Source organism: Cnephaeus nilssonii (assembly GCF_951640355.1).
Source record: "Cnephaeus nilssonii genome assembly, chromosome: 2".
Classification (NCBI taxonomy): Eukaryota; Metazoa; Chordata; class Mammalia; order Chiroptera; family Vespertilionidae; genus Cnephaeus; species Cnephaeus nilssonii.
The window spans coordinates 38,531,262-39,007,075 of NC_137073.1; the positions used below are offsets into that span (position 1 = coordinate 38,531,262).

Consider the following 475,814-nt stretch of genomic DNA (forward strand, 5'->3'; position numbering starts at 1 on the left):
GCTGGCTCTTAGTGTGAATGCGCTGTGAGTCAGGGATCCCAGGCAGCTGTGTCCGGCGTGCCAAATTCCCTGAAGTGGAGCTGCGTCCTGTGTGTGCTCTCTCTACTGAGCCAAACCGGCTAGGGCGCACACTCTCAATTTCCTGAAGGTGAGCTGCCTCCGTGCACTCTCCCAGAATCCCCGAAGGGGGGCGGAGTCCGTCCTGCACGCCAAATTCCCCAAAGGGAAGCCCCTTTTTGCAGGCTCTAAGATTCCCCCAAGGGGAGCTGTGACCCACAAGCCAAATTCCCCGAAGGGGAGCCCTCTGTGCGCACTGACAGATTTCCCCGAATGGGAGCTGCTTCTGTCCCGCGACAAATTCCCTACAGGGGAGCTCGTCCCTGCGCAAAGCTCTGCAGCTTGGGCGATGGGCGGGTCTATCAGTTACTATGGCGCTATCAGCGTGCGCCTGTGAGCACTCTGCAGCTTGGGGGAGGGGCGGGTCTATCAGTTACTATGGCGCTATCTGCATGCCTGCGGGGAGGGGGATAGGCTCTTTGACTCACGGAAATCTGCCGGGAAGTCTGGATTCTTGTTGTTTGTTGGTCTGAAGCTGTGATAGCAGTTCTCTGTCCCCTGTGGCTGCAGGGTCCTGGTTTGTGTCAGAAGCCAGGATCCGAGTCTCAGGCAGCTCTGTTTCTCAAGATGGCGTGGTCTCCGCGTCCGCACCAGCCGCCGAGAAGTGTCTGCTTTGTGCGCGGGGTTCCGCCGTCTAGGGCTGCCCTGTTAGGGAGCCCCTTGGAAGACCTGCAGAATCTAACTGACCCTAGCTCATACACACATACACACACCACACACGTCTACACTCTCCTCTATGGGTTCCTCACTCACACTCTCTCTTTCCCTACCTTCCTGCCGGTCGCCATCTTTTTCTTCTGTAATATTTTCAACAATAAAGACTAAAAGAGTGAACCAAAAGTAGAACCAAAAGTCTAAACACACCTTAAATGATATCAATGTCTGATTGGATTAAGTTGATATGCTGCTAGCTTACCGTATTTTCCAGCGTATAAGACAACTGGGCATATAAGATTTTCCTGGGTTAAAAAGTCGGCTTATACGCCGGAAAATATGGTAATAGTAAACAGGCTTTTCGCCCAAGTCTCTCTCATGAATAGAGTGTCAGGTACCGTATTTTCTGGTGTATAAGACGACTTTTTAACCCAGGAAAATCTTATACGCCCAGTCGTCTTATACGCTGGAAAATACGGTAGTTGCTTGCCAGAAACAAAAATGCATTCCCTGTGAAGGAAAATAAAGTTGGAGTCACAAATTACCTCAACAATTTTTATATACAACTAGAGGCCTGGTGCATGAAATTCATGTATGGGTGGGGTCCCTAGGCCTGGCCAGTGATCAGGGCCAATCAGGTTCCCCACCTCCCCCATCCTCCTTCCCTCACTGCCTGCATCCACCGCCACCCCCAATTTCCCATCCTAGCCCAGGGCCTAGCCTGGGGGGAGGGATAATGGGAGGAACCCAGAAGGTTGACCAACAGCCCCAAGGAGGAAGCTGGCCCTCAGCCCCTCTGGGAAAGGGGCTGCATCTGCCACTACCCACCCCTGATCAGGCGATCAGGGCCTGCCTGCCAGGGGGAGGGACCAGGAGGTTGGCTGGAAGGCCCCATTGGTGATCAGGGCCTGCAGGCTGGGGGCAGCACCTGCATTGAGTGTCTGCCCCCTGGTGGTCAGTGCATATCATAGCGACCGGTCGTGCTATCATAATGGTCACTTAGGCTTTTATATATATAGATGTTTGGTCACTTAGGCTTTTATATATATAGATGTTTGGCCCTTAATAAAAACTAACCAGCTATTATGGGAAAAGAAGTTTTTCCCAGAAACCAAGAAAAAAGAACTGGTAATAGAAACTAGCCCACAAGATCTCAAAAGATGGAACCATCTACACTAATAAAAGAGAAAGATGCAAACTGACCATACCTCTGCAACGCCCACCAGCCAATCAGGAATGAGTATGCAAATTAACCCAACAAAGATGGTGGGTTAATTTGTATACGCAGGTACAGAGCGAAGACTGAAGGCTCCACTCGAGTGAAGACTGAAGGCTGAAGGCTTGGCTCTGCTGCAGCCTGGGTCCCGGGTGCTAGAGGAAAACTGGTGCCAGCAGCCAGGAGAAGGAAGGCCTAGTGCATAAATCTTTGTGCAAAAGACATCTAGTCAAATATGATATTTAATCAAATTAATATTTTCAAAAATTAAGACAAAATGGAAAACTTTAGAAAAGAATGGAAACTACAAAAATAATTAAATGATATTCTATTTTTCAGTTCTAGAATTTTCAAGTCAATAGGTGAGTTTAGTAGCAGAGTAGGCACAGGTGAGGAAGGAATTAATGAAGGAGCAGATAATTGGAGGAAAACATCTAAAGTTCAGAGTCAAAGTAACAGAAATGGAGAAGAGACATATGGGATACAGTGAAAATGTCCTTTTAAAGTCAGGCTTACATTTGATATTTTTAAGTATTTTCAATGAGAAGAAATAAAATATCCATTAAACAATCATGCTGTGTGGTACAGAAAGAATTTGGCATATGGGGCTAGACTTGAGTTCTTTTATTAAAAAATGCTTAATTTTAAAATTACAGTCCCACAGTAAAGAGGATACAGAATTTTGTAATAGCATATCCTAAGTATATTATACTACCATTCTAATATCCAAAGGCAAAAAGAAAATCTTAATTGTAGCTAGAGAAAAAAGGGTTTTCACTTGTCTTAAAAGAAGCAATAAGTCTGCCAATTGGCTTATCAATGTAAACAATAGAAGCCAGAGGATTTGGGTATGTTATTTTAAAAGCACTGAAAGAAATGTCAAACTAGAATTCTATATCCATGGAAAGCATTCTTCAAAAATGAATGTGAGATAAAGACATTTAAAAAAAAAAGAGTGTTACCAGGAGATCCGTAATAAAAAAAAGACATTATAAAAGGGTCTCTTCAAGGTAAAGATGAAGAATAATCACAGAAGGAAGGTCATAAACACATAAAGAAATAGAGAACAATAGAAAAGAATAAGTCATAGGTGAATGGAAATGAATATTGATACTATAAATAAAATTATACTGGTATTTTAAATATATGTAGAATTTTAAAAGAAAAGGAAAGTACACGTGGTAGAAGGATGTCAATCCAGTTAAAGTGCCCCAAAGTCAACAAATCTAAGGAGTTCTTTTTATAAATGAGACAGGGGTACAGGGGGGTGGGGGGAAGGGGTGTTTTTGACCCTTATTTCACACCATTCACACATACAAAGTGACTCCAGGATTATTAATGTAAAATGTGAAAGTTAAACAATTAAAAAACTTAGACTTCAACATAGATTGTCCTCAAGAACTTGGGTAAAGAAAAGATTTTTTAAAAAAAGACACACATTGTGCTAACTATAAAGGAAGAGAGGGATAAGCAATGTCTTGTGTTACAATTTAAACTTTTCTTCATTGAAAGACAGCATTCATGGAATGAAGAAACAAGTGGGAGATATCTGCAACATGGACTGCCTAGGGAATATAAAGAACTTCTAAAAAGCAGTTAAGAAATAGAGAAAGATCAATGGAAAAATAGGCCGGAAGCTTCGTACCTCTCAAAGGAGGATATCCAAATGGCAAATACAAGAAAAGTTGCTCAACTTTATTATCTTTAACTAGAGGCCCAGTTCATAAAATTTGTGCACAGGTGGGATCCCTAGGCCTGGCTGGCTACAAGGGCTGATCGGGGCCAGGCCCATCAGGACCAGGCAGGAGAGGAGGTGATGGTGGCCAGACCAGGTGCAGAAGGAAAGGATGCCAGATGCCGCCGCCGCCATCATCAGCATCCCGCCACCATGCGGTTCCTCACCTCCCACCTCCTCCTTCCCTCGCCTCTGTGCCACCACCAGCGGGCAGTGGGCCATTCGGGGCCTGCTGGCTGGGGGGAGGGACAAGGCACAGGAGGTTGGCCGCCAGCCCCAGGGAGGGAGCCAGCCCTCGGTCCCCCTGGGAAAGGGGCCGCATCTGCCACCACCCACCCCCGGTTCCTCGTCCCAGCCTGGGGACCAGCCCTGATCAGCCTATTGGGGCTGCTGGCCAGGGGAGGGACCATGGGTTGGCTGTGGGAGCGCACTGACCACCAGGGGGAAGTTCCTGCGTTGAGCGTCTGCCCCCCTGGTGGTCAGTGCACATCATAGTGACTGGTCATTCCAGTCACTTAGGCTTTTATATATATAGATTACTAGAGGCCCGATGCACAAAATTCATGCAAGAGTAGGCCTTCCTTCCCCGCAGCTGCCAGCACCGGCTTCTCTCTGGCACCTGGGACCTGGGCTTCCCTCGCAGCCCTGGCTTCGTCTGGAAGGGCGTCCGGAAGGACGTCTGGTCTAATTAGCATATTATGCTTTTATTGTTATAGATATCAGAGAAAAGCACATTAAAACCACAATAAAATTAAAAAGACTTAATATCAAGTGTTTGCAAGGATGTGTAGAGCAAGTAAAAAAATATGTATATATATATATCAATGGGAGAGGGGGTAACTTGGTACAATTACTTGGAACACATTTTGGCAATACCTACTAGAGTTGAACAGTTGCATACATTATGACCCAGCATTTCCACTCCTATGTATATTTCCAACTGAAATACTATATATGTGTACCAAGATAATTGTAAAAGATGTCCACAGCTACATTATTCAATTAAAGTAAAAACAAACAAAAACAAACTACTAGAAATAGCCCAATAGTTCAGCGACAGAAGAAAGGTGAATAAATTGGGTATATGCAGTCAACTGCAAGATAAATGAACATACATTGCTATAAACAACACAAATGATTTTCACAAGTATAATGCTAAAAAAAAAAGTCAGTTGTATGGTTCTATTTATATAAAATTTAACAACAGACAAAACTCTTTATGGTGTTAGAATTTAGGCTACCATTGGGGAGAAGGTAAAGGACTATAATTTCAAGGAGGCCTATGAGGTGATTTGTGGGGTGGTCTGTTTGTTGATCAGAGCAGTGGTTATGATATCTACATGTTGTGATGATTTGTCAATTTATTTTTTTCCTTGTTAAAGATTAACTTTTCACAATTAAGAAAATATTTTTTGCAATAGTAAATACACAAATCCTACAGATTTCTACAGCATTCAGAAAAAAAAGAGGAAAATTATAGCAATGAACTAGGCAGTGTAGAGTACAGAAGTTCCCCCTTATCCACGCTTTGTTTTCCATGGTTTCAATTACCAGAGGTTAACTGTGGTCTGAAAGTATTAAATGGAAAATTCCAGAAGTAAACAATTCATAAGATTTGAATTGCGCGTCATTCTGAGTAAAGTGATGAAATCCCGTGCTGCTCTGCCCTGTCCCATCTGGGATATGAATCATTCCTTTGTTCAGCATCTCCAAACTATATACAATAACCCCCCTCCACTAGTCACTTTATAGCCATCTCAGTTATCAAATTGACTGTCACACTATCTCAGTGCTTGTGTTCAGGTAACCCTTATTTTACTTAATGGCCCCAAGAGTGGTGATGCTGGCAATTTGGCTACGCCAAAGAGAATAAATAAATGCTTCAATTAAGTGAAACAGTATGTATGTATGTATGTATGTATGTATGTATGTATGTATATATAGTGAAAAACATAGTATATGTAGGATTTGGTCCTTTCTGTGGTTTCAGGCATCCACTGGGGGTCTTGGAATGTATCTCCTGCAGATAATTCCAACCTCTATTAGTTGCAAAACATCTTAGGCAGTAAATAAAATAGTCAATATTATGTATTCTACTAGAGGCCTGGTGCTCGAAATTCGTGCACTTGGGGGTGGGGGGGTCCCTCAGCCTGGATTTCTAGAGGGTGCAGGCCAGGCCAAGAGACCCTACCAGTGCAGGATCAGGGCTGGGGAGGTTGGCCAGTCCAGGAGGGACCGCAGGAGGGTTCCAGGGCATGTCCGGCCCATCTTGCTCAGTCCTGATCGTCTGGACCCCAGCAGCAAGTTAACCTACTGGTTGGAGCGTTTGCCCCCAGGTGGTCAGTACACATCATAGCAACTGTCAACTGTCTGTCCCCTGGTGATCAGTGCACATCATAGCGAGCGGTTGAGTGGCCTTATCATATCATTAGCATATTATACTTTGATTGGTTGAATGGCCAACCAGATGACCAGACACTTAGCATATTAGGCTATTATTATATAGGATAACTTGGCCTAACCATATGCCTATGGAATCAGCTCTAAAGCTAAAGGCTACCTGGGAGTCAGGTAACAAACATCAGGAGGCTATTTTCTGCAACCATATTGGTGTCCTTGGGTATTTCAAAAACAGCTGGCAGAATTAGTTTTAGATGTTGAACTGGTACAGTACAGTACCTAAACGAGTGCCAGGTAAAACATGCCATTTCTCACAGCATCATTTTTGTGTGCAAGTGACCTTGGGTAACATGGCACTATTTCTAGCAGACCAGGGTGCATTCTATCGGGCAACTGGACTTGAAAACTAGATACATGTAAGTCTATGGCTGTAAAACCATTTGAAGTGTGTGTTTATGGCATTAATGATACTTACCTCTTCCAATTTCCCAAGCATTACTTAAATCTCTCACCTTTTTTATATAAAACTAGAGGCCCGGTGCACGAAATTCGTGCACGGAGGGGGGTTGTCCCTCAGCCCAGCCTGTACCCTCTCCAATCTGGGACTCCTGGAGGGATGTCCGACTGCCCGTTTAGGCCCGATCCAGGACTGCTGGCTCCCAACTGCTTGCCTGACTGCCTTCCTGATTGCCCCTAACCGCTTCTGCCTGCCAGCCTGATCACCCCCTAACCACTCTGCTGCCAGCCTGTTTGCCCCCAACTTCCCTCCTCTGCCGGCCTGGTTACCCCTAACTGCCCTCTCCTGCAGGGTTGATCACCTCCAACTGCCCTCCCTTGCAGGCAGGGTGCCTCCCAACTGCCCTCCCTTGCAGGCCGGTTCCCTCCCAACTGCCCTCTCCTGTTGGCCATCTTGTGGTGGCCATCTTGTGTCCACATGGGGGCAGGATCTTTGACCACATGGGGGCAGCTATATTGTGTGTTGCAGTGATGATCAATCTGCATAGTACTCTTTTATTAGATAGGATAGAGGCCTGGTACAGGGGTGGGGGCCAGCTGGTGTGCCCTGAAGGGTGTCCCTGATCAGGGTGGGGTTCCTTTGGGGTGTGGAGCGGCCTGAGCGAGGGGCCTGTGGTGGTTTGCAGGCGGGCCATGCCCCCTGGCAACGCAAGCGGAGGCCCTGGTATCTGGAATTTATTTTCCTTCTACAATAGAAACTTTGTAGCCTGGAGCGGAGCCAAGCCTGGGGCTCCCTCTGAGGCTGGTAGCCATTTGTGTTGGGGTTATAATTGAAACTTTGTTGCCTTAAGTGGGTGGGCTCGGCCAGGGTGAGCGGAAAGCTTTGCTTCCCCTGTTGCCCGGGGCAACCCTGGCCTGCTCTCTCAAGCTCCATTCTGCCGCCATTTGTTTGTATTTGTTTACTTTCTATAATTGAAACTTTGTAGCTTGAGTGGAGGCTTAGGCCTGCAACGGCTGGCAGAAAGCTTGGCTTCCTCTGTTACCTGGGAAACCTTGCTCTCTGTGGCTGTAGCCATCTTGGGTTGGGTTAATTTGCATGCTCGCTCTGATTGGATGGTGGGAGTGGCTTGAGGGTGTGTCGGAGGTATGGTCAATTTGCATATTTGTCTATTATTAGATAGGATATCTAATTAAGATGAAAAAAGAAAAAAATGATTGTTGTAAAACTTTAAATTTACTCTGTTTTCTGACACCATTCAAACTCAGAATTTTCTTTGAAGAACAGTTATCAGAAAATAATTTCTATGTTGTGTCCTATGGGACACATTAACAAAGATAGTGAGGAGGTAGTAATTTTAACAGAGGAGGTAGTAATTTTAAGCCATTTTAACAGAATTTTAGTGTAATAATTAGTCTAGTTTTAGACCTTAGCTCTACCAACAAAATTAAATATCTTAAATTAGACATACTCAATCCGTAAGAAAAAGTACAAGGGTCAAATTAATAAAATTCATTAAAATTTTTCATAGGGGTACCTACAGGATAAAATTGATTCTGAATACAAAAAGTAAATAACCATTCTGGTTTATACTACTTTAGACCAAAACTTTTAAATATACCCAGATTCTTCTGATGAATAAGCTTGTTTTCAGTAATAGCAATTAACAAAATCTATGTCAGCCACTTAGCTAAGTATAAATAAGTCACTGATCATATATAAAAATGTTAGTGACTCACTGGCTTGAGTGTGTATATAACTATTTTAGCCATTCATCTATTGATGGACACTTAGGCTTTTAGGTTGTTCCTATGTCTTGACTATTATAAATAACTAGAGGCCCAGTGCATGAAATTCGTGCACTCGGGGGAGTCCCTCAGCCTGGCCTGCACCCTCTTGCAGAATGGGAGCCCACAGATCAATGCCCTGCAGAGGGAGGCCCTGCCCACCCAGCCCAGGCTCTGTGATCCATGCTGTGCAGAGGGCGGCCCTGCCCACCCTGCTGGGGCTCTGGGATCAATCGCAGAGCAGAGGGAGGCCCTTCCCACTGGGCTGGGGCTCTGCCATTGATCCCTGCCCACAGGGAGGCCCTGCCCACCCAGCTGGGGCTCTGTGATGGGCCCTCCCAAATGTGGCAGCTTGCCTCGGCCCTCACAATGGCAGCTTTGTCTGGAAGGACATCCGGAAGACATCAGGTCTATCTGGTCTAATTAGCATATTACCTTTTTTTTTTAGTATAGATGCTGCTATGAACATGAGGGTGCAGATATCTTTTCCACATAGTATTTCCATTTATTTTGGATATATTCCCACAAGTGGAACTGCTGGATGATATGGTAGTTCTATTTATTTTTTTGAGGAAACTCCACACTGTTTCCAAGTGGCTGTACCAGTTTACAATCCCACCGAGAGTACACAAGGGTTCCCTTTTCTCCACATCCTTCCCCAGCATATGTTGTTGCCTGTATTTTTGATGCCAGTCATTCTAACAGGGATGAGGTGATATCTCATCGTGGTTTCAATTTGCATTTCCCTAATGATTCGTGGTGTTGAGCATCTTTTCATGTACCTGTTGGCCATTTGTATGTCTTTGGCAGAATGTAAATTCAGGTCTTTTGCCCACTTTTAATGGATTATCTTTTTTTTGCTATTGAGTAGTATGAGTTCTTCATATATTTTTAATATTTAACCCTCATCAGATACATGGTTTGTAAATACTTTTTTTTTTTCCAACCAACAGGTTGTCTTTTCATTTTGTTCATTTTTGTTCTTGTCGTTCATTTTTTTTGATGTAGTTCCCCTTATTTTTTTATTGTTTGTGCTTTAGGTGTTATGTCCAAAAAAGTCATTGCCAGGAGCCATGGAATGGAGTTTTTTTCTTATATTTTATTCTAGGAGTTTTATGGTTTTGGGTGTTACATTTAAGTTTTACTTGATTTCCAGTTAATTTTTTGTGAGTGGTGTAAGATAGGGGTCTAGGTTCATTCATTTACATGTGAATATCCAGATTCCTCAGCACCACTTATTGAAGAAACTGTCTTTTCTCCATATATTTTTGGCTCCCTTGTCAAATATTAATTGACTGTATATGCATGGGTCTATTTCTGGACTTTTGGTTCTGTTCCATTGGTCTTTGTGTCTGTTTTTATGCCAATACTACACTGAAATTACTGTGGCTTTATAATATAGCTTGAAATCAAAAGTGTGATGCCTCCTGCTTTGTTCTTTTTCAGGGTTGCTTTTTTCAGATAATGCATTGTTAGTGTATAGAAACACTAATTTTTGTGTTAATTTTCTATCCTGCAACTTGACTGTGTTATTTGATTAGCTCTAACAGTTCTTTTTTTGTGGATTCTTTAGAATTTTCTATATATAAAATCACGTCATCTACAAATAGAGATAATTTTACTTCTTCCTTTTTAATCCTAATGTTTTTGTTTGTTTGGGGTTTTTCATTTTTCTTGTTCACCCCTCCCCCAATTGCTCTAAGACTTCCAGTATGTTCAGTAACAGTGGTAAGAGTGGGCATCTTTGTCTTATTCCTAATCTTAGAGGAAAAGCTTTCAACCTTTCACTGTTGAGTATGAAGTTAGCTGTGGGCTTGCCATATACAACCTTTATTATGTTAATGTATATTCCTTCTATACCTAATTTGTTCAGAGTTGTTTTTTTAAAAAAAAAAAAAAAATATATATATATATATATATATATATATATATATATATATATATATATATATTTATTGATTTCAGAGAGGAAGGGAGAGGGAGAGAGAGATAGAAACATCAATGATGAGAGAGAATCATTGATCGGCTGCCTCCTGCATGCCCCCTACTGGGGATTGAGCCCGCAACCCAGGCATGTGCCCTTAACCGGAATCGAACCCGGAACCCTTCAGTCCATAGGCTGATGCTGTAGCCATTGATCCAAACCAGCTAGGGCAACTGACTGTTTTTGTGTTGTTGTTGTTGTTTTTATCATGAATAAATGTTGAATTTTCTCAAATGCTTCTATGTCTATTGAAAAAAATCAATAAATTTTTTTCTTTTATTCTATTAATGTGATTTATCACATTGATTGATTTGCTTAGGTTGAACCATCCTTGCATTTCAGAGATAAATACCATTTGATTGCAATGAATGACCTTTTCAATGTGCTGCTGAATTCTGTTAGCAAGTATTTTACTGAGAATTTTTGCATCCATATTCATCAGGGAAATTGTCATTTCTGGTAGTGACTTTGTCTGGTTTTGGTATCAAGGTAAAGCTGTTTTCCATAAAAGAAGATTGGGAGTGTTTGGTCCTCTGACTTTATTTTTAGAGGAGTTTGAGAAGCATTGGTATTAATTCTTCTTTAAATATTTGGTGTAATTCACCAGTGAAGCCATCTGGTCTTGGGCTTTTCTTCACTGGGAGATTTATGATTACTGATTCAATATTTCTACTAATATTAGTCTGTTTATATTTTCTATTTCTTCTTGATTCGGTCCTGGTAGGTTGTATTTTTCTAAGAATTTTTCTTTTTTTTTTCTAGGTTGTCCAGTTTGTTGGTCTATAGTTGTTCATAGTAGCCTCTTAGGATCCTGTGTATTTGTGTGGTATTAGTTGTAATGTCTCCTTTTTCATTTATAATTTTGTTGACTTAGGTCATTTCTCTTCATCTTTTGGTTACTCTAGCTAAAGGTTTGCTAATTTTATCTTTTCAAAAAACGAACTTCCATTTCTTTCTGGTCTAATCTTTACCATTTCCTTCATCTGTTAACTTTGGGCTCAGTAGTTTTTTTCTAGTTCCTTATGGCATGAAGTCAGGTTGAGATCTTTCTATTTTTTTAATGTAGGCAAAGTAATTCAAAAAGTCTTAGAACTACTTTTGCTGTGTCTCATAAGTTTTGGTATGTGTGTTTCCATTTTTGTTTGTCTTTGGATACTTTTTTATTTTCCCCTTTAATTTCCTCTTTGATCCATTGCTTGTTCAGGAGCATGAATGCCAGGAAATCATGACATTTCAAGTTTGTCTCTTGCTAGTTTTGTTTTGTTTTGTTTTTTAATTCAAACTACTGGGGGCAGAGAAGATAGTAGTGTGATTTCTTGGTTTTGCTAAAACATGTTTTGTAGCCTAATAATATATAGCCTATTCTAGCAAATGTCCCATGGACACTTGAGAAGAATGTGTATTTGCTGGATAGAATGTTCTGGATATATATGTTAAGGCCATTTGGCCTATAGCATTGCTCAATTCTACTGATTCCTTACTGATGCCATGTGGATGATCCACCTGTTGTTAAGAGTGGGGTACTAAAATTTCTAATTATTATTATATTGCTGTTTATTTCTCCTTTTAGTTCTATTAGTTTTTGCTTTATATAGTTAGGTGCATAAATACTTACATTTGTTATACCTTTCTGATGAATGGACTCTATTATTATATAATGTTCTTCTTTGTCTCTTATTACAGTCTCTGTTTAAAGTCTGTTTTGTCTGCTATAAGTAGTTACCCCTGCCTTTTTTGTTGTTGCCATTTGCTTGAAATGTCTTTTTTCATTCTTTCTATTTATACGTTTAAGGCTATGGTGTGTCTCTTATAGGCAGCATATCATTGGATTTTTTTTTCTTTTTATCCATGCAGCCATTTCATATCTTTTGATTGATTGGAGAATTTAATCTATTTAAAGTAATTTTGATATGTAAAGACTTACTATTGACATTTTCTTAATTCTTTTCTGTTTTATAGATCCATATTCCTTTTTTCTTATCCTACTGTCCTTTTTCTGTTTTGATGCCTTTTGGAATCATTATGCTTTGACTTCTTTATTATGTTCTTTTGTGTAATTACCACAGGTTTTTCCCTTGTGGTTACTATAAGGCTTACATAAAATATCTTAAAGTTATAACACCCTATTTTAAACTGATAACAACTTAACTTCAATAGCATTCCTAAATTTTAAACCTACACTTCTCTCATTCACGTTTTAGGTTATTCATGTTACAATATACATATTTTTAATATTTTATAACAAGTAAAATATAATTTACTTATGGTTATTTTTACATTTTAAATATTTTTTTCAAATTTTAATTATTTTTATTTTTCAATTACAGTTGACATACAATGTTATATTAGTTTCAGAAGTACAACCCAATGATGAGACATTTACATAACTTAGGAAGTAATCACCCCCCAAAATCTGGTACTCACCTGGCACCATACATAGTTATTACAATATTATTGACTGTATTTCCTATGCTGTACTTTACATCCCCATGACTATTCTGTAATTACCAATTTGTACTTCTTACTCCCTTCACCTTTTTCCACCCTCAGTTTGTTCTCTGTATCTCTATGTCTGCTTATTCGTTTTTTTGGTGATTTTTTTTTTTTTGGCTCCACATATAAGTGAAATTATATGGCATTTGTCTTTCTGTCTGTAATCTTACTCAGCACAATCCATGATGTTGCAGATGGCAAGATTTTTATTTGGTAACTAGTAGCCCATTTGCAGGAAGAATCCTGCATGCGGCCGCATGCGCTGCCGCCGCCTCAGCGCCTGCACCCACGCACTGCTGCTGCCCGCCCCGCTCCGCCCCGCCCGGGCTTTCCCTCTGGCAGCCATCTTGCTTTCCGCTTTTCCTCCCTCTTCCTTCTAAGTTGTCTTCAGTCTTCACTTCTCCCTCCCTCAGTGTATGCAAATTAACCGCCATCTTTGTTGGGTAATTTGCATACTTGCCCTGATTGGCTGATGGGTGTGGCTTTGGCTGGTGGGTGTGGCTTGGGCGTAGCGAAGGTGTGGTCAATTTGCATATTACTATTTTATTAGGTAGGATTGCTGAGTCATATTGCATTGTATATATACACCATCTCTTTATCCATTCATCTATTGATGGAGACAGGTTGTTTCCATATCTTTGCTATCCTACCTAATAAAATAGTAATATGCAAATTGACCGCACCTTCGCTATGCCCAAGCCACGCCCACCGGCCAAAGCCATGCCCACCGGCCAATCAGGGCGAGTATGCAAATTACCCAACAAAGATGGTGGTTAATTTGCATACGCTGAGGGCGGGAGGAGTGAAGACTGAAGACAACTTAGAAGGAAGAGGGAGGAAAAGCGGAAAGCAAGGTGGCTGCCAGAGGGAAAACCCGGGCGGGGCGGGGCAGAGTGGGGTGGAGCGGGGCAGAGTGGGGCGGGCAGCAGCGGCCCACGGGTGCAGGCGCGGCGGCCGCAACAGCAGCGGCAGCAGCAGTGCATGTGGCCACAGCAGCCGCTTGCAGGATTCTTCCTGCAAATGGGCAACTAGTTGTAAATAATGCTGCGATGAACATATGGATAAATGTCTTTTTTATGTAGAATTTTGGGTTTCTTTGGATAAATACCTAGACATGCAATTGCTTAGTTCTTTTTCTGGAGTTTTGTTCTGTTCTTCCACTTGAGACATATTTTTTTGACTCCTTATTTAGGCTGCTTCCCTGTGTTTGTGTATTATATAGAGCTGCTCTCAGTCTTGATAGAGTTTCCTAATGTGGTAGGTGTCCTGGAGGGCCCAGTGATGGATGGAGAGTCTCCAGTCATCCAAGCCAGGCTCTCCAGATGTGTTCACCGTGTGGGTTGTGTACACCCTCCTGTTGTAGTTGCACCTTGATTGCTGTTTGCATACCAGTGGGAGGGATTTATCCCAAGGCCAATTGGCTACAGGGACTGGTGGTGACTACTGTGGAGGAGCTACTGTGCAGGAACTGACCCCAGGGAGCAGGACTCACTTCAACAGGGCTCTGGTGCCCCATGCGTCCGCCCGTTGAGTGTGTTGCTCATGAAGGTGGTTGTGTGGTACTCCAGTGTGGTCTGAAGCTGTCCACCAAGGACTCTGGCTCCGGAGACTCCAGGGAGATACAGGGCAAGATCAGCCACTGCTCTTCTTGGGGCTACCCAGGATGAGCTACAAAGCAATCTGCAGATGGATGCTACTTGTGGAGGCCAAGCTGTGAACCGAAGCTGGTTGCTACTAGTGCTGTGCCTGGGGCCACTTAGAAAGAGGTACAAGACTCCCTGAGGCCAGGGGCTGCTTGTTTAGGGTTTGTGAACCTTTGAGAGATTTTAGGACAGGTCATTTGTATTGAAAAGCCACTGGAAATGGCTTGGGTGGGCCTGCAAGTTGGAGGGGACAAGGTCTCAGGAAATCACCAGGGCAGTGTGAACAGTTAGCCCAGTTAATGGAGACTCAGATATGGTGCCATATGCCGGTTCTATGCGGGGGGAGCGGTCAGTGAAGGAACAATGGCCTCTGCCGGTACTTGGGTCTGGGAGAAAGCTGCCCCTCCAGTGCTTACCCTGATGCCGGACAATTTCGTTCCTTCCTGTATGTCCCTGGCACCTTTCCAGCTGCTGCCCCAGCACTGAAACTCAGAGCAAGTGAATCTGAATAAGTCTGTGCAAGGGTCTTTTAAAAGGAATGCCTGAGACACCAGCAGGCCCCCGTCTCACTCAGCCACAATCCCTGCTGATTTTCACAACCAGAAGTTATGGGGACTTCTCTATCCAGCACTGGAATCCAGGCCTGGGGTGTGTGTGTTAGCGGGGGGGGGGGGGGGGGGGGGGGAGGTGGGAGGAGAAATTGGGACCTGGAACTGGGACCCCTCATTCCTCAGGGGGTCTTCTGAAGCTGAGATAATCCTCCCAATTTTAACCACCACACATGGGAGTGGAACCAGCCCCTTACATGTCCCTCCTATTAGTCTCTATGCGACTACTTTATTTCCTTAGTTATAGGACTTCTATTCAGCTAGATTTCAGGTAATTCTGAATGATGGTTTTTCTGTTATTTGGTTGTAATTTTGATGTGGTTGTGGGAAGATGCAACTACCGCATTTACCTATTCCACTACCTTGACAGGAAGCTCCCATTTTATAAACTAGAGTTGTAAGTGCATTATGCACCACCATTACCATTTACAGAATCTAATTTTGACTATATATTTAATATTACCAGTAAATTTCAGACTACTTTCTGTTTTTATAATGTTACTTAGCATCCATTTACTTTCACTCAAAGAACTTCTTTAGCATTTCTCACAAGGCAGGTCTCCCTCAGCTTTTGTTTGTTCAGGAAAGTCTATCCTGCCTTCATTTCTGAATAATGGCTTTGCTGGGTATAGATTCTTGGTTGAGTTTTTCTCTCAATATTTTGAATGTATCATCTGATCCTATCCTGGCCTGAAACATTTCTGTGTAGAAAACATCGATAGTCTCATGGAGATTCACTTGTAACTTTTCTCTTGCTGCTTTCAAAATGACCTCTTATTCTTTAACATTTCACAGTTTAATGATAGTATGTCCCACTATTTTCCTACCTGGGACATATTATCAATCTATTTTGGGATCCTTTGGGTCTCATGGATTTCCATTTCTTTCCCCAGGTGGGGCAAGTTTTCAGGACTGAATGCTTTAAATATACTTTAAAAAAAAAAAGAAAGAAAACCTTTATTGTTGAAAGTATTACAGATGTCTCATTTTTCCCCCATTGACCCCTTCTAGCCCACAACTGCCCCCCACTCCAGACCTTCACCACACTATTGTCTGTGTCCATGGATTATGCATGCATACATACAATCTCTTCCCACCCACTCAACACTCCTGCCTTCCCTCTGAGATTTGACAGTCTGTTTTATGCTTCTATGCTTTAAATATACTTTCTGTTCCTCTTTTGAAGCTCGCTATTGAATTTTTCAATTCAGTCACTGTATTTTTCAACTCTAGGAATTATGTTTGGGTGTTTTTTTTTGAGTTTCTGTTACTTAGTTGAACTTGTTTTGCTTATGCATTGTTTTCCTAATTCATTTACTTGTCTATGTTCTTGTAGTTCACTAAAGAAAATTATTCTGAAATTTTGTCTTCTAGTTCATAGATTTCCATTTCTTTAGGGTTATTGAAACTCAATTAGTTTCCTTTGATGGTGTCATGTTACCTGATTTTTCGTGATTCTTAGTTCCTTACTTTGGTATTTGTGCATTCGAGTAATTTCTTCTTCCTGACTTTAGAAGTTTGCTTTGGCAGAGATAGTTCTTCACCAGGAAGCTCCGCTGAAGGTTTCTGGGTGTGTCTACTGGTAATGCCCTTGGGGGTAGCAGAGAGGTTATCAGAGTCTATTTATGAGTGAGCCCACTCCTTGAGCTCTAAGCCGGGAGTGGGGCAGAGATGTCACTGTCTGAAAACACTTGGATAAGATTACTGGATTCTCTGCCCAAGTGAGGTGGTAGGATGTATTCCACAAGTTGCCTAGGTTACCTGATCAGGCTTACTAGACATTCGGGACTGGATTCTATACTCAGTAGTAGAAGGGGCTATAAATTAGCCTCCATGCCCTGGTGGGGCAGTAGAATGGTGCCCAAATCACACACAGCTTGTTGACTGGGGACTTGAACAGGCAAGGGTATGCATTAAATTCCCTGGCCAGACAAGGCCACTAGTTTTGCTCTGCAAATGGGGAAAGCCACTGGCTATGCTCTCTGTTCAAGTTCTACTGTAAGTAGGACTGTTGGATGGGCTTCACAGTTTCCCCTGTGCTCTGGTTAAGCTCCCTGGTTGGGTGGGCTGAAAACTGTATTCAGCAATGAGTGAGGTTACAAATTCGTTTCCCTGAACAGGCATTGAGAGAACCAACTCCAAAGCCAGAAAGATTCTGTTTATGGCCTGAACCCAAGCTGACCCATGCCTCGTTCCTGGCTTTGCTCTGCAGACTGTCAGCTCTGCGTGCTGGACTCTCTGCTCAAGTGTTGATGGGCTACTTAGCTTTCCAGGTGTCCCGCCAGGCTTTCTGGTTGGACAGGCCTGGAAGCTTCAGTGCATGGTGAGTGGGGATATTCTCAGCTCCCCTGAGGGGAGGGCCAGCTCCAAGCAGCCTCCCAGGTTTTCCCAATCAGACCAGACTTTCTGGTGAGAAGTGAATTATCTCCCCTGACTGTGTGGAGGGGGGTAACACTCCATACCCAGCACTGTGCATTATCAACTGTGCATTCTGTACTCTGTTCAAGCATTGAACAGGTACTCTGGCCTGCTTTTCTGTGCAGATGGAGCCAGGAGTTACACTCAGCAGTGAGCTGGACTATGACTCAGCTCCCCTGCCTAGATGAGAGCACATTAGGCTCCAGGGCTGGTTAGGCATATCTGCACCCTGCCAAGTTCCCTGGTCAGACTGTGCCACTAGCTTGGTTTTGCACATGAGCAAAGACACTGGTTTGGATAACTACTTAGGTGCTGCGGATAGGAACTCAGTATGCCAAGATCTGAATGCTGGTTGTTGTAAGCCCATCCCCACTTCTCTGTTACAGGTTCCCAGTGGTTAAGTTCTGCAGATTTCTCTGCAATCTTCAGGAAGTGAAACAAATGGGGGCTCTTAAGTGACCCCCAACTCTGGGAGAGCTGGATGTCCTCCCTGGGCTCTTTCCCACTGAAGGAACCCATAGGTCCAGGGGTTTACTTCTTGGCATAGTACTATTCTGGCCTGGGGGAAGGGCAATGTGGTCAACATACAGTCTGTCCTCTTAGCCTTCAAAATCAGTCTGCCTGGTCTTTGATGCAGGAAGGTGCTCCAGCCTCATCCCCATGTTCTAGGATTCTCTCAGTGGTGTCTTGTAATTGAATAGTTGTCAGCTCTTCTTGCAGGGGAACAAAATCAGGAACAACCTGTCACCATCTTGGTGACATCATTCTCTTTAAAATATCTTAGGACACACAGAATGAGTCAGGAAGCGTATTATAATAGTGGTTGTCAAAATATTTTAAAAGGTATTACTTTAAAAGTGCCTTGCTTAAAGAGTGGTTTAACAATTAGAACATTTCTGGCTTTAATCCTAAAAATTATACTCAAAGGTAAACCTAGTTTATGGTTTCCCAAATTTGGGAGAATATTCAAATATCACAGATATATTCTCTTATTAGCAGCAAAGTCAAAAACATTACGTTTAAAAACAAAAAAAATAGGGGATAAAAATAAGTTTTCCTTAAAAAATCCTATATAATAAAAGGCTAATATGCAAATAGACCATTGACCTAACAGCAGAACAACCGGTTGCTATGACACACACTGACCACCAGGGCTAGACGCTCAACCCAGGAGCTGCCTCCCTGGTAGTCAGTGCCCTCTCACAGGGGGAGTGCTGCTCAGCCAGAAGCCAGGCTCACAGCTGGTGAGCGCAGCAGCAGTGGTGGGAGCCTCTCCCACCTCTGCAGCTGCACTAAGAATGTTTGACATGAGGAGTGGGCCTAAGCCGTCAGTCGGACATCCCCCAAGGGCTCCCGGACTGTGAGAGGGCACAGGCCGGGCTGAGGGACCCCCTTTGCCCCCCGCCCTGCCGTGTGCATGGTTTTCATGCACCGGGCCTCTAGTATATTATAAAATTAAAAGTATACTAGAGCAAAGTCCTTCTGCTATTATGTGAATTAAGCTGAATTCAACAGTCATAAGATTATGCACCCAAAACTTGCTAAAGCAAATACTTAGGATGTTTTGGAAGAGAATGGTTTACAGTGCGATTTCAACCTTTTTCATCTCACACATATACTACTACATTACTAAAATTCTGTGGCACACCAAAAAGTGTCATATTTTTGCTGATCTGGCTAAAAAAAGGGTATATTTTTGATTGTTGTGTGGCTGTCACTCTTTTATTTGACAATCTACAGGAAAAGAGGTCAGTGCCCCTGAATAAATAGGTATTGCATGTTTTTAAAATTCTTGTACCAAATCACTGGTTTAGAATAATTCACACACCACTGGACTTATATCTCTATAATTCAGTTGTTGTGATAATACTGGAAAAGAAAATGTTTCAGTTATCTAACCTAGAAAAATAAGTTCCTACTCCATTGATTAACCAACAAAGTAACTTATATTAGTTCCTTTCCTTTCTTACTGCTTTAAATTCCTGACATTTTAAAAGATCTCCTTCATATGGCCTTGCCAATTTTGTCTTTCCAAAATTTTTCTTCTTCTCTAGTTAATTCTGAAAAAAGGTACTATAAAAGGGCCTTTCCTGGGCCTTCAACTGGTGTTTTTCTAGTCTATTGACAGAACTATTTTGTTTTTTTTTTTTGGCAAACAAAAACCCCAAATCAGTATTTCAGTGTCTTTTACAATACCCCTTCCTGTGCCAAATCAAAACAATAATCTCTCCTCCTGGGATTAGTAGGCTCTAAATGACAAATATAGTAACAACTAAAACTTTTTTTTTCCTTTAAAGATGACACCTGTGAAGGTCAAGGATAAATTAAATGCAGGTCTCTTCATGAACACAGGCCTATTAACTCTATCTCCAATGCATCTTCTCCCCTAAATATTCTGAGTTCTATGAACGTAGAGTTAGCAACTCTGATATATCTGAATGTTATAATTTCCACTTGAAAGATGGTGCTTGAAGTTGCTCTTCTATAGGAATTCTTGGTAGCCAGTTTAGACAAAAAAAGAAATATGGGCCCTTCTAATGTAATATTAATATGCATAAGCATTTAAAAAATCACTGTACACTTCTGGGAAATAAGTAGAGGTATTATTTATTTGTCATATTTACATACTTACAAAATTGATATTACCCAATACATCATCCTGCATAGTACCTTAAAAACCATATTCTGGGAGTAAAAATCTAAGTTTCTTAATAATTTATGCATAACTCAACATCTTCTAGAACATAGAAAGTTTGGCTTCACAGAACATGAATTCCTGTTAAGAATTTTTCTATCCAAGGAATAAAATAAATCCAACAACATATTAAAGTAATTTAGTTGACCCTGAGTATGTTACTAATTTGCATAATTTTTAATAGATGTACATAATACATGTTCATCTGTATGTATTATCTACTTACTATCTACTACCATTTTGTATATATTCATTTATCTCAATTTCTTACCTCATTAATCCTTGAGAGAAAGAGGAACAAAGAGTAGGGAAGTAATAATAAGAAATCAGAAGAGAAAACCACTAGTATTGCCTAAAGCTTTCCAACTCCATAAGTCTGTGACACAGTTCTAGGTCCAGGGTTGCTGGACAGACTTAGTAACAGGAAGATCTTGAATTGAATAATCTGAGTACCTCTGTCAACTGAGGTTGATGTTAAATTACTCTTCGTGCATTTTTACCTGTTCTTTCACACTAATTAAAACGAAGACATGTGTAAGCTTATAAAATTCAGTAAGTAGTTACTGGGAGCACTTCAGAAAAAATAAATAAATCACAAACTTGACCAAAACAATAGCAGTCAAGGACTGTGTGGAAGACAGGTTTTCTTTCCTAAGAAGCTTGAGGGAGGAAAAAAGCCAACAGCTCCCAGTCCAAATCTAAGAAATGCTAGTGTGGGTGGTAAGGAGATGAGCGGAAAGAGAAAAGAACAGAGGGAAGTTGGATGATGGGTAAAGGGAACCGTAGTCCTAAATCGCTGGTGAGCACCAAAACACCAACACTAGCAGACTGCCTTGCTATCGCTGCTGTGGTGTGAGAGAGATAATGAGTTACTTTTAGGATCTGTAAAATTTCCCAGGAATAGAAGGGAAGTTGCAAAAGTAGGAATACTTTCCTTCATCCATAATCATAATTAGTCATCAGGCCATGCCATGATAAAAATACTTTTAGAAAAGGGAGCTTTTAAAAATAAAGGACAAATACAAATGGTAGAGAAAGACTTCTCTTATTCATGAAAGATGGAGAAGACATAGATGAACTGTTCCATAAATACCAATAAAGAGGAAAAAGATATTCTGTCCCTATTATGTCACAACTGGTTTCATCTTTTTTCTCTCATTACTTTGAATGACAGCTTGAATTTCACTGAACACTTAATTCATCTCAGCCCCAGGTAAAAAACTGCAAAAATACAAAGCAAACCTTATAAGTAATGACAGTGCGGGATAAGAGCTTTAACACCCTTTATAAGATTGTGCTAATTCTTTTAACTCTAAAAAAACTGCATAGAAGAGTAAATAAATTACATTTATATGAGAAACCACTATCTTAAGTGTTATTTAAACTTGCATATATAGAGTTCAAAAGTGTAAGACTATTTAATTTTGATTTATATAAAACACAAAAATGGTAAATATATTTGGGAGAAAAACTTTCACTAAGTACCAACATAATGGACTAAATAAACCAGATTGCATATAAAAGTTTCTTTGAAAAGTTCCATTAAAAGTGAAGGCAGAATTCGACCAAGTTGTAAAAGTAGTGTTGAAGGGAAACTTAAGTCAGAAGTAACCTTAATTAAATAAGAAGCATACAATCCCATTAACAACAAAGTAATTCCCTCCCAAAATTTCTCTATTACAATCGAAAAATATGAATGGAATCAGAAATAATGGCTGTTGTCAGAATTTACTAGAAAATACTGAATAGCAGTATTAAGAAAATAACTCAAATGCTTCTGATTTAAAAAAATACTCGAATCATTTGCCATTTAGTTGTCACATAACAATCAAAAAGTAAAATGTATTACCCTAATGTTCAGAGCATAAATCTGTAAGATGCCAGAACTTACTTAAAAGAAAAATAGAGCATTATTCACACTATGTGTGTACATGATAACCAAAGAGAAAGTGATCCATTCTGTTGTTTTGGCCCATGTTAAAAATATGCAAACAAAATGTGCACCATCTCTCTACAGGTAGGTGTTTTAGGGTAAATTGTTGAGCACACCCTCAGCATCAGACCTGAGATCATGTGCACACACAAAAAAACCTTCAAACAATGACAGAGATTAATCTTAAATTAAAAGAAACAATGCTTTTAAAGAATATTCAACAAGCATGTCATTAACTGTTATGAAAAACAAAATAATCAAGTACATAGCAAGTTAAATTTCTTAACACATGAATTTGTACTCTAAATCTGGTATCAAATTGTCCTATAAAAATACTTATATATTTGAGAACTATAGTACATGTAATTAAATGATCATAAAAGGACCTGTTTCCTTTCATTTGCTGACATGACACTATGGCTTTTTAAAGGGAAAGGACAAATTGCAGCCTACAGGAAAATTACCAAAACTGCTGGATCACTGACGCTATCCAATTTCAGAAAGTAAAATGTCTTCTTTACCACCAAGCTCAAGGTGAGGTCGTCTCAGGATCTAGGTAAGTCTCTCACACGGTCCTGGGGGGCAGGCGCTGTTTATACATGCCCGCTATTGCTTTGGCTGCACTGTAGATCATCTGTCGACGTGACATGCCAGTGAAAGCCAGGTGCCAATCAGTCCGGCTGACATTTGCTAAACTCTTTTCCAGGACTTCGCCCACTGTCACCAAAAGGCCTGACCACCTCAGATTGTAGTCCTGAGGAGTTAGACTTTGAGCCTATGGAAAAATGAAATTTATATTAAAATCATTGGAAATGGCTGTGACATTTCAAAGTCTCTCAGGTTGCTCTTAATATTGATGATGATAGACCCTGAGAAACAGCTAATAATGCCAACTGTATAAAATTCCAAAGTTATGAAAGAATCAACACGATATTGCACACAGCTAATTTGTTTAAAATATAATCAAGGTCTTAAGTGTAATGACTATATCCAACAAAGCTCAGTGTCAGAGGGCCTAAGTTCTACTTCTACATTCATTGTCACTTCAGGTTCATAATAAAATTAGTACTAAAATAGAAACATTATATCTTTTTACAGTTATGACATTCCTACCAGAAAGGAAACTGCCTGCATATTAGACTTTAATCCATTCAGAAAAGGATAGCTCAATTAATTTGCAGAGTACCCCCAGAAACTATTTTCATGTGAATAAGGTAATACCTATAAAATAATATGCAGTCCAGGATAGCATCATTCATACCTGACCCAACCTTTATCTGTTCCCACTCAAATTACATATTCACCCCACACAGAAAAAAGAGAATAAACCCATTGCTGAATATCCAAGAATAAGGAAGATTTTCTGTTTTAGGGTATTAGGTATAGTCCAGATGAATATAGTTACATGTTTTGTATTACAATTACCTGAGCTACCTTTTTTTTAATTTTAGAAAACCACATATTTTTTTAATACTCTACCTAAGACCCCTAGTTTGAAACTCCACAGCAGGTTCCCAGAGAAGGAGTACAACACTTAGGAAATTGAGCAACTGGGGAGCTTGCTCAGTCTTCCCTACCACAGTGCCCACTGCACAATCAGTATTTCACTAGGTTTCAGAGAAGAGCAGTAGCAGGTTAATCACAAAGATCTCCAGAGACACTATCTCAACTGTGCTTCTCACAGGTGCCATGTACACGAAGCACCACGGATCTTGTGAAGCTGCAGATCCTAACTCGGGTCCTCTGGGTGAGGGCCCAAGAGTCTGCAATTTTAACAAGTTCCCACGTGACACTTAGGATGCTGGGTCTAGGATCACATTTTTGAGGAACAAGATATTGACCCTAGAAGCAAAACTCCAACATATGTGAGTTTTAATTGGGGGACAGAGGGGATAATTTATTTGTATAATTTTTTTCTAGACTTCAGTAATATGCATGCTGATTGTAATTATAATCCCTAAAGAGCTGACTTTCATTCCCTTAAGTAAAAAACTCCAACAGTAAGGAAGCACAGAATTAAACTCTAAGGATAGATAAAAAAGAAACAGGGAGAGCTGAATAGCAGGAATAAAAGGAAGGCACATGCTTTGGTATCTTAGTTTTGAACCTCATGACAAAAAAAAAAAATTAAACAATGACAATAGAAAAAAGGCAAAGTAAAAGACACTCTTTCACTATCACTCTTCAGAGTTAACCACATTAACAGCTTGTTGCATATCCTTCTAGGCCTTTTGTTTTCTATTAATGTATATAATGTATATAATTTCTATTAATGTATATAATGTTAAAGTATATATGTGTGCATATGTAAATATATGGATCATACTAGATGCAGTGTATTTTACTTGGCAATATGTCCTAAGTTTTGATATTAGTATATACAGTTTTGATGCTTTGTTCTTTGAGCATTATATCTATTTATTTTTCCAATATGTATTCCTAAAAATAAAATAAAAATTATCCTTTTGCAATGGACATTTAGCACAGGGGTCAGCAAACTTTTTCTGAAAAGGGCCAGATAGTAAAAAGTCTAAGCTTTGTGGGCAGGATGGTCTCTACTATAACTAGTCAATTCTACTAAAGCACAAAAGCAGCCATCAACAGCATGTAAATAAATGGGCAGGAGTGTGCTCCAATAACATTTTATAAAAACAGGCAGGCATGCCAGATATGGCTGCAGGCCACTTTTTTTGCTGACCCCTGAAGCACCCTTATAATGACCAAGTTTCTAATGTTTATCATTACAGAGCCTTTTGCCACAATAGTGAATAAAATGGACATGGGGTGAAGAGGTTTCCAAGACACCCTATATATTAGATTGAAATAATATAAATGCAAAGATTGATAGAATTATGAAAGCTCAATGTTTAAGCAGGTATATGTAAATGAGTTGTGTCCCTCTACCTGGATGCTTTATGGGAACAGATATTATGTCTGATAGAGAACACTTTCCCTACCTAGTATTATAAAACCAAACCCTGTTGATAAAATCCTAACAGAGAATACAGTTAGAAGCATATGAGTTGACGGAATTACCGTGCAAGTTTGTAGGAAAATTGGTATATTTGAATGGGCTTTACATGAAATCATTGTTTCCTTTACCTGACTACTTTGGGGATGGACACTGTATCTCACTGGGGAATGTTTCGTACCTAGTATTGTAAAACAGAGGCATGTACATCGGCCCTGCAAGCACTGTTAATTAGACATGCTATATGGGAATCAGTACAACTGCCTCAGTCCACACAGTATAGGATAGAAGCTGGAGTGATGTTAGGGGCAAAAATCTCCTGCCATAATCCTATGGGGCGTGTAGGCTGAGGCTAATGGCAAAAACCTGTGAGTGCCTCCCAGCAATGACTACTGGGACTGGATCAGAGGATTTCCATTTGCGGGGCATTTTCTACCTTGTTATTAGACATTCTTAATTGAAGCTACCCTTATGACTGAAGGACATACACTGATGATGCTGCTGAAGAAATGCCCTAATGGGATGGCAGTGACCGGAACAATGAGCTTTCATAGTTCTATTTCCATACAATGTTATGGAAGTGGTTTACACAGGATCATGCTGCCTAGGGAATGCAAGGAGGAGATGCAAGCAGGGAGTCTCTTTGCTTGTGGGACCAATTCTGGAGACACCTGAGGAGCTGCTGGAACCAACTGCTGCATGGACAGTGCCCTATGAACAGCTCTCAACTGGAAGAGCTCCTGGGTTTACAAAGGGCAGTTCCAAGGATGTTGTGAATGGACAACATCCCATTTGGAAGGCCACCACTCTGACTTAAAGTAAAAACAAATCAGCAGGGTGGGCTGTTTTCCTAATGGAAAAACTGAACAGTGGTAAAATCCCCTATGTTTCAGTTTTTACTGATTTACAGGCAGTGGCCTGGCCCTATGGTCAGGCAGGAGAGCAATGGGAACCTAGCCTGTTAAAAGGATGCCCATATGGGCTGAGGGAAACACACTTGCTAGATTCGTATTGCTGCCTGCTCTCTGGACCAGCACAGTGGCCAAACCTAATGTCCCTTCCAAAGGTAGAAAAGTGTGGGTATAAATGGAGAGAAGGGAAAGTAGTTGCTATGGGTAAGAGAATGAATAAATGGTTTTAGTTGCTATGGGTAAGAGAATGAATAAATGGTTTATGTAATGAGGGAAATCAAATATTACATTAACAACTCAAAAGGTTCAGTGCAAGAGATGATACTATCTCTTAGCTTCATTATATATGCATGCCTTGTTTTATTTCACTTCACTTCCTGCTTTGCAGATATTGTTTTTTTTACAAATTTAAGGTCTGTGGCAATCCTGCATCAAGCAAGTCTATCAGCACCATTTTTCCAACAGGCTCAGATAATGGTGAGTACTTTTAAATTAAGATATGTGCACTGTTTTTTATAGACATGCTGATATTATTGCACACTTATTAGACTACAGTATTGTGTAAACATTACTTTTATATGCACAGAAAACATTGTGGTGGTCTGAAACCAAATCGTGCTATCTCTGAGGCATGCTTGTACCAGGTGCCTGAAAGGGTGAAGCCCTATATTGCTGACATCACTTTTGTTTTGGAACCTGAACAGGTCAAATAGAAGCCTGCAAACTTGAGTGGCCCCACCCTGGGAGACATTTTCATATATGAAAAGACTAGAAGTTATTAATAACTGAATGTTATTAACAATTGAATGGGAGCTTAATGTGCCTGTCTCTTTTATGACTGTTTGACTATAAGGGATCTGTGTTTGAAGACCACAATGGTAGACTCTAATAGAAATAGTCTTCATCCCAATTTTTTACAGAGCTCCCAAAACTCTTGTAATTTCCTAAGTATTAAGAGCTATAAAGATGTATTAGGTTAATGAGATGACTTTGGAAAGCTTCATTGAGGTGATTAAGGTTGAATCATATGAAACTGCCAATATTTGATTTTATTTAAAAGACAGCAATTCCATATGGTCCAACCTAATTACTAAATCTATGATTTTGTTCAGTTTTTCTAATTTATTGGTATAACAATATGCATAATATTTGCTTACAATCTTGTAATCACCTGCATATTGGAGTTTAATGTTAACATCTACAAAAATGCTTTCTTGTACTTCTGAAAAGAAATTATGGTATAAGTAAAAGGTTCAATAACTTCAAAATTCCAAGCATCAATTCTTAGTCCCCATCTAAGCTGTAAACCTATTAAGAGAGGCACAAGTTGCTTTCAGGGATTCTATGCACACATCTGCCCAATTTATATGTGAGTACATACATGTATTTTCTTGGGAGAGAATCCAATAAAGTTTTGAGATGAAATTTGACTATGTGCAAGAGTACAAATGGGGTAGAAATTTTATAAAATGGAGGAGAGGAAAAAGTCAACAAAAAGCCATTTAAGAGTACAAAGATTCCAATGTAAATATGCCCTTACTTTTTTCTTGAACAAAATGCAATATAACTAAAATATAGAAAGAATCAAAATCATTATACATTTATGCCTCAGTATAGAAACGATGTGAATAGGTAAAGACATATGCCTTTCACTAAGGTTCTTACTTACCATCAAAGAGGAAGATCAAGACAAAGATATTAGGGAAAATAAAGAAAAGGTGAACATAAAACCAGAAGAGGTAAATCTCTTTTCACCTTAGGGTGAGGAAAATAGTGATTATATAAATATATTACCTTTTCAAAGACAGTTGGAAAACAAAAGTAAGGAAGTACTAAGACATAGAAGAAGAAAAGGCTAGAAGGCTCTTTCCAACAAAAAATCTGCCCACATTTTTATTTTGAAACAATATTGAAAGCTTCCCTGGAGCATGTGAAAATGGAGAAAACTAACCTGTTGTACGAATTCCAAAGGCACTGGTGTGGCTTGTGTAAATGTTTCTAGATGAATGCCATGGACAGGATCTTCAACTATCAAACAGCCAATATCAAACCATCTGCAACAGAATAAGTTTCAAGTTATGTGCTAAATAAAAGGTATAAGTAATATCATTTTGATAAAATATTAAAAGATTTCAAAAAGGAAATGTTTTTCTAATCAATTTTCAAGAAGACAATCCATAAAAACAATATATAAAATTCCCCTGTTGGCTTAACTCCAAGAGGAGAAAAATAATGAGGAACAATAAGAAAAAAAATAATTGAAAATTATCATGGAAAGTTCTTGTGTATTCACTGTGGTGCTAACAGTGAATACACGTTAGAACTCCAAGGTCGTCTTTCTTCTCTAAAATACTATCATGCTCCTAAACATGTCCACCCAGATGTCCCCTTCAACTCAATAAATCTAAAACTGCAATACCTAGCATACCCACCAAACCTCTTCCATTTCTTTCACTATTAGTGCTGTTGGCTAAGGAAACTTTTGGTTCTCCTCCCTCTGCTTCTTACTAATCTTTCAACTTCACCTCACTCCCTGCCCCAGGGAGAAAGAAAAACGGCAATCTCTACTGATCAAGTTCAAATAATGCACCAAATTTACTCATTTGAACTTGCAAATAGTTTGTCATGCATAATATTTTTAATATGCCACTTGAAAAAATATGGAAAATTTTGTCTGTATAGCCAACTGGAAAAGTTATTAGCAAATTAAAAAATAAGCTCAGAGGGAATAAATCCTTTCCTCATTTCTGATAAATCCTTCACAATGAAAACTTTTTCCATTTAAAAGATACTTATAAGTTGACTTAAGTGAAGTCAACTGTAACACAACCAGCATTTTAATTAACCAGAATCATAAAACCACAAGATGGCCCTTCATCACTAATCATCCAGAAAATGCAAACCCAAACTTTATGTAATATCACCTCACACCTGTTGAAATAGCTATTATCAAAAAGGCAAGAAATAACAACCTTTGGCAAGGATATAGAGAAAAGGGGGAACACTTACAAACGGTTGGTAGGAATATAAATTGGTACAGCTACTATGGGAAACAGTATAGAGGTGTCCCAAAAAATGAAAAATAATATATGATCCAGCAATCTATTTCTGAGTATTTATAAAAGATATATGTACCCCTATGTTCACTGCAACATTATTTAAAAGAGCCCAGGTATGGAAGCAACCTAAGTGTCCACTAAGGATAAATGGATAAAATGTGGTACAGACACTGGAATGTAATTCAGCCTTAAAAAAGGACGTCTTGCCATTTATGACAAGGTACATGGACCTTGAGAGCACTATGCTAAGAGAACTAAGAGAAAGACAAATATTGTGTGATTTGACATATATGGAATCTAAAAACAAATTAAAAAAAACAGAACATGACATACGACGAGCAGATTGGTGCTTGCCAGAGGCTGGGTGAAGGGGATCAAAAGGTACAAACTTCAAGTTATAATATAAGTCATGGGAATATAATCTACAATGTGGTGACTACAATTAATAATACTGTATTGTATATTTGAAAGCTATTAAGAAAGATCTTAAGCGTTCTCATTACAAGAAAAAACAACAACAAGCCTCTTACTTGTCAGGAAGCAATTCTGCAATAAAGTTTTCTACTGACACAGCAATCTGTTTCTCATGGATCACTCCAGTTCGACGCAAGGTATCTATCCGTTCCTGGGCACCCTGAATAACAGTGTAGGTTAGAAACCATTTCAAATTATTCATTACTAAATATACTAATTTATGATTATATAAGCAATATATGCATACATACACATACTCATTCACACAATATAGAAGACAAAAGGTGAAAAAGTCCAAAAGGTGAAAAAGTCCAATTGTGTTCCTCTCAGTACTAAGTTTGGAGTATACCTTCCAAATTATTCCAATTTGCATTACTGTTTTGGTTGCTACTATAAAATGGATTATTTAGACATTCTATGTTCTAAATGGTTCCGTACTAATATAAGAAAACTGTGTTTTTTAATGTTAACCTGGCAAGGAGCCCTCCTACAAAATAAAATTTTTTAATCAATTTCAGATTTTAGTTGATTCTCTCAAATTTTCTAAGTAGGCAATCATATCAACAGTAAATATGTTTATTCTTTCTTCTGATTCTCTTTAAATATAACCTTAAGGTGACAGTTTTAAGTTTTATTCAGGAATATTATCACCATTAATGAAACAAAACTGAGGGGCTACAAACACTATGCAGATAAATCAAGATCATGAATTTAATCTTTTTACAGAAAACTAAAAACTGGACTAATGAAAACAAGGTTGCTGTTTACTACTTTTATCTGAATCACTTCATAGTGATCATGAGTGATGTGTTAAAAGAGCAAGATAAAAACTTATTTCTAAATAAAATTAGCCATAGTTAAATACCTGTTTTTATTATAGACAGCAGAGCTTAATAGTAAATGAGATTAAAGGATTAATTCTTATTCAAGTGAAAACTGAGAAAGCTAAGATACTTCTAGAGACAACTGAATTTATTTGAGATAACTGAAATAAAGAACAGAAAGTGAAAACTAGATGAGAATGAGTAAAGATATTAACTTATAAAGATGAAGGATGAAAGATTAAATCAAGACTGTATTTTTGCTTACTCTTAACTCTTACATCTCTAGTATACAGCACAGTGTCTAACCTAATAGGCCTTCAGTAAGAACTTAACTACATGAAAAACTGAACAAAAGAAAGAGCTTCTGAAGGCCAATATCGCTAATGTTAAGAATCTAAATAATTTTTGGAAAAAAATGTAATGAATAAGATAAACTTAATTCTTTATACTGAATATTATAAATTTGCCTAGTTCACTCCTCCCAAGAGGTAGTTATGGCTAAATTTTAATTATAAAGTTGAAATAAATGTTAATTCAGTAAAAACTATTAATGGATTAGGGGTATGTTTAGGGACTCACCCCTAACTATTTGAAGGTGATATCTCAGCTATGCACTACAACAAAATATTCCTAGATTTTATGCTTTCAGGGAACAGAGACTGTTTATTCATTTCTTAGTATCCTACAGCACTGGACTTTATACTTCATAAGGGTCACAAAACATTTCACTGAAATTAATTAGCACCTATTAGAAAGAAATGAGCTAGGTAGACAAGTCATTCTTTGTTTGTTTGTTTACGGAATTCAGAAGAAAAAATAAAGAGGGTTTATATTCACCTCTCTTATCCTCTGATCACATTAATTAAATGTGGCATCTTTTGGGGTCACAATTATAGAAATTTTAATATCATTCCCTACCAATATCATGAGAATGGAATTTTACCTTTATTTTCTAAAAGTATAGGGGATCAAAAATTAGGTGGTATAGAGGCCACATTGAATTAATTATCTCAGTACTAAGGACACCCAAAGACCCTAGAGCTTGCCCTACACTCTAAGGACTTGTAAGAGTCATGGTTCTAAATAAATGCTTATAGGTATTAACTACATCTGTGTTTATAACATACAGGGTGGGGCAAAAGTAGATTTACATTGTTCATATGGAAAATAATACAAGAATAAAATGTTTTGCATACACACAACTATAAAGCTACTTTTACTTTGCCCCACCCTGTATTAATTATTCAACAATGGTCATAACTATGGCTGGCTTTTCAATAAAATTATTTAGTGCTATATTTTTCAGTTGTGCCTTTTTTGGTGATTTTGCTGTTTTAAAAGGGCTCTGGGTATAGTGCAGAAGTGCTGTCTAGTGTTCCTAAGCAAAGAAGGCTGTGATTAGAGGCTCCTAACCCTGAAGAAATACATACAAGTTTAAAGTATTATTAATAGTGGTAGTAATAAAAAGCTTATGGGATTCGAGGGTTATTATCTCTTTAGTAATTGACTTTAATGTTAACATTGGGTTAAGAATACCTCTTTTAGGACTACTTATTTTCTTTTTGTGCTCTCTGCATGTGTGTACTCCCTCCCCCAATTAAAAACCCACCTTGGGTTTCTGTAAAAGTCCACTATATCTTCTTAACACTACAGAGTTGTCTAATTAAAACCAAGCTGATCGTTTCATTATGTAAAAACCAATTCGCTCCATACAGACCACAGGATTATTCCCAGAATTACGAAAAGATTACTGCCAGTTTCTATACCTAGAAGGTCTTCCTTCTTTTACTTACTTTTAATCCAGCTGCATAGCCCACTGGTTGGGGGGCAATATTGGACTGAACAGCTTCCCCCATAACCACAGCTAAGCCAAAGACTTCCTGGAAGGCATCTCGGACAGCAGCAACTTTTACTTCTTTATTTGAGGTCACTACAATATCCAGTTCACCTCCAGATTCTACAAACAGCAGCAGAAAATTTCAATTCCAAATTAAAATAATGAAATTCTCAAAATTACCACAAGTTGACATTTCATTTGCATAATTACTAAGCTCACAGAACAATGCAAGATAGGCATCTTATTCCAATAAGAGCTTAGCCCAGAACTACCAAATTTTCCTTAGTTTTAAAAATGAGAACTAATGTATTATCTAAGGGAATCTATTTGCAAGCAGAAGATGGCACATACCTTCTACTGGTTCTGATCATCACATCTGCCACAAATACGGCACCACACTGTTCTGAATTCTATGAACTACTGTTCCAGAACGTATTAGTAGCTCTCCCTGATGACAGCGTGATATAGTCAAACAGCTTAGGAGATGCTGCACACCGTATTTCTTTCTTGGAAATTTGTAAGGTACATTAGCATCAAGATTCTGAGAAATCCAACAATTAAAAATCATGACTATAACCCAGTACTTCCATGCTTAAACTGTTCATGGAACACTTTTTTAGCATCTAATAATAGCTCCTAAAAGATGTTCCATAGATATCTATCTGAGAAATGATGTTAGGGCCACTATGAAAACAGATTGTCTATTATACTGCTCTACTAATTTAATTTAGTTTCATTTTCTGATTAAATTTTAGATACACATTTATTGCATTTTAAAGGCTATAAATCAAAATGGTTTTTCTACTGTTAATTACTAGAGACATATCTTTTATACACAAAATTCTAACACCATATGGATGCCACAGTTGCCAATCCTTCAGCAATCATAGGAATTAAATATCTGACTTGTGAAATATAAGTCACATATTTGGGACACTATTTACAGAAAATGACTATTACTGATATAACCTGTCAAAGACTTGCACAGAGGTTCTGCACTAAACAAGGACTACCATGAAATATGCTTTTTATCTAGAAAATAGTTTAAAATATGAGTTGAAATTTTATTATACATCCGCATCAATGAAAAATATATATATATACCACAAATAAATGGATATTTATAAATTATACATCTATTACTGACCTAATACAAATATGCAAGCATATATTAAAAAACGAAATGCCAACTTTTATAAAACCTGAAATTTAAAAGGCTAAAAGCAGTATGAAATTAATTTTTAAAAATTTTAATATTGCAATTACTTTAAAAACCTGTGTACTATTTAGAGTAATTGAATCAAATGTGCCTAATTACTTTTGAGATCTTGATCTAACATTTCGTGATACACAGAATTCAAAGGCCTGGTTCTAAGCACAGCATACTTTGCTACTTGGCATTAGGCTACCACTGGTAAAAGCAATTTCTCAAGAAAGCCATCTGTATTGTAAAATATTTTGCCCCATAAATGATGCTATGGTTTTCCTAATAAATATCTTCTCGAACAGTTGAAAATACTTTCTAAATATCTGAGTTTTTTTATTATGGATTCCCCCACCTTTTTTTTTTTTATTAGACATTACTAAGACCTTAAAGCAATAGCTCACATAGGAGGGAAGAGAAAACGTATTTTTTTCTCATTTTTTTTCTTCCATGTGAGACATTATCTCTTGATTCTAGCTGAGGACTACTCCACTAAGCTTTCATTTAGCGTGTGGCCTTTCATAATAGCAAAGGGAGAACTAATTAAAAGAATGTAGAAAGTTAAACTGTGTTAAAATATATTAGAGCATTTCTAATAGCTCTTGTGCCTTTTTGATACATTTGAAATTATTAAATCAAATGATTTCTAGAATATCTGAGTAAAAATATCGTTTCACTGTTTTATCAGGTAAGAATGATCTTGCTTTTGCTGTCAAGACACTGTCAGCTTTTCCACACTCAGTATTACTTTTTAAAGCTGATTAAGATTATATGTTACGTTATCTAATAATACAAACTTTGTATCTCTTCCTCCACACTTGGGTGTTTTTTTTTTTGTTTTGTTTTTTTACTTTTTTTGATGTCATGCAGACTACTGGCTTGAGAAATGGTCTTGGATTACAGTCCTATCATTTTCTAGCTTCATTATCTTGCAGAAGTCACTGAACTTGTTTTATAGGAAAGTACCTATCACCTCACAGGACTTGCTCTAAGAATACATAAAATAATGGCTTTCACAGTCTTAGACAGTACCCGTTAAAACAGCCAGAGCTCCAAAAATACTTTTTCTCATTCAAAATAGGAGCTTGTGGAGACTATCATGATGTGTTCATTGTCAAACTTAATTATTATGAATATGTAAAATCAATATGCATGATAGGGCCTGATTTCTAAGTCCTTTAGCAGATATAAACTCCAAAAATAATTAAGCTGATTTAATTCCTGATTTAAGGGAAGCAAAGTGGCTAGTTGTCAAAAATTGAATATGGGTTTAATCTAGTTCCACCAAGCTGTATGACCTAGGATAACTTAAATCTCTCTGAACCCTGGGTTCCTCATCTAAAACTTGAGGAAAATAATACCTACATTGCAGAGCTCTTGGGAGAATCAGTGCCTGGCAGAGCAAGCATTTAATAAATGGTACTTATCATTGATAGATCTTGTCCTTTGACATTTACTACATAGTAAACTACCAACATAGTCAAGACTCATTAAAACTATTGACTTTTTATTGCCATTAAAAATCTATATTCAAATACCTGGTACACAGCTTTGGCTTGTAAGTTACCTTAAACAGAATTACTAATAATTGGTCACTGATATTGCTAAATGATTATATTTTTTCACATACTGGATATGTACATTAAGAATTAAAGGGCATACTGCGTGTATATGTCAACTGTCTGGAGGATTCTTGGTAATGAAGATTCAAAAATGGATAAAACAGCTTTCACAACAAACCCAGTAATCTATGGTATTATTAATAGATTAACTTCCTCTACAAATACTATTACTGAGTTAAACATAAATATACTTATTTAGTATAGATAACTGAAGAAATGTCAAAACCAAATATAAACAAAGCATCACTTCAAATATCAACAGTGAATAAAGTCATTATAGAGCAAGTGACTAACCACATTTATACTTAAAATCAGTCAGTATGTATACTAGTAATTCATATGGTTTTACTCCTCCGAAGTTTATTCTGAGGAGTTTTCAAAATGCATTTACTGGTGATAAATAAAAAGATGAATTAAAAATACCAGGACTAAGATTTGACAATCAATATAAGACTATTAAGAGGATTTCTACCAATTATAAGACCTATGGATTTCCAATTAATGGCTGACATTAGCACATACTTTTAAAATATATGGCAGATGCTAGTCTATCTTAAGTACATACTGATATATGGAGCCATGCCGGGGTCCAGCGTTGTAATCATGCTTTCTACAGAATGTTTTGTTTTATCAAGCACAGATTTCACCATAGGATTCCCAGCTACACCCTGCATAAAACAAATTAACATATAAATACCCATTCTAAGCAAAGAAAACAATGATCACCCGATAATGAAATAAATTATTTTTTTAGGTTTCCAATGCATCACAGACCTGTACTTTGTAAAATATAACAAAAACAAGATTATAACAATGTTAAATTGCTATTAAATTTCAAAATGCTTACTTTCAATTTCTCCTCTTATCTATCACAGACCCACAACAGACTGCAGACCACACTGGTAGCACTGGTCTGGGACGTATGTATATTGTATGTACATATGCGTGCATGCATATATATTTACTTAATTTCTATGTATATGTTATTTCATTTACTTATCTAAAAGGCTAGGCAAAACTTGTCCATCAAGGTCCCAAATAAAGATTGTAATCAGATGTCTCCATAGACCCACACTTTGTTCCCTAATAAAAAAAGTGAAAACATTTATCTAGTCCCCCAAGCAGCTACCTGTTACCTTAATATAAAATATTCTGCTATGTTTCACCAGTTTCTTCTTTGTCCTAGTTCCTGTTTCTTGTTTTATTCATACCCAAATTCTCATTTTTAAGCTAGGCCTTTGGATTGTGTGTATTTTTTCCAATTAGAATTAACACTCAATATTACATTAGTTTCAGGTCTATAGCATAGTGAACAGATCTTTATATAACTTACAAAGTGACCCCTCAATAAGCCTTGCACCCATCTGATTCTTAAAACCACATATTAGAAATAAGGAGCCAGGTCCAAGTACCTCCTTCCTATGCTATACTTCTCCCATGGTAAAAGATTTTTTTTTTTAATATATTTTATTGATTTTTTACAGAGAGGAAGGGAGAGGGATAGAAAGCCAGAAACATCGATGAGAGAGAAACATCGACCAGCTGCCTCCTGCACACCCCCTACCGGGGATGTGCCCGCAACCAAGGTACATGCCCTTGACCGGAATCGAACCTGGGACCTTTCAGTCCGCAGGCCGACGCTCTATCCACTGAGCCAAACCGGTTTTGGCATATGGTAAAAGATTCTTGAGAGAGCAATGACTCAAGATGGCATCTGGCTAACAACCATGATTCCACCTCTTCCAACCTACCATTAAACTAAGGTGATTCAGAAAAAACGAGTTCCTTAACACTGACATTTAAGACTGTCAACCAACCTTATGCTGAACATCACAAGTTATTCACAAAACCTGGAAAGCTAAACTGGGTATTCAACTGATAACTGACATAATGACATGCTTTTCACAATGCCCTAGCCAGCTTGGTTCAGTGGACAGAGCGTCGGCCTGTGGACCGAAGGGTCCCAGGTTCGATTCTGGCCAAGGGCATATGCCTGGGTTGCAGGCTTGATCCCCAGTAGGGGGTGGCAGGAGGCAGCCAATCAATGATTCTCTCTCATCACTGATGTTTCTATCTCTCTCTCCCTCTCCCTTCCTCTCTGAAATCAATAAAGAAATATATTTTTAAAAAGTTAAAAAAAGTGATAGTCCTTATATAGAGAAAGCCTTTAAAAAGCAGTAGAAAAACGCCATCTTCATGAAACATGAAAAATGCGGTAAGTCAGTCAAGCACATAGTAACACCTAAAAATGTTTAATATACAACTAAATTGCAACCAAGCCACCAGCAAAATATTGTTGGGGGTTCAGTGGGGGGGGGGGGGGGGGATTGATGGAGTGATTCCAAATTTCACCAAGAAAAATAAATGGAAAAAATAGAAAAGGAAATTTTTAAAGAAAAATCAGCAAACTTATACAACCAAATACTGATGTATCTTTATGAATGCAGAGACCTGAAACTGACCTCGCTTACTCATCAACGAACACTCTGCCGTCCCCAGCTCAGCAGAGTAGGCTTTCAATGAATATTAACATAATAGTTACAATAACTAAAGTAGTGTAGAACTATTGCAAGGACAGGCAGAGCAGTGGAATAGAACGCAGAGCCCAGAAGCTGATACTAACCAACAATTCAGTAACTGAGATAAAGGAGACATATCAAATCTCTGAGATATTATGTGGGAACAGTCAATTAAGTGGTTGAAAAAAAATTAAAATTGACTTCTACGTCATATAATACAATAGGTATAGCTACATTAAATTGGCAAGTGTAAAAAGAAAAATAAAAGAATTAAGAAGAAACCAAAGAAAAACATTTATCATATATTAATAGTGGAAAAAGTCGTTTTTATCATGAAAAAAATTGCAAAGAAATAAGACTGATAGAAATGAGTCCTGAAAATTTAGAAACTTTTGTATCAAAAAGCATATTCTTACTACACTATCAGATCTTACAAATTCATTAAGAAAATCATCCCAATTCAAAACTGAGCAAAGAACATAGAGACTTCACAAAAGAAAACTATAAATTGCAAATAAATCTGAAAAAGTTCAAATCAGTAACAAAGAAATGCAAATTAAAACAAGGTATTTTTTTGCCTTTCAATTGAGAAAATATTGTACTTCAAGATAATCACTGCTAGCAAAGTGAAAAATGCTTTAACAGTCTATTTTGGAATAACCTTCTTGGATAGCAATATGTATCAGTAATTTGTAGTGTTCACTTGTTGCCCTAACTGGTTTGGCTCAGTTGATGAGTGTTGGCCTATGGACTGAAGGGTGCCAGTTTCTATTCTGGTCAGGGGCATGTGCCTTGGTTGCGGGCACATCCCCAGTGGGGGTGCAGGAGGCAGCTGATCGATGTTTCTAACTCTCTGTGCCTCTCCATTCCTCTCTGTAAAAAATCAATAAAATATATTTTTAAAACAATAGTGTTCACTTGCACATACATTGGGAATTAATCCTGATGAAACAGATGAACACAAAGATCTGCATATAAGAGCACTCATCATAGTTTTATTGGTAAAAATTACAATTAGAAAATGCCAGATCACATTAGCAAAATAAAATCCTACCTAATAAAATGGTAATATGTAAATTACCATCACTCCACTACGCCCACGATTGGGCCAGAGGGAGGCACAGGGGGCAGGACTCGGGGTGGCCGGGGTGGCCGATTGGGCCGGCAGGACACCAGTGGCGGCGCAAGCTCAGCGGGGGCTTCTGAAAGGCCTGGTGCACCAACGGACAGGCACCCAGCTCCCCCGCGATCGAAAGCGAAAGCATAAGCATGGGAGCTGGGTGCCTGTCCGCTCCGGCACCAGGCCTTTTGGAAGCCTCCGCCGTGCCGGAGGCTTCTGAAATGCCTGGTGCACCAGCAGACAGGCACCCAGCTCCACTGTGATCGAAAGCAAAAGCGTGTAGGGGACCCTATACGTGCATGATTCAATCATGCACTGGGCCTCTAGTATGGGAAATAAATGCAATGGCATGTAGGGCAAAGCAGCCAGAAAGAAAACATTTCTGAAGATATGCTATGGCTAGGAAGATATTCCTGATATACTGTAGGTAAAGACAAAAGAAAGACATCTCCACATGCCACTACCCCAATCTGATTTTTATTTAAAAAGAGATTAACATCCACATAGATATGCACAAACAAAAGACTGAGAGGAACTATAGAAAACTGGTAAAGAGAATAAAAATCAATTTTTTCCTTACACCATTTTGTATTTTCAAAATTCTCTCTAATGAACGCCTAGTAGTTTCATAAAAGTTAAGCATGGTTTTTAAAGTAAATACAGCTCACCTTGATAAAACCCCAGATTCCACTAGCAGATGCTTCATCCTGATCTCTAACAATTCTAGGATCTTCTTGTTCCTCTGGAAAAGTAATGGCTGACGTGGTTTCAGTTCCCGGGGCCAGAGAAGTCAAACTGGCTTGCTGAGTAATGGGGGCTGGCAAAATACCTAGTTAATGGCAAAAATGTTTAATATATGTAATTTATTCCATAAACGATTTCCTATAAAAAGAAGATATAACATATGAGATGAGCAGTTTAAAACAGCTTAATTAATGTATCTGTACACCCAGGCATTTCAAGATTGAGTTATGAATGCAAAGAATCACCTAAAACTATTTTATAAAATACAAATGAAACAAAATTCCAAAAAATAAATTTCCTTTTTTCATAGGCTTACACCAACTGCCCTGAAAACGGACAAATAAAATAACAATCAAAAAGTACTTCATGCTCTGGCCAGTGGTTAGAGTGCCAGCCCATGCACAGAAGGGTCACAGGTTGGATTCCTGGTCAAGGGCACATACCTGGGTTTCAGGTTCACTCACCACTCTCCGTTAGGGGCATATGGGAGGGCAACCAGCTGATATGTCTCTCTCACACCTTTCTCACTCTCTCCCTCTCCCTCCCTTCCACTCTCTATGAAAAGCAATGGAAAAAATATCCTCAGGTGAGGATTAACAACAACAACAAAAAGTACTTCACATTTACTCTATTTAGCACTTGGATGTGATCAGCTATAGTTCTAATCTCTTTAGTGCATAAAAATCACTGGTGTAAGCACCCAAGCCCATCACATAAAAGCATATAACAATTAGTACACATACTCTCTATACTCTAACAAAAAATTCACATATACATAAACATGGGAATAATACTTTTACTCTGCAAAAAATTTTATTTGTAAAGGTTGATATGCAAAGTTGGATAATAAAAATTACAGCAAAGTTGTTTCATTTCCTAAAATGAGAAATGGCAGGCAGAAAATAACAAGGACAAAGTTTAATATTGGTTTCTAACAACCATTCCAGAGAGGCCAATAGAAGGTATAGCTGACCTAGAAAAGGAAATGACCCAATACCACCAATTTACAGCACACAGAAGCTTTTATTTGGTTTTAAATTTTTACCAGGCTAAATAAAACTACTCCTTGGACCATTCAGTCCTGATAACTTTTTAAGTAAAGTTTTAAAAAATTCTTAAATTTCACCTTGATGTTTCTCGGTAAGTGCACAAAATATTAGGGCAAAATTTTGGAATTTTGTCTGACAGTCCATATACTAATCATGTACGTACTAATAAGTTTACAACATATAAAAATCATATACTAAGTTACATCAGCTTTATTTTAATAATTTAAGTAGCAAAAACATGAGAATAGAAAACTCTGAAAGTCAAAGAAATGAGTTTAAAACATTAATGCAGAGAAACTGGAACCCTTATACTGGTAAGAGAGTTGCTTTGGAAAACAGCCTGGTGGTTTTTCAAGTCAGCAATTCCATGCCTACGTACATATCCAAGATAAATGAAAATATGTCCACACAAAAACTTGTGCACAAATGTTCATAGAAGAGGTATTAATAATAGCCAGAAAAGTAGAAACAACCACTGATGAACTGAATAAAGAAAATATGGTATATCCATTCAATGGCATATTATACAGCCATAAAAAGGAATGAAGTATTGACATATGCTACATGGATGCACCTTGAAAATATGCCAAGTGAAAAAGCCAGTTACAAAAGGCTGCATATTGCCGAAACCGGTTTGGCTCAGTGGATAGAGAGTCGGCCTGGGGACTCAAGGGTCCCGGGTTCGATTCCGGTCAAGGGCATGTACCTTGGTTGCAGGCACATCCCCAGTAGGGGGTGTGCAAGAGGCAGCTGATTGATGTTTCTCTCTCATCGATGTTTCTAACTCTCTATCCCTCTCTCTTCCTCTCTGTAAAAAATAAATAAAATATATTTAAAAAAAAAAAAAAAACCAAAAGGCTGCATATTATAAGATTCCATTTACATAAAATGTCCAAAATAGGCCAATTCAGAGAGAGAAAGTAGATTAGTGGTTGTGAGGATTTGGGAGGAAGTAGGGAGTGACTGCAAATAGTTACGCAGTTTTTTTTGGGGGTGATTAAAAAGCTCTAAAATTGTGGTGACGGCTGCATAATTCTGCAAATACATTAATGAATTATACGGTATGCAAATTATATCTTATTATTATTATTTGAAAAACAAAGCATTAGCTATAACCACTAATTTCAAAGTATGAGAGGATTACCTGTTACTGGAGGTGCAGAAAATGACGGCATCAGGGGTGTCTGGGGAGCTCTTCCTGCATGTCCCCTTGTGATGTCATACGCTGATCCAACAGAAAATCCTGATGTAGGAGGACCGGAAGGGGGCGCAGACGGAAGAGTACTTGGAGCAGAAGTTGAAGTTGGAAAGTGGGGCAAAGGAGGATTACTAAAGGCAGCAGCAGTTGGTGGAGACACAGGAGGTGGTATAGCAGTAACAAGTGGTGGAGCAGACGGAACCGGTGAAGGAGGCACAAAAGGCAGTGATGCTGAAGGCCTCACAGGAGGAAGGGATGGCTGAGGGGTAGAGGATGCGTGTGGTGGCAGGGACTGCACAGAAGATACATTTGGAGAAGAAAAAGAACTGGTTGCAGCTAGGAAAAAGGGAAGAGAGAAAAAAAAGACAAAATTGGAAACACTTTCACTTAGTTTTCATGACTTTTTTCTTGCAAAATGTTTAAATATAACAGACCACATACCAAGATTTTAAAAATGTGTAATTTAAAATATACAACAAATATGACTTCCAACTCCCATAAGTAAAATAAGTTTTAATATATGCCTTTTTTAAATTGACACAGAAAAGAGAAGATTCTTCACTACCCTTAAAACACTATGTGCTAGACAACTCCGTGTACCTAAAGGAACGGGCGTGGAGCACATCGCAGCAGCAGTAGCAGCAGCAGCAGCAGTAGCAGCCAGTCCTGCCGCAGAATTTGGTGGAGGAGTTCCAGGTGGTGTTGTCTCTATTCCACTCTCTTCCATCATTTTTTTTCAATTATGATATACTGTAAAATTATAAAAATGTAACAAGTATTACACAGTAGTCAAAGCATATTTTCATAGCTTGTATAGTCAGAGAATAATTTTAAAGAATAATCTTTCAGATGGGTGTTTCAGGCTTCTTAGGATATATTCCTAGAAGTGGGATCACTGGGTCAAATAGCAATTCCATTTTTAATTTTTTAAGAAAACTCCATACTGTTTTCCATAGTGGTTGTACCAGTCTGCATTCCCACCAACAGTATACTAGGGTTCCCTTTTCTCCACATTCTTGCCAGCACTTGTTTGTTGATCTGTAATACTTTCAACAACAAAGATAATAAAAAAATAAAAATATACCAAAAACAAAAAAATAATCATTAAGAGACAGATGTCTTTATGTTTATAATGCCACTTATTTCCAGATGAAGGGTCTGTCAAAATTCCTAAAAAAAAACAGTCTGGGAGAATGTTAAATAGGCAATCTGTGACATACTTATTACTGGAAAATAATTTTATGTTAACTATATAATTAATCATTATGATTTTATGTTAACTATAATTACTCATCCAATATATTTCAAATAGTAAATTACTAATTTACTTTCTCTTACATGCATGCATTTTATTTTATTTATTTTAAATATATTTTTTTATTGATTTCAGAAAGGGAAAGGGAGATAGAAACATCAATGATGGGAGTGAATCATTGATCAGCTGCCTCTTGCACGCCCCACACTGGGGATAGAGCCAGCAACCCAGGCATGTGCCCTTGGCCAGCATCGAACCCGGGACCCTTTGTTCTGCAGGCCAACACTCTATCCACTAAGCCAAACCAGCTAGGGTGATGCATTTTAGATTTACATCTGGGTTCCAGTCACTATTACATTTAAAATAAAAATCAGTATTTTTGAAACACTTCTTCTCTCCCAATAAAGCATTGTATGTGGGCTACTCCTGTTAACATTGAAAAATAATAATAATAAAAAAAAGCTCAATTCTTGGTTTTCCTCACATTAATGGCTAAATGATATGTCAGGATTTTAGAAAAGTTAACTATAGCAAAAATTCCACTAGATACCAGAATCCTAACAGATGATAATGATGACAAAATATGGAAAAATTCTTTTAAAAATTACAAAATTTCAAGCCTGTCTCCAGCATAAACCCAAAACTTCTAAATACACCAAATTTGTTTTTTATGTTTTTACTCAGTTATCCTTCATTAAAGGTCGACTACTTGCCAAGCATTGTACTGGTGCCTCTGGAAAAACAATGGATGCAAAAACAGGATACTTACAGTCCAGGAGATAATCAAAGAATAATACCCATGTACAAAGAACTGAAGCCTGAGTTGTATGCTCTGGGTGTAAGAACAGTTTTGTATGACAGGAATATGATTTTGACCTGAAGGTCAGGAAAGGGTCCCCCAGGTTCTGAAGAATGCACAGAATTTAATTAAGACAAAAAGAAAGTGAATGTATAGGAAGTATAAAGACCCTAACAAGGAGTTCAAATAGAAACACCCTAGACACCTAGGGAGGTGGGGAAGAAGGTGATTCTGACACTCTTGGTGGTCAGAACTAGAAAGGTACTACTGGAATCCAGTAGATAAAGGCTGGGGTACTGCTAAAAACCCTACAACACACAGGACAGCCCCTGCAAGAAAAAAATTACTTGGCCCCAAATATCAATAATGCCAAGGTTGAAAACCTTTGATTCAGGATCGATGCTCAATCGCTGAGCCACACCAGCTGGGCAGCAATTTTTTTTTTTTTAAGGACAGAAAATCAATATAGGGCATTTAAGCTGGATGTGACATTGTCTTTTGTTTTAACATTGTGAAGGAATTTTAAATTCATAAGAAGATGCAAAAATAGAACAGAGCTCATCAGTACCCTTAACCCAGCTCCTCCCAATAATAGCATCTTATATAATTCTAGTACAATGATAAAACCTAGAAAATAAACGTTGGTACAATACTAGCAATCAAACTATAGACCTTATTTGGATTTCACCTGTTTTTATATTTGTGCACGTGTATGAGTGTGTGTATAGTTCTATGAAGTTGCATCATAATCACCAACACAATCAAGATACAGAACTATTCTGTCACCCCCGGAAAACCCTCTGGTCACATCCTGTCACAATGCTTCCACCAACCATAAGTCCTGGCAAAAAATTTTCTCTAACATTTTCTCATTTTGTGAATGTTACATCAATAGAATCACACGCAGCATATCACCTTTTTGAGCCTGGCTTTTTTTCACTCAGCATAATGCCCTTGAAATCCATCAAGTTGCTGGGTGTATCAATAGTTGGTTCTTTTTTTACTGCTGAATAGTGCTCCATTTTATAGATGTATTAGTTTTATCCATTTATCTCTTGAAAAACATTTAGACTGATTCCAGCTTTTGACATTTCATATTTGTGCTGAGAAGATTCTATTGATGACAGTATGCAAATTGGGCCACAAAACAGAGTAAATGCAGAGAGACCATTAAGAAGGATACAGAAGTAGTTCAAATAGAAACACCCTAGACACCTAGGGAGGTGGGGAAGAAGGTGATTCCGACACTCTTGGTGGTCAGAACTAGAAAGGTACTACTGGAATCCAGTAGATAAAGGCTGGGGTACTGCTAAAAACCCTACAACACACAGGACAGCCCCCGCAAGAAAAAAATTACTTGGCCCCAAATATCAATAATGCCAAGGTTGAAAACCTTTGGCCTATACCAGTGGTCCTCAAACTCATTAGTCAACAGAGCCAAATATCAACAGTACAACGATTGAAATTTCTTTTGAGAGCCAAATTTTTTAAACTTAAACTTCTTCTAACGCCACTTCTTCCAAATAGACTCGCCCAGGCCGTGGTATTTTGTGGAAGAGCCACACTCAAGGGGCCAAAGAGCCACATGTGGCTCGCGAGCCGCAGTTTGCCGACCACAGGCCTATACTAAAGTGGTGATAGTGGAGCTAGAGAAGAGCAGATTTAAGAAATGTTTAGGTGGTGGTGATAGACTGGATATGGGGCAATGACGGGGAGATACTTGACTTGCACAACTGGACAGAGATGGGTATCATTCACGTAGGGAACAATGGAAGAGGTATCTGCTTGATACCTTTTCGGGGTTAGGGTTATGTAGTGTTTATATTGGGCATGCTGAATTTTAAGTCCCTTGAAACATCAAAGGAAAAGACAATGACTTAGTTTGTAGCTTAGAAACCATGTAAGCGTAGGTTCCTTTATTTTACCTAGTCTCTAAAGTCATGTTCTGAGATGATTAAGAGAATACCAAGTGAAAAGAGAATATGATCCAACCAATCATTGAAGAAGAGCCAGGTAGAAGACAAGTGTACAGAGAAGAACAAGAGATGACTAGAAAGATAGGAAGAAAACCAGGAAGACTATAGTATCCAATAGCCAGTGTGTTCCAAGGTAGAAACAGGCAACAGTATTAAACTCTGCAGAAACAAAGAAGATGGTATCTAAAGTTCAATGGATTTGTTATACGGGAGATGATGTAGCGAGAGCTATTTCCATGGAAGGAATGGGTTAGAAGTCAGTCTGAATTGGACTGAGGAGTGGGAGGCAAATATGCACGGTCTCTTCCCAAAGCTCTCTCTTCTTCATCTTCCCATTTTCCTATTAGTCATTCATGTCCTACTACAGACACTACCGAATCCTTACAATGGCTAGTGGAAGTCAGACTTAAAGATGACCCTCATCCCCAACATTAACAAATGTGCTGGCATAAGAACTTGCACAATGACTACAACCCCGTAGTACAGAATAATTAGTCAATTTATTTCAGCCTTTAAAAAGCTTTACTCTCTGAGAATCAGCTTATTGACAATAGTGGGTAAATTTTGTATACATAAATGTAATACCTTCTGCTACTAAAGAAAAGCTATTGTGGTAAAATAACAGTGAAGTGTCAAGAGTGGTTAAAGGTTTTAGTGCTCAAGCCTGGGCACAAAAAGGAATATTTATGTATCAACATTAAAGTGGATGGCTACTTATACAGATAAAAAAAAATCATTGGAATAATGGAGCTTTGATAACCGTAAAAGCACTAAAAGCCAATTATTGTTGATGTATTACAGGTGCAAAGGCTGGTCTCTGTTACCAACGAGTGAGCGCCTGAGCAGGGTCTGAGTTTGCTGTCTTTGCATTCTCAGCTCTGATCCCCAAATAAACTTCCATAAATGTTCACTGAATTAAACAGTGGCTGACATTAGAAAGACCGGAATGCCCAAATGTGCCAGGTTCACAGAAATGTACATGGTGTCTCCGAAGACTACACTGAATGACAAAAACTCTCTTGGCTATAAATTCTGCCAATCTGGGATACAGGCTCATCCCTACAAAGTTCCCGAAGTTGGTCCCGGGAACTAACGAAGAGCAGAGGACAAAGCCCCCTGGAGCGGCGTCAGGCACGGACCCGGGACCTACGGAAACATAAACTACTTCCTTCCCGTGGCCGGTCCGGTTTGTTGACCCAGCCAAGGCGGGGGCAGCCGAAATCCTGCTAACTGGAGGCAGCGGCCTCCCCACGGGCTCTGCCACGTCTCCAGGCCCCGCCGGGCCGGGCTAAGGTCAGCGGGCGCCCGCTGGTGTCTCCCCCGGGGCCCGAGCGCAGGAAGGTGGAGCCCAGAGGCCAGGGGCGCCCGCCGCGGCACCTGGACGAGGGCAAAGCGCCGGAAGGAGCCCCCCGGGACGCACCCACAGCAGCACCGCAGCTCACCCGGCGAAGCGCACCGGCACCCGGCAGGCTCCACAACCCGCGCCGGGGAGGAAAGGCCGCGGGGCTCCGGGGAGACCCCCGCCTCCCGGGGGGCCGGCAGCCCGCCCACCTCGCAGGGACAGCGGCCCGCTGGCGCCCTCACCCGGGGCTGCCGCCGCCCGCATGCACCCGCGCTGCTCCCGGGCTGACGCTCACCTGGGGGCCCGAGAAGCTGTCTGCGTGGCAGCTGAAAAGTGGGGGACAGGGAGCTCAGGGAGTTAAGACAAGGAGGAGGTACAGAGGTGCTCGCACCGCGCGTCCCCGCCTCCAAGATGGCCACGGAGGCGCACGCCCCTGCGCCTGCCACGTCGGCACGCCGCCCGGCCCCGCCCCGGCCCCGCCCCGCCCCGCGGCAGGCCCCGCCCCGCGCCAGGCCCCGCCCCGTCCCACTCGCCGGGAGCCCCGCCCCTGGCCCGCGTCCAACCCGTCTGAGGACCTGGGTCCGAACGTCCTGCCCGCCCTGGCTCGGCGCTGCCTTCTCCAGCCGAACTGTCCTCCTTTCCTCTCCGCAGCACAGCCCTCATTACCAGGAGTGTCCCGAGCCGCGGCCGCCCACAGGGATGGAGATGAGCCAGCCAAGGTCATCTAGCTCAGTCCCCACCTCCAGGAAGGGCCTCACTCCAGAAACAGGGAACTTACCCTAGGTATTGTCAAAGGTAACAGCAGTTGCATCTGGAGAGAGTGGGGTGGGGACAGGTAGCAGCTACTGTACTGATTTTTCTTCCCAAGTACATGCATTCCTTTTTTAAAAAAAAAATGAAAACTAAAGACAAAGATTATCAACAGAAGTCCAAAATCAAGAGTCAGGAGGGCCAATCTGAAGGCTCTAGAGAGAATCCTTTCTTGCCAATCCTTTTGTAACCTCATATGTTCCACTTAAAACAGCACCTGAAACCGTCGATGCTCAATAATATAGTACATTAAATAAATTGATGACTGGAGTACAATGGAGAAAAACAAGGAGTTTGAAGTCAGAAGTCCTGGTTGGGTCTGGGACCACCCTAATGCCAGTTGTGCAGTCTTGTGACCTTGCACAGGTCACTCCGTCTCTATACACCGATTTGTAAAATGGGGATAATATTATCTTCCGTTTCTCAGGCAGGTAAGAATCAAATAAAGTAAGGCATATGAAAGCACTTTTTAAATTGCCGAGTGTTAAAAACATGGAAAATTGTTCCCAAGTTCCATCAGGAATCCATTCCTAGATTTAACATTAATTTATCTCTTGAACTTGACAGTTTTAAGCATTCTGAAATACTTCACAGAAAAGTTAATACTATTTAACTATGCCCTGTCTTCAGATCTCACTTTGCAACTGCAATGGATTGTTCCCTTGGTGGTGACGCTTACCCTATCCACTGAGAATGTGTGTAGGTGGCTATCTAGGTTACTCTCCAGAAAGTGCTGTTTGGGGTGGTGCTGAAAATAGTTACCATCTCCATCCTCTTTGGTTAACACCCTTAATAACGAAAAGGTCTATTGGTTTCTTCATTCATTCAACAAATATTTATTAGTGGCTGCAGTCTGTGAGCATTGGGTACCAGAAATGCAGCATTGAACAAGACAGACAAGGTCCTAACACTTAAGGAGACTTTGTTAGGGGCAAGAAAGGAATATTGGGGACTGACTATGGTTGTGGGAAATATTCATCATGCTCTGTTAACCATGACGGCCTTGTGTTGGTTAAAGAAAGGACATTCTGACCAGGCTGGGAGTTGTATGCCCTCGGGAGTCAACCTTGGATCAGGGAGTCAACCTTGGAGTGCAGTCCATTCTCATGGAAAGATTAACACCCTTGTTGCCCAAACAATGGAGTCCCACCGCAGCCTCCTACTTCCCCATGCCTATAGTCCAATTTCCCTGTGTAATCCTTGTCCTACCTATATAAGCAGCTGGCTTATGGGGGGACAGAGCAGATTTTTGTGGATGACCTGCTGCTCTCCCATACTGCCGGCAGTATCGGAATAAACAGTCCTTTTCTGAACCGCCGATGGCATATGGTTTGTCACTTCTCACCGACCTGATTTCTGCCATAACAGTTTCATTCTCATAAGAGAGGGAGGGGCTAAAAACAGGAAAACAAGCAAAGCAAATACTGTTTATGATGAGCACCTTGAAGATGGTGTGATATACAGCAACTGGGGTAAGCCACTTGGTATAAGATGAATGTGAATGGCTTCTCTGAGGAGGTGGGATTTGAGCAGACCTGCAAAGACGCCGGCCTGAGGTTATTTGGACAGAAAGAAAAGAACACTCAGAGCTCCGAGGGAGAGGGCTAGACACAGGTGCAGAACGGTAAGGAGACTCGGAGTGAGAAAATGGTGAGAAATGCGGTCAGAGAGAGAGCCCAGCCAGATCTGATCCAGCCTTGTGGGCCATGACAAGGTCTTTGGGTTATAGTCGGAGAGAAATGAAAAGTAGGTGGAAGGTTTTAAGCAAAGGACTGACAAGATTTGACTTCTTTTTCAAATCACACTCTCATTGCAGTATGACTTGAAGAGGTGCGAGGATTAAAGCATGATGGCCAGGAATGAGGTGATGGTGGCTTGGTGTAGCTACTGGGGCAGGAGGAGGTGGTGCATGGTCTGGGACATATTTTGAAGATTGAGTTGATGATTTACTGATGGATGGGATGTGGACTGTATTAGTTTCCTGACACTGCCTAAACGAATACCATAACTCTATGGCTAAAAAAACCGGAAATGTATTCTCTCACAGTTTTAGGGGCCAAAGTCCAAAATCAAGGTTCAGGAGGGCCGATCTGAAGGCTCTAGGGAGAATCGTTTCTTGCCAATTCCAGCTTCTGGTAGATCCTTGACTTGTGCCACCATAACTCTAACTCTTGCCTCTGTCTTCACATGACCCTCACCCCTGTGTCTCTGTGTCTTACATCTCCCTCTGCCTTTCTCTCAGAAGAATACCTGTCATTGCATTTAGGGCCAACCCTAAATCCAAATGATCTCATCTCAAGATCCTGGAGGAGCTAAACCCCATTTCCAAATAAGGTCACGTTCACAAGTTCCAGGTGGATATATCTTTTGGGGGAGAGGGCACTATTCTACCCACCAAATGGGGCACGAGAGACCGGAATCAACCAAATAAAATGATGGTTTTTTGAAGTTGTTAACCTTGGATTCCATTTGTAATATTTTATGTTTTATTCGCCACTTCTCAAAATTTCAAAAGAATTTTATGTGGCAGGTATTATTATTATTATTATTCCAATACTAGAAATCATTTTTTCTAACACTATTCCAAAGGAAACTAAGGCTCTGAAAATTCTGGGTAAACCTAGAGTAGGAACTCAGAATTCTTTAGCTGTACCCCGACTTCTTGCCTGCTTTTGGAGTGGCAAGGTAAGAAAATGTGTTAGACGGAAGGCAATAAAGGGCATCAATGGAAAAATTAAATTTTGAACAAAGAACAAAGAATGCTTTTTGTTTTAGTTGTTGCTAACAGAACTCATCACATTTTTCCTTACAGGAAGCTTCTGATACATTATAGAGTTCATTTTTGAGCTATAACGAGAGAGACAGTATGATAGTGGAATTTTGCTGCTACTGCACACAGGCCAACTATTTCCCACTTGAGTGGAGGGGTTTTTCTAGCTCATTTCAGAGCTAATAGATTTATCCTTAAATATCCCTAAATAGTCCATAAGCTTTCTAATATTCATGTTACTAGTGAAGCATGTATTTTCAGGTGGAGAGGAGCAGGGCTGAGATTTTGAGCATCTGCAGTGTAACCAGGAGTAGGGGCAAAGCTGAATCTGGTTTGAGAGATGACGGCTCTGCTAAAAGAACAGCCAGTGAGTTCTAGAACCATAAGGGACACTCCAGCAGATGTGTGTAGGTCAAGTAGAAATCAGGGCCCATCCCTACACCCAACCCATGCAATGAGGTTATTTTAAGTTCATTTAGCAATTAGGAAGGGGGCGGAGGGTTGTCCCAAATATTACATGGGACATACTTGTATTAAATAATTGCTCATTGCTTATCTGGGGCTAGCGTGGCTCAGTGGAATTCAAATTTAGGAGCCAACAAGCCGTGACTTCGTCTGAGAGGCAATGTAGTAAGGATTAGGACATAGATATTGGTACTAGACAACCTGCATTTGAATTGTGGCTCTAGCACCTGCTAACCTTGGGCATGTCATTTAAACTCACTGTGTCTTGATTTCTTTACTTATGAGAACTTACACTCCTATGTACCTCATGTTTTTAACTTGAGGATTAAATGGCTTAATATATGGGAAATGCTTGCAGCAGTGCCCAACATAGTATTCTTCATGTACGAGTTAGCTCTTATTCTTTGACTTTTGAGTTGTCTTAATATTCATCTGGCCATGACTGATATAAACCAAAAAGACTTTCATTTAGGTGAGTCCAAGTTGTAATTTCTGAATCAAGATTTTATTTGCCTGTTTGTTTTCAATTAAAGAAAATGTACTTTAATCTATCTAATAATAGAGTAATATGCAAATCATCACTCCGCTACACTCACAAGCCACGCCCACCATTCAATCTGAGTGAGTATGCAATTAAACTGAAAACATGGCGGCAGCCCCGCCCCCCAGCCTCTCCAGGTCTCTGGGAGTTGGAGAAGTCAGGCGCCAGCGCCTGAGGCTGGCTGCAGCCACAGAGACCAAGAAGCCGCCTGCCCCATGATCCCTGGCTGCAGCCAGCCTCAGAAGCCTCAGGTCTGCCTGCCCATCGTCCTGGGGAGACGGAGAAACTGGGCCCCAGCGCCTGAGGCTGGCTGCAGCCACGGAGACCAAGAAGCCACCTGCCCCATGATCCCAGGCTGCAGCCAGCCTCAGAAGCCTCAGGTCCGCCTGCCCAACGTCCTGAGGAGACGGAGAAACTGGGCCCTGAGGCTGGCTACAGCCACGGAGACCAAGAAGCCACCTGCCCCATGATCCCAGGCCTCAGCCAGCCTCAGAAGCCTTAGGTCCGCCTGCCTCACATCCACCTGCCCCACGTCCTGGGAAGACGGAGAAACCGGGCCCTGCGCCTGAGGCTGGGTGCGGCCAGGAGACGAAGAAGCTGCCCGTCCCATGATCCCAGGCTGCAGCCAGCCTCAGAAGCCTCAGGTCCGCCCGCCCCATGTCCTGGGGAGACGGAGAAACCGGGCCCCAGCGCCTGAGGCTGGCTGCAGCCACGGAGACCAAGAAGCCACCTGCCCCATGATCCCAGGCTGCAGCCAGCCTCAGAAGCCTCAGGTCTGCCTGCCCATCGTCCTGGGGAGACGGAGAAACTGGGCCCCAGCGCCTGAGGCTGGCTGCAGCCACGGAGACCAAGGAGCTGCCTGCCCCGTGATCTCAGGCCTCAGCCAACTGGAGAAGCGGTTCACCCCACGTCCTGGGGGAGACAAGAAACCAGGTGCCAGTGCTTGAGCCTGGCTGCAGCCCGGGAGATGAAGAAGCCGCCTGCCCTGTGATCCCAGGCTGCAGCCAGCAGCAGAAACCTCAGGTCCGCCTGCCCCACCTCCTGGGGGAGACTGAGAAACCCGGCCTCAGTGCCTGAGGCTGGCTGCGACCAGGGAGATGAAGAAGCCGCCTGCCCCGTGATCCCAAGCCGCAGCCAGCTGGAGAAGCCGCCCTCCCCACGTCCTGGGGGAGACAAGAAACTGGGTGCCAGTACCTGAGGGTGGATGCGATCTGGGAGATGAAGAAGCCACTTGCCCTATGATCCCAGGCTACAGCCAGCTGGAGAAGCTGCCCACCCCATGTCCACCTGCCCCACGTCCTGGGAGAGATGGAGAAACCGGGCACCAGTACCTGAGGCTGGCTGCAGCCCGGGAGATGGAGAAGCCGCCCACCCTGCGGTCCTGGGCACCAGTACCTGTGGCTGGCTGTGGCCTGGGAGACAGAGAAGCCGCCCACCCTGCGGTCCTGGGCACCAGTAACTGCGGCTGGCTGTGGCCTGGGAGACAGAGAAGCCGCTCACCCTGTGGTCCAGGTGCCAGCACCTGCAGCTGGCTACAGCCTGGTAGATGAAGAATCCGCCCACCCTGCAGTCCCGGGCACCAGCACCTGTGGCTGGCTGTGGCCTGGGAGACAAAGAAGCCGCCCATCCTGCAGTCCTGGGCGCCAGCACTTGCAGCTGCAGCACAGGCGAAGCCCCCTGTCCACCATCCCCTAAGGCTGCAGCCAGCCTGGGCGCCTATGGCTGACCAGAGGGAGGGAAGCCCGGATCCTGGGTGCCTGTGGTCAGCTGGAGGAGGGAATCCTGGGTACCAGGTGTGGGCCGAGGCAGAGGTAGTTAGGGGCAATCAAGCCAGCAGGGGAGCAGTTAGGGACAATCAGGCTGGTAGGCAGAAGCAGTTAGGGGCAATCAGGCAGGCAGGTGAGCGGTTAGGAGCCAGCAGTTCTGAATTGTGAGAGGGATGTCCAACTGCTGGTTATCCCATGAGGGGTCCCAGATTGGAGATGGTGCAGGCCAGGCTGAGGGACATACTCCCCGCTGCCCCCCCATGCACGAATTTCGTGCACCGGGCCTCTAGTTATAAATAGATGACTCTACCTCCTAATCTGTGCAGGACATTCCCAATTTAGGGCTGCTGACCCAGCATAATTATTGTTTTTTAAAAATGTATTTTTATTGATTTGGGAGAGGAAGGGAGAGATAGAAACATCAGTGATGAGAGAGAGTCATTGATTAGCTGCTTCCTGCACACCCCACACTGGGGATCGAGCCTGCAACCGGAGTGTGTGCCCTACCAGGAATCGAACAGTGATCTCCTGGTTCTATCTCAATGCTCAACCACTGAGCTGCTCCTGCCAGGCCCAGCATAATTATTAAAAGTACCCACCTTTTATTCTCAAAAGTGTTCCAGTTTAGATAATAAAATCTTAAGTTACAAAGATATTAAGAACTTCTTTTTGCACATGTGAGTTATAGTGTGAAAACGTCAACCCCTGCCTCTAGCCTGCACACACATAATATTTATTACCAGAGTCCATTTCAATTTGCTTTAAAGACTAACTTATCTTTCTAAAATATTTATTTATGAAAACATTCTATGGCTCCTCGTTGCCTACATGGTAAAATCTTAAAAAAACTCAACTTACCCTTACTTTCTAGACTCTTCTCCTCTTCCTGCATCTTCCTCCACATCCCCCAGGCACCAGCTGCAAGGCTGAAACCATGTGCCGGTGCTCCTCTCAGGCCTTTCCCTTTCTGCCAATAGGTACTCCTCCTTTTTCAAGGACCAGATCCAAGTTTTCTTCCATCTTAAAACCTTCCCCATTGCATTTTTGTTGGTTGTACATGTCTATATTCCCTATTTGTTTATATAATAACTAGGGCCCGGTGCACGAAATTTGTGCACGGTGTGGGGGAGGGGCCCTCAGCCCAGCCTGCACCCTCTCCAATTTGGGACATCCCTCTCACAATCTGGGACCACTAGCTCCTAACTGCTCACCTGCCTGCCTGCCTGATCGCCCCTAACTGCCCCCACTGCTGGCCTGTTCACCCCCAACTACCCCCCCCCCCCGCCGGCATAGTCGCCCCCACCTGCCCCCCCTGCCGGCCTGGTCGCCCCTTAGTGCCCCCCCCGCTGGCCTGGTTGCCCCCAACTGCCCCCCCCCTGCCAGCCTGGTCACCCCTCACTGCCCCCCCCCACTGGTCTGGTTGCCCCCAACTGCCCTCCCCCCCTGCAGGCCTGGTAGCCCCACGCAGCCTGCTGCTCAGTCGTTTGGTCGCCCCTCACTGCCCCCACCCTGCCGGCCTGGTCACCCCCAACTGCCCCCCTGCAGATCTGGTCGCCCCATGCAGCCTGATGCTCAGTTGTTTGGTCGCCCCTCACTAACCCTCCTGCCGGCCTGGTCGCCCCACACAGCCTGTTCAGTCATCCGTTTGGTTCTTTTGGATGCGATGGTTGCTTAGCCTTTTATATATATAGACTAGAGGCCCAGTGCACAAAATATGTGCACAGGGGGGGCCTGTACCCTCTCCAATCTGGGACCCTTAGGGGATGTCTGACTGCCGGTTTAGGCCCGATCCTGCACATCCCTCTCGCAATCCGGGACCACTGGCTCCTAACTGCTTGCCTGCCTGCCTGCCTGATCACCTCTAACCACCTCTGCCTGCCGGCCTGATGCCCCTAACTGCTCCCCTGCTGTCCTGATCACCCCCTAACTGCCTCCCTGCCAGCCTGATCACCCCTAACTGCCTCTGCCTCGGCCCCCGTGGCTTTGTCCAGAAGGACATCCAGAATATGTCTGGTCTAATTAGCATATTATCTTTTTATTAGTATAGATAATAGCATATGAAGCCAGGGCTGTGAGGGCCGAGCCCCTCGCACAAATTTCATGCATCACGCCTCTAGTTTGTTTATAAGCTCCTTGATAGTATTTTGGTTTTTAAAATATGTTTTTATTGATTTTTAGATAGAAAAGAAGGGAAAGCTTTGAGAGATAGAAACATGGATTATCTCCTGCACACCCCTACTGGGGATTGAGCCCAAAACTCAGGCATGACCAGGAATCCAACCTTGGACTTCATGGTCCATGGGATGATGCTCAATCCACTGAGCCACACCAGCCAGGCAATACTTTGTTCTTTTTGAATCCCATGACATTCAAATTTTTAAATATTTTGAATTTCTAAGAAGACTCATGTGTAGTACAGACATTGCAAAAAGTCCTCATAATCAGCCTTTTCTCTGCTACAGATGGTTTTACTAAAAATAATCTTGTAGAAGACAGTACAAATATATTTCTTTTGGAAATTTTGAAAATTTACTTTGAATAAGGAATCATGCAACTAAAATTAGTTCTGTGGCCAAGGAAATACTGTTAGTATTCAATAACATATTATAAAGGATTCTAAATTTTTTCTAGACTTTTGTGATTTTACAAAGTTAAAAGTTTGCATAACTTCAACCAATAGCTTCCCGATGCATCAGAACTCCTAAATATTTATACCTGTCGAAGTGTTCCTCAAGTTTTTGAATTCACAGAATTTCCCTATGAATTTTACATCATAGTTTAGAAAAGGAAACATAACAATTATTTTTACATGCACTTCTGTTTTTAAGTAATGTTCAAAGTTGTATTCATTCTTTTGGCAATTTAGCATTTCTCTAAGGCTCAGAAGTAAAATGTTGGGAAGACAGCCTAAGAGATGAATGGGTCCAATTCACATAATCACATATCTGCCTAATTGCATGTCACTAGCCATCTGGTGTCCTCCCACTTGTTTCATAGAACTACTTCTGAGCAGGTCATTAGGGTAAGGGGGGCAACACACCAGATTAGAAATCTAGTACTACTGCCGCTAATTAACAATGCAACCCGGAGGTTACTGTATCGGAGCTTCCGTTTCCTCCCCTCCCCTGACAAGTGAAGAAGAACTAAGTGATTTCTGTAGTGGATGTTATGGTTAGCTTCCTAACAAGACAAGAAAAGAAGCTAATAAGTAGTTATCAACATAGGTGAAAAGTCCTAGATGAAATGTTAGAAAATGGAATTGAAGAGTTGATGATGATGATGATGATATTCACTGTGATTAAGTAGGTTTTCCGCCCCCTCCCTCAAATTTCAGAAAAATTTGCTCATGATTTAATATGTTTCAAATTTGATACCATCAATCAATAGATAAGGGAAAAAGCATCTGATAAAGTCAAATCTTATTTCTGATAACTACTGGTAAATTAGAAATACAAGGAATCTTTAACCTGATAAAGGACATCTATGAAATAACATCTATAATAATAAAAGCATAATATGCTAATTAGACCGGATGTCATTCCGGACGTCCTTCCAGACGACCTTCCGAACGACCTTCCGGATGAAGCTGGGGCTGTGAGGAAAGCCCTGGTCCTGGGTGCCAGAAGGAAGCCCAGGTTCTGGCAGCTGATGGAAGGAAGGCCTACTCTTGCACAAATTTCGTGCATCGGGCCTCTAGTAACAAATATAATACTTAATTATGAGATATTAGAAGCATTTCATGTAAACTTATAACGATGTAAAAAGATAAAAGTTTTATATAGCACAAAGAAGAAAAACTATTCTTATTTGCAGTAAACTTTCTTGTATGTATCTCCCACACATAGTCCTTGCATCTCTTTCCCAGGCTTCTAGTAACCTCCTCCCAGCCCATGACTTTACACATCTATCCTAGTGGTTTCCACATTGATATGCCCAACCATACTTCTCTCCTAAACTCCACAACTACTCAATAGCTTTACTTTGGTGTCTGATTAGGGGGCTAATTAAAACTCTTAATGTTTCAAAAACACACACAAAAGAATGTGCTCTACTTGCACTGTTTCCATTAAGTAAATAGCAGCTCTGCTGTTCCAGTTGCTCAGGTGAAAAACACCTTGGATCAAAGTTGAATCTGCCCTTGAGATGATGTGATGAAGATGGCACTTTGCCTCTGTGGTCTTCCTCGGATGTAATCATGGAAATGGAGCTCTCTACAGCATATCTGACCAGTATTCCTCAAAGCTGTCCAAAGGAAGGGCTGAGAAACTGTCTCAGCCAATGGGAGCCGAAGGTGACCTTGGCGACTAGTCATGTGGTGTGGAAATAAAGACCGCCCAACTGAGAGTGAGGAAAGGCTCTTTAGTCAGGGCCTGCAAGGGAGTCAGCCACCATCACTGCACTTGGCAGCGACTCCAAGGCTGGCAGAGGCGTGGAAAGCTTTCTAGTGGAAAATGAAAAGGTTTCAGGTGTGCCTGGTTAGAGGCTGTGGGCAGGGCTGACCAGAAGGGGGGCACTCCATGTGATTGCTTGGGGGTGCATATTTGCCTTTCTCTAGTTGGACCTAAATTGGAACTGGGGGCAAGCATATGAAAACTGCCAGCTATTAAGTCCTGGCTTTTGGGGGCTGATTGCTACAGAGGTTGCTGTTTGGGTTCCAAGGCAGGTTGCTATATATTATGGGTAAGAGTTCTGAATTAAAATATGGACTTTAGTTAATAATTATATAGCAATATTGGTTTATTAACTGTAGGAAATGTACCATTGTGAATATAAGATGTTAATAATAGAGGCAACTGGGTGTGGGATATGAGGACTCTGTACTATCTTCTTGAGTTTTCTGTGAATAAAAAACATCTAAAAAATAAAGTTCATTAAAACAAACAAAAAAATAACCTTTGAGATATCCTCGGCTCCTTGCTTTCTCTGACCCTCCTCCTCTAATCCTTTAGCAAATCCTTAGTATTTGACCCCACCCCCTCTGCTCTACTGTTATCATCTTGGCCCTGACATTATCATCTCTTACTTGGAAGTCTTCACCAGCTTCCTAACGGCCCACCTGCTTGCACTCCTGCCTCTATCATACTTTCTCGCAGAGCTTTCCCGTGGCCTAAGGTGCACAGAACCCTCTCTCTGGGACCTCTCTGCCCTTATGTTCGTCCCCCTCCCCATCCCCATCCCCCTTCCACCATGCTGGCCTCCAGGCTGTTTATCAGGTGCACCCCGCCCAATCGCACTTTGGACCCTTTGTACTTGCTCCCTCTTCCTGAACACTGATTTGCTTCCTCGAGTCACTTCACTCCCAGAGAGTCCTTCCCTAAACACCCTGCTTTATGTTTCTTTTTAAAAATATTTTTAAATGTTCCTTCATAACACTTAGCACTTCTGAACAGTACCATCTATTTGTTTACTGTTCATCGCACACTGTGCATATAAATGTCCATGAGCTCAAGGACAACTGTTTCGTTCTGTTCACCACTGCATCCCCAGTATTAATCCCAAGTACTTAGTAGGCACTCAATCAACGTTTAAGTGAATGAATGAGTAAACGACTGCATTGGGGGTCAGCATGCTAATGCTGCAGAGTGCTCTTGTCATTCTTTTCAAATAGCTCATAATTTCAATTCCATCAAATCAAAAATATTTTTTTTTGCAGAGACAATTGGGTTCTTCATTTCCTTTCTATACATCAAATGTATTTCACTTAGTGAGTCCATTTGACTTGGCCTCAGAAATGTGATCTGAAATGGAAGTTAAGATTCCTTACATAGTTTGCAAGCATAGGCATTGTCTGTGGCTTAATTTTCTACATGTGACAACATCTGTAAACATTTTGAGATATTCACCCAACCAAAGTTTATTGACCAATGCACTGTGCTAGAAGCCATGGACCAGAAATAACACAAAGGAATTCCTGCCCTAAAAAACGACCGCAGTCAATAGGAAAGCTATCGCACCCAAAGCACAAAAATCCAAGAAAGGAAATGTGGAGTCTTTTGACAAGTTCACACAAAATGATAGGGGAGAACACCGGCCATGTGTCATAACCACACGGAGCTGTGTGGAAAACATTTACCTTTTTAATACCGCTATTGGGGTGGGAGTAACGGCCGCTGGCAACCAGGACATGGGTCTGTGAGCGGATCTGTTCACGCACCATTGCTTTCATGGAGCAGGCTGTCCCCTTCTGAGACTCTCTTCCCCTGCATCCATGATGCTGAACTAACCTCTTCTCCTACTCCTTTCTGACCACTTCTGTCTGACAGAATTTACTATTTTTTAGTGTTCCTGTCTTCTTATTTGAGCACTAGGGGCCCAGTGCATGAATTCATGCACCTTGAAAGGATCTGTGGGCTGGAGATTGTGGTGGGCACAGGGGCGGGTCTTGGCCCATCCTCCGCACCCCCGCCCAGCTCCTCCTGTTGCGGCCCCAGTCTCCTCTGCCAGCAGCCCCGCTCCTACCGCCGCCGCTCCCATGTGCTGATGGCGCCAGCTCCGCTCGCACCCGCTGATGGTACAGAGCGATTGGGGCCAGCGCCAGCAGTGGGTGCAAGTAGGGCCAGTGTCGTCAGCGGGTGCGAGTGGTGGCTGCCGGCCCCAATTGCCCCTCAGGAGCAGGGGGAGGTGGAGAAGCCCTGAGGGGCGATCAAGGCCGGCAGCTGCCACTTGCACCTGCTGACGGCGCCGAGCGATAGGGGCCGGCGCCCGGTGCCAGCAGCGGGTGCGAGTGGCGGTTCTGGCACTGGCAGTGGGTGCAAGCACCTAGCGGGACCGTGGCACATGGGAGCAAAGAATTTTCAGTAACCAGAGGCTTGCCCCAATGACAGTGACCGGCGTCCTGCCTGGGTCTGGCGCTCCCGCTCATCTGCTCCACCATCCCACCTGGCCAATGCCTGCCATGTTCTGCACACCCCCTGGTGGTCAGCACACATCATAGTGACTGGTTGTTCAGTTGTTCCACCGTTTGGTCTATTTGCATATTAGCCTTTTATTATATAGGATTACCTATTTCACATGGAGATCATGCACTGGAGTCATTTAACAATAACTGTCTGTTTAAATACTATTAGTCAGATTTTATTCCTGCTGTCCCCAGACACAATATGAGAGCCAACAATGGGACTCATCTCACATTCCTCCTATTCAAAAAGACAGTAACTAGCTTGTAGCCGACAAATCTTCACCTTCTGGCCTGCAAGAGTCACTGCGTATCACCCACCATTGCCCCCACTGCCTCCATCTTTCTGCATGCCCCCCTCTGCCCCGCTATATTAGATGGAAAGGGTTTAAACTCCTGGCATATTGTTTTTAAAGACTGCCACTGCACATTCCCTACTTATTGACAAGAGAAATAATCTACCCTTAGACCCTCAATTCTGTATGACTCACTCTAATCCTTCTCCAAAGCTTGAGTTCCAGTTTCTAACTACCTGGAAAGCTCACCATCCTCTCAATTTCAATCAGGTAAGAGATAAAATCATCACCTTTCCATAAAACTATTTTTCATATGTTGCCTTTTCAATTTCATTAATATCACTTTTATCCAGTAATCAGAAAAAGTATTTGACAGCTCTCCCTCCTTCGCCAACCATATTCATCAAGACCCCAAATTTGCTAAAGCTTTCTATTGTCTTGTGGACCATGGTACAGCTCTGTGTAAAAGCACCTTCGAGGCAGGAGTGGAAGCAGGTGGGCCCTTAGGAAGAATTCCAAGTGAGAGATGATAAAATCCTGCTAAGGTTGTAGCAGCCACACAGAGGCGATGTGGCCAACATGGACCATGTGTAAGTCAGCAGTTTCCTTTTTTCAGAGCCTGGATTCTATAAGCACAGCTCTCTCTTGCTTAGCAAACGTAAGTTCAGACGTTTATTTCAGATGCTATACTTTTCAAAAGTTTGATTTTATGGTTTTTTCAAAGGTGATCTGTGGACTCGTACAAAACTCAAAGGCACAGAAAAGTGTGCAGTGACAACTTCTCTCATAAGCCTGTCCCCCTCCTCAGAGACAACCATGGCTCTGTATCTCACAAGTATATATACATGTTCTTTTCTTGTGTTTTTTGCACAACTGGAAATACACCAGAATATTATAACTTAGTGCTTGGTGCATGTGTAAAATACTGCATGCATGCAACACACACACACACACACACACACACACACACACACATATACTGGAGCTCACCCATATTACTATATTTATGACACTGCATTTACACAGAGCTACATGTGCTTCCATTGAAGGCACTGGATTGCCAATAATTGCTTTAACTTTTACCAATTCCTGAACATTTAGTTCATTCCAACCTTTTGCTAATACCAGCAATGCTATATTGATTTTACTTAGATGCCATTTTACACACGAACAAGCATATCTGTAGACTAAATCCCTAAAGTGGAGTTACTTGATCAAATGGGATGTCTTTAGGATTTTAATAGATAATGCAAAATTGCTCTCAATGAGGATGTATCCGTTTATAAAACTCTCAGCAGTGAAGTATAAGGCCTGCTTCTCTAATTCTTTTCCAAATACAGTTTCTTACAAATATTTGAATCTTCGTTGATTTACAGGTTGAAAATATATCTTTGCACTTATGTTATGAAGATTGAGCGTTTTATGTAAAAGCCATAAACATCAAATGTATTTTACTTAGTGTGAGTCCATATGTATTTGTTTGGATGTGATCTCTATCTTAGATTATTGATTTTTAAACAGTTTATAGGAGGTCTTTATGTAATAAATGAGAGCCTGGCCTGGTGTGGCTCAGTAGCTGAGTGTCAACCCAGGAACCAGGAGGTCACTGGTTCGATTCCAGGTCAGGGCATATGCCTGAGTTGCAGTTCAATCCCCAGTGGGGGCACGTAAAAGGCAGATGATTCTCTCTCATCATTGATGTTTCTATCTCTCTCTCCCTCTTCTCTTCCTCTCTGAAATCAATTAAAATATATTTTTTAAAATGGCATCTATATAGGTAATACATATTACAAGTACTTTATCTTTTTTGTAAATTTGATTTTGATTTTGTGTGTATGTGTGATTTGCCATGAAGGAAATTTTGATCTTTCAAGAGGCAAATTTATTAGATCTTTACAATAATTTCTTCTATATTAAAATAAAACTCAGCTGGCATTTTTATTGAGGTCCCATTATATAAATAGATTGCATTAGAGAACTGATACATTTATCATACAACATCTTCTTATCCAAAACTCTTTTTATGTGCCCTGATGGTATTTAATTATTTAAAAATATAGACCTTAAATATTTATTCATAAGTGTTTCTTAGGTATTTTATTTTTTCTTGCCATTGTCAATAGTCTTTTCTTCTATTGCATTTTGTAATTATTATTGCTTATATATAGGAAGATTATTTATTTCACTATATTAATTTTATAACCAGTCTCCTTACTGAATTGGCTTGTTGCTAATAGCCAATGAATTGATTCGCTTTTATTTACCCATCCTTTACAATATTTACACTTATTTATTTTTATCACATAAATTTCTGAAATTGAGTAAGGTTTAATTTGTGTCCTAAAATATGACAAATATTTGTTGTTCACTTGCTATGCCATGAACTGAGATATAGAATTAAAATATTCTATAATTAATGTCTTATTTTCCCTTGTGTTTCCTGTAATTTTTGCTTTAATTATGTAGATACAAGGTTATTTGTTTTATAGGTCTCCATAATGATGAGATCATCAAAGTGGATTGTACCCTTTATCATTTACTTCACATTTGTCTGACACACCTTTGCTCATCCTTTAATTGTTATGAGTTATTTTATCTTAGATGTATATCTTGAATTTGAAAATATAATTAAATTTTGCTTTATGATTCACTTTGAGATGTTTTTTTTCTTCCACTGAGGCATTATCAACTTACTTTATATGACATGTATTTTTAGTTTTCACCTGATGTATTTCATATTGTTTTCTGTTACATTGATTTTTTTATTTTTTATAATCTTTCATTACATTGTCTATAATGTTTTATATGTGTGTGTGCATTGTCTGGTAATCTAGAGTTTATGTTTTTATTCTAATGATTAACCTTATAATTGTTACTTTATGAAATATATTTGATCCTCTATATAGCATCTATTGACTTCCTGCTGTGAGTAAGGATGAAACTAGTATATGCTCATGGCCTTTCCTAACTGCTACCATCTCATTGTAGTTGATTATGTATTTTTGGTAGTATTGACCTTTATATGTTTAAATCAGACACTTGTGCTACTTGATTTATTGGCTATATGGTTTCTAAGAGCCTTCCTCATCTTCCAGTCTGTATCTCCAAACTGAAACCCTTACATCTAAGCTGAGAGGCAAAATCAGTGTCTAGAACAAGCCAGAAACCAAGTCCCTGCAGCAGACAATCTGAGGAAAGCAAATGCAAAAATTAGCAGCTGCGGGAAATTCTGAGATCTTATAGTTTCAGAAGTCTGGGGAAAGAAGAACAAGGAGGCATTATGGGAAAGCAGTGCTTTTCAATTAAATTTGGAGAAGCAAAGTAAAATAGACTTTTATTTTGAGAATAGTCATGAAAAATGAAGTGCTCGAGAACTGGAAAAAAAGATGGCGACCGGCAGGAAGGTAGGGAGAGAGAGAGTGTGAGTGAGGAACCCATAGAGGAGAGTGTAGATGTGTGTGGTGTGTGTGTGTATATGAGATAGGGTCAGTTAGATTCTGCAGGTCTTCCAAGGGGCTCCCTAACAGGGCAGCCCTAGACGGCGGAGCCCCGCGCACAAAGCGGACACTTCTCGGCAGCTGGTGCGGACGCGGAGACCACGCCATCTTGAGAAACAGAGCTGCCTGAGACTCGGATCCTGGCTTCTGACACAAACCAGGACCCTGCAGCCACTGGGGACAGAGAACTGCTATCACAGCTTCAGACCAACAAACAACAAGAATCCAGACTTCCCTGCAGATTTCCGTGAGTCAAAGAGCCTATCCCCCTCCTCGCAGGCGCGCAGATAGTGCCATAGTAACTGATAGACCCGCCCCTCGCCCAAGCTGCCGAGCTTTGCGCAGGGATGCGCTCCCCTGTAGGGAATTTGGCGCGTGCACGTGCACGCGGGACAGAAGCAGCTCCCATTCGGGGAAATCTGTCAGTGCGCACAGAGGGCTCCCCTTCGGGGAATTTGGGGGAATTTGGCTCGCGGGTCACAGCGCCCCCTTCGGGGATTCTTAGAGCGTGCACAGAGGGGCTTCCCTTTGGGGAATTTGGCGCGCAGGACGGACTCCACCCCCCTTCCGGGACTCTGGGAGAGTGCACTGAGCCAGCTCACCTTCAGGATTTTAAGAATGTGCGCTCTAGCTGGTTTGGCTCAGTAAGAGAGAGCACACACAGGACGCAGCTCCACTTCAGGGAATTTGGCACGCTGGACACAGCTGCCTGGGATCCCTGACTCACAGCGCATTCACACTAAGAGCCAGCGACCCCAATTGTTGGTGCGTGCACACACAGGGACCCTGATTCTTAACGAGAAACCGCACAAGGCAACAGAGACTTTGACACTCGAGTCTTGGTGCAGACACAGGGAAACTCTGACTCCTGGCACATGCTAAGGATCTCATTTTCGGCACATACCAACAGTGTGGTGCAGACAGGGTCCCTGATTCTAAATGTGCACACGAGACCACATGGAACACTGGGGACACTGATCCTGGGCAAGTCTGGTTCCCACCAACCAAAGGCAGCCACACGTCCTGGTGTCAGAGCACTTCAGTGAAACTAGGGTGGAGCGAAGTCCCCACAGCACACGGCCTAGGTCCACGCAAATGGAAGCTTGAGCTTTCTGGTAATAGCCAGAATGGGGAAACGAAATAACTCACAGAGGAAAGAAAATGTGGAGTCGCCAAGAAAGGAAATTAGTGAAACTGAAGCTTGCAACATGACCGAAAAGGAGTTCAGAGTAATGGTCGTGGAATTTATACATCGGATGGATGAGAAAATCAACAACTTATGCAAGAATCAGGAAGAAATGAAAAGTGATATAGCTACAATCAAAAACACCATGGAAAGTTTCAACAGTAGACTACAAGAAGCAGAGGACCGAATTAGTGAGTTAGAAGATCAGGTACAGAAACAAGCTCAATCTGAACAGCAATTGGAGAAAATAATTAAAAAGCAGGAGGAAAGCCTAAGGGAGCTTCGGGACAACATGAAACGAAGTAACATGCGTATAATAGGGCTGCCAGAAGGACAAGAAGAGCAGCAGGGATTAGAAAATCTATTTGAAGAAATAATGACAGAAAACTTCCCGGATATGGGAAAGATAAAAGTTACGCAAGTACAGAGAGTCCCAAGCAGGATCAACCCCAAAAGACCCACACCAAGACATGTCATAATTTCAATGGCAAATATAAATGATAAAGAGAGAATCCTAAAGGCGGCAAGAGAGAGACAGAGAGTTACCTACAAAGGAACACCCATCAGATTGTCAAATGATTACTCAACAGAAACACAACAAGCTAGAAGTGAATGGAAGGAGGTATACAAAGTGTTGCAAAGCAAAGGACTGAATCCAAGAATACTATATCCAGCAAGACTATCAATCAAAATTGAAGGGGAAATCAGGAGCTTTGCAGACAAAAAAAGGCTCAGGGAGTTTATCACCACCAAACCAGCAATGCAAGAATTGCTAAAGGGAATACTGTAAAAAGAAGAAATAAACAGGTAAGAAGGAATACAGACACAAAAATAGATATGACTACAAACAAATACCTTTCAGTAATAACTTTAAATGTAAACGGACTAAATGCTCCAATCAAAAGACATCGAGTAGCTGAATGGATAAAAAAACACGACCCATATATATGCTGCCTACAAGAGACCCACCTCAGAACAAGAGACTCACACAGATTGAAAGTGAAGGGATGGAAAAATATCTTTCAGGCAAATGGAAATGAAAAAAAAGCTGGGGTAGCAATACTTATATCTGAAAAAATAGACCTCAAAGTAAATGCCATAACAAGAGATAAGGAAGGCCACTTCATAATACTAAAGGGAGAAATCCAACAAGAAGAAATAATTCTGGTAAACATACACGCTCCCAATATAGGAGCACCCAAATACATAAAAAAAACTCCTGGAGGATATCAAGGGAGAGATTAATAGCAATACAATCATAGTAGGAGACTTTAATACCCCACTATCACCACTGGACAAATCCTCTAAACAAAAAATCAGCAAAGAAACAGCAATCCTAAATGACTCACTAGACCAGATGGAATTAATTGACATCTTCAGAACATTTCACCCCAAAGCCACAGAATATACATTCTTCTCAAGTGCACATGGGTCATTTTCAAAGATAGACCATATGCTGGGTCACAGGCAAAGTCTCTTCAAATTCAAGAAGATAGAAATTATATCAAGCATCTTCTCAGATCACAGTGGCATAAAACTGGAAATCAACTACAATAAATACAATCCAAAGAAATCAAACACATGGAAACTAAACAGCATGCTATTAAACAAGGACTGGGTCACCAGAGAGATCAAGGAAGAAATAAAAAACATCATGGCAACAAATGACAATGAAAACACAACAACCCAAAATCTATGGGACACAGCGAAAGCAGTCTTGAGAGGGAAGTTCATAGCTCTACAAGCCTATTGCAAAAAACAAGAAACAATGGTAATAAATTACCTAACCCTACAACTCAAAGAGCTAGAAAAAGAGCAGCAAGAAAAGCCCAGTGTAACCAGAAGGAAGGAAATAACAAAGATCAGAGCGGAGATAAATGACATAGAGACCAAAGAAACAATACATAAGATCAACAAAACCAAGAGCTGGTTCTTTGAAAGGATAAACAAGATTGATGGACCTCTAGCCAGGCTCACCAAGAAGCAAAGAGAGAGGACCCAAATAAACAAAATCAGAAATGAAAGAGGTGAAATAACAACAGACCCCGCTGAGATACAAAGGATTGTTACAAAATACTACGAACAACTCTATTCCAACAAACTGGACAACCTGGAGGAAATGGACATATTCCTAGAAAAATATAACCTTCCAAAAGTCAATCAAGAAGAATCTAAACAGCTCAATAGGCCAGTAACTATGGACGAAATTGAAGCAGTCATCAAAAAGCTTCCGGCAAACAAAAGCCCGGGGCCTGATGGCTTCACAGGAGAGTTTTACCAAACATTCAAGGAAGAACTAAAACCTATCCTCCTCAGACTATTCCAAAAAATTCAAGAGGAAGGAACACTTCCAAGCTCCTTCTATGAAGCCAGCATCACCCTAATACCAAAACCAGATAAAGACAACACAATGAAAGAGAATTACAGACCAATATCCCTCATGAACATAGATGCCAAAATCCTCAACAAAATTCTAGCAAATCGGCTCCAGCAGTACATCAGAAAGATCATACACCATGACCAAGTAGGATTTATCCCAGGAATGCAAGGATGGTACAATATCCACAAATCAATAAACGTGATACATCACATAAACAAATTGAAAGATAAAAATCACATAGTCATATCAATTGATGCAGAAAAAGCATTTGACAAAATCCAACACCCTTTCTTGATAAAATCTCTCAACAAGGTGGGAATAGAAGGCTCATACCTCAACATAATAAAAGCTATATATGAAAAAATCCACAGCAAACATCATACTCAATGGACAAAAACTAAAAACATTTCCCCTAAGAACAGGAACAAGACAGGGATGCCCACTCTCACCACTCCTGTTTGACATAGTACTGGAAGTATTAGCCATTGCAATTAGACAAGAAGAAGAAATAAAAGGCATCCAAATTGGAAAAGAACAAGTAAAGCTGTCTTTATTTGCAGACGACATGATATTGTACATAAAAAATCCGAAAGACTCCGTCAAAAAACTAATAGACTTAATAAATGAATTCGGCAATGTAGCAGGATACAAAATTAACGCCAAGAAATCAATGGCCTTTCTATACACCAATAGTGAACTTACAGACAGAGAGACTAAAAAGGCAATCCCATTTACCATCGCACCAAAAAAATTAAGATACCTAGGAATAAACTTAACTAAGGAGGTAAAAGACCTATACACGGAAAACTACAGGACACTGAAAAAAGAGATAGAGGAAGACGTAAACAGATGGAAGAACATACCATGTTCATGGATTGGTAGAATCAACATCATTAAAATGTCCATACTACCCAAAGCAATCTATAGATTCAATGCACTCCCCATTAAAATACCAACGGCATATTTCACAGACCTTGAAAGAACTCTCCAAATATTCATCTGGAATAAAAAAAGATCCCAAATAGCCACAGCAATCCTGAGAAAGAAGAATAAAGTAGGAGGGATCTCAATACCAGATTTCAAGCTGTATTACAAAGCCACTGTTCTCAAAACAGCCTGGTACTGGCACAAGAACAGACATATAGATCAATGGAACAGAATAGAGAATCCAGATATTGACCCAAACCACTATGCTCAATTAATATTTGACAAAGGAGGCATGAACATACAATGGAATAAAGACAGTCTCTTCAATAAATGGTGTTGGGAAAATTGGGCAGATACATGCAAAAAAATGAAGCTTGATCACCAACTTACGCCATACACAAAAATAAACTCAAAATGGATACAGGACTTAAACATAAGACGGGAAACCATAAAAATACTAGAGCAATCCACAGGCAGCAAAATGTCAGACATATGCCAAAAGAAATTCTTCACTGACACTGCCCTTAGGGCAATGGAAGCTAAAGAGAAAATTAACAAATGGGACTACATAAAAATAAAAAGCTTTTTCACAGCAAAAGAAACCATCAACAAAACAACAAGAAGGCCCACTGCATGGGAGAACATATTTGCAAATGGCATCACTGATAAAGGTTTAATCTCCAACATCTACAGGCAGCTTATACAACTTAATAAAAGGAAGATAAATGATCCAATAAAAAAATGGGCAACAGACCTAAATAGAATCTTTTCAAAAGAAGACAGAAGGAAGGCCAAGAGACACATGAAAACATGCTCAACGTCACTAATTATCCGAGAGATGCAAATCAAAACAACAATGCGGTACCATCTCACACCTGTCAGAATGGCTATCATCAACAAATCAACAAACGACAAGTGTTGGCGAGGATGCGGAGAAAACGGAACCCTCGTGCACTGCTGGTGGGAATGCAGACTGGTGCAGCCACTGTGGAGAACAGTATGGAGTTTCCTCAAAAACTGAAAATGGAACTCCGATTTGACCCAGTAATCCCACTCCTGGGAATATATCCGAAGAAACTAGAAACACCAATTAGAAAGAATATATGCACCCCTATGTTCATAGCAGTACAATTCACCATAGCTAAGATTTGGAAACAGCCTAGGTGCCCGTCAGCGGATGACTGGATCAGAAAACTGTGGTACATCTACACAATGGAATACTATGCTGCCATAAAAAAGAAGGAATTCTCATCATTTGCAGCAACCTGGGAGGAATTGGAGAACATTATGTTAAGTGAAATAAGTCAGTCAATGAAAGAAAAATGCCACATGATCTCACTCATTTATGGATAATAAAGAACATTATAAACTTGAACAAAAAGATAGATACAGAGACAGTAAAGCATCAAACAGACTGTCAAATTACAAGGGGAAGGTTAGGGAGAGGTGGGGGAGATAAGAGATCAATCAAAGGACTTGTATGCATGCATATAAGCATAACCAATGCATGCAAAACTCTGGGGGGTGGGGGCATATATGAGAGTGGGGTGTGGGGGGGGCAATGGTAAGATATGTACACATATAATACCTTAATAAAAAAATTGAAGAAAAAAAAATGAAGTGCTCTGTGGAGTTTTGTAAAGTGGTCCTGTGAAGGGGGTTCAGTGCAGCAAAGTTCATGTCTGAACGTGGGGTTTTGTCTCCTACGATCCAAAAAAGAGGTTGCTTCTTGTTGCATAGCTCAATATTGTACTTGCAGATGACGAGGTAATGTGGACTTTGCTTCTTTGCAATGCCAAAGGTTGGTCTCCTTGTTAGATCATTGCTTGCATCTTCAACTCTACTTTTGATTTGCAATTCCCTAATGACATCTGATGTTAAACATCTTTTTTATATGCTTATTTTCTATCTGTATGTCTTCTTTGGTGATATGTCTGTTCAGATCTTTGGGCAAATTTTTAACCAGATTGTTTTATAATTCTTGAATTTAGGAGTTACATTTTGAAGATGTAATTTGTGTCTTTCAAAGAATTGTTCCATTCATCTGGGTTATCAAGATTGTGGGCATAGAATTGTTCCTAATATTCCTTTATCATCCTTTTAATATCTATGAGATTGTGGTGATGGTCTATTTTATTTCTGATATTAGTAATTTGTGTCTCTGTCTTTAATTCTTAGTTGGCCTTGGTAGAAGTTTTCATTTTATTGATCTTTTTAATGAACCAGCTTTTGGTTTCATTGATTTCTGTTCTGATTTTTATTAATTTCATTTAGTTAAAAATATTTTAAATTATCTTGAGATTTCTTTGGCCCATGTGTTACATAGAAGTGTGTTGAATAATCTCAAGCATTGGGGATTTTCCAGCTGATTATCTGCTATTGATTTCTACTTTCATTTCACTGTGATCTGAGAGTATACGTTTTATGATTTGTATTCCTTTAAATTTGTTAAGTTGTGTTGCATGGTCCACAATTTGGTCTATCTTGGTAAATGTTCCAGATGAACTTGAGAAGAACGTGTATTCTGCTGTGTTGAAGTATTCTGTAAATATCCATTAGATTCAGGTGATTGATGGTGCTGTTCATTTCAACTAGGTTTTTATTGAAAAATTACATTTATTTGTTAATAAAATGTATGCAAAGTAAATAAACAATCTAACAGAATTTAGAAACATAAGTGTTGTTTAATAATAAGTATTCATTAATATATACACATTGAGAAGATATTCTCCTTTTGTCATAAGTAGGTTTGTTATATTTTCATCTGGTGCTGTCTAAATACTAAGAATTAAACCATAAAACTCATAGAATAAAACACAGGCAGTAAACTCTTTGATATTACTCTTAGCAATTTTTTTTGGATATATCTTCTCAGCCAAGGGAACAAAAAACAACAACAACAACAACAAATGAAATTACATTAAACTAAAACATTTTTGCACAGCAAAGAAAACCATCAACAAAACAAAAAGACAAGCTACTAATGAGAGAAGATATCCACCAATGACACATAAGGAACTCATACAACTTAGCTCACAAAAAACAATTCTATAAAAAATGGGCAGAGGGCCCAGCTGATGTGGCTCAGTGTTGAGCATAAACCCATGAACCAGGAGATCATGGTTTGATTCCTGTTCAGGTCACATGCCCGGGTTGTTGGCTTGATCCCTAGTGGGAGCATGTAGGAGGTAGCCAATTGATGATTATCTCTCACATTGATGTTTCTATCTCTCTCTACCTATCCCTTCCTCTCTGAAACCAATAAAAACATATTTTAAAAATAAATAAATAAGGTAAAAATGGGCAGAGGATCTAAATAGACATTTCTCCAAAAGGGGTATACAGATGGCCAATCCTATATAATAAAGGCCCAGTGACTGAACGCCAGAACGACCAGTCAACCAGTAGCTATGACATGCACTGACCACCAGGGGCAGATGCTCAAACGCAGAAGCTGCCCCCTGGTGGTCAGTGCACTCTCACAGTGGGAGCGCTGCTCAGCTGACTGGGTGTGCGGTGCTCCCATGGTGGGCCGATCCCCACAGGCCATGCTCCTCCCCCGCCACTGCACGAATCCTGTGCACCGGGCCTCTGGTAGACATAAAAAGAGATACTCAATATCACTAATCATCAGGGAAATGCTAATCAAAACCACAATGAGATATTGCCTCATACCTGTCAGAATGGCTACCATTAGTAAATCAACACATGCTGGCAAGGATATGGAGAAAAGGGAACCCTTGTGCACTGTTGGTGGGTAAATTGGTGTAGTCACCATGGAAAACAGTATTGAAGTTTCTCAAAAAATTTAAAAATATTACTACCATATGGCCCAGCAATTCCACTTCTGAGTATTTATCCGAAGAAATCCAAAATTCAAATTTGAAAAGACATATGTACTCCTATGTTAATGCAGTATTATTTACAGCAGCCAAGATATGGACGTGACCATTGATAGATGAGTGAACAAAGGGAATGTGGCACATAATAGTATATGCAATGGAATATTAGCCATAAATTTTTTTTTACCATTTACAACAGCATGGATGGACCTAGAGGGTATTATGTTAAGTGAAATAAGTTAGACAGAGAAAGACAATTACCAAATGATTTCACTTACATGTAGAATCTAAAAAACAAAATATACACAACTGAAACGCATAGACACAGAGAACAAACTGATGCTTGTCAGAGGGGTGGGGGTTGGAGGATGGGTAAAAAGGCAAACGGATTAAGAAATACGAATTGCCAGTTTTATAAATAGCCATGGGGATGTGAAGCACAGTTTAGGGAGTAGTCAATATGCATGGTGACATTGGCCAGTGGGTACTAGACTTATTGGGGTGATCACTTTGTAAGCTATTTAAATGTCTAATCAATATGTTGTACACCTGAGCCCTAGCGGTTTGGCTCAGTGGATAGAGTGTTGGCCTGCAGACTGAAGGGTCCCAGGTTCAATTCTGGCAAGGGCACATATCTCAGTTGCAAGCTCAATCCCTGACCCTGGTCGGGGTGCACGCAGGAGGCAACCGATCCAGGTGTCTCTCTCATATCGATGTTCCTCTCTTTCTGTCTCTCTCCTCCCTTACATTCTTTCTTTAAAAAATGGAAAAATATTCTCCGGTGAGGATTAACAACAAAAAAATGTTGTACACCTGAAACTAACATAATATTGTATGACCACTGTAACTGGAAAACATTTTTTAATTACATAAAAGTAAATTCTAAGAATGTAATAATTTAATGTCTTAGTTTGAAAGTATCTTTGTGTCATTTTTGCAAATACCCACTAGGGGGCAAGCAAATACCCTTATCAGTAACTAAGTGAAAAGAATAGGCTATTACCACAGCAACATTTGGGACTATGTCAGCTCTTTATCACTATCAACGCTTCACTTAAAGTGAAACAGCAATCTGAATAATTTCGAGAATTTTTAAACATGTTTGTGTGAGATTTATTACCTAATTGAAGTTGTCTTATTGGTTCTGGGAATTTTCTCTTTGGGCCAAGAGAGGGAGCTCAAAGCTTAAAATTTTTTTCTCTTTCTAAGTTTTCAGAACTTGATTGTATTGCTTTAAGACCTTGAATTTTCCTTGATTTTGTTTTTTAGATATCAACTGAAATGCAGGAAATTTACCTGCATATGTCTACCTAGTTAAAGAAAGTAAATTGCTTTTAAGGTATTTTTTGTTAATAATAGTAAAATATTATATCAACAAATAGTACTTAGGGAATAACTTACTTGTTTTCCTTTTAACTATACAAAGGATAAGAAATTACTTTAGAGATCCTCAAAAACTAAAATTAAAAAATAATTGTTTTTCTAAAAAGCCACAGATAGTATACACAATCTAATACAATAAAAATATCTATAAGCAACATCCTATTGACATTTAGTAAAGGTTAACATTTTTACTCTATACAGGTAAATTTTTTTCCTAGTATAAAGATTTAAATTTCCCCTTAAATTAGATTTTAGATGCACAAGTTTTGATACATAGGGATTTTCTTTGTAATTGTGTTCTATTTATTTTCTTTCATTAAAATATTTTTGGAGAAACCAAGATGGCGGCATAGGTAAACACCTGAACTTGCTGCCTCACACAACCACTTCAAAACTACAACTAAAAGACAAAACGGACATCATCCAGAACCATGGGAAGGCTGGCTGAGTGGAAATTCTACAACTAGAAGGGAAGAGAAAAGCACACTGAGACTCAGAGGAGCTGCGGAAGTAAAGTGCAGAGGTACGAAGGTGCGTGCGTGGAAAGGGCTGGCAGCTGAGTATGTGGTTGTCTTTTTCAATCAGGAGGGAGACACAAGCTCCCGACTACTCTGAACTCCAATTCTGGGTGAGACTCTGGGGACCCAGACTCATACGGGGAGAAACTGGACTGTCTGGCATCAGGCTGGAACACGAGGGCAGATTTTACTTAGAGGTGCTTGCAGCGATTACCGCAGGACACTGAGACCCGGGGGCCGCTTAGGGCAGGGCTGAAGGTCAGCTATTGCTGTTTGCTCTGCCCTGGTGATTCCCTGAAACCCTGCCCCACCCAATTTACAACCCCACCCCAGCTGTGCACAGAGGCTTTTGCATATCAATGGCCTGGCCCTTTGTAATCTAAAATTACCTAACAAACTGCAGCTGGGTCAGAGAGCCCCAGAACTTCCAAGGCTTCATAGCAAATTGCATTGCTTCACAGCTGGGCCTCATCTGGGCACCTCCAAACCCCAAACAAAGAAGAGGAATCTGCAGATCTCTCCATAGCTGCTGCTGGGTGGCCTAAGGCAGAGCTAAATTTGCACCTCCTTGGAGACCCAAGAGCCAGTGTACCCAGTGGTCAGAGTAGGACCATCCAGATTAAAACTCCTCAGATCCATAAGGGACACACTCAGGGGGCAGACTGTGAGCACCAAAGCCCCACTGAAACAAATTCTGCCCCATAAGGGTGTCTCCAGCACAGAAGTTCTCCCATTGTAGACACAACTGATCCTTACAGCCAATTGGCCTGGAGGTCAATTCCTCCCAGTGACACCAACAACAATCAAGGCTTAACTACAACAGGACTGTGCACACAGCCCACAAAGGGGTGCACCAAGAGTGTCCACCTCAGATAATTGGGAAGGCTGATCCACTGGGCCCTATAGGACACCTAGCACACAAAGCCACTCTATCAACTCAGGGAAGCAGCCAAAATGCGGAGACAAAGAAACAGGTCACAAATGACAGAAATGGAGGAAAATAAACTACTGGATATAGAGTTCAAAACCATGGTTATAAGGTTTTTCAAGAATTTTCTAGAAAAGGCCGATAAAATTAGTGAGTCCCTCGAGGATATGAAAAAGGACCAACTAGAAATTAAGCATACACTGACTGAAATAAAAATAATATACAGAGATCCAACAGCAGACTAGAGGATTGCAAGAATCAAGTCAAAGATATGAAATACAAAGAAGCAAAAAACACCCAACCAGAAAAGCAAAAAGAAAAAAGAAATCCAAAAATATTAAGATAGTGTAAGGAGCCTCTGGGACAACTTCAAGCGTACCAACATCCGAATTATGGGGGTGCCAGAAGAAGAGAGAGAGCAAGATACTGAAAACCTATTTGAAGAAATAATGACAGAAAACTTCCCCTACCTGGTGAAAGAAATAGACTTACAAATCCAGGAAGCACAGAGAACCCCAAACAAAAGGAATCCAAAGAGGACCACACCAAGACACATCATAATTAAAATGCCAAGGGCAAAAGACAAAGAGAGAATCTTGAAAGCAGCAAGAGAAAAAGTTAGTTACCTACAAGGGAGTACCCATATGACTATCAGTTGATTTCTCAACAGAAACTATGCAGGCCAGACGGGAGTGGCAAGAAATAGTCAAAGTGATGAATAGCAAGAACCTACAACCAAGATTACTCTACCCAGCAAAGCTATCATTCATAATTGAAGGTCAGATAAAGAGCTTCACAGATAAGAAAAAGCTAAAGGAGTTCATCACTGCCAAACCAGTATTATATGAAATGCTGATGGGTATTCTTTAAGAAGAGGAGGAAGAAGAAAAAGGTAAAGATAAAAATTATGAACAACAAATATATATCTATCAACAAGTGAATCTGAAAATCAAGTGAATAAAAAATCTGATGAACAGAATAAACTGGTGAATGTAATAGAATCAGGGGCATAGAAAGAAAGTAGACTGACAATTCTTGGAGGGGAGGGGGATTGGGGGGTGTGGGAAGAGACTGGACAAAAATTGTACACCTATGGATGTGGACAGTGGGGGGCAGGTAAGGGCAGAGGGTGGGGTGGGAACCAGGTGGAGGGGAGCTATGGGGGGAAAAAGAGGAACAATTGTAATAATCTGGACAATGAAGATTTATTAAAAATTTTTAAAAAATAAAGTTAAGTAAAAAATATATTAAATATTTTTAAAAATTCTTTTTATTGATTTCAGAGAGGAAGGGAAAGGGATAAAGAGATAGAAACATCAATGATGAGAGAGAATCATTGATCAGCTGCCTACTGCACACCCCACAATGGGGTCAAGCCTGCAATCCAGGCATGTGCCCTGACCAGGAATCGAACCATGACTTCCTGGATCATAGGTCGATACTCAACCACTGAGCCACACCAGCTGGGCTGTAATAATTTTCTAATTTCATTATTAATCTTTGACCCATGACTCACTTAGGATTGTGTTTTAAATTTTCCAGTATATGAAGATTTCATTTTTTGTTGATTGATTTCTAATTTTATTGCAAGATAAGATTTAAAAGAACATGATCTATATCATGTCAATTCTTCAATATGTGTGGAGACTTGCATTGTGTCTTTTTTCTTTTATGGGTTTAAATTGTATGTGTAGGGTGGTGTATGTGTATGCGAAACAAGATGTTACATGTGATTTTTTGTTGTCTCGGTGTTTCAGCAGAAGTCGCATAGCTTGTCAATGCACACCTTTGCTAGCATTCTAAGAGAATGAGAGATGGGTTTTACAACCCTTTTATCCTCACTCACTTCAAGGTTGTATGAGATCAGCCTAGGGAATGGTTATGTGATGATGAAGAGGTCAGAAAGGAAATGGTTTTTTTAGCAAGAGAGCTGGAGAACAATGGTGTTTCTCCTCTCCATCCAGATATGGTGCTGATGCTGTTCTCATTTTAATCAAGGAGCACATTTCCAAAGAACCAATTAGAGAGCTAGACAGTGCGCTGTAGAATTCGGGGGCACAATACTTGGTACCTGACGCATGACTAAATATTCTGAAGGTAAAACCCTGGCTAAAGCGGTCTTCCAGAAGTGGGCTGCGCTTTCAGAGTCCGGTAGGGCAAATGTGGATGCATAGTTTTCTTAAGATTGTATGCATGATTGGGAGGGAGACACCCCCAAGAGCATGACTTAGAAGAGTTGGGGTGACTTCAACAGAAAGGTGGATGCTAGAAGCTAGTGGCCAAGCTGGGAATATAAAATTCCAATAATAAGGGGGTCTCTAAAAAATATTCACAGAAGTGTCTCTTTAAAGACAGAGCCAGAATTTGGTGTGGCATACAAAGCAAAACTTCATAACAACGCACCATATATATGACTCCTAATTTAACTCCTAAAATTCAGTACATATATTGGATTGGAATAGATTTTTATTACCTAAAAGCGGCTGGAAGAACTGAATTTGTCAAGATTACACTCAGGAGCAAAGTCCTTAAAAGTTGAAAGATTTGCTGGTTTCTCCTTGCATTTTACAATAGCCAGTTGGACAGTTCAACAAATCATATATAAAGATGCAAAACTAGATCTTTACCCATACCTATACCTGCATATTATACATACACTCACACACACATTAGTCTAAGATTGTCAATTACATTTTAAGTACTGTTTTGTTCTCTTGAGCTGGTCAGCTTCATCAAAAAAGAGGTTCTATGGCTTCTATCTGGGAGTATCAGCCTGGCTTTCAGCATTCCAAGAGCCCAGAGACAGAAGATGGCCGAGACGTGACCTGGTGGAACTTAACTCCCTCTTAATAGCTCAGCACCTCACCTCTGCTCTCAGTCATGTCCAGCATCCATCACACTAGAACTCTTGGTCAGTTTCATCAGAGAATAAACTTTCTATTTTTTGGTGTGATGAGAGTAAAACAGAAAGAGAAACTTAAAAAAAAAATCCCATTTATCATTGCAACAAAAACATAAGATACCTTGGAATGCCCTAACTGGTTTGGCTCAGTGGATACAGCATCGGCCTGCGGACTGAAGGGTCCCAGGTTCGATCCCGGTCAAGGGCATGTACCTTGGTTGCGGGCACATCCCCAGTAGGGGGTGTGCAGGAGGCAGCTGATGGATGTTTCCCTCTCATCGATGTTTCTAACTCTATTCCTCTCCCTTTCTCTCTGTAAAAAATCAATAAAATATATATTTTTAAAAAATTTTTAAAAAGATACCTTGGAATAAATTTAACCAAGGGTGGTAAACAACCTGTACTAGGAAAACTATAGGACATTGAAAAAAGAAATAGGGGAAGATACAAACAAGTGGAAGAATATACCATGTTCATGGATTGGTAGAATTAACATAATTAAAATGTCCATACTACTCAAGCAATCTACAGATTCAACACAATCCCTATTAAAATACCAATGGCATATTTCACAGATCTAGAGAAAATATTCCAAAAATTTATATGGATCCAAAAAAGACCCTGAATAGTCTCAGCAATCTTGAGAAAGAAGAACAAAAGTGGAGGGATACTAATACAAGATATCAGACTATACTACAAAGCCATTGTAATCAAAGCAGCCTGGTACTGGCACAAGAACAGGCATAAAGATCAATGGAACAGAACAGAGACCCCAGAAATTGATCCACAACATGACCAATTAATATTTGACAAAGGAGGCAAGAACGTACAATGGAGTCAAGACAGTCTCTTCAATAAATGGTGCTGGGAAAATTGGACAGGTACATGCAAAAAAAAAAGAAAAGAAACTAGATCAGCAACTTATACCAGACATAAGAATAAATTCAAAGTGGATAAAAGACTTAAATGTAAGTTGTGAAACCATAAAAATCCTAGAAGAAAACATAGGCAGCAAAATCTCAAACATCTCATGTAACAGAATTTTCACCGGTACATCTCCTAGGGCAAGAGAAACAAAGGAAAAAAACAAACAAATGGGATTACAGCAAACTAAAAACCTGCCCAGCAAAAGAAGCCATCATCAAAATGAAAAGGGAACCCACGGCACAGGAGAACATGTTTGCCAGATTGTTAGTTATTGGCCTCACTCATTAAAGGCTCTTGCACCTCATTCTTCTCTGCTCTAAGATAGTCTCTAGTTCACACATTTCATGTTGGCATTTTTTAAAACACATGTTGTAGTCATTCTCTTTACTGTTTTGTTGTTAATCCTCACCTGAGGATATTTTTTCCATTGGTTTTTAGAGAGAGTGGAAGAGAAGGAAGGAAGGAAAAAGAGGGGGGGAGGGGAGAGAGAGAGAGGGGGGGGGAGGGAGAGAGGGGGAGGAGGGAGGGAAATGTGGATATGAGAGACACATTAATTGGTTGCCGCCCTTGGGTGCATGGGCCTGTGCTCTAACCACTGAACCGTCAACCAGGACCTCTCTACTGTTTTATTTTTCCGCGTGGGCTTATTTTTTCTTATTCATTTACTGCTAGTTCAATTGGATTTGGGAAATAAGTGGTGATAAACATGTGTTCAATCTGACATGTTCATAAGAAATACTACCCTTTACTTTTTATGCCTACTTGACTTAAAAAAGGGTACATTTATTCAAATATACCTACCCTTTTTTGAATAATAGAAAGCCCATAGAATGATTTAACTCTATGTAGTCTCCCATCTTTTTGAATAATAGAAAGCCCATAGAATGATTTAACTCTATGTAGTCTCCCAACTTCTAGTATCTTGGGTTGTTAAAAAATAATCATTTTGTGGTTGTTTGATATTTAATTCTAATTTTAAAATATGTTTATCATGATTGATTCTAGGACCAGTTCCTTTATTTTGGGCTCAGTGCTCTTATTTCTGAACTACATTAGCAAGCGTCTATGAGTCAACTGTTTTGTTCCTCCTTTTTTTAAAAATTAAAATGTTTTCTTTTTGCCCCCACTGTTATTTTTATAATAACTGCTAACGTTTTTAATACAATTTACTTGAGAGAGAGAGAAGCATTAACTTGTTGTTCCACTTGTTTATGCATTCATTGGTTAATTCTTGTATGTGCCCTGACCAGGGGTTGAACCCCACAAGCTTGGCATACCGGGAGGATGCTCTAACCCACTGAGCTGCCCGGCCAGGGCTGCCCTCACTGTTAAATAAATACAGTGTATATCATAGTTTTACATTCTGGATCATTTTTCTCAGATCTGTACGTCAGACCTTCCTCTGCATTTGTTTGGGTGCCTTGAGAAGCAGTCATCAAGATGAGGTTAGATTGCACGAGATTTACTGAGGGCAATGACGGTGAAGAAAGAAGGGAGGAAGCTGGAGGAGGTGGGAGTCTGAAGTAGGTATGACTCCTGCAGAGGAGGGTAGGGCGGAAGGAGTGTTGGGTAGGCAGTGTCTTGAACTATCCAAGAAAGTTCCAGCACAGCCAATGGGAAGCCTTGGGAGAAAGTCGCTCATTGGAAGAGTTCTGAGTATCACAGGGCTGGGTCTGCCTTGGCACCCTCAGCCTTGGCTGGATCAGGCTTTGGAAGCATGGCCTAAGCATGAACATGGGTAGATGCAGAGCAAAGCACCGAGGCCAGTGGTTCTCATCCTTTCTAATGCTGCGACCCTTTAATACAGTTCCTCATGCTGTGGTGACCCCCAACCATAAAATTATTTTCGTTGCTAAAGGGTCGCGGCATTAGGAAGGTTGAGAACCACTGGAGTAGGCCCATCCATCCATTTTAGTCCCCACAGCAGAGCTAAGGGGCAAGTTTCATGGCCGAGAAAGATTCCTTATTCAATCCTGTGGGATCTGCTGTTTAACCCTCACAGTTCCAATGACTACATGTTTCATTTCTAGAAATGTCATTTTATTCTCTCTCAGATCTGCTTGTTCGTTTGTATTGTTTTGATTTTCCTCATGGATCCGGTCCCTTCTTTTATTCCTCCATTTAATATAAGCGTGATTGTTTTGCGTTCACATTCAGATTGCTTTATTATCTCACATTCTTGGAGGTGTTACTCCTCTGTTCACTGTGTCTGCTGATTGTCACCCACAGTGTATCATTTCCTTGTATGTTTTATAATGTTGGTTGTGAGCTCATCTTTAGTAGAAATTGTTTTATCTTTTTTTTTAAATATTTTATTAATTTTTTACAGAGAGGAAGGGAGAGGGAGAGAGAGTTAGAAACATTGATCAGCTGCCTCCTGCACATCCCTCACTGGGGACGTGCCCGCAACCAAGGTACATGCCCTTGACGGGAATCGAACCTGGGACCTTTCAGTCTGCAGGCCGACGCTCTATCCACTGAGCCAAACCAGTTAGGGCAAATTGTTTTATCTTGATAATCCTATGTGGCCTGGCTTGTGGAAGCGCCTCTCCAGAATAGCGTTGATTTTTATACAATGGTGCCCTAGGGCTACCACTAGCCTCAGTGATTTTTATGGCAACTTTGAATCTTGATGATTAAATTTCCAAATGAATTGTATACTTTTATTGGATTTTTTTTCCTGTGCATGGCTCTGGATATTCTTTAGCATCAATGGTCCAAAATATATAGTTTGTTTGTTTTTTAGCTTTTTATCACGGAGCAAGTAGCCTTTCATAGCTTTATGGTTCCAGCTCATATTTTCATGAGGAGCAAAAACTTTGACTCTTGTGGACATTAAGTCTTTAGCTTCTAGGACTGTAAGACTTCATTGTGGGCCTAATATCCCACCTGCTGATCACAACATATTAGCCTCTAGATATCAGAAGGATTTTCCCTCCCACTTCTTTTCTTTTTCCTCTCTTGCAACATCAGCCAAGTATCTACATCATTTTTTTTCTTATATCTTCTTCCAGAATCTTCAGGTATTTGTAGTAGGAAAGATTCCATGTTAGCTGAGTCCTACATGTTCTGGGAACCAGACAAGTCTTACCTACTCTGATTATTCCTTCGACCTGAAATAGTCTTCTGCATCTTTTTGTAAGTCATCCTTGAAGACCTCACTTGGGAGATGTTCTTCTGGGTCTTTCTTTCCACACCTTACACCCTCAGCCAGAACATTCACTCTCTTCTCAGAACATCATTTCATATCTGCCTCAGGGCACAGCACAGCCCGTGTTCACCATAGCTACTGGCTTACTTAGAATTTCGAGGAAAAGGACATGTATCTACAGCCAAGCACTGTATTATCTATCTACACACAGCATAGGCAAAAAACTACTGAAGTGTTACTTACTTGTTGAGTGCCTTAACGCCTTTCCACTTGAATTATGCATAAATGAATGATCACACCCAGCATCATAGGGGGATAAAATAAAAACTATGTACTTAGAAGAGCCTTATTCATTTCAATGAGTTATACAAATCTGAGATATTCTTATATCATATTCCAATATTTGTTGAATCAATGAAAAACATGTGAAAGGTCATGCTTTATGATTTCATGCAAATGCTGTGAAGAATACTTGAAGAGGAAGTGACTTGAATGTTAATTACAACGAATCTTTTATTTAAAGAGAAAGAAACTTAAAATTCTGAAAATAGCAAACCTAAATTGCATATGATGTTCGAAGAGAACTTATACATGGACTAGAGGCCCAATGCACGAAATTCATGCAGGGGGTTGGGGGTCCCCTCAGGCGGGCCTGCGCCCTCTCACAATTTGGGACCCCTTGCTCCTAACTGCCTGCCTGCTCGCTCCTGCTAACTCCTTACCGCTTGGCTCACCGCTCCTTATCGCTGCTGCTGAGGCAGGAGAGGTTCCCGCCACCACTGCTGTGCTTACCAGCCATGAGCCCGGCTTCTGACTGAGCGGCTCTCCTGCTATGGGAGCACACTGACCACCAGGGCGTCTGCCCCCTGGTGGTCAGTGTGTGTCATAGCGACCGGTCGTTCTGGTCATTCCACTGTAATGGTCATCTTTATTATATAAGACTAGTAGCCCGTTTGCACGAAGATTTGGGCAATAGACCTTCATTCACCTGGCTGCCTGCACCAGTTTTCTGCCGGCACCAGGGACCCAGGCCTTGGCTGTGGCCACCGCCTTCTGCCTTTTTCAGGGTCGGGGCTTGGCCCCGGGCGGTGGCCTTGGGCTCGGCGGCACCCAACATCCTTGCTAAGGATCGCAGGAGCCGACCCCCAGTGGTTTCCTGCGATCCGTGCAGGCTGCCCACTGGTGCCCAAGGCCAGGAAAGCCTCCGCCCCAGGCTTTCCTGGCCTTGGGCTCGCCGCACCCAGCGTCCCTGCTACTGATCACAGGAGCCGACCCCCAGTGGTTTCCTGCGATCGGTGCAGGCTCCCCGCTGGTGCCCAAGGCCCGGAAAGCCTCGGCCCCTGGGACCCCCGGGAGCGGCAGGAGGGGCGGGATGGGCACGGCCAAGCCCCCCCAGGTGGCCGATCGCACCCCGGGACCCCTGGGACCCCCGGGAGCGGCGGGAGGGGCCGGGCCACCCCCCCCAGGTGGCCGATCGACCCCCGGAACCCCCGGGAGGGGCGGGAGGGGCAGGACCATGCCCTCCCAGGTGGACGATCAACCCCGGGACCCCCGGGAGGGGCGGGAGGGGTAGAAGGGGCCCGGACACGCCCCCCCGGTGGCCGATCGCCCCCCGGGGTGCCGATGGCTCCAGGCACCCCCGGGAGCAGAGGCATGGGCCCGGCCACTGGGCACCGCCATCTTGAACTTCTCAATGGCGGATATGCCACCCGGTGTCCCGCCCCCAGCCTCCTGCCGGCCCAATCGTGGGCATAGCGGAGGTGCGGTCAATTTGCATGTTTCTCTATTATAAGGTAAGATAGTATTTCACCACATATAAAAGAAACTTTCCCTTGGCATTTAATTTAGAGTAGCACAAAATAAATTAGATTTGTGAGAACATAATCTAGCTGCCACATCTGCTGAGTTATCAGATTTCATCGGCCAAGTACATTTCCTCATCCCCTTTCACCATTTTGGTCCTGGAATCTGTGAGAGTATTTAGTGAAATCAGTCCATTCTGTGAAATCAGTGTTGCTTGAGTAGGTAAATCTTAGTGGTTAAGCACACAGGACCTGGAGACAGACTGCCTTAGTTTCAAGGCTGGCTCTTCCAGTTTCTAGTTATATGACCGTGGACAAGTAATTTAACCTCTCGTTTGGTTACCTGTAAAATGGGGAGAATAATGGTTCTTACCATTAATACTCCTTGTTCAGAGTATTAAATGAGTTAGTACACGTAGAACTTGGAACAGCATCTGGCATGTATGCTGGTAGCTACAAAGATAAAGATCTACTACTGGCCAGGCATTGGGGTCAGTACTGGGAGTATGAAACTGAACAGAGTTCTTATAAGAAGAAGATGGGAAACTGAACTTGAGCTAAATATTTGTCAGAGAGCATAGATTAATGGTTGGGTAGAACCAGAAATGAAAGAAACTTGGCAAAAATCTTGATGTCAACCATCAAATGACCTTTGATGCATTTAGGGGAAATGTGTTCAGCTCTTACACCTGCAGAAACAGTGGTGCCGATAATTGCAAACAGAAGATGATCTGAAGTTCATTTCTATTTGACTTTGAAGAGCATGATGTTATCATTAGGGGGCCAATTTGTCTCAGTGTGTCTTACTGAAGTCAATATTAAAGTGATTTTTCATTTTATGAAGACAACAGTCCATCACAGAAGGAATCAGCACATAGCTTGGCAAGGGGAAGCCAGTCTGAATCATTAATTGACTGCAGAGACTTCACAAAGTATTCAGCACAGAGGAAAATCAAGCACCATCAAACCCTCTCAACATCAGTGTAATTTTTATACAGAGAGGGGTGGAAGTCCAAGAACCTGTTCTATTATTGTATTAAACTAAATTTGTAATGTGATTGGAGTTAAAGTTTATGTTTATTTAACACAGCTTAGTTTACATTCTTTGTAATGTAAATACATGCTCTTATGTAATGTAAATACATACTCCTTGTTCAGAGTATTAAATGAGTTAGTACACGTAGAACTTGGAACAGCATCTGGCATGTATGCTGGTAGCTACAAAGATAAAGATCTACTACTGGCCAGGCATTGGGGTCAGTACTGGGAGTATGAAACTGAACAGAGTTCTTATAAGAAGAAGATGGGAAACTGAACTTGAGCTAAATATTTGTGGTTGAAATGATGATCAAATAATGTTACAATAACTTGTGTGTTTTTTTAACATCATCTAAGCTCTATCTGTTATGAAATACAGAAAGAGCTGCAGCTTCATATTGAAATGGAAGCTTTCTAATATTAGAGATAGTTAATATAAAAGATCAATGAAAACATTAGCATATAGAATAATTAATAATTCTAAGTTGTGTGTCATTTTTATAATCTTCTATTTGAGTGAAAAATCTTTTTGGAAATGTAGAATGTAATGATGACATAATTCTGATCTTCATTTAAAAGATTTGTAAATCCCTTTTTTACTTTACTTCCCTTTTTGCTTTGGCTTTTGTTGCAAACTGGCTGTTAAATAATAGTCAGACATTATATACATTTCCTTTCGTCCAAGAGCAGCAGAGGGAACCACTTTTACCAACCAGAAAGCTTAAAGAGGTCATGGGTCATGGGAGAAATCACCGAACAGACAGTTGGATATTTCTTTGACTCTATTAACTAATTGAATTATTTTCCTTAATTTGAGATAAGCTCTAAATATGGAAAATAAATTCATTTTCAAAATTTCTTAGACAGCAAGGGGAAAAACAGCAATGAGACATGCAGAGACATAAAAACCAATGTCTTTTTATGATGTTGCAGAAATGCAGTAACTTTGGAGTTGAAGCACAATTTAGAATTAAAGGAATCAAAGTTCAGTGTGAGATTTCTGAAACTCTCCAGGGAAACCTGTCAAACGGGGGCCTACAAACACCGCCCTTTCACCCAGAGTAAACCATTGTTTCACACATTTAAACATTCCATCTTCTTTTTCTTTTAGAAGCATGGAATTCTGAACTCCAGCAGACGATGAACAGAAACCCAGAGATCAATGTGTTTCTAAAGGATTATATTGCTGCCGATGCGCCCCAGACTATTTATTGTGAGAAACTTAACTCCTTCAAGCTTTTCAGTAATTCACCCCTTTTGTCCATGTCAGGGTGAAGTGGCCCCTTGTTTCCAACAATGGGTCACGTCGTCCAAGCCCCTGGGTGTGCACAAAGCAGGGAGGCACGTCACACTGTGCAAAGGGCCTTGCGCTTGACGGCCATGGCACGGTCACCATTGTGTCACAGGCGGGCAGAGCCGGTGCCACAGGGGACGCAGAGCCCCTGGGCCAGGCCATCACGCTGGATGGGAGAATTCCCTTAAAATACGAACACCGCCTGTGACCACTCATGGGACATATTTCACTTTATTTATTGATAGCGGCAAACTGTGAACAGGAGTCTCAACCCTGCCTGAGAGATGTCTACAGGTCAAAGGAGAGGATGGGAAAAATAATCAGAGGAGACTGCATTGAAGAAGAATTCCTCCCCACGGCGAGAGTGGAGTATTCTTTTTAGAAATGATTCCTTTTGGGTTTCTGCTCCCTTTGTTCATGGGTACAACAGAATTCCATATTTGGTAAATGAGGCCTGTTTTCCAAAAAAGTTGGGATGCTAACAGCGTAAGAAGAAAGGAGGTGGGGGAGGTGCCATCAGGCAGCACTTTCTCCTCCTTTTACAGGAAAATCGCTACTGCATAGGCGCTCCCTCTGGCTCCAGCTGCACAAATCCGGTTGGTCATCTCTCGCCCTGCGGTGTCATTTTTAGGTATATGTCTCCTCCATTAGCCGGCAGGCTCCCTCGGGGCGCGTGTGATGTCTCTCTCATTCATTATTTTCTACTCTTTTAAAAAATGTGTAAACCTAATATTTAGACATCAAAAATCCGTGCAGTGGTATATTGAGTGAAAAACAACTTTTCCGTTTTGCTCCAGAATGACTATCTTCTCACCAGGAGCAACCACCATTGGTGTGTGTGTGCATGTCCTCCAAGAAGTTTTACGTGCACATACCAATGTATGTAACATGACGGTGGAGGGGTTCCGAATGAGCCACTCCACGATGTGTCTCAGGGGTGCAGGTTAATTTGAGCTAAAAGCAACCAAGGCCCTTCGGCTCGAGAAAAGCTACAGTCGCCTCCCCCTTAGCCATCTAGGAACATTTAAATTAGGGTCCAGCCCACAATGAGAGTTATCACCAGACATGACCTCTTACCTACCTGCACAGCAGAGTACACTACTAACCACGGAACACGTGCTCTCCCTGAAATGCTCTCCAGGTGCCTCACCGTATCCATAGCTCAGCACATCATGCACACATTACTTTCCTGTTCTGTCCCTGACTCTCTCATGTACGTGGGCCTCCCATACATACGTGTGTAATTGAATTTGGACACTTTCTCTTGCTAATCTGTCTCATGTCTTGAGGGTAGAGGAAAGTTCTCCCTCCCCCACAATGGCATGTTACAAAACATATTCTGAACTTTATTTTCCTTTAACAGTGTTTTTTAGTTTTTCACATGAGCCTGTGATCAAACTCTTCCTTCTGAGTAGCAGCATGATATGCCTTTGAGCACATATCTGAGTATAACTGTATGTTAAATTTCTGAGATAGAATTCTTAAAAGTAGATGACTAAATTTTACTTCCTTCAACAGTGTACGCGATTCTCTTTTTCCATATCTTTGACAATGCTGTACTACTAAACACGATGACCGTTTCTCATCTGCTAAATGAAACACGGCATCTTGTCTAAATTTGTGTTTTTAGAAATTATGGATAATTAGAGCAATTAAAAGCATGTCTTAGTCAGCTCGGGCTGCTACAACAGAAGTACCATAGACTGGGTGGCTCAAACCACACAAGCAGTTCTGGAGGCTAGGAAGTTCGAAATCAAGGTGACAGCTCACTAGGTTCCTGGTGAGAGCCCTCTTCCTGGTTTGCAAATGGCCACCTTCTTGCTGTATCTTCACGCAGAGGAGAGAAAGATGATCTCTCTCTTGTGTCTCTTTTTGTAGGGGCACTAATTCTATTCATGAGGGCTCCACTCACATGATCTGGCTACCTCCCAAAGATCCCCGCCTCCAAATATCATCACATTGGGGATCAGAGGTTCACTATATGAATTTCGGGGGCATAGGCATTCAATTCCTATGTATATATGCCTTGAATGTATGTATTTTGTAGCATAATTGTGAACAGTTTCATAAATTATTACAGGGCAGAATTTAAGGTGTGTTCTGTGCTTTTAAAGTATACAGTTCAATGTATCTTTTTATTCATTATATTCCTTAAGTCCCTTCTATCCTTATCTGTTTGTCTTTTGGTCTGTCATGAACTGACTGGAAAACTTAAAGTCTCCACGACTATTGTGTTTCTCCCCTTTGCATCTTCTATTTCTTAGCATTTGGATTTATGAATTCTGATGGTATATTTGCTTTGATAGTTTACTGAAGCAATGATTGATACAAACTGCCTTTCTTATTTTATTTAATGCTTTTTACTCTGGATTAAGCATAGTCTGATATTAACATCAAAATTCCTGATTTCTTGTAATATTTCCCTGGTATATTTTACTCGTCTCATCACTTGTAACATTTGGGAGTCACTTGTTTTGGTCAATGTGCATTTTGTATATTCAATACAGTTGGATTTTATTTTTTATCTGTCCTAAAATCTTTTATTTAACAAAAATTTTATACTATTTACATTAGTATATGACATGTATTTTCAATCCTTTTCTATTTTGTTTTATGCCTTCTATTTTTAATATTTCTTTATGCCTTCTATTTTTAATATTTCTTTATATTTTAATCTTCTGCTCTATTGAATGTGTTTTGTTTACATTTGTTTATCTAAAAATTTGGAAATTTTCTTTTTCTTCCAGTGACTTATAGCTTTCATTACTTGATATAATTCACTTAAATCCTTATTCTTTGATTTATTGTCTTTATACAGCATCCATTAGCTTTCCACTATTAAAATGAATAATTAATTTACTATCCCCTCTCACTGAGATGGGGCATTCTCCCAACTGTACCATCTGGTTTTTTGCTTATTATTTATTTTTACACTTATTTCTTTAACTAACGTATTATAACTAGAGGCCTGGTGCACAAAATTCGTGCACTGTGGGGGGGAGGGGGTCCCTCAGCCTGGCCTGCACTCTCTTGCAGTCCGGGAGTCCTCAGGGGATGGGAGCAGGCCTAAGCTGGCAGGCGGACATGCTTAGTGCTGTCACGGAGGCGGGAGAGGCTCTTGCCACCACCGCTGCACTCACCAGCCATGAGTCCGGCTTCTGGCTGAGTAGCATCCTCCCTGTGGGAGCGCACTGGCCACCAGGGGGCAGCTCCTGTGTTGAGCATCTGTCCCCTGGTGGTCAGTGTGCATCATAGCAACCGGTCGTTCTGCCATTGGGCCGAAACTGGCTCTCTGACATCCCCTGAGGGGTCCCAGATTGAAAGAGGGTGCAGGCCAGGACAAGGGACCCCATTGGTGCACGATCAGGACCAGGGAGGGACTACAGGAGGGCTCCAGGGTGTGTCCAGCCCATCTCACTCAGTTCCAATAGGCTGGACCTGAGCAGCAAGCTAACCTACCAGTTGGAGCATCTGCCCCCTGGTGGTCAGTGTATGTCATAGCAACTAGTCTACCAGTCAACTGTCTGCCCCCTCGTGGCCAGTGCACATCATAGCGAGCAGTTAAGTGGTCTTAGTATATCATTAGCATATTACGATCTGATTGGTTGAATGGCTAACTGGACGACTGGACACTTGGCATATTAGGCTTTTATTATATAGGATACTAGAGGCCTGGTGCACAGATTTGTGCACTGGTGGGGCCCCTTGGCCTGGCCTGCAGGGATCGGATTGAAACCAGTAGCCTGACATCCCCCGAGGGGTCCCAGATTGCAAGAGGGCACAGGCCAGGCCGAGGGACCCCACCAGAGCATGATCAGGGCCAGGGAGAGACCACAGGAGAGCTCCAGGGCATGTCCGGCCCATCTCACCCAGTCCCGATCAGCTGGCCCTCAGCAGCAAGCTAATCTACCGGTCGGAGCATTTGCCCCTGGGGGTCAGTGCACATCACAGCGACTGGCGAATGGTCAAACAAATGGTCTGACACTTAGCATATTAGGCTTTTATTATATAGGATATCTTTCTTGAGCTATCATCTGGAGATAATACCTTTTTAACATTCCCATACTGTGAAAAATGTGTCAATCAATATACTTAAGTTCATTATATCTCACCTTTTTCCTCTCATCCCACCGATCTATTTTTGTTAGTCACTTTGCTACTTCTGTGTTGTTGTGGTTTATAATATTTATATTCTATTCAAAATCTTTAATTCCAACTTTTATTTAACATTTATTTTTTCCTAAAGTGACTTTAGGATAGCATCTCGGAATGTGGCCACCTCACCTGCCCTTCAGTGGTGTGTATGGAATCCAGGGCAGCTCCCACACACATTCAAATTAATTGTACTTTTCTAAACAAGAAGTTGTTAGACTTTTTAGGAAGCTCAAACATTTTTTTTTGAGCTCATTACCTGGGATGATCAAAATAAAAATGCATCCTCTCTTGGCTTCCCCATTTGACCACACTAATTGTCCCTGCTCTTAGCAACATTCCTCCATCAGTGGAGGATCTGGATGTGGCTGTTGTCAAAGTTCACCAAAGATCAGAGAGCGCAGGGAGCAGAAATAGCTCACCATGCCGTATTTTAACTGAAGTCTATTTATTTTTCTATTCCTAATACCTAGTTCAATGCCTGGCACAAAATTAATTCTTAGTCAACATTTCTTAGATTAAAGGCAAAGGGCTGTGTAACAATGCTGGGGCATATCTGTGGTAGGTAGGGGGTTAGGCAGATATGATCAGAGCAAGGATGACGGGCCAGGTACAGAAGGTCACCAGGGCGGAAAGCCCTGAGTGTCTAGGGAAGGACAATTGTATGGTGGGACCTTGTGACCTTTCCCAGAGTGATCCTTCCTCCACTAGCAGTTTGGACCACCTGACCTTTCCTCCCTAGAGATAACACTAGGCCTCAACTGTACCTGTGTTTCAGCTCCAGACCCAGAGAAGCATCAAAACCAGACAAGCGACAACCACAGCCAGATGCACTGAATGACCCCCTGCCTTGGTGCCAGCCCATCAGTCAGTGGAGACCACACCCTGAAAGGACACACCTGGAAAACTGTTGACTATTCTATTGAGATCTTCCTCTGGGACCTCCCCTAAAAATTCCACCCTTAAGACCCCTAGGATGGAGGACCCTCCGGGAGCTTGCCCTGCGCCTTTCCCTTCCTCCTCCCCATCCACCAGGCATGTCACCTGTGCCTTCCTCACCCCCAAGCTCCGGGGCCCTTCCTTTGCCTCATAACTTGTTCCCTTAGCCCTTTCTTCTACGAATTACTTCTTCTACCTCTGTGCTTTAAAAAAAAAATGTTTTATTGATTTCCGAGAGGAAGAGAGAGATAGAAACATCAATGATGAGAGAGACTTATCCATCGACTGCCTCCTGCACGCCCCACACTGAGGATCAAGCCCTAAACCCAGGCATGTGCCCTGACCAGGAATCAAACTATGACCTCCTGGTTCAAACATCAATGCTCACCCACTAAGCCACAATGGCCGGGCTACCTCTGTGATTTTATAAATAAACTAGAGGCCCAGTGGACAAAATTTGTGCACTGGGAGGGTGGGGGTGTTCCCTAAGCCCGGCCTGTACCCTCTCACAATCCTGGATCCCTCACTCCTTACCGCTTGGCTCGCTGTTCCTTAGCACTGCCTTGGAGGCAGGAGAGGCTCCCACCACTGCTGCTGTGCTCTCCTGCTGTGAGCCTGGCTTCTGGCTGAGCAGCTGCTCCCCCTGTGGGAGCTCTCTGACCACTAGGGGGCAGCTCCTGTATTCAGCATCTACTCCCTGGTGGTCAGTGCGCATCATAGCGACTGGCCGTTCCACCATAACGGTTGCTTAGGCTTTTATTACACAGATGTTCTCTTATAGTTTGAATCTTGGCTCTGAATTCTTTCCTAGCCAACTCAAGTATCCAGGCTGCTAAACTCAGGTCCGGTCTGACCGGATGGGTCTAACACCCGGTGCCGTTCCTGTTGCCCACAATACATCCATACTGTCATGTCTAATTTGCAAATTAGTGATTTGAGCTGTTAGAGAAAAAAAATAACACCACAAACCTAAAATGGCATCACTCGTACAAAAATCCCATGATACCAAACCTAGATTTAATGCTTGATCTAATGGCAGTTTCAACCTCTCCCAAAAACATAATCTTAATTAACCATTACGGTAATGTCACAATCCCTCTCCATCCCCCATGGAAAGAAGAGGCAATCAATATGATACAAACCCTTTCCTTTCCCTTCCCCCAAAGAAAGATGTCCTGGCCCCCAAACCAAGAATAAACCTTTTTTTTTTTTCTTTCACTAACAGCTCCCTTGCCCCACCCCGCTTCCTACAAAAACCTTCCATTTTATACAGTCCCTCAGAGCGCCCTTCTAGTTGCTAGCTGAGATGAATCACTTAATAAAGCCAATTAGATCTTTGAATTTATTCTACTGAATTTTGTTTTTAACAATACACTTGCTGTTACAGTAAATGTCAACGATCTTGTCCCTATGAGTCATAATGTTGTTTCTGAAATTGTTTATTTTCTTATCTCTAAGTGCAGAATCAAAATTCATGACAAATGAAATAACACAGACTTGGTAAAGGAGAGACCTTCTCCTTGGTTATGGAAGGAAGGAATAAAAGTAAGAAAATAAAAAATTTTAAAAATAAATAATCTTTCACATTTGGCTTTAGTCATTAACTAATAGTGTTATTCATGGTATTACATTAATAACTATTGAAAAGATTCACTTAGAAACTGTAATAACCCAGAGAAGATCTCACTTAAAATATATTTTTTGTTTGTTTTCTTGCTTGTTTTTGCAATTTTAAATCCCAAATGTTCACACTTCACACATCTGTCTTGCACAACCCACTCACCCCACCCCCTCATTTCCCTCTAGCCATTCCTTTCCTTAATGCATTCAGTCCTTTAACACATTGGTCTTGACACATTGGCCTTTTAAGTCTGAAGGGCCCCTTGGAAATCGGGCCTTATTGGCTTTTCCCAGTAATTTTTCACCATTTGTTTAACTAATAATCAGAGAAATCAAAGGGAAGGAGAGTATCTTCCTTTTAAGTCCCCTTCTCAGATGCTGACCCTTCTCCCTAATCAAAGGTCTGCACCTCAATGTGCACATAAACAAACATGCAAGCACTCTAATGTGCCTTCCCTAAACGCTTTCATTATTATTCCCATGGCTAGTTAGCCCCTCCCCATTAAGCTCTTGTGCTCCTAGGCCCCAGCAAGCGGCTTTGTAGCTGATTTTGCCTTAGGTGTCTGTCCTTCTAATAAGGGAAACTTGCCTCACTCTGAGAAAGAGGAAGGAGAGAGAGGAAGGAAAGGGGGAGAAACTGGTACCCTCCATTAAATGCATTACCTACAAGTTGACATTATCACCAGACATTTATCTAAACTCTACTCAGTCTTGTGTCGACCTCTGAAATTTTCAAATAAGAAAACTAGTCACTTGCTCACTGTGGAATGGAAATTTACTAGCCACTTGCTCGTTCCCCCCTCCTCCCCCCCAAACCACACACTTTTAAAAGGTTAAAATATACATAGATACATTGATACTAAATCTTCCAGAGAAAAATACAACAGGCATTAGATGCTTCAGACTTTTTTATGGTGTTTGACCCAGAACTTCCACTTTGAAACATTTTGATGATTAAGGCTCAAGGGATTGTGTGTTACAGTGCTGCCCTATAAAATATACTGACATTTTGGAAACAAATATCTAAAGGTAAGTAATTAAGTAAATGATATGATAAATTAAATAGAACAGACTAGTAAAAATTGTAAGTATGCAAAATGGTACATACAGTATGATTCTTAGCGTATTTAAGAACAAAATGCTCTTATGGCTATCTCTGGAAGGTGACTTTTTTATTTTTTCTGGTCTAAAACAATTCACAACCAGCAAGTACTGAATTAATAAATAAAAATAAAGTAACTAGTCATAAAAATAACAAATAAGATGAACGAGTTTGGGTTTGAAATATATTGTAAGACCAGGTAAATTCTTTTCTCTAATTTTTTTTTTACCAGTTCATCACCCCCAACAGATGTTCACCAATTTTTACTAGTATAACAATGGATTTGAGCATATATGCTCTAAGTTATCACTTCTATGAGACATCTTCCATCATAAATGTCATGGAAATACAGAATCAGTTTCATATAAGCTCTTGGAACTTCTTTTTTCAAAGTTCCCTTCTCACTTTTGATCCTATAATTGCTTTCTTGACAATTGAATTACATTCTTTGTCAAATCCATGAAATGAGTATCTCTGAATCCCTTTTAGAGAATCTCTATCTAGGACTATTGGGTTATGTCCCTCATGATGAAAACAGATTAGAAGGTTTAGAGATGAAGATTAATTTATATTCCCAATGGCATACAAGACAGTTGCTGCAACCAAGCTCCAATCTTTGTTCTAAAAAGTGTTAAAACTACCCTAGCTAGTTTGGCTCAGTGGCTAGAGCGTCAGCCTGCGGACTGAAGGGTCCCAGGTTTGATTACTGGTCAGGGCATATGCCTGGGTTGTGGGCTCAATCCCCAGTACGGGGTGTGCAGGAGGCAGACGATCAATGATTCTCTCTCATTGTTGATGTTTCTCTCTCTCTCTCTCCCTCTCCCTTCCTCTCTGGAATCAATAAAAATATATATATTTTTAAAATAAAATAAAATACAAAGTGTGAAAACCTTTCAAATTGATTGCCTTTTATTAAAAATTTGCAATTATTTCAAGGCCCGACATCTAAGGCTCTTTAGAGCCAAATGTATCTTCATGACCCATTTCAGTTCGGGCATACGTGCTTGTAGCGAAGTCAGAACTGAAGTGAGCTAATAAGGCTCAGGCAAACTGCCCTCCCCCTGAGTCTCCGTGGACCTGGGTGTCCGCACAGGTGAAAGTTGGCTAGGCTGGAGAGCACCCAGTGTTTATGGGATACCTTTGCAAACTGGGTTATTAGTCTGTGCTCGTTGGATACAAATCTATGGCAGGAGCCTAGGTTCTTCATTCCAAATCTGCAAGGATTTCTGCTCAAACCTGAGTTTGTACTGAAACAGAATTCCACTTCCTGCATAACCCCTTTAGTTTCTGACTGAAGCTTTGAGCTAGGAGAATTCAAGGCCCCACAATAGAAACTGCCAAGTTATCATGAGTGTGGACTTTCTGTGTTTCATATTGGCTGCCTCACAGAAACCTTATGATGCTAAGAAAAATAAATAAATAAAGAGTCTCTCAGTTGGTTGAGCGTCGTCCTGTGCACCAAAAGGTTGCCAGTTCGATTTGCGGTCAGGGCACGTATGGAAGGCTACTGATTGATATTGATGGCCCTCCCTCCCTCCCTCCCTCCCTCCTTCCCTCCCCCTCTCCCCCTCTCCCCCTCTTTCCCTCTCCCCTTCTTCCCCTCTCCCCCTCTACCTCTCTCCTTCCATCTGTCTATCCTACCCCTTTCCTCTCACTAAACATGTCCTCAGATGAGGATTAAAAAACAAGTAGCAAAGCCATAGGACATTATATCTGTGTGGACATGTAAGCTTTGAGCTGTGGGTTAGTCGTGAGAAAGCCTGGCTCCATCTCATGGACATGCTGAAGGACTGTGAAAAAAACCTTTAGCTTTCAAAAGTGATGAATGGCCATCCTCCATTTTCATTTAAGTCATGATAATACCTTAAAAACTTTGGATTGATCACATCTGATTTGGAATCTGGGCAAAACATTATCTGATAGCAGAAGCACAAACGATAGCAAGTATTGAAAAGTAACGAGACCAATGAACAAGATATCTGAAAATAATTGCAAAGAAATAAAAAGGTTTACAGTGATAGTCAACCCCTGTTTTTCTTGGGTTTGTCTTACCAATTTATGCAACTATTTGGATTCCTTGATCAGAGATAAATGAAATCACTTGTCGCTTCAAGTAGAAAGTGATTTATTACCTAGCGGTGTCCTGACAGGAAAGGATTCAGCCATTATTTCATACATGTTTGGATGAGAAAAGCAGAGGAAAAAAGTGTAGAATTGGGCAGTTTGAGTGAATTTTACACTCTTTCAAGAGAATAAGCACTAATCTGGCTCAGGCAGTGAAAACAGCTACTTATCCTTATTTTAATAAATACTGTGACCCTTACTTTTAGAAGAGACGCACAGTTGCATTTTAACATTTTAGAACTCTTCATGGAGTTTAGGACTAGCAGGTGCCGAGGAAAAAAGGCATTAATACCTTTTCTCTTGGCTTTTCTACATAAAAGGCAGAGGATTTAAATTAGACTAGAAGCTCCCAAAAGATAGAATAATTTCCTAATGTACATTATTCCACACCGCACCAAATATATACCATTACATGAAATGATAAAAATGAAACTTTCAAAATGCACATTTCTTCTGTTATTAAAAGAAAACAGCTGACATGTTAATCCCTGAAAAGTTCTAGTAATACACAGCAGGCCCTTCTAGGTGTAGTTGTGAACCAATGACTAAGGGTCATTTGCATATCCAAGCAGGAAGAACTCAGCATTTCTCCAGCCCCGCAATCACAATCACACGCTCAGAATGAGGGTGTATTCATTCCCTTGATATAAAATGATGCCGCAGGCTTCCTTTCCCCAGTCCCACAGGCACCAGCAAAGAGCTTAGAGGTGGCCACGCCACTTTACAACCAGTGAAAAGCTGGACAAACTGCAAAGCCAGTACGTTGTCTCAGCTCCGTCAGAGAAGGGAGGTCACAGCACCCCCCCTACCCCCAAAGGCGAGAGACTGACAGGTGGGTAAAGGGTCACCACTCACCGGAGCAGAGACGGGGCCGGAGCCAGCGGGCAGGAGGCCCCAACTGCTGGGAGCCAGGGGGTTGCGGAGGCCGGAGGCTCGGGATGAACAAGTCTTTGAGAGCAGAGAAACTCGGGGGACCCAGTCCTCAGGGGTGCCCATGCTCCTGTAAGTTTCCCCCGCAAGAACTCAGAGCAGCTTCTCCCGGAGAATAGTGGAGAAAACCCCCTCGTGCTCCTGGCGGGAGGAGGGAAAGGAGCCATTTGAAACACCAGGGTGAGCACGGGGCTCTTAACAAGCCTGACCTCAGGTGAAAGGGCTCACCCAGCCTCGCCTCCCCGGGGAGGGGAGTGCCCGCCTCCAGCCCCTCCCGCCTGTCCCACCTGACAGGAGGGCGGGGGAGGGGGGGGGGATGAGGAACACTTGTGAGCTCCCAGCCCAGGGACACTGAGGGCAAAGGAGCACAGGGGGAGGGCTCACTTCCCCTCCCCCACACCTTACCATTAAGTACAGCTCCTGCTCACCCTACTTTCTTTTACCTAATATGCTATGTTCACCTTTCAACGAGAAATGATAAGGCATATGTCTTGGGTGCTCTATGGTTAGAGCATCGTCCACTACGCCAAGGTTGTGGTTCGATCCCCGGTCAGGGCACACACAAGAATCAATCATTGAATGCATAAATAAATACAACAACAAATTGACCTCTCCCTTACACTCTCTTTCTCTCTCTCTCTCTCTCTCTCTCTCTCTCTCTCAAATCAATAAATAAAATTTTTAAAAAGTTGTAAGTCATAGTAAAAGGCAAAAACAAAGTTCGAAGAGACTGAACAAGCATTAGACCAAAATCAGATATAATACAAATGTTGAAATGATCAGACCAGGAATTTTGCGAAGCTATGATTAATATACTAAAGGATTTAGTAGCAAAGTAGATAATATGCAAGAACAGGTGGGTAATGTAAGCACACATGGACATTCTAAGGATGAATAAAAAAAGAAATGCTAGAGATAAAAAACACTGTAACAAATGAAGATTGCACTTGATGGGCTCAGACTGGACACAGCTGAGGGAAGCATCTCTGAGCGTGAGGATAGAGCACAACAGAAACTTCTCAAATTGAAAAGCAAAGAGAAAGAAGACAGAAAAGAAAACCCCCACGATTTCTAAGATCTCTGAGACTACTACAAAAGATCTGACATACACACAATGTGAATAGCAGAAGGAAAAAAGAAAGCTAGGAGGAGAAATGATATCTAACCAATAACGACTGAAAATTTTCCCCACATAAATGTCACTCTACCACAGATGAAACGGAGATAGCTGGTGAAAACAAACAGGTCAATGGAACAGAACAGAGAGCCCAGATGACCCGCGTAAATACAGTTAACTGAACTTCGACAAAAGAGCAAAGACAATATAATGGAGCTAAGATTGTATTTCCAACAAATGATGGTGCAACAACTGGACATCCACATGCAAAAAAAAAAAAAAAAGGAATCTAGACAAAAACCTTACACCTTCACAAAAATTAACTCAAAATGAACCATAGACGTCAATGTAAAATGCAAAACTATAAAACTTCTAAAAGATAACACAGGGAAAAACTAGGTAGTTTGGGATATGATGATGACTTTTAGATACATCATCAAGGTACAAGCTGTGAAAAAAAATAATAAGGTGGGGTTCATTAAAAACTTGTGCTCTGCGAAAGACACAGTCAAGAGACTGTGAGGACAAGCATGGACAGGGAGAACAGATTTCCAAAAGACATCTGATCAAGGACTGTTATCCAAAATATACAAAGAATTTGTAAGGCTGAACAAGAAAATAAACAAGTGATTAAAAAATGAACCAAAGATCTTAACAGACACCTCATCAAAAAGGATACACAGATGGCAAAGAAGCAAATGAAATAATGCTCCAGGTCAGATGTCATTACAGAAATTCAAATTAAAACAATGAGATACCACCACACACCTATTAGAATGGCCAAAATCTGGAACATTGACAGCACCAAATGCTGCTGAGGGTATGGAACAGCGGGAGCTTTCCTTCATTGTTGGTGACAATGCAACATGGCACCGCCACATCAGAGACAATCTGGCCGTTTCTTACAAAACTAAACATACTTCCCATATTGATCCAACAGCTGCACTCCATGGCATTTACCCAAATGAACTGAAAACTATGCCCACACAAAAACCTGCACATAGATGTTGGTAGCAGCTTCATTCATTCTATCCTTCTCAAATGGTATCAATTTGAATATCATTTTAAGTATGTTTCTCTCAATCCTAGAAAGAATTTGCAGTAGTCACGATAAAAGCCTCATCTATAGCTCTGAAAAAATAGATAATGAAGACAGTAAGGTATATAGAGAGAAGGTAAAATAAATAAATAAACATGGAGACTTCAATAATGGCTGTGACTAACCATACAATGAGATCAGAATTCTTTAAATACAGTAGCAAAATCTTCTTTGCATGGTAAAGCAATGCTTGGAAGAGGTGGTGTGGTCTGGATGTGGTGGGATGAGAGGACAGCGGGGGAGGAGTTGAAGGAGGGGTGAAATGGTCCTTCATAGAGGAGCAGGGAGAAATCAAATCAACATCTGTCTTTAAGTCCTACTTAGGAATGCTGTAAGACTTCTGTTCTAATCAACACGGTAATGGCTGTGTACACGCAACACGCTCCACTTCTGCATGCTTGAAGTAACAAGACGCTGAAAGCAGCTGTGAGTAAAAATGTCAGGAAGAAATCCGCTGCCACCAGAGGGTTTGGGTTCTGGCTGATCACACCAGCCAGCTCTGTCTTTAGATAAAGGGCCACGGCTTCTCAGAGCAGTTGCTGAGGTTTTCCTTGGAGAACTTGTTTGTCCTTTGCCTCTGAACTGATTTCTAAGAATATAAGAGCTCTGACTATAAAGTAGGCAGTCAGTTTTTTTAAAGGGAATAATTCAGGATGCAAACACCTAAGAAATGTCTTCCTTCAAGTCATCACCTTGGGTGGCGACGAGATTAGTCTAAGGGAGGCTGTCCTGGCCTACATCATTTAAGTCAGTCTGCCTTTAGAACAGGAAATGTGTCTTGTATTCTGTAATATACAGACTTACGTGATAATGTTTAATAGATTATGCTTAGTCTTAAAGGTTTTGTTTAATAGCACTGTGGCTGTTTACTATTCATGTAAATTAATACTGACTTGCTTTTAAAGTTTAAAGCACTTAATGAAGTATGTAATGTTCTTATATTTGTTTATTCAGTTAAAATTACTTAATGGAAACCCATTTTATATATCAGGTGCTGAGTTCATGGAAGAATCAGTTCTCCTTCTAAGGAAAATGACACTCTTTTAATAACCAAAAGGCATTTTCTTATCATTAATATGGCCACATGGTTTCTTACTCCAAGTTTAAGGGTATTCACTGGCAACCACCTTATACTTTTCTGTACAAAGGAAAATAGCAGTAGTTTGAGCCTCTGCATATTTTTTCCCTTTATTTTTTCCACTTTTTAAATACATTCTTTCTGGAGACTAACCCTTGAGCTTAAGCTGTCAGGGCTTTCTTTTAACATCTCAGACAAGTAAGAAAACACCTGCCTTCCATCCCAGTGTTTTAAAATTATCTTTGTCTAGTGATTCAACGGCAGTTTACCTTCTGGCAGAAATAAAATCTACCGGCAATACAAAAAAATATTCAGGATTAAAAAAAATTATAGCTATAATTCAAGCAGTTGCTTTTTATCAATGCCCAGCTATTTAGTGAATAGAAATATTAAAGTGAGTCTTTTTCAAACCAGTGCACTATGAAGAAAACAGTCAGTCCAGTTCTTATAACACAGTCAACAATTTTTAATGGTCTCTGTTAGTTGGGCATTCATCCTGGGAAGAGTCTCGAGTGGGTTCTATTACAAAGTTAAGGAACTCTATGTATAGTTATAAGCAATGGCATCATGAAATAGCTCTGTGCATAAGTGTATTTTTTTCTGAATGGCAACTCCTAAATAAATCGTCATGCTAAGAGTTTATATAGCATAAGGAGCCCAGGACCCTTGAGTGAAGTCATCTTCTAATTCAATGCTTCTCGGGAAAGCCACTAAGGAGGGGCACTCCTTCAAGGCCAAATTAGTCTGAGGATCTTTTCAGAAAGAAGGAATCCAGTTCCTATCATCGTTTTCTGGTAAAACGAGTCCATCAGAAATGTACGCATTTGAGAAGACACAGCTCACGGTATTTGCAGTAAATAAATGCTTATGTGAATGTATAAACTTAACGGGCCAAGTTTTTCTGGATGTAAAATTAAAAGGCAGGAGGAAATACACTGTGAGCTCCTTCTGTGAATTAATGTCAGTGGCTTGAGATCATCGTCTGCTTGGACAATCGGAAATCAGGGTTACACAAACACAGTGATGTGCTGAAAGCAACTCATACGGGCTTGTTGAGAGCCAACTGTTAAAACTTTCGGAATTCTGTGAGCCAGTTGTTACACATAGTCATTATTAAAATTCAAGTATATACGTTTACAATTCAGTAAGGTATAATTTTAAGAGCTGTGCTTAAAATTCACCAACTTGAATTATTTTACTACCTTTTACTATTAGTTATGTCCTTGATGGTATTTACAGTTATCGTGTCTATGTTGTGAAGAAACCATATAATGGTGTGCTACGGAGCATCTCTCCCTAACCATCCGGTGATGTCTTGTTGTAGCTTCAAATGGGCCCTGGTGGGAGGAAATGAGAAAGTGCTACAGACAGATCAGTGCCTGTAATTATTTTTCAGACAGCTGGCGGCTACACATTGACCCACAGGCCACCGGGATCACCACGCTGAAACTAAGGCAGAGACGAGGCCGTGGATTTTAGTAAGGGAACTAGAGTGCCACCTTACAGCAGCCCACATAGCTTAAATGGCAAACCATTATTTTCAGTTCCAGGAAACGTCCTCTGGTCCTACCATATGCCTTGAAAAGTTTTAATCGTATTTTATCTAGGATTTCTTCCATTATCTACATAATTAGCTCCACCTCCACGGTAGAGGTTTATTGTGGTTTTCCAGTTTAGCTTCTTTTCCTTCTGCCTGGGCTGTGATGTTCCCATCAAGTGGTTTGTGACTTTTCTCTGCCCGTTCGAGTTGATAACGTGCTGGTTTTCAACCCTTCTGTGGGTCTCTCTGGTCTTTCCTGCGTATTGGCGGGCGAGTGGGGTTTTCCCCTCAGTGGGCAGCCGGAGATCGCCTTTGCCGGATGTTGCTCTAAGAGGCAGAAGGCCTCTCTGTTCATGTGTCCAAGTAGGGAGATCTGATCTTAGCCCAGCCCGGGCACTACCCCTCCTGAGACGGCAGCCTCTGTCATTGCTGCACGCACGCAGCGGAGACAGTCTTCCCTTACCTTCTCCTTGTGTATCTCCCAGGGCAGCTGGCTCTGCCCAGACACTCTCTCCACAGTCCCCCATTTTGCTCCCTACATGCACCCCTTTCAAGGACTTGCTGTCCCACTGCGGGTGGAGCCTCTTCGGGCGGCCAAGGGCGGCCCTGACTGTGTCTGGACAGCTGTATGTGCCAGGATGGGGATGCAAGGCCAGGGCACCATCTTCCCAGAACCCCACACCCGAACATTTCAGAAGCATTCACAATTCTTAGGAAGATAACGTATTACTGGAAGATGAAATCATATTATTATTGTTTTTCTCAATTACTACTCCAGAAATAAAATACGTATGAAATTTTTTTATAGTACAAAAATAGATCAGGATGTGGTCACATGGACATGTAGGTTTCATAATACTCATTAAATGCTCACTTCTGACTTACCAGCCTCATAACTCATCTGGTTATAACAAACTGAATCATAATAATGGTTAATTTTTCATAATGGTTACACAGCTAACACCAGCTATCTACCACATGTAGACACGGAAGTGCTTTGTATGTAGAAAGTTATTAAATTCTCACAAAATTCCTTGAAATAGTTACTGTTATTTCCAGCATTATACAATATAGAAGTCAAGGCCCGCAGAAGTCAAGTAACTTCCCAAAGTCGCACAGTTAGTAAGATACTTTATTTCCCTAATAAAAAATATTAATGAGTGACTCAAGAGTAGCTCATGCCATATATTTCCCTGCATCCCTACTGTGCTTGGCACTCAGGCCCTCAGTAAATAAACAGTTATTGAGAGAAGAAATGTTTTATTCATATTTGATGCAATAAAGTGAGTGTTTCAGAAATGTTTTAATTATAAAAGAAAGCATTAATAGGCTACTGAGATTTAAAAAGCAAATCCACATAAGATAACCTAAAGCTGTTTCTAGAAGACCTACCAGCCACTGACCAGGGAACCCATATTTGGATTCCAGGGATCCAAATATGAATAAAATGTTGCCTCTGTCCTTTAAGAACAAGAATTCTGAAGGAAAAGCAGATACATGAGCAATTAAATATTATAAAATATACTTGTTTTTTTAATCCTATATAATAAAAGCCTAATATGCTAAGTGTCTGGTTGTCCAGTCATCTGTTCAGCCAATCAAAGCATAATATGCTAATAATATGCTAAAACCGCTCAACCTCTCGCTATGATGTGCACTGACCACCAGGGGGCAGATGCTCCAATTGGTAGGTTAGCTTGCTGCTGGGGTCTGGCTGATCAGGTCTGAGTGGGATGGGCCAGACACACCCTGGAGCCCTCCTGGAGTGGCAGTCCCTCCTCAGCTGGCCAACCTCCCTCATCCCTCCCTGGCCCCGATTGTGCACTGGTGGGGTCCCTCGGCCTGGCCTGTGCCCTCTCACAATCTGGGACCCCTTGGGGGATGTCAGAGAGCTGGTTTTGGCCAGATCCCACAGGCCAGGCTGAGGGACCCCACTGGTGCATGAATTCGTGCACCGGGCCTCTAATGTATAAAACGCTCTCAGGCCAAGATGAAAAGAATATTAATTTTTCCAGTAGGATCATAAGTTTTTTCTTCTCTTTAATTAGTAATGAGATGAAACACAGAAATAAACACTACTTTACATTTTTTCTATTAGAAAGTTTATTGCATTCATCTATAACACATTTTGATTATATAAACAATGATGGAGGCTAATACTAATGAAAGTTATCATCTTAGGAGAAGAGATATTTTAACACTGAAAGCATTTTTTGTTTGTTTGTTTGCTAAAATCAAGAAAACTTAATATAGACTCATTTTTTTCCTTTAAAAAATTATATTGCTATTTGCTCACATCATAACGAAGCCTGGATAAATACTAAACTGGGATAAGCAGATCCAGTGTTCGGATACTAATTTGAAGAGGACCTTAAAAGGGCAGTAAACATCTTTAGTTAATAAACAATTGCCCATCCACACCATGTGATTCACACTTGCATATCTATGTACATTTCCATGACATAAAGCCTTGAAGACCAAAATACCTCTTAAATACTTACTTTGAATAATAAAGACGTTACCCAGAGATAGAAAATTCGTTATTTTACAAACTGTAACCTTAGCTCCACTTCTGTGGGGAGGGCCCGACATGGGCCTTGGTCACCACATCAGTGCTGGGCGTGCCTTGGGAAGACCAGGATGTCCGCTTCCAGGTGTCCTCGCACCAAATGAAAACGAGGCCTGGAGAAGTCCTTATTGTTTAGATTCCATTGAAGACACCAAAGAAAACAATGGGGAGGGGGGTAGACTCTCAGTAACAGATTTAAGAATTCTAGGGCACTCTGTGGCATTACCCAGACTCAATCTTTCTATTGGTTACAACTGCGCATTGAATACTACGACAAGGCCAAACTGAAGCTCTTTATATACTAACAAAATGTAACAGTATTCGCTTTGAGTTTATATTTACAAATTTGGTTCTTGGAAGTCCTAGACTTTTTACTTCTGTGATTGCAGTACACAGAACATATGAAACTTCTAAAATGTATCATGATTTTAAATTGAGAAGTGCACTAATTCAAAATAAACAACTAAGATTAATACCACAAGAACATGCCTATGATAGAATCAATGGTCAGGGAAGTCTAGGAACCCTTTTTATTACCAATGTGATAATTGTGTGGCATGCAGATGTGAATGAGTTTTAGGGTCAGTATACCCTCCCTCCCCTCCCCTCTTCCTATAGTGGAATGAGAAAAGAAACAGGTATTTTTTTTTTTCTTTTACTTATCTCCAGGGAGTAATGGGAAAACTCAAACTTACCATGGAAATTTGAAGAGATGATCCTTAAAAAAAGAAAAGGGGGGGTGGGGGGAGGAATGTCACTTTTTTCTTACCAATAAGGACCCTTTATGGCTATTGACTAACAAGAGCCTCCAATAGATGCCTACCCCCTATCATCGCGCAAGAGTCAGGCAGTGGTTAACTGTTGGAATAAATCAATTCTTTCTAAGGTGTATTCCAGGCAAGCCCATATTTCCTTGAATTAACTTCGGGGTTCCCTAAAAGAAAGAGCCACCAAAGGAGTAAATGTTCTAAGTATGTTTGTTCTGTCATCCATCTGACCAAACCGCCATCGCAGGTGCAGGTGTATGACATGAAATCGCTGGATATCCCAGCTCAGTGACTGGTGGGGACAATGCCACACGCGTACTACCGGCAGGACAGGTGCACAATGTATATTTGTTAACTGACTCCCTGAGACAGGACACCACCTAGGGTGTCTTTAAAAGATTGAAGACCAATGTGTTCTCTTAGGAAGCTGCTTCCGCTTTCAGCCTCCCAGCACTTTGGCTTGCTCACGCAGGTCCAAGAAAGAGAAACTAACTTTCTGGCATTACACCGGCATTCTCATGAACAACTACCTTGGGGTGGAAATGTTACTGCATGATCAGTATGCACTGGATGAGCATCCGTTCTGGTTTGCCTGGAGCAGTCCAGATTGAAGCCCATTGCAGGATAATCATTGACAATGTTCGCATTTACTCTCAAAAGTGTCCCAGTTTGGATGATCAATTATACGATCACCCCTAGTGAAGGTGTTAGTAAGAGCAGTTTGTGGCACTCACTCAGGAACAATAGCTCCCCACTCCCTCCTCCCACCCCCTCCCCCCGAGTTTAACCAAGACTCAGAACCCACAGACCAAAGGAACTCCATTTTAGAATATTGAAAACCTTGTCTATTTCGATTATAAGTCATTCACCTATGGTTTTGTACTATTTTAGTAATGACCAATTTTTAATATATTTGATTTATATATTTCTATCTCCTCCCTCCGAAAGAAAAACAAAAGCAATGCATTTTTATCAAGCAAAAAGATAAGTGGCAACAATACAAGAAACAACAGACATATAATATTTTTTCATGAACAATTCAAACACTACAAAACGTAGAATATACAACTTAAAAATGAAAATACAAATTAAAGAAAAATGGGATACATGTCATATTAGCAATGCAAAAGACCAGCTTAAGCATAGTTTCTCTAAATCAACAATTAATAAAAGAAAAGTGCCCTTTCCTCAAATACGCACAAAAACATTTCAGTCACTTCTAGGGAAAATTAATAAAAACTTTCTGCTAATTCTATATTACAGCATGTATTACTAATGGTTTACAAAACTTAAGTGTCTTCGTACACTTAAAATTTACAACCTTTTCCAATCATTCATTATACACTCATTCAATCCAGCCTGTCAAAAATGAAATTATTCCATTTCCATATTTATGAAATAATTACTGATATGTTATGGATCTCAAGTGGTGAATGTGTATGATGGGGACAGTGAACAGAATAATGTCATGGATCTAAAGTGGGCTGTGGGTCAAACAGGGAGAAAAATCGCCTCTGCCGGATACATATTGACTCCTGTAATAACTCTAGTATTTCTAAAATAATTCTAAGTGTACATTTCTTCTTTCTAAAAAAAGTCTAAAGTTTTCATATTTAAATTTTCTACCTCTGCTAGGGTTTTATTCAGTCTATTCAGTTATGCCACTTGACAGAATGTTTTCTCCTGAGTTCATGTTACTCCTACAATTCTGAGTCCAACTGAAAAAAACAACAACACACACACACACACAAATAATCAGGACTCAATAATATGCCCCTTTTCTTCTACATATTTAGTGATTCACACTAAATTTTATGGCAAACTGCACAATCCTAGGTACAGATCTACAATGCGAATGAGAAAGAAAATCTTTAAACTTTAGTTTTTCAAACAATCATACCCATGTCCACTGCAACCCACGTCGCTGAAGGAGTGCTGCAAGTTCATGCTCATAGCCAAGATTTTACAGGAAGTCATGCTTCAGGGGTGCAGTTCTAACACTAACAAGAATGGAAAATCACATGGTATCTCCTGCCCAGCCACCCGTACCCAGGGACCTACCGTCAGTCAGCCTCAGCTTTGAGCTTTCTGGGTTACGCCCAGCAATTGCCTACCAAGTCGATTAACATTCACATAAGGTGGCAACTTGAGGATGGAGAAGAACCGAACTGCAGTTCTGGAAAGGGTTCCAGCGGCTACCGAAGGTCCTTTGGTGTCATTCACTGCTGCTGCTGCTGCTGCTGCCTCCGTCCTCTCGCGTGGGGGAGGGCGAACTGTCTCGGACTGGCAGCAGGTCATAATGGCAAGGGATGTGACTGTTCTTTGGAAGGTCGTACGGATCCTGGGTCAGATGCCCATTATTGCTGAATATTCCTTGGACAACACTCACTGTAGGTTCTGTGACAACCAGGGACACGTTAATTTATTGGCAATAAAAAAATTAATAAATTGAACATGGGATTTCTTGCAAATGGCAAATAAGAAAACATTATTTTTAAAAACAAATGATCCTTTTATAATCACAGACATGGTTACTCTGTGGTTGGTAGACCCACTGATGCCCACAAATGGTGCTCGGAACAAAAGGATGACTGTGTGATTGGGATCAAGACATCCAGGGAATAGACAGAAACCCTGGATATGAATCATTGTCTGAAAAACCTGGGAAATAATCTAGTGCAAACCCCTTATTCTACAGATGAGAAGACTGAGGTCCTTAGAACTTAACTCGATTCATGGAAACATAAGTTGAGTTCCAATCTTACAATGGTAAGTTTATGGGAAAGTGCAAAGGGGACTGATTACTGACCTTTCTATAACAATTTAGCTCACTATGCCTTCCATTTTAAAAAGCTGTCTTAATACTTTTAAAATAGTTATATATCTTCAGTGACATGTCTACAGCATGAAATGAATCACTAGCGACTAGAGTTAAATTAGTCACTTCATTTACAAGTAGTAGAGAATTTTTTAAAGTTTAAATCATAAATACTGATACAGAGATAGAGAGTAAGAAAAATTAAATTATATAGCCCTATTATCTAGCTAGTGATAGCTCTGATATGTTTTAACTTTCCCCAAATTGCACTTGCAAGAGGCAATCAAAGTATCTCTAATTTTAAATTGAATTCTTATTAATTTGTACCTGGCTCACAGTTTAGACTCTTACTGATATATTAGACAAATTTAAAAGTAAAATGTTTTAATCCCGCTAAAAGCATTATATTATATTAATATAATGAATGCAACCAGGAATTGGAACCACCTGTTTAATCTAGTGGAACCATTTGTTTTGGCTAAGTTGACATATTAGCTAATATGATACATATGCTATTCCACAAGTAGGCTAAAATATTCACTATGGTTACAAAACAAAAGATGGATGACTAGGTGGGAGATAAAGAAAACTTCCTTTAAATTTTCTAAATGGTGTTTCCCTGAATAAATTATATGACATCAATTAATATGATCACGGTAAACACAGCTTACATTTAAAATATGGCCCATTATTTTTAATAAGGTTTGTATGAAATGCTGTTGTATTCTCAGACTTTGAAAGTTTTGTTTTGCTTTTTAAATTCCCATACCAGGTTCCTTCTTAGGTTAGGAGACTCACCAACTTCATAGACATTCTTGTTAGCTGAAGTTGAGTTATTGATCTCTGCGTATGGGGAGTCTCTCCGTGCTGGTGACTTCATCTCCACATAGCCACACTCCGAGTTCTTAGGGATGAGTACAGGTGGGTCTTTAATAGTGGCATATGGGTTTTCAGAACTGCTTAGGGAGCAGTTACTTGAATTATATTCAGAATTCTTTCCCAAGTCTGTAAAGAGAAACAGCGGGAAAAAGCAAACACTATTACATGAACGTTATTTTTAAAATTTTATTTTGCAATTACAGTTTACATTCAATATTATTTTGTATTAGTTTCAGGTGTACTGAACAATGTTTTTTTTCCTTGGTTATACTTTACTTCGACAATTTTTTAAATTTTTATTATTATTACAAAGAGAGAGAGAGACAGACAGACAGACATTGCTGTGAGAAACATCAATCAGTTGCCTCCCACACGTACCCTGACCAGGGATCAAACTTAGAACCTGGGTATGTGCCCTAACAAGACTTGAACATGCCACCTGTTTGGTATGGGATGATGCTCCAACCAACGGAGCCACACTGGCCAGGGCTGGGCAGTTTTTCTTTCTAGCTAATTTTCTGAATTATATACATTGAAAATAATACTAAATGTTTTTCACTTGTTTTGGAGAGAATTTTCTATAAAATTACTAAGGTGAATACCAATACAAACATCATGGATTTGATTTCATTTTGATTATCAGATTCAAATAAAATGAATTCCATTCTATTTTACTAAGAGTCTCCAAATTCTCAAAGGCTTTAATTGGGAAACCATTTGCTGATCAACTCAGGAACACAATAAGGTTCTATTATCACGGTGAAGAAAGCATTTGTGCTATGTGGATTTCTTGTAAAACCTCAGTACTGGGCACCTGAAGTTATTACTCAAATTCTTCCTGAAGAGCAGGCCTCAGTGAACACAGAACCACGCTGATCTCTTCCTATTTTCCCTGCTCTTTCCTTTTCTCCCCCATAAGCCATACTTCTTTTGAGGGAAATATGAGTGTTTTCCCAGCAAAGTGAAACCTGCATTCCCCCAGACTGCTGCTCTAACTGATCCATCTATGGTCACTGTATTGCTGTCAGTCAAACATGTTTGTGTGTTTGTTGGAATAACCACAGCAAGCCTACATTTCTCCTACACTGACACTCTTGTTCATGTGGCAGATTATTTCAGTCTCTGAAATGTATTTTTTAAATTATGATTTTGATAAATGTATTTCTTCCTCAAATCCACACTATACCTTTTAAGGATTTTCCCATATAACTTCTGTCAAGTCCAAAAGCACCTGTGATAAAGGAAGAAAAGAAATACCTAGTGAGAACTGAAAGCAAGGGAGAGCTCATCTACTATTTCAAGGTCACGAAGGAAGATGGCTGGGCACCCACTGCCTTCCCTTTGCAGACCACCAAGGCTGCTGCCTTTCACACCTTTACTCCAGGCCTCCCGTGCCGGTTACCCTAGCCCAGTGGTCGGCAAACTCATTAGTCAACAGAGCCAAATATCAACAGTACAACAATTGAAATTTCTTTTGGGAGCCAAAAACCGACTTCTGCGCATGGGCCACGAAGTTTCAATGGCACTGTACAAGCACGCCCGCACGTGGTATTTTGTGGAAGAGCCACACTCAAGGGGCCAAAGAGCCGCATGTGGCTCATGAGCCGCAGTTTGCCGACCACTGCCCTAGCCCTTAGAATTAAAAATACATATGTGTCATTTTGATCATTCTCCTGCTCATTTACAGTGACTTGGGAAAGGCGGGTTGATGCAGGGTGGCAGCTGAGGCACAGACAAATGAGTCCACTTTATTCAAGGTTGCACAGTGGAAAGGACACAACCAGAACTAGAACTGAGATGAAGGTCTTCAATTTCATCACTTGTTAGCCACATGACTTTGGGAAAGATGTTCAACTCTCTGAGAATTTTCTTTTTTTAAAATATATTTTTATTGATTTCAGAGAGGAAGGGAGGAACGAGAGATAGAAACATCAATGATAAGAGAGAATCATTGATCAATTGCCTCCTGCATGCCCCCTACTGGGTATTGAACACACAACCTGGGAATGTGCCCTGACCTGGAATTGAACCGTGACCTCTTGGTTCTTAGATCGAAGCTCAACCACTGAGCTATGTCAGCAGGGCTCTCTGTCAATTTTCTTATCTCTAAAATGAGGAAAACAACCTGCCTTCCAAGACTTAGAGTGGTGGTGATCATTAAGTGAAACAGGCCTGGTAAAATCTGAAGCACCATGTAAATGAACGGTGTTTCAGTTACTGTAACACTTACTGTGTCTCAGCTTCGGTCTATCTGTAAGCATTCCAAAGCCTTTCTAATTATCGTTGAAAGGAAAACTATGGACTTAGGTTAAAAACAGAGAGTAAGAAATGATTTGTGATGAACATTTAAGTAAGTATGAGAATGGGCAAAAAATCCGCTACCACTGTGTATGTGTTTCTCAGAATGACATTAAACTCAAGTTCTGATGGTTGTGGAGAAAGGAGAATCCCTTAAGAGGAGAGGTCGGGTCTAATATCAGCCCTTGTGGGGCAGGATGTGGGGATGTCTTCCTCTCTCAGGCACACTTTTTTGGGTCTGGGTTGTGAAATCTAGCCAAGCTCCCAGCTGGTGGGAAAGGCACCGCCTTCCGCAGGAAGGCAGGACCAAAAGATGTGCAGTGAAGAATCAACCTACCAAAGAGAGGTCTGGCCTTTGCCCTTGTTCCTAGGAGGTAATCTCTAAGTCCTTGGAATTCCTGCCCCGTCAGAGTGTTTTTGTCTACGTGAGGGCCTATGGCTATACTGGATAGTCTAACAAAGTAATTTATGGGAGGAGGGTTGGGCCACTTGGTATCAATGTAACCTTCAGGTGGGCTGGAGACTAAAGGTCAGCCACATGGGTAGTGAACTAAGTCTATATGACCCCCATAAAAACTCTGGACACCAAGGCTGAGGTTAGTTTCCCTGCTTGGCAATACTTTATGTGTATTGCCACACAGTCGCCAGGAAAGGTTAGCGCTTCCCATGATTCCATTGGGAAAGGACAACAGGAAGTTTCATGCTTTGAACTTTCCTGGACTCTGTCCCATATCTCTTTCCTTGGGTGATTTTATTCCGTATCCTTTTGTTGTGATAAACTGTGACCATGAGTATAACAGCTTTCAGTGAGTTCTGTGAGTCTCTCCAGCAAATTTTTTATCCCGAGGGTGGTCTTGAGGACTCCCAGACTTTTTAAAGGGACCCCAGGAAGATGGGCAGGGGCTATAGCCTCTGAGAGCTTTTTATCAAGGAACGCTGTCTATCTTACTCTTTGCCTATTTCCCTTAGGTATTTCCAAAACTGTACCAAAGTCTTGTTATATGAACATCTTGGCTTTAGCTTGCAGTAAGCCTTCCCCAAGGGGTTAAAAAGAGCAGTATGGGGTACATAGTAAATTAGGGAACAAGAGTTGGGTCTATGAGACCAAATACCCCTGCCAGATTCTCTCTTCAGCACCTTGGAAAATCAGGCTGCTGTTTTTTGTTTGTTTGTTTTTGTGGGCTTTTTTGTTTGTTTGTTTTGTTTTGTGTGTTTTAAATATGTTTTTCTTGATTTCAGAGAGAAAGGGAGCGGGAGAGATAGAAACATCAATGATGAGAGAGATAATTGATCAGCTGCCTCCTGCACACCCTCCCCTAGGGATTAAGCCTGCAACCAGAGCTTGTGCCCTGACCATGAACCATGGCCTCCTGGTTCCTGGGTTGATACTCAACCAGTGAACCACATTGGCTGGGCCAGGGTGCTGTTTTAACAAGGAAGCAGGTAGGTTTTCCCATAAACTCCCATATGTCCCCATCCCTGGACAGATGCTTTCAAATGCACTCAGTTTAATCTAATTCATACAGTGAACCAGAACACGATCATTAGCCCTATTTCACAAATGAACAAATCAATCTTGAGAGGGTGCTTGACCCAGTGTCATAGAAAAGAACCAGGAATTGATCTCAGGGCTCTTTGTTCAAGTTCAAGGCTCTTTCAGACAACCTCACCACAACATTCCCATCATTGAACCACCTACACACTTCATCATCAGCAATGTGGTTCACTCTATTCTCCATAAGAGAAGGCTTTTCTGTGCAACAACTTTAAAAGTACATGGAATGCAAAATTATTCTTGGAATGGAACAAACCAAAAAGATCCAGAATTTCCAATGAAAACTTTATGTGCCTTGGGTCTCACTGAGACAGAAAGCAGAGGTTTATTTGTGACCATTGCAATGACTGTGTGTTCTGGAGTCAGAACAAATTACACTAGGAAACATGGAACAAGAGGACTTTTCCCTCAGGAGGACGTGGTGGTATTTTACTGAATATCAATTTAGGTGCTTCTTTCATGTAATTTAGACTTCTTAAAAACCTCCCTAATGTTAACTAAACTCACCAATAAGTGTGTTATAAGTGAGTATACTGTAAGAATAACTTAGAAATAATTTTACTGTGCATGTGTAGAAATACACATCTCATAGATAATATTGGTGTAGAATGCAGATAAGAGCTAAGAATTTATGCTCGTTTTGCTTTTTAAACATTTGCATTTCTGAGGAAAGAGGGGACTTTAGAGCCCACAGGGATTGGTTCCGACATCTGGCTCAGGTGACTGAGCATACAAGGTGTTCACAGAAAGATCAGAGGGGGCGCAGTCAGAGCCCAGCTGTGAGCTAGCTTTCCCCCTTCCTTCCATGGCATCTTGGACAGGAGACTGACCTCTCCGTGCTTCCCAGTTTTTCCTTCTCTACCAAACAATATTCAGGAAGGGCCCACCCAGTAGGGGTGTCAGATTTAGCAAATAAAAACACAGTTAAGTTGGATTTCAGAGAAACAACAAGCAGTTTTTAGTATAAGTATGTCCCATGCCCTATATATTTGGGATATATTTATATTAAAAATATTTGTTGCTTATTTGAAACTCAAATTTAACTGCGCTTCGTGGCAACCTTCCAGCGAATAAATACACATAAAAGGGTTTGGTAACCATAGGTGCCACGCACATTAGTTACTATATCATCAAGCTCCTCCTCGGAAACAAGGAGCACGTGCTTGGAAGTGGCACCGCCTACTCCATGGGCATCCCCGGCAGCTCTTTACGTGCAGTCCAGGGTCCTCACCGCCTTTGCAGGAGGGCCGTATGGCCAAAGCTCTTCTTATAATAATACAGCCACACTGTTTGCCTTTTTCACTCTCCTTCTCTCTCAAGTCTGTAGTGGAGTTTTCCAGGAGCTACACCAAGTGTGAGGTCACTGCTGCCTGAATGCAGCAGCAGAACGAGAATCTAGCTGTCCTTCACTAAGCCAGACGTTAAAGAGACTGAAAAAAGTGTTAAAGAATGACACTCTTCTCGCTATTTTGGGGGGAAAACATAGTAATTTTCCATAAAATGCATCTTAAGTTATGAAATGAGATAATTATGATAAATTAATAAATAACTACTGTAAGTGTTCTTGTTTAATTTATAATATGGTAAATATCAGTGGATATAACCCATATTAACAGAAATTCTTTGGGGCCATTGATACCTTTGGACAGTGTGTGAAAGTGTCCTGACTCCAAAACACTTGAGAACCACTGATTTATGATATTCCTGTTGATATCTCCATTTCCTCACCTCCCAGGGCCGTGGTCGGCAAACTGCGGCTCACGAGCCACATGCGGCTCTTTGGCCCCTTGAGTGTGGCTCTTCCACAAAATACCACGGCCTGGGCGAGTCTATTTTGAAGAAGTGGCGTTAGAAGAAGTTTAAGTTTAAAAAATTTGGCTCCCAAAAGAAATTTCAGTCTTTGTACTGTTGATATTTGGCTCTGTTGACTAATGAGTTTGCCGACCACTGTCCCAGGGGCACAAAGGGGAGCCCACAACCTGGTACCCAGCTGATTAGGTTTAACTCCCAGTTCTACCACTTAGTAGGGGTTTGAGACTTCGCACAAGTTACTTAACCTTTTAAGACTCAGCTTCTTAAGTGTAACATGGAGATGCTGCTGCTGCTAATAGTTCCTACCTGTTACAGTGCCTAGGAGAATTAAGTCAGTTACTATAGAGAGAGTTGGGATGTCAGCTACAAGCAGGCAGAGGTCCTTATCTCACTTGATCATTCCTGGCACATAGCAGAAACGCAATTAATGTTGAATGAATAAGGCACTTGGGACAGTCCTCAGTCCCCTATGGGGGTGAGGTAGAAGTCGATGAGTCTGTCTTTCACGCATGTTTCTAAGAGATAAACCTCTGACCATCTAGGTGACCAGAAGGTGAAGGTGCTCATTGGGGACGGGAGTCGGGAGAATCACCGAGCTCGTTGAGGTAGCCGCCGTGTTTCCAGTCCGCGGGCAGTGTGCCCGTGCAGTCCACCACCGGGCCTCTCTTCCCAGGATTCACATTCTTCAGGTTCACAAACAGCTGATTGTTTTTCGACTATTAAAAACATAAACAACAAAAGACGTAAAAAGAGAATATAATGTGGCACCGCACAATGCTACTGGTCTGGGGAAGCAAGTCCATGGCACGTACCACGGGCTGGTCCTTCAACGAGGCCGGGCGAAGGGGCAGAGGTGACCCTGTCTGACCTGGCGGGACACCGAGGCAGCAGGAGCATATGTCCCTTGGCCCCAACTGTCCCCCCCACTGCCTCAGCTTCTTGATTTCATGTTGTTACTCTGTACCAATTAGGCCTTATTTGGGTTTACATACATGGAACTTTACATTGACAAAAAATAAATTCCTAATCGGAGCTCTCCCAGCCAACACTGTATGATCTTGTAAGAGTCACAGTGACTCTCAGCAGTTTTCCGAGCTATAAATATGAGGATAAGATCATCTACTTTGCCTCCCTCCCTGAATGTGAATGAGAACAAATGGAATGCTGAATATGGAAGTCTCTGGGGAATGTGAAGTGCTATTTAACTATGAGGCACTATAATTAAAATCCAGCTGCATTAACTTAATTGCAACTGAATTGATTTTATTAGCTTGGTTGTCTTCTAAGAGAGAGCTGGAATTAGACAACGGAGACTGGGAATATAATTTGGGTACAACTGGAAGGGAGGCATGCTGGGGATTTCAGCGCATGTGGAAGGGACCTGGGGAGTCCTACAGGAAGCGGCTCGGGTTCTAGGCAGCCCTGGCTCTTCAACCTCCCTGCCAAGTGGGGATAAAAACTACGCTTGATTCATAGGATTGGCGTAAAGATTAAATGAGCTTCTATCTGTAAAATAACTAGAAATGCTTGGCACATTGTTTCTGTTTGATCTCTTTGACCTACAAAAATGCAATTTCATGTGGTTCGACCTAAATACATACATATCATTGTTGTTGTTATGAAAGTACAAGTGGCCAGGAAAGGGCCCTGGGAGACAGGTGATCAGAAAAGACAAACTTGGCAATTTTACCCAGGAATGAGTCTGCTATATTCTGCTATGAGACATTATTTTAAAACCTCACCCAATATTAGCAACATTTTTCCAAAGGGGAGCAATGGAAACAGTACAAACTGTAGAGACAGACAGACTTTGCCTCACATCACAGCTGCCTCACCCACTAGCTGGGGAGCCGTGTGTGGAAGTGACTCAAAGTCCCCATTCCTCAGGGTTACTTAGAGGGATAAGCACTTACAGGGCTGTTTAGAGGGATAAACGAGACAACAGATATAAAGTACCTAGAACAGCATGGCAAACAGCAGCCCTCGATACCTGCTGTTCCTTCCTCTCTCCCCTGCCTACCCTCACCGGCCGGAGCCATTGCCTCTCACCTTGGCGATGGTCATCCTGTCCCTGTTGTTGACCCGAGGGGATGCGGCACACTGTGTGAGCGTGTGGTAACTGGGGTTGGTGAAGTAATGGCTGTTAGCATTTCCACCGTTGCCGTGAGGAAGGGTTTCTGCAAGGGAAGGGGGAGACAGTGAAGAAGGCAGGCTCCCCTAACTCTGGGTGGCCAAAAGGGAAGCAGGCTATGTAATGAGAACATATATTTGGGCTGCTTCCATACTGCAAACTGGGCGGAATACCCTCCTACTCAGCGAAGCTTCTAGAAGCAGCAGGAGTCTGACTTCTTACACGCCTCCTTGAAAAGTGTGAAAATATCCGCAGATATGGCTGGGAAGGCACCGCTTTGAAGTTATTTCTGCTGTCATTTTCCTCTTTTTTAAAACACTTGAGTCCTTGACACGATATTCTGTACTACAATATTCTGTATGGCTACTTTACACATTCCCCACAATCAGTGTATTTACAATCATGTGACACCCCCAAAATCCTTCAGCAATTGCCTTCCAATTAATAAATATTTTAAGTTTCCAAATTCCTCTGTTTAAGTGGTTACTTCTTCTGATGACTGAGCGTGTCACCTAAAAATTTACTTCGATGAGGACTTGTGACAGAAAGGAAGATTTAGGAGTTTTATTAAGGAAATGCCCTGGTTCTTGCTAAAACCAAAAAACTGTTTCTTCTGTAACTTGGTTGCTGTGCAGTTAATGATTTGTGTGGGCTCGGGGACGGGCTGGAAGGAACTGCGGGAACAACCCAAGGCGGAGACAGCAGACCTGGCCCTGGTCGCCGGCCTGCTCCAGGCCTTGGTGAAGTTACAGCCACTCCCCTCTCCCATCCCTGTCCCCACAGAGGGCAAAACCTTGGGACTCGTTACCCAGGAAAGCTTTTTCCAGGTTGAAATTCCCAAAGTCTAAAGCAATCATATAGAAGACAACAGTAATGATATTACTACTGTTGACATATAGAACACGTCTCGAACAACGAACCTTTTCCAAACATAAAATTTCCTCAGGCTACCTGACAGTAACAATGGACAGCACACCCAAACACCCAGTTTCAAAGAACCAGGTAAGAAAACCGAACTTTTCAAAGAGTAAAACACCTCTAAGGACCCCAAGTCTCACCGGAAATGGCATAGTCTCCGTTCATGACCCTCATAGCGGGGGTGTAGGTCACGGCTGGCATGCTTGACTCCTTCCCCTTCTGCTTGTGTCTGTAGATAATGAACAAGGCCAGGAGGAAGAGGACGACCAGGACGAGGATGATGATGCCGGCGATGGCCCCGATCTGGTAGGAGTCAGCGGGAAGAGCCGTGCTGGTTCTGCTTAAGCTGTTCAGATTCCCAACTATTATCACACCAGCTAGAAAGGAGAAAAGGAGACTTGAATAAGGATGACAATGTGCTGCGTAAATGCTTGAGCTCTACTTACAAACATCTCCCGCTATGCTAAGACCAGGATATTTTCAGCGCATAAGATGTTAATTTGGAAACAAAGTGGGAAGGAAAAACAAATGTTCCTCATTTTCAGATGTTGTTGGCTGGTCTGTGCCCAGAAAAAGGCAGCTCTAAACTTCAAAAAAAGGCAGGAGTTCCTGAACCCCAAGATTCAACAGTAGGATTTGGGAGCTTCTTGCCTATTTCAGTTTAAACACTTTGGCAATTAACTGGGAGTGGCACTTCATCTAATTTTTTATTGTGCTTTATTTATGATACAGTATTAAGGTTATGAAGGGCTAGCTCCTAAATGTCTCAACTAACTTAATTTTATGTCTATCTTTAGCATTTTAAACAGTAATTTTCCTTCCAAGCAAGAATAACTCCATTTTAAACCTAGTTCAAGATCAGGACCTGCCTTATCCTGATTTCAATGGGCCTTTACTTCAGAAAATACTGCTCTACGCAGTTATTTTCTATGACAGAAAGGTCTGTCCCAGTAATACCTGATAACATCACCCTAAAACCTCACTCATAATTCAAAACTCAAGTCTTCCACAATCCTTCCTCTTGTTTCATCAAGTGAAGACACTAAAGGTATGGATTCAGGGTCAAGAAACTGGCATCTGAAACACTTGACCCTGATATTCTGCTTTCCCCTAAGCTCTTCCGCTGCAGCTTCATCATCTGAAAATGAGGAAACTGGCCTCCCTGAAGGTGCTTCCAGCTCTAATGTCCCCGTGACTTTATGAGGCTAAATGCCAGACCTTCTGATGAGACAGTCTGCCCCGGAACACAGAGCGCCAAGGACCAGTGCAGTGTGACTACAGCGCATCTGTAATGATGTGACTGTGGAACATAACATCCTTCGTTAGGACAGTCAGACATAAATCACAAGCATGCAACTGTTATTGTAGGAAAGAAATGAACTGAGTACCTACATAATCTAGTGCAAGATGACTTCACCTACGACACCGTATGAATTATAAAGCCTTTACACCCATGAGTGCATTATATTATTTACCTACTGAAGGGCACCGCCTGCAGTAGGAACTCTCTGGAGGCCATGCTTCAGAACCGCAAGGAGCACTTTCTCAAAGGCTCCATTCATCCCAGAATCAGATTGGCCAAGTGGGACAACATATACAAGTACCCCCAGAGCATTATGACATATACCTTAGTTAAAAACCACAGGCAAGAGTTTCTTAACAAGCTAAACGTATGCCTACCACATGACCCAATCACACTCCACTCCTACTAATTTACTCATGAGAAATGAAAGCATACTAGTATGTCCCTATAAAAAACTTGATACACTATTGTACACAGAAGCTTTATCTGTAATAGCCCCAAACAGGGAACAACCCGAAAGTCCATCAACAGGTGAATGGGCAAGGAAATGATGGTGTATTCCATGCAATAGAATACTACTCAGCAGTAAAAACAATTGAACCACTGACATACACCCCCACATGGTTTAATTTTAAGGTATTTATGCTGAGTAAACAAAATTAGACAAAAATGTACAGTATGATTCCATTTATATAAAGTTATAAAAACTGCACTAATCTATAGAGACAGAAAGTAGATGGGGCTAGGGAGTAGTGCTGGAAAGGAGGGACATGACAAAAATTTTGGAAGTGATGGACATATTCATTAACTTTATTGTGGTAACTAGAGGCCCGGTGCAAGAAATTTGTGCATGGGGGGCGGTGGTGTGTGTGTCCCTCAGCACAGCCTGCACCCTCTCCAATCTGGGACCCCTTGAGGGATGTCCGACTGCCCATTTAGGCAGGATCGGGCCTAAACGGGCAGTTGGACATCCCTCTCACAATCCAGGACAGCTGGCTCCCAACCGCTCGCCTGCCTGCCTTCCTGATTGCCCCTAACCGCTTCTGCCTGCCAGCCTGATCACCCCCTAACCAGTCCCCTTACAGCCTGATCGACACCTAACTGCTCCCCTGCTGGCCTGATTCCCCCTAACTGCCCTCCCCTGCAGGCCTGGTCCCCCCAACTGCCCTCCCCTGCAGGCCTTATCCCCCCCAACAGCCCTCCCCTAGAGACCTGCCCCCCCGCAACTGCCCTCCCCTGCTGGCTTGGTCCCCCCCAACTGCCCTCCCCTGCAAGCCTGGTCTCCCCCAACTGCCTTCCCCTGCTGTCCTGATCTCCCCCAACTGTCCTCCCCTGCAGGCCTGGGTTTCTCCCAACTGCCCTCCCCTGTTGGCCTGATCACCCACAACTGCCCTCCCCTGCCGGCCATCTTGTGGTGGCCATCTTGTGTCCATATGGGGGTGGCCATCTTGTGTTGCAGTGATGGTCAATTTGCATATTACTCTTTTATTAGATAGGATGGTTTCATGGGTGTATGCATGTCAGATTTTATCAAATTGTATACTCTGTGTTACTGTACATATATTGTATATATGTATTGCTTTTTATAGGTTAATCATACCTCAGTAAGACTGAAAAAAATTGTAGGCACAATGGAAAGTTCATGAGCTTTGGTAATCTGACATCAAAGCCCTGACATGTTCTATAGTAGCTGTATGACCTTGGACAGATTACTCAACCTCTCTGAGCTTTAGTTTTTTCATCTGTAGGACAGCAACAATAAGGCATCCACCTGACAACTACCTGAATGAACAGCTATGCCTTGCAGAGTCATGGTGAGGATTACAACAGAGAACACAGGCGAAAACACTTCATGTCGGGTGGATGGTGGTTACACAATATGAGGTGGTGGTTATTATTTACTAGTATCCTTACCTTGATCACACCGTGCCCCCTTCCATCCTGGGCTGCAGTAACAGGTCCCAGTGATGTGGTCGCAGGTGGAGTTGTTCAGGCAGTCACATATCTGGCGACAGCCGTAGCCATATGTCCCTGCAGGACACTCTAAGAAGGAAGTGAAAGTCCCGTTCAGCCTTGGGAATCTGGGCAAGGCTGTCTCTTACTGTATGACCCTGAGTGTCTGGAGGCCACCCCTCTCAGGGATCCCCGTTCAGGCAGACTTGTACCACCCAAAGTGCCTGAGAGCTGGCCAGCATTCATGGTGCGACTCACAGGCCAGGAGACACAGGGCTGGAGACTGAGCCCCTCATCACAGCTCCCGACACTTTCAGCTTCCATGTACCCACCTCCTGGATGGGTAGGCACAGAGCCTGTGGAATCCCAACGGAACTGACTAAGGACAACCTGAGGTGACTCCACCAACAAAGCTATGGGATGGAAGGGGACCAGACTGAAAAGTATAAATGAGAGATGCTCCCTTGAGAACAAGTCTATCTTACTACAGGCTCGGGGATCCTCCTAATGGCATATTCTGACCTGGATTAGCTAGCAGAAGGAGAAGAGGGAGGGGGCAAGTTTTGTTAATTTTCTAGGTAAGAACTTCACTTACCAAAGAATGGCTCAAAATTTGGATTTGCAGGTGGAAGGCTGAAAGACTGAAATAGTGGGATTTTTATGATGTAGTCTTACTAAGTTTGGGCATGAATTTCAAAGATTAGCATAGGCATGTTAAATCTAAAAATCATCATGACAAACTAGTGATTCTTTTGTAGAGCGAGCAGCAGGGGGCAATGTGCTACTATTATCAGAGTTCTCTGTCCAGCTCAGGGTTTTTGTTTACAAACTTGTCATTCAGAATAATCATGGAAGCACTTAAGAGGCTTTTATTTAATAAGAGTGGTTACAGTCTGCCATTCAAGCAAAAGTCAGGTTGGAGCTTATTCTGGTTTCTACACATATACAGGGGTGGGCAAAAGTAGGCTTACAGTTGTTCATATGGAAAATAACACAATAATTAATAAATAATAATACAAGAATAAATTGTGTTTCACGTACTCACAACTGTAAACCTACTTTGACCCACCCCTGTATGTATGTGCACATATGTTTAGACATGTGCACAAATGCGCACAATATTCGTATATACCAAGGGGTGTGCAGGTAATTCTGTGACTCGGTATCTGTTTCATGATTAAATGAACTAGCAGAGCAAAACTAAAATCGGGCCTTCTCTGTCCAGGCTGCTTCTTGGACATCACTCTCGTTATATTTGCTAGGCAGGCGGATATGCACAAATATTCTAAGGTTTAGCACATGTTACTGGGCTGTGAGGTGCTGGTGGTGGGTGGTGGAGGGCAACGCTTTACTGCCGAAGTCCTCCTATGCTGATCAGTCTTTCCAGGTCACGTGGCTCCTGCAGGCCTGTCATCTTTGCTTCATCCTTCCCAAGACTGCGCCCTCTGATGAGCAGGAAATCTCCTGCTCCTTTTCCTGCCATTACCATTGTAAAGTGAGCCCCATACAGCTCTAAGTACTAGTATTTATTTATTCCTCGTAAATATCGAAAGTCACAGAGGAAAAGAATAGTAAACTAATCCGAAATGCTCAGTCTGAGACTAAATGTTCGCATAACCCGGTGAGGAGATGCAGAGCTGGTGGGGCAGAAATGGAAAACCAAGGGTGGGTAATTCCAACAGAGCATAGTCTCCCAGGATGGGATTTTTAGAACAAAATTTTAAGGCAACATGTTGTCTTGAAGGTTGTTAAGGCAAAGAGGAGAAGTTGTTAGTAGAAACAGTAGAAAACCTTTCTAGACGAGGTTGTCAGAAGGGTGGCCATGTTTGCACAGGCTTGTTCGCTCACCCATAGTGGGCTGGCCCCGGGCAGCCAGCCCCTCCGCCTCCTGCACACCCAGCCTGGCCCACTGAATGCAGCCTCCTTCAGTGAGAGACCTCGGCTCTGCCTTTGCCGTAAAGAAAGCTTGACTGGCTCTTTTAAAGCTCTGGGCATCCACGTTCCAAAAATAAGAAGGAGTGGAAGAGGGAGCCAGGATGAAGAGATGGAAAACTTGAATTTTGTCTTCAGTCTTGGAGCCACACCCCCTCCACCCAGAGCAGTGAGGAGTTACTCAGAAGAATTTTGAGGAAGAAGACAGCAAAGATCCCAAGGTGACCAGGTCTTGGAAGGGAAATCAACCGTGCTGGTGACCAGCCATCAGCTGAAAAAACTTAAAATATCTTCAGGTATCTAGGAAAAGTGATTCTGTGGGAGGTGCGGGGGGAGGGCAGACCGCCTAGAGACGCGGTGTTCTCATACTCACTCTGCTCGCAGTGCTTCCCCATGAACCCGGTGCGGCAGGTGCACTGCCCGGAGATGTGGTCGCAGTCAGCTCCGTTTTGGCACTGGCATATCAGCGCACAGTCTTTCCCATAAAACCCCAGGGGACAGCCTGTGCGAGGAGGAAGGACAGCTGGAGTCAAGAGGCTGCTGAGGAGAAGCACAGCTCTTGCCTCCAACATTTTAAAGACGTTGAGCCACTAGAGAGCGAGTCAAGACAGTAATACGTGTGTCAGCTTGTCACAGAGCCTTCTTTGAAGTCCCAGGAAGGGGTTCTTGTGAGGAGGGTGGAATTCACATGCAGGAGGCAGAGCAGTTCCACACCTGGCAGGTGAACCATCACTGGTACCCTGGAGGCCAGACTGGTGTCTTCGAACAAGGCATCCTCAACCCCGCAGAGGTCTGGGCATTTCCTTTCATTCTTTCACGCAACTACAAGAGTCCTGGACTCCAATCCCATGGACTGAAATGAGTACTTTATGTAAAAACAACCTGAATGCTTTTACTTTGGGTACAGAATGTCTCCAACTCTGTACCGCATGTGTTACTCACTTAGATAATATGACCTCCTTCAACGAAGATATGTGGCAAAACGATGAACTTAAACATCCCTGCACCTTGCCAGTGCTTTATAACAAAGCAGTTCGCCTTCCCACCGCGGCACAATTTTCAAGACCCAGACCACCGGGACTCTTCCACAGCCCTACTGGCTTCAATGGGCCGGCAGCGGACCGGCAAGAGAGTTTGAGGGTCTGAGAATCAAGAAAGCTTCAACACCGGCTGGTTCCAAGCATCACATGTGCCTTTTATTTCCCCCTTTTTTTACAGGGAAGTTTTAATGAAGCCTCAGCTTTCAGGACACAGAGGCAGACACAGATGCTGGAATGCAGCAACAGCCCCCGTGGCCATTGTACTCATTCAGCACCTACCCTGTGCCAGACCTTCTCATGCACCCTCACTGAATCCTTACAGGAGTCCAGAAACGCAGGGGTGGATAGTCCCACCCTGCATGTGGGAACCGAGCCCTGAGTGCACACAGCCAACAAATGGCAGGATGGTGGGTGACGATGCAAAACGCAGGGAGGTCTGGCTCTAGACCCCATTGCTCTTCCCACTGCTCTGGGATACAGCCACTTAAAAGCTCCTCTGCCTGGAGCAGGCCCTGAGTTTGGAATTATAAATAACAACTTGCAAGGTGTTTTCCCTAAGGAGGTCAAAAACCTTTCTATGTACATATACAATCTCGGCAGAATATGCCTGGGACAACCTTCCTCCTTGCCAATTCTCCTTTTCAAATTATGGCTCAAGGTCTAAACCCCTTTCTAGAAAGTTCCAAAAGGCTTGTTCAGCCCATTCTTTATGTTCTCTAATTAGCATTAAACAAATGTTGCTTCATCTCTGACTCATCTCTCCTTGTCTGCTCACTTCTGCAATTTAAAATTATATATACATGCCTTCCTGTCTTTTCTCCTTCATTCAATTAAAGGCAAGAGGGTAGAGGCCAGTCTTTTGTCCCCCCATAGTGCCAAGATGGGGAGTACTTTGCACATTATAACCTATGACGCTAATGACCTTATAGAAGAAGAAATGGTCAGGACACTATGGGATACAAAATGGAAAAAAGAACTAATGATTCTTAAAGCACGATCCCAGACTGGCATCACCATCTGGAAAGTTGTTAGAAATGTGAGTTCTCTGGTGCCAGTCCAGCCCTACTGGATCAGACACGCTGGGAGCGGGGCCAGCTGACTGAGCCGTCGGGTGGTTGGGAAGCTCGCTCAAGTTCGAGAGCCATGGAACTCGATCTTCTCCAAGAGCACAGAGTACGGCAGACGCAGGCTTGTCGCCTTCACTCCCTTTTTAATCACTGTCACCTACTCTAACCACGTGCGTTTAGAATACATGAAAGGGCGTTTGAGCCATATAAATAGGGTCTGTTTAAAGGGGAGAAGGAGACTGCCCCCCACAACATCTACATATAGCAAGCACTGCTCCACCTCATGGCCCTGAGATGACACAGAGACAGAAAACCTGGAACGTGGCAGCTATTAACCACATAGAGAGTGAGATGTCTAGAGGTCGTTGGGTAGACCAAGCACTTGAATGCCAGGAGAGCTTGTGTGTGCACAGGGAAAGGCTGTGTCCTCCTGGGTGGGCTCCCCTTGGGTTCGGGAGGCTGGCCGCTTACGCTGCGTGCAGTAGAGCCCCGTCCAGCCAGGAGTGCACTTGCATTCCCCGTCGTAGGCGCTGCAGAAGGCCCCATTGTGGCAGTTGCACGTGTGGATGCAGTTCGGGCCCCAGTGGGCGGGTGGACAAGCTGAAAGCACAGCACGCATGGAGAGCTCTGTGAGATCAAGGCCAGCGCCCAGCAGAGGAGGTTCCAACACCCCTCCCTCCCCCCCACACACCTCCTTGCACATGAGAGGTTAGCAGTGTGCACCAGGACTGAGAAAGCACGCTGCTCTACGCATAAGGCCCAGATGGCAATGCTGACCGTGACAGCAACCAGCACCACTGACAGAAGAATTCATTCACAGACCGCAGAGCAGAGTGGGAATCAACTCAAGGTCACAGATTTCATTATTTAACAAGTACACTGAGCACCTCTGTGCCCAATACTGTTTGGGGGAACAAAGGGGATAGCAGAGAACGAGAAAGGCTATGCTCCAGAAGCTTCGTTTAGTAGGGGAGGCAGGCAAATCAACCCAAAAACCAGCGGTGATAAGTACGATGAAAAAAAATTAAACAGGTTAAGGCGATGGGAATGATGGAGCTGCTTCTTTAAGGAGGGGCTCTCTGAGGAGAGGCTGCTGAGCAGAGATCAGATAGAAAAATGGTGTGACTTGAGAGAGGTTAGGGACCAGGGCCATGTACTTTTTGTCTTTGATCTTGGAAGCTGGCACTTCTCAGCCTGTTCCAGAGTTGTCGTCACAAAAGGCTTGTTTTAGATGTTACGGTGCCCCGTTGTATGTAAGAATTGGTTTACTTGTAAAACCTCTTACTTAGAAAGAGCAGAAAATAATAAAACTAAATCTTCAGTTATCTTAGATTCAATCTAAAATAGATTTTTAAACTCTTTGAGTTGAAAAAACGAAACTAAATCTTAGGGGGGGGTCATTGCTCATTGAAGGGCCACCAGAACCTCAGATAAAGTATCTGTGAAATAGCAGTATAAGGTGATGGGGTAAAATGATTTGATTTACCAAAAAAACCAGCCAAGCAACCTTTTTATTCATATCAACGCTTAAAGAACATAACTGCTTCAAAGGAGGACTGCCTACAATTTCTATATGGCTATCCAGTAGGAAATATGGCCCAAAAGACAATAAATAAATCTGAAGTAATTTTTAAAAATGAAGAAAGTCTCCCATAATTGTGTGACCAATCCCTGTCCCCCCGCCCCCAAGAGCAAGGGAAAAAGAATATCTCCCACTTGAGGTCTGGAGTGAATCTTAGCATAGATTTTCTGAGTATATGACCCCCATTTTACAGATGAAAAATCACTGAAAAGTAAATAAGCAAAAAAATGCTATTTATTTAGGTCCCTTTCAAGACATTATTTAGATTTAAATATAGGACCATTGCACAGAGCTCTTAATGGCAAAACATTAGTTTTGCCATTATTCATATAGTTTGCTTGATTAGATAACCACCCATACTTCAATCCTAAAGAGTTTGGAAACAAACAAATAAAAATGGTTGATCAGTTCTTCTCAGACGAGACTTACGCTGAGAGCAGTCACTGCCGATCCATCCCGGGTAACATTGACAAGATCTGTCAATGGGGTTGCAGGTCCCATTGTTGGTACAGGTACAAATTCCTGCACAGTTTTTCCCAAATCGGCCACTGGGACACACTGTGAACAAGTTACAGGTCAGTAACTCATCATTACGTCTCATCTCACAAAACCCTAGATTCTGGGGACAGGAGGGAACTTTAAAGGTCCTCCGCCCAGCTGCCCATTTAGTAGCTGCCTCCACCTAACATCATCCTTCATCCCCAATGGGCTTGTTTTTACAAACACATTAAGCCACATGCCCCCATTAAAGCATCACAAGTTAGGAGACACCAGCACATTTCTAGAAATCTGATTTCATAACTTTTCACACAAGAAGGCAAAAAGTTGATCCTTCCTCAAATTGATTTTTTCATGGGAGGCTGTTTGCAATTAAAACTGAAGTGTAGCACTGCTCACAGAATAAAGAGGTTTTGCTGGAGTGGCAAGCCAACTCTTCCAAAGCTCAGTCATATTTGCAGAGGCTGCAAACACAGCCTCCTGGAGGCATTGAGAACTAGTAGCTGCAGACAGGCCCCCGGGGAGCCTGAGGACAGACTACATGGGGCTGCTCATCACCAGGTGTCTCTCCCAAACTGCGCCTTACCTTCATTGCAGAGGGCTCCTGTGAAGCCGGGCAAGCAGTCACACAGGCCGGTGATGTGGTGGCAGGGCCCACTGCTGTGCACACACTGCGGGCACGTCTGGCTACAGCGATGCCCATAGAAACCAGGGGAACAGACTGAAACAAGAATGGAAATTGACAGTTATCTTTCCTGAAGTAGTTTTCTTTCATATTCCGCATCGAGACCTAGTTCAAGTTGTGAGTAAAACATTTTTTTAAATGATACTGAGAATTTTCCAAGTATAAAATAACAACCACCAAAGAAACAGGGTATTCTTTCATAATGAAAAAAAAAAGCCACTACATTCTGAATTGCCTGAGGACAGGCAAATGACTTCGTCCTCTTTATTATTTTCCTATTTATGGCTCCAATTAGCTTGAGGTTTGGCATAGAGCTAAAGGCTTTAATAAATAAATGAAAGAAGGAAATAAAATTCTAAATTCTAAGAAGGCCAAAATAAATACTCTCAAGCCAAGTGTTGACCCTTCACTTAGTCATGACAGGCAATAAATAGGTCTATAGTCAGAATTAAAAGATGGTTCCTTCTCCACATGGTCCAGCTTAATGATTGTGGCTGAAAAGTGAATAAGCAAAACACTACATAATTAGGTTCCTCCCAAGACAGTATTTGGGATTTAAATATAGGACAACTGCATAGAGCTCTCAATAACAAAAAGTAATTTAAAAATTAGAATAATGTATCTTATAGTTAGTCCTATATTCCTTTCTTAAAAACATTTACAAGAAGATTTAGTAAAATCTTATGGATCATTTCCTAACTTAAAGTTTTCAACTGACCAATGTCAACAGCCCCCATTTTTAACTCGGCAATTCTATGTCCCCCATAGTACTAACTTTCAGACTACTAGCAGGATGCATGATTTGCCGCAAGGTTTGGCTGATGTTGACTTCTAGTAATTGAAATAAGGCCAATGCCAAATTGCCTAATAAAATATTTACAGGTCAATGGATTTCTGGAACACCATTTGCAAGATTTAAGGCAGGATCAAGAAACATATCCCGATGGTGATGCCAATGAGGCAATGAAATCATTACTGGGGGAAAAAATGGCTAAAGCCCCATCTGTTAGGTCAGTCCTGGAAGGCTGGAAGGAATAACAGCCGGGGACGTGCTATGAAGGCCGGCTCTGCAAAGGACAGGGTGCCCATTACACTTCCTTCTGCCTTCAACTGCCACAGACGTCACTACGCGCCCTCTGAGAGGAGGACAGAGATAATAACCCTCACACGGTGCCCCCGCAGGAGAGAGTGCCGCCTGAGGGAACACTTACTTCTCTGGCAAGTGGTGCCTCGGAACCCTGGCGCGCACTCGCAGATGCCGTCGTCCGGGGAGCACGAAGCCCCGTTTTTACAGTAGCAGGGCAGGGAGCAGTTGGGACCCCAGCGTCCCTCCGCACACACGCTGTCACAGTGGACGCCTGGAACAACACACACGGGCAGGGCTGAGTGAGGGGCAGGGCGGCGGGTGCCTCGGGGAGGCTCAGTCAGAGACAAGGACCAAGGTCTAGGTATCAAAGCTGAGTTATCCCAGCAAACATCGAGTGAAGATGGCATACGGTTTAAAATCCACTTATACATATCAATATGCCACCATATATTGCGTGATCATGTATCATCATCCTAAGGTTAAAATAATCCCAGGACTGCTTTCTACAGTCATAGAAGAGAAGGAATAAAACACCTTGGTTTGACTTTAGGAGGAGAGAACAAAGGGAAGCCCAAAGCCTCTATTAAAGGCAACATTTATCGGAACGAGTGCACCATTTAGCTCTGAGTGGTTTCCTCCCTCCTCCTCCATTCTTTATTTTTACAGAGAAATAGACAAAGTGTAAAAAGACAAGGAGCAATAAAAGGTAGTTATATTGTTTTACATAAAGAAAACCCTTTCCCCGGAGCAATCAAATAAACACAATCTTAGCCCTGGCTGGTTTGGCTCAGTGGATAGAGCATTGGCCCTCAGACTGAAGGGTTCTGGGTTTGATTATGGTCAAGGGCACCTACCTCGGTTGCAAGCTCGATCCCTGCCCCTGGTTGGACACATGTGGGGAGGCAACCAATCAATGTGAGAGAGACACATTAATGTTTCTCTTTATCTCTCTCCCTCCCTTCCACTCTCTCTAAAAATCAATGGAAAAATATTCTCAGGTGTGGATTAACACATACAAAAACACACACAATCTTAAACTATTTTGATGCTACACTATACAGCACATAAATCTGTGCCACCAAATTCCTCTTTAAAAATTTAATCTGACTTTGAGCAGCTCTAGGTGGGATATCACAATCGATGTTATTTATAGCTGTTGTCTAACTTCATAATTCTTATGAAACTATGTAGGTGTTTAACTCTCACTCTGGAAATACTGAAACTTTAGAGTCAGTCATGAATGAACAAAATGCCTAGAGGGAATATAAAGAAAAACCCAAGTTGCAAAAATAAAATATAAACCCTGGTTTTATTGGAATTAAATGGAAGTGTCCTTTGTAAATCTGTATTTGAAATAAGACAGGGGCTTCATTCTTGTATGTCTGAACTCTTCACAACTCAAATAACCGCTCTTCGCACTGACAGGCAATGTGAATGAATTGTAATTAGTAGAGAACTGGTGACGGCTGGCCTTCAACCAAGTGAAAACACAATACGGACAAGCACACACACACGCAGGGATTACAGAACACTAACACCTCCCTCCCCTCCAGGCACCAAGGATGCTGAGGAGGCAATGTTGCTATTGCAGGTTTTGGTTCTCAATTGATTAGGAGAAAAGTTACCATGGCCCAAACCTTAAAACAGATGCAGCCCAAAACCAGAACGTGAACACTGCTAATTGGTACACAGCCATTTCTGCTGAAGCACATTTTTCACTTTTGACTGATTTTTCCTTCAGAAAGTCTCCCACATGGTAAAGTAGCCATGAAAGCACACAGACCTCACTGTGTCTGGCTTGAAGCAACAATAGACTATTATTTTAGCTTGCACTGCTGGCTGAGGAAAGGAGATTAGGCCTGGTATAAGTTGATTAGGGTCTAAGAGTTCCCCATAGCATAAGATACGGGATTTTGGCCTACTATGATTTTTTTTTTTTGAGTTCACAAATATATGATTTAAAAAAAAAATCAAATCTGTTTTGAAAAGCTGAAATGAAATTGCAAACTCCACATTCCCAATGTGACTCACCGGCCATAGAGTCTTGTCTGGTGGTGTGACTCATGTCTCTGCAAGGCAGAAGCATCAAATGCACAGAGGAGGGAATCACTTGTAAGGGGGCTACAAACCTAAACTTTTCTTTGTGCATCGGAAGGAAGTGCCAATGAAAGTAATCTGCTAAGGCTTCACTCTGTTCAAGTTCAGTTCCTGAGCTCTGACCATGAATGGGACTCCCTCCCGTGCATCAGCAGCTGAAATAGGGACGCCTGCTTCGAGGAGATTCCGACACCCTGGCCATTTTCATCTGAAGCCACCCAGGCAAATCCCAGTTGGGATTTTGGAGAAGTCAAAGCTGAGTAATTACTTTGTCAATCTCAAAATCATCCTGACTTTTGACTTTTTTTTTTGGGGGGGGGGGGGGGGGTGGAGTGGGAACGTGGGGAAATAGGAGATTTAGCTATTTATAGTGATATAGTTTATCAGATGCTTGCCAATCTCTCCTTCACATTAATCAATGCAGTTAAGATGGAATGGATTATAATTTATATCCAAAAGTCTATGCTGACTTTTGCTGTTATAGATTATCATGATTTACATAGGACTTAGCACATTCTCAATCAGAGTCTGTTGAGAAAAATGACTCGTGGGCAGGTTGACAAATGTGAATAAGTGATCTTTTATTTCATATCTGATTCCTCTTCCCTAACAGGTTTGTTCAGCTGATTAGCACAACCATCAGTCATAATCAACTTTATCGAGGTAATTTTCATAAACATAACAAGGCCCTCGATACAGCAAGGAGATCAATTGCAAAGATAAGCTCATTTCACATGATTTACCCATCATTTCATTTCCAGACCATCACAGGGAATTCTAGAAATCATCAATCAAATCTCTATCTCCAACCATATACCCACTATACACAAATTTCAACAGAACCAAGCTTACTTTTAAATAACTTTTATGACCACAATGAAGTCTTTCCTTTAAAGAAACTTATAACAATTCTATTACCAACTCCCCCTAAGAATTCAATATTTTTCTTTTTCTCTATCATTAGTAAAAATGAGTCATCACTTTGCAGATATTAATGCCTAACCTGTTTGAAGACAAATACAAAGTATATCTCAATCAGGGGGCAACTACAGGGAAAAGTGTGAAGCTGTCTTCTTTTTCTAATATTTTCTCCTATTGCTATTCCTCCTCTTCAGGCCTCTTGTATCTTTCCCTCCATCTTATAGTCAGGAAAGGATAAGATACATTTATTATTGCTGAGGTGTTACATTTTTCTAGAGAATATTGGTATTTTAAGAAATATACATGGTAAGAGCCTAAGAAATAAATCTCTAAGTGTGCAGTTTCAGGCAATGAGACTTACAGAGGGGATACCAGGGTAAGTGCTACTGATATGAACTCTATGCCAGGCATAGCATGAAACTTCTTCCAGGATAGGAAACTGTAAGTTTGCTTTAACCATTTTTTTTTGCTGTGTGTGTGTGTGTGTGTGTGTGTGTATTTTATTCATGAATTATTTCCACTGATCTCATCCTAGTCTTTGCCAACTTTGGTAGAGTCCTATAAGACATTGTTTCACTTCCTTGTTTGTCAAAGACAGAAGAGAGAATTCAACTCAGTAAACATTCATGGGGTCTGACAGCTGCTGGCTTGCTGGTGTGAGGTTCTCTGAGAAAGACCGCTAAATCTAGAGAGAGAGTGGGCCCAGAACAGGCACGCCCAACCCTGCTAGGGGGTCGCGGTGGGAGAAGGGAGCTAGTGAAGGCAGAGGAGGGTTCCGAGCTAAAGGAAAGTTGGGTGCAAGGCTCAGAACTCCAAGAAATATGTGTCTTCTCCTTTCAGAATGGCACGCTGGGACAGGAGAAATGGCGCTGAGAGCGGCAGAGCCCTCAGGGCAGCCAGGCATGGTCATGTAGAAAAGCCAAGAATGCCGCACTGTGGAGTGTGAGCTTCCTCCTGGGGCTGTAACCACACAGAAACTTCATTTTTTAAATATGACCTTTTCTCCTTTCTTTCCTTTTGATTCAAACTGGCCTCACCCAGCACCCTGACTTGCACGACCACTCCCTTAATCATAAAGCCCTCAGGACAATGAGGTTCTGACCCCATCAAATAATCTTAGGAACAAAGCCTCCTGTCTGTTGACCACAGAGACAAAGTTTTAGTCAAAATAAAGATAACATCTAGGCCTCAGTTGTGTTTCAGGTCCAGACCCAGAAAAGCAGGATGGCCCACCAACCACACTGGTGTGAAGCCAGACAGAGCGACACCATGGCTGACATCAGGACCAGAGGCAATGGTCAGCGACCCCTACCCTAGCGCTGACACATCAGTAGAGACCACGACCCTAACTCCACCATGATTAACGATTGTCCCTTATACAACCATCCCCTGGAAGCCCTCGGGGAACTAGGTCTTAGAGCAATGGCTTCAGTTTGATACCATTTCCTTAAATAATAAACCTTTATTTTCTTTGCTGCAAACTCCTGTTTGCATTTGATTGGGCCCTGATGCACACAGGAGAACAAACCCCTTTAGTTTGGTAAGAGTGCTAACAGGGACCAAACGGGCAATTCAGCAGGGGATGTGCATAATTAAACATGTGTTTGTAGGAGGGCAGAAGCTGTTTTGAAGATGAGCCTGGAAGAAGGAAGACCTGTCAGGTGGCTGTTTGGGATTTTGCAGGTTAGAAAAAAAAAGAGATAAAAATGACAAGGTCTTAAACTAAATTAATGGTAGTTGGGATGCAGGGGAAGATGAATTCCAGAGAAATGTAGGAGAGGTTGCAGACGAAGGCTGCAGCCCCCTCCCCAGACTCACGCGGGGTCATTGATGAGTTCTGGCAGCTCAATGAAGGAGAGACGGTGCCTGGTTCTGTTCACTACAGTGCCTAGCACATGCAAGGTGTCAGATATTTGCTGAATGAATGAATAAGTCCTGTCCCTTTTCGGGGTGATATTCAGGACCATTTTCCAACTGGATGGAACAACCGTATCATTCTTTCCTTCCCCAAAGAAGCGATGAAAAGTGGGTTGAAGCCGGGAAGCCCGGCATAGTCACATTTTGTGCACCTCACATGGTGACCCTCCCCAGCAAAGGGGGTGGAAGTGTCTGCCTTGCTTCTTTTGGAGAAGATAAACTTCCATGAGCTCAGGTCTGTGTTTTTTATTGGCCCAGATTATAAAGCAATAGAAGAATTATGGGACACCTTGAGGAAATTCTGTGGAATGTTTCTCAAAGTACAGATAAAAGCTCTCATATGAGCTACTTCAGGAAACAACTTCCTAAACTCGGCGGTATCTTTAAATGTGCAGGAATCTCTGGCTCAATGGAAGCCTTTTTTTCCTGATAAATGTTCTAACGCTGATAAGGAGATGTGTGAGGGACTGTTTTTGCCAGGCCTCTGGACAAAGAGCTCTTTCATGGCCTTCACAAGTTGCTAGGCGATGGCTGAATGATTGCGATAAACTTCAGCTAAGCAGCTCTAAAGAAATGTCCGTGCCTTTAATGCCTGATGCCTAGGCCAGCAGCCTCAATGGGAAATCAGCATTCACCAGGCATTCGTGTCCATGAATGCGGCAAATGAATGAATCATCTGGGGTGTCGTTATTTCCCCCTCTCCGAGATAACCCCCAAACCCCTTGTCTTGCTTAATTGTTTACATTCCTTATGCCAGCATTGAAATATTTGGGGCATAAGTGAATGAAGGAAATGATTTCAATTTGATGTCTTGCTCCTGAGCAATAAACTATTAAACATATATTAGAGCCGAGAGAGATGTGCTAATAATAATTGGGCTTGGTTGTTATAGGAGAAAGGGACTACAGTATTTAGTCATAACACTTTTCTGCTTTTGTAATCCTCTGGCCAGTGAAATGACGGCACATTTTAGTGTAAAAAGTTATTGACTGGAGTGTCCTCCTCTGGCCACGCAGTGTCTGCCCCAGAGAACGGAGCAGGCCAGGAGCTGGTGCCACTTATCTTCATGTTCCCAGCACCTAAGCACTATGGGAACACTCAACGACTGTTAAATTTGTCAAGTTTATTTGGATACTGCCAATTGTAAAGATCCATTAAAAAATAATCTGCTTTGAAAAAAACATACCTGTAAGTCCTATAAATCAGAGATGTTTGCATTTGCAGCTATAAACATAAACACCAGAAAGCATGGCCTGCCTTAGGTTGGACCCAGATAAAAGCGGAGAACAGACTGCTAGGCAGGTTGGGAGATGAGGGAACTTGGGCTTTTTCTGCGGCCTTTCTTTCGGGAAGGGCGAGTCCCTCCATCCACCCTCCCTTCAGAGACCCCACATTCTGCTTTTACATGACTCTCTCCCCGCAAGACCTTGTAGATAGACAGACGGATGTTCCTGCATACACACTCTCCAATCCACCCTTCAAAACCATAGAGTCAGATAGCGTGTCATTTGCACTTGTGGCTGATTGGGTGCATGCACGTTCATTAAAACTCATTTGCACTTGAATTTGCACTTACATGTCACTGACCCTTATTATAACAATTCAGGCATCTCTCAGCTGCATGAGAGATCCGTTTAGGACAGAGGAGTACCTGAAGGAGCCATTCACTTACTCAGCTGGTCACACTTGCTGTGTTTGGGGAAGCTTGGAAAGGGCAGTGCCCTTCTGAGAGGGGCTGGGACCACTGCAAGCCTAGTTCTGCTTGATGAGCAGAGTAGAGAAGCCACCGTCTCATAAACTTGCCTGCAGGTTTCCTCTGCCCAGTGTCCCCCTTCCTGGCGGGGCTTGGATGAGCCCCCACCTCACTCCCTCCTCTCCTCCCCTTCTTTCCATTATACCACGCCCCGCTAGTCCCTTTCTCTTTCCCATGACTCCTAGGGGCTATTTGGCATCCTAATCATTTTTCTATCCGTTTAGCATGTTACTTTTTCTCTGATATGAATGCATCACTAAGCCTCCTGTAGTCTTTTGCAACTGGTTATACAGCTTCTGTCACAGAAATGCTCCCCTTCAATAAAATGAGACTGGCTTTTCAAAATGAGTAAAAGGTGTTTCATTCTTCCCCAGTGTTTTTTTGTTTGTTTGTTTTGTTTTTGTTGTTGTTTTTTTTTTGTTTTTTTACTGCAATCTTCCCCTTTTTGATAAGGTAGTCCACTGTCTAAAAATGTCAATAAATTAAGGTTTTAAATAACCACATATAATAGAAGTGCATGCATGTTTTGATTAATCTATGTGGTAGTACACTATGAATACTTTTTTATGACTGTAAAATAGGACTATCCATTATAGTAGAAATAAATAAGAGTTCTGGTTCCTTTAAGAGAAAAAGACAGTCAAACATTAGAGAAGCGGCTGAAGTGATGAGGAGTGGTGGGTGAGCCCCCTGGTAAGAAAGCAAGCTGAATTCCTTGGCATATCTGGATAGCACATGACTTCCTCAATTTAGGTGTGTCCACTTCTTTGTAATTTGGGGTACAATTCTTCTAACCCCTATCTCTGGCCCCAAACTCAGAGGCCTGGCAACCTCTCCTGCGGTCAGTGGCCGAGCCCTGTTGGTGTCGCTAGGCTGTCTTGCTGACTTGGTCAGGAGATGAGCGCAGGTCCGTGTGTCAGATTTCACCGATTCCTTCACAAAAGCCTCACAGTCATCCCATCCACTGCCACCCTGTCCGGCAGGTCTCAACACTTCACCTGTAGCTACAGGAGGAGAGGAAGGGGAGGAGAGGAAAAGAAGCACTTGCTTCCCTGGGCTTATGCTATTGATTTAACCCTGAAATGGTGCTTGAATGGAAAGCAGACCTTCCTTTGTGTTGGAAAAGGTCCTTTAAAAGGACTTACTCAAAACAAGTTTGCGATGAAAAGCCATGAGCCCATCCAGTGTTGGCAATGTAATGATGCTCCATGTAAATAATACAGGCTACGCTTTTTTCACTTTTCTTTTAGAAAAAAAAAAAAAAAAGCCGCCAATTCTTGGTCCAAGTGTAGGGTACTGTCTGGAACTTCAGGAACTCTCTTTCCTCGACATACACTTGCTTATTCCATGTGTGTTCTGTGAGTGTGGAGATGACCTCTCTAAAACACGTTCCACAGCAGCCTTCGATACTTGCAGACCCGATGCCCACACAAGAGTCCCGGATAAACAAGTCACTGGGACCATGAAGCAAAGGAACGGTGGGCGACACGTGATAGAGCCTCCTCCCTTCGGAGAAGCAGACCAGTCACAGACGGACAGAGGGTTACAAGATTACGCTGTGTGACAAAGCCACTGCATTCCCCAGGAGCCCCGAGGTCTCAGGCCAGATGGGATAATGTGTCTTACCCCATGACCCAGACTGTGGAATGCAACGAACACATTTTCTGACTGGCTTCAGGCCAAATCCTCGCTCCTGATTTGCTCATGTACGCGAGAGTATGCCTTTCACAGGCTGGTTCTAAATCATCAGAGCAGGTGGATACTCGAGCAGTGACTGGTGTGTTCAGGAACACCTCACATTTCCTCTATATTCATAAGGCAAGAGTAGACGAGGTGGAGTTTTGCCCAAAACAAACGATATGGCCTCTCTGTAAGGGAATTTTTGAATTTGCTGGGGGTTAAAAATGCTCTTTCGTTTCACTGTGGTCATTGAGAACTTAGTGCCAGTCACTCCATTTGAGAGTTTCAAGAAGCCTGGTGAAGTCACAAAATCTGCTTTAATCCCTGAAATAATGTAGTTTTAACATTTAGTAACTGAGAGCCAAACAGAAACTATGAGAAGGTAGGCTGTCAAATTGTGAAGTCTGAGTAACCTCAGCTTTTGCAAGTCAGGGAGGAACTAGAGGGCCATGGAGTCCTTGTGTCTGTGGGTGATTCCTATTAATAGAAAATAGCGTCCATTACACCAGCCATGGTGTTTCCCACGGTAGCTCTCAGACACTAGAAATCAAGTACATGACGGTTCTTTTCAGTTTACCCCTGTCAGAGGCCAAAGAAGCTCTCAACAAATCCAAAGGCCTGAAAGACACCACTGAAGAGGCTGCTGATGACACCCTGTGTTCAAGGATCTGAAGACTCAATGTTGTTAAGTTGGCAATACTCCCCACAATGATCTAGAGTTTCAATCCTCATTAAATTTCCGCCTTAATTCTCTGCAGGAATTGACATGTTGATCCTAAAATTTATATGGAAATTCAAGGAACCCAGAATAGTGAAAACAATCTTGGAAAAGAAGACCAAAGTTGGAGAACTCACACTTCCCAATTTTGAAGCTTTCTACCAAGCTAAAATAATCAAAACAGTATGGTACTGGCATAGGAGATACATATATATATATATCAATAGAATAGAAGTGAGAGTCCAGAAATAAGGCCTCCCACATTCATGGTCAATTGATCTTTGATCAGGATGTCAAGACAATTAAATGGAGAAAAGAATAGTTTTTTTTCAACAAATAGTGCTGATAGTCACATGCAAAAGAATGAAGTTAAACACTTATCTCATACCATATATAGAAAATGGATCAAAGACCTAGATGTAAAGATAAAGTGTAAAAGCTAAAACTATAAAATTCTTAGAAGATCATATAGGCATAAATCTTTGTGACCTTGGATTAGTCAATGGTTTCTTAGATTTGATGACAAAAACATAAGCAACAAAAGAAAAAAATAGACAAATGGGGCTTCATCAACATAAAAACTTTTCTGCTGCAAAAGGCACTATCAAAAAGTGAACAAAGTAAGTCACAGAATGAGAGAAAATGTTTGCAAGTTATACATCTGATAAGGGACATACATCTAGAATATATGAAGAACTATTACAACTCAATGATAAAAAGACAAATATCCCAATACAAAGCAAATAAAAATTTGCATAGATATTTCAACAAAGAAGATATACATATGGCCAATGAGCACATGGAAATATATTAAACATCATTACTCAATGGGGAAATGCAAATAAAAAACAATGAGATACTATTTCCCACCAATAAGAATGGCTATAATAAAAAGGCAGATAATAATAAGTGAGAGTGTGGATATGGAAAAATTGGAATGTAAAATGATGCAGTCACTTTGGAAAACAGTTTAGCAATTCTTTTTAATTCTTAAATAGGTTAGAATTGCCCTATGACTCAGCAATTCCACTTCTAAATATATATATATATATATATATATATATATATATATATATATATTCATAGAAGTGTTATTAAAAATAGCCAAAAAGTGAAAACAACCCAAAAATCTATCCATGATGAATGGACACATAAAATGTGATCTACCCATGCAATGGAATATTATTTGGCAGTCAAAATAAATGAAGTGTTGACATACGCTCCAATAGAGAGGAAACTTGAAAACAAATGCTAAGTGAAGGAAACCAGTCACAAAAGACCACGTATTGTATGAGTCCTAACAATATCAAAACAGGCAAGACTACAGAGACAGAAAGTAGATTAGTGGTTGCCTAGGAAAAGGGGGCAGTAGAAAGGACTGGGGGTAAATAGGGAATTAATGCTAATGAGCACTAATTTATGGAGGTGATGAAAATCTTCTAAAATGATTGTACAATTCTTTAAATACACTAAAAACCATTGAGTTGTACATTTTAATAGGTGAATTCTATGGCATATAATTATATTTCAATAAAGCTATTATATATTCAAAGTGTGTGTATACATTGTGTGTGTGTATATATATTATACATATATATGAAAATGAAATATATCTTAATAAACACTGCCTTTATAATTATTCAAAGTGTGTGTATACATTCTGTGTGTATGTATATATATATATTACCATACATATATATATATATATATATATATATATATATATATACACATACACACACACAATGTATACACACACTTTGAATAATTATAAAGGCAGTGTTTAGTAAGATATATTTCATTTTCAAAACTGGGCTATCAGTTGTTAAAGTGTGCATATATTTTTTGGGACACCCTGCGTATGTGTGTGTGTGTATGGAGAGAGAGAGAGAGAGAGAGAGAGAGAGAGAGAGAGAGAGAGAGGGCGGGGGGGCTGAAACCATGAAGTCATATAAATAAGGAGAAATTTGGTTAGAAAATTGGTACTCAACCATATTATGAATTTTTATGAGAAACATTATTGTAAGAAAAACTATGTTTTCAAACTTTCAAATTCTAGTAATGAATATTTTAACATTTGTATATTCACCAGGTTAATATTTAATATTTCTGTCTCGGTAAGGTGAGCTTAATTACATTCTTATGGTTTATTTTAATCATTCTTTCCTCAATGCTCCAAAATACCACAGAGGTCTTGCTAAACGCTTCAAAGCAATTCACACTTCTCCCCTCTGGCCTCCTGAATTCTGACAGCTGGGCCTTCCATGCAGGCTCAGGAGAACTGCCCTATCCAGTTCAACAAAAGGTCCTTTCTGGATTACAGACTCATTAGGCCTAATAGTAATGTTTCTTGGGTAAAAATGTGTCAGCTTACCAGAGACAACTCTATTTTCATTCTTTCTGTTCAGTTGACCTGTGTGTGTATGTGTGTGTGTGTGTGTGTGTCTTTGAAATAGCAAGGAGCAGCGCTGGGCATAGATTGGCACGTTTCCCACTTCCTGGGCTCTCACCTGACCATCCGGGGAGGCAGCGGCAGTGGCCCGTGGTGGAGTGGCAGCCGTCTGCGTGGCTGCAGTCACAGCGCTCTGCACAGTTCAGCCCATACGTGCCGTCCTGCATGGGAGACAGCAATGAGGACAGGGAAAACAGACAATGGGAGACAAAGGGGCCACAGTCCCAACACCTCTCAGCTACATGCACTATAAACACCTCTTTCCATGCCTTCTTGGCCCCCAAAATAGGGGCTCCAGGAGGTCAGTGTTTTAAAGTCCTTCACACCTTCGTTTATGTCTGACATATGGTTGAGATATATGAATAGTGAACTCAATAATACTAAGATGCTGATATGCATATATGCCAGTGTATGTAAATATGCCAACTAATTAAAATAATATTTTTATCTTATCATAAACCACAACTTGTAAACATATTTTCTTTTGCTTCTAATAATTTTTATAAAATAGTTCAATGTTTTCTTCAAGGCATTCTATTCTTAGGTGGAAAAGAAGGAGCCTGACCCACTTAGAGAAGCTCCAAAAATTTAAAAAGTATTATAGCTCTAGTTGAGTTAAGCTTTTCCCATAAGTTGCCAATGGGATATGTGGAGCTATAAAGAAAAATGAAAGTCTTTTGTTATTTTTCCTAATTAATATCCTCCTTTCGACGAAGTAGTCTAGACAAGATGAAGTGTTTGGATTCAGGATTCTGGGAGGATGAAGTACGGGTTGGCACACCCTCGTACTCGTCCCCGTCCCCCCCAGATCTCTCACAGGCGTGTCAGTGTTAGTGGTCCAACGGAGATGTGGATGCGATCATTTAGTTTGTGGGAGAGGAGTGGGAATCTGTGCGTTGACAAGCTCTGCTCTTCATGCCAGGTCCTGATGAACGGAGGGAGAGCACTACAAGCCTCCCACGCCATCCAGCACTCAGAAAAGCATGGGTGGCCCCGGCCTGTGTGGCTCAGTTGGTTGGGCATTGTCCTGTGCACTGGAAGGTTGCCAGTTTGATTCCCGGTCAGATCTCCAGTAGGGGGCATGCAGGAGGCAGCAGATTGATGTTTAGCTCTCTCATGCCCTCTCCCTTCCTCTCTCTCTAAGAATCAACTAAAATTATGAAGCAGAAAAGCAAAGAAAAGAGAAGAAGAGAGCAAGGGCGCATAACTGCAAAGAGAGAGGAACCCGAGAACCAGCATGAAACAGGCAGTGGGTGTCAGATGTCATAATCATTTGTGCAGATTGTTAAACTTATTAAAATAAAATAAATAAACCACTTTTTAGGCCCCACTGTTTTATGGGGTTACATAGGATTTAGCCCTGTTACCTACCATATGTGCCACCAAACCACAGGCCTTGCATCTAATATACAAAAAAAGGACAAGACTGTACCAGAGGCTCTGTTTTGTCCACAACTGACCTGGGAATGAAAGGTGATCTCCACGCCCACCTGAGAGCACTGGTGGATGAGAGGCGGCAAAGCTGACTTAACTTTGTCCTAAGGGTTGGCTGGGCATGAACTCGCCCAGGGCAGATCCTCTCTGCTTTGGGAAATGGGTTGCTTAATGCGGAGTAAGCCTGAGAAAGGCCCTTCTTGAGGGGCTGTGCTCAGGGGTCACAGTGTCATCTTGCTATCAGTTGTCCTCCCGGACACAGAGAACACACACCACGGAGAGAACGCTTACCAGCTCAGGAGAATAGAATTGTGAAGGGAAGAAAGAATGATGGAAAAGAGGGAGAGAAACAGCCAGTGCTTCGTTCAGGAAGAAAGGGAAATCAGCAAGTTACTAGAGAATGCACTTTCCATTTGCACCCTCTGTCAGTATGTGGTGACCGACACAGTGGGGGACGTCTAGTGAGGAATATCTCCAAAGCGGGTCAAGGGAAGAGTCAGGGTTGAACTAGAGAAACCTTTGGGGATTCTGGTGACTCCAGAGATATTTACACTAAAAAAATGGCCATTTCCAAACCTTCTTTTACCACCTCAATGAGCATGTCTGCGACACCATCACCACACCCTTCAGTTCCCTGCCACTCTCCTCCCCAAATGCTGGAGGTTTCCCATTACAATGGAAACACAGTATTTGGAGAGTTGACAGGCATACACTGAGTGTTGGGCAAATGCTTTTGATTGGCTGCCAGGAAGAGATGGGTGTATAAGAACAACAACAACAAAAAATAGATGGAGAGGGGGTTTGGGGGTGGGGCGGTGGCGATTAGGGGAACCTGAGTAGAGATAAAGGAAAAGAAGAAAATGATTCTTACAAAGCTACCTACTCAATTTCATGTCTACCCCTTTTCTGATCCTATATCCATTCTAAGTTCAGATACCTTAATTCTTCTAGTAGTTACTAAGGTTTGGTTTGCACTCTGGTACTTTAAATCAGGAAAACTGCAAGAAATAGGCTAACCCTCTGGCATGGGCTCCCAGGCGTTTCCAGCGGGGGAACTGGTTTGGTCGTACCTGGCAGGGAAGTTCACATTTCAATCCGCGCCATCCAGGTGCGCACGTGCACGTCCCATCCAGGGTGTTGCAGGCTCCGCCGTTGAGGCACTGGCACGTTAAGTTACAGCCAAAGCCCCACGTGCCACTGGGACAGCGGATGGAGCAGTCCACCCCGTGCCAGCCTGCCACGACAAGAAGGCCAGAGCACGTGAGGAAACAAAGGCAGCAGGGCATCGTGCCAAGCCTTTCCCAGCCACTTTCCCTTTAGAAGCATCTTAGAGATCACGGCAGTGTCCCAGCCCCGGCACAGAAATGAACAAAAGTACCTGAACAGCCACATGGATGTGTGATCCGTCACACAGATACGCTCTCCTGGGCTAATGGGGGAGGAGACATGGAGTGGGGGCCGCTTTAATGCACAGTGGTGCTGAGTTTTGTTCAGGTTAGAAAAGTGAAATACTTATATGGGAGGGAAAAGGAAGGTTTGTATTTGAAAGAACAACCTTGTCTTTAATGCAGGACCCCCTTAACCATGACCACTGAGTACCTAGGGTCCTAATTGCTGCAGAAACTCTGAATAGACACATTCTGGCCCTCACATGAAATCGGTGCTTGGCTGCATTTCTCGTCATGACTCCAGGTCAGTGAACTTAGGGGCACGGACACAAGCCTACTTGGCTTAGTCATCTCCAAAATGCAGAGACTCACAGAGTTTTGGAGCTGGCAGCAACTTCAGAGATCATCTCCTATGCATGAGCCTCTTCCCTGACTCATCCTAGATCATCTCCTATGCATGAGCCTCTTCCCTTCACTCATCAGAGATCATCTCCTATGCATGAGCCTCTTCCCTTCACTCATCAGAGATCATCTGTGAACCTCTCCCCTCCACTCATGAAAGCAGGAGAACCCCTGGCTGAAGGGCTTGTTGAGATCAGGCACTGAATGTTGGCACAGCTGGACCTAGAACCCTAGTTAAGGTTTCATTCCTGTGACTTTAGGAGATAAACGGACCAGGATCAGAAAAAAGACTCTATCACCCACTTACCTGCCTTGCAAGTACACGAGCCGTCCACAGGAGAGCAGACAGCATCGTTCTTACAGCCACAGAGAGAGGAACAGTTGACCCCATAGGTTCCCAGCGGGCACGGGGCAGAGCAGTCAGTTCCCTAGACAGGCGCAAACAGGAAAATGCATGCAACTCTACCCACTGAAATAAGGCCAGCACAAATAAGCAAAAATATATCTTGGTGATGCTAATTATACTCCTGCTCCAATTTTAACACCCTGTATATTACAAAGTTGCTATAATGTCACCACCATACAAATTTAGAGATCCAAGGGCAATGCTAGCTGGCCGATGTTTATGGTACAGTGTTGAATAACATCCCCAAAAGCCTGCTGCTGCCTTCATTAGTTTCCTTCGTAGCAAATATAAAACCTTTTGTCCTTGCTCAGACAAGTAGATATATCACAATAAACTGCAGCTGTAAAATTACTGTCAACAAATAAACATAAATATGAGCTACACATTAAATTGCAATGCTTCCTACACTTCCTTGTATAATAAATATATAATATGATTAGTGGGCGCAGCAAGGGAACAGCCCACATGATTCAATTTGTTATCTGACAGCGAGCCTTAAAGGGATGTAGGTTATCAGAGGTGACTGGAGGTGACCTCCTTTCAAAACAGAAGGGACTGCCCTAGCCGGTTTGGCTCAGTGGAGAGAGCATCGGCCTGTGGACCGAAGGGTCCAGGGTTTGATTCCTGTCAAGGGCACGTACCTTGGTTGCAGGCTCCTCCTTGGCCTGGGCCCTGGTCAGGGCTCGTGCAGGAGGCAACCAACCAATCGATGTGTTTCTCTCACACCGATGTTTCTCTCTGTCTTTCCCTCTCTCTACCACCCTCCCTAAAAATCAATGGAGAAATATCCTCGGGTGAGGATTAACAAAAACAAACAAACAAACCAAAAAACCCCCCACAAAAAAAAAAAACAACACAGAAGGGACTCTTTAAGACAAGGTGGATCCAAGGGCTCAACCAAAGGACTGTGACAGGTTAGAAAACCCTGTAAAGATCTCTCAGCTCAGAGAGTTTATGATCCTCTTGTTCTGCATGAAATGCTTTGGAATAATTATCAATTATCAACATCCTTCAGAGTTTAATGTTCTCTTTAAAATGGGAGAAATAATTAAAAAAACAACCCATTTTCCTTTAAAACAAAGATTCCTGATCTGTAGCTAAGAAATCTTAGCAATTAGGCAAAATTCTGCTCTATCGGCATACATAGGCATTTTTGTAAGTTCTAGATTCCCAAAGGGACCAAAAAACGTATGTACTACTAACCATCACATGGAAATAGATGGAATTAAGACAAAGACTGTTGACAACAATACATATCCTACTTGGAAAAGTAATTTTATACTGCCTATACAACAGTAAAATAATTATGTAAGGAATAATTACAATACAGCATACTTCATGACATATATTAATTAAGTAATTAACTATTGGTGCCACAGTTATAGTTTTACCGGCTTTCCCAATCATCATTCTAAGGCAGTTCCTTGTGTCGCTCCTTACTAGTTTTCTTGCTTTATCTTGTTAACGATGGGATTGATTTTAGCATGTTCACTGTACTTCAGAAAAGGTCCCATAAATCATGGTACCGATAGAGCCACATCACACCCTCGTCTCCCTCCGCCAGAGCCGAGCCACTTACTTTGAATCCCGGGGCACAGGTGCACTTTCCGGTCACACTGTCACAGTCAGCCCCGTTCTGGCAGCTGCAGATCTGCTGGCAAGCTTCCCCATAGAATCCAGGAGAGCATGTCTCGTTACAGTAGAGGCCTGACCAGCCTGGCTTACAGGCACACTCTCCAGACATGGGGTGACAGCTGAGAGCACGGATGAGAGGAGCAAGTCACTTTTAGGGAAACGTGACACCCAAGGCCCATGCAAATGCTGCTTTAGTCGCGATCACTTATCGTGTGGGTAATTCCATACACAATACGAGTAATTTAAACTTCCTTCTCAGGCTTGGTGTGATTTAATTAATTGGCTCAACCAATCAATGGGTGGGTCCTACAGAAATGTTGCATGAGATCAGCATCATGCTCTAGGAGGATGATTACCACTGCTGTGTCCTTTGGTCTGGAACTCATTTTAATTTTCATAAAATCAAAAGCACTGATTCAAAAAAAGGTTAACACGATAAGAAGGACTCCATCCAAGGAATGATACCTCATCAGTTAACCAGGGGTGATGTCCAAGGAACTCCAAAAGCTGCCATCTTTTCAGCCTGTTTCTTCTCTAAGCTCCCCATACCTGCGGGTGGTGCAGCTGTCTCTACCTGTAACAGCAGCCACACGATGGGCCAGGCAGCCGGCTGTCGCCCCACAGCAAATGGATACATCAGCTGTGCTAGGATGCACGCCTTTCTGAGCTTGACACAATGGGGCACTCTGTGACACTCAAAACACATGTGCCTCTCAGCAAGGAAAATCTTAACAATGGAACTAGCTCTGCTCACAATGGAAGACTGTTAAAGATGGGCATCCTCTCCAGAGAGAAAACCCTCCCCTTACATAGGGCCAACAACAAAATCCACTGTGGCATCCAGACGTTTGCTAAAGGCCCTCTCTTGGAGGACTGTTGACAGATTTTCTACTCTTGGAAAGAATGATTCTCTGGGATGGATGAAGGCGGAGGGAGGAACTCCAGCTGTCCCACTACCTGGGTAACCGAAGGGGAAGCACACAACTTCTCTGGGCCTGACGTCCTCATCTGTCAAGTGAGGGTCTCAGCCACACCCGTGTAGGTTGGACGGTTTGCTCCCATTTTCATACATTTATTTAGTTATACTTTTAGGCCCCTATTACAACTAAATTCCCACAAGCAAAGGCCTACGCATCTGTCACAGGCCTTCCTCAGGAAAACATGGCATGAAGCAATACTTAATTAAGTACAACTCTATATTTAAGAGGGTTATTAGGATATAGAAAGTTGGGATTCGGGAGACAAGGGTCCAAGTCTCAGATACACCTAGATCTACACAGATTTAGTTACCTGTTATTTATCCTGGGGCAAACACCTGGCATCTAAATGGACCTCAAACTTGACACTTCAAAAAACTGAACCTTTGTTCTTCCCTTTCTTCATTCCTTCTTTGGTGTCTACTCCCAACTGTACCCACTGAAGTAATGGCACTTCTACTCACTCAGTTGTTTAAACTAAATCTTGGAGTTTTTCTTGATAACTTCTTATCGCTCATCTCCCATACCCACTTCATCACTATCACCTAACTATCCTACCTCCAAAATATATATATTGAATCCATCTACATCTCTTCACTGTCACCATCCTACTCCAAGCCAACATCATTTATCTCCTAAACTTCTGAATAGCCATCTACCTTTCTCCCTGCGTCCACTCATGCCTCATCACCGTAAAATAGATCATTCTCCTTAAAATTCTCCAAAGGCTCCCCACTACACTTAGAGTAAAACCCATACTGTTTAATATAGCGAGTGATTATATAATTGTCAAAACCAGGACATTTTTAGAGTGAAAAAGGGAATTACTAATAATGACATTAGGACAATAGGCCTAAACCAGATGTTTCCTGGGACACCAGATATAGGCCTTCATCATCTGGCCACCGCCTACTTCCCAACCTCTTCTTTCATTTTGATTACTATGCTCAGTAGTAATGGATTTTAGTGTGTGGGGGAAAAAAGCATTGATATTTTTCAACTTGAGGGCCTCACATGGGCTATACCAGTATTCCATATGCCCAGAATGCTGTTTCCCACTCTGCCTAGCTCCCTCCATCTTCCCCGCCTAGTCCAAGCTTAAATAGTATATCTTCCTTACAGGGACATTTCCTGACCACTCTCATTTAAAACAGGTCTCTTATGCTCTGGTTTCTCTTCAGACCGCATAAATCTTTCGCCTTTTTAAAACAGGTCTCTTCTGTCATTCTCTTTCAAAGCACCTTGCTCTTTCTCCTCATCTCACTCTTGGGTTTATTTTTACAATCTTTCAATGTCTATAATCTTGGGTTTATTTTTATAATCTTTCAATGTCTTCCTTCCCCTCTAGACTTTGAGCTCCATGAAGGAAGGAGTGTTTTGTTGCCTGTCCCTGGTGCACAGCAGGCACATCTATCTATACTAGTAAAAGGGTAATATGCTAATTAGACCGGATATCTTCCGGACGTCCTTCCGGTCAAAGCCACAGTGGCAGGGGCCGAGGCAGAGGTGGTTAGGGGTGATCAGGCTGGCAGGGGGGAGCAGTTAGGGGGTGAACAGGCCAGCAGGGGGGAGCAGTTAGGGGGCAATCAGGCTGGCAAGGGAGGGCAGTTAGGGGGGCGATCAGGCCCACAAGGGAGGGAAGTTAGGGGATGATCAGGCTGGCAAGAGAGGGCAGTTAGGGGGTGATCAGGCCGGCAGGGGAGGGCAGTTAGGGGGCGATCAGGCCCACAGGGGAGGGAAGTTAGGGGATGATCAGGCCGGCAGGGGAGGACAATTAGGGGGCAATCAGGCCAGCAGGGGAGGACAGTTAGGGGGCAATCAGGCCAGCAGGGGAGGACAGTTAGGGGGCAATCAGGCCAGCAGGGAAGGACAGTTAGGGGGCAATCAGGCCAGCAGGCATAGAAGGTTAGGGGCGATCAGGCCGGCAGGCAGAGATGGTTAGGGGCAATCAGGTCAGCAGGCAGGCAGGTTAGGAGCCAGTGGTCCCGGATTGCAAGAGGGATGTCCGACTGCCGGTTTAGGCCCAATTCCCGGGATCGGGCCTAAACCAGCAGTCGGACATCCCCCGAGGGGTCCCAGATTGGAGAGGGTGAAGGTTGGGCTGAAGGGGACCCCCCACTCCCATGCATGAATACTAGATATAAAAGCCTAAGTGACCATTACGACTGAACGACCAGAATGACTGGTCGACTGGTTGCTATGACATACACTGACCACCAGAGGGAAGACTCTCAATGCAGGAGCTTCCTCCTGGTGGTCAGTGTGCTCCCACAGCAGGAGTGCTGCTCAGCTGACCAACCCATCCTGGCAGTCCACTAGCCCGGCGCAGCCACTCACTCCCTCAGTAGTCCTGCAGGTCCAATATCCGGAGAATGGGCCAGGCACCTACAGACCAGCGCTGCTGGCATGAACCCAACAGCACTGCCAGCCTCCTGGAAAGTCAGCCTTGGGCACTGTGGCCGCTTCCCATCACTAGATGCTCTGCAAGGAAGAAAGGATGTAAAAGCGGCCTCCAGGTGGCTCCGGACAGCTGGTGCGAACATCAGCAGGATGGATCGGGATCCTGGGCCAGCAAGGACGTCCCACCGCCCACTCAGAGGACCAATTGTGTCCCGGCCTTCCCCACCCACCTGGGAACCCTGCCTGTGCACAAATTCGTGCACCGAGCCTCTAGTAGTTTGAGTAAGTGAAAATGTCATTGTTGATGTGTAGTAGGGTCTGACTCAGGGTCCTTGTGTTCCCAAACGAATCTGTTTCTCTCTAATCTCTGAGTCATCAGCAATGTTAAATTGTAATCTCTATATCGGAATACAAAGGGAAGATTTTCCTTACAATTAGTTTTTAAAATGTTGAAGTCATGGCTTAGAGGGACTCAATGTGACATTAATGATGATACTGTAAGTGAATGCACAAACTAGCAGCCAGCGTGGACTGCACTGATGTGTGCTCACACCATGCTCAGCATTATTTCACCATGTGCATTATTTCATTTAATCCTTGCAATCATCCTAAGTATTAGGTATGATCCCTTTTATAAATGAGGAAACAGAGAGCTGAAAAGAGCTACTTCATTCAAGTCTCATACAGGTAGTGGCAGAATCAAACTCAAACCCACTTTAGTTATTTGTTTTTATACCAAAGAAAAAGGAACTTTGATAGCAGTCGGCTAAGAAAGCTAGATATGAAAAAAGAATTGCTATTACTTAGAATAGAGCATAGATCAAACATTAGCAGGACCAATAAAAGCCCATATTGTGCAAAAAGCAGGGACAAACTTAAATTTAGTTCAGTAAGGCACTACATCTGAGAAGAGGAAAATAGTTTGAGAAATGGATTGGTTAAAGTAGTTTACCTTATCTAACCATACTATAGAAAAGGACATCTTCTCGTGGAAAATATTACTTTATATTAAAAGGAAGAAAATAAATTTCATGTTATAGACATAAATGTTAAACAAAACAGATAATCTGGGGATAGGAAATTGAACTAAGCTAGAGGCAGACAGAGAAATTGATATTCAATGCCCCCCAGTGAGTATTAGTGCAGCGCACTGGTTCTCGGATTGATTGACACCCAAATTAGTATTCTGCAATTTGTAATTAGGTATAGGAAGCCAGAGCACTTGGCAGGCATTTGATGTGTTCTCGTGCAGGCAGCTTAATTGGTAATGAGATAGATTTACGTGTTGATGTGAGAGCAGCAGATTTGAGGCTGAAGGTTGGTATACTCCTATCTGGTCTGTCTATAGAACAGCTTGCTTTGTGTATGTGAAAATAGGATTATACACATATAGGAACACCTATCATTTTATACACATATATAACCAGATATCCATCTTCTAGTAAACTTTTCAGTTTAAGAGTTAAATTATTTTAAGTCCAATACAATATTGGCTAAAATAGAATGAGTTCTAGAATTTCCTTTTATTCATTTCCTTAGATGTTATTAATGCTCAAATATAATCAGGTGACATTTTCAAATAAGCACATCCTGATTGCCCACAGCTATTAAACATCCTTATTAACAAGAGCTAATATAAATATCTCATGTGGAATCTTACTAAATCTCAAGTTTTATTTTCACATATAATCATTTATCATTATATTTTTATCAATTGTGGTTGTTACCAAGAGATCAAAATCATTCCCAACATGGAAGTTAGTTTTCAGTTGAAAAGTCCAGGCCACAGTGACTTTCTTTAGGCTCTATAACAGTACTGTAATTTTAAATGCTAATGTCATGAATAAATATATTTAGATTCATTTGAACCCTATGGTAGATGGCAAAATAAAAATGGCTACAACTCTGTCCATCAAGAGGTAGAATGTATTGAATCTGGATTTGGTTGTGTGACCTGCTTTGTCTAAAGGAATATTAGCAAACATGCCATAACCAAATGTTGGCAAAGTGCTTGCACATTGGAGCTTGCTGCTGTCTCTTGCTGCTTGTCACCATATAGAGAAGCCCAGGCTAATCTGCCAGATGCTGGAGAAATAGGGTCAGCCACCCCTATCACCCAGCCAAATGTTAGCTATGTAAGTGAAGAATTCCAGCCCAATCAGGCTCTAGTTGATCTGCCAACTGAACATAGAGAGACCGACAAAAGAACCGCTAAATTGAGCCCAGCACAAATAGTCATGCATAAAAAAAATTAAAAAGCCACCAGCTAATAAATAATTGCTTTATATTACTGAATTTGGCATAGGATTTTATTTTTAATGCAGCAAATGCTGATACAAACCCCTACCCAAATATACTACTGCAATATATGTCAATATGTATGTCCATATAACTCCAAATTTACCAAGAAACAAGCTAAACTAATAGTTTGCATTGTATTAGTTAACTCATTAATTATAATGAAAGGTTTTAAAATATACAAAATAAATTATGTAATAGAAAGCTCTACTTGCATGATTAAATGGTAAAATGAACAAGCTTGACTTTCAAATAATAAAAATATCATATGACTTTTAGTTCAAAGGAACCATATGTTTCCAGGAATTTTACATTGAAGTTCAAGATATAAAAATCAGATGGCTGGCTCCAATTGTGAATTCAGCATGATAGAGTTATATAATCAACATTCAAATGGTTTTACTAGAAATCTGTAAAAGCTAATTTTTAAAAGTAGCTTTTATTATTAGGAAAGCACTTCACAGGCTATTTGTTTTTTAATCTTCTGATTGTTATGCTTTATTAGACAGGTTTTGGTGTTCTTTTGATCTATGTGATTGTCAAATAATTTCATGTACAGTTGGTCCTCCTTGTCCACCGGTTTTGCATTCGGGATGCAATCAAATGCAGATAAAAAATATTTAGGAAAAAAACACAACCAGAAAGTTCCAAAAAGCAAAACTTAAATTTGCTGAATCCATGTGAAAAAATGATGTGTAGGCATACCCTACCGTAGCTTATATGCAAATGTAAGTGATATGCAAATACTACCTATTAACTGTCCAATTGCACCTGCCACTGCTAACATGGTCCCCAACAATAAAACCAACATTTTATCTGCTCCTCCAATTCTTCTCCTAGTGGAACTCCTTTGTATAGGTTTAGTAATCTATTTTATTTCAGGCTGTGTCTACACACAATGAAATAGCACACTGGCATTAAAAACTCTTAACTATCACTACATGAGGCTTACCTTTGCTGGGAAAAGCTTTCTGCAGGAAAGGTAGCCAAACTCAGGACTTGTTCCTAAATTCTGCCAGCCCCTTAAATATTGGAGAGGTTAAAAACAAACAAAATCCTGTAGAGATTATTTATTTTTACTCCCCAATGGTTGTTTAGCCTTGTCATGGAAAGGGTGGCAGGATTTTCCAATAAAGAAAACCAAAAGTTTCAAGCAGCTCACAAAGTTGCTTGAGATTGTAAGAATGTACTTCTTTGATGTGCCCCACTGAAATGTATGCCAGCATGTGGGTATGTGTGCACACACTTGCGCACACACACACACACACACACACATGCATACAATGCAAAAGTCCATGTTTTAAATTCCAAACAATGGTTTAAAAAAGAGACCAACCACAGGCTTGTGTTTACTTTTAACTTTTGTGCATTTCAGATTTGATGTGGCCACGTTTAGAAACATAAACGAAATAACAGCTGTGCTGAATGCAAATAAAGTAATTCTTATAATGTCTGAGCTGCTGTATAATGCACAACATTTTGGTCAAACTCAACTTTCCCAGCAGTTTACAAATGAAACCCAGAATTCTAAGTGATATGTATCTGGTCCTTGGGGAAGGAAGAGGAAGTCGGGGGTGGAAAGATATTTTCAGGGGTAGACAAGGTACAGTAGGGTGGGTGGGATCATGGTTTCCTGTTCTGAAATTCTTCGAGAGATTTTTGAGCTAAGAGACCCCTGTGAGTTCTATGTCAGGGTAATCAATTCTGAAAACATATTTCACATGTGACAGCCACATGTGAAGCACTTTCACAAAAACGTCCACCGGTACACTTCCTCTCTACACAGATGTTCTTTCTGTCCAGCAAAAGATGTTGCCGTGAGAATCACTTTGTGAGACTTCTACATACTAAACTGGCTTACCCCATATCTCTCACCGCATCTTTGCTGCTCAGGGAATGTCACAGAATCCCTCTCTCAGGGAAACGTTCCATTAACCTCAGCAAGTTTAATTTTTGCTGGTCACCATTAGTACAGAATAGGATTTGCTATCCACCCACAACCATCTGACAGTGTTAGCACTTCTGATTTAGACCACCTCCCACCAAGCACGAAAGTCTTCCATTCACTCAGTGGTTCCTGCCCAGGACAACTCAGAGGCAGGAACGGTCTTGGGGTGGGAATCTCTCTGCCAATCTCTCCTTCCAGGGGCAATGGGCCCTCACCTGTGAGTGTTGTCCAGGTGGCAGGGGCAGCGCTTGTCACATCTGATGCCGTAGAGCCCATCAGGACACAGGCGCGCCTCACAGTGTTCACCAGAAAAGCCCGCTTCACAGAGGCAGGAGCCGCTCACGTGGTAGCATTTCCCCCCGTTGACACACTGGCAGGTCTCTGCACAGCGCACTCCGTACCTGCCCACAGGACACTGGTCCTGGCACCTGTCAGGCGGAAGGCGGACATGGAAGGTAGATTGGTTAGTACCTTGTGAAACAGTCAATTCAGACAGACTTTGTTAAGCATAAACTGAAATTACTTTTTGGACTTGGTATTTATTTAGTGATTACATTACCCCTTTACAGGTATGAAGAGCATTTAGATGAATTATTCTGACTACAAGCAGTAGTAAGAGCAATATGAACTGATCAAAGAAATAACGTAAACAAAATAATGAACTTGGGACATGAAGCATGTTTTATACATAGTGCTTGCCAAAGGGACATATAACATTCCAGTAGGTACCAGGAAAGGGAGAAAAGAAACTGTCCAAATGTTAGTCCCAGTCTACAATCAGGAAATTAAAACACACGTTTCCTGGTTCCAAAGAGAAAACTGTAGCAGATTCTAAACTAAATTTTAATTCTGTTGGCTTTCACATTGACATTAATTTTTAATCTCAGCCATGCAATTAAAGTTATGTAACTAATAAACAAAGTCCTCTTTAGACCTGGGAGGTGTGAGATACTGAAATAAGAAGTCCGCGATTCCACCCTGGGAGCAGAAGCGGGCAGGTTGTAGGAAGGAATGGAGATCCCTAATGCAAAATTTTTATTGAATAGGTTATCGTCTTCTGTTGGGGAGAAGGGCTGCCAAATGGCAAGGAAAAAATACCAGACCTCAGAAGTTCACTTTATTGTCCAGCCTGAGAGGCTCAGTGGTGGAGCATCGACCTATGAACCAGAGGTCACAGTTCGATCCCCAGGCAGGGCACGTGCCCAGAAGGGGGTGTGCAGAGAAGGCAACCGATCAATGATTCTCTCTCATCATTGATGTTTCTATCTCTCTCTCCCTTCCTCTTTGAAATCAATAAAAAATATTTTTTTAAATTCTCTTTAGTGTCTTTTTAAAAAATAACATTAGAGCTCAGTCCCAGAGGAAGGACATGCTCTGGGAAGCTGGATCAGGGGGAAGAGGAGTTGTTGGAGGGAATTGTGATAGAGAAGAGAATACTCATTCCTCCATAGAGAGCAGGACTAGTTCCCGACCAGCCAAGCCCCCTTTCGACCGGGCAAGGTGACTGGATGGAGCTTTCTGCAGCAGAAGGAGTCCTTTTAGCCAAGGGGAAGGGAGATGGAGTCTCATCTAGCCAAGTGCTCGCCACAAGTAGGGTAGCACTGTGAGTCTCAGCAGGCGCTTCCCAGGCCATGCCAGACCCAGAGTCTAAAATGTAGGTCAGCACTGCACTGTTCAGATGGATATAATGCGAGCAGCAAGTGCAAAACACATTGAAGCATACTTAAAGGCAACAGCAAAGCGGCTGAAAAGCCAACATTTCCCACACGACTGCATATGTTTAATGATAGGGTGTGGTGCTAACAATACCAGGGCTGGGCAGGAATTCTATTGACGTGTAGAGGATAAATCATGACAATCCTTTGCTACTTTTCTGGGTAACTCTGGCTCTTGCATATATTGAATGGGATAGAGACCGGGAAAAGAGCCTCTTGCAAACTGGGTGTCACAGACTCTAGACATCTTCAGGTGTGTGTGTTAATAGGCAAAGTCTTCGAAACTACTGCTCAACAAATTATTTGGTAAATTCCCGAGTAATTGCACTAACATTTAGCATAAAACCAGGCATGTGCTTTAAAGTTACACAGGCGTCTACCTATTTTTAGACCAGAGCATTTTTAAAAGGTATTCTATTTTTAACTAGTAAGAAGCTTTAATAAGTGACATCACTTAGTTTATTCCTTAAAGATGTAAACTTCAGAGAACGAAATACCGAGGTCCTATAATTTGGCCCCATCATGGCTCTGCTAAATGCTAGTAAGACAACTTTGCATCCTGTCTGTCCGGGTTTCGTTGCAAGTTAGTACCAAAGAGAAAAAGAGATGGCAAAGGGTTTCTCCCGCTTGCATGGATTTGAAAACAAACCCGAATGCTAAGCGCTGGACTGCGTGATTGTAACTTAGTAGAAAGCACAGCTCTTCAAGTGGGTGGACCGGGTAGAGATCGGAGGCCTGGAAAAGCGTCAGCTACGAAATGACAGGGAACCAGTGTGTCTATTTTATCATATCATGGCAGACTTCCTTTTCTCTGGGAAAACAATATTCATAATAGCTGGTCCTGGCCATATTTATTTTTCTAACCTATAATTCAATATACTACTAGTTTGTGTTATAAATGGCAAACAGCCATTTGAGTTTTACTTCCTAAAGAAGCCAGGATGTAAAGCTTGGCTCATATTCCCACTTCTTTTCTGTCAACATTGCGCTTGTAGGAGAATCCTGTTAACAATAGGTATGCCCATTTCCTTCTTCCAAACCAAAATGATAGGGTATCTTTCTAGAAGTAGACATTTTTCCATCTTGAAAATAAACACGATCACGGAGTAGCTTCTACCTTTCTGATCGGCTGAATGTGAAGTCTTTCTCCGGCAGTCTTATCGCCCTTTTTGGCCCCTTTATGAAAAAAGTAGCATCATTTCCCAGCTAATTTAATGCCCCTACTGATGCTTTTGTGGTACCAAGTGGAACAAGAAAAGCTATCTTAGGAATCAGGAAAACTGGAAATACATTTTCTTAGGAGAGATGACAGAGAGGTGGATAAAAATAGAGCAATAAATATTGGCCACAGTAGAAATATTTAGAGTGTGTGTGTGTGTGTGTGTGTGTGTGTGTGTGTATATATATATATATATATATATATATATATATATATATATATTTAAGATTTTGAATAATGCCCAGGAATTAGGAAAACCGGAGAAGCAATAAATAGAGATAAACTAATACAGCATGATATCAATTCCCAAACCAACGAGGGTCACAGGACTGTTTTAATACCATTTCGATAATGATGTTGCATCTCACTGTGAACTTGTGGGAAAGAAAGTGAGTTGGCATAGAAGGAGGTGGCAGCTTCCTTGTCTCCCTGTCCTTTGGAGCATGTCCCTCCCAGAGTGACTGGAGAAATTGGACCAAAAGATGATATAGTGAAAGAATCACATTCCTCACTAAGCCTGGATGGATGGATCAGGCTCCTGCCTTTCAAACTTCTTGGGAGAACATATACAAAGCGCTGCGAAAGAGCCCGCTTTCCACAGCCCTAGGGAGAGGGCAGGGTTCCTCTGCGGAAGAGCAAGCTGCATCCCCCCAAATTCTGTCTACAATTTCTGACCTCCTTTCTCACACATTCTTCTTCGCTCCGAGGGCAATATGGACACAGGCGTGGCAGGACAGTCTTAGCTGGCATCTTAACAGAGTCCAAAATTGATCCACAAATCTGTCCGTGCAGCTGACATTAGGGAGCACCCATGATGTGCACAGACCCCAGCGAGGCCATCGAAGGCCTCAGAGATCCCCAGACAACCATTAGCATTAAGGACACTCTTTTAACCCCTTCAGAAGAATTTTTGGGAGGATCTGGAAATCAACTTCTCCTTACTCTTGCTTGGGTGTGACACTTTACATTTCCCTTATGATAATATCCTCTCAACCTCTCCACACACTCCCAAGCCTATTACTTAGGCTTCCCATGAGCTGCTCTGCCTGCCCCAAGGTGCCTGTTTTGTTTTCCTGCTTGCCCTCTGGCTGGGAAAGCTGCTCCCACATCCTGCTAATGCTTGGCTGGCAACGCATGTGGTGGTACCTGCTCCTCCAGGCAGCCTCTGGCCTAACCTCAGTCATCAAGTTACTGCTGACTGTTCAGCACAAGGGAAATAGCAAGAGACCCTGTGCCCTTTCCTTACACCTCCTGCCACAAACTGCCCCATAGCCACACATTGTTTTCCTTTCATAGTGACAAATGTGCTTGTCCTCACTGTGTGTGTGTGTGTGTGTGTGTGTGTGTGTGTGTGTGAACTCTAGAAACCAGATGGGTATAGACTAATTGAAAACAGGTCACGCTATCAGTTCCTAAAAAAAAAAATAATAATAATAGTTACAAGGACAACTCAAGAAGCAAGTTCCCTCTTCATTTTCCTTCTCTTTCTCTGGCTCTTCGCCTTCCTTGCTTCACCTGAAAATGAGCTGCCATTCCCTTTCCTTATATTCCAAATAAGATGAATATAAGCCTGACTTATATGTTTGTTGTTTTTGTGTTGCCTCAGATTTGAGACTTGAATCCCTAGAGGGCAAAACACAATTACATTTAAATGTTTAGTGCACTAAAATATTGCACAAACTTATATTTAGGATTCTGCTTGGTCCTGTGCCTCTCCTTTCCTGACTCATCTTTCTATAATAAGATGTTAGTGACACACGGATCCAGAACTCATCTAGCAACCTCCTCTCTTCAGAATACAACCACAACCCAGGATGCAGGTCACAAAAAAACATATCAAGTAGCCTAGTTACATGTCATAAAAACCAGGCACTAAAGGTGTCAGCAAGCCATAGCATCAAACAATTAAAGAAAAAACTGCATTAATTTTATTGACAAAATACGGAAAAGCCCTTAATGAAATTAAACATCTACTACTAACAAAGTTCTTAATAAAAATAGGGATTAAAAAGCCCACTTGAACATGAAAGACAGTTTTCTAAGAACCAATGACAAACATGAAACTATACTGAAGCCATTGCCAATAAAATTAAGAACAAAAGAGGAATTCCCACTTTTACCTCTTTTTGTCAACACTGATTTAAAGGTTTTAATTAATGCAATAATTCAAGAAAATGAAATAGTCATTATATATTGAAAAGAAGAGACTGACTTACCTTTGTAGATGATGAAAAAATTTTAGCATTTGCTAAAAATAACAGTTAATGAAAAAGATTGATATAAGTAAATATAGGGTGGGGTAAACGCAGGTTTACAGTTGTTTGTATGGAAAATAATATAATAATTAATAAATAATAATATAAGAATAAACTCTGCATTTCATGTACTCACAACCATAAATCTACTTTTGCCCCACGCTGTATTCAAAAGTAAGCTTTCCTTTATCCAAAAATGCCCAATTAGAAACTGGATTTGGATTTTTCAAAAATTACAAAATGCTTAGAGATAAAATTTAACAAGAAAGTAGAGAGTCTAACTGGGGAAAAAACACCCTATAGTATCTTATTAAAAGTCATAAAATTAGATCAGGCTTTTAAAAAGAAAAATATTCAAGGAAGAAGGTTGAAAGAATTCTTAGGTCACAGAAACCATCAAAAAGTGATGATAGCTAGCCCTGGCTGGTGTGGCTAAGTTAGTTGTAGTGTCCTCTCATATACCAAAAGGTTGCAGGTTTGATTCCTGGTCAGGGCACATACAGAAGGCAACCAATTGATACTTCTTTTTCACATTGATGTTTCTCTCTCTATCTCTCTCCTTTCTCCCCTCTCTAAAATCAATAAGCATATGCTGGGGTGAGGATTAAAAAAAAAGATAGGTAATATTTGTACAGTCCTAACATTATTCAAATTGAAATCACTAGGATTTACACAGTTCACAGAAATCACTCAACTATAATAATAGTTAATATTCATGTTTCAGCACAGTTCTAAATGTTTCAATGTATTTGTTTAACCCTTATAATAATCCCAGAGAAAAGTGCAATTATTATTTGAACATTATAGATGAGGACACAGGTTCCATAATCTTTGTTTTCAGGCATTATACTCTTTTGCTTCTCAAGTCTATTTTCTCTAATTTTACATACATATCCAATGAGCTTGATTACCTTGCTTTCCAGGATACCATGTGAAACCAGGGAGCCCCATAAGTCATATCGCATCTTACTCTGTCACTAAAGCACAATAAAATGACTGATATTCTTAATACAATTCTGAATCATAAGGAGGTAACATTATGTCCAACATATTTTTAAAATATACCTAAGTACACATCCGATTTAAAAATAAACGTATCCAAAATTGTTTACAAGGTTAAAAGTTTGTTGTTTAAAGTGGCTGTCCTAAGCACTCATCTGTTTAGAATGACATATTCATCATAAGTTTTGAATGGCTGATATTTTTATTATTTTTATTTCTAATGCTTTCTCTGTTTCTTCAATTCATCATCGCCATCAAAGATTCAGCTCCTATGCATTGAGCAGGGAAAGAATGTGTAAAACACTCTGATACCTGATAGGTGCTCTGGAATATTATAGAACAGTCACAGACACACGGTAATGGAGGTGTTTGCTGGATCTTTTGAGCTTTCTCCTCTCACGCCATTACAAACAGAAATACAAGACTGTCCCTTACCGTTCCCCCGTGTATCCTGGACTGCAATGACATTGGCCTGTGGCGGCATCACAGGACCCTCCATTATGGCACTGACATTCTTGTGAACAGTTCTTTCCAAAGCGACCCTCGGGGCAAGGCTGACCACACACTGTGCCCTGCATTCAAAGAGACTTGGTAAATTAGATGGGCCGCCAGCCAGGGAAGGGCCAAAGGAGGACGGAGGAAAGAGAGGAAACAGAAAGGGAAGGCGGAATATGGCAACAGAGCTGCAAGAAATATAGGGGATTTTAGAACACAGACTCATCATCTTAAAAAATGCTAGAAATTTTAAACTGACTTATTTACTCAGTAAGCCTAAATCTCAAGACACATTCAAAGGTGGCAGAATAGTAATCTTAAGAAAGACCCACCCATATTAAAAAACTAAAGCTTAAGATATAGAGTCACATTAAATTATTATGCTAACCTATGGAATTTATAAATCCTTCTAAGTGTTCTTCCTTGTGTCTTACAAGTACAATAGGTCAACAATACTTATTGAGCATCCATTACATAAACAGCAACATCTGGTGCAAATGAAATATCCAAATGCTTTACCATATGTTCTGGAGAAAATACACATTATCATTGGCTTTCTTTCTTGTAACGTAGCATAATATAAGACTGAAAGTTTGTGTACCTGAATTAACAATAACATCGCCTTAGAAATATATCTAAAGGAATGAACCTAGACATTTTATTTAAGAAGAAAAACACTTCTATTTTCAGCAGGTTCAACAAACATTGCTGGGCCAAGATCAATAGGAAACCTTATTTCCTGGTAAGAGAAATCAAGAGTAACTTGGACATGTGTCCTCACCCTAGAGGCTGTCCATCTTGGCATATTTATTCCTATTCTCTGTGGAAAAGAATAAGATACGGTACCAATAAATCTAGGAAATACTCTACTATTTTCTACTTCACTTGGCCTTATAGCTTATCTATTTATTGGGGTTTTGTTGGAACAAACAACATATTGCAAATAACAGGAATTTAAAAAATATTTTTAAATGTTGGAAGCTGTTGTTTTGTTCTCCGTCTCTCTCTGAAAAAAAAAAAAAAAAGGCAGACTGTGGGCACTCTGAAATTGGAGGCTAGTGAGCACCAGATGGTTTTGTAAATGTTTATTCTGGAGAGCATAAGAAAATACATTTCCTCTAACTCCTGGCTACCCACAAAGGCAGTTGGTGTGCTAATTAAGTCTCCTCTGGTGGTTTCTATCTACCTACAAACAGAGAAAGTTCTTCCACAGACTCTTGGAACTGAAAAAACCTTTGAGAGATTATTCAAATCAACGCCTAACTGGGAATCATCATGTGCCAGGCATAGCACTTGAACTCTGAGAATCAAAGATAAGGTCACAACCCTTATTAACTGACAATGTGGTGAGGGGGACAGATGTAAAAATAACTCTAATCCCTCCATGAGCACACGTATAAACATGACTGAAGGAATAATGCACAAAGGATCAATCTGTGGGAAGCAGGGGTTCTGGTGACAATTCTACTCTCTCAGGGACTTACTCTAACTACTCAGCTTGTAACAATCCCACATAAGCTTCAGAAATGCTGTTGAAATGTTGTTTATGAGTAAGGATTAATGTGGGCAAACAGCTTTAAGTAGGACATTAATTCTGTTTGAAATATATATGTGTGTGCATGTATAATAGGAAGGTATATTCATCTTTGAAAGGCACCTAGGATGATAGCACAAATAAAATGTTTAAAAAAGAAGTATAAGATGGAAGCTCAACTACACACAGAGAAAGATGACCTGAAGCGTTCCATACAAAACCAGGTAGGGGGCCCAGAGTGTAGGGGCGGCTCCACAGGGCTGATGGAGACGGCCACCTGCCCACCTACTGGGTGGGGCTCACTATGCTGCATCATGTCCACCCCAACCAAGAAGAAAAATTCAATCTCAGATGAAGCAACTCTATCTACATTTAATGTCTAATAAAAAGTCCCAGGAGTATAAAATCTACAGCCCCTCATTCAAAGAACACATAGTTCTCTCCAGCAAAATCCTTCCCCTACCAAGGACAAAGCAATGACCAGTATTGACAAAAGGCTGAATATAAGAAGTAAAAGAACAGAAAGAGTTAAAGATAATTCAACATTTCCACCTTGGGCCACTAAGAGAGAAATATTGGTTTAAACTAAGATTTTTTTTTTCTCAAAGTAGAAGACGAGTAGGCTTAAGACAGGCTTGGGTGTATAAATTTGGTTTTATTAACATTGACTTTGATGGGCCTGCTTGAACCACCTCAGTGCTCCTTCCATGATCCCTTGTCCACCTTATCATCGGTGCCCAATAAAAAGCTCCTTACTCTCACTTTACCACTTCATGGAACTTCTCCAGGCTCTGCCTCCAGAATCAGACCTTGTCTTGCCTGCTTACCATTTCTAACTCTCACCTTGGGTCTGGTATTTGGTTTCCATTTGTCCCAGTGGTCTGAACATCTTGACCTCTCCCTTATTTCCCATGACTTTCCTGGGAAATGGACTCCAGTTCTCCTTTGCTCCATGTCTACAACAAGGGTGATACCAGACCAATTCCATCCCATGTCTGGCTCCTAAGCCTCCAGCTTGGGCATCACCTAGGCAGACGGTGGCTTCATACATAGTAATCTAGGTTGGGGTGTCTAACAGGATACTGACAGACACGTGTCTAGGCAACTTAAGATTTGGGAAAATCAGCATATGATTGTCAAAGCCAGGGGTCTGGATGAGATTTTCAGAGATTTATACCAAGAACAGAGAAGAAGGACAAGACTGAAACCTAGAGAATAATACAATAAAGTGATTTGTATGAGGAGAAGGATTAGGAAAGGAGATCTTTAGTGAGAGGTAGGAGAAAGGGTTATCAGGGAAATGGAGGAAAAAGAGATTAACAAAGGGAAGTGGATGAGAAGCAGTGTCAAAAGCTTTGGAGAAGTGAAGCTAATGAGAATGGAAGTGTGGAATGAGAATGGATTTGGCAATTAAGAAGTCACTTCACCATACAAGAGCAGCTTCCCCCCGCCCCCCCTTATGGAGATAGAAAATGATCATGAAGTAAATTGCTCTTTTATTTTTTGTTTGCTAATAAAGGAAGCAGACATCGGTTATTCACTCTTCTGCCTTCAAGCAGACTTATGCACAAACCAACTCAGAGGAATAAAAACCAGTATTATTTCCTCATTTCAGAGAAATCTAGTTAGTAAGCCTGTTTTGACATTGTGCATTGCACATCACATTAAGATTGTGTGATGCCACATAAAGAAAGAGTATCATGGTCAAAGTGTGGCAATTGCGGTAGGTTATAGCTTCCTCTTGGATTATGATACTAAAGGCTCTAAGACGTTCTGCAACACTTGGGAAATTTGGTTTCCCTGAAAGTATCTCCAGATTGATATGACCAGATAACTTTTTCATATAACACTTACTCTGTTGAAAATAACACTCTCAAAGAACAACAGTGATCAACAGAACGTAATTATGAAAATGATTATTTAAGTATGTACAGTGCTTAACAGCTCTGGCTGCCATATGTAAGAGGAGCTATTTCCCTTTTATATCCTGAGGGGAAATGCAGGACAGACGGCCTACTTTCTTTTCCATGAGGGCCCTTACTGCACTTCAAGTTCAGGATTGAATCACCCTCTGCTGTCTCTGAATGGAAGCATTCCAGCTTTGAAGTGGTTGGGTATTTCCAGTTTTGGAATCTTTAACAATGAGTGTAACTCTATTTTGTGCTAAAGTCCTCCACGTGCGTTTTCACCTGCATGTCCTGAAACAGGTGACTTTCAGAGGGAGGAAGGGAGCTTACCAGCCAGCCAGGAGGGCAGGAGCACTCCCCAGTGACGTGATGACACACTCCTCCATTCTGGCAGGGGCATCTCTGCTCACACTGTGGACCATGCTTGCCAGGGGGACAAAGATCCTCACAGCTGAGGGATTAATGGGTGACAAAGGACACCATTATTGTTTCACCCACACAAGCCTTAGTTTCACAGACACAACAGCACCCAGAGTCCTAAAGTAGACCAGCTTTCTCTGTTCAATGTTGTTCATTTCATTAACACTGAGAGCGTTGATCATATTGGCTGGAAGGGTCTTTGAGGGGTCACCTGGTCCTTCCCCTTGTTTTAGGGTATTGTCTGATGAAACCATTTCAATTTGAGGAGAATCTGTCCTCTCTGAGAGCACCAAGAACGACTCGGGTTGGCAAAGCACTTCTGGTGTCAGGAACTTTCCATGTAACTTTCATAAAGCCCACATGCTACACTGGAAATCTACTTTTGCTCGTGCATTTGTCCTAACCTTGAAGGAGATTGAAATGTTTGCACATCTCCACTCTGTGCACATATTTTTCATAATCAGTTTTCAGCACCCTCTCCTTCAGATGGACCGGTTTCCATGCCTTAACCTCCTGTGCCACATTGTATGAACCAACCTTCTTCTCTAAGCCTTTGTCTTTTTTTCTCTCTGGTGAAACTGCTCCAAGTTTTCAAAGCCCTATTCAATTGTGGCCTTAATAAGAACCCATAGAAGCAATATTAACAATTAAATCATTTGGGATGGTCATTCATTCTTCTGAAAATTAGGGCTTTCTAGGCTAATGCACTTTTTCTCTAGCTCTAGTTTATAGCCCCAATACTGTCAGCAGGAAGTATTTACCTAATCAGCCCCATTTTCCCCCAAGTTTTAGTTCGATGATTTACAAGTATAATTTCCTCAATAAGGGAACAAGATTTTTCCATCTCCTACTTTTTTTTTTTGTGGCAAATTCTGCCTCTTACTCTGTTTGCTATCACAGATGCTCCTCAATTTACAATGAGATTACATCTCAATAAACCCATCGTGAATTGAAAACATAACTTCAAAATGCAGTTAATATACCTAACCTACGGAACATTGTCGCTTGTGCAGCCTACCTTAAATGTGCTCAGAACACTTGCATTAGCTGTCAGTTGGGCAAAACCACCTAACACAATGCACATGCTCTAGAGTACCAGAGGTTTGCCCTCGTGATCGGGGAGCTGAGGCTCAGCGTCACCAGAGACTATCACACCACATCAGCAGTCCCAGCGAAGATCAAAATTCAAAATATTCACAGTGCGGTTTCTACTGACTCTGTATCGCTCTACACCATCCTAAATTTGAAAAATCGTTAAGTTGGAGCACTGTTAAGTTGGGGAGACCATCTATACAAAGCGAAGAATGTCCTTCCCACAAAAGAAAGTGGAAGTTAAGTAGTTGCTTTGTGTTCTCCGGAAGGAGTTAACTGTCCTATACAGATGTGATACATAGGCTTTTATATTCACAAAGCAACATATATGACTAAGGGCGTTAATTAACCCAGTTCTCTCCTTTTATCATGGGATATTTTTAACAACTTCTCCCTTTCCTCTTTTCTAAGGCTCTGAACCCATCCAGTTTTATCCAGCTAGTTAATTTGCCACACGGAACAGAAAAACATGGACCGTTAGCGCCAGTAGTGTCAAAGGAATGTGATTGTGGGAGAATCAAAGCGGAACTTCAAACCTGCCCCAACAACCCCCAACTGGCCATCCAGCTCAACATCCTGGCCCGCTCTATCTTTGTCCTGCCGAGAGCAAGGCACGGAAGCTGGCCCTGAGGCTCTGCTGGGCTCTGGGGCTCAAGGGTCCAACAGCAGGATCCCCTGGTGGCCATCACTGCTGATCCCGCCTCTGTGCCTGGACGCCTGCCCTCTCAGTGACTCTTCAGGCAGCAGCAGAAACAGCACAGGAATAAGATGGCAGCGGCAGCATGGATGCAGGGAGGGGGTGAGCTCTGCCACGCAGCCCAGCAGTCTGTCACTTACAAGGCTCCGGTGTACCCGGGTGGGCAGCGGCACTCCCCTGTGACGTGATCGCAGGTGGCTCCGTTCTGGCACTGGCACCTCTGGTGACAGTCGTTCCCGTAGGTGCCCTGCTCACAGCGCTCCTCGCAGCGCCAGCCCCGGAAGCCCGCGGCGCAGTGGCAGGCCCCGGTGATGGGGTTGCACAGGGCCCCGTTTTTGCACTGGCACCGGCTGCTGCAGTGCGGCCCCCAGTGATCGCCGTCGCAGGCTGAGGTCGGGGAAAGAAACACGGAGGGCATCAGAGAGTGGGAAGGGTCCTGGCAACCTCTTCAGAATCAGCTTTCCTCTCTCTCTCAGAGAAAACGGCTTCATGATCCCTCCATCGCCATTCCTTAGCTGGGCGTCCGGGCCCCAGCACCCACCCAGGGCAATGCCTCACACGCCATGCTCAGCACTAAGTGAGCCACCTCCCATCACTCCGCTGCTGAAGCTCAATTCCACGAAGTTCCAACTCCATGCCTTGCTCAGCCTGTTCCCTGCCCCCGAGTGTGGAGTTTGGTGTGAGAGTGGTTGGCTAGGGGAGGGTGTGAACGGTGGTGGGGGAAGACGAGGCTGGCCAGGCAGGTGGGAATGGTCGGCTCATACAGGGCGTTTATGCACACTAAGAAGTTGGATTGCATCTTTTGGACAAGGAAGTGGTAGTAAAGGGTTTTAAGCAATGAGGAACACTGCTGATATGTCTCCTAGTAAGGTCACTGGCTACGGTGTAAGGAAAGGGCAGGTAGGAGCTGACAGCTAGAGGAATGGCAGGAGGTCAGGTCAGTGAGGGGCCTGACCTCAGGCGGTGATCACGAAGACCAAGAGAGGACCCACAGGCAGAGTGGAGGCGTGGACTGGCCATGCTCTGGGTCTGAGCTGAGCTCTCTCCAAGCTGATCTGTTTTCAAAGTATCCATCAAAATATGTGTGACTGGGACGTAAGCAAAAAGGCAGGAAAAGGTTTGACTAAAATGTTTAAATTCACTGACTTATTTTAAAAATAAGACAACAATGAAACAGAAAATCTGAAAGCAAATAAAGAAATAAATAGGCACATGAAACCAGGTCCAAAGGCAGAAAAAAAATTTGAGAGATAGGTTTAAAAGTACAGTTGCAAAGAAAAGGAAGAGTGGCTGTAATTCAAGTCAATGAGTCCTAAAAGGGGAACGGGGTAAGGAAAAAAACCCTCAACCCCAAACAGTCTAAAAATTATAAAGGGTGATGATAAGCAAAACCTATTCTTCATATGCATTGCCTAGCCAGTCGTGGATTTATTTATTAATTAGATGCTATAAAAATCACAAGGAAAGATGCACCCTGCCTAGAGCTCTTAGGATAAATTGCTTTTATGAAAAAATAAAGTGTCATTTCATAAAAATTTTGTAACTTCAACAGACCTGAAATGAACTATTGAGGAAGAAAACCAACGAAAATTAGGCACATGGCAAACAACAAATTAGACATACAGGATTCATCTTCTAATATGAGAACCTACCTTTCATTCCATACTATCAAAAGGTTGAAATGAATAATTCTGTTTTTAATCAGTATGGCTTCGGTCTCATTAGTACTTTAATAAACATACTTTAACACAATTAAAAACAATGAGAGAGAATTCTTGAACCTAAAGCAGATCAAGAAAGCAATTACCTAAGAACTCACAATCTTCTTTCTGAAAATAAGATTAGGTGGTCTTTCCAAGATGAGATTTAAGCCTAACTGTTATTCATATGAGTTGTTTCTTTTATTGCTTATGGGTATGGATGAAGAGGTTTTTTTTCCAATTCTAACTCTTTCAATCTAGGAGGTTTTTTGTTTGTTTGTTTGTTTGTTTGTTTGTTTTTAATTACCTAGTATGTTCCTTTACATCTTCTCAGTGATCCCAGTTAGGGGAGCATCTATCCTGTTTTTAAGGTCCACTAAAATGAATTCCATAGTCCTTTATAACGTGTTCCCTGGCCCACTGATGTTAAGAACAAGGAAAAAATCTTCATTCCTGTAATTTGATCCCTTTTCCTCCTGTCCTCCTTATAGTATAGTCAGTTCACCACTGTTCTCTATATTATAAGTGATCTTATCCCTGGAATGTGAATGCATCCTTGACCTTGCTCTTGCTAGACTAAATACTATAGTCCCAATACTTTTACTTATTTTTTTAAAAGTTTATTCAATTTCACTCATTTTCTTTGCTAAATTCTCTCCTCCAAGTTCCCATATCCTCTCAACTTCCAGGAGCCTCAGATACTAAATACCTACTTTTTTCCTTATGTATAATAGAGGATTAACTGATTGACACAAAAAATAATTTTAGCTAAAAAAATTACCTTGATAAGGGCATCAAGATGATGTCAAAGGCATTAAAAAAAATCACTGTGACACTGTGATTCGAGTGGGCCGAGCCCATGTGTTTTACAGAATGTCTGACAACATCAGGTGAGTGGCAGGAAGAGGTGCAGGGGTCAGAGCTGGTCTCTCCTCTGACCCATTTCCACATCCCATTCAACTGCTTCTCTCCTGGCAGAGCAGCCAGGCAGAGAGAGACCAGTTATGTTTTCTTGGGATTCAATTCAAAAACAAAAGTGAAAAAGCCTAAATATATCTCATGATAGAAGCAAATATATAGCAGGGATTGATAACTAGCAGCATCAAAGAAAGGGTTTCAGGCTTTTAAAGGAATATTATCATGCAGACATGGTTAATTTCCTGGCTCTATCTAAGCACTGTGGTATGCTTTGAAGTGACAGCTTCTTCCCTTGGGCTGTATTTCCCTAAAAGGCCCCTGATCCATGGAGGCTGTGTTTCCCTAAAAGGCCCCTCATACACGGACCTCACAATGTATTCACTGGTCACCCATAGGGGCGATGTTGGGGGTGGGGGTGGGGGAGGAATCCACATACAGAAAGTTTCAGACAAATAGGAAGTGGAAGAGCTGGATACAGAAGCCTGGCTTGAATTAAGGCATCACTGTGACTTCCTTTCTTCATTTGTCATATTTAACCACGTCAACACATCCATTTTTCAACGGATCCCAGTGAGTTACACAGTTCATCGCACAAAGGACAGCTTTCTCCCCTGGTTCCTACAAATTCAAGGGTATGTTGACTGTCTATCTAGACCATAGGCAGAATGTGTTCCAAGCTTAACCAATTATCCTGAGTTCAAGTACTGTGCTTGGAAAGGCAGTCTTGAGAGACTCTGAACTCAAATCATCTGACTTATTTTACTTAAAACCTCACTCTGATCTCAAGGGGGAAGTGTTTTGCTCCTCAAGAAAAAGTGACTGGGTTGGTTACTGACCACTTAAGAAAATGTAGTTAACATTGAAGTAGCTTGAATAGCATAAAAGCAAAAGGTAAACAAATAAGATTTTGTTTCAGATTAAACTGAAGAAAACCCAAATGCAAGTACGAGAGTGATGACTCATTTTCAGCTCTTACTGTGCTAACAGCTAGACGCGGGCTGTCGGATGCGTTGTGCCCAGACTCCTGCAGATGTTTCAGGAGACACTTCATAAGGGTCTCAGACGTGAGCACGGACAGCTCGCTCTATTAAGCTCTCATAATAACTTGGAAATAAAAGGAATTTTATACTACAGTCCCCGCTACAACCCTTAGTGACACCTTGTAGAGCACTGGTTCCTCTCACCCTGCAGCCCTATGACATAGTCACCACAGGCTGCATCCATGGGCTGGGCGCTGAAACTCACTCAGTTTGTACTCACTCTTGAGTACCTGCCGTGTGCCAGCTGTGGTACTAGGCCTAGAGCTGAAGGAGAACGAAAGAGCGCCTGCTTCTAGAACCTTACAGCTTAGTGGCAGCGGCATCAAGTTACTAGGCAGTAAGACAACCTGGGATAAGCAGTCAGGTAAGGATATAGACAAGGGGCAACTGAAACCACGGAAATGACACTTAACCAGCGCCGGTGAGTTGGGAAGGCTTCCCAGCTAAAACAATGTCTAAGCTTGGACATCAAAGCAGAGTGTGCCTTATTTAGGTAAAGGGTGAGGATTTGTACATACAAAGAGGGGGGACTAGCAGGGGAGGGAGGCTGCAGGAGGTATTACATTCAGAGAGTGTGACACATGCAACTGCCAAAAGGCCTTTAAATAGCCAATGTCTATGAACGCCTTCTTGGGCTTCTACACTGTTGTATCATGGCCATTATCATCTCTCTTACCACATGCAACAAGAGAAGTATAAAAAATAAGTAGAGATGGAAAGATATTAGACGTGTCCTCTCCCTCCATCTGTCCTCCCCAGTCTTCCAAGCCCAGCCCAGATACCTCTGGCCTTCAGGTGCATTTCTGAGACCCAATTTGAGATGCTCTCTGAAAACAGCATTATATAAATTCTATGATATCCACTTATATCTTTTCATATCTCTCAAATAAGACTGAATTTCACAGGCGTTTAGACACACTGACACCCTTTCTTGATCTAAACAGTTGTCAACAGAAGGTTTTGTACTACCATGTCACGACAGGCCCTGGTTGACAATAATGGTTAGATGCATTCTGATTTCAGGGATATCAAATGCAAGACTGCACAACCTGAGGCATGAAGCAAGGTAATGGTAAAGATGAGGCTAATACAATGATAATGATAACTTTTCCCTTTTTGTGAGAACCAGCACTCTTTTTGTTGTTTTTTTTAAAAATATGTTTTTATTGATATTTAGAGAGGAAGGAAGAGGATAGAGAGATAGACACACCAATGAGAGAGAAACTTCACCGATTGGCTGCCTCCTGAACAGCTCCATCTGTGGCTCGAGCCTGCAACCCCAGCATGTGTCCTGAGCAGGAATTGAACATGGCCTCCTGGTTCATAGGTTGATGCTCAACCACCGAGCCACACCAGCTGGGCAGAACCAGCACTCTTAGGCTCTACTACAGGAAAACAGGTTACCACATCCATTTTATAGATTAGTCTGGAAAAGTGTATCTAAAGCCGCTCATTCATAAATTCCTCTTTTGGGATTTTTCCAAAAGAAATAAATGTATGTGTGTAAAGACAATAACAATTTACCATGATTAACTAATAATAGTTACAGTGCACCCATGGCCACTGTTCTAAAGCACAGTAACATGATGGAGTCCTGTTATCTACTTTTTTAAAAATATATTTTTATTGATTTCAAAGAGGAAGGGAAAGGGAGAGAGAAATAGAAACATCAATGATGAGAGAGAATCATTGACTGGCTGCCTCCTGCACACCCCCTACTGGGGATCGAGCCTGTAACCCAGGCATGCACCCTTGACCAGAATGGAATCCAGGACCCTTCAGTCCACAGGCTGACTCTCTCTCCACTGAGCTAAACCGCCCAGGGCCTGTTATCTACATTTTCTAGATGAAGAAACTGTGACACAGTTCACTTGCTTAAAGTTACACAGGTAGTGAGCAGTGAGGCACAAGACCTGTCTTCAGAGCCTGTATTCTACATGTTACTCCCTCCAAAGCTATAAGGATGCTTATCCCAACACCTCTTATAATAACAAAAAATTTAAAAACCAGCTAATTTTCTAGTAATAGAAGACTATTATTTTTGGTACAGTCATATAATGGAATACTATGCATCAATTAAAGTGGTTTTACAGAAGAATATTTAATGAATTTGAAAGATGTTAGCAATATCATAATTATAAAGAGTACATTAAAAACAGTATGCTCCACATGATTCTATTTTAGCAATATATTAAAATGAACCAGATTAAACTGTCATTAATTTATGAAAAAAACGGCCAAATGTTAGCAATTATAATGTTTGTACCTAATATCTGGGGAAGGAATGAGAAGAGGGATAATGAGAAAGATAGGGACAGAGACAGAGCGACAGATATAGAAGAGCTCCATTGTCAAATGGTACCACGGGGTATCTCTGGATCTTAAGAGCATATATGATTTTTCTTTTATTCCTTTGGGTGAACTACTGGTAGATGTTCTACATTTTCTACCTGTCTCCTTTTGGCAAATGAGAAGAGCAAGCAAAACATTAGGTTTCAAACGGTTTGATCTTCTGAGCATTTATCCTGCGCCAGGTCCTGTGCTCCATGCTTTACACACCTCTTTCCAGTCCTCACAGCAATTCCAACAAGGTGGGTATCAGGATCACATTTAGCCATCATGATCACATTTAAGCACATTGAACATATTTCGGATGAGAACGTATAGGTAAAATGTCCATAAATACCCAACCAATAAGAGATGGCATCAATATTCCAGTCTAAGACTTCCTGAAAACAAAAGTCCAAGCACTTTTCAGGAGACTATTCAGATCCTGAAATAGTGAAATTATAGATTTTGGTTAAACATATCCCATAATTATGTTTTTCGTCTAATATGATCCACTAAGGCAGAGCAACACAGGATAAGACCTTTCATGAGCAAGCCTATGGGTTCAGCCAGTGACTCAATATTTAGGCGCACTGGAGGTAGGAAATTACCTCAGTAGTAAGAACAGAGGGCATTTCTCAAAAAGAAAATTAAGGAGATGCTCAGATCCAAAGAGCTCTGTGAGTTGATAATGATTCCATGCAAACAGAAATGCCAATGAGCTCGCGGTGGAAAAGGTATTGATGCCATTAGCTTTCAGAGTCCACAGACCTGAAAACTAGGCCCACTTACCACTGGGAATGGCTGGCGCTCAAGATACATCCGGTGACTGAATGAAGGTAAATGTACATCACTATAGCTTTCACAAGCAGAGAAGCCTATACAACCACTATAACAATTCTAGGCACATTTTCCTCTCCCAACCCACTTCAAACCCTCAGTCTAATGTTCCGTGCAAAGGACAGGGACAGAGAGAAGAGTTTCAATCATGTGTCAGCTTTATGCAGCTATTTTATTTAAACTTCTCAATATCACTCAATGTTACCAGGTATAATTATTCCAACATTTCATGTGCAAAATGGACTCATGATAATTTGCTCAAAGTCACTCGGTGCTGAAGGGGCAGAAGCAAGGGATAAACCCCAACCTCTCAAGGCCTCCAGGGCCAGGATCTCCCCCCACCATGCAGAACATCCTGAGCAAGTGATGCTCATCAATGACAAAACCCACATCAGTGCACATTCACTGCTTCTGCCTGGTTTCAAAGGGGATCGTTCCAGGACAAAAGTCTCACGTGTGTGTGAGAAACAATACTCGTTTGCCCAGAACGACATCCCCAGTTCATCAGAATGGTTTTGATAAGGAATGCCCCAACATGTCCACAGCCACACATGGTATTAACAAAAACAAGATACCGGGGGAAATCTCAGAACAAAAGGGCGGCAGTTTAGTACATCTCTTGTCTTTGTGTAAACAAAGAATAAGGAGCACAATTAGAGATAAACAGAAATGCCAAACTGAGAAGGAACAAGGGCATGCTAATACATTGTTTCATTCAAAGGACTCCATCAAAAAAATAAAAATAAAAAAGGAAGGGAAAGGATGAAATAATTTTCTTATTGAGAAAGGAGTGATGGAGTCATGCTTACCCTCAGGTTCACCTTGTTACAAAATTCCCTGATCAGCAACTGGCTCAGTGCGGAGTGCCGTGATCTAGCATCAACAGACTGGACTCCAACCAGGCCACCGGCACCTCATAGCCATGGGACCTTGAGCAAGTCCCCGACCTTTGTTACACTTCGTTTTCTTTTGTAAAATGGAGATGGTCTAACGCACTAATTGCAAAAAAGGACTTCGTATGTGTGACACGGCACAGACCTAATAGCAGCAGAAATGTTATTCCATGGTTGGCACATTGGAACATTTCAGGAAGGACACTCAAGAAAAACATCCTCCACTGTATATGAAGCAGGAATAGCAGGCCTGTCCTTGGTTTGTATTATTTGTTTGTCTTGCATGAATCATTCATGCCCAAAAAGACAACTTGGTTCTCACAATGCGAATTTCAAAAACTAATTTTCCAGTCACTCCATGAAGTAAAAACAAGCCCTGGTATCACCCTTTTCATCTGTTTTTACAAGGCCAACTGGAAAAGGCTCGGGTGTGCAATGAAACCCTGCATTTTACACAGTATTCTTAGTTGCCAGTTCAAAACAGGATTTAGAAATTTCCCACTTGCTGAAAATTAATGTGTCCAGAGGTATAGGCCATGAGGCCCAGACATGGGAAAGGAGAAACTGACAAACATTCAGACAATTGTAGTCATCCTTCCTTAGCATGAAAAAAAAAAAAAATCCATGGTCATTAATAAAATCTGGAGCATCTGGCCATATTAGTATGTACCAATCCCAATGACTTAACTTTTCCTCAGGTAATCTATGCCCACTAAGAACACAGAGCAGTCTTGAGACAATTTGGAAATATAAGATGCTTTTTAAAAGCAATTGATTCTGAATTATAGAGAACAACAAAGGTGCCTAATTCTGTGTACTTGTGTTAGGTCTAAACAAACTAGATGAATGAGCAATTCAGTTTTTAGTCATTGTTTTTTGTTTTTGTTTTTTGGTTTGGTTTGGTTTCTGGGTGTGTGTGTGTGGGTCTTCATTTAATGCCTCCGGGATCTAAAAAATCAAATTGTAGTATTATATGAAGTTCAAGAACCTTGTGGATACTTCTCTACCAGATACGCAGGATAATGTATTGAATCTTGGAACTCAAGTTTATCATGGGGAAAGTGATGTCAGCTGATAATATATAACTACCCTCACCAGGGTTGCTTTTTGAAGTAACTAAGACTGTAAGTCCTCTTAACGTATAAATGTCAAGTATCTATTAGAATACATCAGTCAGCTGTACTAATTTGAAAATATATATTTACGTAGAATTTTGCCATGATGTTCTCCATTGACTTTAAAGCAGGAAAGTTTGTGCCTATGAGAGAAATTACTAGGGAAGGAAATTCAACCCTTCATATTCTAACATATAGGCAAAGCACAAATAAGTTGCTTTTAAGAAACTATCTCTACAGAGTGTGTCTTTTAGAAGAGACCGAAATAATATTCTGTTGTCTCAAAGGGCAGAAAAACAGTTCTTCCTGAAACACACACCCTTTCTTCCTAAGCCTTGGTCCCCCAGTGTCTTTTATCTCCTGTGATTTTGTTCCCCGAGCTTCAGGCTAACAAGGCTGCGCTGTGTCATTCCTTTTGTTAATATAGAAGAAAGGATCCTCATTCAAAACATCAATGCTTTAAAAATAAAACAACTCTGGAAAGCCTCTCCATCCATGAAGAAGAACAATAAAAATGTATTTTCCAGATCCTCTGAAAGCACCAAAGCCCCATGTCCTTCACATGTCAAAACGCCCCACTGGAGAGCTGACACGGTGCCAGCATCGCTGTGGACACCACCAGGGCTGTTTATATGAATATCATTCAGTGCTGAGGGAGGACCTTTTTCCTTCTTTTAAAAAATGTTTGCTACATAGATTTTCAAAGCAACACTGTTATGTTATAATTTCAGTGTGTGTTTCTCTCAAATTATGAACCAGCTAAGGGGGCGTGAAATATTTATTCTTTGGCGTATCTAACCACAGATGTTGATGTCTCTATGAGAACACACTGATGAACCTGTTCGCGGTGCAGGGAAACCTCCAGGACACACACTGTAGGCTGGGATTAGGTAAGGGATTTGGGGGGATTACAGGTATTCCCTAAAGTCAAAAGAATAATAATCTCAGGGGCCACCACAGGTTGTCTTGCTTTAGAAAGTCTTGCCATATTTTTGGTCTTTGCTCATTTATGCTTTCATTACAAATGTGTTAAGCATCTTCTATGGCTACGAAGTTGTTTGTGGAGCACTTACTACGTGCTCCTGCCTAAGACATGTTCTATGGCTAAGATTTCTTTATCTACTAGAAGAGACTGGCCCACAGTGAGGTTTATCACAAACAATTGTGTACTAGTAAGTGCTGCTGTGTGTAGGTCCTCAAGGAACCCAGAGGACTATGCACATTGTACCATTGGGCAGAGGGGCGCCAGCTTCCAGAGGAGGTGGGGCTTGAGGTGAGCACTGAAGGATAAGCACTCAGGACCGCCTCTGGCAAAGTACTTAGTATCTTCACTCTGGATGTGAGAGGCCAGAGGGCAGAGGTCTTAAATGTTCTGTTTAAAAGCTCATAGTAAGAAAACCAGTCCTCAAACCCTCAATGCTGATTGGATGGTCTGAAAAATTTACTATCATTTTCTTGAGAAAAAAAAATTTTAACTATAGAAGACTATAAGTAACACTATAACAAAGGCCCATGAAACCACAACCTAGAATTAACTATTGTGAACATCCCATCACATTTGCTTCAACATTTAATGCAAGAAATAAAACATTGCAGATCAAGTTCAAGTCTCCTCTGTCTCCTTCTGCCTGGTTCTCAGTTCTTTCCCTGCTCTTTTTGTTTTTTAGATTCAATTGTTGATAGATATGTATTTAGTGCCATTTTCTTGTTGATGTTTTTTATCTTTTTTTCCTCTTCCTCTTCCTCTTCTCCCCCTCCCCTTCCCCTCCCCCTCCCCCTCCCCCTCCCCCTCCCCCTCCTCCTCCTCCTCCTCCTCCTCCTCCTCCTCCTCCTCCTCCTCCTCCTCCTCCTCCTCCTCCTCCTCCTCCTCCTCCTCCTCCTCCTCCTCCTCCTCCTCCTCCTCTTCTTCTTCTTCTTCTTCTTCTTCTTCTTCTTCTTCTGGAAGACACTTTAACATTTCATATAATACTAGTTTGGTAAAATGATTTTAAAAGTGTGTATGTATATGGGGTTGGGGGGGTGAGGGTGGGGGGTTGACCAGAAAGGAAAAACTGTGTTTAGTTGGTTTTTTATTATTTGCATTGATGAAGTTTTCTAGTATTTTAAAAAATGCTTTGACAATCACAAGCAATAAGAAACCAGATATAATCATAAAAGATGTGTGTGCTATGTGCCGTTGCGTCACCTCTGACTCCTATGAATGAGTGAGGTCCCCAATGTCCTGTCCTTAACAGCCCTGCTCAGCTCCTGCAGACTCATGGCTGTAGTTTTTTTTATAGAGTCAACCCAACACATATTTGGTTTTCCTCTTTTCCTGATGCCTTCGATTTTTCCAAGCATTACTGTTTTTTCCAAAAAAACCCTACCTTCTCATGATGTGCCCTGTTGGACAGCTTCAGTTTTGTCCATTTGCCTTCAGTGATGTTTCTGGCTTAATTTGCTCTAGAAGCCACTTGTTCATCACTCTGGCAGTCCAGGGTATCCATAGAGCTCTCCTCCAACATCATATTTCAAATGAATTTAATTATATAATAAACCAGAGCACTTAATTTCAGCCAATTAACAACATAACCTCATAAAGGAGATGTATGTATCACTACTAAAATCAGGTATTAATCTACTCCATTTTACAGGTGGGATAACAAGTGAGGCTACAGAATCACCTAATACACATGGTATCATTATTTCACTCTAAGCAGAACATCCAGGAAGCACATTATTGCCATGAGAAAATGGTTGATATGTGATTTGAAATAACTTGTAGTTTGAATTTATTTGCCTTATTTCTTAGTTTACACATCATTTGGGTACAAATTAACAGCTGAGTTCCATACTGTCATACAAAATGTGCACCTTGAAAAGTAATATGTGGAAGTTTTGATGAGAAATTGTTAAGCATTCTCACTCAAATTAGGGCTGACTTTCAAAACTTCTTATAGTCCTGGAGCCACCATTTCAGGAGTTAGATTATGAGTTAGAATCTTGATGCTTATACTACGACCTTTCCTCTCTTGAGTCTGAGGAGCTCCCACATCCACATCTTCCTCAATGTTCATGGAAACTACATCTGGTGCATCTCTCCTGGCATCTAGTTTCAGGGCAGCTTCCAATTAGTGGGCAAGGAAGGGAACTTCTGCTAAGTCACCAAAGATGAGTGAGCCTACAAGATACTAGGCGAGGTGAATCCTGAAGCCACAGGAGCCTGAGCTACCTTAAGGCCACTGGAGGAAAGACTTTAGGTCATGCCTTTCTCTAGGCTGCAGCGGTCGCCAACCGGTGGTCCCTGAGGTAAGAAAAGTTGGCGACCGCTGGTTTAAGGAAACCTTTGGAGCAGTGGTCGCCAACCGGTGGTCCGTGATATCCGAAAGGTTGGCGACCACTGCTCTAGAAGACCTCTGACCATTTCTTAACTTCTCCAAATATGTTGCTTATACACAGGGTGCCCCCAAAAATGTATACACATTTTAACAGCTGATAGCTCAATTGATGTTTCTTTCTTTTCAGGTTTAACCCATTGGAATTTATAATGTATAATAAGTGTGTATTATACATTATACACTTACAGGTCACCTGGTCTCACTAGGGAGAACTGACTTTAGTGGGTCCCAAGTAGATGTTGCAGCAAGGAGACAATTGTGATAACCAATTATAAGAGCAATTCCACTTCTGGGTACTTACCTGAAGAAACCCGAAACACTAAATCAAAAGACATATACAGCCATATGCTCATTGCAGCATTATTTACAATAGCCAAGAAATGAAAGCAACCGAAGTGTCCATCAACAGATGAGTGAATAAAGAAACGGTGCATATATACAATGGAATATGAGTCAGCCATAAAAATGAAAGAAATAATGCCATCTGCAACAACATGAATGGGCTTAGAGGATATTGTGCTGAGTGAAATAAGTCAGACAGAGGAAGACAAATACCATATGGTTTCACTTCTATGTGGAATATAAAAAAACAAAATAAACAAGTAGAACAGAAACAGTCTCATAGATACAGAGAACATTTTGATAGTTTCCAGATTGGAGAGGGTAGAGGCGGGGATGGTTGATAAAGGTAAAGGGAATAAGAAGTACACATTGGTATTTACAGAATAGTTATGAGGATGTAAACTACAGCATATGTAGTGTAGTCAATAATACTGTAATAACTATATATGGTGCCAGATGGGTACTAGATTTATTGAGGTGATCACTTTGTAAGTTATATAAATACCTAATCACTGGGTTATACACCTGAAACTAATATAATAGTATACATCAACTATAATTGAAAAATAAAAAATTACTTTAAATAAATATATTTAGTTACTTAAAAAGATAAAATATCTAGAGCTTCCAAATTAAGCAAAACATAGTAGATATTTTAAGTTGTTGTCTGTAAGAACAAAGGGAAGGATATAAGTCTTAATACACCAATTTAGCCTCTAATTAAGAAGAGGATGGTGGCTTGGATTTGGGTGGCAACTCCATCAACCTGATTTCTAAACTAATTCTGGCAGAGATGGGCATGTTAATGACAATGAGAAAAGGTTAGATTTGGTCATATTTTTGAGGTTGAACCAAGATTTTCTAATAAATTGATGTCAAGGGCTATTACACGAAACAACAACATAATAACAAGAAAATCAATAGATGATGTGGAGTAGGGTTAAATAACATGCCAGCCCAGCCTTGTCTTCACACCCATTGCAAGTGAACTGATTAGCATAGGAACATAAATGTCTACAGTGCTCTTACTGTGCCAGAAGCAATGTAAACTCGAATTCATCTGGTAAGGATGGACATCCATGGTCCGATGTTGGAAATCACACCAAAAACAAAACAACACAAAAAAAACACCTGTACTAGGGCTGCCTGGGGAGCCTCCTGGCAAGTGACTATGCGCAGAGGCTTCTGCTAATGAAGGGTGTCACCTGCAGGACGAAATGAGATCGCCACAAAGAGCCACCCCATCCACTGGCCAGTCTAAAGCCCAGACTGTTGTTAAGAAGTCTGGTGGTAGCCCCGTGTGTCACACAAGAAAGTGAAAGCACCATTTATTTTGCCATTATTATGCTGCCAGGCACAGCGCTGAGCACTGAATGGGTATTGTGTCATTTAATCCTCACAAGAAAATGAAGTAGGTACTCTCATCCTTATTTGCAATATGAGGGAAGTGAGGCTCAGAAACAGCTCAGAGAGGAGAGCAGCTAGGACTGCTGCCATTCAATTCCAACCTGGGGGTTGGAGGAAGGCGAGAAGGAGGCGCTCTGCCCCTTCAGAGAGTAACCAAGCCCAGATTTCAGGCTCCCTCAGAAGGCAAAATCAGCAGTTTCTGTTTGTAGCCTCTATAAAAATATTTGGGCAATCCATGAGTGAAACTGCTTTAGGGCAGCTCTGCTCAACCATTCTGAACTCAATCCTTCCCACCATCATCAATGCCCTGCCCCCATGCTCCTGAACCCCAATTATCTACTCTTATTCTTGCTGCTCCATCAACCTGATTTCTAAAGTAATTCTGACAGAGAGATGGGCATGTTAATGACCTGCCTCCAGGACTGAGCTCCGAGTGTCTTCTCTCCCAGACAATATCGATCAGACTATTGTGCCCAGTCAATAGTCCTTTACAACAAATCTTGCTGGGGAATAAGTCAGCTTTTGTGCCTACGGTTTCTGGCCTGTAACAGCCTTCAAATGGACTCCCCAATTCGAATATCCTGCAGGCAAAGTCTTACTACTTACTCAGTGCTTTGCGGAGTGCCTTCTTTATTTATATAAAAGGCTATCAGTGTTCCTAATGTGGTACCTGAAAGTGTTTAAGCTAGTTTTGCCTCCTAGGCATGTTTCCACTACTTCCAAGTACATTTAATCAGAAATGCTATTGATGACGAAACAACTCTAGTTTTGATTTTCTAAACCAAAATTCATTTCCACTTTTGCCTCTATTTGGTCCTAACATCAAAAGCCTGGGGAACAAGCATTTGAGAACTACTTGCTGGCTGCTGGCTGGTTTAGGACTTTCCCAGGAGTTCGGAATGTGCCCTACAGCCAGAGGAGAAATAAATTTCTTTATAGACATTAGAAAATCGTAAGTGGAGTATATAGGTTGGGAGAACAAATGTGTTACTGTAACTCATGCAAAAGCTTTAAAGCATTTCCAACACTAAGAAAGGCCTTGGGGATTGCATGTATGTAGCTATTGGAGTCAATCACTCATAGGAACATAGACTTGAGCGGGGTTGCACATATAATCTGGCCCAATGTTCTTAATATTACAAATGAGGAAATTAAAAATTACAAATGAGGCCAACCAAACTGGTGTCCTTTGGAATTCCCCATCTCTAATGTTAGTGTGCCCTCAGCATCTCTCAGAAATTTTATTTTAATACTTGTCAGGTGTTTTCCACCCCTGCCTCCTGTTCTCATTCCTCTCAGTGGCCCTTGTCACTTTCACTAAAACCTCCTTTCCAACTTCAGGAGGCACCATACCCATGTGGTTGAAGTTAACGGCTCTCAGGGAGATGTGAGTCTGTCTCCATTGTTTACCAGGTGTATCAACTTAGGCAAGTCATTTAATTTTTCTGCACCACCATTCACTCATCCGTAAAATAGGAGCAAGAATTGTAACCACTCCATTGTCTGTTGTGAGCATTAAATGCCATTCCTGTGAAGCCCTTTTACTGATGCTTGGCACCTATTAAGTGCTCAATGAAAGAGAACAGTCATTGTCATTATCAACGTGACCCAACTTCTGCTCCCCTTAGTATCAGCAGCTGATCTCTCCTCCAAGTTTACCAAGAGAATGAAGAAAGGTCACCAAATATGAACCCCCTCACCCACTAGCACCTCTGACACTAGAAGCCTATGGACATCCCTGCCCAACACTGTTTCCCACTCATTCTGTTGGGAATGGGAAGTACTTCTTCCTGCTAATCAGTTCCTGGGATCCCATCCCACCCCCCAACCATCTCCTAAGGAGCCTTGTTCCCTCAATTAAATGGTCTCTCTCAACTGAATCTCCAGCCTCCCTCCCTTTTCTTTCACCTTCCGCTCAGCCTCGAAATCTTTTTCACCTTAAAATATAAACGAAAGCAAACAAACACAAAACTTTCCGTGAGCCTTCATTGCCTTTCGCTAACTCCCTCTTTGCCCCTCCTGGTTGGCTTCTCAGCTAACTTTCTGGAAGAGTAGTCTATATCATCTTCTTTTCCTTCCCCCTCACCCACAGCAATACATGAGGTCCTTCTTGCCCTAGCCCACCCAGAAAACCTTGCACTACCTTACCCAACTCCGCTTAGGCTTCCTCAATCCACCGCCATGACTGAGGCCATTTTCTTCCTCACAATGAGACATTCATGCTGCTCTCTACCTTTCTCCAAGCATGAGCTTCGTCCCACATTTGTTTCCTTATCCTCAGCATCCAATACGGTTCCTTGCACACAGTAATCACTCATGAATACACAAATGACCTTCTCAGAATCATAGAGAATCATACGGTTCATTTAATCTAATTAAATGGAACAAACATTTACTGTGCTCCAACCACATACCAGGCACAATGGAGCCTGAAGAGATTAATACCACACAGCTCCTGCCCTCCAGGAGTTGTTTGTCATCCAGTGAGGGGGGAATAGGAATAGAGGACTGAAGATGGGACAGAGAGATTGATGAGGGAACGGGTAAACAGAGAGAGAGAGAACAGGAAAGAGAGGAGCGAAGAGAGATGGAGGTAAGATAGATCAATGTCATATAGGCTAGGGTATACATTAGGATGCCAATAAAAGTAAAATATGTGTGTGCTTTTTAAAAAAATCATTTCATCAAATTTAAAAAGAAGCAATATGTCTAAGTCTAGTCAAATAAATCTTGATTTCACTCCGGGGGGAACAAACTCTGTACAGTTCTCTGACACACCTGGTTTTTTATACAGAGAATACACTGAGACTAGGAACTCTGACTATATATCACATATAGGAACCCTGCCCTCCACTGACAAAGTGAGCAGATTAAATTTCCAAGGGAGGCTTTTGTGAACCTGTACATGTGAAGGTATCTGTTAGTCCCTTAATCTCCCGAGTATATTAGGGGAAAAATACAGAGACATAGTTCTGGGTGACAGTTATCAATTTACTGCCATCTGGTCATTTTAGCCTCTTACTGTAAATAAAGTACTTACTCTTCTGGATTTAATGATTGATCCTGATTTTCAAGAGGAAATTGGGTTGCTACATGAAACCAAGGAACTCTGATATGGGGCACCTCTTAGTACTTCCATGCCCACTAGGAAAGGTTAACAGAAAACATCAATAATTTATTTAAAGGCAAGATAACTGAAAACTCAGGTCCTTCAGGAATGAAGGTTGAAATCACTCCACCATGTAAAGAGCCCCAAGCAGGTGGGCTCTGGACTGAGAAAGGGTGGGCACACAATGCTGAATGGAAGAAGGGAGGTGCATATACAATGACAGCCTTGTGACTAGTTACAGAACAGGGGCCTGCTGTAGTTTTTATTTGCTTGTTATATGAATACATTCATTTGTAGATGTTATTTTCTTTTTCCTTTTTATGTTATTTTATAAACAAGTTGTTGGACATTAACTTTAGTATCTAGATAACAATATTCAGTGGAGCTATGCCTGAATTTGAGGAGAAATTAGTTTAATCAGCAATGGATACACAACTATTGGGACTTGCATCTTGTCATTTGGGGAAAAGAGTGAGAAGGTCTTGACTTAAAAGATAAGGAGCTGTAGCTTATTAGGTGGAAATATAGAGTCATTTTTGCTGATATATAAGAATTAAAATGTGTGTAGAAGTGTGCATAGAGGAGCTGAGTAACCAAAGGCAGGGATTGCAATGGCTATCTCTTTATTGCCTCTCAGTACTGAATTTATCCTTCATTGCAGGCTCTACAAAAATGGATCTGGGCCCTTTAGATCCTCTTCCTTTTCCAGCTAGCTGAGTGTGAAGCATTTCTTTAGAGGACACAGGAGAGGCATCCCAGGAGGAAAGTTGTCCGTGGCGTTCCAGTGTGCTAGCTCAACTGACTCCTGAAGTGCACGTGGCTTCTCCAGCCCCAGGTCCTGCCCTGGAAGCACGATGGGACTGGCTACTGCAGCATCTGACTGTGTGGCAGCTTTCATAGAGCCCCGTTTCTGCAAAAGAGGCAGCTTCTGCAGCCCAGCGCTAGGTTCCTGCAGCACAGGCAGCTTGTCTAGCATCCAGCTCCTGCAACACACCGGCCAGCAGAACCCATGAGCCAACAACTGTCCCTGGGTACCCCCTGGGGCTTTGTGATAGCAGACACTTCTCTATCCAAAGCTTTCCCAAGTGTCCTGTACGGCAGATTTCCAGCAAGTTCTGCAAGAACAGCACTCCGGCAGCCTCTCTGCCATTCAGTGCGCTGTGGATGTGCCTTCTCTAAGGAGGTCTGATCACACCCTGGGTGGGGCTTCCTTTGGGGCTGCTCCTTATGTCAGCTCCCCTTGCACTGTCTTGAGTGCTATTTGCTTCTTACCAGCCGATCCCTCATTACTCCAATCCCCTGTGGTAGTTCATAATTCTTTTTAATAAACCCTCCCTGTTAAAGTTACTATGTGTCCCAGTAGCAATGAGCATTCCCAGCACACCAATTTTCATTTCGAAATACCATTTTCCAATGCTCATTCTAGGACTGAGGCAGGAAAAACACAAAATAAGCTTGGAGTATCCTGTAGTACAGAAAGTAGGGAAGTGCTCAAAACAAACCAACAGAAACAAACAAACAGAATGAAGGGGGCATGTCAACAGGACACAGGAGCCACCCAAAGGAACACCCAATTTCCAAAGCTAGAACAACTTGAGCAAAACAAATAAATAAATACATAAATAAATAAATAAATAAATAAATAAATAAATATCGTACTGTTGGTGTATAACCCAAAATATCAATAATTATACATGAGCCCATACTGATATAAATTAGTGATTGAATGAATAGGGGAAAGACAAGTCGTCCTCGAAAAGAGCTCCAAATAACATAGGTAGACACTCACCCCTCAAAGACTAAAGCTTACTAGTAATTCCTGCCCTTCACCCTTAAGGAAAGGCTAGACTTAGTGACTTGCTTTTTAAAGAATAGATTAGGGAAAGCGAAAAATAGTGACTTTATGTGGAGAAACCTGACAAACACTACACATCAGCAAGTGATGAAGGTTAACCAAGTGATGATATCACCAGTGATGTCATATGAATGTCATGAAACCCCTGATATGATGGCATGAGAAGGGCATGTCAACTCCGTGGTATTCCTTTCAAAACCCATAACCCCATCATGAGAAAAACAGCAAACACTGACTGAGGGACATTCTACAGGATACCTGGCCAGTACTTTTCAAGGCTCTCGAGGTTAGGAAAAACAATAACTGAGAAACTGTCACAGACCAGAGGAGTTGGGGAGGACAGGACAATGAAAAGCAGTGTGGTGCCCTGGATTTGGATCTGGAACAGAAAGAGACATCAACAGAAAAACAGATGAAATCCAAATGAAGTCTGGAGTTCATTTAACAATGATGTACTAATATCAGTTTCTCAGTTTGACAATCTAATGGTAAGACATTAACAAGGGGGAAAACTGGATACAGGCATAAGGGAACTCTACTATTTTTGCAAATTTCCTATAAATTTAAAATGATTCCAAAATAAAAGCTTTACTGGAAAAAAATTATTGTGGTTTCTGTCTCCTGATTGGACCCTGACTGATACAAGGAACTGCTCTGATTGTCAAAGCAATCATTTTATGGATCTAATATATATCATCAAATATATATGTAAGAATAACCAGAGAAGAGGTAACATAGAAATAAAGTCTTTGAAAATTAGACTATTTTAACTCTGTTACTAGGTAGATTACTAGCGCATGCATTTTATTGCAAGAATTATCTGGCCAAGAGTAATAAGTAAATTATACAACTCCTAATTAGTGACAGTAGAGTAACTGCCACAGACAAAATTCAGGTAACAAGACCCACTGCTCCAGCTCAGAATAGCATTCTCTTACGTGCTTAGAAAAGGTGTCAGAAATGCTTTTCTCTGAACATCTTTGAAGATGTCAAATAACTGTCCATGTTTACTTATGCCTTTGATCATTATAAATAAACCAAAACATGAGTTGTAGAGAATAAATAAAAGTCGAGTCAATAGCACCTTCCAGGATTGAAAGAACATGTGTTCTCAGAATTCGAGGGGCTTTCTTCAAAAGGGAGTCAATTCCAAAATGAAGCAGTTTATTTTCGAGAAGGCCTAACCTGCAAAATAAAACACTATCTTATATTCCAGGAGGCCTGAACCAGTTCTCAAGAATCTGAAACCCATGTAGGCTTTTGTTTTGTTTACACACTCTTAGTCTGATCTCGTAGCTTGACACAGGCTGCAGCCCTTGGGAGACAGAATATAAATACAGCTGAAATTATTCCACAGCATTCTTGCCCTGGAATTAGCAACAAACCTCACTTTCCAAATGACAAATACATCCACTCTTCTCTTGCCCACTAGTTTACAGAATAATGTTATTTTTCCTCAAACTGTGTAGGCACAACTGATTTTTAAGCTGGAAAAGTTCATGAAAGCCACATCACTGTTGAGGTCAGTCGGCCAGAAAAATGGACATGAGCCAACCCCCATATCCCAAACATTTTGCCTCAACGGCATGTGAACAAAATGCCTACTCTTCTCCCGATCTCCAACAGAAGCAAAACAAAACCTTGCAGGACAGTTATGCACTGGGACTGGAAGCCCATCAGGGGCAGAAACTCTCTCTCTCTCTCTGTCTCTCTGTCTCTCTCTCTCTCTGTCTGCCCCCTCTCCCTCCCCCCGCCTCGCTTAAGATACAATGAAAAGGCTCTTTCACGCAGAATGTTCTGTGCACAGACAGCACGAGGGGCAGCCAAGAGACCACAAAACTGAAACAAGTAGTTCTAACAAGATAAACAGTCATCTCCCCATTCCAATGCGAGCAAGTAAAAATTCTTAAACCCGGCTTACCTAGAACAGCTGCAAGTCCGTTTGGACTAGTTTCAGAAAACTGTTTTGTAGCAATGGGGACACCTTTGTGCTGCCAGGAGAGCCTGCTAATTTTTAAAACTATTATTTCCTTTCTCTAAGTAGGATGGCCCGTTCTTTACAATTTAGTTGCTCTTTGAGTCCCTCGCACATTTTTCAGGGCAAATAGTGTGGTGAAGGCCTGGGGTGGGACAGGGGGCTGGGTGGAGGGTGAATGTGGGGAAATAGGGGACATCTGTAATACTGTCAAGAATAAAAGATAAACGTAAAAAAAAAAGAAGTATGAAGGAAAAGGAAGTATACACAATTACACACACAGCAACAAATTAGCCAGAAAACTTAAGTTTTAACTGTGAAATTTAGAAAAGCAACTGCACTACAAGACATTCCATCATTTAATACTCATAATAAAGAATATGAGATTTTAAATGCTACCTGCTTGTAGTCCAAATATTGTTATTTTAGAATTGCAATCTTAACGAGACAGATGACATACTATATTGTGTTTAATACCAAACTGTTCATGAATGTTTATTTATTGCCAATATTTCTCCCCAAAGTTATCTCAAGCAAGTGCTCATTATTTGCATCTCAAAATGCAGAGAAAAAAAAATCGGTTAAGCATTGAAAATATCAATTCTACTACTTCCGAGTGAAGACCAGCAAGTAGTAAATTTTAATCACCAAGCAAATATCATAGATAAATCAACAAGTGAAAACAGAAGTTAGACTACAATGGCTATGTCACCACGACTGCCCTACTCTGGCAAGTGCATTGGTATTTACGGAAGCATCAGCATCAGATTAACTGAGCACCTTTCTTTGTACTGTTAACAACAGCTCTGTATCTAATAACTTGCACAGATTTAGAGGAAACGCTGTTAATGAGTTGGGTCGGGAATCTGCACTACACTCTGCAAAGGGTGAAACGGGAAACCCCCGGCTCAGGGGAATCTGCAGACAAGGGCCCTTCCAGCACAAACATCCCAAGACAGACAACAGCAGGTGGACACTCACCACTGGAGCAGTTGGTGCCCCCCCAGCCGGGCTCACACTGACAGGTGTTTGGAGCAATGCAGCGACCATGGACACATTTATCTGCACAGTGGGCTGTCGGAGAGAAAAATCAATCAAATGAGGAACGTTGGCACGAGAAAAACCCCCCAACAACACAGCTGTTTCCCATCCCGGTCTCAAGTATCACTTAAAAACAACATGCACGCTTGATAATTTCCTTCAATCCATGCCTCAGCCCTCTTGCAGTCTGCGGTGGAACCAAACAATTCCCCTTCCTATTTTGATAGCTCCAAATAAATTCCTTCATTTTTGCTATTTAACTCTACTTCATGCTACATTAGGAAAGAAGTTTCAAGGGAAACTGCCTAATCCAGTTTAAAAAAATGATCAGTGATGACCAAATATATCCTCTTTGTTTCGGGAGATGAGTATGTGGCTGTGAATGCAGAGGCAAAGCACAAAGTAAGATATTAGGGCTCCAGGGCGACCGAGCAGACAGACGTATCCCTGTTACCTTCACCAGAAACAATAGTTAAACGCCTCTGTGCACACGTTATTCACAACTGCAACACAGGAGAACTACATGCCCTTTTCCTATTGGAGGAGAATATTAAAAAATGTCACCCAGGTTTTTGGAAGCAGTAAATCTAAATTTCTCTTTCATTAGTGACTATCTTAGCTCTGACCCAACCCCTGTAGGTAAGGGGGATCATTACAGACATGAGTGGATGGATAGTCTGATGATTTCCAAAGCCAAGTCCAGTGGGATGACAGAAAGGGCTTTCAAAAATATTATTCTGTGCTGAACATTAATGAGCATTACCTTCAACCTTAGTGCCACTCACATTGATTAAATATTTTTTAAATACCTGGATATATAATAGTGAGAACAATTTGGAAGTGTTTGGGGTTAAGATACTGCAAAATTTTATGTAAGGATGAGATAAGGTACCACATGCTTTAGGGATATGTTTTAATTCATGTCTTATTACAAGAACAAAACAGGTGTACTATCCAAACATAAAATACCAATAAGCAAAATAAACCTCATCTCCAGTTCCACCAACTAGTAACATTTTTGGGTAGGTGGAAACTTTCAGGAATTTTTTTCCTATATATTTTTCTCCTCGAGGAAAAGAAAAACAGAATCATAATATTTTTCAATTTGCCTTTTCACTTAATACAATGGGAAAATCTTTCCATGTCATTAAATATTTTATGTGATTTATATACTGAATGTGTGTGTGTATGTGTGTGTGTGTGTATTCTCTATATTGCTACACCCAAAATGAAAATGAAAATCACTTCTAAGTTTTTTATCAAAAAGGTTTAGACATCAGGGAATGACATTATGGGAGAAGAGACAGCAAAAGCAAAATGTGGAAAGAAAAACAAATGAAAATGAGGTCTGTTTGGGTGCATTGTTTGGAGCAATAGCTTTGGAAAGTGACAGAGAAAAACCTTGAAAACCAAACCAAGGTGTTAAGACTTTATTCTTAGAATTATCTGGAAATATTCTAATGAAAAAATATAAATTTATTACAAAAAAACCCATCAGGTCGAGGACAGCACAACAGAATAAAGTGACCATAAATTTCAGGAAATGGAGGCTCACTTACATCACCAGAATACTTTTTGAGCTCTCGGGCAATTTGGTGAGGGGTGCCAGGCCAGGTGAGCTGGGGATGTTGGCCCAGAGTAGAAATTCTGACACTAGAGTTGGAAGGAGATGCTTAGGAACCTCACCATATTTGTTTCAGACAATTACATATTTAATTGTAATTAAAAGCGAAATCTGCCTGAAACGTGTACTCTGCCCCTACAATGTGCTGACATGCTGCCAGGTTAAGTCAGCATGTGCCAGCCTCGGGGCTCAGTGTCTCCTGCTACGTCCATGCATGTGTTTGATATTGTAGATGTGCTATTCATTTGTAAGATCATAGCTCTGTCCTAGTCTTTCATTCAGATTTCGTCATGTGCAAACAAGCCAGAAAACTACCATAAGTGGAGTATGCAAAGATTAATTTAATGCCACAGGAGGCTCAGGTCTAACCATACAGGACATGTCATTGTATCCAGTGTCTTGGATTTCAAATGGGCATTGTATCACACTGTTACGTGGTAGAATGCACACACAGGACATTCTCACTTACAGAGTGCTGACACCCACGGTAAACAGGTACATGTGAAAGTGCTCACTCGTCTTACATATTGGCGACATCTCTGCTTGCAACATATAGTGATCAGCTCTCAGACCCAAATTTACCAATTTCTCCTTCTTTAAAGTACTAAAACAAGTTAAAATTCTGTTTGTATGGCTGGAGAAGTTTTAAAAGTCAGATGCTATTTACCTTTAACATGAAACAAGAGTTTTCTGATATACTGTATTTAAAAGAAAACACAAAAATTGGACATAGTAGTTGATAAAAAAAATGTCACTCATATCCTCGAATTTCAAATTCTTGCATTTATTTAAAAGAGTCTTGTTCTCACCAATCACTTTAATGCTAAGGAAATGTTAAGGTAGACATTTATATTAGTAAAACACTATTTTAGAACTTACAGATGGCCAACAGGTACATGAAAAGATGGTTGACATTATGAATCAGAGAAATATAGATCAAGACCTCACAGGTATTAGAATGGCTATTGTAAAAAAGACAAAAAATAACAAGCGTTGGTGAGGATGTGAAGAAAAGGAAACCCTCAGACACTGCTGGTGGGAATGTCAATTGGTGCAACCACGATGGAAAGCAGTATGGAAGCTCCTAAACAATTAAAAATATGACTACCATATGATCCAGCAACTCCACTTCTGGGTATTTACCTGAAGAAAACGAGAACACAATAAAAAAGAAATATGCACCACTATGTTCGTGGCAGCATTACTTACAATTGCCAAGATATGGAAGCAACCTAAGTTTTCATGGATGGATCAATGAATAAAGAAAGTGTGGTATATATATACACAAGGAACAATTATTCAGCCATAAACAAGAATGAAATCTTGTCATTTGCAATAACATAGATGGATCACAAGGGCATTATGCTAAGTGAAATAAGTCAGGCATTGAAAGACAAATACCGTTGATCTCTCTTGTATGTGTAATCTTAAAAAAATCCAAGCTCATAAATACAGGGAAGAGATTGGTCATTGCAAGATACAGGGGTTGGGGGATAGGAGACATGGGCAAACTAATTTTTTTTAGTTTAAATAAATTGAATTTAAAAACCTACTACTTTATTTTGTTTTCATATTTTGGGCATCCATATAAGATTTCTTTTGACAAAAGAATCAATTTCACCATTGGAAAATTTGAAATCTAATACACTGGATTACATACCAGTAAGAGCAACCTGGTATTTCATATCTACCTGGGAGGAAGTGGCTATGAGAGGAGAATTTGGGGGTGTTCTATGGGCAGGTCTCAGTTTGTTGCTCTATATCCTTTCATTTTTTCACTTCTTATCTTCCTTTAACATTCTTTCACTACTCATCTTTCTCTTCCCACAAACTACTTCTTCAATATGCATAGTTACCATAGAGGCTGCATAATAAACCCTGGTTTTAATTTAGTTGTGTGGAGACCCCAAAGCCTGGTGTGACCCCAAATGATTTCCACTGTACCCTCCTGAATCAACTAGGAAGAAAGGTAGGATTGAGCAAGCAGGTCTAGCATCTGTTCTCCAATGTTAAGATGGGTAAAGGAATGCAGGTGTTAAACCTGTACCCAGAGGGTCATGCATCAGAATTGCATGTGCTTCAGAATGCTTTCAGATGGCTGAATAATCGTATGAATGATCTCATGCTTGATTCCTGATGGTACAAATTTTGTGTTTTATGAAATTATTATCAAGAAGTTCAATTATAGTAGAAGAAAAAACTCTAGGAGGGTAACTTTAAACTGTAGGTTATTTTTAATGAAACCCTTGAACTAACAAACTCACATTTGGTCAAAGTCTAAAGCAAAATGTGAACAAATAGCAAAAAACAAATTTGTTTGTAAGTTAGGAATTGGAAGGGGGAAGCTGCTTTCCTAAAGATTTTCTTTCTTAATTAAAACTTAAAGCCAATGGAATTATCCCTGAGTATTGAAGCCTAAAGTCAACTAATGATCTAAATCATGAGAAATATTGTTGGTAAGGATTCTAAAAGGAAAGGATTCACACAGTGCCATCTCTGCCCTAGGTCCCTATCCCACCAGCTCTGGGCTCTCCACATCTAGCATAGCCTTCACTAGCACCTTTAAGAGCAGTAGGAGCCACGGGAGCTAACAGAGAACAGGGTAAGCAGTGGAACTCTCTGCGTTCTCTGTTGTCCAACTCCCCAAGTTGCAGGAACACTAACTATGGCATAGGTAGTGACAAACACAGACTCTCCCCTCTAGGAGATCAGCCTCATCTTTCTGCTTTAAATGCCCCCTACTCTGGGTGCTGAACTTCCATGACTAAACTCCACATAAGAAACCAAGGTAGGTTAAATCCATGAATTTGTCCTGTAGAAAATCCCAAAGTGAACTAGAAAAGAGAAAGGGAACAGAGGTTCCCCTTAGCAAATGTTCAATAGCTCACATTTCAAGGACAGAAGCAAAAGACTCATCATAAAGTGTGGCTTTGGGTATTATTGGCAACAGTCATTTTATTTCTTGGTCATGTCCTTTCTTCTTATTTGGAAAAGGTTCATTTAAACCAGGAAAAGCTAGCAAAGACGATATGGCCTATATAATTTATTTCTCACATCTCTCTTTAAGAAAACCATTAAGTATCACACTCTGAGTTTTCAGGAGTCTTTTTTAGAGATCAGATGTAAGCTGAATCTCCGGACCCACAATAATCACACTGCTGCAGACACACTGAGTTGCAAAGGGTGGCCAAGGCATCCTTTCCCCCAGGAACTGGAAGGCAAGAGACACTGATGAGAAGAACAAGCCACATTTTTGAAGTGAAAGCCGTGGACAGCCTGTCTGCCTGATGAACAGGTGAGGACTGACATGATGACCCTGGAATCTTTTCTAATTATCCTCCTGTTTCAGTCTCAGTTCCTTAATCCATTTAAATCCCATTACCAGTACCATGGACCTCATTGCTTTCACGTGCAAATATTTGGCTTTAATACTGAGAACCACTAACTACACTCAATAGTTTTCTCTTCTGCCACATCCGTTTCCCTTTGGATTTACACCTAGGGTGTGGCAAAAAGGTGAAAGTAAGGGTGGGCAGAAAAAGATTCCTCTATAAACCAATTTTATCTTTAAACATAGTGCCTACTGTCATCCTAAAGGATATAATATAATCAATTACTTTAAGTTAATTTGAAAAATGTTTCCATCATCAAAGTATCTCTTGAAAATAACTGTCCAATAAAACACAAACCTTCCAGCTAACCCATCTTTCCTCAGAAGTTCCTTTTATCATGGTCTTATGAATAAGTCACAAATCTTGTTTTTGCTCATTTATTCTGCGTTGGCATTGAGGAACATTGATAGAGTTAAAGGTGCCTTTACTGAACATCATTCCCACATTTTTCGGACAAGGAAACGGAAACTTGAGAAATGGAATGATGTTTCCAATCGACATAGCTGGTGTGAGAGGCAGAAGCAGGACTAAACCCTGGTGCCTGGCTCCACAGGAACAAAACTTATGATGGGTTTTATGGGAGGAGGGAGAGACAGGGGTGAAAACGATGGTAGCGGTTGTGCTGGGCCAGAAACTAGGACAGATGTATTAGATGGCTAGGAGTCAGAAGTTAGAAGATTCAAATGACGAAGAGAGAGAAAGCAGAGAGTTAATTTCCAAGGTACTAGTAAACTTCATTCCCTCAATATTTTTGTTAGAAGCTAACTATATGCAGAGTCTTTACAAAATCTAATTGTTACTACAATGTTGAAGTACAGACAGGAATAATTTTGTGCCCATATTTCCAAATTATACACTCTACTGTGTTTAATATTTAGTGATGTAGCAGACACACTGCTACTGTGGATCCAAAGACAGCAGATTGGGAACTCCTAGTCTGCAGAGAAGGTCACATAGAGGACCCTTAAACCCCATAAACACAGAGCAGAATGCAGGGGAAACAACAGGTATGAGCAAAATACTGTGAGAGCACATGTAATAATTCCACTTATATGAAATGTTCATATAGTTAAATCTATAGACAGAGAAAGTGTATTCGTGGTTATCGAGGGCTGGGAGGGATTAGGGGTGAATGTGGGGTTGTGGCTAATGGATACAGGGATTTTTTCTTTTTTTTGAGGTGATGAAATGTTCTAAAATTGTGTGATGGTTGCACAACTTTGAATATATGAAAAAAGCCATTGAACTGTACATTTTAAATGGTTGTCTTGTATGGTATACTGTGAATTATATAAAGCTGTCATAAAAAATAATGTGGGAGCTATGGAAGGAAGCAATTAATTCCAACTTGAGTAAGATCAAGGTGGGTCTCCTGAAAGAGAGAACATCTGAAAGTGGACACCTTTGTAATAAAATTGCAGGAAAGAGTGGCCAACAGCAGCTGCCTCATACCCCATTTTCCTTCCATTCCATCCCCAAAGTTGCATAACCCACTGCTTGGGGTCAGGGGTCTTGCCTCACAGCCACCAGCAGTTCATATGCAGAGCCTGCATGAATGGTGATCAGTCATGGGGAGCGAGAGAACACTGGGAGCCCACACATTTGCACTTAGTAAATGTAATGAAAAAACATCCATATCTAAATTCCTTTCCCTCCATTCCTGATAGGGCTTTCATGACTCTTAAGGAGACGTACTAAGAGAGTAATTACTAGCAGTGTCTTTGGTAGACATTGATAATATACCAAATTAGCCCTAACCAGTTTGGCTCAGTGGATAGAGTGTCGGCCTGCGGACTGAAAGGTCCCAGGTTCGATTCGGTCAAGGGCATGTACCTTGGTTGCGGACACATCCCCAGTAGGAGGTGTGCAGGAGGCAGCTGATCGATGTTTCTCTCTCATCGATGTTTCTAACTCTCTATCCCTCTTCCTTTCTCTCTGTAAAAATTCAATAAAAAAAAGTATATATACCAAATTATATACCAATCCTTACTAATAGAATGCCACTTTCACCACAGAGAATAATGTGACCAGTAAGAAACTACATTTCCCAGCCCTCACTCTGGATTGAAGTGTCGATATGGAAAACAGTGTATGGGGACAGTAAGTACAATTCCTCTTTACTCTCTCTTTCCTGGTGCCTTGTGTGTGAGCAAAATGCTGAATCTGCAAATACCATCAGGTAGCTCTGAGGGAAGGGCCCAGAGAATCACGAAGAACTTTACTCTGAATTCCTTGCACAGATGAATAAATATCATAAAGCACCCACTTCCACACTTCTCATTACATAGAAACAATACTAGTAAACCCTATGTATTTACCGGTAAGTGTCTATTTTTCAGATATTTATTTATTGCAGCCAAACATAATTCCTAATACACTGCCTCTTTGGGGGATATTTCAGGTGAGTAATTTCCTAAATTTTAAAAAAATCATAATAAAACATTATTATTTTTAACAAATGTCCCAGAAAAAGCATTTGGCAAAATCCAACCTCTATTCCTGATTAAAATTCTCTGAAAAACCGAACCAAAAAGAAGCTCCCCCACCCTGATAAAGGGCAAATATGAAAAACCTACTACTAATATTATACTCAATAGTAAAAGAATGAATGCATTCCCCCTAAAATTAGGAACAAGACAAGGATGTCTATTCATTTCTATTCAGCATCGTACTAGAGGTTGTAGCAAGTGTAATAAGGCAAGAACAAATTTTAAAATCCATATTTGGAATTAAGAAGTAAAACTGCCTTTATTTAAAGATTATGTAAATATACAGTATGTATGTATGTAGAAAATCGGATGGAATCTACTAAAAAAAGCTACCAAAATAATGAGAGTTTAAGAAGGTTGCAGATAAAAACCAACATATAAAAGTATAGTTCTATATACTGGCAGTGAACAATTAGAAATTGAAAATTTAAATGCCATTTACAATAGCATCAAAAATATGAAATATATAGGGATAAATATGAACCAAAAGGTTAAAGTACTATACTGAAGAACTAACAACTGCTGAGAGAATTTAAAAAATGAAACAAAACTACCAATCAATTACAGAAAACTCCATCCAACAAAGGCAGAATATGTATACACATTCATGCTAGAGAGACAGACCTTGTTTATGAGTCAGATGACTCAATATTATTAAGATACCAATTCTCCCCCAAATAGATTGATAGATTGCATACATACCATAAGAACCTCACCAGCTGTTTTAGTAGAAATTGACAAGCTGGTTTTAAAATTCATATGTAAAAGCAAAGTACCTATAATAGCCAAAACAACCTTGAAAAAGAAAAATAAGTTTGAGAACTAATGCTACTTGATTTAAAGAATTATAAAGCTACAGTAATCAAGAAGGTGTGATGTTGGTGTAAATGTAGACAAATAGATCAATAAAATAAAATAGAGTTCAGAAATAAATCTATACCTATATGGACAATTATCTTTTGACAGAGGCACAAAAGCAATTCAGTGAAGAAAAACAGTCTTTTCAACAATGCTAGAGAAATTGAACATCCTTCTATATAATAAAAAGGTAATATGCAAATTGTCTGCTACGGCGTCACAGTAACGACTGTTTAATAGGCTGTGTGCACAGCAGGGGGGGCTTCCCTGGCCCTGGCGCCGGGCCAGGGAAGTGAGGCTGCGTCCCCCACCTGGCGCCAGAGTCCTCTTTTTCTCCCAGGTGCACGCGCCCGACAAACACCCCTGCGACACCACGCCCCGTCCGGGAGCACTCTGCCCCGGGGATGCCACCTGAGGTGGGGGGACCAAGGGGTGACACCCGCACGACAGAAGGCTGGTTCTTGGGGCGCGGTCGGCAGCCACCAACTGGGGGGTGCAAGCATCGGTGGTGACCCCCGGGAGGGGTCGTACATGCAATTCGAGAGGGTGTGGACCCAACATGAAGAAAGAGCCCAGGCATGACGACAGAGAGTGGACGTTGAGGTAAGGCACCGGACCTGGATGGGCCTCCGGGTAAACCACATGGGGATCCCACTGCCACAGACACACAGGGTGGACCTGCAATGCCTGGGACACCAGTCGATCCCCCCAAGCACACAACCTCAAAGCCCCCTCCCGCTGTCGGACTCGGCCCGCCACCGTGGAGACCACAGGCGACCCTCACACCACAGGGAAGCCACCGCGGCTTTCTCCAGCCATCCACCCATTCATCTGCCCTGTCTGACCCAGATGGGGGCTCGCATCCTGGGTGGAACACCCCCTGAGGACAAGCCGGGCACCGACCGTGCCTGTGCAAGCATGCCCGTCGCCTGTGAATTTGGGACCAGAGCAGACGGAGAGCCACTCAAGGCGTGGGAGCAGGCACCCCGGGGGGCAGAAAAGGCCTCTGCGTTCCCCCCCCCCCCCACCTTCGGCACTCAATGGGAGAAAAGCCTCATGCGCACACGTAACATAGTGGTCCCCGCGATGGATGCCTGCCCTGGCCCGGCGGGACCCTCCCCCAACTTGGATGGGGGAGGCGTGGGCCACGGTAGGCAAGACACAGCTGTGTCGTTGCTCGGCCCCTCAAAGCCAGTGCAAGAGGGGCCTGAGGGCCCAAACAGAGGCGGCTACAGGTCCCAGAGAGGAAAGAAGTCAGTACTAAGACAGGACAAAAAGCATAGAATTTTTAATTAGCCTATAAAAAAAGTAAAAGAGTGGGGAAGAAGAGAAGGAGGGAGGGAAGAACTTTATAAAGGAGTCAGTAGACAGCAGAGTTAAAGAAGGAAAGAGGATGTATGAGTGAACTATAGGAGCTGTAATGAAAATCAAGTGTAGTTGTGTACTGGGGACAGATTTTAAAAGTAGGAGTCAGAAAAGAAAAAAGATAAATGATAGTGAATAATTAGGCCGGTAGATAGATAGATATTAAAACAGTGGAAGTAGGTAGAGAAGAATGTATGGAAAGGTTGGATGAGAGAGAAAGAGGGAGGGAAGAAAAGTTTTAAAGGGGAGCCGGTAGAGCTTAAAAGGAGAATGGGAAGAAGGAAGAAATGGGGGAGGGAGCAAAGCAGGTCCGAGGGAGGAAGTGAAGAAAAAAATTAAGGTGGGAAGGAAGGGAAAGGGGAGGGAGGGCAGGGATAAAGATAAAGGAAAGAAGGAATGTGGGGAGGGAAGGAGGATAGGAGAAAGATGGGAAGAGGATAATGGAACAGAAGTAGGAAATAAGGAGGAAAGAAAAGTTTATAAATGATGAGTCAGTAGAAAAAAGTGTTACATAAAGGAGAGAGAAAAATTGTGTGAGAGGGAGAAGCCAATAAGGAAGTCAAATACAATTGTGTGTGAAGGGGATAATATTAACAAACAAAAAAAGTTAATAGGGGCAACCAGGCTGGCAGGGGAGAGCAGCTAGGGGTGACCAGGCCAGCAGGGGAGGGCAGTTAGAGGGGTCAGGCAGGCAAGCAGAGTGGTTAGGCCAGACAGGCAGGTGAGGAGTTAGGAGCCAGAGGTTCCAGATTGTGAGAGGGATGGCCGTTGGACATCCCCCAAGGACTCCCAGATTGGAGAGGATGCAGGTTGGGCACGAATTTCATGCACTGGGCCTCTAGTATGGAAATAAACAGGGATATATAATCTCACATTATATACAAAAATTTACTCAAAATGAATCATAGTCATAAATGTAAAATCTACAAAAATATAAAAACTCTAGAAGAAAACATAGGATAAAACCTTTGTGACATTGAGTTGGGCAAAGATTTCTTAGATATAGCACCAAAACACAATTGCAAAAGAAAAAAATTAAAATTTGTCTATCAAAATTAAAACCTTTTGCTCTTTAAAAAACACCATTAAGAGAATAAAAAGGTAAGTCACAGACTGGAAGAAATACTTTCAAAAATATTATCTGATAAAGAATTTGCATCCAGAACATATAAAGAATCTATATATATAAAAGCCTAAGTGACCATCCGACCGGCAGACCATTGGACCGTCTGACCAGTAGCTATAATGCACACTGACCACCAGGGGGCAGATGCTCAATGCAGGAGCTGCAGAGCTGCGGTGACTTGGCAGCTGCGGTTCTTGGGTGATGCACCCAGAACTAGACAGGAGGGAGCCCTATTCCGGGGTGCATCACCCAAGAACCACCCTCTGGCAATCCAGGACCCCTAAGGGGATGTTGGAGAGCCAGTTTCGGCCCAATCCCCACAGGCCAGGCCTAGGGACCCCACCAGTGCATGAATCCGTGCACCAGGCCTCTAGTACAAAATAAAAAAAACAAACAGTTCAATTACAAATAAACAAATGGCAAAAGTTTTGGATATATCACCAAAGAAGATGTACTAATGGCAATTGAGCTCATGGAAAGATGCTCAATGTCATTAGTCACTAGAACAGCTCAAATTAAAACTATATGTATATATTCAAATGACAAATTTAAAAAAAAAACTGTATCAAGTGTTGGCAAGGATGTGAAATAAGTGCAACTCTCATACATTTCTAGTGAGATTTTAAAATGGACACCACTTTGGGAAAGTTTGGCAGTTTTTAAAAAATGTTCATGGACATTTAGATGGTTTCCAGTTTGGCTTTTTCAAATAAAGTATCTCTGAAGTACCAATTGATTCAGCCATACCACTCCTAGGTATTACACAAGAGAAATAAAGAAAATATATATTCAGACAGAGACTTGTAGAGGAATTGTCAGAGCAGCTTTATTTGAAATGATAATCCAGACAAAATGGATGAATCTCAAAATGGCTATTCTGAGTGAAAGAGATCAGATATAAAAAAAACCAATAACATACTGTATAATTCCATTTATATAAAGCTCTAGAAAATACAAACTAATCTAGAGTGACAGAAAGCAAATCAGTGGTTACCTGCAGAAAGTGAGGGGCAAGTAGGAAGGAAGTACAAAAGGGTCTGAAAATGTGTTTGTATGCTATGAATAGTTAACTATCTTAACTGAGATGATAGTTTCATGGCTGTATATACTTGCCATACCTATCAAATTATACACTTAATTTGTCTAGTTATTTTATGTCTTTGTTACCTCAGTAAAGCTGTTTAAAAAAAAAAACTAGAGCCATGACCGGTGTGGCTCAGTTGGTTAGAACATTGTTCCATGCACCGAAGGATCATGGGTTTGATTCCTGGTCAGGGCACATACCTAGGTTGTGGGTTTGATTCCTGTTCAAGATGCACACAACTAGACTGTGAGAAGAACTTCCAGGGAGGAACAAAGAAAACTCTCTATATACAAAACAGGACAGATTTATTTTATTTTTACAAAAATCTGAGCTAACACTAAAATACTATATATACTTTGCAAGTTCAGTAAGAGTCTGTGGTCATTGATGGATGGGCTCTCCAAATGCTTATGAAGGTATTGGCTTTAGACCTTTCCAAAAATATTTGAGGAAATGCTAATACTGAAACTCACAATGCAATGTTCTACTAAGTTTTTCCTCTACAAAGTGAATGACTTACACAGAAAAAAAAGTTTGTGTTGAAATAGACTATTGTAATAGATCCCACACAAGGGATTGAAATACCATCTGTGGAGCACATAATCCTATTCATTTAATGGAAAATGGAAAAAGTTTTTAGCTTAATTCCACACATATACAGGCATTATCTATTTTGGCCACGACTCTCGCATTGTTGTCTCTTTAGGTTAAATCAGATTTAAGTAATAAGGAATACGATCCTAATGGACCATAGTTTCAAAAAATTAACAGGCACTGGGATAAACTCCCACTTTTCTAAGCACAAATTCCTAGCAATTTAGCCTATAGCTGATGATACAACTGCGAACTGATTCAATTTGGAAAAGATTTCAAAATCATCAGCATACACTTTGGAGAAGAAATCAGATGGAAGGGACCTTCATTTGGGATAAATCACTTCCCTTGGTCCTGTTATGTTTATGTCTGTGGGGAAAGAATGGTGACTCTACGGGAAGTGCCACACCAGGATCTGTTTTTAGAATGGCATTCCTCTTGGTCCAACCACTCTCTACAGAGCCACGGAATTCTTTCACAAATACCCCTTCCCACAGCATGTTTTCCACCACAGGGCATTTCCCCCAGTCTGTCCTATTTCATCTTGCTGACACTTGTTTCCAGATACTTTACTTCTGCTTATCCAATGCATCACAATCACACGTTAATAACAGAGGCCAGCCCCAGGGGAAGTTAAGAAGGCAGTGGCAACCATTTAGGCTACCATTTTTCCCATTTAGTGTCCTCGTCCCTCCTCCCTCCTCAGTGGTGATCCTCCAGACATTAACTTTTGGATTCTCGTCCCCTTATGTTCTTTCTATTCTCCTTTCCTGTCTACATTAGCTTGAGAATAAATGGAATTGTCATACTCAAGGGTCAATGACTAATAATAACAGCTATGCTTTTTCCCTAGTCAAAGACATTTGCATTTCAGTATCAAGGCCTTAAGCCAATGTGTAAATTAAGTGGTAGAATTTCTTCAAAAAGGGCAGAATTAAGGGTCTGAGAGAAAGCACCAGGACCTTTGCTACTAGAACACTCCTCACAAAACCAAGGAACATAAATTTAGATGCCTCCAGGAGCCAGGTGGGATCAAAGAGATGAGTAAGCAGGTCAGGGAAAACTCATAGAGCACTTGTCCATCTAAAAGGTACAGCTCCAGGGAGTCAAAAGGTATAAACTTCCAGTTATAAAATAATGTCATGAGGCCCTAGCCAGTTTGGCTCAGTGGATAGAGCGTTGGCCTGCTGACTGAAAGGGTAACGGGTGCGATTCAAGTCAAGGGCTTGTACCTCGGTTGTAGGCTCTTCCCTGGCCTGGGCCCTGGTCAGGGCGTTGCAGGAGGCAACCAATCGATGTGTTTCCCTCACATTGATGTTTCTCTCTGTCTTTCCCTCTCTCTTCCACTTTCTCTAAAAATCAATTGAAAAATATCCTCAGGTGAGGATTTTAAAAACATAAATTAAATAAATAAATAAATAAAATAATGTCATGAGGATGTAATGTAAAGCATGATGACTATTTATATATATAAAAGCCTAAGTGACCATTACGATGGCACGACTGGAACGACCAGAACAACCAGTCACTATGATGTGCACTGACCACCAGGGGGCAGACACTCAATGCAGGAGCTGCTCCCAGCCCGCAGGCCCCGATTGCTGATGGGGCCTGCCGGCCAACCTTCCAGGTTCCTCCCCCCAGCCTGCAGGCCTGATTGCCTGATTGGGGCCAGGCCCCGGGCTGGGACGGGGGGCCAGGCCCCGGGCTGGGACGGGGGGCCAGGCCCCGGGCTGGGATGGGGAACCAGGGGTGGGTGGAAGTGGACACGGGCGGCAAGGGAAGGAGGAGGCGGAGGAGGCAGGGAGGCAGGGAGGCGAGGAACCACACAGGCAGTAAGGGAAGGAGGAGGCAGGAGGCGAGGAGGCGGGAGTCAGGGAGTCAGGGAGGCAGGGAGGCGGGGAACCTGATTAGCCCTGATTGCCGGCCAAACCTAGGGACCCCGCCATGCATGAATTTCATGCACCGGGCCTCTAGTAGTTAATAATACTGTATTGCATATTTAAAAGTTTCTAAGAGAGTACATCTTAAAAGTTCTCATCACACAAAATTTTGTAACTATGTATGGTGACATGTTAACAAGACTAACTATGGTAATCCTATCTAATAAAAGAGTAATATGCAAATTGACTGTCACTCCAACATACAAGATGGCTGCCCCCATGTGGTCAAAGATGGCTGCCCCCATGTGGACACAAGATGGCTGCCAAAAGATGGCCAGCAGGGGAGGGCATTTGGGAGGGACCAGGCCTGCAAGGGAGGGCAGTTGGGGGCAATCAAGCCTGCAGGAGAGGGCAGTTAGGGGTGACCAGGCCGGCAGAGGAGGAAAGTTGGGGGCGACTGGGCCTGCAGGGAAGGGCAGTTGGGGGGGACCCAGGCCTGCAGGGGAGAGCACTTGGGGGGGGACCAGGCCTGCAAGGGAGGGCAGTTGGGGGAAATCAAGCTTGCAGGGGAGGGCAGTTAGGGGTGACAAGGCCAGCAGAGGAGGAAAGTTGGGGGTGATCGGGCCTGCAGGGAAGGGCAGTTGGGGGGGACCCAGGCCTGCAGGAGAGAGAAGTTGGGGGGGACCAGGCCTGCAAGGGAGGGCAGTTGGGGGTGATCAAGCTTGCAGGGGAGGGCAGTTAGGGGAGACCAGGCTGGCATATGAGGGAAGTTGGGGGCGACTGGGTCTGCAGGGAAGGGCAGTTGGGGGGGGTGGAGTCAGGCCTGCAGGGGAGAGCAGTTGTGGGGGACCAGACCAGCAGGGGAGAACAGTTAGGGGCAATGAGGCTTGCAGGGGAGGGCATTAGGGGTTACCAGGCCTGCAGGGGAGGGCAGTTAAGGGCAATCTGGCTGGCAGGGGAGTGGTTAGGGGGTGATCAAGCTGGCAGGCAGAAGTGGTTAGGGGCAATCAGGAAAGCAGGCAGATGAGCAGTTGGGAGCCAGCAGTCGGACATCCCTCGAGGGGTCCCAGAGTGGAGAGGGTGCAGGCAGGCTGAGGGACACACAACCCCATGCACAAATTTTGTGCACTGGGCCTCTAGTCATATTATAATATACACATATATTGAATCATTATGTTATATACCTGAAACTAACATAATGTGTCATTTATATCTCAATTAAAAATAAATAAAAGGGAGGCTCCTCTTTATTAGCTTCTGTCTATTGCCACATGAAAATGTCAAGCCATGGCTGGACTAGTGTTGCTCAGTGGTTGAGTACTGACCTATGAACCAGGAGGTCACAGTTTGATTCCTGGTCAGAGCACATGCCTGGTTGTGCTCAATCCCCAGTAGGGGGTGTGCAGAGGCAGCCGATCAATGATTCTCTCTCATCATTGATGTTTCTATCTCTCTCTCTCCCTCTTCCTTCCTCTCTGAAATCAATAAAAATATATATTTTTTAAATGCCAAGCCATGAACCCAAAGAGGCCCACTTCAAAACACACCATAATTAAAATGCCAAAGATTAAAGACAAGAAAGAATCTTAAAAAAAAACCACAGGAGAAAAGCAGTTAGTTACCTACAAGGGAGCTCCCAGTAGACTGTCAGCTTATTTCTCAACAGAAACTCTGCAGGCAGAAGGAATTGGCAAGAAATATTCAAAGTGATAAAAAGCAAGGAACTACAACCAAGATTACTCTACCCAGTAAAGCTATCATTTAGAATTGGAGGATCAATAAAGACTTCCCAGACAAGAAAGATAAAAGGGTTCATCACCCCAAACCAGTGTTGCAAGAAATGTTAAAGGGTCTTCTTTAAGAAGAAGAAGAAAAAAGATAAAACTATGAATAATAAAATGGCAATAAGTACATATCTATCAACAATAACTTTAAATGCAAATAGTTTAAATGCTCCAATCAAAAGATATATGGTGGTTGAATGGATAACAAAATAAGACCCTTACATATGTTGCCTACAAGAAACTCACTTCAGATAAAAAGGCACACACAGACTGTAAACAAAGGGATGGGAAAAGGTATTTCATGAAAATGGATACAAAGAAAAAAAAGCTACACTAGCAATGCTCATAGCAGAAAAAATAGACTTTAAAACAAAGGCTATAACAAGAGACAAAAAAAGGACCCAGCAATTCCACTTCTGGGTATTTATCTGAAGAAACCTGAAACACTAAATTGAAAAGACCTATTATACATCCATATGTTCATTGCAGCATTATTTACAATAGCCAAGATATGGAAGCAAACTAAGTGTCCATCAATAGATGAATGGATAAAGATGTGGTGCATATATAAAATGGAATATGACTCAGCTATAAAAAAAAAAAAATAAGAATGAAATCTTGCCATCCGCAACAATCTGAATAGACCTAGAGGGCACTGTGCTGAGTGAAGGAAGTCAGACAAAGAAAGACAAATGCCAGATGATTTCACTATGTATGGTATCTGAAAACAAAATAAACGAACAAGCAGAACAGAAACAGACTCAGATTCAGAGAACATTTTGATGATTGGCAGGTAGAGGGAGGTTGCAGGATGAGTGAAAAAAGTGAATTACAAATTAGCAGTTACAGAATAATCATGAAGATGTAAACTACAGCATAGGGCCGTTGTTGGCAAACTGCGGCTCGCGAGCCACGTGCGGCTCTTTGGCCCCTTGAGTGTGGCTCTTCCACAAAATACCACGGCCTGGGCGAGTCTGTTTTGAAGAAGTGGCATTAGAAGAAGTTTAAGTTTAAAAAATTTGGCTCTCAAAAGAGATTTCAATCGTTGTATTGTTGATATTTGGCTCTGTTGACTAATGAGTTTGCCGACCACTGGCATAGGGAATATAGTCAATAATACTGTAATAACTGTGCCTAGTGTCAGATGGGTACTAGATTTGTCTGAGTGACCACTTCATCAGTTACATAAATATCTAATCACTAGCTTATACATCTGAAGCTAATATAATATTGTACATCAACTGTAATTGAAAAATAAAAAAATACTTAAAAAAAAAAGAATGTCAAGCCAGTGTTACCAATCACCTGTCTTTTTTCCCCAGGGAAAATGAAAATCTAAGTTTTATGTTAAAATATTTTAATGTAAAACAGTATGTGGACCAAACAACATAAGATTATACATGAAATCATCCAGCCTACTACTCTGCCATCGCAGGGACAGACTATTGGCCTGCTTTATTAAAAACAACAGTGAAGGTCCTAAAATGTTCAGAATAAAGCTTTGAAGATCTTTGACAGGTTGCATTTTAAACATTACTGCCTTTTTTTCTTAATTTTAGTTTTTACCCCTGTATCAAGTGCAGCAGTTTTAGATTTAATATTGAGATGTTTCATAAGCATACTCATTTTGGTGACCAACTGTTTGCCATGAAATATCTCGGCTAATAAGAGTTCAACACTTGGAGGAGAAGCCCAGCCAATGCTGAACCCCATTGGTGAAGCTCATAAATGGGTACATCATCTATGCCATGGTGAAGGGAAGCAAGTGTCTGCTATATCCAGTCATAACTCAACTAAAAATTTCCCTGTGTTGATTGTGGAAACAGACCTGTCCTTAGAAGAAAGTAGAGTGGCATCAGCAACATGCCTGAGAAAGACATCCATCCTGGTATCCCCCTTCAGCACCAACCATTCAGCATCCCTCAGGGACAGAAGTGCCTTTGTGGGAGCTATGGGAACCACCACCACATGCCAAGGGAGCCAGAGAAGTCTTGCCCACCCATGTGCATCACACAGGCCTCAGTCCCGGCTGCGGACCCCTCAGTGGTCGTGAGCGGTCTCTAGTCCCTTTTGGCCATGGCCCAGGAGGCCCTAAGGAACACTGTTTTAAGACAATCACCCATGGATGAAAGAGCCTTTCTGGAAGTCCCAGTTCCCAGCAGAGAAGCTCCAGCACATCACTGGAGAAAGAAAATACAATATGGACACACTGCAGAGGGTAAGAGGAACAGTCAGGCTTTACCCACATCAGCCCTACCCCAAGGCGGCACAGCTCAATGCCTTCTGGACCTGTGATTTCTCTCACAGGGGCAAGTGAGAGCATGTGAGTGAGAGCACAGCTCCTCCAGCTGTGTTGGCTTTTGTCAAAGAGGTCCATTTCTATCTTACCACATCCAGAGTAGGGAGTTGTGAGCTGCATAACTGGGGAAAGGAAAGAGGAAAGCAGCAGATGGGATCTCCCAGGGCATTAAAGGAATGTGGATCCTACTCCCTGTGTTGCAGAGTCCATCAAGAAGCTCACCTGTGAGCTGAAACCGGTTTGGCTCAGTGGATAGAGCATCGGCCTGCAGACTGAAAGGTCCCGGGTTCGATTCCGGTCAAGGGCATGTACGTTGGTTGTGGGCACATCCCCAGTGGGGAGTGTGCAGGAGGCGGCTGATCGATGTTTCTCTCTCATCGATGTTTCTAACCTCTATCCCTCTCTCTTCCTCTCTGTGAAAAATCAATAAAATATATATATATAAAAAAAGAAGCTCACCCGTGAGCTACTGGGGATGCGTGGCTCATGGACACCTCTCCAAATGGCCCATGGGTACCCCCACTCTGTCCATCTCTCTGTCCACACTCCCAACAGTGGTGAGAGTGAGCTTTGGCAGATGTCTACTGAGCACGTGTAGAAAGCTGGCTCATATCTGTGGGCCAGGAAGAGACCACAAACTTGAGTTTTAGCTCCACCCTTGGGAAAGCAAAAGGGAGGCTGTCAGCACCTGGCCAGGTGTGTTGCAGGATGCAGAGAAGGCATACAAGTTTAAGAATTCTGCCACAAGAGGGAGCATAAAGCTTGGAGCAGGCTTTATCAATAGGTCTGAGAAAGCCTCAGAATCCCTAGCAGATCTGACAGAGGTATTTAACTTCCAATTTCAGTCAAGACTGAAGGTGGTGACGTGAACACACAATGCAAGACTTCAAGGAATATTAAATTACAAGGAAACATGACACCATTGAAGAGATACAATATGCACCAGCAACCGACCTCAAGGACATGAAAATCTATAATTTACTTGTCTAAGAATTCAAAATAGCTATTTTAAGGAACCTAAATGAGTTAAAAGAAAACACTGAAAAACACTCAACAAGATCAGGAAAACAATGCATAAACAAAATGAGAAGTTTAACAAGAAATAAGAAATAATTAAAAAAGGACCAAACAAATTCTGGATTTAAAGAATGTAATAATGAATGAAATAAAAAATGCAACAGAAAGCATCAACGTATGGATCAAGCAAGAAAAGAAACTATGAGTAGAAGATATTTTGATACTATCCAGTTAAAGGAGAGAGTGAAAAAAAATAATGAGAAAGAGTGAAAAAGAGATCAACCAATGAATTTATATGCATAACCCATGGACACAGACAATAGGGTGGTGAAGGCCTGGGGTAGGGGGCAGGGACAGGCTAGGAGAGGTCAATGGGGGAAGAAGGGGACATATACAATACTTTCAACAATAAATTTAAAAAAAAAGAGTGAAGAAAGTCTACATAATCTATGTAACATCAAAAGAAGCAATTGCAAATCCCTGAAGGAAAAGAGAGGAATAAGGAAGCAGAAAGTTTATTTAAAGAAGTAATGGGGGATAACTTCCCAAATCGTGGGGGAGATTTGGATATCTAAGTTCATAAAGCTTATAAGTCTCCAAACAAAATGAAAAGATACCCCATTTTCATGGATCAGAAGTTTTAATATTGTTAAAAGGTCCATACTACCCAAAGCCATTGATAGCTTCAATGCAATTCCTATCAAAATGCCATTGGCATTTTCAAAAAACACAGCAAACAATCCTAAAATTTGTATGAAACCACAAAAGACCCCAAACAGCCAAAGCAATCTTGAGAAAGAACAAACCTGGAAGCATCACATTTCCTGATTTCATGCTATAATATATAGCTATCATAGCTGTATGACACATAGGCCATAGGCCAATGGAACAAAATCAAGAGCCCAGAAATAAACCCTCAAATATATGCTCAACTAATATTTGATGAAAGCACCAAGAATACTCAATAGGAAAAGGATAGTCTCTTCAATAAAAGGTAATGGGAAACGAAATGATCACATGAAGAAGAATGAAATTGGACTGCTATCTTATACTACTCACAAAAATTAACTCAAGATGGATTAAAGACAAACATAAAACATAAAACTCTTAGAAGAAAACATAGGGGGAAAACTCACTGACATTAAACTTGACAGTGAATTTTTTTATATGACACCAAAATCACAAGCAGCAAAAGAAAAAGAAAAAGTGGGACATCAAACTAACAAACTTCTGCACAGCAAAAGAAACAATCAACAAAAAAATGTCAACCTGCTGAATGGAAGAAAATATTTCAAACCATTCATCTAAAATATATAAAAATCTCATATACCTCATCAGCACAAAAAAATTAAAATGGGCAGAGGACCTGAATAGATATTTAAAACAACAAAAAAATACTTATGGCCAACAGGTACATGTAAAGGTTCTCAATATCACTAATCTTCAGAGAAATACAAATTAAAACCATAAGGTATTATCATATCACAACTCTCAGAATAGCTATCAAGAGATAAGTGTTGAACATAGATGCTAAAATCATCAACAAAATTCTAGCAAATTGGATTTAGCATTACATTAGAAAGATCATACACCATGACCAAGTTGGATTTATTCTGGGGATACAAGGATGGTACAACATCCGCAAATCAATAAATGTGATACATCATATGAACAAATTGAGAGAAAAAATCACATAATCATATCAATTGATGCAGAAAAAGCATTTGATAAAATCCAACATCCTTTCTTGATAAAAACTCTCAGCAAAGTGAGAATAGAGGGATCATACCTCCACATAATAAAAGCCATATATGACAAACCCACAGCCAACATCATACGCAATGGGAAAAAACTAAACTCATTTCCACTGAGAACAGGAACAAGACAGGGATGCCCATTTTCACCACTCCTGTTCGATATAGTACTGGAAGTGCTAGCCATAGCGATCAGACAAGAAGAAGAAATAAAAGGCATCCAAATTAGAAAAGAAGAAGTAAAACTTGTCCTTATTTGCAGATGACATGATACTATACATAGAAAACCCCAAAGACTCCATCAAAAAACTACTAGACCTAATAAATGAATTCAGCAATGTAGCAGGATACAAAATTAACACCCAGAAATCTATGGCCTTTTTATACACCAATAATGAACTCACAGAAAAAGAAATGAAAAAAACAATCCCATTTACCATTGCACCAAAAAAATTAAGATACCTAGGAATAAACTTAACTAAAGAGGTAAAAGACCTGTACTCAGAAAACTACAGGACATTGAAAAAAGAGATAGAGGAATACATAAACAAATGGAAGAACATACCATGTTCATACATTGGTAGAATCAACATCATTAAAATGTCCATACTACCCAAAGAAATCTACAGGTTCAATGCAATTCCCATTGAAATACCAATGGCATGCTTCAAAGATCTAGAACAAACTCTCCAAAAATTCATCTGGAATAAAAAAACAAACAAACCCCGAATAGCCACAGCAATCGTGAGAAAGAAGAACAAAGTTGAAGGGATCACATTACCAGATATCAAGCTATATTACCAAGCCACGGTTCTCAAAACTATCTGGTACTGGCACAAGAACAGACATATAGACCAATGGAACAGAACAGAGAACCCAGAAATTAACCCAAGCCATTATGCTCAATTAATATTTGACAAAGGAGGCAAGAGCATACAGTGGAGTCAAGACAGTCTCTTCAATAAATGATGCTGGGAAATTTGGTCAGATACATGCAAAAAAATGAAACCAGACCACCAACTTACACCATACACAAAAACAAACTCAAAATGGCTAGAGGACTTAAATGTAAGATGGGAAACCATAAAAATCCTACAAGACTCCATAGGCAGCAAACTAGCAGACATATGTTGTAGCAATATCTTTACAGACACAGCTCCTAGGGCAATGTAGACTAGGGAGAAAATAAACAAGTGGGACTACATTAAAATAAAAAGCTTCTGCACAGCAAAAGAAAACATCAACAAAACAATAAGAAAGCCCACTGTATGGGAGAACATATTTGCCAATGCTATTTCAGATAAGGGTTTAATCTCCAAAATTTACAGAGAACACATGCAACTTAACAAAAGGAAGATAATTGATCCAATCAAAAAATGGGCAAAGGACCTAAATAGACACTTTTCGAAAGAGGACATACAGAAGGCCCAGAGACATATGAAAACATGCTCAAAGTCACTAATCAACCGAGAGATGCAAATCAAAACAACAATGAGATACCATCTCACACCTGTCAAAATGGCTATTATCAATGGATGGTGCAGCCACTGTGGAAGATAGTATGGCGTTTCCTCAAAAAGTTAAAAATGGAACTCCCATTTGACCCAGTAATCCCACTTCTAGGACTATATCCCAAGAAACCAGAAACACCAATCAGAAAGGATATATGTCCCCCTATGTTCATAGCAGCACAATTTGCAATAGCTAGGATTTTGAAACAACCTAAGTGCCCATCAGCAGATGAGTGGATTAAAAAACTGTGGTACATCTACACAATGGAATACTACACCGCTATAAAAAAGAAGGAACTTTTACCATTTGCAACAGCATGGATGGAACTGGAAAGCATTATTCTAAGTGAAATAAGCCAATCGGAGAAAGATAAATATCACATGATCTCACTCATATGTGGGATATAATGATCAACATAATTTGATGAACAAGAATAGATCCAGAGAAAAATGGCAGGGGAGGATGGGTTAGAGAGCAACCAAAGGACTTGTATGCATGCATATTAGCATAACCAATGGACACAGACATGGGGCAATGGGGGCTTGCCTGGGGTGGGAATGCCTGGGGAGGGGGGCAGGGAGTCAAGCAGGGAAAAAGGAGACATATGTAAAACTTTAGACAATAAAAAATAACAATAATTAAAAAGATAAAATAAAAGATAAAATATCTACTTCCCAGTAGACATAATAATAAAGTATTTAATAATATAAATAACTTAAATTGAAATGTATAAAATATGTAATAAAAATTCTAAAAAAAAAAGAGAGAGATAACAAGTGTTGGTGAGGATGTAGAGAAAAGAGAACCCTTGTGCACTGTTGGCACAAAGAAATGTAGTTGATACAACCCCTATGGAAACAGTATGGCAACGTCTCAAAAGATTAAAAATAGAAGTACCAGCAATTCTGGGTGTATATATACAAGGGAAAGAAAATTAGGATTTGCACTCCCATGTCCATTGTAGCAGTAGTAGTAATAGCCAAGATGTGGAAACAACCTAAGTGTCCTTTGCCTGATGAGTGGATGAAGAAAATGTGGTATACAGGCATACCTCGGAGATACTGCAAATTCGGTTCCAGACCACTGCAATAAAGCAAGGCATGTGAACTTTTTGGTCTCCCAGTGTACAAAAAGGTTACGTTTACACTATACTGTACTCTATTAAGGGTGCAATAGTTTTGTGTCTTACAAAAACAATGTGTACACCTTAATTAAAAATACTTTATTGCTAAAAAATGCTAACTATCATCTGAGCCTTTTTGTTGGTGGAGTGTCTTGTCTTGATGAAAACACAATACTATATATACAATGGAATATTATTCACCCATATAAAAGAAGAAAATCTTGCCATTTGTGACAATATCGATGGCCCTGGGGTCATTAGCCTATATGCAATAAGTTAGAGAAAAACGAATACTATATGATATCACATGTGGAATCTCAAAAAACTCAACTCAAAGAAACAGAGGGTAGAATGGTGGTTACCAAGGCTAGGGGTTGGGAGAAGGCAAATGGGGAATGTTTGTCAAAGGGTACAAAGTTCAAGTTATAAGATGAGTAAGTTCTGGGAAATCTAATATATAGCATGGCATACTGTATTATATACTTTAAGTTGATAGGAGAGTTGATCTTAAATGTTCTCACCACAGAAAGGAAATGGTAATTATGCCAGGTGATGGAAGTGTCACTAACCCAATAGTGGTAATGGTAATCATTTTGTAAAATATTAGTGTATCAAATCATCACATTGTACCACTGTGCACATTAAACTTATACAATGGTATATGTCAATTATATCTCAACTAGAGGCCCGATGCACGAAGATTCATGCAAGAATGGCCTTCTTTCCCCTGGCTGCCGGCACTGCCTTCGCTCCAGCCCGGAGCCACCTTTCCACCTTCCCACGCTGCCCAGAGGCCCAGAGCTGCTAGGGCTGTGCAGAATGCCGCTCAGTGCCTGCGTATGCAAATTAACCCACTATCTTTGTTGGGTTAAGTTGCATACTCACTCCTGATTGGCTGGTGGGTGTCACGAAGGTACAGTCAATTAGCATCTTTCTCTTTTATTAGTGTAGATAACACTAAAAAAAACAACAAAATTAGTGATCCAAAGAGTCTCTGATTAAGTTAAATATTTATAATTGTCAGTCTACAGTTATAAAAAAGCAAAGTAAATCCCTTAAAGCCGTGGTCGGCAAACTGCGGCTCGCGAGCCACATGCAGCTCTTTGGCCCCTTGAGTGTGGCTCTTCCACAAAATACCACAGCCTAGGTGAGTCTATTTTGAAGAAGTGGTGTTAGAAGAAGTTTAAGTTTAAAAAATTTGGCTCTCAAAAGAAATTTCAATAGTTGTACTGTTGATATTTGGCTCTGTTGACTAATGAGTTTGCCGACCACTGCCTTAAAGCATTGTTTTTCAAATAAGTCGACTCTAAAGACTATTAGTTCCATCATGTTCTTGGGGAGAAACAACGGGGGGTAGGGAGGGGTTAGGAAATTCCATGGTCAAATAAGTTTGAGACATGCCTTTACTCCAAGCATGCTCAGAGCCTTTAACAGACTACCTTAAAGGGGATCCAGCAGAAGGCATTTCCCAATCTTACTGGATAAATTTTGCAGGACAATTATTCAGTGGCTCACAACAGAGGCATGCAACTACCAGGGCCCAAGTTTCTAGAAACCTATTCTCCTCTCTGCATCAACAGATAGATTTCATTTGAGGTGGCACATTTCATTTTCTGTCCCTTAATTACATGCTAAATACAATAAATTAACTGAGTTATTTTTCGGCTTAAACAACTGCCATATCTTTAGACTTGCCATAACAGCCTCTGGCCCTCCAATGTGCCCAGCTGGCCTGGGAGGCCCACCTTCCGATCATGATGCCTCCTGTGACCTTAACTGAGAAGTCTCCTGTTCTCTGTGGTGGTTCTCTGAGAGCTCGAGCTGATATCTTTCGAGAAAGCAAACAAACCATACACACTTAGAACTTGAGATACCACTGAAGCTTAAGGAAAGAATAGTGTCCATGCAGTTTTGCTTATATCAGTACAAGGGTCTTCCTCTCCCATTAGTATCTCTGTGTGTGGCCCAGAGGGATGTACTAGGTTTATGCTGGATTATCTGTAAAAGTTCGGACAGTTGTGCTATCCCAAACTAAAAAAACCAAGTTCTGTCACCACCTGGTCATGCGAATATTTTGTGGTTGGTCGCTTAGATCAAAATGTGTTTTTGCCCTTATTTTTAAATGACTTTGCTCTAAAAGAATTTGAACCATTATGCAATAAAAATTGCTTCTCAGTACCGAGCTTTTATATTAGCTATTAGCTATCTCTATAAGGAGACTGCATAAATTATTAGGCCTGTAAAAATGCTATCTGCCCTGCAAAGACTGCAGTTGCAGAAACTCATTTTCTAGAGATAAGGCAAGAATTTTCATTGTTTCCCTCAGCCCTCTATGGGACCCTAAAGTCAGGCTTCCTTAAGCAAAAAAGAGTAGCAGATGTGATTTCCATTTGTTTAGATTGAGTCATGATTTCTGTCTGTTTAGAACGAGGCTATCTTGAATTTATAGTGTTTTTAAATTATTATTAAACTCATGGTTTCTATTTATAAAATCCTAACAAGGAGCAGACATTGGCCATTAGAGAGGCAACAAAGGTTTTCTGCATTGTTTTCCAGTGTCCTATTTTCCCTGCTAGCAGAGACCAATGACTAAAATTGGGAAGCAGAAGTTTAGGTTCCAATAGATGTGGGGGGGAAATTGGAATTCCTGCTGGCGCAGTGTGTAGACAAAGGGCCTTTCCCAGTATTTACGGGTAGGTTCCTCTGAACCACGTCAGGCTCCATAGCAACAGAACACTGGGTCCCATGGAAACATGGAAAAATCCACTGCCACTGGCAGAAAGGGCATCAAGGGTACGTACACTTAGGAACATACCATCTGATCGCTGTCAGTTCAGGGCTCTTTGCCTAGCCTAAAAGGATTGTCTCACTTTTAGCTGTACTCAAAAGGGGCTGCGTAAAAGAGTCTACACCCTAAGGTTGTTTGAAAATATTTAACAAGGTCACAACTTTATTATTAAACAAGCCTGTAAGACTCAAACATACTCAGAGCAGAGAGCTCAGGTTGCCTTCAACTTCAGAGAGGTGGTCCTCCCCTCCTAAGCTCTCACTGTGCTCCTCTAAAGTCCCCCAGAGCCCGACTTGCCAACACAGCGCTCGCCAAACGCTGAATCTTCACAGCCTCATACACGGCATCCTGTCAGCACTCTAGCTCTTCTCATCCTGAAAAACCTGCCCCCAACTTTTCAGCAGCCAAAGGCCAAAATGACATGATGCCTAGATACAGAACTAAAGGTGTCCTTCCATGACTTCCAAGTCAGAGAAACAAGTATCTTCCCAAAAGCCCAATTTGCCCACGTCTGAAATATCCTTCCTATCAGACCCTCCTATGACTGACGCTGAGGCAAAAGGTAGCTGTTGAATATCTTTTTGCATCCCCAAACAAAATTTCTGACAATATAATCCTGAGCTAGCTTAGCAAATATTCCAGATCACAAAGAGGAAGCTCATTTTCCTGGGGACCAGAGCAGGAACAGTTCATAGGACCCCCAGTTAAAGGGAGAAGCTACGTGTAGCAGGAGCCTGCGGGCCAGGTGCATGACTCGGGAACCTCAGCTGATATCTCTATGACTCAAAGGTCCAAAATGCCATAGGATGCCAGACGGAGTCTAATACAGGGATGGCAAATGTGGGCCCTCGGGCTATACCAAGACCAAGACAGAGATCATTAATGAGTCGCTCTGTTCTCTCTCAGCACAGACATGGCTTCTGAATCCTTCTAAACACAAGGTTCCAGGTAGCCACTTCCAAGAGAAGGTACCTTCTCTCCCAAAAGGGAAACTTTTTGTTAATTCTGGTCTAACAATATTCCAAAACAAAAAAGAAGAAAGGGGGGAAATGTATGGGTTACATGGCAAATAGCCTAATGTGGCCCCCTAAAGTGCTACCTGTCTCCTGGAAGAAAAACAGATTGTCTCCTGGAAGAAAAACAGTCCTGGGTAAGTGAGCTGCAGATGTCTCTAAGCCCTTAACCCAAATTTTGGGTTTAAACCCCATTACTTACTGAAGCATGATATTCAAACATGAGTAAAGTTTATCTGCTGGAATTATTTTTTATGTAAACACCAACCACAGTTCTAGCCCCTTATTTGCCTACAGCCAATTCAGTTTTTCATAAAGTTGGCCAAGCTAAAAATCAGCTGTGAATATTCATTCACTGCATGGTAATCAATTGTCACACTCATCTCTGCTAAGAACAGGAAATCATATACAGTTCCGTGTGTGGGAGTTAAGGCTTCTTATTTACGGTTCCCAAGTTCTCTTAACGAGTGCCAAAGACATGCAGAGCACATCCATGGGAACAGATCTTCTACTCAGAGCTGGCCGACAAGGCAATCGAGCGGGTGACCCAGCCCCCAAACCTCTCCTGTGTCTTCCTTGAAAGCCACACTGCCTGCAATGCCCCCATTCCAGCTTTAATTTGAAGTTAGTATTTGACCTCTTCCATCAAACAAACACAGACTAGGAGTTGTCTACCACAAAAGAAACATTCGTCAGAACGTTCCCTTCCTTTGCAGTAGCACCCAGCGGGAGAAGACGGCATCTGGGCAGAAGATGGAAGCTGGACTGGAGAAGGGACCCCTGGCCATGCTTTTTGTCCATTCATGATTCTGTTGCAAACAGCCCTGCTTAAAATGATTTACTTTCTCTCCGATCAGCCAAGGAGAAGCCAAGGACATTGGAGTGAGAATGTACGGTCGGCCCAATCTTGGGATCAACCAATCCTCTCCACAGAGGGAGAGTTGCCACTTTCCACTCTGCTGCTGCTTTTCCTGTGAGCTTTCCCTAGTCCCATGAAACCAAACCTATAGGCAATCTCCACTTGCTAATAGGGTGGGTTCCAAGATGTGTTTGGAAGTCAGTTTTGTGTACCTCCAAACACATTTTCTAGAATTCTAACTTGTAAATAATGGCTAGGTGCCCAGGGCAGCCTACAATACACATTTGCTCCATAATTTACAGCTGTGACTTTCAAATGATGTTCCACGACATACTGGTGAGCTGCAAGAATTTTTAAGATGTGCAATACCTGACTATTTAGTCAGGGGCACTGACCTCTTTTCCCTTAGAGTGTCAAACAAAAAATGACAACAGCCAACACAACAATAGCCATCTGGTGTGAATGAATCAAAATTATACCTATTTTTTTGGCCATATCGGCATAAAACATAATATATTTTTTGATGTGCCACAGAATTTTAGTAATTAAATTAGTTCCTGTGTGCCATGAGCTGAAAAAGGTTCAAAATTGCTGTGGAGATCACGAGTGTGGGTCTCAACTCCTTCCCATGGACCAGAGCATTCACATTTCAGTTCAGGCTGCCTAGAGCTCCTTTTGCTGCCACAGGACCGGAGACTATTCCTCTCTCCTCAGAGTTTCATGGTCGGGGGTCATAAAAAAAGACAGGAGGTTGCCCTGGCTCCAGACCACCACTGGAGTTAAAGACAGTTGAGCTCTTAGGAGAGGGGACCTGTAGGAACTCTGGGGTGAGGATGAATCCCCGTGATGCTGGTGAGAGTAAGGGGCTTCAAAGAGCCTGGGCTTCTGCTGACTTTTCCCTGGCATGTGTTATTCAAGTCCCAGTCTCAAACTGTCTCCTTTACCAGCCCTGAAATCAGCCAGTTTCTCTCTCCACTGCCACCTGTTGTTTCTAATCAGCATTTCTGTGGCTCTGAGAAACCAATCAGTCTCACTTCATCCCCCAGCCTGCTCCTGTCACTGAAAGGAAAACACAAATGGCGCTCGGAAATAATGTCTTAAATCTCAGTGATACAAGATACAGCATCTAAAACAGACAACGGTCACAGTATGTTCCATCGAGGCAGTAATCAAGGACCATGTTTTCTGGTATTTAAAAAACTTCAGAAAACACCAAGAAATATTATGTAGCCCTAAAAAAAGAAATCCTGTCAAAATGCTGCAACATGGATGAGGTTGTTGAGGATGTTATACTAAGTTCGTCATTAAAGGACAAATACCATATGATTACTAAAGTAGTCAAAAATCGCAATATGAAATAGCTAAAGTAGTCAAATCCTCGGCACAGAAAGTAGAAGTAAATGGCTGCAGGGAAGGCAGGGGGCGCTTTCAGTTTTGAAAGACGAAAAAGTTCTAGAGCTCTATTGCACAACAATGTGAACATACTTAATACCACTTAAAAATGATTAAGATGGGCCCTGGATGGGTAGCTCAGTCAGTTAGAGCATTGTTTCAATACCCTAAGGTTGCAGGTTTAATCCCAGTCAGGGCACATAAAAGGAGCAGCCAATGAATGCATAAATAAGTGGAACAACAAATCAATCTTTCTTGCTCTCTCTTCCTTTCTCTCTCTCTCTCTCTCAAATTAATAATTTTAAAAAGTTTTAATGATTAAGATAGTAAATTTAATATTATGTCTTTTTTTACTATAATCTAAAAATAAAAGAATAAATAACTTCACAAACAGAAGAGACCACAAAAATTTAGTGCGGTGATTGCTAAGGAGGGGTGGGGGTGGAGGGAGGTAGTGGAGGGTACAGGGGTGATAAATGGTGATGGAAAGAGACTTGACTTGGGGTGGTGAACACACAGTACAGTGTACAGATGACATGCTGTGGAATTGTGCACCTGAAACCTGTATAATTTTGTTAACCTGTGTCACCCAATAAATTCAATAAGAAAGGGGGAAAAAGTGAACCAAAAAACATGAGATGCCAAAATTATTGGCTTAGAAGTTAATCAACTTTTAGTCTTGTGAATATTTTAATTTTAACATAGAAATGTGTAAGAGAATCAAAATATATAGTGTTTAAAATTTTAGATTTTAAAATATATTTGTAATATTTAAAGGAGTATGGCCTGTTAGAATAAGATGACAGTCTTCTAATTTCACTTTTTCAATGTGTAATGCAATAACTGATTAGAAATGTTATTTTAAAGTTGAAATCTTACAAATAGAATATTACAACATTTAAAAGAACTTAAGATTTCACCTTATCAATAAGTTGAACTTACTATATTTACAAAAAGTTGAACTTATTATAAGTTGAACTTATATTTACAAAATAAATTGAACTTATTATATTTACAAAATTGAACTTATTATATTTAAGTTGAACTTATTATATTTAATAAGTTGAACTTATTATATTTACAAAATAAGTTGAACTTATTATATTTACAAAAAGTACTTAAGTTGAACTTATTATATTTACAAAAAGTACTTAAGCTACAGGACAATTTGCCAGCCTGAAAGCTGGATTCGTTAAAATAAAAATTAAATTTATTAAATATACAAATTCCATTTTAAAAACTTGATGGTGTTTATACTTGTAAAACATTAGTCAAATGCCCCTTAATGTGTTTTTAGAATTTGTTAGACTAATAAATGAAAAAACTGTAAGCTAAATTTAGCTTAAGAAACAATGCGGTTTTGGATTTATAACTTCGGTAAGTCAATAATTTGGATTTATAACTTCAGTAAGTCAATAATTAATTATTGTTACATTAATTATTAACACTAATAAACAGAAAGAGAAATTAAGAAAGATTTCATTTACAACTGCATCAAAAAGAATAAAATACCTAAAAATAAATGAACCAAGGAGGTGAAACATCTGTACCCTTAAAATTATTAAGACACTAATGAAAGAAATAGAAGACACAAATAAATGGAAAAATATTCCATGATCTGAATTTAAAGAACTAATATTGTTTAAATATCCATACTACCCAAAGCTATCTTCAGATTCAATGCAATCCATTAAAATTCCAATGGCATTTTTTCACAGAAATAGAACACACAATCCTAAAATTTGTGTGACCCATAAATGAACCCCCATAGCCAAAGCAATCTGGAGAAAGAATAAAGATGACGGCATCACACTTCCTGATTTCAAACTATATTACAAAGCTATAGCAATCAAAGCAGAATGATGCTAGCATAAAAGCAGACACATAGATCAATGGAACAGAATACAGAGCCCAGAAATAAATCCATGCATATATGGTCTCCAATAAACAGTGTTGGGAAAACTGGACAGTCACATTCAAAAGAATAAAACTTGATCTCTTCTTACACCATATAAAAAAATAAAGTCAAAATAGATTAACAACCTGAATGTAAGACCTGAAATCATAAGTCTTCTAGAGGAAAACAGGTGGTAAGCTCCTTGACATCTGTCTTGGTACCAACATAATGTCACCCCAACGCCTCTGAGGATGACCAGCCAGGCCAGCCAGGCCTCTCCACTATCCACTCTGTGTGCACTCAGTTCTGTCCTTTGAAAATGTCCTGTCAGCCTGGACCAGAGATATCAGCTCATGCTTATTCTCTAAGATGTTTCATTATTCAGCATCATTTTTAACCAAAGGCATGCAAATTAAGAAGAAAATTAGCAAAAAAGAAAAATGGCACAGGGTATAAACAAAAAGCATTCTCATATACTGCTGGTGGGAGTATAAATTGGAAAAATACCAAATACCTCTGACTTCTAAGAATTTATCCTTACTTATTAATTAAGAATATGAACAAAGATTTAACTACAATAATGTCTTCTAGAGCAAGTCAGTTCATAATAGGTAAAACTTAGAAATCACAAATATCCAATAGTTGAAATTGGTTAAATAAATATTTACAATGCAATAACACTGACATTTGCATTATGTTACAGAAGTCCATTTATTGACCAGGAAAGACATTCACAATGTGTTTTTATTTTCTTCTTTTTATTTAGTTAACATTTTCTAACTTTTTTCAATGAACATTTATTATCCTATATAGTGCTGGCTTTGAATAAAATCCAGGGATTGGAAGGAAGAGAACACATACACTGATCCAAGCCGTGTGTGTGTGTGTGTGTGTGTGTGTGTGTGTGTGTGTGTGTTACATGCCATTGAGTTGTCTCCAACTCCTGGCAACTCTATGAATGAGTGATGTCCATGTGCTGTTCTGAACAGCCCTGCTCAGCTCCGTAGATTCATGCTTATGGCATCTTTCATGAAGTCAGTACATATCATATTTGTTTTCCTTTTTTCCTGCTGCCTTCTCTTTCAAAGGAGCCTCAGAGAGGTATTAGTAGCTTATCTGAGGTCACCCAGCTGAGTGGTACTATCACCTGGCACTGCAGATTCTTAAGCCCAGATGTGTTTGATCATTCCTAGTGCCTTCAGATTAGAGCAGAACCTTATCTCTCTCTCTGCTACTCAACACCAGTGTCTCGGCTCAGAAAGCAAAGGTGCCCTCCAGCTGTGTGTTGAGCCAAAATATTTGAATAAAATCATTTTTAAAATCTCTCTTCTACATGGCGTATGCACAATGGTAAGAGACCTCGGTTGCAAACTGCATGTCGTGTGATAGTCTAGGATTTTCTAAAGTGTATCATCAAATAACAAACTTCTCTCAAGACATCTCAGAATGAATTGGTGAGATGGGGAGGGGAAAGAAGAGAGAAAATTACAATAAAAAAGATCTACTTTGTGACCCAGGCTTATAGTCACTTCTTATTGTAAAAGTTCCTCTACTTTTAATAAGCCTCATCATTCTATTCACCAGCAAAGAACACGTTGGCCTCTCAGAAGTTGACTCGGGACTCTGGTCAGCTGCTGTGGGAAAGTTTTGTCTCTGTTCTCTTCTGTGACCTAAATCTAATAACTCCTTGACCCATTTCCAAAGAGACATGTACTGAAAACGGTGATTAACATTACTATATCTGGCCTTGAAGCATCAATCTATAGCATCTGTTTTCTCCTGGAGGGACATTCATTTGGGGATTTTTGATAGGACAGAGGGACAGAGTAAATGCTTCCCTCCTTACACAGACCAAGAAAGCAGCAGCTGAAAGTGAAAGGGAATGACCCACAATGCCCTATCTCCCCAGGCCTCCGTCTCTGCTGCCATGAACAGAGGCAAGCCGGCACTGGGAAAATAAGCGAACCTCATAGAAATGAAAGTCTTACTTACGGACACACATTTCCCTGCTTTCATAAAATCCAGGACAACACTGCGATTTGCGCCTATACATAGTCTTCTCCCCATGTCGATAGGCTGTCCGATAACTGATTCTATATAGAGGAAAAAAGCACAGTTACCTCTTTTGACCTGCAATTAGATTAGAAATAAATAATGTATATTTCAATACAGGGCTATTAAATAGAATAAAGGTACTAAAAGCCAAGTATTTAATGACTGTTATCAAATTCCTTCCCAGTTAGCCAAACTCGCAAATATATCCTAGCTTTCATTACCTGTGCCGTGTACACTTAAACCAGTTCAGAATGTCAGTGCAGCTGGTGTAGTAAATTTGGTCAAAGGGATGTGGGTACGACTCTTGCACAGTTACTGAGTAGCTGAAAAGAAGAGGAAAGATAAAGAATCAATATTTCTCTTTCTTACATTAATTATATGCTATGTAAAAAAAAACAAACACACACACACAAAAACGCAATCACAGGCTAAATTAGCCCCATTTGCAATTCCATACTGACTTAGATTCTCCATGTTTTTACAGGTTTTTATTTGAACCAGAACCAAAATTAAAAATATATTTAAAAGACAAGAGTTCATGCTATAAATTTCAAAAGAAATTCTCTTTTAGTATTCACCATAAATTCTGATATCCCTAAATTTAAAAACATGTCACCATATTTTTTCTGTATTTCATTCCATCCCCTCAACCTAGGGGCCAGGGATAACCAAAACCTTTCACAATAAAAGTTTTCAATCTAAGTCTGCGTGCAGATAGTAGGAGTAATCAGCAAAGAGACAGTTTGGGCATTCATAACAGTACATTTTGCTACTGACTCTGGAATATCAGGAAGAGCCTATTTCCTGGGTTGAAATTGGAATAATTTGCTTCTGTGTGCCTGCCCCACTCCTCAGACAGTGGGAGAATGTGTACAGCCTCTAAATAAAAACTACTAAAGAAGTCTCTAAAACCAGTAAACGTATGGCTGAGACAATTAGTCTAAAACAATCATACCAGACCTGTTGCTATTTAGGCAACCTGTTTTCCAATACATTTTCACTAACAACTTCCAATTAAAGGAAAAGCATAAACTCCTATGGGCCTAAGAATGTGGGTAGAAAACATCCATGAAATACTAGTATAAAGGACTTCCAGTGTTCGATACCATGCTTCATTTTAAAGGAGCTTTTAGTTCCTGCCTGCAGGAAAATCTAAAGAATCCTCCTTTCCATACAGTTTATTTTCTTTTCTTTAACATTCTCTTAAAGATTCCCACTACAATCTTTAGTTCACACTAACAAACGAAATGAGCTGAAATCACGAACTCAATCGCCCAAGCTCACTGAAAGAAGCTATCAACTAGAGAAGGTACAGAAAAAAAGAGGTCAAAATTTCAGCACGAAAAATTCAGATGAGATATAGAGCAGAACCTCCTAATTTGAAAAGCTGTGTGGTGCAGGCCCCACCAACAGCGGCCTTTCTTTCCCCAGCTGGTCTGTCAGTCACTATGCATTTGGCTTCCATTGGATACCCATGGAATAATCATACTATTCACACTTTGGTGTTCATTCTTTGGGACACTGAAACTTGATTTCCAGGCAAATTTAGGGTTCCTCCGCAAATCTGGGGCAGCTGCCATAGGTCTATGAAAAGCTCATTGGATGAGAAGCCAGTATTATAGTTCTAATCTGACACTGGGAAACTGGATGGCCTTCAGCAGATAACCCCACTTCCCTGGGTTTTGATGGTCACCTCTTAAAAACCACGAGGTCAGGCCTGGTCTGAAGATCCCTTCCCACATGGCATTCTGAACTTCTAACCCATTTTAGATGACTATTTCCTTTTACTCTAGTCGATGACGCCCGCTGTTACCTGCAAGAACAGGTTCAGAGGAGATTAGAGTGTGCAGTTACCTACATCTGCAATATAACTCCTTTTGGGTAAAGCAAGAGGCCTCCATTAAAATATAAATGTTCTTAGAATTAAATTTCACATTAAGCTATTAATATTTTCTTCAGACCCCTAGCAGTGTCCTGAGGTTCAGATGGATGCAGACTCTGAGACTTCCTTGCCAACTTTTTGTCCTTCCTACCCAGCTGCTTGTAAATAGCTAAATTTTGAGGCCTGCACATCGTTTCTCCATTCCACTGCGAGGGAAGAGCAAAGCGAGTGGACGCCCCCTGTATGGGCTGTTGTACGGGTGCGGCGCTACATTGCTGGGAAAAACAGACCAGCTTTCCATGGGTGCTGCAGGAATAAAAAAGAAACCACTCTAAATTAATGCCAGTTGGGGAAAAAAATCATTCTATGAGGCTCCACTGTATTAATTTAGCTTAACTAAATTAGTTTGCTGGAATTTTCCTAAATTTTCCAAGGGCATGTTATGTTGTTAAGGTCTGAATGCCTTCGAGCAAACGTGATCACCAACAAACAATCCCGGCCAAATATATCCCATTTGATGTGGCTTGGAGAACTGATGCCACAAGCAAACAGGAAAAATATTTCTACTAATTTCTAGTGGCCTAGAAGAGTGCTTACACAAGAGGAAATGTGCAAGTACAGGAATTTCCTCTTCTTGCCACTTGCTGCTCTCCAATAGTATACATCTGCAGGATGCTTCTCTGGTTTGAGGATATAAAAAAGCTCTTCTCTATAAAAGGGAAATCAAGCCATTTAGGATTCCAATTCAATAAACACTTATTGAACCAATTCTATGAAATTCCTGGTCTCAAAGAGTTCTCAGGAAAGTCCAGCCTGTAAATACTAAAAATAATGGGATACAGCTCTAATGGAGACATGTAGGCAGTTTGGGGGAAATAGGACTATAAAATTCACTTGAGCATTTCCCTCCGATCTGATTCTTTGCATTAAAGTTATTCAGAGGCTTACACTAAATTTGTAACTGATTGAATATGAATTACAATTTGGCCAGAAGCTGAGGCTCCCACTTAAGTTTATAGAAGATTTTAAACTTTGTCGACCCAAATTTATTGTCCCTTTTGTTGTTGTTTTTTATATACATTTTTTTGTTTTCTACACAATCTTTCTTTTTTAATAGTATTATAGTCACACAACAAAGTTTGGAAAATAAATTTTAAGAAAGAGAGAGAGAGAGATGAGAGAATTCCATAACTCCTCCATCACCATCAATAGCATTTTACTGTACTTCTTTCGTCTCTAGGGGTTTTTAGTTTTAGTTTAGTGTATTTTCTTTTTATATTCTTATAGTCATGCTAATGCACCTGAGTTTGAAGCCAATTTTTTAAACTTAAGAGTATATATATGTCATAAGGATTTTCCATGTCAGTAAATAGTCTTCAAATTCTGATTGCCAAATACTCCCTAAGTGCCTACACCTAATGTACTCAATACCCACCTACTGCAATTCAACTAAGCTGTCACTTTTACAGGGGCCACTTTCTGGAAGCCGTGTGCTGGTACAGTGAAGGGAAATGTCCTTGATCATTGGTCCACCTCTCCAGTCTTTATCACTGCTTCTCTGGCCAACGCCTAGGCTGCTGTTGGAACTTAAACAGCACCTCTGCTAACAGTCCACACTTTCACATTCATGAGCAGCTGCTCCAAAAGTCGCAGAGTAGGATGGTCTAGCCCAGCTATTTTCCAGCGGTGTGCTGCAAGAATGTTTAAAACATGCAATACCTGACTACTTAGTCAGGGGCACTGATCTCTTTTCCCTTAGACTGTCAAGTAAAAAAAATGACAACAGCCAGTACAACAATAGCCATCTGGTGTAAATGAATCAAAATTATACTTTTTTTTTTTGTATCAGCATAAGATATATCTTTTGGTGGCTGCAGAATTTTAGTAATTAGTTTATGTGCTAGGAGATGAAAAAGGTTGAAGATTGTTGATCTAGTCCAATCTCGTTTTCATCACAAATGAGCAACACTGAGCGCCCAGTGCTAGTGGGTAGTCTAGACTCAGCACTAACATCACGACCCCCAGACACTCCCTGCTCCTCTGTCTCCTTTCAAATGTCACTAGGACATCTAAAGCTTCTAAAGCAGAGAGTGAGGGGCAAATTGTGGTATGAAAGGAATCTGATCTCAATCCTGCACTATTTTAAGCATCCAGATGCAAAACCCTTTATCTCCTGCTTGTTTGTTTAACCTTCTCAACACACTGAAAACATATCATCACTGTGATTTTAACCTATTAAGTATTATCCGGGGAGAAACCCCAGCAAGATTTAGTTTAAGGTCAAAGAACTCGGGGGAAATAAGCCATCACCACTTGGACACATTCCAAAGTGGTTAATTACATTTTATCTGCTTAAATTATCTTGTTACTGAAATCAGATATGATAATAATCATCATTTCTTATCTCTGCTTGCTTTGGATTGCTGCTTCAATTACTACCAGTTCTGTGTTCCACCCCCAACAGGTTGGTTGGGCAAAGAACAGCTTCTCTTCATTTATGCCTTCCTTAGAAGCAACCCCCATAGAGGGAAGAACTTAGACTCACAGAACAGAGAGGATGGGGAGAAGGAACGGGTGATTCATGGAATTACGTTCCAAAAGGATGCTGTGCAGAATTCCTTTGATAACATATATCCCTTGTATATTTTAAATTATTTAATTTTTCTTAATTTCATTTTAAGTACAACTTCTGAGAATCAGCATTGCTGCATTAAAATGAGGCATACTTTTATTTGAATACAAATCATTTCTAGGTCTGCGGTGGGGCTAGAGACCCCACATTTCCCACAAGCTCCAAGGTGAGGCTCATGCTGCAACTCCGCAGACCACACTCGGAGAAGCAAGCCTCCAGGTGACTCCACGGCTCCGAACCATCGGGTACAGGTGGGTGTTAGTATAGGAAAGCCTGCAATGAGCCCTCTTCAGCCCTATTAGTAAGACTTTTGTCCCTAAGCTAATCATCCTCTCCCCTTTTCCATTTAAGCCCATTTTAGTTTTTGAAAATATACAAGAACCTGTCACCTGCACCTTTATTTGATCATTTTAATTCATCCTCCATTCTCCATGCTTCTCAAAATAATTCCACTTTCTTTTCCTTTCTTCAAAGAATCATTACTAGCTTTGTAACAGGAAATCTATCCATAAGAAGATTGTAGCTGTCAATCCTTCTTTCTAGCAGTTCATTTAATATAGAAAAAAATAGAGTCAGGAAAAAATCGCCATCATTTCCCTATTTTTTCATGCTCAACCTCCCGATCCATTAGTGACTATGTTAGAGGTTATCCTAATTACTTGTGCAACAGTGGAATTACATTACATTTAAAAAGGAATGTGCCCCTTGTCTTTCTGTCTCTCTCTCTCCCCCCTCCCAATTGATGTCCATTATTAGTCATCTCCTATCAGAAGGTGAAAGCTCCTTTGACAATTATTAATTGAAGGCAGTGTTTTAGACACTTGGGACCATCAGTGGTGAATAAAACAATGCAAGTAAGTGTTGGCAAATTTGGTCAGATACTGAGCAAGGAATCAGGACAAAATGTGTACATGTGAGTGGGTGCTGGGCTATTTGAAGTCTTGGATTCTTTTCTCTTCATAGCCTTTCCCTTGGAGCACTTGTCGGTTCACATTTCATCATGCTCCCACATCCACATTCCCACACACTTCCAGGCCCATATTTCAAATTGATCTTATGAGCACAACAGAGCAAACCACATGAGTCCCTTCCCTCTCAAATCGGCTCTCTTCCTTTTTATCTTTCCACGTGTGCAATGACACCGCCACTCTTACACAGCAGGTTCTAAGTCTCAGCCTTTTCTGCTTCCTTCACATCCTATCGTCAATGTTTTACCAAGACCTGATGATTTTTATTTCATGGCATCTTACAAATTTGTTCTTCCTCCCATTCCAACGCTATTATCCTCCAAGAAGTTCAACCACAAGTGGACTCTCCCTTTTCTAAATATGAGATGTATTTTTATTACTTTAATAAGTATTATATACTTTGCTAGTGAAATGTTTTATGAACGGTGCTGTAATGATTATATAGATAATACACAGGTCCCTCTTCTTACATTCTGTATGATATAGTTAATATCATAAACAAAAGAACTTTATTACATATACATATTTCCTCTACAGCTTCAAGTTTCATAGTGATATGTAGCTCTATTGATAGATCAGGGAAATGTAATTTTGTTATCCTGATTGCAATACTGCCCATGGAGATGGGAACGAGCCCTCACTGAAAAATAATGCTGTGAGGGGAGCCAGTGTGCCCTAGGAAAGCAGAGCTGCTGTGCTGGGCAGGCTCTGAGCTTTGTGCATCCTACCAGTGGGTGATCAGAGTGTGTGCTCTGTGGGGAGTAATCACGGTGCTGATGGTGACAGCAAAAGAGACCAAAAAGCTTATGTCAATGCACTTACAGATAATAAAAACACATATTGCTCTCTAGTACTTGGCACCTCCTATTTATCTGAAAAATTTGCATTTGCAATGTTATTTCTGGATAAAGATACTTTCTTAGCCATGCAAGTAGCACATCAGAGCTCAGTAGACTGCATATGATTGTACTGCACTATCACATGGTTTGTGCTAATTCTGTGTTCCAAAAGGGACCATAAGATCCCCGAGAACAGCCGATTGTTTTGTACTTCCTCTGTGTTTCCTACTGCAGATTGCCCAGGTCTGGACATGACATCATCTGCTCTCATATAATCTATTCAGTCTTGTCCTCCTCCAGTACTGTAATGACTCAAGCCTTTTAAAAATATATGTTTTTATTTTTAAATATATTTTTATTTATTTCAAAGAGGAAGGGAGAGGGAGAGATAGAAACATCAATGATGAGAGAGAATCATTGATCAGCTGTCTCATGCACGCCCCCCACTGGGGATCGAGCCTGCAACCCGGGCATGTGCCCTGACTGGGAATCAAACCGTGATCTCCTGGTTCATAGCTCAATGCTCAACGACTGAGCCATGCCAGAAGGGATGTACTGACTCTAGTCTTGCTGGGCACAGCCCCTAGAGGTCTGCATGGCACTGGCGTCAGGCCACCTTCCATTCCTAGAACCCCTCCCAATCACTGCCACCCGCTCATGTCAGCTCTTCAGAAACATCTTAGGTGACACCACCTCCAGGTAGCTTTACCAGTGTCCCCAGAAATCATGTCTCCCTTTTAAGCCACCGACAGCACATTTTTTTTTTTGGCCATACATTTCAAGTACATTATTATACGCTGTCTTCCACTGCTCACTCATTGGTTCCCATACAGAAGTCCAACTCCCCCAACTTATTGTAAATAAAGTCAGAGCAGGCACAGGACCTTAGGAAATTCATTTTAATTGAACGATTAATGTAATGTTTTCCCTGACTCTTACAACCTTATAATCACACCTGTTTAAGAATCAATATATCAAGTTTTTTTTCCACATAATATATATTCTATAAGACCAAGATGAATAATACTGTCTGATTTATTAGCTATAACTAATGATTTTTACATTAAAGTAACTTTACAACCTCTTGTCAAGTTCTAACTTTATATATCTGACTGAGGATGACAATATATAAAGAAATGTATCAGAAATTATTTCTAAGATTACTTTCAGAACTATTACCTTTCCCAGTGGCTACACACATTAGGGTCTTCAAGATTCAGAGGTGATGCTGTCTTTATCCAGTGGCATAATAATAAACAGAGAAATCCCAGGTATGTGTTCAAAGAAATAACCATTTTTTCTGATGAACACCCTACAAGGAAAAAAAATCCAAATTAGAGATGCATTAAAATGACCCAAACAGAATTCCTTTCAGAACAGCAGCCATTTGGGACCAGTTGTCACCAGGGCTGAAGCATGCATAACAGCCATGTATTCAAATAGACGGGCCACCAGATTTCATGGTCCAGGAGAGAGAGGTGTTTCTTATGTGGTGCAGGGTGGCCGCTGTTTTGTAAATTACTACAATGTAATCATCATTAATTGCCACCACAACAAAAGCCCTTCTCATCCATGCCAGCTAACATTAAAGGAATCTACCCGAACAACTCAAAGCAACACGGGCTTCCAGATTCTCTCATCAGGCATATTTCCCTTCTGGAAGAAGAAGGCTCACAGCGGAATTTGGCCTCATTTGTCCCAAAGCATAAATGATGAAACAGAAGCCTCATTGACTCAAGAGAGAAGCACCTTAGGCTCAAACTGAGATCATTCAATGTGCACTGAATACTCTATCCTAGGCACTGTGCAAAACTGGACATAAAGCACAGATCTAGTTCCTGTCCCTGCCCTTTAAGAAATTTATATTTTAATAATTATGACATATATTTCTTATATTTAGTGCTTCAGTTTCCCTACCTGCTGCATAGAAACAAAACCAGTTATTTTACAGCTATTTCTATAAACCAGCTATTTCTACATAGGTGTGCAGAAAAAAGCATAAAACTATTTGGAGGTCAGTGTTAGAGAAAATGAACCTGGTATTACTGAGAGGAAGAGACCATAATAGAAAAACAAATAACAACATGGTGTTTTTGTAAAACAGGGCAGCAAAAGGGATAGGAGAGGGAGGAGAACATTCCAAGCAGAGGAAACGGAAGGTGAGGGAGGGCCAGGCACTTCGGAGGCTCAACTTAATTCAGTGGGAGAAAGAGACAGAGGGCATATCATGAGTTATATAGGCCATTGCAAAGTTTGTGAACTTCATCCAAGGATAAGGGAGACCTTGGAAAGGGTGCAGTGACACCAGATAGATCATTCTGGCTGCAGGGGAGAGTGACCTGAAGGAGGAGACTTTTAGAGGGAGATCAGGTAAGACATGACTTGGGGTGAACGAAGGGAGCAACATTGGAGTTGCAGGGAACTGGGACATTTTTAGGAAGTAGAACCCACAGGACTTGGTGACTGAACATGAGAGTAAGAGAGAGAGAAGGGACTTCTGGTATAGCCTCTTGGCTGGAGGGGGGCCCTCACTGAGATGGGAAGCACAGAAGCCCTCCTCCTCTGGAGGATGAAGCTTTAGTTCAGTTTTAAATATGTCGTTTGAGGTTCCTATGAGATATTCAAATGAAGTCACCAACAGGCATTTAATAAATGCCTACTATGTGTGAGGTCAGCTCCAGGGTGTAACACTGTAATCGTATGTGCATGGACATCATACCCATCTCTTCACCTCCAGGGACTTAGCATTTAGTAAGAAGGAAAAGTTTGTCATACTATGTAAAATTATCCTATCCTATCTAATAAAGAGGGAATATGCAAATTGACTATCACGCTGTCAGAAAGATGGCGGTGCCCAATCCACTCAGCCCTACCAGAGTCCCCTAGTCCTTTCAGCCCAGCCTGGGGTGGAGGGGGGCGGCAGGCACATGGTGAGGCCAGACCCACCCTCAGCTCCCCAGCCCCCCAGGGCTGGCCTGAGGCACAGGCAAGCATCGGATGGCAGCTGCCCAGCCAACACCCAAGGTGCAGGCAAGCCTCAAATGGTGGCTGCCCAGCCGCCCAGGGCCGCCCGAGGCTCAGGTATCCAGGGCCGGCTGAGGCTTGTGCTGCCAGCAGTGGCGGCAGCAGAGGTATGATGGGGGCATCGCCTTCCCCTGATCACTGGGTCACCTCCTGCCCCTAAGGGCTCCCGGACTGTGAGAGGGGGCAGGTCAGGCTGAGGGACCCCCCGCTCCAGTGCATGAATTTTCATGCACCGGGCCTCTAGTATTATAAAAGCCTAATATGCAAATCAACCGAACAGTGGAACAACTGGTGGAATGACTGGTCGCTATGACATGCACTAACCACCAGGAGGCAGATGCTCAACGCAGGAACTGCCCCCAGCCTGCAGGCCCCAGGCTAGCCAAGGCAGGTGCCACTGGGGGTGGGAGGGGGGAGCCTTGATTGCCCCACCAGTCACCCCACAGATTGGCCCTGATCGCTGTCCAGGCCTAGAGACCCTACCCATGCATGATTTTCGTGCACCGGGCCTCTAGTTTTATATAATCATTATACAGATAGACTTGCAATAGAAATCGCTGATCCATTTACCAATTTAAAATAAGCAATAACTAATTAAAACTAAGTAAATAATTAATTAAAAGTAACCTGTCTATTGGTAAACTAGCTAAACTAGCAACAACAGGCCAGATTATATGACCCATGCAGTTATTTTCTGGGTGAGGGCTAGCATTTTGAGATGTTATACTAACTTTCCACACCATGAAGTTACCAGTTTTTAGCACTTGGGACCCAAGTGTATTGAATAATAACCTTGTGGTTTATAAAACTAAGTTATCTTAAAACAAACACATAAACAACAATAGCAACAAAAACCTAATGTTAAGAAACAGTTTACCCTTCAAATTCAAGGGAATAGATCAAATGAAGAAGTATTAAATTATTCAAAAGCAGGACTGTTTATAAGGACAAGTACATCAGGTACATTACGACAAGTTATCTATATCTAACCACCCCCCCCCCACAAAAGATTAAAACCAAAGAAAATGTTAGATTGGAAAAAAGAAAAACTATATCATTAATTTGTAGAATAATTAAAAGATGGTGCAAGCCATTGGGAGAGGTTATGAACTTTTTAAAGGGGATTTCAATCCTCATGAAATAATTCCAACATTTAAAGCATTTAAAGCAAAATATGGCTTATAAATTGATTCAAATTACTGATATATCTCACAGGCTAACCATCAGGAGTTGTAAAATCTGAAGCCTAACATTATATAACAAAAGCTATTCCACTGAATAGGGATGAATAAAAAGTAACGATGACAATAAACAACAAGAGCTAACATTTCCTGACTGATTACTGTGAGCCAGATGCACTGCTGAACCTTTTATGTGATTTTCCCATTTAATCCTCACAGTTACTTAACCTAAGAAGTAGGTATTTTTATTGCCTCATTTCCCCAGTTGAAAACACATAAATTTACTGCTAGTGTTTTCCTCATCCATCAAAATAAGTAAACCTTTAATACATTTGATGTGAACAAATAAGCATGGCAAATATCTCTCTGTCTCATGGCTGTATCTATGTCAGGCTAAGTATTTCGTTTCAATGAAGTGTGAAATGTGTATATTCATTTTCATTCTTTCCTCAAAGGCGAAACAAGGGCTGGTCAGCAGTAATCTGCCAACTACTCAAAAATAATTACCCCTAGTTGAAAAGTTTATATCCTGCATCACCATCTCAGATTCAAGCCATCCATTTCCCAATTAGAAATGTTTAGTCTGTAAAGTTAGAAATTGCTGCAAGCAATGAATCAAACTGCCCCAAAATAAAAAAGAACAACGTGGTGTGCTTTCCTTTGATGTAAAGATTTCAGCATGAATCTTTTGGTAGTCCTTCTTGTGTTGCACTTGATGCATGGCTTTCTGAAGGTTTTTACTTCTCTAAGGGGGTGGGTGGCAGGAGGAAAAAAAAAAAGGCAGAATTTAGCCACCTCGTTGCTTTTGAAATTCAGCATACAAAAAAATCAAACTGCATTCCAAAGCCGCGGGCTGCGTTCAGGAAAAGGAAAATATCAGTACATTTAAAAAATGTATTCATGCTCCATTTGGTTCCTTATTCCCAAAGTATTTTCCAAATTAAAATTAGAAGATTAACTGAATTCTAGAACAATTTACATTAAAGTATAAAGTGTCAAATGCAAAAGGAATTGCTAGACTAAGAGGCTGGAATCATGCAAATTCACAAAAACCTGTTGCGAAAATAATCCAAATGTCTGTATAGGGACGCATGGAGGCACCCCAGGATGAGACGGGTGGGGCTCATTCTGAGGCGCCTGTAGACCCATGGGGGTCGAAAGTAGTCTAGAGGTTAGAAATCCAAAAAGGTGTCCGCAGGATAATGCTTCCTCTGAAACTGAATGAGCTTCGCATGCCAGGTACCTGGAGCAGAAGGCTGCAGCTTGTCTTGTCTTCTCAGGACTCCTGCTCAAGCCAGGCCCAGACTGGGGCGTCGGTACCATTAAATCCTTCCCCTCGGCTTTCCTGGCTCAGCATTCGAGGCCTTGGAATTGGAGGACCGCGAACCCGAGCCTGCTGACCTCTTCCGGTTCCAGCTGATGTCGCGACCCCACGGGAGTGTGTACTGTGGCCACGGAGAGATCACCCACTTCAAGGGCAAAAATTCCGGTGGCCACCGGCCACGCACTTTTCTAGGCTCCTGCGAAGAAGTCGTTGTACGCAAACAGGGTGGCGCCCACTGCCGCGCTCCGGCTCCCCGTGGCTTGTGCTGTGTAAACGCAGCCACGTGGGCCGCCACGCACTAGAGCGCTGCGCGTACAGCCCTGGACGGCCCCGCCTCCCTATCAACCTACGCGCAGCAACTGTGTGCACTTCGAGCTGAGCTGCAATTGCTCAGTCTGGGGCCTTGCCTGGACCCTTGAAATAGATCCAAGTCCCATTAGCTTGGTGTCAGTGGACGTGGGTTGACCATGGACTAGGTTGACCTCAGGACCTCCAGGGTGCGCATGGAGGCTTCAGAAATGGTCACTAAACTATGTTCCAACGGTGGGAAAAAAAAAATATATATATATACACACACACACACACACACACACACACACACACACACACAAATAGTTTGGGAGAAGAAGACAATTCATAAATATGCCAATGAGCTGTAAAGAACTATAGAAACGCAACATTTCACTATGTTCAGAAACATGGCTGACCCTTTTTGTTCTGTCTAGTTTAATAAAGGCAATGAAAGACAATCAAAATAAGATGCAGGGTGGCCCCAAAATGTATACACACTTTGAATGATTATAAAGTGAGTGTTTATTAACATAAGTTCATTTTCAAAATTTAAAAGAATCTACAGAACTGAATAATTTTTTTGTCAATGCCTGTTTTCAAACTGATGATCACTCTGGCCCAGGCACTGCTGATAAAGCAAAGCAATGGAATTGCAAACATCAAGAATCATTTTGTTCGGTATTTGTGCACCCTAAACTTGTCGACTGTTACCGGTTTTGTACCCTAAACTTTATCTGTTATGTATCCCCATAAAAAAAAAAAAGTCTAGTGGCACTTTAGGATAAATTTTCTTTGTTCAAAGCTTAGTCTGGCTTCACCCATTATTTCAAATCAGTTAAACCTACAAAAGGAATGAAAATTGAGTTATCAGTTGTTAAAGTGTGTATAGATTTTGGGAGGAATGTCTTATATATTCTTTCCCTAGTTTATTTGTTCTATAGGTTTCCATGTGGGTACCTTTTTCCTTTATGTCAACCCCGAAGGAAGAAAGTTAATACATTTTTCTTCCTCATTCCTCTTTTAAGCTGTCATCTTATCTTACACTATAATCTTCCACTTTGCAGCACAACTGAAAACAAAATACCATCTTTAAAAAATAGCATTATTTTGCCGAAACCGGTTTGGCTCAGTGGATAGAGCGTCGGCCTGCTGACTCAAGGGTCCCAGGTTCGATTCCAGTCAAGGGCATGTACCTTGGTTGCAGGCACATCCCCAGTAGGGGGTGTGCAAGAGGCAGCTGATCGATGTTTCTCTCTCATCGATGTTTCTAACTCTCTATCCCTCTCTCTTCCTCTCTGTAAAAAATCAATAAAATATATTTTAAAAATATATAGCATTATTTCAATTTTTAAAAAACGTGACACAGTGTCAATTTGCTTTATTAAAATGGACATTTTGAAAATATTCAAAACTCTAAATTGGGTGGAAAGCTACTTCAGCCATCCAGCCAGTCTTCAGTCTTCAAATAACTTTTCTCAAGGTTCCATTTGACAAAATTTAAAATGTAAAAAAATAAAGAGTCATTTGCATGAACCCCCTACCGCCTAACTTGATTGCATTCCATATCATTCACTTAATTATTATGGAAAAATCAAAACAGAAAATCAGTATAACTGATTAGCGTTGCTAAAGTGCTCCTATTAGAAAGAGGAAACACAGCAGGCAGAAGTTAACTCTTGCTGCCTACTAGGAAGGCAGGCTTTGCTTACCTACCACAAAAACACACGGTAAATAATCAGATTGAATAAAGTCCTTACAAGGCATGAGTCTGGCCTCTGATGATAGGGAGTAGTTTCTCTATCGGTGTGCTAGGGAGAAATAAATAATGGGGCGTTGCCTAGCTGATTTATTTTTGTAACAATAGAGGGATAAATGATTCCAGACAATTCTTTCTGACTCTAAAATCGATTTCCTTCCTAGAATCATTAAGGGCACAGAGAAATAACTTGGGTGCCCTTATCCAGTTTTTTTCTCAAGCTCATTTCTCGAAAATCCTCTCACAGTTCTCTAAATGAAAATGAATTTCTTGATTAAGAATAGCTACATTTTCACAATCCATCCTGCAACCCCCCACCCTGTACATGTTATCTATAAAGGATGTACTAGCTTTAACCTGAAAGGCTGCCCGTGTGGGGGATAATATGCTGTGTTCTTCCTGTGTCTTTCTTTGAGCCTGTGAATAGAGTATTACATAACAATATTAATAGAGTAAAAGAGTAATGCTTGCTTGTTGCCCTGAGAAAATCCCCAATGAGGACTTCCCTGTAAATACTACTTGCTGATAAGAAGAAATCCTAAGGCACTGTCGTGATTCCTATTTTCAGCATCCAAAGCTAGTTATTCTAATAGCGTATTATTGTTCCCAAGCATAACTATTCATTTGAAGCAATACAACTGTGATACACACTTTTTGTCTCGGGGGAGAGGGAAGGGCTCATGTCATTATGCTGACATTAAATACCACAACAAAGATATTCCTCTAAGAAAAATTAAAACATGTTATAAGGGCAGTCCCCCAGCATACCTTGGAAGCTGCTACGAATATAAGTTAAATGAGTGTAGCTACTGACATGAATAAAAAAATTCTCAAACGCTATTTTATAAATTGACAATGATTTCATAAACAACCAAAAAACCCTCTAAATATTAGCATGAAGTGAGTGTTTAGTAACAGTTCTGGCACTTCACATCAAACAAAAATTGAGCAAAGCCCTGGGGATGCCAGGCACTGAGCTACCCCAAGGGAGCTCATACCCCACGTGGAGAATGGGCACAAATGGACCATTTCAATACAGCATGATGCAGCCATGATTAAGGCCAGAGAATGCTGTGGGAACACAGAGGTACAGCTTCATCAACTTAACCAGCCAACCGTATCTGGGGGAGATCCTGGCTCCCACTTGTCATCAACTTTGGGAAATATTCTACAACGGCCCTATGAATCCATCATCCACAATATATGGAACAAAATCCACAAACATATCTCACTAATGATCTATCTTGCAAGCAACTGTGAGGACTATTCTGACTTAAGGCAGGGTTGCTGCCCTTGATAGTTCCAAATTTACTAGGAAGGAAAATTATAAATAAAATATGATTATTTATCAAATGAGTCAATGTGGAAATAAACTGCTAGAGGTTGAAGAGGAGGAAAGACATCAATGTGAGTAGCAAAGGATCAAGAAAGAGGCCAACCTTGAACAGAGCTCCCAAAAGAAAAAGAACTAGAAGTCACGGCGTGCCTACTTCAGCCTTCTCACCTTACATATGCAATCTCATCCACTAAAATCACGTGTTTCACCTGAAATCAGACAATGAAAACAGAGCAGAGAATTCAGGGAGTCTGGCTGATGACTTCAGTGTCTGCCATCTGCCCTCAGCATCACCTCCAGACAATGGGAAGGATCTGGGTAAATGAAAACCATGGGCCATGATGCAAAGAGAAAGGTGTGAGCCCAGTCTCGAGGGTGGAGAGCAGGAACTCTAAGGAATCCTGAGAAGTGGTGCTGGAAAGGGAGGCAGACTTGGTGAGCAAGGGTTTTGAGCACCAGACTAAGGAGGTCAGATGATTATTTTGTCTGCAGTGAAATGCACTTAATTCTTTGAGCAGGGTGCATTTCTTTGTGAAAGAGGTGTTTTGGAGATTAAGAGGTGTTTTGGAGAGAAGGTGTGCAGAATCCAACCGAGAGGACAGAGACTGGGGGCAAAGAAAAGTGGGTGGAGGTTAGTGCCTTCAGGTGTGGGGTGAAACTGCCTATCCCAGGGTAGTAGCCTAAGGAATGAGAAGTATATGAGTATACGCCAATAAAAGAAAGAATTGGCAAGACTGAGGGAAATAATAGAAAATATGGCTGATATTAGAGACAGCTTTTTGGGGTTTAAACCATTCTGAATCCCAGTTCTGTTTTCTCGGTTTAGTCTATCTCCTACTGGGCAAACAATACACCTCTCTTTTTAATAGAAAAAGAAACTCCAAACACTACTTCTCACTCCAGAATTTGGTGGATAAAATCATATTTGTTTTCCTAAACTTCTCAAAATTTAATATTCCTCAATAACATACCCATTCATTCTTCTCAACCTGAAGAGTCCTAATTTGGGGGGGGGGGGGGGGGGGGCCTGTCCACAAAAAACAAAACAAAAAACAACCCTTTTATAAAATTTACTCTTTCTTTTCTTTTTTCAACAACTATGCATTGGCAGCCCTAATTATACCCTATTGTGATAGCCAGATGCCAGTTTTTAATGATTCCTGCCTTTTGTGAGCCTGTTTCACAATGAATAGAGTAGATGAGTGCAACCAATTGGATATGGCAAAAATGACAGAGTATACTTCCGAATCTAGGTCACCAAAGGCAGTGCACTTTCCATCTTGTTTCTCGGGTCACCATTCTGCGGGAAGCCAGCTTCCTGGCGTGTCATCAGATCTAAAGCAGCCCAATGAAGAGATCCGCATAGAGAGGAACTGAGGACTCTTGCCAACAGCCAGGTGAGTTGATCTTCCAGCCTCTGTCAAGCCTTAAGGTGACCATGGCCTCTGCTGACACAGTGACTACAACCTCATAAGAACCTGAGCCAGGACCACCAGCTAAGCTTTTCCCGAATTCCTGACCCACAGAAACTGTGAGGTGATGTTTGGTGTTTGAAGCCACTAAGCTATGAGGTAATTTGTTACACAGCAATAGAGAACCGATATGCCTGTATTTCAATATGTTGATATCCAAAATGTTTTGTTTGACTTGCAAAATAGCTCTCAATAATGCCCACTGTTTTGTTGCATTGTCAGTGGCAGTAGCATACAGAAGGAACCACCTGCAGTGAATCTGAGAACTCCTGGCAAGACCCCACACCTTCTAATTCCAATTTAAGTTATTTTGTCCCTCAAGGCTTGGCCCTGGCAATGCTTGTGTTTTGAGGTTCACCTGCTGTTTTTCCACACAAAGCACTGCCCCAGATTATCCTTAAGCCTTCAGCATTGTACTGCCCAGAAGAATTTACCTGCCTCCCAGTAACCGGGAGAGTTCATCATGTGCTCTGTGCTGGCTCACGTATAAAACAGTGAATAAGTGCATTCTAGACTCCTCTCCAGGTTATCTTTTCACCTACAAATAAATGTTCGTTTCATTTTCCTGCAGTTGAACTAGTTTTCTATGATTATTTCTGATTAGATGGTATATGAAATTGAATTACTAATTTTTAATTTTTTATTTTGAAATAATTTCAAATTTCTTTGAGAGCTACAAAAATAGAATAAAGAATGCCCTTCACCCAGACTCCATTTTGCCACATTTACTTTGTCACTCTCTATGTACATACACATACATATGCTATATATATATACTAGAGGCCCAGTGCACAAAAATTTGTGCACTCAGGGGTGAGGGGGTTCCTCAGCCCAGCCTGCGCCCTCTCGCAGTCTGGGAGCCCTCAGGGGATGTCCAAGTGATGGCTTAGGCCCGCTTTCTGCAGAGGATGGCAAGCAGTCGGCCCCTCCCTGAATCACCCCACCGCTGTCGCTGGTGGCCTCCCTCTGCTGGAAGAAACCCCGGCAAGCCAATCTGGGGATGGCGAGTGACTGGTCCTGCCCCTCCAATCACCCCTCCGCCACCGCTGTTCGCCGCCCCCCCCATTGCCATCCCCTCCCTCTGCCCACTGGCATGCACTTTGGCTGGCCTGGTGCCACCTGCTCACCGGTCTCGCCCTCCCCGCCCCCCCCCCCCCCGCGACTGGTTGTTCTGCCATTCGGTTGATTTGCATATTATGCTTTTATTATATAGGATATATATATATATATATATATATATATATATATATATATACATATTATTAACCACTTGAGAGTAATTTATACAAATCATGCCCCTATACCTCTAAATACTTCAATATACATTCTCTAAGAATAAGGATATTTACCTATATAATTCTAATACAATTATCTAAATGAGGAAATTTAACATTGATGCAATACTACTATCTAATTTACAGGCCTAAGTCAATTTTCATCAACTGTCCTAGTAATGTAATTATTTTCACACTATTTTACATAGAAAATTTTCAATGCCTTTGCTATAGAACATGCATTTATTCTTTCAATCACCAAACATTGGTGAAGACCATCTTTGCCCTCAAAGAGTTGACAATCTAATGTGAAAGTAGTGTCACGTGGATGATAATGACAAGGTAATTTAACAAGTGATTAGGGTCTAAAGAAGTTTACAAAATAAGTATTCAGAAAGTATTTTCAATTGATGCGTGGGCACAAGAGATGGCATTATTGAAGATTTTGCTGAGTAGATGAAATAGGGGAGGTTGCATCCAGAAGAAGCAGTAAGAGCAAAGGTAAGAGAGAGCAACAGCCCAGAGAGAAAGGCAAATGGGCAAGATTGTCTGAAACACAGAATAGAGAAAGGAGTGGGAGAGAAATGTTGGAGGCAGGTCAGGAATGGTGTTGAATAACATGGTTTAAGGTAAAATGTCCAAACACTTCATGGGACGTCAGGTAGTCCAAGAGTGAACAGGTTTGAGAAAAATAAACAAGAAAATAGAACTTGATCAGCCCAGGAAGAAAGTGGGACTTACTGACTTCTTTTTTCTTTCAACCAACAATACCGATTACAGAAGGTGAACATTTTGGGTTTAACCAATCCCCTGACACCAGCAGAAAAAAAAAATCTAATTGCTACAGAATAAATGACAAAAGAAGACAATTTCCTGTAGAAAGAAAAAGTCAAACTGTAATAAAAGGAAAGAGGAAAAAATTAATTCTCTGACACGCAGCAGGATGCTTGAGTGTCATCAGAATCTTGGGTCTTTCCTCGCACATGGGGTGGAACAGTAATGGGAAGCCTGAGTATTCGCATGGCCCTCTCTAGGGAAGGTGCTTATCCATGGTGTGTGCTGCTTTAGTAGGAAAGATGACAGCACTCACTCTGCCCCACCACTGGCATGACCGGGGGCACCTGCATGTCCCCTGCTCTCCTAACTCTGAGTCATTATGTAACCCTCAATTTCTGAGATACTCACTATTAGGACACAGATGAGCAATCCAAATCAAGCCATCCTTTTTCTCAAAGGCCATTTCTTAGAGACAAAAACACAGGGGAACAAAGACCCTATGAGGAAAATAACTTCCAGGGAACCAAGATTTTAGAAAATTTTCCTGTCAACTGCATCTATCCAGATTCTATTAAAACACACACACACACACACACACACACACACACAGACACACACACACACACAGAACATTCCTCTATTTTTTAATGCTTCAAAGTAGATATTATAATTTAGGTTTCTATAATTCATTTGGCTACCAACACTATATATGTCCTGGGTTCCACAGAGCTTTTGTGCTGAAAATATAGAACAGAAAGTTACAGTTTAAGGCACTATGGGATCCAATCAAAATCTTTCATTTTATGGATGAAATAATTCAAGTCCCAAGTTACGATGACTTGACTATGATCATGGAGCAAGTACATGGATGGTCGAAAGCTAGCACCCAGAATCAGGTATCTTAACTCCAGTCTGATCACTTCTCCATCAGGTAAAACAGAGTCTTTCTAAAAGTTTTCTATCTCTGTGCTGAAGTAATAAATGCTTCTTGAAATGCAAATTCATTAAAAGTTAGATTCTCCAAGTGATGAAACTATTTCCTGGTCAAACTGAGAATCTGAATTAGAGGGTACATAAGGTATTTCCACATTTAGACTGTACAGATGTTTCCAATAATCAATGACATCAGGACTCAGCTGCCATTCTTCCCTGGGTTATTCAGCTCTGAACCACTAATCCAGACCAGGATGCGGAGTGACCACAGACATCTCCTGCAGTGGGCATTGCCACAAAAGAGTCTGGACACTTTTATCCTTATGGTTTTAAGCCCACAGGGTCAAAATATTTGAAGATATGAGGCAAAATGTGAGGAAACTGCTGAGGAAGTATAAGTAGGCAGAAGAAGGTGATTATTCAAAGTTGCATTTGGCCAGAACATTTAGGAGAAAATTCCTGGGCAGCCTTCCCTTCCACCTCCGCTTCCTTGCCAATCACGTATAGATGCAAATATAAGAAGCCACAACCCAAACCTCAACTTTATGACTCTTAAAATAGGCCTTTGTTTTGGTAGATAAAGTGCCACATGCTGAAGTAGCAACACCACTTCCTGTGAGTATCTAGACAGACCTTGTATTCAAGAAGTGACCCTGTCTAACCCTGAGTAACAGTTCGAGAACAATCTCATATTGATAGGAAAATGAAGAGCCTTTCTCCATACTACTTCCTTCATTCACACTATTCATAATTCTTTCTTCTTATTTCTCTGCGTATTCTTACTTGTCCTTCTTTGCCATTTTTAGGGAAATCCAGGACCTGGATGCTATGGGGAAGGGAAGAATTAGAGACTGAGGTACATTCTAGTCTGACTCAGTGTCAAACTTTGATCACTGACAAGTCACTCATTCTCTCTCTGTTTTATTTCCCTTTCAGGAATATCAGCCAGAAAATGCAAAATATATGGTCAGGCAAACTTACGATGAGAGCTGAGTTTTCCACTTGCCTGTCTTATAAACCTCCAGAATGCCTGAGACTCACTAACTTTTGTGTGAACATTGCTATTAGCAGGAAGCTGGGCCAATACTCTAATTTTACAGATGATGATGCTCTGGTCCAGAGGAATTAAGTGCATGCTCCAGGTCACAAAGCTATTTCATTAATAGCTTCCGTTTAGGCTAATGTTAAGCCAAAATTCAAGATTCTGTCAGCTTGTCATGCACAGTGTTAAGAATTGCTACATACAAAGATAATAATGATGAACTTACATTTGTTTCCTGGGGCTGATGCCAGTCTACATAGAGTGCAAATATACAAATTATAAGCCCTAGGGTTCTTATAAAAGTTTAACACTAAACTATTGAGGAAATGGCCAATATTCTAATAAGGCAATTTATGAATGCTCCTTTTCATTCCAAGGAGGAAGGTGCTCACAGTAAGTTATGTCTACTCAATCTGTTCATCAAAGGAGTAGATTAGACACAGGCTTCATAAAACTTTAGTTAATGGCTGTGGCGAAAGAGTTTCAAGATAAATGGACAACCCCAATTTCTTCAGTGCAATGGTGCATTTTTGGTTCTCTGTGGTATCCTTGGTACCTAGAATCGCACCTGGCAGAGAGGAGGGAAAATGAGTGAAGGAATTTAGAAAATAAAAAGTATAGTGAACTTGAACAAAGAATTTAAGAAAAAAAAACCACTCATTTAAAGAAAAGATTTGGGTCTGGTAAGACTTCTCTAGCAAGATTTAGAATTGGTGAATTGGAAAAATAAAATTCTGTTAAAAAAACATATTTCAAAAATATATATTTCAAGAATTAATAAGTTTCATGTATCATAAGGCAGTTGTGCATTCCTTATGTACTTTAAAATACTTCTCTTTGTTATTCTTTAAAAGTTCTCAGGATCAATTTCACTTGTCAGTTTGAAATAGGGCATAGTTTTACAACTTCCATGGGCACTGCAGTAATTCTCTCTTATTCTCAGCCACTTATGCTTGATCTGCGTATTGGAAGTGTTTTGTTTCAAATTTATTTTTCATTATTTTTCAGGCTTAAGTGAATTTCCCAGTGGGAAAAAAAATGTTGCAACAGTTGTCAACTTTTACCTCATGTACTGATTTTACAACTTTTTAAAAACATATCATTTGGCATTTTTATCTGCTTTCCAAAGTACTTTTAAGTTCATTTCAGCCAATGATGCCAACTGTACCTACTTATTATGGTCCCATCATTTTAAATTGTTTATCACTTTTATATTTTAGCAAAACCATCTATCAGGAAAGAGGAAATGGTCAATTTTTGGTTGGATATTCCTAAAAAAGTCAAGCTTTTTACATTTTATTGTAACATTGGAATATGAAATAAAAAGTTGAGAAATATATATCCCTGTCATTTATGACTAACTTAATTTTATTCCTCATTCTAACTATTGCAATAGCAGCTAAGTCCTTTAGTTTAACTTCTTATGGAAAAGATAAATAGGTTTTGCTGATAGTAAGTTTTTTTAATTATTTTTCTTTTTATTGAACTTATTAGGGTAACATTGGTTAATCAAAATACATAGATTTCAGGTGTACAATTCTAATACATCCTCTATATATTGTATTGTGGGTTCACCACACCAAATCAGGTCTCCTTCCATCACTACTTATCCCCCCTATACCTGAAATAAAGAAATACACTAGAAGGAATAAACAGTAGGTTAAATGAAGCCTAGTATTGAATCAACGATTTGGAAGACTAGGTATCAGAAAACACCCGATCAGAGCATAAAAAAAAAAAAAAAGTTACAGGGCCTTCTAGAAGAAGAAGAAAGGCAGGAGAGTGGAGAAAGGGGAGGAGGAGGAGGAGGAGGAGGAGGAGGAGGAGGAGGAGGAGGAGGAGAAGGAGGAGGAGGAGATGGAGACAAGAAGAAGAAAAAATAGAAAAATATAGTTATCCTATATAATAAAAGGGTAATATGCAAATTGACCGGTCACCATGCTGGTCAGTGTGCTTCTACAGGAGGAGTGCTGCTCAGCCAGAAGCCAGCTCATGGCTGGCCAGTGCAGCAGTGGTGGCGGGAGCCTCTCCCGCCTCCGTGCCAGTGCTAAGACTGTCCGACTAATGGCTTAGGCCCGCTTCCCATGGGGCCTAAGCCATTAGTTGGACACCCCCCGAGGGCTCCCGGGCTGCCAGAGGGATGTCTGACTGCCAGCTCAGGCCCAATCTCCCCCAGGGAGTGGGCCTAAGCCATCAGTCAGACATCCCCCAAGGGGTTCCAGACTGCGAGAGGGTGCAAGTAGGGCTGAGGGACCCCTCTGAGTGCATGAATTTTCATGGACTGGGCCTCTAGTCTATATATATATATATATATAAGGCTAAGCGACCGACCAGTTGATATGACATGCATTGACCACCAGCGGGTAGATGCTCAACGCAGGAGCTGCCAAGCGACAGCAACTTTGCCCTTTCACACTCTGGGACCCTTTGGGGGATGTCAGACTGCCGGTTTCAGCCCGATCCCCACAGGCCAGGCCGAGGGACCCCACCTACCAGAAGGACCCCGCTCACTCTGCAGACACCCTTTGAGCCCCAACACTGCCCCAGATGTGGCCGGCCGGGGAGGGACCGCGGGAGGTTGGCTCCAGGGTGTGTCTGGCCTGTCTTGACCAGTCCCACTTCGCTGGCCACCTTCTAATTATTTTCCTTTCAGTGTGCATGAATCTGTGCAACGGGCCTCCAGTAAAGAATAAAATGGCAATCAATATGTACCTATCAATAATCATTTTAAATGTAAATGATTTGAATGCTCCAATCAAAAAACATATAAGTGCTGTCTACAAGAGACCCACCTCAAAATGCAAGATACACACAATCTAAAAGTAAAAGGATTTAAAAAGATATTTCATGCAAATGGGAAGAAAAAAAAAAGCTGGGGTAGCAATACTTATATCAGACAAGGGAGACTTTAAAACAAAGGCTACTATAATAAGAAGCAAATAATGACACTACATGTACTGATGGAAACTTGGGCTGCTTCTAAATCTTGGCTATTATAAATAACTAGAGGCTCAGTGCATGAAATTTGTGCATGGGTAGAGTCCCTAGGCCTGGCCGGTGATCAGAGCTGATGGGGGCCTTCGGCTGCTGGCCAGGGCCTTCTCTTTCCCGGCTGCTGGCTGCTGGCTGCTGGCTAGGGCCTTCCTTCATTCCGTGCCACCCTCTGTGGTCAGCGCACGACATAGAGAGCGATAGAACTCCCCATCTCCTGGTCGAACTCGCAAGAGGGCACTTGCATATTCACCTTTTAAATATATAGATGCTACAATGAACATAGGGGTGCATATATTTTTTCAAATTAGTGTTTCTGGCTTATTCAGATATATTCCCAGAAGTGGAAATCACTGGGTCACAAGGCAGTTCCATGTTTAAATTTTTGAGGTAACTCCATACTGTTTTCCTCAGTGGCTGCACCAGTCTGCATTCCCACAAACATTGTAAGAAGGTTCCTTTTTCTCCACACCCTTATAAACACTTGTTTGTTGATTTCTTGATGGTAACCATTCTGACAGGTGTGAGGTGATATCTCATTGTGGTTTTAATTTGCATTTCTCTGATGTTGAGCATATTTTCATATATCTATTGACTGTCTGTATATCCTCTTTGGAGAAGTGTCTATTCAGTCCCTTTGCCTGTTTTTTAATTGGATTGTTTGTTGTTTTTATGGTGTTGAGTTGTGTGTGTTCTTTATAAATTTGGGGTATTAAGCCCTTATCAGATGTATCATTGGCGAATATGTTCTCCCATTCAGTGGGTACATTTACACAATGGAATACTACTTGGCATAAAAAAGAAGGAAATCTTACTTTCTGTGACAGCATGGATGGACCTGGAGAGTATTACGCTAAATGAAATAATCCAGTCAGTAAAAGACAAGTACCATATGATTTCGCCTATATGTGGAATCTAATAAACAAAATAAACAAACAAACAAAATAGAAACAGACTCATAGATACAGAGAGCAGACTGACAGCTGTCAGAAGGGAGGGGAGTTGGGCAGCTGAGTGAAATAAGTGAAGAGATTAAGAAAAAAATTCATAGACACAGACAACAGTATGGTGATTACCAGAGGGAAAGGGAGTGGGAGGAGGTAGAAAAGAGGGAAGGGGAGATAAATAATGTTGGAAGGATACTTGACTTTGTGTGGTGAACACACAATGCAATATACAAATGATGTATTATAGAATTGTACCTCAAAACCTAAATAATTTATTAACCAATGTCACTCCAATAAATTCAATAAAAATTTAAAAAGGAGAAGAAAATTTATAAACAAACAGAGAGAATCAAATGTTACTTCCTTTTAGAATAGCTCCCAGGCCAGTCTAGACATGGTTCTTCTTTGCTCCCATAATCCTTGGGAATCCTGGGAGTAGATGATGTGGATTTTGTCAGAATAGTCACACACACTATTTTATTCACCATTTTCTTACTCATCTCTTCACTAAGTTTTGACTCCTTAATGGCAAAACAGTACACTGTTCATCTCTACATGTTCTTGACACATATGGAGCACTTAACTTCTTGACTACTGATTGACTGACTGAATGAATGAATGAATGACCCATAGGAAAAATAAAGCTCAGATTATATAAGTCAGTTGTTCTGGATCTTGAAATATTTTTCCCAATATAAAAGGAAAGAAAGGTCACAATTGTCCCATTTAATTTCTAAACTATACAACTGTAAAGGAAAATCCCAGAGTTGCAACAAAATGATTGCAATACTAATGATTATAAGTAAAGGAAAACAACGAAAGCTTTGCCATAAAAATATTGTTTTAATTAGAGAAAAAAATGTATGTTGTTTCTGAAGAGAATCTATGGATACTTTCAAGGGCTTAATGAATAGTTATTCTGTAATTTCATTTAAAAGCCTAAGGCTTTCTTTTCATTGGCATTCCTTTATTCTCAGTAAGTAGTCCTGCTTAAACATGGGACAGGATCCTTTGGACCTGGTATTCGTCTCAGCTGTGGGCAAAGTGAGGTGACCAGGAGCATACATTTGGAAGCTGCAAAGGGAAGGTCCAAGATGGGCTGGGAGTCAGGCAACAGAAGTCACAAAGGAAGATACAGGAATCAGGAGCAAAAGAGAAATGGAACCAAATTCTCAAAGGCTGAGCTAAGAACTCTTTGGAAGAGTAGTGTCCTCGTGGTTGAAAAGCACAATTCCTATGGCCTGCCAGTGCGGGCTGGCAAAGAGACTCAACTCAGCAAACTTCACCAGAAAAACAATGTCTGGAAAAACCCCAAAATTAACCCTCAATAATTAGCAGTTTATTTCAGTCCACAGCAACTGAAGAACTGCCCTGCTTCAACATGTTCATGGAGTATAATATAAATACAGTTTACAAAAGGGAAAGATAATATAAAGTGATTTAAATATATTCTTGAAATATAGACAGAAAGACAAAAAAGGGATTCAGATATATTTTAAGGTTTAATTTTGAGAAGTAACTAAGTTCTTTGGTGGTCTTTGAAGAAGGTCACATTGTAAATACAAGTAAAAGAATAATTGTAATGGACCCTAAATGTACATGTGTTCATTACCCAAATGTGGCAAGGAAATGAAAAGCACAGGTGGGCATAAATGCACTAAGTATAATGTTAAGAATAAATAAATGAATAAATAAACTGTAACATTATTATCACAATAATTACATGTTTCATGCTGAATATCACCTTTATTTTTAAGCAGATTTTGATAACTCTTTATGGCAATTTGAACCAAAGAGGCTAAAGGTATTTGAACTAAAGCTATGAGTTCTGGATTCTGCACGGTCACGGGCTTTGCAATTTATGAAATTATCTTTAATCTCTTCCCTTCTTCCATTATTTTTCTTTTAAAATGTCATTTCCCTTTTGCCTTTAATATAAATTCTCTTCCTTTTTAATTTCAAAATCTCTAATAGCTATATCTTCACATTATCATAAATACTGGAAACCACTGGTAACAGAAACCATTTAAGATTAAGTTAACCCCATCACACTGAATACATTAGTGTCCTTCTTATGAAGAAGCAATTCCTATAAACTATATTACTGTCACTTGTTCAAGGTTTTTAACTTTCTAATCATTTAATTTAAAAAGGGAAAATAAAATCTAATGAATTTAAACTATGCATAAAGACTATCTTAATAGAAGAATCTATGGAGGATGGAAATAGTTTCCTACATGAATTTTATTTTTTCTGCCTTGCTAATTTGATACTGTTTATGATTCACTCCTATGAATCCAGGTCAACATATAAGCCTCTGTAATTGTTTGAAATTCTAATCATTACATAAGCTTCCTGTCAACTTATTTCTCTCTCTGCAATAATTTATTCTCTGAATGGGAACACATCATATCTAGGACATAAGTAAATATATTCTTTAGTCTGTTCACTAAAAACTGCACAGAAATCTCTGATGGAACCAACTTTTCACATCCTTCATCTGATGCATATATGTTACCTTGGGCTACTGGTCATCTTTTGACATAACAATCACATCTCCTCAACTAGACTCCTTGAAAGCAGAGCCCATGTCTTTGTCTTGTCTTACACTCCACTCCTCCCTAATTTCTACCTCTCTCCCATCTGGGAGAATATAATAGATACTCAATAAATGGTTAAATGAATTAGATCAAAACTTGGGGCTACAGAGCACACAACATTCACATCATCTTTAAGGCTGGAGGGCAGTCAGGGGATCATATCCTGTGAGTCACAGACAGTTGCTATGAGTCCAGAGGCTTGAAATGAGAGGCTAATAACTGAGAACAGGATCCATACCTGGGGGAAACAATGAATCAGTGGGACCCTGAGTAACTTGGAGATATATAGATCACTGATGTGATCTATTCCTCCAGGAGGTGGCGTGTTAGCTCAGAGCCACTCTTGGTTGGCCAAGTTGCCACTTCATCTCATAAAGGCATTGCCATGAATTTATAGAAATATTCCCCCAACAATGGAATTGGAACTAAAACATAAACTGTATTATTCCAGAAGATCTTTGTTATTATTAAGGAAAATATAAAAAACAAAAACTAGTCTGAATCTTATTTAAAGGAAAACATTGCTCTTCTCATAACTGAATAGTTGTGAAAACAGTGTCTTTACTTGAACCACAGTTCTTTTCCACTGTACCTAGGATGTCTCACTTTTTGATGTGTGCTGTATATAGAGATGGTTTCTTAAAACACATTTTAATGTGGTAAAATCTGAGTGTTCACATGCCTATTTTCATCTTTGGCAAGAAATATGATTGACATCAATGACATAAAATGTTGTCTTAAATGCATAAAGAGGGTACAAAATGAATTATAAATGTTAGGTATTGGATAGGAAACAAATATGGAGGATCATTAATGGTATGGCTTTACATGATGTATGTGTGTGTACAACTGTTAAATACAGCATATTCCTTGTCAGGGCTAACCAGAAGAGCAGGTTAGGTTTATGCTTTACTAATTAAAGAATTGAATAAATTGAATCTTGATTATGCTTTATGAAACATCTGCTTCACTAGCTCCAAGTAAGAGAGCTTAACTTAAGAATCTAGTCACCTACAAATTCTCTTGGAACATCCTGAAAAACCCAAATTATGCATTTAGGAGTCAAGGAAACAAACCAATAATTTTATAAAGTGGGATCCAAGGCCTTTTCAACATGTCTGTCCAAATCTCTATGCCTATGGCCATACTGGATTAGAAACAAACAAAAAATCATCTCTATAACATACATGCAGCTTCGCAGTCTACATTATCCAATAGTATAGCAATGTAGAGCCATGTCAGAAATGGGCTAAGCACTTGGCTGCCTTTCCTGAGTACATGGTCACGGAGAACCAGCTCTGCGCCATCAGGAAGAGCTCCGAAGGAAGTTTGAGCCATGTTCTCTTACTATGGAGGACATGTATTTCCTCTACCTGTCCCAAGTCATTAAATTCTCAGATTCATTTTCTTTAATGATGAGCCAGACTCATGTTCATCATTAGAAAAAAAGAAAGAAGGAAAAACACGCTTAATGAAGACATTTGCCTTAAGAAGCTGCCACAATCAAAGACAGGCCTTTTCAGATGTAATTAAATTTTTTCCACAAAAATTTATCAGATTAAAATATGGTAATTGACAATGGTTTCAGGCTATCTGAAACCTTAGCAAGATTGAAAGCAGAAGTTAATTTCTTGCTATAAACAGTATAATTTGAACAATGGAGCATTTTCTAGTCTCCCAAGCACGTAAAAGCTAAAACTGTTTATTTATATCCAAGGTACTTAAAGGAACCTGATTGGACCCCAGGAGTCTGCATATGCTTTGTATTGGAGTGAAAATGGCAGCCCAGAAAAAACAGAACTGTCCTCTCCCAAACTGATCCAACCTTTCCCTGGCAGCGCCCTGGACCGCTGCGGACCTAGGAAGAAAGCCCTTGCAGAGATGGCTCTTTTGAGGACATCGGTGTGCCCAACTCAAAAATCAGCGTGATTGGGGGTTTAATGAGGCACTTTGTTATTCCCTGCAATAAAAACGAAAAAAATAGAGACAGAGTTCTTCAGGCTTAATTACCACATCTGTTATTAGGCACTTTACCATGATTGACTGGAGTGTATGTCGGACACGGTGCCAAAAAAGCCTCCCCATAAAAGCAGTTTCCTGCTCGCTGCCTGAATGGCATTGGTCTCTGTTACAACCAGGATTTCCATGGCAAACAAGCAAAGCTTGGCTCGCACAAGCCCCCGTGCCAGCTGAAGGCACTTTTTCCTGGTGCCAGTTAAGCTGGGAGCAGGGCCTGGGCTGCTTGCTCTGCCTTCTGTGTCTCTCTCCAGGTAGGGCTCCATCACGCTTCCCTGCAGCCCGTGATAAAGGGGCACAGGTGAGAGGAAGGAGCGAGGTGAGACTAGGAGGGGCTGAGCTGTGGCCTGTGGCAATGCCTACGTGCAGACATTAAAATCAGGAGTTAAGATGTGATGCTGCAAAGGAAAAGCATTTCCTAGCTCCTAAGGTCTCTGTGGCTTTCAAATGGGTAGCTAATATGCAACCCCGGAGCCAGTTTCTCAGGAGACCTAGTTCCTTGGATGTCTTGGGCTCTCTGAACCAAATTGGACGTTAGGCATTTAGTGTCTCATTCTGTGACGTACATACTGGAGAAACTTATTGCCATCGTTCCTTGTCCCCAGTAAAGCTGCTCATGGATTCCTGCAAGTCTGTGTATGAGGGCAAGAGGGGAATCTACTAATTAAACTGCAGCTCATTTGAAGAGGATTGCCTTCATAATGTAGGCCATCATTTAACTTTTCTAAAGTGCAAAATCCAGACACCCACAGCTCTCCATACCCCTAAGTCAAGTTACTGTGCAGGCTGTTGCGTGGGGACAATTGTTGACACAGAAAACCACTCTTCATATCAGATATACAAGGACAGCAGCAAGCAACCTCATATCTGAATACACACCAGGTAGATGTACAAGGACAGCAGCAAGCAACCTCATATCTGAATACACACCAGGTAGGGAAACACACAAATACTCACCTAACCCTGGTTGTTTAAACAATAGCTCAATGCTACAGAAATTGTGTCAGATGGTTGTAATGTAAGTAATGAGAAAAGACTATCAAACATAAATACCTTGTGAATACATTCTCCTGGAACAATCACGTATAAAGAAGAGTGTCCCGAAGCATTCTCTCTCTGTGCGTTATTTGCCCTTTGAGAATGGGGTTGTATACATTTAAGATGCACTACTCCATTGCTTTCTTGTATCAGGCAATATCCATGGTGTTTAGATGTGTGGCTACTATTAGTGGTGTTTTGTGTAGAGAATAATATCCAGAAATAATGAGTCAAGTATGAGAAATTGGCAAGCAAGAAAAGGATTTTCTAAGCTATTAAAAAGTTTTACCAGCATTATAAAAATAAAAATAGTTTGTGTTTTCTAAAAAAGAATGAACATTTATAAAAGCCATTGTTCATGCGCTTGGAGAAGTGTACATGGAACACCTTTTCTGACGTGGGATGGACTACCAGTTTACTAGAGGTTTGCCATAGGGCCAACCCTCTCTTCAACAGTCTGTCCAGCTTCAAGGGAAAGGGGGCTTTAGGAAACAGATCTCAGCCTTCCCAGACAAATGACGGTCTGGTGTGGAATCTCATACACTTCCTGCAAGTCGTGATTGCTAGAGGGCCCTCTCACATTCATTCCCCGGACTTCTTAAATCTGGCCTTTCTCTCCTCAGCCCCTATGATATAAATGATTGAGGCTCTTTTCAAACTAACCCTTTCCCTCACTCTCTCTTTTTCATTATCCACAAATGAGCCTTTGTGATCCCTTGAGGAAAGGAGATAAGAGAGCACAGCAGAAAGTGAAATTAACCATTTCTGAACTTATATAAAGACCACTCTTCAAGTAAGTAAAAAAGAGCCGTTTCAGAGCCCAATGTCTTCAAAAATAAATTTCCACTAGTAATGGTTTTGTGGTATTACAGAGAAAGAAGCTATGTGTAAAAATATCTAAGAGCAATTTGGCAATAATTTCTTAGATATGACACCAAAAGCACAAGCAACAAAAGAAAAAACAGAGACATTGGACTTCCTAAAAATTAAAATTTTTGTGTATAAAAGGACACTAACAACAGAGTGAAAGGCAACCCACACAATAGGAGAATATATTTGCAAATTACATATCTGATGTGGGATCAAAATCCAGACTTACAAAAACAAAAAGCAAACAAAAACCTATAACACAACAACAATAAAACAAACAGCCTAATTTAAAATGGGCAAAGAACTTAAATTGATATTTCTTTAAAGAAAATACCAATGGCCAATATGTGCAGGAAAAGATGTTCAACATCACTAATCATTAGGAAAATGCAAATCAAAACCACAATGAGATAACCCTGCACATCCATTAGGATGGCTACTATTAAAACACAAAACAAATAAAAAGCAGAAAATAAAAATTCTGGTGAGGTTGTGGAGAAGTTGGAACCCTGTGCATTGTTGGGAATGCAAAATGCTTCTACTATGAATAACAGTATGACCGTTCCTCAAAAAATTAAACAGGTAATCACCAGCCCTAGCTGATTTGGCTCAGTGGATAGAGAATCAGCCTGCAGACTGAAGGGTCCTGGGTTCGATTCTGGTCAAGGGCACATGCCCCAGTTGTGGGCTCGATCCCCAGTAGGAGGCGTGCAGGAGGCAGCCGATCAATGATTCTCATCATTGATGTTTTTACCTCTCTCTCCCTTCTTCTCTGAAATCAATAAAAATATATTTAAAAATAAATAAATAAACAAACAAACAGGGAATCACCATATGGTGCAGCAATTCCACTTCTGGGTGTACACTCTAAAAGAACTGAAAGCAGGGACTCCAACAGACTTGTACATGAATGTTCATAACAGCATTTCACAATACCCCTAGAGTGAAAATAATACAAATGTCCATTAGTAAATGATTAGATAAACAAAATATGGTATCTATATATATATATATATATATATATATATATATATATATATATATATATGGCTAATATGCTAAGTGCATTCAACTGGTCGCTATGACGTGCACTGACCACCAGGGGGCATACACTCAACGCAGGAGCTGCCGTGATGCGCACTGGCCATTTACAGAGAAATGGCACCGCAGACCTGTCACCCACAAAGCAACACTCGGCTTCCCCCAAGTGGGACACAAGCCCTGCCACCACCCTAGAGCGACACCCCACCAAATCGCAGCCAACGCTGCCAAGACCCCATGGCACAAAATGCAGCCCACAGCCCAGCTCAGCCCAGAAACGGTGGCTGTGGGCACTGGGTAATGACGTCACCCAGCTTCCTCTCCCTAGCAACTAGCCTCCTTGGAATTTCTCCAGCCCAGGAACATGACTTGCTTTATAGCCAGGTGGAAACATTTTATACTTGAACCAAATGTCTGTGAAGCGTTTTCCTGTGCCTCATCTCATTTGATCCTCACAGAAGTCCTGGAGTAGGTAGATCGGAGACTCGTTGGAATCCTATTTTCTTTTCATTAGCCAGAAAATGGAGATTTAGAAAGCTTAGAAACTTGACCTGACTAAAAAGAAGTAAGAAATGGTGGGCCTTGAAAATGACTTCAGGTTTTCTCACTACGCAGAATATAGTCAAACACTGCTGCAATTAAATATTTTACACTTTGTTCTCCCTGTGTGATCCACAATAATAATCTGCTTTGTGTTAATATTACACTGTTGCTGACAATTACCTGAAAGAGAAGTTGGGGTGCTTCACTGGGCTGGAAAAAGTTTAGCTAAATCAGAAAGCAGGGCTAATTAAGCAAGTTTATTCTATATCTATAAAAGGCTAAGTTGACTCGTGCATGCAACTTATAAGGCTCTCACTGGTGCCAATCGCAAGTGTTTCCATCTGTCATTGTCGACCATGAATTTGATTGACACTTCTATTATAGAGAAAGGGAGAATAGCGATATTAAAATATTTCTTCCAATTAATTTTCTTTCAATGTGCACAAATTCATGCACTGGGCCACTAGAATAAAATATTAATCAACCTTAAAAAGAAAGGAAATTCTGACACATGCTACAACATTGATCAACTTTGAAGACATTATGCTAAGTGAAATAAGCCAGTCACAGAAGGTCAAATATTGTATACTAGAGGCCTGGTGCACGAAATTCGTGCACAGAGGGGGAGTTGTCCCTCAGCCCAGCCTGTACCCTCTCCAATATGGGATCCCTCTCACAATCCAGGACTGCTGGCTCCCAACTGCTTGCCTGCCTGCCTTCCTGATTGGCCCTAACCGCTTCTGCCTGCCAGCCTGATCACCCCCTAACCACTCTGCTGCCAGCCTGTTTGCCCCCAACTTCCCTCCTCTGCCAGCCTGGTCACCCCTAACTGCCCTCTCCTGCAGGGTTGATCACCTCCAACTGCCCTCCCTTGCAAGCCTGGTCCCTCTCAACTGCCCTCCCTTGCAGGCCTGGTCCTTCTCAACTGCCCTCCCTTGCAGGCCGGGTGCCTCCCAACTGCCCTCTCCTGCTGGCCATCTTGTGGTGGCCATCTTGTGTCCACATGGGGGCAGGATCTTTGACCACATGGGGGCAGCTATATTGTGTGTTGCAGTGATGATCAATCTGCATATTACTCTTTTATTAGATAGGATAGAGGCCTGGTGCATGGGTGGGGGCCAGCTGGTTTGCCCTGAAGGGTGTCCTGGATCAGGGTGGGGTTCCCTTGGGGCGTGGGGCAGCCTGAGTGAGGGGCCTGTGGTGGTTTGCAGGCTGGCCACGCCCCTGGCAACCCAAGCGGAGGCCCTGGTATCTGGAATTTATTTTCCTTCTACAATTGAAACTTGGTAGCCTGGAGCGGAGCCAAGCCTGGGGCTCCCTTCGAGGCCAGCAGCCATTTGTGTTGGGGTTATAATTGAAACTTTGTTGCCTTAAGCGGGTGGGCCCGGCCAGGGTGTGCGGAAAGCTTTGCTTCCCCTGTTGCCGGCGGCAACCCTGGCCTGCTCTCTCAAGCTCCATCCTGCCGCCATTTGTTTGAATTTGTTTACCTTCTATAATTGAAACTTTGTAGCTTGAGTGGAGGCTTAAGCCTGGCAAGGGCAGGAGGAAGGCTTGGCTTCCTGTTACCTAGGAAACCTTGCTCTCTGTGGCTGTAGCCATCTTGGTTTGGGTTAATTTCCATGCTCGCTCTGATTGGATGGTGGGCGTGGCTTTGTGGGTGTGTTGTAGGTATGGTCAATTTGCATATTTGTCTATTATTAGGTAGGACTAGAGGCCTTGTGCACGAATTCGTGCATTGGTGGGGTCCCTCGCCTTGGAGCCGGTGGGGGCCAACCAGCCGGGGGGAGGGACCACAGGAGGTTGGCTGGCTGGGGGGAGGGACTGCAGGATGTTGGCCAGCCACAGGAGGTTGGCTGTGGGAGCGCACTGACCACCACGGGGCAGCTCCTGCATTGAGTGTCTGCCCCCTGGTGGTCAGTGAGTGTCATAGCTACCGGCCAGTCATCTGGTCGTAAGGGTCGCTTAATCTTATATATATAGATTATACATACATATCATCTGAGGTATCTTGAGTAGTAAAATTCATAGAGGCAGAAAGTAGGGGGATGGTTGTCTGAGGCTGGGGCCAAAAGAAGTGGGAAGTTGCTGTTTAATGGGTACAGAGTTTCAGTTTGGGGAGATTAAAAAGTTCTCGAGATGGTTGGTGGTGATGGTTGCACAACAATATGAACATACTTAATGCCACAGAACTGCACATTTAAAAACGGTTACCATGGTTAATTTTATGTTACGTATATTTTACCACAATAAAAAAAAACAAATATCTAGAAGTAAGTCAAGTTCTAAGGAGTAACAGATGTCTGCCCAAGATGTAAGGACTTCTGTTTGCATCTTTTTATTGCCCATCTGCATGGTTAAAACAAGCATTCACACATTCTTCCAGGAATCACACCTGGATTTGTAATCTAGTCGTTAGAACTTGAGGGTGGAAGGAAGCAAATGCCAGCAAATGTAATGGCAGTGTGCTCCTGTGTCCGGGCAGCCCCAACCCGGCCTCCTCGGTGGGGCAGTGGGCCAGAACGTCACCTCTCTCAGCTCTCCAAGAGGCTGTAAAACCGGTGATGGTTTCTCCAGAACACAGACACACAAACCAAAATAGAGCAACTTAACTGTCTCTCAGCAAAGGGAAACCAAAGGGCATCCAACCCTTGGAAGCCATGGTGCACATCAGAACGCAGCTCTCCACTACCCTGGGCCTGAATTCAAAACTCCGACTTGATTGTTTAACTTGGAATGAATGGACTTAGGGATCAGGACTTTTCTGTGCTACTTACTTTCTCAGAAAAGTTCTAAGGAATTTGAGGATTTAGCTGGACTGTCTTCCTCAATTTCAATTTTAAATTCCTCAAGTTGGACTTTCTGGGTCTTGAAGTAGCTTTGTTTAGAGATTTTATTCTCCCCCAACCCCTCTAATTGCTAATGAAGTTAAGATAACATAAAACAATGTGGGGTTTTTTGTATAGAATGCAGATCTCAATCCCTTCTGGCAGGTATGCCCACAGACCAGTTGTTATTTAAATACCTATAAGGAGAAAAAAGATTAAAATATCAAGTCACAATGCACTTCCCAACAAAGCAGGCCACAGCTGGACCAGGGCTCTGAGCAACTGCTCCGCCAGGAGACAGCAAGGCTGTTGTCCTGCAGGGTCTGCTCAGGTCACCGCATGTGGCGTGGATTAGAGAGTCCTGCTTCTCTTACCCAGGCAGGACTGGGGCTTCCACACCACACTCCTGAACTGGGCTCTGTGACGGCATGTGACACTCTTCAAGGTCTCTAGAAGTGTAGAAGGAGATATCAGACTTCACAAAAAATTGTAAAGCTAACCATTTTCTTTCTTTTAAAAAATATTTTGTAAGTTTAAAAAGGAGAGAGAGAGGGAACAATTCATTTTTACATATTGTCCCAAAGGTCTGTCCTAATGGGGTGGAAGAAAATGCATCCATCATGGACAGAAAGAAGGTTTGGATTTGTTCTGAAGTTAGCTGTATGTGAGACTCAGCTAGATCCCTGCTTTGAAAGGAAAGAGGCGCAGCAAGGCTGTGCCCTATCCTTGAGCCAGCTCAGCGGAGGAGCCCCCAGGAAAACAGCTGTCCCCATAGGGAGGAGCAGAGAGGCGAGCTGTTTATGTCGCAGTTGTGCTTCTTCCATTTGGTGTCTGGCTCCATGGCCGTGCCAGACAACAGCTCAGGCAAAGTGGGCGCACTGCCCTCACCTACCCCACTGTCACCCACCCACTCAGCTGCACCCTACACCCTATCCCAGGCGAGAGGCTTCCTAGTTAAGTTCATGGAGTTGAAAAGGGCCTTATGTCCTCTTGATCTCATAAATAAGGAAATATGCACAAAAGAGTCTTTGGGGTTTTTTAAGGTGCCTAAGATCAAACTATGGCAGAAGCAGATCTCAAGACAAGAACTTTTTGCTCCAGAAGCAGTAATCTTTCTACTATTCTGGGCTGCCTAACAGAGCTCTGGGGAGAAAAGTATGCTTCCTCACTCTAGCACAGCGATTTTCAACTGGTATGCTGCAAGAATTTTTATTTTTTGTTATTATTTTTATTTATTTATTTGTTAAATATACTTCATTGATTTCTTACAGAGAGGAAGGGAGAGGGATAGAGAGTCAGAAACATCGATGAGAGAGAAACATCGATCAGCTGCCTCCTGCACACTCCCCACTGGGTATGTGCCCGCAACCAAGGTACATGCCCTTGATCCGAATCGAACCCGGGTCCCTTAAGTCTGCAGGCCAACGCTCTATCCACTGAGCCAAACTGGTCAGGGTGCTGCAAGAATTTTTTAAACATGCAATACCTGACTATTTAGTAAGGGGCACTGGCCTCTTTTCCCTTAGATTGTCAAATTTTTAAGAAATGACAAGCCCAGCTGGCATGGCTCAGTGGATGAGCGTCAACCAGGAAGTCACGGTTTGATGCCCAGTCAGGGCACATGTACAGGTTGCAGGATCGATTCCCAGTGTGGGGCATGCAGGAGGCAGCTGATCAATGATTCTCTCTCATCATTGATGTTTCTATCTCTCTCTCCCTCTCTCATCCACGCTGAAATAAATAAAAATATATTCAAAAATATATCTATAAAAAAATGACAACAGCCAACACAATAGCCATCAGCTGTGAATGAATCAAAATTATACCTTTTTTGTCAGATAGGCAAAAAATACATATTTTGGTATGCCACAGAATTTTAGAAATTAGTTTATGTGTGCCATGAAATGAAAAAGGTTGAAAATCACTGTCCTGAAGCATTTATTGGTTTCACACAAAATAATAATAATTACTATTAATAATAATAATGGATTAATGATGCTGGCCTTGATATTTGCCTCACTGTTAATGCTTTTCATTGGCATCAGGATTAGAAATCAAAAAATTACCTCAAATCAGTGCAGTTCTAAAAATGGGCAGCTAGCTACACTCTGGAGTAATGCTGAAACTTCAAATGGTGATTCTACCACCCCCTCAATTCACATAAAATACATTTAAGGTAAAACTTGAACAGAGTCAATGAAGTGAAACTCCCTACAAATCCATCTCTCCTTAAGTAAGTTGGCTTCATCTGGACTTCTTTCCTCTCCCATGGGCTCCCCATTGGGCCTTCAACAATGATTCTGAGGCCTGATACGGACCACCTGCAAGCATCTTCCCTTTCCCTAGCTGCTCAGCTGCCAGGAACCGCTGAGCCAAAAAGAATGGGTGGGCAGCCAGTGCACACAGCTTTGTCTTTGTGGGCACAAGGTCCAGAGCCAGGCAGAGGCCCTGTCACCTCCTCGCGTCTCAGGGAGTTCACCATGGAAGAAACTGCACTGTGCTTCTCAATATACACTGAAGGGGGTTTGCTCTGCCTGGGGTTTCACTTGTGATCGGTCCAACTCCTGGATAGAGATTGGGAAGCTGCTTTTGTTCTGAGAACTTGGTGACAAAACTCACCTGGCTTCCTCAGCCCTTTTTTTACCCACCGACACTTTGTTCTGAAAATCGGCCTGTCGGGCTTGGTTGCCATCCTTCTCAGCAGTGGAGCCTGACACACTCACCATCACAGAAAGTACAGAGGACACACCAGCCACCAGCCCATAAAAGCACTGCCGTCTCCCTTACGTGCCCGGGAATGAATACCATGCCAAGGGACCCTTTGTTACATGGCCTGGTTTTCACAAATAGCACAACCTGGACAAGAAATGAAAATGCTCTTCCAAGTTCTCTGGCTAGACAGCAGTTTCCTTAGGTCAGGCTTTAAGAAATCCTTCTTAGAGAGAGACCATCAGTGTCCCTGTCTGCCACCGCTGGACACTGGACAAATTCGGAAAGACCAGCGCTTCGTCCTTAGGGAGAGAGCTACACATAAGCGCACAAAATTCTAAAGCAAACTTAAGGGACCACTTTCAGAAGGTCTCTGGATTTCATAACAATACGTTATCTTCAACCAAGGACAATTACGCTGCGAGGTGAAAACGGGACCTGAAGGCGTAGCTTAGGGGATATATAAAAATTAAACTCTACAGCAATGATGGGCTGCGGGAGGCCCTCTGGAGGTCCCGGTGGCTGCACAGACAAAGCTTACATACGGCCCTGAAAGAAAGGCAAGGGGTCTTTCTCCAGCCCTGGTTTGGCAGAGCTCCACATCATAAGCTTTTCTGTTTGTGTATTTGAATGTCGGAAGAAAAGTGCCTTTGCTCCAAGCTGGTCTTCACCAAAATGAAAGTAGGCCGTCTGGCCAGCCATGCTGAGGAACCCCCTGTACCTGAACCTTTGGCTGCGCACAGGCGCAGTCATCACTCTTTAGAAGGATCTCTTCTCGTTGCCAGGAAACATCCACCTTTCCTGGCCTAGGTCACTGTCTGCCTCGCTGATGTGGCCTCCATTGCATCCCATTCCTTCGCACCACTTTGATTCTGTAGCATCCAAAGAAAGAAGAACTAGAAGGTCATGTCCAAAACCTGAAAGTCCCACGTCTACATTGTCCAGGCTCTTCCTTCACCTCATGCCCTCTGACAATGGTTCCCACTTGCTACTGACTGTGGCCCTGCTCCTTGGCACCTCCCCTAGAGGAAAGATTGTGTCTTGGGGAAGTTTTAATCAAGCAATAATGCTACCCTGGCCTCACTGATGTATGGTGGAAGACAAGGTCAAAGATTGCCCATTTTAGTGAGGATTAGGATTGTGGGTCAGATTCACTTTTACATGTTATTTTTATGTCCCCATAGTTCTGAATAATCTCAAAATCAGTCAGGTCCACAGATATTTAGGTTCCTATTCCACTTTTTTAAAAAAGAGGGGACAAGGTCTACGTGTCTTGGTCTGCCCATGCTGCTATAACATGAGGTGACTTCAATGACAGAAATTTATTTCTCACAGTTCTAGAGGCTGAGGGACCCAAGAGCCAGGTGCTGGGCAATTCAGTTTCTGGTGAGAGCTCTCTTCCCGGCCTGCAGCTGGTCCCCTCTCTCTGCATCCTACATGATGGAAGGAGAGCTCTGATGTCTCCTCTCTCTAATAAGGGAACCAACCAGCCTTACTGGGTCAGGGTCCCACCCTTATGACTCCATTTAACCTTTATCACCCCTCACAGGCCCTATCTCCAAATACAGTCACTTTGGCGGGGAAGGGCTTCAACATAGAATGGAGGGTAGAAGCAGGGGGGACAGACACAATTCAGTCCATAGCACTATGCTGGACCATTTGGGGACAGAAAGGTAAATAATATAGATCCTATGTGCTCAAGGACCTTACTTTCTAGAATCAATTTATTCTAGAAGTAGAAATGTCCTCAATGTTTATGTAGTCTCTTCCCACAAGCACCAAGGATTCCTTCTAGATACACGTCAAGAATGTACCTTCTGATGAGGTGGTTGGCTATTAAACCCTAATTCACAGAAAGGGACACTAAGGCCCTGAGAGTGAAGATGGCCTGCGGCACTTGTGATGAGGTAACACAGTGGTCGGCAAACTCATTAGTCAACAGAGCCAAATATCAACCGTACAACGATTGAAATTTCTTTTGAGAGCCGAAAACCAACTTCTGCGCATGGGCTACGAAGTTTCAATCGCACTGTACGTGTGCGCCTGCGTGTGGTATTTTGTGGAAGAGCCACACTCAAGGGGCCAAAGAGCCGCATGTGGCTCGCGAGCCGCAGTTTGCCGACCACTGAGCTAACATAAAGACATTAAATTTAAGCTGTGGCTGTGTCTCCAGAGGGAGACTAGGTGTGCTAAGGTCTGTGCCATCAACCACATTATTTATCACTGGACTCTTAATATGGACGGTACTGCTCAGATAAAAGTTTAAAAAGGCTTCTTGATTCAGCATTTGGAACAAGCATTATCTGGAAGCTTTTGCCCAGCCAATATCAGGACTGTCGTTTGTGAGAAAGAGAAACTGCTGTTTTCCTGAATTATGAACAGAGTTTGTATGCCAATAAATTCAATAAGTTCAATATACAAAATAGTATGGCATATTAAAGAGAGCATACACCTGAGATGCAACACACCAGAATTCTGCAATAGCCTCACTGAATTATAAACAGAAGTGACCGACAAATCCTTGAGTAGAAATTAATCAATCAGATACAAACAAATAAATAAAACTTACTGAACATTTACCATGTCATATAGCGTTCTAAGTCCTTGTTGGTTAGTATCACAGCTACTTCTCATATCCACTCTATTAGAGAGCTACCATGATTATCCCCACATAATTGATACAGAAAATGAAGTCTAGAGTAACTGGCACAAGGTCATACATAGAGTAGTCAATGGAGCAAACCAGGATTCAAATTCACAGAGTCTGGTTCCAGAATCCACATTCTAAATCACTACAGCCTAGCACGCCCGTGCCTTCACTTTTCAACCACATTTGTCCACTGCACAAAGCAGCCAATGATTGAAATGTGTATCAGAATGCAAATCCAAGAGGGCAGAGACCTTGTTTATCTTAGGTGCTGTCCTGCCCGTTGCATAGAAAATCACATGGAACATAATAGGCACTGAATAAATATTTGTTGAATAAAGAAATAACAGATTATATGTTAGATTTCATAAAATTACTGCAATCGTCTTCTTATATTGTCTTCCCATTATTATTTCATTTTCTACTCCTGTCATCAATGATAATCCTTTGCTATCCACTGCCTGGTGAATTTAAGCAGCTTTCAAAAATTTTCCAACTTGGCTTCAGCCTACACTTCCAACCTTATTTCTTAATATTCCTTATACAAACATTCCACTCTGACCATCTCTGCCTGCTCCTGCCCGTGCCCACCCTTACCAGCGCCATGTGCATTTCTACTCACTGGGGAACTCTTTCTTGCTCTTCTCTAATTACATGAAGCTCACTTATCTTTCCAAGTCCCATTTCTTCTAAGAAGTCTTCTCACCAAACCCACAGTGATCACACCTGGTTATGAGATGGATTCACCTAAAATATATCACCTGCTTCCTCATCCTTTTCTGTCTTCACAAACACACTAGCAATGTGCCGAGGGCAGGGGCCATGCCTTCTCATTTTTAGTGTTCTCTCTCACATGCAATAAAGACCTGGCTCATAGCAGACACATTGTGAACACAGATCAACTGGCTGGTGCAGTCTTATCTAAATGCAAAACCCCTTTTTTAAATAAAAATTTTTAAAAGTTTAAGTAAAATTCACATAACATAAAATTCATCAGTTTACCCACATTGTGCAACCATGACCACTATCTAGTTCCAGAACATTTTCAGCACCCCTAAAGGAAGCCCCATACCCATGACACAGTCATTCCTCAGTCCCTCTCACCTCAGTCCCTTGCAACCACTACTTTCTGTCTCTGTGGATTTGCCTATAGTTGGTATTTCACATAAATGGAATAGCAAAATATGTGGCATTTTGTGTATGGCTTCTTTCATTTAGCATTAAGTTTTCAAGGTTCATACATGTCATAGTATATATCATATGTCATTCCTTTTTAAGGGTGAATAATATTCCATCATATGATATATGACACTTTGTGCATCCAGTCTCCAATCATCAGTTGGTGGACACTTGGGTTGTTTTCACATTTGGGTTATTGTGAATAATGCTGCTATGAACCTCTGTGTACAAGTTTTTGTTTGAACACTTTTCCTTCAGCTGACATCTTACTAAGGAAGAATAAATTTGTTAACTAGAAGCCTCATCCTTATTCTACAGTTGAGAAAAATAACTTCTAAAAATAAAATACTACCTTCATTAAAAAAAACATTCATTCCCATGAGTAATTTTAACTGGTTTGTGTTTTGTGGTGTTTTTTTTTTTTGTATTACAGAATATTTTAAATTCTTTATAGCTTATATTTTGTATCAGAGACTATACTTTCTAACTTTTGTATTTAATTATAGGATCTTAAGCACTAGGATGATTCTTTCATAAAAACCATAAGCAGGCCTTATTCTTAAACATGTTAATATTCTTCACTATTTTAACATTATTTGCTGTTATAATGATAATGAATATTTATGGAGTGCTTACCATTATGCTAAATGCAGCACTCATTGAAGTATATACTGTTATCATTTCACAGGTGATGAAAAGAGGCTTATAGAGCTTAGGCAGCCTTCTGAAGGTCATGAAGCTTTAAGGGGTAGAGATGGGGTCCCGACCCAGGTTGTCCCATTTCATACAGTAAATAACAAGACCAGTCAGGAGTAGACTCAGACCAACAAAATCATATATCATCTTACTATTTTAATCACATGTTTTCATGTGAATCAACAGTTAACCTTTAAGTCCAATGCCCAAAGGAAGTATCCAGAATGGGTACTCAGACCTCAGACAGATGTGCTATAACCATTTCAAAGCCAAGTTTCCTGAATTCTCCTTCAGGAGAAAAAAAAGCTCCTATTTTCTCTGTTTGAGTCTACTGGCTCCAAACAGCAAGCTAGGATGTTCTGTAGTACAATGACCCACACTGATGACGACCGATGTCCTGCAGATAGAAAAGGGACCACAAGCCACTCTCATGCCAGAAGCATTGTTTTGCTTATAGGGCTGTCCCACTTTCACAGGTACTGCTCCTGGAGCTCAGGAAGTGATGGCTGAAGTGAGTGAGAGAGATGAGCCAAAGACCTCATATCACTTTGTCCCAGTTAGAAAAAGGTGAGAAAAATAAAAGCATTCCAATATTAGACTTCAGGAGAAATGTCATCTAAAATTTCAGAAAAACATCCATGATCCATAGTCTTTTTCTGATTTTTCTGAACCGATTACAATGAATAGAAGGAGAGTAGAGTTGAAATGAGATTTGCTAGTTGGCCAACTTGGAAAAGTGGTTCTGTTTTAGATTCTAAAGAGTGGGGTTCTGTTAACACTGTTGACCTCTAAGGCACTGAATTTGCTGTCTAAAAAAGTAAAACAATCAACTATGACAGTGCTGGTCCACGTTTTCTGGCATAAAGCTCTTCCAGCTATGGAAGTAAGGGCAAGTTTGTGGATGTTTAAAGTTCCAGGCCTCCCAGCCCTGCCAGGCCCCAAATTATGCAACAGTTCAATTTCTTAAAATGTATCATTTTCCATCAGTGTGAGAGCTTTAATTCTACATTAAACATGATGCTTTAAAAGTTTTTGAACTTTTTATTGAAGCATAAAATACATACCGCAAAAGAACAGAGATAAACATGGAAGAGCTTGATACATTTTCACAAAGGGAGCACACCCAGATGAAATAGAACAATGTTAGCATCCCAGACTTCCATTCTGACACAAGACTAAGTCCCAGCAAGTATCCTATGCCTAAAAAGCATTAGTATTAAACATGCGACTTGGGAATAAAAGACAACATAGCACTTGCCTATTTTTTCAAGGACAGCACAGTCCTCATCCCTTACAGCACTGAGGAGAGTGCCTCTCTAAGTCACAGGAATGGGACCCAATGAATAGGCCTAATGACAATGAACCGAAAATTAACTCATCAGGAGTATGTTTAACACAATCCTTTTGCCACCTGCAAAGAACAGCCTCCTCTTTCCCCTCTTCACTTCTAAAGCATCTGTATCATTGGTAAAACCAAATATCCACTCAGTAAAGTATAAACAAACAGCAAGAGAAGGGTGGAGTGGAAACATAATGAAGAAAATAAAGCTAGTTGCCTCTCTGCAATCCACTTGCTTCTCCTTCTTTAATGGATTTACAATGATAGTCTATAATCAAGGTGCAATGACAGACTTAATTACATGAAGCTCTAAGTGACCTCCAGCAAATCACATGTTGCCTTCTCCTGGGTACAAACTTCTTTAAGCCTAATGCTCCCAGTCAGAAAACCTCTTATCTCAGAGACAAAAGGATTCCTACGGCAATGAGCACTGGCTGCCTGCACCCTGTAGAGATGCTCTCTGTAGCCCATTACATCCAGAAAAGGCTTTCTCCATTCTGCATCACTCAAGGCTGTATTTTTTTTTTTTTGAAAGCCACTTACAAATATCCACAAGAACTAGAGACTAAGTTTCTCTTTGGAAAAAAAAAAAAACCCAGAGGCAAAGGCTGAATGAATGGCATACTTTTTCATAAAGAGAATAATCAGGCTAAAAGAACAATCCGTGCAAAAAGTCTGCGACCTTCGCTGAGGCTATGACCTTGAATTTGAATCTTCTTCTGACACACAGAATGTAGCTGATTGTTGAGCTCCAGATTAGATCTTTGCAGGAAATTTGCAACCCTTTCCCTCCAGGGCTAGAATCCGGTTTAGAAGTTGGGGGTGAGGAGTGGTATCTAAATGACATCTGGGGAGTCCCCCAACCTCACAACTGTCCAAACAGATCAATAACTTTCAATGGGTTTAACTCAAAAACGTCAGCTTCAAAATTGATATCTGAATCTAGATTCCAAAGGAAATTACTAATACATTGTATATATGGTGACTACACCCAAGAACAAAGAATCATTCTCTGAGGTCACAGCCTCGATTAAGGCGGGCTTGCAGAGCCGATACTTGTCTTTAATGAACCTGGAGAAAGAGGCTGAGAAATGTGTCTTGGCTTATCATGGACAGAGGAAGAGCTTTCTTGTTTTTAAAATCAAGAATAAAACTCTGCAATAAGATAAGTTGGCGGCCATAGTAGAACACAATTCTTCCTTGGTCAAAGATCAGCTGGGGGAGTTCACACAGACTTGTGCTCCCTTAACGCCATGTCTCAAGCTCCCAAACCAGCAGATTAATGATGCTTCCACAGAATTACTTTTTCCTTCCCAAATCCTACCTCATTGCTGCAAGTAGTTTAACTCTGAAAGGCCTTGACCTCTTTTCTTTGTCTCTCCGATTCAAGTGTGTCTGTTTCCTTGGGGCTACCAAGCTCAGTTGGATGGCTGGCCAGAGCAGAATGGAGCATCAGCCAACCCCCGAACAATGGGCCCCTTTCTCCGGCTGTCACATGAACAGCGTTGTGTTACAGCCATTGTCCCTCCAAGCAGAGACGGAGAGGCACGGGTTTTCACAGACCAGTTATTCTCTGTGATCCACTCTGACCAAGTCACTAAAATATTAAAAAAGAGAAAAAAGAAGTCGTGCCTTCTGAACGGGGTATAGCCTTAACAAGAGTTCTGGTGCATCTGTGGACCACCTGCGTCAGAATACCTGGACCCTACTGCACCCCTATTGAACCCAAATCATTAGATGGGAGCCAGTATCTACTGGCGACTCTCAGGCCCCTAAAGTTTAAAAACATAGGCTAAACAGAGGCCTCAAGCTTCTCTGTCCTCACTAATGGACTGATTTGCACATCTATCTGTTCAAGGGGTGTACTGAAGATCGGAGGAGTTCTGAAAGGGCTAATACTTTATGCCATGGTAATCAAATCTTACTGCGGGGAAAACACCTGGGGAGAAGATAAGTGAGGAAGATGAGGGCACCGAGGAATGTGGGGACTGAGACAGGAAATTAAATAATGATGATAACAGTGGGGTCAGCGATGAGCATAAAGAGGGAGGTGCCGCGAGAGGAGAGTGCTGAAACAACCTAGCAGAGGCTGGAGCCTTCAGAAGAGAATGGATGGTGAGCACTTCTTTCAGAAATGAAGTTTCCAGTGGTGGGATGGACAGATGGCTCTTTAAAAACTAGCATGTTTAGTATTTGGTTTTAAGAAGTGAATTTCCTCCATAGTTCCAAGCCTTCAAAGTCAGCCACTCAGAGGCACATGTTTGGTGATATTTTATGAAGTAAAGGAGATGTGGGGTGGACCACTTGGTACTAAAAGAGACAGTACAGTAGTGTGGCAAGATCAACTTTAAATTAAACTTCTTAGAGGAAAATATGAATTCAGAACTAGATGGTGCTACATGGACAACAGTGTGGTGATTGTGGGGGGTAGAGAGGTGGGTGGAGGTGGAGGAGGGTTTGGGGGGATAAATGATGATGGAAAAAAATAAGACAAAAGGAAGAAAACAGAACTGGATGGTGCTGGCAGAAACACAAGCCCTGTCTCCACCCCCACACCCAAGAAGCCCCATAGTTGCTGAAAGAAATGTTTTTTCATTTCACACCTTTGCATGGAATGGGCACTCAGTTTTTGCTTGAACCTCCATAGGGTGCCCCCCACCACATCTGGCTTACATACTAAAATAATAGCAGTGTAATCTGAGGGGGTCCTTTAATGCGCATAGAGCGGTGGGAACAGGCAGAGTCTAGTCCCACAGCCCCATGCATGGCTGTCATAAATGATTCTCCAACGTTAACTCACCCCTACTGTGGAATGATTTAGTCATTATTGCTTGAAAATGTCTTGCAAATTCCTGCTGCCACATGTTTGCTGAGCTCACTCCCCTGTTTAAAATACCCCCATCTACTCAAATCCTCTCTCCTTCCAGGCCCCAGGCTTCCAGGAAACCTCCGAGCACACCACACCGAGTCCTCTCTCTAGAATGAGCTCTCAGGACTGCCCACTTGGTCCTTACACAGTCAGGTGTATTTTCTTTATCTTTTATTCTTTTAAGGCAAGTATCTTGGTAATTCCACATCACATTTATTCCTATGCCCTGTTCACCTAATAAATAACTCTTGGAGCAAAAATAAAATTCAAGTCAATTACTTTTTGAAAGAACATCTTGTCATCAATTCCTCATCCAAAAAAATAAATAAAGTACCCTTCTGAAAATATCAATGAACGTAGATATTTAAAATTTTCCACTTTGATTGTAGAAATAATCTCCTGGGTCTAATTAAACCTTCCTATTTTGTTCCATGAGGAACAAGTTAAATTTGTGTGTTTTGATTTTCAATTTTCCATCAAAAATTATTTTTTTAAAAAAGACAAACATGATTCTTTACCAGAAGGCATTTAAAAGATCCATTATGAAATGGTCACCTGTGGTGAGGTTTCAGAACTAACCAGATCTGTGCAGCAAATCCAGGTCAGCCAGGATGTTAACGACAAGGCACTTAGTCACCCTCTATGATGGGGTCTCCTTGCTCCAAAGATAAGATGTTTTTAACAGATGCTAATATCCTGCACATGTACCTATCAAGATGAGGCTTTCCATACTGAAATACTGTATTCTTTGTCTTAGAAAGGGGGAAGCGTACAATTTATGGCCCTCTGAGTAGAAAATTGAGGATGTTGAAATGCTCCCCCTAGTTTCTTTATCTAGGAGTATAAATCACTGGAAATGAATAGAGGAAATCACTAAAAATTAACATCGATAATAACAGGATATATTATCACATTCACACTTTCCAGACTGGCTAATGGTGCAGAGTATGCATCATCAAGTAACATTCACATGAGACTTACAGTTTTGCAAATAAGTTGAATAAAGTAAAATAGCACTGGTTTGTATCTTACTTTTTTCCTCATACTATGAGAAATCATCTTATTAAGCGCTATAAGTTAATCTTCTGCAATAACTATTTTTAAAAAGCGTTAGAATGATCCCAGTGAAAAATAATATTAAATTGTGAAGAAAAGAGACATGAGAAATACAAAATCTTGGGAAATTTGGAAAAATAGAATGAATAAATGAAGACATTAGGAAACTAGATAAGAAACTTATAAAAGTACAGCCAGATGCAAGCTTAAATTAAGGTTTAAAGAGTTCATTTTGGGAACAGGATTAAAATGAAGACAAATCAACAGAACCCAATGAATCTTAGTTAATTCTTAAAACTAAGCTAATTTTTAGAATGAAATTCCGGACACACATCCTTGAGAAATTGGGATCACTGGCATTAATTTGGCTTTGTTTGAAGTCCAAACAATCTAGACATTTGTACTTCACGTATTAATTCTGTTAACTTCCTGACCTATGACATTGGAACTCTCATACGTCAGCCAGTAAGTGAACTTTTTGGATGTTGTTTATTTTATGGTGGAGCTGCCCATGAGCTAAAAGTTCCATTTTGCAGCATCACCAGCTCTGTCCTTACCCTACAATTTTTTTGTTCATTTGTTCAAATATTATTGTATATTGCCATTAATTATAAAAAAATGAATATGAAATGAAAAAAATTAATAATTAAAAAATAATAGTAATTATAAGAAAGTTTTGCATCATAAACTTAATATAAGTTAGATAAAGATAGAAGTTATTAGTCATGTCAAAAATGGCAAATCTTTAGTAAGGATCAGACATTTATTGACTATGAGCAGGTCAACTGTTGTTCAGGTAAGAAAATAACCAAGATTATAGGAGTTTAAAGAGAAAATTAAAACATTAAACATTGAATTCTGTGTCTAATGGCAAGGTGTAATTTAAAATTCTATAATAAATTTGGCCCTCTACAGCAAGCATCCTTTATAACATGTAGGCTTTTGCACAATCAATCTTTGGACCAATTTCTGGAAATGCATCCTATACTAAAGTAGGAAAAACAGTACCGAACGAGTCACCATGTTTCCCATCAAATACAAAAACAAATACAAGGTATTTATAAACTGAAAAGCACAAGGCAAAAGTTGTTTATTTTTATTGGTATTGGCACTTTCATTTTGGTGCCCTGACACTGTCATTCACAACCAAAACCATCCCAAAGGTGTAATAAACTCAGGTTTATCATAGTGCTGCCATAGTGTTAAACATGTGACATTAATTCAGTGGCATCTGGTGTTTCATAAGTCATCTTAGGCTATTCTATTTTGCCTTTTTCCACTCCAGGTTACTCACTTTCTAGACTATGTCTAGCCAAACTGTAAATTCTTGACTGGCTTCTTTACAGCCCTCAGTCTGTACATAGTAACTGTCCCAAACACTTGGTGTGCTAAGAAAATGTCAACTAGTGTTCATTCATTTGTTCTTCCCTTACATTTTTTTAGGTATTTATTATGTAACTACTATGTGCCAGCCATTTGGATAAATAGGAAATGATCATCTCACCACCCAGTTGTAGTAATCTCCAGACAACAAACATAGTTGATTCAATATGATAGAGGATATTAAAGCTATCCACAAAGTAGAGTAGGGATCATATGAGACATCTCTAAGTTTATGTGAATTAGAAAATGTTTCAGAGGGGATGTCTTATTTGAACTGTATCTTGAAGTATAAATGGGTAGTAAATAGTTGATTAGACTGAAAAGAGGAGCAAAGACATTTCTGGCAGAGGGAACAGCATACACAGCTAGGTGAGGGAGGAGTGAAAGCAGGCAATGTATTCTCCAAGGAAAAGATTCGAGATCAAGATCAGTGGGGCTTAGATGCTTGGCGAACAGGGAAGCAGACAAACAACACAGAGAAGACAGTGCAAACCTGGCCATGTGTATCATGTTAGAGAAGTTAGGCTTTCTGCTATAAGCCAGTGTTTCTCCAAGTGTGATATGAGGTCACCTCCACCAGAATCACTAGGGGATCTGTTAAATGCAGATTTCTGGCCCTTGCATCTGGGGTACAGCCCTGCAATCTGCATTTTCAAGAAGCACCTGGTGACACTGATGGTCACCATCTGGGGATTCGCCATAGATTTTTAAACGAGGGAATGACATGATCAGATCTGTATTTTAGAAATATGCTGTTAGACCAAGGAGACAATCATGAGGAAGGTAAAGCCATTGCTGCTAAATAAGCATGTGACTTAGGTTTGTATTAGAATCATCTGAGGAACTTTTGTAAAACTGCAGACTTTTCACACTTCACCCAAGACTTACTGCATCTGAACCAAAGCAGCGGGGGCTAGGATTTATATTAGGTTGAATGGTATTAAATTTCCATTTTATGTAGGTCAAAATGTCAAACTTTGGCAATTTCTCACAATTCAATCTAATATTTTTAACAAGCTTCCTCCATGCTTGATATACGTCCAAGTCTAAGAATAGCTGATGAAATACAAGCAGAACTAAATACTTTTCCTTTTTTACTAATTATTTGTGTCATTACTTACTTTGATTAACATGCAACAATAGAAGTGACATATTTATGTACTCAAAACAAATGTTTAAACAAAGGAGGTTTAAAAACAACCATCAATGAAGGCCACTAATTTAAAGATTTTAGAAGGAACACTAAGTTATCCAGCTTTTTTCCCACCTCCCTACACAAGTTTATGTTGAAGCTGATGGGAGAAGAACCCTGCTAGAAGTTATACTATTTTGTTCAATTCTTCAGCGATACAGGTTCTTCAATTTAACAGCTACTAAAAGAAACGTAGCTAAAAATATTTGGGATTTAACTTATAGGGTGCTAGTCTTGCATGAAGCCCTAATATGTGTGAAATGGGGGGGGGGTGTAAACTAAATACGCATGCTTATCCATTTTTTAAAATAAAGCTAATGAACCTAACATAGAACCTAGATGCTTCATAAATAACCACTGAATAAATGATTGGCCTCTTAAAAAAATAGGTTAAAGGAAGTATATTAATGCAAGGAGTTTCTAAGGCAGTGTAGTTTACAGATTGTAGACTAAGTGTAGATTTCCCACCTGCTAGCCTGTCCCAATCAATAACCCTTTGGCACACAACCTTGACCCCTCCTCTACAATCCCAGCCCTGCCATATACACTTTCTTTCCTCCAAAGGGACCCAACAGAAAGATCATGTCCGGGGGAAAATCTGACAATACATTATGTCCTGGGGGGAGCCAAGCCCAAATGAGCATGGTCTTCAAAGGCCATCCAAAGAGAAATAATAGCTAACATATTGACAGCTAATAAAAGCTCTATTATCCTAATACAGCAAGTTACCAATATTAGCCTAATTATAATAATAGCTAGTACTTACTTGCTTATCATCTGCCAAGCACCACATGCATTAACTCATTTAATCCTTTTAACAGCCCTCTGGTATAAGCACTGTATTATCATTCTGGTTTTATAGATGAGAATAGAGAGGTTAAATAATCACCAAAATCACACAACTGGAAAGGGCAGAGCTGAGAGATGACTTCAGGCTACCTGGTCCCAGAGCTCATGATCTACTCAACTCTCTGACCTCAGAGCACCAAAGCAAAAAGCACCCTGCAAGCTGACCTCTAGGAGCAGTCTCACCAGGAAGAAGACATTTCTGGAGAATATGACCTGGTCCCAGTCTTTTCATCCATAAGGAATGAAGCATCTTTAGTTGAGAAGACCCTACAGAAAGTGAGACCCAGGATATAAAGGAGCAAGGCAAGGAGAACCAAGAAGGGATGTAATTCTCCTCTGCCTTGGGAACCTAAAAACTTTTGGACTAATCAAATCTTTAATTTTCCTCTAAAGAATTTGGGTCCTTGCCCAGCCGGAGTGGCTCATTGGTTGAGCATTGACCTATGAACCAGGAGGTCATGGTTCGATTCCCAGTCAGGGCATATGCTCAGGAGTTTTGGGCTCAGCCCCCAGTGGGGGACTTGCAGGTGACAGCCGATCAATGATTCTTTTTCATCATTGATGTTTCTATCTCTGCTTCTCCCTTCTTCTCTGAAATCAATAAAAAATATATTAAAAAAGAATTTGAATTTTCATGTGAGGATATTTTTCTAAAGAAACATCATTATACTTCATTTACTCAGTGGGATCATTCTAACTTCCAGAAAAAAAAACAAAAAGACAAAATATTTCCCTAAACCAGGGGTAAAAGTCCTAGATCAAATGAATTTAAAAGAGCAACATGATATAGATCTTTCTATGGTAACTATGGCTTGAAGAATCACCTTCCCCCAACCCCCTCCAATATTCCTTGAGGAACTTGGCATTCATACAAGGAAGACACCCCTCTGGTCTAAGCCACCCAGCCTACTATCCTGACCCCCTACAGGACGCTGAGAACGGGGGATGTGGGACTATCCCAGGTCCATCTGCACCATCTGAATATCAAGTACCAGAGAAAGAAAAGTTAGAAAACAAGTCAAGATCCCAGAGAAGGGAAGCTGATCTCAAAGGAAGGTCCTGCGAAACTACTTTTCATTCTGTCTTATTGCTCCCAAGCCTCTCTACAACCGTCATCACAGAACAGACAAGGCAATACAGGGCAGAAATTATGTAAAATAAAATGCATGATGTGGATGTCTCCCCAAGAAAAATACTCCAAGAAGTTCCTAAAAGCCCCAAGTAACAAGACCAAATATAAACAATAACCATAAACCCTTGTAAACAACCTAGGCTGGGCCCATCTCCCAGACCTCACGCAGAACCGGGGTATCCTGGAGAAGGAAAACGTGTCTCCCCACTTCTCCCTCCCCTGCGCCCCACCACCACACACACACACACATAAGAAACCATAGACCGTCGTGCCCAAGTCCAGCGACTGCCAGAATTGAGTGTGCCCAACTCTTACCCAGGTCCAGAGATCCTGAGATTCGCAATGCAACCCTCTTCCCCTGGTTTTCACCGAATGCCAGCCAAGGAATAAAACCTGTCCCACACAGAGTCTTCGCCTCCAAGCAGCGTCCCCGGAGAGAGCGACACTGGGGAGTCTTGGTTCCGATTCAGAGGTGGAAACGCGGGAAAGGAGGCCGGTCTCAGCGCAGTTTTGCGCACCGGGGGAAAGTACTCGCTGCAAACTTGAGGAAGGTTTTCCCGTCTGGCCCGAGATGCTGGAGGAGGAGGGGAGTAACCCGAGCCCGGGCCTGGATGCGAGCAGTTGCCGCTGCTGCAGCTGCCGCCGCAGGGGCAGTGACCGCTGGAGGGGGCGTCGCTTGGCGCCGCGCACGGTCCCCACTGCAGCCAGCCAGGATCCCTCGGCCCGACTCTTGCGCCCCGACCGCAGGTCGCCCCTGCCTTGGGAGGCTGCCACCGTCCGAGAGTGACCCCGCCAAGAGTCCGGTCACGAAGTTGGCAAACCTTGGGGTCACTGCAGCGGGTGGCAGAGTGCGCGTCTGAGTCCGGACCACATTCAGCGAGCGCCTCCGGGTCTAAACCCGGGAGGTGTTCTAGACCCTTTAGGAGGATTTGGGGGACTGGGGACAGCACCCGAGCCACCAGCCAGAGTGGACGGCCCGTCCCCAGCAGTGGCAAGAAGGGATTGCAAATGTGGGACGAAGAGACGGGTGACCTAGCGGTGCCCGGGTGTGCGAGGCGGCCACAAAGTGGTAGGGAAGGTGGGGCCAGGAGTTGGGGGATGGGTGGGACCCAGGGAGCCTACTTTACAAAGGCGGAGAGGAAAGAGAACTCTCCGGACCCGCAAGAAAATATCTGCGAGGCCTCGCACAGATTTCTTGGGGAATGGCTCCCTCTGCCGACTCCTCAAGGAGGTCCCGGGAGACCCAATGTGAGAAAGTTAGAACCAAGAAAAAGTCTTTTCTCAATTGGCTGTACGCCAATTCTGGAATCTACTCTCTGACTGTCCACCTTCTTCTTCCTCACTAAAGAATTTCTCCTGACGACCCAAGCAAATACGAACTTCTAATTGCTGGAAAGTTCGTTCTTATGTTCTATTCTCCCCCACCTTCCAAACAAAAAAGTTTGCGCTCCAAACCAACCCCAAATGACCCTCTCCTACCACGCTTCTCTTCTTTAGATGAATATGAACTCTTCTTTCTCTGGATAGAGACCGCGAATGCACATGCGTCCCCAGTCACGAACTGCACCTGCACATAGTCCATCCTAAAAAGTATGCTTCTCCTTGGTCACCCTGGAGACAGACAGCCATCACTGCCTCCTCTTCTGGTTAACGTTTTTCTCTGCGGGACCGACCCTGCCACACTGAGTAAAGTCTGGATGGGAAGGTCAGTCAGGATCCTCTGGCTTTTTCCTGTTCAGGACCTTCTCCACCAGGTGTGGGGACTTTGGTCAGAGTGGCCCAAGAACAAATAAATCTAGAGCTGATTGATCCCCATGACAGTGTTCTTGAGATGAGCCATTGCCCTGGGCGGTGCGGCTCATGGTGGGAGCTCCTTTCTTACACTGAAAGGTCATGGGTTTGATTCCCTGTCAGGGCACATACCTAAGTTGCAGTTAGACACACACACACCCCGCCCCCCCTTTTCCCTCTATCCCCCTGCCCCTCTAGCTAAAGAGAGTTATTTCATATATTTTGTCCAAGCTTTGCTTGTTTAGGGCAGGAGCCTAAGTCCAATCTAATTACTTCTTGATTGCCACAAAAGGAAGTTGTTTTTCCTTGATTTTTTTTTTAGGAGCTACTTTTTGTACAAATTCCCTCCCATTTTTGGTGTGTTTTAATTTATTTGTATTGAATTGGGTAGACTTGGTTTCTGTTGCTTTCCTTCAAAGAACTCTGGATGATATACTGAAATGAAACACATGGAACATTTCAGATAAAGCTTCAACAGCCTGGATTAATGTGAGACTTTTCCTACCTTTATTTTAAATACTATAAACACAATTCATATAATGTGAGATTAAATGGGCTTCTTTGTTGTTATTAACTATACCATTCTGTTAACATGGAATTTATATCTACTAAAACTCCAATTATTTTTCACATTTGCTCTTAAGCCTGACTTTTAAAAATATTATTTATACTAGTTGGGACTTTCATAGTAATCTTACAGGACTATTCACACAATCCCATGAAATTCCATCGTTCTATATCTGATCCATTTTAGAACTTGTTGAGATCCTAATGGAGCTAATTCTTGTCCTAGCATATTAGTTAACTAGCTCGCAGTCGAGATATGTGAAATTTGACCAGCAAGCTACAGTGCTTTTGAACAAATACTGATTAAACATGTGAAAGCAGCTAAAAGTCAAAGGCAACCCTAGCTGGTTTGACTCAGTGGGTAGAGCATCGGCCTACAGACCAAAGGGTCCTGGGTTCGATTCTGGTCAAGGGCAGGTACCTCGGTTGCAGGATCCTCCTGGCCCAGCCCTGGTAGAGGCTCGTGTAGGAGGCAACCAATCAATGTGTTTCTCTTACATCAATGTTTCTCGCTGTCTTTCCCTCTCTCTTCCACTCTCTCTGAAAAATCAATGGAAAAATATCCTTGGGTGAGGATTAACAATAAATAAATAAATAAATAAATGTCAAAGGCATATCCTAATAAAGAAGTTATTTTCCACTCACATCCTGTAATAAGGTCATTCAACCACTTGTAAATAAAACTCTAATACATTTCAGCCCACTTTCTTCATCTGAGCCACAGGATTTCATGGGATTCTTTTTTTGTTTCAATTATTTTTAAATCCAGATATATTCTCATGTCTTCAATTTACCTGTCTGGTAATATTTCCAATAAAGGAAATCAAGTCAGCCCGGCAATTCTCTCTCTTAGCAAACAATATTGGCTACCCAGGGCTCCCTCTCTGTAGTGCTCTCAATCATGTCTTAGGTACAATATAGACTGGTTCTCACAGAATTGACCTCCTGTGACTGACGGGCGGGCCTCCCGATGAACTCTGTGACACAGTTAGTGGGTGCCATATCTGTTGCTGTTTTCCTATCGCTCACTGCCCCTCAGTCATGTGGCTCACAGCTCAGTACTCTGGATGAGGCCAAAGAGAAATGGGTCTCTTGGCAGGATCCTGTACAGCTCAGGGAAACAGGTGCTCACTCCATGCTTTTACATTTCCCAGAGAGGAATCACAGGTGGAAAAGGGCTATCTTGGCACTGAGCTGTGCCACCCTGAGGGAGGAGTAACGCGCATAAAGTTAAACTGTTCCTCTTACCTTCTCCAATGCGTCCTGTTGCAGTTTTTGCTCCCTGGTGCACTAGAACTTCCCCCCTGAGCTCTTGGACTTTTCAAAGGCTGCAAAAGCCTTTGAAAAGTCCAAGAGCTCAGGGGGGAAGTTCTAGTGCACCAGGAACTATCTGTGACTGTCTAAGTCAGTGCTCTCCAGGGGCTCTTGGACCTCACTCACAGGGACTATATTGGCTCACTGGCCACTTTAGGGTCCAAAGCCACGACTGAGGTGTTTACACCTACTACCTGACTCACCAGTGGGAAAGACTCCCCCTGGACCCTTTGGCCATCTTGTTCCAGATCCCACAGTGCTCACAAAGTCACTTTTGTTCATGGATCGATACCAAATTATTGTTGTTGGAAAGGGAAGATATGACAAGGATGTATTATTGGGCCATCTTGTTTACATCACTCTCTCCAAATTTTATTTTACTGTAAAAAAATTTTACCACAGTAAGAAGTACATTTTTCATCAAGGCCAAATTTGTATCTTCATATGCATATCATTGCAACAAGTTTCATGAAACAACACACTTATACATCATGTCCTCATATATTTTCTGTTCTAGTGCTTCTCAGACTTCAATGTGCATGTTAAACAGCTAGAGATTTTGTTAATATGCGATTCTGGTTCAGTATCTGGGGTTGGGGGGCCTACATTTTAACAAACTCCTAAGTGGGTGTTTCTGTCTCAAACTGCATCTTGAGTAGCTGAGTTCTATTCTATTTCATTTTATTTAAGTGCTAAGTTATTGTGATGCCTCTTGAATATATCTGGACTGTCAGTTTGTAAAAGCACCACTGGTATATTTCCTGGAGTAAAACTATGCTTGGAGAAGCTCTTGAAGCAACAACATGCCTATCTAGGATGTTCTTGTAAAAGACTGCCTGTGGAGTGGTATCACCCTTGGAAACGGTTCAATGGCAAATAGGCTTCACTTTCTATGATAGAAGGAAAGAAATTGCTATCTTCCTGACATTGCTTTTTTTAAATTGTAACATCTGACACAATAAATAAGTCTATTTCAATTTGGAATGAATAAATCTAAGCATTCTGCATATTAAAAACTCTCATTTCTGGTGTGGAAAAGAAAGGCGCAGATGACCAAAAGTAACCATGGCAATGATATGAGTGCCAGGAAAACACACACACACACACACACACACACACACACACACACACACACACACAAAAGAAACCATTGCCTGTGGCATGCATGCTCTCCTTTGTCTGAAATATCAATGCTTCCTATGTCCTTCAAGATTTTGTTTTCAAGTAACAAAAGTCAACACTGACCAACATAATGAAAACAAAACTGGGGGAGGCCACTGAGGGGCTCCAAAAGAGATGGGAAGCTGTGGGACCAAAGCTGAAAATAAGAAGAAGCCCCTCTAGAGGACTGGGAAGGAGGAATCAAAGTGGAGGACTCAGGCCAGAAACAGCCGGGTCACGCTGTCCCCGCTGAGATTAATGAACTTTAACCATTTCTTTCCTTAGTCCTCATATCATGCTCTCAAGATCAAAGTCACAGGAGAGAGCACCCATTCGGCTGAACTTAGGTTTTGCATTCCCTCTTGCCAGTCCTGGGACAAGAGGGCTGGCACTGGGTGCTGGCAGTGGGTGCAAGCGGCAGCTCCAGTGCTGGCAGCAGGTGTGAGCAGCAGCTCCGGTGCCAGCAGCGGGTACCATTGGGGCCGACACCGGCAGCAGGTGCAAGCGCCAGGCGGGACCGTGGCACACAGGAGCAAAGAATTTTCAGTAACCACCAGAAGCTCGCCCCAATGGCAGCAACTGGCACCCTGCCTTTGTCTGGCGCCCCTGCTCACCTGCTCCACCATCCCACCACAGCCAATGCCTGCCATGTTCCGCGCACACCCCCTGGTGGTTAGCACACATCACAGCGACCAGTTGTTCGGTTGTTTGGTTGTTCCGGTTATTCTGCGTTTGGTCTATTTGCATATTAGCCTTTTATTATATAGAATACACACACACACACACACACACACACACACAGTATGTTTATATAATGTATATACAGTATATATATATATATATATATATATATATATATATATATATATAATGTTTTTATTGATTTAGAGAGAGAGGAAGGGAAAGGGAGAGATAGAAACATTGGTGAGAGAGAAACATCAACATCAATCGGCTGCCTCCTGCATGCCCCACACTAGGATCAAGCCCTCTACCCAGGCATGTGCCCTGACTGAGAATTGAACCCATAACCTCTTGGTTCCTGGGTTGATGCTCAATCATTGAGCCACACCAGCCCAGTGTGAATATATTTTACACAAAAGTTTTATAACTCAGTAAAGAATATTTTATTTTACACTTGCAAATTATCTTTTCTAAGTAGAAAGTTATTTTATGAGCAGAGACTTCCGAACATGAATTTCTTTAATTCATTCAACATTTGTCCAAACCACAGAGTTGCACAAATATGGCTCTCAGTAGATTCAGTCTTATCTCTCAGATTAGAATAATTGTCTCACTTGTGCTATAAAAGTAAAGAAAGAGAGGAGGCGAAGCAGATAAAGAATTAATTAATCAAACCTTTAACTTCTCTGACAACCCAGGGAATTTTTATCAGTCTGCTTTGTTATTTACCTAGCATTACTCCCTGGAATATTAATATTATATCTTAAGATTTACAGCTTTATATGGCCGTGATGTATTCACACAAGTCTTCACTTGAGCAAGTGCCCTAAAAGAGTCTCTCCTTACACTTCTTGTTCATTAATTCCCTTTCGAGCCTTCACATTCAGAAATATAATTCATAATAAAACAACAGAAGATTGTTTTACTATAATGCAGTGCTTTTCAGCCTTTTTCATAATACATTAAGAGGCTACTTCTATTTATATGTCATTCTGAGATAAAAAAGGAATTGGAGCCTGGGTGACCTGGCCCTGCTCAGCCACTCCCAGCCATCCCTGGGGCTGGTTGACGCCTGGATGAGAAGCTCTGCTAGATTAGATGATGTCACAGGAAGTTAACTCTTACCAATTGGTGGGTGAGACCAATCCTCTATGCCAAACATGGTTTACAACTTCAAATTGCTTTCCTCACCAAATTTTCTAACAAATCTTTTGTCCTACATTTTCTACTCTGAGCATTTCAAGTTAATCTTTTGAATTTTTAAAATGAACATTTGAATATTGTAGGAAAGCTCCTCGCCCCTTTTGTTGGATTTGTCTGATGACATCTATCTTTGAACACCCTTCTATCTCTTCCTTGCACTGCAAAGGCCGGGGAGCCTGAGAACTCCCTTTCTCTGACACCCGAGCCAGCAGAGTTCTGGATGCATTTTCAGACTCCATCATAATTACAGATAAATTCAGGTGATCCTTGAAAGGTAGCAGGAAGGGAAGCCAAAGTCATTTTTCTTCTTTCTTTGGCAGCAGTAGAAGGCATAGCACAGGCCTCCCAAATGTGAGTTTCTGGAGGGGCTTCTGTTGCCCTGCCATTCCCCTTATCTTGGAGCCATGCGGTACCAGGAGATGAGCAGGAGTTTCCTGCAGACAGAGGCTCTCTAACTCTGGGTGGTGGTGCACCTCAAAGTGAGTGGCAGTCCCCTGGCCTCGCCTCCCTCAGCCGCTGTGATGGCCCTATAAGCACCTGAGCCCTCGTGTTGAAGCCCCTGCCTGACACATGGATGGTGCTTTTTATGTTCTTGTCTGAGCTGTGACTGAACACTCCTCTTAGGATATCAGGAGATATAAGACATACAACAAATATACAGCTTAAACTTTCATTTTATGCTAACATACACTCTAAATTTTCTTCCTATCTGTTTAATAGAGCTTATCTCCTCATGTCTCAACAGACTCATTCTTTAAATTTCCTATCAAACTGCTAACAAAGACAATGGCTTCTCCCTAGTTATTTCTTAGCCAAGAATATCAGGCTTGTAATGTTCTGTTTCTGTGCTACCCAAGCATATGACCAGAAAATGAAAAGGAGGTGGATCCCTCAATGTAGATCAGGGGCTCTTTTTAGAAAAGAAAAAAAGGTGGGTGAATTTAGAGAAGAAAGCAGCAAGTATTTTCTATCATCTAACTACCTAAAAATAAAAGTAATCTTCATCTGTACATTACACCAAAACAAATTCAAATAGATTTAAGTGTTAAAAGAAATGACCCATTGCGACATAGAAGATCATTCCAGTGACTGATTTTAAAACTTGTTTAAGAAAACATTTTCTAAGTGTGACATCAACGTCACAAACCATTAAAAAAAAAAAAGACAGGCTTTTCAAAAATATTTTTATTTTACAAGACACCCAGGTAAAACATACATGGTGTCAAAACAAGCCAAAGGAAAATCGTTTGGGCAAAAAAATGAAAAAGGATCGCAAGTCAAATTTATAGAAAATATTCCTTTATTAACTTTTGGTCGAGAATATGTTTGTATATTTTCAGAAAACAACTCCGAGACCATGTGGATTCCTGCAACAGAGAGGAATTGACAGGAGTGCTCCAGCCATGAAGACAGAAGAGAAACAGTCCAGAGATGGAAGACGCTGACGATTCCTTGCCATACTAGCAGTCAGCAGATGTGCGTCACTGCAGATTGCCCAGGACCAAACCAGAGAGGGCCGGACCTGCATTACCACCATTTGTCCACCATCCAGAACTGAAATATCATTGCTGTTATGAACACATAAACAACTGTTGGACATAGAAATCGGGACTCAAAAGAACTGTTGGCCCAGAAAGAAACTCACTATAGACTGATTCATTTGCCTCTCAGCATAACCATTATTGCTTGTCTCATTTTCGGTTCCTATAAGTGTATTCCTAGTATCACATGAGCTCACTCATCTAGGGGAAATGATGAACAACATAGACTGAAGAACAAGAACAGCATTGATAAGACTGTCAGACCTCAGAGGGAAGGTAGGGGAGGGTGGGGACAAGGGAGATAGATCAACCAAAGGACTTGTGTGTTTGCCTTTGAGCCTAACCAGTGATCACGGACAACAGGGGGATGGGGGCATGCGTGTGGGGGGGTTTGGGTTGGGAATGGGGGGGTGTTGATGACAAATATGTGATACCTTAATCAATAAAGTAATTAAAAATATATATATTTTTTATTTTAGAAGTTTTAAAATATATCAAAATTAGAAACAATAGTGCCCACCACCTAGCTTTAACAATTATTTACATTGTGCTATAGTTGCTTCATCCCTCCCTCTATTTTTATATTATTTCTAAGTAAATGAAAAATACCGAGATATTTCACGTCTAAATGCTTCCACACAGATCTCCAAAAAGTTTAAATATACTCTTACGAAACCACAATACCTTTATCACACCTAACAAAGTTGACACTAATTCCACAATATCATCTACTATCTAGTCCTTTATCAACAGCAGAGGAGTAAAGGTCATCTGTTTATTTCAGGAATCTTAGGATCAGCACCAAATGATATTGCTACCCAGTTATACCCATGATCCACCTGAAAAACATCTCAGAAAATAGTCCAGTCATTCTGGAGTCTATGTCTGCATTTTCAACATTTATTCGTAAGGCTTAAGAATTAGATTCACATTTTCTGAAATAGCTGGCCCTGCACATTTACTTTTCTTTCAAATTCCTTCTAGAGTGTGGTTAGGATTACTTAGACCAAGCCAGGATAATGAAATTCAATATTGGCACTTCTATTCCAACTAAGAAAGAGGGGCTCTTTTTCCATGGTATCCAAGCTGGGAAGATTGAAGCAGAGGCTCCTGAGAGCCTGCCTGATGGTGAATACAACACAGAGAAAGTAGGACAGAGACACACAGAGAAAGAGTTCCACTCGTCCCCTGCTTCCAACCACGCCTACAGCAGACAATGCTGAGTGGAAAAGATCATGTCGGAAAAGATGGCGACCGGCAGGAAGGTAGGGAGAGAGAGAGTGTGAGTGAGGAACCCATAGAGGAGAGTGTAGATGTGTGTGGTGTGTGTGTGTGTATGAGATAGGGTCAGTTAGATTCTGCAGGTCTTCCTAGGGGCTCCCGAACAGGGCAGCCCTAGACGGCGGAGCCCCGCGCACAAAGCGGACACTTCTCGGCGGCTGGTGCGGACGCAGAGACCACGCCATCTTGGGAAACAGAGCTGCCCGAGACTCGGATCCTGGCTTCTGACACAAACCAGGACCCTGCAGCCACTGGGGACAGAGAACTGCTATCACAGCTTCAGACAAACAAACAAGAATCCAGACTTCCCGGCAGATTTCCGTGAGTCAAAGAGCCTATCCCCCTCCTCGCAGGCGCTGATAGCGCCATAGTAACTGATAGACCCGCCCCTCCCCCAAGCTGCTGAGCGCCCACAGGCGTGCGGAAAGCGCCATAGTAACTGATAGACGCGCCCCTCGCCCAACCTGCTCACAGGCGCGCGCACAGACAGCGTCATAGTAACTGATAGACCCGCCCCTGGCCCAAGCTGCGGAGCTTTGCGCAGGGACGCACTCCCTCTTAGGGAATTTGGCGCGCGCTCGCGCACGGGACAGAAGCAGCTCCCCATCGGGGAAATCTGTCAGTGCGCACAGAGGGCTCCCCTTCGGGGAATTTGGGGGAATTTGGCTCGTGGGGCACAGCTCCCCCTTCGGAGATTCTTAAAAGCGTGCACAGAGGGGCTTCCCTTTGGGGAATTTGGCGCGCAGGACGGACTCCGCCCCCCTTCTGGGACTTTGGGAGAGTGCACTGAGCCGGCTCACCTTCAGGTTTTTAAGAATGTGCGCTCTAGCCGGTTTGGCTCAGTAGAGAGAGCACACACAGGACGCAGCCCCACTTCAGGGAATTTGGCACGCCGGACACAGCTGCCTGGGATCCCTGACTCACAGCGCATTCACACTAAGAGCCAGCGACCCCAATTGTTGGTGCGTGCACACACAGGGACCCTGATTCTCAACGAGAAACCGCACAAGGCAACAGAGACTTTGACACTCGAGTCTTGGTGCAGACACAGGGAAACTCTGACTCCTGGCACATGCTAAGGATCTCATTCTCGGCACATACCAACAGTGTGGTGCAGACAGGGCCCCTGATTCTAAATGTGCACACGAGACCACACGGAACACTGGGGACACTGATCCTGGGCAAGTCTGGTTCCCACCAACCAAAGACAGCCACACGTCCTAGTGTCAGAGCACTTCAGTGAAACTAGGGTGGAGCGAAGTCCCCACAGCACACGGCCCAGGTCCACGCAAACAGAAGCTTGAGCTTTCTGGTAATAGCCAGAATGGGGAAACGAAATAACTCACAGAGGAAAGAAAATGTGGAGTCGCCAAGAAAGGAAATTAGTGAAAATGAAGCTTGCAACATGACCGAAAAGGAGTTCAGAGTAATGGTCATGGAATTTATACATCGGATGGATGAGAAAATCAACAACTTATGCAAAAATCAGGAAGAAATGAAAAGTGATATAGCTACAATCAAAAACAGCATGGAAAGTTTCAACAGTAGATTACAAGAAGCAGAGGACCGAATTAGTGAGTTAGAAGATCAGGTACAGAAACAAGCTCAAGCTGAACAGCAATTGGAGAAAAAAATTAAAAAGCAGGAGGAAAGCCTAAGGGAGCTTCGGGACAACATGAAACGAAGTAACATGCGTATAATAGGGCTGCCAGAAGGACAAGAAGAGCAGCAGGGATTAGAAAATCTATTTGAAGAAATAATGACAGAAAACTTCCCGGATATGGGAAAGATAAAAGTTACGCAAGTAAAGAGAGTCCCAAGCAGGATCAACCCCAAAAGACCCACACCAAGACATGTCATAATTTCAATGGCAAATATAAATGATAAAGAGAGAATCCTAAAGGCGGCAAGAGAGAGACAGAGAGTTACCTACAAAGGAACACCCATCAGATTGTCAAATGATTACTCATCAGAAACACAACAAGCTAGAAGTGAATGGAAGGAGGTATACAAAGTGTTGCAAAGCAAAGGACTGAATCCAAGAATACTATATCCAGCAAGACTATCAATCAAAATTGAAGGGGAAATCAGGAGCTTTGCAGACAAAAAAAGCCTCAGGGAGTTTATCACCACCAAACCAGCAATGCAAGAATTGCTAAAGGGAATACTGTAAAAAGAAGAAATAAACAGGTAAGAAGGAATACAGACACAAAAATAGATATGACTGCAAACAAATACCTTTCAGTAATAACTTTAAATGTAAACGGACTAAATGCTCCAATCAAAAGACATCGAGTAGCTGAATGGATAAAAAAACACGACCCATATATATGCTGTCTACAAGAGACCCACCTCAGAACAAGAGACTCACACAGATTGAAAGTGAAGGGATGGAAAAATATCTTTCAGGCAAATGGAAATGAAAAAAAAGCTGGGGTAGCAATACTTATATCCGACAAAATAGACCTCAAAGTAAATGCCATAACAAGAGATAAGGAAGGCCACTTCATAATACTAAAGGGAGAAATCCAACAAGAAGAAATAATTCTGGTAAACATATACGCTCCCAATATAGGAGCACCCAAATACATAAAAAAACTCCTGGAGGATATCAAGGGAGAGATTAATAGCAACACAATCATAGTAGGAGACTTTAATACCCCACTATCACCACTGGACAAATCCTCTAAACAAAAAATCAGCAAAGAAACAGCAATCCTAAATGACTCACTAGACCAGATGGAATTAATTGACATCTTCAGAACATTTCACCCCAAAGCCACAGAATATACATTCTTCTCAAGTGCACATGGGTCATTTTCAAAGATAGACCATATGCTGGGTCACAGGCAAAGTCTCTTCAAATTCAAGAAGATAGAAATTATATCAAGCATCTTCTCAGATCACAGTGGCATAAAACTGGAAATCAACTACAATAAATACAATCCAAAGAAATCAAACACATGGAGACTAAACAGCATGCTATTAAACAAGGACTGGGTCACCAGAGAGATCAAGGAAGAAATAAAAAACATCATGGCAACAAATGACAATGAAAACACAACAATCCAAAATCTATGGGACACAGCGAAAGCAGTCTTGAGAGGGAAGTTCATAGCTCTACAGGCCTATTGCAAAAAACAAGAAACAATGGTAATAAATTACTTAACCCTACAACTCAAAGAGCTAGAAAAAGAGCAGCAAGAAAAGCCCAGTGTAACCAGAAGGAAGGAAATAACAAAGATCAGAGCGGAGATAAATGACATAGAGACCAAAGAAACAATACATAAGATCAACAAAACCAAGAGCTGGTTCTTTGAAAGGATAAACAAGATTGATGGACCTCTAGCCAGGCTCACCAAGAAGCAAAGAGAGAGGACCCAAATAAACAAAATCAGAAATGAAAGAGGTGAAATAACAACAGACCCCGCTGAGATACAAAGGATTGTTACAAAATACTACGAACAACTCTATTCCAACAAACTGGACAACCTGGAGGAAATGGACATATTCCTAGAAAAATATAACCTTCCAAAAATCAATCAAGAAGAATCTAAACAGCTCAATAGGCCAATAACTATGGACGAAATTGAAGCAGTCATCAAAAAGCTTCCAGCAAACAAAAGCCCGGGGCCAGATGGCTTCACAGGAGAGTTTTACCAAACATTCAAGGAAGAACTAAAACCTATCCTCCTCAGACTATTCCAAAAAATTCAAGTGGAAGGAACACTTCCAAGCTCCTTCTATGAAGCCAGCATCACCCTAATACCAAAACCAGATAAAGACAACACAATGAAAGAGAATTACAGACCAATATCCCTCATGAACATAGATGCCAAAATCCTCAACAAAATTCTAGCAAATCGGCTCCAGCAGTACATCAGAAAGATCATACACCATGACCAAGTAGGATTTATCCCAGGAATGCAAGGATGGTACAATATCCGCAAATCAATAAACGTGATACATCACATAAACAAATTGAAAGATAAAAATCACATAGTCATATCAATTGATGCAGAAAAAGCATTTGACAAAATCCAACACCCTTTCTTGATAAAAGCTCTCAACAAGGTGGGAATAGATGGCTCATACCTCAACATAATAAAAGCTATATATGATAAACCCACAGCAAACATCATACTCAATGGACAAAAACTAAAGACATTTCCCCTAAGAACAGGAACAAGACAGGGATGCCCACTCTCACCACTCCTGTTTGACATAGTACTGGAAGTATTAGCCATTGCAATTAGACAAGAAGAAGAAATAAAAGGCATCCAGATTGGAAAAGAACAAGTAAAGCTGTCTTTATTTGCAGACGACATGATATTGTACATAAAAAATCCGAAAGACTCCGTCAAAAAACTCATAGACTTAATAAATGAATTCGGCAATGTAGCAGGATACAAAATTAACGCCAAGAAATCTATGGCCTTTCTCTACACCAATAGTGAACTTACAGACAGAGAGACTAAAAAGGCAATCCCATTTACCATCGCACCAAAAAAATTAAGATACCTAGGAATAAACTTAACTAAGGAGGTAAAAGACCTATACACGGAAAACTACAGGACACTGAAAAAAGAGATAGAGGAAGACGTAAACAGATGGAAGAACATACCATGTTCATGGATTGGTAGAATCAACATCATTAAAATGTCCATACTACCCAAAGCAATCTATAGATTCAATGCACTCCCCATTAAAATACCAACGGCATATTTCACAGACCTTGAAAGAACTCTCCAAAAATTCATCTGGAATAAAAAAAGACCCCGAATAGCCACAGCAATCCTGAGAAAGAAGAATAAAGTAGGAGGGATCTCAATACCAGATTTCAAGCTGTATTACAAAGCCACTGTTCTCAAAACAGCCTGGTACTGGCACAAGAACAGACATATAGATCAATGGAACAGAATAGAGAATCCAGATATTGACCCAAACCACTATGCTCAATTAATATTTGACAAAGGAGGCATGAACATACAATGGAATAAAGACAGTCTCTTCAATAAATGGTGTTGGGAAAATTGGACAGATACATGCAAAAAAATGAAGCTTGATCACCAACTTACGCCATACACAAAAATAAACTCAAAATGGATACAGGACTTAAACATAAGACGGGAAACCATAAAAATACTAGAGCAATCCACAGGCAGCAAAATGTCAGACATATGCCAAAAGAAATTCTTCACTGACACTGCCCCTAGGGCAATGGAAGCTAAAGAGAAAATTAACAAATGGGACTACATCAAAATAAAAAGCTTTTTCACAGCAAAAGAAACCATCAACAAAACAACAAGAAGGCCCACTGCATGGGAGAACATATTTGCAAATGGCATCACTGATAAAGGTTTAATCTCCAACATCTACAGGCAGCTTATACAACTTAATAAAAGGAAGGTAAATGATCCAATAAAAAAATGGGCAACAGACCTAAATAGAATCTTTTCAAAAGAAGACAGAAGGAAGGCCAAGAGACACATGAAAACATGCTCAACGTCACTAATTATCCGAGAGATGCAAATCAAAACAACAATGCGGTACCATCTCACACCTGTCAGAATGGCTATCATCAACAAATCAACAAACGACAAGTGTTGGCGAGGATGCGGAGAAAAAGGAACCCTCGTGCACTGCTGGTGGGATTGCAGACTGGTGCAGCCACTGTGGAGAACAGTATGGAGTTTCCTCAAAAAACTGAAAATGGAACTCCCATTTGACCCAGTAATCCCACTCCTGGGAATATATCCGAAGAAACTAGAAACACCAATTAGAAAGGATATATGCACCCCTATGTTCATAGCAGCGCAATTCACCATAGCTAAGATTTGGAAACAGCCTAGGTGCCCGTCAGCAGATGACTGGATCAGAAAACTGTGGTACATCTACACAATGGAATACTACGCTGCCATAAAAAAGAAGGAATTATCATCATTTGCAGCAACCTGGGAGGAATTGGAGAACATTATGTTAAGTGAAATAAGTCAGTCAATGAAAGAAAAATACCACATGATCTCACTCATTTATGGATAATAAAGAACATTATAAACTTGAACAAAAAGATAGATACAGAGACAGTAAAGCATCAAACAGACTGTCAAATTACAAGGGGAAGGTTAGGGAGAGGTGGGGGAGATAAGAGATCAATCAAAGGACTTGTATGCATGCATATAAGCATAACCAATGGATGCAAAACTCTGGGGGGTGGGGGCATATATGGGAGTGGGGTGTGGGGAGGGCAATGGTAAGATATGTACACATATAATACCTTAATAAAAAAATTGGAAAAAAAAAAAAAAAGAAAAGATCATGTCTATACTTTTTAGTTTTATAAGCCCATAAATTCCTTGTTTTTCCTAAGCTAATTTAAATTGTGTGTCCTTCTGTCTTTCGTATCTGAAACAGTGCTGTCAAAATGTGACAATCAAAAGAGTAAAGAATTTGGAATTAGACAAAAGTAATCTTAATATATATTATATCTGATCCGGTTTCCACATCTGGAGATAATGATGCCTTCCTCTTAGGCCTGTCATGAGGACTGAAGGAGATCGTCTGATCTGCCTGTGAGAGACACTGAATATGCTAGTTCCCTTTTTTAATTTCCCCTGGGGGCTGTATCGATGTCCTGGTCTTGAGTGCTCACACAGTTTTCCTCTTCTATTGATTATTAAAAAGTTGTCCACTAATGCCCATATGTAATGTGAGGTCATCTGGACCTAAATAGAAAAAGGCATTTCATACAATTGGCCATGGAATGTTCCCCATCTAGTTTCATAAGAGAATCCGTTTAGGGAGCAACGATATTTGTCTCCGGGTCACGCAGAGCCATTAATGGCTGTAAATTTGTGTTGCTCTTCACACAATTTATTCCTTTTTGGTTTCTGGCATCAATATAATGGGATTTAATCTTGTGCAGGATTTGGTCACATGGTGCATTCTTTTGCCTTCTCAAATGTAACAATGTGTAGAGTCTCCTCTATTGGCACTGAACATTACTTGCCTTCTATGATCATACTGGATTTAAATTAAGTAGCTTGATATTCAGACAGAATATAATTAGCTAATCATTTACAGGATTACATAGGCTAAAAATTGACACAGTAAAATATAGTTAGCATGTTTATGCCCTCTAAGCTCTGCATTAATAAAGGTGATCAGATTATACAATTCAAATGCATTTTCAAGAAAATATCCCTGGAATAGAGGATTAGAAATATGTCTGAGCTAAATTTAGAATTCAGGAAAAGCAGTCCTACAGCTATAGCTTACTTTCCATTATTTTTTTCCCTTCAACTAAGGTCTTAAGCTGAATAAATTAAAGTCTCCAAGATGTTTAAACAGTTCAATCTATGTGGTTTATTATAAAATACAGTTGTAAAATCATTGCCAAGTTACCCCTAATGCCAGCATAATCATAACTGGAAATCATCAATGCCCTGCTTACCTATTAATTTTAGCTTTTTACCTCTAATTATTCATCTTCCCCTGAGACTCTCTTTTCCTTTCCCCAAAGTCTCTGGAGCATTGCATCACATTCCTGAAACCATATTCCCAGTCTATCAGGAGAAATACCACTTTCTACTGTCTAATAGTCTAACTAAAATAACCTTTATACCTTTAACATTTTCTTACATTCTTTTATAAAGCTTTTCATTGTATGTTTCAAATGTAAGAAAAGCAATGCAATATATCTTTAAAGGTAGCAACACTGAGTACCACATATATTTCTTTTTTTGAAGAGTCAAAATCATCCTTTTTTATACTTTTATAGTGTATGTCCTATTTTTAAAAAAATCTTTATTGTTGAAAGTATTACATATGTCCCCTTTTTTCTCCCATTGAACCCTTATAGCCCACCCCATTCCCTACCCCAGGTCTCCACCACCCTATTGTCTGTGTCCATGGGTTATGCATATATGCATACATGCTCTTTGGTTGATTTTATATTACTTAAAGCAGTAGGATGGTTTTGTTGTTGCGCTTTTATCTTAGAATGGCTCTCATTGTTAGTTTCAGTAAATACTATAAGAATTTGTGCCACCCCACACCCACCTCATCTCTATTTCCACCCCATCGGCAGCATGACCATATGTGGCAGGACGAACTTCAATTAATCCACAATTTTCCCATCTCTATCAAGGTCCTCCTTCTTAAGCCAGGCAGTTTGGTTTGAGGACCCAACCGAGGAGAGGAAAGAGACTGAGTAGAGAACAAAAGCATGTAAAATAGAAATATCTGGAAATATATAAGACAGGGTTTTTGTTAGACTCGAATTTAAAATTCTTTGGACTGGAGAGAGGAAAGAATAGAAAGGAGATAAATAGAATAAAGTGAGTTTGGACCCTATATCCCGGACCCCTTGAAAGATTGGAGGGTTATAAAATGATTGTAGACAGGTTTAGGATCTTTGAATAAAAGATTTGTGGCCTGCTTTCTGTCTAGACACCAAAGAGACAGCAAACCCACACAGAAGAATAATGTTACTTTAGCTGTTTGCTGGATGCTATTGGCTGGTTTTCACTCTTCTAAGCTCTCCCTTGTATCACAGGGGCTAGAAGTCCGGAAACTATATTTCCCAGTCTCCCTTGTTAGGCAGGTTTCAGTTCAGGACCTCCCAGTGAAAAGGACTTGAACAAGACTAAATTGAAATGCTGGAGCAATTAGACAGTCTCATGAAAAAATAAAAAAGCTGGACCTCTAACTCACACCATATACAAAAATTAACTCAAGATGAAGCTTATAACTAAATATTTGAACTAAAACTATAAAAATCTTAGTAGAACAGGAGTACATTTCTGTGATCTCAGATTTCACAATGTATTCTTAGATATTACACAAAAAGCACAGGCAACAAAAGAAAAAACAGATAAATGGGACTTTATTTAAAAAAAAACTTTTATGCACTAAAGGACATTATCAAAAGTGAAAATACAGATCACAATATGGGAGAAAATATTTGCAAATCACATATCTGACAAGGGACTTGTATGTAGACTATATTAGGAACTATTACAAGTTAATAATAATTTTTAAAAAGACAAGTTATCCAATTTTTTAAAATGGGCAAAGGATCTGAGTAGATATTTCTCCAAAAAAATATATACAAATGGTTGCTAAGCAGAACAAAAGATGCTCAACATCATTAGCCTTAGGGAAATGCAAATCAAAACTACAATGAACCCTAGCCAGTTTGCTCAGTCAGTAGAGCCCTCAGACTGAAAGGTCGTGGGTTCAAGTCTGCTCAAGGGCATGCACCTCAGTTGCAGGCTCTATCCCCATCCCAGTTGGAGTGCATATGGGAGGTAATCAATTGATGTATCTCTCTCACATCAATGTTTCTCTCTGTCACTCTCCTTCCCTTCCACTCTCTCTAAAAATCAATGGGAAAAAATTATTAGGTAAGGATTAACAAAACAAACACACAAACAAACAAAATCACAATGAGATACCACTTCAGAACCACTAGGAATTTATAAACAAAAAGACAGTAACAAGTGTTGGTAGAAATATGGAGAAATTAGAACCCTCATTTAGGAATGTAAAATGATGCAGCCACTTTAGAAAATAGTTTATCAGTTCTTTAAAAGGTTAAAATTAGAGTTACTATATTACCCAGAAATTCAATTCCTAAGTATATACCCAACATATATAATGTGCATGAATGTTCATAGCAGCATTAATAATAATAGCCCAAAAGTGGATACAACCTAAATGTTCATTAACTGATGAATGGATAAATAAAATGTGGTATATTCATACAACGGAACATTATTCAGCAATAAAATCAAAATACTGCCCTGGCCGGTGTGGCTCAGTTGGTTGGTTGTTTGGAGTGTCATCCTGTACACCAAAAAAGACTGTGGGGGTTCAATTCCGGTCAGGGCACATATCTAGGTTGTGGGTTTGATCCCTAGTCGGGGCATGTATGGGAGGCAACCAATGGATGTTTCTCACATCGATGTTTCTCTCTCTCTTTCTCTCTCTCTCTCTCTCTGTCTCTCAAATCAATTTTTTTAAAAAGTACTGGCACATGCTACAACATGAATGAACCTTGAAAATATTATGCTAAGTGAAAGAATCCAATCACATATTATAAGATTCTCTTTATATGGAAGGTCCAGAATAGGCAAATATATTGAGACAAAAAGTAGGTTAGTGTTTTCCTAGGACTGGGGAGGTGGATAGGGGGATTGTGATTTGGGGGTATTCTCTAAAGAGAAAAAGTTTCTTTTGAGGGTAAGAAAATGTTCTAAAATTGATTGTGGTGATGGAAACACAACTTTATGAATATAATAAGCCAGTGAATTATATACACTTTAAATGATTGAGTTGCATAGTATATAAGTTACATCTCAGTAATTCTGTTTTTAAAAAATAAAATTAAAGGGAAGAGGGAAGGCAGAGCCCTGGCGCTGGCTTTGGCTGAGGCAGCCATGTGGCCCTGCAGCAAGTGCGTGGCTCAGGGCACTAGAGCACAGGCGCGGAGGAATTCGGGGCTAGACAGATGTGGTCCCTACTAGCACAGTAGCAGCTTCCAGGTGTTCCTGAACATTAACTAACATCACCTTACCCCCCTGCCTTTTTTCTCTTTCATCCCTTTCAATGATTTTGCAAACTTAATTCCCCCGGTAAATCTCGCTCTGCTTGAAATTCCTGGAGTGATTTGTTTGCCTAAATCCTGACTAGCATTATTGCCTAGAGCACATTCAGTCTCCTTGTTCTCTTCCGAACAAATTCCATGTTTAGTTCAGGTACTCACCCCTCCACCACATAACCAAACACCCGAAGAGACAGTGATTTCACCCTCAGGGTTCAGCCTGATTTTGGTCTAGGGCAGTGGTCGGCAAACCGCGGCTCGCGAGCCACATGCGGCTCTTTGGCCCCTTGAGTGTGGCTCTTCCAAAAAATACCACGGCCTGGACGAGTCTATTTTGAAGAAGTGGCGTTAGAAGTTTAAGTTTAAAAAATTTGGCTCTCAAAAGAAATTTCAATCGTTGTACTGTTGATATTTGGCTCTGTTGACTAATGAGTTTGCCGACCACTGGTCTAGGGTAATTGTGTTCCTCTTGCTAAGAATTGGTTCACATCTAGGTATGTGACAAAGTTGTGCCAATAGAGATAAAGAGGGGTTTGCCAGAGACTTCTGTCCTTCTTCATTCTTAGAAAAGAAGCATGAGAAACCAATTAGGTATGAAAGAAAAGCCCTAATTTCTGCAGGCAGCTATTATACAACTAAGACAGGAGCCAGCTTTAGAATGAAGATCACAGGCAGAAGGCCGAGCGGAGAGACAGAGAGAGGCTTTAATTGCATTTTTAAACTGTTGGATCCCACACCTGAAGCTCACCTCACCTTCTTATAGGAGCTAATAACTTGCCTTAAGGCAGTTTGAGATAACTTTCCTGTTACAGCTGGAAACATCTTAATTTATGCCCTGAGCCACCTTGAAGTGGCAGCCTATCTATGCAGAGAGGATGTGAGATAGCACCCCAGTTTCCCACAGTCCCAGAATGGCATGAGATATCAACCCAAAATTACCTCTAAAATCTGGTAACTTTAGCTCAGGGGGTGGGGGTGGGCCTAGAGGGGCCTTGCAGCCATGATGAGGGGACACAGGAGCAAGAACCACACAAAACCAAAGGTGATGTAGGCGAGTGGACATCACGACAGAAGAGCAATGACAACCAGAACCCAGATGAGTTCCCACGTCACAGTAGATGCCCCACAGGACAGATAATAACCTGGGGCTGTAGCCTCCCCACGTGACACCTCAATGCACTTATGGCCTCTACCCCATCCCTCAAATCTTGTGAGAATGATAAACTGACTGGGTAAATTTCTAACCACAAGTAGAATGGAAAATCAAAATAAAGATTGTTGGCTCATAGAAAAATGAAAGAAGTTATGGACTGATGAAATCATGGCCCTAGAAGTGTACATCCCAACTATGCAGAACTCATTATTTGGCCAGTGGGTGACAGGGTGGCCTGATTATCTTGATTCTCAATTCCACCCGTGTTTACCAATTTTGTCATCTTGGAAGGTCATCACCAGCCTCCTCTGGTACGTAGTCTCATCTGGAATTGTTCAAGTCATCTCCCAAATGGAATTTATATCGCAGGGGGCTCTTGGGTGCAGTCCTGTCAGAGAGCTTACTATAGAACGGTGGTCCTTCAGCCACCCTTCACTGACTCTCACCACCATTGTCTTCCTAATCAAAAAGTGGACATATGATTAGAGAGGAAAAACTCAGAGAAACCCTGTGTCTTTTCACTTACATGTCGTCCAAAATAATATTGTTCCAAATCTAAAGCAAAGAATACATTTTAAATAGTTACTGGGGATAATAATGTAACTCAAAGTTCATCTAACTTGAAAAATGAAAGCACTTACAACTTTCCTCCAATCCATTTTGTAGAATTTAAGTGGCACAGTGCTCGAAAACAACGTTTATAATCATGTAACTTTTATTTCTTAAATTTCTTCTTCATTTGTGTCCCAATCCCTTAAAACCATCTCATTTTCTCAACATTATCTCTCCCCAAGGAAAGACCATTGAAGCTAGCGAAAATGTTATTTTCTCTCTATTCTGAGATTAAAAAAAAATTTCCATTTTCATTTCACAGGGAAGAGAATTCACTGTGCAAAACAATACTGAGCACAATTGGAAAAGTAAAGTTAGATATCAGATTGCTGAATCTCTATCTGATTTCTGTTATCATCCTTCTATTAAAAAATTAAACCCGTGGACTTGCATAAAATAAATTTATTTTTTATTTCGCTACTATGCTAGAGACATTCTTTAGTTGATCATTTGATTTTAAAAATGCTTCTATGGTAGTAGAAACAGATCTTAAGTTTTGAATTAATTTGAAAAATGGGTCTCTTTATTCCTTGTGCTAGCTCTTACAACTTTATAAATAGGTTAGTAACGTTTAGCAATTATGTGATACCTACTACCAAAAAACTTAAGTGAAAACTAGACTTACTCTGTATCTTGTCACCAAAAAGTTGAATTTCTGCCTTAGTCTGTTTGCTAAGGACAAAGCTTTCTTATAATACTTGAAGGTTTATTTTTACTACTTCTACCTAATGGTGACCTGCAACCTTGCAATCAGACCATGTGTTACGGGTTACTGTGTTGGTTGAAATGTTTGCTGTAAAAAAAAAAAACACAAAAAAAACTGCATACAATTACTTAAAATTATAAACTAGATTTGTCATAACAGGTTGGTATTGCCCACCAGCATGATGAGAATGAACTCATTTGGGCACCACCTGACCAAGCACAAATTATTCCAGCCTGTGTAGAAGGAATGAAGGCATTTTCTTAACATTATCATTTTTTTAACATTTAGAAACATGGTTTGTAAAGATGCATTTAAAGAGAAGGATTGAATGTTGACTTTAAAACACAATGCCAGGTAGAGTTTTTGGGCTGGCAGGCACGGATGACTGCAGAGGCTTTGGCCATCTTGGGGGCGGCGATAGCAGTGCACATTTCCCAGGGGTGGCAGAGTGGCAGAGGTGACAGCAGTGCTCTTCAGTGTCTGATGGTGCAGGGGCACTAGCACTTCCTCCCTAGGCCACTTCCATGGCATGGTTCCCCAAAATCTGCTAGAGGAAGTGCTCCCCACAAACAAGAGTGTAAACCATAAAAGAGACATGAAACCCAGCAAATGAGAGCTCCGACCTCAGAAAAAGGAAAGAGAATGTTCCCAGGATGACAATGAAGGGAGGTCCTGAGTAAGCAAGGCAGCAAGGCAGAGTAACCAGTCCATTGTGAAGTGGAAGGATGGTCTAGGATGCTTATTTTCAAGAAAAAACTGAAATTCTTAGATTATTTTTTGAGGTGTTTGGCTAAATTGAGGGGTTAGTTCCCCCCCCCCTTTGGATTTTTTTTCTTTCCTTCCATTTTCTTCCTTTCCTTCCCTTCCCTTCTACTCCCTTGTCTTCTATTAAAAAAATTAACTATGTCAGTTGTATCAATAACAAAACAAATTTAAAAGTGGATAATTATTAACTCCTGGAAAAGCAAGTTGTATACGAAAGGAAATTATAGGACTTTGAGACTCAACCATATATAACAATATTTACATAGACATACCAACTTTAACATTGGATACTGATAGAACCAAAAATATTGTCAGAGTGAAGAAGGTAAAATGTGTGTGATTTGTGTATGAGGGGGGGCAGTTCTGATTGGGGTTTGAGGAGTAGGTCAGAAAACTAAATCTTCACAACAGGAAGTGAATTGATAATGTCCAAAAAGATTGAAAACACAAAACTTGCCCTAGCTGGTTTAGCTCAATGGATAGAGTGTTGGCCTGCGGACTGAAGGGTCCCAGGTTCGATTCCAGCCAAGGGCACATGCCTGGGTTGCGGGCTCAATCCCCAGTAGGGGGCGTGCAGGAGGCAGCAAATCAATGGTTCTCTCTCATCATTGATGTTTCTATCTCTCGCTTCTTCTCCTTTCTGCTCTAAAATCAATAAAAAATATATTTAAAAAAAAGAAAAACTTAAGTATAAGAAAAATTCTCTTCTTTGAAAATCTATATATATAAAGAGGCAATATGCTAATTGGTCCTAATGGTGTCACAGTCACGACTGCTAAGGAGGAGGCTGCCTGTGCGTGCGCGGTGGGGCGTTGCTCCTGGAGATGGGGTGGAAGTGGAGAGGTGCCTGCAGGAGGCCCGTGCCCAGGAGGGCGGGGGTGAGAGCCCATAGCACCCCCTTCACCCGTCCTTCACCACCCACCACTCACACTCAGAGCGCCCCACCGCTCACCTGCCTGGGGAAGGAGCACAGCGCAGCAGGAGGGAGGTTCCTCTCCTCTGGTGTCATGATGGGGCAGAGCCACTGCGTTGCTCCAGAGACGGGGTGTTAGCGGGGAGGTGCCCGGAGAAGGCAGGACCAGCCTGAGGTGACTTGAGGGACTGAAGGCGGGGCTTGAAGTGGCCAGAGAAGGCCAGAGGGGTTGGGGGGCTGGGCCAGGCGCGCTGGAGCTCTGCATGGAGAGGTTCGGGTGTCAAGGTAGGGCGGCGGGTGGGTGGGCAGGCCACGTGATTTCACACGCTGGGCTCCTAGTATGGATATAAACACCAGTAAAAATTGTTCACAGTGTTGGATTGTTGACTTCGGAGTAGGAATCAAAAGCTGAAAAGAATAAGGCTGAGGATTGTTGTTATATGCTAGCAGAACTTGTCATATTTTTAAAGGCAATTGAACAAAAATGTAGTGCATATACACAATGGAATATTACTTGCCCATAAAAAAGAATGAAATTGTACTGTTTGTGACAGCATGGATGAACCTAGAGGATATTATGCTAAGTGAAATAAGTCAGTCAGAGAAAGACAAATATCATATGATTTCACTTATGTGTGGAATCTAAAAAAACAAATGAACAAAGAAAACAGAAACAGACTCACTCATTGTTGCCAGGTGGGAAGGGTGTTGGGGGACTGGGTGAAAAATGGAAGGGATTAAGAAGTACAGATTTGTAGTTACAAAATAGTCACAGGAATATAAAGAACAGCACTGGAAATATAGTTAACAATATTGTAATAACTACTAGTATGTATGGTGCCAGGAGGATACTAGACTTATCGGGGAGATCACTTCATCCTCTCTAATAAAAGAGTAATATGCAAATTAACCATCACTCTGCTACATAAGCCACGCCCACCAGCCAAGCCATGCCCACCAGCCAATCAGGGCGAGTATGCAAATTAATCCCAACCAAGATGGCTACCAGAAGGGAGGCTTGGGTTTCCCTGGCAACAGAGGAAGCCAAGCTTTCCACACACTCTGGTGGGCCCAGGCCTCCACTCAAGGATACAAAGTTTCAATTATAGAAGGTAAACAATCCAAACAGAAACGACTGCTGGCCATGGAGCGAGCAGGAGGCTTGGCTCCACTCCAGGCTACAAAGTTTCAATTGTAGAAGGTAAATAAATTCCAGATACCAGGGCCTCTGCTTGGGTAGCCAGGGGCATGGCTGGCCTGCAAACCACCACAGGCCCCTCGCCCAGGCCTCTCCACGCCCCAAGGGAACCCCACCCTGATCCAGGACACCCTTCAGGGCAAACCAGCTGGTCCCCACCCATGCACCAGGCCTCTATCCTATCTAATAAAAGAGTAATATGCAGATTGACCATCACTCCAACACACAAGATCAAGATAGCTGCCCTTATGTGGTCAAAGATCCTGCCCCCATGTGGACACAAGATGGCCACCACAAGATGGCCTGCAAGGGAAGGCAGTTGAGAGGGACCAGGCCTGCAAGGGAAGGCAGTTGGAGGCGATCAACCCTGCAGAGGAGGGGAGTTAGGGGTGACCAGGCCGGCAGAGGAGGGAAGTTGGGGGCAAACAGGCTGGCAGGGGAGCAGTTAGACATCAATCAGGCTGGCATGGGAGTGGTTAGGGGTGATAAGGCTGGCAGGCAGAAGCGGTTAGGGGAAATCAGGAAGGCAGGCAGGTGAGCAGTTGGGAGCCAGCAGTCCTGGATTGTCAGAGGGATGTCCGGTGGGATCGGGCCTAAACGGGAAGTCAGACATCCCTCAAGGGGTCCCAGATTGGAGAGGGTGCAAGCTGGGCTGAGGGACATCCCCCCCCCCCCGTGCATGAATTTCGTGCACCAGGCCTCTAGTATAAAATAATATTGAAGGTCAACTGTAATTTAGAAATTAAAATAATAAAGTGAATATGTATAACTTCAGCAAAAATAAAGATTAAAAATTTAAATAAGAAAGATTAATCCCTCCCAAAAGCTACATTACTATTTTCATTATAATTGAATTGATTTTATAGATAAAACATTTAGGGAGAATTGATATCTTTATAATTTTCAGTATTTCTCTCTAGAAATGGGGACAAAACTTTTTTTTTTTATCCTTGGATATACTTTTATCATTTTCTTGTTGTAGGTTCTGTGCATTTTCTGTTGTTTGTGCCAAGACATTTTATATTATTTTTTTGCTATTATGGTGACATCTCTTTCCATTCTGCTGTATTATCACAGACTGTTGCAAGTATGTAAGAAAGCCCTATATTTTTGTTACAACTTGCCACCCTACTAAACACTTATCTTCTAATATTTTTTCAACTGTTTTCAGTTTTCTAGGTAGACAATCATATAAACATATAATTATAATTGTGTGTTATAATTTTCCTTTCCAATATATATGACTCATTTTTTTTACCCTTTACCTACACTATTGCATTGGTTAAAACTTGTTGATTACAATTAATAATGGGAATGAGAGTTATATGGCTCTCAACTTGAATGGAAATACTCCTAGTTTTTCTTAACATGAAAATGATTTTCTATTTGATTTGAGATAAAAACATGATCATCTAGTTCTTCTGTTTCTAGGATTTTCCTTATCTAAACACTTTTTCATACTTCTCATTAGCATTTGTTTAGTTGTCCATTTTCCTCCCTTCAATATATATTTCTGATAGTATGAATCGGTGTTTGGTTTTATACCAGAACTGAGAATAAGGCCTAGCTCAATAAAATTTTGTTGAATGAATAGTCAATGATGGGCAGGTGACCTCTAGACAGGTGCTTTGTCTCCTTTAACCTATGAAAACCATTAATATTTATCATACTGTAAACCACTGTTGCTTTTATGGAATAAGCATTACTTCACTGTGGTCTGGTAACTGAATTCCCCAGTATTTTATTTTAAATGTTTGCATCTGTGCTTATGAGTATGAACTACAACTCTGTTATGTGTTACCTTTGGTTTGTTTTCAGGATTATGTTAACCATATTAAATGAATAAAACATTTCATGTGTTTGCTCTGTAACAATTTTAAAGACATATGAATTAGCTACTAAATTAAGAGCACTTGGCCAAGAAAATAATCTGCCTCTTGGTGCTTCTTTAACTTCTTCAGTCATTATTCTTCTGTTGTGTTTTATTGATCTTTATTGATCTTTATCATACAAGACTAGAGGCCCAGTGCACGAAATTCGAGTACTTGGGGCGGGGGGGAGTCCCTCAGCCTGGCCTGCTCCCACTTGCAATCCAGGAGCCCTCGGGGGATGTCCAACTGATGTGGGGAGTGGGCCTAAGCCATCTGCCGGACATCCTTAGCACTGCCGCGGAGGCAGGAGAGGCTCTCGCCACCGCTGCTGCACTCGCCAGCCATGAGCCTGGCTTCTGGCTGAGCAGAGCTCCCCCTGTGGGAGCGCACTGATTACCAGGGGGCAGCTCCTGCATTGAGTGCCTGCCCCCTGGTGGCCAGTGAACATTATAACGACCGGTCGTTCAGCCATTTGGTCAATTTGCATATTAGCCTTTTATTATGTAGGATGTGTGTGAGCATGCTTTCATTATAAAAAGTTAAAATGATGCTTAAGTGTGGACTAAAACTGTGAGGCTCTACCTTCCCCACCCACCCCCACAGTTAACCAGGGTTTATAGTTTAGTACTTTCATTTCCGTATTTTTCCTATGCTCTCCCATATTTACATGATTATATAAATGCAAGTGTGTGTGTGTGTAAAACAATAAATGAAGAAATTATCCTGAAATTTACTTTTTCCCACTTTCCTTGGAAAGTTTCCACATTATAAGTATGCAAATATAAACCACACATACTTCATCCTTTTTAATAATGTGTGGTATTCAATATATGGCTTTACTATAATTTAACTGATCTTCTAATGATGAATGCTTAGCTGTTTCCCATATTTCACCATAATTAACATTCCTGCTGTGATTGTTTTTGTACACAGACCTTTTGTAAACCCAGGTGCATGTGAAACAATCTTTAGAATAAATTCCAAAACATGGAAATGCTAACTCAACAAAAAGGGGCAGTTTTTATCTTGATACTTAAAAATTAGCCTCCAAAAAAATATTTTGTCATCTTACCTTCCCGCCCAAGAGTATCAATGTGTCCATTGGCCACATCTTTACCAACCCTGGGTATTATCAAGATTTTATGTTTTTGCTAATCTGATGAGTAAAAAATTGATAAAAATGTACCATGTATTTCTTTTTTTAAGAAATTGCTTTTCTTATCCATTGCTCATTTTTCTACCAGAGTGTTTGTTTTTTTCTGTTGATTCATATTGATATTAATCCTTTTATAATATACTGCAAATATCTTCCCAGGCTATGGGTTATCTATTAATGTTGTTTTTTATGTGTGTGTTTTTTGCATACAGAAATTTCCTTTTTAACTTTTATGTATTTAAGTATGTGACTATTTTCCTTTATGATATGTTTCACATCTTGCTTAGACAGGTTTTCTTCACCCCAAGCTTATGAGTACGTTTTTTCTATGTTTTTATCTAATAATTTTGTTTTGCTCTCTGGGAATGATGTAAGGTATGTGTTTAATTATATATTTTTTTCAAAATGGAACTACTAATCACCTCTACTGTATTTCATTCAAAATATTTGGTTTTGGCCCTAGATGGTTTGGCTCAGTGGATAGAGCAATGGCCTGCGGACTAAAAGGTCCCAAGTTCGATTCCAGTCAAGGGCACATGCCTGAGTTGCAGGCTCGATTCCCAGTAGGGGACATGCAGCAGGCAGCCAATCAATGATTCTCTCTCATCATTTATGTTTCTATCTCTCTCTCCCTCCCCCTTCCTCTCTGAAATCAATAAAAAATATATTAAAAAGAAAATCTCTTACCAAAAAAAAAATATATTTGGTTGGATAACCAAATTTGGATAAAAAATTCTGATTTGGGGTAACCAAACTTCAGCCTCATTTGAGAAGTAATTCATCATCATCCAACTAATTTGTTTACTATCTTCATCATTAACAGCAGCTAGTACTTACGTATTTCTGACCATATTCCAAGTACTCTTTCTTTAAAAATTATTTTTACTGATTTCAGAGAGCAAGAGAGAGATAGAAACATCAATGATGAGAGAGAATCATTGATTGGCTGCCTCCTGCATGCCCACACTGGGGATTGAGCCCGCAACCTGAGCATGTGTCCTGACCAGGAATCGAATCGTGACCTCCTGGTTCATAGGTCAATGCTCAACCACTGATGCCAATTGCTGGCTGGGCTTCCAAGCACTCTTCTAAATGCTTTATGTATCTTCACAAAACCATAGCATATAGGTGGCATAATTGTCCCTGTTTTACAAACAAGGAAACTAAGGCATAGAGAGTTAAATAACTTGCCCAAGAATTCAAAGCTACTATGTGGCCTGGCTTGAGAGTCAATACTTTTAACTAGTATGCTAAATCTCAGTGTACATACTCCTGTTTCTAAATTCTATATAATCTTATTAATCAATATCTCTGCCTTTACTTTTATAATTGTCAAATATGTGTAAATTTCTGAAAGAGGACAATTTCTCCCATTTTTTTCTTCTCAGAATTTCCCAAGCGATTAACTTATTTTCTCTGTCATTTGACCTATAGAAGCAGCTTGTACGTTTTATAAATAATGATTAAGATTGCTTTACACTTCCAAATTCACTTGGGGAGGATTCATGTTTCAAAATATATTCTATTAAGAAGAGGCTATGTATCTATATTTAATGGATCTTCTTTTATCTTTTCCCTGTAGTTTTGAAGTTTTCAGCCTATGAATCTTATATTTTTGTTAGTCATTTTGTAGTTTGTATTGTTGAGAATGGGTTCCCTTTTCTCTGTTTCATTCTTTAATACATTGTTGGTAATATATAGGAAAGTATTGATTTTTCTATGCTAATTTTGTATCAACCATCATACTGAACCCTTTATTGATTCTAATAATTTTTTCTTGAATTTTCAAGACAATCTTTTGTTTGAAAATAATTATACTGTCTCTTCTTTTTAATATTTATGTACCATATTATTTTCTTTTTTCACTTATTTCATTAGTTAGGGTTAGACTCCAGTATAAGCTTAAATAATAACAATGCCGGGAGCAAATTTATCTTATCTCTAATGTGAGTAGAGATGCTCCTAATCCTTTACATCAAATATGATATTTGTTCTTGGTTTATGCTAAACTTTATCAGCTTTAGGAAGTTTTCTTCTATTGTCAGCTTATTGTTTGTTTTTAACCAAGAATGATTATTGAATTTTAGCAAATATATTTTTGCCCATAGTTTTTCTTCCTTTCATCTATTTTTATAGTGAATTACATTAATGGCTCTCTTTGTGTTGAGTTATCCTTGCATTAACGATAGTTACATGTGCCCGTGTGGTATGGCTCAGTGGTTGAGCGTCGACCTGTAGATCAGGAAGTCATGGATCCATTCCCGATCAGGGCATATGCCCAGTTTGCAGGCTCAATCCCTGTTAGGGGGGGAGTACAGGAGGCATCTGATCAATTATTATCTCTCATTACTGATGTTTCACTCTCTCTGTCTCTCCCTCTCCCTTCCTTTCTGAAATCAATAAAAATATATTTAAAAAATGATAGTTACATGTGTCAGGAACTATGTTAAACATAGTTATTAGATGAATATCCATTGACAGTTGTGGTATACTCTTGATAAATTGACTCTTTTATTATGAAACTAATTTTAATTAGAATAATTAGGGCATTTACATTGAATATAATTATTAATATGGTTGGGTTTCATTCTAAGCATTGTGCAATTTGTTTTTTATTTGTCCCATCTCATGTTTGCTTCTTTGTTAGCTCTTTTCTGCCTTCTTGGGATAATAAAATTTTTTCAGTACTCCATTAAAGGCCTCTTTAGGTCTTGTTCTCTCTCTCTCTCTCTCTCTCATCTCTCTCTCTCTCTCTCTCTCTCTTTCTCTCTCTCTCTCTCTCTCTCTCTCTCTCTCTCTCTCTCTCTCTCTCTCTTTCTCTCTCTCTCTCTCTCTCTCTCTCTCTCTTTCTCTCTCTCTCTCTCTCTTTCGTGATTACTCCAAGTATTATAGTATACATCCTTAACGTATCAGCCTACTTCTAATTAATATAATGTCCATATAGAATATAAGAATCTTGCAACAGTAGAATTCTATTTATTCCATTCAATTGTTAATGCTATTGTCACATTTTACCATTACATACATCAGAAATGCTACAACATGTTGTTATTATTTTTGCTTGCTTGAACCAGTCAACTATTTTTTTCAGAAAATTTAAAGAAAATAAAATTCATTTACGTTTTCTACATATTTACCATTTCCAATGATCTTCATCCCTTCCTACAGTTCTAAATTTTCTTTTCAGTCCAATAAACTTTCTTTAGCATGTCTTTTAGTGCCACAGCTACTATCAACTTACATTGACCTGAAAATCATTTTTTAACCTCTATTCTAGAATATTTTGAAAGACATACTGCTTTGGGTTTTGTGAGCTTCTTAGATCTGAATATTGATTTTTTTCCACCAAATTTTGAATATTTTGGGTTATTATGTCTTCAAATAGTTCTGACTCATTTTTTTCTTTTTTCTTTCCTTCTGAGACTAATTATATGTATAACAATTAATATACATAATTCTATAAGATACTGAGGCTCTGTTCATTTTATAAATTTGTATTCTCTCTGTATTTTAGTTTGTAACTTTTCTATTGGTCTATTTTCAAGTTCTCATATGTTTTATTCTGCAGTGTTCAATCTTTTCTTAAGCCATTGATAGAAATTACAATTTCTAGTATTTTTAATTGATACATTATAATTTGTATTTCTCTTTTAAGATTTCCCATCTATTCTTTCATTGTCCATGTTTTCCTTTAAATCCTTGAACATGTTTATTACTACCATTCTTAAAATTGTGTCCTAACTGCAAAATCTGAGTCATTTTCAGGATCTATTTCTATTGCCTGCTTTTTAAAAATCTTGATTTCAGATTCCATTTTCCTGCTTCTTTGCATATGTAATTTCTTTATTGCATGCTGCATGTTATGAATGATATATTATAGAGCATCTGGATTATGTTGTCTCCCTTTTAAAGTGTAATGTTTGGTTCTGGCCAGCAACTACATAACCAGCTCATTCTCTAGATCCTTCCATTTTCATTTTATGCTTTGTTTGGGCAAATCTCTATTGGTTTTGACCTTAATCCTATGATATGATCTTACTCCTGGTTTCTAAAGAGTGGCCTTTCTGGGGTCTCAACTAAATACCTGGTGTGCTCAGTGAAACCTTTCCATATGGTTGAACCCAAAATTCAGTATCTTTTAGCACTGCATGACCTCTGGCATTTCCATTCATTTCTAAGCTCCACAGCAGCTGCTGTCTTGCAGAATCTTGAAGTTTTATAGAATCTTAACCTACACATGCAAAGCCCAAAGCAGCTCTTATCCAAAGAGTTAAGAAGAATCTCCACACAGACCTTTGGGACCTCCCTTCTGTATAACTCATTCCTCTCTGGAATTCTAACCTTCAAATGCCAGCTGCCTAGTCATCCCCTTTGTTTCTATGTCTGCCTCCTCAGCTCAATAAAATATATATTCTTTGCATGGGCTCCATCTCTCTGTGCCACATTCAGGAAAGTGCCCTCAGACATAAAGTCAGGCTGTATGTGGTTGCTCACCTCACGTATGCCCTGTCTCGCTAGGACTCTAGTCCCACACTACCTATTTTCCAATGCCTGAAAATAGTCACCTCACATATTTTGTTCTGGTTATAGTGGGAAGGTAAATCCAATAGCAGTTACACCATCATGGCCTAGAAGTTAATAGGAGAACCAAATAGATATTTTTCTTTTTATTCTTTGCATCTTATTTCTTGGATTCTTTTAATTATATTTTCTTGTCTTTACCTCTTTTCTACCCCCACCTCTCCCTCTCTCTCTCTCTCTCTCTCTCTCTCTCTCTCTCTCTCACACACACACACACACACACACACACACACACACACACACTTTGTCATCCTTTGGAATAAACATCTTTTATATGTTTTTCTTCTCTAATGGTCTAATTTTAAATTGGTCTTGTTTAAAAATTTTTCAAACAAGTTTTAATTGAGTCTCCATCAGTGTCAATAATTCAGTAACAAATATAGACCCTCCTTGTTTGACATAAAAACTTCATCACACTTTACTTACTCTCTCCTTACTCCACATCTCTAGGGATCATTTTTTAATAATATACATTTCTCTTTGAAAATCCTTTGTTATAAATTGTATTTAGTTTCATAATGCCATTACAAACAATTCTTTAGATTTACATCTAAGTTTTTATTGCTCAATGCTCTTTTTTTCTAAAATGTGTCTTTATTAAATTGTTTGCTTTGATTAGTTTTTATTCGAAGGTCTACTTTAAATTATATTTTTCAAAAATCATACATGAGTCATGTAATTTCTGATACAAATCTGAACCAGGCTTTCATTTGTGTATGCATTCAGATAATAGCTAGGTTTGGTATATAATTCTTGGAACATTATGCTTTTTCTCCAGAAGTCTCAACATTTTCTCTGAGGTTTTCCCACATTAGTGTTAGAAATAAGTAGCCTAATGCCATTCAAAATTTTTCCCTATGATGACATATATTTTTTCCTAGTTGGCTGCTTCCAGCATTTATTCTTTATCCAGGACATGGAAAAGCACCTGGGCATGATTACTTGTCATTACACCTGCCCAGTCTTTGGCAAGTCTTCTGCACATAAAGACTGAATCTTTCAATCCAAATACATTGTCTTCTTTTGTTTCTTTGGTTATTGCTTTTCATGCATCCATACTATTTTCTCCTTCTAGAACTCCTATAACAACAATATTGCTTTAATGTTTTCTGCCTCTTGATTTTTTCTTGAACTCCCAAAACTTAGAGCTTATGCTCTGCATTTTGGTAAAATGTCCCATAGTTACTCTTCTTTCGATTTCCAAACCCTATTTTTTTGTTTGTTTGTTTCTCAATTTTTACATTTCTGTGGAAGTCTGCACTTGAAAAAAATTAGTAGAGGACCCCTTTGAATCTAAGAAAATTAGCTTCTCACCCCCAAGTTCTTCCCCTTATTCTATAGTACAACTGTCTTACTAGAGATTGTTTCATCTGAATGCTCACATTTGATCCCCCTCATTTGAACTACTAAAGTCCTTATCTGGCAACTTTTCTCTTACCTGTAAAGAGGAAGAATTTGGTTTTTTTAGGATGAGCAGCCAAAATGTGAGTAATGGTTCATTGGTGTTCCCTTCGTTCACTTCCACCTGCGCCATTTCCAGCTAAAACGTCTCAGCTTCATAGGTATATGTGAGAAGTTTCTGATGATGATACACAATGATTTTTTTTTATATTCCTTTTCTATTCCATGGATCATTTTCTTCTGAAATGGGAAAAAGAAAGACATCAAACATGTGATTAGGATACCACCTTTATCGGAATTTTCTGTTTATTTTTCCTAGACTGTGACAAGAGAAATTTTATATTTGTTCTTCACTAGAGAAAAATACAATTCTTTCAGAGAAAAATTTGATATACTTCAAGTTCCTTCATTCTAGAGAATTAAGAAAGTTATTTTGATTCCCACATTTTAATAAAAAGAGCCTTTTGTAGGGGGAGTGGGGAATGAGTTTTTAAGTTACGTTCCCACCAATAAAAACATTTTTAGCCAGGCTGGTGTGGCTCAGTGGTTGGGCAACAACCTATGGACCAGGAGGTCACAGTTTGATTCCCTGTCAGGGCATGTGCCCAGGTTGTGGGCTTGATCCCTAGTAGGGCATACAGGAGGCAGCCGATCAATTATTCTCTCTCATCATTGATGTTTCTATCTCTCTCTCTCTCTCTTCCTTCCTCTCTGAAATAAAGAAAAATATATTTAAAAAACATTTTAAAATGCTTTACTTGAAACCACCTTTTAAAATCTTGAATTTACTGTGGACTTCTGTGTCCAACTGCTCAAACAAGGACAGAGAAATATGCCCATGAAAATTAAACTCTGCTGAATACAACTATGAGGCAGAAAAAACATGGGGAACATCTGTATTTTATCCTGCCAATATGTTCTCTTATTCTGGGAGCACAGGATGTCTTTACTCTGTCAGCTGCAAAAATATTATCTCTCGGCAGGAATGAAACAAGTGTGGAATATATATTACGCTACCACATTACATGCATACCTAAGCAGAAAACAAAGAAACTAGCCATTTAATATATAACTCAATTTTACCTCCAGGGACAGATAAAAAATTTTATAATAATACCAAATGGTACAGTACATAAATATACATGGGAAATGTGATAGGGCTAAGTCAGGCTCTTTAGGCTAGATGCTGCTGGCCAAAAATTTATCATCTGACCCCCGTTCTTATCCTTCCTTCCCATAGACATGAAGTAGGCTATATTTTTTATGAGGGCCAGGAATTTGGGGCAAGAGAGACCAAAACCCACCACCATTTTTCAGCAGATCATTAATTTCTAAATATCTGTGAGAAATAACTATTGGCTGATATCTCTCAGTTTCATTTCAAACATACCTTCTACAGAGGTTTCTTAATAAACAACCAAGTGAGTAAAAAGATATAACAGCAACTAAATCCGTAATTTAATAACTTCAGATGTTTTTAGTGGCCTAGTGGTGTTTATCCTTTGTGGAATCAATAACTTTTCATGTGGAATCTTAAATCCACTTTAATGAGCATTCTGCTGACAGTAGTTTTAATTACAATCTGAGTTTCTATAAACAAAAGTAATAGAGACTTTTACCTAGATAACAATTTACAGTTAACTTTTGCAGACCACATGGCTGATTTGAATGTATAAATCCCTGCAATTACATTATATGTGCTTCTTAAAAATTTTATATGCTTTTAACCAGAGAATAAGTTATATGAGAAGAGTGTTCTCAATGTGAAGAATCTAAGTGTTGCATGGTTATTTGCAACATGTCTGAGATGGCTCTTCTATGGCTCTATCTTTGAAAGCCCACACAGAGCAATAACATGACTGACTTCCTTATAGGCAATAAATGAAAAACAACCTGCAATAATGTCACTGGCTTTCTACATAAATTACATGTTTTACTGAGTAATCAACTTAAAATATTTGTCAATACATAATACCCTATTTTTTTTATCTTTCCATTCACTTACTCTGGTTCAACTCTGACAACGTCTTCTGCATGTTTCTCTCTCTATAAGAAACCTTTTGGGTTCACAGAATCTATCCATGTAAAACTAATTAGAAACACCCACCACAAAACAAGGGGTTACATCTATTGTTAGTGTAATCCACATTATCCTGTCTGCCCCAGAGACCCAAGGAACTCTGAAAGTCTCCAGAGGGTGTTCAGGAATGAAACTATAGCATTTGGGTTCATCATTCCTTCGCTATGAGATGCTGTCCCGTCTTGCACAGATGTTGCCCCATGGAAGCATTTCAAAGCTATCACGCCTTAATGCACCAAAACTGTGCCTCATTGATTTCACCTTCTATTATAATACTGCTTTCCACAGAAACTCAAAAACTCCTCCTTGGGTCTTGTGGGAGACATAGCATCAAGTAAGGCCTCCCCACCTTGTCTCTTTCCCTGGGCCTTATAATAAAACCTCTCCTTAAGGAAAAAAAAAAAATGCAGAGCACACAGACACCCAGGCAGACTCCAAATCCCAGTTGGAGCCCTTTGCCCCATTTGTACATACCCGAAGGTCACCCTATATCAATGAATAACCTACTACGTTGCTTTGTGGACATCCTTTGCCATGCGTAAGTAAAATGCTAACCTGACAATGATGCTGGCACAGAGCAAAGCAAGCAGGAGATGAGGAGAGGCCCCTATTCACATCATCTGAGCTCCTCAAACCAGCATCCACCTTTGGTCTCTCAGTTATATGTGTCAGTAAAATGCCCTTTTTGCATAAGTCTGTTTGAGTTTGGTCTTATGTCACTTGCAACTGAAATAACCTTGACTAATATACTAATAATTACCAAATTTAATTGGGCCATATAAATATCATTGCCTTGGGAACTTGAAACAACAAATCTCAGACATTTCCAACTGTGAAAACTACAGCCTGATGAGTGACTTAATTAAACATGTACATATAGATCACTTCCCAAACCACATACATAGAAATGAGAGACGAATCTGAAGAAGGGAAAAGGAAAAAAAAAACTTTTGCATTGGAAACAATGTATTAAGGAGAAGACATCTGCCCAATATAGGACTTGGAAGATAAACAATTCCATTTTATGTTGTTATTAGATTGTATTACTCTTCATTAAAGTTAAATGCATTTAGAGGAATTAAACATATCAAAAAGTTGGCAGTGTAATATAAGCAATGATTCTTTGTTTATTTGATGACATCCTCCTGTGAATTGATTCATAATTTTAATTTTGGAAAACAGTATTTCCTTGACGGGGAATGACAGAATGATGTGAACTGCTACATCATTTTGCATGAAGTCATATCGATTATGAAAGGAAACACAAGCCAAGTGACTAAACCAATTTTTCAAGGAGCATCGTGACAGTAATGTTTCTATATTGTCTGAGGGGATCATATCCACTTAAGAACTGAAATTAGCCTCACTTAAGAAAATAAAGCGAAAAGAACTGAAATTAAATTTCAGGAGACAATCTCCTATCCTTTTAAAGATAAGTACAATGAAACTCTATAAAGACAAAATTTCTAAATATTTTTAGTAAAAAATATTTTTAAAATCTTGATATAAATATCAAGAACCTACTGTGGATGGACACATGGTAAGCAAAAACAGATAGCTTGCAACCTAGTGAGAGAGGAGAGCATTAATGTAATCACAGAGAATTCCAATTCCAATTGGGACAAATGTTGCCAGAGAAATGTGGCTACTGCCATAGAAGCCCATACTGGGACTTTACCCTAAGGGAGCGGGCAGTGCCAGGCCAGCCAAGGCGTGTGCCAGCAGGGGGCCCTGCCGATCACCCCACAGATTGGCCCTGATCGCCGGCCAGGCCTATGGACGCTACCCATGCACAAATTTCGTGCATCGGGCCTCTAGTAATATAATGAACTTCTATGTACTAAACACCCAGCTTCAACCATGTCCAACTCCAGGCTAATCTTGCTTGGTCTACTTCTACATTCATTTCTCCATTCCTATTATATCTATATTTTTAAAAAATTATGAACATTTCAAACCTTTAGAAAAGTTGTGAGAATAGTATTATAATCACCAATTTATTTTTTTAAATATTTTTATTGATATCAGAGAGTAAGGGAGAGGGGGATAGAAACATCAATGATGAGAGAGAATCATCAATTGACTACCACCTGCACCCCCTACACCCCTGCCCCCACCCCCACTGGGGATCGTACCCTGACCAAGAATCAAACCATGACCTCCTGGTTAAAAGGTTGATACTCAACCACTGAGCCATGCCAGCTGGGCTATAATCACCCGTTTATCATTCAACTAGATTCATTAATTATTAACATTGTATGTTTGTGTGTGTGTGTATATATATATACATATGCTTATATTCCCATACTCATATATCATCTAATTCTTAATAGTAAATGCATTCTCCTTTGCTTTTTACAACCATTATACAATTATGACACTCAGGAAATTTAACATTATCTAATATACAGTCCATATTTAAAATTTCCTCTTTGTTCCAACAATGTTCTCTTATAGCTGTTTTTAACCCTGGTCCAAAATCCAAACAAGGACCATGTATTGCATTTCCTTTTCCTGTCTCTTTAGTCTCCATCAGTCTTAAACTGCTCCTTGGCCTTTTTCTCTTTTATGACACAGATGCCTTTGAAGAGTGCAGGCTAGCTACTTTGCAGAGTGTCCTTTTCTGTGTGTGTCTGACTGTTTCCTCATGATTACATTCAGGTGAGACATTTTGGCAGTACTATCACATAGGTGATGATGTATCTTCTCAATGTGTCACATCAGTAGTCTTATGAAGTCAGTTGTATGGTTATTAATAATGATTCTTTCACGTTTTCAACCAATTGAGTTCATATCCTGTAGACATAATCCATTACTGAGGAAACCAGACAAGAACTGCAAAAATAATTTCTATTTCCCCATGAGCCATCTTAATGCCAAGAAACATTAACACAGGTCATTTATACAGACAAAGCTTTATCGGTTTTATTCACGAATGGTGGATATAGATCATAAATAGACACAGACATGAGAGGAATATCCTGCAGCGATTAGAGAAAATCAGCGGACTTGGGAATTAGAATCCTGAGAAGGAAAGCATGGAGGCGAAGCACAGGCCTCAGGAGCCAGACTGTCCAGGGTGTCATCCTGGCCCCGCTGCTCACCACCCATGTGACTTTGGGCAACTTACTTACCCTTTCCACATCTGCTGCTACACCTGTAATGTGGGTAATCATGGAGCTCATTTTACATGGCTGGTATGAACATTGAGTTGCTATACATGCAACGTCTGGCTCGATCCCAGTCAGGGCACATGACCAGATTGCGGGCCTCATCCCCAGAAGAGGGCATGCAGGAGGCAGCAGATGGGTGTGTGTGTGTGTGTGTGTGTGTGTGTGTGTGTGTGTGTGTCTCCCTCTCCTTTCTCAATTAAAAAAAAATCGTAAAAACAAAAAGGAAGATGGAGAATGAAGTCTCAGGGGGGCATTTGCAGTGGAATGGAATCATGGGAGGATGTGACATGCTTAAAAAATGCAAGCAGGTCTATATGCCTAGAGGCCAGGAATGCTCAGAAAAGTGGGTAGATGAATCTAGAAAGGTGAACAGACTGTATGTAAGCCAAGGTGCTGGGATTGTTTTCCATGGACCAGGAGCCAGCAAACTATATGCGAAGTCCAAAATGGCCTGCTGCCTGGTTTTGTAAACAAAGTTTGAAGTGACACAGCCACATTCATTTGTTTACATATTATCTATGGCAGCTTTCATGTACAACATCAAAGTTAAGTAGTTTCAACAGCGACTGTATGGCAGCCAAAGCCTAAAATATTTACTATGCAGCCCTTTACATAAAATGTTGGCTGACCTTGCTCTAGCCCACTAAGATAAATACCCGCACCCTCTTTAAAAGAAAAAGTTCTCATAGACCTGCAGTGTCACCTGGATATTTGTAGTACAATGCTATTTAGATTTGTACAAACCTAAAACTACGTATAAGCACCTTATGACTACAGCTCTTGGGCAACTATAAAATTTTGCATATTAAATTTAAACTAACAAAAATAATAATATTCAATTGATAGTATTAATTCAATATGACAGTTGATATCATTTGAATGTAAACAGATGTCTACTCCTAATAACACACTGACTATCCCAGTACAGGTTCTTTCAAACTCAGAAATTTATACCACTTGGGCTATGCTTTTACTTACTGAACTAGGGCAAAACCTTTGTTAATATAACAAAAGACAGTGACTACATTGAACTTTATTTACCCCAAATGCCTCATTTTGGGATACAAAGTTTCTTTGCCTTCTTTTTTTTTGTGTGTAAACTATTGTTAATTACACATAGTTATGCCATCGGTACAATCAAAACATAAATGAACATGCAGGCACTGAAATCAATTGCCAGCACCCAGTTCTAAGGCAGCCATTCAGGTGATCCACAATTGCTCATATTTTTTAAATGTCATCTAAATGAAATCTTGGTGATTTGAAAAGCATCACAGAGAGCTGCATATCCTGGATTATATACAAAGCTATTGAAGAAATCACACAGATATTTATTGTGGCAACAAGATAGCTAAAACAGCTGGTCCAACCCAGGTGAACCCAACAGGTGGTAATGGATTAGAGTGAAGAGGACACATATGAGAATAGCCTGCATCTATCTGGACAAAACTCTAACATCAAATGGTTGGGGAGAGGAAGGAATATGAGGGTGGGCTTGGGAATGACTCCCAGGTTTCTGGCCTGGGCATGTACACTCATTGAGGTGATTAACAAAGAAGAGGTAAAAGTTTGGCAGGGGAAGACAGTAAGTTCCTTTGGGCATGTTGAAATTATGGCACCCTTGAGACCAAGTCTTTATCCTGAATAAAGTTAAGTATATCAGACTGCACAGTCCTGAGTGATGACAAACTCAGATATAAAGATTTGAGAGCTGGAAATAAGTGGTTGCTGAAGTGTTTATGTAGATGAGACAGTCCACACAGAGAAGTAGAAAACAAGAGAAGAGGAAAGCACTAAAAGATGCTTACTAAAGAACTAGCCACTAGAGGCAGCTGTACAAGTATAAGTAACTATACCTATGTATCCACAAATACAATCAATTCATGATGATCTATACTAATGGAAGTAAATTGTAATATTCATAGTATGAAATATGAATACAAAAATCACAGAGAGAAGAGTTTGCAGAAGATTCACTAATGTTTGATAAAACTTTCTTGGCTCTCTCAGAAAGCATTTTAACTTGGATAAAAGGGCAAAATTGCCGGAAGCCAATTCCAGCATGTCAGCAGGGCTGAATCATCTGGAGATGGCTGAGGGCATTTCCCCAAACCTGAAAAGAATGCATTAAATGATTGCTTGCTGTCAGACAGCTCAGGGCATTTCAATCTACATGTTATTGCCTCCTACTGGCCAAACACCTGAACAGCCGAACAGCCGAAGGCAGTTTCTCCAAAACCTGATAATCTGACAATGGATTGTGTATACTAAACCCTGGCCTTTGAAGTGTATATCTACCTCGCCTTAGGAGAGTTTGTATTAATAAAAAGCAAGGGGTCCTGAGACAAGGGCGAACTTAGTTCCTTTAGCTAAGCTCCTCTGATTCCCCAAATGCCTTTCAAAATTATGTTTCATCTCTGGACTTTTTATTTAGTTACACACAGCCCTTCTCCAGATTGTTGAACCCTTCTAGATGTTGGATCAAGACCCCCAGCACAAAAATGATATGAAATATGGCAGTGACTGCTAGTTGCCTACTCAATACCCATTCTGCCTTCTTCTTTATTAATAAACCTTAATTTTTCTCAGGATAGAAATGTGTCCAACAGAAAACTGCATTTCCCAGACTCCTTTGCACCTATAATGGCCACATGACACAGTTCAAGCTAATGAAATATAGGTGAAAGTCAGAAGAGCTTCTAGAAAGGATCTTGAAAAGACTCAGCTGACTGGAACCTTTGTCCTAACCCTTCCTCCTGCATGGAAACATGTTAAAGGTGGATCAAACATACTATGACTATAAGGTCCCAAGAACATGGCAAGGATTACTGAGTGAAATGTAGGAGAGTCCTGGGGCTTCAATGGAGCCTCAGTATCAGCCCTAGACTTCCTACTTACTATTTTTAAGTATGAAAGAGAGAGAGAGATAAAAACCATCAATGATGAGAGAGAACCATTGATCGGCTGCCTCCTGCATACCCCACACTGGGATCAAGCCTGCAAACTGGGCATGTGCCTGACCGAGAATCAAACTGTGACCTCCGAGTTCATAGGTTGATGTTCAACCACTGAGCCACACTGGCTAGGCAAGACTTCTAGTTTTTTAAGTCACTGTTTTCTGGATTTCTGTTACCTGAGGTCCAGTGCAATATGTACCAAACAAGAAGCTCAATTTGAAAACTATCTTAGGCAAAATCTCCCCTTAGTTAGCCTTTCAAAGTTAATAAAATGTCCAGGAAAAAATTAAGAATTGTTTCCCACCTTCATGTAACAGGAAGCTTCCCAACCCTGTGACTAGGGTTACCTGCCTCAGCTCTTGATTGAACAAAGTGAGGGGAAAATGGAGGTGGAAAGCAGAAAATTAGCTGGCCATGTTAAATGGGTTCCCTACAATCTACAAATTTGAGCATCCTCCACCATGTTTTTCTTTTTGCTTTGCATTTTCCCCTCCATCCTTAAGCTAATAGAAGAAGAAAAGTGAGCAATAAGTATGGATACATTAATTACTGACCTCTAGTGCTTCTCATTGTCCACATAATAAAGTATATCAACAGGATAATTTATTGAACTATTAATCCGTGCTTTTCATTGCCAATGTTTTTCTCCCCTACTCCAAGCAAATAGCCAGGTTAATTGCTGCCTTACTTCAGGAACCTTTGCGGTTGAAGCTTGAAAGCAAACTCCCTACTATCCCTACCGGCTGTATGGTCTTCAAGAGTTTGAGTTCCTGAAGTAGATTATGCTGGAGGAGGGAGGCAGAAGCTGATGTAGATTGGCTGAACTAGGAAGGCATAGTGGTTTCCACAAACAGCAGGGACCCATGCCTCACTCCTGATAGGACCTGGGCAGGGGGTAGCGGGGGGGAGACAGGGCCTCCAAAGTCTATGACTGTGTGGTTAGCCTAGGGCAATAGGGCTCCCATGTGAAGAAAGATTCATGCAGCCCAAAAAGAGCACAGATGCAGAGCCACTGCCATTAAGGGTCTGTGTCAACTATGACAATAGAACTACCATCATGAACCAAAAATTGGGGGCAAATTTCTCTGCTTGTCAAGGAACCACAAAAGTCCCTGAGGTTCTGAGATAGAGAGACCTTCCAAATGACAGACTGAAGTTACTTTCAGAAAGGTGGGATGAAGTTTCAGAGGAATATTTTTCACATTCCAGTTTATGATTCAAGGGTTGTTCCCACTACCAATACCAATTCCTTCTACTGGAGTTTGAGCCTCAACAGCATAGTCTCCCCAACCTGGTGCTTCAGATCCTGACTTTTCTTTTTCTGCATGAATTTTATACTCTACTCACTACGCTTTCCTGCCTCTCCTTTTGCTTGGCATTTACTTCCCTTGAGGAGAATAACACAAGCTTTGGAACAACAGATTGGGAGCTCCATAAAGCTCTTACAAAGTCAGGTGATGTTGGCAAATAGACTCTCTATGCCTCAGTCTTCTCATCTGGAAAATGGGATCATAAAACTGACTTGCTTCATTGGGGCTGCTGGGAGGGATAAGTAATATAATCATGTAAGACACCTGGAATATAATAGTGTTCAATTAATCACAATTCTCCCACATATTCCTTCTCTTATTTCATTTACTTCATTCTGTAAATCTCGTGACTTAGTGACTTCTCTTTTTTTCTGAGGATGAACTGACTTCAAGATCAGGAATTCCCAGGACAGAATTTCACCTGTGTCCCTCCCTGTGATAGTCACCTACCTCTCTGTCTTTGTATCTGAAAGATTAGCAATGAAAGGGCGGGCAATGCAGTCAGCTCCAAGTCTCTGACTATAAGTTATCAACACTCGGGGGTTCATCATTCAAGCTTAACTCTGACTTATTCGCCTTTCCCCGCCTTCCAGCTCCAATCTTCTCCCCAATGAATGGGGCTTCAAGAACTGGGTCTGAGAAAAAAATGTGAAGGAATGCTTCAGGCTACTAAGAGAGATCATGCCCTAAAACCCATCAATATGCCTTTTGCTGCTGCTGACCACATCGCTAGACAGGTGGAGAATGAGACAGGTATACCACAGGAAGGGAGTTGGTGGTCTTTTCTTCTGCCCACAAGTTTTTAGTTACCAAAACTAAAATTTTCACCACCATAAAAATTCACCAATGAATGATACTCTTTGGTATTTTATTTAGTTATTATTTATTTATTTATTTATTTATTTATTTATTTATTTATGCCTCTATTTTTCATTTACTTTGTTCGCTTATTGTTTCTTTTTGGGAGAAACCCAAATAATACAATTACCCAAGCATCAGGCAAAAAGGAATTATTGTCAAGGTTTCTTGCTGTCAGGACGGTAGCCCAGGTTATCTCTGTAGTTGCTACTATGGCAGCTAGAGGGCAGTGCAATTCTCTCCTGGTACCCTCTAGCAGCCTCTGCATTTCCTCCCATCCCCCTTCCAGCTAAGGGCAGAGGGGAAAAGACACAATGGAGGGAAATATGCATACATAGCAAAGAAGCAGAGGGGGAAGTGACTTAAAAATAAACCAGGAAGGTGAAGTTCACAGATAACATACCCTGGTCTTCTTGCTTCCTCCTCGATCACACAGCATTAGCTGCTTTCACACCCATCTAACACTTGTTTCGCCTTTCCTCAGCCAGTGATACATCCTCTTCCTTCACCCAATTCTTCAAATTCTTTAAATGTGAGCTCATCTCAGCCTCACCCTTGTATCTCACATACAAACTCACCCAGTGCCTCCCTGAGTATACTGACAGGTCTCCCAGTATTTCTTCCTCTCCAGCTCAGTGCTGTCCCCGGAGGCCCTATAACCCTGACTCTTACAAGATCTCAGTGGGACAGTAAGGCAGAACATGGAACAGAGCCCAATTCCAGGGAGGGTGGCTGTTGGAGGGCTGCCCAGCCCCATAGGCAGGGAGGGTATAACCGGTGAGTGACTGATTGAGTACTGACATAAACTGAAAGAGCTACGTGCATGAGTGCCCATGGTGCCACCACAGGTCACAGAAGAAACAGGAGCAGCTGGTTCTTGTGGGCAGGGCCAAGCAGGGAACTAGAGCAGGGGAAAGAGAAGCCACAGTAACAGTTTTACATTTGCAGAGACGTTTGTGCTTCCCAAAACGCAGGCACCAAGAGCCCGGTATATCTGTTACTTCATGTAAGGAGTGCATGTATTACAATCCCCTCTTTACAGGTGAGAAAACTGAACCCATATGAATGTTAAGCCTCCTGTTCCACCCAGACTGACCTTTAGAACAGAGTTGGGCTAGATTCCACTGCTAAGAAGAGAGTTTTCCCCAAACATCATTGACCTGTAGAAAGTCATGTATCAGGAGCAAACTTATCGTGTAGGAAGGCATCTCTGATAGGGCATCTCTGATACAGTGACTTCTCACGATCTCAAACACTGATTAGACTCCTACTGATACCGTTGTAACTATTCTGGCCCTTTAGTATGTCTATGTGCTCCATGGAGGGCGAAGGAAAGGAACCACAGCTAAGCCCCAGAGAAAGAAAAGGTGATCAAATGTGAGGGTTTCAACACCCTCCCTACTACAAGATCTGCTGGGCACTAACTTCTCAAGAGAGGTTTGAAAGCTGGGATGGCCTCACTCTCTTCCTCTCCCTCCTCAGGGAATGGATAGTCCTATTGCCCGACTATAACTGCAAGAGCTCATGCTGAGGAGACTGCAACCCATCCACTAGAGATTTTTGCCTACAGGTAGCTTTTTTCTTTGCAACTCAAAGACAGAACATTTTAATAGCCTTCCCCTACTCCCCAATTTTAAGGGAGAGAAAGGAAAGACCAAACATGAAAGATACCTTTGTGGTAGTCTTTGGCTTAGAATGAGAAAGCGGTGTTTTGGTTTTAGGCTTTTTGTTTTGTTTTGTTTTTGAAATCCTCACCTGAGGATATTTTCCCATTGATTTTTAGGGAGAGTGGAAGAGAGAGGGAAAGACAGAGAGAAATAGCGATGTGAGAGAAACACAATGATCAGTTGCCTCCTGGGAGGGCCCGGGCTGGGGAGAAGCCTGCAACCGAGGTACGTGCCCTTGACCAGAATCAAACCCGAGACCCTTCGGTCCACAGGCCAAAGCTCTATCCACTGAGCCAAACTGGCTAGGGCTGGTTTGGGTTTTAAATTGATTTTCCTTTTATAAAGCATTTCTTTCAAATAATTAGTGAGAGGCAAAGTGAGGCATTGCATATTTTGTATTTTTATATCCACTCTAGTAGATTTCAAGACAATGTATGACTCTCTTTTGAACCTCTCTATGCTATTACCATCAAGCTGCCCTGTTTCAAGTTCTACATTAGTAAAAATTAACTTGTATCTTGGACCTATGTCAAAAATGTGTGTGTTGATGAAATAAACTACTGTAACTCCATATTTATAGTATGGCTAAAAACTAAACTATACTTCTCTAAGATATAAATACCTATGTCTTTGGGACACTTCCTGAAACTACCTATAAGAATCCACAAGTTTACAGTCTAGAATAAACAAGTAACTTGAATGCCCAGTCTGTGTGGCTCAGTGGTTGAGCTTTGACTTATGAACCACGAGGTCACAGTTCAATTCCTGGCCAGGATACATGCCCAGGTTGCGGGCTTGATCCCCAGTGGGAGGCATGCAGGAGGCAGCCAATCAATGATTCTCTCTCATTATTGATGTTTCTATCTCTCTCTCCCTTCCTCTCTGAAATCAATAAAAATATATTTAGGGGGAAAAATAAGTAACTTGAATGCAGAGAGCCAAATTATATGCTAACAGTGATGTGAGTCATGAAGCTAGTTCACAGGTGGAAAAATGTTTCATCTGAGAAAACTTCCAAATAATTCTACTACTTGCTAATGTCTTGGATTTACTGTAGAGTCTTATGAATTGGTCCTTTGAAGACTTACACTTCAAGATGGCACACAAAAAAATACAGCATAGGGAATATAGTCAATAATATCATAATATGTATAGGGCTGGGTGAGTACTTGAAAGACTGGGGGGACCACTCCATAAAGTATATGATTATTTAACCACTATGCTGTACATTTGAAACTAATGCAGAATATTGAATATAAACTGTAACTAAAAGTAAAAAATTAATTAATTGGGAAAAAAGATGGCACACCAAGCATGAGTATTCACTTCCAGTTCCTCCCAAAAATCATATGGCATTTACAATAAAGAAATATGACATGAATAAAGTCATGAAACCATTGTGACTAGGAGAAAGAATGCACTGAGAAACAAATTTTGATACATTTATTGGCAACAAGAAAGAGGATGGGACCATATTACTGGATAAACCAGAATAAAGAAAACTGAGACCCAGAACACATTTGGAAGACGGCTGCAGCAGAGGTGGGAGCCATTCTCTATGGCAGAGTCCTAGGAGACCCTAAATGTGTAGATGGCAAGAAACAAGAAATAGCATGCAAAGCAGTAATTAATGTAATTAAATAAAGGGCTGTTTATGAAATATCTGGTCCAGGTAGCTCCTCCCATCCCATTCCTATCCACTTGAATTAAAGCAATTAGAGATTATGGAATTTGAGCTGCAGAACTGCTGCCTTCCTATTCCACACCCACATGCCCTACAGGAAAACCTTCCTGTCAGCATGTTTCACCCAGATTTCACAGTCAGACCACGGGCTCTAATGATCAGTAAAGATGCTGTAAGAGAAACAAGACCCACACAGTAGCAGGGGAAACCCATGACAGAAATCTATAGGATTGATCACTAATACTCAAAGCCAAGATGAAAGATTTGAGAAGGGACTTATGGGAACTTTAGGGGTTGATGGAACTATTCTCTATCCTGATTATGGTTGTAGGCACATGGCTGTATACACTTATCAAAACTCATCACACTCAGCATCTTTAAAGAGTGAATTTTACTGAGTATAAATTATGCCCAATGAATCTGAACTTTTAAGAAAAGCACAAACCATGAAAGAAAAGACAGCTAAAGTTGTTCACATCTGACTTGGTCTGCAGCAATGGATAGTTGTCCACTGTCCAACTGCACAGAGGAGTAGCAAGTGGAAAGGCTGGCCACATCTTAGCAGAGGCATTAAAATAGCCTGAAGGATTTAGAAGCAGATGGGGAAAAAAGTTATGCATACCAAGAACACACCAGACATTTGGAGGAACCTTATTTTATTTAATTCACAGAGTGTATATAACTACCTAGAGAGATGTAAGTAGGCTTCTTATTTTAAAAAAAAAGAACAATCAGAAATCAAGAAAGTGTTTCTGGAAATTAAAAATGTATTTACTAAAATTTATTTACATATAATAGAAGGGCAAAAAAATAAAATAAATCTACTAAACTATTGAACAAAAATAGAAATCCTATCTAATAAAAGAGTAATATGCAAATTGACCATACCTCTGCTACATCCACAAGCCACAACCACCAGCCAATCAGGAGCAAGTATGCAAATTAACCCAATCAAGATGGCTGCGGCCACAAAGCAAGCAGGAGGCTTGGGTTTCCCTGGCAATGGAGGAACCCAAGCTTCCTGGCCTGCCTTGGCCTCCACTCAAGGCTACAAAGTTTCAATTATAGAAGATAAATAAATCCCAGATACCAGGGCTTCCACTTGGGTCACCGAGGGGCATGGCCAGCCTGCAAACCACCACATGCCCCTCATCCAGGTCACCCCATGCCCCAAGGGAACCCCCACCCTGATCTGGGACACCCTTCAGGGCAAACCAGCCAGCCCCACCCATGCACCAGGCCTCTATCCTATCTAATAAAAGAATAATATGCAAATTGACTGTCACTCCAACACACAAGATGGCTGCCCCCATGTGGACACAAGATGGCCGCCACAAGATGGCCAGCAGGGGAGGGCAGTTGGGAGGGACCAGGTCTGCAAGGGAGGGCAGTTGTGGGTGATCAGGCCAGCAGGGGAGGGCAGTTGGGAGGGACAAGGCCTGCAGGGGATAGCAGTTAGGGGTGACCAGACCTGCAGGGGTGGGCAGTTAGGGGCAATTAGGCTGGTAGGGGAGCAGTTAGGCATCAATCAGACTGGCAGGGGAGTGGTTAGGGGGTGATCAGGCTGGCAGGAAGAAGTGGTTAGGGGCAATCAGGAAGGCAGGCAGGCCAGCAGTTGGGAGCCAGCAGTCCTGGATTGTGAGAGGGATGTCCGACTGCCCGTTTAGGCCCGATCCTGGTAGGATCGGGCCTAAACGGGCAGTCAGACATCCCTCAAGGGGTCCCAGATTGGAGAGGGTGCAGGCTGGGCTGAGGGACACACACCCCCATGCACAAATTTCCTGCACCAGGCCTCTAGTTAAAGATATAAAAGCAAAATTAAAATAATAGAGGACCATATACAAAGTCCTGTACCCAACTAACAAAACTGCCAGAAGGAGAGAGCTGAAAAAAATGCACAGGTGAAAATAATTAAAGAAATAGTAGTTGATGTGTGGATGTGGTTTATACATAAATGAAATATTATCCAGCCATAAAAAAGGATGAAGTACTGGTGATATGGGTATGCCACAACACAAATGAATCTTCAAAACATCATGCCCAGTGGAAGATACCAGACACAAAAGGCCATACATTAAATGTTTCCATTTATGTAAAATAGCCAGAATAGAGAAAGCCATAAAGTTTGAAAGTAGATCAGTGGTTTCCAGGGGCTGGAGGAAGAGGGAAATGGGGCTTGACTAATAATGGTTGCAGAGTTTCTTTTGAGGATGATGCAATGTTCTAAAATTAGACAGTAGTGAGGGCTGTACAATTTTGTGCATATACAAAACAATTTTAATCATTTACTTTAAAAGGGTAAATTTTACGGTATGTGAAGTAGGTGTTAATTTTTAAAAATAATAGAAAAATTTTTTCCAGAATTCAAAAAAATAAAAATCCTAAGATTTAAGATTGAATATTGAACAGAGTAAACATATAGGTGCTCATTCCCCAATCCATTCTTATGGTATTGAACACCAAAGAAAAAAAGGGGGGGGAGCTTAAAAAGAATCAAGGAAAAGTTACAGAAAAAGTGAAATAAAATTGGCATCAAACTTCTCATCTGCAATACTGCTAGAAGACAATGAACAATATCTTTTCATAGATCTGCAGGAATATATTACTGGCTTAATTAGAATAGGAAGTCAGACACCTAAAAGAATATCTTCTAAGAAGTAGTTTGGTTAAGATGTTGTTTCCTTCGTGATATAATGAAAACATTTGTGTTTTCACTCTCTACAAGAAAGGAGTATGACAATTAGCAATTTAGGATGTAAAAACACACCATTGTTCAAGAAACCAATGTACAAATATGTACAACTAAAGTATGGCATGATTTTGAAGACTTTCAGTGTGAAGAAAGATAATCCAATGCCTAGAACATGCTCCCTTGAATAGTTTGGTGATATAGGATTGCATTCCCTTTTCTAGGGATTAAACCAATTCATTTGATTCTGCACTTAATAATATTTATATAGCAAAATATGAAAAGTTATATTTATTGATTTAAAGTAATAAACATAATGATAAAGGAAATATAATGAATATGGTGAGGGAATCAAAATTGAAGATATATTTCTCATCTTTCAGAGTGGGGAGGCAATATGTACTGTCTAAATAATGCATTTTAAATAGAAAAAGAGGCAAATTACTTTAAATTATAGTCATAACCATTGAGGCCTAAAAGCAGAGGCAATTAAAAATGGTTTTCTCTGAGGAGGATACTAGGAGCTGGGATAAAGATGTTCTTTTTTTATTTAATGCCTTTATATATTGTTCAACACTTTGTTTTACTACACGCAAGTAAGATTTTATGAATTAAAAAATAGAGTAAGAACAAGTCCCAGGCCTATAAACTTAACTGACTGTAATTGTTAGGAATACTTCTGGCAGCAATATGCAGAAAACTTGACTAACAATGGCTTTTACCAGGACATTTGTTACTTGTTCAGAAAGAGATCCAGAGGTGGGCAGAGTGGCTTGGTGGCTTGATAATGTCACCCAGGCTCTTTCCATCTTTCTGTTCTGCCACCCAAAGCACTTGACTATGTTCTCCACTCATGATCTCAATGTGGCTGCTGAGCTCCAGCCACCAGCTTTCTCACAACCCCATCCAAATCAGGAAGGTAATTGGCAGAGACAAAAGGGTCTGTCACATGATGATCTCCTTTTATTCCTTTTCCAAAAACAATATTGCTTCCCCTTCCAACCCATTCAACCCCCACTACTTTTGTATTTTATTGGCCAGAATTAGGTCGCCTTCTCACCCCTAAACCTCTCACAGGCAAACAGGTAGTTCATCATAATTGGCTTAGGCCAATCCCATCTCATCGCCCGGAGCTGAGAACATTGCTCCTTGTACATAATCAGTGTTCTCTAATAGTGATTTAGCAGAGAGGGCTGACTGTCGGATAGGCAATGAGTAGGTCTACCAGGCTGCCTGACCAATTAACTAACCAACCCTCAGGAGGAAACAACAGCCGGCATAGCTGGCAGAATCACAGACTGGATTCTTTCATGACAGAAGTCTATACAGTCACGAGTGCTTAGTCCTATGTTGATTTAATGTGTATTAATCTTTTGACATAAAACCATTAGTTCTGTGTTGGCATCTGCAAATTAACACTGGCTTCTGGGGAGTAACTCTTGAGAGGAAAAAAAAGTCACATCACTGCATATTTCAAAGGTTCAACATCAAATATTTATCAAGTGTAAAAACCCAGTCTGTTTGAGACTGTTAAAATGATTAATTTTACAAATAGCTACTAGAAACAAGGCACATCTGACACCCTGAAGAATTAGGAGAGGAGGCAAACATTTTCCTTTCTTAATTAAGAAAAGTTAGTCCCATCCTCTCCATTTTCCCTCCCTTGTATCATCTTAGTGTCCCTGGCACATTTCAAAAGTCAAAGAGTTTCCTGAGGATTCCATATATCAGACGGTTATTGGATTGCTTTTCAGCAGTTCTATCATGGCTGATTTACTAATATAACCTATAGACTCGCCATGAAATCTACACAGTGCAAGTTCACCATGCCTCAGAATTCCCACCTATTTTAAGTTAAAGGCTTAATGAATAGATGGGGTCTGACATATAAGTGCTGCTCACTAGTTCACTGTCAGAGAAGGTCTGAATAATTAGCACCAGCAGCTCTTCTTTCCAGATATTAATACCTTATATCATAAATGTCAAGCATAGCACCAAGATGCGACTAGAAAACCTCGGAAGGGAAGGGGGCCCATAAATCATGGAGGTTTCACTCTATTTTCCTTCCATTTTACTATCAGAAAATAAACCCAAGGTGGTGAGATTTAAAGTCTTGACCTCCTCTAACTTATTGCAGATCATTGTGCCTTCCCTGGAGCTGTGCCCTGGGGGAGGGCTGGGACGGGAGGAGACTGCTCAGCTGGGAAAGGATAATGATGCATTCAGAGGGCAAGAGGGGTCCGGTGGAAAAACAAAACCTCACAGCTGCACTGCGGGCAGTTCTGTGCCCTTTGCCCATGACACCGAGCTGGGTGCATTTGGGACAAGAAGGCTGGGCAGTTGTAGAATGCAGGCCCATGTGAGGGAGGTGTTTTTATCTGAAAAAAACTCAGCCCCTGTCCTACTCAGTAAAGAAAACAATCTCTTATTTATGGTGAGAGAACAAGTGTGAGGATGAATGTTTTAATAAATTTTAATGAACTTGCTGAGGACACCAAGCCCTAAATAAAAACCGTATCTAAACTAGGCAATCACTCTACAGTTAGCAAGGCTACATCCCAGCCCACCTCCAACAACAGGTATGGCTCTTGCACGGAATCATAGGAGCTCTAATTTGCAGATGAGAAAGTCCCTCCTTTATTTTTTTAAAATATATTTTTATTGATTTCAGAGAGGAAGGAAGAGGGAGAGAGAGACAGAAACATCAATGATGAGAGAGAATCATTGATGGTCTTTCTTCTGCATGTACCCTATTGGGGTTCGAGCCTAAAACCCAGGCATATGCCCTGACCTGGTATGGAACCATGACCTCCTGGTTCAAAGGTAGACACTCAACCACTGAGCCACAGCAGCTGGGCAGAAAGTCCCTCCTTTAAAAAACAGACAGACAAAAGCACTATTGTATCTTTAAAGAGCTTTGGCCATGGGGAGGTTTCTGTGATACTGAACTTCAGTCAGTTTCCCTAAAACTCTTGTCAGTGCATCTTATTTCCATCCTCTGGGATCCCACTGGGAATTCTATCTTCTTTTTCTTCTAGAAATATTTTGTGTATTTGGAAAGTGCTATTTCAGACCTCCTGTATCTCCAGCCCTGGGCTCTTTAACCATTTCTCCTGTGACAACCTCACATTTCAGGGTCTCATATGAATAAGGGGTATAGTGAGCCCATCCCTTTTAAAGTGAGTTCTCTCAAACAGTGAGTAAAACACAACAGCTACCACAGAGATGACAACAATACTTATTAATTCTTGAGCACTTACCATATGCCAGGCACTGTTATCCATGTAATATTCATCACCTTATTCTATTCTTAAAAATACCACATAGTAACTGGTTTTATTTATTTATTTATTTATTTATTTTATTGATTTCAGAGTGGAAGAGAGAGGGAGAGGGAGAGAGAAACATCAATGGTGAGAGAGAATCATTGATCGGCTGCCTCCTGTATGCCCCCAACTGGGTATTGAGCCCACAACCCGGGCATGTGCCCTTGACTGGAATCGAACCCAGGACCCTTCAGTCCATAGGCCAACTATCTACTGAGCCAAACCAACTAGGGCAGTAACTGGTTTTATAATTCCCAATCCTATCTAATAATAGAGTAACATGTAAATTACCATCACTCCGCTACGCCCACGATTGGGCGGCGGGAGGCTGGGGGGCGGGACTCGGGGTGGCCTATCCGGCCATTGAGAGGCACGGATCCGCTGCCACTGAGGGGGGCTACCCTGCGCCTCTCAACGGCCAGATCCGCGGCCGCTGAGGGGGCCTGCCGCGGACACCCAGCTGCGCCTCTCAACGGCAGGGTAGCCAGGTGTCCGCGGCAGCCCCCCTCAGCGGCCGTTGAGAGGTGCAGGGGGCGGGAGTCCCGCCCCCTGCACCTCTCAACAGCAGGGTAGCCCCCCTCAGCGGCCGGGGACCATCAAAAGCGTGGGAGCTGGGTGCCTGTCTGCTCCGACACCAGGCCTTTCAGAAGCCTCCTCCGAGCCAGAGGCTTCTGAAAGGCCTGGTGCACCAGCAGACAGGCACCCAGCTCCACCGCGAAAAGCGAAAGCGTGTAGGGGACCCTACACGTGCATGATTCAATCATGCACTGGGCCTCTAGTTTATAATTAAGAAACTGAAACTCAAAGCCGTAAGTCACCATCTTCAGGCTCACATAGCAGAGCAGAGCCGGGACTGACTCAAGCCCGAGCTCTCAGCCCCTGTGCCATCTCGTACTCAGATCCAGGACTATGCCTCCTTTATTCTAGGCTCTTTACTTCATAAATATGGCCGAAATTCGAATTCACTGTTTCATTAGCTCATTGAGTTTGTTCTCAAATTTGTATCTTTAGCCCAAATCTCTCTCTTGTGTTCCAGGTTTATATCCAACTGTACATTACCACTTGGACAATGCCAGAGTGGCCTCAAACTCCACATGTCCAAAACTGAATACATCACCTTTTCTCTCAAATATGTTCCTCTCCTGCTGTTGCCCAAAAATCAGAACATTTTTCACTGTCCACTCAGTCGCCCCCAGACAGAAGCCTGAAAGTCACTCATGAATCCTGTCTTATCCCCACATTCACATCGTCACCAAGTCCCTGATTCCTTTATTTTTTTTTTTTATCTCTGCCCACTTCTTTCCATCTGCAGTGTCACTAGTGGAAGCACCAACATCTCTTGCCTCAATGCCTGCAAGAGCCTCCTAACACAGGCATCTAGTTGTGTGCCTTCCTGCCTCTTCCCTTCTCTACAGTGAAGCCATGGGGAACCTTCAATAAGAAAATCTAATTAAGTCACTGCTTTGCCTAAAACTTTTTCATGATTTTCCATCCCACTCTGCTCCAATTTCATCTCTCATTATTTTCCCCAACCTTTATACCACAGAATTAATGAATCTCCTCCCATTCCTTCAAGTTTTATATCATTTTAAATCCAAGCCACAACACATGCTGTTCCCTCTTAGTGGAGAATTCTTTCTCTCCCCATTGCTTGGCAAGCCAACTCTCACTCATCCTACAGATTTTAGTTTTAAAGTCACTTTGTCAAGAAGTCCCTGTTAAAACTATATATTTCCAAGGATACTATTTTTATTCAACCATTGTACCTGTCATCCTCTTCTGTCTTATTTGTCTCCATAAGGAAAGGAATTATGTCTCTCTTGTTCATTATCAAATTCCCAGCATTGAGCAAAGAAGGAGCTTGAAAAATATTCGTTGAAAGAATGAATGGCAGCCCAGCCAGTTTGGCTCAGTGGTTGTGTTGACCTATGAATCAGGAGGTCACGGTTCATTTCCCAGTCAGGGCACATGCCGGAGTTTCAGGCTCAATCCACAGTAGGGGGCATGCAGGAGGCAGCCAATCAATGGTTCTCTCTCATCATTGATGGTTCTATCTCTCTCTCTCTCTCCCTCTCTGAAATCAATGAAGATATATAAAATAAAATAAAATAATAAATGGCAGTTAAAATCCTGCTTAAATATGATGAACCTAAGGATGTCTCCTTCAACATGATTATGTGAAGTTGGTAGTGTGGACTTCAAAGAAGTATCACATTTATTTCTCACTAAACTTTACCTTATTAAGTTCACTTCGTCATCTTCAACTGTTGAGATGTTTTTGCATTCTGATTCTCTGTAATATATTATCTAGCATATTAGCTATCACTGTCAATTTAGTATTACCTGAAAATTTGATTAGCATGCCTTCTATATTTTCATTAGGCAAGGACAGAGCCTAGTGACACCCATTAGACACTAACCTCCATGAATTAGCAGCCCCTGAGTATGCTAATTCAGTCAGCTTCAAATATACTACATCTCCCCCGCAAATACAAGCACATCAGGGATTAAACTGATGAAGCCCTAATAAAGATTACTATAATTTTCTAATTCCATGATTCCCAATTCTTTTGGCCTATCATACTGACAGATAACATTCAGATAACATCTCCTAGGCATGCTCAAGTTTTTGTAAAATTCCCAGAAGCACAATTAAAACTCCAGCTCTTTCTCTCTCATTAAATAAATCACATCAGAGAGCAAGTGGGTGACTGAGATGAGTGATAGATTCAGCAGGAGTCTTGGCTGTTCTGCAGCTGAGGCTCAGCCCTGTGCAGGCAGTTAGCCACCAGATAGCCACTCCCACCTCCACGGCATTTGTGCCCCGTGTGCTTGGGCCATCAGTCCTGCCCTCTCCTCCAAAGAGAATGCAGCATTCCAGTTCCCTTCCCTCTGGCCCTGACCCTGCACTCCTCTCATACAGTACTTTATTTCTTCCTGATCGCATCCCTGCAGCTCTCTAAGCACACTGGGGATGAAAAGAGCTATGTGGTTAAACTGATTCTATTAAAATCAGTAGAGACTAGCCCCACCTGTGTGTCTCAGTGGTTGAGCATCTACCTATGAACCAGGAGGTCACGGTTCGATTCCTGTGGCACATACCTGGGTTTCAGGCTCAATCCCCAGTAGGGGGGTGTGCAGGAGACAACTGATCAATGATTATCTCTCCATCATTGATGTTTCTGTTTTTTTCTCTCCCTCTTCCTTCCTCTCTGAAATAAAAATAAATAAGTAGGGAGGAACCAAGATGGCGGCATAGGTAAACACCTGAAATTGCTGCCTCACACAACCACATCAAAACTACAACTAAAAGACAAAATGGATATCATCCAGAACCACGGGAAGGCTGGCTGAGTGGAAGTTATACAACTAGAAGGAAAGAGAAAAGCACACTGAGACTGGGAAGAGGTGCGGAGGTGCGGAAGTGAAGAGGTGCGGAAGTGCGGAGGTATGGAGGCATGCATGGAAATGGGCTGGCAACTGGGTACACTGTTGTCTTTTTCAATTGGGAGGGAGATACAAGCTCCTGACTGCTCTGAACTCCAGTTCCAGGCGAGACTCTGGGAACCCAGACTCATATGGGGAGAAACTGGACTGTCTGGCATCAGGCCAGAACACAAGGGTAGCTTTCTCTCAGAGGTGCTTGCAGTGATCATTGTTCCTGCACAATGCAGCGGGACACAGAGACCTGGGGACCACTTCGGGGCAGGCTGACGGGCAGCCATTGCTGTTTGCTCCACCCTGGTGATTCCCTGAGACACTGCCCCACCCAATTTACAACCCCACCCAAGCTGTGCTCAGAGGCTTTTGCATATGAATGGCCTGGCCTTTTGCAATCTAAAACCTAACAAACTGCAGTTGGGTCAGAGAGCCCCAGAGCTTCCAAAAGAAGGCCCAAGGCTCCACAGCAGCTTGCATTGCTTCACAGCTGCGCCTCATCTGGGCACCTCCAAACCCCAAACTAAGAGGAGGAATCTGCAGATCTCTCTGTAGCTCCTGCTGGGTGGCCTCAGGCAGTGGCTGACTTTGCACCTCCTTGGAGATCCAAGAGCCAGTGTACCCAGTGGTCAGAGTGAGACCATCCAGATTACAACTCTTCAGATTCATAAGAGACACACTCAGGGGGCAGACTCAGTGAGCGCCAAAACCCCACTGAAGCAAGTACTGCCCCATAAGGGTGTCTCCAGCACAGAAGTTCTCCCATTGTAGACACAACTGGTCCTCACAGCCAACTGGCCTGGAGGTCAATTCCTCCCAGTGATACCAACAACAATCAAGGCTTAACTACAACAAGACTGTGCACACAGCCCACAAAGGGGTGCACCAAGAGTGTCCACCTCAGGTAACTGGGGAGGCTGAGCCACTGGGCCCTATGGGACACCTAGCACACAAAGCCACTCTATCAACGCAGGGAAGCAGCCAAAATGCGGAAACAAATGAAAGAAATGGAGGAAAGCAAACAACTGGATATAGAGTTCAAAACCACAGTTATAAGGTTACTCAAGAATCTTCTAGAAACCTCTGAGAAATTTAGTGAAACCCTCAAGGATATGAAAAAGGACCAATTAGAAATTAAGCATACACTGACTGAAATAAAGAATAATATACAGAGATCCAACAGCAGACTTAGGATCCCAAGAATCAAGTCAAAGATTTGAAATACGAAGAAGCAAAACAGAAAAAAGAATCCAAAAATATGAAGATAGTGTAAGGAGCCTCTGGGACAACTTCAAGCGTACCAACATCTGAATTATGGGGGTGCCAGAAGAAGAGAGAGAGCAAGATATTGAAAACCTATTTGAAGAAATAATGACAGAAAACTTCCCCTACCTGGTGAAAGAAATAGACTTACAAGTTCAGGAAGCACAGAGAACCCCAAACAAATGGAATCCAAAGAGGACCACATCAAGACACATCATAATTAAAATGCCAAGAGCAAAAGACAGAGAGAGAATACTAAAAGCAGCAAGAGAAAAACAGTTAGTTACCTACAAGGGAGTACCCATATGACTATCAGCTGATTTCTCAACAGAAACTATGCAGGCCAGAAGGGAGTGGCAAGAAATATTCAAAGTGATGAATAGCAAGAACCTACAACCAAGATTACTCTACCCAGCAAAGCTATCATTCAGAATTGAAGGTCAGATAAAGAGCTTCACAGATAAGAAAAAGCTAAAGGAGTTCATCACCGCCAAACCAGTATGATATGAAATGCTGAAGAGTATTCTTTAAGAAGAGGAAGAATAAGAAAAAGGTAAAGATAAAAATTATGAACAACAAAGCGACAACAAATACATATCTATCAACAAGTGAATCTACAAATCAAGTGAATAAAAAATCTGATGAACAGAATAAACTGGTGAATATAATAGAATCAGGAGCATAGAAAGGGAGTGGACTGACAATTCTCGGGGGGAAGGGGGTGTGGAGGGTGTGGGAAGAGACTGAACAAAAATCGTACACCTATGAACGAGGACAGTGGGGTGGTTAGGACAGGGGGTAGGGTGGGAACTGGGTGGAAGGGAGCTATGGGGGGGGGGAAAGAGGAACAACTGTAATATTCTGAACAATAAAGATTTATTTAAAAAAAAGAAAATATACCAAAATTGCAAAAAAATAATAAATAAAATCAGTAGAGACAAAAAATACAGGAAACTTTTACCTGGAAAACTAGATATTCCACCAAAACAATTGTATGAAACAATGAATCACCCCATTGCCCTAGCTGGCAGCCTCCGAAGTTCTGGAATAGGATGGCTATGCGTGACCCTAGTGTGGACTATGTCTGTGAATAAACAGAGATCATGAGACAGACGTCATCCAGAGCACAGGAAGCATCAAAGCAAGTGAGGCAGAGAAAATATGTTGGTTCCTTTTCTGCCAAAGCAGCCAGTTGAATTGTTGGTACTAAAGATCTCCAGGGCAGGGTCCTCAAAGAAAATCAGAAGTTGAATTCCCTAAGAGAATGGCTACACAGACTTGGAATATTGTAACATCCCATTTCTAATATACAGGCTTTATGAACTAAGACAGTGGTCGGCAAACTCATTAGTCAACAGAGCCAAATATCAACAGTACAATGATTGAAATTTCTTTTGAGAGCCAAATTTTTTAAACTTAAACTTCTTCTAACGCCACTTCAAAATAGACTCGCCCAGGCCATGGTATTTTGTGGAAGAGCCACACTCAAAGGGCCAAAGAGTCGCATGTGGCTCGTGAGCCGCAGTTTGCCCACCTCGGAACTAAGATCTTATCTCTACACTGGCAATCAGATCAGAAGCGGACAATGGTTGAGAAGAAAACAGAGAAAAAACAGCCTGAGACAGGAGGTAAATGTGAGACTGGAATGAAGAAGGGCCAGTGCCTAGCCATCTAATGGTGGGACCTTTTTTGACTCAATAAACTCATAAAAAATTTAAAGCAAACTTTAATCCACAAGCTCGTGAAACAAGGGGATACCTAGTTGTGGCAGATAGCACTAGCTGCCTGTCCAAATCTAACTCCCTCCTACTAACTTGTAAACGAACACTGAATTTTTAAAAGCAGGATACGTTGCTAAAGTATTATTTTCCAGCTTTCCTTGCAGTCAGCTCAGGACATAACTAGTTTTTCTCAATGAGCTAACTAAAGTATTGTGCGCTAAGTTTAGGAAATCTTATAAGGAAGGGGGTTACATCTTTTCTCTCCCCTTCCTCCATCCCGTTGCTTAGAATGGGAATTCAATGGCTAGACCCAAGCAGCCATCTTGGACTGTGCGGTGCCTTTGAGGATAAAACCCTTGTAGCAATGTCAGTTTCCTGACATTGTTGCTGCCACACTCACCCTGGATTGCCTTAGAAACTATTTTGTTGTAAGATATTCTTTTTCAGGACATTGTTACTTGCAATCAAACCTCTAAATTATCATTGTTCCCTCTTCTAAGTATTCACAAATGAACTGGGCTCAGCCCCACTGTCCAGCTGCCCCACAGCTTATCACAGGGGCCTCCAGGCCATTTAGCTCAGGTCTCACTCTTACAAGGGACTCTAAATGTAGACTTTTAACCTTTTTTTCCAAATAAGATTATACAGAGAGTCTTTGTAAGTTTTCTGGTGTTAAAAGCATTGATTTGCCTGCTTTAATTACAATGTGCCACAATGTTTGGAACCCTGTTTGGGCAAATTTCCACTTTTTAATATTCTGGGAACTTTAAATAAAAAGAATTGACTCCGAGTCCAAGAGTGACTGTGCTTGCTGCCCTCGGCCTCCTACAGGAGTGGTTCATACAAGCGGCTCCAACTGCCAGGGGAAACTGAAGTTTCCCCTGGTGTGAACATCTATCCTTTCCGACTCATCCCAGGCTATTGCTCTTCTATGAACTTGAGAATGTTATCATTTCTTCAGATGATGTCTGAACCCAAACAGATAAATTTCTGAGTCCAAAAAGAGTAATATAGGATTGAATGGAAGTATCTTCAAGGGGTTTCTACACACTAAGGGTATCTCAACCATCCATATTTGAGCTTCATATCTTTTATATATTTTAATTTGGAACTTGTGAAAAGTGTGTTCAAGTGAGGAAACATTGTGTTTGGAATTTCAATACGTAAAATAAAATATTTTTTTGCAGGCTCCCTAGTACTGACATAACTGCAAATAGGTTTTTCTTCAGCTCTTACAAATGCTTAGCTGGAATACATTATGATCAGAACCTCAGGCTACCGTGGGACTGTTGTGTGACTGTTTTAAAAGGAGTCAATATTATTTAGCTAGAAAAACTGATTCTAAAATATCAAGCTAGCATTGCTTTGGCCACACATTCAACTCATTCAATTTGACAGCAATGATCTATTTCAGTTACTGAGTATTGTCACCTACTTTCAAGTCATTGGGCCCTTGCCAGGTGATATAAGCCTTATTATGTGATCTATACAGGCTTTTGATGGATTAATTTCTCCTAGTTAGTGAGTTTTCTGTTATCACTTTCTACACATAAAGCCATCCATGTCATCTAATAATTCCATTTGTAATTTGCTAAAATATACTCAACATGGGCTCATGAGTTCAGTGAACCTATATAAACTAAGTCTCAAATAAATTTGAAGCACAGGAGACCATTAAAGCTGATTATCTTCTGGGAGTGCTGAATAAGACTTAATGCAAAGATCAGTGCTAGGTGCTAAGGGGATCCCACCTGCTATTTTTGACATTAAAACCTAGATAGGAGAACATATTAGGATCCACTGTTAATATCCGAGATTTTCAACTGGTATGCCTCAAGAATTTTTAAAACATGTAATACCTGACTATTTAGTCAGGGGCACTGACCTCTTTTCCCTGAGATTATCAAATAAAAAAATTACAGCAGCCAACACAACAATAGCTGTCCAGTGTGAATGAAACAAAATTACACATTTTTTGTCAGATCGGCAAAAAATATAAAAAATGTAACATTTTTTGGTGTGCCGCAGAATTTTAGTGATTATTTTCTGTGTGCCATGAGATGAAAAGGGCTGAAAATCGCTGGTTAATATAGTTTGATGAGCTCACAAAGTCAACAGAACATAATATGGACTCCTAAACATGCTGCCTTCCTTAGGACATTCCCAGTATTTTTTCTAGGGCATTTTTCTCTGATATCTGTGAAGGTCTTCTCCAATATATTGTCAATTGATGGTTAGGTCCGCCTTGTAAGGGACATTTTGAAAGTATACATCTGACTTTACTATAAACCTATAATTTTTACTTTACGTAACATCTGGAGAATATCAGGTATATCATGTACTGCTATTTTAATGAAGTCTTTTAAAGCAGTCAATTCGCAGGTGTACCCATGTTGCATTTTCATTTTGAATAGCTAAAAAGTCCTCTCACATTATATGTCATCAGGGAAATGCAAATTAAAACAACAATGATATACCATCACACACCTATTAGAATGATCAAAATTCAGAACAATGACAACAGCAAATGCTGGCGAGGATGTAGAACAACAGGAATTCTCATTCATTGCTGGCGGGCATGCAAGGTGCTGTAGCCACTTTGGAAGAAAGTTTGATGTTTCTTGCAAAACGAATAATATTCCTACCATATGATCCAGCAATCATGCTCCTTGGTATTTACCCTAAGGAGTTGAAAACTTAAATCCACACAAAAACATGCACATAGATGTTTATAACAGCTTTGTGTATAATTGCCAAAACTTGGAAGCGGCCAAGACGTCCTTCAGTAGGTGACTTGGATAAACTGTGGTACAGCCAGGCAATGGAATATTATTCAGCACTGAAAAATAAATAAGTTCTCAAACCATGAAAAGACACGGAGGAAACTTAAATGCATATTACTACACAAAAGAAGCCAATCTGCCAACTATATGACATTCTGGAAAAGGGGAACTATAAAGAGAAATTATAAAAGAAAAGATTGGTGGTTGCCAGGGATTAGGTGGGAAGAATGGATGAATAGGCTGAGCACAGAGGATTTTTAGGGCAGTGAAACCACTATATGATACTATAATGGTGGACACATGTTATTATACATTTGTCCAAACCCACAGAATATACAACACCAAGAGTCAACACCCGTGTAAACTATGGACTTTGGGTGATTATGATGTGTCAATTTAAGTTCATCAATGATAACAAGTGTACTACTCTGGTAGAGGATGTTAATAATGGAGGAGGCAGGTGGTATATGGGGAATTTCTGTACCTTCCTCTCAATTTTGCTGTGAGCCTGAACTGCTCTAAAAAAAATGTCTTTAAAACAAAAAGCCCAAGGATGGTTGAAAACAGCATGGTCTGAAATAGCGGGGGAAAGGGCACGTACAGACCATCTGAATATTCTAGTGCCTCCAGCACATCTCTGCGTCCACTGGCAAGCATCCCTTCTGTAAAATCCTGCTGGTTTTCAGTTTTTGCTTTGTCTTTTTACAAGCATAGCCTGCACACTCCCGGCCCACAAGATGAGTGATTAGGGAGGTGTCAAGTGGAGAGATGCTGCCAAGCCTTGCAAATGAGTTTGTAGTTAATGCTGATGCCAGTTACTTTCCAGATGCTTTCAAATATATGAAGGACACTCCCTGAATGATGAGCTTTTAACCTTGCAGCTGGTCATTTATTTTTCTGATGAGGACGTGCCACTGTCTCAGCTTCCAGGTGGTTGTTCACCGTGGGCAATAATGAACTGTGCCGTGTGTTGCGGCTCATTACTGTGTGTGATCCTGCCTCTGAGTGCCAAACATTAGTGGATAATCACTTTTGATTCTTCTCTCTTTGTTGTGTTAGAGAAAACCATAGAATAAAATTCTAGCATGTACTGAGGGAAACAAAAGTTGTGGCTGTGTATATGTGTTTTAAAAGCGTAAATGTGTAATCAGGGAGTTCCAAAACAAAGAGAAAAAGCCATTCAACAAAATGTGCTATCCAAAGTAAAATCAGGAATGATGAAACCCCAGGTAAAAACTATTCCTCAGAAATGTCTTATGTTCGCTAACCAAGCCCTAAGGGCCACACACTCCTACTTTACAGTTTAGCATTTCATTTGTTGCATGTATAATTTACTTCCGTTCTAGCCCTCTGTAACCACCCCCATCTGAACTTCAATAAAATCAGGGATTTTAGCAAAACCCCCAGTGGTGTGTGTACTTTCAGAATTGGGCAAAATCCCTTTGTTAGAGTAGACTCTGAATACTTGTTTTATTCTTTCAATGAGAGGAGCCATGATTGCTAAGCCCACAGTGGTGTGTCATATGGTAAATTAGCTTAATGATGTGTGAATAAAACTACATTAAGGGGGGAAAGGAGGGTTGTTTCCCTGGATTCAAAAGGAGAGGGAGAAAAAAACAATTCTGTGCCACAGAGTTCTAGGATTTTTTTTCTTCAAAGCCTTAGAACAGCATGAGAAAACTGAAGTTTCTTGGACAAAAGGCAAGCTCATGAATAACCCACTGGGAGTGAGGTCTCAGCTTGGTTTTATATTTACACATTATATCCAGAAGTTAAAAATTTTTAAACCATCAAAGAACTAACCTTGCTTTGAGGAGGTGAGCTTAGGGCTTGCAGGGAGGGCACTCCTTTTTCCATAACAACATGAAATCCCAGCGTTCACTGCAGTTGTCATAACAACTGTTTTTAAATAAAATTTGTATTATTCATCAAATATTGGCATCCAAAACACGATGATTACCTATTCTTATCTCCATAAACCTGGCTCGTGTGGCTGAGGAAGAGAGAAGGTGGGATTCTATGTAATGGCAGAGGATTCTCAGTTATGGGGGAAGAGTTCCAAGAATGCCCACCATCCCAATTTGCTCCTCTAATTTCTCATCCTCACAAGCTGCCTCCCACCTGGCCGACAAACTAGATGGTTCAAGCTGCTGTACACTAAATGAGAAACCCTAGTTGCTGAGATTAAGAGATTTGATTTCAGGAAAATGCTCTTGAAACCAATACATTCCAAAAAATCCTGTCTCATATAGGGCTATTTCCTAAGACTTTAAAATAAGTTTTTAAGATTTGTAATTCTTACACATGGAAAATACAAAAGACTGTACAGTGAATCCTAAGCACCTTTCCATCCCAGGTTCCCTTCAAAGCTAATCCTAATACTTACTAGTTTTTATGCATATGCAAACACATATTCATTTTTATGTTTCCTTTATTGTCATTCAAATATTTAGAATAGTATACATACTACTCTGAACCTGGCTCTTTTCATGTAACATGTCTTGGAGAATATTCCATATCAATATGTTGAGAGGGCTGCTGCTTTATTCTTTTTCACGACTGCATGACTCCATTCCTATGGGTTGCTATTTAGGTTGTATCAAGTGTTTTGCCCCTGAAGTACTGATGCAACCAATATCTCTGAATTTTTACCAAAATTGTCCTAGCCTTATAATGGGCCCCCTTGCCTACCATATCAATCCTCTCCAGTTTTCTAATCCTCCACATTCCTACCTGAATAATTTAGCTCCACAGCAGGGTCAATTCTGTCACACCTCTGCTTTAACCCTTCAAGTTTTCCTATCACCCACAGAATACATTTAAATTTATCAGCACATAAAATCTTCCATGGGGTCCCATCTGCCTGTTTAGTCTCACCTTCTCCTGCTCCCCACCAAACATGACAGTCAAGCTGAAATAAGAATTCTTAAAATGTTTCTGGCTTGTGCATGCTTTCATGCCCTTGGCATCACTTACTTTCATTCCTTCCATGATTTTTTGGGTGTGCCAGGGGTAATGTTGGGATCGACATTTAGTTCTGAGCTTGGACTCTCTAGGGAAGCCATATTTAACTGCTTGCGGCCATAGGTTTTCACCTGCTAGTCCCAGATGAGATTCACACCAGACATTAGCAATTAGCACACCTGCAGCATTTTTTATGCGGTGGGAATTGACCTGTTGCTAATGTTTGCCTCCTGACACCTCTTTCCAACCTCGGATCTGCTTTGCTATGGCCTCTGCGACCCATGAGATACCAGAAGCAAATTACATGCCTGGCATGTGAAGGAATATTCAGATATAAGTTCTTCCCCAAGGGCACTCTGGTTCCTACTCCATTGCCCTGCTCTGATTGGACACTCAGACTCCATTCTCTGGTTCTTAAAGCTAGCCTTCTGGCACACTTCTAATCTGACAGCATCTGGCATTTCCAATCTTACCATTCAGCAACTTTCCTTCCTCCAAATGGCATTATTTTACCCAAGTTAAATATCGTATTTTCTCAATTCTAAAGTAGGTTGATACTGTCTAGCTAGTGAGATGCCATTTTTCACCCTACGAAGATGTTGGCACACACACAAAAAACCCACACACACAATATTTGCTCATCAAGAAATGTCAGGCAAACACAAGTAACAGAAATATGCTAAGTGGGATGTCTCCTTATTCCTTGTCCAAAATCAAACATTTGTGCCACAGACAATCAAATAGAGGAGTACACACTTTAAAATGTGATTGTGGCTAACTGGCATCCCAGTCATGCATGTGTTTAAGGGTGCAGCTGACATTGATACAATATGGCAAGCATAAACAGGGAGATCTTTAACTAATGCCATTTAAAATGAATACTGAGTCTGAGTTATCCCTTCCCTCTACAAACACTCATTGGGGAAGAAGGAGTAAGTTTCTCTTTAGAGTGGGGTCATTCACGGGCAAATGGAAGGACAGACTATGTGTCATGATCGAAATAATGAGTGAACTCTGTTTTAAAACCTCCCTATGGGACCAATTGTTAGATTTATTTCCTGCACTAAGGCACTGTCTAAAGAAAAGCAATATTAAAATACAAACATCTCTCTCGGCAGGGGCAGCAATACATTGATGCAAAAAGAATAATCTCTATACATTTGTATTTAGCTTGCTACTCTGTTCAAGACTATTTTAAAGTAGATGTTTAAGAAGAAAAAAAATAAGACATAATCCTTTATAAAATAGACTGTTGTAGAAAAGAATATCAGATACTGATATGTGTAAAAAAGAACAGATTATAAATGAGTGTTTCAACATGATCTCATTTTTATAAATTCAAAAAATATGCAAATGTCAGGCCCTCTTTCTTCCCCAAATAAACTGAAAGACTAGGCTCCACAATGTTTATAGCACTAATATCTCAGTGGTGGCATGGGAGGGTTGTTTTTTTTAATATTCTTTTTACCTCTTTTTAAAAAACAATTTATGGACATACATTTCTATAATAAAATACCCATAAAAGTTATTATTATAGGTATATATTTATGCGCTTTTCTGCATGTATCTTTTTGGAAGTCAGGTTTTCCCATTTCCAATAGTTTCTAGGTTTAATTAAGGCACACTCTCAGTGGAGATGAGCATTTAATGTGAAGGAGAATGAATAAATGGGATTTGAAGGAGAGGCCTAAGGGATTTTTTTTCCTCTGAGAAAAATGAGATTCAGGGCAGGTAGAGCAGGCAGAAGAGGCCCTGGGAACGTTTAGGGCTCGTCGGAACACCTTGCCTTCTTCCTGAGGCGTGCCATGAAGGTAATACAGTTGGAGAGAGACTGCCTTCCTGGGCTTTTGACATCCAAGCAGGCTCTTCCTGAGTCATGGGAGGGCCTGTATAAGTTTGTGAACAGCAGAAATATTGAGGGGAAAATAAAAGTTGCCTCCAAGAAACAAAAGCGGCAGGGGGGGCGGGGGGGAATGAGATTAAGTAGCAATCATTTTATGTTGATGCGTATGTGATGAACTTACCACATTATTCCTATGTTAAATGGCATATAGACTTCATTTGTTTAAAAAAATCAATATTTAATTTTTAAATAAAGTGTGAGGTTTGAAGAGGAAAAAGCACATTTAGTTGACTACAGACCTTTCTTGATAGGCAGGACTCTTCCGACCCTCTTTCCTCTCCTGACCCCTCCATGAGTCTCTTTATGCCAGAGCAATTCTTTCCCAGTAATGCTGCACTGGTTTCATCTGCATTGCCTCATATTGAATGATCTACTAATCAAATCAAAGTGCAGGCTTTTAAAGCCTTTCATTTCTAAAATCTGAGTGGAGCAGTACATCAATTAATAAGAAGAGAACATTTCTTAAAATTGCACAGTACTTTTTAGTTTATAAAATGCCTTTATATTTTTCTCATTTCATCTTCAAAACCAACTCAATTTAAATAGCTATTTCAAGTTCCATTTCTAGCTTTTCCCGCTCAGAATCCATTTTTCCCATTTCTGGTAATAAGCCTCATTTTTCCTTAGATGGGACATGCCCCTCCAACTTCCATGTGGTTCAGATGAATCTGACTTTATCTCATCCCCAAATATAAGTGCAGATATGTGACTAGGGCTTAGGCAAAGAGTGTAGTCCACCTCTCTGGCCATAGTGATTGGTTCAGAGACCGACATATGACTTAAATCAGTCCCACTGATTAAATTCTGGGACTTTCCTGAAGTTGATGATCCAACAGGCTCTAAGCCAAAAGCTCCTCGAAATCATTGGGATGGAAAAGGCTTCCTGGAATGGTGCCAACACAAAGAGGTGCAGAACTGAGAGATGGAGAGATACCACGTCTGATGGAGCTGGTTAGTGCTAGAATCAGTCGCACCTGAAGCCAGAGATACCCTTACACCTTTCAGCTATGTGATCCAGTAAGTAACCTCTTCTCCTGCGTCCAGTGGGAGTCACGTTTGTGTCACGCACAATCAATAGTCCTAAGCAGATACAGTCTCTGCTCCTCACCAACTCTGGGAAAAGTGGAGCTGCTGGTCTGTGCAGCCCTATTCTGAGACACCAGAAGACACCTGAAGACAGCCACCTGAATTGGCCCTTAGTGAGAGAGAAAGAAAGAGAAAGAAAGAAAGAAAGAAAGAAAGAAAGAAAGAAAGAAAGAAAGAAAGAAAGAGAGAGAGAGAGAGAGAGAGAGAGAGAGAGAGAGAGGGAGGGAGGGAGGGAGGGAGGGAGGGAGGGAGGGAGGGAGGGAGGAAGGAAGGAAGGAAGGAAGAAAGGAGGGAGGGAGGGAGGGAGGGAGGGAGGGAGGGAGGGAGGGAGGAAGGAAGGAAGGAAGGAAGGAAGGAAGGAAGGAAGGAAGGAAGGAAGGAAGAAAAAGAAAAGAGAAAGAAATCTAAGAAGGCCAGTAAGTTATGAATTATCACAAACATATTAGCATCTATTAGCAGAGATCATAAGTATTAGCAAGCAAGTTCCTAAGGCAGTGGTCAGCAAACTGCGGCTCTTGAGCCACATGTGGCTCTTTGACCCCTTGAGTTTTTAGCAAAGGCCAGCTTAGGAGTACCCTAATTAAGTTAATAACAATGTACCTACCTATATAGTTTAAGTTTAAAAAAATTGGCTCTCAAAAGAAATTTCAATTGTTGTACTGTTGATATTTGGCTCTGTTGACTAATGAGTTTGCTGACCACTGTCCTAAGGGGATCAAGTTCTGATTAGAAAAACTCACAGGCTTTAGAATAAAAATAGCATCCAATGACCAGTTCTGAGATCTTTGTCTAATTTCTTAACCTTCTGAATTTAAGCTTCCTTATAAGCAGGAGGAGTAGTAATAATATCATCCTCACCAAGCTTTTGTAAAGACCTATGATATTGTAATGTAAAATACTTAGCACACTGCTGGGCACCAAATAGATTCTCAGTAAAGAGTAGTTTTTATTAATAACTTGGGATGATATGAAAGAAGTAGACAACCTCAGTGGGATAGTCCAGCAGGATGCCCTGACCAACTGGAGGAGAAATAAAGCCACTACAGAAGTCAAGAGCAGGGGGTTTGGGGGAGTGCGGTGGGGGAGGGGTGCATGTCACAGAAATAAAGAAAGAAGGCATTCAAGATAATGTGTTGAATACCACAGTTTTTCCTGGAACCAGTATTGCCAAAGAATACTCTTTTGAATTTGGGACCGGCCTGTAAGCAGCCATCACAGTCTGATGAGTTTCCTAGAACTCAAAATTTTCAATGCTAAATTAGGAAAGTCCTGGACAACCCAGTATGAATTGGTCACCTTACCAGACACCACACTGCCACATTCCTGAGAAGTGAGAGCTCCGCAGCCCAGACGGGGAATTGTCAGGAAGGGCATGCCAACACTCTGCCCTTACCAAGGAAGACCAATGGTGATCACCTGAGCGCACTCCAAGAGAATCAGTGCCCAAAGTGCCAGGTGGGAATTTTAGACAAAAGGGAGCTAGCAACAATCAGTTCCCTTATTCTATTTAAATCCTTATATGATTAGCAAAAAATTAAATCATTTATAATAGCCTTATATTTTATCAAGTGCTGAATTAAAATGGAATGCAAACAGTAAAATTTAACATGCTGCTAAAGATGAACATGCCTAAAATATTAATAGCAACTCTAAATGATTTATAATGCCCTCTTGGGGCATATTTTATGATTTATTGATGTCATTTTAGCTGCTCCATGGGTGACAGAGTCACCTCACCATGTGTATGCTCTGGTGGGTTTCTAGGCTCGTTATTCAGAAAACCACACAACACACTCAGATCTTTGCTGCATGCACAACAGACTGTAGGTGAAGTAGAACAAGTAAAGATATTATTTTTAAAAAATAAATCAGATAATTGTTGGGCTAAAAGTGATCCAAAATTAGTTATTTCTTATTTTCTCTACTTCATGCTGAGCCATACTAAAGTTGTCTTCAATAAATGTACATTTCACAACCTCCCTTATTAATTTATAATGTCAGTGTTTATTGACAAGAAATTCTACTTTAAATCTAACCTATTACCCTTTCTACATCAAGCAAAGCCCATTTTCTAAAGAATAACTCATGATTTCTTTAGTAGTTTACTTCCCTTTTCTGACCTACTAATGCATTTTTCAAAACTTTCTGCTCATACCATAGATTTGCCCAGCTCTTCACTTTATAATTTACTTCTAGTCTCTCTTTGGGTTTTCTAAGACTTTCTTATGCTACCCAAAGTCTGATGTAATTAAAACTCATTTGTCTTTTATTTCTTTCCTGACACTGACTCCATCTCTCAGTCATTTCTCCCTCTCTAGAGACTGAAAGATACCCAGACCTCCTTTTCATCTCCTCTCCACTGACAGCCACAGGTGGACATAGATCCTGCACTTCTGGGGAATGGCCCATGCTCAGAAATTACCGTTCCCTCTCTCTCCTGCCCTTCTTCAAAACGCCAAACCCTTCGACATAGGGATATGTGGATTTGGCCAGAGAAGCGGGGACTCTCTGAGAGCCCATTACATTAAATCATATTGACAACTGCCTGTCACCTTACTTGAAATTATAACCAAGACCCAGAATACTACTGTGTAGTATTCATAAACTAACAACAAACAAACCCTCAGAGTCTTTTACTCTGTGTTTATTTTTCTTGTATCCAGTATGATTTACTTTTTGGATGCCAGTTCAATGTTGCTGACTCATGGTCATTGTATTTTTTCACTATAGACATGGCTAGTCACTTCTTATTTTGGTGACATTTGTTTTTCCTCACTATGTTACAAAACTGTAATTTCATAGGCAGCACACAATGATCCTATGATGTAGTATGTAATTGCTAGCTAAAGTTTAAACTCTAACAAACAATTTACCATAGGCCCAAAGGCTAAAGGGAAGCATGGTATATGAATTGGCCATATTTCTTCTTTATCTCAGACATTTTGGAGATGGATTATGCTTACGAAGATATGAATACACAATGGTTACTCAACATGCACCTGTTTATGGAGTGACTATATATAATTGAGCACCTGCCTGGTCATAGCTGTCTAGTGAGTACCAGGCCAGTTCTAACCAGGCACCAGGTGGGGGGGGGGGGGGTCAGTCACTTCGATTAGGCTGAGTGGAAGCTCTCAGTTGAGTAGCAGTAGGTGTTGCTTGGGACCTCTGGGGAACAGGTACTGAGATGTCATTAGGAATGTAAAAGGCTTACTCTATGAGGGAGTAACATTTGTGAAAAGAAAGGAGAAAGTAGGATTGGGTATGGGGAAGCCATCAAACCATGATGCCGACCTAAAAAAGTCTCTGGCAGCCCAACGAGGAGCTCTGAACAAAGAGTGCCAGTCGAGGGGTCAGCATCGGTGGAAAGGGTCAGGCTGAGGGCCAGAGAAGAGCTTGGCCTGGGCTCCAAAGTGGAAGCAGAACTAAAGGAGTTAAGAACTGGAAATGTCATCTAACCCTACTCCTCCAGCCTGAGTAACAAGCTCTTTCTTCAAAGAGGGTCTGGGTGATGCATCTCTGTATCTCTTACATGGGCTAAGACAGAAAAAGTAAGAGAGAGCCAGGGTCCAAATTCTTTAACTCACTGCACCAAGAATTGTAAACTGGGTGCAGTGGGTTCAAACCAAATAAGGTCAGGATTTAAAAGGGTGGGAGTGGGTTTTAGGGCTCGAGAGTGGCCTGAGCATGAAGTTTAACACCAGCTGGAATTTAATACTTCCTTTTATGGTTACTAAGAGAAGCCACAGGCATGGATGGGTCATTGTGGCTGAAAGGACCAGGGGTGTGCTATACAATAAAAAATATACAAAACATTCCACAGGTGTCTCTGCTTTAACTAGAGATGTGACTTAAGAACTTCGGGGAGCATATGGTGTTTGCACTATGATCTGCTGTTTTAATAGAAGAAGCCAAATGGCATAGACACCACTGATACCTACACATGAATGAAGTCGAGGGTGGTGGTTAAGGAGGCAGGCAGGCTCTGGAATGAGACAATCTGTCCAAGCCCCAGTACTACTGCTTCAGGTTCTGTGACCTTGGGAAACTTTATTTATCCTCACAGCTTCAGTTTATTAAATGTGAAGTATGGACAATAAATAATACCCATCAGGTGGGGTCGTTGTCTGGGTTAAACCGATGTTATACAAAGTGGGAGTCCTGGACCAGCAGTGCCATTGCCATGTGGAAGCTTGTTAGAAAGGTAGGCTCTTGGGCCCCATCTCAGACAAACGGAATCAGAATCTCCATTTTCCCGAGACCCCCAGGTGATTCTGTGCTCATGTTAACAGTTGAAAAGTACTGGGTTAATGATATAATGTACATTGCTTGGCATGTAGTAACCACACAATAGATACTACTTGTTTTTCTTTTTGTTCTTATAATGATTGCTATTTTCATTCATCTTGAGTCACAAAGTGAGAGCGTGAACAAATCTTGCATCACTCAGCCCCGACAAGGCAGCTGCCGCAGGCTGCAGAAGCCCTGAGAAATACATCAGAGCCCTGGGCACTTCACTACTGGCAGCCTGAGTTTAGCACGCTCCTTTTCCACCTGAGCGCTTCATCCTGCACATCAGAGCTCCAGCCGCCACAACTCCATTGACCACAGCTCCAAGGAGGACAAGCACGGCCAAGATGCCTATAGTGGGGAAGGTGGTCTGAGGAGGTAGTTCCCTTCTCTGGGTCAGGGGCTCGGGCAGCCCCTCATGCTGCGCATGGCACATGTATCTCTGCTCCTCTCCATAAGGCACCACCACTGCCATCCACTTTGGAAGGTCCCGACCTCTGCAGGCCTGGTCTCCACAAGCTCCGTGTCCTGGGTCTAGTCCTCCCTGTCATGCTGCCAGGTCAGGGTGATCTCTACAGGGTAGGAGCCCAGGGCCCAGCACCTCAGGGTGACCTCGTGGTCAGAGATGAGGTGGTGGGTCATATATGTCTTTGGAGGGTCGGCGCGCTACAGCATCTCCCGCCCTTTTACTAGGTATCTGCGGAGCCACTGCACGCACGTGCCCTCCAGGTAGTTCCTGTAGTGTCCCCACAGCACCAGTCGCCTCCCACTTTCACAGGGTGATTTGATCCACAGTGTCTGCCCAGGAGCGCAGGTCCTCATTCTGGGCGATGTGAAAGTCAAACTTATTTACAAAGTAATTAGAAGGAATAAGGGAGGAAGGGAGGAAGACAGGATGGGAAGGAAAGGGAGAGGGAGGAGAGAGGTTGGCAGGTTATGGAGGGAAAAGCATTTCCTCCTAACTCCCGCAACACACCCCTTGTGTCTAAGTGGTGTCCTTGCATGCACTGTGGAGGGGAAGCACACATCTCTTAAGCCACTGTTGCTTGGGGGCTGTTCATTGGCATTGAGCAGGAAATATCTTGGTGCCACTTAATGGAGGACTCTATTTCACCTGGTCTCCATGAGGGAGACACTCATTCAGAACCCTCCACACAACTCAAGAAAACAGCAAGAGGCCTATGCCACAGCTAGAAAAGAGAAGGTGGGAGCAGGACAGTGCTCAGATGAGGAGGGAATGGAGGGACTGGCACCGAAGAGTTGCTCCCAGGTACACAAGTAGAGTAGGACATCATTATTTTCCAGAGCATTCCACATTCAAGCAGGTCTGTAGAAACAATTGATGAAGCCTGGAATTGAAGCAAGCTTTAACCCTGAGGTATGAAAAATTGGAGAACAGTCTAAAAATAGCATCATGGGCCCATCCGAGCATTGAGAGCCTGGAACATTGAAGAGCATAACTATTGATGAGGAAAAGGGAAACCCAGGAGAACCGGTATCCCGACAGAAAATACTCCCTGAGCCACTCGTGCAGAGGACGAAGAACTGGAAAATGAGATCAAATTCCACTTTATGATAGCTTATAGTTTGTTGTCCATATATTTTTAAAAAATATTTTTATTGATTTCAGAGAGGAAGGGAAAGGAAGAGAAATATAGAACCATCAATAATGAGAAAGAATCACTGATCGGCTGCCCACTGCACGCCCCACACTGGGGACTGAGCCCGTAACCCAGTCAAGGGCCCTGACCAAGAATCAAACCATGACCTCCTGTTTTATAGGTTGACGCTCAACCACTGAGCCACACTGGCCAGGCTGTTATCTATATTAATGCTGAGGCTGGGCATTATTTTTACTTCCAGGGCTTGGTTTTGATTATTCTCAAAAATTATTTTATTATATTATATTTATAAAGCCCTCAGTTAAAAGGACCCTCAAATTATATCATACAGATATCTGGACCAAATAGACCCAAGCTGAACATTACGTTAGGGTTCTGATACCCAGCTTGAGTAAAGAGAAACACTTAGAAAGCACTGCCGCAAGCTTGATTTCGCTCTCAGTGTCACACATCACACAGCCATCCCTCAGAGGCTATTGGAAGGTAACAGGTTAGCAAGCAATGTGAAACAAATCACTCAGTGAATAGGGTATTTTGAATTGAAAAAAGATGGCACAATGAACCAGACTACAAAATATGTAGTAAGAATCCTAGATTTGAATGGAGTAGAATCAATAGCTGAAATTGAGGAAGTGTTTAGATTAAAACTGAATATGAATGTTTATAAATAAAGCTTTAATTAACATTTGTGCTTAAATAAAACATTACAAATCATACTTTTAGCATCCCAGGGTTCTTCGGGGATGCACTGACTACAAGGGACTAACCACAGCCATGAATAATTCATGTGGAATAGAGAGCCATAGATAAAAAGAGAAGAGTAGTTGATTGGTATTTTTCCAAGAAATTGTTAATGTTACCTTACATTTTATTGAACCAGCCTCAAAAAATAACAGAGCCTGAGCATTATTGTTGCCGTTATTACCTTTCCTTTCCAAGTGCCATATCTTGTTCTCTCTTGAGTTGATATATTCTGATTAGTTTTGCTTACTTTAAAGATTTACTTTTTCTGGAAAAAAAAATGCTTGACTAGAACCTCTCATATTTGAATTTATTCAGTTATAAGCACTGATATCAAATTTAAATAATCTTCCTTATCTTATTGAAATCTGTTTGTTCATTTCCTTCCATTTAATATATGTAACTGTTCTCTAGTGCCCTTTCTCCCTAATTACAAAGAACAAATGTGTCTTTCATTAGCCACAGCCATAGCTACAGCCCCACATCACCCAAGGAATCAGGACAGCTGACACAAAGCCTGAAAATATCACCATGGCAGAATTGACTGTGACTGAAAGATTCCGTGGGTCCAATTCAACTTGGATTAAGCCAAGGAACTGATTTCCAGGACCTCGAAATCAGCTGTGATGGAGCAAACAGGCAATTTAGTGAGAGTCACAGATGTAGGGTTTGGTTTAGGCTATTTGCCTCTTTTCATTTCCAGAAGAGCTTTAGTGGCCAATGCTGTTCCATGTTTCCTATCAGGCTCATCATTGTTTGTTGAAAGTGTGCTAGCCCTGGCCTGTGTGCCCAGTGAGTTGGAATGTTGTCTGTGCACTGAAAGGTTGCAGGTTTGATTCCCAGTTGGATTGCACAAGTGGGCACACTGAAGGCAGATGAAGCTTCAGCTGAAACCTGGACAGGCTAGAGTGGCTTCCTGATCAATGTTTCTCTCTCACATCAATGTTTTTCTCTCTCTGCACCCTGTCCGCCCCCGCCCCCCTTCCTCTTTCTCTGAAATCAATGAAAAACACATCATTGGGTAAGGATTTAAAACATAAAATAAAATGTGTTATTCACCCTGGTATATGAATCTAATCTAATGATGCACCAAGTGCCTCTCTTTGTTTGGGGCTTTGGTTTTATGATTTGGGGTGTGTGTGTGTGTGTGTGTGTGTGTGTGTGTGTGCGCGCGCGCGCGCGCGCGCTTGCTTTTGTTTTTTGCTTTTTTTCAGAGAAACTAAGATCAGAGCTCCTAATATTCAGCTTTAAGCTGTTAGACTTTTTTATTTTTTACCTTTGATAAAAAGTCCAATTCTCCATAGAATAAATATACAAATTGGACAAAATTTGATTTTTGTGAGTTTTAGAAACTGCCTTGGTTTGATGGGGCAACTTGAGGAGGAGCTTTGGATAAAGAAAGTCATTTTAGGTCCAGTCCCGCCCAGTATGCACTCCTTCCTCCCCAACCTCTCATCCTCAACTGCTAAAACAAAACAAGACAAAACTAAATCACAAGGATCTTAGACTAGGAGGCTTAAACATCAAGCATTTATATCTCATAGTTCTGGAGGCTGGGAAGTTGAAGATCAAGGGGCCGACAGACTCAGTGAGGGCCAAATGGCCATTTTCTAACTGTGTCCTAATGTGGTAGAAGGGTCAAACGCTCTCTGAGGTCTCTTTTATAAGAGCACTAATCCCATTCATGGGAGTTCTAACCTCTTGATCTAATCACCTCCAAAAGGCCCCATCTCCTAAGGATTTCAACATATGGGGGTAGGGCACATGTATTTGGTCCATAAAAACAGGCAACCAGATTTGCTAGTGTCAAGAGAAGTAGAGAGATGATGTCAGTGAAATATAATATGTATTCACAGATTGTTTCTTGAATAAAAGCCAGCTTTGCCCCAGGAGGGTCCCTGATACCACACTTGAGTCCCTCGTGTCCATATAAGCAGGAAATCAGTTTACCCCTTGGATTCCCTTGCCCCGCCCTTCCATACATGTAGAAATTCCAGGATGATAAATAATCTCAGGAGGGAATTCTGCTTGTACCTATCTCACTGCTTTGCTACTTTGGAGTCAAATGTACACCCTTATAGCTGGAGAAATTAACAGCAGTTACTGAAGCTGGTTGATTTAGCATGAGTGGGCACACCGAAGGCAGATGAAGCTGCAGCTAAAGCCTGGACAGGCTAGAGTGGCTTCCTCTGCCCAATGCTGCTTGTCTGAAGTGATCAGCTGAGCTGGCCTCTGCCAGTATACCCCTGCCCAGGCCAGTGGTTGGCAAACTCATTAGTCAACAGAGCCAAATATCAACAGTACAATGACTGAAATTTCTTTTGAGAGCCAAATTTTTTAAACTTAAACTTCTTCTAACGCCACTTCTTCAAAATAGACTCGCCCAGGCCGTGGTATTTTGTGGGAGAACCACATTCAAGGGGCCAAAGAGCGGCATATGGCCCGCGGGCCGCGGTTTGCCGACCACGGGCCCAGGCCATAGTGAATCTTTGGTTCTGTGGAGGGGTTCCAGTTTCTTAGCTTCCTACTGCAGCTCTTTCGATTCACTCCCCGGCCTTTTCCCCATGTCAGGAGCCTCATCCTGGATGCTGGTACCAGGAATGTCATGGATCCAAACCACCTGACCTCTTACTTGTCACCCCTTAGAAATAGAGCCCCCTTCTATTTTCAGACCCCAGCCAAGGCTCAGATCTTACCACCAAGTGAGTGAAAGGGGAGGAAAAATTCATCAACAGCTATTATTACAGGATCTCTAACCCCTACACATTTTAGGTACAAGGCAGTTTTCTACTTTATGTATAATGCTTTCTTGAAAAGATTAATAGCAGCTAAATGTGAGAATTTTGAAACACTACTTGGGATCCATTTCATGTGTGCTAAAAATACATTTAATTATCTATTTCATATATACTAGTGGTGAACGTGGTTGCTTCTTACAAAAAAATGGGAGGGGGACAAAGTCAGAAAACGGTTATTTTTCATAAGACAATGGATAGAACTATTAGGCTCTTTAAAATATAACCATTTGTAGATTTAATAATATAAAGTATAAAAATTTTAAGAACAAATGCTACTTTTTGATTTTAAAAAAGCTTTAGATAGAAGTAAATCAGCATATAGACTCAAGAAAAAGAATGGCTTCAGACTTCTTAGCAACATCACCAACACCAAAGACTATGAGAAATGCTAATTTTTGAGAAAAAAATGATTTCCAAATTAAAGTTATATTCTCAATCAAACTCTTATGTCTTACAGTAGAATCAAGATACCTTTAGACATATAAGCCATGTTGGCCAGGTTTGTTTAATACAGAAGTTTCTCTAGCCAGTTGCTATGGTCTGAATGTTTGTGTCACCTCAACCCCAAAATAAATGCATATGCTGAAATCCTAATGCCCAATGTGATGGTATGGGGGGAGAGGGGGTTTGAAAGGTGATTAGGTCATGAGGGTGGAGCCCTCATGAATGAGATTAATACCCTTATAAAAGAGAAGACTCAAGAAAGCTCCCTTCACCTGACAGGTGTTGCTCAGTGGTTGAGCGTCAAACTATGAACCACGATGTCACGGTTCGATTCTCGGTCAGGGAACATGTCTAGACTGCAGCTGATCAATGATTCTCTCTCATCATTGATGTTTCTATCTCACTCTCATTCTCCCTTCCTCTCTGAAATTAATAAAAATGTATTTTAAAAGGAAAAAAGAGCCCAGCCGGCATGGCTCAGTGATTGAGCATCGACCAGGAGGTCACAGTTTGATTCCCAGTAAAGGCACATGTCTGTGTTGCGGGCTCAATACCCAATGGAGGGTATGCAGGAGGCAGCTGATCAATGATTCTCTCATCACTGATGTTTCTATCTCTCTCTCTCCCTCTACTTCCTCTCTGAAATCAATAAAAATATATTTTTTAAAAAGAACAAGCAAAAATAAAAGCTCCCTTGTCCCTTCCAACATGTGAGGGCACAGTGAGAAGTTAGCAGTCTGCAATCTGGAAGAGGGTCCTCACAGAACCCAAGCATGCTGGCACTCTGGTCTTGAATTTCCAGCCTCCAGAATGGTGAGAAATAAATTTCTGTTGGCTTCATGCCACCCAGTCTGTGATATGCTGTGATAGCAGCCTAAATAGACTGACCCCAGTTTAAGCTGAAAGGACCAGTTATGAGATAGAGAGCTCACAGACTATCAGGGAGAAAACAGACTGTGCTTCTGAGAGTGACATCCCAGCACCACTAGGGGAGTCGCTGCCTCTGGCATAAGCCGGGAGGCTGCTGTCACAGGTGCCAGTTCCAGCCTCTGCCTCCACAATCTCCAGGAAATTGCTGCCTCAGGTGCTTCAGCCACACATTGGACTCCAGCACCCCACTGTGCTCTCTTACTCAGATCTGCACCTGCCAAGTGGGAGCCTCAGCCCCGCTCTTTCCCAAGGAATTCAGCTCTGCACACAGAGTCTGACTGGCATACATGCAGCTGACTGGTGGAATCAAAATCACATGTCTGCAATCTAGCAACGGAAAAAATGACTGAAAAAAATGTTCTTTGTTAAGAATGCAGAATTTATAATGTATAAATGATGGGGAGGAGATGTTTAAAAATTTGAGGCATCCTGAGTGATAAATGACCCCTACATGCAGATTTGAACTTTTACCTCTTATGGACTTTTTCTCAGGAAACAACCAAAACATACTAATTTCTTTGCCAAATCAGGAAATAGATCAAGAAAGAAGGAGATACAAAATTAGATAATAGGGGATCAAACACAAGGAGACAGACAAAGGAAGTTCCCAAGATGATGATGAAGGGAAGGTCTAAGCGGCCCTAGGTGTGAGCAGGAAGACGGAGCATGCACAGGGGGTGGGAAGGGGGGAGGGGAGAATCAGATCCATTACCGATGCTTTCACTTCTATTGAAAATATCCAATGGACCTGGAGAGTATTATTCTGAGTGAAATAAGCCAGTCAGAGAAAGATAAGTAGCACATGATCTCACTCATATGTGAATCTAATGAGCCAAGTAAACTGATGATCAAAAATGGACCCAGAGTCATGAAAACATGAACAGACTGTTGAACCTCAGCAGGAGGGCAAGTGAGGGTGGGTGGGAAGAGATCAACCAACGAACTTGTATGCACATATGCATAACCCATGGACATGGCAGTTGGGTGGTGGGGGTCTGGTGGGGGAGGACGGGAGTGGGCTGGAAGAGGTTAATGGGGGGGGGGGGAGGAGGACCTATGTAATTCTTTCAATAACAAAGATTTAAAAATAAAAAAGAAAATATCCAGATGACTGAGACCCTGGAGATGCTTTCTCAGTGTTGGGGGTCCCATGAGGGAAGGCAGAGGCAATGTTTATACCAAGGAATGGAGGAGAAGTAGCTTGCAGGGTGAGCAAGCAAGGGGACCAGCCTGTGCCTGGGCAGTGATGGGGAGGGGAGGAGGAATGCAGGACAGGAGGCAAGGCTGGGAGGTGCCAGGTGAGGCTGTAAGGTAGACTTGCTGAGTCTCAGGGCCTAGTGATGACATGTAAAAGAGGCAGCTCCCTCTGAAGCCCCAACATGGCTATCTACAGACTGTCAACCTGGAGGTCACAAAGATCTGAGTCCTCCCAGGAGCCCGCAGGACCCCACCACGCTCCCTAAGTCCACCTGGAGCCCATGCTTCAGTGTGAGTCTGCTGGGGAAACACAGAGGCTCTCTCAAGGGACACCCTGGTCCAGCTCTGGCTCAGGCTGATGGGGACAAGAAACTAAAGTGGTGGCCACCATCTCCCTCCTTCCCCTGAAGGAAGCCTAGGAGAGGAGCCTCCAGCCCCTGGGACCTCCCCTGGAATTCTACGCCACACTGAGAAACCCCACACCAGGGCTGAGGCTAATAATACAAGTGTGCCATCTTTTTAAAAAGCCTCTTTTCCCAGCATTAGCTCCTGGTGTTTATCCCTAAAGGGGGAGGCAGCCCCCAGCAGACTGGCAGATGCTCCTACCCCCTTCTGGCAGGAACCTCCAAGCAGGTCCTTCAAGTCACAGGTACCAGGAAGATGGGGGCTCTGCAGAAGAAAAAAAAAAGTATCCAGAGAATTATGATAGGCACCTAGAGCAGTGAACAATTGCAGGAGGAAAGGCAAGTATTAGCCCTGAGAAAATAAAAAAGGTTATAAATAAGGACATATAATCTTAGCAGGCTCCATGTCTCAGATGTGAATAACATTTGCATGGGCATGATGGTGTAAACACTCGGTATTGATAGCGACGCGGTCATGTAACTACATTGGCGGATTAGAGTTGGAAGGAAGAGTACAACGGTTACAAGCAGTAAGTTCTCATCTTCCACTTTAGGAAGCCAAAGAAACTATCTAACATTGAAAAGAAAATCAAGAAATCCTATATAATGCTATATAATAAAGAGCTAATATGCTAATTAGTCTGAACAGCTGAATGACCTTCCGGACGAAGCTGGGGCTGTGAGGGCCGGCCGAGGCTGTGAGGGGCTGCAAGGGATGAGCCCCTTGCACAAATTTCACGCATCAGGCCTCTAGTAGTAATATAACCATATTAGAATGGGGAAGTATATCAAAAGAAAGTTTTTTTTAATGTCAAAAATTGCTGCCTTGAGCAGAATTTTGGAGTAGGAAGAGGTGAAGACTGCTGTTTTCATTATATGCCTGACACATATATACTGTATATGCACACACATTAATTACAATAAAAAGTTAAATGAAGGAAAAAAGTATCCTTTGTAGCCTCTCTCCTTGAGACTTATACATTTGTCTCAAATTCTCCCCTTTCTATGGTACACCTGCTCATTCCATAAACCATTCTCTCATCCTGTCAGGATGACAAACTACATTGGCTACTGGCTCCTTCCTGAAAATCAACCCTAGAGAAACGATAGGAGCCAGAGGGAAACTTGAATTTGAGGAATTAATAACAAAAAATAAAATACAATAAAACACTATGAGAAGTCCCTGGAGACTCAGGAATTATTATATGGGAGATCAGTGAGGGGTGGGGAGTAGGGAGGAAAGGAGAGAAGCTTTCAGCCTGGGGGATCAGCAGCCACAGGTGGCTGTGAGAAGAGAAGTAAAAGAACAACATAATGTCCTGCTCTCACCTCTCCCCGACAATCAACAGCTTCCCAATCACTGTGGAAACAGGCAAGGGGCAGGAGGGTACAACAAGGAGAGATGAAAAGGGTGGATGTGTACAGGCCAGCTACCCTTTGATACTCACCACTGTACTCCCCCACTCCTAACCTCCAGGGTAAGGGGAACAAATCCATGGAGAGACTCTTCTGGAGAGTTTGAAATGGTAAATACAGCCTGCTTAACAATGGGGATAGATTCAATGCATTGTTAGGTGATTCGCTGAGTGCACTTATACAAACCTAGGTGGTATAACCTGCTACACATCTAGGCTATATGGCATAGCCTATTGCTCCTAGGCTACAAACTGTACAGCATGTTACTGTACAAAAAAACACAAGACTAAATCAAGCACAAGAGAAAATGATGCAATCAAGAGGCACAAGAGATATATAAGGCTTCTGCCAACATAACACAGCATACTGTTTTACAGCAACCTTTTGTTTAAAAGTAGAAAGACTTACACACTCTAAAATAACAATTAAAAGTATAGTAAAAAAAATACCAGTAACATAGTCATTTATTATTAAGTGTTATGTACTGTACATAATTGTATAAGCCATACTTTTATATGACTGGCAGTACAGTAGCTTTGTTTACACCAAGATCACCGGGAACATGTGAGTAATGTGCTGTGCTATGACATCACTAGGTGATAGGAATTTTTCAGCTCCAATATTATCTAATGGGATCACCATTGTACACGTGGTTCTCTGTTGACCAAAACATTGTTATTTGTGGAAGTGGGCAAATTGGAATAATCACCATCAGTTCTTGGCCTTTGAGGCTCTCTTTCCTGGCTTTAATTCACCTACAACAACTGGAGGTTGGGCTATAGCCATTTTCCAACATATAACCATGTGTAGTAACTGATACACTGGGAAAGAGGAGTTTGAGGGACAAAATAACCAGAAATCCATGTAAGTTCAACTACTATATAAGAAAGCAACAAACTCAACAGTGTAAACATCTAAATAGAATTATGGGAGGAGATGGAACAAGAAATTAAAATAATGAAGATGAATATATTAAGAAGTTAAGGCTGATATCAGCAATATGAAGCAAGAACAAGAAAAAAAAGGACCCACTTGAGTACTAGATATGAAATTTGTAATAACTGAAATGAATAAAACAACAGATAAGAAATATAGCAAGATGAGTAAGTTGATGCATAAATCAGTGAGTTTGAAGATCAGATGAGAAACTCCTGGAAGTCAACAAGAAAGTGTAAAAAGATAGAAAATACAAAAGAAAGCTAGGAGTTATGGAGGCTGGGAGGAAAAGTGTTGATACATGAGCAGTGAGTTTGTGCTGGTGTCAATTTGGCTGAACTACGGCTCTCTAAATTCCTTCTCCTGTACATTTTCAGTTATGATGGGCCGTAAGCCGGATCCCCTGATCTTGTTCTATTTGAGGGTCTCTTTGTTATCTCTGAAAAAATTTTAAATTCTTTCCATATCTTTGATGATTTTTAAATTTTGTTCTGATGTTGCTAGGTTTGGAATTTTCCTTATCTCCTTTTAATTGTTTCTCTCTTTCTGTATCTGGGTATAATAGTCAGAGTTCAATCAGAGAAGCAAAACCATTAGGGGGTGTGTGTGTGTGTGTGTGTGTGTGTGTGTGTGTGTGTGTGTGTGTACACAATAACATATATATAAACACACATACATATGAGTTCACTAAATTATTTGTCTAGTTAGGAGAAATATACAGATATTGATAAGCTTAAGAATTATTAGGAATAAGTAAACATGAGTAAGTGTCTTAAGGGCAGCCACATGTGAACAGAAATAGAATAATTTTTGAGCTAGCAGAAAATAAAAAGCGTAGTGAATTAAAAATATGAGACATAGCCCGGCCAGTGTGGCTCAGTGGTTGAGTGTCAACCTATGAACCAGAAGGTCACAGTTCAATTCCAGGTCAGGGCACATGCCCTGGTTGTGGGCTCAATCCCCAGTGTGGTGTGTAGGAGGCAGCCAATCAATGATTCTCTCTCGTCATTGATGTTTCTCTCTCTCTCCCTCTCCCTTCCTCTCTGAAATCAGTAAAAATATATATTTTAAAAAATGAGTTATGGTAGGAGAAATAATTCCTAATATAATAGTAATTACAAGAAGTACAAATGAAGTTAACTCACAAAAAAATACTTCTGATAGTATTAAGAAATAAAAATAAAATACAAAAATATGTTGTTTTTGAGAAACATTCTTAAAACCAAAAGATTCAAAAGGTTGAAAATGAAAGAGTAAAAGAAAAAAAAAACACACCCATGAAAGAAATCTGGAATTCCAATCAAAATAGCTGATAAAAAAAGAATTTAAGGTAAAAGATAAACAAAACAATAAAGCGCTAAGATATAAACATCACAAACATATTCATGCAGTGAATAATAGGTTATAATAACTGACAGTGTACAGGAGAAATACTTACAGTTTTTAACAGCTATCTAAAATGTATAATTAGTAGGCTTATACTATTACTCATACTGTTTAGCTCTTTGAGAGGTATGTTCTAATGGCATGCTATATATAATATATATCTTTTTATATGTGTGCTATAAAAGTTCATGCAGCAAGTAGCAAATACACATTTTAGGCATATAAATACTTATGCAAATTTATTAGGCCTAACAGAGGTCTCAATAAAGTTTTCAGGAACAATATCTTATAGATTATATCTTCCAAACATAATGAAATAATAGTAGACATGAGTAACAGAAATTTTTTAAATGTCCCTTATTTTGAAAATACTATGTTACTAAATAACTCATAGTTTAAAAATGAAATTATAATCAAAATAAAGAAAAAAATCTGGAATTAAATGAATGTGAAAACACAAAATGTATGGGACATAACTAAAGTAGTATTTAGAAGAGCATTTATACCTTTAAATATACTTATCCGGAAACAATAAGTTTAAAAGAAATATGCTCAGCATCCAACTGAATAAGTTATAAAATAGAACATCAAGGCAAACCCAATGAAGAAAAATGATATAATAAAAAAGGAGACAATATAATTTTTTAAGTAAAGGAGATTAGTAAGACTAAAAGCTCTGCCTTTGAAAGATTACCAAGACAAACCTGGTAAGTCTCATAAAAAGAAAAAGAGCCAACAAAAGTAAATAAAATAGGAATAAAACAATAAAGATAAGGGAATAATTACAGATTTTAAAAACAAATGTAAATAAAGTGGATAAATTCCTGGAAAACATACAATGCCAAACTGGTAAAAGAAGAAAAGGAGAATTTAAAATAGACTCACAAGAAATTCAATTGGTAGTTAAAACTCCAGTCTTTTCCTGTCGGAGCCACTGGATTGAGTGGAGCGAGGCCCTTTCCTCTCCATACCTGGGTGTGTGCTCATCCACAGATACCAGTGTACTCCGAAAAGGGGGAATCATCTGGCAAAAATGTCACTTTGCCTGCTGTGTTCCAGGCTCCCATTTGACCAGATATTGTGAATTTTATTTACTCTAACTTTCGAAAAAACAACAGACAGCTCTATACTGTCAGTGAACTGACAGGTCAGGAAATCAGTGCTGAGTCTTGGGGTGCTGACAGAGCTGTGGCTCAAATTCCCAAAGTTCGAGGTGGTGGAACTCATCGTTCTGGCCAGGGTTCTACTGAAAATACGTATTGTGGGAGCCACATGTTTGTATCAACCAAAACCTGGTACCACTGGTACCAGAGTAAGGTGACCAGATGTCCCGCTTTTGGCGGGACAGTCCCGATTTTTAACAATTTATCCTGCGTCCCGCGGCGTTTTAAAAAAGTCCCGATTTTTGGAAAGAATGCACGACAAGCTAGGGAATGGTGGGAGAATGGGAAGGGAATATACGGTTTTCAGCGGCCATGTGGTTATTTAGCCAGGATATGAGTTTTATATTATTTTTGTTAATTTTATAATGTTAAACTTTAATAATAACAAATAATTGTTGAGAACTGATTATCGAGAACTGCTTATCAAAGTTCGCATTGTTGATCAGTTGTTAGAATTCGACCACCATTGTTTGGACTTAATGAACAATGGCATTTTTTGGGATTGGCAATGACGAAAACATTTTGTAACTGTCTCTCAGACAATACACATCGTACTGCGTGCTAGTAAGCTAGTTAAACAAGTGATGTCATTACAAATCAGCTATTCAGATAATTTAGGTAAGTAATTTATTTATTTATTTCATAAATACATACATTTTCTTGAATTTAGCAGACAGTACTCATATTATTTATATTTTATAGTAGCGGCAAAAAGTCTAGCGCCGGCCTTGAAAGTGACACTTACGACTTACGTTACGGCAAATTCAGAGGAAAAATAATACAAGTTAGTATTGTTATTATTTAGAAAGAAATATAGGATTAAAATAATTTTTAAAATATAACTTTATAACAATCAAATTAATTTAATTTATAAACTAACAATAAAATACGTTCATGTAATTATGTACCTACTTACTGTGTTTTTAAGCAATATGTATATAGTAATTTATAATATAATTTAAAAAATTTTCTTTAGATTTTTAACACAATGAGTAAGAAAAGAGGATGCAAATTCAACGATGATCTAAGAAGTGAATTTCCTTTTATTAAAAAAACCAAAAGCGATTACAATATAGACCAAATTTTTAATCAAGAACCCCCCCCCCCCTCCCGGGCCGAAACCGATTTGGCTCAGTGGATAGAGCGACGGCCTGTGGACTCAAGGGTCCCAGGTTCGATTCCGGTCAAGGGCATGTACCTTGGTTGCAGACACATCCCCAGTAGAAGCTATGCAGGAGGCAGCTGATCGATGTTTCTCTCTCATCGATGTTTCTAACTCTCTATCCCTCTCTTCCTCTCTGTAAAAAATCAATAAAATATATATTTTTTTAAAAAGAACCCCCCCCCCCCACCCGGTCAATGGTGTCCCGCTTTACCAATGTTAAAATCTGGTCACCTTACACCAGAGGGAACACAACGCAGAAGCAATATACTGTCTCCTCTGTCCTTCTGTCCTGGCTGCCATGGCCTTACCAGCACTGCTCATGTCTAAAGGTCATCATATTGAGGAAGTTCCTAAATTTCCTTTGGTGGTTAAAGATAAAGTTGAAGGCTACAAGAAAACCAGGAGACAGTTTTGTTTCTTAAAAAACTTAAAGCCTGGAATGATATCAAAAAGGTCTATGCCTCTCATCGGATGAAAGCTGGCAGAGGCAAAAAGAGAAACTGTCATCATATCTAGAGCAGGGGACCTTGCATCATCTATAATGAGGACAATGGTACTATCAAAGCCTTCAAAAACATCCCTGGAATTACTCTGCTTAATGTAAGTAAACTGAACATTTTGAAACTTGCTCCTGGTGGACATGTGGGCCATGTCTGCATTTGGACTGAAAGTTAGATGGTCTATGACACTAGGCATAAAGCTGCCTCTCTCAAGGGTAACTACAACCTTCCCTTGCAAAAGATGCTCAATACAGACCTTAGCAGAATCTTGAAAAGCCCAGGGATCCAAAGAGCCCTCCATATATTGAGGCGCAAGAAGATTCATCTCATAGTCCTGAAGAGGAATACACTAAAACACCCGACAATCATGTTGAAGCTAAACCCATATGCAAAGACCATGCACCGGAACACCATTCTTTGCCAGGCCAAGAACCATAAGCTCCAGGTGGGTAAAGCAGCAGCAGTGCTAGAAGCCAGATCAGATAAGAAGGGGTTTCCAGACAAGAAGCCTGTGGTAGGGCAGAAAGGAAAGAAGGCTGTTGGCGTATATGAAGCAGAGAAGCTTTCGGTGAGAAAAAGGCTGCAGCTACCAAGAATCCAGCAGCTGAGAAGAAACCCACCAGAGAAGAAAAGAAGCCTGAGGCATAAGTTTAAATTTGTTTATTTCATAAAGGTCAAATCACTTTGGACAGCTAATTTTGAAGAAAAATCTTATCAAAGGCAAACAAACAAATAAAAGAACAGCAAACAAAACTCCATGCCAAAGATCTCTAGATCTGGATGTTTTAAAAATAGACTCTATCGTGTGGAATCTCAGAAGGAAGGTGGGAAAGGGTGGGTGGGTGGGAGGTTATCAACCAAAGACCTAGTATGCATATACTAGTATGCATAACACATGGAAGCAGATAGGGGGGTGGTAAGGGCCTGGGGTGGGAGCAGAGGGGGGGGGGGAAGGAGTGGGATGGAGTGGGTCAATGGTAGGAAAAAGGGGACATATATAATACTTTCAACAATAAATGTTTAAATAAATAAATTAAATTAATAAAATGTACTCTATCAAATTTTCAAGTACACACTTCCAATGTTATATATGTTGTTCCAGAAAATGTAAAAAAGAAACAGTAATTCTCAGTTTGTTTTATGAAATTAATACAATCTCATTTTCCTTCATGTTTCTGGATTTAAGCCATGGTTCAGAAAGTTTTCCTCACTCCCAGGTTATATAGGAATTCATCCACCTTTTTCCTAGTACATATATGGTTTCATTTTATTTTTACATTTATGTCTCTGACCCATTTGGAATTTATTCTGCCCTATACTATAAATAATAGATCCAATTTTATTCTGTTCCCATATGGCTACACACAGTGGTGTGCTGATGCTGGCTCATGCCAGTTCAAGAGAGCTGGTTGTTAAATTTTCAGGAATGTTGTGATCTGACTGCTAAGCAAAGCCATTATAACCAAATAGATTACATAAACTTACAATGAAATAAATCATGTTAAAAATAAACCTCATCACCTTCTAATTATTTTAATATATTTTACTATCATCAAGAGTCTTGAGATTATTTACTTCTACAGTGTCCATATGATGGAAAACTATAGAATGGTATGCTGTTGTACATCTCTTTTCAATTTGATATTAAACAATATACTAATAGCATAAAATTAGCTATGATGGAAATATTTACACGACAGAAGTTGGCAATGCTAAAATCAGGACTTAATGTATTGTTTTGTTGACTGTGTTGCACAGGAATTACTATGGCCAGTAGGCCAAATTGAGCCTGTCACTAGTTTTTATAATTAAAAATGTATTGAAACATGGCCACACCTATTTGTTTGCATATTGTCTATGGCTTCTTTTGTGCTATAATGGCAGAGTTGAATAGTTCCAGCAGGTACTACATGGCCCCAAAACCCTAAAATATTTCCTATCTGGCCCTTACAGAAAGTTTGCCAACTCATGGTCTAGATTTAAGAAAATGAAGGAGAAAATGTTAGCAATGTAGATTAATCTTAAAAGTACATTGTGTCTATAGATGCTACATTGTGAACGGCACAAAAATATTTAAGGAATAATCTTCCAAAATTTAAAAACTATAATCTGATTCAGCAAAGAAGTCACTCACAACATTGACAAATAAGTCATGATTGAACATTGTGTCTCTTATTTCACTTCCTTATTCATTAATGTAAATAAAAATATCTACCTACATTCACGTGAAAGTACACTCACCGACTGTGACCAGAGATTGCTTATGGATAAGAGTTTGGCAAAAACTCAAGGAAATCATTCTGTGAAAGTCAATTAAATATATGGGCTTTACAATTATTAATTTCACTACTATTTGTAAATTGCTTGCTAAACATTTTTTATATCAGTAAAATTTATAATATACATATGTGTGTGTGTTAAACATATTTACCAGCCCCAAACTGGATACATAGCATCTCAATTTCATTTATTAAAAATTTATGCTCCAGTTTAAAGTGAATACAATGGAACCATTATCTATGACACAGTTATAAAGCAAGGAACAATGTTTTAATAATTTGGTCAGTTGAGTTCCATTAATAAATATTATGCTAAATTTTCCTAACTGTGCCAATATTTCTGTGACCACAATCTTTTCTCTATTATTAAAAATACTTATTTTTTAAATGTATTTTTCCCTTTTGATTTGAGATGCTGTCTTTATTATATACTAAATTTACATATGCAATTTTGTCTACTCATTTTTCTAGTTTGTTCCATTAGTCTGTATGTCTAATCATGTGTCAATACCAAACTGTCCTAATTACAAAGGGTTAACAGTTTGTTATAATGTTTGGTAACTGCATTCTCTCACCCATTTGCTCTTTTTTGTTGGGGTATTTTAGCTATTCTTGTTTATCTGTTCTTTCAGATAAATCCTATCTAATAAAAGAGAAACATGCAAATTGACTGTACTTCCACTATGCCCACAAGCCACACCCACCAGCCAATCAGGAGAGAGTATGCAAATTAACCCAACAAATATGGCTGCGGCCACAGAGCTGGAGCCAGCTGGAGGCTTGGGTTGCCCCCAGCGATGGAAGAAGCCAAGCTTCCCGCCCATCCTGGCCAGCCCTGGCCTCCACTCAAGGCTACAAAGTTTCAATTATAGAAGATAAATAAATCCCAACAAAAATGGCAGCAGCCACAGAGCTGGAGAGAGCAGGAGGCTTGGGTTGCCCCCAGCTATGGAGGAAGCCAAGCTTCCCGCCAGCCCTAGCCTGCCCTGGCCTCCTCTCAAGGCTACAAAGTTTCAATTATAGAAGATAAATAAATCCCAGATACCAGGGCCTCTGCTTGGGTCGCCGGGGGGCGTGGCCAGCCTGCAAACCACCACAGGCCCCTCGCCCAGGCCATCCCACACCACAAGGGAACCCCCCACCCTGATCTGGGACACCCTTCAGGGCAAACCAGCTGGCCCCCACCCATGCACCAGGCCTCTATCTTATCTAATAAAAGAGTAAATTGCAAATTGACCATCACTTCAACACAAGATGGCTGCCCCCATGTGGTCAAAGATGGCTGCCCCCACGTGGACACAAGATGGCCACCACAAGATATCTGGTCAGCAGGGGAGGGCAGTTGGGAGGGACCAGGCCTGCAAGGGAGGGCAGTTGTGGGCAATCAGGCCAGCAGGGGAGGGTAGTTGGGAGGGACCAGGCCTGCAAGGGAGGGCAGTTGGGGGTGATCAAGCCTGCAGGGGAGGGCAGTTAGAGGTGACCAGGCCAGCAGAGTAGGGAAGTTGGGGCGACCAGGCCTGCAGGGAAGGGCAGTTGGGGGGGACCCAGGCCTGCAGGGGAGAGCAATTGGGGGTGACCAGGCCTGCAGGGGAGAGCAGTTGGGGGGAACCAGGCCTGCAGGGGAGGGCAGTTAGGGGTGACCAGGCCTGCAGGGGAGGGCAGTTGGGGGGGATCAAGCCTGCAGGGGAGGGCAGTTAGGGGTGACCAGGCCTGCAGGGGAGGGCAGTTAGGGGCAATCAGGCTGGCAGGGGAACAGTTAGGCATCAATCAGGCTGGCAGGCAGTAGCGGTTTGGAGCAATCAGGAAGGCAGGCAGGTGAGCAGTTGGGAGCCAACAGTCCTGGACTGTGAGAGGGATGTCCCAGTTTGGAGAGGGTGCAGGCTGGGCTGAGGGACACCCCTCTCCTGCCGCGCATGAATTTCCTGCACCGGGCCTCTAGTTTTATAATAAACTTGTCTAGCTCCAGGGGTGGGGGGACTCTAATGAGATTCTCATTGGGCTTTCATAAATTTATTAACTAAAATAGGAAAAACAGATATTCAATATGTTGAGTTTTTCTATCCAAGAGCAAGGCATATTTTTTCATTTGTTGAAATCAACTTTTGTAACTTTCAGATGTGTTTTCCTCATACAGGCTTTGGATACTTCTAATCAAGTTTTACTTTGGCACTTTTTTTTAATATCATAAAAGGGATCCTCTCCTCCACTACATTTTGTAATTGTGTTTTGTTTCTATTCTGAAGGCTACTGATTTTTAATGTTAATTTTATAAGCTGCTACATTATTAAAATATTTTATTGTTTGAGGTAATTTTTAATTAATTCTTTTGAATTTTCCAGATGTAAAATTGTGTCACCTGAAAACAGAGTTTTAACTCTTCATTTCCAATTGTTATATCCTCCAATTGCTTTCTCCTATCTAATTACAATGATTAACAGGTTCAAAATAATGCTATATAGGAGCAGAAATTGTGTTACTGATTCATGTTTAGTTCCTGACTTATGTAGGAAAGTCTTAGTGTCGTCTCATTAAGCACCAGGTGAGATTGGGGGCCATTATTCAGCCTACTACACTTCATAAACTGTGTGGGTTCAATTCCTGGTTGAGACACATACCTAGGTTGGAGGTTCAATCCCCAGTCAGGAGGTAACTGATCAATGTTTCTCTCTCTTTCACATCAATGTTTTTCTCTCTCCCTTTAAAAAATATATCCTCGAGTGAGAATTAAATAAATTAGTAAATATGAATAAAGTCTATTTAAAAGAAGAAAAACAAACTGAGGCATCACTTTCTCCTGTAATTTTGGCAGACATTGGAAAGCTGGGTCATGCCAAGTGTTGGTGCAGAGGGGGGGATATCATGCTCTATTGGTGAGCACGTAGACTGATGCACATTCTGTAGCACAGTCTGGTGAATCTTGGTGTCATTTGGTCCAATTAGGTGGCACATATCTAAAGCCCATCCCTGAGTATCTATCACAAAGGGTCTCTCACACATCTATAAGGGGACATACAGGTGGATATTTCCATGTAGTTTATAGAAACAGAATTGGAGGCTATCTGGGTGCTCATTACCTGGAACAGAGGAGGAGAAGGTGGATGGATGAAGTATGGTGACTTTAGCAGTTAAAAGGCCACAGACCTTTTATATAACAAGTATAATATTAAAAACACATTGAAAAAAAACACACTGAAAAAAGAAAGATATAAAATGAGGTCCTGAACACAGTATCACTAAAAGTAAATTTTGAATATATGTACTCCCAAAGAACACATACAAATAAAAGAATCTGCATTAAATACATTGGAATAGTTCCCTATATGGGAGGAAGAAAGTGAGGGTAAAGATGTGAATAAAAATTTTAATAATGAAAAAAAAAACTAAATTGAATAACATCTTTGTAGTATTATGACATAAACTGAGGAATGTCGTTAATTTAAACTTCTGACCCTGAGATCCAACCAAAGATAGATGATAGATAGATAGATAGATAGATAGATAGATAGATAGATAGACAGATAGACAGACAAAAGAAACTATTCTCTTTCCCATTATGGACACTGAAACACCACCACTACCACTACCACCCCAGAGAGTTCCATTATTAACCCATTTGACCTCCGTCTTATATGGAACTTTGAAGCTTTTTATACAAAGACTTTTCTTTCAGGATGTAAATACCATCTGTCCAATCATCCACCCTCATCTCAGTAAGTCCTCTCTCACTTTTCACACCTTGTGCTGCAATTTCTGATGGCTCCCCTGCTCATAACAACCTAATATGAACTATCCAAATGGGATAATAAGGAAGGGTCTCCTTACATAGGCGGGGAGGGGAGAGCACTATAGAAAGAAAGAACAGCATGTGCAAATGTAAGGTGGCAGATAGGACACAGCTGGAGAACTGCATTTAGATCATTTAGAATCCTGGCAATACCATAGTTTAGAATGAGAAATGGGAGCTCTTGTAGATAATCCGCAGAGGGAGACAAGGTCAGACCAAGTCACAGATGATTGTACGTGAGGCCAAGGAGTTTGAATTTAGACCTGAGGCAAACTCAGAGCCACTGAAGAATGTGAAGCAAGGAAGAGAGTGACTTGATTGGATATGTGTTTAGAACAATCACTCTAACAGCAATATGGAGAAAAAAGGGGGCAGGAAGGAGGGAGTCAGGTAGAAGGCTCTTGCAGTATTCCTGCTAGATCTTTCATGAATTTACAAAAGATCACAGTAGCCTGACTCTCTTAGGCATACAACTATAAAATCAGAGGACTAGGTAAAACGGTCCCTCCCAGCTCTGTGATTTTTAAAATCCCACTTGTTTCAGACTCATTCAAAGAAGAGAGTGATGAGGCATAAGCAGAGGAATTTGCAAATTTTTTATCAATATGCAGAACTCATTCAGCAGACAGGAGGCATTAAAGGCTATATGTGATGCTGATTGCCTAGATAATTCCTGTGATCAAGCACACTTTACAATTAATGACAATTTCTAAAATTCAGGTGAGATCTGCTATTTTAAAAAGGGCCCCAGTGTGTTGCCCTAGCCAGGGCAACATCGTCTTGTACGCCAAAAGGTTGCAGGTTTGAAATTTTATGGGAAATTTATTGAATTTAATGCTGAATATTCTAAACAGGGGCAGAAAGATTTTAACTTCACTGGAGTCACTCCTGCATCGCCAACCCTGATAAGATTGGATTTGATAGGAAAATCTAGGGCATTGCCATGACAATTACCAGGCTTCGTCTTAGTTCCACTTAGGCTTTATATAACTCCAATCAGACAATAAGCAGAGGGCTGTGAAAGGCGGAGATGGATGCTCACCTCTGCCTCTTGTTATCAGAGTGTTCTGTTCCAACAGTAAGGCCACATGACATTAAGCCACTGGTTCTCAACCTTGGCCACATGTTAAAATCACCTGAGTGTGGCTCAGTGGTTGAGCATTGACCTATGAACCAGGAGGTTACAGTTTGATTCCTGGTCTGGGCATATGCCCAGGTTGTGGGCTCAGTCTCCAGTAGGGGGTGTGCAGAAGGCAGCCAATTGATGATTCTCTCTCATCAATAATGTTTCTATATCTCTCTCCCTCTCCCTTTCTCTCTCTGAAGTCAATAAAAACATTTTAAAAAATCATCTGAGGATCTTTTACAAAATACTGGTGCCTAGGGCCTATTCCTAAAGTTTTGATTTAATTGGTCTGGAGTGAGAAGGCTTCAAAATATTCCCAGGTCATTGTACTGTGTAGCCAGGGTTAAGAACTACTGCACTAGGTAATTACCAAGGTAATTCTCAAGGTGCCGCCCAGGCATGGCTACAAATTGGGGATATTCTTCAAAAGACTAGCAGTCTGGATTATTGTGTGTTGGGTTTATTTCCTGGTTTGGCAAAAATATAATAGAATTATCACATTGAAAATAAGTCAGTTCTCTCATCAGTGCATTTAAAGAGCCCCAGTGTGTTGCCTTAGCCAGGGCAACATTGTCCTGTACGCCAAAAGGTTGCAGGTTTGATTCCCGGTAGGGAACCTTATCAACTGATCGATGTTTCTCACATTGATGTTTCTCTCCCTTCCTCTCTCTAAAACAATCAAACAAGCAAACAAAACCAATAAAAACATATCCTTGGGTGAGGATTAAATAATAATTAAAAATAAAGGGCCCCAGTGTTTTCATAAACACTGTTTGGTGATTTTATAGAATTTTTTCAAATGGAACAAGGGGAAGTAGAGGGAAAGGGAAGGGAGGGAGGAAATGCAGAGATCCCACCAAGAGGGTACTCACTTAAGAGCTGAAGAACCTCTGGGCTTAAGGAGCTGGGCCCAATGCAAGAAAACAGTTGTGAAGGACTCCACCTGCTTCTATCATGTTCTTGGGGTACTTTGGGTTCTATCATAATTATAGTCTTCTACATTTATAACATGGAATTGCCAGATTTTTTTTTCCCTAAGGAGCATGGGTTATAATATTGCCAAGTGATATCTCTCTCTCTCTCTCTCTCTCTCTCTCTCTCTCTTTCTCTCTCTCTCCATCTCTCTCTCTCTCTCTTTCTCTCTCTCTCCATCTCTCTCTCTCTCTCTTTCTCTCTCAATCTCTCTCTCTCTTTCTCTCTCTCAATCTCTCTCTCTCTCTCTCTCTCTCTCTCTCTCTCTCTCATTTTTTGTTTGGTTTGGTTTTTTAAGAAGTCCCAAATCAATAGAAGACTTTTATTGCATCTTTTTTTAATTGTGAATCCTCACTCAAGGATATTTTTCCATTCATTTCCAGAGAGAGGGGGAGAGACAGAGAGAGAGAAACATCGATGTGAGAGAGACACATCAATTGGCTACCTCCTGCACACACCCCAACCAGGGCCCAGGCTCGAGCCTGCAACCAAGGTGCATGCCCTTGATCAGAATCGAACCCAGGACCCTTCCGTTCGCAGGCTGATGCTCTATCCACTGAGCCAAACCGGCTAGGGCTTTGACTGCATCTTTAAAATAACACAAATTGGTCTTAGGAATCATCTTCCATCTTGTTTCCCTACTGGACAATTCATAGATCTTATTCATCAGCCATCTGCACTGTTCCTTTTTCAGAGATACACACCAACCAAAGTTTTTCTGATATTCTTGCTTTTAACTGTTGTGGGTGAGTCAAAGCAGCTGAATCAAAGTATTTAAATTTGATACAAATTTAATATAATTTCCTTCAAGACTTAACTCATCTTTAAGGTTTTGAAATACCAAACAAGCAACAGCTGTCCTCATTCAAACCCTGCAAATGTATTTTTTACCCAAGAAATTATAGTTTTAAATAAGAGACCCATTCTAATAATTATGTTATGGGAATTGAGAATACATAGATCTCACCCATAACAGAAGCCCAGTATCTCGCCTTTGACCATGTTCTATGAATGACTAGAGACAGTCTGAACTGTAGCCATGTCCTTTCTGTTTCCCCATTGCTATAGACTGAAGGTTTGCATCTCCCCCAAATAGATTAAAACCTAATCCTCAATATGGGGATATTTGGAAGTGGAGCCTTTGTGAAGTGATTAGGTCATGAGGGTGGAACTCTCATAAATGGGAGCTCACTCATGAAAGAGACTCCCTTGCCCTCTGCCATGTGAGGACACAGCAAGAAGACAGCCATCTATAAACCAGGAAGTGGGTCCTTACCAAACACTGAGTCTGCCACTACCTTGATCTTGGACTTCCTAGCTTCCATAACTTTGAAAAATAAATGTCTATTGTTTATAAGCCACCGAGTCTATGGTATTCTGCTATAGCAGCCTGAACTAAGACACCCGCCATTTGTCAACCCAGAGCCTCTTGTTTTTCTTTCCAAGGAGACTGAGTTCTATATTGATGTGATTAAAGTCCCTCCAAAGGGCACCTCTGGGACCTTTCTCAATAACTGTGAGTCCCTTCAGAGTGAAAGCAACATTTTCTGGAATATCAACAATCTGATTGCTTAGGATGGTCTTCATTCTCACAGTAGATGTGTCAAAGAGCTTGAGGCTTCTTTTTGATATAGGTAGGGGTCTTATTTATAGTATACTTTATTTTATGTCCCTGTAAAAAATAGTATATGCAATATAATTATATAAGAATATAATTATGTATTGGTTTCTTAATACTGCCATAACAATGTACCATAAACTGAGTGACTTAGAATAACAGAAATTGTTGTCTCACAGTTCTAGAGGTCAGAAGTCTGAAATCAAGGTGTCAGGAGGGCCATGCTCTCCCTGAAACCCACAGGAATCCTTTCTTACCTCTCCCTGGCTTCTGGTGGTTTACTAGCAATCTTTGGTGTTTTTTGGCTTACAGCTACCTTCATTATCACGTGGTATTCTGTGTGTGTGTGTGTGTGTGTGTGTGTGTGTGTGTGTCTTCATATAACTGTCTTCTTATGAGGACACCAGTCATATTGGATTAGGGGCCTATCCTACTCCAAAATGAGTTTATCTTAACTAATTATATCTGTAATAACCCTATTTCCAAATATTCACATTCTAAAGTAGTAGGAATTAAGATTTTAACCTATTTTTTTAACTAAATTTATTTGGGTGGCATTGGTTGACATGATGATATAGTTTTCAGGTGTCAACATATCTTTTTAGGGACACAATTCAAACGATAACAATATAGAACTAGATTATTTAGGGTGTTTTTTTAAGGTACAAAATCTAAATTTTTAAAGAAATTGTTTCATTAAGTTCTACATGTCAAGATACCATTTGATGAAGCCATTACATTTCTGGTGCTCTTTACAAAAGGCCTACAGATGAGGTGAATCCCTGCAATAACGAGCACTCCTTGACTAAAAGAATATGCCCTTAGGACTATTCCTCTATAATTGATCTTCTTTTTCATTAAAGCAAAAGAGAAAACGAAAGGAAACTTCTCTCCTTGTTATTTTTTACCAAACTTTGGTTGGGAGTTTATCTGAAAACCTTGAGTCATTGGATAGGAGAATGTTTTTAGGGACTATGAAAAGTTCCCATCTTTACTAGTGTAAAAGATGAGATTCTAAAAAGGGCGAGGGGAAAAAAAAGGCACTCTCATTTTTGAAAGCTGGCTTTTTTTTTCCTTTTTTCCTGTTTTCAGTACTTATGACAACTTGCAACAGAAAGACTTTGATGATAAAAAGAATGTTATTCCTCAAGGTTTTTATTGGTAAAATGACCCCCATTTTTCTATGCTATTAAGTGAAATTCTATCCTTCAACCTATTGAACCAAAAAGAGTGTCTCTATCCAGGACCTAATGTCATGAAACCAAAGAGAAAAAAGTTTAGCATTTTTTCCTCCTTTAATGTAAACTTACACCAAAATAAAAGATATAGATATAAAGAGGTAGGGGTAAGTAAATATCAAAACTCCAAATATGTTACTTTTCCACTACTTGTTAACAGAATACATTACCAGACAAGCTGAGAAGACATCGAATATGGAATCTTCATTTCAAAGAAGATCATTAAGGTTTGTCCAGAGAATTGGGATAGAATGTCCTCAACCAGATTGCTTGAGCACTGGGTAAGTGTAGTCCTGTTCATGCCTTGCAGTGGCAGGTTGTAAGTGACAGGGATCCAATTGAAACCACCATAAAAAAGGGGGTGAGGGAAGGTTATAACTAAAATGGCAAACAAAGTGGCTCAACAATGTCCCCAGGATTCAGCTCTCTTATACCTTCTTTCCCCTCTGCTTTCTTTCTTTATTTTTTAAATATATTTTTATTGATTTTAGAGAGGAAGGGAGAGGGAGAGAGAGAGAAACATCAATGATGAGAGAGAATCATTGATCAGCTGCCTCCTGTATGCCCCCCACTGGGGATCAAGCCCACAACCTAGGCATGTGCCCTGACCGAGAATTGAACCATGGCATCCTGGTTCATAAAGGTCAACGCTCACCACTGAGCCACGCCAGTTGGGCTCCCCTTTACTTTTTTTTTTCCCATTAGCTTGCTCTCCACATGGAGACATCTAACAGGCTTATGCCTTCCAGCTTCAAGTCCAACAGAAAGAAAACACATTTCTGTAGTTCCAAGAGGGAACCAGGCAACAGAATATGTGTCCATCTTGAGCTGTGCCCAAGGGGATGAAAGACCTTATTGGACAGCCTGAGGTCAGTGCCTACTCCAGAGTGAAGAGGTTGCATCAATATTACCTGAATTCCAAAGACTGAGCCAGGGAGAGACTATGCCCAACCCCAAATTAGGAGCTGTTCCCAGGTGCTCAGAGACAAGGCAAGCAAAATTAGCCAATGCCATTTCAAAAGAAGATAAAGAATCCTGCAGAGGAAGAGGTCTACTTGGGAAATGAACTGGACCTTAAGTCTCCACTTTCCAAAGTTGTGGTAAATACATATGATTGAATTTTACCTTTCCTGAGGTCCATCAGAAGTAGTAAACTGCTGATACATGCTACAACATGGATGAACCTCAAAAACATTATACTAGCCCTAGCCGGTTTGGCTCAGTGGATAGAGGGTCAGCCTGTGGACTGAATGGTCCCAGGTTTGATTCTGGCCAAGGGTATATGCCTGAGTTGCGGGCTCGATCCCCAGTAGGGGGCATGCAGGAGGCAGCTGATCAGTGATTCTCATCCTTGATGTTTCTATCCCTCTCCCTTCCTCTCTAAAAATCAATAAAAATATATTTAAAAAAACAAACAAACACCATTATACTAAACTAAATAAAAGAAGTCAGACACAAAAGGTCACACATCTGGTTTCATTTATATGATTATTCAGAAAAATGCATATCCATATAGACAGAAAGCAAATTGGTGGTTATCAGGGATTAGGGTTAGAGGGGAATGGGAATTGACCACTTAATGGGCACAGGGTTTTCTTTTGGAGCAATGATGACAATATTTTGGAACAAGATACAGATAGTGGTTGCACAACATAGTGAATGTACTGAATGCAAGACTTACATTGGGTAGAAACCCTGGTTTTTCCTTTCTTTCCATCTTTTTTTCTAATCACTTCCTTAAGTGCCAATGCAGGTTCACAGACCTCTACTTCTTTGCTTCTAAAGCATTCCATCTGCACTCTTGGCTTCTCAGCTAAAGCCAGCCATCCAGAAGCTTCCTGGCCATAAAATTTTAGGTGATTTTATAGGACTCAGTGCCTAATCACTCACTTACTCACTCACTCACTCACTCACTCCCCCCTTGCCTTCCTGCCTCCAGCAAATAGGGGGCTGGGGAGCTTTGCCTAGGGCTGATTCTATTAGCGTGGACCTATGAACCAGGAAGTCACAGTTCTATTCCCCTCATTTTCTGCCTTTTACGAAGGTGGTTCTGTTTTCAGTAGTAAGAGGTTAGCTTACACTGCATTGATAACTTCCAGTTTCACATTTTGCAAATTCCTGGAGTCTCAACATATACAGGCCCCACAACAACCTGCCCAGAAGTGTTTTCAGCAGAGAGTCCAGTCATTTGAAGGATGGCTCTGGCAGGTTTGGCTAAAGGCTTTATTTCTGCCAAGTGTCATGTCAAATTTTTAGACTGAAGTTTCTAAACTCTCCACAGTTACCAGAAAATTAGTTGGAAACCCCAAGGAGTCAAGCGGGTTTAGGAATATTGTGTAAATTTTTATCTGAATCCTGCCCATGAAATGTCAACAGTTCAAAGAAAAACACGAGTAATTGTTTAAGACATTCTTTAAGGAGAAAAATAAACTGTTATAGTGGGAATAAATGTCAGTGAATAAATTCAGGGGTGCCAGAAATAAAACTTTATTCTTCTCTAGTTAAATTTTTTATGTCTATTTAGAAGGTATGATCGCCCCAGACAGCAGGAAGTCCTCTTGTCATTTGGAGACCTGACCCTTGCCCTAGGGTTGTGTCTAAGTTCCAGGAGGTCAATGTCATGCCAAGTTTCGGAAAGGGAAGCATCTGGTCTTTGGTTGCAGTCCCTGCAGGAAGTCTGAGATATCCCCTGATCCCACCCACCCGATGCCATCTCCTACTTCCATGTGACACATGAAGGCACTGCAATCATTATGTGATTCTCTGCTCGAGGTGGGCATGGAAAGCTGCAGGAACCGACAGAGCTGTCCATACCCTAAAGGCCTGCACTCTGTGCAGACATTCCCTCTCTGGTCTTTCAACCTCCTTAGGACTCTTAGAGTTACAGGGAAACTGATCTCAGATGGCTTCCTCTCTTTCAAGGCTTCTACCACCTTCTCAGGACTCTGTTCAGGAAGCAGGTGCAGAGACCCTTTCTCTGGAATTCCCCTATCTCTTCTTCCAGCAACTTCACTCGATCTCCCCCACCCCTCCACAGCACCCACACATACCCCCAGCTGAGGAGAGTCTAAACTGCCCAGAACTTCTCAGAGGCTTGTATGGGGACAAGGGCAGGAAAGGGAATAGGAAAAATCAGTGAGTATTTCTAAAAATATATTCATTTAGCTTTGTTGCTTTGAAGATTACAGATTAGAATAATATAATTGTGCATGCTATTCCCCCGATATAGTGGATAAAATACTGAATAAAAGAATGCACCTGATTTCAAGACATTTACCTGATTCTTTCCTCCTACCCAAGCTGGGGCAATGGCTAACTCCTGGCCATCTCCTTGCATTAGCTTCTCTGTTTGCAGCCCATATCCATCAAGGGGCTGTATTACCATCCAGGGCACCTGCACACCTACACACTCAAATCTAAACATGGGGGTTGGGGGAGTGTGCCCTACATTGAAAAACACTCAAAATAATGGCTTATGGCTCTTATGTATCTGTAAGATAATCTTAATACACATTTCAATTTAAGGAGAAGGATTAGGTCCACTGAGCATTTTTTCCCCCACACAGATGCTATGGCATTCAATTCTCTGTATCATAATTTTGATAAGTGCCATGTACTATTATTAAATGTGTCTGTTTGTATTTTGGCGAGGGGCAAGAGGATGATATTTGCACCCCAACTGGATATTAAACTCCCAGAGGACTCCTGAGTGTGTGTGTGTGTGTGTGTGTGTGTGTGTGTGTGTGTGTGGCTGTTCATTAACAGGCCAGGAAAACTGAACATCTCCTCTTCCCAACACAACAGAAATAGAAATAACTAACACTTGCTCCAATTAGCAGGAGTTCTTGACAATGAGAGCAATAATCCACAACTACCACATATCCTCATTTTCAGCTGAACCAAACCAACAGTACTTGTGTGTTTAGTTCACTTCCACTACAGAGAACACAGCTCTAGAAGCAGCTTTGGCAACAAAGACTTAACTCAGTTACTGGCCATGCATATTTCCTACCATAGACAGCCTGTCCTTTCACTTAGGCACCTGAATGGCAGGGGTCTGCCCACAACAGAGCTGAGAGCTCTATGTTTTATTTTATCCTGTGTACACAGTCTAATGCTCTGTTTATAGAATATGCCTCAAGAAATTCTTGCTAAAGAGGATAGATGAATGAAAATCATACACTATTCAAGCTAAAAGGATCTTGAAAATTCATCAAGAGCCTTTTCTGAAGCCTCCAGGCACGCCAGACTCAAGCCAACTCAAATAAATGAGAATGTCCGCAATCCCTTTAAACCTCCAGCAAAAATTTTTAAATCGATTTTTATAAAGTAGTATTAATATTGCATTCAACAACTCTATCTGAAGCTTTCTCGCCACATCTAATGTGAATGTGACAGAGAGAAAACACTCTGACTGGGGACTGAGAGATCTGAGGGGGGCCTGGCTCTGGCTCATGGGCATGACCTTAGCAGCCTCACTTTCCCTCTAGGGATTTTACACACTTCATCTGTAAAATTATAGGGGTTGACAAGAGGACCACTAAGCTCACTTACAACTCTAAACTTCTATTAATCCTTATTCTTCATGTGCCAGGATAAGAATACTGAGGCTCTTTTAATATAGCAACTGAACTGTGTGGCATGCCATCCCTTGCTTTGCTGCTTTAAAAGGATAGATTACAGCCCTGGCCAGTTTGGCTCAGTGGAGAGAGAATTGGCCTGCAGACTGAAGGGTCCTGGGTTCAATTCCAGTCAAGGGCACATGCCCGGGTTGTGGGTTCAATCCCCAGTAAGGGGTGTGTAGGAGGCAGCTGATCAATGATTCTCTCTCATCATTGATGTTTCTATCTCTCCGTCTCCCTTCCTTTCTGAAATCAATAAAAACATATATATTTTAAAAGAGATCGAATACAAATGTCTTCTCTTAGTCTCCTGAAAGGACTAAAAGATTAGCAACCCCTCCTGCCACCACAAGAAAGGAGAATTAGACTTTTGGCTGCTAATGACTCTAGTATCTATTTTTGCGGGGGCATTAAAATCTATACTTAAAGAACAACAACAAAAAATGTTCAGAAGAGGGGGAGTACCTCTGATAAAAACTCAGAGAAAGCAGTGGAATTTCCTCCAAAGCTCAAAAAGAAGTCAGGAATCTTGGGCAGGGTGTCTGGAGAGAGGGGTTGGTGAAGGAGCCTGTGAACCTATCCTGAGGCTATTGCCCAAGAATTGAAAGGTAACTATGAGTTCACAGAGTTGGTGGGAGTCAAGTTATTACCACCAACTGCCCAGACTTCAATTAGGCACTAAACTCTCAAACCTGTGCCCAGAGCCCTCCCACCTTGATCCTTCTAGTGGTTGGGCCAGGAGGAGTCCATTTTGTCAGCACTCAGCACCTCATGACTGAACACCCATCAGTGCCATGGATTATTCAACCTGGACCTGAATACCCTGTGAGGACACTCCCTACAAAATGCACCAGGATACAGGAAGCTGGGATAGCTAGTGGGAACAAGGTAAAGACTCTGAGATCTCCTGAGCCAGGCACCGAGAGGGTCTGTGACATGAGGTTTTGTGGGGCTCAAAACATATGCAATTGTGGGGGCGGTTGTTTCTGTTTAATAAAATGAACACATTACACATACAAAATTAGGTAAGAATGTGAATATATATTTAGAATGACCTCAAAAGTTACATTATGCTTTTTTTTAACTGACAAAGAGCACAAACACCACAAAATTTTTTAAAAAAATTTGTTTTATCCATTAACTGCCAGACACACCTCTATCATTTTTATTTTCTACATTTATTGGTTGCATAATGTTTGATCACCTCTTCACAGGAAAGATTTTATAACATTTCCTATAGAGAAATTTAAAAAATCAATTTTTCCTCTAGTATGGTTGATAAAACAAATTTTTTTTGATAGCTGCGATGCATAAAACATGATTTCAGGCCTAGCCAGTTTGGCTCAGTGGATAGAGCATCGGCCTGTGGCCTGAAGAGTCCCGGGCTTGATTCTGGTCAAGAGCACATGCCCAGGTTGTGGGCTCGATCCCCAGTAAGGGGCATGCAGGAGGCAGCCAATCAATGATTCTCTCTCATCAATGATGTTTCTCTCTGCCTCTCCCTCTCCCTTCCTCTCTGAAATCAATAAAGATATATTTTAAAAACCAACAAAACAAAAAAACGTGATTTCATACATGAACATCATCAATGTTTTGTAGTACTACTATAGATTTGTACCTACAAGTACAGAAATTTCTATCAAAAAAGTAAGACTAGGGTCTCCCGGAGAATAAAAATGTTGGCAGAGTAGGAGGATGCTGCACGGACATGCTCCCAGGAACAAGCTGGAATTACAACTGAAATACGGAAAGGCTTCCTGAATAATCAATGGAAAACTCACAGGAGAGAACCCTAATACCCAAGGACTAAAGGTGGAGACTGCATAGAGACTGGTAGGAGGGGCGGAGGCACAAAAGAGCTGGCTGGGCACCCATAGATGTCAACTGAAGTCTCGCAGAGATATCTCAGCTGGGGGGGGGGGGGGGCGGCGGGGAAGGTGCCACTGAGAACTCTGGGATCTAATCCCGAAGCTGGGCTCCCCAGCAGAGAGCACAAAATTGAGGAGGGTACCCACATAACATCTAGCTGTGAAAAGCAGTGGGGTGCTGTCTGCCAGGGAGTGACATATTAAAGTTGGGGCACCCCCTTAAAAGGCCAATGCACAAAAATTTCCTGTGGAGCCACCCACCTTGTGCTCTGGCAGAGGGAGGGTGAAGTGGACTGGAGCTGTGAGATCAGAACCTAGGACTGGGGACATGGGATATAGAACTCAGAAGGCAGACACCCCAAGTTTCCTGGGCTGAGTCATTCCCCCACACAATGGAGGACATCTTTCCCACATAGACATCTGTCTTGCCTGGGAGGAAGACAGTGGACACACCCTATTGGAAAACACCTTGCCCTGAAGCCACTTAAGAGATTAAAAGTAACAGTCTCTAGGCAGAAGTAACTGCCCCACCCTGTTGAAAAAAACTCTCACAACACCTGTGGACGATTGCCTGAGGGCAATTCAAGTCAGCATCCTATTAGTCTGTAGATAGAGGTGGTCTCTGGAGGCTTTGAGTCTTTGCCTGATCCAATTAGTCAGAAACAGCCTTTAACAGTGCCCTGCACTAGAGATTGAGAGGTGTAGAAGATCTATTTAATACATAGTCACAAACCCAAACAGACAACCAAAATGAGGAAACAAAGAAACAACCCCCAAATGAAAGAACTATCAAATTCTCCAGAAGAAGAGATAAATGAAGCAGAGATAAGAAATTTATCTGAAACAGAGTTCAGAGTAATGATGTTTAAAATGCTCAACAGTATGAAAAAAGATATAGTAACTATGAAAAAAAGAACAGTCTGAGATAAAGAATGACGTAACACAAATAAAGAACACATTGGAAGGAATACACAGCAGATTGGGGGAAGCTGAGGATCAAATCAGTGAATTAGAAGACAGAGTTGAAAATATCACTCAATTAGAGCCAAAAAGAAAAAAACAATTAAAAAGCAGGAGGACAGCTCAAGGGAGCTGTGGGACAATGTGAAATGTAACAATATTAGAATAATAGGTGTGCCAGAAGAGGCAGAAAGGGAAAAAGGAATAGAGGTGTTTGAAGAAATAATGGCAGAAAACTTCCCTAACCTGGTAAAGGAAAAAGTCACACAAGTTCAAGGAGGCACAGAGAACCCCAAATAAGAACCCAAACAGACCCACACCCAGACACATCATAATTAAAATGCCAAAAATTAAAGACAAAGAGAGAATCTTAAAGGCTGCAAGAGAAAAGAAAACTGTTACCTACAAAGGAGTTCCCATAAGGCTGACACCTGATTTCTCATCAGAAACTCTATGGGCCAGAAGGGAATGGCATGAAGTACCCAAGGTAATGGAAAACAAGGATCTGAGACCAAGATTGCTATATCCAGCAAGGCTATCATTCAAAATAGATGGTCAAATAAAGAGCTTCCCAGACAAAAACAGGCTAAAGGAGTTCATCATCACCAAGCCAGCATTACAAGAAATTATGAAGGGATTACTATAAGGGATTGCTGAGAAGAAGAAACAGAGAGCTAAACCTAGCCATACAGAATTAAGATAGCTATAAATAAGTACCTCTCAATAATAACCTAAATGTAATGGATTAAATGCTATAATCAAAAGATGTAGGGTAGCTGAATGGATACAAAAATACCCAACTAAATACTGTCTACAAGAGACCCACCTCAAAACAAAAGATGCACAGGATGAAAGTGAAGGGATGGAAAAAAATTTTCCATGAAAATGGAAAAGAAAAAAAAGCTGGAGTAGCAATACTCATATCTGACAAAATAGACTTTAAAAGCATCAGGCTAAGGGAAATAAGCCAGTCAGAGAAAGATAAATATCATATGATCTCACTCATTTGTGGAGTACAATGAACAACATAAACTGATGAAAAAAATAGAGCCAGAGGGGAAAAAATATTCTATGATATAATAGAAGTAATCCTGTTATTTGCAGATTTTTAATATTTCCTACAACGTTTGTGATATCATACTATGTTAGTACAGTTTTGGTAATATTATTATACTTAAAATCCTTTTATTCTTGAAATATTAATGTTTATTGCATGTAATAATATTATATGTAAGATAATTTTCTTGAATAATTGGTGTTTATTGCATGCAACATTATCATATTTAAAATAGTTTTTCTTGAGATATTAATGTTTATTGCATGTAACATTATATTTAAGATCATTTTTCTTGAAATACTAAGATTTATTGCATTTAACATTATTATATTTAAAATTGTTTTTCTTGAAATAAAAAAACTGGAAAAAAATAAACGTTGGGGGGGAAAAAGTAAGACTATATATGTGGTGTGTTTATAATTACACTAGAGGCCTGGTGCACGAAATTCATGCATGGGGGGGTCCCCTCAGCCCAGCCTGCACCCTCTCCAATCCGGGACCCCTTGGGGGATGTCCAATAGCTGGTTTAGACCCAATCCCAGCAGTCGGACATCCCTCTCACAATCTGGGACCACAGGCTCCTAACTGCTCACCTGCCTGCCTGCCTGCCTGATTGCCCCTAACTGCCACCCCTGCTGGCCTGGTCACCTCCAACTGCCCCCCCCCCACCAGCCTCATTGCCCCTCACTGCCCTCCCCCTGCCAACCTGGTCACCCCCAACTGCCCCCCTGTGGGCCTTGTCACCCCATGCAGCCTGCTGCTCAGTCATTTGGTCGCCCCTCAGTAACCCCCCTGCCGGCCTAGTCACCCCTCACAGCATGTTCAGTCATCCGTTCGGTTGCGATGGTCGCTTAGGCTTTTATTATTATAAATATACTGCATTATTTAAAAAATATTCTTTATAGTTGAAAACTTTCATTTTAACTGAGCATCAATGGGAACCTAATCCTCTTCTTAAATTGTACATAATAGATATACCCAAAAGAAATGAAAACAGGGTCTTGAAGAGATATTTATACACCCATGTTCATAGCATTATTTATAAAGCCAAAAGGTGAAAGCGACCTAAATGTCCACTGATGGATGAATGAGTAAACAAAATGTGGCATATCCATACAAAGGAATATTATTCAGGATTAATAAGGAGGAGGCCCTAGATGGTTTGGCTCAGTGGATAGAGAGTCAGTCTGTGGACCAAAGGATACAAGTTTGATTCTGGTCAAGGGCATGTACATCGGTTGCAGGTTCCTCCCCAGCCCGTGCCCTGGTCTGGGCGCATGAAGGAGGCAACCAAGCGATGTGTTTCTCTCATATCGGTATTTCTCTCTGTCTTTCCCTCTTCCAGTCTCTCTAAAAAATCAATGGAAAAATATCCTCCAGTGAGTATTTTTCAAAAAAGAGAGATTCTGACATATGCCTCAAAATGGATGAACCTTGAAAACATTATGCTGAGTGAAATAAGCCAGTCACAAAAGGATAAATACTGTTTGATTCCACTTATGAGGTGCCTATAGTAGTCACATTCATAGAGATGGAGAGTAGAGAAGTAGTTTCTGGGGGGATGATTGGAGAAGGAATAGAAAGTTATTGATTAAAGGATGCAGAGTTATAGTTTTGCATGATGAAAAGAGTGCTGTAGATGGATGGTGGTGATAGCACAACATGAATGTTCTTAATGCCACTGAACTGTACACTTAGAAATGATTAACATGGTACATTTTGTTATGCCTATTTTACCACAATTTAAAAATTAAAAAAATTATACAAATGATTGAAAGAATTTTCCAGAGTAGCTTCTGGCTCTGCAGCATGGTTCTGCTCTACTGAACCATCACACGTTCATATCACTATGTGACTTCTAGCTCCACACCTCCATGTCACGATGCCACAGTGGGCAGCAGATGTATTTCTGGAAGCCATTCTTACACCAGTTGGCTAGAAATAACTTAGCTACACACGGAAGTAATTGTCACCCTCAGAACTATGCCCCACTAAATGCAAACTAAAGGCACCCTTAGCTCAACTTCCTCTTATTTGGATCCCAGAGATGCCTCTGTTGTCCTGTCACCATCTAACACAAGAGGAAGTGTGATACAGGGAAGGAAAGTCGAACTCAGAAGAAATAGTAATCTAAACTGATTATGGTTAAAATGTATTAGTTTTGTAAATTTTAGAAAAAAACAGAACATGTGAATATATGTCTAGCATATCTCCTGAGACCTTGGAAGGGGCCCAAGCAAGTGAGGGGCCCTGACGGGTAAGTATCATTGGCTTCTCAGTAAATCCACCTCTGAACTCCCATTTCACTTAATATCCTTACTCTATCAGTGTCATTCCTACTTGTTTTGTTCTCACATGATATGTGAACTGCCAGGTCAAAATTCTTTGTGCAACAATCCTTTTGGATAGATATTCTATATCACTTTTTATATTCTCCCCAAATATGTCTAGTTTTTTTTAACTTGCCTTTGCAGCTACTGTTTTTCAAATATTTTAACATGCCTGCATCTGTGCAATCTATCAAAGATGAACTACTTGAAAATAAGAAATATTTCTATCATGAAACTCAGTGGAATACTTGGTAATCACATGCCTGATAAATGTATTTGGGTAAAGTAATGCATATCTGTGTGTGAAGTGGGGGAGGGGCACTCCTCTGAAAGTTTACAAAGTTGTTCATCTCCATCTTTAGTTGTGGGATCCAGAAGTATACACAGAACTCTGCCCAATATTTTTAAGTTTTGTTTTATTTTATTTGGTTGTGTGTGTTTACTATAAAACAAAGTTGCATCAGTTAGAAAGAGTCAAACTGTGAGTAGCAGAGACCTGAAAAAAAGAGTGGTTTAGCTAAGATTTATTTCTTGCTTGTGTGCAAGAAATACGAAGGTGTGCAGCACAGGGCTGGTATGGGAACTCCCTATTGTCACCAGGAACCCAGGCTCCTTCCAGCTCTCTGTTCTGACAGTACTGTCCCTTATCTTCATACTTACAAGATGGTGCTGGAGTACCAGCCCTTTGTAGGCCATCATGTCTGCACTCCTAGCAGAATGGAAGTAAAAGGAGGTTGGAAGGCAAAAAACAAAACAAAACAAGAAAACATGCTTCTTTAAGGCCTATCTTTTTTGTTGTTGTTAATTCTCACCTGAGGATATTTTTCCATTGATTTTTAGAGAGAGTGGAAGGGAAGGAGAGAGACACAGAGAGAGAAACATTGATGTGAGAGAGACACACACATCAATTGGTTGCTTCCTGTACCGAAATACATGCCATTGACCAAAATGGAACCCAAGACCCTTCAGTCCGAGGGCCCAGGCTCTATCCACTGAGCCAAACCAACTAGGGTGGCCTGTCCTTTTTTTTTTTTTTTTTTTTTTAAGGAAGGTCTGCTAAACAACTTCTGCCTCTATCTTATTGGTCACTTCTACCTGTAAGAAGTGAGATGGAGGGAAATTCACTAGATTCACTGGATTCATTTACCCAAAACAAAAATTGGGACTCTGATACCACAGAGCAGGATGGCTGATGGGCGTATTACCATCACCACTGCCGTAATACCTCAGGCTGCCCTGGTCCTAAGCAAACTGAAGAGAACCACAGGCTGCCCCAGGCCTCACCCCTCTCTCCCTCTCACACCCTCTTACTTCTCAGAACCAACACCCTCTATTTCACAGAAAAACCCAGAAACTCATTCACTCTTAGGAATAATGATAAGAAATTTTCAATGCTACCTTTCCCAGAAATTTAACCAGGAGCAAAGCCTTGAATTGGAGAAATAAAGTCATCTTCATACATTTTCAGGTATCAATAGTAACACATGGATGATTGGGTTTGGGAAAGAATAATTGGGTTTGGATTCTCTTGTCTCTAAAATTCAGATCACACAAGACAATGTTCCTGGTTGCTTTTTTTTTTTTTTTATGTTCCTGTTTTAATTTCAGTGCATCTCTGAGTACTAATGGTAAATGTATTACCCATCATGAATTGTAATGTTTTCTTAATTTTTATTTGCCCATAGCTCATCACTCCTGATTATAACTATGTAGTATTTTTTTCTCCCTGAAATGGGTGCATCTTTTTAACACTAATGCTAATTGGGGTTTGGTGCTGTGGTTTTTTTGGATGTTTATCATTCATACAGCAGTTGAGGGGGCGTGGCATCGAAGTGCTTTTCATTTTGTGTTGTGGTTACTCAATAACAGGCCTGCTTCAGCACACTCTTCAGCAGTATGGGAGAGATACTAGGATACTTTTTATTCCACCAAGTCTGTCAAGTGGGCATTAAGCAGAAAATGAGGTTTAGTTTCCTATGCTGCAATAAAACATATGCTTTAAAAAGAAATACAATTGCTTCTGAATTACTGTTGCTCTATTTTGAGTTCTATGGGGTCTTCAGGCAAATATTTATGCCAACAGCTGTGACAAAGGATGGTAATAACTGGCATTTGTAGAGTGTGTTCTGGTTTATAAAGCATTTTCAGGTTTATTGTCAGTGCCCAACTTTTCTCTGCTCTCAGCTGCTAGGAAATGTGATCTCAGTTTCATGGCTTTGAGGTGGCCTCTGGTGTGTAGCTTTTGATCTCCTTTGCCTCCAGAATTAATATCAGCAGTTTTGATAATGGCCAAATCACAGGTTTCCAGAAGCAAGAGCAAACTGACCATTTTCTGATCTTTTTCTTCCCCAAAAGAATGCTATTCTCTTTGAAGCAAATAGCTCTCTGTCAAGCAAGTCAGAGAGGGCACGAGGATTACAGAAAAGAGAGGGATGTTGGAGGGTAAGGATAAGTCCTTTCCACCTCATTTTGTGCTTTCTCCCATCCTCATTTCTTGGTAATCTGACTCAAGACCACTGTAGGCCAACAAATGCATTTATGTTTCTTTGGGTCATCAATAAACCAATCACTGAACGTCAGAGTTGACAGAAAACATAAAAGATGTGAAGACCAATCAGCCAGATCTGTAGAAGGCTCCTTTCCATTTCATCTTCTAGAAGGATTTATAGGATCAGGAGTTAGAGTTCCCAGGGAAAACAGGCTGGCAGGGTCACAGATAACAGAACCTTGTTCCATCCCACAACCCATCCCATCTTCTGAATATTTAACCTCTCTCGCTATAAAAATGCTCAAGCATCTCCCATCTTAAAGAGAAAAACGCCCAAGTATCTCCCATCTAAAAAAAAAAAAAAAAAAGGTCTCTTAGATTCTAATCACCAGAGCCCAAAACCTTTTCACCCGTTCTCATCGAAAAATCTCCTTTCAGTGTCCCATGCTCATCACTCCTTCCTCACTTCTCATCCAGTCCTCCACCTACTGAAATATGGCTCATTTCCAAGACTATTCTCATTATCATCTCCAGTAACTTCCTGTTGGCAAACCTGATGCACATTTTCAGTCTTTTCACTGTAGACTGCAGTTTTTAGCATGTTGATGTTTTGTACTCTTTGGCAGCTGTGACAATGGCCTCCCCTGACCTCCCCATGGTTTGTTCCAACACCTTCCAAAGCTCCCTTCCCAGGTTCTCATCCTTGGTTCCTGCACATCTTTCTCTTCACACCTCCCTGAGTTAGCTCATTCATTCCTTTGTTTTCAATTACCACCTATATGCTGATATTTCTTGAATCTGCACCTAGTGCCATTTTTCTCCCCAGTCTCAGACTCAGATATCATTTTTCTAAAAGAACACCTCTACTGAGTTGCCCTAAAACTAAACATATTGTGTCCCTTTAAGCCATCTTCCTTCTTTACTCCATTTTTCATTTGAGGGTCCTGTCATTCACTCACTCACCCAGATGTCTCATCTTCTACATTGTTCTTGATCCATCTCTTTTTTCTGTTACTACTATTATGACTTTAGTTCATAATGCTGTCACCTTCTAACTGATATCCATACTTGCATATTTTCCTGCCAGAGTGGCTTGTCTGATATGAGAATCTAAGCAACAGTTGATAAAATCCAAAGTCCTTTGTGGCACAGACAGGGCTCTAGCCCTGACTTCCTTCTCCAATCTCACTGTTCCGTTCTTCCTGTTACATCTTTCACATTCCAGCAAAATAGAGCTGCTGGAAGCACCCAGGACTCATTATTGTGGTCTCCACCTATATGCTGGACCCCCTCCTTGGAATGCCCTACCTGCCTCTTTCTCTTTCCCCATCTCCTTTGTCTAGTAAATAGTACTTAGCCTTTAAAACTCATTAGAGGAAACTTCTAACAGGAAGCCACCCCAATGTGGGTTAGTTGCCTTTCCTGGGTGCCCTCAAAATACTCCTTGCATATTTCTACTCCAGAATTTGACCCATTTAAAAAATCCTTTTCCCACAGAGTTGAATTTACTGTTGAGTTAATGAAGCTCCAGGGCTCTCATTCACACACTAGTGAACCCTTTTAAAGGCCCTTTCCTAAATATGTATTCAGAATTTTGCATTCTCTTTATTGACAAGGGCCCCCAAATTTGTATAAGTCTCACAACCCACAAAATTTGGATCTGCCTCTTTGGGGGATCTATTTATCATCTAGTTGGTATGGGCAGAGCCTATGTCTTAATAATCTTTGTATCAACAACACACATTAGGTGCTTAATAGCTGGTTGTTGAAAGAAAGAATAACCAGAAACCTAAGGCAAGACTGAGAAGGGAAGAAGAGACCAATAATGGGAGCCAGCTGAGGCAAAATGTAGAAGCTGAAGTCCAGAACAAGAAGCTCCCTGGTTCCCTGAGAACAGCCAGGAGAGGGACAGTAGCCAGGACACCACACTCAGAGGCAGGCAGTGAATCAGACCTCACACAGAGAGCAAGGGTCAGAACCAGGCAGACAAACATAAGCCTGGAGTGTGCAGCCAGAGTACAGTGGAAGGTCCAAGTCCAGGCCAATGGCCAGGAAACAGAGGAGTGAGACACGGCAGCAGGAAAACAGACACCAAACAGCAACAATGGGCAAGCACTTCCTGCATGGTTTTTCTATGGCTCTGCAGCTACCAAAGCCATCCCAGAAGGGCAGCCCAGGGCCGGGGCAGGAATTCAGATCACCCAGCAACTGATGGGGCATGAAGGGACAGAAAAAGCCAGCAGCTGTGGCAGGCAAATCCTGACTGCCAATGGTTTTCCCACTTGGATTTGTGTCCAGGGGATATCTATTTCCAAACCTGAAAACAAAATGATGAAAATGCTGCTGAGTTCCCAAAGACCTCTTGAGAAAAAAAAAAAAAGAATCAAAATACATATCTATCCCATTCTAAAGTATTCCTTTAAAGATTTGCTTTCAATGATGTGACAATAAATGGTAATGTTTAGTATAAAATCAGGACAGCAGTTATGTAAAGGAGGCAAAAATGGCTTCATTAAAATGCATGGAGGAAGAAGCGATAGATTATAGTATAGATCATGCCAGAGATGAGCAGATTACTGAGCACCAGGCACACAAAGGAGACAGATTAATGAAAAATAAATAAAGGGGCTTCAGAAAAACAGCATGAAGCTGAACACTGGTCTGCTGCTTATCACAGAATAGAAGCCCAAATAACATTAACTTTCAAATCAACATTCTTTTCATTTAGAATGTTGATTTGAAAGTTAATGTTATTTGCTTCTTTCCCTTTTTTCCATTTTATTTATCTTTTGGATAATTAAAAGTAATTTTTAAAGCTAGGAAACATCAACATGGACAGTGATTGCATTATAGCCACTGGTGAGACATCTAATGCAGGTGGCTTAGGCTTACCCTGGAAAACACCAAGGACATGGTGTAGGTTTCTTAATAGTAAAGATAATCACTTAAAATTATAAGCAAAATAACTGATCCTTCTTGTAATGACATTACTGCATGTTTTGCCTGGAAAACTTCATGGTTGTTTGTTTGTTTTTAATATATTTGTATTGATTTCAGAGAGGAAGGGAGAGAGAGAGAGAAATAGAAACATCAATGATGAGAGAGAATCATTGGTCAGCTGCCTCCTGCAGACCCCCTACTGGGGGTTGAGCCCACAACCCAGGCATGTGACCTTGACCGGAATCGAACCCCGGGACCGACACTCTATCCATTGAGCCAAACCGGCTAGGGCCATGGTTGTTATTTTGAAGGAAAGTCACTTAAAGTATTGGGAGACGAATGGAATTTGGAGTCAGATGACCCAAGGTTCAAAAGGCAACTCTAACACTTAAACTCTGTGCATAGGATAAATCACCAAGTCTCTTGGAGCTTCAATTTTTGACAGGAAAAAATAAACCTGCCATAATTAACTCAGAGTTTTCAGTGCATTTCAAATAATATATTATTTTTAAAACAGTTGGTAAAAGAATATACAAACATAAATTGTCAAATGGGTATACAAATTCCATTAGGTTTCAGCTGGATTTGAGTTTCACTTAATCACTGTAACCAATGAATAAGAAAAGCATGAAGTAATCACCTGAAAATCACACCTGCCATATATAATGTCGATACGGAAAATGAAAGACAGGTAGTGATTATTTAAGCCAATCAGAGAAAGACAAATACCATATAATTTCACATATATGTGGAATCTAATGAACAAAATAAACTAACAAACAGTCCTGGCCAGTTTGGCTCAGTGGATAGAGCGTGGACCTGTGGACTGGGGGTCCTGGGTTCGATCCTGGTCAAGGGCACATGTCCAGTGGGGAGCGTGCAGGAGGCAGCCGATCAATGATTCTCTCTCATTATTGATGTTTCTATCTCTCTCTCCCTCTTCCTTTCTCTCTGATATTAATAAAAATAAATAAATAAATAAATAAATAAATAAATAAATAAACTAACACACAAAATAGACACAGACTCACAGATACAGAGAACAGACTGACAGCTGTCAGAGGGAAGGGGGACTGGGTGAAAAGGTGAAGAGATTAAGAAAAAAATGAAAAACTCAGACAGCAGTATAATGATTACCAGACGAAAAGCGGGGTGGAGGGAAGTAGGAGAAGGTAAAGGGAGATAAGTAGTGATGGAAGTAGACTTGACTTGGGTTGGTGAACACACAATACAATATACAGATAATGTATTATAGAATTGTACCCCTGAAACCTATATAATTTTATTAACCAATGAATTCAGTAAAAATTTTAAATTTTTTTTAAAATGAAAAATTTAGCCATAGAATCATAAAAAAAGGAATAGTATTAGTTTCTGATATTTACTTAATTACTTTAAGATCAGATTTATAATTTCTACAATAAGTAAGGTTAAAGAAGCCACCTCTTTTGGCTTTAATAAACTACAGTAAAGTATTTATGATAACTATATATACTTCTTATTCATATGCTTAATTATAATCTTAAAAGTTTTAAGGCAAGTAAAAACTCTGTAAGAACTCTGAGAAAATATGGAAAAATGCTATCGATTTTAAAGATGAAAATAAAACCATAACAACTGATGACATTGGCAAAACACACACACACACACACACACACACACACACACACACACACACACACAATGAAATCAATAATAAAACTCTGTGATAACTGTCTGTACTAGATAAAGCCAGCCCTCCAGGGCTCGTAGCCTCTTTCCCTGAGATGAAACTTAGAAGAAAGAGGTTAATGGGGAAAAACTACCGCTGCTGTCGCTGCATTTAATCCTGGGGCCACAACAGGTGCTCATCATGTCCCCCCTCCACTCTTCAGTCTAACCTTCCCTTACCATCAGCTATCACCACTACAGGTCTCGTTGGCTTACTTGGTAGTGCAACCCAAACTTTTTTTTCCTGACGGGTATGAGCAGCTAGTGGTCATATTCATTTAAGCCAGAGTCACTGCATGTGTCCATCTACAGTTATAATTGGGCAAGGAAGTACCAAGAGATGCTGAAGAAAATTGTTGCATTCCACATGTGTCCCTTCCTTCCTCCACTGCATAAAAACAGTCCTATTCCACCTGCTGATTAAGGACAATTGCCCTGCCAAGACTGTGGCTTCTTTCTTGTCTCCTGGTTTTTAAACACAGGGAGTTCAAAGTACCAAGAGCAACCATAGTTTGTAACTCAGTGGGATCCTTGCTATGTCTCTTGGCAACAGTGTGTCTCTTTTGGGGTTTAAGACCTCCAACCCTATGAAGTCCAGAATTTGGGGGTGATAAGCAACGTTTCCCAGGTGAGTCACTGAGAGTGATGATAAGTGAAGCCACTCCTGATTCTACCCCTTGGTCCCAGGATCTATTTATTCTTCCTATGAAGGACACACTGCCATATAAAGGTCTCCTATTTGCTGTATATAATGCATCTAGAATGGCAGTATTTTTTCCTTACAAAATATTTCCTCCAAGTGTGCCTTCAGTTTTCAAGTTCTAGGAGGCCAGTTCCTTCTGAATTATGAAGTATGTGATACGGCCCGTGGAGCCCATGGTCAATCATTCCCATAATTCCTTCACTGGGAAGGTATTTCCTGGTCAGCTGCTATATGTTGTGTGGGATTCCATGACTGTGGATCAAGCACTCCAGCAGTCCCTGAATAGTCCAAATCAGTTGTTCCCAATGTGAGGCACATGCCCCACAGGAGGGCAATTTGATTTTTAAGGGGGGCAATTTGAGAATGAGTTATTAACAGTGAATTTTTTGCATTTCTTATAGTTCTGGGGCCTCATATACAGTATATAAATATACTAGAGGCCTGGTGTGCAAAATTCATGCACAGGAGGAGGGTTCCCCTCAGCCCAGCCTACACCTTTTCCAATCTGGGACCCCTCGGAGGATGTCCGACTGCCAATCTAGACTGGCAGTCGAACATCCCTCTCACAATCCTGGACTGCTGGCTCCTAATCGCTCACCTGCCTGCCTGCCTGGTCACCCCTAACTGCCCCCCCTGCTGGCCTAGTCACCCCTCACTGTCCCCTCTGCCAGCCTAATTGCCCCCTGCTGACCTGGTTGGCCCCAACTGCACCCCCCTGCCAACCTGGTCACTCCCCCCTGCTGGCCTGGTTGCCTCTTACTGCCCCCCCTTCTGGCCTGGTCGCCCCCAACTGCCCCCCTCCTGCCAGCCTGGTCACCCCCAACTGCCCCCCCTGCTGGCCTGGTCGCTCCCAATTTCCCCCCCTGCCAGCCTGGTCATCCCTCACTAACCCCCCTGCCGGCCTGGTCACCCCACGCAACCTGCTTGTTCAGTCATTTGGTCATCCCTCACTAACCCCCCTGCCGGCCTGGTTGCTCCTAGTGGCACTGCTTGTTCAGTCATTTGGTCTACCAAGTAAGCCACTACCAAGTAAGCCAACAAGACCTGTAGTGGTGATAGCTGATGGTAAGGGAAGGTTAGAATGAAGAGTGGAAGGGGGACATGATGAGCACCTGTTGTGGCCCCAAGATTGTTTGTTCAGTCGTTTGGTGGTCCCTCGGGCCAGCCCTGGGTGGCTGGGAAGCCACCATCCGAGGCTTGCCTGCACCTCGGGCTGGCCCTGGGCAGCTGGGGTGCTGAGGGGACTGGGTGCCACCATCTTGTGGCTGTGGGCGCCGCCATCTTTGAGAGTGTGGCAGTCAATTAGCATATTCCCTCTTTATTAGATAGGATTGTGAGATATTTATGCATTTAAGTTTTCTATTATATGTTTTGAAGCTTTATTTGCTATTTTTTTCATATCACTTCATATTATTATTATTTTTTAACAATTTCTTAGTAACTTCTTCCTCAGTACTTCAACTGTCCTTTCATTCTTTTATTTTTCCCTTTCATGGATGCCATGTTCTTTGGAAACTTGTTTAGATCGAGTTAATGGCCTTTTAGGCTTCCTCCACATGAATAGAAGTTCATTTTTTCAATAATAAGAATTATATATCACAGGAGGACATCAGGATTTTAGACATGTTTAGGTGGGGCATGGCCAAAAAAGGTTGGGAACCATTGGTCTAAATGGTAGGACAAATGTAAACCCATAATTAAGGCTTGTTAAGAGATATGGACAAAATATTTTGGGGATATACAACGGGCACATGAGTGAATACTTTTCTACATGGTCTTTTTATTGAATGTCATATTGTCATATCTTTGAAAGAAATCCTTACTTCTTTTCTAATACTTATAGTAAACATAGGTTCTAGCACATATTGAACATATATAGCAGGCATCATTATGTATTTCTCTTCATTAGTCATTCCACCAATACTGTCAGGTTTAATCTTTATGACCTAGATTAAAAACCAAGATGTAGTGTATTTACTTCTTGTATAAAAGACTGAAGAGCATTCAGTATAACTAAAATCTATGCAAAGTGCCCTGGAGGTCAAAGCAATGCCTCAGGGAAAGTGGACCCTATCCTATTCCAAATGTTCATTCATTTTCTCATTTAAATAAATATTGATTGAGTGCCTTGTATGTGCCAGGCACTGTGCTAGGCACTGAAGACAAAGACTGAATGAACAAAGCAGACAAAAATTTGTATCCCCATTGGGCATCTATGCTGTTAGGGGAGATGGGCAATAAACAAGTAAACAAATTAAATATATATAATTCCAGATAACAATAAATGTTGCAGAGAAAAATAAAGCAGAGACAGGAGGCACAGAGTACTGGGGGTAGGGAGATGGGCTTTTATTTTATTTATTTTATTATTTTTTAAATTTCTTTATTGATTAAGGTGTTACATATGTGTTCTTATTCCCCCAGGGAGATGGGCTTTTAATTAGGTTGGCCAGGGCAGGCCTCCCTGAGAAGATGACAGTGGGACAAAGACTTGGCCAAAGGAATGAACACTTTCAGGCAAGAGTGTTCCAAGCAATGAAAAAACATATTAAAAGGCCGTGGGAAGGGAGCATGTCTGGAGTATAAGAGGAGCAGAATGGCAGAGAACAGCAATGAGAGTGGAAACCAGAGGAGTAAAGGGGATTCAGGCCATGTCAATGATAGCCCCAATTGCCACAGTTGTGTTGGTCATGTTTTCATGGCTGTAAGGAACTTTGGCTTTTATACTGAGTGAGATGGAGGTCACTCTAGGATTTTGAGTTGAGTAGTGACATGATCTAATTTACCTTTTAAAGTGTAATTATAGCTGCTGTGTAAGACAAGGCCATAGAGGAGCAAGGACAGACACCGGATGATGACAGAGGAGTAAAACATGCTCAATTCTGCATATATTTTGAAGGTGAAGCTGACAGTGTTTGCTGAGGAACTAGTGGAAATGGGAATGGGAATGGGAAAAAGGAGTCAAATATGACATTCATGATTTTGCTCTGGCCAATTCAAAGATTGGAGTTGCTATTCCACTGACCTGAGGAAGTCTACAGGAGGAGTGGATTTAGGAAGGAGGATTAGGAGTTGTGCTTGAGACATATTATTTGGTATGTGTATTAGGACTGAAGTGGAGATGAAGGGTTGTCAGTTTCCTATACTAGTCAGGAGTTCAGGAAGAGCACGGGGCTGGAGATAGATACTTTTAAAAAATATTTTCAGTTACAATTAACATACAATATCATATTAGGGGTATAATGGTTTTTTTGTTTTTTAAAACATTTTTTTAAATTTATTTCAGAGAGGAAGAGAGAGGGAAAGAGAGATAGAAACATCAATGATGAGAGAGAACATTGATCAGCTGCCTCCTGCATGCCCCCACTAGGGATCAAGCCTGAAACCTGGGCATGAGCCCTGACCCGAAATCGAACCCTGATGCCCTGGTTCATAGGTCAATGTTCAACCACTGAGGCACACTAGCCAGGCTGGAGATAGATATTTTGGAGTCATCAGCCAACAGATAGATGGTTTTGAGTCAAGGAAATGGGAGTGCATATAGTTGAGAAAGGGTCTAAGGCCTCAGCTGTAGGACCCACTAATGTTTCAAGGCTATGGAGAAGAGGATGACCCAGCAAGGGAGATGGAGGAAGATCAGCCAAGGAGGCAGGAAGAAAATAGGTGTCCTAAAATATAAATGAGGAAAACAGTTCAAGGAGGAGATAATGTCAATTGTGTGGAACACTGCTAAGAAGTCAAATAAGCCCACTGGCATGGCTCAGTGGTTGAGCATTGACCTACAAACCAGGAGGTCTGGGTTCAATATTCAGTCAGGGAATATGCCTGGGTTGCAGGCTTGATCCCCAATGTGGGGCATGCAGGAGGTAGTCGATCAATGATTCTCTCTCATCATTGATGTTTCTATCTCCCTCTCCCTTCTTCTCTGAAATTAATAAAAATACATTTAAATAAATAAATACATACATACATAAATAAGAAGACAAATGAGATGTGGAGTGAAAACTGACCAATGGACCTAACAACCTGGAAGTAACGGTGACTTTGACAAGAGCAGTAAATTGGAAAGCAACTGAAAATGGGATGTCAAGGAGATATTCATCTTTCTTTTATCTTCCCCATGATCCTTTCATTTTCTTCTTAACCCATGTATTTAATAAGTGGGCACAAGATAGAGGAGGAAACCCTGAAATTAAACCCTAATAGGGCCAACAAATCCAATTTTAGTTTACAAAGATATCTGTGAGATAATAAAATCAGTTACAACAGGTACAATTCCCCAGAGATTGGCCCTCAATAGGCCACATAATTACAATCTTCATATTTTCTCTACCAAAAGTCCAACAAAGCTTTTTAAATTTTTTTGAGTTGTGAACTTGGTCACAACACTTTAGTTTTATTTTTACAAATGTATTCAAAATAGCAAAGTTACTTAAAAATCATAGATAGTCTGGAAAATCTGAGGCATATACTAACTCTACATAGCGCTCATCCTCTTGCCTTTCAGCAGAATTACATCTGATCCTTTGTGAATATTTAGGAGTTAATACGTGTGTTTTTTAAGCCCAACAGCATTTAACCTAACAGCTCCTGTGTCTAAAATAATACACCGAGCATTGATCTTTATCAGGATTTCCTTCAGTCACTGATCACACAGCACCATTGGAAAGCTCTTAGTTCTCCTGAGAGATCTTGGTGTAGGACATTTAATAACTTTGGGGTCTTTTGGTGAAACTAAAATAAACCATTAAATGTTCCCTTTATTTTATTCTATGAAATGTGTCCAAATGAAATCATGCCTTCATCCTCAGGTCTTACCCCATCCATTGCGCTATCCTTTGTATCAGAAGGCATTGCTTGGGTTTGCCCATATTCTCTTTCATTGTGCTCCCCAGTGTGATGGGGAGTGACAACAGCAGTTCACTATCTGTATGACATGATGGTCTTTTAAACACCATCCATATATCCTCAGGATGAAACCATTACCATTCCTGTAATTTGTCTCCATTAGTCCTTTTCTCCAATCCAACACCCATTTTTACCTCTCTTGTCAAATCCAATGAGCTACAAAATTCTAGGGAAAGTCTGGCCCAATTTATGAATAATTAAATAATTCTATAGTTCTTACAAATTCAATTTCTCCTGCAAAATTCCAAGATGTTCCTTATTTTAAAAATTATTATTATTCCTTTAAAAACAGCACTGCCCTAGAGGATACTGCCTTTCGAGAAGTCCTTAATGCCTCATACCACCAATAAAGAACCCACATTTTCAGAAAGAAGAAAGTCAAAGGAGCTTTTTGTGCATTCTCAAAGGAAAATATTCTAGCACATAAATTTACAATACTCAAATAAGAAGTTACTTCCCACACAAGAAAGCAAGCAACAAATATATTGAAAAGTTGCTTCCTTTACAGACATTCATCAATTCAATAGTTATTTAAGGATCAGCTATTACATGCAACATATGTGGACCCTGTTGAATACAGAGATGACTCTGGCACAAATCCTGCCCTGGAGAAACTTACAGTCTAAAGAGGAGAAAGTAGGGCAAATCTAATTAACATATAAAGTACAGACTAGAGAGAGATTCTTCCCAAACAGGAGCCTAAAGGGGGACAGTGAGAGGTGGTATTTGAATGGCTCTTGGAGATTAATTGGGTAGCTTTTAGAGTTGGGATAAGAGAGCTAAAATGAGGGGAGGAAACTTCTGGAGAAGGACTTGTGTGTGCATAGAATAGCATCTAGGAGGGCATGAGTCAGTGTAGGGGATGAGGCATCGATTGCTCAGTAGTGTGCATGAAGGGAGTGGGAGAAGATAAAGTTGGAAAGACAGGCTAGACTCAGGGATTGCCATGCTAAAGAAGAATATGGGCACCATTCCCTAGGCAGTGAGAATCCCCCAAGGCATTTCAGAGCTTAGTGTAAACAAGATGAGAGCATTAATGTATTGGATGGATTGGAATGAGGCCATACTTGAAAAGGGAGGCCAATTATAGGGTTTCTGTAATCATAAGCTGGGCTTTGATGAAGTTGTAGGACAACAGGGCTGTAGAATTAGAGAGGAGGAGAAAGACATCAAGATATTTCATAGAGAGAATTGATAGAAATCTGGCATTTGATGGAATGTGGGAGATGTGGGAGAGAGGAGTCAGAGTTAACACTGAGGGTTTGAGGCTGGCTGAAATGAGAATTACAGAAGGGAGGAGTTGGGTGGAAAACATGTCTGGGAGAGACTATAGAAGATACCTGGTGACTATTTAAAAAAAAAAGTATTTAAGAAAAAAGTCAGAGCTGGAGTTACACACAAGTGTGAAAATTGTCTACACAGATGTAACAACCAAAGTCACAACTTTGAATGAGATTTTTAATTGAGAAACAGCCACAGTTACTGTCTTTACATAACAAAGTCAAATGGTGTTTTGCTAATCATCCACTTAGTTTGATGAATGTAGACAGCCAATATCAGATCATTACAGGCTAGACACTTTGTAAACTGAACGGCCCAGTTTTGCAGTCCACATCAATCAAATTAAACAAATCATTGTCAAATCTGCCCTTGGCTTTGTGCTGGATCAATGCAGCCAGTGGGTATATGCTCGAATTGAAACTGAAAACCTTATCCAGACCCTGAAGTGCCAGTGTCCTATCTCCACATCTGCAGTCATCTCAACTATCACCTGGCCGTACACTTTACACCAGGGTCTCACTATGCCATTTATAGAGAACTTCATAAATAGTGTATCCTTTAAATGAGAGTTCAACACAATAGATAGGTTTATCTCCATTTCATAGATGCAGAAACATGAGGCTCAGAGCGGTTATAAATTACATAGGGTCATATGGCTAATGAGGGGAGGTAAAACTAACCAAGGCTTCAGACTCTAAGTAAATAGCAGAAAAGTTTTTGTTTTGTTTGTTGTGCTAAAATATCCTGCCTGACCTTAAAAAAAATATTACACTCACTGCTAATTAGCACAGCTGAATGGAACAGGACGTTATCCATGCCCGTGGGTCACTTCTTTTCCCTTATGGCCATTTCTTTTCCCTTCTTTGTGTTGCCTGACCTTTAAAAAATGAATATTGTGTGAATATTGTGCTCATTACTAATTAGCATAGCTGAATGGAACAGGAGGTTTTCTGTGCCCATTGTTTACTTCTCCTCATGGCCACTTATTTTGCTTTCTCTGTGTTACCTCACTGAAAATAATTGGGTGAGTGGGTAAGTGAATGGTACACACACACACACACACACACACACACACACACACACCTTTCTCCTTGCTCTCAACCTAATAGGCCAATGTAAAAGGAGAGCTGTATCTCAATGACACTTATTGTCAAAACCACAGGCCCTATTTCTAAGTGTACTACTCGTGGTTCTTCAGCTGCAGACAGCTACTACCAGCAATCGCATCTTCATGTATCACATGGCACAAGAGAAATCTGTAATTCGACATAACTCTCACATCCTTCAGAACGTAACTTCTAAGGCCAAGCATCATATTGAATTCTAAACTTCAAAATAAAGGTCACTACATTGTATAAGAAAAGATCAGTCCAAATGAGAATCAAAATATGTGGGGTATCCCCCCAAAAGTATGCACACTTGAATAATTTACTAGTGAAGGCAGTGTTTATTAAAATACATTTCCTTTTCAAAATGTAGTAGAATCAGCTGTTAAGTGCCTATGCATTTTTTGGGACACCCTGTATTTTCCAGGTAGGATGACAAGAAGAGTAAAAGTGAGGTGGGAATTACTTTCTAACTTGCTCTAATCTTACATATATTTATGGTATTTCTCAAAATATTTTCCAAATCTGTTAGATCCTAACATGTGAGGTTCATGATACCACAATTAGAAACAAATTTTAAAAACCAGTTGGAGAAAAACATCCTAATATGCCTCCACTTTAGCATTCCGTCCTTCCTTCCTCCAAGAGTGAAAAAAGAAGAGCCCTTGGGACATTTCTTAATTATAACAGGAGGTTTGGTGAGGCAGGCACCAAACCTCAGAGCCTTCTGGAAAATAGAACAGAAATAGCCTTCCTCCCCTTAACATTTGTATTCACTTATTATCATTGGGATTGAAGAGTGTCCTGAGGAAAAAAGACTAGAAGCATTGTACTATTGGAATTCAGACATAAATGTGATGAATGGGTGGCCCTAGTGAAAGACTACAAATAGGAGCAGAGGGGCTTCTGAGGGAACATTTCAGCTAAAGCATAAAGTCAACATGTTACAATCTTCCATTTACATTTAGAAACAGCAGAGTTGGTGCCAAGAATTGGTGAAACTTCTCTTAGACTTTTCATTTGTATGGAGGGCATAAAAACACCTGGACTCAGAGGGCTTGGGAAAAGAGTTTTCCCTGAAGAGAACTGTGCTATGCAACCTTTGGGTTCCCCCAGTTTGGAAGGGTGAGGGACACTTGCCACTCATCTCAAGCTAGTGATCAGGATTTCAACAGTACTGCAGAGAACACACGGGCTGGTGGTGTCTGACTCTCACTTTGAACTTAATGAGTGAATGAATACATCAAAAAATAAATGGCGGTATGGGGTAGCCTATACTCTTAGATTTGGTCAATGGGAAAAATGGGGGAGTGTTTCCCAAGGGCAGGGTTACATAACAAAGAATGAATGTGGGGTCAGCTTTGGTTCCGTCCAGTGAGACTTCCTGGAGGGACAAACAGGCCCTAGTGGAGAGAAGCTGCAGACAGTGCCAGAGATCTGTGGTGTTCCTAGACTGATGACCTTCCACTCTGAGGCTTAATCCCTTGTTCCCTTCTCCTCCTTTCTCTGCTCTCCTCCCCAGAAAATCCTCATTTATTTTTTATGCTGATTGGCTTAGCTATGCCTTTGTTTCAATGCCACCTTCCAAATCATGCCCTGGGGGCCTTATCTTTGCTAAATAAAAGGCAATTTATATACTCCAGAGAGAAATTATGCTACTTCCTTGTAGTCTAAAGCTGCTACAGTCACTTGTGGTTTTAAATAGTAATTACTTTATCTCTGCAATAAGACCAGGCAACAGGGCTTGAATTTGGACGTGCAGAATGATTATGGTTACAGGTGGTGGAGGTCCCAGAACTCATTGCCATCTGAGGAGATTGACAGCATGTATTTGTCCTGAGGAGCAAAGGGTTATGTGAGTTAATTGAAAATATATTAAAATTCTGCAACTCTTTGGCTCTGGTGAACTCATTATGGGTCCTTTTTATTCTTCCTGGCTCCCCACCTCTCTATTTCACTCCACCTCCCCACCTGCTGCCCCCTACCATGGAATTGCCATACCTGTCCCAGCTGAATGCAAAAAAATAAAAAATAAAGCGCCTCCCATCTCACAAAAACAACAGTGAGGATTTTAGGCATTGAGATGCCATGGTTTTGCTCTTTTTTTTAAGTGACATTAGGTGTGGGACTCTCCATGCCCACTGGGAGCAGCAGCAATAGGAGCAAGAGTGGCAGGCTGGGATCAGCAACTCTGGACACAAAGGGACATAAAGCTGTAAGTCTGGGCTCAGCGAATAGTGGTGAGGAATAATTGCAGACATATGTGAGCACCCCATGGACGGGCTCTGTAAAAAACTGGCCTCCCTTGAGTCAAAAAGAAGCCAGTCAAATGGGGGTTTGCTCGCTCCTATTGACTTTCGGGGTTTAATATGATGTGACTGCATTTGCAAGCAGCAGCTGCTAAATCCTGAAACACTTGGATTACATGCTATAAACTGCTTTTGTTTCTAAGTCTATGAAATTCACAGAGATACAAGGCTACATGGTGGTAGAATTATTCTGTGACTTTGACTCATTCTACCAGCAATGTTTTCCAGAATGCTACTGGAGAAATTTCCACACAAAATATTAGAACAGATAATAATATCTGAATACCACTTATAAATATTATATTTAGTGTTTTGCCTACCTTACCTCATTAAGTCCCTACCATGGCCTTAATAGGCAGGTGTTATCATCCCCATGTTAAAGATGTGAAAAGAGGCTCAGAGATTTTAAATAATGTAAGGTCAGCAACTAATAAACATTTGAAAACTGTGTAATCAAAGATAGGAAAAGAAACATTAAACTAGGGCAATCAAAAGATTCTGGAACAACTTGTGACATGTTTTATCTTAGGTGAGGCTCCCTAGAAGCAAAATTGGAGCCAAGGATACATGTGCCAGTGCTTTACCAAGGAAGACCTCCCAGAGGACACGATTGGGGGTGAGAGAAGATGGGAAAGGGAGGAAGTCAAGCAAAGGTGACCCACAGAGAGTGACTTCACCTGGTCCCATTGGGGAGATCCAGGGTGGAAGCTACATCTCATAGCTGTCTAACCGGAGGTGCTCCCACACCTGTCAGTCAGGGTTGTCCCCGGAAAAAGAAGCCATAGGACTGACCACTGAAAGCAAGTCACACCAAACCCACTGGCACACACAAACAGTAAAGAGGGATGTGAGGAATCTGGCCAGAGCACTGACATTACCCAGTACACCCACTCAACCGCAGGGCTGGCTCTCAACCAGCTGCAAATCCTTGGAAGTCGTGGCCAGTGAGAGCCAAATTAGAGGGAGTGGTTTTCTAACCAGGGCTTCAGATGGATTATTTATGACCAGGAAGAATAGTAAGATTTGGTTCAGCCTTTTTGTTAATTCTAACTGGTCTGTGATTTGGGAGCCCAGCATTTTCAGGTTTCTATAAGGGTCAATGAGTGTGAAGTCAAGGAGGCAGCTTGATGTGGCCAATCACCTCTGGCTGTGCCCAAAGATGAAGTGCGCTTCCCCACACACGCCCTACTGCTTGTCTCTGTGACCTTGGGTAAATCATGTAACTGTAAACCTCAGTTCCCATAGTGGGAAAAAGAAAATAAAATATCCACCCCAGAATTTGCTGGAATAATCAAATGAGATGATGCCTGTAAAGTGCTTTGTAAGTGGTCAGCATAATATAAATATTAGTTATTATTATTAGATTGTAGTTGGACTTAACAGAGAGAATCATATTTCCACTCAAATAGGCTACATGGAGGTAGACATAACCATGGTTAGATGTAAATTTCAGAGAAATGGACTTCTTTCTTATTCACAAAGCAGCCTGACCTTGCCTACTTCTTAACATCATTCAGTTAGAGATGGATTTGGGAAGAGCAGCCTTGAGCTTCAGGAAATCCCAGCTCAATGACACAAACCAGCTAGGCTCACGGAAGGCTACAGTCTAGGGCCTGCACTTCACATCTTCATACATCCTGTGGCCCTGGTTCTCCTTATCAATCTACACTGAACTCCCTACCCACCCCTCAAGAGAATATGACATAATAAACACATTCACATGAAGGTGCAAATGACAATGGAACAAACATTCCCCCCAGTAGGCACATAGCCTCAACCCAAAGAAATAGTTCTCTAATGTCAAAGAAAAGCTGGTTGCAGAGTGTGAGGTGGAGATTTGAGCACCCAGGATAGTAGTCTGAGAATCACACCAGACTCATGATTTGATGAACTAAAGCTAGCATTGTTTATAAGAAGAATGTTTCTCTCTTTTTTAAAAAATAAGTCTTTATTGTTCAGATTATTACAGTTGTTCCTCTTTTTTCTCCCCATAGCTCCCCTCCACCTGGTTCCCACCCCACCCCATGCCCTTACCCTCCCCCATTGTCCTCGTCCCTAACTGTTCAATTTTTGTCCAGTCACTTCCCGCACCCCCACACCCACTTCCCGCCGAGAATTGTCAGTCTACTCCCTTTCTATCACTGATTCTATCACTAGTTTATTCTGTTCATCATATTTTTTATTCACTCAATTTTCACTTGTTAATAGATATGTATTTGTTGTCGCTTTGTTGTTCATAATTTTTATCTTTACCTTTTTCTTCTTCTTCCACTTCTTAAAGAATACCCTTCAGCATTTCATATAATACTGGTTTGGTGGTGATGAACTCCTTTAGCTTGTTCTTATCTGTGAAGCTCTTTACCTGACCTTCAATTCTAAATGATAGCTTTGCTGGGTATAGTAATCTTGGTTGTAGGTTCTTGCTATTCATCACTTTGAATATTTCTTGCCACTCCCTTCTGGCCTACATAGTTTCTGTTGAGAAATCAGCTGACAGTCGTATGGGTACTTCCTTGTAGGTAACTAACTGTTTTTCTCTTGATGCTTTTAATATTCTCTCTTTGTCTTTTGCCCTTGGCATTTTAATTATGATGTGTCTTGGTGTGGTCCTCTTTGGATTCCTCTTGTTTGGGGTTCTGTGTGCTTCCTGGACTTGTAAATCTATTTCTTTCACCAGGTAGGGGAAGTTTTCTGTCATTATTTCTTCAAATATGTTTTTAATATCTTGCTCTCTCTCTTCTTCTGGCACCCCCATAATTTGGATGTTGGTATGCTTGAAGTTGTCCCAGAGGCTCCTTACACTATCTTCATATTTTTGGATTCTTTTTTCTTTTTGCTTTTCCGGTTGGGTGTTTTTTGCTTCTTCATATTTCAAATCTTTGACTTGATTCTTGGGATCCTCTAGTCTGCTGTTGGATCTCTGTATATTATTTTTTATTTCAGTCAGTGTATGCTTAACTTCTAATTGGTCCTTTTTCATATCCTTGAGGGTCTCACTAAATATCTCAGATGTTTCTAGAAGATTCTTGAGTAACCTTATAACCATGGTTTTGAACTCTATATCCAGTCATTTGCTTTCCTCCATTTCTTTCATTTGTGACATGTTTCTTTGTCTCCACATTTTGGCTGCTTCCCTGTGTTGATAGAGTGGCTTTGTGTGCTAGGTGTCCCATAGGGTCCAGTGGCTGAGCCTCTCTAATTACCTGAGGTGGACACTCTTGGTGCACCCCTTTGTGGGCTATGTGCACAGTCTTGTTGTAGTTAAGCCTTGATTGCTGTTGGTATCACTGGGCGGAATTGACCTCCAGGCCAATTGGCTATGAGGACCAGTTGTGTCTACAATGGGAGAACTGCTGTGCTGGAATCACCCTAATGGGGCAAGACTTGCTTCAGTGGGGCTTTGGTGCTCACTGAGTCTGCCCCCTGAGTGTGTCTTTTATGGATCTGAAGAGTTGTAATCTGGTGTGGTCTCACATTGACCACTGGGTGCACTGGCTCTTGGATCTCCAAGGAGGTGCAAAGTCAACCCCTGCCTGAGGCCACCCAGCAGGAGCTACAGAGAGATCTGCAGATTCCTCCTCTTAGTTTGGGGTTTGGAGGTGCCCAGATGAGGTGCAGCTGTGAAGCAATGCAGGCTGCTGATGAGCCTTAGGCCTTCTTTTGGAAGGTCTGGGGCTCTCTGACTCAGCTGCAGTTTGTTAGGTTAGGTTGCAAAAGGCCAGGCCATTCATATGCAAACGCCTCTGCACACAGCTTGGGTAGGGTTGTAAATTGGGTGGGGCGTGGTCTCAGGGAATCACAGGGTGGTGCAAACAGCAATGGTTGCTTGTTGGCCCTGCCCCGAATAGGTTCCTGGGTCTCTGTGTCCCACGGCACCATGCAGGAACATGAACACTGTGACCACCTCTGAGAGAAAGTCCCCTTGTGTTCCGGCCCGATGCCAGACAGTCCAGTTTCTCCCTGTATGAGTCTGGGTCCCCAAAGTCTCGCCCGGTACTGGAGTTCAGAGCAGTCTGGAGTTTGCATCTCCCTCCCAATTGAAAAAGAACACAGCATACCCAGTTGCCAGCCCGTTTCTGCGTGTGCCTCTATACCTTCGCTCTTCTGCACCTCTGCACCTCCTACCAGTCTAGATGTGTTTTTCTCTTTCCTTCTTGTAGAACTTCCACTCAGCCAGCCTTCCCATGGTTCTGGATGATATCCGTTTTTTCTTTTAGTTGTAGTTTTGATGTGGTTGTGCAAGACAGCAAGTTCAGGTGTTTTCCTATGCTGCCATCTTGGTTCCCCCAAGAATGTTTCTCTTGAAAGTGACTTCCAAGTGCAGGACACAAAGAGCCTCAATTATCACAGAATGTTTTCTTCTCAACTATCTTTTGGGCAACTGAATAAAGAAAGAACTGGCCTTGGGATCAGGAAAACCTGAACTTTACTCCTGACTTTAGCATTTACCAGCTATGTGACCTGAGCATCATCTGAAACTCAGCTTTCCCATCTGTGAAATGGGATTAACAGTACCTCCCTCATGAAGTTACTAAAAGAACACAAGCAAACTGCTTAGCAAAACTTCTGCTACATAGCTGACATTCAACAAATACTATCAATAAAATTAATAATAATATGTAAATGGCCTAGACCACTACCGACGACATAATAAAACATTATTATTGTTATTCTGCTTCTCAGAGAGCATTTCAGTGGTTTGCAGTTGGTAGGCATGCAGTAACTGATGGTCAAATTAATTTTTAAAAAATTAATGATTACCTACACAGTGGAAACCGACAAGCTTCTTAACCCATTGAGGAAAAAGAAAACTTCTGAATTCCATGCCTGAAGAACCCCTTACCTCCTAAACAGCTTAAAAACAACCCCTGTACCTCAGTCCAGGTTTCATGCACCATGTTATCATCCTGACAGACCCTCCCCGGTCAGCCCAAGAAGAGAGCAGTCAGGGCACACAGCCTTCCCAGACAAGGGGCTGGACTGAGGCCGTCAGTGTCAGCAAGGCTGTGAGTCACCAACTGCTTCTGTCTGGAACTGAAGCAGTAAGTGCTGTGACCATGGAGTTGTGCTAATTTACCTGGTTACAAGGCCATACATCAGAGAGGGAACATCACAGACATTTGTGTTTGTTTGAGATGACATCTACTTGGACTTTGAACAAAATATGGAGCTAATAGGTATCCAAACACCTCCTCAGGTCAGTGAAAAAAAGTTCAGAAATGTAGGACACCACCAGTCTCACAATGAGAGCATCACTCTCTCATCATCCCCACCACTGGCAGACAACCCTTCCTTTGTAGATTTTGAGGGGGCAGAAGAAGGAGGATTTGCCTATTCAGGCAGCCTATCCCAGTTGAGGCACTCTCTCCTTGAGCCAGGACAGGGAATAGCCAGAGGGAAGAATCCAGAACAGGAATAAGGAGGGCACTTGGGCAGAGGTGGCTGACTGCTCCATGAAGAGGCTATGTTGGCAACATTCTCTTGGACATAAGGAAAAGAAGTCCAATTTCAAACAGATATCACAAAGTCATAGCTAAGGAATCCTGGGAAATGACAACATTTTCAGTGGAGAACATAACTTTTACTGACAATAGCATTGTCACTTAATAAGAACAAATGCCATGTTATATGCAAAAATTATTTATCTGCACAATAACCCTATAACAGGTATTGTATTTGTTTGTAGTGATGAAAGAATATCACAGACTGGATGGCTTCAACAATAGAAATGTGTTTTCTCACAGGTCTAGAGGCTGGAAATTCAAGATCAAAGTGCTGGCAGGATTGGTTTCCTCTTAGGATCATAATAGAAGGATCTGTTCCAGGTTTCTCTCCTTGGCCTGCAGATGGTCACCCTCTTGCTGCCTCTTTATATGGTCTTCCCTCTGTGCATTTGCATCCCTGGAGTATCTTTGTGTGTCCAATTTCCTCTTCTTATAAGGACACTGATCAGATTGGATTAGGGCTTATCCAAATAGTCTTATTCTAACATAGTCATCTTTTTAAGGCCCTATCTCCAAACAGTCACATTCTAAGGTACAAGGGGTTAGGCCATCAGCATATAGATTTGAGGGGGAAGGGCACAATTTAGCCCATAACAGATACCATGATTTCTATCTTACTGATTTTAAGATCTGTTGTGTATAACATAGCTAGTAAACAATAAAGGCAGAATTTGAATTTGGGTCTGTTTGACATGAAAGTCTGTTACCTCTACTCTAGGGATGACACTACCTCTAAAAACTGGGAAATGACAACATGGGAAACGAGCAGTACAGAGATAAGGCTAACAGTGACATCAAAGATCAGGATATATAGGCTACTGGTATGTCTAGAAGGTTTTGGGAGGTGGTTTACTTAGAAGCCTGCTTTGAAATGCATAATAAGTGTAAATCCTGCAGTTGTAAATTAATTTACATTTTGTTCCTTTGTTACTAAAGAAAATTTCTCTAAGCAACAGAAAAATCTATATTCCACCCCTGCACAGGCACATACCTGCCCTGGCTAATTATTTAAGACATTGTTCAAAGCTATGCTCCTAATTAACAGTGTGCACTGCTTATGCCAAAACACGAGCCCAGCATCTCTCACAGTTTGTAATCCATCTGGTCTCCAGGCCCACGCTGCCAGTGTCAGGTATGGCTGCCGTCCGCTTGTCACCTGTCTTCCTGCATGGGGTGGGAGGAGGAGTCCACGGTGGGTAATGAATCAATAACACTCAGCCAATTCTCTGGACTCTGTTGACATGCATGGCCAGTTTTCTCTTGTGATTAATTACACTCACTTTTGCAGGAGGAATAATTCACTTTTCTGGGGAGCTTTTCCGATTTTTGCTTTTAAAAAGCAAATCTCAACAATCTCCTAGCTCAGAAAGAATGGAGATCAGCTCAGTGTAGGTGATCACAATTGTCAAAATCTAAAGCTTGAAAGGGAAGATGGTTATAAATACAAGTAAGGCTGTGTGTGTGTGTGTGTGTGTGTGTGTGTGTGTGTGTGTGTAGATATATGTAATATGCACACACAAGAGCATAAACACAAATCTTGGGCAATTATGATTTTTCTCACTAAGGTGACTATATGTCCCTTTTTTCATGGTTGCCACCTATTTCAAAAAGCCTATTAAAGTAAATGCACAAGCAAACCAGACACTGCACATTTCAGATAATAATATAGTCAAAAAAGATCAGATAATTAGAGATATATTCACAATTAGACATAACTCTCTTCAAACAAAGAGCGACCCCCAGTTAATTAATGTTTGTCAAGTACTTTAAAGCATACAATTAAACATCCTAGACATTGCCACCTAAAGACAAGAAGACAAAAGGACTGTGGGGAAGCAGCTTAGGCTGGCTCTGGGTCTACCTTGCTCAGTTATTCATCAGATTTACCAAAGAGTGGGGTAAAGACCCACATGCACACACAGTAGCTGGAACTAAATTTCCTTGAAAGCTATTGCTCTGTTCCTACCTCTCATTTTTCTTTATGGGTGAGTGGGGAATAATTCTTTGGCAAATCATTTCACAGAAGCAGTAACATCAATTCTTAATTATTAATCTCATGATCTGTTATTTATTGAGCATCAACAGTGCATTAGATGTTGTACAAAGCACAGACAGCTCCAAGTTTTAAATCAAGCTGATTCACTCAGAAATGTGGGTCTTTATTTTAGCCTTCTTTTTTCCCCGATGAGATTTGGGCAGTGAGCTGGATAATGAGGTGCTGCCTGCCTTGGAAGGAAGTATCTTTTTGGCACTTAGGTTTTATCACCCATCAAATAAGAGCAGAGCATTTACTTGAGAATCAAAGACTCCAAACTAGAGAATGGACCTTGAAGGACATCATATCCTGTGGTCTCAGAACTTAGCTGATAGAGTACATCCACCTTGTAAACTGAGCACATACCATTTTATTTTTACATATTTATTTATATGTTATATACATACACCATAGTGTGAACACATTACAATCATTATAAAGCATACAAAACAAAAAAGTATTTTAAAGATAACATGAAGCCCTAGCTGGTTTGGCTCAGTGGATAGAGCATCAGCCTGTGGACTGAAGGGTCCCGGGCACATGCCAGAGTTACAGGCTCGATCCCTGGTGGGGGGTGTGCAGGAGGCAGCCAATAAAAATAATTCTCTCTCATCATTGATGTTTCTAACTCTCTTTCCCTCTTCTTTCCTCTCTGAAATTAGTAAAAATAAAAATAAAATTTTAAATGTCCTGTCAGAGATCCAGGTAAGCTCATGCCTTCAAATCATAGGATATTTAAAAAAAAAAAAAAAAAGATAACATGACAATAAAATATGTTTAAAATAATTTTGCTTTATTGTATTTTATTAAAAACTAGTGGCCCAGTGCACGAAATTCATGCACATTAAAAGGGGATTAATTAGAGGAAATAATTTAATATTGCTATTTGCCCTTTCTCTATAATAGAAGTGTCAGAGATGAAAGAAAATTACTAAAATGTATATGAAAACCTTCCTCCTGTCAGAGTCTGGGGTGCACCACGGGACCCAGAGTCAAGTCCCCGCCCACCCACATGCACCTCAAAATCACATGAGACCCAGACCCGGCCAGCCCCCGCCCCCATTGGGCTAGATCCAGACCTGCCCAGTCCCACCCTTGTCAAGCCCCACTGGGCAGGGGATGTAGCCTCAGGTCCCCTGGCCCAGTGCCAGGATGGGGGGCGTGGCCTGAGGTCCCCCAACCCAGACCGAGATGGGGGGGATGCCTTGAGGTCCCCTGTCAAGCCCTGCCAGGTGGGAGACATGGCCTGAGATCCCCTGTCAAGCCCCGCTGGGTGGGGGGCATGGCCTGAGGTCCCCAGTCAAGCCTCGCCAGGCAGGGGGGTGCAGCCTCAGGTCCCCCAGCCTGGCACCGGGAGGGGGGCACAGCCTCAGATCCCCCGTCAAGCCCCACCGGCAAGGAGGTGCAGCCTCAGGTCCCCCGTCAAGCCCTGCTGGGCAGGGGGTGTGTGGCCTGAGTTCCCCCAACCCAGCACTGGAGGTGCACCTTGAGGTCCCCCATCAAGCCCCACTGGGTGGGGAGCACGGCCTGAGGTCCCCTATCAAGCCCCACCAGGCAGGGGGGCGCAGCCTCAGGTCCCCTGGCCGGGTGCTGGGGCGGGGGGTGCGGCCTGAGTTCCCCCAGCCCGGTGCCAGGGTGGGGGGCGTGGGCTGAAGTCCCCTGTCAAGCCCAGCCAGGCAGTGGGGCACAGCCTCAGGTCCCCTGGCCAGGTGCTGGGGTGGAGGGGTGCGGTCTGAGGTCCCCCGTCAAGCCCAGCTGGGTGGAGGGTACGGCCTGAAGTCCCCTGTCAAGCCCAGCCAGGCAGGGGGGCGCAGCCTCAGGTCCCCTGGCCCAGTGCTGGGTTGGGGGGCGTGGCCTGAGGTCCCCCGGCCTGGTGCTGGGATGGGGGGTGTGGACTGAAGTCCCCTGTCAAGCCCCACCTGATGGGAGGCACGGCCTGAGGTCCCCCAGCCTGGCGCTGGGGCAGGGGGAGCAGCCTGAGCTCCCCTAGCCCAGCACCAGGATGGGAAGTGCACCTTGAGGTCCCCCATCAAGCCCTGCCAGGTGGGGGGCGAGGCCTGAGGTCCCCTGTCAAGCCCCACGGGGGCAGGGGAGGGCGTAGCCTCAGGTCCCTGCTGATTGCTCGTTAAGGCTCCTTATGGGAACTTGGCCTCAGCTGTGGGTGCAGCCATCTTTGTGATGGAGTGATGGTCAATTAGCATATTCCCTCTTTATTAGATAGGATAACAAAGACTTTGTGCTCTCACTAAAAAGATGTCACCATGAATAACATTTCTTTACTGAGAATAATGCAATGGCATACAATTCATTATTTTTTAAAATCTCAGTTTAATATTTTGTGATAAAATTGGGTGCAGCTTTGCTGGCTGCCACACTGAAAAAGATGCTTCTCAAACACATGTCCATCCAAATGAGAGGAAAAGTGCTGGGCTTACCAAATTGTGAAACTTCTTTTTAATCTCATCCATCAACTATGTGAAAGTTTTTATAAAAATTTGCTAGTAAATTTCTATTTTTCTTCCTCTATCATTTGATCTTCCCAACAAATTGGAACTTACTGTATTTTCATATATTTAATTAGTCAAAATACACTGAAATGCTTCATTTTAAAATCAATTTTAAAATTATATCTCTAAATTTTCTAAGTTCGTGAAGTATGGTTTTAAAATTTTATACACTTATACAGCTTTGGCAGCAAAGATAACATTAATGATAGAAGCATTTCAGCCATTATTTTCAAAAGGCTTTCTTCATAGCACAAGTTTCTTTCAAAAAGTAACTGATAGCCCTAACCTGTTTGGCTCAGTGCATAGAGCATCAACCCGAGGATTGAAGGGTCCCAGGTTCAATTCTGATCAAGGGCATGTACATTGGTTGCAGGATGGATCACTGGCCCTGGTCGGGGGCACACATGGGAGGCAACCAATCTATGTCTCTCTCTCACATCAATGTTTCTCTCTTTGTGTCTCGCTCTCTCCCTTCCACTCTCTCTAAAAATCAATGGAAAAAATACCTGTGGGTGAGGATTAACAAAACACAAAAAAAGTAACTTATATCTCATTTCAGAGGAGTAAATTGGTTTAGTTGACTGATAAAAGCCTTCATTTGAACCCATTTTTTCACTAATTGAGTGATTTGACGAAAGTCACTTCACCTTTCTGTGCCTCAGTTTCTTCATCTGTAAAGTGGAATTAGTAGTTCCTACCTTCTAGGGCTGTGTGAAGAGTCAATGACTTAACCCATTTAAAATAGAACAATTCCTGTCCCATAATAAACCCTAAACAAATGGGACATTTAAGCATGTTTAGTTTCTCAGAAATTTCCACCAAAAGTCCTACTGACAACAGTTACTTATCATCACAGAATGCCAGCATAATTGAACACATGTCTTTTCTTGTAGAAGAAAAATGCACAACTTTACGTTTAACTCTGCTTTAGTTATTTTGACCCAACATAACCCACAAACCTCTCTGTGACACAAAAGATTTTCATGGTCATTTCCCATTTTGTTCAAAATATAGGTACTATTACTTCCAATTCTGTTATAATATGGTGCATAAATTTCTTTAGCTGGGCACAATAAACTACAATAGGTGGAAACATGCAAATGAGAAGAAACAAATGAAGATACTGCAGCAGCCTTCATTATTGGAGAACTCCTGATTGCCTGTAGGATTCTGAGTCACTAGATATCAAATATTAGTCAGCTTACTTCCTTTTTCTACTTTCAGATAAAATGTAAATATTAAGGAGATATTCTTTTTCTTCTGCCTTCCACTGTGGAGTCCACTGATTTGGTCCAGTGGTTTCCCAATGGAGAGTCTCTGGATTCTGCCCAGAGCTTCTGAGTCAGACTTTCGGGTTAGGCCTGCTTCTCCACCAGCTCCCAGGCTGCCTTAGACTGACAACTAGATGACTATCTAACCTTCTCACAAGGGAGGTTCCCTGATCATAGCTTTGACAGGTGGTCATCTGCTCTTATTTTGGAATCCTGTAATTGTCAGAAAATGTTTTCTTCCGGCTCCCTATCATTTTACCCACATGTAGGAGTATTTTGCTCTCTGGTGTCACACAGAAAATGATTCATGCCATCTCCTCTCCTATTCCCCTTCTCTACTCCCTACACCCTTCAACCAATCCCTATTTGACTTGGTTTCTGGGATGCCTTTCCATCCTGACTCTCCTCCCCTGGCTGTTCTCCTACTTGGAAATGTTGCTCAATATTCCATATGTCGTCAGACCAGTTCAGGAGCAATGAGTGTGTGACCTCCTCCGACTGCTGCTGCAGTGGCATCGTTAATACCAGAGATTCGTCATCACCAGCTGAGGTTGATATGTTCTCTCCATTTGGGTGCTTCATGCATATGCACTACATATATTCATTGGTAATAGAAATACCTTTTGTAATTGAGATGAAACATTTTCAAACTCTCATCAAGACATTCCCTCTGTGTCTTGTATATGTATTATACTGGTCTACAGTGCAAAGTCTTAAAGACCTGATATCGTCTATTTTGTGTCTCATAATCCTGTTTCATATCATAAAAAATAAGAGACCAAAACAAACCCTGAACCTAGTCAGGTCAACTGGAACCATCCAAACCCAGTTCTGCCGTATAACTCTCTACATTTCCTGCATCTCCCTATGCTTACCAATAACATGAGAATAGCAATGCCTACCCTCCTGACCTCAAAAAGTTTTAGCAAGAATTAAATGAGTTACAAATTGCGAAAGCCTTTTAAAATTATTTAAAAATTTTAATATTATTAGTATAATACAACCTTTAGGCACTTAATAAATATTAATGGGGAAAAGAAACAGATAAATGATAGAGAGCAGACTGACTAACGACAAGAAGGGAGGATCAGAGGAAAGATAAGAGATAACATCAATTCAAGCTCTTGGCACCTTGGGACAGTGTCTGTCAGTGATGACAACACAGAAAGAATCACAATGCTCCAAGTCCAGCACAGTGTTTAAAGAATGCTGGGCTTAGTTTCTGGGGAGGGATCATCTCACCCACGATTTCCATAGCCCCAGGCAGTTAATGAGGCATCTGGTGCACCTGTTCAGAATTTACCCAGGAAGACATGTAGTGGGTGGGAGGCAGGAGCTAAGAAGCAGGGCTTATATTCATCAATGCACATTGCTAGTCTTCCGGGGACTGCAAACTATTTAATTGCTGAGCAGCAAATCCCATTTGACTGTTTAAGTAAAAGGTAATGATTAATACCAAGCTATAAGTGTGTGCCTTTCTGCATTTTATTAAATAAAATACACTAATGGCTTATGTATGAAATAAAATTGCATTGTAAACAAGTTTTTCATTCTCCCATGAACTAAGCATCACAGGATATTTGGTCCTATGCATTCAGTCATCCATCCATTTATTCAAACAAACATCTCTTAAGTGAATATTATGTGCCAGGCTTTATCTCACAGAGAGCAAGGCTAAAAGATGAATAACCTTACAGTCTGTGGACTAGAATAGTGATTTTTCAACCGGTGTGCTGCAGAGGCACACTAGTGTGCCACAAAAATTTTTAAAACACACAATACCTGACTATTTAGTCAGAGGCACTAACCTCTTTTCCCTTAGGTTGACAAACAAAACAATGATAACAGCCAAAACAACAATAGCCGTCCAGTGTGAATGAATCAAAATCATACCTTTTTTTTTTTTTTTTTTTGGTGTGCCGTAGAATTTTAGTAATTAGTTTATATGTGCAAGGAGATGAAAAAGGTTGAGAACCACTGGACTAGAGGGTGGTGGGAAGGAGACAGAGAGACAAGAAGAGAGAACAACTTAAGTGCAATATCATATGATAGCACAAAGGTTGACTCAGGGTGCAAGGGGCACACAGGTGATCTTTGAACAGTAAATGAGTCTGGACTTAGTTGTGGATCTAAGAAACCACTCTAGGTGGTTTAAATATAGGGAATTAGGTGTTAACAAAATCATTGGAAGATCAGGAGGAGCAGTCCCTACACTGAGCCTGGAGAAAAGAATCCTAGACTAATATTGCAGAATTGCACCCCCAAGGGGAGCTGCCCTCTCTGCCATATTCGTGAAGTTTGAGATTCAAGAGGCTGCCAATGTCATGTGGTCTCAACAAGTATAGCTCATCAGCTGCTTTCTAGGGATCACAATGGTGGGTTCTGCTAGATCCTTACTGGAAAAGAAATGAATGAATGAATGAATGAATAGTAGCAAACCACCACTGCTATTGCCATTTAACTCAGTTCTCAGCAGTGGAGAATGTCAAGTTGGAGAGATCTTAGGGCAGAGAAGGGAAAGGACTGAGGGAAGAAGGATCAGCATGTATGAACACAACCAGCATTGAAATGACACCCCTGAGAGCTACGCACAGAACCAAAAGGCAGCATTTGAAATGTCACAGTCTCCTTGGGCATTGTCATCACTGACACTGTAACACGAAAGTCAAGCCGACAGGTGTGCGGTGTTCTGGTAGAGTAAATATGAACGCAAAGGCAGGAGATAACTAACATTACCCCCTGGGGAAGGCAGGGGGGATCATTTAACATTTCTGACTTCACTCTTACCCCACCTGTAAAACAGAGAGTTTCCATGATTCTCTGCTAATAAATCAGGAATTATTAAGAAATAGAAACATTGAAACTCATCATCTTGGTGTGAGTGGTTTCATACACACGAGCTGGATAGTCTATTTAATGGGGGAGGAGAAATCTTCATAGTATTTGCAGAAACTGGCCTTGTGAGCAGTAAATTCCTTTCCTAATAATACAACTGCAGTTTTGTTAGGATAATGTTAGAACACTGGGCACCCAATAAATACTTGTTGATATGAAATAAAAATGTAATCATCGTGAAATTCAGGTTTCCTTGGAAATGCAAACTCTGCCATGGCGTGCTGTAGAAACCTGCAATCATGCCGCACAGGTTGATGGGCAAGGCAAATAAATGAGAACACGGAGCTTCCCATTGTTTGCTGGGCCTTGTGCTCCGCCAAGGTGAGTGCTTGGCGAGCGGAGTAGTCTTCCGTTTCCCAGTTTTCATGAATATGTAATTCACCTAGTCATAATAGATGTATTTCATGCAGTTTGGAAAACCACGTGTTATTCCCTTGCTTATAATGGTCTCTTCTGCTCCAGGTTAGAGACTAAGAGGCTCAGCAGCTGCTGAAGGTCAAGCTACCGTGGAGTTACTGAGTTACAGCACACAGACGGCGGCGGAGACCATGTGGCGCGTAAATCACCTGCAGGAGCACAGGCGACATTAGATGGAGAACTTTAAACACTTCTCTCTCTCTCTCTCTCTCTCTCTCTCTCTCTCTCTCTCTCTCTCTCTCTCACACACACACACACACACACACACACACACACACACACACACACAAGGAATCCACAAAAGCTATGAGAGGTAACATACAATCAGATAAGGATGAACTGGCTACTTCACTTGGTTAGATTTTCTGCCTCAGCATCTGCACTTATGTGAGAGTCAATGATGCCCAGAAAGGAGACCACAGCTAAACCAAGAAACCACAAATAACCCCAGAATTAGATGAGGGAGGGGCAAGGGGGGACTGCAAAAAACTGTGAGTAGATTTCTTTAAATAGACCATTGACCTCACTATAGTGGAAGGAAAGAGTAATTTGGGGTTGTGAGCTTTCCCCCAGATGAATGGAGCTAGTAACATATTTCTCTGCTGTGTTTCTGTTGCTTCATTTTTACACACTCACACACACACACACACACACACACACACACACAATTTGGTAAGAGATAAAGATGCTCTCTGCCTTAACCAATTAACAATTACAGAATAAGAAATATGACTATACTATAATTAAATTGTCACTGGCAGTACAAAAGGGCAATGCCAAAGTTTTCTTGTACTTCTAATGAGTTTTTTTTTATATTAAATGTCTTATTCTACCATGCTTATGCCAATTATTTTGACTAATGGGAATAACTGATCCCCACTTTCTTTTTAATATTCATATTTGCCAAAGTATTGTTATACTTCAGTCTATCTGTTTTTCCCCAGAAAGTAGTTAATATTCTTGATTTTATAAAGAAAATTTTTATATTTATTACCATTCCAAGACATTTATTCTGAATCCTGGCCAACTTGACTTGCTGTTATTTAAAAAAATGAAATATTAAAAACTTAAGAATGCCATTTTTTGTTAATGCCTGCAGGGTAACAAGCACCAATGGGCAGTTATGTGGCTTGTTCAAGCTGAAATATTTTTTCTCTGTTTTAATCTTTTTTAAAAAATACGTTTTTATTGATTTTTAGGGAGAGGAAGGGAGATGGATAGAGAGATAGAAACATGAGAGAGGAACATCATCAATGGGCTGCCTCCTGCACACCCCCTACTCAGGATCGAGCCCACAAGCCCAGGCATGTACCCCGACTAAGACTTGTACCAGTGACCTCTTGGTTGCTGGGTCGATGCTCAACTGATCATTTTTTTTATTATTATTATTGTCTAAAGTTTTACATATGTCTCCTTTTCCCCCAATTGACCCCCCCCCCCCAGTCATTCCAACCCACAAGGGCAAGCCCCCACCACTCCATCAACTGATCTTTTTAATGTGTGGTAGCCAATGGGAGATTGTATAGAGCTATGAGAAAGTGGTCTTGGATTTAGGGCAGGGCCAAAAGGTAGGTGTCATGAAGACTAGCATCTCTTACATTGCTGAATTACTCTTTAAAGGTTTGTTATGAGGACTGATAAGGGCAGAGCAGGAATTGTGGAAATGAAACCCCACACAGGAATTATGGAAAAGAACTAGAGAGCCTAGCACAGGGGTAAGCCTTGGGTTGAACCTCAGAGGCCATTCCTCCAGCATTCTTTGGGCCACAGAGGGACCTCTGGCTTTCCATAAGTGCCTGCTCTGTGGGGACCTCTTCAGGGGGCAGGAGTCATGCAGCATGGTTTTGGTTGAAGGGGAAGACTGGCTGGCTCTCAAAGGCTGAAGAGGGTGACTACCAGGTTCACCCCAAGGGCCCATATTCCCTCAGCAGCCAGAGAGCACAGCTTCCCTGCATAGTGTGGGGTAAGCCTTGGGTTAGCCAACTGCTTCAGGGGTAAAGAAGAGCATTACCCAGCTACTCCAACCAACAGCCCAAGCAGAATTCACAAAGTGGGAGAAGAACCTAGAGATTTCTTGTCTAAATATCCAAACATAACCTCATCTTATGTTCACAGTCTCTGAATAATTGCTCTGCTTTTTGCTTCATTTTGCCTGAGCAGGCTCATGAAGTAACTGCAATAGGTGAAAGCTTCCACAGAGGCAATATACTAGTCATAAACAATCCCTTTGCCAACCCCAAAGTTTCTCATTTTCTTCTGGCTATTTATAGGGGAAAAAAGCTTTATTAATTATTCTAACCATTTGCCAGTTACTTAGGTTTCAAGGATGCTTTTATGTAATTTAAAATCACATTTGTGTTAAATACCAACAGAAATGAACAGAAATGCTGTGTAGGTCGTAGTTCATGGAGATGGTAGTTCTTCCCCCATTTCAGCTATTTCACTCTGAGGACATTAAACTATTACCAAGATCATCTTCTCTTCCGTGCCTCAAGGACAGGAAGAGAAGTTAATTTTGTACAACTCTCAGACTTGAGGCTAATAGCAGTAATGCCGAGCACAAACATCTGGACTCACAATGGGAAATTGGTTCCTTCATTGTGAGAGCTGGAGTGCAAACCTGAGTGAAAGGCATGAAGAGCTTCCGCATCTCAGCCACAGACAGAGAAATGAAATGGAAGGGTCTTCTATGAGGTAAGGAGGGAGATTGACAAGATATGAAAACTGAACTTCAAAGAACATTCTCCTGCCATCAAAGTGGTAGTCAACTTGGAATTTTTATATTGGGAAAATGGTAGAGCAAGAGATATAGAATACAGGATTTTTAAAAAGCAACTTGCAAACACTCTTAACTAAAATCATACACTGTGTCCCAAAATGCTGACAGAATAAAGTGAAGGGGAAGATTTTTAACAATTGTATTTGAAACCTTGGTCCTAGCCCAAAATATAAGGTTGACCCAAACCCTCATGCTAGATATTGAGGAAATCCAATATATCGCTTACTAACTGGGAAGAGAAGTGGGCGGCGGGGGAGGGGGGGGGGGGTGCTTACAGCCACAGAATTCCTTTAAAAAAAAAAAAGAAAAGAAAAGAAAAGCAAGCTTTCCAGCCTTTATTGAATTGTTGTTCTCTGCGGTTTTCTGTGATTGTGCCCATTAAATCAGTGACCCAAACATGAGACTCAGTTCCTTCTTGGTAACTTCACTTGTCACCTGCCCCCTCGCCTCCACCACCAAAGCATCAGCAAACACATTTAGCAGAACTTTCACTGGAAAGGTAGAAGCCACTGCATGGGTACAATGGGGAAGATGTTATGCAGGTTGTCACATCTTACACTGTAAGAAAAGCAGTTGAAAAATCTTATCAGTCCTTTCAGCCATCCCATCTCCAGTAATTTCTTTACTGGCTGTAGCCACCCTAGCCATTTAACCTCCCTGATCCTCTCACCTCTTTCCATTCACACTTATTATGGGTTGAAGTATGTCCCCCCGCAAAAAAATATATATTTAACCCTTAGCATCTGTGGAGTGACCTTGTTGAGAAATAGGATCTTTGGAGATATAACCAAGTTAGGATAAAGTCATTAGAGTGGGACCTAATCCAATATGACTGGTGTCCTTATAAGAGGAGAAGAGGCACAGACAGAAACACACGGGAAGAATGTCATGACCACAAGGATAGAGACTGGACTGATGCAGCTACAAGCAAAAGAACACCAAGGATTGCCATGAAACTAGGAAGAAGCAAGGAAAGGTTCTACCCAGAGCTCAAAGAGAGACACCTTCATTTAGGACTTCTGGTGTTCAAATCTGTAAGTGAATCCATTTTCTGTTATCTTAGGCCCCCAGTTTGTGGTACTTGGTTGGCAGCACTAGGAAACTAATAAACACCCCCCTCTTCCTTCTTTCTCCTCCCTCTTACTTTCTCAGCAGCGGCATTTAGCATCTCTTCTAATATCTTGGCACCTATCCTCGAATCTTCAGGTCCTGGATCCTTGACAAGTGGCTGAAGAAGGGGTTTTCCTACAAGGACAGTTCCCTCCCTAAGAGAAATTCTGGTGCCAGAGGTTAAGAAAATATTCTTTCTCAACTACCTAGAGTGTACTCAAATTGTTAAAATAAACATCCAAGTGTCCAAGTTAGATTTGGGGATCAAAACTCAACAAATTAGCTGTTGCTCTTGATCAAATAAGCAGACCCTTGCTTCATAACCATTGGCAGCTTCCCATTGTCAATAGGGACAAAGACCTGCAGGTTCATCAGAGCCTACAAAGCTGGCACATAAACTGGCCTGTCCCTCCCTGTGCCTCATCCTGGACTGCCCTCCCACTTCCACTCTTTGCTCTGACCACACTGGCTTCTTTCAGTTCCTCAGTTTCAACACATACTCCCTCTGCCCTCAGAGCTTAGACTCTGCTGCTCCTGCTGCCTGAACCTCTTTTCTCCAGATCCCTGCCCCCACCCCTCTCTGAACACACGCCTAATCAGCCTCTGATCTCAGCTCAACTGTCAAGTCCTCTGATCCACCTTTTCTGACGCCCCAGGACTGAGTCACATCTTCCAATTACAGACCTTTATGGCATCAACTGTTTTTCCTTAGAAATGTTTCATAGTTTTTAATTACAATAGAAACTCTCTTAATTGAGCTCCTCAGGGAATTTAACTGATGTTTTCAAATCCATGTGTAAAATGGATTGACTGATAGATCAGAGCATAATAAGGGCTTGTGGCTTCTGCCACCTAACATATACCTTCATCACTTCTACCCCCACCATCTAAGATCTATCCTTACTAAGAGGAAGTTGTTTTTGTCCCCAATCCTGTTTATGGCAGTTGTACTTGATTACTATAATTATGTAGTTTAATTAAATATCACCTAAACTGATTAAATATGAGCATAAAAAGAGAGTTGCTATTTCTATGAAAACTATGTTAAATGCTTTCGAAAGCTGGGGGTGGGGGGGCGGGGAATTGCTCTTTAAATTAGACAGGACAATTGTGAAAGACTGGAGAAAAAAGATTATAAAAATCTAAATGTATTCAAATTACCTCGTAAGTGTCTTTCAGTTCTCCCTCCACTTTAAAGTAGCTGAAATTGGAAATTGCTGTTGATATACATTTTGAGTGAGCTTTATGCAAGAAAGATGATATAAAACTCCAGTTACTAAACTGATCCTCAGTGAAAGCACCATGGCCCTATCACATTTGGCAGATATATATGTTTAATTATGTGTTTTAAATAAAAAATAAAATTTTATGCACACATACATATACAATGCATATTTTAATGATTCCCCACTTTAACTGCATTTTACAACTACCTACTCAGCTACTAGTCTTACTCTCATTGGAGAAGAGGTCTTCTACAGTAAATATTTATTGATGTGATAATTTGTTTAAGATTCCTCTTCACTTGATTGTGAGTTCCATTACAACAAGGGGCATGTCTGTTTGGTTCAATCCCAGAGTTCTAGTGACACATAGTAGGTACTCGGTAAGCATTATTCATGAATGAAAGATAATTTCCACCCAGCCGGTGTGGCTCAGTGTTTGAGTGTCACCCCATGAAGAGGAAGTCATAGTTCAATTCCTGGTCAGGCAACATGCCTGGGTTTTGGGCTCAATCCCCAGTAGGGGGCATGCAGGAGGCAGCTTGATCAATGATTCTCATCATTGATGTTTCTATCTCTCCCTCTACCCTTCCTCTCTATGAAATCAATAAAAACATATTACATTTTTAAAAGATAATTTCCCTCTATTTTGTGCTGTGCAGACATAGGAAATAATATAGCAAAATGTTTAAGCATATTTCTTAAGATGCTCGGAGCAGTGAAAAAAAAGTATCTCTTAAAATTTTCCTGAGCAGTCAGTGTTAACTTCAACACTATGGTAGACCAGTCAGTGTGCCGGGGCACGTTGGAGGACAGAGGTGTCTTTTCTTTCCAACTGATAGCCAGGACTGATAAGTCCTGTTTTGTCTGAACAGGTCTCCCTGGATGGGTGTGGATCTGAACCAGGGAACCAAGGAGGCATTTCTTACTCTTCTCTCCTCTCTTTATGCTGTGAGAAATCTATCCTCCTCCATGATCTGGGGTTACTGAACATAACAGAAGGTTTTAATCCACAAAAATGAAAAACTTTTCCCATTTCAACTCCATCTCCTGGCTTCTCTAAGTAAAACAAAACTTTCCCTGAGGAAATGATGTAAATGTGCTCAAGTGTTCTTAAAAGACCCCACATAGCACAGAACATTTATGAATTAAACCCGTGGTCGGCAAACTGTGGCTCGCGAGCCACATGCAGCTCTTTGGCCCCTTGAGTGTGGCTCTTCCACGAAATACCACGGCCTGGGTGAGTCTATTTTGAAGAAGTGGCATTAGAAGAAGTTTAAGTTTAAAAAATTTGGCTCTCAAAAGAAATTTCAATCGTTGTACTGTTGATATTTGGCTCTGTTGACTAATGAGTTTGCCGACCACATAGTTACTAAACGATGTTTCTTTTCATTTACACTTAAAAAGAATATGTATGTGGTAGTGGGAAAAAATTATAGGTAGGAGTTAGGAAATGTTTTCCAATCCCTGCTTCATTGTGATTGCCCTCCTTACTCTTTAATTTCCTTGACTGTGAAATGGGGTTGCTAAAAATATGTCTTACCTATCTTATAGAATTATTGTGAAGGATCAAATTAAATAAAATACATAAAAATCTATGAAATGCTACAAAAGGTGATGCAAATGTTTACTGTCATTGTTACTACAAGATCCCCATGCCCTATTTCCTCAACAACTTCAGTCCTTGCCACTCTATGCCTGGCAGGCTGTACACCATTCATTTCTTTTAGCAGGGAAACAGGTAATTTCTGTTATGTAGTTTGAGAAGATGTTGGAGGCTACGCAGTAGACAGTCATGGTCCTGCTCCCACAAACCTTCTGGGAAAGTCCACATCTCCTCCCATAGTCTTTTCACGACAGACATATGAAGAAGGTATCAGTCAAAGCCCCTGGTTAAACAGTAATTTCATTGCCAGTATGGGTTTAAACTTGAACAGCTTTGGTATCCATTTTTTAAGTGTCATATCTTTTGGTTCCTTCCTAGTAGCTCAAACAATAGAAAACCACAAATCCACTTCCTTTAATAAAATGTAAAACTCTACATTCTCTGTATAATATATGTGCACTCAAGCTATACTAATTTATTCTACAATTACTTTTATTTTTTAGCATTTTTATTTGGCTCTTATACTACATAAATAATGGTGTTTACATGGAATGGTGTTTACATGAAAAGTTCTTTAACTAATATAAATGGCATAAGTGGATTACTGAGCAAGCCTTAATACAAATAAACATTTTTCTCCTCTTAAAATTTTCTTTACTGTCCTCTGAATGTCTGACACAAGAGCGGAGTTTTTTAAATGTCAAGGGGAATATAGAAATCAGGCTTCTGAAGTCCGTTCTCCTCTGGTTAGACAGGCTTATAATTCTGTTTCCTGTAATGCTTGGCCTGGGGGAGTCAACAGTGACCCTGCTGACCCAACACATCCAGACTCAGAAGCCTGTCTTTTTTTTTGGGAGGTTGCCACTGTTTTTCTTTATGACCTTAAACATAACACAATATCTAGCCCTTACAGATCATTTCCTGCGAGTTGGCAGTACTGGAGATTAGACACTCCAGAGACAAATAAATAAGGACCTCACTATAAGGACCAGGAATAAAACCTACCAGGTTTCTAAATACCTCCATTGTCATGGTAACATCACCCAATCGTGGCAATTACTGGGACTGTCCCTCCTAGTCAAAGTTCAGAATGCATATATTTTGAATGGCAGCCTGGAGCCAGGTTACTGTAAAATACGGTTGGCAAGACAGTCACCACCTGTCAGGACATACATTATTTTTCTAAGGTATTCTCAAGGGGAAGCACTGACATCAGGGAAAAAAGGCAATTTCTTTACTCCTGCTCTGTCAGAAGTAAAGCCAGGGGGTTGGAGGGAAGATGCCTCCCACCACAACACACATCCAGCTCTTAGGTGGGGGAAGCCTGGCTCCAGGTCACCTTTGGAAGAACAGGCAATGTGTCCTCTAAAGTACCCTTGGAGTTATCTCAGGAGCTGCAGGCCAGACTGTGTACCAGCAGCTTTCTATAGAACAGTCTTCAGTCTCAGAACTGACCATAGAGCTGGCCGGGCGGGAGATCTAAGAGAAAAATTCAACCCAGGTGAGTTCTAAACTGACATGCCAAAACACAGAGATCCTTACACCAGTCCTGTCCAGATTCCCAGGGTTAGTTTGGGATTGGAGTCCAGACCTAGAGGACTGGTCAAATGCCTATGAAAAGCATGCTTCGAGTGAACCAGCTGTGCAAGACTCATAACTACACTGAGACCTTTACATCACTTGTTACATGTTAAAATGTGCACAGATTCTATATTTAATAGTTTTGCTAATAAAGAATTTTATAATTTTGCTTATTATTTGACTAAAGTGACTAATTTAAAATATGCTGTGATTTCTCAACACTCATCATATATATTTAGAAACTCTCAAAAAGAGCATCTCACTTAAAAACTGTTTTCAAATTTAATAAAATTGTTATGAACACTAAATCCAGCAATGAATGAAGTTGACTCAGTATTATATTCTGTGACCATTTAATAAATGTTTGTTAAGTTTGCTTTGTCAGTTTTCTTTCCTTTTTTCGGGGGGTGGGGAGGGGCATTTTTTGTCTTTATTTTGAGACAATAATTTTTCCTTGTCAGACTCTAAGATACCTTCCCAAGCACAGCTCATATGCCAAGAATTGTGAGCCTGTACCTACAGGCTAAACTGGTCCTCTGGGCTCCTGGCATTCAGCCAAGCACTCCCAAAGTGCTTGGGTACTGACTACAGTAAGTTCCAGGCCAAAGTGCTTGGGTACTGACTACAGTGAGTTCCAGGCCATTTCATGGACTTCAGCCCTCAACTAAAACTATTATGTGGACATACTAAATCTTCTGCTATCTCCGAACTTACTAATTAAACTCAAATTCTAAAAATTTCTGAATGTTTGGCTCCTTAGAGAAATTTACCCATAACCAATGCTAAAAGCCTTCACTGTTGGCCTTTGGTGAAGTCATCCTTCTCCTTCAGTGGATGAAATTACGTTTCACAAATCCAATTTATTTTGTTTTTCAACAAGCAATGAGATCTGGAAGCTGACATGGAGTTGCATTTCTAGGACACCTTTCTGTTACTCCAGAACATGTTAGTTACACATGCGCCGCCAAGATGTTTATAACTAGACCCAAGATAACTTCTTTACAAATATTATATCAGCATCTGTTAAGTGGAGTGTACTTAGTCGACTGACTTTTTCCACCCCTGAAAGATTAGTTCTTATCAGAGTGTATCAACTGAAAAATAGACACAAGTAGTCTGTTGGTGGTCACAAAATCCCCACTTTTGCTATCAGCAAATGCCAAAGTGATAAAGTAAGAATTTGAAAACTCTACTTTCTAGATGTGTCCTCTAACAATGTCACTTAAACAATGTTGTTTGTTTAGGGGATTCACTTCTGACCTTGGTTTGTTTTGTGTCTTTTTTTTTAATCACTGAAAACATATTGAGTGTATAGTGGTAAACTCATGGATACTGGCATCAGACAGCATGAAATGGAATCCCAACTCTGGCATTTCCTAGCTTTGAGAACAGGGCAAGTTATTAAGCCTCCATTTCTTCATCTGTAAAATGGTACTAAGAATATTTAATAGAATTGTTCTCCAGATTATCAAGTTAATGAATGTAAAGCTGTTGGTGAGCAATCAATAAATGTTAACTTTGAATATTACTCTTATTATTCATCATTTTCTCACTATTTATAGTACTGCCATTCAAGCCACCACACCTACACCCTGGCTACTTAGCTGCCTTGTGCCTTCCCTGCTTGTACTCTGCTCTCACCTGCCCCATTGCCTTCTCAAAGTTGAGAATCCCTTCAGAGTGGAAATGTAACCGGACAACCAATGGGTCTGGTGTGCCTGTCACTACTAGAGCCAATTAAGCAGAGACGGGGTTGAATCATATATGAGTGTTTATTCCAATAACGCTGGCAGTATGAGAGAGGAGCAGGCCATCCATAAAAATCTGCTCTGCAACCACCCATCAGCCAGCTGCTTATATTGGGTAGGACAAAGATTACATGGGGAAGTAGGAATTACAGGCATGGGAAAGTAGGCAATGCGGGCTGGGGCGGGATCCATTGTTTGGAAAACAAGGTTGTTAATCTTTCCATAATAGGCAGTTCTTAATTGAGAATGGACCAAATTCCAAGGTTGACTTCCAGATCCAAGGTTGACTGCCAGGTCCAAGGTGGGTACAACTCCCAGCCGGGTTAGAGTGTCCTTTCTTTAACCAGAAGAAGGCAATCATGGTAAACAGAGCATGATTAATGTTTCCTATAACTATAGCTAGTCCCCAATATTCTATTTTTGCCCCTAACAGAAAGGCAACCAGTTCAACCCCCTTCCCACATACAAACATAAACAGAGTAAAACAAAAATCCCTCCAGCTACCTTTAGCAAAACTCCTAAAGGTCCTGTAACACCTGACTCCTGCCCAGTCTCTTTAGCCTATTTCCACTTCCTTTCCACTCCCTCTATGCTGCTGCCATATTAGTCAGTCTTCTGTGCATTGCCCATGCCGGACTCCCTCCAGTTCTAACCTTCCCTAGGCCTGGAGAGCTCTGTCCCTGCCCAACCTGGTATAAGACATCCCTAGCCAAAGGCTACCTCTTTAACTACATCACATTCATATTTTTTCATAGGTCTACATTCCTTCCCTTTTAAAGCACTACGTTCACTGAACATAATCTATTTTAAGGATCATTTCCTAAGCTCTGGCTTGCCTACAGATTTTTAAATGCTTTTTTAAAAATAAATCTTTATTGTTGAAAGCATTACATATGTCCCCTTTTTTCCCCCATTGCCTTCTCCCACCCCACCCTCTTCACCACCCCACTGTGTAATATTCCATTGTATAGATGTACCACGGTTTTTTAATCCACTCATCTGCTGATGGGCACTTAGGCTGTTTCCAAATCTTAGCTATTGTAAATTGTGCTGCTATGAACATAGGGGTGCATATATTCTTTCTGATGGGTGTCTTATTTCTTGGGATATATTCGTAGAAGTGGGATCACTGGGTCAAATGGTAGTTGCATTTTTCATCTTTTGAGGAAACTCCAAACTGTTTTCCACAGTGGCTGCACCAGTCTGCATTCCCACCACCAGTGCACAAGCGTTCCCTTTTCTCCACATCCTGGCCAACACTTGTCCTTTGTTGATTTGTTGACGATAGCTATTCTGACAGGCGTGAGATGGTACCTCGTTGTCGTTTTGATTTGCATCTCTCTGATGATCAGTGACTTTGAGCCCTTTTTCATATGCCTTTTGGCCTTCTGCATGTCCTTTGTGGAGAGTTTGCTGAGGGTACAGCTGCCAGTTTCCTTCATAACCTAGCTCAGTCCAGACCCAGAGGAGGACAGTAAACACTGAATGAATGAATGAATGAATGAACGAACGAACTAACGAACGGATGCAGGAAAGGGGATAAAATGAAATGGACTGCACATTTTCAAAAAGTTGGCTACTGACTTTTGTGATTAAGTAGTCCCCAAACACTCCAGGTCATTTTCCGTGTTCCCCTCCCTTCCCTCTCCTCCTCTCCCCACTCCCCCGTTTATTAACAGTTCGGCTTGGCTTGGTTTTTCTCTCCCTTTTCAAGTATAATGGCAGGCAGGCGTGGCCACCCTTCACAGGGGCGGTCTGCTAAGATCTGAGATCCACACACCAGCCTGAGCGAAGGCGGGCCAGGCGGAAGTGCGGGGCGCCCGGTTAGCGCTGGGTCGCTCTGGCGGGCGGAAGTGCGGGGCGCAGGGCGGAAGCGGCGACACAGGCGGAAGCGGCGGCCCAGGTGGGTATCGGTGACCCCCCAACAGAGGTGGGCCTTGCGGGCCACTGCACTGAGCCTGCCGCGGGCGGGAGAGGGGCGCAAAGGAGCCCCCGGCTGTGCCGCGCACGGCCAATTTCCAGTGTCTTAGGAGAAACTTTATAAACCGGGAGCCATAAACCCATGAACCACCAGAGGGGGTGCAGGGAGTATAAACGTGTGTGTGTGTGTGTGTGTGTGTGTGTGTGTGTGTGTGTGTGTGTGTGCGCGCGCGCTTTCTCGCGGGTTGGCGCTCTGGGAAGTGAACAAAATAACGGGCGGGAAAAGGCAGCTTTTTAAGAGAAAGCAGGAAACATTTCAACTTCGTGCTATTTGCAGTGATTCACAGATGACCCGTCCTTGGTTTAATTAACTTCTGTGAAATGGCAGTATAATCACAGTGGGCAGGCTGCTGAGATGACTCTTGATTTAAGTAAATATTTTTGAGCAACCATGCTGACCTTTAATTGGGGGTGAAAAGGTTGAAAGATGAAATACTCTCTGGACTTCCTCTCTGCTTTATTGGGCAAACGCAGCCCTTTGGGTGCTGAGCCGTGAGATAAGTCAGAGACTGGACAATTCTCAACAAATGCTTAGCCTTGTCAGTTACCCCCGACAAATGCCAGCTCATGCAATTTTCTAGTAAGTCCAGAAGTAGAAAAGTTCCATCTACATTATTACTAACACGAAAAGGCAAATGCCTGTTTCTAAGTTTTATCTTTAACAAAAACAAGGAGTTTTTGACCTGGGTGATCTTTATTCTTGTGTCTTTCTTTTATAAAATTTATCTTTATTATTTTTGTTTCTTAATAGAAAGTTCTATATAGTACTGCATATTTTAGAACACTTTTTAAAAAATTCACAGTATGGCCCAGCTTGACCCTAAGATTTTCAGCTTCTTTGGGGTAGGGATAGTGTCTAGGATCTGTCATATCCCAACCCTTTTAACACACTAACGTAAGCAGGGCTTCTATAACTACACAGCCACTAGAGCCATGTCTCAAGTGTGCATGACACTGCAAGTTGAGGTGGTTCTTAGAAGCCACGTTCGTCTCACTTAGTAATTATCTGAGGAATAGCTTATGAAAATGCATATGAAGCACTCTACCAGTATTTGAAGCTGTATACACTGAGATTTAAAATATTTTGGGGAAAGAGGTATACCCTGGAAATAGTGAATGATTATAGCAATATTGGAGTAAGGAATTGCCTGGAACCTGTCATGAAAATTAAAATTGGTTCTGTCATGGAAATTAAGATTGGTGGGGTAGGTACTTTAGACAGGCAGACTCCTCAGATTTCTTTCTTCATGCTTCCTGTGGTCAGTAGTAGCCTCCTGCCAAGGAAGGATCAATATTTTTTGTCTCCTTCACCAGAGGAAAATGTGGCTATGTGGTTTTATTTAGATGGATTGATGGCAGGTAAGGTAATAGAAATGAGGATTTTCCAGCTTAGGGGTTTATTGGACTGTATTTCTATTTTATTCCAGATACCTGACTCTATTGTACTCTTAAGTACCCAGAGGCAATGTGGAGATATGCCTTCAAAAAATAAGTTATTTTTTTATTATTAAAATTTTTATTTCATAATGTGTGCATACTTTAGCTGGCTTATACTCTAATGCTAGGGCTCCAGGTTCCACATGTTAGCATGATGGTGCTTTGGTACAGATAGTAAGGTTTCTTATGTTCCTTATTTTAAATCTAATCTTGCCACTGCTTTATTCAAGGAGTGTACATCAGAGGAAGCCAAAAGCCAGCTGGAATAGTTCCTGCATGCAGTTTTAATATTGTTTGCAATTATTTTGAAGGGGAGAAACCATCTGGATCCAGAGATGTGTAGCTATACAGGTAGCAGGGAATAATGAGCTTACTTCATTTTTCCCCTAGTTAACATGTTTGAGGGACAAAATCATTTGAGGAAGAATATGCAAAATAAAAGGTTTTGGCTAAGTTTCTCATAGGTATTATCCCATATCTCTAACTCCCTATCCCAGTGATAGCCACAGGGAACTGGAGGCATAAAAATATTACTTATTCTCTTTTTATTTCAATTCCTACCCAAAATAAGGTTTCCAGAGATAGAGGCAAAACTCAGAATACCTTCTATTTTAAGAAAGTATCCATCTCCAAGGATTTCAGAGCATTTCACCAGTAATGCATAGTAGCAACCATTATGGCTGCTACAGGCTTCATCACTGCAGTATTGTTTTTATTTGTTTGTAAAACTTTTCCCTGCCCAAGGTGTGAGTTCCTTAAGGGCATGGAAAGTATCCTAATCACTTTTATATTTCTAGTACCTGGCACAGTGCCTGGCAATTGCAGACACTCACTATATGCTACCGAAATAAAAAGATAGTGTGAAAACATCATTGGGAATGCAGCAAGGTAGAGAAAAGAATATAAAACAATAACTTTTTAAGGGGTTACTAGATGCAGTTATAAATGCTGCAGTTATTAATAATTTAATAACCAGCCTGGAATGGGGAAAGGCATATTTGACAATCCATACATATGGTCACCAGATTGCCTTCCAGGGAGATCTGGCCTGTCTGTTGCAGGTCCTCTGTTGTTCTGAATGGAATATGCAAGCTGAAAGGCTTCACCAGCCCTGTCTCCACCCTCCCTCCCTCCAGTCCTGCCATGCTCAACTCCTCACCCAAACACCTGTTGAGTGAATGAATATTTGAATAGTATCCATTTGTAGATATACCAAGTTATCAGCTTACCTAGGGCACTCATATCTTGGTTTGGTCCTGCCTTAAGGATAGAAGACCTATATATGGTGACTATTTTAAGTCTGGGTTGCCCAAATAACATTGAAGGAAAGCCACAATCATCTTTTCTACTTTACTAGCATTCTGAAGGAGTTCAAAATCAACTTTTTGTGTTGTAATTGGGCAGGCATGTGGCATTTGTTGCTTCTTTTTTTCCAATGAAATTGCAGCAGAAATCAGAATGTAACTACTGGAAATAAATGAACTTCCTCTCATTGTTCCTGTTCTTTTCATATTAATCATGAAATAATGGGGAAATGTCAGGAGGAAGAACATGAGATTGAATTATTTGATTTTTTTTAAAACATGTAGTTCTTCCAGTAAACCAAGAGAAAGGATACTGTTATTTAATAGAAATTCAGTAGGCAGCTTAGGACATAAGACTGGGAAAAAAAAATCGAAATTCAGCTTTGTTTCTCCAGATCCAAAAATAAAGCTAATCTGAATGTTTTTGGATTTAGAGATCAGAACCTCATCCTTACAGTAAAGAAACTCTGCCATTTAAGCTGAGATTTCCCTCATTTTCTCCATCCTTAAATTAGGCTTAAACAAATGTGGTATCTTTTATTTGGTAGACTCTAAGGATTAATATATAAAGCTTTTTGAGATTTGTTTTTAAAGAAAGGGGGTTGAACTTGGAGATCCCTTTTAATTCTGAAAATTGTGTGTTGGTCTCATTATGTATAAAAATAGGCCATTGTTCAAGGAGAAAATATAGAGAAATGAACAAACAAACGCAGTATGGAAGGCTTTGGTTAAACATTAGCTTCTTTATCCATAAAGCAAAGTCACTTCCTAGTTCCAAAATATTTTATCAGTGTTAGCTGGTAAGTAACAGAATAGGATTCAGAGGATTAGAATCCATGTAAATGAGGGTTGCTAGGGCCTGACCTCAAGAATGCTTGGTTTTCAACATTCAGATTGACCACTATACTTCACAGGCCTACGTATTATTGGTATCACACGTACAAGAAAATGTTAGAGTTAGTAATTAAAATGTCCCAAAGTCATTTGCTACAAAATGGCTAAAAATAAATGGAGAATCTTTCAGGTCTTGTGTGGTCATGAGAATAACTTTGCCTCTTGGGCAAGATGAATTGGAAATGGAGTATCAGTGATGAATGGAAGACATTGCCTGAATGGACAGATTCTGAATGACAAACAGTTGTTTTTGGAAATAGGATTGTGTGCTTTTTAAACAGCAAAGAAGCTGGCATTACTAGCTGGGTACAAATAAGACTAAGATGTTTTAAGGAAATGGCCTTCTTTCTGGGTCAGTATTCAGTAGCAGAGATATCTTCAAAGGGAATGGTTCATTTTGGTTAAGAAGGATAATGTGGGAAGGAGTCTGTATAATTCCTTATGCACTTTGTTCTCATCCCTTGAACTAGAATGATTTTACCCCCGTCTTAATGCTATCTTTATGGAATGAAGAAATTTTCAAATTGGTTTTTAAACTCTATTAAGCCCTCATGTATGATATAGCCCAATCACATTATTCAGGTTTTCTTGGCTTTCAGGCACAGCTTTGCAGCCATTATGTCATAATTGTACTGAACATTGTTGCACACTTTGAATTCAGGATATGCCTCTCTGGCCCCAGGCCAGATGCTGAGTCAGTGTCTTTGGGGTTGGAGATAAGGGGAAGGGTGTAATATGTGCAAGCCCTGTGTGTTAACAGGAATTAGTCCAGCATCCCCTTTAGACGTCTGGTTTCAAGAGAGAGTATATAGTAACAGTACATTACTGTTCTTAATTGGTATCTTCATTTTTCTCAGCTGAATGTTTTTCTGGAAACCCTTCCCTCACATTGTAATTTGCACCAACCCCATTACTGAGTAGACTCCTCTGAAGCAATGATCTGGAAAGTGTGACTACTAAGGTCCAAAGATTCTAAAACAAACTCTTGCCTACACTAAAGATTCCTTCCCCTTCCCCTTGGTATATGTCAGCTTGCTCTAGGCCTAGGCAAACACAGCACTGCTTCTGGGCAGGGAGGAGAATGACAAGATGATGAGGGTCTGCCATTAAATACCACTTAAAAATAAATATAATTAATGAAGGGATGATGCCAACACCTCTGACTTTAGGAAAAGTTGCTTTGATGCCTAATTCAAAAGGAATCGTAATACATAAAATTAAAACCTTTAAAAAATATTTATTGATTTCAGAGAGGAAGGGAGAGGGAGAGAGAGATAAAAACATCAATGATGAGAGAGAACCATTGACCAGCCGCCTCCTGTACAACCCACACTGGGGATCGAGCCCACAACCCAGGCATGTGCCCTGACAAGGAATTGAACCAGTGATCTCCTGATTCATAGGTCAACACTCAACCACTGAGCAACACCAGCCAGGCAAAATTAAAACATTTTTTAAAATCACTTAAATTGTGTCTAATAGTAAGAAAGAATAATACATTATTCTTCCCTTTTAAAGGTGCTTTTCCATCACAGATGCTCAAACAGCTTCAGGATGAGTACCTGGTCACTCTAATGTCAGTTCTCCATTTCCCTACTCTGTCCTTTCTGATGCCCAGGCTTCCAGTTATGATTGACGAGCTAGAAAAGCAAGTTTGTGATGAGCAAGTGCCTTTATACTTTTGCCTAGATCTGTACATACATTTTGGGGTTTGTTTTTTTTTAAAGGACTGGCATTTTTAAACTGCTTCAAATTCTTTGTTCTGGGCCTTTTGAAGTTTTGGATTATTGCCATGGCATTTCTTCTGCTTGTGATTTTCCCTTCCCTGATCAGGAGGACATTTGGTTCCCAAAGCCTATGGGCACAGTTTCTCCAGGTCTCAGTTAAATAAGAGAACAGAACGAGGCATAGCATTTCCATTTTACAGTAAAGATAAAACTGAGACTTAAAGAGATGAATAATTGCCTAGCAACTCCAAACTACTTAGTGGCAGTTGCCTCTCTTTTGGGGTTTACCTCTATGAAATCATCACCTAGTGACATCCTTAATAGAAGATAAATATGTTGGTTCTTTAATCAGTGATAGCCTGTCTTAGAAATGTGTATTTCAGTGATGTCCACAATCCTAAATTTTCAACTATTTGTTTGAAATATTTTTTAGTTTTGTAATCCCCTATTTCTGAGACTGCTATACTTGTGATTTAAATCTTCCATTTGAGGCCAGTTAAAAGCACATTTCAGTCAATAGATCCATCATCATCATTAATACTAGTATTAATAACAATACTTGTAGTATTACTTAGTGATAAAATATTAAGCCTTATTTCTCTGTTCTGCTTTATAATTTATATAAGGGTTTTTATTTTTATTGTCTCTTTTTAAGATATTCAATCACCTTTTGCCTTCACTCTTCTCCCCCAACACACAGCCTCCACCCTCACCAAAAATGTCTACTTTTAGTTAATCCTCCTATATAATAAAGAGGTAATATGCAAATTGACCATCACTCCAACACACAAGATGGCCGCCCCCATGTGGACACAAGATGGCTGCCACAAGATGGCCGGCAGGGTAGGGCAGTTGGGGGCGACCAGGTTGGCAGGGGAGGACTGTTAAGGGTGACCAGGCCAGCAGGTGAGGGCAGTTAGGGGTGACCGGGACAGCAGGTGAGGGCAGTTAGGGGTGACCGGGACAGCAGGGGACGGCAGTTAGGGACAATTGGGCCAGCAGGGGAGGGCAGTTAGGGGTGACCAGGCTGGCAAGGGAGGGCAATTAGGGGTGATCGGGCCAGCAGGGGAGGGCAGTTGGGGGCAACCAGGCCTGCAGGGGAGGACAGTTAGGGGAGACCAGGCCGGCAGGGGAGGGCAGTTAGGGACAATCAGGCCGGCAGGGAAGGGCAGTTGGGGGCAATCGGGCCGGCAGGGGAGTGGTTAGGGGGTGATCAGGCTGGCAAGCAGAAGCGGTTCGGGGCAATCAGGCAGGCAGGCAGGCAGGCAAGCAGTTGGGAGCCAGCAGTCCTGGATTGTGAGAGGGATCCCAGATTGGAGAGGGTGCAGGCTGGGCTGAGGGACACACCCCCCCCCCCCTCACACACACACCCCGTGCATGAATTTCATGCACCGGGCCTCTAGTAAGTTATATTAGGCAAGAACCAGACAGGTATTTCATTTTAGGGGTAGGCATTGGTTGGAAGATTTCATTCGTCTGCAGCAGCAGTAGACATATCTGGCTTGTGGCAGATTCTTTCACTATCTCTTTTCTAGTCCAAGCACTAATCACTTTTTGACAATGGGCCCTCATTCTGGAAACACTTTCTCCCCTAGGTTTCTGTGATGACACTTTCCTGATTTGCATCCTACCTCACCAACTTTTTATTCTGCCTACTTTGTTGGCTCCTCTCTACCCAACTTCTAAATGTTGGATTTCCTCAGAGATCTGTCTGTCCTGTCTTTTTCTATATTATTTCAATGATCTCATCTAATTTCCTGCATGTAAATACAAATCCTAAACTGATGGAGTCTTAAATTTTTATCTTTATCTCTGGCTTCTCTCCTGACTACAAAACCTGCATATGCCACTCTCTACTTGTCCCTCATTGAGATCTGGGTTCCATACATTTCTCAACCTTTTCCTGCCTCAGTTGTCCTCATTTTAGTAAATGGCACAGCCCCCACCAGAGGCTCAAGGCCAAAAACTGGCAGTGTCCTTACCATCATCTTTTCATTCCTCATATCCAAATCATTGTCAAGGCTTGTTGGCCCTATTTCTGCCCTCATCCACACCCTTCTCACCCAGGCTATTATTGCACTAGCCCCCTGAGTCCCTGCTTCCACCCTTGTTCCCCAACAATTTATTCTTCATACAGCTGCTAAAGTGATCTTTTAAAAATGTATCTGAGATCATGTCACTTCCCTCCTCTAAATTTAATTGTATTTAAAATAAAACCTTGTTCCCTAACAGAGCCCACAAGGCCTTAAATGATGCAATCCCCAGAGGCTGTTTTGAACCCTGTCTCCTGCCACTCTTCCCCTTGTTTATTGTACTTCAGCCACTCAATCATTTTTATTTTTTATAATAAGCCAAGGTAGTGCTCACCTTGGAGCCTTTGTACTACCTTAAATGCTCCTCCTTCAAATGTTCCTCTTTCTTTAGTCTCAATAAAAAACAACACCTCAGAGTACCTTATTAAAGGACCTGCCTTATCAATAGCACATCACCCTGTTTTACTCCCTCCCCCCCCTCTCTATTTATCACTATCGGATTAAAGAGTGGCATTAAAGAGACTCTTTAGTGTCACTAGAATATGGACCCCCATGAGGGCAGATACTTTGCTTTCTTTTTTAATTCTTTATTGTTGAAGATACTTTGATTTCTTGTTTACCACTGAACCCAGCATCTATAATAGCATCTAATACATGGGAAACATCAGATAACTTGAATGAATAAATGAATGACTCTCATCCCACACCTAAATTGCCATAATTGGCTCCTAACTCTTTCCCACCTCCATTCTCCTTTTCTTTGCAATCTATCCTGCATGATGCTGCCAGATCAGTCTTCCAAAATTGATTTTATCACATCACACTTTTGTTCAAAATGCTTCAGTGGCTCCCATCAAACAGACCTCGGCATTCCTACTCAGCATCTTTGGGTCTAACCCCAACTTTAGGTGCTTCCCTTTTTTTTTACATAACCAAATCCTCCATGATTTAGGATCCTCCTCTAGTGAAAGCACCTCCAATCTCAGCCCATGGTGCTCTTCTCTTCCTTTCTCATAACATTTACAGTAGCCCATTAGATGTCCCTATTGTAATCTCTCCTGTATTTACATTATTTCAGTTAAGATTTAACTCCCTGCCACCCCGATTAATTTAATTTTTAAAAAATTTAAAAAAGTTTAACTTTTTTCTACTGAATCCAATGAAGTACATCTCTCTATGATTCTTGTTTCTTGTAACTAGTATGTGGAGTTGATTCCTTCATGTGAGAGTTTTATTTGGAGGGAAAGAAATGGGCTAAACACCAACCAGAATGAAGAAAAAAAAAGGCTTAATTTTACTGAGAATTTGAAGGGTGTGGGATAAGGGGGCACAGTGCATATACTAAATGCTGTATACCATCAGTTAAACTATAATCTTACCAGATAGGCAAGGCCACACTTCAAACAGTTAAAGAACTTTTTCACAGAGCGGTGTGTTGAATGTAAATGAACGTAGCACCCGATGAGTACAAACTGAGGAATAGACACATACAGATACTTGAAAATCCCACAGTCACAGTAATAATTTGAAGGGAAATGCAAAGGGATTTTTGTCTCTAGGCTTGTCTGTGACCAGCCATTCCTTTCTCGGACTGGCTCCCTACTGGCTTCTCTGGCCCGCTGTGTGGTGAACCTGCTGGCACTGAGATCTGGAAGTAAGAAGCTGCAGGGAGTGTGGTGGCGTGTGGTGTGAAAGGCGGCTGCTCGCTCCCCAGGGCTGGGTGGTCATTTTGCAATGTCAAATCATTATATTGGACAGCTGCAACTAATATAATGTTATATGTCAAATATACCTCAATTTAAAAAAAAGAAAGAATGAAGCTGAACATGAGGCCATACACAAATGAGCCCACAAGTGGGTGGTTAGCTCAGGGTCTTTGTTGCAACATCTAGTCTGAGTTGACTCCACTTCCTAGGCAGTTCCTCTGGCCAGGTACCCTGACTCCTGGGGCTGAGGTGAGGGCCCCTCTCCAGGTTAGGTCTTCCACCCCCACCCCCAGTTTCTGTTCTGCAGACTCATTCTAGCCCTGCTTAGTCCCTTAGAATTGACATCTCAAAGTATCTGCTCAGTTTTCAGCTTTGCTGTATCCCTGAATGCTGCCTCTCCTTGTCACTCTTGGCTCCAAACTTGTAACCAAGATCCCAGGCTGGGCAGCCACTTGTTTGAGGAGAGGGATGTTTGGACATAGCTGACTGACCAAAATGCACATAGGAGCATTTTTCCCTGTTTCCCTGGATTACGTAGAACCCAGTGACCCAGAGTACCTAAGAGCAACCTCACATCATTACATACACTTTCAGTAATCTATCTATATAAAACCCTAATATACAAATAGACCAAACAGCAGAACGACCTGTGGAATGACTGGTTGGTGGGGGGGCACTAGGCCAAGGTGGGTGCCAGCAGGCAGAGGGAGGTGACCAGCAGTGGTGGGGGGGGAGGCAGCGCCAGCAAGAAGGCGGCACCAGGCCGCCAGCCAAGGCAGGTGCCAGCGGGCCCCCCCCCACCACCGTCACCCCGCCAGTCGCCTCACTGGCCAGGCTTAGGGACCCTACCCATGCAATAATTTTGTGCACCGGGCCTCTAGTCTAAAATAATAGGTTTTGTTTTCAATAGGGGAGTGTGTGTGTGCGCGTGCGCGCGCGCACACACACGCGTGCATGTGCGTGTGTTTCTAGTCATCTGGGTAAAAATAGGAATGTTGTAGTTAGATGGTAATGAATGTGAAATGAGCACTTAACATCTCACATGGCACAAATGGCTAAATGGAAGCCCTGAGCCTCTCTTTATGGAACAGGTACAGTGAGAGCTACAGTAGCAGTGTTTGGTTAATGTCAGTACAGGATTAAATTTAAATTATACTCTTGGAAGAAGCTCCAACATTACCTGTTAATGACCAAGGTGGTACTTGGGCTTAGATAGACTTTTTGATTTTGCACATGAACTAACACTGCGGCTTGCTGATGAGGGATTATGTGAGCTTGGAGATTTGGTGTGCCAAAGGATTCTTTGTATGAATAAAAATTCTGGTCAGTGAAGGTCAGTTTCTCCACTCAAGCGAGAACAATGTTATTTCCCTTCTAATCAGACACACACAGTGTTTGAAGACTCCAAGAGTCCCATATAAGGGATGTGCAGCCATAGTCTGGTCAGCGTCTCATGCAAGAAATGAATAATCCTTAATAGAGGATCAAATGACCCTGGCTTTTTTCTGTACTCTAATCAGTTGCTTTAATGGTATGCCTTCAGTGCTTCACAGGGAAAATGCTATAGAGTTAAGTTATCTTCATCTTACTTCAAGGAGGGCTGAATTGGTCCAATCAATCCTCCCCCCATGTTGTACTTGATTCTGCTATAAAGACCACTGGAGTCAGCCTCAGTTTTGTTGAAAAGCCAGCATCCCCTTTCTCTTTCAGGGTGATGTACCCCTGAGCGGCAGTGGACTTGAAACAGCAGGAGTCACCGTCTTTATTGTTCAGCTGTGCAATTTGTTTTAGGCACATTCTAAATCCAGTCTTATGCCTTTTGCTTTTTTTTTTTTTTTATGTGACAAAGGTGACCCAATTGTGATTCTTTGATATTATGAACACAGCTCTTTTTGCTCCTATCACAGAGGCATGTAACAAAATACAAAGGATAAAGTTATGTCTCTCTGTAGTAAGGACACATATTTCATGACTAAATTCAATGACATAATCAAAAAGGTGTTGTCCTCTCACAGTCATGAGCTAACAGCCAGAGACTGCCTTTCAGAATATTTTTATAGTGCTGAGATACTGTTAAAAAAATAATAGAACTAATGAAAATGTCACATTGACAGAGTAGCCCGTATTAAGATTTTACTTCAAGAAGGCATGACTAGGTGAATGTGACTTTGACAGCAATGGTGTTAGGGTTTACAGAGTTAATAAAATATTCTTAGAAGAATATTATAGAGTTTCAGTTGGAGTGTATAATTGTTTCATTTTACCTTTTATTTCTAGAACTAAGTGGACTCCAGTGTTCAGAATTTTAGCCTGAATGTCTTATTTCTGCCTAGGAGAGGTATATGGAGCTTTTTCTTTATATCAGGCTCTAATATAATTTTATCATATAAAGGAATAAGTTAATTTAACAATATGGTAAAATGCATGTGCCTTAGGGCATTTGGAAAATATGCAGATAGTAAAAATTACATAATGCTAAAGTATTTCTCAGTAAATAAATATGCGATGTTTAAGTGATTAAATACATACAGAAAGTAGAAATGAAGATTAGCACTACAAAAGAGAACTCATTTTAAACAGACTAATTGTAGCATCATTGAAGACTTTACTTAGCTCTCTGGGTTGGTTGAACAAATATTCCAGCAAATCTGGAATGAATAGCAACTCTGTTTACTATGACAGGCTTTATTTGTCTTGGGCACAACCAAGACCACATGCTGTGTTTTGTCATGTTGGAAATACTGAAGCAGATTTCCATTGTGAATGTGAATTGTTTTTTCAAGCTTTAACACCTCAGTCTCAACTCAGCTAGGTAAAAGCAATACATTTTCCTTTCCTTACCAGCCAGACATCAATAAATCTTAAATCCCTCCACCAAAAACATGTCAGGCAGTTCAATGTTCTAGTTCAGTGGTCGGCAAACTGTGGCTCGCGAGCCACATGTGGCTCGCGAGCCGAGGTTTGCCGCTCTGTTGACTAATGAGTTTGCCGACCACTGCTAGACTAAACGTTACCATGTAGTTGGAAGCTGTGAGGATTAGGCAATTGTGGCATATTTTGTGCAAAGAGGTAAAGGGTAGTATATGACAGTGGTCAGCAAACTCATTAGTCAACAGAGCCACAGTTTGCCGACCACTGTCCTAGTTGTAGTCTCACGTCACAGTTGTCAGTCGTAGATGGTCTGATTCTTCTTATTTCTAAGGGCTGTCTTTCTGTCTTTACTCTAACAAAACTGTTAATTTCCTTTCTCCTCCATATAGTACAGCTTCTATAACTCCATACCCTATAAAGATATGATACTGATGGCATTGGGCCTTCTCAATCATGCAGACATTACTATCTAGTATAAACATGGCTAACATTCAACTTTCCCCCTCATTTATATCCTGTATTGACAAAGCCATGTCAACACAGCTGTTGTCTCCAATTACATTCACCTTTTAGAGTTGCTGATTCTTCTGAATTTATGGAAAATGTGTATAACAGGGCTTTAATTTAGTTGAAAGTGGCACAGCATATCATGAGATTATTTATATATACTTTCCACCTTGAAGTAATGCTGGGTAGCAGATCCTTGCAAAATTCTCATCACATTCCTTGTTAATGCATAATGATTATTTAGTTAGCAGGGAGATTTAGGGAGAAGTAGAAGACTAAGGGTATAAGAGTGAAGGAAAGTTTGTTGTTTTCACGGATTAGGATCAAATCTTTTTGTCCTGTGGTCTTTATTCTAGTTTGATATGGATTGGTGTTTTTCTCTAAAGTCTTATCATTCTGTCTGAAATGAGTTTAAGGCTAATCTTATACTGAGAAGCCTGGTAACCAGTAGGGATTAGCATGTAATTAATACGGTTTTGCTGTGGAGCAGCGCAGGGGGAGATTTGAGGTGGTGGTGAAGGGGTTGGAATCAGCTGCAGCACCCTCACCCACAATTTTATGGACACTCCGGAGCACTAACCTTAAGTTATGATATGACATCTGCCAAATAGTGACTCTGTGCACACTGAATGTCTGATAAGGGTTAGAGGTGAGACTAAAGAGAGGGGAAAAGGCTCACTTCAATACTTTTAACATTCAAAGAAATATATGAACATCTACTATGCGCCAGGTTAATTGTAGATGCTTGGGGGATACTGGGTGAACAAGTACCTGCTCTTATGGAACTCACATTATGTATAAGGGTCATATAGGTAAAGAAAAAATTTTAGATAGTAAAGGATAAAAAAAAAAAACAACTATAGTTAAGTATGAAGAAAGAGAGTAGTGGGCTGACCAATAATAATTGTAAGAAAGTCACTAAGGCATCTCTAAGGAGGTAGCATGAGCCCAGGCCAAGTGAAGAAAAGCTACTTCAGGGCTTTTCATAAAAAGGGACAGCAGGTGCAGACATCCTGATGAAGGAATTATCTTTGGTCATTCAAGGAACAGAAAGAGAATCTTTGTGGCTGCAACTTGCCAAGATAAAGGAGGGGAAGGTGATAGATGAAGTTGAAGAGATGGGAGTAAAGCGATGTTATGAAAATTCCAGGAATGAATTCATCTTGGGGATATTGGTAAATGTAAACTCAACAGTTAAAAGTGAAATGATCATATTTGTAGTTTTAAGGACAAAGATGGAGGCTCAATAGGATAGCTAGGAATAAATAGGGTGTCTTATGGCAAACAAGGTAGCAGCATGAGGGAGCCTCACAGCCTAGTGTTTGACATGAAGCTATTATCAAACTGCTCTTCCTAGAATATCTCCAGTAGAAACACTAGCACATTTGTGTTTTCAAAAATGATGGCAATCTTCTTTTAACGTACTTCTTAAGAAGTTGAGCATAAATTTTTGTTTCTGACAAGTTAACTCGGTCTAATTCTCCCCTATAGTTCCTCTAAGTACAACTCTTGTTTCCCATCCCAGCAGAGGGGCATAGATCTCACGACCTTCAGCTGGGAACTTGTGCTGCTTACTTGTGGTTGGGTGTTGGTGAATGCTTGCTAATAAGATAAGCTATCTCAGAGATTAAAAATCATCTCAGGAAAGTCCACATTTTAGGGGATCATCAGGATGCTGGCAAAATCTGCAGGTAAGATTTAATTTTGTATTCAAATAAACCCATGCAGTTTGCTTACAGAAACCAAGTGATCAGCTACACAGCTAATCCATAAGTATGGATACTCCCCCCACCCCCCACCCCTATTCTAAATTGGTTTTGTTTGGAATACAGTGAGTGTGCAGGCATGGTGGAGACTTGCCAAACATCTGACACTCCTGGACTTCAAAAAGCAATTCTTAAATCTTCATATTCCATCACAGGCTTGCAGCTTACTGTTTCATATTCTAAAGAGCAAAGTGTAGAGCACCTAAGTTTATTGGTTTGTTTTTCTTTTGGCAGAAGCAAGATGCTCTGGTTTCAAGGAAATAACATGCAGTTTGCCAAGTACTCCTTTAGACTCTTCCTGAGAAATCTCTCTGCCTCTAGGACTGTTCTGCCTGTGTTGACCTTATTCACAAAGGTAGAGTGAAAAATAAAATTACTGCTTTAAAAGCATAAAGTATTCAAATCATTGGGTGAAGAAAATAAGGAAGAAAAACGTTGAAAGTAAAGTAAAGGAATAAACATCCTTCGGACCTGTTCCTCAGTTTTTTCAGTTTCAGTATCAGCAATAGAAACTCTTTCCTCCCAGATACCTCATTGTCTCACAATTAGAGGTTAAATTAATATATTTAGTAGTCATCTTAGACTCCTACATTGAAAGAAAAAACTATCAGATTATAATATGATGTTTATAAATGTATCACTTGGAACTTAGTTCTTATTATTTGTGATAGTTATGTTCTATAAAGTCACCAAAAACACTGAATTAGCAAATGCTGGACCTTTGCTCCTAGGGAAAATACAGGGTTAGATTCCTATGAGCTTCTGTTAACATTTTTGTCAATCAATTAGTACATAACCTTGTTCTGTTTAACGACACCTTGTTTAATACATATTGTTGATTCATTAATATTGAACTCAGCCAACAGCACTATAACTCCTGCCTGAACAAAGCTTATCTAACACATTATTTTCTCCATAAGGCACATCAAAGCCTTCTTGTGCTTAGAAGCATTAGACAGCACTTCAACACTATTAAGAGGAAACACAAAAAATAAAAAATAAATGGCACTGAACAGATCATGAGAAGGACGCTTGTTTACACATATGAGCTGAAACAAGAAGGCAGAGCATCATCTTGTTCAATCTCAGCTGGAATGTGACACAAAATTTGCTCTGTTCTGTGCACATGCATGTCTGTGAATGATTACAAAAGGTCCATGAGTATTGATCTTGGGGTTACAAATAAATTTTAGTGAATAGGTGAACTCACAAACACAGAATCCACAAATAATGAGGCTTGACTGTGTTTTCTTATCCCTGACACTACTTTTAAAGTATAAAAGTAGTTTAAATTTTTAAGAGCTTTTCCCCCTGAAATTTATAATACAAGCATTGCTGATTTTCTTTTGCTAGTTAACATTACTTTGTGTGATTTATAATCAAAAAAAGAAATAAAGTGCAGGGTAATAGAATTAACTTTAGTGAATAATACTGCAATTCAAACCAAAAAAAAAAAAAAGCATTGTGTTTATTAGATTTTTCAGAATTTCGGAATTTTAACAATTTAAAAATATCTGATGATTATCTAATGGGAAAGCTTTAAAAACTTTTAAAAATTAATATCTCGTTGAGAATAGTTACTCTAAACTACTTTTCACATCCATGAGTATATACTGCACTGTTGGAAATTATGGAACAAAACTATTTCATCATCTTTGTCTACATATGAGAAATGCATGTGAGAATTAACCACAAAAATAAAATAATTCCTAAAGCAAATGGTGGTCATTCAGCCTAACAAGTCTGCACTATTTTTCTGTTTGAGCAATAGCCAAGTTAGCTGAAAACATTTGCGAAAACACACACACTAATCTTCCATTCAGCTTAATTTTGTACTGAACCCTTTATATGTGTCATTAGGCATATAATATCACTCTCACCTTCAGGAATTCACAATCCAAAGAAAAAGCACAGTATTAGCTCTCTTTCAGTTATAAATAATAAAAAGTACTTCCCAGAGTGACAAACAAAAAAAGGGATTTTATGGCTTGGTCTGGTTTCAGGGATAGCCTCATTATGAAACTAAGCAGTTGCCAATCTCTTCAGTTCCACATCCTCTGGGTTAATTCTGTCTTGACTCTGCCTCTTCTCATGAATGACTGCAGTGATGCCAAGCCCCAGATTTCACAGCTTGGGTATCAGAAACACCAACAAAAGCCTCATAGCTCTCTGTTGAATCTGATCAGCCCAATCCCTGAGCCATTCCATTTTAGCCAAAGGGATAGGATGTGCTGATTGCCTTGTTGCTCAGGGATGGAGTCCACCACATGCTGAGAGCAGTTCCTGTGAGGCAAAATTACAGCATTCTTGCTACAAGAAAGGGGTGTGAGCAGTGGACAACCAATCCAACAAATGTTCATTACATTTTAGGGGTAAAGTAAATACGCGCTGTATTGGTGCCATAGAAAATCCTAGACAAGGATGTTTGAATGGTCCAGACTACTGAGTCTTACCCTTTTTCAGTTCATAGACTTCTTCAAAATTTGATGGACCTTTTCTCATAAACACACACACACACACACACACACACACACACACACACACCCGCGATAATTTGCACAGACTTCTATGGACACCAGCTTTTAAAAACAAAACAAGAAAAATCCTGATCTAGGCTCTATTAAAGTATTTTATTATAAAAGCAAAATGTTGCCCTGACTGGTTTGGCTCAGTGGATAGAGCATCGGCCTGTGGACTGAAAGGTCCCAGGTTCTATTCCGATCAAGGGCATGTACCTTGGCTGCGGGCACCTCCCCAGTAGGGGGCGTGCAGGAGGCAGCTGATTGATGTTTCCCTCTCATTGATGTTTCTAACTCTCTATCCCTCTCCCTTCCTCTCTGTAAAAAATCAATAAAATATGTTTTTTAAAAAAAAGCAAAATGTTAGTAATATGGTATTTCTGCTATTTAGCTTGTTCTTGTTTTTCCTTTAAGAACTTCTGTTGACTTTTTGAAACTTTCTCAGAAAATGTCAACATGATTATCTCAACACATCACAGACTATTCATAATCTGCTTATTGATGATGCTAATAGTAACAACATGAGCCTAATTCTCTGAACCAGGAAATTAGGGCCAGAAAGATCCTTCTGAAGGAAAACTGACTTTTGATGATGTGGGTCCTTATTTTGAAATAAGCTGTGAGTCTCAGGACTGCACCCTATTTGAAAAAACAAAGCTCTGCCTACACAGAAGACTTTTTTATTTCAACTAAAGTTACTGTCATTTACAGTGAGTTTGGGGAAATATAAGATAAAAATAGCTTTCATAGTCCATCAATAGGCTACCACATTTCATAACTTTTCAATGGTTATAAAAAAACAAGGAGAAAAAAAATAACACCTTGAAAGACAAAAAAAATGGTGGCTGCTGAAGTGTGTATGGTTTATTGTTGTACATTCACAATCTTGCAAGAACTGAGAAGTTCACAGGTGTGGACAGACCCTATTCACTGGTGAGGCCTGTGCAGAAGAGTGTAAACCCTCGTACTGTACTGTGCACCTGATACTGTAAACATACTATAATAACAATGTCTCATATGGGCATGAGAAAAATCTTGGGTTAGCAGCAAGCTTTTTAAAATGTTTTTAGTTAAATGTAAAGGAGAAAAAAAGGGGGGCGGCTTTTCCCCCAGAGTATCATGTGTGAACCTACAACACCCTGACTGCTTTCTCTCCTTCATTGTATGAATAGCCAACCCTGAGAGCACCTCTTAGAACTGGTTTTAACCTTTAGCTGCAGCAACTGTGCTGCCACATGTGTGTATATATATACTTGAGGCCTGGTGCACGAAATTTGTGCATGGGGGTGTGTCCCTCAGCCTGGCCTGCACCCTCTCTAATCTAGGACCCTTCGGGGGATGTCTGACTGCCTGTGGGATCGGGCCTAAACCGGCAGTCAGAATCCCTCTCACAATCCAGGACCACTGCCTCCTAACCACTCACCTGCCTGCCTGCCTGCCTAATGCCCCCATCTGCCCTCCCCTCCTGCCCTGGTTGCCCCCAATGGCCCTCCCCTGCCGACCTGATCTCACCCCCAGCTGTCCTCCCCTGCCAGCCTGGTTGCCCTCAACTGCCCTCTCCTGCTGGCCTGGTCACCCCCAACTGCCCTCCCCTGATGGCCTGATCGCCCCCAACTGCCCTCCCCTGCCGACCTGGTTGCCCCCAACTGCCCTCCTCTGCTGGTCTGGTTGCTCCCAACTGCCCTCCCCTGCTGGCCTGATCGCCCCAAACTGTCCTCCCCTGCCAGCCTGGTCAACCCTAACTGCCCTCCCCTGCCGGCCTGATTGCCCCTAACCCCCTGCCGGCCTGATCGCCCCTAACTGCCTCTGCCTCAGCCCCCACCACCATGGCTTTGTCCGGAAGGAAGTCGGCATCTGGAAGATGGCTGATAGACCTGGTCTAATTAGCATATTACTCTTTTATTATTATAGATAGATTATATAGGATAGGATTGCTTAAATGGTGGGGAAAGGCCTTTTTCAGCAGGAGGAGATGCTCTTGGCAGACAAAAATACATAACTCCTATATCTGGACTGATAGCCAGCCATGCACTATACTGCCAAACCGGTTATTAAAAAATTGAACCGCTTTCTTACACCTTACACCAAACAGCTGTTGCCCTTAAAACCCCTCTCAGCCCCCACCTTAGGTTCTGCCTTCACAGTTCACCCAGATTAGGTTCTGATTGATCATTTTCTATGCCTGTCAGCGTCAAAAGCTCCGCCTCCTAGGCAGCCATTGACTCTTCTCAGTTCATCCAGATTTGGTTCTGATTGGTTGGTTTCTATGCCAGTAAGCGTCAAAAGCTCCACCTCCTAGGCAGCCATTGGCTTCTCTCAGTTCACCCAGATTTGGTTCTGATTGGTCGGTTTCTATGCCCGTCAGCGTCAAAAGCTCCTAGGCAGCCATTGGCTCCTCTGGAAAATCCAGAACGGCCCCACTTTCACATTGGCACCAGCCCTTCAGTCACGCCCCCACTGGGTGTATCTCTGGCCGCTCTGAGAAGCGGCACCTCAGGTCTGTGCTGGTGGCAATTTTGAATTCTCATCCCTGACCTAACCTTCTTACAGTGCAAGCTCCGTGAAGGCAAGCATTTGTCTTGTTCAGTCTTAATTCACTTATAGACTTTACCTGTGTCTATGCATCTATGCTAGCACCGCATGGTGACCAGTCGTTTCAGTAATCACGGTCACTGCCTTTATATATATATAGAGAGAGAATAGATATGGTATTGTACATTGCACATACCGTTGGACATGTGTGCATATATATATATGATGTTGTACATTGCACATACCCTTGGATCCCCACAGTTTGGTCCCCCTCCCAGCTTCCCCTTTATAGTATGATGAGTTAACAAGTGATGGCCTACACAAAGTGAGACCCAGCTATTTAATCACTTTCCAGATATCACCCCTCTTGATAGAATGCTATACATGTTTCTCTAAAAAGCCCTTTCTGTCTCAGCAGCCAATCAACTTATAGGTTGTTGTTTTTTTCTGGGTTTTTGTTTTTTTTTCTAATGGAGGTGTGAAAAGTTCTACATTCAGTTGAAGTTCCTGATGAAGAAACACAATTGAAATTTTTTCAGTGATAAAAATCTGTATATTTGTATGTCAAACAGTCTAGCTAAAACTTGATGTAAATTCCTCCTTTTTTGTTTAATGAATATAATTTATTCAGTATGAAATCTTTATATTATAGGTTTCACATGTTAGGAATAAATATACATTAAATCTTGGTTTTAAAAAAAAAGCTGTTAAGCTGGATAAAGGGTTTTTCTTTTACATAACAGCTTATCTCTTCCTGTCATGTTAAAAAGCAGATCCTATATAATAAAAGGCTAATATGTAAATTGTCCCCTTGACTAGGAGATAGACCAGGGGGCGGGGCCGGCCCACCAACCGCCCGAAGCCCCTCCTCCAGTCCAACCTGGCCCAATCAGCCCCAATCAGGGCTGGCCAGCCGGACCCCACCCGTGCACAAATTTGTGCACCGGGCTTCTAGTCCTATGTAATAAAAGCTTAAAATGCAAATTAACTGAACAGCAGAACAAGCAGTGGAACAACCAGTCGCTATGATGCGTACTGACCACCAGGGGCAGACACTCAATGCAGGAGCTGCACCCACCCACAGGCCCCAGGCCAGCCAAGGCAGGTGCCAGTGGGCCCCTCTCACCCCCCCCCCCCATCACTCCACTGCTGGTCGCCCCGCAGAGGGAGGCAACCGGCGGTGGGGAGCGGAGCCAGCAAGCAGGTGGTACTAGGCCGGCCGAGGCAGGTGCCAGTGGGGGCCCCCTGATCACCCCACTGGTTGCCCCACAGATCGGCCCTGATCACCAGCCAGACCGAGGGACCCTACCTGTGCACGAATTTCGTGCACCAGGCCTCTAGTTTTATATAAGCACCAATAATGTTGAGAATATTCTTAGCTCATTGCAAGAGAACCTGTAGCTAGTTCCTATTCATGAAGTCTAGGCCTGAGAAGCCTTTAAAATCTGCCAATGATCCATAGCATTCTCAACAGACTCCTCCACTACGTGGTTAGAATACAAACAACAACAGGCACTAAAATGTGCTTGCTTCTCAGGTGGAGAATTACCTGGGAACCTATTGCTGATACTTATAATGAGAAAGAGACAAGACATTAAAGAGTTGGTACATTCATCATCTGAAATATTTTTCCCTTTTTAAAGATGGGACACTCACTATCTAACTCTATCCTAGTGGGTTTATTCCTGTGGATTAGGAAAAACAGGCTGGCAGAGCTCAGGGTCCCCATTCAAAGCAGACTTTTAGCCACTCTGGTGATGTCAGCCAGGCCAGGAAGATGCTCCTTGGAGTATAGATCAGTGAAAAATAATTTTCCCAGCTATCAATTAGATGAAGCCAGTGACAAAAAAATGTAAGCATCTAAATGTATTGTCTATGTGTATATGTACATATGTATCTATATATCTACCTGTAATATATATCTAATAAATAGATACATTTTTTATGTACACATGTTATGTGTATATACACACATGTGTAACAAATGTAAACATCTAAATTTATTAGACAGGTAGATTGATTTATGGAGACAAATCAAAATATAACAATTGAAAAATGCTGAAAGCCCATTTACTATGAAATATTAGCTGTTTATAAGATTCTATGACAGTGTTTTATTTTGGAAATGAAAGTATAGAAAACAATCTGTTAAAATACTTACAATCTGCTTCTGTGGTTTTTGTCAGGTTGCTGCCATTCTTGGGTTTAATGGCTTTATTTTTTTCTTCCTGTAGGATCCATGTCCCCTTTGTGATGAAGCTAAAGAAGTACTGGAGCCTTATAAAAACAGGGTAATATAGTACAGTGTGGCTTTATGTATACGGAATGGATATAAGGTATCTGGATCCTTTCTTTAGGAAAAGAGAGTAAATAATTTTTCACTTACATTTTCTTTCTAATTTTCAGAGAGATGTTAGTGCTAATTTCCATAAAAATCAGTATTCTAGGTGTTTCTCTGAGCAGTACTTGTTTCCTTACTCTTAATGTAAGTCAAAGTTAAATATCAAATGCTATATTCATGCTTTTTCAAAACTTTTGTCCCTATTCCTTTTCTCTTATTTTGTCATTTCCATGGTTCACCTGTAGTAAAGCATGACATTTTTTAAAACCAAAACATGTCTTTCCTGATTCTCAGGAAGTTTCCCTGTGAGGACATATTTTATTTCATTGGGAACTGAGTAGTGCCTAGACGCTGAATGTGACAGGTATAACAGAAAAGTAGCAAAATCTGGAGTTATGGAATATAATGAAATCAACCAAGTTGTGGAAATCAGGGACATTAGATTACTTTGGACCTCACACAAACAAACAATAACAAAAACCTCTGAGCATTAGAACCAGTCTCCAGATCAGTTTGTCACTGAAGTTATTGCATCATTCCATGTTCTCAAAAATATAGAGCTTTAGTCTGCCTCTGTTTCAGTTTATTTTACAGGAGGTGGACATCACACTTCCAGAAAACTCTGATTGGTATGAGAGGTATAAATTTGACATTCCCGTCTTTCATTTGAATGGCGAGTTTCTGATGATGCATCGAGTAAACATCTCAAAACTTGAAAAACAGCTCCGGAAACTTGAGCAGCAAGGTACTGGAGGCTGATGAAAGCCCTCGTGATTTTCCACCCTCGCTGTCCAGAAGGCATCTTCCCAAGGAAGTGACCATGGCCTTGTACTCCTGTTGTCAACTGTCACACAGCCCTAATAAGGTTCTGAACTTAGTGGTGCCAAATAAGTGTTGATATTTCTCTTCTGATTGATGGAACTACCAATGTGAAAACTGTTTACCTTTGGCATTTTATAAAATAAGAGGAGCATGTTGGCAGGGAGGGTGGGAGAAATCCATTTGTTTTATTTCTTTTTCTCTTGTTACTTGTATTAATATGGAAACATTTCACATTCATTGGACAGTGCCATTTATAGGAAGAAGGCTCTACATCCCTGCTGCTGCCCCAAGGGCTTAACTTTTTAATGGAGGAATAAATGCTCTTCCTCTCAGTAGATAAAGTGAAATGTGAATTGTTAATAACTGTGCACAGTCAATAAAGGGATGTTTTAACTAATACATCTGCATGAAGCCTATTTTGGTGGAACTTAATAATACCTGTTTAAAATTAGAGCTCATTTTTCTGGGTAGAAGAGAATAATTATCTGAGCCAAAGAAAGCTTCATTTAAGAAAAACAAAAAAAAAGGCATAAACCCCCAAAATGTATATAAGGATCTCAATATGCTTTGCATGTAATCAGTGAATTGATTTGTAATATTTGAGTACTGCCTTTGTTAGTTTTTCAGTTATCATCAATTGAGTTAATTAAGCTTATTATGAAACAGTGGTTTTATCAGGTTTTAATATCTTAGGGAAAATTCACTTCTGACCATAACTGGACAGATATGTCATCTAAAAACAAAATGTTCTTTGCCATTTTATGTAAAGTATTAAAAATGTAGTTGTGTGCTCTTATTTATATTTAGTCAGGTTTGGCCAGTATAGGAATGGGTTCATTTAAAAACAAAACTGCCTTTTCCTCTTAAAATCATATCATTGCAATTTTATCTGTAATGAAATTCTTCTATGAACTATTTTAATGAATTTGGATATTGTGAGTTCCTTGGCTACATTTAAATTTAATTAGTATAGCCAGGCTGGTATGGCTCAGTGTTTGAGCATCGACCTATGAACCAGGAGGTCACTGTTGGATTCCCAGTCAGGGCTCATGCCAGATTGTGGGCTCGATTCCCAATAAGGGGCAGGCAGGAGGCAACTGATTGATGATTCTCATCATTGATGTTTCTATCTCTCTCTCCCTCTCCTTTCCTCTTTCTGAAATCAATAAAAACTTTTAAAAATGTCTTATACATGAGGAGTAATCTGTCATTCAGAGAGTTTCCGGGACCTAGCTTAAGTCACCTGTCAGACCAGGTCTTGCCACCCACTCCAAATTTCAGCACACTAGGGCTCACGGCATTGGTATCATGTTATTTCAAATAGAGCAAACTCAACCATTCTGGATCTTACACACATTAAGAAGTAACTTAAAAAACCTTCCAAGATAAGAGAAAAAAATATTACAATCGAGTAACAATGTTTATAATTTATATATTTCTGGAACACATATTATTTGATTTTATAAATATTAATTGAGCTCTGTGATAGGCAAAATTGACCCCAATTAACCCTCATACTGTATTCCCTCCCCTTGAAGTGTGGGTGGAACTCAAGAATATGATGAAATATCACTGCTGTGATTAGGTTACATTATATGGCAAAAGTAGATAATCCTGGTTGGGTCTTACCTAATCAGGTGAGCCCTTTAAAAAGCAGAGAATTCTCTCTGGCTGATTATAGATGAGGAAATCAAAGAAACATGTTCCAGCTAGCTTGGAAGGAAGTAAGCATCAGTCCTGTGAACCGTCTAGTGGGGCCACATGGCAAGAAACTGGGCAGCCTCTAGGAACTGAGAGCAGTTCTTGGCCAACAGCTAGCAGAAAAATGGGGACATCAGTCCTACAGCTTCAAGAAAATTAATTCTGTCAACAATCAGTGAGTCTAGAAGAGGATCCTGAGCTCCAGATGAGAATCACAGCCCTGGCTAACGTCTTGATTTCAGCTCAGAATCTAACCACACCATGCCTAGACTTCTGACCTTCAGAAACTATGAAATAATAAATGTGTGTTTACACAGCAATGCAAGTCCCTACAACACTGAAGCACAATCTTAGGTGGCGGGATTACAAAAATAAGGTACTGTCCTTTTCTTCAAGATACATACTGTCTGGGGAGCAGAGAGCAAGTTAAAGCGCTACAATGTAATGACATGAGAGCCGCAACTGAGACATGTAAAAAGTGTTACAGCAGCCAGATGGGAAAGTGGCGGAAGGCTTCACTGAAAACCAGACTTAAACTAGGTCTTGCTCGTTGAATAGAAGCAATGGGAGAGGGGTTGAGAGTGAGGAGGGTATTCCATCCTGAATGAGTAGCAGGTGAAAAGGGTAAAAGGTGGAAGGGCATGGCATATGTAGAAAATGGCAGGTGGTTTTGTGTGGCTAAAGTGAAGGGGAAAGGATGAATGAGATGAGACTGACAAGACTGATTAGGGTCCACCTTGTCAAGGACCTCATGAAATGTGTGACTTTCCCCCTGAAGTGGTCCTTCCCTTGCTTCCTGGCCTCATCCCTCTGGCTCCTGATTCCCGTGTGTCTGGGCACCGTATGTTCCTTCCTTCTTACTACAGGCAGTATGAAGGCTATGTGACCCATGTCCCAGGGTGCTGGTCCTTCTGGGCCATGAGTTGGAAAAGTTCCAAGAGTTTCAAGACCTGCTGAGGTATGAGAGAGGGAATCCATTGGTTCCATTCAGAAAGCGGGGCTGGCCAAGAGACCCTGGAGGTTTGTTCTTTCGGAGCACTTCTTGCCTGAGGATAATGAAGATGTATAGCGAGTGTGAGGACTTCATCCAAACAACAAATTTCTGACCTTAGGATTTTTAACAAGTAAACAAAAACCCATTATACTAAGGGTCTTAAAGTGTTGGCTGAGGCACCAAAAAACAATAGGTGTTACATCCCATAGGAAGTGCTAGATCACATAGGATTGTTGGAGATTAGAGAGAGAATATTTTTATATTTATTTTTTTATTGGTAGAATTTTTTTTTAAAGTGTGTTCTTAGTTCCTACCAAAGTAAAAGCTTGGGGTCACCTAATGTCAAGAGAAAGGGACATATCACTTAATATATGTTTCTGGGTAGGAAGAACACCATGGTCCAGTTCCCTTCTGGGAAATCATGTGAAAGATAAGCTAGCAAGCCACGTCGGGTACAGATTGAAGGGGACCTGCTGTTGCTGCGAGTGTGTCCAGAGGAAGGATGTGTGTGTGTGTGTGTGTGTGTGTGTGTGTGTGTGTGTGTGTTCCTTTAGGGATCAGATCTGGGTCAGTCGTGAGCAAGGGCTGGCTGTGGGAAGCCTTAGGTGCAGCCAAGCTGAGCGGAAGCAGAAGGAAAATATTAGGTTCCTAGGGGCTGAGGAAATAAGTGGCTGCTCAAATGGAGAGCACATTTGCCTGAATCCAGGGAATTGCAGCTGAGACATCACCAGCTGTGAATGCAATCTCCCAAGAACCCGCAAAAGCCCCTTTGAAATGTAGTCCGCTAAATGTTTACCAGGCCCAGAAAGCTGAAGGCCATCTTACCACTTCACCAGACAATATTCCTACTTCTCCTCACTTCTCCTACTTTCTCCCATCCCAACCCTAGAAGAATTAGAAGCTTCCAGGAGCAAGGAGAGAAAGACCTACCCTCCCACACCTTCCCACCTGCACATGGCTTCTCACGGGGCTAAGGGTGAGACTTAATTTTAAACCAAGGTCTAAGTTTTTATTATGACTTAGGAATAGATGCAATAACACAATTTGAAGTGACCATGGGACTTTCAATTGCTTGAGAATGCTTAAAGAGTCCTTACACTACCTGGTTTTAATTTTGTCCTCAACAGAGTAGGAAATTCCCCACTTAGTACATTCTATAGGGATACTGGGAGACATAAATAAAGATGCTATCTTATTGTATTCTATATTCAGAGTACATAGTAATTACATGTGCCTAATATTATTTCTTACCTATAAATATTCAATAAATTTATTAATTCTTATTTAAGAGAGTAATGTGGGCATGTGACTAAGAATCCTGGAGATTTTCATCAATCCCTCTGCTGGCAAATCAAAAGGCAGATTTTCATCAATCCCAACAGCTGGCAAATCAAAAGGCAGCTGTCTAGAAACACAGCATCTAGAAGGTGGTTTGATTATACCACTGTTGATAAGCATAAGACAATGTTATGTCACTTATTATAGTCATTTTCATATGATATTTGTAGCAGCAGTTACTTTTTCTTTCAAAAATTATATTTGCAAAGATCAATTTGTTTTTATATAAAGACTGGTTTTGACACAAGAAGCTCATCATAATATTCTTCCGCTCCCAAATGAAATATTGATATAACCTTTCCTTCTCTTTTTTTTCCTAAGCTGATGCTTAAAAAAGGAGTGGAATAAAAATTGAATTTTGGCTGCATACTGCTGATCTTAGTTACAGTGCTGCTGTCTTCCAGATGTCTCACCAGAGCATTCTAAGTAACTCTTTGGCCAGTTTATCACAGGAAGCAGAGGTTTGCTCAGGGTAGGGCTGTTTTGTTTGTTTATAATAATGCAGCAACCCGTAGAAGTCTGACAGTAGGAATCATAGTAGGGCCGGGCCTTAGGAAGTATTCTGAAGGAACCATAGAAATCGAAGCAGAACCCTTCTCACTGTGCCTCAGCTTCTTTCTTTTCCTCTTCTCTCCAGGCTCACCACCTCCCCTGCTTATTCAGAGGATCTGCTTTCTCAGAACTGCAGCATGTTCTTGCCCATCATTCCTGCTGACCTTTCTGTACATTAATGGTCTGAGACTTTCTGCTTCTCTATTCTGAAATCCCCAAAGAGGAATTTTGCTCATCTAGTTTTTACAGCCAGTCACCCAAGTCGTGTATTAGCTAATCAAACTTATAGAAAGAGTTACCATTGAGTCAGGTGCCCATCCCTGGCCCAATCAACTATGTGGACCAATATAATTTGGTATGCAAATCAGCAGAGACTAAGAGCATGGTTGGCAATCATCAGTAGCTCTTGCACACATCCAAAAAGTTTAAGAGCATGTCATTCTGCCATATTCAAAAGTTCATTTATATCCTACTCATGAGCGTAATGAGAACTTGAACTAAGGAAATGGGAGTTAGAAAGAAACATCAGGAGATAGTTGGGAGTAAGGTTAACAAAACTTCATTACTGACTGGAGGGGGTGAGGGAAGAGTGAGTAGAGAGAAAGCATGGAGCCTGGGATGACTCCCAGTCTTCTTGCTGTGTCTATTGGATACGTCCTGGTACTTACTATTTGAGACAGAGAGCATGAGAGGAAGGGAAGGTTAATTTTTGGTTGTGTTTGGTAGATGGGAAAGATAGGACATGGGAAACCTGCCATGCTTGTGGAACATCTAAGTAAAGATTAAAGTTGGAAGTTCAAATCAGAGGTCCGGGTGTGAGGTGCAGAATATGGCTGGAACTGCATCCATCTGGCATATGAGGAGACAAGAAGACTAGGACTGAGCCCTGGGAAATACCAATCTTGACCACATGGGTAGAAGAAGGGCCAGTGAAGGAAATGGGAATGAAAGGAGATAGAACTAGCAGTGGGAAAAGTTCATGCAATTTCTATTATTTGATGCCTTTTGTTTTATAGCACCAGTTTCTAATCCCTGAAACCTGTGAATGTTACTTTATATGCAAAAGAGACTTTGCAGATGCAGTTAAGAATCTTGAGATGGAGAAATTATCGTGGATTATCCAGGTAGGTCCTAAATATAATTACAAATGTCCTTATAAGAGGGAAATTTGACTACAGAAGAGAAAGCATGGCTGATGTGGCTCAGTGGTTGAGCATTGACCCATGAACCAGGAAGTCAGGATTCGATTCTCGGTCAGAGCACATGCCCAGGTTGTGGGCTTGATCCCCAGTAGGGGGCATGCAGGAGGCAGCCGATCAATGATTCTCATTATTGATGTTTCTATCCTTCTCTCCCTCTTCTTTCCTCTCTCTGAAATCAATAGAAACATATTTAAAAGAGAGAGAGAAAGCAGGAGATGTGACAATGGAAGCAAGAGGTTGGAGTAATTTATGAAAGGGCTCATGAGCCAAGAAATGCAAGTGGCCTCCAGAAACTAGAAAAGAAAAACAAAAAACAACAATGTTCCTTCAGCCTTCAGAAAGAATAAGCCCTGCCAATATATTGACTTTAGATTTTTGGCCTACAGAATAGTAAGAAATTAATCTTGTGTTGTTTTTAAGCCACGAAGTCTTGGTAATTTGTTACAGCAGCAATAGGGAACTAATACAAATGGTGACTTGACCTTATTGAGAACAATTTTGGCAGGGGGGAGGGAAGAAGATGTAAACTTAAAAATAAAAAAGAAAGAAAGAAAAATGCATTTGAATAGCTCAGACAGAGTGGCTCAGTTGGTTGAGCTGGGGGCACATACAAGAAGCAACAAATGAATGCATAAATGGGTAGAATAATTTATCAATGTTTCTCTCTCTCTTTCTCTCTCAAATCAATAAATAAAAAGTTTAAAAGGGGGGGGGGTGACTACCAATGTCAGTCTACTTCTGAATTCTAAAGTCTAGAAGGGCATAAAGCTTTGGGAAAGGGCAAGTATTAAAATAATGGATTAAAATACAAAAGATGGAGAAGAACATTTCATAGGTGCAGTGCTAGCCAATAAATTAGACACAATTAAGAAGAATCCAGCCGAAACCGGTTTGGCTCAGTGGATAGAGCGTCGGCCTGCGGACTCAAGGGTCCCAGGTTCGATTCCGGTCAAGGGCATGTACCTTGGTTGCGGGCACAACCCCAGTAGGGGGTGTGCAAGAGGCAGCTGATCAATGTTTCTCTCTCATCGATGTTTCTAACTCTCTATCCCTCTCTCTTCCTCTCTGTAAAAAATCAATAAAATATATTTTTTTAAAAAAAGAAGAATCCAGTCATAAGCCCACAATGTCAAAGATGTCCCTTCCTCATGCCAAATGTTATATTTAAACTATTCTTGATGGAAAGCTTTCTACTTTCAGAAAGAGGGTAGGCCTACTATTAATTGGAACTTTTCTTAATGAATCAGAAGCACCAAGAAATAGAAAGGATGCAAGTTAAAGACAAGTTCAGCCTATGGCCTCATTGTGCTATTCACAATGCACCAATATGACCCAACTCCCTTTAGAAATCCTGATGGCCTTACTGTAGCATTGTACAAAAGACCCCAGCAATGACCCTGAGTCCTCCCAATACAGCCAACCCATGGCCTGCTCACCAAGGCAATAGAAAGGGAAACAAACTGTAGAAAACACTTCCCTCAAAACTGGGTTAAAACACAATTGCATCAGAGGACTAGTTTCACTATCAGCTGGGAAGCTCCTTTCTTCAGGACAACTTATTCCTTAACCAGGTAAGGAAGATGTTGTATGTTCTTTCTCAGGAATTTAATGCTTCATAATCTGGGTAATAAAGGAAGCATTAGAAGTTAGGAAAGAACTGCCAGTAGTAAAGGAAGCATTGGAAGTTGGGAAAGAACTAAGTTTTAGGATTGAACTCCACCTGCCCCTAAATTTTCTTTGTAAAGTTATCCTGAAAGTAAGATTAGCATCACTCCTTTAAAGTTGGAGGAGATTGAGACATTCAGAAACCACATTCTGATTGTGGAATTTATTCTCATTGTGATTGCTGACTTCTAGTATCAGCCTTTGGTTCTGCATGACAGCTCTCATCTTCCAAACCAGCAAGATTCCTGAATTTGGCAAGGATCCTGCTCTGTGAAGCATTTTCAAGTTAGAGTTTTTAGCAATGTCACATTTATGTAAGCCAGCAATAAAGAAAAGGTTGGTGAGGCAAACGAAGGATGGCACTGAGTTCTGACCTAACAGCACAAAACGACCTCCCAGCCAGCAGGTGCAGGCCAACACATTCAGAGTGATCATGGCCTTTGAGTTATAAAAATATTTTTTAAAATTTATTTACCTTACCAAATAGCTTTAATAGATAAAACATAATTTAGTTATTTCAATTTTGCTGTATTCATTTAAATTCATGCTTTCTATTTGTATATGTGTGACTATGAGGTGAATACAATGTTGCATTTCTTGACATGTTTTATAACCTCTACACAAAGTGGAACCAAAGGATTCCTTCAAAAGAAATAAAGGACACTGCTGTCATTCTAAGTAAATATTCCAGGAGGAGGAAGAATGGAACAAATGATTATAAATGATTAGGAAGAAGCATCATTTGCCAATGGTGCAGAGCCTATAATTATGTGTAATTCCCTACTTAGACGTTTTAGTTATGCTGAACATCGAAAAAAATCTAAATGATGGGGAGGAGAAAAGAAAAAGGGAGAGATTTAAGCATTCAATGTAAGACATTCATTTAAAAATGAAGCCGTCACCTCACCATACAGGACAGTTAAGAGTTTGATAGTCCCACTGGCATCCTATTGTCAAATCATTTTTTTAAACCATGGATTTGGGATTCTTATAAATTTTCCTTATTATTTTGAAGTCAAGAATGGTTCCTCCTGCTCACAAAACATGATCATTTTTGCTGATATTTCTTAATGCTCTGACTGGTTTTGCATATCTGGAAAAGATAAATCTTCAACCTTGGAAATAAATCTTCTTTTTCCTTCCTGCCAAATCCATAATATGATCCTTTTCTATCACTGACAGCACCATCAGATACATAGACGTGCCTTGCTTGGTTAAAAGTGTGTTGAGATTTTTAGCATGAACAAGAATGTAGTTAGGGACCCACACTAAGACATGTTCTGCACACGTTACAAATTCTGTTTGGTTCTGTCCTAGAGGTGTCCCATGAAGTCCACTTTGACTCTGGGACTCATTCAAGGCTAATATTCTCCCAAATCGGGTGTTCCAGAGAGGGGAGAAGGGAGGCCTTCAGGACCTAGAATGTAGCAGGTAATCTGAAGATACGAGACTAGATGGGTACAGGGCCTGCCTCTTCAGATTCCTAGGGTCTTCTCCACCCCACACTGGAGATGAGTTTACACCAGAATTGGTGCTCTGGAGAGGAGAGGCAAATCTGAAGAAAAGCAATCCATAGAATCACTCAGAGGTGTCAGAAAATGAAGTTTGGGATTCTACAACAGCTCTGATTTTTTTCTTTGTTCCCTCTCATCATTTATAAGTAAAATGTAGAACAACAGAAAGGGAATAACAAACTACAGAGTTATACAGGATTTTCTATTCCTCACCACCCCTCCCCCAATTTTATTCTTTCAGTAATCCCATGATATAAATAGTGTAATTCTTTCAGTATTACAGGAGTGGGAAGAAGTAGGTTTACAGTTGTAATGCAAATAAATAATACAATAATTACTAAGTAATAATACAAGAATAAACTGTGTTTTATGTACTCACAACTATAAACCTACTTTTGCCAACCCCTATATTATCCTTATATTTGAGACCAGAACAGTGAGTCTCAGAAAGGGGAAATGACCTCCATGAGGTCATGCAATGAGTCAAAGACAGCCCAAAGAATAATGCCCAGTTTTTCTCTCTTCAACCCAGAATAATTACCCTACTGGCTTTAAGCATCTCTTTCCTCCTCCCTTTGGTGGTTCTCTTTTGAACTTGATCCCTCACCAACTGTGGAGTTAAGATGGATCCATGTTCAGAGCTGTAGAACTGTTGTGTAAAGCTCCCCCAAAGGGCCTGTTTCCATTGCTTACCTGCACAGCCAATGTTTCAACCTGTGATAGAAATCCCTTGGAGGCATGTACTGGGATTCCTCCCACCCCAGACTGCTGTAATTAACTCAGCTAACAACTGTGATTGAACACAGTTTGTTGTAGTCATTGTTCACTGACAGGCACAGATAAGAGCCACATCTCAGCAAGTGGTGTTCTAAATGGTGTTCCCTGCATGGTTAAACTCATGTCAGGCACTTGTCAAGAACGCTGTTCCCAAACTGCTAGCAGTAGGCAGTGTCATTGCAACACCTTCCAAAACCCGCAAAAGAGGCCATAACAGATCCCCCAGCAAGCATATTGTCATACACTGGGAGAAACAGTTTCTATTTTAACTTTGCCCAGCATCTGGCTGCCCCTCCTTCTTATGGAAAACATAGGTGTGGCTTTGCATGATTTAGAGGAAAGGCAATCTTGGTCTTCCTGATCCTTAAGACTTCCATGGTTTCAGATCTTCCCCACAAGAATGCTTGTAAGTGGAAGTTATAATGTGTGGTACATTCACCCTATGCTTTTCAGACATGGCGCTCTTATTAGAAGCTTATGGACACCTGTCCGTGAGGACTGAGCCAAGAGGCAGCATGGGTATGATGAGATGGGAGGTACTGCCCTGGAAGTAAATGCAAGTTGTTCACACCAAAGGAAATGTTTCTAGGGAAGCTATCTGAGCAAGAGGTAAATACTAAGTCATTCAAACAGGCCATAAATGACCGCTTCATCTCCCACAAGGGAAGGTCTGATTCCAAAGAACTCACAAAATGGTGAGATAGCATTTCTCTTTTCAATCAATCCTTTATTCACAATATACATTCCTTTGTTAAATGTTAAGAGTCTCAAACCTTTGTTGACAAAGAATTAAATAGCTACAATTTGGCTGTTCCGTGTTATTTCAAACAATAGTTTTTGCATTGATTCTAAATAACAACAACAAAAAACACCCCATGTCTTTCTATGGTCTAAAATACAATACTGCATATATCTCATGCCTTCTCAGCTCTCTAGCTCCTGTTTTATGAGTCTACTACATTTTCTCAAATCTGCCTCCTTGTTTCAGTGCTCACTGCTGTTGTCACAGTTTAGGGCTTCATCATCTCTTGCCTACACACTGAAAAAGCCTAGCCTCCTCAATGGTCTCCCTGCTCACCTACCTTATCACCACCTCCAATTATCCTTCCAAATCATCGCCTGATCAGACCACTCACAAACCATCATGGCTCTCTATTGCCTACAGTAATGAAAACCAAACTATTGAATTTAGCCTGGCAGTAAAAGCCATGCATCTAGCCCCAATCTACTGCACCCTTCATGTATCCTAAACTCCATCTATTCCATATAACTTCCCCTTGCATGAAAGCACCATCATGCCTTTGAGCATGCCTTCAGTGTCTACAAAAATCACCTTTTTTTACTCAACTCAAATGCCATTTCCTCTAGAAAATTAATCACTCTTTCTTCCAACTTCATACAGCACTATATATATATATATATATATATATATATATATATATATACTTTAAGATATAATTTATATGCAATTCACCCCTTTAAAATGTACATTTTTTAGAATAGTCACGGAGTTGTGCAACTATCACCACAATTTTAGAATATTTTAATCATCCCAAAAAGAAACACTGTACCCATTAACAGTTCCTCCCCAACTTCCTCTCCCCACCCTACCTCCCAAACCCTAGGAAACCACTAATCTTTTTTCTAGCTCTATAGAATTGCCTATTCAGGATATTTCATATAAATGGAATCATATAATACGTGGTTCTTTGTGACTGGCTTCTTTCACTTAGCATAACTTTTTCAAAGTTCATCCATGTTGTAGCAGGTATCAGTGCCAGATTCCATTTCATTGTTGAGTAATAGTCCATTGTCTGATTATACCACATTTTATTTAGGCATTTATTAGTTGATCAACATTTAGGTTGTTTTAGCTTCTTAGTACTTATGAATAATGCCTCATATAAACTTTGAGTATCATTTAATATGTATGTCTTAGTATTATAGGGTTTTTATTTGTTTGTTTGGTCTGTGTTTGTTTTAACACCTGATTATAACCTCTTTATGAACAGAAACCATCATTTTAACTCTATAACCTCCACATAACAAGTATTCAATAAGTGTTTTACAGATGGATGAATGAATGGACAGGTATTATAGGTTCTTATTGTATCAGTTATCATACCAGTACTCAGAATAAAAACATTAGAGTGGACCCAGTAAATTTACCCAATAAACACTGGTGGTTCTTAAATAAACTTTAATCTCTGCACTAGTTTCTGGATCTGCACACAGGGATACTAGAGTTGATTATTTCATGGAGGCAGCTCCTTGGCTAATAATAATTGTGAACTGAGTGGACAGAAGCCCCAAAACACCAGACTTTTTCTCTTAGATTAACTCCACAGTATCTTGTTGTTGTTCTTGGCTTGACTGAGGTTATTATTCTAGTCTAGAGTGATGATTCGCAAGCCTGGCTGAGCATCAGAATCTCTCATGGAGTTTTTTCAAGATACTAATTATCCAGGTCCCACCTCCCAGATTATGATTTTGTATCTTGGGTAAACGGCCAGGTATTCACATGTTCTAAAAGCTATAAAGGTGCATCTGATGCATAGGTAGGTTCAAGAATTCCTATTTCAAAAGTTGCCCTGAGGTTAAAATAATTAATTTTATAGAGTATGTATGAGCACTTTACTCCTGGAGAGTATTTTATCCTTGGATCATGCCCATTAATATTACCTAACATATATAAGGCACTTTTTGTTTGGAAAGAGTTTTGTAGTCATCTTTTATTACCTAGGCATGCATGCTGGGTGACCTTGTACCAATCACATAATCCCTTCATGTCTCAAATTTCCTCAAATGTGAACTGTAGGTAGTAATTCTGACCCATCCTCAAGAGGTATTGTGGAGGTTAATGGAGGACTGTAAAGCACACAAAAATATTTACATGCATGCTTATTAGACAGGTATGAAGTCCTAGTCACTGCCTTTTAAAATGAAACAAATACAAAAATAAACTATTAAACAAGTCTTCCCACAACCTTCATTGTCATCTGAAAGATCCTTTCCCAGCTCCCAAGTACAGCAATTACCCCTCTGCACCAAGACTAATAAACAGACTTAATCTGCAGTCACAAAGAAAACAGAGCTAATGGATGGCAGCAAATAAATATATAAAGCAGCCCTGAAATGGAGTTTAACCTCATTTATCACTCACAGTACAATTAGACATTATATCTATAAATACACTCTTCTGAAAATTATTATTTTTTTAATATTCTTATAAAACATTTGTGCATGTTCACCCAAGTCTTTAAGGTAATGCTACATACTCACTGTTGATATTAAGCCTGAAGTTGTTTTCTAGTTTGCTGACAGTTTTTACATGGCTATTAACCTCTTCTCATCTCCCCCACATGGCTGAAAGAATCTATGGTCAAAGTAAGACCTTGAAACCTATCTCAGGTTGGGGGTACATGAGAATGGAAAGGCAGAAGAAGAGCCCCAACCTCGGAACCGGAGACAGGTCTTGTATGGATGATGATCCTCAACCAAGGTCTCATTTACATTGTATTTTCTTTTTTTTTTTTTCTTTTTTTAAATATATTTTATTGATTTTTACAGAGAGGAAGGGAGAGGGATAGAGAGCTAGAAACATCGATGAGAGAGAAACATCGACCAGCCGCCTCCTGCACACCCCCCACTGGGGATGTGCCCGCAACCAATGTACATGCCCCTGACTGGAATCGAACCTGGGACCCTTCAGTCCGCAGACAGACGCTCTATCCACTGAGCCAAACTGGTTTCGGCAACATTGTATTTTCAACTTCTTGGAAACAAAAGTCAGAAAACAAACTTGGATTTTCCTTTTTTTCCATTTTGCTTTGAAAGGACCACAGAATTTCAAAGGCCAGCTCAATTACATATTCCAACTCATTTACAATTGAATGATTTCTGTGACTCTGAAGGGCAATTAATGCCCTCACCCCCACCATAGCTGATTTGAGCCACACATCCTAAGCAAGTATGACCTTTCTGGGCTACTTGACCTTGATCATACTCTTTCCCCTTTGTGCTTCAAAAGGTTTGGGTTATATTCCCAAGGGCAGCTGTCTGCTTTGGTTAACCTCAGGACTTGCTAACAATTAAATGCTATTAAACAAATATGTATTGAGTACATACATCTATAAATAATACTGTAGTGCTAACTGTGGAGGCTACCAAGAATTCCTTGAGATGCTTACAGGATTGCTATAACTCAATAATCTTGGGTCCTTGAGTCAGGTAAAGACCAACAACCTCCTCACAGGGACTCCTAAGGTTTGGTCAGTGGACATGCAGGTTCCCTGGGGACTCCTAGACTAGCCTTCAGCAGAAATCAACCTGAAATGTATTAACTTCTCACACAATGTTTTTCTACCTGCAATATCCTATTAGATCTCCACCAGAATTCAGAAGCTCCTCTGAAAAGAGACTCAATGCAGGGAGCCTCATTGGTTGGGAAAATTATTTATTATGCATAGTTATTGTTTCTTAAAATAAGGTTAATTTCAGCATTTTTCAACCTTAATAATCTTTGAGAGTCACAGCATTTTTGCTGAACATCTTAAACGGAGAAAGAGCCACATTGGCTTCATTTCAATAGTAAGGAAAAATTAATGCTAATACATACCTTCAATGGATTCACTTAGGTATTCCAAACATTTTCTTCCATCAATATGGAAAAATCCCCAGAAGTATGCATTATGAATTTTTCCTCTGTGGAGAGATGCAAGTGGTTACTGTAAGTTGTATGATTTCCTCTGAGTCTCATTTAAAAAAATTTTTGTTGTTGTTGTTGTTGTTGTTAATCCTCACCCAAGGATATGTTTTTCCATTGATTTTTAGAGAAAGTAGAAGGGATGGGGAGAGACAGAGAGAAACTTTAGTTGGCTCCCGCATGCGCCCCTATGAGGGTGGGATCAAGCCTGCAACTGAGGTATGTGCCCTTGACTGGAATCAAACCCGGGACACTTCAGTCTGCAGGCCAACACTCCATCCACTGAGCCAAACCGGCTAGGGTCTCTGAATCTTTCAAAGTACTGTTTTCTCTATATTTCAAGGTAAGCATCCCTGCTCTGCAGATCTAAAAGCTAAGACATCATGAATTAGTTCCATTGCTTTCCTCTGTGAAACATAGGCCACCACATGCTCTCCTTGAAATCAGATGGCATTTTAAGGGAGAGAAGAAATCAGGTACAATTTTCTGGTCTAGTGCTTGTTTTACATATTTTTCACAGGGTATCTTCAGAATCTTAGATGAAATTTAAGCATCCTTACATGTTAACTTTACTCCCTTTTAAAATTAAAAGGGAAAAAAACCACCCACTGAAGAAACATTCAACCATTTGCTCTTGGATCTTTATGATTTGGGACATAGAATATAATCTGGGCAAAGTCAAACAAGATACTGGAGGTTTGAGAGACAAGGAGAATGCTTTGTATTGAATTTAGGATTTTGAAATGCCCCACTTTGGTAGTTTCCCATTTATCTTCATGCAGAAGATAGACAGTGGCCTGTTTTTTTTGTGGTAGATATTTTTTTGCTCTATAGGAAGATTTCTCTGACTGATCTTGGATAGGGGAAAAAAACAAACAAACCAAAAACCTCTTCTACAAGACCAGAGAAGTGCCCTATTTAATAGAATTTTCACTATTTTAATTTTTATGTCACCTAAGTATCTACCTACCTCCTTAGAGCATCTCTTTATTTTTTATAGAAAATTTTAAATAAAGTTATTTGTTTCCTTTCTAAATATTATTTGGCGTGTTAACAATAATACTTCTCTCACTTGTATTTTAGTCCTAATGATTAACAGTAAAAATGCTACTTAGTAGTCTGTACTTGGGGAGAAAACGCTATTTCCTGATGGGCAAAATTCAAACTGAGATGGAGACATCATAGGTCACTTAGATAAATGCGTTAGGTTTCATGATAAGGGAAAGGGATTAGGAATTGAATTGACTGAGATTCTGGTTTAGTGGAAAAACTAATCTGAGACCAGAGTGTATTAAAAATGCTCACATTGCCCTGACTGGTTTGGCTCAGTGGATAGAGCATTGGCCTGCGGACTGAAGGGTCCCAGGTTCGATTCCGGTCAAGGGCATGTACCTTGGTTGCAGGCACATCCCCAGAGTGGGGGGTGTGCAGGAGGCAGCTGATCGATGTTTCTCCCTCATTGATGTTTCTAACTCTCTCCCTTCCTCTCTGTAAAAAATTAATAAAAAATACATATTTTTAAAAAAAATGCTCACATTGTTAAAATGTCCATTTTTAACTACCCAAAGCAATCTACATATTCAGTTGAATTCCTGTCAAAATACCAATGACATTTTTTACAGAAGTAGAGTAAATAATCCTAAAATTTATATGGAACTTCAAAAGACCTGGGATAACCACAGCAATCTTGAGAAAGGAGAACAAAGTTAGAGGTATCACGCTACCTTATACCCACCTGTACTATAAGGCTATAGTAATCAAAACAGCATGGTACTTGCATAAAAACAGACATATAGATCAATAGAACAGAATAGAGAACCCAGAAATCCACACCTATATGGCCAATGAATCTATGACATATGAGGCAAGAATACACATAGGGTAAAGGCAGTCTCTTCAATAGGTGGTATTAGTAAAACTGGACAGACATATGCAAAATAATGAAATGGATCATTTTCTTATACTATATACAAGAATAAACTCAAAATGGACTAAATATTTAAATGTAAGACCCCAAACCATAAAACTCATAAGAAAACACAGGCAGTCAACTCTTTGACATTATCCTTATTACTTTTTTTTTTTAATGTCTCCTCAGGCAAGGGAAACAAAAGGAAAAAAAATAAACAAATGGGACTACATCTAAAGAGTTTTTACATAGGAAAGAAAACCATCAACAAAACAAAAAGACAACCTGCTAAATAGGAGAAGATATTCGCCAATGATACATCTGATAATGGGTTAATATAAAAAATACATAAATAATTCATACATCTTAACTTCAAAAAAAGCCAATTTAAAAATGGGCAAAGGGCCTGAATAAACATTTCTCCAAAGAACACAAACACATGGCCAATAGATATATGAAAAGTTGCTCAACATCACTAGTCATCCGGGAAATGCAAATGAAAGTCACAATGAGATACCACCTTACACCTGTCAGAATGGCTATCATCAATAAATCAACAAACAACAAGTGTTGGTGAGGAGGTAGAGAAAAGGGAATGCTATCTCACTGTTAGTGGGATTTCAAATTGGTGAAGTCACTATGAAAGACAGTATAGATCTTCCTCAAAAAATTCAAAACAGAACTAACATATGACCTATTAATCCCACTTTGGGGCATTTACCCAAAGAAATTCAAAACACTAATTTGAAAAGATATATGCCCCCCCCCCCCATGTTCACTGAAACATGTTTTATGATAGCCAAGATATGGAAACAACCTGAGTGTCCATCAATAGGTGAATAGATAAAGATGTGTTACATGTACACAATGGAATATTACTCAGACATGAAAAGGATAAAATATTGCCATTTGCGACATTATGGCTGGACCTAGAGAGCATTATATTAAGTGAAATAAGTCAGACAAATAAAGACAAATACCACATTATTTCACTTATATGTGGAATCCAAAAAACAAAATAAAGAAATAAAGCAGAAACTCATAGATACAGAGAACAAATTGATGGTTTCCAGATGGGCAGGGAAGGGTGAAAAAGAAGAAGGGATTAAGATGTACAAATTGCCAGTTATAAAAATAGTCATGAGGATATAAAGTACAGCAGAGGGAATATAACTTGTATAGTGTCAGATGGGTACTAAAACTTAGGGTGATCACTTCATCCTACCTAATAATAGACAAATATGCAAATTGACCGTACCTTCGCTATGCTCACGATTGGCCAGGAGGTGCGGGGGGCGGGACTCGGGGTGGCCGATTGGGCCGGCAGGACGCTGAGCTCGCGTCACCAGCGGCAGCTCGAGCTCAGCGTCTGCGCCATGGCTGTGCTGCAGCACAGAAGGGGCCTCTGGGGCAGCGAGCTCACGTCCCACCGCGGACCATCAAAAGTGGGGGAGCTGGGTGCCTGTCCGCTCAGGCACCAGGCCTTTCAGAAGCCTCCGCCGCGCCGGAGGCTTCTGAAAGGCCTGGTGCACCAGCGGACAGATACCCAGCTCCCCTGTGATCGAAAGCAAAAGTGTGGGAGCTGGGTGCCTGTCCGCTGGTGCACCAGGCCTTTCAGAAGCCTCCGGCGCGGCGGAGGCTTCTGAAAGGCCTGGTGCCTGAGCGGACAGGCACCCAGCTCCCCCGTGATCCAAAGCGAAAGTGTGTAGGGGAGCCTACACGTGCATGATTCAATCATGCACTGGGCCTCTAGTAAGTTATATAAATGTCTAATCACTCACTATATTGTACACCTAAAACTAATAGAATATTGTATGCCAATGACAATTAAAACCTAAAAAGTTTAATGCTCACAAAACTAAAATTATCAAAATGCAGATATTTATTGTTAATTGAGTAGAAGAAACAGGGGAAGACACCCTTTGTCTTTCTTTTTGACCCAGAGCTGACAACTTAAGACATAAAATAATTCCCATGTTGAGAAATTAACTTTATTTCTCATTTACTTTTTATTTCTGGAAAAATACTGAGCTAGTGTGAGGGGCATTTATTAGATGGGCATCCTCAATACACTGTCCAGAATCTGCCTTTATTCTTCATATAAGAATCCATGAGGAAGTCAAGAGTCTCCTTCAAATTCCACATCTATCAGTTATTAGCTACATGATCGTGGGCAATTCTGAATAAGTTTTTTTCATTCACTTAAGAAGGGATAATAAATAATATGTATCTCATTGGAATGCTCTGAATGTTAGAAAAACGAATGTATGGGAAACACCTAGAGACTATGCATAACCCTTGGTAAATGTTAGAATAATGAGTGAATGGGAGAAGTCTGAGATGAGTCCAGTACCCATTGCCCACAGGTTAAAATTTGTATATTTAGCTGGGTATTCAGGGTCCTAGGAACTGCTCCTTTCTACTGTCCACACCTTTTTCCACAATTGCTCTGCTGTAGTCAAACATTCTCAAATACATTGAATTTGCCCACCTTTATGTCTCTGTGCCACCACCTTCAGCTTCCATTTGCCAAAATTCTACTTATCTCTCAAGGGCCTCAAATTCCATTATCTCCTGGAATCTTAGGGAATCCCACGTTTTCCTCCTCTAAACCCTGGTCCTTGCTGTCTACAGCTCTCCTGGAGATATAACCCACTAACCACTCAGTGCCTCAACAGACTGCAACCTACTGCAAAGCAGAGGCCACATAGATAGAACCCATGTCTGTGCACTCCAGAACACGGTGCCTTGCCAAGAGTAGGTGCTGAATAGACTCCTGATTGAATGAACACACAATTTCTCACCCTGCCCCTGTTGTGCTCTTGGGCAAAACACTTTGCCTCTTTCAATCTCAGTTGACTCAGCTGTGAACAAAGGATAACAGCATGGATGTACTACCCATGTGTGCTGAGAAGAATAAACCAATGACTGAAAAGCAATTTGGAAATGTAAAATGAAATGCCATGTATAAATGTTGCATAATCAAAATCATTTCCCTCTGTATTATGTTTTATTTGGCTTTATATCTTGTAATCCTTTGTGGGTGTCATAATTTCATAGGTGCAATACCATCCACATTAGCACCTAAATTCTCTTGGGTATTAAATGATTGTGTGTATTATACCTCACAGCTACTTTTCTTGGCATACTTACATAATAAATAGTGATACAATTCATTTTTTAAGGGATAATCCAATGATTTCCTTCTTTGGCTGGCCAGTTATCATTCCCATATTGCCGACTCAAGGGAACTAACTTCCATTAAACATGAAATCCAGACGATGCACACTCTGTTTAGAGGCCAAATCATCTAGGGACTTACAACCTGAGACCTGGAAAGTGGTTTGGGGTTTTGAAGCACTACCTGTTTTCTATTTCCCTTTTTGTCCCAAACTCTGAATCCTTCATTTGCTGTAATGTATGTGCTACCAAGTGCTCACTACACCCTAATTTCCTAGGAACCAAGACAAATTAGATTAACTTTCCCACATGAAAGCAAGGCAATGCTAGTTTAATATACTATTTTCTTTCTTAATATGTTCAAAAAAGAGGTTTTCTACAAAATATTAATTTTCTTGGAATATCTCTAGTACCAAAAGAATAGTCCTTCTACATAGACAGGAACTCTGAGGAAGAAGAGATAGCAGCAATATCATAGGATGGTCATGAGGATCAAGTGAGTAATTAGATGAAAAGGCTTAGAATAGTGCACAGCACACAGTAAGTGCTCAATAACTGTTAGGGGTTTTTTGCAGGGGCCTGATGCAGCGGGGGGCCAAACATGGCGGGGATCTCCCTTTTCCCGTCCAGCATGGAAAGAGAGATGAACGAACCGGTTCTAAGTGGAGGCAGCCAGGGATTGAGAAATAATAGAAAGGAAGGAAGGAAGGGAGGGAGGGAGGGAGGGAGGAAGGGAGGGAGGGAGGGAGGGAGGGAGGAAGGAAGAAGAAAGAAAGAAAGAAAGAAAGAAAGAAAGAAAGAAAGAAAGAAAGAAAGAAAGAAAGGAAGGAAGGAAGGAAGGAAGGAAGGAAGGAAGGAAGGAAGGAAGGAAGGAAGGAAGGAAGGAAGGAAGGGAAAGAAAGAAAGAAAGAAAGAAAGAAAGAAAGAAAGAAAGAAAGAAAGAAAGAAAGAAAGAAAGACGCAGAAACAGATTCATAAAGCTGGGAGCCAGGTGGGACGACATTCTCTCTGATGGAAAGGTAGCATGACGACGACTTGAGCCACACAGCACATTTATTTATACCCCTAACATCAGGAAGTAACACCAAAACTTAGGATCAAAGGAGCTTATTTGCATTTTTAAGTAGGCCCTAGCATTACTGGATATACATATCTAGACCCGCCCCTGCCGACACCTGGGCTGATATGAAGTCAAGTTGACAACATGTCCAGCCTTCTTGGGAAAGCATGTTCCCAGGGCATGGCTCTGCCTATCGCCCTGAGTTTAGCTGACGATAATTAAAGAAAATGCCCATGTGCCTTCCCAGGCGGCCCTCTACAGTTTTTATTTTCAGTAGAAGGCCCACTATGAGCCTGACTCTGTGCTAGGAGTTACCTACAGCTTCTCGCTTGAGATTCATAACAAGCCAAGAAGAAAAATCTGATCACCCTCTACTTCCCAACCCATTTGGCTTGGAGAAGCTAAGCAACTTACCCAAGGTTTCAAATTTAGGAAGCATTAGAAAGAAAGTTTGACCCTTGGTCTATAATATTTCTAGAGCCTATATTTTTTGTCCTATTTCTTAGATTGCCCTACTGTTCTTATTTTTAACTTAGGTTGCGAGTCCATTTTTCCTCCCTGTGCACTTGATCCTCTCTTTCCAAATGGCTGTCTAATTTCTTAGTGTTACTCATTTTGTTATGAATTAAGAGTATTTTTTTATCTCTTCTGGTGGATTCCTGACTAATTTGTCTAGTTTTATATCAGGCCATTCCTCCAAGATTGTTCTAGTCTTTCATCAGACTTGTCCTCACAAGTGGCATTCATTTTTAAGAAGTTCAATGTACGTATAGTTTAGTTTTTCTTATAGTTTTTCTTCTGGAGCATGTATGAGAAAAATCCCACATTTTTGTGGAATGGAAGCTTCCCTTCCCCATCCATTTTTGTTATCACATTTTTATTTAGTTGAGCCTGGGACAATACTAGTATAACTCTCATATTGGGCAGTTGCACTGTCATCCAAATGCAATGAGATGTCATTGTTTTGTGATGGTATCACCCTGGTTGCAGATATTGTGCCAGAGTAATCTCTCTGTTACAAAAATATCTTCTAGTTGTGATGTACAAACTAACACCACATTTTCATTTGCCAAAAATACCTACATGGTATTTTGTAACCTATACCGTAATTAGTATTTCAAAGCACCTTATCTTGAGTTTCCTCTCCTATCTCTGTGAAGTTAACCAGAAGTATCACTGCAGGTTCACAGATGGGAAACTAAGATAAAGGAAGGTTTATGGCTTGCCCAAGGTCTTAGAATGAACCCATAGCATAGCTTTTTCTGATTGCATTTGTTCAAATTCTGAATAATTTTCAAAGTGAATATATGCTGAGAGAGGTGATGGAAATGGGAAAGGGGAAAGTACTATTCAGTTAAGTAAAGCCTCCAAGACGTTGGGTAATCAAAGAATAAGGACTGTGAGGGCCCTTTTCCCTCATTTCCATTATAGAATGAAAGGACAATAGCCCAATGAGATGAAAATAAATAGAAATTGCAAGCACAACGAGGAATTGTTCAGATCGCACTATTTTCCAATTTCAACATCATTTTGCTCTTTTCGTCAGTCAGTACTGCTATAAAAGTCATGCCTTTGAAGTGCTTTGAACTACTGTCACGGTGTCCTCCTTAAGCAGATAAGCTCAGTGGACCTATTCTGCCACTGCTGTTTTATGGACAAGGAAGCATTCACTGTGGCCGCTGCTCAGATTAGAACCCAGAGCTCCTATCAGGCACACCCTACTGAAATTTAGGTTTCAAATTTTTGTTCCAGTGTCAGAGATGGGTGGCAGTGCCTGAAGGCAAACGTGCTCACCATATACAAAGGGGCCAGCCCTGCTTCCATAGTCCCTCCTCAATCTTCTCATTCCTCAGCCATTCCACAAAATTTCCTCATTCCTTTAAGGACTACTAATTTCTTTTGGGGAAATAGGTAGAACTAAACATGACTTTTACATCCAGATTTCCATGGTTTTCTCTTTATTTCACACAAATAGGATTATAATGAGCTCAGATAAGTAACAGATCTCATTCACCCTTGTAGAATATGGGGATGGCCTAAACTAAGGAGATTGTTAGGGGTACTGGCAACCAAAGGAATAGGTCTGTGTCCAAGTGATAAGCTCTTGTCAAACACCAATTATAACAGAAGATGGCGTGGAAATATGAACTCAGTCTGGATGTGCTCTGTCTCCTCCATGTCATCCCTTCTCTAAGGGAAAATGAGACCACTTACTTATCCAAGAGCCCAGGCATGGTTGTGTCTGTATGGAACAAACAGATGGAAAACCTTGGAAATCGAGACATGGAAGTCATTTGCTTAGTTCTAACTTATTTAATGAACAGAAATGTCCATCCTGGCTGGATAGCTCAGTTGGTTAGAGCATATTGTCCCAATATGCCAAGGTTGAGGGTTCGATCCCCAGGCAGGGCATGTACAGAATGCATAAATAAGTAGAACAAATCAATGTTTCTCTCTCTTTTCCTGTCTCTCAAATCAATACATTTTTAAATTTTTTCCTATTTCTTTTTTCATCATCTAACATGAATACTGTACTACAGCAAGCACATTGAACATCCAGTGTTTGGATCCTATTACTAAGGTGATTTTTAAAACAATCATTGGCATCTGTAGAAAACCTTCACAGAGTGTTAATATAATAAACACAGTTGGCAAACTTTTTCTCTAGTTATATCCAGGAGTGGAGGGAAAAAGCCAAGGAAATGTATTTTTCCCCTTAACCCCCAACCCAGGCCTGGAAAGACACCTGGTTGGTATATATTCCATTCATGTGGTCTACATCTAATTCCTTTGTGACCAAGGCCATTCTCCCAGGCCTCTCAGCAGCTAAGCGACTATTGGAACTGAATGATCTCCCTTACCTGTACCAGTCATTTGGTTCACTGGGTGAGAGTTTAAATTTGCCCAATTTCTGCGACACTAATCAATTTTTTCAGGGCCTACTAAGAACTGTCCAGATTCTGATTTTCTTGATCTTTTGACAGCCTGCCTTATTTACGGACCTTTCCCCATTGAGACAGGGAGCTGAGGAGACACAATCTGAAACTCAATCCAGGCCAGAGCTCACCTGAGAGCTGCAGCCTTCCCCGTTGGAGGGAACCATGTCACTCCTTTTTCAGCCACATCCCCATTGTCTTTTTTCTTGTCAGTGACCCTCACCAGAACCTGCATTTGAAAAGTGAGCTATGATACAGGTTCCTATGGGCGCCAGGCCACCACTGAAATAACACTTGTAGAGGTCCATACTCCCTCACACATGGTATCCTGAATAGCTATTCATCCACGCTGAAGGTGTGTGTCCAGGCACCGGGAAGCCTGACCCCTTTCCTGCCATGCATACCTTCATTTTACTAACATTCCTTGGGTGTCTTACCTATGGAAGCTGCAGCTCCAGACACACAGAGGCCACGACCCATCCACAGCTTACAGTTCAGGGATTACTAACATCCTAGGCTTCAGGCCAGAAAGCAACAGCCAGCCCTTTGCTTTTTGACGAGGCCCACAGCTAGTGTGTGCTGCAGCCAAGGTAAGGCTTAAAACCCCGCGGAAGGGCTGAGCGCACGAAGCCTTCTTCCGGGGCTACTCCTGGGCGAGCCAGGGGACAGCGGCAGGAGCCACCGCGTGGATGCCACCCCGCGGGGCAGCCGGACCCGAGGGCTTCCGTTTGCGCAACTTCTGCATCACTAACCAATTTTCCAGGGCCCACTAAGAACTGTCCAGACTCTGGTTTTCTTGACCTTTTGACAGCCTGCCTTTCCCCACTGAGACGGGGAGCTGAGGAGACAGTTTGAAACTCAGTCCAGGCGGGTTCCGGCGCCGTCGATGCCCGCGCCCCCTTTTCGCCCTGAGGGCGAAAGTGCCAGGGCCTCGAGGGTGGAGAAGCGGCCCTGGGCGCCACGCGAGGTCCCCGCTGCCCGTGGTGTGGCGGGCAGGGGTGTGGAGGGGCCGGGTAGTGAACTTGCAGAGAGGTTGGAGGTGTCAGAGTTTTGTTTCGGGGGTAACCACAGACCACAATCGGAACATTTTCCGGGGAGCCCAGAGTTCTCAGTTCCAGGCCGGGACTCACCCTCTTTGGGTGTGGGGTTCCCCCCGACTCCTGGGGCTGCTTTGAAGCAGCCAAATTCCGCGCCTCCTGCGGGCGCCGGGTGTAGGTGTGGTCTACCCGGCCTCGGCCCGCGCTGCGGTTGGGTT

General features: G+C 41.1%; 3 protein-coding genes and 2 pseudogenes across 7 annotated transcripts; 2 read left to right on the top strand and 3 right to left on the bottom strand.

The window, feature by feature from the left end:
• Positions 1 to 20,074: 20,074 nt before the first annotated feature.
• Positions 20,075 to 47,478, bottom strand: PRRC1 (proline rich coiled-coil 1). The gene is made up of 9 exons (XM_079795409.1): positions 47,337 to 47,478; positions 42,270 to 42,419; positions 41,616 to 42,005; positions 39,347 to 39,507; positions 35,605 to 35,707; positions 32,170 to 32,333; positions 29,609 to 29,712; positions 27,971 to 28,073; positions 20,075 to 22,912 (listed from the first exon to the last, which is right to left on the bottom strand). The coding sequence occupies exons 2-9, from the start codon at positions 42,397 to 42,399 to the stop codon at positions 22,703 to 22,705; spliced, it is 1,365 nt and encodes a 454-aa protein (XP_079651535.1). The 5' UTR covers positions 42,400 to 42,419; positions 47,337 to 47,478; the 3' UTR covers positions 20,075 to 22,702.
• Positions 47,479 to 107,301: 59,823 nt separating this feature from the next.
• Positions 107,302 to 475,272, bottom strand: MEGF10 (multiple EGF like domains 10). Of its 2 annotated transcripts, XM_079790816.1 has the most exons (27): positions 474,997 to 475,272; positions 465,388 to 465,473; positions 308,756 to 308,958; positions 229,065 to 229,197; positions 221,786 to 221,887; positions 221,502 to 221,602; positions 187,597 to 187,689; positions 165,857 to 166,103; positions 163,838 to 163,958; positions 160,007 to 160,143; positions 153,596 to 153,808; positions 145,702 to 145,876; positions 144,024 to 144,144; positions 142,997 to 143,160; positions 140,551 to 140,653; positions 129,079 to 129,225; positions 127,769 to 127,903; positions 127,114 to 127,242; positions 125,574 to 125,702; positions 123,369 to 123,497; positions 121,025 to 121,153; positions 117,948 to 118,184; positions 116,808 to 116,935; positions 115,351 to 115,474; positions 110,280 to 110,324; positions 109,013 to 109,219; positions 107,302 to 107,793 (listed from the first exon to the last, which is right to left on the bottom strand). In XM_079790816.1, exons 4-27 carry the CDS (start codon positions 229,178 to 229,180, stop codon positions 107,612 to 107,614), a joined length of 3,414 nt encoding a protein of 1,137 aa, XP_079646942.1. In that variant the 5' UTR covers positions 229,181 to 229,197; positions 308,756 to 308,958; positions 465,388 to 465,473; positions 474,997 to 475,272; the 3' UTR covers positions 107,302 to 107,611. The 2 variants fall into 2 exon arrangements, with proteins under 2 accessions (XP_079646942.1, XP_079646943.1); XM_079790817.1 differs by lacking the exons at positions 308,756 to 308,958; positions 465,388 to 465,473; positions 474,997 to 475,272 and having other exon boundaries at positions 110,280 to 110,360; positions 229,065 to 229,195.
• Positions 348,063 to 358,248, bottom strand: LOC307110605 (HLA class I histocompatibility antigen, A alpha chain-like; annotated as a pseudogene). Its single transcript has 3 exons — positions 358,222 to 358,248; positions 356,249 to 356,311; positions 348,063 to 348,754 (listed from the first exon to the last, which is right to left on the bottom strand). The product of its transcript is annotated as an HLA class I histocompatibility antigen, A alpha chain-like (transcript).
• LOC307110610 (large ribosomal subunit protein uL4-like) lies at positions 358,700 to 363,260 on the top strand (annotated as a pseudogene). Its single transcript has 3 exons — positions 358,700 to 358,787; positions 360,716 to 361,101; positions 362,354 to 363,260. The product of its transcript is annotated as a large ribosomal subunit protein uL4-like (transcript).
• On the top strand, positions 428,361 to 451,248 carry LOC307111234 (glutaredoxin-like protein C5orf63 homolog). Of its 2 annotated transcripts, none has more exons than XM_079790973.1 (4): positions 428,361 to 428,490; positions 443,047 to 443,167; positions 450,098 to 450,154; positions 450,787 to 451,248. In XM_079790973.1, the coding sequence occupies exons 2-4, from the start codon at positions 443,054 to 443,056 to the stop codon at positions 450,961 to 450,963; spliced, it is 348 nt and encodes a 115-aa protein (XP_079647099.1). In that variant the 5' UTR covers positions 428,361 to 428,490; positions 443,047 to 443,053; the 3' UTR covers positions 450,964 to 451,248. The 2 variants fall into 2 exon arrangements, with proteins under 2 accessions (XP_079647099.1, XP_079647100.1); XM_079790974.1 differs by having other exon boundaries at positions 450,799 to 451,248.
• Positions 475,273 to 475,814: the final 542 nt, after the last annotated feature.

Excerpts from the sequence above, each read along its gene's own strand:
- PRRC1 (XM_079795409.1), bottom strand. The coding sequence starts at position 42,399 with ATGATGGAAGAGAGTGGAATAGAGACAACACCACCTGGAACTCCTCCA. Across the intron at positions 42,006-42,269 it reads CTCCACGCCCGTTCCTTTAG|CTGCAACCAGTTCTTTTTCT; the intron begins GTACACGGAGTT and ends CCTTTTTCCTAG. Across the intron at positions 39,508-41,615 it reads TTCTGCACCTCCAGTAACAG|GTATTTTGCCAGCCCCCATT; the intron begins GTAATCCTCTCA and ends GCCATTAACTAG.
- MEGF10 (XM_079790817.1), bottom strand. The coding sequence starts at position 229,180 with ATGGTTATTTCTTTGAACACATACCTGGGATTTCTCTGTTTATTATTA. Across the intron at positions 163,959-165,856 it reads CCCGGGTACACCGGAGCCTT|CTGTGAGGATCTTTGTCCCC; the intron begins GTAAGTGACAGA and ends TTAATCCCTCAG. Across the intron at positions 127,904-129,078 it reads AGGCACCACTTGCCAGAGAA|TCTGTTCCCCTGGTTTCTAT; the intron begins GTAAGTGTTCCC and ends TTCTTGTTTCAG.
- LOC307111234 (XM_079790973.1), top strand. The coding sequence starts at position 443,054 with ATGCTCTGGTTTCAAGGAAATAACATGCAGTTTGCCAAGTACTCCTTT. Across the intron at positions 443,168-450,097 it reads TGTTGACCTTATTCACAAAG|GATCCATGTCCCCTTTGTGA; the intron begins GTAGAGTGAAAA and ends TTCTTCCTGTAG. Across the intron at positions 450,155-450,786 it reads TGGAGCCTTATAAAAACAGG|TTTATTTTACAGGAGGTGGA; the intron begins GTAATATAGTAC and ends CCTCTGTTTCAG.